The 576,716-nt window shown below is 40.3% G+C and overlaps 2 protein-coding genes and 3 pseudogenes across 3 annotated transcripts in view; 4 read left to right on the forward strand and 1 right to left on the reverse strand.

Moving 5' to 3' along the window:
• FUNDC1 (FUN14 domain containing 1) overlaps positions 1 to 11,705 on the forward strand; it is a 19,905-nt gene extending 8,200 nt beyond the window's left edge. The window contains exons 4-5 of the mRNA XM_010361168.2: positions 7,969 to 8,097; positions 11,071 to 11,705. Of these exons, the coding sequence (XP_010359470.1) occupies positions 7,969 to 8,097; positions 11,071 to 11,148 (207 nt within the window). The 3' untranslated portion in view covers positions 11,149 to 11,705. The remainder of the gene's footprint in view (positions 1 to 7,968; positions 8,098 to 11,070) is intronic.
• Positions 11,706 to 53,892: 42,187 nt separating this feature from the next.
• LOC104660718 lies at positions 53,893 to 55,365 on the forward strand (annotated as a pseudogene).
• A 6,914-nt stretch (positions 55,366 to 62,279) lies between these two features.
• Positions 62,280 to 398,946, forward strand: EFHC2 (EF-hand domain containing 2). Its single transcript, XM_030934607.1, has 21 exons — positions 62,280 to 62,314; positions 62,946 to 63,087; positions 63,212 to 63,477; positions 64,324 to 64,408; positions 131,484 to 131,565; positions 192,930 to 193,034; positions 193,845 to 193,978; positions 231,726 to 231,914; positions 273,448 to 273,598; positions 285,604 to 285,827; positions 296,183 to 296,434; positions 297,715 to 297,826; positions 298,217 to 298,357; positions 304,379 to 304,547; positions 311,232 to 311,374; positions 314,035 to 314,231; positions 317,241 to 317,371; positions 369,148 to 369,345; positions 371,306 to 371,398; positions 383,716 to 383,821; positions 398,845 to 398,946. Exons 1-21 carry the CDS (start codon positions 62,280 to 62,282, stop codon positions 398,944 to 398,946), a joined length of 3,057 nt encoding a protein of 1,018 aa, XP_030790467.1.
• LOC115898735 lies at positions 233,141 to 235,161 on the forward strand (annotated as a pseudogene).
• A 121,045-nt stretch (positions 398,947 to 519,991) lies between the features above and the next one.
• LOC104669218 lies at positions 519,992 to 521,700 on the reverse strand (annotated as a pseudogene). Its single transcript, XR_748958.2, has one exon. The product of XR_748958.2 is annotated as an RNA-binding protein 39 pseudogene (transcript).
• Positions 521,701 to 576,716: the final 55,016 nt, after the last annotated feature.

Genomic DNA, 576,716 nt, shown 5'->3' on the forward strand with positions numbered 1-576,716 from the left:
GCTCCGCCTCCCAGGTTCACGCCATTCTTCTGCCTCAGCCTTCTGAGTAGCTGGGACTACAGGCGCCTGCCACCATGCCCAGCTAACTTTTTTGTATTTTTTTAGTAGAGACAGGGTTTCAACATGTTAGCCAGGATGGTCTTGATCTCCTGACCTCGTGATCTGCCTGCCTTGGCCTCCCAAAGTGCTGGGATTACAGGTGTAAGCCACCACGCCCGGCCCAGGATTATATCTTTAGACAACTACTAGTTGTGAAAATCATCTTTCATTGTCATATGTATCAAATAGTTCATCAGTTTAACCTTCTGGGCCAACTTGGTCCCAGAGTCATCTGTCCTGTTTGCTTTCTAGGCCTGGTATACAGCTCTTACCCTGGGATCTCTCTTCAATACCTTCTGGATATTCCCTTTGTTTTTGTTTTGGGTTGTTTCCTATATGTTATGTCTTTTGTTTGTTTGTTTGTTTGTTTTTTGAGACAGTCTTGCTCTGTTGCCCAGGCTAGAGTGCAGTGGTGCAGTCTCACTCACTACAAACTCTGCCTCCTGGGCTCAAGGGAATCCTGCCTCAGCCTCCCAAGTAGCTAGGACTACAGGCGTGTGCCACCATGCCCAGCTAATTTTTGTATTTTTGTATTTTTGTATAATAGGGAGGTCTTGCTATGTTGCCCAGGCTGGTCTCTAACTCCTGGGCTCAAGCATTCCACCCGCCTTGGCCTCCCAAAGTGTTGGGATTACAGGCGTGAGCCACTGCACCTGGCCTATCCTATGTCTTGATGTAGTTTCTTATTTTGGTGGACACATCCTCCAATAGCTTTCGTAGAAAATGAGAATGGGAACTACAGTTTTTGAGACTTTGCATGTCTGAAAATTTCTTCATTTTATCCTCACATTTGTTTGATAATTTATTAATAGCTGGGTTTAGATATTGCTCCGTTGTCTTCTGACTTCCAGTGATGCTGTTAAAAGTCTAAAGTAATTCTAATTTCTGAACCTTTACATGTGTGGGGTTTTTTTTTCCTTTCAATAAATGCTTATGGGATTTTCTTTTGTCCTCAGTATTCTGATTTTTCCCGGTGATGTGCCGTACTTTGGGCCTATTTTCATCCACTGTGCTGGAAGCTCAAGGGGCCCTTTCAGTTTGGAGAAATTTTCTTTATATTTATTTAGTTACTAATATCTTGCTCTTTAATTTTCCCATCTTTTTTTCTGTGGTTCCCGTTATATGTATCTCCTGGACCAGTTGTCTAATTTTTCTTTCTTTCTTTGTTTTACAGTTTTAGACATTATTATTATTATTTTTTTTTAAATAGAGATGAGGTCTTGCTATGTTGCCTAGGCTGGTCTCAAGCAATCCTCCTGCCTTGGCCTCCCAAAATGTTGGGATTACAGGCATGAGCCACTGTGCTTGGCCTAATAATCTTTTTTTTTTTTTCTTTCTTAGATTTGGCAGAACACTAATAATCTTTTCAGTTTTCCACTTTCATTGGTCTATTTTCTGAGAGATTTCTTCAACCTCAACAAGATTTTTTGTTTTTTTGTTTTTTTGTATTTTTTTGAGATAGTATCACTCTGTTCGCTCGGGCTGGAGTGCAGTGGTGTGATCTTGGCTCACTACAGCCTTGACCTCCCAGGCTCAGGTGATTTCTCCACCCCAGCCTCCCAAGTAGCTGGGACTACAGGCATGCACCACCATGCCTGGCTAATTTTTTGTATTTTCAGTAGAGGTGGAGTTTTGCTGTGTTGCCCAGGCTGGTCTTAAACTCCTGAGCTCAAGCAGTCCACCCACCTTGGCCTCCCAAAGTGCTGGGATTACAGATGTGAGCTACCATGCCCGGCTATTGTTCTTTTAATGTGACTTTAGCATTCTGTTCCTTGCTTTTCCTTCATGGATGCAGTGAGCAGTATCTTTTTTTAAATTTTTTAGTGGCTAATATTCGGATTTTTGTTTGTTTGTTTGTTGTTGTTGTTGTTGTTGTTGTTGTTTTTGAGACGGAGTCTCGCTGTGTGTCGCCCAGGCTGGAGTGCAGTGGTGCGATCTCGGCTCACTGCAAGCTCCGCCTCCCGGGTTCACGCCATTCTCCCGCCTCAGCCTCCGAGTAGCTGGGACTACAGGCGCCCGCCACCTCACCCGGCCAGTTTTTTGTATTTTTAGTAGAGACGGGGTTTCACCGTGTTAACCAGGATGGTCTCGATCCCCTGACCTCGTGATCCACCCGCCTCGGCCTCCCAAAGTGCTGGGATTACAGGCTTGAGCCACCGCGCCCGGCCGGATTTTTTTTTTTAAGAGATTGGTGGGATGTATTTATTATGTGTGATTTGTCCTCCCCTAACCCATTGTTTCAACCAATGCAATGGTTAGAAGACAGTCCCTTCAATAAGACTTTTAGAAACACATCATATTACTGGAGCACTAACATTCTTGGAAACCATTTTAATTGCATATCTATAGACCAGGAAGGTTTGTGAGAGATGGTATAGTTGAATGTCTTCTCTAACTCGAAGATAGAAGGTTCTTAGAAAGAGGCGGAGAGTGAAAGTTTTCCTTAAATCACCAGATGCTAGTTGGAAGTGACTGCCTTAATAGACTGCAGGTTCAGAGTGTTGATCCAAATAGTCTGTCCTACAAGCAATTCTTAGCATCTACACAGAATGTTCATCTAGCAGTTTATTTTTTCAGCTTTACAAACAACTCTGCAGTGACTAGCCGTTTATATACATCTTTGCACACTTGTCTAAGACAAAGCAAAAATATATTTAGGCCAGACGTGGTGGCTCACGCCTGTAATCCCAGCACTTTGGGAGGCCGAGGCGGGCGGATCACCTGAGGTCAGGAGTTCGAGACCAGCCTGGCCAACAAGGTGAAACCCCATCTCTACTAAAAGTACAAAATTAGCCAGGCATGGTGGTGCATGCCTGTAATCCCAGCTACTCAGGAGGCTGAGGCAGGAGCATCACTTGAACCTGGGTGTCAGAGGTTGCAGTGAGCCGAGATCGTGCCATTGTATGCCAGCATGGGTGACAAGAGCGAAACTCTGTCTCAAAAAAAAAAAAAAAATATATATATATATATATATGTATACACATACATACACATATACATATTTAAGCCTCTTGATTGTCAAGCAGCCTTCCAGAAGATATTCCTGCTATCCCCATATGAGAGGATCCACCAGCTTTTCCCCCTTTTCATACTGTACTCTTTGTTTTTTGTTTTTTTTTCTGAGACAGAGTTTCACTCTGTTGCCCAGGCTGGGGTGCAAGTGGCATGATCTCGGCTTGCGGCAGCCTCTGTCTCCCAGGTTCAAGTGATTCTCGTGCCTTAGCCTCCCGAGTAACTGCAATTACAGGCACACACCAATTACAGGCACATACCACCGTCTGGCTAATTTTTGTGTTTTCAGTAGAGACGGGGTTTCACCATGTTGGCCAGGCTGGTCTCGAACTCTTGGCCTCAAGTGATCCGCCCTCCTCGGCCTCCCGAAGTGCTGGGATTACAGGCGTGAGCCACCGCGCTCGGCCTCATACTGTACTCTTTGGAAGGGAGTCACTGTGTATAGCCCACATTTCAGGAGTGTGATTATGCTCCACCTTTCTGAAGGCGGAGTAGCTACATAAATTATTTAGAAATAGTCTATTGGAAGGTTTGTCTCTTCTTTTATTTATTCAGTCATTTATTTATATCAATATGGACTCATGGATATTTATTTTATACTTTGGTTTATAATCTAATGCTCTTTTATTGCTCAAATTTTACCAGCTTTGGCCATTAAGAGCTCTTTCAGTTGTGCATTATCTTTTTTAATCTCTCTGAGGACATAAATGATCAAGCTTCTTTGTGTGTGTGTGTATGTGTGTGTGTGTGTGTGTGTGTGTTTTAAGCTTCTTCCTACCTAGTCCCTGTTTGTCTAAGGTGTTTTGTTTCCCTTCCCCCCACTTTTTCCTGCTTGTTTATTTTGGTTTCTAGTTTTCAAGTTAAAGGCCTTCCTTCATGTCTGATGATCCTTGGTTGTCTGCTCATATTTAAGAATTGAGCTCTAAAAGTTGATGGAAAGCTCTAAACGATATGGACGTGTGGGGCTTTCCCTTCTCTGGGAAATCTGACCAGTCCAAGAAAAATGATTTAAAGATAAGGAGTTGGGGGTGGGTGAATTTCTCGCAGTGAAATGGCCCAGTTAGATCAGCATATGGTGAAGTTCACAAGCAAAAAGCCCCATCTACCTGTTTAGAGCTTTCTGGCCGACATGAATCTTTATCTGAAAGACTGGTGTGTGTGTATGTGTGTGTGTGTGTGTGTGTGTGTGTGTGTGTGTGTGGTGTTTTTTTTTTTTTCTGGAAGCAGTCTCACTCTCTGGCCCAGGCTAGAATGCAGTGGCGTGACCATGGGTCACTCCAGCCTTGAACTCCTGAGGCTCAAACGATCCTCCCACTTCAGCCTCTCAAGTAGCTGGGACTACAGGTGCATGCCACCATGCCTGGCTAATTTTTGTATTTTTTGTAGAGACAGAATTTCGTCATATAGCCCAGACTGGTCTCAAACTCCTGGGCTCAAGCAGTCAGCCTGCTTCACCCTCCCAAAGTGTTGAAATTATGGGCATTAGCAACCGAGCCTGGCCTCTGGCATTATTATTTACTTATTTATTTATTTATTTTTGAGACGGTCTCCCTGTCACCCAGGCTGGAATGCAGTGGCGGGATCTTGGCTCACTGTAACCTCTGCCTCCTGGGTTCAAGAACCACTTTCTGATTCTTGTAACTCAGCCTCCTGAGTAGCTGTGATTACAGGTGTGAGCCACCACGCCCAGCTAGTTTTTTGTATTTTTAGTTTCACTGACATAGTTTCACCATGTTGGCACGGCTGATCTCGAACTCCTGGCCTCAAGTGATCTGCCCACCTTGGCCTCCCAAAGTGCTAGGAGTACAGGGGTGAGCCACCACGCCCAGCCCCTCTGTCATTATTATTATTATTATTATTATTATTATCATTTTGAGACAGTGTCTCACTCTGTTGCCCAGGCTGGAGTGCAGTGGCGTGATATTGGCTCACTGCAGTCTCTGCCTCCTGGGTTCCAGTGATTCTTTTGCCTCAGCCTTCCAAGTAGCTGGGATTACAGGCATACGCTACCATGCCCGGCTAACTTTTGTATTTTTAGTGGAGACGGCGTTTCACCATGTTGGCCAGGCTGGTCTTGAACTCCTGGCAGCAGGTCATCCGCTTGCCTCGGCCTCCCAAAGTGCTAAGATTACAGGCGTGAGCCACGGAACCTGGCCTGGCATTTTTTTATTTTATTTTATTTTTTTAACTTGGAAGCTTTTATTCTAATGAAAGTACTTCACCTAATCCCGTTAAATATTTTAGTGTTATAGGAAGTCAGATGTTCAAAAGGCAGTCATCACTGCCCCATTCCCTCCCCAGTCTTTTGGCTTGCATTTCCTTGTAGCTGCAGATGAATTTTGTGTGGACAAGACTGAATTGGGTCCTGTATGTATTGGTTGGTTAAGTTGGTTGTACCTGAACCCCACTTGGGGCAGATTGCTTGTCCTTGGTCATCTCTGTACTGGAGTAGGGTGCTCAGTTTAGACTGGTATTCTTCGGTTTGATCAGAAGTGTACTTCTCAGCTGGGTGCCGTGGCTCACTATAATCCCAGCACTTTGGGAGACCAAGGCAGGAGGATGGCTTGAGGCCAAGAGTCCAAGACCAGCCTGGGCAACATGGTGAGACTTCATCTCTCTCTCTCTCTCTCTTTTTTTTAAGGCATTAATATCTTTAGCATCTCAAGGTTTTTCATTTTCCCTGCAAGGGAACAGATTCTCAAGGGAATTTGTTCAGTGATGGTAGATCACTCCAGCATCAAAAATCATTCTCTTGTTAGTAGACATGGTAGGTTGGGCCCTTTGGGATAATCTAGCCCATCCACTTTGTTGCTGAGAGTCATGATTTGAGCCAAGTTGGTTAATACAGCTTTTGAGATTTAGTCTTTATTCATTGTCTTTGTTATCATTTATTTACTATGTCTCATTTATCTGGCATTAGTTGGGACTCTAAGGATATAGAGATTCACAGCCCATATGGTCAGTGCTGAGCTAGAAGGGTGTGTTTAGTGCTGAGAGAGCAGAGGGAAGACACTCTGTCTGCTTGGAGGTGTTAGGGAAGTCTTCTTCCAAAGAGGCGTTATTATCTTTAGCATCTCAGGGTTTTTCATTTTCCTTGCAACTGTTTGACATTTTCCCCCAAAATGTAGAGGATTCTTTAAACTATACAAAGTATTTATCTCAGATAACACTGGGTTTACTAATTGTCAGTGACAAATGGCTCTGTAAAAATACTTTCTGTATAGAGTGCTGTTTGTGAGAATTTGTTTCATCTGTCTCATATAAATGGTTTCCTTTATTCATTTGCTGGCGATTGGCGGGGCGGATAAGGGGTCTCACCCAGGGAATATAGTTAAGGTTGTTTTTGTTTGTTTGTTTGTTTGTTTTAATTCCACTACCAGTTTAACTCGTGGCATGAAGATTAGCTTTTTAAAAAAAAACTTTGTAAATTAAAATGTTAAGTCTTGAAAATGACAGTTGAATTGGGAGTTGATTATGAGTGGTGGCATAGATAATATTTTTGTTCTAACCAAAAAATAAAGCCATATGCATACATAAAATCTTTGTATTTCTCACAAGCTTTGGATTAAGAAGAAATGTTAAGATTCAGCAAAAAGTAAAATTCTGCAAAAGCTTCATAGTAATCAACTATTTTGATTACTTAGTGCAAGCCAGTAAGAAGTCTTTTCAATTTGTATGTAGAAAAGGCTCCTTTTCCTAAGGTTCATCATCACCTCCATGCCTGTGACTCAAATTGCTGTATCAAATACTACCAGAAAAAGCCTTCACTTGCTATTTGATTTGATCACCACTATTTTGCTGAGGCTGGAGTTTGAAGTGATAGTGGATAAATAAATACAAGAAGAAATGCAGATAAATAAATTCTTCCATCGAGTCATTCATAGACAAAATAGAACCTAAGATGTCTAGTCAACCTGTTCATGCGAAATCAGATCTTTTTATTATTTAAAGTATTTTCTGTATGGCCAAAAGTCAGTGTGTTCATTCAGGGTGCAAATGGCAAAAAAAAAAAAAAAAAAAAAAAAAAAAAGTGATGCACTAAAAAATTACAAAGAAAGCATAAGCTTGACAGAAGTGATTTATAATGGTATATATGGCTATTTTATTATTTGGAGGCACTGAGTTACTGGACTGGCTTTGCACACACACTGTTGTTCCTGTTCAGATATTGCAGTCTCTCAGTAGTACCATATGATAATTTTTCTTATGATAGGCATTTAGCTATAGTTTTGTTATTAGGATTTATAGCATGAAACTTGTGTAGAGCGCAGTTTGTTTTATATTCTACTTTCAAAAGCAATTACCAGAAAGTATTCTTAATTTAAGTAAAGAGAGCTATTTAAATACTTAGCAGGCTACTTAAATTTCTTTAGTGATCTAATAACTGATTGGCTTATGATCCCTTATAATTAAAGATCTATTTAATTAAAAGGTATTTTTTAACTAGCTATATAATCTAGATAATCTCTGTATCTTTTTAACTAATTCTCTATTCCAAAAAGTATGACAGAATGATAGTATAGTTAAAAGACAGCTTTTGGAATCATTTTCCCATCATGTACTAAACACTGTACATCACATCTAAATAATTAGTTACTTACTTATGTTTAATGTCTGTTTTCCCTAACATACCTGAAGCTTTCTGAGGGTAGGGGCTTATGTCTCCCTTATTCAGTACTTAGCATAGGGTAGGCACTTGTGTCTGTTAAATGAATAAACTAGTGGATAAAAAGCAACTTCTTAGCGATAAGTTTTATAGGTTACTAGAACTCTTAAGTGTTTATATATTCTTGGCTATTGGATTAGTCAACAACCTAGTTGGTTTAGTATTGATAATTTTTATTATATTTTTTGCAGATTGCTAGTCATAGTGGCTATGTGCAGATTGACTGGAAGAGAGTTGAAAAAGATGTAAATAAAGCAAAAAGACAGATTAAGAAACGAGCAAACAAAGCAGCACCTGAAATCAACAATTTAATTGAAGAAGTAAGATATATAATTTTGACTTTTTTTTTCTTCCTTTTTTTGGTTAATAGGTGTCCCTTAGCAGAAAATGTGACCAGGGGGAATTACTGTCTTTTTAAAAAATGGTGTTTTTAGTTATATATCTAGAGTGTTAAGTAAAATTTGAGATCACACCACTACTTAAATCAGTCATTATTATTATTTTTTTTGGTGGTTAATATAGATTCCCCTGCCCATCTCTAGCTCGCTTTGATCTTGTTGTAGAAACTAAGAACATTCTTTTCAACATACTTCTTCTGCCTTTATAAATGGACATGTACAGGTGTAGTAAAACTTAAAAGTACACATTTTTTTTGAGGTAGGATAGTTTGAAAATATATATGTTTTATTAATATGACTAATTTATTAATGTTTTCATGTGTAATTTGGCCCTTTTCTTTTGTACTCTGTTTAAAATGGAATTGAATACTTCCTTGCCTTTGTTTTTGTTTTATCATTTTACCTCCGTCAACTTTTTGGTTTGAAAAAACTCAAACCAGTTAAAAAGTTGAAAGACAAATATAGTGAATATCTAAATACCCTTCATCGATTTACCAAATTGTTCATGATTTGCCATATTTATCTGTGTGTGAGTGACACACACAAGATAATTTTGTTTTCCAAACTAAGATGTCATAACTTTTCATCCCTAAATACTTCAGTATGTATCTTCTAAGAGTACAGATATTCTCTTACACAACTATAAGTACTCCCCCCCCTTTTTTTTTTTTTTTTTTTTTTACTATGTGGGACCTGCCACTTCAGAAACTTTTTTTTTTTCCTTTTCTTTTTTGAGACGGGATCTTGCCCTGTAGCCCAGGCTGGAGTGCAGTGGTGCGATCTTGGCTAATTTTTTGTATCTTTAGTAGAGATGGAGTTTCACCATGTTGGCCAGGCTGGCCTCGAACTCCTGACCTCGTGATCTGCCTGCATCAGTCTCTCAACGTGTTGGGATTACAGGCGTGAGCCACCGCGCCTGGCCACCTTTTTTTTTTTTTTTTTTTTGAGACTGGTCTCATTCTGTCTCACTGTGTTGCTTAGGCTGGAGTGCAGTGGCATCATCATGGCTCACTACAGCCTTGATCCCCCGACTCAAATGATCCTCCCACCTCAGCCTCCCAAGTAGCTGGGACTACAGGTGTGCGTGACCATGCCCAGCTAATTTTTAAAGTTTTAGTAGAGACAAGGTCTTGCTATGTTGCACAGGTCTCGAACTCATGGGCTCAAGCAGTCCTCCTGCCTCGGCCTCGTAAAGTGCTAGGATCACAGGCATGAGCCCCCTTGCCTGACCAAATGCCATTATTAATCCAGAAAAAAAAATGTAACATGAGACAATAGTATTTCCTTTTTTTGTTTGTTTTTTTGAGACAGGGTCTTGCTCTGTCACCCAGGCTGGAGTGCAATGGTGTAATCACAGCTCACTGCAGCCTCCACCACCTGGGCTCAAGTAATCCTCCTACCTCAGCCTCTCAAGTAGCTGGGACTACAGGTGCATGCCCAGCTACTTTTTATATTTTTGTAGAGACAAGGTTTTGCCATGTTGCCAGGCTGGTCTCAAACTCCTGGGCTCAAGCAGCCTGCCTGCCTCAGCCTTCCAATGTGCTGGGCATTGCAGGTGTGAGCCACCGCACCCAGCCTGGTTCATATTAATATTTTTCTAGTATACAGTTCATATTAATATTTTTCTACAAAATATCTTTTATGGCTTTTTCCCCCCAATTGAGAATTATATGCCAGGTGTAGTAGTTCACTCCTGTAATCCCAGCACTTTGGGAGACTGAGGCAGGAGGCTCTCTTGAGCCTAGGAGTTTGAGATCGGCCTAGATAACAGAGAGAGACCTTGTCTCTATAGAAAATACAAAAATTAGAATGTGGTGGCATGCACCTGTCGTCCCAGCTACTTGGGAGGCTGAGGTGGGAGGATTGCTTGAGGCTATAAGTGAGACATGATTGTGCCACTGCACTCCAGCCTGACTGACAGAATGAGACCCTGTTCCCACCCGCCCCCCCAAAAAATTATATATTGTTTTCGATTATCATGTCTATGAAGTCTCATTTAGTCTTAAACATTCCTTTCATCTGTTAATTTTATTCCCCCATCTTTCATGGCACTGACGTTTTTGATGCCTCTAGGCAGAATATCCCACAGTCTGGCTTTGTCTGATGGCTTCCTCATGATTTTATTCTGGTTAAACATTTTACCAAAGTGATTTGTTTTGGTTTTGATCCTGTATATTTTTTTCTGTTGGCTAAATGGACTATTAATAAATACCATTGTGCCTGCCGTGACAATTTATTAAATAATCTGTGTGAATAACTTGATGATGGGCCATTTATATCTACCTTACTGGTAGATTTCTTTTTACTTGTGAGATTATTGCTGCCCATGTACTTATCTCAATAGCCAAGGAGCTTACTGGGCATGACTGTTCTCTAGGCTCCTTCAATTAGTCAGGGACATTTCTGGGATCTTGCATGCTTTTTGACACCTGCAGTAGTAGGTGCACAGGAATTTTGGCTGAATATTTGTTGAATTGAGGAAAATAGCTGAAACTGCTACCTGGCTGCTCTGGATTCAGTAAGAATTTTTTTTTTTAGTGTGCATCTTTTTATTGTGGTAAAATAGATATACAAAAAAAATTTACCAGTTTAACCATTTTTAAACGTACAGTTCAGTGGCATTAAGCATATTCACTTTTTTCTGCAATCATTATCACTATCTATTTCCAGAACTTTTTCATCATCCCAAACTCTGTGCCCATTAAACACTAATTTTCAGTTTGCCTCTCTCCCCAGCTCTTAATGATCTGTATTCTGCTTTCTGACTGCTTATATGAGCAGAATTATGTAATATTTGTCCTTTATTGTCTGCCTTATTTCACTTTGCATAATGTTTTCAAGGTTCATCCCTGTTGTAGCATAATTAAGAGTGTTTTTGTTTAAACTTTGTTTCAGGCAACAGAATTTATCAAGCAGAACATTGTGATATCCAGTGGATTTGTGGGAGGCTTTTTGCTCGGACTTGCATCTTAAGGACATGAATATTCTCCCATAGTGGATTCAACTATGAGAAGAGAAGTGGCAGCAATAAGGCAGTCTCTCAACAGTCATGCTGCCAGAGTCTCTAGGGCAAGGAGAAACAACTAGCTGGACAAGACTCAATTCACAACTTAGCATTTTGCCATCTGAAGCTTGGCAAACTAGTATCTGCTGTAAAATAACCTGTATGGTATGTGAACCATAGTATTCCTGAGCAAAACATGGCTTTCACCGCTTTGTAAAAATTTGCATCTGTTTAGAAACTAGCCTATAAAATATCACCATTGGATGTAGATATGGAGAGAAAAGAAATATGTTGGGTTTATTGCTTAGTGAAATATTTTCTTTTTGTTTAAATAAAATGTTCATTGTGTTTTATGGTATGTGTCCATAATTTAAAATTTGTATTATAGTTTCAGTATTAAGGCTGACTTTTTTTTTTTCTAGATATGTTTCCAATAAGTTAAAAAACTGTAATACTCTTTTGTGGAAAGCTTTAGAAATGATATAATTATTAAAGATATTAAACAGACTCTGCTGATGTAATATGATACCAATTTTTATGTTGTTTTTTCCTGGAGTTATTACTTTGTTATAAATGTAATAATTGTACATTTCTTTTTTTTTTTTTTTGAGGCAGAGTCTTGCTCTGTCACCCAGGCTAGGGTGCAGTGGCACGATCTTGGCTCACTGCAACCTCCGCCTCCCAGGTTCAGGCAATTCTTGTGCCTCAGCCTGCCGAGTAGCTGGGAGTACAGGCACTTACCACCACACTTGGCTAATTTTTGTATTTTTCGTAGAGATGAAGTTTCTCCATGTTGGCCAGGCTGGTCTTGAACCCCTGACCTCGGGTGATCCACCCACCTTGGCCGCCCAGAGTGCTGGGATTACAGGCGTGAACCACCGTTTCCAGCCATAACTGTACATTTCAGAAAAGGCTGTTCTAAGGAAATACTACAACATATCTAAAGCTCTTTTTTCTTTTTTTGGTATCTGTAGTTTTAAAAGTATCTTCTTATATGTAAGCTTCTAATTTTTTTGTTTATCCTGTCAGTCTGGGCACAATTAATTATTTTGGGGTTACATATAGTTAGATCACTGAATAATTTAATTAACCTCGAATGCATCTGCTTTTCATTTCTAAAAATCATTATTTTGGTCCCTTCATTACCAAGAGGCCAAAGTCACTTTAAAATACTTAGTAGTATAGTGTGAATTTACTGTCTGAAGAACAGTGATTTTATAAAAAATATAATTGTGAAATTGTAGCTTAAAGAGAATCGTCTCCTTGATGTAATCTAGTGTTAGATGTCAATACCAAGATTTCAGGCTTTTGGTAGCATTATGTTGGTTAAACACTAGGCCAGTTCACTTGTTTCTCAGGGCTGGTATCACACTCCCTCAGAGATTCCTTTGCCCAAAAAAGCTTTCTGTATTGTTAGTTTTGCCCATAGAGTTCTAGGTTGGAATTGGGAAAAGCAGCAGAACAACAGGTAGTAGAGTTTTCATATTGGAAAGTCTTTGCAGATATTAGACCATCTCCTTTTGATAAGAAGTCCCTATAGTATATTTTATGTATTGTAAACATACGACATTTCATACTTTCAAGTTTGGTTACAGGCTGCCTGCTTTCATTATCGTGAGACTCCTTAACATTTAATGTGGCCTCTATCTTTGGTTTCTTCCTTACTCTTGTTAGTGCCTCAGATACAATGCTGCTAAATAAAACTCGGACTTTCTTAATAGGAAGTGATTTTGCTTATAGATTCTTTTTTCTTTTTCTTTTCTTTTTTTTTTTTTTATTTTTTGATTTAGAGTCTCCCTCTGTCGCCCAGGCTGGAGTGCAGTGGCGCGATCTCGGCTCACTGCAAACTCCGCCTCCCGAGTTCATGCCATTCTCCTGCCCCAGACTCCCGAGTAGCTGGGACTACAGGTGCCCGCCACCACGCCCGGCTAATTTTTTTTTTTTTTTTTTTTTTTTTTTTTTTTAGTAGAGACGGGGTTTCACCGTGTTAGCCAGGATGGTCTCGATCTCCTGACTTCATGATCCGCCCACCTCAGCCTCCCAAAGTGCTGGGATTACAGGCGTGAGCCACCGTGCCTGGCCTAAATACTTGTTTTTTCTTTGTGCTCTTATTTGTTTCTGCTTTGCCAAGCTTTCCGTTGTTGTGGAATTAAAAGTGACAGATATTCATGAGTGTGATCAGGTCACATTAGGTGGAGCCTTGGCCGCACTTCTGTGTGCCCCACCTGCATGATGCTCTTACCTGATACAGTGAGGCAGGCTGCTGTGGAGAGCTCTAGTTGCTGGATCATTTTGTTCATTTCTGAAAATATAGTGTCCTGTGCATGATATACGAAGAATGTAGGGGGGGAGGGCACAAAAATGTCTGCCCTTGAGCTTTCAGTTGAATAGACATAAATATTCCTATATTAAAAGTTGTATAATAATATAGGAGAACTTGGCATATGACTTACTGGCAAAAGAGTAGTAGGGATAACTAATTGGAGAGCTTGAACATATGAATGAAAACTGAAAAAGGTAGCACTTCATTTTTACCTCTACATTTCTAAGTATCTGTCAGGATATTTGAAAATATTTGTGTGTAATTAACGGAATATTGCCAGTACTCTCCATACTGTCCCGTCTCTGTTAGTGCTTCTTGTTCTGTCTTGTATCTATGCTGTTTTCTCCCACAAGGTTGGAGTCTACTTGGAACAGTTTTCTGTGTTAATCAATTTCTCACTTGTAAAGCATGTGGCATAGTGCTTTGCTCACAGTAGGTCTTCAGTTAGTATTGTGATGTGTGATCAAGTATGTGAAAAGCATATTACTGTGTTAGATTTATTGTCAGCCTGTAGGAAACTATTCCTTCTCTGTAGCAGTCCAGTGAATCAGAGGCTCCATCAGAAGTGACTTTGTGAGGCTTGGTTGCAATGAGAAGCTTATATAGCCTGCCTTTGACAAAATGGAGATGTTTATATTTGAGGGCATAAAGGCTGGTTGCAAGATTTATTAAAACTTGAGTATATGGAGGCTGGGCATGGTGGCTCACGCCTGTGAACCCAGCACTTTGGGAGGCGGAGGTGGGCGGATCACCTGGGGTCAGGAATTCGAAACCAGTCTGGCCAACATGGCGAAAACCCATCTCTACTAAAGATACCAAAATTAGCTGGGAGTGGTGGTGGGTGCCTGTAATCCCAGCTACTTGAGAGACTGAGGCACAAGAATCGCCACTGCACTCCAGCCTGGGCGACAGAGCGAGACTCTTGTCTCAAAAAAAAAAAAAAACCAACCAAACAAAAAAAAACAAATTTGTGTATATGGAGTATATCTATTTTGAGGCCGAGGCTTTGAAAGATATGCATTTTGACTGATTTTTAATTTTATTGTAATTTTCCCCATACCCCCTTACAAAAGTATATGATTTTTAATTTGTTTTCTCATTTCAAATATAATATGAATAAAATATGTTCATTATAGAAAAATCAACATAAAGAATAGATAGGAGATTTATAATATGATGTACTTAGGGATACTTATTGTTCATATCTTGGTGTGTAGCCCTTGGGGTCTTCTCTTTCTGTGTATGATCATGTATATGTGTATATTATATAAAAATTGAGTCATAGTTTGTTTTATTTCATAAGTAGCTATTTTCAGTTATATATTATGAATATCTTTTTATAATAGTAGGTACATTTGTGATAACATAAAGGTATAACATTAATGCCCATCCTTGTTCCCTTTTGTGGAACAACCAATATTAAATTTTTTTTTTTTTTTTTTTTTTTTTTTTGAGGCGGAGTCTCGCTCTGTCGCCCGGACTGGAGTGCAGTGGCCAGATCTCAGCTCACTGCAAGCTCCGCCTCCCGGGTTTACGCCATTCTCCTGCCTCAGCCTCCCGAGTAGCTGGGACTACAGGCGCCCGCCACCTCGCCCGGCTAGTTTTTTGTATTTTTAGTAGAGACGGGGTTTCACCATGTTAGCCAGGATGGTCTCGATCTCCTGACCTCGTGATCCGCCCGTCTCGGCCTCCCAAAGTGCTGGGATTACAGGCTTGAGCCACCGCGCCCGGCCAAATTTTTTTTTTTTTTTGAGGCCGGGCATGGTGGCTCGCACCTGTAATCCTAGCACTTTGGGAGGTTGAGGCAGGAGGATTGTTTGAAGCCAGGAATTCAAAACCAGCCTGGGCAACAATGTGAGGCCCCCCCTACCCCCACCCCATCTCTATTAAAAATAATAATAATTTTAAAAATCTTTTAAAATATATATTTAATATACTTATTTTTATTATCTAAGTTTGGACAGTATATACTGAATGTCCACTCTGAAAGGAGAGGAATTTTGTGTACATTCATTGTTTTCCCTTTATTTCTTTTGATTGCTAATAGATTTTTAGTTTTTCTAGTGGTTGCCTTTATTTTAAATGTTATACTTTAATTTTTTAGTCTTTATTTACCAACTTTAGGTAACATCTGCTAATTCCCTATAATGAAAGATGAAGACAATAGAGCCTGTCTTCCTTCCTGGTTTTTGTTGAGTTATTATTACTGCATTATGTCGTATTCAAATGATAGAATTCTATGCAATTTTTTTTAAAGAGACAGGGTCTTGTTGCATTGCCTAGGCTGGAATACAGTGGCTATTCACAGGTGTGATCGTCGAACACTACAGTCTTGAATTCCTGGGCTCAAGCAAACCTCCCACCTCAGCCTTCTGAGTAGCTGGGACTACAGGTGTGTGCCACTGTGCCCAGCTCTATACAATTATTAAGAGCAATGTGGAGCTGTATAAATTGGTCTAGAAAGCTATCCACATGTTAGTGATAAATCAGGTCACAAACAGTGTGATTCCATTTTTTGGAAAAAATACCCAGGTGAGCATAAATATACACACAAATATTCATAGTGATTATCTTTGAGAGATTGATATACAGGATTTTCACTTTTTTCCCCAACATTTTTATGTTGTCCAAAGTCTTTACAGTGTGTACATACTAATTTATAGTTAGAAAAAGAACAGAAATTTAAAATTAATAAGTTACTGCTGTTTTAGAGGGCTTTTTCTTTTTAACTTTTCTGCTTCATTCACTGAATTTATTTTTTATGTTGCTTTTATTAAAGCAGAGAAATGCTTTAGAAGCCAAAAGAAAAGGAGCATTTCAGCCGGGTGCAGTGGCTCATGCCTGCAATCCCAGCACTTTGGGAGGCTGAGGTGGGTGGATCTCCTGAGGTCAGGAGTTCGAGACCAGCCTGGCCAACATGGTGAAACCCCATCTCTACTAAAAATACAAAAATTAGCCAGGCGTGGTGGCGTGCACCTGTAATCCCAGCTACTCAGGAGGCCAAGGCAGGAGAATTGCTTGAACCTGGGAGGTGGAGGTTGCAGTGAGCTGAGATAGTGCCATTGCACTCCAGCCTGGGCAACAAGAGCGAACCTGTCAATTAAAAAAAAAAAAAAAAAGGAGCATTTCTCCGCCTCAACTCTCTCCAGTTTAGTGGCTTTTTCCCCAGAGAAGTTTCAACTATAAGAGTTGTTTCTGTTGGCATTTACTACAACCACATTTTTTAGAGTTCCTATTACGATGAATGACTTGAACTTCCTATGTGGAGTTAGCTCTGTAACACCTTCTTTTTCACATTCTTGTCTACCAATTTATTAAATTCCTTTGAAGTTTTACACATTATTATGACAAATACTGTTTACTGTTGAATAAGGATGCAACTTTCTTTTTTTTTGAGATGAAGTCTCTCTGTCACCCAGGCTGGAGTGTGGAGTGCAGTGGCACGATCTCGGCTTACTGTAGCTTCTGCCTCCTGGGTTCACATGATTCTGCTGCCTCAGCCTCCCAAGTAGCTGGGACTACAGGCACGTACCACCACGTCCGGCTAATTTTTATTTATTTTTTAGTAGAGAGATGGGGTTTTGCCATGTTGGCCAGGCTGGTCTCGAAATCCTGACCTCAGGTAATCTGCCCACCTCAGCCTCCCAAAGTGCTGGGATTACAGGCATGAGCAACCACGCCCGGCGGATACAACTTACTTACAGATCCTTTCATGTGAGTTCAGCTGGACTGTAGCCTTAGCCTGAACCTGCAAATAGCTCTGAAGCATGAAAGGCACTGTGATCGGTGGAATGATGGCCCTGAAGGATGTCCACATCTCAATCCCCTGAATCTGTGCGTATGTTAGGTTACATGGCAGAGGAGAGTTAAGGTTGCTAATCAACTGATTTCAAATAAAGAGATTATTCTGGATTATCGGGGGGGGGGGGGCAGTGTAATCACAAAAGTTTTTGAAAAGGAAAAAAGGAAGAAGAGAGTCAGATGTGACTACAGAATAATGAATGGTCAGGCAGAGGCCATACTGCTGGCCTGGAACATAGAGGAAGGGAGCCATGAGCCAAGGAATGGTGGTAGCCTCTTAGAGCTGGAAAAGGCAAGAAAATGGATTCTCACCATTGCCTCAAGAAAGGAACACAGCTCTGCTGACACCTTGATTTTAGCCCAGTGAGGCCCATGCCAGACTTATTACCTCCATACCTGTAAGATGATAAATTTGTGTGTATGTGTTTTTTAAAAAAATAAATAAAAATAAAGACAAGGTCTCACTGTGTTGCCCAGGCTGGTCTGGAACTCCTGCACTCAAGTGATCCTCCTGCTTTGGCCTCCCAAAGTGCTGGGATTACAGGCATGAGCCACTGCACCAGGCCTTTTTCTTTTTGTGTGTGTGTGTTTTGTTTTCTTTTAAAGAGAGGGATCTTGCTGTGTTGCCCAGGCTGGTCTCCAACTCCTGGCCTCAAGTGATCCTCCCGCCTCAGCCTCCCGGGAGCTGGGATTACAAGCACATGCCACTCTGCCTAGCTATGTATTTGTGTTGTTTTAATCTGTTAAGTTCGTGTTATTAATAATTTGTTACAGCTGCAATAGAAAACTAATAGAGGCATCACTTAGTTATCTTTCCTGTGGCAAGGGAGCTGGCTTTTTCCTTTCTTTTTTTTTTTTTTTTTTTTTTTGAGACTGAGTCTCCCTGTTGCCCAGGCTGGAGTGCAGTGGCCCGATCTCGGCTCACTGCAACCTCCACCTCCCGGTTTCAAGCGATTCTCCTGCCTCAACCTCCCGAGTAGCTGGGATTACAGGCACGTGCCACCACGCCCAGCTAATTTTTTTGTATTTTTACTAGAGACGAGGTTTCACCATATTGGCCAGGCTGGTCTCAAACCCCTGACCTCAAGTGATCCGCCCGCCTCCACCTCACAAAGTGCTGGGATTACAGGTATGAGCCACTGTGCCTGGCCCTAAGTTTTGTATTTTTGGTAGAGAGGAGGTTTCACCACGTTGGCCAGGCTAGTCTCGAACTCCTGACCTCAGGTGATTAGCCCACCCCAGCCTCCCAGAGTGCTGGGATTACAGGCGTGAACCACAGTGCCCAGCTGAAAGCCTCTTTTTTTTTTTTTTTTTTTTTATCCTCCTGTCCTCACCTTCAATCTGGGTCTGATTTAGCACCACCTACTCTTTCTTTTTTTTTCTTTTTGAGATGGAGTCTTGCTCTGTCACCCAGGCTGGAGTGCAGTGGTATGATCTCGGCTCAAAGCAAACTCCACCTCCCGGGTTCAAGCGATTCCCCTGCTTCAGCCTCCCTAGTAGCTGGGATTACAGGTATGTGCCACCACACCCGGCTGATTTTTGTATTTTTAGTAGAGATGGGGTTTCACCACGTTGGCCAGGCTGGTCTCGAACTCCTGACCTCAGGTGATCCACCTGCCTCAGCATCCCAAAGTGCTGGGATTACAGGCATGAGCCACTGTGCCCAGTCCGTTTCTTATCTCATATTGTCTTCTTTCTTGGATTACTTATATTTTTGGTTAAACTATTTTCTTGAGTAATTCTTACAGGGTGTGGGAGGTAAACTTCCTGAGTTCTTCTGTGTCTTAAATTACCTTTTGTTCTCATACAGTTCAAGATTGACAATATTTTTCCCTTAGAATTTTGAAGACATTGTTCCATTATATTCTAATGTGTTAGTATCTGATGTTGTGTGATGTCAGTCTGATTTTGAACCTTTTTGAGTAACCTTTCTTTTTTCTTTGAAAGCTTTGTGGATTTTTTTTCCCTTGGAGTTTTAAAATTTTGTAAATGTATCTCAAAATGTGATTTCTTAAAAACAGAATTAGAGAAGCATCTTAGTGTCCTTTCACTGTGCATTCTTATCATTACACAAAAGATACACATAGTTAACATTTAAAAACATTGAAATATCAGCCATGCACGGTGGCTCACGTCTGTAATCCCGGCACTTTGGGAGGCTGAGGCGGGCAGATCACCTGAGGTTGGGAGTTCGAGACCGGCCTGACCAACATGGAGAAACCCCATTTAAAAATACAAGATTAGCAAGGCGTGGTGGCACATGCCTGTAATCCCAGTTACTCGGGAGGCTGAGGCAGAATTGCTTGAACCCGGGAGGTGGAGGTTGTGGTGAGCTGAGATCACGCCATTGCACTCCAGCCTGGGCAACAAGAGTGAAACTCCGTCTCAAAAACAAAAACAAAAACAGAAAACAAACAAAAATTGAAAAATCAAGGCCAGTGGAAATCATGCCATATTTGTTTTTGAAGAGGAGGGCTGGCCACAGGCTCTGTGGGAAGGGGCAGGTTTCGGCAGCAGGAGGGCTTACTTGATAGCTGGTGGGGAGGAGGAGGAGTTGGCAAGTGAGTTGGTTGGAGGACCTACTGGAGAGCTAGAGGGATGCAGCTGTTTTGTGTGTTCTATTTCCTGTCCCTGGAATAGTGCCAGTTCTACTTCTCCGATTTTGACACCCTCCTTAGGGCCAGTTTCTTTAGAGAACATTCTTAGACTTTTACTGCCAGCAGTTCTGTTCAGGTGCAGGAGAAAAGGGCATGGTGGAGAGAAAGGAATCTAATTGTCTCTAGTCACACCGATAAGTTTTGAAAATACAGAACATTAGGCAGCCATATGACCCTTTCCCCCTTTCTCCAAGGCTCCTTTGACAAGAACCCTTCTGATGACTGATCTGTGGGTTTCTATCCTCCTACTTCTCTTCCAATATTTTTTTTCAGATGTCCTGAATTTCACGTTTTTTTGTTTGTTTTAGAGGGAGGCTCACCCTGTTGCCCAGGCTGTTGTGCAGTGGCACGATCTCGGCCTTCTGGGTTCAAGCGATTCTGCTGCCTCAGCCTCCAGAGTAGCTGGGACTACAGGTGTGCACCATCACACCTGGCTAATTTTTGTATTTTTAGTAGAGACGAGGTTTCGCCGTGTTGGCCAGGCTGGTCTCAAACCCCTGACCTCAGGTGATCTGCCTGACTCGGCCTTCCAAAGTGCTGAGATTACAGGCATAAGCCACCGCACCCGGCCTTCACAAAATTTATAACCTGCGAATGGTACCTGTTTTCTAGCACTGCTATGGTTTTTAAACACTATTTATTTATTTATTTATTTATTTTAAATTTTTATTTTTTATTTTTTTCCCGAGACGGAGTCTCGGTCTGTCGCCAGGCTGAAGTGCAGTGGCGCGATCTCAGCTCACTGCATCCTCCGCCTCCCAGGTTCAAGCGATTCTCCTGCCTCCGCCTCCTGAGTAGCTGGGACTACAGGCGCGGGCCACCACGCCTGGCTAATTTTTGTATTTTTAGTAGTAGAGATGGGATTTCACCATGTTGGCCAGGATGGTTTCGATCACTTGACATCGTGATCTGCCCACCTCAGCCTCCCAAAGTGCTGGGATTACAGGCACGAGCCACCTTGCCCAGCCTAAGAGCTTTTATTATGCCAATTTAAAAATGTATATAAAAGTGGAGAGAATAATTTAATGAATCCCCATATACTCATCACTCAGCTTCAATAATTGTCAAGACATGGCCAATCATATTTCAGCTACACTCCCCACTACCTCTAACTACTCCCTCCCAATTATTTTGAAATATACCCCAGATATATCACTGGTAAATATTTTTGTACGCATCTCGAAAAGATAAGAACTCTTTAAAAAATCTATTACGGTCATCACACCAAAAAAATTAGCAATAAATCCATAAAATCAAATATCCTCTCAGCATTCAAATTTTTCCAATTATCTCAAATTTTTTCTTTCTGTAACAGTTTTTTTCAAATCAATATCTAAACAGGATCCACACATTATATTTGATTTCTGTGAAGCTTGTTAATTCTCTTTTAATTTATTGGACCCTTTTCCCTTCCTCCATCCCATACAATTTATTTGCTGATAAAACTAGGTCATTTTCTTATAGAACTTCCTATGTTTTGGATGTTGCTGATTGTATCCTTGTGGTGTTATTTCACATGTTCTTTTGTCCCCTGTATTACCTGTAAACTGTTGGGTAATTCTACATATATAATCAGATTCAGGTTTGATTTTTTTGTCAAGAACATTGCGTAGGTAGTGGTATGTACTTCGTACTGTATGTATCACAAGAAGCAGCACATACTGTGGTTATTTCTCTTTAGGAGATATTGAGATTGATCAGTGGACTCAGGTGGTGTCAGCCATTATAAAATTTCCCATCAGTTTATTACTTCATGTTTTGAGCACTTTAGTTATCACTGCCTAGATCTCTTATTTATTTTATTCTATTTTTAATTTTTTTGGAGATAGGATCTCACTCTGTCACCCGGGCTGGAGTGCAGTAACATGATCTTGGCTCACTATAGCTTAAACCTCCTGGGCTCAAGTGATGCTCCTCAACCTCATGGTCTCAAGCTATCCTCCCACCTCAGCTTCCTGAGTAGCTAGGACTACAGGCATGAACCACCAGGCCTGGCTAATTTTTGTATTTTTTGTGGAGATGAAGTCTCACTATCTTCCCCAGGATGGGCTTGAACTCCTGGACTCAAACAATCCTCCCACCTCTGCCTCCTAAAGTGTTGGAATTACTGGTGTGAGCCACCGTACCCAGCTAGATCTATTTCATTTGTGGTTACAAAATAACAGTGTTCTTAGGTTAGTTATTTGTTCGTGAATGAATAATTTATTTCTATATGTATATAGAGATATGTAGATATATTTTAGAGATGAGGTCTCACTATGTTGTGCAGGCTGGTTTTGAACTCCTGGGCTCAAGCGACCCTCCTGCCTCAGCCTCCCAAAGTGCTGGGATTACAGGCATGAACTGTCATGCCTGGCTAGAATGAATAATTTATAAACATGAATTTATTTTAGAAAAAAAGAACATTTCTTCATCACCTATTTGGTTACTTTTAGATACAATTAGAACAGGAAGGGCAGGGTATGAAAATTTGCATGAATTGGATAAATTTTTCAAAAAACAATTTACTAAAATATACTCAAGAAATGCAAAATCTGAATAAAATCTAAAGATTTTTTTTTTCTTTTTCCTTTTTTTTTTTTGAGGCGGAGTCTTGCTCTGTCGCCTAGGCTGGAGTGCAGTGGCGCAGTCTTGGCTCACTGCAACCTCTGCCTCCCAGGTTCAAGCGATTCTCCTGCCTCAGCCTCCTGAGTAGCTGGGATATCAGGCGCATGCCACCACGCCCGGCTAATTGTTATATTTTTAGTAGAGACGAGGTTTCACCATGTTGGTCAGGCTAGTCTCAAACTCCTGACCTCGTGATCCGCCCGCTTTGACCTCCAAAAGTGCTGGGATTACAGGCGTAAGCCACTGCACCTGGCCTAAAGATTCTTATATCTATTAAATAAATCAAATATACAATTTAAAGTCTCCCATAAAAAAACCTCCAGGCACAGACGGCTTTAATGTTGAATTCTTCCAAACATTTAAACAGAAATAATGGCATTCTTATTTATAGTTTCCAAAGAATAGGAACAGCAGAAACACTCCCAAACTCATTTGATGAGACCATTGTAACATTAATATCCAAGCCTAACAAGGTCATTACAAGAGGAATATTAAAGGCTAATATCTCTATGAACACAAGACTTCAAAATCCTAGAAAGGCCAGGCGAGGTGGCTCACACCTGTAATCCCAACACTTTGGGAGGTCGAGGTGGGTGGATCACCTGAGGTCAGGAGTTTGAGACCAGCCTGGCCAACATGGTGAACCCCGTCTCTACTAAAAATACAAAAATTAGCTGGGTTTGGTGGCGGACGTCTGTAATCCCAGCTACTTGGGAAGCTGAGGTAAGAGAATCGCTAGAACCTGGGAGGCAGAGACTGCAGTGAGCTGAGATCGTACCGCTACACCCCAGCCTGGGTGACAGAATGAGACTCTGTCTCAAAAAAAAAAAAAAAAAAAGAAAAAAAAGAAAAAATGTTACAAACGAAATGCAGCAACATGTAAAAAGACAATACATCATGGCCACATAGGATTCATTTCAGGAATGCAAGACTGGTTTAACACTTCAAAATAAATCAAGGCTGGGTGTGGTGGTTCATGCCTATAATTCCAACACTTTGGGAAGCTGAGATGGCAGGATCATTTGAGCTCAGGAGTTGGAGACCAGCCTGGGCAACATAGCAAGACCCCATCTCTATAAAACAAATTAAAAAATTACCTGGGCATGGTAGCACATGCCTGTGGTCCCTGTTACTTGGGAGGTCTAGGTGAGATGATCGCTTGAGCCTAAAAGGTTGAGGCTGCCGTAAACTGTGATTGTGCCACTACACTCCAGCCTGAACAACAGAGTGACACCCTGTCTTTTAAAAAAAGAAGGAAAGAAAAGAAAAACTCAGTCAATATTGTGGAGAAAAGGTACACTGTTGGTAGAAATGTAGATTGGGACAGCCATTATGGAAGACAGTATGGAGGTTTATAAATAAATTAAAAATAGAGCTATCATATAACCCAGCAATTCCTTTTCTGGATGTAAATCCAAAGGAAATGAAATTACCACCCTGTAAAGATGTCAGAACTCCTATATTCATTGCAGCATTATTCACAATGGCCATTATTCACTTCGGTTATGAAAAAACGTAAGTGTCAGTTGATAGACAAAGGAATAAAAAAATATAATACAATGAAATATTATTTAGCCCTTAAGAAAGAAAGAGATCTTGCCATTTGCCACAATGTGGATAAGCCTAGAGGACATTATGCAAAGTGAAATAAGTCAGACACAGAAAAATATTGTGTGATCTCACTAACGTGGGGAATCTAAAATAACCCCAACATGTAAATATACAGAGATAAAGAACACAACAGTGATTACAACGTAGGGATTGGGGATGGAAAAGGAAACTGGGAGATGCAGGTCAGAGGATACAAAGTAGCATATATGTAAGATCAACAATGTAAGGACTATAGGTAATATTAATAAAATTGTGCTATATTTGGGATTCATGGTAGATGAGTAGATTTTAGCTGCTCTTGAAACAATAGAAAAAAAAAGGTAACTGCAAAATGATGGATATGTTAATTTGCTTCACTATAGTAACCTTTTTACTATGTGTATTTATCCCATAATGTAATGTTGTGTGCCTTAAATACACAACATAAAAAACCCATCAATGTATTTTGCCTCATTAACAGAATAAAGGAAAAGGCCATATTATCATTTAGTAGATGCAGAAAAAGCATTTAATTAAGCAATTACCTATGATAAAAAATATGGACTTAAAGTTAGAAGGAAACTTCTGCAATCTGATAAAAGGTATCTACAAAAAGCCTACAGCTAGCATTGTATTAATGGTGAAACAGTGTGCACATTTGGAACGAAACCAGGAAGTCTATTTTAACTGCTTCTATTCAACATTGTATTGAATAGCCAGTGTGTTATTAAACTTGAATTTTGCCAATCTGATAGGTGAGAAATGGTATCTGAGTATAACTTTAATTTGCATCTCTTTTATTACCAGTGAGGGTGAATATCTTTTCATAAGCTTAAGGAACATCTGCATTTTTTTTCTTAAAATGTGTGTTCATTTCTCTTTCCCATTTTTTTCTATGAGGGTAGGTGGCCCTTTTGTTTTCTATTTTTAAAAAAATACTTAAAGGAAATTAAACCTTTTTCTGTGATACAGGTTCCAAATATATTTTCCCAATTTGTCATTTTTCTTTTTCCTTGACTTATGATGTATTTTGGCATGCAGTTTTCCCTTTCACTTTTATGTGGTCCAATTTAGTAATATTTTTCCCTTCTTGCTTATGGATTTTGAGTCCTAGTTAGGAAGATTTTTTGCACTCCCAAGCTATAAAACAATTTACCTATGTTTTCTTCTAGACTTGTATAGTTTAATTTTTTACTTATAAATCTCTGCTTTATCTGGAATTTATCAGATCCCTTTTTATCTTTTTCTATCTAGCTAACCAGTTACATAATTACCATTTACTAAAAAGTCAATCTTTCCTCCATTGTATTGAGATGTTACCTTTATCGTATGCCAAATTTCCATATGCAAGTGGGTTCATTTCCAGATGTTATGCTCATGTGCCAGTACTCCACTTTAAATTATTGAGGCTTTGTATTTTTCAAAAAAACAAACCTTATCTTATTTATCTTTTTCAGATTGAAATATAGGAGAATGGTTTATTATTTTAATAGGATGGATTTCTCAAAGGAGCAACATACCATTGCTAGAGTAGGTAGCTAGTCAGACATGAGCAGGCAGGGGAGGGCCTCACCCCCAGGAATGTCAGGTGTCCATCAGGTGATGGTCAAGTGGTTGATATCTGTCTCTCTAAAATGACAATTGGTCACAGCCAGTGCCAGGGAAAGGCAGTCTCCCAATACATAGAAAACACCTGGAGCTGGTGATCAGCAGCTTCCTGATAAGATCTCAGGAGTTGGGCAAGTGGACTCACGCATGTGCACTAAGAGGCAAAATGGTGGAGTTTAACCAGTATATGACTTTCCTCTGGGACTACTTGACTGGTAAGGGAAAAATGCCTCAAATGAGCATGTGCACAACTTCAGTAAACACACAGTGCATGCAACCCCTCCCAAGTGCTGGCAGGCCACTATGCATGTGGACAGCCCACCCTAAGGGAAGAATCAAGGGAGAAGAAACACAAACTCCAGGAAGCATGCCAATGTATAAATCCCCATATCAAGGGCCAAATAGGGCACTTGAATCTCTTGAGTTGCCCCCTTGGCCCTCTTTCAAGTGTACTTTGCTTCCTTTCACTCCTGCTCTAAAACTTTTTAATAAACTCTCACTCCTGCTCTAAAATTTGCCTTGTTTTCTCCCTCTGCTTTGAACTGACTTCTGCCCCTTGGCCAAATTCTTTCCTCCAATGAGGCTAGGATAGAGTTTGCTGCAAACCCATACAGATTTGCAGCTGGTAACACCATAAAGAAAAAAAATAATAATAATTTTGACTGTATCAATATTTAAAAGTTTAGTATCATAAAAGACACCATAAACAAGGTTTAAAATCAAGGATATAAGGAGATATTTGACACATATATAATATACAAATACTCCAAAATATATAACAACTTCTACAAATCAAAATGAAAATGAGCCACCATGCCCCCCGTCTGTATCCTTTTTGATTTTTTATTGTAGTAGAATACACATCATAGTTATCATTTTAACCATTTCTGAGTGTATAATTCAGAGGCATCAAATACATTCATATGTATTTGATATGAATCAATACCCATCACCACTATCTACACCCAAAACTTTTTCATCATCCCCACATAAACTCTATACCCATTTGTTGTGATATTGGAAAAAGCAAAATTTTTTTCTCTACTCTCACAGTCAACACTTCTGATACCAGATGTGTGGGGGTATTTCCCCACATACCACAAGTGATTCTGCGGACACAAGCTGAGTGTCTGCTTATTCAATTAGATAGCATCAGATCCCACAGGTTTGGGGCTCAGTCCCACAAGAATATCCCTCACTTCAGATGTCAGTCACAGGTCTGGGCCTCCAAAACTTCTGATAAACCACCTACAAATCAGGGCTCCCATGACTCTCCCCTCTGGTTTGATTATTTTGCTCGAGTGGCTCACAGCTCTCAAGGAAACACTTTACTTACATTTACCCATTTATTATAAAGGATGTTACAAAGGATACAGATGAACAGCCAGATAGAAGAGATGCGTAGGACAAGACATGTGGGAAGGGGCGTGGAACTTACATGCCCTCTCAGTATGCACTACCATCCGGGAATCTCCACTCGTGCAGCTATCTGAAAGCTCCCAGAACTCAGTCCTATTGGGACTTTATGGAGGCTTCATTGTGTATGCATGATTGATTAAACTATTGGCCATTGGTGATCAATTTAACCTCCAACCCCTTTCCCCTACCCAGAGGTTGGGGGATGAAGCTGAAAGTCCCAATCCCCTAATCATGTCTAGGTCTTTCCAGTGAAACCAGTTCCCATCCTAAAGCTATGTAGGCATCCTCAGCCAGCAGTCAACTAATTAGCATATAAAAGACACCTATCACTCCAGAGATTGCAAGGGATTTGGGAGCTGTAGGCCAGGAAATAGACTAGGAAGACAAGATGTATATTTCACAATATCAGTACTATTAAACAGTAACACCCTTTCCCTCTTTCCCTAGTGCTCCCCACCCCCAACTTCTATTCTGCTTTCTTGTCTCTATGAATTTATCTATTCTAGGTACCTCCTGTAAGTGGGCTCATACAATATTTGTCCTTCTGTTCTGTTTTATTCATTAAGCATAATGTTTTCAAGGTCCATCTATGTTGTAGCATCTATCAAAATATCATTCCTTTTTATGGCTGAATAGCATTTCCTAATCCATTTTTTATTATAAAATATATTATTTATTTATTTATTTATCTACACTCCTTGTTTCTTAGGTAATAGAATGTGTGTGTGTATGTGTATATATATATATATAATTTTTTAAATTTTTTTTTAAGGCAGATTCTCCCTCTGTTGCCTCTGGCGCAATCTTGGCTTACTGCAACCTCTACCTCCCAGGCTCAAGTGATTCTCGTACCTCAGCCTCCTGAGTAGCTGGGACTACAGGTGCACGTATTTATAAATACAGAGTCTCACTCTGTCATCCAGGCTGGAGTGCAGGAACACTATTGAGCTATACAAAAACTAAAAAATGCTTTATGTACTGAAATAAAAAACCACACGATCTCTGTTCAAGTGATACAGGAGGCAGAAAGAAATTATTTAGGCAGATAGCAAGGGCAAAAGAGTCCCTGGCAAGGCTTCCCTTCTAATAAAAAGAAGCCCAAGAAATTATTTTTTCCTAACAAAGAGCAGCCTGAAAAATAGAGCTGCAAACATAGATAGGCAAGCTGGAAACTTGCACGGAGGAATGCTGGCCCCTGTGCCAATAGGAAAGTGCTACCCAGGGGTGAGGCATGTCCAACAAGGAGGCTCCATCTTCCCTTTTTTTGTTACCACGTGTACCGTAATAAAGAAATGGGCAACATGACACAGCTCAGGCAGAGAACCGGCCTGCATAATAAAAGATTTCAGGTGGGGGAGACCAGAGATTCACACCCTATGCAAATGGCACACCTATTCTAACCAGTCTTTTGTGCCCTATGAAACTCAGACCCTGCCTCCTCTCCAGCTCATCTATAAAACCCCCTGCATTTCACCATGGTTCTGGCAACCATTTTTCTGGGACCCATCTCTGCAGCAGAGAGCTATTGTCTTTCTTTCGCCTATTAAACTTCTGCTCTCAACCTCACTCTTTGTGTGTCTGCATCCTTGTTCTCTGTGGCCACGAGACAATGAACCTCTGGTGTTACTCCAGACAATGAGGTTGTTTCACAACCTCTACCTCCTGGGTTCAAGCAATTCTTGTGCCTCAGCCTCCCGAGTAACTGAGATTACAAGTGTGTGCCATCATGCCCAACTAAATTTTTTTTTTTTTTGTATTTTTAGTAGAGACAGGATTTCACCATGTTGGTCGGGCTGGTCTCAAACTACTGACCTCAAATAATCCACCTGCCTCAGTTTCTCTAAGTGCTGGGATTACAGGCATTAGCCACCGAACCTAGTTAAAATGTCTTTATTTTTAACAAAGACTGAAGAGTTTATGGTTTATGGTAATCTGAGAAACAAACTTGTTAACTCTTCATTGACAGGAGTAGAAGTAGTTCAGTTTTCTGGAAAGCAAGAGTTGATTAGGAATTTAGATGAACCCCAGATAGACTTTCTCTGGTAATAATCTGCTTTAATAGTCTGCTATTAAAAAAGAGTTTCTCTTTTTAAGAGAAACTGACCAAATATGAACAAATAGGGATCAGCTGGCTAGTAAGTCAGTGTTTGGCTGCTTAGGGGTAGTAATTTAATTTGTAATCCTCTTCCCTCAGTCAGGGTTGCTTGAGAGCATACTTTATGTGACAATATTATGGTGATATTCAGTAAAACTAAAAGAAAATGACACATGAGTAGCATTCTCACCAAGAACCAAGGCATATAAAACTGTAGAAACAGCCCGGGCATGGTGGTTCACGTCCATAATCCCAGCACTATGGGAGGCTGAGGCAGGCAGATCACTTGAGGCCAGGAGTTCTACACCAGTCTGGCCAACGTGGTAAAATCCCATCTCTACTAAAAATTCAAAACTTAGCCAGGCATGGTGGCACACGCTTGTAATCCCAGCTACTCTGGAGGCTGAGACAGGAGAATCGCTTGAACCTGGGAGGTGGAGGTTGCAGTGAGCTGAGATCGCACCACTGCACTCTATCCTGGGTGACAGAGCGAGACTCCGTCTTCAAAAAAACCCCAAAAGACAAAAAACTGTAGAAACATAATTTTTATATCTAGAGACACAAAACAAAACAACAAAAACCAACCAAATAAACAAAAACCCAGCTGGCCCTGGTAATACGTGCCTGTAGTCCCAGCTACTCAGCTGAGGCAGGAGGATCACTGGAGCCCAGGAGTTTGAGACTGCAGTTTGTGCCACTGCATCCAACCTGAGTGACAGAGCAGGACCCTTTCTCTAAAATGTAAACAAGAGAAAAAGACACATAAGCAACAACCCAGTCTGTGTTGGTCATTTATTGACTGAGAAGTGGCAACAAATTGATTGAAGAAGTGCTCTTAATTTGAAAATAAAGTGATCAAGGCAGGGATCCTAAAGAATTGCTACAGAAACAAAGGTAAATGATAGGAAAGGAGGGAAGAGGAGGCCTGAGGGGGGCAGGGGCTAGAAATGGGAAGCAGCAGGTGTAGAAATAAAAAAAAAATAAAAAGGCCGGGCACGGTGGCTCACACCTGTAATGCTAGCACTTTGGGAGGCCGAGGTGGGCAGATCACGAGGTCAGGAGATTGAGACCATCGTGGCTAACAACGGTGAAACCCCATCTCTACTAAAAACACACAAAAAAATAGCTGGGCGTGGTGGCGAGCACCTGTAGTCCCAGCTACTCGGAGGCTGAGGCAGGAGAATGGTGTGAACCTGGGAGGCAGAGCTTGCAGTGAGCCGAGATCACGCCACTGCACTCCAACCTGGGTGACAGAGCGAGACTCCATCTCAAGTAAATAAATAAATAAATACATAAAATAAAATAAAAATAAAAAATAAAAAATATCCAGGCCGTGCGTGGAGTCTCAGCTCTACCCCAGCACTTTGGGAGGTCAAGGCAGGTGAATCACTAGAGGTAAGGAGTTCGAGACCAGCCTTTCCAACATAGTGAAACCCCGTCTCTACCAAAAATACAAAAAAATTAGCCAGGTGTAGCGGCGTGCAATTGCAGTCCCAGCTATTCGGGAGGCTGAGGCACCAGAGTCGTTGAACCCAGACGGAGGAGGTTTCAGTGAGCCGAGATCACACCATTGCACTCCAGCCTGGGCGACAGAACAAGACTTGGTCTCAAAAAAAAAAAAAAAAAAAATCCAGATTCATGTACAAATCTGCTGTCTACATGGGCGATGCTGTAAAGTGAAAACTGGTGTTTCAGATAAAGACCTGGAAGAACAGCAAGATCCGAAATTAATGAAAATTCTGTGTTGCAGCATTCTGGGTTTAATAAGAGAAGTCTCGCTCTGTCGCCCAGGCTGGAGTGCAGTGGCTGGATCTCAGCTCACTGCAAGCTCCGCCTCCCGGGTTTAAGCCATTCTCCTGCCTCAGCCTCCCAAGTAGCTGGGACTACAGGCGCCCGCCACCTCACCCGGCTAATTTTTTTGTATTTTTTAGTAGAGATGGGTTTTCACCATGTTAGCCAGGATGGTCTGGATCTCCTGACCTCGTGATCCGCCCGTCTCGACCTCCCAAAGTGCTGGGATTACAGGTTTGAGCCACCACGCCCGGCCTATTTTTTTTTTTTTTTTAACAGGAGTTGGGAAGTTGTGGTAGATGATCTCAAAATTCCCTTATAGTTCTGAAACATATTCTACAGTTGTAGTGCTTATAGAGTTACTTCTTAGACCACGTGCTCATAGTAAAATGGGCTGTCACTTTTGTTCCATCAGTGGGAAAATATATCATGAAGACTGAATAGCTATGTGAGATTGAACAATTTGTAAGTATTGGAAAAAAGTGGTAGTTCTCAAACTGTGGATCCTCTTAGCATAATGTTTTCGAGATGGGTCAGTGTTGTGTGTATTTGTAGCTTGTTGCTTTTTGTGGCTGAGTGGTACTTCATTGTGTTGACATACTCAGAGTTTACCTATTCGTCTGTTTATGGATAAGGAATATTTCTGGGTTTTGTCTCCTATGCTGAAGCTACTCTGAACATTTGCACACAGTTCTTTGTTTAGACATGTTTTCTTCTTTTACTTTCTTTTTTTTCAAGACAGAGTCTTGCTTTGTCGCCCAGGCTGGAGTGTAATGGTGTGATCTTGGCTCACTGCAACCTCCGCCTACTGGGTTCAAGCGATTCTCCCACCTCAGCCTACCGAGTAGCTGGGGTTACAGGTACCCGCCATCATGCCCAGCTAATTTTTGTATTTTTGTAGAGACGGGGGTTTCACCATGTTGGCCAGGCTGGTCTTGAACTCCTGACCTCAGGTGATTCCCCCGCCTCGGCCTCCCAAAGTGCTGGGACCACAGGCGTGAGCCACCGTGCCCAGTCAGTTTAGACATGTTTTCATTTATGTTGGGTAAATATCCAGTAATAGAATTTCTGGGTTGTATGGCAGGTGATTTTAACTGCTAAACTGTTTTCCAAAGTGGTTGTGCCATTTTCCATTCCTATCAGCAATGCATGAGAGTTCCATTGGTGTCGTAATCTTGCCAACAACTAGAATGATCAGATGTTTACATTTTAGACATTCTAGGGGGGATATAGTAGTATTTCACTGTGGTTTTAATTTGCATTTCTCGGATGACTAATGATTTTGAGTGTCTTTTGTTCTGTACCTACTTTTTAAAAATTTGCAAAATAACAGCCGGGCGTGGTGGCTCACGCCTGTAATCCCAGCATTTTGGGAGGCCGAGGCGGGTGGATCACGAGGTCAGGAGTTCAAGACCAGCCTGGCCAAGACGGTGAAACCCTGTCTCTACTAAAGATACAAAAATTAGCCGGGTGTGGTGGCGTGCGCCATAATCCCAGCTACTCGGAGGCTGAGGCAGAGAATTGCTTGAACCTGGGAAGCGGAGGTTGCAGTGAGCCGAGATTGAGCCACTGCATTCCAGCCTGAGCGACAGAGTGAGACTCCATCTCAAAAACAAACAAACAAACAAAAAATAAATAAAATAAAAATTTGAAAAATACTAAACTCAAAGATCCTCGCCTGTACCCATGGAGTCATTTGATTCTAAAAGTCTTAGGATGACAACAGCATAGCCATTTCACATGGTATAAATCTATACAATTTACAATGCCCTTAAGGGTGGATGCTGTACACACAGTTCCTGACATATTGTAGTTTCAATAAACACGAGCTGAATTATGGTCTAATGAAATGCTTAAAGGCAACAGTCACCATTATTAAGGGCAGGAAGGGTTTTACAGAATGTGATGTATCTGATTTAATTTGGATATTTCAATATCTCTGATTTTATTAGGCAGTGAAGCTCCTAAGGGGGAAATCATTTTTAAGATTATTTTTAATTAATAATATGTCAAAAATAATGGCAGAATCCTGGAAATTTAAGACTGGAAAAGATTCCTGTGTAAAGCAGTTCTTTAAAAATACAGAGCATGGCTGGGCATGGTGCCTCACGTCTATAATCCTAGCATTTTGGGAAGCTGAGGGGAGAGGATCGCTTGAGGCCAGGAGTTTGAGACCAGCCTGGGCCAGAGAGTGAGACCCGGTCTCTACAAAAAATAATAATAACAAATTAGCCAGGTGTAGTGGCACATGCCTATAGTCCTAGCTACTCAGGAGGCTAAGGTGGGAGGATCACTTGAGTCCAGGAGTTCAAGGTAACAGTAAACTGTGATTATGCCACTGCACTCCTGCCTGGGTGACAGAGCAAGACCCTGTCTCTAAAAAAATTTAAAAACAAGTAATAAATAAAAATACAGGGCGTGATCTCCACAGTACTTAGTTTCTCCATCTACAAAATAGGACAAGTAGTAAATCTGAGCCCTTTCTTGAGACGGAGTTTCTTTCTTGCTGTCCAGGCTGGAGTGCAGTAGCGCGATCTCGGCTCACTGCAACCTCCGCCTCCCGGATTCAAGCGATTCTCCTGCCTCAGCCTCCTGAGTAGCTGGGATTACAGGCACCCACCACCACACCTAGCTAATTTTTGTATTTTTAGTAGAGACAGGGCTTCACTGTGTTGGCCAGGCTGGTCTTGAACTCCTGACCTCAAGTGATCCACCCGCCTCGGCCTCCCAAAGTGCTGGGATTACAGGTGTCAGACACCACGCCCGGCCTGAGCCCTTTCTTTTTTTTTTGAGACGGAGTCTCGCTCTGTCGCCCAGGCTGGAGTGCAGTGGCCGGATCTCAGCTCACTGCAAGCTCCGCCTCCCGGGTTCACGCCATTCTCCTGCCTCAGCCTCCCGAGTAGCTGGGACTACAGGCGCCCGCCAGGTCGCCCGGCTAGTTTTTTGTATTTTTAGTAGAGACGGGGTTTCACCATGTTAGCCAGGATGGTCTTGATCTCCTGACCTCGTGATCCGCCCGTCTCGGCCTCCCAAAGTGCTGGGATTACAGGCTTGAGCCACCGCGCCCGGCCCTGAGCCCTTTCTTAACTCTAGTCAGCCTCAATAGTTTGAACTGCCTCGTGACGATTAGGTAGTTTTATCATGTTATTAGATTACTGAGATTTAATAGCAAGATTTTGGAGGAAAAAGAATATCCCTGGCGGTACTGACAAATATGTTTTTTTCCTTTATTTTTTTATTTTTTGAGACGGAGTTTCGCTCCTGTTGCCCAGGCTGGAGTGCAATGGCATGATCTCGGCTCACCGCAACCTCCACCTCTCGGGTTCAAGCGACTCTCCTGCCTCAAGCCTCCCGAGTAGCTGGGATTACAGGCATGCGCCACCACACCCGGCTAATGTTGTATTTTTAGTTGAGACGGGGTATCTCCATGTTGGTCAGGCTGCTCTTGAACTCCCAACCTCAGGTGATCCTCCCGCTTCGGCGTCCCAAAGTGCTGGGATTACAAGTGTGAGCCACCGCGCCCGGCTATTTCCTTTATTTTTAAAATTTTTTATTTATTCATTTATTTGTTTTTGAGTTGGGGTCTCACTCTGTCACCCAAGCTGGAGTGCAATAGTGTGATCTTGCCTCACTACAACCTCTGCCTCCTGGGTTGAAGCGACCCTCTCACCTCAGCCTCCCGAGTAGCTGGGGACATAGGTGCCACCACACCCAGCTAATTTTTTGTATTTTTAGTAGAGACAGGATTTCACCATGTTGCCCAGACTGGTCTCAAACTCCTGACCTCAAGTGATCTGCCTGCCTTGGCCTCTCAAAGTGCTGGGATTACAGGTGTGAGCCACCGTGTCTGGTGTTTGACAAAGATCTTTTTCTGCATTTTTTTTTTTCCTGTAAGATAATTAAGTGAATTGAACCTCTTGATTTCCTAGCTATGATAGTTAAATATGCATGAATTCTTTTTTCCTAATATTTTATTGTGAAGATTTTCAAACATACAGAGAAGCTGAAAGAATGCTACAATAAACACTCATCTACCTACCACCTAGATTTTACAATTAAAATTTTACTGGACTTGCTTTTTATCATGTATCTATCCATCTATTTATTGCTTTATCCATCTTCTTTGTTTTTGACATATTTCGAAGTGAATGACAGATATCAGTGCACTTCCCCCTAAATGATTATAAATTCTGTTTTAAGGATGGACTCTCTGGGTGTGTATACTCACTGCTGCATACACATGCCTACTTTCTGGAAATAAAATATGCTAGTGGCTGGGCGCGGTGGCTCACGCCTGTAATCCCAGCACTTTGGGAGGCCGAGGCGGGTGGATCACCTGAGGTCAGGAGTTCGAGACCAGCCTGGCCAACATGGTGAAACCCCATCTCAACTAAAAATACAAAAATTAGCCAGGGGTGGTGGCACATGCCTGTAATCCCAGCTACTCGGGAGGCTGATGCAGGAGAATTGCTTGATCCTAGGAGGCAGAGGTTGCAGTGAGCCAAGATTGTGCCACTGAACTCCCGCCTGGGTGACAGAGCAAGACTCTGTCTCAAAAAAAAAAAAAAAAAAAAAAAAAAAGGAAAAGAAAAAAATCCTAAAGTTCATATGGAACCCCAAAAGGGCCCGAATAGCCAAAGCAATCCTAAGCAAAAAGAACAAATTCAGAGGCATCACATTGCCTGACTTCAAATTATACTACAAGGCAATAGTAACTAAAATAGCATGGCACTGATACACAAAAATAGATACATAGATCAATGAAATAGAATAGAGAACCCAGAAATAAAGCTACATATCTACAACCAACTGATCTTCAACAAAGTCAACAAAAATAAACAATAGGCAAAGGACACCCTTTTCAATAAATGGTGCTGGGAAAACTGGCTAGCCACATGCACGACAATGAAACTGGACCCATACCTCTCTCCATACACAAAAATTAACTCCAGATGGATTAAAGGCCTAAACATAAGACCTGAAACTATAAAAATCCTAGAAGAAAACCTAGGAAAAACCCTTCTGGATATTGGCCTAGGTAAAGAATTTACAATGAAGACCCCAAAAGCAAATCCAACAAAAATAAAAATAGACAAATGGGACTTAATTAAACTAAAAAGTTTCTGCACACCAAAAGAAATAATCAACAGAGTAAGCAGATGACCTACAGAAAGGGGAAATTATTTGCCAATTATGCGTCTGACAAAGGACTAATATCCATTATCTACAAGGAACTCAAACAACTTAAACAAGAAAAAAACCAAACAACCCCATTAAAAACTGGGCAATTTTTGCCCAACTGTTCAAAGAATATGAACAGATATTTTTCAAAAGAAGACATATAAGCAGCCAACAGCACATGAAAAAATGCTCAGCATCACTAATCATTGGAGAAATGCAAATTAAAACCACAATGAGATATCATCTTACACCAGTCAGAATGGCTATTATTAAAAAGTCGAAAAACAACAGATGTTGGCGTGGATGCACAGAAAAGGGAACATTTATACACTATTAGTGGAAATGTAAATAAGTCCAACCTCTATGGTAAACAGTATGGAGATTTCCCAAAGAAATAAAAATAGAACTACCATTCAACCTAGCAATCCCACTATTGGGTATCTACCCAAAGGTAAATAAATCACTATATAGATAAGGCACCTGCACTTGTATGTTCATTGTGGTATTACTCCCAGTAGCAGTCACGGAAATAACATTAAGTGTCCATCAGTGGTTGACTGCATTAAAAAAAAAAAAAAAAAAAATGTGGGCTGGGCATGGTGGCTCATGCCTGTAATCCCAGCACTTTGGGAGGCCAAGACTGGTAGGACTACTTGAGCTCAGGAGTTTGAGCCAGCCTGGGCAACATAGTGAGATCTTGTCTCTACTAAAAATTAAAAAAAAAAATCAGTTGGGCATGATGGTGCATGCCTATAGTCCCAGCTACTTGGGAGGCTGAAGTTGGAGGATAGCTTGAGCCCAGGAGATCGAGGCTGCAGTCAGCTGTGATTGTGCTACTGCACTCCAGCCTGGGTGACAGAACAAGACCTTGTCTCAATAAAGAAAAAGTAATTAAAAAAAAACAGTGGTATATATACACCATGGAATATTACATAGCCACAAAAAAGAACGAAATCCTGTCCTTTGCAGCAACATAGATGGAGGTAGAGGCCATTATCTCAGTGAACCAACTCAGAAACAGAAAATCAAGTACTGATGTTCTCACTTATAAGTGGGAGCTAAACAACAGGTACACATGGACATAAAGATGGAAATAATAGACACAGGGGACTCCAAAAGGGGGAGGGTTGAAAAATTACCTATTGGGTAAAATGTTCAGTATTTAGGCAAAATCTAAAATAAAATGATGGTTGAGCATGGTGGTTCATGCCTATAATCCCAGCACTTTGGGAGGCCAAGGCAGGCAGACTGCTTGAGGTCAGGAGTTTGAGACCAGCCTGGCCAACATGGTGAAACCCTGTCTCTACTAAAAATACAAAAATTAGCCGGGCATAGCGGTGGGCACCTGTAATCCCAGCTACTCAGGAGGCTGAGGCAGGAGAATCGCTTGAGCCCAGGAGGAGGAGGTTGCAGTAAGCCAGGATTGTGCCACTGCACTCCAGCCTAGGTGACAGAGAGAGATTAAAAAAAAAAAAAAAGTACAATTCAAGGAAGAAAATTTTTTTGGGGGTTTTTGTTTAACAACCTTTGTTCGGCTTATAAAATTATTTTACTGAGGTATCTTGGGCTCATCATTTAATTTTTTCTGTTCCTCATTTTTCTCATTTACATCTAAAATAATCGTGTATTTTCTTACTAAGTGCTCTGAAATCTGCCGATAACAAGATAACTCAGTGGTTTCAAGATGACAACCGCCACACGAAAACACCACCTAGAGGATGAACATTATCATCTCTGAAGTTAGTTAGGAAGGGGAATAGGAGTCTGCAACAGGCGTGTGGATACCTCTACAGTATTTTCTCAGTTTTTGCATATGCTTCCTTAATTCCAATGGCATCTTAGTTTAGGTAATCTGAACAATTTTCTCTGAATTTCTCATCTCCACTTTCTCTTCCTTCCTTCCTTCCTTCCTTCCTTCCTTCCTTCCTTCCTTCCTTCCTTCCTTCCTTCCTTCCTTCCTTCCTTCCTTCCTTCCTTTCTTTCTCTCTCTCTCTTTCTTTCTTCTTTTTTTTTTTGAGACGGAGTCTCGCTCTGTCATACAAACTGGAGTGCAGTGCAGTGGTGTGATCTCGGCTCACTGCAACCTCCGTCTCCCAGGTTCAAGCAATTCTCCTACCTCAGCCTCCCAAGCAGCTGGGATTACAGGAATGTGCCACCACATCCGGCTAATTTTTTTGTATTTTTAGTAGACATGGGGTTTCGCCATGTTGGCCAGTCTGGTCTCAAACTCCTGACCTCAGGTGATCTGCCCACCTCGGCCTCCCAAAGTGCTGGGATTACAGGCATGAGCCATCATGCCTGGCCCTCATCTCCACTTTCGATGTCATACATATATCTGAGAAGAACAAAAATAGAAGGAAAGCAAAGGGTTGAAAGACAAAAGCAAAAATTAAAAATCATATCCAATCACAATTATTCATTCATGGTAATTATCAATGCATGTTTATTTCTTTTCCATGTTATCACCAACCTCATCCCTGTCTGCCATTATTAGCTGACTGTCATATCAACTACAGCAGAGAAGAAAGGGAGCGCAAATCCTCATCGTTTCTCCTGAAATTGGAAAGATGGAATAGTGTATTTGAAACTCTCCCCCTTGGCGGAGGTTGCAGTGAGCCGAGATCGCGCCATTGCACTCCAGCCTGGGTGACAAGAGTGAAACTCTGTCTCAAAAAAAAAAAAGAAAAGAAAAAAGGAAGTCTTCCCCTCATCATTGCACATCATTGCACTCCCTCAGAGTATCACTGACCGACTCACTGGATTGATTCTGATACATTCATGAGAACTTTGTGGTTTTGTTTCTTTTTCCTTGAGATGGTCTATTCACTAATTTTTAAAATAGGTAAACCCATTTGTATAGCAAAACTTCACCAGACACAGGAGAGTATATAGTACAAATGAATCTTTATCGTTCCTACCTCCTCCCTAAGTGCCCCTAAACAACCAATGTTGTCAGATTATTGTGCATCATTCCAGACACATTATATGCCTATCCAAGCATGTACTTACAGAGAATCTCCCTGCTCCTTTTTATGCAGATAGAAGCCTTCTGTGCACACTGTCCCATACCATGCCCTTTAAAAAATTGAGCCGGGCGTGGTGGCAGGCGCCTGTAGTCCCAGATACTCAGGAGGCTGAGGCAGGAGAATGGCGTGAACCTGGGAGGCGGAGCTTGCAGTGAGCTGAGATCGCACCACTGCACTCCACCCTAGGCGACAGAGCGAAACTCCGTCTCAACAGCAACAACAACAACAACAACAACAACAACAACAACAACAACAACAAAAATTGAAGTGTAGCCTACATACAGTAAAGGGCACAAGTCTTATGTGTACAACTCAATGAATTTTTATGTAAGTATACACCTGTGAAACCACCTGCTCAAACAAGATGAGAATATTATCCACAACCCAGAGGTTCCATGATGTCTAAAGAAGCCAAGAATCTTTAATCTTATGAAGCTTTGATGTGGCAGCAAATTGTTTTTTGTAAGCATGTTTTTTTTAAAAAAGTGACACATTTCTGGCCGGGTACGGTAACTCATGCCTGTAATCCCAGCACTTTGGGAGGCCGAGGCTAGTGGATCGCCTGAGGTCAGGAGTTTGAGACCAGCCTGGCCAACATGGTGAAACTCCATCTCTACTAAAAATACAAAAATTAGTCTGGCATGGTGGCTCACACCTGTAATCCCAGCACTTTGGGAGGCTGAGGCGGGTGGATCACTTGAGTCTAGGAGTTCGAGACCAGCCATGGCCAACATGGTGAAACCCCATCTCTACTAAAGATACAAAAAATTAGCCAGGAGTGGTGGCAGGCGCCTGTAATCCCAGCTACTTGTGAGGCTGAGGCAGAAGAATTGTTTGAACCTGGGAGGCGGAGGTTGCAGTGAGCCAAGATCGTGCCACTGCACTCCAGCCTGGGCAACAAGAGCGAAACTGTCTCAAAAACAAAACAACAACAAACAAACAAATAAAAGGTAGCTGTGCATGGTGGTGGGCGCCTGTAATCCCAGCTACTTGGGAGGCTGAGACAAGATAATTGCTTGTACCCAGGAGTTGGAGGTTGCAGTGAGCTGAGATCGCGCCACTGTACTCCAGCCTGGGAGACAGAGCTAGATTCTGTCTCAAAAAAAAAAAAAAAAAAAAAGAAAGAAAGAAAAAGAAAAAAAGCATAAGAGATTACAGATGTTACGCTAAGACATCACTGCCTCTATGAAAATACTTGTGGCTTTAAGGGGCTGTCCAAGGGGACATGCTACCTATAGCCAAGTGATTCTTGATGATCTCAGGCTGACTTTGTGAATGAATTATCATCCAGAGGTGGTTAATGCTGAAGGAAGTGAAAAGCTGGGTGTTTACTCTTTCTATGGAAGATAGGTCGAGAAGGTTGGGGTTAGGTGTAAGAAAAAATGATTTTATTTTGAGGATAACATAGATTATTAAGGCAATTTTGGATCAAACTTGTAGCTCTTAGTGGATCATCAAATTGTCATCTTTCTGAGACAATTTAGACACAGATTTATCTCACGTTAGGAGACTAAGCAAAATAAGAGTGCTTCCAGTCACAGTGACATTTGGTATGGATTTGCTTTGTTTGCAGCATATCCAATATTCTAAGTCCAATTTACAAAAAAGAAAGAAAAGTGTGCAGGGGTGGGGATGTGGAAAGTACATTATGAAAGAACTTTTTAATGTAATTTTAACAGCGCCTTTCAAATTTAGTTTACATAACAAGCTGTTTCCTAGTATGTTTGGATTAGGGGTCAGTAAACTATAGCCTGTAGACCAAATCTACCCTGCTGTCTGTTTTTGTAAATAAAGTTTTATTGGAACACAGCCACACTGCCCATTTGTTTACATATTGTCCATGGCTGCTTTTGTGCAACAACAGCAGAGCTGAAGAGTTGCCACGGGGACCATATGGGCTGCAAAGCCTAAAATATTTGCTATCTGGTCCTTTTTAAAAAAGCTTGCTGACTCTTGGTTTAGATTATGATTAGGTTTGCAAAAATTTGATTATGCACATAGTGTTTGATATGAGGTGCGGTTTGATTTTACTCAGTTGCAAGGTTCATGCAGAATTTAATGTGGAGGTAAGTTTTATAGGCTAAAGACTAAATTTTCATGGCAGTGAAAGCCTAAGTAAGTAGTTCTCTCATAACTTCTGTCCTTTTTTAGTTACGGCAGCTAAATATAGTGGTGACTAAGTAATCCACACAAATCATTTCATGTTGAATTAGATTATTTTATTTAAAAAATTTTTTTTGAGACGCAGTTTCACTCTTGTTGCCCAGGCTGGAGTGCAATGGCATGATCTTGGCTCACCACAACCTCCGCCTCCCGGGTTCAAGCGATTCTCCTGCCTCAGCCTCCCGAGTAGCTGGGATTACAGGCATGCGCCACCACGCCTGGCTAATTTTTGTATTTTTAGTAGAGACGGGGTTTCGCCACGTTGGCCAGGCGGACCACTATTTATTGACAAGACTTTTTTTCTCCATTGAATTTCTTTTGTACCTTGGTTGAAAAATCATGTCACCATACGTCCTACACCTTACAGCTGTGTAACACTTTATAGTTTTCCAAGCTCTTTAATGTTCATTTCACTCATATGAAAATTTTGTGAGGTGGGCAGGGCAGGTATTACTAACCACATTTCACAGATATGGAAGCATGTTCAGAGAGGTTAGTAGCTTGTTTAAACTCACACAGTTATAAGTGGCAGACAGGATATCATTGCTTTATATCCTGCTTCCTTTTTTTTTTTTTTTTTTTCTGAGACAGAGTCTGACCTGTCACCCAGGCTGGAGTGTGTTGGTGCAATCTCAGCTCACTGCAACCTCCGCCTCCAGGGTTCAAGTGATTCTCCTGCCTCAGCCTCCCAAGTAGCTGTGATTACAGGCAGGTGCTACCATGCTCGGCTAATTTTTGTATTTTTAGTACAGACAGGGTATCGCCATGTTGGCCAGGCTGGTCTTGAACTCCTGACCTTGTGATCCGCCCACCTCAGCCTCCCAAAGTGCTGGGATTACAGGTGTGAGCCACCGTGCTGGCCTCAACATGTCTAAATGTAACTAATCTCTAGCTGTTACTCCCTCCCTGCGTCAAACCTGCGTTTCTTCAATCACTGAGGCTGAAAACATTAGCTTAAGTCTTTACCTTCTGTTTTATTTTCCTCACCTTCTGCAACCAATCAGACATTGAATACCGTACTGCTGGCCAGTTTCCTCTGTACTGTGCCTTACAGCTGACTCTTCCACTGGGACTTGCCCCACTGCTGGCCCCATACTTTTGGATCTGAATCACAGCAGAACTCTCCTTTTCTCTAAACCAGTGGCTCTCTACTCTGGCTGCATATTGCAATCTGCTGGGGAGTTCACTCTCTCTCTTTCTATCTTTCCTTTCCTCTTTTTCTTTATTTATTTCTTTCTTTTTTTTTTTTTTTTTTTTGAGACGGAATCTTGCTCTTTTGTCCAGGCTAGAGTGCAGTGGCATGATCTCGGCTCACTGCAATCTCTGCCTCCCAGGTTCAAGCAATGCCCTTGCCTCAGCCTCCCCAGTAGCTGGGATCACAGGTGCCCACCACTATGCCCAGCTAATTTTTTGTAGTTTTAGTAGAGACAGGGTTTCACCATCTTGGCCAGGCTGGTCTTGAACTCCTGACCTCGTGATCCACCTGCCTTGGCCTCCCAAAGTGCTGGGATTACAGGCTAGAGCCACCACGCCCGGCCCCTTCCCTCTTTTTTCTGCCCCCCTCTCTTGCCCTCCCAGCTTCTCTCCTTCTCCCCTCTTTCTCTTTTTGTTCCTTCCCTCCCTCCCTCCCTTCCTTCCCTCCTTCCTTCCTTCCCCTTCCTTCCTTCTTTCCTCCCTTCCTTCCTTCCCTCCCTCCTTCCTTCCTTCTTTCCTCCCTTCCTTCCTTCCCCCCTCCTTCCTTCCTTCTTTCCTCCCTTCCTTTCTTCCCCCCTCCCTTCCTTCCCCCCTCCTTCCTTCCTTCCTTCCTTCCTTCCTTCCTTCCTTCCTTCCTTCCTTCCTTCCTTCCTTCCTTCCTTCCTTCCTTCCTTCTTTCCTCCCTTCTTTCCTTCCCCTCTCCCTTCCTTCCTTCCTCCTTCCTTCCTTCCTTCCTTCCTTCCTTCCTCCCCCTTCCCTTCTTCCCCTTTCCTTCTTTTCTTCTTCCTTCCTTTTATTGAGATATAATTCACACAGCATAAAATTCACCCTTTTAAAGTGTACAGCTCAGTGATATTTTTAGTATATTCACCAAGTTGCACAACCATCACCACTATCTAATTCCGGAATATTTTCATCACTCCCAAACAAACCTCATACCTCTTAGCAGTCATTCACCTGAAGAGCTTTGAAAAAGTATTAGTACCTGGGCACCACTCCCAGAGATTTTAACTTAATTGGCCTGGGTAGGGCTGGGGCATCAGGATTTTTAATAAAGCTCTCTGAGTAATTCTAATATGCAGTGAGGGTAGAGAACCACTGTGTCTAGGACCTTTCCATTGGAGTCCATTCCCTGTATGGTGGAAGATACAGCTTCCTAGTGCATTTTATACTTTTATTAAGTCATCCTCAGCTCAAAAACCTTCAAACCTTTGTCTGTTTGCTAGAATAAAATCCATCCTGGCATTTAAATCCTCTTGGGACTGGTTCCCCATTTCATACCTGTCTGTCTTGTCATCTTTCCCCTGCCTAACTGGCTCAGTTCTTGCTTATTAAGCCCCCCAAAATGTGACAAATTGTGTTCCATCCTGAGCTCCCACCAGGGATCCTGTGGCTGACTGAGGCAGGGGAGCCCCTAGAATCAGCTTACTCTTTGTGGAAAGAGATAGGGTGCTCTTCAGGATTTTTTTCTTTCTCTTCCTTTTTCTAAATGGAAAATTAAAAAATCATTGTACATATTTATGGGGTACATAGTGATGTTTCAATACATAGAATACTTACATAGTGATCAAATCAAGGTAATTGGCATATTCATCGTCTTAAATATCTATCATTTCTTTGTGTTGGGAACATTCAATATCCTCCTCCTGACTATCAGAAACTATATAATATATTGTCACTAACTATAGTCCTGGGATGTTTAATTACCTCAGAGCAATTTGGAATGATTAACCAAAAACCCAACTATATTTTAAGTAATATTAAGAAAAAAAATCGCACCCAGTAGCAAACATATCCCTAAGAAAGCACAACTCTTTTCTTTTTTTTTGGAGATGGAGTCTTGCTCTGTCGCTCAGGCTGCAGTGCAGTGGTGTGATCTTGGCCCACTGTAAACTCCGCCTCCTGGGCTCTAGTGATTCTCCCACCTCAGCCTCCCGAGTGTCAGGGACTACAGGTGTGCACCACCATTCCCGGCTAATTTTTGTATTTTTAGTAGAGATGGGGTGTCACCATGTTGGCCAGGCTAGTCTCAAACTCCTGACCTTAAGTGATCCACCCACCTCGGCCTCTCCAAGTGCTAGGATTACAGGTGTGAGCCACCACACCTGGCTGTTTTCTCTTAATATTTCATTTATACTTTTTAAAATTTCGTTGACTTCTAGCAGATAAGCAGTAGCAAGCAAGCACAGGGAAAACTATAAGAAATTTTATTTGCTAGCAACTTATTCTTGCGCGCGTGTGTGTGTGTGTGTGTGTGAGAGAGAGAGAGAGAGAGAGAAAGAGAGAAATCGGGGAAAAAAACTGCCCTGCTGGGTAGTCTTTGTTAGAAGTTACCCCAGGCCCCCACCCAGGCCCACCACACGCCTCAGGGATGTGGAGGGCATGTCCTGCCTTTCCAGTTTTAAATCCTCCAGAGGCAGGGAGATGCCCTTCTTTACAAAAAAAAAAAATATATATATATATATATATATATATATATACATCTCACACATTTTTTTTTTTTTTGAGACAGAGCCTCACTCTGTTACCCAGGCTGCAGTGCAGTAGTGTAATCTTGGCTCACTGCAACCTCTGCCTCCCGGGTTCAAGTGATTCTCCAGCCTCAGCCTCCCGAGTAGCTGGGATTACAGGTGCCCGCCACTACACCCGGCTAAGTTTTTGTATTTTTAGTAGAGACGGGGTTTCGGCACGTTGGCCAGGCTAGTCTCAAACTCCTGACCTCAGGTTATCTGCCGACCTGGGCATCCCAAAGTTCTGGGATTACAGGCATGAGCCACCTCACCCGGCCGTTTGCAGCCCCTCTGAATAGCCATCTTGAAATAGGCCAAAGAAGTATATTATGGGGTGCAATCAGTTTGGTTTCCTTCATAATGTTGTCGTTTGAACCAGAGTGATTCCATCTTGAACAGGGGTTGTGTAAAATAAGGCTGAGACCTATTGGGCTCTATTTCCAGAAGGTTGGGCATTCTAAGTCACAGGGTGAGACAGACAGTCGGCACAAGATACAAGTCATAAACACCTTGCTGATAAAACAGGTTGTGGTAAAGAAGCCGGAAAACCCACCAAAATCAAGATGGTGATGAAAGTGACCTCTGGTCGTCCTCACTGCTCATTATACACTAATCACAATTCATTAGCATGCTGAAAGACACTCCTACCAGAGCCAGGACAGTCTACAAATGCCATGGCAACGTCAGGAAGTAATCATATATTGTTAAAAAGGGAAGGAATCCTCAGTTATGGGAATTGCCCACTCCTTTCCCGGAAAACTCATGAATAGCTCACCCCTTGTTTAGCATATAATCAAGAAATAACCATAACATTGGCCAACCAGCAGCTCATGCGGCTGCTCTGCCTATGGAGTAGCCATTCTTTTACTCCTTTACTTTCTTAATAAACTTGCTTTCACTTCATGGACTTACCCCGAAGTCTTTCTTGTGTGGGATTCAATAACCCTCTCTTGGGATTTGGATCAGGACCCCTTTCCAGCAACAAGATTTTACCAGTAAGTAGGGTAAAATCTCAGCCCTTCAGTTTTTGAGAAATACATGTAAATCGCTGAATGCAGTTCTTGACATGTACACAGCAGGTTCTCAACACGTGGTAACTACATGTGCAATGATGAGTGATGATGAAATGGCAGAGTGTTGGTGTCAGCTGATAACCCTGCTACTCCTCCCCTCCAAATAAGGAAGCATGAGAAGCCTAGGAGCAGTTAGGGGAGGGAAAATAAGCAGGGATAGCCATGTCAAGGAGCCCTGGTGCACTGGGGAGAAGGATAATTTTATCAATGGCCAGAAACTCAGCTTCTGAGGCCCCAGGCAACAGCTTCTCCCTCCAACTCTGCTTTCCGAACTTCAGGACTTGGGGAAGAAATAAAGGGAGTGTGTGGGAGACAGGGGCCTCAGTACAAGAGGAATTTTGAGAAGTTGAACCTGTTAGGAAGGACACTTGGGAAGGATGGACCAGAGCCCCAGGCTCCAACATCAACTGTATCTGGGCTGAGGCTACAATGAACCTGCCAGCTTGGCTTATTCTCTAGAGGGAAATCACCCCATAGCTTCCATTAGGAGAGGTGCTCAGGGTTCATTCCCATCTAATGGAATAAGTCCTGCCCATGGTCCACAGGAGATCATAATCAAGGGGAGTTTCTTGTGAGCACACAATGAATCAGGCATGCCGAGGAGGGCAAGGCCCCTGCTCTCCCAGCAAGAGCTCTTGATTTTGTTTTTTGCTGATTCATCTTAGTAAGAAGTTTGTGTGTGATGACATAAAGAGCTGGCTCCTCACGACCCCATCTTTCCTCCTGAGGAGAGCTGCCTCCACTTCCCCTTTCAGACTCTTCTAATCTTTTGGACTTACAGTGTGGGCGCACTACAGTCCAGAGTTGCCACTTGTGTTCCAGATCCACTTCTGCCCTGTACCTGTGTGCGACTGAAACTGCCTTTGCAAAATCATGACTGAGACAGTGAAAGAGATCTAACATAGTTGACTCCATCTTGCTTCTAACCTCCAAGCTGTCTTTGTTCATTCTTGGGCATAGGCTGAACTAACTTTGGAAGAAGCTTAGTTATAGTTTATCGTTTAAAACCAAGATAATAACAGCCCTTTCCCAAAGCAGACTTTCTTCTTGCCTGGAAACTAGATTGACTTTTTAGGACTAACATTAGCCGTAAGATTGGAAATTATAGTTTAGGAGCCATGCAGCTGGAGGCTACAAGATTCTGACCCTCCCTAAACTGCTCCTGAGATCAGTGCTAGAGACATTTTGCAGACCCTGCATTTGATGGATCAGCTGGCGCCACCCAGATCGAAACACTGGCTCATCTGATCTTGTGGCGCCCACCCAGGAACTCAGTTCAAGAAGACAACTTTGACTCTCTATGATTTCATCTCTGACCTGACCAATCAGCACTCCTGGCTCATTAGCTCCCCTACTGCCACCCCACCAAATTGTCCTTAAAAACTCTGCTCCCTTGCCAGGCGGAGTGGCTCATACCTATAATCCCAGCACTTTTTTGGGAGGCTGAGGCGGGTGGATCACTTGAGATCAGGAGCTCGAGACCAGCCTGGCCAACATGGTGAAACCCGTCTCTACTAAAAATACAAAAATTAGCTGGACGTGGTGGCACATTCCTGTAATCCCAGCTACTTGGGAGGCTGAGGCAGGAGAATCGCGTGAACCCAGGAGGCGGAGGTTGCAGTGAGCCAAGATTGTGCCGCTGCACTCCAGCCTGGGTGACAGAGCGAGACTCCAAAAAAAAAAAAAAAAAGAAAAAGAAAACACAAAACAAAACTCTGCTCCCCGAATGCTCAGGGAGATTGATTTGAGTAATAATGAAACTCCCGTCTCCCGCACAGCTGGCTCTGCGTGAATTACTTTCTCTATTGCAATTCCCCTGTCTTGATAAATCGACTCTGTCTAGGCAGCGGGCAAGGTGAAACCCTTGGGCGGTTACACTAGTGGCATATCATGGAATCTCTGTGTTCAAGATTCCTCGTTACACAATAGACAGGGTTAATGCTGTCTACTCTGTCTAAGTCCCTGGGACACGGAATCGTCAACTATTGAACGTGTGTGATGGTCCTACGCATGTATGAGGTATTAATTCTTTGGTTTCTGGACTGAGTTTTCCCTTGTTCCTTGACTTCCTCAAAGCTGCCTGTGTCTGCTGCCTCTCCTAACCTCATAGTTCTTAGGCTTTTCCCTTCCTGTTCTGCAAAGAGACTTTAGGCAACCCACAGATGTTTTGGAAAACAAGTGTCCTCTAATTAGGCTCTTTTATTTTTTCTTCCAAAAAAGACAGACTCAAAGTGCAGCTATCCCAGAGAAAAGGGAAAGTGGTGCCTGAACTTCCCACCCAGACCCAGATGACTTGATGCCCTTGTCCCAAAACTTGGAATGGGGGGTGCTAGAGGGGGAAAATAGAAGGAGTGATGTGGGGGTGGGAGCCATTTCTCAGCTCAAACCCCTCCAACAGCCTGCCATCTCACTCAGATTAAAGGCCAGATTCCTTACAATGGCCTCCAAGGACCTGCACAATGATATCCATGTCACCTCTCTGTCCTTATTTCCTGTTTTTTCCCCGTTCATTCTGTTCCCGCTACACTGGCTGCTCCGACAACAGACCTGGCTTACTTTTCACGCAGGGCTTTTCCACTGGTGTTTCTGCTGCTGGGAGTGCTCTTCTCCCCATAGCCGCATGGTTTGATTCTTCATGTCTTTCAGGTCTTTGGCAAAACGTCACCTCCTCAGGAAAGACTTCTCTGTGACCATCCTATTTAAAATTGCAGGCCGGACGTGATGGCTCACGCCTGTAATCCCAGCACTTTGTGAGGCTGAGGTGGGTGGATCACCTGAGATGAGGAGTTTGAGACCAGCCTGATCAACACGGAGAAACCCTGTCTCTACTAAAAATACAAAATTACTCAAATGTCCATCAATGATAGACTGGATTAAGAAAATGTGGCACATATACACCATGGAATACTATCCAGCCATAAAAAAGGATGAGTTCATGTCCTTTGCAGGAACACGGATGAAGCTGGAAACCATCATTCTCAGCAAACTATCGCAAGGACAGAAAACCAAACACCACATGTTCTCACTCATAGGTGGGAATTGAACAATGAGAACACTTGGACACAGGGTGGGGAATATCACACACTGGGGCCTATTAGGGGGTCGGGTACTGGGGGAGGGATAGCATTAGGAGAAATACCTAATGTAAATGATGAGTTGATGGGTACAGCAAACCAACATAGCACATGTATACCTATGTATCAAACCTGCACATTGTGCACATGTACCCTAGAACTTAAAGTATAATAAAAATAAATAAATAAAAATAAAAATACAAAACTAACCAGGCGTGGTGGTGCATGCCTGTAATCCCAGCTACTTAGGAGGCCGAGGCAGAAGAATTGCTTGAACCCGGGAGGCGGAGGTTGCAGTGAGCTGAGATCACACCATTGCACTGCAGCCTGGGCAACAAGAGCAAAACTCCGTTTCAAATAATACAAATAAATAAAATTAAAAATAAAATAAAATTGCAACCTCCTTCCTCTTTCCCCTGACACTCCCTATCCTCCTTCCCTTGCTTATTTTTCTCCCTAGCATTTGCCAACATCTTTCATGTTAAATATGTGATGTATTTGTTCATCATGCCACTAGAATGGAAGTTCCACAAGGGCATGGGGTTTTTGTCTATTTTGATTACTGCTGTGTCTTCAGAGTTTAAAACAGCTCCTGGAACCAAATACATGCTCAGAAAATATCTGTTGAATGAATGAATTAGTAGAAGAGTGAATAGTGCCTTTCCTTCCATTTCCTCAACAATAAGATCTGTGTGAATGATCGCATGCCAGTGTGTGAATGTGATAGACAGCCCTAGGAGAAAGGTCATGTTTAATCCCAAATTAGTAGAGAAAGGGAAAGCAAAGCCTCCAGAAATCTGTGAATTACCCAAAGCAGTTCAGATGAATGGAAGGAATTATAGGACAGTGAGTTAGAGACCAGGATTAAAGTCAATCTTTGCCATTAAACGTTTGGGCAAGTTATTTAACCTCTTTGGGCTTCAGTTGTATCATCTGTAAAATGGGGGCAGTGGAAGAAATAATCATCAAGAAAAAGTATACAGTGCTTTATAACTAAAAAAAAAATGTCTTTCACATGTATTATTTTAACCAGTATAACCAGTTTGTTAGCTTACTCTAAAAGTAACCCCTTTCTCGATTTGTTTCTTGCTACAAAATTACCCATTTACCTGTTTGCTTTTGAATTCCAAAGGCTAATCTTGAAACAATCCAGGCATGAAGTGGAACTGGCAGTTGCAATTTTCCTCCTTCCAAGAAGAAATTGGTACACAGCTAATCCATAACCTGACCTCCAACGAGATGATGCCAACCAGGCCTCTGGATGGTCAATTACTCAAGCTAGCCATCAGAAAACGACAAGCAGACCTGGAGCCTATGCACATCTTTCCCTTAAAACCCCTTGAGCCAGCCTGAGAATTTGAGCTGACTTTTTGACACTTGAGTGTGGCCATCTCCCAAGCTGCTAGCGCTTGAATAAACCTGCTTTCCTTCCATCAAACCTTGCTTCTTGTGTGTCTGGCTTTTCAAGCAGCAAGCAGCTGAACCTGAGTCTGGTTACATTATCTCTGATTCCTGTGAGGTAGCTAGAGCAGGTAGGTAGATGTGAGACAACAAAAAACCTTTTCTTAGTTATTCCTGCTTGTAACTCCTCATAAGACCCTTAGGAGGATGGATCCCACACAAGGAGAATACTTTGTTTTCTAAGCAAGTAATGGGGGACAAATTTGGACTTGTAGGAGGGTTAAATGGCTTTATGTAAGAATCAGCAGAGACACTAAGGACTAGGCAAGATCTGGCAGCAGAAAGCAGGAGAAGCAAAAGATGGGAGGTGGCAGAGCCCTGCGAGGAGAGGTCAGGAAGAGGCATTCTTGTGGCAAAATGAGCAAGAGGGGCCTGAAAGAGAGAAATAGTAAGAGAAATGGAGCTTGTTCTGTGGGGCATGATGTAAGCACTTTCTACACCTATCTCAGAAAATCCAGGTGGTTTCTGATGCTTTGGCCCAAATGAATGATCTCAGGAGCACAGAAATAGGTGTCGACTCCTGTGTGGAGGCTGCCAGAGGGGAGGGGACAGCCAATGTCTTGGACACATAATGGAGAAAGGAGAGCGAATGCTTTGTTGGAGTAGGGCTCCGGCCCTGAAAGAGAGGCTACTGTGGGCGGCCCCACTTGTTCCTTGACTAACTTCTTAAGGATATGGTATTGCCTATTGCCCCCCAGGTATCACATAAAGGATCTTATTTGTTATTTTAATTTTTCATCAGTTTGTTATAATTAGACACTCTATTTCCTTGAGCTTAGTGATTACTTTAAGCAGGAAAGCCTTCCTTGGCTTGATAAAATGGTCATCATGTTAAAACTCGTTAGGGTTAGAATGGAAGAAATCTAGAGCCTTTGCTCAGTACTTTGACTTAGCAATTCAGTTTTTGAGTTTGTACACCTAGGTAAATGAAAAGCGCCTTTAATTCACTTTTGGATAATTAGCACAAAGAGAAAATGACTTTGCATGTCATAATGTGGCATGGTTCAAACTGAGCAAATGAGAACAAAAGTCAGCACTTCCATAGTTGTACGCACTTGCAAGAAATAATTTTCATTTAATTTAAAGTGATAAATCTGGGTAATTACATGATGATTATTCATAAAACGATTAATCAAACTCATATACATTTTGTAGCATCTCATGCATTACTGCAATTGGAGTATTTTAGAAAAATATATTGTTTGAATTTTAAAATAGCACTCCATTGTATCTCAGCAAAAATGGAAAAATGTATCTTGGCTAGTTCTATTTAGTCAATTATTATAATGGAAGGCATTAGATAGTATCCAAGAAAAACAATTATAAATAATATAATGTATACCTGCTTCCAGTATGTACTCCCTTATAAACATCCAATGTAATTAAAATATAAATTGGATCTAGAATGGGCATAAAAATCCCTTTAAAAGTACAAGTTTGTCAGGAAGAGATAAAGAACAACAGAAGAATCCTTTCTCCAGTTTCCTTATTTTGTTAAATTCATACATAAGCAGCTTCTTGAGGGTATCTCATGCTTTTACTAGCCATTATTCAGACAAATTTACTCAGACATTTTCCATCTGAGACAGTAAGGTATAAATAAAACCAAAATGAAGAGGGCAAAGTTTGGAGGTGATTTAAAAAGCTGGATGTGTTCTTTTTGTTTGCTTCTTTTCTTTTTTTTTTTTTTTTTTTAATTGAGATGGAGTTTAGTTTCACTGTTGCTGCCCAGGCTGGAGTGCAATGGCGCAATCTCGGCTCATTGCAACCTCTGCCTCCTGGGTTCAAGCGATTCTCCTCCCTCAGCCTCCCGAGTAGCTGGGATTACAGGCACCCACCACCATGCCCAGCTAATTTCTGTATTTATTTAGTAGAGACAGGGTTTCGCCATGTTGGCCGGGCTGGTCTTTAACTCCTGACCTCAGGTGTTGGGATTACAGGCGTGAGCCACCGCGCCCGGCCAAAGCTGAATGTGTTCTGAACAGTGGAACATGGTGCCTCAGTCTAGTATGTTTGGAGGAATCCACAGATTGGCTTTTAGACACTAAGCTTCACTATGCTCAGCTTCATTAAATAAAGTGAATTATCATGTGGACCAGGGGGCACCTTTGAAAAGATTCCTTTCTCAGTAGCTTAGAAGCATTCATTTGCATCCCTTGGATTACCTATATTCTCTTTCAGCACAGCAATTTCCAGCTCACTTTAACAAGTCATTTCATCCTTGGGTAAAAGTGGATTTCCAGATATATTGGGCACTTTTGATCCCTGTTGGCTCAGAGGCCTTCTTTGAAGATCACTGTCAGTGAAAACATTTTTCTGAGGATGACAACAATCCGGAGAATGGCAGGTAACTCTTAGAGCTGGTGTAATAAGCAGTTCATAGTTCCAGAGCATTTCCAGATGGGTCGGCAGTCAAGATTAAATGAGCATTTTGAGAATTGATAAAAATGAAAAGTTAATTAATGTCATTACCTTGTTGATGAACATTTAGGTTTCTTGCAGTTTTTTGAATTACAAATAATGTTGCAATGATACTTGTATATATGTTTCCCTGAGCCTACGTACAAGATTTTCTCTAGAATATATTCCCATAAGTAGAATTGCTGGGTCAAAGGGTATATACATCTTCAATTTTACTAGATATTATCACGTTGCTCCCTAAGTGCCTATACAATTTAACACTTCTATCAGCAGGACATGACAGTTTCTGTTACCCTACATCCTTGGCAAAACGTGGTATTATCTGAATTTTTAGCTTTTGTCCATCCAATGGGGGAAAATGATATTTTATTACTGTTTTAATTTGCATTTCTCTGATGAATAGTCATATCGGACATCTTTTTCTTGTTGGCTTTTCAAGCTTCCTTTTTATGAGTTACCAATTCACATTCTGCGGGCTTCTTTTCCCCCCGTTCATTTGTAGGAGCTTCTTAAAAATACTCTTTTTAAGTTTTATGTGTTGTAAATAGCATCTCCTACTCCACAGAGTTATTTTTCACTTTATTTTTTCATGCCTTTTATAGTCCAGAAGTATGTAACTTTAGTATAGTTGAATTTATTGACCTTTTCCTTTAGAGTTTGTGCCTTTTATATTTTAAGAAATCCTGACTGAGCAGGAACCCACATTCAGGAACAGAGCCCTTTACTCCTCCCTCAGAATGAATGGAGACCAGAAATCAGATGTTTATGCCCAAGGAAAGCAGGATTTCGTTCAGCACTTCTCCCAGATCGTTAGGGTGCTGACTGAGGATGAGATGGGGTACTCAGAGGCAGGAGATGCTATTGCCCGGCTCAAGGAGGTCCTGGAATACAATGCCATTGGAGGCAAGTATCACCAGGGTTTGACGGTGCTAGTAGCATCCCGGGAACTGGTGGAGCCGAGGAAACAGGATGCTGATAGTCTCCAGTGGGCCCTGACCATGGGCTAGTTTGTGGAACTGCTGCAAGCTTTCTTCCTGGTGGCAGATGACATCATGGATTCATCCCTCTCCCCCCAGGGACAGATCTGGTGGTATCAGAAGCCTGGCATGGGTTTGGATGCCATCAATGATGCTATGCTTCTGGAAGCATGTATCTACCACCTGCTGAAGCTCTATTGCCCGGAGCAGCCCTATTTTTTCTTTTCTTTCTTTTCCTTTCTTTATTTTATTTTATTTTATTTTTTTTTGAGACAGAGTTTCGCTCTTGTTGCCCAGGTTAGAGTGCAATGGTGCGATCTCGGCTCACCACAACCTCTGCCTCCCAGGTTCAAGTGATTCTCCTGTCTCAGCCTCCCAAGTAGCTCTGATTACAGGCATGTGCCGCCATGCATAGCTGATTTCGTATTTTTAGTAGAGGCGGAGTTTCTCCATGTTGGTCAAGCTGGTCTTGAACTCCCAACCTCAGATGATCCACCCGCCTCAGTTTTCCAAAGTGCTGGGATTACAGGCATGAGCCACTGCGCCTGGCCTGGAGCAGCCCTATTACCTGGACCTAATCAAGCTCTTCCTGCAGAGTTCCTATCAGACTGATATTGGGCAGACCCTGGACCTCATCACAGCACCTCAGGGCAATGTGGGTCTTGGCAGATTCACTGAAAAGAGGTACAAATCTATTGTCAAGTACAAGGCAGCTTTCTACTCCTACCTTCCTGTAGCTGCAGCCATATACATGGCAGGAATTGATGGCGAGAAGAACCATGCCAATGCCAAGAAGATTCTGCTGGACATGGGAGAGTTCCTTCCGATTCAGGATGATTACCTTGACCTCTTCGGGGACCCCAGTGTGACCAGCAAAGTTGGCGCTGACGTCCAGGACAACAAATGCAGCTGGCTGGTGGTTCAGCGTCTGCAACAGGCCACTCCACCAGATCCTGAAGAAGAATTACGGGCGGAAGGAGGCCAAGAAGGTGGCCCAGGTGAAGGCACTATATGAGGAGCTGGATCTGCCGGCCGTGTTCTTGCAATATGAGGAAGACAGTTACAGCCACATTATGGGTCTCACTGAACAGTACACAGCACCCCTGACCCCAGCCATCTTTCTGGGGCTGGTGCGCAAAATCTATAAGCAGAAAAAGTAACCTAGAGACTGCAAGGGCGGGGAGAGGAGGCTCTCAATAAATTATTGTGTAACCTAAAAAAAAAAAAAGAAAAAGAAAAGAAAAGAAATCCTTCCCTGCACCACAGTCATAAATATATTTTTCTAAATTTGGTTCAAAAATTTGTAAAAGTTTGTTTTTTATAATTGGAATTTATTTTTATTGATTGTATCAGTTCTCTATTGCTGCATAACAAATTAACACACACTTTACATCTTATGACAGCATACATTTTTCAGATCACTTTTTCCATAGGTCAGGAGTCTGGCACAACGACATAGCTGAGTTTTCTGTTGAGGAGCTTACAAGATTGAAATCAAGTTGTTGTCTGTCTGCATGCCCATCTGGGACTAGAAGTCCTCTTCCAAACTAACATGATTGTGGTAGGATTTGGTTCTTTTAGCTGTATGACTAAAGTCCCCGTTTCCTTGCCAGCTGTTAGCCAGAGGTTCCTCTTGGCTTCTAGAGGCCATCCACCTTCCCTTCCATGTGGCCTCCTCCATCTTCAAAGCCAGCAATGAAGAACCTGCCTTCTGTTGAATCCCTCTTATGCTTCAAATCTCTCTGTGAGTCTCTTCTCTAAGAAAAGTCCCAGCTTTCTAAAGGGCTCACCTAATTTGGTCAAGTTGACCCAGGATAATCACCCTGTCTTAAGGCCAGGTGATTCAGGATCTTAATCACATCGGCAAAACTCCTTCACAGCACCACCTAGATTAGTGTTTGACTGAATAATTGGCTGAAAATGTGTGTATTCCATGGGCCTAGAATCTTGGAAGCCATCTTAGAATTCTGCCTACCACACGGTGGAGGGTAGTGATCCATATTTTTAATGCGTGGATCATTATGTTATTTTCATTTTAGAAAATTTAAATCACATACGAAAGCAGAGACAATAGTTTCATAGTTTCATAAACTCTCATGTTCCCAGCATCCATCTTCTGCGATTCCACATGGCCAATCTATGTCCCAACTCCCTTCTCCCCACACCCTAGGTAATTTTGCAGCGGATCTAAGACATACTGATTCATCTGTAAATGCTTTCATATGTATATTCAAAGACAGGACCTCTTTTCTTTCTACCTGGAAGTAGCCAGACTCAAGTTTAAGGGCATAGTCCTCCACTGCTAAGTCTGCCCAAGATTTCTGATACCAACTGTAAGTTGGGGTGGGGCCGGGGGGGTGTCCCAAAACTAACATGGTTGTGGTAGGATTTGGTTCTTTTAGCTGTATGACTAAAGTCCCTGTTTCCTTGCCAGCTGTTAGCCAGAGGCTCCTCTTGGCTTCTCAGTTTTAATAATTTGCTAGAAAGACTCAGAATTCATCAAAACCCAATATACTCACAGCCATGTTTATTACAGGCAAAGAATGCAAATTATAAGAGACACATGGGGAAGAATCCTCCATTGGGAGTGTTCCAAATATGAAGCTGCTGTGTCATCAGGGATGTGTTAACCTTCTGGCATAGATATTTGGCAATACATGCATGGAATATTGCCAACCCAGGAAGCTTGCATAAGTTTTGGTGTCCAGAGTTTTTGCCAGGTTCATTATGTAGGGATGGTTGGTAGAATTATTACCCATGTGGTTGAACTCAAGCTCCAGTCACACTCTACTCCCACAGGGCAGGCTGATATCATGTGGCTCAAAGCCCCAACCTTCTAATTACGTGATTGGTCTTTCTGGTAAGGCCAGCCTCCACCCTGAGCCATCTATTAGCTTAAACTATCAGGTGGGGTCTGAGGGGTCCACCATGACTAACCAACACGCTCCTATCACTTGAGAAATTTCAAGGGTTTAGAGGTTACCTCCCAGGAACTGAGGATAAAGGCCAAATTCCTTTGTTTTTCTTCTCTCTTTATTCCTTCATTCCTTCAGAACCACAATATCATTATCACACTTAAAAAAATTAAACAATTCAAATTTTCATTAAATATCCAATGTTCTATTTTTTCCCATTGGCTCATTAATAAAACCAGTTTTTATCTTCAAATTAATATCCTAACAAGCTTCACACATTGTACTTCGTTAATATGAATCTTAAGTTTCTTTTAGTTTATAGGTTTCCTTTCCCTTTTTGTCCCCTTGCAATTTATTTGTGGAAGAAAGTGAGTCATTTGTTCTATAGAGTCTATCACATTCTGAATTTGCATAAATTACATAACTATACAATTCACCCACATACTGTTTACACTTAACATATTCGAATTAACTTAGCTAGAGCAGACAGTTCAAACACACCTTGTGGTACAGATATCCTAGGCACAATTCTAGAAACGCTTGTGAAGCATTTAGCGAACAACTTGGTGACTTGGGAAGCTCTGGAATATCTGTTCTAGTCCATCTCGATCCATCCTCCAAGCTTTGCTGCGTGTTACTTTGAATTAATGTATACTCCAGTGCACGGAGGGTCCAAGGACTTCAAGGCCTATTTCTTTTTTTATTTTTTTTGAGACGGAGTCTCGCTCTGTCATCCGGGCTGGAGTGCAGTGGCGCGATCTCAGCTCACTGTAACTTCCGCCTCCTGAGTTCAAGCGATTCTTCTGCCTCAGCCTCCCAAGTAGCTAGGACTATAGGCACATGTCACCACACCCGGCTAATTTTTTTTTGTATTTAGTAGAGACGGAGTTTCACCATATTGGCCAGGCTGGTCTCGAACTCCTGACCTTGTGATCTGCCCACCTCGGCCTCCCAAAGTACTGGGATTACAGGCGTGAGCCACTGCACCCGGCCATCAAGGCCTATTTCTACATGACAGACACTTCATAGAGGCCTGTTACTGCAGTGCTGCCAAGGGGATTTTTAAGAATGAAGCAAACTGGCATGTCTGTCTGTGACTTGGAACTGCTTGTAACCTCTGCCCATAAAGAAATGAAGATTTGACCAATGAGAGCTTTGGTCAAATCTTTGGGTCCACCTGTATGAACTCTGGAAAAACAAAACTGGAACTCTGGTTGGATTGGAAAGCTGGCTTTCTGGGCCCTGATGACCTTCGTCAGGATGTCACAGATTTACAGAATGCAACTGTAAAAAGCCCAACTAAATAAAACTGTCTCTGTCTCAAAAACAGGCATATCTTTTTAAAAAGGTCTTCGAGAAGTATTTCAAGTGCTGAAATGGATGTGAGCTATCTAATTCTCTTCCACCATAAAGGCATTGGAATTATGTCTTCCTATAATATGACATGCCATGAACAGTATCATTCTATCCAGTGCAGTTAATGGTAATGTTGAAAACTGAGCCCCAAATAAGTGCCTTTAAAAATCCTATCGCAATTGTCTTGCAGTTGACGAATCTATAAAAGCCCTTTCTCTAAGAGAGTTTCGTTGTCATGTTTAGAGGAGAAATTGGCCCCTCACGATGAGTATGCATTAGGTGTTCCTAATGGATTTTCAAAGAGACAAGGCTAGTTCTCTCAGTTGTGTCCTTAGTCCAGGTTTCTGTCCTGTTAAACACAGTGTGAGGATGGGACAGATGCCATGACCATTCCATGAATCATTTTGTAACCAGAAGGAGCCCTTGGACTATGGGACTCCATGAGGTGCTCTGACCAAATGCCAAGGTGGATTTCAAACATAGGTTTACAGACTGATTTACCACAGTGTTGGAACTCAGAAAAAAACATGGTCCTATCCCCCGAACCTAGAACTCTGTCCATCCTGAGATTTGTCCCTCCACCACATGTTCAGTGATTTAGCTATGAAGCCCAAAGGAACCAAGCAAGTTCCTTTTTAAATTTAATTTAATTTTTTATTTAATTCAATTAATTAATTAATTAATTTTTGAGACTGAGTCTCGCTCTGTTTCCCAGGCTGGAGTGCAGTGGCACGATCTTGGCTCACTGCAACCTCTGCCTCCTGGATTCAAGCGATTCTCCTGCCTCAGTCTCCTGAGTAGCTGGGATTACAGGTGTGCACCACAACACCCGGCCAATTTTTGTATTTTTAGTAGAGACGGGGTTTCACCATGTTGGCTAGGCTGGTCTTGAATTCCTGACCTCAGATAATCTACCCACCTTGACCTCCCAAAGTGCTGGAATTACAGGCATGAACCATCATGCCCAACCTTTTTTTTTTTTTTTTTTAAGACAGCAAGTTTTCGTTCTTTCTTTTTTTCTTTTCTTTTCTTTCTTTCTTTTTTTTTTTTTTTTGAGATGGGTTCTATTTCTGTCACCCAGTCTGGAGTGCAGTGGCATGATCATGGCTCACTGCAGCCTCGCATCCCAGGCTCAAGTGATTCTCCACGTCCTGAGTAGGTAGGACCACAGGCGTGCACCACTATACCTGGCTAATTTTTGCATTTTTAGTAGAGATGGTGTTTTGCCATGTTGCCTAGGCTGGTCTCGAACTCCTGGGCTCAAACGATCTGCCCACCCCGACCTCCCAAAGCGCTGGGACTACTTGTGTGAGCCACTGCGCCCGGCCAGACAGCAAGATTTCATCATAATAGGCAAATTCTTTTTGAGAAGCATTGGGCTGCTAACCATGGTGGGTTTCAAGGATGAGGTCAGTAACTTTGTTCCTCGCCGGCTGCCATTCCTGAACTCTTAATTTGAACCACCACGGTCAGTTTCTGGGAAGCAGTTGAGAGACTGTCCGGTGGAGGGAAGCTGTACCCCTGGAAGCAAGTTTCCAGGAGAAAGTGGTGCTCTGGAGGAGGAGCTGCTAGAAGAAATCCTGTGTTGGGAGCCGGCAAAGGAAAACTTGTAAGATGGCTCTGAAGAGTTTGGCTGAGTGTTGTTTGGCCATATGGCTCAGGGAAGTGGAGGATGAGGCTGGGTTCTTAAGAGAGCTGCTGCTGGGGACTGAAAATGCCTCCTGAAGAGGCTGCCCTGGAGAAATGGATATTGAGACTCAGAGGAGGAAGATTTGGGGTCTGAGAGGTTGTTGCCAAATGGAGCTGAGTGGAAAGTGGGAGTGAAGCTTTTGTGCTGTCTATACCGTTCATAAAAGACTGACTTGGGTCCAGGTTCTGGGTCCTCATTAGATGTCTGTGGCAAACTGTGGTGCTGCAATTTAGACTGTTGCTCCTCTGGAAAGCTTTTGCTGAGGGGAGCCCAGCAGGAGAGCTCTTTGTAGCCAGGAAGAACTCCTGGGGTTTTTCTTCTCAGAGGGCTGTTCCAGTGCCACTGTCCACTCAGCCAGGAAATTGAGGGGAGGGAGTGGTTACGGAGAGCTAGAGGGTGATACCCCAAAGGAATTGGGCTTTAGAAAGTTTCATTTTTACTTTCATACATGAAAGACCTGTGACTTTTTCTTCAAGTGCCATTGAATGGCTTGGATATTTGTTTCACACAAATCTCATGTTGAAATTTAATCCCCAATGTTGGAGGTGGGGCCGGGTGGGAGGTGTTTGGGTCATTAGGGAGTGTCCCTCATGACGCGATGTTGTCCTCACAATACGAGTTCTCATGAGATCTGGCTGTTTAAAAGTGTATGGCACCCCCTCCAACTCCCCTCCATCCCTGCAGGTCCTACCCTGGCCATGTGATACGCCTGCTCCCCCTTTGTCTTCTGCCATGATTGGAAGATTCTGGAGGCCTCTTCAGAAGCAGATGCTGGCAGTATGCTTCCTGTAAAAGCCTGCAGAACCAGGAACCAATGAAACCTCTTCTCTCAATGAATTACCCAACCTCAGGTATTTATAGAAATGCGAGAATGGCCGAACACAACCATCTTACTTCCATTTGGGCTGCTACAACAAAATCCCGTAAGTTGGGTGGCTTAGAAACAACAGGAATTTATTTCTCAAAGTTCTGGAGGCTGGAAGTTCAGGATCAGGGTGCTGGCATGGTCAGGTTCTGGGGAGGGTCCTCTTCAGGGTTCCAGATGGCCAACTTCTTGCTGTGTCCTCACATGAAGGAAGGGACAAGAGAGTTCTCTCTTGGGCTCCTTCCTTTCTCTCTCTTTCTTTTCCTTCCTTCCTTCCTTCCTTCCTTCCTTCCTTCCTTCCTTCCTTCCTTCCTTCCTTCCTTCCTTCCTTCCTTCCTTCCTTCTCTCTCTCTTTCTTTCTTTCTTCCCTTCTTTCTTTCTTTCTTCTTTTTTCTTTTCTCTTTTTTTAGAAGGAGTTTCCCTCTGTCACCCAGGCTGGAGTGCAGGGGCATCATCTCGGCTCACTGCAACCTCCGCCTCCTGGGTTCAAGCAATTCTCCTGCCTCAGCCTCCTGAGTAGCTGGGAGTACAGGTGTGCACTGCCATACCCAGCTAATTTTTTTTTTTTTTTTTTTTTTTTAGTGGAGACGGGATTTCACCATGTTGGCCAGGCTGATCTTGAACTCTTGACCTCAAGTGATCCACCTGCCTCGGCCTCCCAATGTGCTGGGATGACAGGCGTGAGCCACCACACCCGGCTCGCTCCTTCCTTCCTTCCATCCTTCCTCTCTCTTTCTCTCTTTCCCTCTTTCTCTCTTTCTTTCCTTTCTTCCTTTTCTTTTCTTTCTGTCCTTTCTTTCTTGCAGACAGGGTCTCACTATGTCGCCCAGGGTGGTCTGAAACTTCTGGGCTCAAGCCATCTTCCCACTTCAGCCTCCCAAGTAGCCCAGACTACAGGCATGCACTACTACACCTGGCTGGGCCTTATTTACAAGGGCATTAATCCCATTCGTGAGGGCTCCACCCTGCTGACCTGATCATCTCCCAAAGGCCCCACCTCCTAATACTATCATACTGGGGATTAGGATTTCAACATATGAATTCTGGGATGGGGACACAAACATTCAGTCCACAGCAGGTGCTTCCAAGGGTCTAGAGAAGGGGTGTCCAATCTTTTGCCTTCCCTGGGATACTTTGGAAGAAGAAAAATTGTCTTGGGCCACCCATAAAATACACTAACACTAATGATAACTGACGAGCTAAAAAAAAAAAAAAAATCGCAAAAAAATCTCATCACGTTTTCAAAAAGTTTATGAATTTGTGTTGGGCTGTATTCAAAGCCATCCTGGGGTGCATGCGGCCCATGGGCTGTGGATTGGACAAGCTTGGTCTAGGGGTGTGAGTACAGAGTTCCCGCTTACAGCCAGTTCCTTGGACACAGCTTTGAACAAGTAGGATGAAGTAATAATTAAAGTCTTTATTTGATGAGTCTTCCAGGTTGAGAAAAGCAGGATTGGCAAGGCTCCCGACCAATGCCTTGCATGAGAGCATCCTGTTTGAGGCCCAGTGTGTAGACCTCCCTGATGTTCTGAAGGCAAAACAATGAGACTGGCAATGTGGGCTGAAGGCGTAAGGATCTTTTTAGCAGTCTCAGTCTATGATTTCTTCACCTTGACTTTAGAAGAAGCCATTACTTTCTTCTTGTTCAGTATTGATGTCAAGGACTTGTGCTGTGGTCTGCTCTCCTTACACAGAAACCTGGGCTGCACCCAGCTTTGAGGTCAGAGAGTTTGCATTCTGTCACCCAGGCAAGTTTTCTTGCAGTTCTCTCCACATTGGGTCTTGTTTCCTTCTAGATCAAGCCCTCCAGGTTCGTCTTCACCACCAGCCAGAGCACCTCCTTGATTTCATCACTCCACTGGAATTTCTTCCAGGCCCTGCTCTTCATTTCTTCTTCCTTACCAGAAAAGAAAAAAACAAAAAACAAAAAGACCTGTTCTCTCTATTCCTTGTCCTTCTCCTCTTCCAGCATCTTTGCAATCTTTGCATGTGTCTATGCCTGGCATTCATCCTGCTGCGTGGCCATCTGCTCTGGCATTGCCCTGCCAGTGGCTTCTTCGAGTTCCTCTAGAGGCTCCTTCAGATGCACTCAACAGTTCACAGAGTTGAAGGTACTGAGCAAGTTTGACCAGGGTGTCCTCGCTGCAGGGCAGACATGGAGCAAGATGACTGGCCATGCACCTCAAAGCAAATCTGGCTGCTCAGCTTCCATATCTCCATCTCCATGTCCAATAGGATGCCACCTGTATCCTGAGTGAAGGACTTCCCTTTGCTCTCTCTCTCAGCAGCTCTGGCAGCCTGAACCAGCTCCTTAATGACCTTCTTCGGGGCACTGGCAGGCCTTCCGGGAGGGAAGACAACTCTGAATTCCTAGGCCAATCCCACCCTAAGGGAGTCTCTTTCATCCTCCATATCACAGAAGGCTCTTCCTTCTGGAGACTCACCGAGCAGCTGCTTCAAGTCCAAATCTGTCAGAGAGACCATGGCAGTGGCCACCTGAGGTAAGTTACTGTCAGAAGCAGAGTGGAAGGTTAAGAGCAAGGGGTGGGAGGTGCTCCCAATTCCCACAGGCTTCTGCTCCTTGTCCCCATTTTTCCTGGACCTGTTTCTGAAATTTCTCAAAACTCTTGATTCCTTAAAGCCCCAAGAATATTCTTTCTTCTTCTCTTTACCAGCACTGAGGGCTGTAAAGTCGGCTTTGGAAAACCTGGGCTTTGTTCATTTCATCTCCTTGTTGAAAGTGTCATCTTTCTTCTTTATATTCTCACCACCTTCCTTCACTTTCTACTTTTTTGGTGATTTTTCTATATTGAAGTCATCATCAGATTCTGGTGTTTGTCATAACTGCAGGGTTCTCAACTTATTGTAACATCCTCCGTACTTTTTGATCAGAGAAGCAGGAATAAGCTTATGATATGCCTCAAGTCCACATCAGTCAGTGAAGAAATCAGATTAATCATAGCCATCACTCATACTGATCAAGCCCTATATTCTGTCTTGTTTTTGTTTTGTGTTTTTGAGAAAAGGTCTCACTCTGTCACCCAGGCTAGGGTGAAGTGGTGCTGTCATAGCTCACTGCAGCTCACTGAACTCCTGAACTCAAGTGATCTTCCTACCTAAGCCTCCCAAGTGGCAGGGACTACAGGTGCACATCACTATGCCTGGCTAATTTTTAAACTTTTATTTTTGTAGAGATGGGGTCTTCCTGTGTTGTCCAGGGTGGTCTCAAACTCCTGGGCTCAAGTGATCCTTCTGCCTTGGCTTTCCAATGTGTTGGGATTACAGGCGTGAGCCACTGTGCCTGGCCTATTTCATCTTTTCTATGATCCTTTTGACCCTGTTTCCAGGTTGAAGACTTCCCGCTTTTTCCTGTGCATTCTTCAGCAGCTCTGGGTAGAAGTATGGCAGCACTTGCCATCGGGGTCAAAGAGGGTGAGTGTAAGCTGACCCATTGCTGCAGCTGATTTAGAGTCTCGGTGGTGTTCTGCTCACCCAACCTCCTCTTCTCCAGATATATATACATAAATGTGGGATTTGAAAGGCCTGGGAGAGAGGTGAATTGTATCCTGTGGGATTTTGACATGACTAAAAACAAGCCTTGGCAGTTGCCAACGTATTGCTTCTTTGTCGCAAGTACTATTGCATTGTGGCTGCAAATGTCCCTTCATTGGCAGGATGGGCCAAGATGCAGGGGCTGTAGCTCTAGTTAGCAAGTGGGCCCTGAAGCAAGCCCACCAATGGTGGCCTGTGCAATTGTATACTCCACATCCACAGATCAAAAAGCTCCTGTGAGAGCCAGGAAAGAGAGGGAAAATCCCAACCCACGGTCTGTGAAACATTTCAGGGAACACTGAGGTGGCTTGTAGTTAATGCCATGAAAGAACTTGGAGACCCAGTTTTTTGAAAATCCGTAGTTATAAAAGAGTATTCACTTAAAACTCAACAATAAGAAAACAATCCAACTTAAAAATAGGCAAAGAGGCTGGGCGCGGTGGCTCAAGCCTGTAATCCCAGCACTTTGGGAGGCCGAGACGGGCGGATCACGAGGTCAGGAGATCGAGACCATCCTGGCTAACAACGGTGAAACCCCGTCTCTACTAAAAAATACAAAAAACTAGCCGGGTGAAGTGGCGGGCGCCTGTAGTCCCAGCTACTCCGGAGGCTGAGGCAGGAGAATGGCGTGAACCCGGGAGGCGGAGCTTGCAGTGAGCTGAGATCCGGCCACTGCACTCCAGCCTGGGCCACAGAGCGAGACTCCGTCTCAAAAAAAAAAAAAAAAAAAAAAAAAAAAAAAAAAAAAAAAAAAAAAATAGGCAAAGGACAACTCACTAAAGGAGATGTACAGATGGCAAATAAGCATTGAAAGAGATGCTCCACATCATATGTTATTAAGAAATTGCAAATTAAAACAACAATGAGATGCCACCACACACCTATTAGAATGACCCAAAATCCAAAATACTGATAACACCAAATGCTGGTGAGGATTTGGAGCAACAGGAACTCTAATTCATTGCTGATGATGATGTAAAATGGTACAGTCACTTTAGAAGACAGTTTGGCAGGTTTTTACAAAACTAGTCCCACTCTTAATATACGATCTAGCAATTATGTTCCTATTTACCCAAACGAGTTGAATATTTACATATAACACACAAACCTGCACACAAACGTCTATAGCTGTTTGATTCATAATTGCCAAAACTTGGAAGCAACCAAGATCTCTTTCAGTGGACGCATGGATAAATTGTGGCACATGCAGACAATGGAATATTATTAATGCTAAAATGAAATGAGCTATCAAGCCAAGAAAAAACATGGAGGAACCCTAAATGCATATTGCTAAGTGAAAGAACCCAATGTCAAAAGGCTACTTCCTGTATGATTCCAACTATATGACCTTCTGGAAAAGGCAAAACTATAGAGATAGTAAAAAGATATGTGGTTGCCAGGGGTTAGTGGGGAGAAAGGGAGGAAACGCAAAAAGTGCAGAGGACTTTTAGTACAGCACAACTATTCTGTATGATTGTAATGTAGAAGTGACATACATTTGTCCAAGCCCATAGGATATACAACACCAAGAGTGAACCCTGATGTACATTATGGACTTTGGGTGATGATGATGTGTCGATGGAGGTTCATGAATAGTAACACAGGTACCACTCTGGTAGGGGGATGGTGGTAGTTGTGGGGAGGAGGCATTTGGGAACTTTCTATATTTTCTGATCAATGTTTTCTGTAAACCTAAAACTGCTCTATAAAAGAAAGACTATTAACTTTATTTATTTATTTATTTATTTATTTATTTATTTATTTAGAAACAGGGCCTCACTCTGTCGCCCAGGCTGGAGTGCAGTGATGCAATCACAGCTCACTGCAGCCTTGACCTCCTGGGCTCAAGTGATCCCTCTGCTTCAGCCTCCAGATTAGCTGGGACTACAGGCCTGTGCCACCACGCCTGGCTAATTTTTAAAAACACTTTCAGTAGAGACGACGTCTCGCTATGTTGCCCATGCTGGTCTTAGACTCCTGAGCTCAAGCAACCTTCCGCCTCAGCCTCCCAAAATGTTGCGATTACAGGCGTGAGCTACCGTGCCTGGCCGACTTCTTTTAAAAAGTTGTCAAAACAGCAGAGTAGACGTTCTGCAAAATGGCATCTGGCAGACGAAAGCAGGATCTGGAGCACAGTGGAGCGTACTCACTGAGACCAGCACCCAGAGGAGAGAAGAGGGGATCTGACCTCCTGGGGCCATGGCCAAGCAGAGTCCCCAAAGGCAAAGAAATAGCTCTGGGTTCAGTGTGTGGGACTAATGGCCTTAAGGGAGAGGAGGGTGGGGTCCATGGGTGTTGGGTGGCTCAGAAGGGCTAGGGGCTATGGTTAGAAGCGTAGGGGGGTGGGGAAGAAGCCCAGTGAGAGGGGAAGGAGCCCTGCCTTCTTCTTCTTCTTTTTTTTTTTTTAAGATGGAGTCTCACTCTGTCGCCCAGGCTGGAATGCAGTGGCGCGATCTCGGCTCACTGCAACCTCCGCCTCCCGGGTTCAAGCGATTCTCCTACCTCAGCCTTCTGAGTAGCTGTGATTACAGGTACATGCCACCACGCCTGGCTAATTTTTATTTTTTATTTTTTTGTATTTTTAGTAGAGATGGGGTTTCACCATGTTGGTCAGGCTGGTCTCAAACTCCTGACCTCATGATTCACCCACCTCTGCCTCCCAAAGTGCTGGGATTACAGGCATGAGCCACCTTACAGGCCCCCCCTTTTTTTTTTTTTTTTAAATAATTTCAACTTTCTTTTTAGATTCAGGGGGTACAAGTACAGGTTTGTTACCTGGGTATGGTGTGTGATGCTGAGGTTTGGAGTAAAGATTCCATCACCCAGGTAAGTGAGCATAGTACCCAATAGTTAGTTTTTCAACCCTTACTCCCTGGCTCGCTCCTCACTCTAGTAGTCCCCAGTGTCTATTGGTCCCATCCTTATGTCCATGAGTACCTGATGCTTAGCTCCCAATTATAGTGAGAGCACACAGTATTTGGTTTTCTGTTTCTGTGTTAATTTGCTTAGGTTTATGGCCTCCAGCTGCATCCATATTGCTGCAAAGGACACGATCTTGTTCTTTTTTATGGCTGCATAGCATTCCATGGTATCCATGTACCACATTTTCTTTCTTTCTTTCTTTCTTTCTTTCTTTCTTTCTTTCTTTCTTTCTTTCTTTCTTTCTTTCTTTCTTTCTTTCTTTCTTTCTTTCTTTCTTTCTCTTTCTTTCTTTCTTTCTCTCTTTCTCTCTTTCTTTCTTTCTTTCTTTCTTTCTTTCTTTCTTTCTTTCTTTCTTTCTTTCTTTCTTTCTTTCTTTCTTTCTTTCTTTCTTTCTTTCTTTCTTTCTTTCTTTCTTTCTTTCTTTCTTTCTTTCTTTCTTTCTTTCTTTCTTTCTTTCTTTCTTTCTTTCTTTCTTTTTTCGAGACAGAGTGTCACTCTGTTGCCCCGGCTGGAGTGCACTGGCCCGATCTCAGCTCACTACAACCTCTGCTGCCTGGTTGGGTTCGAGCGATTCTCTTGCCTTAGCCTCCGAGTAGCTGGGATTTATAGGTGCCCACCACCACATCTGGCTAATTTTTGTATTTTTAGTAGAGATGGGGTTTTGCCATGTTGGCCAAGCTGGTCTTGAACTCCTGAACTCCTGTGATCTGCCCTCCTCGGCCTCCCAAAGTGCTGGGATTACAGGCTTGAGCCACAGCGCTCAGCCCACGTTTTCTTTATCTAATCCACCAGTAATGGGCACCTAGGTTGATTCCATGTCTTTGCTATTGTGAGTAGTGCTGCAGTGAATGTACAAGTGCAGGTGTCTTTTTGGTAGAACGATCTATTTTCTTTCGGATATATACCCAGTAATGGGATTGCTGGGTTGAATGGTAGTTCTAAGTTGTTTGAGAAAGCTCCAAACTGCTTTCCACAGTCCTGCCCTCTTGTTAATAGATGCGTTGTCTTCACTGATATCCTGGAGCATCCCAAACATAATTATTTTAAAGTTTTTTTCTGTCTCATAACATTGACTTTACATGTATTGAGTTCATAATAAAATTTTAATTTTGCTGCATGTTCTTGCCTTAGCATGAGATTTCTTCATGTGTTCTAGAATTTTTGTTTGCACCTTCATTTGGAGTGTCTTTTCCTTTCTTTTTGATTTCCTCTTCATTTGTTTTATTTTCGCTTATATTCTTTCTCTGTTGAGCTGTTTGACAGTTGCCTCCACTCAGCATTCCTCTAGTAGCAGGAAATGGAATTCAAGTGGCACACGTGCCTTATATTTCCTGGGTTTGTTACTCCATGTAGATTTGAAGAACCATTGTCCATGAAAAGTGAAACTATCACTTCCACAGTGAACCCCTGGCATCTCTCGTAGTGTGATTCTGCACCAGCTCAGACTTCTCTTTTTAACCAGGGCCCCAGCCATGCCCTCTTTCCAGGCGGAGGCTCTGGCCTCTATGTGTACGCACTACATTCACATTTTTGTGAGCTTGACCCCAGTAGAGGTTTGGTGCAGGGAAATTGCCCTCTTTCTATCTCTACTTGCTTCTTCTGCACAAACTAATCCAGAATCTTTATTCCATTTGGCTTGGGATTTGGAGAAAACCTTTCAGCAGCAGTGAAAGAGAAGAACAAGGCAGAAATGCAGAGAGAAACAAAACCTAGAGATGGGGACAGAGGAATTCATGAGTTCCCCATTTTCCTCAAGCCCTGTTCTCTGCCCTTCCTGAAGTTTGATTGTCTAACACTTCCTTAGATTCCAGGAGACACCTAGGTGTCCTTATAATACCTCTCCTATATATTTTTTGCTCCAAAGAGTTTCTGATACTTGCGATCAAAAGAGGTATGGTGAGTCTGCGTCTCTTGGGCATCCCTCGGTACAGTGTGTTGTGATTCCTATGCCAGGCGCTACTGCACCCCACACTCTGGAAGTTTTCTTTTCCACAACCTCTGCTTTGGGATAGCAATCTTGGTTTTCACTGTTCAAGGGGAGAGTTTGGACACCTCCTGCTACAGACAAACTTTGACAGGAAGGCAGAGTTTGGTCAGGAAAACTGGGCCATTGTATGCATTGCGGGAAACAAAGGGCTTGAAGGATCACAGGAATATGAAGTAGTGGGGGAGTAAGGGTGGGAAGGTTGCAGCTGGAAGGCTGGAGAAACAGTCACTGATGTTTTCAACACGAACCACTGGACTGGGACAGGTGGTTCTCAGAAGTTCTCCAGGAAATTACCACAATTCTCAAATTCACAATGATCCAACCAATCTTCACTCTCCAGCAATGAAGTGAAAGCTTGAGAAGTTTGGGAAACTGTGGCATTTGGCCACTATGACTTCCCCGTGGGAAATCATGGACAATTCTAAGAATCTGGAGCTCCTAGAGAGCTCTGAGAAAGGGGAGTTTGCAGAAGAGACTTTAGAAGTGGGAATAGTCATACAAAGTTGACAACTAACAATTGAGCCCAAGGACCTTTGAAGAGAAGAAAGTAGTCATGTATTGAGAGCCAGAGGACTTCTCTCCAAACGAAAATGGCTGAACCTAATGGTCTCTAAGGTTCCTCCCAGTTTTAAGATATGCTGAATCTTTGACATGATCCAGAGTAATGCCCCCTGTAGCCTCTTCAATAGCAAAGAAAGAGTGAAAGATTGTGGAGCTAAGCCACTCTTAGTGAAGTGACAAGAATCCATTGGGAAAGGGATGTCCAGTGTTTTAACATAGTTTTTTTTTTTTTTTTTTTTTTTTTTTTTTTTTTTTTTTTTGAGTTGGAGTCTTGCTCTGTCACCCAGGCTGAAGTGCAGTGGTGCCATCTCGGCTCAAGGCAACCTCCGCCTCCCAGGTTCATGCAATTCTCCTGCCTCAGCCTCCCAAGTAGCTGGGATTACAGGTGCATGCCACCATGTCAGGCTAATTTTTTGTATTTTTAGTAAAGACGGGCTTTCACTATGTTGGCCAGGCTGGTCTCAAATTCCTGACCTCAGGTGATCCACTCGCCCCGGCCCCCCAGAGTGCTAGGATTACAGGCGTGAGCCACTGTGCCCAGCCTGAGCTACCGCACCCAGCCAGTTTGTTTTTCTGATAACTTCAGGTTTCCTGACCAAACTAGCCCTCCCTCCAACCCTCAACCCTCTCCCATTGGTTCTCTTCCCTGCTTTTTGTTCTGTGACCTGCTGCTGAGGATGTCCTCTCCTGCTCCAGTGCACCTACTCAGTGCGGGGCTATGAATAGTATCATTAGTCCCACCTTGGGTGGAGAGGATAAAAACACTTTGCTTTCCCTATCTCGGCAGCCAATTGCTATTTTATACAAGGACCTGGGGACGAGGACCCCTGCCTTCCTCTCACTTAAAAAATTATCCCACCTTTTCGAAATCTCTTCTTCAGCCAGCCTGTTTTGCTCTCCTCTCTTCACTGAATATGCAAAATCTTTTTGTACATTAAGAGCTTGGAAAGACCTACTTGTCTTAGCCACATGATTTTCAAAATGTGTTAATTATGCATTACTCACATACTCTGAGCTTTTGCTGCTAATGTCATTTTACTGGACTGGGGAGAAGGTACTTGACTTGGAGTGGCTATACAATCCTCAGACTTGCTGGCAGAAAATTTCTCCATCATAATATGCCTAAGTGTGTGTGGGGGCGGGGCAGGGGGCGGGGCGTCTTGTTTTTTATTCACTGTCCTGATGAAATAAAATCCTTTTAGTATTTTCTTCTTTCAGTCAGATGGTAAAGAAAGTCAGCATTTTAAAAAAATCTAGGCAGGGCACAGTGGCTCACGCCTGTAATCCTAGCACTTTGGGAGGCCAAGGCGGGTGGATCACTTGCGGTCAGGAGTTCCAAACCAGCCTGGCCAACATGGTAAAATCCTGTCTCTACTAAAAATACAAAAAAAAAAAAAAATAGTCAGGCGTGGTGGTGGACACCTATAATCCCAGCTACTTGGGATTCTCCTGCCTCAGGAGGCTGAGGCAGGAGAATTGCTTGAACCTGGGAGGCAGAGGTTGCAGTGAGCCAGGATCGTGCCACTGCAGTCCAGCTGGGTGACGGAGCAAGACTCCATCTCAAAAAACAAAACAAAACAAAAGAAACCAAAAAATCTGGATGTTCAACTTTACTTCTGTAAGCAAATATCATTGAAAGACCGAGGTAATATTGACGGTCTAAACAGAGGACTCAAAATTACTATACTAAAGATTAATGGGGCTGGGCGGTGGCTCATGCCTGTAATCCCAGCACTTTGGGAAGCTGAGGCGGGAGGATCACTTGAGCCCAGGGGCTTGAGACTAGCTTCTAAAAATCATAAAAATAAATTAGCCGGGCGTGGTGGCATGCACCTTTGGTCCCAACTACTTGGGAGACCGAGGCAGGAGGACTGCTGGAGCCCAGGATGTCGAGGCTGCAATGAGCCATGACTGCACCACTGCACTCTGGCCTGGGTGACAGAGTGAGATCCTCTCTCAAAGAAAATTAATGGGTTTTTTGTTATTTTTGTCAAATTAAACTGCAGGACATCATTTCATTCCCTCAAATTGTAGTTCCAAAAAGGATACACAATTCAATTGCATAAGCATGGTAAAATTAATTGATCAGAGATGCTATGGTTCCTTCATAGTTGTAAATGGTGTCACTATCAAATAGACTGACAGAACACTTGACAACTCTTTCCTTCTTTTACACTATAATTACTCTTCAAACCAGCTTTAATTGTCAATTTTCGAAAGTCAATGAAGCACGTGGTTAACACATGGCATGATTCTATGACAGATGGGCATGAGTCACGGTCCAGAGCAGGTTTATGCTGAAACCACCATTGCCTTTGATTACACGGCAATGCATGTTTATATAGCGTCTTCCAAGCCCTTAATGAAACACTATATTCGACGCTGAAATGCCTGTACTACCACTTTGTCTTCTGAGCAGCATAGATTCAATAGTTTTCGTGAAACATATTTTTGGGGTCCCATCTGTACAATTGCAGTGATAATGAATTATGGCAGTTTAAAAATGTCTGCAAATTCTTTGCCCCTATTCCCAGGTGGGTCCTATGGCTGCTCTCCCTGAACCTGGGCTGACCTCAGTGACTTATTTGTAACCAATAGAATCAGCAGAACTAGTCTGCGTAATTTTTGAGGCTAGTTCATAGAAGGCCACGTGGCCAGTCTCCACCTGGTTCTCTCAGGGACACATGTGGTGGGAAAGCAGGTGCTACATAAGAAGTCCAACTATCCTGAAACTTTTCAGGCCATGCTATTAGCACCACATGGAAGTGCTCCAGTAGTCAGCCCAGCTGAACTTCCAACCAATAACCGAACTGCCAGCCACATGAGTAAGCCATTTTGGATGTCCAGTTCAGTTGAGCCAGTCATTGAGAGACTCTAAGCAAGAACTTCCCAGCTGAGCCCTTCTCCAATTCTGCAACAGAATAATTTTGGGGAGAATTCTGTATCTTTAGGAGATTTGAAATGCACATGCTTACATTAAAGGCTCTGATAAATTCCGCAGCACAAGCATCTATTTAACCCAAACTTATTGGCTACAGAGTCATTTTGTCTTGAGACACCTTTTAGCATTGAATTGATAGAATTAGACCCTGGTGAATACATTTTAGTAAATACTGGCCTTCAGTTATAGCTTAGGACCATAGCTTGGCTCAATTCAGAATGAGAGTCTATTGCAGTTGCAATAGCTGGTTGATCTCATCTTGATAAAGAAATCAAACTTCCATGGGGGATATATGAGGAATAGGAATGCGTGGAAGATCTGAAATATCACATCAGAAAATAATAGGTTATTAGTTAAAGCAGAAATTATGTGAAAATGCAGGGTCTATATTAGCAAAACTTGAGAAGGAAGTTACTTCTGAATAGAAAAACAGATGGAATTTTAAATGTCCTTTGGTTCTACCTCTCTTGGTTGTCAAACGAGTGGCAGAAACTCTTGGCTGAGTTTCAGAGCAAATCGATTATCTATTCGTCTATCTACCTATCAATTGTCTATCTATCTATCTATCCATCCGTCCATCTTCACTTATTTCATTGGAATAGGTAATATATTAATATGGTGCTATGGTGTGAATGTATGTATCCCTCCAAAATTTATATATAGGAACTTAAACCCCAAGGTTGATGGTATTAAGACGTATTTGACAGTTGATTAGACCATGAGGGCTCTGCTGTCATGGATGGGATTAATGCGTTCATAAAAGGGCTTGATGGAGCAATTCATCCCTTTTTGCCTTTCCACCATGTGAGAATACAGCGTAAGTCCCTTCTGCCATTTAAGTACACAGCAAGAGGTGCTGTCTTTGAAGTAGGAAGCCCTCACCAGACACTGAATCTGCTGGTGACTTGATCTTGGACTTCCCAGCCTCTAGAATTATAAGAAATAGACTTATTTATAATTTACCCAGTCTAAAATGTTTTGTTATAGCAGTCAAATGGACTAAGATATACAGTATTCAATTCACAAGGTACTAAGTGATATACATTGAAAACTCTCCCTCCCACTCTGTCTGCCAACCAGTGTTTCCGGTTTCTTATCTATCCTTCCAGGGTTAACTTAAGCATATATAAGCAAATGCATATATATATATATATGCATTATATATATTGCAGAGGAACAGGGATATATATATATAAAATGCATATATATATATGTTTTTGAAAACACATATAGTAAAATACTACACATATTGTATTCTGTACCTTGCTTTTTTCATATAAAGTTATTCCATATTCATATGTGTAAAGATTCCTTTTTTTTTTTTTTTTTTTGAGACAGGATCTTGCTCTGTTGCCCAGGCTGCATTGTAGTGGCATGACCATGGCTCACTGTAGCCTTGACCTCTGGGCCTCAAGCGATCTTCCTGCCTCAGCCTCCTGAGTAGCTGGGACAGCAGGTATGTGTCACTATGCCCAGCTAATTAAACAATTTGTTTTGTACAGATGGTGTCTTACTTACTATGTTGCCCAGGCTGGTCTTAAACTCCTGGGCTCAAGCAATCCTCCCTCCTTGGCCCCCCAAAGTGCTGGGGTTATAGGCATGAGCCAGTTTCCTTATTTTTTCACATTCACCTAATATTCTATTGAATGGATATACCACAATGTAATTAACCAGTTGCTTGTTTTTGGACCTTTTCATATTATAAGCAGTGCTGTGATGAACAAACTTGCACATGTATCGCTTAGCACATTTGCAAGCATATCTCAGCATAAATGATTAGATGTGAAAATGCTGGGTCATATGATGGCAGGTATTGTTGATGGCTGGCCCAGATCTTTTACGGGGCTGGCATCCCCATCCTCTAGCTGCTACAGCTGTTGGTTGCTAAAAGCTCACACCTGTTTCCTTTTCTATGCAACTGCTATTGGCTGACAGTTGCTGCCTGACCTGGAGACGTCTTGAAAGTTACACACACTTCCGGGGAAAGCCCTTGGCCACTGACTAAACAGATGCATGGATATAACAGCCCAGTCTTCTTGTCTCTGGACAAGACAATTTCTGTGGTGCAGTTTTCACTCAAGAGCTCCTTGTGGGATCAGGCTGAGACTAGGTTTCTAAAACCACATTTTGCCTTAGGTCCTTGCCCTGCCATCCGGCTTCCCTTACTCCCCTGCAGGTTTCTCCTGAAAACATTTTCTCAATAAGTCATCTGTACAGAGTCCCTGTCTCAGCCTGTTTCTAGGGAGCTCAGTCTAAGACACATGATGTGCACACATGTGATTTTTATATATTTTGTAGGTATTGCTCAATTGCCCTCCATAGAGATTGTACCAATTTAGACTCATCCTAGCAATGTAAGAAAGTGTTAAGAAAAACCTTATCATCCAAATTGCTTTCAAATATTACTGAAACTGCTGGGCATGGTGGCATGTGTCAGCCACCTTGGGAGGCTGAGATGGAAGGATCACTGGAAGTCAGGAGTTCGAGATTGTAGTGAGCTGTGATAGTGCCTGTGAATAGTCACTGCACTCCAGCGAGGGCAACACTGTGACTCTGTCTCTTAAATAAATAAATAAAATTTAAAAAATATTAATGAAACAATGAATATATGCTGCATCTTATTTTGGCGATGGTACTTTTGGTGCAGTGTACCTATACCTTTTTATTCATTTGTTTGTTTCCAGAGGAACAGGGATGCATGTCTGCTTAAATAAGTTACGTTTTCATCTCAACAGGCGTGTGGCCACTGACCACATGGCCTTTCTACTTGCTGTGGGTGTCAGGGAGTGTAGAAAAGTAGATGGTGAGGAGTGCCACGGGGAAAGGGATAGGTTAGGAAGGCTTAGTATATTTTAGGATATAATAGGATATAAGGACTGGTGTCTCAGCTTTTTTTTTTTTTTTTTTTTTTTTTTTCCTGAAATCTTGACAAAGCATGGGATACCTAGATGAAAAGAAAGCATTTGAGACCCATAAGGGGGATTCTACTTCTGGGTCCAAACTTGATCGATCAAGGCCACATGGTTTGCAGAAGCCAGGGTCGGCCTGCTTTGGGCTTTGGGGTCCGGCAGACTTTGGATCCAATCCCAACTCTGCCACCTTCTAGCCCTCTGATCTTATCTTTCTGAGTCTCAGTTGCATTTTCAATAAAACAGTAATATTAATACCTATATTGGGAAGTTATAATGAGGATTCGATGTGTTGGTCCCTGCTAGGGGTTTTATAAAGGGTATTGAAAAGGTAGTAGTACAAAAGGAATGGTGGTTATTATTATTGGAAAGCACTCATGGATTATGATGAAAGGTTTCAGCACTAGGGAAGTAGGTTTAGTACAGCAGAAGGAAGCTTGGGAGAAGGGGTCCAGGTCTTTGTGTGCCAGCAGCCCCACTTTTCACCACATCTTCACATTGTCCTATTTCACTGCACTAACAAAGACTCCTACATCCTCCTCCCCGCTCCACCCCCGCCCCACCCAATGCCTCTATCTCTCAGTACACTCAGAGGCTTCTGTAAACAACCAATTTAAAAAAAAGCTGGAGGCTGGGCGCAGTGGCTCACGCCTGTAATTCCAGCGCTTTGGGATGCCTAGGTGGGTGGATCACCTGAGGTCAGGAGTTCAAGACCACCCTGGCCAACATGGTGAAACCCTGTCTCTACTAAAAATACAAAAATTAGCCAGGCATGGTGGCATGCACCTGTAATCCCAGCTACTTGGGAGGCTGAGGCACGAGAATCACTTGAACCTGGGAGGCAGAGGCTGTAGTGAGCTGAGATTGAGCCACTGCACTCCAGCCTGGGCGACAGAGTGAGAGTTGGTTAAAAACAAACAAACAAAAAAATCACAAACAAAAAAACAAAAACAATAACAAAAAATGTTGGAGCATTCGGGCAGCAGAATTTTCTCTTCGGGCAAATGCTGAGAAATCTAATGACCTCTACCCAAGAGGGAGGGTGAACTCCCTATATAGCAAAGGGTTTTAATGGTGAGAAGTTTCCCCATTTCCACTGAGGACAACATAAAAGAAAACAGAAAAAAGCCGGAGCAGAAGGAATTAGGATGGACTTAAGCAAACTTTTCCCAGACTCTCAGTGGTAGGAGATTCCATTCTGTGAACACATTGCCTCTGGGTTTATTTGAGTGTAGTTCAGCTTTAAAATATAGCACTGGCTTTGCATTGTCTAAGCTACCCAAAGGAATCCCTGCACATAATACAAAATGCACACATTAACAAAAAAGCCAAGGACTTTTTTTTTTCCAGAACCCTCATTATGCTTAAACTCATTTTGGGGGGATGTTTTAAATTATCTTCCTTCATTATCTTCCCCACTGTTGGCCTGCTCGTTAGTGTTGATGTTGTATAATGGGTAGCGCCATGAGCATGTTTATTTGCTTATTTGTTTTGGTGGAGGAAGGGGAATTTTTTGAGAAAAGAAAATTGAAACATTTGTTTAAGAAAAGTTTAGCTTGAAAGAGTTTTCTCCGTTATGAAAAAAATCAGAAAACCAGATCTGTTTTGAGCCTTTCATGTTAGATAATAGTTTGAGAGTATGTCTTTACATTTTATAAAATAATCAGTGCACAAATTATTTATCCTCTTTCCCAGAATAAAGAATCCCTCCGTACTTACACTTTAGAGAACTTAAAGATGCAGATTGGGAATAAAGTGTCCTCCTATTTTTTTTTCTTCTGCAATAGGAAAGGCAGATTGGGTAAGGGCACATGCAGCATATGGAGCATTCACCAGGATCCAAGCTGCCAAGGTGTACAACTCCGAGGGACGCCGTTACATTGTCTTCTATGTGAATGGCACCTCTTGGAATCCAACAATGTAAATAGTAAGACCTGGAGTTGCACATCACTGGGAAGGGTCCACATTTTGCTTCCATAGGCCACTTTTGGGGTTTTGCCTCATCTAATGTCCCTAGATAGGGAGGATTATCTACAGTCCAAGCTACCAGGGCAACAAATTGAGGTCAGTATTATCAGAACAGAAGCTGGCACTCAAACCCAGTTTAAGATATCCTCCTTTCTCTGAGCACTACTGGGGTGTGAGAGAGTGATTAAGTTGGGCCCTTGTATGCAGGTACTCACAGCACGGAGGTAACCCAACTAGGACAGTCGATTTTGGTCCTGTGGTCTGTAGGTTTGGTGATCCTATTTTTTTTTTTCAACAAAAACCAGGACAAATGGTCTGAGAAAGAAATTATTCATGGTCTGTGGGTATATTTAAAAGGAGTATTACATATAGCTTTTAGTTATTTATGTGTCAAATCATTGTGTAGAAAAGAATGAAGCTATGAAATTGATGTTGTCCCAGAATTTTAATATAGGCCCGCTACCTATAACATGAATAGCTACCATTTATTGAGGGATTATTATTGAAGCTTCAAATGAAGTGCTTCATAAAATTTTCTCATTTTCTCCTCAGGACAACTCTGGGAGGTGGGCACTATTGATACATTTTATAGAGAGGATAACTGAGGTTCCCAGGTGAGAAGTAGCTTACCAAGATTATGTAGCTAGTAAGTGGTAGAGCCGACAATCTCATTCAGGCTGGCGGAACGCATTTTCTTCAATGATATGACACTTCACTGGCTCTCCCATTTAATGGAGGCTTTTCACTCTTTGATTGGCAAGTTTTATTCTTTTATCTGAGTCTGATATACAGCAAAAGGCTGTTAGCTCCATTAGGCCTAGAGATTTGCAACTCTCTCCTGTTGGTAGGGAATAAGATATTTCCTATCCCATTTAGTTCAGGACAACAAACACTTATTGGGTGTCTGTGTGATACCAGGCACCGGGTTAGTGGTTATGGAATGTAAAGATTAATAAATATCAATGCTGCACTGTTCCTACCCTCAAGATGTGTGGAATGAAGGGAAAAGGGAAGCACACAAATAACTATAACATAAGGCCAACTGTAATAGGTGACATATTTGAGAAGCTGATTGCTAAGAGTGTTTCAAGAAGGTAGAAATTAATTCCTGATAGAGAGACTTCCTACAGGAAATGTCGTTTAATTAGGGCACCGGAAGTTTGTGGAGCTATCACGATTGCTCTGACTGTGTAACAATTTACCCCAAAACTTAGTGGTGTTGAACAATCGTTTTAGTTTGCTCACAATTTTATGTTCAGGAATTCAGGAAGGTCTCAGCTGAGCGATTGTTGCTGCTTAGGGTGTCTTAAGTGAGTACAATCAGGTATCATCTGAAGGCTCAAGTGGCTGAGAGTCCAAGATGGCACACTGACAGCAGCTGTCAGCTGTGAGCTCAACTGGGCTGCTATGCCAACTGGAGTGTCTACACATGTTCCCTTTGGCATAGTGGTCTCAGGCAAATGTTGCATGGACTTTTCTGATCTAGCCTTGGAAATCATGTGGCATCACTTCTGCCACATTCTACTGGAAATGAGATAATCACGAAGGCCAGTTCAGATTCAGAGGGACCATAGGCCCCACCTCTCAATGGGAGGAGGGTCAAGGTCACATTGTAGAAGAGAATGTGGGATGGGAGATATTGTTGCAGCCATCCTTGGAAAATACAGTCTGTCACAAAGACGTGATAGGTGGAAGTGTGGGCAAAAGGTCTTTGAGTCCAATAAAACTGCAGGAGTACGGCAGAGGGATGTTCAAAGTGTGTTTGAGGAATAGCAGATTATTTGGTATAGCTGGGATGAGGGGTATAAGGAAAGGGGGAGATAAACTGGGAAAACTATTTTGGGTCTCGTCCATAGAGGGCTTTGAAAGCCAAAATACTGGGTCTAGATTTTACTGAGAGGCAACTTAGTGATGAGTTTAAGAGCATGGCTTTGGAGTCAGCTAGAATTCTTTCCTGATCTTCCCATTATTAGCTGTGTGACCTTAGGTGAATTCCTCACCCTTCCTGCATCTCAGAGTTCTTCCCCTCCAAAAGGGGGGAAATTCTAACTTTGTTGCAGTTTTACTCCACAGGATAAGATAATGAATGTAAATCATTTACTATGTAATAAAGGGTGGCTATTACTATTATTACTGATAGTAATAAGGTAGCCAATGAGATTTTCTCTGGAAAAGTAATATGATCACATCTGCCACTCAGAAAGATACCAGCAGGTAGCTAATAAGCCTCAAGTTAGGAAGACCAGTTTGGAGGAAGTAGCATTTACCTCGTTAAGAAGTCAAGAGAGCCTGGTGACTGGGGAGAGCTTAGAATGATGAGACATTGAGGAGATTGAGACTTTATTTGGTAGCTCATTGGCCACAAGGGTAAGGGAGAGGGAGAACTCTCTTAGGGCAGAGATCAGAGTGGCATGCAAGTCCTCTTGATGGGGTGTTGGGAAGAGGTGGCATTTCTGCTATCTAGGATTGCTCTTGCAATCCACATAAAGACATGTCTTCACCAAGGTCCCCAAAGCAGAACCCTAGACAGCAATTTTTGGGCAAGTGATTATTGAGGGAGCATTTCTGAAGAGTGAGGGAAGAAGACTAGCACAGTGGGAAGCCCTTAAAAAAGGAGAAGGTCTCACCTGGAGACTAGCTTCAACCAAATCCTGTCCGGAACTCTGGAACTCGATTGCACCACACCATCAGTCACACCTTGAGGCAAGGGCCTGCCTTTCTACCCTGGGAATCAGTCAGTCATTGGCTTTGGATGGCCTTGGGGTAGTAGGGTAGCGTGTAATCTCTGTTGCCAGATGGCTCCATTTGGCTAAGAGCAATTCTCTGGAGAACAGCAGCTGTGAGCTCTCAGCAACCACCATTCTTGGCAGCTGGGGAACGGGTGTACTGGCCCAGAAAAGAGGATTTGGATGAGGTATCAACAGTATTCATGATAAGGATCTCAGCGTTGCTATCACTCTGCGAGACCCCTTCCTGATTCAGGTAGCCAGTGTGACTGGTCTGCTCAGCATGCTTATGGTCATTCTAGAAAATTCCTTTACGTTGCAACCTGTGATAATAACTAATGTCTTGTGTTTAGGAAGTCGTCTTTTCTTCTTAAAAAATCCTAGGGTATGGCATTGTGCAAGTGTATAGTGCTGAGGCCAGGCAAGTCTGCATAGCCTCTTGGGTTGCATGTAGGTGGGTGGGGGGAGAGGAGGGGGCGAGGAGAGAGAGAGAGACAGAGACAGAGAGAGAGTCAGAAGTGAGAGAGGCACAGAGAACAGGCAACACAAAGAGATGTGCATTGCATTATATTTACCGACGTACTTTCCCCCCTCATGATATATGTACCTCTCAATGGACCTGGCAGGCGCTATTATTTCATCTCTGGTTCTGTGATCTCCTGTTCCATGCACACTGGATGTGATTGAGATTAAACAAATCATTGTTTTCTTTTAAATGGGAGACTTCTGAAGCAATCTCTAAATGTATCGTATGATAAATTTAACTTTTCATATAGATGCTGTTTGCTTCTTTAAAGTCAATATAAATGATTAAATGGGAATATCTTATATAATTCAAAGTAAACACACATACACATACACACCAAATCTTTAGATAAATGGCTTGTCTGCCTACCACAAGAAATCTCCCACTTCCCTTTTATTATTAGAGACAAACACAAAACTGAATCAACACCATCAAGGGTTTGCCCACTCGGAAAAATATTGCATTCCAGAGCAGTCAAAAATTTACACTACTCAGGACAATTGTATGTTGTTTTCTATAAGGTTCTTGGGAGGATAATAGTCATTGTTTTCTACCCTCATTCCAAGTTTCCAGCATTCACAGTCATTCTAGAAGCACATCTTTTGTGCATTTTGCAAAGTGATCCTCTTCGGGTTATCCGTCAGGAAGTCCTCCTACCAGACTGAGCCCAGCTATTTACCTGAAGCCACCACGGTTCTACTGTTTTTGTTGGAAGCCCTGGTTCACAAATCTAGGTCCTCCTCAATTTCAGAAGGAGAGAAAATATTCATGAAAACCACTCACGCACTACCACTGCTCCAGTACCAGACACATAACTATGTAAGAAAGAGCTACTGGAAGTCAGAGTTATGTTTTGACCAGGTGACTACAAATACATGTTTTCCAAATATGTGTTAGATGCCATTGCATTGAGTAAGCTAATGAAGTCCTAAAGACAACATGCTAGTGGGTTATCTGAGTTCCTGCTGCTATAACAAAATGCCACAAACCGGTGGCTTATAAACAACATTTATTTTTCCTCTTTGCAAAATGCACAAAAAATGTGCTTCTAGAAGGACTGTGAGTGCTGGAAAGCTGGAATGAGGGTACAAAATAGAGAGTATTACCATCCCGTGAACCTTGTAGAAAACAACATACAATTGTCCTGAGCAGTGTAAAATTTTATTATTTATTTATTTTGAGACGGAGTCTCACTCTGTCACCCAGGCTAGAGTGCAGTGGTGTGATCTCGGCTCACTGCAAGTTCCGCCTCCTGGCTACGCCATTCTCCTGCTTCAGCCTCCTGAGTAGCTGGGACTACAGGCGCCCACCACCATGCCTGGCTAATTTTTTGTATTTTTAGTAGAGATGGGGTTTCACCGCATTAGCCAGGATGGTCTCGATCTCCTGACCTCGTGATCTGTCCGCCTCAGCCTCCCAAAGTGCTGGGATTACAGGAGTGAGTCACTGTGCCCGGCCAAGTAGTGTAAATTTTTGACTGCTCTGGAATGCGATATTTTCCCAAGGATTTTCTAAAGGCTGGGATGTCCAAGATGAAGGTGCTGGCAGATTTGGTGTCTGGTAAGGGCGAGTTTTCTGGTTCATAGATGGCTGTCTTCTTCCTATGTCCTCACATGGGTGAAAGGACTAGCTAGATTTCTGGGGGTCTCCTTATAAGGGCACTAATGCCATGAGGGCAGAGCCCCCATAACCTAATTACTTCCCCAGAACTCTGCCTCCTAACACCCCCGCCTTGAGGGTTAGGATTTCAACACAGGAGATTTGCGGAGGACACAAGCATTCTGGCTATTGCACAGGGTTTCTCACTTCTATCAAGGTTAATACTCAAGATGAGCATGTTCTGTATGAACTTTTAACAAAAAAAATCATTCTTTGTTATCTGATGTATAATGAAAAGATGTTGATTTAGAAAACCCAGATTTACAGTGACAGGAGATTTTGGATAAGTCTCTGAGCCTCAGATTCCATCTCTCTCAAGTGATAATGTTTGTTAGACCCATCACTTAGTGTCACTGGGAGCATCTAAGGAGATGTAGATGGAGTGATATTGAACATCACTTATAAACTCCTGAGTGATGTTCAAATATTGGAAACTAGGAAACATTAAATAATTGTACATTTACAATGTGTTCTATTATTCCATTATATAGAAAACACATACTCATAACAAAAAATACAGAAAAAAATTTCAAAAGTGAGAGGGAAAACAATCCTTTACAGGATTTAAGGTGTTATTAGATTAAAAGTGATACCTCTTTGAGTTGGATGAGGTAGTGGATAGAATTGTGGCCCCTGAAAACGTATATACAAGTCCCTATTTGGAAAAAGGGTCTTTGCAGATGTAATTAAGGATATCAAGATGAGATCATCCCAGATTTACTGGATAGACTCTCAATCCAATGACAGGTGCTTTCATAAGAAGAGGAAAGTGTAGGGGAATGTCATGTGAAGAGAGATCGAAGCGATGTGTCTGCAAGCCGAGGAATGCAAGCAGCCACCAGAAAGCTGGAAGAGGTAAGGAATGGTTCTTCCCTAGAGACTTCAGATGGGGGATGGCCCTGCTGCCACCTTGACTGCTGACTTCTGGCCTCCAGAACCATGAGCGAATACATTTCTCTTGTTTTAAGCTGCCAAGTTTGTGTTAATTTGTTACAGGAGCCCTAGGAAACTAACACAGAGATGCCCACCATAATGAAAACCTGACAAATTTCACTACTCCAGAGAATGAGCACAGCCTTGAAAGACAGAAACATGTGTGGTTGGCAATCTGTGACACATAACTTTCCTAATGAAAAGGTTTTTCTGTCCTTTTTAAAGGGGCACAATCTCTTTAAATGGACAGAAGCAAAACAGCACTAAAAACTGTAATAAAGGCAATTTAGGAGAAGGAAAGTAATCACAGCAAATAATACAGATTGAGTCAGTTGATCAGCTGTATCTTGTATTAAGAAATGACTCTTGGCATCAAGTTAAGTACATAAGCATTGCTTCTTTATCTTATTTTATTTTGTTTTATTTCATTAACACCAGTGTCACTTGCCAAGCAATTTCTCTTTGAAGTGGAGTATGGTTGGGAGGCTGAGGCAGGAGGATTGCTTGAGCCCAGGAGATTGCGATTGCAATTAGCTATGATTATGCCACCATACACCAGCTTGGGTGACAGAGCAAGACCCTGTGTCTAATAAATAAATAAATAAATAACAAAAATAAAGTAAGAAAATATAGCAGAGCATGAGACTAGAAAGAAGAAAGGGATTAGGAATGGTAACAGTTAAAGGACAGAGAAAAAAGCACCTAATTGATTCAGAATTTACACCACATTGGCTCAGACTTCATCTGTCCTTTCTTTTGACTTTACATTTAGTTATGTTTAAACAATTTAATAAAGAGATTGATTCTTATCAAGTAAAGTTGGAAAAAAACTCATTGTTTAATTTGGGTGAGTCTGGGCAAAGTTCTTGGCTATTTGAGCAATCTTAATGTGGTACTTGGCACCTACAGCTTAGTCAAAGCCCAAATTTATAATATGGATTTTCTGTGTCCTAGGACTGACCTTTTCTCCAGCAGGATTTTTATAAGAATTTCCTGCCCAAGCATACGTCAGCTGAATTGAAAGTCTGCCTGCTTCCTATCTTGCCTAGCCCCAGTCTCCCTTAAATTCTTATTTTCTATTCACTTGGCACGTCTATGGTTGTTTTATTGTTAGAATAATAAGCACCATCTATCTCTAGACACTCCTGTTTTCATACACACCATTTGATTCTTGCGATGATCTTGAGAGGTGTCTATTATCATTTTCATTTTACATATGAGGAAACTAAGGAACTGTGACCCTGGAGGTACAATGTGGTAAATAGAAATCAAACAGAGCTGAATTTGATTTCTGGCTCCAAATTCACAAATAGCTGTGTGACTTTGGATGGATAAATGGCATAAACTCTTTAGCTAAGCCTCAGTGGTCTTGTAGGTAAAATGGGGCAATATTCCATTTTTTGGTGTTCTGAGCAGCCTTTTATTTTCACTTCTTATTTTATTTTATTTATTTATTTTTTGAGATGGAGTATCACTCTGTCATCCAGGCTGGCATGTAGTGGTGTGATCTTGACTCACTGCAACCTCCGCCTCCCGGGTTCAAGCAATTCTCCTGCCTCAGCCTCCTGAGTAACTGGGACTACAGGCGCCTGCCACCATGCCCAGCTAATTTTTGTACTTTTAGTAGAGACGGCGTTTCACTATGTTGGCCAGGCTGGTCTTGAACTCCTGACCTTGTGATCCACCCGCCTCGGCCTCCTAAAGTGCTGGGATTACAGGCATGAGCCACTGTGCCTGGCCTTCCTTCTTATTTTAATGTTTGAAATTGAGTTGTGTTTTAAAATTGATTATGTCTTCTTCTTCTTCTTCTTTTTTTTCTTTTTCTTTTTTGAGACAGGATCTTGCTCTGCCATGCAGGCTGTGGTGCAGTGGCGTGATCTCGGTTCATTGCAGCCTCGACCTCCTAGACTTAAGCAATCCTTTCACCTCCACCTCCCCGGTGACTGGGACTACAGGCATGTGCCACCACATCAGGCTAATTTAATTTATTTACTTTTTTAAAAATAGAGACAGGGTCTCACTACGTTACCTAGGCTGGTCTGGAATTCCTGGCAATAAGTAATCCTCCTGTCTTGGCCTCCCAAAGTGTTGGGACTACAAGCGTGAGCTACCGCACCCGGCTGCCTATGTCCTGTAAAGCATTACCCTATAAAGCTATTATTAAACTGATTACATGTCTTGCCACTGATAGGGTTTGATAAAAGGGATTTAATGATACATCCCCACCAAGGTTCTCATAAGGCTTAAAGCACTTGGTACGGAATCAGCTTAAGAAATGGTATTATTACTTCTCATTGACTTCACCATGGGCTGCATTACTAGTAAGTGGCAAAACCTCAACTGGAATCAAGTTTGTAACTGCAGTTACAGAATTCCTTCTCTTCTTGCCCAAATTCTAGCCTCAAACAGTGAGGGGACAGGCTCCTTATATTAGCTTGGAGTTGGTCCCTTATGTCATGGACCAGACTCCTTCATTCTCACAACTCGGCCTGCTCTTCTAACTCTACTATATTCATCAGGCACAAATCATGTGAACCCATCAACATTTGAAATTTGACATTTTAATCCTTAAACCAATGCACAGAGGACTTTCATAATTATGATTTGTTTTATTAAGTTGTCATATTGTCTCTCAGGGATAACAGGAGCCAGGTAAAAAATGAAACAGGCTAAAAGGCAAACAGAAAGGTAAGTATTAAAAGTATTGAAATGAAGTCAAGCCATTAGCCTACTCCAACATCCTGTTTCAGTTTGTGCTTTTTTTTTTTTTCTCCCCAGAAGGAATCAACAGTTCATTATTATACTCTGATTGGTGCCCATGCTACCCTACCCGCTGAAAGGGACTCTGAACTGGTGAGGGGAGTGTGGCCAAGAATTACAACCACAAATTTGGTGTAGTGGACATCTATTATTATTGTCGTTGTTGTTCTTTTACTTGCCTGCCTACCATCCAATCTTCATTCTTTTCCATTGAAGGAGCTCTGCCCTTCCTCAGAACTTATGATTTGTTGGGGAGCAGGACTCATCCTAGAGGTGGTTGAGAACCCCAGGCTTGGACGATCGGCACATTTCATCCCTTTGGCCACTATATTTGGTTTAGGAATGAGCAAATAACTTACTTTTTATTTTATTATTATTATTATTTCTTCACTTAAGAGTCCACCTTTGCTAATGGGAATCAAGATCAGTTGGTGATTGGCAGGCCCCTAGCCACGGGCCAACATTGGAACTAAATCCTTAATGAGGCGTTGATAAGGATCGTTTTTCAGGATCTCCCAGCACCATCAAGGAAGAGGCTTGCTCTGAATGCACTGATCCCTTGAGCCAGGCGGATATTTTTGTGAGCAGTGAGCTTACTGTGGTACCACAAACTAATAACCTTGTTAAACCATACAATTCCCTCTTTTTGAATCTAGTGTTTATCAGCCAATTATTTGAACTTAATTCAACCTTACTTTAGTGGAAGGGAGGGCAGAAAGCAGGTGAACCTGGTGCTGTGGGAGGTATATGGTAGGGTACGTATAAATGAATAAACTCATGGTCTGATTTGTAAGTGAGCCTCCTATAAATTTGATTATCATGAGCCAAGCCAATTGATAAGCGAGCTCAACTGGTGCTAATTTAACAAATTTAAATTTCAGAACTTACTTGCACATTTGAAAAATCACACCCAAAACAGAAATGGTTAACAGTAAGAACCATCTTAAAGATTCCTTAAAATACCAAATTTTAAAATGACCTATTTGTTGTTGTTTTCTTTTCTTTTTCTTTTTCTTTTCTTTTTTTTTTTTTTTGAGATGGAGTCTTGCTGTGTTGCCCAGGCTGGAGTGCAGTGGCACCATCTCAGTTCACTGTAACCTCCGCCTCCTGGGTTCAAGCGATTCTCCTGCCTCAGCCCCCCTCGAGTAGCTGGGATTAGAGGCGGCCGCCACCATGCCCAGCTAATTCTTGTATTTTTAGTCCAGATGGGGTTTCATCATGTTGGCCAGGCTGGTCTCGAACCCCTGACCTCAGGTGATCCACTCGCCCCGGCCTCCCAAAGTGCTGGGATTACAGGCGTGAGCCACTGTGGCTGGCCTGTTATTGTTTTCTTGAGGGAGAATTAGAATTGGTGTTTGTTCTTTGGTCTGGATGTACTGTGTGGGTGATCATTGAGAGTTTTGGGGCTGATTGGTTTGACCACTTTTGCAAGTCCTCAGCCATCAAACTTTTTGATTCTTTGTGTGGTTGCTGAGATATTAGCTATGAAAAGTGACTATCAGCACAGCCTTAGAAAGATGTTCTAAGATGTTACTTGATAAAGTGATCCAGTCTTTCAGAAGGTTTACATCTGTGACTATCCAGGTAAGGCATTAGGTTCTAGAGAAGGGGATGGAAAGTTGAAGGAATGTCCAATTTATTTCATAGTATGGCATATTGCAGCATATTCAAGATAAACAATGCCCTTTAGAGGATATTACTTTTCATTAAGACTTGATATTCCTATGTGAGCTGGAAAAAAGTAAACTATTAATAGACTTGCTAGGGTTTTTACTTATTAAGTGTAAGGAACACTGAATATCTACTATTATATGGCATGGGTTAAGTAAATGCTACTTTTTACACAATGTAAGTGCAAGATACTGTCAAAGTAATTTCATAATCATTTCAAAAGCCAGATAAAGGCACTTGCCATAAAGGTTGTAATGTTTTTTAAATGTCAGAGCAGTAACTGAGCAATTATAAGAGTTAGGGCACATTTTGTTATTAATTTGTCACTCTTACTATGACATTAACTTCCTCCCTCCAAATTGCTCATTTGACATTTTTCCAATTCGAATTGTGTGAGGAGTTTCACAACGGACATTGCCTCATTGCCTGCCTTCCTTCCTTCCTTCCTTCCTTCCTTCCTTCCTTCCTTCCTTCCTTCCTTCCTTCCTTCCTTCCTTCCTTTCTTTTTCTTTTTCTTTCCTTCTTTCTATAATTAAAAGGAAAACCTTACAAGTTAAGCACAAATACTTTTTTGTAAAAAGAATTTTCAAATGATGAAAAAGCAAATGTTTTCTTTGATTCCTACCCAGTCTTACTTCTTTTTCCAGAAGTTACACTGCTGTGTAGCATATCCACTTTCAGCCCCTTCTCTATGCATTTATGAAAAAATATGTGCATATATCAGTGTATGGTTCTATTTTTGGTATGTGTGTTTATAAATTGGATCATAGTGTATATACTGCTTTGCAACTTGCTTTTTTCACTTAATGAGATGTGTTAGGGATCTTCCCATATCAGCACATGTAGATTTTATTCATACAGTCATTCAACAAATATTTATTGAGCACGATTGTGGATTTTATCGTGGCTCAGCAAATATTCACTCCCCTTTCCCCAGCTCCCCAGGGGAGGAGTGTATTTCCCTTCCCCACTGATGTGGAGCTTGTTCACATGAGTTGCTTTGGCCAAGGGAATGAGAGTGGTGGAAAGGACAGTGTGCCAGATCCTAGCAGAAGCTTACAGAAGCATGGCAAGTTCTGCTAGCCTTCTTGGGCTCCTGCCCTCCACCAAAAAAATTGTATGTCCCCCATGTTCTTCAGCTGAGCCCCTTGCTTAGAAAGACACATGGAGCAGACCTGGACCCAACCCACAGCCTGGACCAGAGTTGCTACCATTGAATATAGAGCCATGAACAAGAAATAAATGTTGGTGGCTGTAAACCATGGAGATTTTGGAATTTTTGTAACTCAGCATGATCCCAGCCAAAGCTGATTGGTACAAACACCTGCTATTTGCCAGGTATTGTTCTAAATGCTAGGAAAACAACACAAATCCCTGCTCATATGGAGCTTACACTGTGTGTTAGTCTGTTTTTGCATGCTATAAAGAAATAGCTGAGGCTGGGTAACTTATAAAGAAAAGAGGTCCAATTGGCTCACTATTCTACAGGCTGTACAGGAAGCACAGCACTGGCATCTGCTTCTGGGAAGGGCCTCAGGAAGCTTACAGTAGTGGCGGAAGGTGGAGGAGGAGCACGCACGTCTCATGACAAGAGTGGAAACAAGAGAAGGAGGAGGTTCTAGACTCTTTAAGACAGCCAGATCTCCTGTGAAGTAACTGAGCTATTAACTCACTCATTACCAATAGGATGGCGTTAAGCCATTCATGAGAGATCCACTCCCATGACCCAAACATCTCCTGCCAGGCCCTATCTCCAACACTGGGGGGATCACATTTTTTTCTTTCCTTTTTTTTTTTTTTTTTTTGAGGCAGAGTGTATTAGTCCATTTTCATACTGCTGATAAACACATACCCAAGACTGGGCAATTTACGAAAGAAAGAGATTTAATCGGACTTACAGTTCCACATGGCTGGAGAGGCCTCACAATCATGGTGAAAGGCAAAGAGGAGCAAGTCACATTTTATGTGGATGGCAGCAGGCAAAGAGAGAGCTTGTGCAGGGCAACTCTCGTTTTTAAAACCATCAGATCTCGTGAGACCCATTCACTATCACGAGAATAGCACAGGAAAGACCTGCCCCCATAATTCAATCATCTCCCACTGGGTCCTTCCCACAACATGTGGGAATTATGGGAGCTACAAGACGAGATTTGGGTGGGGACACAGAGCCAAACACAGGGTCTCACTCAGTCACCCAGGCTGGAGTGCAGTGGCATGATCTCAGCTCACTGCAGCCTTGGCCTCCTAGGCTCAAGTGATCCTCCCACCTTGACCTCCCAAGTAGCTGGCACTACAGGCATGCACCACTGTGCCTGGCTAATTTTTTGTATTTTTGTAGAGACGGGGTTTCACCATGTTGCCTAGGCTGGTCTCAAACTCCTGGGCTCAAGTGATCCACCTGCCTTGGCCTCCCAAAGTGCTGGTATTACAGGTGTGAGCCACTGCGCTCTGTAGGTTCACATTTCAACATGGTATTTGGAGGGGACAAACATCCAAGCCATATCACATTGAAAAGCAGGGTAGTATTCTATGGAATGGTTGAACCATGGTAAGGCATTGTCTCTTTTTCAGTCTCATAGGTCTTTTGTAGACAATGCTTAGCATGCAACGTCTGTGCGTCTTCAGTGCTTCTGCCATCCCCTCCTTCCCATTGCCACTGCTACCTGTTCACTCATCCTCTCTTCACTTTCCACCTTGACCATGGAGCCAGTAAAAATTAGTCCTTTCTCTAGGTTCTCCCCACCCTTAGATGGCCCCATACATCGTGATGGTACAACTTCTAGCCATAACCTTGCCTCACACGAAAGACCCTTTCGCCTTACTTACAAAACACAGCATCGGGCCTTCAATGTCCACCCCTCCCAACTTTCCAACCTAATTCTTTCCTAACTCTTGCACTCTCATGTTTGGCTAGATCAACCTGCTTACTGCCCAGGGCACACATCCTATAGTGGGCTACAGTGGTGAGCCAGCCAGAATACCCCTTTAGGACTGAGACACTCACTCCCTCCGCTGCTGGGAGTGTTGGTGGATGATGGCTTGCATTTGAGTTCCTCTCTGGGGATTGCTGTGAGCTGAGAAGAACCACCTCACACAAAATTGACATTCCTTTCTCTATATCCAATGACTGGTCAAGGGAGGGGCTATAAATACTTGCCCCACCTTGTCTCTGATAGTCAATCCATGGGATTGGCTAAGACCTTTTTTTGTGATGACATTGAAGTCCAATAACTTTCTCTGCAAAATTCTACTTCCTTCACTCCCCACAGGGATTGATCCAAAGTATACTCCCTAATACATTTTTCTTTTTCCTTCATGGCCTCCCCCAAACATCACCTGTTCCGTAGCATTTTCCCTGACTCCTCGGCCCAGAAGACCTTACTCTCCTTTTGAATCTCTATTAGGAACACTCGTTTTTTTTTTTTTTTTTTTTTTTTTTTTTTTTTTTTTTAGATGGAGTTTTGCTCTTGTTGCCCAGGCTGGAGTGCAGTGGCATAATCTTGGCTCACCGCAACCTCCACCTGCCGGGTTCAAGCGATTCTCCTGCCTCAGCCTCCCGAGTAGCTAGGATTACAGGCATGCACCAACACGCATGGCTAATTTTGTATTTTTAGCAGAGATGGGGTTTCTCCATGTTGGTTAGGCTGGTCTCGAACTCCTGATCTCAAGTGATCTGCCCACCTTGGCCTCCCAAAGTGCTGGGATTGGAGACGTGAGCCACCACTCCTGGCCTTAGCATGTAGGTTTTTTTTTTTTTTTTTTTTTTTGACAGAGTCTCACTCTGTCACCCAGGCTGGAGTGCAATGGCACGATCTTGGCTCACTGCAACCTCTGCCTCCCAGGTTGAAGTGATCCTCCTGCCTCAGCCTCCCGACTAGCTGGGACTACAAGTACGTGCCACCATGCCTGGCTAATATTTGTATTTTTAGTGGAGTCAGGGCTTCACCATATTGGCCAGGCTGCTCTTGAACTCTTGACCTCGTGATCTGCCCGCCTTGGCCTCCCAAAGTGCTGGAATTACAGGCGTGAGCCACTGCGCCCGGCCAAGCAGCACTCTTTTCATACTTCCGTTGCGGCACTATGGGAGCTGGCAGGTTGAAAGGGAAAGAGCCTGGACTTAGGAGCCAAGCAGGCTGGGACTCCTCCACTTGCTAGTTGTGTGGGCATGGCCTCTGCAGTTTTTCTTACCAATAAAACAGGATTACAAAATGGCTTCTTCATACGATTGTTGTGAGCATTAAATGAGATAATACAGACAAAAGTGCCTCCCACATAGGGGGTGCCCAAATTCAAGATCTTTCTACATTTTTCTTTTTCCCTTTATTATATCTTGTATCTTTACTGATTATATCAGTCATTTGTTGGCTTTTCTCATCTGCAGATAAGCTTTGTAAGGGCTGGAATGTGCCTTGCTTATCTTTTTAAAAAATTTTTGTTTTAGGTTGGAGGAGTACAGGTGCAGGTTTGTTATACAGATAAACTGTGTCATAGGGGTTTGTTGTACAGATTATTTAGTCACCTAGGTACTAAGCCTAGTGCCCGATGGTTATTTTTTCTAATCCTCTTGCTCCTCTCACCCTCCACCCTCCAATAAGCCCCAGTATGTGTTGTTCCCCTCTATGTGACCATGAGTTTTCATCATTTAGCTCCCTCTTATAAGTGAGAACATATGGTATTTGGTTTTCTATTCCTGCATTAGTTTACTAAAGATAATGGCCTCCAGTTCCATCTATGTTCCCACAAAAGATATGATCTCATTCCCTTTTTATGGCTGCATAGTATTCCATGGTGTATATGTACCACATTTTCTTTATCCAATCTGTCATTGGTGGCATTTAGGTTGATTCCGTGTCTTTGCTATTGTAAATAGTGTTGCAATAAACATTCACGTGCATGTGTCTTTACGGTGGAATGATTTACAGTCCTCTGGTTATATACTCAGTAATGGGATTCCTAGGTTGAGTGGTAGTTCTGCTTTTCGCTCCTTGAGAAAGCACCACATTGCTTTCCATAATGGTTGAACTAATTTATACTCCCACCGACAGTGTGTAAGTGTTCCCTTTTCTCCACAACTTCACCAGCATCTGTTATTTTTTTACTTCTTAGTAATAGCCATTCTGAGTGGTGTGAGATGGCATCTCACTGTGGTTTTCATTTGCATTTCTCAATATCAGTAATATTGAGCTTTTTTTCATATGCTTGCTGGCCATATATATATATTCTTTTGAAAAAATGTCTGTTCATGTCCTTTGGCCACTTTTTAATGGGGTTGTTTTTCTCTTGTAAATTTGCTTGAATTCCTTAAAATGCTGGATATTAGACCTTTGTCAAATGCATAATTTGCATTCTGTAGGTTGTCTGTTAACTCTATTGATAGTTCCTTTTACTTTGCAGAAGCTCTTTACTTGGATTAGATCCCATTTCTCAATTTTTGCTTTTGGCGTCTTCGTTATGAAATCTTTGCCCATTCCTATGTCCAGGATGCTGTTGCCTAGGTTGTCTTCCAGGGTTTTTATAGTTTTGTGTTTTATATTTAAGTCTTTAATTCATCTTGAGTTGATTTTTGTGTATGGTGTAAGGAAGGGGTCCAGTTTCAATCTTCTGCATTTGGCTAGCCAGTTATCCCAGCACCATTGATTGAATGGGGAATCCTTTCCCCATTGCTTGTTTTTGTCGCCTTGCTTATCTTCGGATTTACACGGTGCTTAACAAAAAGAGCTTAATAAATGTTGTTCAACTGCTCTAGTGTTCTATAGCACCCTAGGGTGACTGTTATAAATAACAACAATTTATTGTCTATTTTCAAATAGCAAAAAGAACAGATTTTTGTTTGTTTGCTTGTTTGCCTTTTGAGATGGTGTCTTGCTCTGTCACCCACAATGGAGTGCATTGGCACGATGTTGGCTCACTGCTACCTTGGCCTCCCAGGTTCAAGTGATTCTCCTGCCTTAGCCTCCTGAGTAGCTGGGACTACAGGCATGCGCCACCATGCCCAGCTAATTTTGTGTGTGTGTGTTTTTAGTAGAGACCAAGTTTTGCCACATTGGCCAGGCTGGTCTTGAACTCCTGACCTCAGGTAATCCACCCGCCTTGGCCTCCCAAAGTGTTGAGATTACAGGCGTGAGCCACCACACCCAGCCAAGAACAGATTTTGAATGTTCTCAAAAAAAAAAAAAGATAAATGTTTGAGGTGATGGATATGCCAGTTACCCTGACTTGATCATTACATATTATATACATATATCTAAATACCACGTGTACCCCAACATATGTATAATTATTACACATCAATTAAAAAATAATAAAAGCAAAAAAAAAAGTTGTTGAATTCAATACTACTTTGGGACAAACCCTTCTAGTTTGTCTTTGGAACCAAGAATTTCCATGTTGTATCTCATAATCCATGAATTTATCACACAAATAAAGGAGTCCAGAATGCCTATTTATGAATTCTCAATAGCAACTGTAATTGAAAAGAGTTCTGACAGCCGTTGGGATGGCCTTGTCTTTCTCTGCAATCACCATATGGGAACCCAAGCTGCAAACAAAGGTACACTTACGGTGTTTGAAATCTGATAACAGCTAAGGAATTCCAAAGCAAACCACACACATTGGTGTTCCTATGATTAAAGTTTATTTTAATCTAATTTTTTTCTATGACCATAGTTGGACATTCTAAAATAATTTTAAAAGTTAGTACAGGGGCTGGGCGCGGTGGCTCACACCTGTAATTCTAGCACTTTGGGAAGCCGAAGCAGGTGGATCACTGGAGGTCAGGAGTTCAAGAGCAGCCTGGCCAACATGGCGAAATCCCGCCTCTACTAAAAATACAAAAATTATCTGGGCATGGTGCCAGGCGTCTGTAATCCCAGCTACTCAGGAGGCTGAGGCAGGAGAATCACTTGAACCCGTGAGGCAGAGGTTGCAGTGAGCCGAGATCGTGCCACTGTACTCCAGCCTGGGCAACAAGAGCAAAACTCCAACTCAAAAAAAAAAAAAAAAAAAAAAAAACAAAAAACAAAAAGCAAAAAAAGAAAACCACTGGGACAAAAAGTGACCAAGTTAGCATAGTGACTTAGAGTATGTCCAAGACATGTTTCTTAAAGGAATAAATGAATAGGTGAATGGGTGTGGCTGAGTGATGGGTGAAGTTCTGTAGAAGGTATACTTTCCTCTTCTAACACAGTTCAGTCACCTTTAGGGAAAACGGAAGGGCAGAGTTGGACCTCTTTCCTATGTAGCCACCATGTAGGCATGGTTGCTGGGGTAAGTGAAACGGTGCCTGGTGTGTCTGACAGTATCATTTTGAAGGGAGCATCTATGGTGATAATAATGTGTTGTGGGAAGGGAACTTTGTTTAAAACCCCAGGGAAGCTTTAAGTCCAAGTTTCTTTTTAAAAATTTATTATTATTATTATTATTATTATTATTATTATTATTTTTGTAGAGATGGGATCTCACTATGTTGCCCAGGCTGGTCTTGAATTTCTGGGATCAAGTGATCCTCTTGCCTTGGCCTCCCAAATTGCTGGGATTATAGGTATGCGTCACTGTGCCTGGCCTCCAAGATTCTTAATAAGCATTAATGATCCATGTCATAAGTTGGGTTCCCTGTGATGTGAACAGTGAGACTGAGTTAGTGTGCAGGATGTTTATTAAGGAGAGCACTTGGAATCAATACTGTGGAAAGGAGAGGAAGGAAGCAGAAATGGCCAGAGAGAGACGCTGAGCTGTGATGCAGGCCCAAAGACAGCTTTGACTTACCCCTACAGAGACTTCTAAGGCTAGATTGCCCTTCAAAATTGTCCCAAGTTGGGCCAAGGTGACCAGTCCTTTATAGCCTTGCCTCAATCAGTCATTGCATGTTGGCCATCCACAGGATAGTGTGATTTGGGGTGAGATGTGTCTCTGTGGCTGAGGCAGACTCTGAAGGGGCTGGCATTTGAGGGCTGTGTGCTCACAGCACTCTCTTACCTGGGCCTTCCTCACAGGGGGATCTGGGCTGTGTATGTCCATAGTCAAGACAGCCTGCTTTGCCCTATCCCTGTCCCTCCTCCTGCCCTCTCCTTCTGCCTTCCTTGCCTCTCCCCCGCCTTCTTTTTTTTTTTTGAGATGGAGTTTCGCTCTTGTTGCCCAGGCTGGAGTGCAATGGCCCGATCTTGGTTCACTGCAACCTCTGCTTCGTGGGTTCAAGCGATTCTCCTGCCTCAGCCTCCCGAGTAGATGGGATTACAGGCATGCACCACCACGCCCGGCTAATTTTGTAATTTTAGTAGAGACATGGTTTCTCCATGTTGGCCAGGCTGGTCTTGAACTCCTGACCTCAGGTGATCTGCCTGCCTTGGCCTTCCAAAGTGCTGGGATTACGGCAGTGACCCACCGCGCCTGGCCTCTCTCTCTCTCTCTTTTTTTTGTTTTTTTGAGACAGGGTTTTGCTCTGTCTCCCAGGCTGGAGTGTAGTGGTGCTATCTCGGCTCACTGCAACCTCCACCTCCCAGATTGAAGCGATTCTCATGCCTCAGCCTCCAGAGTAGCTGGAATTATAGGTGTTCACTACAATGCCCAGCTAAGTTTTGTATTTTTAGTAGAGATTGGGTTTCACCATGCTGGCCAGGCTGGTCTTGAACTCCTGACCTCAAGTGATCCGCCCTCCTCAGTCTTCTAAAGTGCTAAGTTTACAGGCGGGAGGCACCGTGCCCGGCCTTTGCTTCCCCTTTCTAACCCAGCAGCACTAAAGGCTTGTGGTCTCCATGCCTTTGCTCATGCTGCCTCCCTTCTCAGAATATCCTTCTCCTCCTTTGCTGAGCTAACTTTCACTCATCCTTTAAGATTAATTTCTGGGCATCATCTCTTCCAAGACATTTTTCTGGATTCCTCAAAACAAAATACATGCTTCATCATTGTGCTTTCAAAATCCCCTGCACCTGGTGCCTTTTTGCAATTCTATTGTGTATCTCTTGTTCCAGATTGGGAGCTCTTCAGGGCCTGGCATTAGCAAAGTCTTACTCATACATGGGGGTTCAGTTCATGTTTGTCAAATGGGTGACTGGATGGAAGAATGACAGAGTTGACAGTTTGTTTACACCGCTAATACATGACTATGTAATTCTGTTGGCTAAGAAGTTACAAAATAGGTCTGTTATAACATCATGTGTGTTGATTCAGACATTTAAATTCATAATAAATAGGTCTCTCAAATTTTCTTAATCCTTTTTCATCTGGCTGGCTGGTTATTTTGTGAAATGAACAACACATAGGATACTTTCTTGAACTTCTATTTCCCAACCAGTGGGTTGGATCACTTTGTTGGATCATGAAGATGTTCTTGATGAACCACAGTATCCTTAGTTTCCTGATTCTGTTACCAATTTCTGTCTGGCAAGGTAGAATTTAGCGGTAACTGTAGTAGAGAGAGGAAGTGGGACAACATGGGCAAATACGTGAGTGTCTGGAGGTCAAGTGTTTGGGATGTGGCTGTTGAAGAATTGGATGGGAGAAAGCAGGAGGCAGGAGGCAGCACACCCTGCCTTGTCTATACATTCTGCTTTGCGCAAGGCTGATGAACATAGATATTTCAAATAACTGAAAATGATGTCTCAACAGAAGCCTCCTTATGTGGAATTGGCTGCTGTTACCAAGCCAGGATGAGCTGAGGATGGAAAATGAAACAGAGGATGAACTGAGGATGTAGACCACTCAGAGAGGCATGTCCTTGGTAAAAGAGAAAATCTGTCCTGTATATGTCTGTGCAAAGAACACTCTTGTATTAGATCTTGTGGTTGCAATTGATAGAGGCCCAACTGGAGCCACCTTAGAGAAAAAGGAGGATTTATTGGCTCTTGTAGGAAACCCTGTAAAGAGAGAGGTGTAGCTGGCTTCTTGGAGGACAGGGACAGAGGCTGGTCCCTTACTAGCATGGAGAGTGAAGCTTTCTTCGTGTCAATTATCCTCTTTCAGGGGCTTTTCCACAAGACTGGTCCACCGATGACAGAAGCTTCTAACTCTCATCTGCCCAGATTTCATTCATCCAATTCATAAAACACATATCAATGGAACACCTATAACACTACAGACACTTTTCTAGGTGCTGGAAATAGTAGGAGAAGAAATGCAAGAAAATAAACTTTGCTTGTATTCTAGAGGAGGAAATTCAGACAGTAAACAAAAGTAAAGAGAAATATTTTATAGCATGTTAGAAAGTAGTAAGTGCTATGGAAAAAAAATCAAGCATAAGGCCAGGCACGGTGGCCCATGCCTGTAATCCCAACACTCTGAGAGCCAGAGGCCAGTAGATCACTTGCGCCCTGGAGTTTGAGACCAGCCTGGGCAACATGATGAAACCCTGTCTCTACAAAAATTACAAAAATTAGCTGGGTGTGGTAGCTTATGCCTGTAGTCCCAGCTAGTCGGGAGGCTGAAGTGGGAGAATCTCTTGAGCCTGGGAGGTGGAGGCTACAGTGAGCCATGATTGCGTCACTGCACTCCAACCTGGGTGACAGAGTGAGACCCTGTCTCAAAACCAAAACAAAAACAAAAAGAAAAAAAGAAAAAAAAATTAAGCATAGAGGAGGGATAGGACGTGCTGGGGTGGGGAGTTGCAATTTAAATCGAGTAGTCATGGTGGACCTTACTAGGAAGATGACATTTGAGCAAAGACCTGAAAGAAGAGAGGGAGTGAGCCATGCAAATAACTGAGGACAAAGGACTGAAGTTAGGGAGAACAGCAAGTGCAAAGGACATGAGGCAGGCATGTATTTGGCATGTGTGAGGAACAGCAATGGGTCTAAGGCTAAATAGGAGTGAGCAAAGACATGAGGCCAGGGAGGTAAGAGAATGCGGGGCAGATTCTGTAGAGTTTTGTGAGTCATAGCAAAGACTTTGACTTTGACTTAGAGTATGAGATAGGCAACTACTAGAGGGTTTTGCATGGAGGAGTGACATTACCTGATTTGCATTCACCTCTGGCTTCTGTGTTGAGAGTGAACTGTAGAGAGGCAAGGGTGGAAGTAGGGAGACCAGTTAGGTACCTATTACAGTCATTCAAGGGAGATATGATGGTGGCTTAGACCAGGTTGAGTCACAGTTTTGCTGTCTGAGAGAGATTGATCCTGTCAAGTTCCATGTAAAAACAGAAAGAAGTCTGTGGGGTCCTATGGGTCACATGGGCACAAGTATGACTGGTTACCGCACTGTGAGCGGTTAGATAGAGTGGTGGAGGGGACGGTTTATATCAAATGTGGGGAGCTATTTCTAGAAGAAGGGAAGAGAAAGCAGCAGATCATGATAGCTATCTATTTCAGGTGTTGTTTACTCAAGCCTGCTTTGAAATTACACAAGCATTCTTCTGCCTTTCACTGCATGTTTGAATAGCTATGGGAAAAATTCTCTTCCTGTAACACACAATATATTCCACTACATCCATGGACTAGTTTGCTGAAAAATCAAGCTAAGGTTTTTGTGAAGAACTGAGTTGTGAGTGGATTTCATCTTAACACAACGTCTTTTAGAGTTCTTGACTTCCCTCCTAGAGAAATTTTCTTTGTTGAAATATAGCTTACTCAATTTCTTATTACTGTCACAACAAATGACTTAAATGGTTCCATATGCGTGTGCCTGGTTTTCTCAAAAACTACCTCTTTAGAATGCCACCCTGATTCTCTGAAAAGAGAATGTGTGACAAACATTACAATATTTATGTCATCTTATCTTCAGAGTGACTCTGGAAAATGCTGGACATAAATTTAGGAGTCTTAAGAGTAAAATAGGCTCTTCCGACATGGCTGTTACAATTGAAATGAAAGATTCTAAAAACAGAAATGGTAGTCTTTTTATATTTAACCATGATATAAATTCAATTACTGGTCCTTAAACAGTGGTCTCTTTCCTCCAATTTTTTTTTTTTTTTTGTCACGAAGGCATGACGTGATGACAACTTCAACCATTTCAGACTGTATCCACTATTAAAATCGATCTCTCTCACAATGACAATGCACTCCTCCACTTCAACTTTTATTTTATTTTATACTCTTGGTTTAGAATGAGTTTAATGTTATCACTTTGCCTCTTGGGAAAAGAAGCTGAATATTTCTTTCTTTTTTGTTTACAAGCTTACCTGTGGCCTTTCTAGAGTGAGATGTTTAGACTTTGTTTCTATTGTATACTCTCTGAGTACTATGAGGTACATCCAGATGGAAATAATTATTCCCAGGTGGGACTAATCCTTGTTAAGGCACCGTTCTGTTCATCACTGATTCCATGGTCTACACTTTCTGACAGCCAATAGTCACCTTCTGTACCCTTAATGACCAGCTAGCATGTATCTGCCACTTCTCTCTTTTTCTCTTTCTCTACTCTTCACCCATTTTTTCTCTCCCCTGGATTTAGCACAAAAATGTAAATGGCAACACAAAAATTTGTTCTGAAAGACTAAATAAATGTTACATCTTGGAAACAATGTATAATGTGTTAGATCATTAACTTACATGGAATTATTTTATTTTTATATTGATTTTTTTGAGACGGAGTTTCGCTCTTGTTGCCTAGGCTGGAGTGCAATGGCGTGATCTCGGCCCACCACAAACCTCCGTCTCCCGGGTTCAAGTGATTCTCCTGCCTCAGCTTCCCAAGTAGCTGGGCTTACAGGCATGCACCACCACACCCAGCTAATTTTTGTATTCTTAGTAGCGACGGGGTTTCTCCATGTTGGTCAGGCTAGTCTCGAACTCCCGACTTCAGGTGATCCGACCACCTTGGCCTCCCAAAGTGCTGGGATTACAGGCGTGAGCACCTGGCCGGCTTACACAGAATTAGAATGTAAGAAACAATAATGTATGCCCTAAGTGCTTCTGCTATAAAGGAGAGGATGGAATAAGACTTGTACTCCAGTGGGGAAGAGTATTTTATTATCACTGATATTGTTTAGAATTGTTGACACACTGATATAGTAAAAGGCAGACTAATTTTCATTCATGCTTTGTTTTCAAACTCCCTAAAGACAATGCCCTTGTTTATTGCCTGTCCTCAGGGCTCACTGTTATTACTGCTTCCTTTTTTTGGTATTTATTAAGAAAAAAAAAAAAAAAAGAATGAAAACCACATGAGGACAGCGATTTTTGCCAGTTTTGTTCATCAGTGTATCCCAAGGACCTGAAACAGTGCCTAGCATATATCAAATGCTCAATAAATGATTTTTTAAATGAATGCATCTATTATGAGATATTAGCACAAACAAAAGAAGGTATAGAATCAATTTGTAACATATAAAGAAAAATGTAGCAAATACTCACCAAGCTGACCTAATAAATATCATTTAACACTACTATATCCCTTGAATAAACTTCTCTTGTCATATCTCTTTCCATTATTCCAGAGGCTACAGCAATCTTGAATTAATCTTTCTTTTACTTTTTCTATTTTACTGTATTATTTGTTTTCATTCTTGAGTGTGGATTATTTTGTACATACTAAAGAATGTTAGGTAGATAACAAATGCCCACATATCTACCATCTAACTAAAGCAGTGAATTATTATCAAGGCCATTGATGTTTCTGTGTTCCTCCGATCTGAAAAGGCCACATCTTCCTCCCCTTTTCTAAATTTTGTGTTTCTCATTTCCTTGCTTATTGTTTTAGGCTTGCTACATTTTAATGTATGAATATGAAATATTCTTTCATTTGACATTTTAAACTTCATGTAAATGGTAAAATATTGTATATATTCATCTATAACTTGCTTTTTGTGATAAGCATGTGTGTGAGAGTCTACTGCTCTGGGGACCAATTATGCCGGCTGTGTACTGCACAACTCTAGGGGGCGCTGTTTGCCTTGAGGTCTGGGTGAATGATAACCCCTGGAGTTGTACAGTGTACAACCTGCTTGGCTCTACATAAGGCTGTGACAGATTGTGTTTCCAACTATGGCCACAAAATATCTCCCATCCCAGAAGCTTTTTTGCAATGTGACCTTGTCATGCCCCCATCAAGAAATGGAGTCTATCTTTCCTCCCTGTGGATCTGGGCTGGCCTTGCGACTTAACTAATAGAATGTAGTAACTTCCAAGACTAAGAAGTAAGAGATCTATAACTTCTTCTTTTATCATTTGTAATACCCCAAGCTACCATGTAAGAAATCTGATTACTCCAAGACCACCATGTTGTGAGGCAGTCTAAGCTGACTGTATAGTAAGAGAGAAGCCACTTGGAGGAGCACTGAGGTGCCAGACATGTGCATGAAGCCATATTGCACCTCCTAGTTCAGTCCAATCACGAACTGAATACAGCTGAGTGAAAGACCCCAGCTGATGCTATGTGGGGCAAAACTGCCCAGCTAAGCCCTGACTAAATTCCTCACCTGTAATATCATGAGCCAATAAAATGAAACTAGAATAGCCCTTCAAAACATTCCCACTTGTCCTGAGTTGGACTGATTAGTCACTGGATGTGGCCACGCCAGCAAGGAAAGTGATCTTGGACCAGGCAGCTCTCTGCAACTGAGGCAGTCCCTGAGGTCCCACCGCTGAAGGTGAACTGCCAACAGCACTAACAGAGAGTCTTTAGGTTATTCTCTATATAAGATCATGTCATCTGCAAACAGGGACAATTTGACTTCCTCCTTTCCAATTCGGATGCCCTTTACTTCTTTCTCTTGCATAATTGCTCTGGCTAGGACTTCCAGTACTATGTTGAATAAGAGTGGTAAGAATATGCATCTTTGTCTTGTTCTGGTTCTTAGAGGGAAAAGCTCACAAGTATTTTATTGTGTGAATATCTAACTATTATTTAACTCTTTTCCTATTGATGGATATTTGGATTCCTGAGATCATCAGATATTCTTTTGTATTTTCCAAGTATGTTAAAGTTTTGCTGTTCATGTTTGAATCCTGAATGACCCGAAAAGTGATATTTTTCATGGTATTAGGTAAAGATCCGATTTTTTCATACAAATGACTGTTAATTTGCAATAATGCCTCTGTCATATATCAAGTGTCTGTGTGTTTTGATGTCTTCCTGGGTTACTGATTGTGTTATTGTGTTCTGCTGGTTCGTTTGTCTATCTCTGAGCCAGTGTCTTGGTGCCTTAATTACTATAAATTTATAAGCTTGGAGCAGGGTTCCCTTAACCTTGTCATTCTTCTCCATGAGTGTCTGGGCTGTTCTTCACTCTGCTCTATCATATAAATTTTAAATCAATTTGTCAAATTTCACACACAAAAATTTCTTAGAAATTGTGTTTGTTCTGTTTTCTATGAAAATGTCTTTATTTTAGAAGTAATCTGTATCTTGCTGAAATCTGAGAAACACTCAGTTAAGGGATTTGCTAGCCATTTGTAGTGGGTTGAATGGTGGGACTTCCAGGCTGTGTCCACATCTGAATCTCTGGAACTTATAAATGTGACCTTATTTGGAAAAAGGGTCTTTGCAGATATAATTAAATTAAGGATCTTGAGAGGAGGAGATTTTCCTGGATTATCCAGGTGGGCCCTAAAGCCAATATGAATGTCCTTATAAGAGAGACACAAAAGGAGAGACAGAGAAGAGGAGGCAAGGTGTTCGTGGAGGTGAAGATTGGAGTAATGCAGCCAAAAGCCAACAAACACAGCCACGAAAAGCTGGAAGAGGCAGAAAACAAATTCTCTTCTACAACCTCCAGAGAGAATGCCGCCCTGCGACACCTTGATTTCAGAGATACCAGATCTCCAGAACTGTGTGAGAATATATTTCTGTTGTTTTAAGCCACCCAATTTATGGCAATTGGTTACAGCAGCCACAGGAAACTAATACACCACTCATTCTTTGCTTTCTCTAAGCTGTTCTCCTATATTGTTAGATCCCTAGAAAGCAACATACCGGGGCATATTATTATCAATATAAATGTTAATAAATATAAATATCTTCACTGGTTGAAGCCAGATATTATGTCCTTTAATTTTCTAAAGTGTATGAGAAATGGCCACATAAAAAAAAAAAATCTGCATCTGTGGCAAAACACCAGCTCTAGCTCCTAGGAAAAGGTCAAAGCAGAACATTCCTGTGGGTGAGATGAGTCCATCCCCTCAGTAAATCCAGGAAGCAGAGCATGTTGGGGAGAGCCACAAGTTTATTTTTAACATAAGTTTTGGTTAAGACAAGCCAAAAAGAAAAATCTCGGTCAGAGTTACTCAGGTAAGCTGCTCTCATGGTAAAAAGATGGTGCAAAGGCAATGGGCTTCTTGGTAATGGCATCTCTCAATATGCTTAGCACTTGAGTCTCCTGCTCTATTCTGGGCTGGCTGCACATGTCCGGTGCACTGCTGTCATCCCAAGATATCTCCTCATGAGCTACCTGGGAACTCCCTTAATCTGTTTACTACATTGAATCTCCTGTTCCCTGTGTCTTATATCTTCATATGTCTTGAATTACTCTTCATATTTTGGTGAGCTCCTCCTCCAGTAGCTTCTTGGGAAACTGTGCTTGGGGAACAAGTATTTTGAGAGCTTGCATGTCTACAAATATCTTTATTTACTTACTCTAAAATGATAGTTTAGTTGAATAAAAATTGTAGCATGAAAATAATTTTCCTTCAAAATTTTAGAGCCATTGCTTCATTGTTTTCTTGCTTCCTTTGCTGCTGTTAAGAAGAATAGAGCCATTCTCCTGTTTCTTTGTATAAAATCTATTTTTTCTCTTCTAGAAACTTCTGTTTATTCCCATTGTACTGACGTTATCTTGATGTAAGCCTATTTTCTCCCACTGTGCTGTGTTCTAGGTAGGCTCCTTTTATCTGATGATTCACGTCCCTGAGTTTGGAGAAATTTTTTTTTTTTTATTCTTTCAGTGATAATTTTCCCACCTCTGCTTTCAGCATTCTTTTCTATAACTCACATTTTTCAGGTGTTGTTACCACTTTGTCTAGTCATTTAATTTTTCATTTCTTTCCTCACTATTTTTCTTCTTTTTGTACTTGAATTTCACCCTTGAGTTTTTAATTTCTGTTATCATTTTACTTAACCAGACAGAATCTCTAGTTAGATGTTGAATAGAGGCAGTAATAATCCTTGTTTCATTCTTGATTTGATATTTAAGGTAATGTTCTCATGTTTCAGATTCAGGTTAGGTTGATTTTAGGTCTTTGGTAAATAACTTTTATTAGGTATCTGTTATTCTTAGATTGTTAGGCAATTTTATTCCAAATAGACATTGAATTACATTGAATGCTTGTACTGTATTTGTTAAGATAATTTGTTTTTTCTGTTTTTATCAGTGAATAAAAATAATGGATTTTCTAAAATTAAATTAACTTTACCTTCCTGGGATAAGCACAGTTTAGTTGTAATGTTTTCTGTTCTGTTCATTGCTGGATTCAGTTTGTGTATATTTTGTTTAGGTTTTTATATCTGCATTGCTGAGTGAAATTGTTCTGTAGTATTCTTTGCTTATACTTTTCTTTTCTGTTTTTGCTATGGAGGTTGTATATAACACAGCTCTCATAACAGTTGGAGAGCTAGAGAATTTTCTTTCTATTTCTATTCCCTGGGAGAATGTTTATAATATTGGAATGATTTCTTCCTTAAATGCTTAGTAGAACTTGACAACAAAATAATCCAGGCATGATGCTTTTACATATTGATTTTATTTCCTCATTGTTTATAGGACTAAAGATTGCTGCTTTTCTTTGAGTTAGTTTGAGTTGGTTATATTTCCTAGGAGTTTTGCCTTTTTCAAGTTCTAAATATATGGGCGTTAAAATTTTCATAGTATTATCTCTTCAGTGCACCAGTTTTTGACTTTGTTGGTCCTCTTTCTTGTTTGTTTTTGTTTTTTTTTTTTTGGCTTTTTTTCAGAGACAGGGTCTTGCTCTGTGCCTAGGCTAGGGTGCAGTGGTATGATCATAGCTCACTCTAACCTCAAACTCCTGAGCTCAAGAAATCTTCTCACCTCAGCCTCCTGAGGAGCTAAGACTACAAGCATGTGCCAGGTAATTTTTAAAACTTTTTGTAGAGAAAGGGTCTTGCTATATTGCCCAGGCTTGTCAAACTCCTGGCCTCAAGCAATCTTCCCACCTTAGCCTCCCAAAACACTGGTATTAGAGGTGTGAGCCACCATATCCAGCCTGTCTTCTCTTTTATTATTTAACTTTATTTTCTTTTCCTTGGGTTTATCCTGTTTCTCTTTTACTAACTTTTTAAGTTCAGTGCTTAGTTCATTACTTTTCATTTCAGCTTATTTCACAATTTTAAATTTTTATTTCTAAGTAATTGTAGATTCACAGAAAGTTGTGAAAATAATAAAGAGAATTGCTATGTACCCTTCACCCAGTTTCTCCCGGTGGTTACATCTTAGGTATCCATAGTACAATATCAAATCCAGGAAACTGACATTGGTATAATGTGTATGTATAATTTTATGCCATTTATCACGTGCATTGATTTGTGTAACCCCACCATCACAATCAAGACACAGAACAGTTCCATCAATACCAAGACCTCCCTCCTACCTACCGTTTATAGTCACACGCATTCCCTTCCCATCCACCATGCCTAACTCCTGGTAACTACAAATCTGCTCAACATCTCTACTACAGTTTTATCATTTTGAGAATGTTATATAAATGGAATCATACAGTATGTGACCTTTGAGATTGACCCTTTTCACTTGGCACAGTGCTCTTGTGAGCTGTATAAGTTGCATATATCAATAGTTTGTTCCCTTTTATGGCTGAGAAGTCTTTCATGGTATGGCTATACCACAGTTTACTTAACCATTCATCTAATGAAGGACATTTAGATCGCTTCCAGTTGTTGATTTTTACTCACTTATTAGAAAGAACTATCCAGGAGCTTTTATGTAGAATCCTTGAAATTTTCTATGTAGACCATCATATCATCAAAAAATAGGTATGTTTTTATTTATCCCTTCCTGATCTGTATGACTTTTATCATCTTAATGCACTTACTAGGATTCTAGTATTATGCTGAATAAGACAGATGAGAACAGACATCTTTGCTTTGCTTTTGAACTTAAGAGGAAAGCATTCAGTCTTTCACCATTGTGTATGATGTCAGCTACAGAGTTTTTGAAGATGTTTTTTTATTAAGTTGAAGAGGTGCTCCTCTATTCTTAGTTTTTTGAGCATTTATTTTATTTTATTTTATTTTACTTTTTTGAAATGGAGTCTCACTGTGTCACCCAGGCTGGAGTGCAGTGGCGGGATCTCGGCTCACTGCAGCCTCTGCCTCCCAGGTTCAGGTGATTCTCCCGCTCAGTCTCCCAAGTAGCTGGAATTACAGGCATGCACCACCATACCCGGATAATTGTTGTATTTTTAGTAGAAATGGGGTTTCACCATGTTGGCCAGGCTGGTCTCGAGCTCCTGACCTTGGGTGATCCACCCTCCTCGGCCTCCCAAAGTGCTGGGATTACAGGTGTGAGCCACCATGCCTAGCCAGTTTTCTGAGCATTTTAATCATGTATGGGTGTTGAATTGTTTTTGCATCATTTTTAGGAGACAAAATTTACATATAAAAATTCATTATTTTAACTATTTTAAAGTATACAATTCAGTGTTTAGTGTTTTTTAGTATAAACACAATGCTGTTCAACCAACATCACTGTCCAATTTCAGAATACTCTTAATACCTCAAAAAGAAACCCCACAACCATTAAGCAGTCACTTCCCATTTCCCCTGCCACTCAGCCCCTGAGAACCACTAATATGCTTTCTGCTATGAATTTATCCTGGATATTTCATGTACATGAAATCATATAATATGTATCTTTTTGGCTGGCTTCTTTCACTTAGCATAATGTTTTCTACTTCATCCATGTTGTAGCATATGTCAATACTTCATTTCTTCTAATGGCTAAATAATATTCCATTGTATGGCTATACCAAAATTTGTTTATCCATTCATCAGTTGAGCTATTTCTACTTTTCATCATTATCATCATTTGAGCTGTTCATCATTATTCATCATTTGAGTTATTTCTACTTTTTGACTTATGAATAATGCTGCTATGCATGTTCACATTTGAGTTTTTGTATAATACATGTTTTCAGTTCTCTTGGGCATATACCTAGGAGTGGAAGTGCTGGGTCATATAGCAATTCTGTGTTTAACTTTTTAACAAACTGTTCAAATTTAATGGTAGGCAAGATAAAGGCAAGCTTTTCAGCTGGACTTTCAGATGGATCAGAGGAAATGATTACAATTCTTGTGAATGCAATCTGTTCTACTCTTTCCCACACCAGCGCTAGAAGGCAGAGTATTATTTTCAAGGCTACCACTGAGGTGGGGAGTGAAGGATGGGAATAGGGTAAGTTAACATGCCACACAGTTTGCTGTTCTTACTGAGATTCAGCTTGTTTTTCTTGATTAAGCACTGGGCTGGTCATTGCAAGCTTCTGCTTGTTTCCAGAGTTCTACAAAAATTGATTTTTTTTGCCAGTTTTTCCATTGCTTTTATGGAAGAACAGACTTTTGAAATTCCTTATTCCACCATCTTCAATAACATCTTCAATAATTTGGGTGTTAAATTTTGTCAAGTACTTTTTCTGCGTCAATTGATATCATATAATTTTTCTTCTCTGGATTTAAATGAGGGTTTATGTGGATTGATTTTCAAATATGGAACCAGGCTTATATCTCTGGGGAAAATCTCCTTTGCTCATAATGTGTAATTATTTTATATGTTGCTCAATTCTATTTGCTAATATTTTCTTAAGTACTTTTGTGCCTATATTCATGATGGTTATTTGTCTGCAGTTTTATTTTTTTCTGGTTTTGGTATCAGCATAATATAGGCCTGATAAAATTAGTTGGGAAATGTTTCCGCCTTTTCTATTCTTTTGGAAAAGATTTTGTAGATTTGGTGCTAAATCTTTTCTAAATGTTTGATAGATGTCACTTGAAATTTATGTTTAGTAGAATTCATATGGGCCTGAGGATTACTTTCTTGGGAGTTTTAAAGTTACAAATTCAGGGCTGAGCATGGTGGCTCACTCCTGTAATCCCAGCATTATGGGAGGCTAAGGCAAGAGAATCACTTGAGGCCAGGAGTTTGAGACCAGCCTGACCAACATGGTGAGACCTCTGTTCTTTACAAAAAATTGAAAAATGGGGGTGGTGTGAGATGGTGGAATAGAAGGCCCCACTGATCATCTCCCCTGCAAGGACACTAATTTAACAACTATCCACACACACAAAAAGCACCTTTATAAGAACCAAAAACCAGGTGAGCACTCACGGTACCTAGTTTTAACTTCATATCACTGAAAGAGGCACTAAAGAGATAGGTAAAACAGTCTTGAATCGCCCATGCCACTCCTTCCCTCTCCCCCATCCCCTGGCAGCCAAGGTGTGGAGTGGATAGTGTTTTTGTGCCCTGAGGAGAGGGAGAGCCAGCAATTGTGAGTCATTGAACTCAGTGCTGCCCTTGTCATAGCACAAAGCAAAACCAGACCAAATGTAGCCCATGGAGGGTGCACGTAAACCAGCCCAAGCCAAAGGAGAATCACAGATCCCAGTGGTCAGAACTTGAGTTCTGGCAGGCCTTGCCACAACTGGCTAAAGTGCTCTGGGGCCCCAAATAAACTGGAAAGGCAGTCTATTCCACAAGGACTGCAACTCCTAGGTGAGTCCTAGTGCTGAACTGGGCTCAGAGCCAGTGGACTAGGGGGAACGCAACCTACTGAGATACCAGCTGGGGCAGCTAAGAGATTGCTGGCATCACCCCTCCCCTAGCCCCAGGCTGTGCAGCTCAAGGCTTCAAAAGAGACCCCTTCCTTCCACTTGAGGAGAGGAGATGAAAGAGTGGGGAAGACTTTGTCTTGCATCTTAGATGCCAGCTCAGTCACAGCAGGATAGGGCATGGGTCAGGGTCGTGAGGCCCCCTTCCTGGGCCCTAGCTCCTGGACATTCCTAGATGCACCCTAGGCCAGAAGAGAACCCGCTACCTTGAAGGGAAGGACCCAGTCCTGGCAGGATTCATCACCTGCTAACTGAAGAGTCCTTGGGCCTTGAATAACCAGCAGCGATACCCAGGTACTACATCAAGTGTCTTTCAGTGAGACACTGAGGCTTGCTGGCTTCATGTGAGACTCAGCACATTAGCTGTGGTGGCTATGGGGCAAGATTCCTCCTACCCGAGAAAAGTAGAGGGAAAAGTAAAGGGGACTTTGTCTTGCACCTTAGGTACCAGCTTGGCAATTGGGCGGGTAGAGCACCAAGCAGGCTCTTGGGGTCCCTGATTCCAGGACTTGGCTCTTGGATGGCATTTCTGGACCTGCTCTCGGCCAGAGGAGAGGCTACTCCCCTGAAGAGTGAGTCCCAGGCCAGGCAGCATTCACTACAAGGTAACTGAGGAGCGCTTGGGCCTTGAGGGGAGCATCGGTAGTAGCCCCCAGAGGCCTGTGGTAGCAATGGTCATGAGGTGAGGATCCTCTGCTTTTGGAAAGGAGAAGGATGAATGGGAAGGACTGTGTCTTGTGGTTTGAGTGCCAGCTCAGCTGCAGTACAATAGAACACCAGGTGGACTTCTAAGGTTTTTGACTCTAAAGTTTTGACAGCAACCCTGGATCTGCCCAGGTCCTTGGGGGAGTTCGCTGCCTTGAAGGGAAGAACATAGGCCTGGTTGGCTTTGCCACCTGCTGATTCTAGAGGCCAAGGACTTTGAGCAAACACAAGTGGAAGCCAGGGAGTGGTTACAGTGGGCCTTGGGCAAAATCCAGCACTGTGCTGGTATCGGGTGTGATTCAGCACAGTGACAGTGGTGGTAGCCACAGGGGTGCTTGTGTCACTCCAGTCCCACCTCTAGGTGGCTCAAAACAGAGAGAGACTCCATTCGTATAGAAGAAATTAAGGGATGAGAACAAGAGTCTCTGCCTGGTAATCCAGAGAATTCTGGATCTTGTCGAAGACCATCAAGGCAGTACCTCTATGAGTCTGCAACAACCATACCAGTACTGGGCTTGGGGTCTCCCCTAAAGCAGATACAGATTAGATCACAACACTCAAGTCCTTTCAAGTATCTGGAAAACCTTTCCAAGAAGAACATGTACAAACAAGCTCAGACTGCAAAGACTACAATAAATACCGAACTCTTCAATGCCCAGACACAAATGAACATCTATAAGTATCAAGGCAGTCCAGGAAAACGTGACCTCACCAAATGAAGTAAACAAGGCACCAGGGACCAATCCTGGAGAAACACATGTGTGACCTTTCAGACACAGAATACAAAATAGCTGTTTTGAGGAAACTCAAAGAAATTCAAGATAGCACAGAGAATTCAGAATTCTGTCAGATAAATGTAACAAGGAGACTGAAATAATTTAAAAGAATCAAACAGAAATTCTTGAGCTGAAAAATGCAATTGGCATACTGAAGAATGCATCAGAGTCTTAATAGCAGAACTGATTGAGCAGAAGAAAGAATTAGTGAGCTTGAAGACAAGTTATTTGAAAATACACTGTCACAGGAGACAAAAGAAAAAAAATGAAGCATGCCTACAGGATCTAGAGAATAACCTTAAAAGGGCAAATCTAAGAGTTATTGGCCTCAAAGAGGAGTTAGAAAAAGAGATAGGGATAGAAAGTTTATTCAAAGTGATAATAACACAGAACTTCCCAAACCTAGAGAAAGACATCAATATCCAAGTACAAGAAGGCTACGGAACACCAATCTGATTTAACACAAAGAAGCCTACCTCCAGGCATTTAATAATAATTAAACTCCCAAAGGTCAAGGATAAAGAAAGGATTCTAAAAGCAGCAAGAGAAAAAAAAAAAATAATAACATACAATAGAGCTCCAATATGTCTGGCAGCAGACTTCTCATTGGCAACCTAATAGGCCAGGAGGGAGTGGCATGACATATTGAAAATACTGAAGGAGGCTGGGCGTGGTGGCTCATGCCAGTAATCCCAGCACTTTGGGAGGCCGAGGCGGGAGGATCACCTGAGGCCAGGAGTTTGAAACCAGCCTTGACCAACATGGTGAAACCCTGTCTCTACTAAAAATACAAAAATTAGCTGGACATCGTGGCATCCACCTGTAATCCCAGCTACTAGGGAGACTGAGGCAAGAGAATCACTTGAACCCGGGAGGTGGTGGTTGCAGTGAGCCGAGATCGCACCATTGCACTCTAGCCTGGGCAACAAGAGCAAAACTCCGTCTCAAAAAAAAAAAAAAAAAAAAAAAAAAAGAAAATACTGAAGGAAAAAAACCTTTTACCCTAGATTAGTACATTCAGCAAAAATGTCCTTCAAACATGAAGGAGAAACAAAGACTTTCCCAGACAAACAAAAGCTGAGGGATTTCATCAATACCAAACCTGTCTTACAAGAAATGTGAAAGAGAATATTTCAATCAGAAGGAGAAGGGCATTAATGAGCAATAAGAAATCACCTGAAGGTGCAAAACTCACAGGTAATAGTAAGTACACAGAAAAACAGAGAATATGTTACCACTGTAATTGTGGTGTATAAACTACTCGTAAGTAGAAAGACTAAATGATGGACCAATAAAAAATAATAACTACAACTTTTCAAGACACAGTATAAGATATAAAGAGTAACAATAAAAAGTCAAAAAGCAGGGGGACAATGTGAAGGCATAGAGTATTAGTTTTCTTTTTGCTTGCTTATTTGTTTATGCAAACAGTGTTAAGTTCTTAGCAGCTTAAAATGATGGGTTATAAGATAGTATTTGCAAGCCTCATAGTAATCTCCAATAAAGAAATGTACAATGGATACACAAAAAACAAAAAGTGAGAAACTAAATCATATCACCAGAGAAAATCATCTGCCCTGAAAGGAAGACAGGAAGAAAAGAAAAAAGGGAGAGAAGACCACAAAACAACTGAAAACACATAACAAACTGGCAAGAGTAAGTCCTTACTTATCAATAATCATATTTAATATAAATGGACTAAACTCGCCAATCAAAACACATAGACTGGCTGAATGAATAAAAAGACCCATTGATCTGTTGCCTACAAAAAACACACTTCTCCTATAAAGATACACATAGACTGGAAATAAAGGGCTGGAAAAAGATATTCCATGCCAATGGAAACCAAAAAAGAGCAGGAGTAGCTATACTTATGTCAGACAAAATAGATATCAAGATAAAAACTATAAGAGACAAAGAAGGTCACTATACAATCATAAAGGGGTCAATTCAGCAAGAGGATATAACAATTTTAAATATATGTGCACTCAACACTGGAGCACTCAGATGTATAAAGTGAATATTTTTAGAGCTAAAAAGAGAGATCAACCCCAATACAATAATAGCTAGAGACTTCCAGACAGAAAATCAACAAAGAAACATCAGATTCAGTCTACACTATAGACCAAATGGATCTAATAGATATTTAGAGAACATTTTATTCAACAACTACAGAATATGCATTCTTTTCCTCAGCAAAGGAATCATTCTCAAGGATAGACTGTATGTTAGGTCACAAAACAAGTCTTAAAACATTCAAACAATTGAAATAATGTCAAGCATCTTCTCTGACCACAATGGAATAAAACTAGAAATCAATAACAAGATAAATTTTGGAAACTATACAAACACATGGAAATTAAACAATATACTCCCGAACGACCAGTGGGTCAATGAAAAAATTAAGAAGGAAATTGAAAAATTTCTTGAAACACGTAATGGAAGCAAAACATACCAAAACCTATGTGATACAATGACTAAGAGGGAATTTTATAGTTATAAGCACCTACATCCAAAAAGAAGAAAAGCTTCAAATAAACAACCAAACAATACATCTTATAGAACTAGAATAGCAAGAGCAAACGGACCCCAAAATGAGTAGAAGGAAAGAAATAATAAAGATCAGAGCAGAAATAAATGATATTGAAATGAAGAAAACAATACAAAAGATCAATGTAACAAAAGGTTGGTTTTTTGAAAAGTTAAAAAAAAAAAAAAAAAAAAAAAAAAAACCTTGATACCACAGAAATTCAAAAGATCATTAGTGGCTACTATGAGGAACTATATGTGAATATATTGGAAAATCTAGAAGAAACCAACAAAATTCAACCAGGCGTGGTGGCTTGCACCTGTAATCCCAGCAGTTTGAAAGGCCACTTGAGCCCAGGAGTTTGAGACCAGTCTGGGCAATATAGTGAGACCCCATCTCTACAAAAAATACAAACATTAGTCAAGTGTGGTGGCATCAGCCTGTAGTCCCAGCTACTCAGGAGGCTGAGGTGGGAGGATCACTTGAAGCCTGGGTAGATTGAGGCTGCAGTGAGCTGTGATTGCACCACTGCACTCCAGCTTGAACAACAGAGTAAGACCCTGTCTCAAAAAAAAGAAAGAAATGGACAAATTCCTAGACACATACAACCAAAAACAAGTAACAAAATTGTATCCCTGATGAATATTGATGCCAAAATTCTCAGTAAAATACTAATAAACCAAGTTCAACAATACATTAAAAAGGTAATTCATCATGACCAAGTGGGATTAATCACAATGCAAGACTCATTCAACATACACAAATCAATCAATGTGATACATCATATCAACAGAATGAAGGACAAAAACCATATGATCATTTCAATTGATGCTGAAAAAGCATTTGATAAAATTCAACATCCTTTCATGATAACAACCCTTAAAAAACTGGATATAGAAGGAACATACTTCAACATAATAAAAACCATATATGACAGACCCATAGCTAGTATCATACTGAATGGGGAAAAATTGAAAGTCTTCCTCCAAGATCTGAAACACGGCAAGGATGCCCACTGTCACCACTGTTATTCAACATAGTACTGGAAGTCCTAGCTAGAGCGATCAGACAAGAGAATGAAATAAAGGGCATCCAAATTGGAAAGGAAGAAGTCAAATTATCCTTGTTTGCAGATAATATGATATTATATTTGGAAAAATGTGAAGACTCCATCAAAAAACTATTAGAAGTGATAAACAATTCAGTAGGGTTTCAGGATACAAAATCAACATAAAAAATCAGTAGCATTTCTATATGCCAACAGTGAATAATCTGAAAAATAAAATCAAAAAGTAATCCCATTTACAATAGCTACAAATAAAATTAAATACCTAGGAATTAACCAAAGAAGTGGAAAATCTCTATAATGAAAACTATAAAATACTGATGAAAGAAATTGAACAAGACACCAAAAAAATGGAAAGATATTCCATGTTCATAAATTGGAAGAATCAATATTATTTAAATGTTCATACTACCCAAGGCAATCTACAGACTCAATGCAATCCTTATCAAAATACCAATGACATTCTTCACAGAAATAGAAAAAAAATCCTAAAATTTATGTGGAACCACAAAAGACCCAGAATAGCCAAAGCTATCCTAAGCAGAAAGAAGAAAACTGGAGGAAACACATTCTCTGACTTCAAATTATCCTACAGAGCTATCATAACCAAGACAGCATGATACTGGCATAACCACAGGCACACAGACTAATGGAACAGAATAGGGAACCTAGAAATGAATCCATATACCTACGGTGAACTCATTTTTCAACAAAGGTGCCAAGAACATACACTGGGGAAAAGACAGTCTCTGCAATAAATAGTGCTGGGAAAACTGGATATTCTATGCATAACAATGAAACCACCGTGCTTATCTAATTTAAAAAATATTTTTTAGAGATGGGGTCTCACTATGTTGCCCAGGCTGGTCTTCAACTCCTGAGCTCAAGTGATCCTCCAGTCTCAGCCTCCCAAATAGCGGGGATTACAGACAGGAGCTGTAAAAATATATTGCACCTGTAAAAATAATTCTATTCTCTTCCAGAGATATAAAATAAAATAAGATATCCTTTTTCAAATTACCAGATTGCAAAGACTAAAAAGACTAACAAAGTGGTATGGTTGCAGTAAATCAGTTATCACTGACAGCATAGAGAGAAGGTAAGAGGAAAACATAAACACAAAACAAAAGAGGAAAAAAGCAACGTTATTCACAAAATGACAATATTCAGCGTTGGTTAAGGTATAGGCCAGAGTTTCTCAACCTCAGCACTGTTGACATAATTCTTTGTTGTGGGGAACAGTCCTGTGTATTGCAGGATGTTTTGCAGCATTCCTGGCCTCTACCCACTAGATACCAGTAGCATCTCCAACTTCTGTCCCCAGATTCTATATTATTTTTGAATTTATCTCTTGGTACAGATTTTTAGTGGTTGCCCTAGGCATTACATTATACACCCATCAGTTATCACAGCCTTCTAGTGTCTACATTTTACCACTGTTTGTTTTTTCAAGAACTTTCTTTAGCCATTCTTTTAAGGTAGGTCTGCTAGTGACAAATTCTCTTAGTTTTCCTTTATCTGAAAGTGTCTTGATGTTCCCTTTATTCCTGAAGTGTATTTTCACTGGATATAGCATTCTGGGTTAACAGTTCTTTTGTTTTAGCACTTGAAATTTATTTTTGTCATTTTCTTCTTATCTAAATGGTTTCTGATAAGAAATCCACTGCCACTTGAGTTGTTTTCCTCATCAGTAAAGTCTCATTCATCTTCTTTTGACTTCTGTATGTCTGTTCTTGTGCCTGAGCTACATTGTCTTGATTACTTTAGCTTTGTAGTAAATATTGAAATTGGGAAGTTTGAGTTCCTCAACTTTGTTCTTTTTAAAGATCATTTTGACTATTCTCAGTCCTTTAAATTTCCATGTGAATTTTAGGATTAGTTTGTCAATGTCTGCAAAGTAGTCATTTTGAACATTGGTAGGGATTGTGTTGAGTCTATAGATCAATTTGGGGAGTATTGTGAGCTTAGCAATATTAAATCTTCTGGTCCATAGATACAGGTTGTCTTTCCACTTATTTAGGCCTTCTTTAATTTTTTTCAATGATGTTTTGTAACTCCAGTGTACAAGTCTTGCACTTTTTCTGTTAAATTTATTCCTATTTTATTCTTTTTCATGCTATTGTGTAAGATACTCTCTTGAACCATAAGGATGAGGGCCATAAACTAGGAATGGCAAAACAGAAACTGGTAGGAGCCAAGACACCCTACACAGTTCAATACCAAAAGAGCTCTGTGCCACCTACCAAGACATTTATATAACAGGAAAATAAACTTCTATCTTGTGCAAATGAGTGTTATTTTGAGTGATCCGTCACTCACATATGAGCTAATCTTAATGAATTTAACTTGTGATGCCATTCATTCATTCATTCATTCAAGTATCTATTGAACATATAAAATGTCGTAACACCATGCTAGACCCTCAATGAGATGAAAAAGGCATGTAAATTTCAAACCAAGCTATTTAAGAGACTCTTGAGTAGTTGGAGAGATGAGATATTCATACTGATAATATTTTTTGAACAACGGCAAAGTACCGTTTGTCTACTTTAATGAATAGCACAGACCATGCTTGCCTGAACAAGTGAGAGAAAACAGGGGAGAGAGTGGGAATAGAAGAGATCCCTGGACTGGATTCTCAGAGAAAGATTTGAGGGAGAAATCTTCAACTGGAAGAGAAAGATGCTGCAGCATTTCAGATAGAACATTGAGATGAGCAGAAACAATGTTAACAAAACCTAAAAATAGAAGTGAAGATGGCAGGAAAACTGAAGGGACAGTGGAGAAAGGGGCCAAGGACCCCATGAGAGAACTGAGTGCCCAGCTACAGTCTGTGGGTAAGGTGAGGATCCTCCCATGACGTGGGCTAGACTGGTTTGATTTGGTGGCATACCAAGGGAGGAGTAGTGGGACCATCAGGTCTTAAGTGCAATCAATAACTTGCTGATTATCTATAGGGAATCTAAAAGCAATATTAAAGCCAACTTAAAATCAGTCTGCTTTTTATTGCATTGGCAATTCTAAACATTGTCAGTGATAAAATACTCCTCCCTCAAGAAATCTTTTGTCAGTCTACAGCAGTGCTGTCCAATAGAAATATAATGCAAGTGATGTGTTATTTTAAATTTCCCATTAAGAGATAGGCAATATAAAAATAAGTAAATTGCAAAAGCTTAAGGTAAAAATGTGGGGCTGATGGAGTTAAAATGTAGAGATTTTGTAGAGGTTTTTTTTATTTTTTTATTTTTATTATTTTTTTTAGAGACGGTGTCTTGCTCTGTTGCCCAGGCTGGAGTGCAGTGGCATGATCCATAGTTCACTGCAGCCTCAAGCTCCTGGGCTCAAGCAATCCACCTGCCTCAGCCTTCTGAGTAGCTAGGACTACAAGTGTGCACCACCCCATCCAGCTATTTAAAAAAATATATTTTGTAGAGATGGGGGTCTCACTATGTTTACCAGGGTAGTCTCAAAACTCCTGACTACAAATGATCACCTCACCTCAGCCTCTCGGAGTGCTTGGATTATAGGCATGAGCCTCTATTCTTTTCTTTGTGATCTAAGATAAGCTTTCATCTCTTTAAAATATCTTGTTATATCTGTAAAATGTTTTTTGTAACCCTCATGGTAACCATAATACTAAAACCTATGATAGAGTTACTTTAAACAAACAAACAAACAAACAAACAAAAAAAAACCGACAGCTGGGCATGGTGGCTCACGCCTGTAATCCCAGCACTTTGGGAGGCTGAGGCAGGTGGATCATGAGGTCAGGGGTTTGAGACCAGCCTGGCCAACATGGTGAAACCCCGTCTCTACTAAAAATACAAAAATTAGCCAGGTGTGGTGGTGGTGTGTGCCTGTAATCCCAGCTACCTGGGAGGCTGAGGCAGGAGAATAGCTTGAACCTGGGAGGCAGAGGTTGCAGTGAGCCTAGACTGCGCCATTGCACTCCAGCCTGGGCAACAGAGCAAGACTCCGTCTCAAAAACAAAAACAAAACAACCAAACAAAAAAACCAGAGACAAATTAAAACATATTATCAGAGAAAGTCACTTAACCACAGAAAAAGACAGTAGGAAAGGAAGAATGCAAGAGAGGAGTCATGAAATAACCAGAAAAGCGCAACAAAATGGCAGTAGTAAGTCCGGTAGGGATTGATAAGTAATATCAATAGTAATACTGAATGTTAATCAATTCTCTAATGAAAACATATGGAGTGGCTGAATGGATAAGCAAGACCAACTATATGCTGCCTATAAAAAAGAAAAAAAAAAAACAAAAAAAAACTTCACTTACAAAGACACACAGACTGAAAGTGAAAGGATGGAAAAAAAAATATTCCATGTAAGTAGAAAACAAAAAAGAGCAGGAGTAGCTATACTTATATTACATAAAATAGAGTACAAGTCAAAGAACGTAAGAAGAGACAAAGAAGCTCACTATATAGTGATAAATAGGTCAATTCACCAAGAGGCTATAACAATTATAAATATCTATGCACCCAACGCTGGAGCGCCCATGTATGTCAAGCAAACATTAATAGTTCTAAAGGGAGAGATAGACTGCAATGCCATAATAGTAGGGGACTTCAACACCGTGCTCTCAATAATGGACAGGTCAGCCAGTCAGAAAATCAACAGAAAAGTGTTGGAGTTAAACTACACACTAGACCAAATAGGTCTAACTGACATTTAAAGAATATTTCACCCAAGGGCTACAGAATACCACATTCTTTTTATTAGCACATGGAGCATTCTACATATAGACCATACCTTAGGCCACAAAACAAGTCTCAACAAATTCAAAAAAATAGAAATCTTATCAAGTGTCTTTTCTGACTACAATGGAATAAAATTAGAAATCATTAACAAGAGGAATCCTGGAAAACACACAAACACATGGAAATTAAACAACATGTTCCTGAATGACCAATGAGTCAATGAAGAAATTAAGGAGATTTAAAAATTGTTTGAAACAAATGAAAATGAAAATATAGCATACCAAAATACAAAAGTAGTACTAAGCAGTACTGGGATATAGTAAAAGCAGTACTAAGAGGGAAGATATTAGCAATAAATGCCTATATCAAAAAAGTAAAAATACTTCAAACAAACCACCTAACAATGTGTCTCAAGGAACTAGAAATGCAAGAACAAATGAAACTCAAAATCAATAGAAGAAAACAAAGAGTAAAGATCAGAGCAGAAACAAATGACATAGGGACTAAAAAAAAGTAAGAGATTAACAAAATGAAAAGTTGGTTTTTGAAAAGATAAACAAAATAAACAAATCTTTAGCTAAACTACCTAGCAGAAAAAGAGAGAAGACCCAAATAAATAAAATCAGAAAAAGGAGACATAACAACCGAGATGACGAAAATAAAAAGAATCATTAAAGCCTATTATGAGCATCTATATGCCAACAAGTTAGGAAATCTAGAAGAAATTGATAAATTCCTGGACATGTACAACCTACCAGGATTGAACCATGAAGAAACAGAAAACTTAATAAACCAATAATGAGTAATGAGATTAAAGCTGTAATAGAAGGTCTCCTATCAAAGAAAATCCCAGAGACTGATGGCTACACTGTTGAATTCTATCAAAATTAAAAAGGACTAACACCAATTCTACTCAAATTGTTCAAAAACATGGAAAAGGAGGGAACACTTCTAAACTCATTCTATGAGGCCAGAATTACCCGATACCAAAACCAGGTAAGAACACAACAAAAAAAGAAAACTATAGGCCAATATCACTGATGAACATAGATTAAAAAATCCTCAACAAAATACTAGCAAACTGAATTCAACAACACATTAAAAAAGGTCACTTATCATGATCAAGTGTGATTCATACCAGGAACAGAAGGATGATGGTTCAACAAATGCAAATCAATAAACATGATACATCACATTGCCAGAACCAAGAACAAAAACCATATGATCTTTTCAAGAGATAATGAAAAAACATTAAATAAAATTCAACATCTCTTTATCATAAAAACCATCAACAAACTAGGTATAGAAGGAAAATACCTCAAAATAACAAAGGCCATGTATGGCAAATCTGCAGCTAATATAATGAGTGGAAAAAGTAAACACCTTTTCTCTAGGATCTGGAACGAGGCTAGGATACCAACTCTCACCACTCTTATTAAACATAGCACTGGAGGTCCTGGGCACAGCCATTAGGCATGAGAAAGAAATGAAATGCTTTCAAGTTGGAAAGGAAGAAGTGAAATTAGTTTTGTTCACAGACAACATGATCTTATACATAGTCAATCCTAAGATGCCACCAAAAAATTGTTTGAACCGATAAATCATTCAGTAAAGTTGCAGTAGAAAAAAAATCAACATACAAAAATCAGTATTTCTATATGCTAACAGCAAACAATCTGAAGAAGAAATCAGGAAAACAATCCGTTTATAATAGCTACAAATAATATTTTAAAAACCCAGGAATCAATTTAACCAAACAAGTGAAAGATCTATGCAAGGAAAACTACAATACACTGATGAAAGAAACTGAAGAACACACACACACAAAATCGAAAGATAGTCCATGTTCATGGGTTGGAAGAAGAATTAATATTGTTAAAATGACAATACTTCCCAAAGCAATTTACAAATTCAATGTAACCCCTATAAAATACCAATGACATTCTTCATAGAAATAAAAATAATAATCTTAACATTTCTTTCCTTCTTTCTTTCCCTTTCTTTCCTTTCTTTCTTTCTTTCTTTCTTTCTTTCTTTCTGTATTCTTTCTTTCGGCTTTGTTTTTCTTTCTTTCTTCTTATTCGTTCTTTCTTCTTTCGGACTTTCTGCTTTCTTCTTCTCTCCTCTTCTTTTTCATCCTTCCTTCCTTCCTTCCTTCCTTCCTTCCTTCTTCCTTCCTTCCTTCCTTCCTTCCTTCCTTCCTTCCTTCTCTTCTTTCTTTCTTTCTTTTTCTTTCTTTTTTTTGAGACAGAGTCTCACTCTGTCACCTAGGCTGGAGTGCAGTGGCGCAATCTTGGCTCACTGCAACCTCCGTCTTCCAGGCTCAAGTGATTCTCCTGCCTTAGCCTCCCGAGTAGCTGGGATTACAGATGCCTGCCACCACACCCAACTAAGTTTTGTATTTTTAGTAGAGGTGAGGTTTCACCATGTTGGGCAGGCTGGGCTTGAACTCCTGACCTCAGGTGATCCACCCGCCTTGGCCTCCCAAAGTGTTGGGATTAGAGGCGTGAGCCACAGTGCCTGGCCCAAAATCTTAACATTTCTGTGGAACCACAAATTATCCCAAATAGCCAAAGCAAGCCTGGGCAAAAAGACCAAAGCTGGAGGCATCACACTGCCTGGCTTCAAAATATACTACAAAGCTATAGTAATCAAATCAGCATGGTACTGGCATAAAAACAGACACATAGACCAATGGAACGAGTAAAGTACCCAGATATAAATCCACACATTTACAGCCAACTGATTTTTTTTGTTGGTGCCAAGACCACTTATTGGGGAAAGGACAGTCTCTTCAATAAATAGTGCTGAGAAAACTGGATGGTTATCTAGAAGAATGAAACTAGACCCCTATTTTTCACCATATGCAAAAATCAAATCAAAATGGATAAAAGACTTGCATCTAAGGCCTGAAACTATGAAACTACTAGAAGAAAACATTGAGGAAATGTATTCCAGAACATTGGTTTGGGTAAAAAAAAATAAAATTTTTGTGTAAGACCTAAAATGCACAGGCAACAAAAACAAAAAACAGACAAATGGTATTACATCAAACTAAAAAGCTCCTGTACAACAAAGGAAACAATCAACAAAATGAAGGGACAATCCATAGAATAGTATAAAATATTTGCAAATTATCCATCTGACAAGGGACTGATGACCAGAATATATAAGGAGCTCAAATAACTCAACAGCAAAAAAAAAAAAAAAAAAAAAAAAAATCAAAAAAACAAAACAAAACAAAACAAAACCCCCGATTTTAAAAATGAGCAAAAGATCTGGATAGACATTGCTCAAAAGAAGACGTACAAATGGCCAATGGGTATATAAAAAAAAAAATTCTCAGAAAACATCAGAGAAATGTAAGTGAAAAGTACAATGAAATATCATCTCGCTCCAATTAAAATGGCTTTTATATAAAAGACAAATAATGAATGGATGCTGGTGAGGATGTAGATAAAAGGGAACCCTTGTACACCGTTGGTGGAAGTGTAAATTAACACAGTCACTGTGGAAAACTGTATGGAGGTTACTTAAAAAACCTAAAAATGGAGGCCAGGCGTGGTGGCTCATACATACAATCCCAGCACTTTGTGAGGCCAAGGGAGGCAGATCACTTGAGGTCAGGAGTTTGAGACCAGCCTGGCCAACATGGTGAAATGCCGTCTCTACTAAAAATACAAAAATTAACCAGGCATGGTGGTGCCCGCCTGTAATTCCAGCTACTCAGGAGGCTGAGGCATGAGAATCACTTGAACCTGGGAGGCAGAGGTTGCAGTGAGCCGAGATCAGGCCACTGCACTCCAGCCTGGGTGACAGAGCAAGACCTTGTCTCGAAAACAAACAAACAAACAAAACTAAAAATGGAACTGCCATATGATCCAGCAGTCCAGCAGTTCCACTACCAGGTATGTATCTAAAACAAGGGAATCAATATGTCAAAGAGATATATGCACTTCCATGTTTATTGTAACACTATTCATAATAGTCAAAATAAGGAATCAACCTAAGTGTCCATCAATGAATAAATTGATGAAGAAAATGTGGTATATACACAATGGAATACTATTCAGTTAAAAAGAATGAGATCCTGTCATTTATTTCTTTATTTATTGGACAGGGTCTCATTCTGTTGCCCAGGCTGCAGGGCAGTGGTGCAATCTCGGCTCACTGCAACCTCTGCGTCCTTGGCTCAAGCAATCCTCCCACCTCAGCCTCCCAAGTAGCTGGGACCAGAGGCATGAGCCACCCCACACAACTAATTTTTGTATTTTTTTCGTGACAGGTTTTCACCATATTTCCCACACTGCTCTCAAACTCCTGGACTCAAGCCATCCACCTGCTTCGTCGTCCCAAAGTGCTGGGATTACAGGTGTGAACCACCACACACAGCCAAGATCCTGTCATTTAAAAAAACATGGATGGAACTGGAGGTCATTATGGTAAGTGAAATAAGCCAAGCGCAGAAAGAGAAAATTTGCATGTTCTCTCATATTTGTGAGCTTTAAAAATGGATTTCATCAAGATAGAGAGTAGATTGATGTTTCCCAGAAGCCAGAAAGGGTTGAGGAGAGAGGAGGCGAAGAGAGATTGATTAATGTGTACAAATATGTAGTTTGATAGAAGAAATAAGACCTAGTATTTGATAGATCAGTAGAGTGACTATAGTGTACAATAATCTACTGTATATTTCAAAATAGCTAAAAGAGGATAATTAGAAAGTTTTTAGCATGAAGAAAAGACAAATATTTAAGGTAATGGATATCTCAATTACATGAATTTGACCTTTACAAATTATGTGAATTATATGAATTATTAAATTATCACATGTACCCCCAAAATATGTACATCTACTATGTATTAATACAAAAATTTAATAACAAACATTTCCCAATAACCATATTAAAAAAGGAATAAGTGAAATTAATTTTAATAGTATACTTAATTTAACACAACATATCCAAGACATTGTCATTTTAATATGCAATCAATACAAATATTACTAATAAAATATTTTACATAATTTTTAATGCTTAGAGTTTGAAATCTGATGTGTATTTTCCACTCACAGCGATTTCAATTTGAACTAGCTACACTGTAAGTGCTCAGTAGCTACATGTAGCTAATGGCTATTGTATTGGACAGAGCAGGTTTAAGGTCTAAACAAAAGCTGTGATTTTGGTTGCCTAGTAATAATATATTAAGAGCTTCAATTTAGCACAATGTTATTACTTATCCTTTAATAAACATTGCAGTCTAAATGGTAGTCAGCTTCGAGAATTCCCAGGCATATAGTCAGTCCCTAAAACATGAGGATTGAGACACATGTATTTGTTTGGATATTAATTTTGTAATGGTTCACAGTTGTGAGAGCTGGTTTAGACACCACTTTTGTCTCTAATTATTGTGGTGCTGCATATTCCTAAGAATAAAGAGTAGATTAGAAATAAGCAATAATATCATATTGATTGTAAACCAGAAGAAACAGAACACGAGATGATTCAATTCTATCATTTTATATTAGCACTTGGAGTTTTTGTTTGTTTTTAAATTTAAAAGAGTGAAGCAAAGTACAAACTGTGGCATCTATTTTTTCTCAGTTTTTAGGCTAGCCAAGTAAAGCAGTGGGAGTGGAGAAGGAACAAAGAAATCTATAACTGCTTGTGATCAATTAGTTGTAAACACCGCTGCACTCACACCAGCCTGTGATATCTGATATTTTTGATGGTGAGTGAGAATACTAGTTCACATGAAATATATTTGTGTATTTAAATAACATTGTTGTCTTAGTTCATTTGGACTGTTACAACAAAATACCATAGGCTGGGTAGCCTATACACAAAATAAATTTATTTCTCACCGTGCTGGAGGCTGAGAGGTCCAGGATCAAGGCACCCACAGATTCAGTGTCTGATGAGCCCCATTTTCTGACTTATGGATGATGCCTTCTTGCTGTGTCCTCACATGATGGAAAGGCAAACAAGCTTCCTCAGGTCTCTTTCACAAGGGCACTAATTCCATTCATGAAGGCTCTGCTTTCATGATCTACTCACTTCCCCAAGGCCCACCTCCTCATACCCTCACAATGGGGGTTAGGATTTCAACATATGCATTTTGGGGGGACACAAACATTGAAACCATAGCAATTTTGAAATTTGAAGTGTATTATTTTTAATTGTTAATTGCTCATTTTTAAGCTAAAAAATCAAAACAATAATGATTACTACATTTTCTCATTTAGAGATGGATGTGTTAAAAAATAATCTACTCTTGAGTGTCACATTCAGCAGGTAGGTTACTGGTTTGACCAGAGAATGTTTCTTTCACATTTTTCCTTCCCATCCATACATATCCCTTTTTATTAAAAAAAAAAAATCATAAACAATACTGTGACCTCTGTTGACAGAATGTAAAGTAGTTCAAATCGTGGACTGTGGTCAAGTCTGCACAGAAAAGTTCTTGTTATTGCCTCCTAAAGAAAAATGCCCACAGCCTCTGAGAACATGACTCGTGGTGAACTCACCCTGTCCACTGCAATTGTGACAACATTCATTCCCACATAGAGAAGACTTAATCAGAGCCAAGGAATGTACCTCGGTGCCTGATAGAAAAAGTACCATCTCAATGCAAATGTGTTTAAGTAATTAATTATAGGCTAGAAAATGATAGTACTGAAACTAAGACACTTAAAAATAAATTAAACCATTTGCAGATTCTGTAACTTGGAGGGCACATGCCATTTTGTGAATGGGAAGTTTGACATTGGGCATTCTAATTAAATGAGCTTGGATACTTTATAGGATAAATCTAAGGGCCTAAAATCAAACAGCATATAATGAAAACTTGCTATAACATGGTTAATTTATGTGATAGGCGTCACTCTTACCCCGTCCCTATATTAATATGGAGAAAGTTCTGCCGTATGCCTGACTGAATAAGCATATTCCCTCTAGAGCATATAGAGTGAAGTCCATATGCTTCACCGAGGATGTTCCTTCTATTTCTGAACTGTTTCTTGGCCCTCAATAAATACAGGCTTTATTTTGTTGATGTATGTATTTGACCTTACTAGTTTCTTTTCAAAATTTTAGTTATCTTGCACTATCATTTATTGTAATATTACATGTCTATCTCGAGTGGCATTTATTACAATCTCTAACTTACAGATCTTTATATAGATCCTTCTCCTTCAAAATTGTTGAAACCATAAAAAGCATCGGAATGTAAGTACTCTTATCATACTGCAAATCTTTATTTTTTTATTCTTATGCTGTCAGAATTCCAAACTATTTTAGATGGCAGTTCAGTATCTGAAATGATTAATCTACCCATTCTTTACACATAGCTATTTGTATGAAACACATAGTCTTTAAACAGACAAGTTATCAATAGGTACAACCTTTAAGTGAATGAAAAACTCATTGCAAAATGACTCCCTACTTTGAATTTGTGATCTTATGGTCTTTTGGATGTCACTCTCCTCATCCAGAAAAAAATTGTTCACATGCAAAAGACCTTTGGGCATAACATGACATTTACAATGTATAGAGTGTGCATTTCATGTTTATTTCTCATGTATTTCCCTGGCTAAAGACTAATATGCAATCTACAACATCCAAATAAATGATTTAACGTATTTTATACAACACATGTTCAAGTAATTAATTTTCTCATGGAAATGTCATACCATTTAACTCATAGTTATGAGCCAAATATTTGTGCAGTAGTTGGTAATGAATATATGCGTAATCACAGATTGCCCTATTTTCTTTGTGCTCAAATGTAATTTAAAGGGACAGAATTAGGGTGCAGCAGACTTCACATTATTTACTGCTTGATACATAGTAGGTTCTCAATAACTGCTTGTTGGATGAATAAATACATGATTGAACTGTAAACAGATTTTTACCAAATCTTACAAATTTAGGTTTTTCGTTAGTCTTACTAGAGTCGTATTATGATATTATGAACACAATTAACTGTGTGTGATATGTTTTGAAAATACTTGGTTGTCAAAGAATGAGGGAAAAATAATTATGGATATATGTAAGCAAGAAATGATATAAAAACTTACATGCATCAAGTAGGGAACATCTGTATATGTCAGGTTATTTCCAGCAGCAGGTGACAGAAATAAAGCTCAAACTGGTTTAAAAATAAGAAAATCCATTACAGTTGAGTATCCCTAATCTAAACATTTGAAATCCAAAATGCTCCAAAATGCATTGATATAATGCCACGAGTGGACAATTCCACACATAAGTATTTAAAACAAGCTTTGTTTTATACACAAATTTATTTAAAATAGCATATAAAATTACCGTCAGTCTATGTGTATAAGGAGTATATGAAAAAGAAATGCATTTCATGTTTAGACTTGGATCCCATCCCTAAGATATATCATTATGTACATTCCAAAATCTGAAAAAAATTCCAAATCCACAATAGGTCTAGTCCCAAACATTTCAGATACAGGATACTCAACCTGTGCCATGTCCAAAGGTAATGCAAGCCTTAGCTCACATTGTGTAGGCAAATAACGGCGTCCACTCCAACACTACTCTTCTTTAGAAGAGGAACTGAACTAGTCAATCAAAAAGTACAGGAATACCTTGGAGATATTGTGGATTTCGTTTCAGACCACCACAATTAAGCGAATCCTACAGTGAAGCAAATCACACAAATTTTTTGGTTTCCCAGTGCACATAAAAGTCATGCTTACACTATACTGTAGTCTATTAAGTGTGCAATAGCATCATACCCAAAATGAAAAATGAAAAATGCTTTATTGTTAATAAATAAATGAAAGAATGAAAAAATGCTTTATTGCTAAAAAATGCTAATGATTATCTCAGCCTTCAGTGAGCTGTAATCTTTTTGCTGGTGGAGTCTTGCATCTATGCTGGTGGCGGCTGACTGATCAGGGTGGTGCTTGCAGAAGGTTGGGGTGGCTGCGGCAATTTCTTAAAATGAGAAAACAATAAAGTTTGCCACATTGATTGACTTTTCCTTTCACAGCAGATTTCTCTGTAGGATGCAAGGCTGTTTGATAGCATTTTATCCACAAAATGTCTTTCAAAATTGGAGTCAATCCACTCCAACCCTGTTGCTGCTTTATCGACTAAGTTTATATAACATTTGAAATCCTTTGTTGTCATTTCAACATTGTTCACAGCATTTTCACCAGGAGTAGATTCCATCTCAAAAAAACACTTTATTTGCTTATCCATAAAAAGCAACTCCTCATCTATTCAAATTTTATCATGAGCTAGCAGCAACTCAGTTACATCTTCAGGCTCCACTTCTGATTCTAAGTCTTTTGCTATTTTCAACACATCTGCAGTTACTTCCTCCAAGTCATTGATGAGGGTTGTAATCAACTTCTTCCAAACTCCTGTTCATGTTGATATTTTGACCTTCTCCATGAATCATGAATATTCTTAATGGCATCTAGAATGGTGAGCCCTTTGCAAAAGGATTTCAATTTACTTTCTCCAGATTGATCAGAGGAATCACTCTCTATGGCAGCTACAGCCTTACAAAATGTATTTCTTAAATAATAAGACTTAAAGTCAAAATTACTCCTTGATCCATGGGCTGCAGAATGGATGTTGTGTTACTAGGCATGAAAACAGCATTAATCTCCTTGTACATTGCTATCAGAGCTCTTGGGTGACCAGGTGTATTGTCAATGAGCAGTAATATTTGAAAAAATCTTTTTATTTTCCTGAGCAGTAGGTCACAACAGTGGGTTTAAAATATTTAGTAAACTATGCTATCAACAGATGTGCTGTCATCCAGGCTTTGTTATTTCATTTATAGAGCATAGGCAGAGTAGATTTTGCATAGTTCTTAAAGGCTCTAGGATCTTTTGAATGGTAAGTGAGCACTGGCTTCAACTTGAAATCATCAGCTGCATTAGTCCCTATCAGGAGACTCAACCTGCCTTTTGAAGCTTTAAGCCACTCATTGACTTCTCCTCTCTAGCTATGAAAGTCCTAGATAGCATCTTCTTCCAATAGAAGACTGTTTCATATAGATTGAAAATCTGTTGTTTAGTGTAGCCCCCTTCATCAATGATCTTAGCTAGATCTTCTGGATAACTTACTGCAGCTTCTCCATCAGCACTTGCTGCTTCGCCTTGTACTTTTATGTTATGGGAACAGCTTCTTTCCTTAAACCTCAGGAACCAACTGCTCTGCTAGCTTCCAACTTTTTTTCTGCAGCTTCTTATCTTTCTCAGCCTTCATAGAATTGAAGAGAGTTAGGGCCTTGCTCTGAATTAGGCTTTGGCTTAATCCTAATCCAGAGCAAGGCCGCAACTCTCTTCAATTCTATGAATGTTGTGGCTGGTTTAATCTTCTATCCAGACCACTAAAACTTTCTCTACATCAGCAATAAGGCTGTTTTGCTTTCTTCTCTTTCGTGTGTTTACTGGAAAAACACTTTTAATTTCCTTTAAGAACTCTTTTTTTGCATTTGCACCTTGGCTAACTGGTACAAGAGGCCTAGCTTTGAACATATCTCAGCTTTCCACATGCCTTCCTCACTAAGCTTAATCATTTCTAGCTTTGGATTTAAAGTGAGAGATGTGCGACTCTTCTTTTCACTTGAACACTTGAAGGCCATAGTAGGGTTATTAATTGGCCTAATTTCGATATTGTTGTGTCTTAGGAAATAGGGAGGACTGAGGAGAGAGAGAGAGAGACAGAGAGAGAGAGACAGAGAGACCAAGATGAGGGAATGAGCAGTCGGTGGAGCAGTCAGAACACAGAAACAACATTTATTAAGTTTGTCATGCTCTATGGGTGAAGTTCATGGTGCCTCAAAGCAATTACAATAGTAACATCCAAGATTGCTGATCACAGATTGCCATGACAGATAGAATAATGATGAAAAAGTTTGAAAGGTTGTGAGAATTACCAAAATGTGGCACAGAGACAGGAAGGGAGCACATGCTGTTGAAAAAACGGCACTGATAGACTTGCTTGACACAGGGTTGCCACAAACCTTCAATTTCTAAAAAACACAGTTGTCTGTGCAGCACAATAAAGTGAAATGCAATAAAACAACATATGGTCTATTCCTATATCGCCACAAAAATAAGGATGTATTCTCTCCTGAAGATACATTCATCAGTGAATTAAGGAAATGACGACAGGGTGGGAGAATGTAGCCAGTCTGTCCCAAGTCATTATTATTTTTAGAAAAATTCACTTTCCTAGCCAGGCATGGTGGCTCATGCCTGTAATCCCAGCACTTTGGGAGGCTGAGGTGGGCAGATCACAAGGTCAGGAGTTCGAGACCAGCCTGGCCAACATGGTGAAACCTCGTCTTTAATGAAAATACAAAAATTAGCCAGGCATGGTGGCAGGAGCCTGTAGTCCCAGCTACTTGGGAGGCTGAGGCAGGAGAATCACTTGAACCCAGGAAGCAGAGGTTGCAGTGAGCCGAGATCATGCCATTGAACTCCAGCCTGGGTGATAGAGCAAGACTGTCTCAAAAAAATAAATAAATAAAAATAAAAAATTTACTTTTCCCTTGGTTGATATTTATGATATTTATGCTTTAGGTTTTTTTTTTTTTTTTTTTTTTTTTTTTTTACCTGCTACCTAGTCTGTCTCTCTTTTTCCTTTCAAGAGTGATCTTCATATACTTTGTATCATTTCTTTAAAAAGAAAAGTCTAAGAATTACCAAGACTCTTAATCACTTCCTGCAGGTTTTGTACCTTCTTCAACTAAACTTGATCTGGAGGGAACAAAAAAGCCCTATCATCCCCATTTGTGCTTATTGAAAATGGGTTTGTCAGGTGCATTCTGTAAGGATTTATTCCCCCCTGAGTTATTTAACATTTCCTGAAATTACTTAGATGAATAACTTGGATGGGAAACCCTGTACCTACAGCCTTGATATCATAATTGACCACATCCGGTTTAAGAGGCAAAGAAGTGGTGGGTGGGCCCACTAAAGGGCAGACTTTCAGGGCTCTGGCCACTTGGACAAAGGGGTAAAAACCAAATTAAGTCTGCTGAACCAAACAAAGGAATTTTGGAAAGCAAACTATGCAGGCTCTCAGGATCCATTCACTTTCTGTTCAGCCCACTACACATTTCCGGGTGACTATAATAGTCAAATAGGTACAGCTTGTGGTTTTTGTTGAAAGAATTCTAGCCTTTTTTGTTAAGGTCTTGCTTTAAATAAACATCATGACCAAACATTAAGGAAAGCAAAGTCCCATATATGAAAAGAAGAGGAATAGTATTGTCTTCTTATTTTTTTAATGCCTCCATCTTTTTCCATGCATATACTGTATAAAATTTTTCTTATGAAAAATGGGGCCTTTGGCCAGATGCAGTGGTTCATGCCTGTAATCCCAGCACTTTGGGAGGCTGAGGCGAGTGGATCCCTTGAGGTCAGGAGTTCGAGACCAGCCTGGCCAACATGGTGAAACACCGTCTCTACTAAAAATACAAAAATTAGCCAGGCGCGGTGGCACGTGCTTGTAATCCCAGCTACTCAGGAGGCTGAGGAGGGGAATCGCTTGAACCTGGAAGGCGGAGGTTTCAGTGAGCCGAGATCGCGCGATTGCTCTCCAGCCTGGGCAACAGAGCGAGACTCCGTTTCAAAAGCAAACAAACAAACAAAAACAAAGAAAGAAAAATGGGGCCTTTTTTTGTTGTTTTGGGTCAGGATTTGAGTTTCTATTTTTGTTATTTTGTAGAAGCTTCCTGTGGAAAATGGGGCCATTCTTAGGTAAAATTTTGTGTCCTGTCTTTCCCACACTTATGCATTTCTCCATGTTACTAATAGTATTCAGAAAAATGATTTTAAATAGTCATGTCATAAGCCATTCTATCTAAATACCACTATTAACTTAATTATCTCCTTTTAAATGTATTATTTAGAAAAAATTTAGAGCCAGGGTTGCACTGTCACCTAGGCTCAAGTGCAGTGGCATGATCATAGCTCACTGCAGCCTGGAACTCCTGGGTTCAAGTGATCCTCCTATCTCAGCCTCCTGAGTAGCTGGGACTACAGGCACGTGCTACCATGCCTGGCTACATTTTAAACTTTTTGTAGAGATGGGGTCTCTTTTTGTTGCCCAGGCTAGTCTCCAACTCCTAGGCTTAAGTGATCATCCCACCTCAGCCTCCCAAAGCACTGAGATTACAGGTATGAGCCACCACACCTGGACTTTTAAAATCCTTTACTTTTATTTTTAAATGGAGATATAATTTACATCTTGAAATGCACAGATCTAAAACACACATTTAAATGAGTTTTGACAAATGCAAACACTCTAATCAAGATAAAGAATATTTCCATCACCCCCCAAAATGCCCTCGTGCCTCCTTTGATGGAATATTCCATCTCCTTGCAGCCACTGTTCTGATTTCTATCAGAACAGATTCGTTTTGCCTGTTCTTGAACTCCATATAAGTAGGATGATACAGATATACCCTTTTATGTCTGGCTTCTTTTTTGCTTAACACTTATTTCGCTTAGAGTCACCCATGATGGCCGGGAGCTGTAGCTCAAGCCTGTAATCCCAGCACTTTGGGAGGCCGAGACGGGCGGATCACGAGGTCAGGAGATCGAGACCATCCTGGCTAACACGGTGAAACCCCGTCTCTACTAAAATAAATACAAAAAAACTAGCTGGGCGTGGTGGCGGGCGCCTGTAGTCCCAGCTACTTGGGAGGCTGAGGCAGGAGAATGGCGTGGACCCGGGAGGCGGAGCTTGCAGTGAGCTGAGATCCGGCCACTGCACTCCAGCCTTGGTGACACAGCGAGACTCCATCTCAAAAAAAAAAAAAAAAAAGATTCACCCATGATGTTGCATTTATTAGCAGTTCATTCTTTTTCACTGCTAGTAATACGCCATTGTATGGACATATCACAATTTGTCTCTTTGCCACTTGATAGACATTTGAGTTGTTTCCAATTTGAGTCTATTATGTATAATACTACTCTAAACATTTTTCTTTCAAATCAATTTTAAAGGAGGGTGAGAAATGGAAAAAATGATTGCTGCATTAGTGATGATTTTCTTTTTTAAGAGGAGCTACAGGGAAGCAGGGAATGCAGTTGAAACACTGGGGGTGGGGGAGGTGGATGAAAAATGAAATCAAAGGGGCTTTTGAGAAAGCTAATCCAAGGGGAAAATTAATTTCCCCTTGGCAAGGATACGAAGAAGCAATAAACAAACAAGCAAACAAACCGTTGATGATCGAGAAATGAGAAAGGAAAAACCTACAAAAATGAGAATAAGTAAAAAAGAATTAGAATCATGACACTTCTGTTTTTAATCATGTTCTTCGAAAACTCTTGGAATGAAGACAAACAAAGTTTTGAGCCTCTTCCATGGGGACTTCAGCCCTTCACATGTTCCTGATGCTCTAATGTTTCACATTAGCTTTTTCTATGAGCAACGTTCTTTCCTGTCCCTGCCAGAGCAGAAGAGTGTTCAAAGCAGCTTTGATCAGGGCAGCACACTCAAGGCAGTCTGTAAGGGAAGCCAGGAGGCTTTTTAATTTAAAAATAAGTGCTGCTTTGTCTCCCATGTTTCCTTAATTGAGGCAGAAGCTGAATCTGGGACACAGCTTGGTGGGAGATTGGCTATGACATGGTCACATGGAGCCTGGATTCTGAGCAAGAAGAGACTGTGTGTGTGTGTGTGTGTGTGTGTGCGCGTGTATGTGTGCGTGTGTGTGAACAGTTACAGGGAAGTATTTTCAACTGTCAGGCCTGTCAGATTAAGATGTCTGAATGGGCTATGAGAGAGAAATAACTGAATCCGCATTAACTGTATTCTCTGTAGAAATTTTGCAGCAGGATTTAAATGCCTTCAGCCAGAGACAGAGGGAAGCAAGGAAAGGGAAAAGGGCCAAGGTGGCTACAATTGTTTTTATCTTAAAGAGACTCTGCAGGCCTGAGACTTGAAAAATTGGGTTTTTTTCCAGTGATGTTGCTGACATTTTAACCTAGAATATCCGTCTTCTCTTAAAATCAGAGAAAAGGCACAACAATAATTACAGGAAATAGGAGGAAAGAAGAAGGAGGAAATATACAAAGTATATGTGAAGACATTGCTGATGTAGTTTTCTGCGGCTTTCTGGCATTCTACCTGCCTCCTCCACATGGGTTGGAAGTAAATTTGATAGTTAAAAGCATGAAAGGAGGGAGGAGAATGGGCCACAGCAGCAGTCTACAGCTATTGAAAGGTGTTAACACAGAGGAGGATTTATTTAGTCTATAAATCCCAGAAGACACAACCATGAGAAATACAGTGCAGTTTACAAAAATTCTGATTAAAAAAGAGGAAAAATGTTTTGATGTTAGAACTATTGGAATACAAAAATAAAATAACATACACAGACACACTTGGAGGAGTAAAAGTGTTATGCAGATACAAATCATTATTCTTCTTCTTCCCTTAAGGGAGATGGTGCACCAGAGCGGTTATGTAGACAACCTATCCCATAGTGGCTGCCGATACCAAAATACAGCTCCCAGGTGTCTTGGGGACCAGGGGAGATCACAGTGTATGTTGAGGTCCCTCAGAGAAGAAAAAATATTCTGCCTGCTTCCCCAAATTCCCAGGACATTTGGGAAAATTTGATGGGCTTTGCTGCTCCCTGATGTAAATGGCTGCTTCCGTTGAAAAATCTGAAGTGATCTATGTGATTGAGGCCATTGCTTGGTTTGAGGTGATGAGTTAGGTTAGACATTAACCCTTCGAGAAACTTGCTGAATTATCAGCCATTAAACGTTAGAGCATATTCCTCGCAGGAATCAGGCTGGAGTGGGGGATTTTTCCACTTTAGGTGTTTGAGAGAAATTGGAATGGTTCGTGTGAGTGTGAAAGAGAGTTCTCTCTGGGAGGCCCACCCCCAACTTTTTTTTTTTTTTTTTTTTTTCTGAAGACAATGTCTCACTCCATCGCCCAGGCTGGAGTACAATAACATGATCTTGGCTCACTGCATCCTCAACCTCCCAGGTTCAAGCGATTCTCGTGCCTCAGCCTCCCGAGTAACTAGGATTACAGGTGTGCACCACCATGCCTGGCTAATTTTTGTTATTTTTACTAGAGATGGGGTTTTGCCATGTTGGCCAGGCTGGGAGGCCACTTTCATATAGAAAGTACAGTTTTCTGTTCCATTGCATAGCCTGGGGGTGAGAGTTGCAGGGATTTGCAGTAATAACAATCTCATCTCTTTTTAAGTTCATGCTATATTCTGTGCCCTTTACACATGTTATCTTGTTTAATATTCACAGCAACCCTATAAGGTAAGACTTTACAAGTGAGTAAACTAAGACTCAGAGATAGTATATAATTTGACCAGCGTTACAGAATTGGGATATAGACAATTAGAGATTAGAATCCAGCCCTATCTGACTTCACAAAGCCGGTGCTTGCCTCATTTCACCATTAGTCTGTCAGGGGATAGTGGTAGCTCTCCTCCCTGCACTGTGCTTCAATGTCTGGGTTTTCATTTGGGTCCTTCCAGAAGCAATTCTTTAAACAAAATAAAATAAAATAAATTTTGGCTGGACAGTGTCTCATGCTTGTAATCTCAGTTCTTTGAGAGGCCAAGGCAGGAGGTTTGCCTGAGCGCAGGAATTTGAGAGCAGCCTGGGCAACATAGCAAAACTCAGTCTCTACAAAAAATGTTTAAAAATTAGCCGGGTGTGGTGGTGCACACCTGTAGTCCCAGCTACTCAGGAGGCTGAGTCAGGGAGGTCAAGGCTGCAGTGAGTCATGATTATATCACTGCACACCAGCCTGGGTGACAGAGCAAGACCTTGTCTGAAAATAAATAAATAAGTAAATAAATAAATAAATAAATAGTATTGTGTATATTTAAGGCATGCAGCATGATGTTATAAGATATATATATACTAGAATGGTTACTATAGTGGAACAAATTTACACATCCACTACCTCAAATTGTTACCCATGCTTCACCTCTCTACCCCCTACACCCACCCCACCTCGTGGCAAGATCAGCTATAATCTACCCATTTAGCAAAAACCCTGAGTAAAATACACTATTATTAACTATAGTCTTCATGTTATACATTGGATCTTTCAACTTGTTCATCCTTCCTACATATCTGCTACTTTGTATCCTTTGACTTACATCTCCCCATTCCCAGGCCTGGTAAACACTGTTTTATTCTCTCTTTACATATGACCCTTTACAAACTATTCCACATATAAGTGAGAGCGTGCAATATTTTCCTTTTTTTTTTCCCTCCATTCTCTCATGTGAAATATTTTTCTTTGTGTGTCTGGCTTATCTCACTTAGCATAATGTCCTCCAGGTCCACTTGTGTTGTGGCGAATGGTGGGATCTCTTCTTTTTCTTGAGAGAGAGACAGGGTCTCACTGTGTTGCCTAGGCTGGAGTGCAGTGGCATGATCACGGCTCACTGCAGCTTTGACCTCCTGAGCTCAAGCGATGGTCCTGCCTCAGCCTCCTGAGTAGCTGGGACTACAGGCATGCTTCACCATGCCTGGCTAATTTTTAAAATTTTCTTGTGGAGATGAGGATTCACCATGTTGCACAGGCTGGTCTCAAACTCAGGAAGGCTCATGCTATCTTCCCTCCTCCTCATTTAAGGCTGAATAACATTATATTGTGTGTGTATATGTGTGTGTGTATATGTATACCTATGCATATATATATGTACATACACACACTCACACATATACACACAGTTTCTTCATCCATTTGTACATTGATGGACAAGTAGGTTCTTTCCATATCTTAACTATTGTGAATAGTGCTGCAATGGACATGGAGTTGCAGATATCTTTATGAAGTGATGATTTCATTTCCTTTGGGCATGTACACAGAAGAAGGATTATTGGGTCATATGATAGTTCAATTTTTTTTTTTTTTTGAGACAGAGTTTCGTTCTTGTTGCCCAGGCTGGAGTGCAGTGGCGCAATCTCAGCTCACCACAACCTCCGCCTCCTGGGTTCAAGCAATTCTCCTGCCTCAGCCTCCGAATAGCTGGGATTACAAGCATGCACCACCAAGCCTGGCTAATTTTGTATTTTTTTAGTAGAGATGGGGTTTCTCCATGTTGGTCAGGCTGATCTCGAACTACCGACCTCAGGTGATCCACCTGCCTCGGCCTCCCAAAGTGCTGGGATTACAGGCATGAACCACTGTGCCTGGTCATCTCTATTTTTAAATATTTCCCGTCTGCAGAACCCATAGATAAGGAGGGCCAACTGTATTCTTGGAGTGGAGCAGGGACTTGGGTCAGGCCGTCTGCATCCAGAACCCATGTTCTTAATCTCTGCACTGTTGTGCACATTTGTATATCTAAACAAGCTGGGACACACATCTTTGTGCACACATACTGTTACAAGAAAGAGATCCCAATCCAGACCCCAAGAGAGGGTTCTTAGATCTTGCGCAAGAAAGAATTTGGGGTGAGTCCATAGAGTAAAGTGAAAGTAAGTTTGTTAAGAAAGTAAAGAAATAGGGCCAGGCACGGTGGCTCACGCCTGTAATCCCAGCACTTTGGGAGGCCAAGGCGGGTGGATCACGAGGTCAGGGGATGGAGACCATCCTGGCTAAAATGGTGAAACCCCATCTCTACTAAAACTACAAAAAATTAGCCAGGTGTGGTGGCACACGCCTGTAATCCCAGCTACTCGGGAGGTTGAGACAGGAGAAGCGCTTGAACCCAGGAGGCAGAGGTTGTAGGGAGCTGAGTTCAAGCCACTGCACTCCAGCCTGGGCGACAGAGTGAGACTCCATCTCAAAAAAAAAAAGTAAAGAAATAAAGAATGGCTACTCCATAGGCAGAGCAGCAGCATGCACTGTTCACTGCTTATACTTATTGTTACTTCTTGATTATATGCTAAACAAGAGGCAGATTATTCATGAGTTTTCCCAGAAAGGGGTGGGCAATTCCTAGAACTGAGGGATTCCCCCCTCGCCCAACCGCTTAGACCATATATGGTAACTTCCTGAGGTTGCCATGGCATTTGTAAACTGTCATGGTGCCGGTAGGAGTGTCTTTTACCATGCTAATGCCTTATAATTAGCGTATAACGAGCAGTGAGGACAACTAGAAGTCACTTTCATCGCCATCTTGGTTTTAGGTGGGTTTTGGCTGGCTTCTTTACCTTATGCTTTTTTGATAAAAAAAAAAAAAGGTCTTTGTCACCTGTATCTTGTGCTGGCCTCCTATCTCATCCTGTGACTCAGAATGCCAGACTTCCTGGGAATGCAGCCCAGTAGGTCTCAGCCTCATTTTACCTAGCCCCTATTCAAGATGGAGTCACTCTGGTTCAAACGCCTTTGACAATACCAGTTCTCTTGCTGTTTTATTAAGAAATGCCTCTGACAATACCACTTCTCTTGCTGTTTTATTAAGGAAGAAAAGTTTCCAGGATTACCTGTCAGACTCTCTGCTTGTGTCCAAACCAAACAGTACAGATAAAGGATGGGGGAGATAAGTTTCAGCAGCAGCATGCATGAAAACGATTGAAGTAATTTAGTATAAAGAACATTCCTTGGGTCATCTGTGCAATGCTGAAAATGCTAACTTGACCTGAGGTGTATATAGAGAATTGTGATGTCTCCATGGAAATGCAGTGTTTAGCTCTGACAACACAAATGAAGACATTTTCTGACAATATGCTCAGTAAAAGAGGCCTTACGATAAAGAACGCTGTCTTATCACAGGTGTATTGAGAGGCAGACACCAAGGCAACATTAAATGGGTAAAAATTTTATCAAGGAAAATGACCAAGAGAGAAATAGAGAGGGAGCTGGGAAAAGCTGGGAGAGCTGAATCTTTCCAACTGCTTATAAAAGCTTTGACTAGGCCCTTGTGTAATCAAGAGAGCAGCCTGGGCTGGGCATGGTGGCATATGCCTGTAATCCCAGAACTTTGGGAGGCCGAGGCGGGCGGATCACCTGAGGTCGGGAGTTCGAGACCAGCCTGGCCAACATGGAGAAACCCCGTCTCTACTAAAAATACAAAATTAGCCAGCTATGGTGGCGCATGCCCATAATCCCAGCTACTCAGGAGGCTGAGGCAGGAGAATTGCTTGAACCCGGGAGGCAGAGGTTGCAGTGAGCCGAGATCACGCCATTGCACTCTGACCTGGACAACAGGAGCGAAGCTTCGTCACACACACACACACACACACACACACACACACACACACACACACAAAGGTGCAGCCCGGAAGATGGGCCACCAAGGATTTACCAACAGAGTAGGAGGGCACCTATGTCTTTGCCTTTCTTTTCCCCAGGAAGCAACATACGAATGCAGGAGGAAGTTTGGGTCTAAGCAAAATTACAAAGTGTTATTATCACTATTTTGCACAATAACAGGAGGCTTGCAAATCAGTGCAATCAAGAATTAAGAAGGAAAAGATTTTTTGTGGAAATATTTTAAAACATTTAAAAGTAATGTGGTGGTGGTAGTGGTGGCGGTATGTGAGACAAAGAGAGGGAGAGAAAGATCCATTCACCAGCTCCCTGTTAGATAAACGAGAATGAGAAGACACTGTGCCGTTCTCTCTGATACCAGCCTGGGAACGCCCACATCTGCCCTGAGCAACTGTGCAGGGCTTGGAGTCACTTTGGAGCAAATCATCTGGGACAGAGGGGCTTCAACCCTTTCTTATCTTTCTTATCTACCACGTGACTTACTGGGGTTAGACACAGCTTAGTACAGTTTTAATATAGATTCTCATTCTGAAAAGTAAGGATAATTTGTTATCTCCCTTTTAAATGCATGTAAATGCTTTAACTATAATGAAGGTTTACTTTAAGAAATTTGTAAATCTTCTTTCATGTGTAGTTTAAATCTATGTCTAAGGGACTCACCCATGGTGAAAACAGAAAGCAGCTATTGATCATCCTTCATACCATTGTGTTTCTTGTACTTGGCAGCTTTTATATTTTATTTTTTTAAATCCCTACTTTTCATTTTTCTCCCTTCTTGGATAATTAATCCCAGTTTCTCAAGTTTAGTCCTCTCTTTTAAATCTTGGGTCTTTGAATTCTAGTAGCCTCTTGAGGTTACATTTTCTTTCTCTGGGAAGTTACAGAAAGATTAAATTATTCACTTGAAAGTTGTTAAAAGGTTTAACAGTCTCTTTGCCTTTTACGTCCAATTCTAGGTTCCTATCTTGTTGAGAACAGCTATACTGTTTTGTCAATTACCTTTTTTGTTCGTTTTTCCAAAAACAAATTTACATTCTTATTGAGTTTCCAGGAAAGTTGTTTGGAGTATGGGGCCAGGATGAAGACAAGGCAAGGAGGCCTGCTAGGGTGGTTTAGATATGGTTTTGACTGGAGGCCTGGAGATGAAATACATAACCCTCTCGGTTCTCTCCTGCTTCGTGGATCGTTACTGACCTATGTTCATGCTAGTCTGTTGAATCAGGCATGTTCAATAAACAACATTGACTCTGAGGGAAAAAGAATTGCTTCTTAAGGAATACAGGACCTGTAAATATTAAAGGAACGTTTTCTCTCACAGGGATTGTGGTCAACCAAACTCTCTCCAGTGGGAAGTGAATTAACTCAGAGCATCAATCTAATTAGAAAAGCCATAGCAATGGTCCTCAAGACAGGAAGACCTGGAACAAAATCACCCAGGGAGCTACACACATTGCTTCTCCCCTTCTCCCCCAGGGTCTGATGGGGGTGAGCACGGCCCAGGGGGAATGGGCACCAGTGGTTTTGACATGTTTCCCAGGCAACACAGAGAGGCAGCTCTCCCTCACCCAACTGGGAATCACTGGGCAAGAGACATACCCAGTGCTACTTACGAAAGTTTAAGATACATACTCTTGATTTTACTTGTAGAAATTTATTATGCAGAAATACTTGTACATTCATTCAAAGATAAATGTGCAAGAATGGGAATTATAGCACTCTGTAATAGTAATGTTAGTAATAATAATAATAACCTTGATGTACATTAGTAGTGGACTGCTTAAATTTATGGTTTAGCCATACTGTGGAATTCTGTGCCTTGGTTAGAAAAAATGAGGTCGGCCAGGCGCGGTGGCTCACGCTTGTAATCCTAGCACTTTGGGGGGCCTAGGTGGGCAGATCACTTGAGGTCAGGAGTTCAAGACCAGCCTGGCCAACATGGTGAAACCCCCGTCTCTACTAAAAATCCAAAAATTAGCCGGGCGTGGTGGTGCACACCTGTGATCCCAGCTACTCAGGAGGCCGAGGCAGGAGAATTGCTTGAACCCGGGAGGTGGAGGCTGCAGTGAGCTGAGATCGCGCCACTGCACTCCAGCCTGGGCAACAGAGTGAGACTGTGTCTCAAAAAAAGAAAAGAAAAGAAAAAATGAGGTCGATCTTTATGGTTCCAATTTTAGTATTTGTGCTGCCGAAGCAAGCATGAGGTCGATCTTTATGGTTCCAATTTTAGTATATGTGCTGCCGAAGTAAGCATGAGGTCGATCTTTATGGCTCCAATTTTAGTATATGTGCTGCCAAAGCAAGCATGAGGCCAATCTTTTTGCACTAACATGGAGTGATCGCCAAGGTATACAGTTGGATGGATAAAGTAGGTGGCAAAACAATCTGTATAATGTGATATTTTTTGTGAAACAAACAAAAACAACTAGATTATTTGTGTACATGTTTAAGTGTATAAAAAATTATAGAAAGAGATACACAAATTCCTAGCACTGGTTGCTTAGAAGATGAAAGTAGAATAGGGTGGAACTTTCGATTTTTAAAGTGGACTTTGGAATTTGAACTTTTTTTACAACTAAAATTTATTCATGAATTATTTTTGTCCAGTGAAAAAGTCAATTAAAAAAAATTAGGCTGGGTGCAGTGGCTCATGCCTGTAATTCCAGTACTTTGAGAGGCCAAGGCAGAAGGATCATTTGAGCCCAGGAGTTCAAGACCAGCCTGGGCAACAGAGCAAGATCCCATCTTAAAAAAAAAAAAATAGCTGGGCATGGTGGTGCATGCCTGGAGTCCCAGCTACTCGGGAGACTGAGGTAGGAGGATTGCCTAAGCCCAGGAGGTTGAGGCAGCAGTGAGCTGTGATTGTATCCTACACTCCAGCCTGAGCAACACAGCAAGACTCTGTTTCTAAAGAAAAAAAAAAAAGTAAAGTAAAAGAAAAAGAAGGAAAAGAAAAGAAAAAATGCCCAAGAAGTTTCCTTTGCCTCACGTGGTCCTCAATCTCCTCTCTGTTACCCTTATGAGCCTCAAGGTGACCCTGAGAGGTAGCGTTTTCCAGATTTTATCCAAGCCAATCACGATCTCTCTGTTTTGTTGGTTTGTGGGTGGCAGGGGAATGGGGGAGGTTGAGAAAGATTCTCACTCTGCCACCCAGGCTGGAGTGTAGTGGTACAATCACAGCTCACTGCAGCCTCCATCTCCCAGATTCAAGTGATCCTCCCACCTCAGCCTCCTGAGTACTTGGGACTGTAGGTGTGTGTCACTGTACTTGGCTAATTTTTAATTTTTTTGTTATGTAGAGACAAGGTCTCGCTATGTTGTCCAGTCTGGTCTTGAACTGGGCTCAAGTGATCTTCCTGCCTCAGCCTTCCAAGGTGCTGTGATTATCAGCATGAGCCACGGTGCCTGGCCTCTCTGTTTTGAATACAGCTTAAAATGTGGACTTGGCCGGGCGTGGTGGCTCACGCCTGTAATCCCGGCACTTTGGGAGGCCGAGGCGGGCAGATCACGAGGTCAGGAGATCGAGACCATCCATCCCGATCTCTACTAAAAATACAAAAAATTTTTAGTACAGTGAAACCCCGTCTCTACTAAAAATACAAAAAAATTAGCCGGACGTGTTGGCGGGCACCTGTAGTCCCAGCTACTCAGGAGGCTGAGGCAGGAGAATGGCATGAACCCAGGAGGCGGAGCTTGCGGTGAGTGGAGATCTCACCACTGCACTCCAGCCTGGGCGACAGAGTGAGACACCGTCCCCCCAAAAAAAAAAATGTGGACTTAAATTACGAATAAGTAATTCTTATTCACAACAGGTCACGCCCTCATAATCCCCCATTGGGATTAGCCAGCATCATCCCAAATAGACTCAATGTCTTCCATTCCAGTCCCCTTCAGTGTGTTCCAAGAGATATTTCTTCCTAACATAAACCTCAACACATCTCTTTCTTACTTAAAATTCTTCCAGGATTAAACATTGCCTACAGGACAATATCAAAATTCGCAAGCATAGTTTCCAAGCCTGACAATGTTTTCAGTTTTACCTCCTGCCACTTGCCCTACCCTTTGGCAAGCTAAGCTAGTGACAATTCCTTGAACATGCCATTTGTTTTCATTCTTTGGGTCACTGTACATGTGGAATATTGGGGTTTCTCTGATGAATTCCTACTTAATCTTTCGAAACTGAGTTCATGTATCTGAAACTTTTCTGATCCACTTAAATTCTATCTCCTTTACTTACTCCATGTCCTGTATACCTGGTGTTTTAGACATTTGTGTTTTTTTAACCTGTTTTATTTTTTATTTTATTTTATTTTATTTATTTATTTATTTTGAGACGGAGTCTTGCTCTGTCGGCCAGGCTGGAGTGCAATGGCGTGATCTTGGTTCACTGCAACCTCTGCCTCCTGGGTTCAAGCCATTCTCCTGCCTCGGCCTCCTGAGTAGCTGGGATTACAGGCTCTCGCAGCCACACCCAGCTAATTTTTTTGTGTTTTTAGTAGAGATGGGGTTTCACCATATTGGCCAGGCTGGTCTCAAACTCTTGACCTCAGGTGATCCACCCACCTCGGCCTCCCAAAGTGCTGGGATTACAGGCGTGAGCCACCGCACCTGAACTTTTTAACCTGTTTAATTGTCCTATTAGACTTTTAACTCCTTGAGCATGGTGACTTTGTTTTCTTTAATATTTGTATATCCAATACCCAGAAGGCATATGATAGACATTAAAGAAATGTTTAGTCCACAAATAAATAAAAAACGAATACATAGTCAATTGAAATAAATTTGGGGAAGATAAGGATTTGAAGAAGAGCATGTGCAAGAGAGTCATTATTTGAAATAATCTCCCAGAAGTAAAAGTTGAAGGACATTGATATGCAAGATTTAGGCACCAGATGATATAGAATAATTCTCAGAAAGTAAGAGCCTTATTTGAATAAAATGTGATTATCATTGATTTCGAATATTTCTTTGCCTTGGAAGCTTTGACTTTGCTTTATATAGGATTGTATGTTACGGACACGTCAACTACACAGCAAAGAAAAAAAGAGGTAAAAATCAGACCCATACCCAAACTGAGAACTAAAAATGTAGTTGCAATTCCACACACAACAGATGAGGTGTGGACTTAAAAAAAAAAGTGACTGAAGTGAAGAAGAAATGTTGCCCAGAGGTGTATTTTTATTTTTGTTCTTTTACTAAGTACCTGCATATAAAAATTGATATTAAAAGCAGCTGAAGCAAATTCTAATGGGTGGGGAATGATTTTAAAACAGAAACAGGGGGGCGGAGCAACATGGCCGAATAGGAACAGCTCCAGTCTCCAACTCCCAGCACGAGCGACACAGAAGACCGGTGATTTCTGCATTTTCAACTGAGGTACTGGGGTCATCTCACTAGGGAGTGCCGGACAATCGGTGCTGGTAAGCTGCTGCAGCCTGACCAGCGAGAGCTGAAGCAGGGCGAGGCATCGCCTCACCTGGGAAGTGCAAGGGGGAAGGGAATCCCTTTTCCTAGCCAGGGGAACTGAGACACACAACACCTGGAAAATCGGGTAACTCCCACCCCAATACCGCGCTTTAAGCAACGGGCACACCAGAAGAATATATCCCTCACCTGGCCGGGAGGGTCCCACGCCCACGGAGCCTCCCTCATTGTTAACACAGCAGTCTGCGGTGATCTAACCGCGAGGCAGCAGCGAGGCTGGGGGAGGGGCGCCCGCCATTGCTGAGGCTTAAGTAGGTAAACAAAGCCGCTGGGAAGCTCGAACTGGGTGGAGCTCACAGCAGCTCAAGGAAACCTGCCTGTCTCTATAGACTCCACCTCTGGGGGCAGGGCTCAGCTAAAAAAACAACAGGGGAAACAGCAGAGGCCTGAGCAGACGCGAACGACTCTGTCTGACAGCTTTGAAGAGAGCAGTGGATCTCCCAACACGGAGGTTGAGATCTGAGAACGGACAGACTGCCTGCTCAAGTGGGTCACTGACCCCTGAGTAGCCTAACTGGGAGTCATCTCCCACTAGGGGCAGTCTGACACCCCACACTCACAGGGTGGAGTACACCCCTGAGAGGAAGCTTCCAAAGTAAGAATCAGACAGGTACACTCGCTGTTCAGCAATATTCTATCTTCTGCAACCTCTGCTGCTGATACCCAGGCAAACAGGGTCTGGAGTGGACCTCAAGCAATCTCCAACAGACCTATAGCTGAGGGTCCTGACTGTCAGAAGGAAAACTATCAAACAGGAAGGACACCTATACCAAAACCCCATCAGTACGTCACCATCATCAAAGACCAGAGACAGATAAAACCACAAAGATGGGGAAAAAGCAGGGCAGAAAAGCTGGAAATTCAAAAAATAAGAGCGCATCTCCCCCTGCAAAGGAGCGCAGCCCATCACCAGCAACGGATCGAAGCTGGTCAGAGAATGACTTTGACGAGATGAGAGAAGAAGGCTTCAGTCCATCAAACTTCTCAGAGCTAAAGGAAGAATTACGTACCCAGCGCAAAGAAACTAAAAATCTTGAAAAAAGAGTGGAAGAATTGACAGCTAGACTAATTAATGCAGAGAAGGTCATAAACGAAATGACAGAGATGAAAACCATGACACGAGAAATACGTGACAAATGCACAAGCTTCAGTAACTGACTCGATCAACTGGAAGAAAGAGTATCAGCGATTGAGGATCAAATGAATGAAATGAAGCGAGAAGAGAAACCAAAAGAAAAAAGAAGAAAAAGAAATGAACAAAGCCTACAAGAAGTATGGGATTATGTAAAAAGACCAAATCTACATCTGATTGGGGTGCCTGAAAGTGAGGGGGAAAATGGAACCAAGTTGGAAAACACTCTTCAGGATATCATCCAGGAGAACTTCCCCAACCTAGTAGGGCAGGCCAACATTCAAATTCAGGAAATACAGAGAACACCACAAAGATACTCCTCAAGAAGAGCAACTCCAAGACACATAACTGCCAGATTCACCAAAGTTGAAATGAAGGAAAAAATCTTAAGGGCAGCCAGAGAGAAAGGTCGGGTTACCCACAAAGGGAAGCCCATCAGACTAACAGCAGATCTCTTGGCAGAAACTCTACAAGCCAGAAGAGAGTGGGGGCCAATATTCAACGTTCTTAAAGAAAAGAATTTTCAACCCAGAATTTCATATCCAGCCAAACTAAGTTTCATAAGTGAGGGAGAAATAAAATTCTTTACAGATAAGCAAATGCTTAGAGATTTTTGTCACCACCAGGCCTGCCTTACAAGAGACCCTGAAGGAAGCCCTAAACATGGAAAGGAACAACTGGTACCAGCCATTGCAAAAACATGCCAAAATGTAAAGACCATCGAGGCCAGGAAGAAACTGCATCAACTAACGAGCAAAATAACCAGTTAATATCATAATGGCAGGATCAAGTTCACACATAACAATATTAACCTTAAATGTAAATGGACTAAATGCTCCAATTAAAAGACACAGACTGGCAAACTGGATAAAGAGTCAAGACCCATCAGTCTGCTGTATTCAGGAGACCCATCTCACATGCAGAGACATACATAGGCTCAAAATAAAGGGATGGAGGAAGATCTACCAAGCAAATGGAGAACAAAAAAAAGCAGGGGTTGCAATCCTAGTCTCTGATAAACCAGACTTTAAACCATCAAAGATCAAAAGAGACAAAAAAGGCCATTACATAATGGTAAAGGGATCAATTCACCAGGAAGAGCTAACTATCCTAAATATATATGCACCCAATACAGGAGCACCCAGATTCATAAAGCAAGTCCTTAGAGACTTACAAAGAGACTTAGACTCCCATACAATAATAATGGGAGACTTCAACACTCCACTGTCAACATTAGACAGATCAACGAGACAGAAAGTTAACAAGGATATCCAGGAATTGAACTCATCTCTGCACCAAGCGGACCTAATAGACATCTATAGAACTCTCCACCCCAAATCAACAGAATATACATTCTTCTCAGCACCACATAGCACTTATTCCAAAATTGACCACATAATTGGAAGTAAAGCACTCCTCAGCAAATGTAAAAGAACAGAAATTATAACAAACTGTCTCTCAGACCACAGTGCAATCAAACTAGAACTCAGGACTAAGAAACTCAATCAAAACCGCTCAACTACATGGAAACTGAACAACCTGCTCCTGAATGACTACTGGGTACATAATGAAATGAAGGCAGAAATAAAGATTTTCTTTGAAACCAATGAGAACAAACATACAACATACCAGAATCTCTGGGACACATTTAAAGCAGTGTGTAGAGGGAAATTTATAGCACTAAATGCCCACAAGAGAAAGCTGGAAAGATCTAAAATGGACACTCTAACATCACAATTAAAAGAACTAGAGAAGCAAGAGCAAACACATTCAAAAGCTAGCAGAAGGCAAGAAATAACTAAGATCAGAGCAGAACTGAAGGAGATAGAGACACAAAAAACCTTCCAAAAAATCAATGAATCCAGGAGTTGGTTTTTTGAGAAGGTCAACAAAATTGACAGACCACTAGCAAGACTAATAAAGAAGAAAAGAGAGAAGAATCAAATAGACGCAATAAAAAATGATAAAGGGGATATCACCACCGACCCCACAGAAATACAAACTACCATCAGAGAATACTATAAACACCTCTACGCAAATAAACTAGAAAATCTAGAAGAAATGGATAATTTCCTGGACACTTACACTCTCCCAAGACTAAACCAGGAAGAAGTTGAATCCCTGAATAGACCAATAGCAGGCTCTGAAATTGAGGCAACAATTAATAGCCTACCCACCAAAAAAAGTCCAGGACCAGATGGATTCACAGCTGAATTCTACCAGAGGTACAAGGAGGAGCTGGTACCATTCCTTCTGAAACTATTCCAATCAATTGAAAAAGAGGGAATCCTCCCTAACTCATTTTATGAGGCCAACATCATCCTGATACCAAAGCCTGGCAGAGACACAAGAAAAAAAGAGAATTTTAGACCAATATCCCTGATGAACATCGATGCAAAAATCCTCAATAAAATGCTGGCAAACCGGATTCAGCAGCACATCAAAAAGCTTATCCACCATGATCAAGTGGGCTTCATCCCTGGGATGCAAGGCTGGTTCAACATACGCAAATCAATAAACGTAATCCAGCATATAAACAGAACCAAAGACAAGAACCACATGATTATCTCAATAGATGCAGAAAAGGCTTTTGACAAAATTCAACAGCCCTTCATGCTCAAAACGCTCAATAAGTTCGGTATTGATGGAACGTACCTCAAAATAATAAGAGCTATTTATGACAAACCCACAGCTAATATCATACTGAATGGGCAAAAACTGGAAAAATTCCCTTTGAAAACTGGCACAAGACAGGGATGCCCTCTCTTACCACTCTTATTCAACATAGTGTCGGAAGTTCTGGCTAGGGCAATCAAGCAAGAGAAAGAAATCAAGGGTATTCAGTTAGGAAAAGAAGAAGTCAAATTGTCCCTGTTTGCAGATGACATGATTGTATATTTAGAAAACCCCATCGTCTCAGCCCAAAATCTCCTTAAGCTGATAAGCAACTTCAGCAAAGTCTCAGGATACAAAATTAATGTGCAAAAATCACAAGCATTCTTATACACCAGTAACAGACAAGCAGAGAGCCAAATCAGGAATGAACTTCCATTCACAATTGCTTCAAAGAGAATCAAATACCTAGGAATCCAACTTACAAGGGATGTCAAGGACCTCTTCAAGGAGAACTACAAACCACTGCTCAGTGAAATAAAAGAGGACACAAACAAATGGAAGAACATACCATGCTCATGGATAGGAAGAATCAATATCGTGAAAATGGCCATACTGCCCAAGGTTATTTATAGATTCAATGCCATCCCCATCAAGCTACCAATGAGTTTCTTCACAAAATTGGAAAAAACTGCTTTAAAGTTCATATGGAACCAAAAAAGAGCCCGCATTGCCAAGACAATCCTAAGTCAAAAGGACAAAGCTGGAGGCGTCACGCTACCTGACTTCAAACTATACTACTATACTACAAGGCTACAGTAACCAAAACAGCATGGTACTGGTACCAAAACAGAGCTATAGACCAATGGAACAGAACAGAGTCCTCAGAAATAATACCACACATCTACAGCCATCTGATCTTTGAGAAACCTGAGAGAAACAAGAAATGGGGAAAGGATTCCCTATTTAATAAATGGTGCTGGGAAAATTGGCTAGCCATAAGTAGAAAGCTGAAACTGGATCCTTTCCTTACTCCTTATACGAAGATTAATTCAAGATGGATTAGAGACTTAAATGTTAGACCTAATACCATAAAAACCCTAGAAGAAAATCTAGGTAGTACCATTCAGGACATAGGCATGGGCAAGGACTTCATGTCTAAAACACCAAAAGCAACAGCAGCAAAAGCCAAAATTGACAAATGGGATCTAATTAAACTAAAGAGCTTCTGCACAGCAAAAGAAACTACCATCAGAGTGAACAGGCAACCTACAGAATGGGAGAAAATTTTTGTAATCTCCTCATCTGACAAAGGGCTAATATCCAGAATCTACAAAGAACTCAAACAAATATACAAGAAAAAAACAAACAACCCCATCAAAAAGTGGGCAAAGGATATGAACAGACATTTCTCAAAAGAAGACATTCATACAGCCAACAGACACATGAAAAAATGCTCATCATCACTCGCCATCAGAGAAATGCAAATCATAACCACAATGAGATACCATCTCACACCAGTTAGAATGGCAATCATTAAGAAGTCAGGAAACAACAGGTGTTGGAGAGGATGTGGAGAAATAGGAACACTTTTACACTGTTGGTGGGATTGTAAACTAGTTCAACCATTATGGAAAACAGTATGGCAATTCCTCAAGGATCTAGAACTAGATGTACCATATGACCCAGCCATCCCACTACTGGGTATATACCCAAAGGATTATAAATTATTCTACTACAAAGACACATGCACACGTATGTTTATTGCGGCACTATTCACAATAGCAAAGACTTGGAATCAACCCAAATGTCCATCTGTGACAGACTGGATTAAGAAAATGTGGCACATATACACCATGGAATACTATGCAGCCATAAAAAAGGATGAGTTTGCGTCCTTTGTAGGGACATGGATGCAGCTGGAAACCATCCTTCTTAGCAAACTATCACAAGAACAGAAAACCAAACACCGCATGTTCTCACTCATAGGTGGGAACTGAACAATGAGATCACTTGGACTCGGGAAGGGGAACATCACGCACTGGGGCCTATTATGGGGAGGGGGGAGGAGGGAGGGATTGCATTGGGGAGTTATACATGATATAAATGATGAATTGATGGGTGCTGACGAGTTGATGGGTGCAGCACACCAACATGGCATAAGTTTACATATGTAACAAACCTGCACGTTATGCACATGTACCCTAGAACTTAAAGTATAATAAAAAAAAAAAAAAAGAGAAAAAAAAAAAAAAAAGAAAATGTGGCACATATACACCATGGAATACTATGCAGCCATAAAAAAGGATGAGTTTGTGTCCTTTGTAGGGACATGGATGCAGCTGGAAACCATCATTCTTAGCAAACTATCACAAGAAGAGAAAACCAAACACCGCATGTTCTCACTCATAGGTGGGAACTGAACAATGAGATCACTTGGACTCGGGAAGGGGAACATCACACACTGGGGCCTATCATGGGGAGGGGGGAGGGGGGAGGAATTGCATTGGGGAGTTATACGTGATATAAATGATGAATTGATGGGTGCTGACGAGTTGATGGGTGCAGCACACCAACATGGCACAAATATACATATGTAACAAACCTGCACATTATGCACGTGTACCCTAGAACTTAAAGTATAATAAAAATTAAAAAAAAATTAAAAAAATAAAATAGGCCGGGCGCGGTGGCTCAAGCCTGTAATCCCAGCACTTTGGGAGGCCGAGACGGGCGGATCACGAGGTCAGGAGATCGAGACCATCCTGGCTAACACGGTGAAACCCCGTCTCTACTAAAAATACAAAAACTAGCCGGGCGAGGTGGCGGGCGCCTGTAGTCCCAGCTACTCGGGAGGCTGAGGCAGGAGAATGGCGTAAACCCGGGAGGCGGAGTTTGCAGTGAGCTGAGATCTGGCCACTGCACTCCAGTCCGGGCGACAGAGCGAGACTCCACCTCAAAAAAAAAAAAATAAAATAAAATAAAATAAAATAAAACAGAAACAGTAGGCCACTGCACTTTCTTGTAATTACTCATCTGGGTAAGGGCTTCATAATGTATTAGCCATAAATTATGGAAAGACTTCAGACAGACATCTGCAACCCAAAATGCTTAGGCTGTTTCAGTTATGATGACTATTTTAAGCACTCACTCACTCACTCTCTGTCTTTCTTTCTTTTTTGAGATGGAGTCTTGCTCTGTCACCCAGGCTGGTGGCACGATCTCACCTCACTGCAACCTCCACCTCCCAAGATCAATTGCCTCTCCTGCCTCAGCCTCCCAAGTAACTGGGATTACAGGCACCTGTCATCACACCTGGCTAATTTTTTCCTTTATATTTTTAGTAGAGATGGGATTTCACGTTGTAGGCCAGGCTGGTCTCGAACTCCAGACTTTAAATGATCCACCCACCTCAGCCTCCCAAAGTGCTGGGATTACACTATTTCTGATCCTTCTCTCTCTCTCACACACACACATACACACACACATGCCCTCAAGGCCCAAATATGCGTTGATTCATTTTACTAATAGGCCTTTGCTTTAGATCTTAAGAGATGGGAATAATGACACAAGCCACGAGGAGAGAAAAAAAGTACTCATGAGACAAACTATTACCCCAGTGCAGTAAAGAGTTAACATAGAGTCCTAACTGCTTATCCTTAGAAAGGCTTGCTCACAAGGTTGGCTCTTAGCTGGTATCCCAGAACTTGAATTTCAGGAGGGTTCCTACCATTTCTAGAATTGGTAAGAGTGGCTCACTGTGCCTAAACTTCATGCAAGCAATGCGGTTTATGCTGAACATCTATCTGCTTTCCTTCTGGGAGTCTGGAATTTGGGTACCTGCCAGGCAAGGGGTACTTCCATGACCAGCCCCCCAGGAAAAGCCCTGGGTGCTGAATTTCTAATAAGCTTTCCCGGTAGACATTTCAGAACTCATTGCTGGGGAAATTAAGTACATCCCTTGTGACTCCACTGGGTGAAGATTCTTGGAAGCTTGCTCCTGGCTTCCTCCAGACTTCACCTCCATGTGCCTTTTGCTTTTGCTGATTTTGCTTTGGGTCTGTTGGCTGTTTTATATCCTAACCGTGAGTATAACAGTATGCTGAGTCCTGTAAGTCCTCCTAGCAAATTATGGAAACTGACGATAGTCTTTGGGGTCCCCCACTCCTCCAACACCAGTTTGGATGCTTTTACAACCTTACTTGAAAATTATTCTTATTTAATATTCTCAGACCCTCTCCTGGCATATTTTCCTCTTGGATGTGCTGCAAATATCCACTCACAGCAGAGCCGGCATTTAAAAACAAATCTCAGTTTTACATACATAGTCCTACAAAACAAAATATAGCTAGAAGTTAAAATTTCCCCCCAAATAAGCCAGCCATTTCTGTCTAAACTTAAAGTATTAGAATATTGTAACTGACTTGATGAAAAAATCTGTAGGCACTTGTCACCCTTTGGGAATGTTCTGTTTCCTTGTCAAGTCACCTGCCTGACTTTCTAAAAAAGAGGGATGTCTGAGATTTCTTTTTTTCTCTTTCCCACCTGGCAAATCTCTACTCAGCCATTGTGTTAGTCTTGAGTAGGTATAAAGGAATACCTGAGGCTGGGTAATTTACAAAGAAAAGAGATTTATTTGGCTCCCAGTTCTGCAGGCTGTAGAGGAAGCATGGTGCCGTCATCTGTTTCTGGTGAAGCCTCAGCAAGTTTATAGTCATGGTGGAAGGCGACGGGAAGCCAGCATGTCATATGGTAAGGGTGAGAACAAGAGAGAGGGGAAGGTGCCACACGCTTTTAAACAGCCCGATCTTGCGTGAATTAACTGAATTAGAAGTCACTCATTACTGCAAGGAGGCACCAAGCCATTCATGGGGGATCTGGCCACATGACCCAAACACCTCCCACTAGGCCCCACCTCCAACATTGGGGATCATATTTCAACATGAGACTTGGAGGGGACAAACATCCAAACCATATCAGCCTTCAAAATTTATTTCAGATGTCTCCTCCTCAGTGCAGTCTTCTTTTGTAAAAAAAATTTAACTTTTATTTTAGATACAGAGCGTACATAGGCAGATTTGTTACATGGGAATAGTGTGTGATGCTGAGGCTTGGAGCGCGGATGCTATCACCCGGGTAGTGAGCATAGTACCCAACAGATAGTTTTTCAACTCTTGCTGCCTCCTCCCTCCCTGCTCTGGTAGTTCCCAGTGTCTATTGTTCTCATCTTTATGTCCATGTGTACCCAGGGTTTAGCTCCCACTTATAAGTGAGAACATGTGGTATTTGGTTTTTCGTTCTCACATTAATTCGCTTAGGAGTATGGTCTCCAACTACATCCATGTTGCTGCAAAATACATGATTTCATTCTTTTTTATGGCTGTGTGGGATTTTATCATGTATATGTACTACATTTTCATTATCCAATCTACAATTTATGGGCACTTGGATTGATTCCATGTCTTTGCTATTGTGAACAGTGCAGCAAAGAACATATAAGTACATGTATCTTTTTGGTAGAGTAACTTATTTTCCCTTGAGTAGATACCCAGTAATGGGACTGCTGGGTCGAAAGGTAGCTCTGTTTTAAGTTCTTTGAGACGTCTCCAGACAGCTTTCCACAGTGGCTGGGCTAATTCGCATTCCCACCAACAGTGTATAAGCATTCCCTTTTCTCCACAGCCTCGCCAGCATCTGTTGTTTTTTGACTTTTTAATAATAAACATTCTGATTGGTGTGAGATGGTATCTCATTGTGGTTTCGATTTGCATTTCTCTGATGATTAGTGATGGTGAGCATTTTTTTCACATGTTTGTTGCCTGCTGATATGTCTTATTAAGTCTCTGCCTATGTCCTTCACCCATTTTTTTTTTTTTTTTTTGAGGCGGAGTCTCGCTCTGTGGCCCGAACTGGAGTGCAGTGGCCAGATCTCAGCTCACTGCAAGCTCCGCCTCCCGGGTTTACGCCATTCTCCTGCCTCAGCCTCCCGAGTAGCTGGGACTACAGGCGCCCGCCACCTCGCCCGGCTAGTTTTTTGTATTTTTTAGTAGAGACGGGGTTTCACCGTGTTAGCCAGGATGGTCTCGATCTCCTGACCTCGTGATCCGCCCGTCTCGGCCTCCCAAAGTGCTGGGATTACAGGCTTGAGCCACCGTGCCCGGCCTCTTCACCCATTTTTAATGGGGTTATTTGGGTGTTTTCTTTTTTTTGCATGTTGTTTGTTTAAGTTCCCTATAAATTCTGGAAAATGAAATACCTAGGAGTATAGCTAACCAAGGAGGTAAAAGATCTCTACGAGAAGAACTAAAAAACACTGCTGAAAGTAATCAGAGATGACACAAATAAATGAAACAACATTCCATGCTCATGGATTGGAAGAATCAATATCATAAATATGGCCATACTGCCCAAAGTAATTTATAGATTCAATGCTATTCCTATCAAGCTACCAACGTTATTCTTCACAGAATTAGAAAAAACTATGATAAAATTCATATGGAACCCAAAAAGAGCCTGAATAGGCAAAGCAATCTTAAGTAAAAAGAACAAAGCAGGAAGCATCACACTGTCCAACTTTAAGCCATAATATAAAGCCCAGTAACCCAAACAGTTTGGTACTGGTACAAAAACAGACACATAAACCAATGGAACAGAATAGAAAACTCAGAAATAAAGCCACACACCTACAACCATCTGATCTTTCACAAGGCTGACAAAAACAAGCAATGGGGAAAGGATCCTCTTTTCAATAAATGGTACTGGGATAACTGGATAGCCATATGTAGATTGAAGCTGGTCTCCTACCTTTCACCATATAAAAAAATTAACTCAAAATTGATAAATATTTAAATCAAATACCTCAGATTATAAATCCTTGGCAGGGCACAGCAGCTCACGCTTGTAATCCCAGTACTTTGGGACCTGAGGCAGGTGAATCACTTGAGCCCAGGAGTTTGACACCAGCCTGGGCAATATGGCAAAACCCCATCTCTACAAAAAATACAAAAATTAGTAGGGTGTGATGGCTTGTGCCTGTAGTCCCAGCTACTCAGGAGGCTGAAAGGATCACTTGAACCTGGGAGGTGGAGGTCGCAGCAAGCCAAGATCGTGCCGCTGCACTCCAGCCTGGGCAACTGAACGAGAGACGCTGTCTCGAAAAAAAAAGGAAAAGAAAAGAAAATCCTATAAGATAACCTAGCAAATTCTCTTCTCAACATTGGCCTTGGCAAAGAATTTTTGGCTAAGTCCCCAAAAGCAATTGCAACAAAAACAAAAATAGACAAGTGGGACCTAATTAAACTAAAGAGCTTCTGCACAGCAAAAGAGACTATCAGCAGAGTAAACAGACAACCTACAGAATGGGAGAAGATATTTGTAAACTCGCAGCAGCCTTCTAAACACCGCCAGGCTAAGTGGGTCCTTCCTTTATCGCTTTGCACTTTGTATTTTGTGCCCACCTCTTCTGTATACTGATCATGTGACATTAAGATAGTTTCTCTCTCTCTCTCTCCAGAACTTTGAGGTTCGAGACTATATCTAACCATCCACCAATTCCCAAAGCATACCTAAGTAGGTGAAACAAAGCAGGGACCCAGAGATGGTTGTTTACCATAGGGGAGGAAAAACTTCTTCCACCCTCTTAGTGTCTCTGGCTGGGTCTGAAAACTGAACTGACAAAGTGAAACTGAAACAGGAGAAAATCACACAAATGTATTTAATGTAAGTTTTATGTGACATGGAGCCTTCATAAGGAAATAAAAACCCAAAGAAACTGTTAAACCTGAGCAGTCCTTTCTGTACCTGCTGTTTCTCAAATTCCTTCAGCTTAAAACATTCAATATGCCAAGGTGCCATATTTTGGGATAGTGTGTTCTGAACTCCATCATCTCATAATATTAAATGAATCATTAGGCATCTATTTAATTCATAGATCAAATATATTTGTGTTTGAGGGACACAAATCTTTTATGAATTGTGGTACTCTGAGATACAATTGAATGATCTTGAATTTTTTTTGAAAACTGTAGAGCATTATATTACTTTTGATTTTTATTAATTATCATCATCATTGAGAGTTTATATTATTATTATTATATTACTTTTGATTTTTATTAATTATCATCATGATTGAGAGTTTGTATTATTATTACTACTGTATAAAAATACAAGTCCTGGAATTTTGAAAATCTGCAGTTGAGCATTACTGTTCTAGCTGTTGCTGTGGAGACAGACAATATCTCATTACACAATATTTCATCTTTTTAGAAACTGACCAGACGTGATCACAGAGGAAGCAGCAAAGGACTAACGGTTGTACTACTTCAGAGCAAACCAGATAACAAGAAAGTACTATTGGTCAGTGGCTCTGGTCCCTTAAAGATCAACAAGGACCTCCTACTTAGCAAATACGGTGGCCTTTTCACCTTCAACTCTCTGCGGTGTCTGAAGCTGTTGTGTTCCTGTTTCTTGAGAGACTCTCTTCCTTTGCTTTCTAGGACCCTGCACTCTATTATCCACCTTCCAGTTTTTCTGTCCCTTCTCTACTTTCTTCTCTGGCTTTTCTTCCACTTCCCACCCCTTAAATGTGTTTATTCCATGACATTCTATCCATAGCCCTCTTTTCTTTCTATTCCCTCCCTTGGGAAATAAGATAGTTAACAATTACTAAGCATTTGCTATTTAATTTAATCCTCAGACTATGGTATAGGTATTATCTCCATTTAAAGATGAGGAAACTGAGGCCCAAAGAGGTAAGCAGTCTAAGACCACATTATTCATGAGGTTAGAGGCTGGGATTGAAACTCAGACAATCTGGTTTTAGAGTCCAGGCTCTTAACCACTCCGTCACTCTTTCTAGAGACCATCTATGAAGCAGGACCCTTTGGTTCAGTCTGGAAACCATTAGCAGTAGAATGCTGAGTCTGGAAGAGCTGAAGATTGGCTGGTTTCTTGTGAATTCCTGAAAAGGATCTCGATCTCAAAATCAGTTTATTTAAAACAGAAGCCACCATTTACTCTGAAGTTGTGAGACAAGGCAATTGAAAAATTCTTGGCAACACTGATCTCACACTAGTTTCCCTTATGACTTTCCTGTCTCTGTTATTGATGCTACTGTTCATGCTTTCATCAGACATCACATCTGAATTATCTTTGGGTCTTTCTCCTTCATTTTCCAAATCCAATCTGTTGCCTAGTTTTGAATGTTTATGTATATATTTGTCTTCCATATTCACTTCAAATCTCCTTTGTTATTTCTCATCTGTTCTCATCTGTTTGTAATAATCTCCCAACCTGTCCACCTGCCTCATTTTAGCTTCCTTTACCATTCTATAGAGTAGATCTCTACTGGCTGATAAATAATAGCCTCACTCCTTAGCCTCACTTATAGGCCTCTTCTCAGTTTGGTGTCAACTCATCACATTCTCAGCCTTATCCTATCCCCAACTCCAACCCAACTGTTCTACCTGTCAATTCTTTTTTTGTTTTGTTTTGTTTTGTTTTTGTTTTTGAGACAGAGTCTCACTCTGTTGCCCAGGCTGGAGGGCAGTGGCACAACCTCAGCTCACTGCAACTTCCGCCTCCTGGGCTCAAGCGATTCTCTCACCTCAGTAGCTGGGACTACAGGCGCGCACCACCAAGCCCGGTTAATTTTTTGTATTTTTAGTAGAGATGGGGTTTCACCATGTTGGCCAGGCTGGTCTCAAACTCCCGACCTCAAGAGATCCGCCCTCCTCGGCCTCCCAAAGTGCTAGGATTACTGGCATGAGCCACCATGCCCGGCCTCCTGTCAATTCTTGAATGAGTCTTGGGCTTTTGCTTATGTTTTTCCTTTTATCTGGAATGTTCTTTTCGCCATGCCCACATATTGGAAGTCCACTCACTCTTTAAGGCCATTCTCCAATGCCAACCCCATTCATTAAGTCATCCATCCATCCATTCATCTATCCATCCTTCTTTCCTTTTTTCCCTCCTTCCTTCCTTCCTTCCTTCCTTCCTTCCTTCCTTCCTTCCTTCCTTCCTTCCTTCCTTCTTTCCTTCCTTCCTCTTTTCTCTTTTTTCTTTTCTTTTCTTTCTTTCTTTCATCAAATATTTAATGTCAGACACTGCTCTAGGTTATAAATGTCATCAAATATTTAATGTCCAAGGCTTAGCCTTGCCCTCCAGATATCCATAGTCCCATAGGGAAGAGAGATGGGTAATATAGAGCATGCTATAATCCACACATGTACATGGTGGCAAGGGAAGAGAGCGAGCAGATCATTTAACTCTTCTGAAGGGGAAAGGGCAGGGAGGCATAATGATGGAGGCTTAACAGATAAGTTGTTTGAGCTCTATGACTGTATCAATTCAAAGTAACCTCTTAACCCTCCACTTACTTTTGGTAAGACATAGACATCACAACCACCATGCATTGCATAATATCAGGCACACTGTCATCTTTTGTGAAAAATATTTAAGGGAGGAATGAACACATTTCTACCAGATTGTAAGTTCCTGAAAAGCGGGGGTGGTAGTTCTCTTAGATTGTATTCTGTAAAGTGCCCACTAAGTAATCCTTCAATTAGGTACATCTGTTAAATTCCATTGATTGGAATTAACTTTTCAGTTGGGCACATCTGAATGCAGTGGAAAGCTTATTTCAGGATTTAAGAAATATTTGCATCACTTTAAAGGAGCTTATTAAATTCTAAAAAAAAAAATCCAATTTAAAAGCCTTTTTATTGAACCAGGAGCGAAAGTAATGAAAACCAATTTTGTGAAGTTAAAAAAACAGTGAGACTCTTAATAATAATTGTTTTTGAACTCCCTATTGCTTGACTCAATACATTTTGTCTCTAGGTAAAACTTTTCTGTCCTCTTGGGAACTCCCTAGCCAATCCCAAAGTTATACAATAATTGAAGTTGTTAACTACTCTGCCAAGTGCAGATCATTTGCCTGGGAGTTTGAATCACTTTTAAAAGCTTGCTAATATTGCTTGTGGTGAAGGAACAGTTCATGGATGGTTCAGAAAATTCCTGCAGATTCACTTCAGGTTTTTTTCTCAAGTTAAATTAAACTACTATTAAATTTCATATGTTTTGTTAGACATAGCATGTCTAGTCCAACTGTATTCTTATGAAATTACTTCAGGGTGTCTGGATGTGTTATATTCTCTATATCCATCATTGGATCTGTTGACATTGGCTAATTCCATATGATGAGACTCTGGGGTATTTGTACTTTGATGTATTTCTTGATTTTTTTTAAAATAAAGAGCGTTTCTCATTTTTATAAAATCAATGTCATTACTTGATTCAAAAAATTTTACTCTCTGTGTTTCAGATTCAATTCAGACAACAAAAGCCTATTGAGTTTCTACTATATGCTAAGATGCAATGCTGAACAGGATGGGGTCTATTCCCTTAAGGACTTTTTAGGTCAGTTGGAGAGAAAAACATATTCCTGGACAAAACATGTATGCTTGCAGTATGCACAGGAGACAATGGGAACAGAGGAGGAGTTCTCTTAGAAGAGAGAGCCCTGGCATGACAAGGAGGACAAATAGTAATTGATCAGGAGGCTGGGGACAGGAAAGACAGAGGTTCCAGCATGAGCAAAGGGCTAGAAATAAGAAACAATGTGGTTTACGTGGCTCACTGCAAGCCTCACTAGGATTGCTGGTGAATAACGTGCTTCTTGAGACAAGGTCTCACTCTGCCACGCAAGAGATCTTCTCACCCCAGCCTCCTGAGTAGCTAGGATTACAGGTGCCCAGCTCATTTCTGTACATTTTGTGGATAAGTACAGTCAATATGGGTACAGTGCTGGGTACAGTCAGTATGGAAAGAGAGGTGTCCAAAGACCAGCTCAAGAAGGGCTTCCTCGCTACTCCAAGACAGCTATGCCATGCTAGGGAGCTTAGTAGGAAATGAGGCACCATGAAAGGGTTGTGAAAAAGAAAGTGATGTGGTCAGATCTGCAATTTAAGTAAAGCATTCAGGTGGTACCAGGTATGGATGCAAGGCAGGCAAGACTAGAAGTTGAGACCACTTGGGAGATTTTTTGCCATGATTCTTAGATTGAATTAAAGTAATGAAAGCAGGAGTAGAGAAATGAGTGGTGGCTTTGAAGCATATTTTAGTAGGTGGAATTACCAGGACTTGGTGTTTGATTGCTGTGGAGAGTGAGAGGAGAGCCATAGGTTCATCCTCAGGTTTCTGGTTGTGTGTCTTTTGCTGAGATGAAAGACAGGAGATAAATTTCAGGGGAAACAGTAATAAGCCCTGTTTTGGACTTTTTGGATTACAGGGGCTAATGGACCACCCAAGTGGGCCCATGCAGCAGGAATTTGGATGTAGTATTCTGTAGCTGAGGAAAAAATACTTTTTTTCTTTCTACCCTCCTAGGTTCTCTGTCTGGGGCTCTATAAATTAGGTTGACAAAAGACAGATTAACAAGAGAAAAGCATACATATTAACTAAACATAAGTTTTATATGACATGAGAGTCTTCATAAGGAAGTGAAGAGCAAAGAAATCATTAAACCTGAGCATCTTTATACTGGTGTGATAAAGAGTGAAGGGTCATGAAAAAGTGTGATAAGATAAAGTGGTATAAGCTAAGGGTAGTTAACCGGGGGAAATTTAGCAAGGCCTGTTCATTTGGATTCTTCTTGGTGTCCCATCCTCGGAGATAAGGATGCTTCTTTCTTCTGGGTCTAGGGAGGGCACCTCTCACATGTGGGTCTTCAGACCTGCTTCAGGGGAAGGTCAGAAAGTCCTTTCTGTACCTGCTGTTTCTCAAATTCTTTCAGCTTAAAATATTCAATATGCCAAGGTGCCATACTTTGGGGTAGCATGTTTTGAGCCCTGTTGATTCCAAAGCTCAGGGGACATTTCTGGGCTAGGGCATAGATTAGAAAGCACTTATGGTTAAGTGCATGAGGTCAGGTCATATCAATCAGAGAGCATGTTAAGAAGTTATAGACTGAGGACGAGAATCAGGGAGATTGAGAGAGGAGTGTGAAGGAGACACAGAAACAACATTCAGGGGTCATGAAAAGAGGCCCCAGAGAGTGCAATGCTATTGAAACTGGGGCACTAGGGACTTTCTAGGAGGAACTAGTGGACCCCAGTGTCAACTGCTTCAGGACAATCTAGAAAGTAAAGACAGTAAAATGTCGGGGCCAGGCACAGTGGCTCATGCCTGTAATCCCAGCATTTTGGGAGGCCCAGGCAGGTGGATGACTTGAGGTCAGGAGTTCAAGACCAGCCTGGCCTACAAAGTGAAACCCTGTCTCTATTAAAAATACAAAAATTAGCCAGGAGTGGTGGCACGCACCTGTAATCCCAGCTACTTGGGAGGCTGAGGCAGGAGGATCACTTGAACCTGGGAGGTGGAGGTTGCAGCAAGTCAGGCTGGCACTGCACTCCAGCCTGGGTGACAGAGCGAGATCTTGTCTTAAAAAAAAAAAAAAGACAGTAAAATGTCCATTGGGTTTGGCAATCAGGGGTTCATTTGTAACCTTTGTCAGAGAGGTTGCAGCAGGTGAAAATAAATATTTTAACCTTGACCTGCATGAGGGCAGGCCTATGGCTAATGGGAGATTTATTTCCCAACTTAAGCCAGTCCAAGTCAATTAAGTATCTTCATACAGTCATGTGTTGCTTGACAACAGGGATAGGTTGTGAGAAATGCATCATTAGGGTGATAGTGTGTGCAGACATCATACAGTGTCCTAACACAAACCTAGATGGTATCACCTACTACACACCTAGGCTATATTGTATAGCCTGTTGCTCCTAGACTACAAACTTGTGCAGCATGCGACTGTACTGAATACTGTAGACAATTGTCACACAATGGTATTTGTATATCTAAACATAGAAAATACACAGTAAAAATATGGTATAAAAGATAAAAAAAAGATACACTTGTAAAGGATACTTACCATGAACGGAGCTTGCAGGACTGGAAGTTGCTCCTGGTGAGTGAGCTAGTGGTGAGTGAATGTGAAGGCCGAGAACATTACTGTACACAATCGTACACTTTATATACACTGTCCACTTAGACCACACTAAGTTTATAAAAATATTTTTCTTGGCTGGGCACAGTGGCTCACGCCTGTAATCCCAGCATTCGGAGAGGCCAAGGTGGAAGGATTTCTTGAGCCCAGGAGTTTGAGACCAGCCTGAGTAACATGGCGAAACCCCTGTCTCCACAAAATGTATAGAAATGAGTTGGGCGCCTGTAGTCCCAGCTACTTAGGAGGCTGAGGTAGGAAGATGACTTGGGTGACAGAGCAAGACCTTGTCTCAAAAAAAAAAATTTTTTTTTCTTTTTCTTTCTTCAATAATAAATTAGCCTTAGCTTAGTATAACTGCTTTACTTTATAAACTTTTTTCCTTTTTTCTTTTTGAGATGGATTTTCACCTTTGTTGCCCATGCTGGAGTACAATGGCATGATCTCTGCTCACTGCAACCTCTGCCTCCTGGGTTCAAGCTATTCTCCTGCCTCAGCCTCCCGAGTAGCTGGGATTACAGGCATGCACCGCCATGCTCGGCTAATTTTCTATTTTGACTAGAGACAGGGTTTCTCCATGTTGGTCAGGCTGGTCCCAAACTCCCGACGTTGGGTAATCCACCTGCCTTGGCCTCCCAAAGTGCTGGGATTACAGGCATGAGCTACCGCACCCGGCCAATTTTTTCATTTTTTAAACTTTTTGACTCTTTTATAATAAAACTTAGAACACAAACACATTGTACAGCTATACAAAAATATTTTCTTTCTTTACATCCTTATTCTATGAAGTTTTCTCTATTTAAAATTTTTATAATTTTTTTTTCCTTTTTATACATTTTTGTTAAAAATGAAGACATAGGCACACACACTAATGTGTGCTAATACCTAGACCTACACAGGGTCGGGTTCATCTTTGTCACTGTCTTCCACCTCCACATCTTGTCCCACTGGAAGATCTTCAGGGTCAATAACACGCATGGAGCTGTCGACTCTTGTGACAACAATACCTTCTTCTGGATACCTCCTCAATGACCTGCCTGAGGCTCTTTTACAGGTAACTTTTTTTTTCAATAAGTAGAAAGAGTACACTCTAACATGGCAATAAAATCATTTTATAGTATAGTAAATCCATATACCAGTAACAAAGTCATTTATTATCAGTATCAAGTTTTAGGTATTGTACATAATTGTATGTGCTAGATTTTTATACAACTGGCAGTGCAGTAGGTGTGTTTACAGCAGCATCGCCACAAGCATGTGAGTAATGCATTGTGCTATGGCATCACGATGGCTACTGTGTCACTAGGACAATAATAATTTTTCAGCTCTATTATAATCTTATGAGACCGCTGTCAAATATGCAGTCTGGCATTGACTGAAATGTTGTTATGTAGTGCATGGCTGTATCGCCATTGCTGGTGGGGGGAGTGCATCTTAGGGTGCCATTCCACTCAGAGTGTAGCCCCTGTAGGATCCCACCCTTGTTTGGGTCCTGGGCGTCTCTCTTGCTCCTGCAGCCTATAGACTTTAGTAGTGTCCTAGTTACTGAGGTTGAGAAACTAACCTGGGATAGAGCAGCTGACACCATCATTGCCTGCTCACTACTCTGATTCTCAGCATCCTCTACATTTTTGGATCCTAAGAGTTTCCTTACTTTCATCAAACTCAGCTATCTATTTAAAAGGAATCTGTTGCTTTTTTTAATCCAGGCTTTATACATGCCTCCTAGTGTTTAAAAGGATTTCTATTGTATAATATTGCCAGAAATGAAAGCACAGTTCTTGTTCTGTACATTTATTAAACACATTGCATGTACATAGTTTTTCTTTAGCCCCACGTCTATCTTATTTTGTTGCTTTACCACCTTGCCTTGAGTTCTTCCTTTATTAAGTTCTTCTAAAGCCTAAAATACTCTTGTGGGGATTTTTTTTTTTTTTTTTTTTTTTTTTTTTAAGATAGACTCTCACTCTGTCACCCAGGCTGGAGTGCAGTGGCTTGATCTCAGCTCACTGCAGCCTCCACCTCCCAGGTTCAAGCGATTCTCCTGCCTCAGTCTCCTGAGTAGCTGGGACTACAGGTGCACACCACCAAGTCCAGCTAATTTTTGTATTTTTAGTAGAGACAGGGTTTCACCATGTTGGCCAGGCTGGTCTTGAACGCCTGACCTCAAGTGATCCGCCTACCTTGGCTTCCCTGAGTGCTGGGATTACAGGCATGAGCCGCTGCGCCCAGCCCAGGTTCAGTTTTCTAATATTTTATTTAGGATTTTAGCATCTATGTTATAAGTGAGATTGACTTGTAGTTTTTTTCTTATTCTTTTCTTCCTAACTTTTCTCTTTCCCTTTTTCGCTCCCTCCCTTCCTTACATTTTTTCTCTTTTTGTCTGGTATTCATGTCAGGATTTTGCTAGTTGTCATCACAGAGAATTGGAAAGAATAGATTTGTAAGTTCTTGAACAGTGTAACAAGAGAGAACCTGTTCTTTAAAGAGCTAGGAGGCATCTCTCACCAAACCTTCTGGACATGGTAACGTTTTTGCACATTTTTTGCTACCTTTTACATTTCTTCAATAGTTATTGGTTTATTCAGGTTGTCCACTTTTTATATTAAAATTATTACATAGTCAAAGGATACAAAATTTCGGTTAGACAGGAGGAGTAAGTTCAAGAGATCTATTCTGCAACATGGTGACTATAGTTAATAACAAAGCACTGTATACTTGGAAATTGCTGAAATTGCTAAGAGAGTACATTTGAAGTGTTCTACCTCAAAGTATATGAGGTAATGCATATGTTAATTAGCTTGATTTAGCCATTCCGCAATGTACACATATTGCAGAACATCTTGTACACCATAAATATGTACAATTTTGTTTATTAAACAGAAAAAATTAAAAACCCATTGAATTATACACTTTAAATGGCTGAATTCCCAGCACTTTTGGAGGCCGAGGCAGACGAATCACCTAAGGTCAGGAGTTTGCGACCAGCCTGTCCAACATGGTAAAACCCCGTCTCTACTAAAAATACAAAAAATTAGCCGGGCATGGTTGCAGGTACCTGTAATCCCAGCTACTTGGGAGGCTGAGACAGGAGAATCACTCGAACCCAGGAGGCGGGGGTTGCAGTGAGCTGAGATTGCACCATTGCATTCCAGCCTGGGCAACAAGAACGAAATTCCGTCTCAAAAAACAAAATAAATAGAAAATAGGTAAATCGTTTAGTATGTGAATTATATATGTCAATAATGCTGTGACCAAAAATTACCATATAATAAAATTGACTGTTTTTTCTTTTGATGTATAGTTCTATGAATTTTAATACGTGTAGATTTGTGTTATCCCACCACAATCAGCATACAGAGCAGTCGCAATGCCCCCAAACTTCCTTGTGCTCCCTTTATGGCCACGCACTGCCCTCACCTCCAACTTCTGGCAACCATAGATCTTTTCTCCATCACTATAGTTTTGTCTTTTCAAGAATGTTATGTAAATGGGATCATACAGTATGGAATCTTAAGTCGGGCTTCCTTTTCTTAGCAAATTGCCTTTTCGATTTATCCATGATGTTTCATGTATTGAGAGTTCATTTTTATAGATGATTAATAGTTAATTTTACGGAGGTACCATAGTTTGTTTATCCATTCAGTCACTGAAGGACATTTGTGTTTTTTCCAGTTTTTGGCAATTACAGAGAAAGCTGGTATGAATATATGCTTACAGGTTTGAGTTCACACAGGTGTTTGAGCATATGTTTTTATTTCTCTAGGGTAAATGAAAGTGGGATATCTGGATCACATGATAAGGGTATGTTTAACCTTATAAGAAACTACTAACTCATTTTCCAGAGCTGCTATACTGTTTTCCATTCCTGTCAACAATATATGAGAGTTCCAGCCTCACCTGTTTTTGTTCACTTGGCTTGTCTTTAAGTTTCTCTGTAATGTTGATGGTGGCTTGTTGCTGTATGTGTTTGATAAATACTCATTGTGAGCTTTTGTGACTGAAATCTATTTTTACTTATTTGGTTTGTGACCTGCTGTACTTTCTGTAAATGATGATTGATGTCATTCAACCCCTCTGGAAAATCTTTAGTCAATACAACTTTGAAGGTTGCTTTTTCAATGTTCTTTTTTTTTTTTTTTTCCTGAAACTCTATTAAGCATATGTTGTATCCTTTCATGCTTTTCTACCTGCATCTTTTTTTCTCATTCATAATTTCCAGTCCTTACCCTCTTTGTTTTGCATCCTGGGAAATTTCCCGTCTTCCAAGTCACCAATTCTCTCTTCAAATAAATCTAATTCTTTAAATTGTCCATTAATATTTTAGTTTTAATGGTTACATTGGTCGTTTCTAGAGGTTTTGTTTCAATTATTCCTCATCTTGTTTGATGATATATTGTCCTTTTCTCAAATTCTTATTTCTTTACTTTAAACATGTTTTAAACATATTTATGTTACAGTCTTTATTTCTGATATGATTCTAACACCTGCTTTAATTTTTCTGTTTTACTCCTATGGTTCTCTCTCTCAAAAAAAAAGAAAAGAAAGAAGTAAGAGCATCTCTTCTTTGAAGGAAAATAGATCAAATAATGAGGGTACACTAAGCGCCCAGACCTCAATATATGCATGTAAGAAATCTATACTTGTACCCCCTAAATCTGCAAGTAAAGAGTAAAATGATCCTTAATTTGGTAACTGGGAGGCAAGGAAGAGATCAGCTTACCAACCTGCTCCCTACAATTTTCTCTGATGGAGCTGCCAGTGAACATTGGTGAAACAGTTTTTCTAATTGCATATTTCAAACTCTGTTATTTTTGTTTTTTTCTTTGTTTGTTTTTCAGATTATGCCAAAATTTGTAGATCACGGAAAATAGAAAATTATTATGAAAATTATATTCCATATAATATACTTTGAATACTTCCTGCATGGAGAACTTTTATGAAAACCTCAGCAAAAAAGCCACATTTAAAAATAATTTTTAACATATATGTTTATATGCCTAGATATTACTCTCTCAGTCTCTGATCTTCCTGTTTCTAATACAAAATTTAGGCCGGGATTGGTGGCTCATGCCTGTAATCCTAGCACTTTGGGAGGCAGAGGAGGGTGGATCACCTGAGGTCAGGAGTTCGAGACCAGCCTGACCAACATGGAGAAATCCAGTCTCTACTAAAAATACAAAATTAGCCGGGTGTGGTGGTGCATGCCTGTAATCCCAGCTACTAGGGAGGCTGAAGCAGGAGAATCTCTTGAACTTGGGAGGCGGAAGTTGCCGTGAGCCAAGATCACGCCATTGCACTCCAGCCTGGGCAACAAGGGTGAAACTCTGTCTCAAAAAAAAAAAAAAAAAAAAAAAATTAAAAACAAAGTGGAATTTATTGAGTGCATATTATGTGCATGCTACAACTCTAAGTGCTTTATGTATATTTTTCATGTAATCCTCATGACCATCCATTTTATAGATGAAAAACTAAAGCACAGAGAGGAAAGTGATTTTCCCAAGATTCCTCAGCTAGTAAACAGCAGAGCTGGAATTTGAACACATGCCTTTCTTTCTTTAAGTCTTGTTCTTTCTAGGAAGTCATTTGACTTTGGTAAGAAATATTGACAATTAAGGGAGTTGTCTGCCAATGTTTATTCTCCAGTTGGCTGCTTTGCCTCTTTTATAATCTCCCATTAGAGAACTCGTTTTCAGTTTTAATAGTCATCTGTGTGTAGCTTACTCCCACATATTCTGTCTTCACTCCTAACATCTCCTTTAAACTCCCCTGAATTCTAATATCAAAGGTGTGAAACTGGATGTTACCTAATGAGTATCAAGAGGCACAGTTGTGTAGCAGTAAGGTCGAAGGCCTTGCATACGGACTGCCAATGTTTGAATCCTGCTTCTACTACTTGCCAGATGGGTAACTTGGGCAAGTTGCTCAAATTCTGTGTCGAAGTTTTCATTCATAGAAACAGAGTAAGATAAATTTGCTATTATGTCTCAAACATATAATTTCTAAAACTAATCTCTTCAATCTCCCCCTAAAAGCACATCATCCCTCTTTCTAATCTCTCCCAACCATTAGATTTGGGTTCTTTCTTGTCCAATTAGCCCCTAGAGGCCTTCTATAAAGTGTTTTGAATCTATCCTTTTCTTTCTAGTTCCTTGGCTACAATACTTTACTTCTGTATGTATTACTTTAAGAACTTTTTTTTTTTTTTTGGCTCTGTTTTCAGGCTTTTTCTAAGGGCTTTTCCCTTTTAATCCATTCCTTTTTTTTTTTTTTTTTTTTTTAGACGGAGTCTCGCTCTGTTGCCCAGGTTGGAGTGCAGTGGCGCGATCTCAGCTCACTGCAAACTCCGCCTCCCGGGTTTACGCCATTCTCCTGCCTCAGCCTGCCGAGTAGCGGGGACTACAGGCGCCCGCCACCTCGCCCGGCTAGTTTTTTGTATTTTTTAGTAGAGACGAGGTTTCACCGTGTTAGCCAGGATGGTCTCGATCTTCTGACCTCGTGATCCGCCCGTCTCGGCCTCCCAAAGTGCTGGGATTACAGGCTTGAGCCACCGCGCCCGGCCTTTAATCCATTCTTGTTCATGTAATACGCTTTGAATACTTCCTGCATGTCTCTGATTCTTTGTTATTGATTTTGTTATTCTTTTTTTCTTTCTGATAATGAATTGTGAAAAATCCAACTGTTACAAAACAGAGAAAATGAAAGACTGCCAAACTTGCCCTTGGATATGACCACTATCAACAATTTGGTGCACATTTTATTTAATATTAAACAAAACCATTATTAAAATTTGGTGCATATTTTGTTTAATATTATACATATTCACTGTTAACTTTCTGGTGTGTATTTCTGCTATTATCAATTTGTGCATATTCTATGTAATATTTTATGTAACCATTACTAACATTTTGGTACATACTTAATATTATATGTAGGGGTTTTCAATATTATCATTTAACCATATATGTTGTTGACATATTTCCATGGTAGTGATATAGACCTATCTCGTTATTGTTAAAAAATTGGTTTTATTCAACATGGCACATGTATACCTCTGTAACAAACCTGCACGTTCTGCACATGTACCCTAGAACTTAAAGTATAATAATTTTAAAAAATTGGTTTTATTTGGCTGGGTGCAGTGGCTCACCCCTGTAATACCAGCACTTTGGGAGGCCGAGGCAGATGGATCCCCTGAGGTCAGGAGTTCGAGATCAGCCAGGCCAACATGGTGAAACCCCATCTCTAACGAAAAGTAGCCGGATGTGGTGGCACATGCCTGTAGTCCCGGCTACTCGAGAGACTGAGGCAGGAGAGTCACTTGAACCCAGGAGGCAGAGGTTGAAGTTAGCCGAGATCGTACCACTGAACTCCAGACTCCAGGCTGGGTGACAAAGTGAGACTCCATTGCGAAAAAAAAAAAAAAAAAAAAAAGGTTTTATTTAATATTGATTGAACACAAAAGAATATTTATGAAACTTGTGTAAGTTATAAAGAATTTTTATACATTGATCACCCACATTCACACCACCCTGTTTAAAGAATAGAACATTATCACTACCTTTAAATTTCTATTCCCTTTCCTCTCAAATGTAACCTGTATCATTTATTTCCATTTAACATTTTCTTGCTTTTCTTTATAGTTTGCATATATGTGTGTAACTAAACAATATGTCGTTTGCTTTTGCATACTTTTGAGATTTATATAAGTGAATCATTCTGTATGTTGTCTTCTGCAACTTGACTTTTTCCCTCTCTACATCATGTTTCTTTTAGGATTGTGACTGGAATAACGTTGAGGAGAATTGATATCTTCATGATTTTGAGCCTTTCAACACATAAATGTTATTTATCCCTTTGTTTAGGTCTTCTTTAATACCTTTCAACATAGTTTATGATTTTCTCCCTAACTGTCTTGCTCATCTTTTGCTAGATTTATTCCTAGATACAAGTCACTTTTTTATATTAATCTTAATAGTCTTTTTAAAAATTAGTTTTCTAGCTGTTTGTTGTTGGTAGGTATAAATGCAATTGAGTGTTTTGATGGAATGAAGCCTTTATTTAACCTCTAGAAAAAGGAAAACAACACATTTATTGCTTCTCGGATACATGACAACTTCAGTGGAATTCTATAAATTTGGTTGGGAAAGATGGACACAAACTTCAGGAGAGTGTTATTTAGAGAGGCAGAGAGAAAGGAATCAAGGAGAGGCACAAAAAGGGCATTAATGGTATTTATAATATTTTATTTCTTTTTGAAGTAAATATGGCAAAATATTAAGATTTGTTAAGGCTTCATAGCTGGTACATGAGTGATTGTTTTATTATTCTTTGTACTTTTAGGAAACAGATCATAATTTTAAAAATGAAATATGCAATGTTAGACATATGCTCAAGATAAATCACTTTTATGATAGATGACCTCAGAATCCATTTAATTCCATCAATTATTCTAAATTGGACACTGCAAAATGGGAGCTGTGTGCTGAATTCAAGCTCCAGATGTAATTTTTTTTGTGCCCTATGATTAAACAAATGCATCAGTAAACACCAAAGATTTTACATTAGAATTTGGATTTCAGAATTATCTTGAAACATTAGAAAATCTGACCCTACTGTTTTTCCATGTGGTAATAGTCAATTAGATATGAGTAAGTATTGGCTGCCTCTATGTGTTTTGACTGTTTATTATTTAAAGATTTCAAATATTTTCAAAGATAGAAGAGCATAATAATTCCTCAGATACCCATCATTGAAATACAGCAATTTTTGATTCATGGTCAATTTTATTTATTTAAGAGGCAGGGTCTTGCTCTGTTGCCCAGGCTGGAGTACAGTGGCATTATCATAGCTCACTGTAACCTTGAACTCCTAGGCTCAAGGGATCCTCCTGACTCAGCCTCCTGAGTAGCTAGGACTATAGGTGTGCACCACCAGCCTGGCAAACTTTTAAATTTTTTGTAGAGACCAGGGGTCTTGCTGTGTTGCCCAGGCTGGTCTCAAACTCCTGACCTCAAGTATTCGTTCTGCCTCAGCCTCTGGGAGTGTTGGGGTTATAGGCATGAGCCACTGCACCCAGCCTGTTTTTTGTTGTTAAAATTTTATTTTTAATTGACAAAAAACTATATATATGTATATAATGTACAACATGATGTTTTGAAATATGTATACACTGTGGAATGACTAAATTGAATGCTAATTACCATGTCCATTACCTCACATATTTATCATTTTTTTGTGGTGAGAACACTTAACATCTACTCTCAGCAATTTTTAAGAATACAATGTTATTATTATCTACTCTCTCAGCACTTTTTAAGAATACAACATGTTATTATTAACTATAGTCACCATGTTGCTCAATAGATCTCTTGAACTTATTATTTTTATCTAATGGAAATTTTGTATCTTTTGGCCAACATGTCCCCAACCCTTCCTCCCTCTCCCCAGCCCCTGGTAACCACCATTCTACTCTCCGCTTTTGTCAGTTCAACATTTTTAGATTCTCTACATAAGTGAGATCATGTGGTATTTGTCTTTCTGTGCCTGGCTTATTTCACATAACATAATGTCCTTCAGGTTCATCCATGTTGATAAAAATGACAGGATTTTCTTCTTTGTAAAGGCAGAATAGTATTCCATTTTATATATATGTATATATACACACACACACACACACCACATTTTCTTTATCTGTTCATCTGCTGATAGACACTTAGGTTGATTTAATATTGTGAATAATGCTACAATGAACTTGGGAGTGCAGTTACTTCTTCAACATACAGATTTCATTTCATTTGAATATATACCCAGTACTGGGATCATATGATAGTTCTCTTTCTTTCTTTCATTTTTCTTTCTTCCCTCCCTCCCTCCCTCTCTTCCTTCTTTCCTTCCTTCCTTCCTTCCTTCCTTCCTTCCTTCCTTCCTTCCTTCCTTCCTTCCTTCCTTCCTTCCTTCTTTCCTTTCTTTCTTTTTTTTTTTTTTTGAGATGGAGTTTCACTCTTGTTGCCCAGGCTGGAGTGCAACAGCATGATCTCTGCTCACAGCAACCTCCCCTTCCTGGGTTCAAGTGATTCTTCTGCCTCAGCCTCCCGAGTAGCTGGGATTACAGGCACATGCCACCACACCTGGCAAATTTTTGTATTTTAAGTAGAGATGGGGTTTCACCATTTTGGTCAGCCTGGTCTCAAACTCCTGACCTTAGGTGATCCACACGCCTCATCCTCCCAAAGTGCTGAGATTACAGGCATGAGCCACCGTGCCTGGTCTGATATTTCTATTTCTGGGGAACCTCCATGCTGTTTTCCATAATGGTTATACTAATTTACATTCCCACTAATAGTACACAAGGGCTTCCTTTTCTCCACATCCTCGCTAACATTTATCACTCACTTTTTTGATAACAGCCATTCTAACAAGTGTGAAATGGTATTTGACTGTGGTTTTACTTTGCATTTTCCTGATGATTAGCGATGTTGAACATGTTTTCATATACCTGGCTACCTGTATGTCTTCTTTTGAGAAATATCTATTTAAATCTTTTACCCATTTTAAAATAGGGTTACTTGTTTTTTGGGGTTTTTTTTTGCTATTGAGTTGTCTGAGTTCCTTATATATTTTGAATACTAACCCCTTATCAGATGGTTGATTTGCAACTAACTCCCATTCTGTAGGTTCTCTCTTCCCCCAATTGTTTCTTTAGCTCTGCAGAAGACTCATGGCCAATTTTGTTATATCTGTTTACTCTGTTCTCCTGAATTCTAGATTATTTCAAATTCTAGATTATTTCAAAGCAAATACCAGATACTTCATTTCATCCATAGTATTTTGTTTTATTATTTTATTCTTTGAGACAGTCTCACTCTGTTATCCAGGTTGGAGTACAGTGGCACGATCTCAGCTCACTGCAACCTTTGCCTTCTGGGTTCAAGCGATTCTCCTGCCTCAGCCTCCTGAGTAGCTGGGATTACAGACATGCACCATGCCCAGCTAATTTTTGTATTTTTAGTAGAGATGGTGTTTTACCATGTTGGCCAGGCTTGTCTTGAACTCCTGATCTCAGGTGATCCACCCACCTTGGCCTCTGAAAGTGCTGGGTTTACAGGCATGAGCCACCACGCCCAGCTACATCCATAGTATTTTAGTATTTATCTCTAAAAGATCAGTACCTTTAGAAACAATAACCACAATATTATTGTCACACCTAAAATCATTAACAGTAATTCCTTAATATAATCAACTATCAGTCAGTATTCAAAATCTCCCAATTTTCTCAACTTTATCTTACTGTTTCTTCAAATAGAAATTCAAATAAGGCTCTTACATTGCACCTGCTTAATATGTTTTTGAAATCTCTGGCATCCAGTAGTGAGATCTAGACCAGCAACATCTAACACAATTTTCTGTAATAACCAAAATGTTTCTTATCTGTGCCGTCCAGTGCAGCGGTAGCTACTAGCCATATGTACTATTGGGCCTTGAAACATGACTAGAGCAACCAAAAGAATTGATTTTTAATTTTACTTAATTTTTATTAAATAAAAATGATGGCCTGGTGCCGCGGCTCATGCCTGTAATCCCAGCACTTTGGGAGGCCGAGGCGGGCGGATCACAAGCTCAGGAGATCGAGACCATCCTGGCCAACATGGTGAAACCCCGTCTCTACTAAAAATACAAAAATTAGCTGGGCATGGTGGAGCATACCTGTAATCCCAGCTACTCGGGAGACTGAGGCTGAAGAATCACTTGAACCAGGGAGGCGGAGGTTGCAGTGAGCTGAGATCATGCCACTGCTCTCCAGCCTGGCGACAGAGAGAGACTCTGTCTCAAAAACAAACAAACAAACAAACAACAACAAAAATGTTTACTGGCAGCTTGAGATAAAATTCACATGCCATAAAGGTTACCTTCTAAAGTATACAATTCAGTGGCTTTAATATGTTCACAGAGTTGTACATTGTTCACCATCTACTCCAAACATTTACATCATCCCTAAAAGAAGCTCTTTAGCAGTCACTTCTCATTCTCCCCAATCCCTGCCAATCACGAATCTACTTTCTATCTCTATGGATTTACCTATTCTGGATATTTCATACAAAGGAGTCCTATCATATGGGCCTTTTACATCTAGCTTCTTTCACTTAGCGTCATGTTTTTAAGATTCATCCACATTGTAGCATGTGTCCGTTAATTCATTTCATCTTATGGTTGGATAATGCTCTATTGTATGCATATTCCTCAGTTTGCTTATCCATTCATCAGTTGATTGACATTTGGGTTATTTTCACTTTTTGACTATTACGAATAATGCTGCTATGAACATTCTTGTACAAATTGTTACATGGACATATTCTTTCAATTCTCCTGAGTATGTAACTAGGGTTGGAATTGTTGGGTCATATGTTAACTCAGTGTTTCATTTTTTGAAGAACTACCGAACGGTTTTCCGAAGTGGATGCAACACTTTACATTCCCACCAGCAACATATGAAGGTTCCAATTTCCCTACATTTTTGCCAACACTTGTGATATTTATTTATTTATTTATTTAATTAATTAATTTATTTATTTATTTATGAGATGGAATCTCACTCTGTCACCCAGGCTGGAGTACAGTGGCACAATTTCAGCTCACTGCAACCTCCACCTCCCAGGCTCAAGTGATACTCCTGCCTCAGCCTCCCAAGTAACTGGGATTACAGGTGACCACCACCACGCCTGGTTAATTTTTTGTATTTTTAGTAGAGGCAAGGTTTCATCATGTTGGCCAGGCTGGTCTTGAACTCCTGACCTCAAGTGATCCACCAGCCTCGGCCTCCCAAAGTGCTGGGATTACAGGCGTAAGTCACCCGTCCCAGTATGATTTTCTGCTTTTTAGAAAAATGATGGTTATTCTAGTGGGTGTAAAGTGGTATCTCATTGTGGTACTAATGATGCTGAGTATTTTTGCATGTGCTTACTGGTCATTTTTTTATCTTTGTAAAAATGACTGCTCAAATCCTTTGTCCATTTTTAAATTGGGTTTTTTTTTTTTTGTAGTTGTTCTTGAACTATAAGAGTTTTTACATATAGATTCTAGATACAACTCAGTTGCTTATTAGATAGATGATTTGCAAATATTTTCTCCCATGCTCTGAGTCGCCCTTTTATTTTCTTGATGATTTCCTCTGAAGCACAAAAGTTTTAAATTTTGGTGAAGTCTAATTTATCTGTTTTTCTTTTGTTGTTAGTGCTTTTGCTGTCATATTTAAAAAACCATTGCCTAAACCAAGTTCAAAAAAAATTTACTCCTATGTTTTCTTTTAAGAGTTTTGTAGTTTTTGCTCTTATGTTTAGGTCTCTGGTCCACCTCAACCTAATTATTGTATATGGCGAGATCTCCATGTCTTGGTGTATGGCAGGTGTACAATTCCCTTCTTTTGCATGTGGATATCCAGTTGTCCTCATATCATTTGTTGAAAAGACTGTGCTTTCCCCTGTTGATTTGTCTTAGCACTCTTGTCAAAAATCAATTGACAGTAAATGTAAGAGTTTATTTCTGGACTCGCAATTCTATTCCTTTGATCTATATATGTGTCCTTATACCAGGATTACATTGTCATTATTACTGTAGTTTTGTAGTAAATTTTGAAATCAGGAAGTGTGAGTCCTCTAACCTTATTACTTTTTAAGATGGTTTTTGCTCCTTTTTTTATTTTTTACTTTTTTTGAGACAGAGTTTTGCTCTTGTTGCCCAGGCTGGAGTGCAATGGCATTATCTCCTGATGTCAGGTGATCCACTCTCCTCAGCCTCCCAAAGTGCTGGGATTACAGGCGTGAGCCACCATGCCCAGCCAGTTTCTGCTTCTTTTGGCCCCTTGTATTACTACATAAATTTTAGGATTACCTTGTCCATTTCTGCAAAAATGGGCAGCTGAGATTTTGGTAGGGATTGCAATTAATGCGTAGGTCAATTTGGGGGCTATTGCCATCTTAACAATATTTAGTCTTCTTGGCTGGATGCTGTGGCTCACACCTGTAATCCTGGCACTTTGGGAGTCTGAGGCAGGTGGATCACCTGAGGCCAGGAGTTTGAGACCAGACTGGGCAACAGAGCGAGACGTCATCCCTATTAAAAATACAAAAATTAGCTGGATGTAGTGGTGCATGCCTGTAGTCCCAGCTACTTGGGAGGCTGAGGCATGAGAATCGCTTGAACCTGGGAGGTGGAGGTTGCGATGAGCTGAGATTGTGCCACTGCGCTCCAGCCTGGGCTATAGAGCAAGAGTCTGTCTCAAACCCCCTCCCCCAAACCCCACAATATTTAGTCTTCCAGTCCATGGAAAAGATGTTTTTCCATTTATTTAGGTCTTCTTTAATTTCTTTCAATGATGTTTTACAGTTTTTAGTTCAAGTCTTGTACTTCTTTTGTTAAACATATTCATCAGTATTTTATTCTTTTTGATGCTATTGTAATTGAAACAGTTTTCTTGTTTCATTTTTGAATTGTTTGTTAGTGCATAGACATACAATTGAGTTTTGAATATTGGTGTATTCTACAACTTTACTAAATGTGTTATTTTCAATTGTTTGTGTATGTGTAAATTCCTTAAGATTTTCTATATACAAGATTATGTCTTCTGTGAATAGAGGTAATTTTACTTTTTCATTTCTGATCTGAATGCCTTTTATTTCGTTTTAGCTTCATTGCCTTGGCTAAAACCCCCAGGACGAGTTGAACTGAAGTGGTGAGAAGGAACATCTTACTCTTGTTCCTGATCTTAGGGTATAAGCATGCAGTATTTCACTATTAAGTGTGGTGTTAGTTGTGAGTTTCATAAACTGCTTTGATCAGATTGAGGAAATTCCTTCTATTCCTGGTTTGTTGAGTGTTTCTATTGAAAAATGATGTTGTATTTTGTCTAATACTTTTTGTGTCTATTGAAAAAATCATATGGTTTTTGTCCTTTATTCTGTTAATATGGTACATTACATTGATCGATTTTCAGATGCTAAACTGACTTTGCATTCTTGGAATAAATCCCACTTGGTCATGGCTTATAATCCTTTTTATAGGTTTCTGGATTTGGTTTGCTAGTATTTTTTTGAGGATTTCTGTGTCTCCGTTCATAAAAGATACTGACCTATAGTTTTCTTTTCTTGTAATGTCTTTGTCTGGTTTTGGTGTCAGGGTAATACTGGCCTCATAGAATGAGTTAGGAAGTGTTCCCTTCTCTTCTATTTTCTAAAGAATTTGTAAATGATTGGTGCTAATTCTTCTTTAAGTGCTCAGGATGAGGACTTGAAATGTGGATATAACCAAGGAATCACAGAATAACGAAGAAGAGTGCTAGCTTTCAGGAGCTGAGAGGAATGGGGCAGTGATATTTCTGAAGATATCAAGAGAAGGGAGAATTGACAGACAAGGCTTCGCTGGAGGAGAAAAGGAAGTTTGTGCAGAAATACCATCAAAGGCACTCCTTCCTGCTGCCAAGGACTCTTGCATCTTGTAGAAAGGCTCCAGATTACAAGATGACCTCATTCCTCAGAAGAAATTCTCCAACTGGGCAAATATTTCCTTGCTCTTAGGCCAGTTTGAGCTTGCTCAGAAGTGTTAGTTCTGTTGGCCTCCCCTGCGCTTTCTTCATCCACGGGTGTGTAACAGACTCTTTGAACATCAAGAATAGTGCTTCCCAGTGCTGGTCTTGACATGTCCCAAGGTGTCTTCGGTTATTTCAGGGGGTGTCTTGTAATTCCCAGAATTAGTTTACTTTAAATTTATTTTAAAAAGAGTTATATACCATTTCAGATATTCCTTTGTGGTAGACATGTCAGGAGAGGCAGTATGGGAAGATATGTATCACAGAAGGGAAACGAAGCAAGAAGTTACAACTTATAAAAGACTGAGAATCTCAGATCTCGGGTGTTTGAAAGTGTTCACTCTGTCCTAATCACTGATTTGTCCCAGTGTTTAGAAGAGGTTCTAGCACATCAGAGTAGAAGCTCCATAAATATTTGTTAAATGAGAAACTATGGAATCAATGATTATAAAACTCTGTGTGTGTGTATGGAAGAGCAGACATTATGTGGGGAGTATCTAAAGAGGTACAAGAAGATATCATTGTCCCCAAAGGAAGTGGCAAGTATGAACATGTAGGCAGTAGATGGATGTGTATGGTAGCCTTAGGTCCTAGACTTTTCCAACAGCCGTAATTTACAATATTTTCCTTTATCACTCTCTTAAGAAAATCATTCTTATCAGAACTGCTTTTTGCTTTGTAAAACATCCTCACTGTGAAAGGCAGAGGCCTTCTTGGTGTAGATTGTGGCTGTGATGGAGCAGTGGTCAGCGCGTGTGAGCTATGGCATATTAGAGAGAACACTCCACTTGGAAGCAGAAGGTGCCAGTCCCACCTTGACGAGTTGCCACATAGGTGGGATCACCACAAACATCGATAAACACATAAGGAAACAATCCACCATGAAGGAGAGTCAGCCAACACAAGAAGCAGGGTAAGTGGCACCCCATGAACATAAGAGATCAGAATTGTTGGTTAAGGACTCTGCTAAGTATGTTTAAAATGATTAAAGAGATAAAATTAGCAAGGGAAATTAAATAAGACTCTATTTAAAAGAAAGAACATACAGGTTTAAAAAGAACAAATGAGATTTAGAGAAAACGAAATTTATTGAAATTAACATGTTAATGCATCAGCTATGTTCACTTTAAAAGGAATTTAATATTACTTGGTAAAATTGAAGATGTCCATACCCTATCTCTTAAAAATGTTGTAAGTACAAAGGCAAACACTAGAACAAAAATACAAGCCTTCCTAAATATTCAAAGATATTTATAAATTATAATAGCAAAGAAAACAACAGCATGAAGAAAAAGAAACAGTAGATATACATAATATACATGGTGATTACAATATAAAATAATATGTTGAAGTTGAGACCACAAACATCAATCTTATCAACAAACGTAAAAGGGCCTAACTCACCTACTAAAACAAAAATATCTTCAATGTGGCTCATAAAGCAAGACCCAACTATATGTGGTATATGGGAGATACATCTAAATCAAAATAATTCAGATGGGTTAAGAATAAAGGCATGGGCAAAAAAGTACCAGGCAAATGGAAATAACAAGTAAGTGGGGGCTGAGATCCTGATATCAAAGTAGAATTTAGGCCAACGAATAATTAAATGTGACCAAAAAAAGTCAATTTCACAAGGTAGGTTTAACAGTTGTGACAATCTGTGCACTAAATGAGCATCTTTAAAAAGCAGAAACTACAGCTGAAAGGAGATGCAGATAGAAACACTCTGCTAGTAGGAAAGTATAATACACTACCCAGAGCAAAACAGATCAAGTGGTAGAAATATAAGTAAGGATATAAAGTTAACAGCATAGTCAATAAAACAGATTTATTGATCTATACTGAACTTTAGAATCTAATAATAGAGAATACACCTTCCCTCTCAACTGCATATGCTATAGTTACAAAAATTGATCAAATATTAGATCACAAATAAAGCATCAATAAATTCTATACAATAGAAATATTAAGGGCTGGGTGTGGTGGCTCATACCTGTAATCCCAGCACTTTGGGAGGCTGAGGTGAGGGGATCACCTGAGGTCAGTAGTTCAAGACCAACCTGGCCAACATGGTGAAATCCCGTCTCTACTAAAAATACAAAAAAATTTAGCTGGGCGTGGTGTCTCACATGTCCGTGTGAAGAGACCACCAAACAGGTTTTGTGTGAGCAACAAGGCTGTTTATTTCATCTGGGTGCAGGCGGGCTGAGTCCAAAAAGAGAGTCAGCAAAGGGTGGTGGATTATCATTAGTTCTTATAGGTTTGGGGATAGGTGGTGGAGTTAGGAGCAATGTTTTGCGGGCAGGGGGTGGATCTCACAAAGTACGTTCTCAAGGGTGGGGAGAATTACAAAGAACCTTCTTAAGGGTGGGGGAGATGACAAAGTACATTGATCAGTTAGGTTGGGGCAGAAATAAATCACAATGGTGGAATGTCATCAGTTAAGGCTCTTTTCACTTCTTTTGTGATTTTTCACTTGCTTCAGGCCATCTGGATGTCTACGTGCAGGTCACAGGGGATATGATGGCTTAGCTTGGGCTCAGAGGCCTGACATTCCTGTCTTCTTATATTAATAAGAAAAACAAAACAAAATGGTGGTGAAGTGTTGAGGTGGTGAAAATTTTGGTGGGAGGTATGGAGAGATAATGGGCGATGTTTCTCAGGGCTGCTTCAAATGAGATTAGGGGTGGCGTGGGAACCTAGAGTGGGAGAGATTAAACTGAAGAAAGATTTTGGGGTAAGGGGTGATATTGAGGGGGTTGTTAGAAGGAGCATTTGTCGTGTAGAATTATTGGTGATGGCCTGGATGCAGTTTTGTATTAATTGAGAAACTAAACAAAAGACACAAGGTCCAAATAAGAGAAGGAGAAAAACAGGTATTAAAGGACTAAGAATTGAGAGTATCCAGGACATCCAATTACAGAGTGTCCAAGGGGGTTCAGCGTAATTACTTGCTTGGTTGGCACAAGTTTAGGCTCTATCCTTGAGTTTTTTTATGTTGTCATATACCATGCCAGATTGATTTAGATAAAAACAGCACTCTTCATTTAAAAATATTCAGAGTCCCTCCCCCCCCCCCCCTTTTTTTTAGCAGTAAGTCAAGGCCTCGGAGATTTTGGAGGAAAGAGAAATGCAAAGCCAGCAACTGTTTAAGGATTAGAAATGGCTAGGAGAGAGTGAGATTGATAGTGTGGTGGAGATAGCTGGGGAGAGGTAGAGGGTGGCATAAGAACGGGAACCAGAATAAGAGTATGAAAGTAAAGAATGGGACTTCAGGGTGAAAGTATTGGAGGGTACCTTGTCACTGAAGATCTTCTATCCACTTCAAGAGAGACTTAAGGGTGGCAATTTGAGGTAAAACCAGGAGCCACTAAATACCAAGAGCCTGAGAAACTGCTTGGGTGATTTGACTAATAAAGGCTGGTCCGTTATCAGACTGTATAGAGGTGGGAAGGCCTCTATAAAGGCCTTCCTTATTTGACTAATAAAGGCTGGTCCGTTATCAGACTGTATAGAAGTGGGAAGGCCAAACCGAAGAATTATGTCTGACGAAAGGGAAGAAATGACTGCGGTGGCCTTCTCAGCCTCTGTGGGTAAGGCCTCTACTCATCCAGTGAAAGTGTCTACCCAGACCAAGAGGTATTTTAGTTTTCTGACTCGAGGCATGTGAGTAAAGTCAATTTGCCAGTCCTGGGCGGGGGCAAATCCCCGAGCTTGATGTGTAGGGAAGGGAGGGGCCTGAACAATCCCTGAGGGATAGTAGAATAGCAGATGGAACACCGAGAAGTGATTTCCTTGAGGATAGATTTCCACGATGGAAAGGAAATTAGAGGTTCTAAGACGTGGGCTAGTGGCTTGTAACCTACATGGAAGAGGTTATGAAATGACAATAGAATAGCATAGCCTGCCTTTGCTAGTGTGTGGCGATTAGGCCTGGTGGAACTGCTATCAATAAACTAAGTGTGATCAGGGAAAGAAGGAAATACAGGGAAATGGAGTGAATGTCAGGTGGATCAGAGAGATACAGTCATGGGAGCGGGACCAGCCTAAAACAGTAAGGTCAAGTTGTTTGGACAGAAAGGCTACAGGGTGCGGTCCTGGCTCTTGTGTAAGAATTTTGACCTCACAACCCTGTACTTTGGCTGTGTGTAATGAAAAGGGTTGGGATGAGTTAGGGAGAGCCAGCATGGGGGCAGCTTCTAGGGCTGTTTTTAAGGAACAGAAAGAGGAGTGGCAGAAGGATTTAGGAACTATGGGGTCAGCTAGGTTTGCTTTTGTTAGTTTACACAATGGTTTAGTCACAATGGTAAAACTAGGTACCCAAAGGCGGAAGTACCTAACCATGCCTAGGAAGGAAAGGACTTGTTTCACAGAAGGGGTTCGGGTTTTGGAGATTAGCCAGACACGATCAGCAGGGAGAGCATGTGTGGTTTTCATGAGAATTATGCTGAGATAGGTAATGGATGAGGAAGAAATTTGGGCTTGGCTGCAGTAATGGGTGCTGTCCATTAAGCCTTGCGGCAGTACATCACAGGTAATTTGCTGAGCCTGATGGGTGTCAGGGTCAGTCCAAGTGAAAGCAAAGAGAGGCTGGGATGAAGGGGCAAGGAATAGTAAAGAAAGCATGTTTGAAATCCAGAACAGAATACCGGGTTGTGGAGAGGTTGTGGAGGGAGGTTTTGAGGATAGGAGAGTATATGGCTTTGGCACCACGGGGTGGATAGGCAAGACAATTTGGTTGATAAGGCGCAGATCCTGAACTAACCTGTAAGGGCTTGTCCGGTTTTTGGACAGGTAAAACGGGGGAATTGTAAGGAGAGTTTACAGGCTTTAAAAGGCCATGCTGTAACAGGCGAGTGATAACAGGCTTTAATCCTTTTAAAGCATGCTGTGGGATGGGATATTGGCATTGAGCCAAGTAAGGGTGATTAGGTTTTAATGGGATAGTAAGGGGTGCATGATCGGTCGCCAAGGAGGGAGTAGAGGCGTCCTATATTTGTGGTTTAAGGTGGAAAGATACAAGGGGAGGATGTGAAGGAGGCTTTGAACTGGGGAAAAAGGTGGCAATGAGGTGTGGCTGTAACCCAGGAATAGTCAGGGAAGCAGATAATTTAGTTAAAATGTCTCAACCTAATAAGGGAGCTGGGCAGGTGGGGATAACTAAAAATGAGTGCATAAAAGAACGCTGTCCAAGTTGGCACCAGGGTTGGGGAGTTTTAAGAGGTTTAGCAGCCTGGCCGTCAATACCCACAACAGTTATGGAGGCAAGGGAAACAGGCCCTTGAAAAGAAGATAATGTGGAGTGGGTAGCCTCCATATTGATTAAGAAGGGGACAGACTTACCCTCCACTGTAAGAGTTACCCAAAGCGTCTGTGATGATCCTGTAGGCTTCTGAGGCGATCGGGCAGTGTCAGTCTTCAGCCGCTAAGCTGAGAAGATCTAGGAAGGAGTCAGTCAGAGCCTTGGGCCAGTTGGACAGTCCAGTTTCCAGTGGGGTCCCACACAGATGGGACACAGCTTAGGAAGAATCCCAGGCTGCGGGCATTCAAGTGGCCAGATTTCCGGCCCCTGAAGTAAGCTCCTGGGGGGAGGAAGTCCTGAAGGAACGCCTGACCGCTGTGGCTTAGGCGTTTTGAAGTTTTTGTGTGCTTGAGATATGGCTGGGGTTTCTTTAACAACACAGGCAACTCTTCTCTATTATTGTACACCTTGAAGGCGAGGTTAATTAAGTCCTGTTGTGGGATTTGAGGGCCGGAATTTAATTTTTGGACCTTTTTCTAATGTCGGGAGCGGATTGGGTAATAAAATGCATATTAAAAAGACGGCCTTCCTCTGGGGTCTGGCTCATGAAGCCGGTGGTTATCAGCATGAAATGGGGCTAGAGAAAAAACTTTGCCATTCATCTGGGGAGAGGGTAGAAGTTAGGATGACATTTAAGTCACTCCAGGTTAAATTGTAGGACAGAGGTAGATATCGGAATTCTTGTGTATATTTAGTGGAGTCTGATGAGAAAGAGCCTAAAAGCTAGCTGATTTGGGAAAGGTCTGATAGAGAAAAAGGCACATGTACCCAGACCATGCCTTCAGCTCCAGCCACCTCTCTAAGAGGAAATTGCTGGGCAGGTGGGGGAGGGCTAGTGGTGGAACGAAACTGTAAGCCAGACCGGGTGTGAGGAGGGGAGTTGATAGAAGGATTATAGGGTGGGGGAGCAAAGGCTGAGGAAGAATTGGGACCTGGATTGGCCTGGCGAGGAGCAGCCTGGGAGAAGGGGAGAGGTCAGATGAGTCCGTAGAAAAGAAGGATTCAAAGGACTCAGAGCTTGGGGTGGAGACTGAAGGAACAGACAGGAGAGAAAGAAGAAAGATTTGGAACGAGTCTCACTGGGAGCAGAGACTAGGGAGGGACCAATGTGTAAAAGAATGCCTGGACGTCAGGCACCTCAGACCATTTGCCCATTTTTCGACAAAAATTATCTAGGTCTCGAGGGATGGAGAAATCAAAAGTGCTGTTTCCTGGCCATTTAGAACCATGGTCCAGTTTGTATTGGGGCCAGGCGGTGTTGCAGAAGAAAATAAGACGCTTAGATTTTAGGTCAGGCAAGAGTTGAAGAGGTTTTAAGATCTTGAGAACACAGGCTAAGGGAGAAGGAGGAATAGAGGGTGGAAGGTTGCCCATAGTGAAGGAGGCAAGTTTAAACAGAAGGGTAGAGACAGGGAGAAGGTGGGTGGGGAGCAGCCCTGGGCTGCAACATGGGTGAGCAGCCAAAGCAGGCGTCCCCGCAATTGACTTGCCACCAAGGGAATGTGGGTGAATGACCAAGGCAGGCGTCTCCACAGAGATCAGACACCAATGGAGTGTGGGTGAATAATCAGAGAGGCGTCCCCGCAATGATTAAACACCAAGGGAAGGCTGCCTTCCCGAATTCGTGACCGGCACCGGAGTTTTGGGTCCACAGATAAAATGTGTCTCCTTTGTTTCTACCAGAAAATGAAAGGAATTGAAATTAAGAGAAGGGAGAGATTGAAGGGTGGTGCCAAGACTGAAAGGAGAAAGAGGTTGAGGGATAGTGAGAGAGGTTGGAGAAGAGAGTAAAAAGAGGCCGCTTACCCGATTTAAAATCGGTGAGATGTTCCTTGGGCTGGTTGGTCTGAGGACCCGAGGTCGTAGGTGGATCTGTTCACAGAGTGAGGGTGAGGACAGGGGACTGGTCTCCCAGAGGAGTTCCGCGGACCCGGGTCTTTGGCACCAAATGTCTCATGTGTCCATGTGAAGAGACCACCAAACAGGCTTTGTGTGAGCAACAAGGCTGTTTATTTCACCTGAGTGCAGGCGGGCTGAGTCCAAAAAGAGAGTCAGCAAAGGGTGGTGGATTATCATTCGTTCTTATAGGTTTGGGGATAGGCGGTGGAGTTAGGAGCAATGTTTTGTAGGCAGGCGGTGGATGTCACAAAGTACATTCTCGAGGGTGGGAGAATTACAAAGAAGCTTCTTAAGGGTGGGGGAGATGACAAAGTACATTGATCAGTTAGGTTGGGGCAGAAATAAATCACAATGGTGGAATGTCATCAGTTAAGGCTATTTTCACTTCTTTTGTGGATCTTCAGTTGCTTCAGGCCATCTGGATGTCTACGTGCAGGTCACAGGGGATATGATGGCTTAGCTTGGGCTCAGAGGCCTGACACATAGTGGTGTGCGCCTGTAGTCCCAGCTATTTGGGGGACTGAGGTGGACGAATTGCTTGAACCCAGGAGGTGGAGCTTGCAGTGAGCCGAGATCGCGCCACTGTACTCCAGCCTGGGTGACAAAGCGAGACTCCATCTCAAAAAGAAAAAAAAAAAAGAAAGAAAGAAAGAGAAAAGAAATATTAAAACAATTCTTATCAAAGTGCAATAAAACTAAGAACAAAATAAAAGCTTCCCCCCCAAATCTTTTCCAACTAGAAACTGTTAACATTTTCTATTAAACAACTCTTGGGTGAAAGGGAAAATACAAGCCAAAATCACAGAATATCTAAAAAGCAAACAAACAAACAACAACAACAAAAAGCAAGTAATGAAAACACTACGTATCAGGATATTGGATATGTTTAAAATAGAGATTATAGGAAAATTTATAGCTGTAAACACTTATATCAATAAAAAATGGATGAAAATGAGTGAATTATATTGTCAACTTTAAATAATGATATTCAGGCTGGGCACGGTGGCTTACACCTGTAATTCCAGCACTTTGGGAGGCTGAGGTGGGTGGATCACTTGAGTTCAGGAGTTTGAGACCAGCCTGGCCAATATGGTGAAACCCTGTCTCTACTAAAAACACAAAAATTAGCTAGGCATGGTGATGGGCGCCTGTAATCCCAACTACTCGGGAGGCTGAGGCAGAAGAATTGCTTGAACCCGGGAGGTGGAGGTTGCAGTAAGCAGAGATCGTGCCACTGCACTCTGGCCTGGGCAATAGAGCAAGATCCTGTCTCAAAAAAAAAAAAAAAAAAAAAAAAAGAAAGAAAGAAAGAAAGAAAGAAAGAGAGAGATTCAGAAAATATGATTAAGTGTAGAGGTTATCCAAGCACAAAGCTTGAGGATGGCCACTGGGAAAGCACGGACTCCAAACGAATGGAGTCAGTGGTTTTAAAATGGAGAAGTTAAAGTTTCAATTATATAGGCAGAGACAGAGACGATCCAGCAGGATTACATTTTCCATACAAGACCAGTGCACATGCGCCACAGTTACTTGATTGGTTACAGATTGCTACATTCCAATGAAGATTACTTTATTACTCTGTGAGGAGGCGTAGTGACTTGAGTCAGAGATTCTTATCTTTGGAGCTATTTGGTCTTAATTATTTACAGGAAAAAGAGAAAAAAAGGCAGAAGTTGCAATTGCATGCCTTATGACCCAGGTTGCATAGTTAAAATCCTCTCAAGGCTCAGGGTAATTTAAAGTTCCAACAGCTTTAAGTTTGAATTATTTAATTTTACAATATCAGCTTAAAAAGTGAGAAAAAGAACAACAAATGAGTCAAAAGAAAGCACAAGGAAGAAAACAATAAAAGTAAAAGCAGAAAAACAGTAAAGGTTAAGAATAGAAAACAGTGGGTCAAATTAATAAAGAAAAATTCTGGTTCTTTGAAAAAAGTAAGAAAATATGTAAACCACTAGCTAAATTAATCAAACTACAAAGAGAGAAACACATTTATACAAAATAAGACAAAGAAGAAATAGGCCGGGCACGGTGGCTCACTCCTGTAATCTCAACACATTGGGAGGCTCAGGGAGGCGGATCACGGAGTCAAGAGATTAAGACCATACTGACCAACATGGTGAAACCCCGTCTCTACTAAAAATACAAAAATTAGCTGGGCTTGGTGGCAGGCGCCTATGGTCCCAGCTACTTGGGAGGCTGAGGCAGGAGAATTGCTTGAACCCAGGGGATGGATGTCGCAGTGAGCCAAGATTGCGCCACTGCACTCCAGCCTGGCGACAGAGCAAGACTCTGTTTCAAAAAAAAAAAAAAAAAAATACAGACATAATGTGGAATATGAATAGGCGTGAACAGACCAAACTGTTTTGTAAATGAATAACATAAGCATTCTAAACAGAGAAGAGGGCAAAAGCCTAAGTAATTTTTGAGCCTAGTATTTTGACTGCGTACACTAAGACCAAAGAAAAACACTGCAAACAAATATTGAACTCTAATTAGTAGGTTTGTCTTTTGTTTTACAGAGATATGAGTTAGGTGTTCTGAGGCTGCTTTCAGGGTCTTGTAGTATAGAGCAAATAAGTAAATACAGTTGCCCCTCAGTGTACACGGGGGATGGGTTCCAGGACCCCCGAGTATACCAAAATCCTTGAACACTCAAGTGCCATGGTTGGCCTTGCAGAACCTATGTATACAAAAGTCAGCCCTCTGTATATGTGGGTTTTGCTTCCCACCAATAATTTATTTTTATTTTATTTTATTTTTACTTGGCAAGGTTGCAATCATCAGCACAGCAGAGAAAGGGCTGTCTGCTCCAAGAATAATTTTAAAAGTCTGCATATAAGTGGACCAATGCAGTTCAAGCCTGTGTTGTTCAAGGGCCAACTATATTTTGAGGATAATTGGAATGAGATTTCTTACAGCTTGAGCAGAGCGTCACCAGTGCAGGAAGGGGAATACCAGCAGGTACTCTATTATGTTGACTGGAATTGGAGGTATTAGTATAAACTCATGACTTTTAATATATCTATTTTCATGTATATCTATATCTTCATCTTTCTAGCTATAGACAGAAACCTGGCACACTTCACCTTAACCCAATGATCAAAGTGAACGTCATCATTGATGGTAAAAATGCACATTATGTGCCTGTTCCTTTGATGAACTAGGACACAACAGTCCTCCTGTGACGTTGTTGTCCAAAGGCCATAAACTGAATCTCCTCATGAGGAAACATCAGTCACACCTAAATTGAAGAACTTTCTACCAGATATCTGGCCTATCCTTTTCTTTTCTTTCTTTCTTTTTTTTTTTTTTCTTGAGAGAGTCCCAATCTGTTGCCCAGGCTGGAGTGCAATGGCGTGATCTTGGCTCACTGCAACCTGTGCCTCCCAGGTTTAAGCAATTCTGCTGCCTCGACCTCCTGAGTAGCCTGGGATTAAAGGCACCTGCCACCATGCCCAGCTAATTTTTGTATTTTAGTAGAAATGGTGTTTCGCCATGTTGGCCAGGCTAGTCTCGAAGTCCTGGCCTCAAGTGATCCGCCCGCCTCGGCCTCCCAAAGTGCTGGGATTGCAGGCGTGAGCCACTACGCCTAGCCATGGCCTATCCTTTTCAAAAATATCAAGGTCACAAGAGATGAAGAAAGATGGAAGAACTATTCCCAATTAAAGGACAATAAAGAAACATGACAACCAAATGCCATGTGTGATGTTGCATCAGATTCTGGGTCAAAACAAATTATTTTTCTTTTTGCTAAAAAAGGACATTATGGGCCAGATGTGGTAGCTCATGCCTGTAATCCTAGCACTTTGGGAGGCCAAGACAGGAAGATTGCTTGGAGCCAGGAGTTTGAGACCAGTCTGAGCAACATAGTGAGACCCTTGTCTCAACAAAGAAAAAAAAATTAGTCAGGCATGGTGGTGTGTTCCTGTATTCCCAACTACTAGGGAGGCTGAGGTGGGAGGATCGCTTGAGCCCAAGAGATGGAGACTGCAGTGAGTCGTGATTGCACCTGGGTGATAAAGCGTGACCCTGTCTCCAAAAAAAAAAAAAAAAAAAAAAACATTATTGGGACAATTGCAAAATTTGAATAAGTATTTTAGATTAGAAAATAGTATTGGGCCAGGCGTGGTGGCTCAAGCCTGTAATCCCAGCACTTTGGGAGGCCGAGACGGGCGGATCACGAGGTCAGGAGATCGAGACCATTCTGGCTAACACGGTGAAACCCCGTCTCTACTAAAAAATACAAAAAGCTAGCCGGGTGAGGTGGCGGGCTACTGTAGTCCCAGCTACTCGGGAGGCTGAGGCAGAAGAATGGCGTAAACCCGGGAGGCGGAGCTTGCAGTGAGCTGAGATCTGGCCACTGCACTCCAGCCCGGGTGACAGAGCAAGACTCCGACTCAAAAAAAAAAAAAAAAAAGAAAAAGAAAATAGTATTATAAGGCTGAGATGGGTGGATTGCTTGAGGTCAGGAGTTTGAGGCCAGGCTGGGCAACATAATGAGACCCCATGTCTACAAAAAATAAAAAAAAAAATTAAAATAGCTGGGCATGGTGGCACATGCCTGTAGTCCCAACTACTTGGGAGACTGAAGTGGGAGGATCACTTGAGCTCAGGAGGTGGAGGCTGCAGTGAGCCATGATCATGCCACTGCACTCTAGCCTGGGCAACATTGTGAGACCTTGTCTCAGAAAAAAGAAAATAGTATTGTATTAATATTAAATTTCTGATTTTAATTATTGTACTTCAGTTATATAAGAGACTGTCCTTATTCTTAGGAAATACACACTGAAGTATTTAGGAATCAAGGGGCATGATACCTGCAACTTACTCTAAAATGTAAAAAACTATATATGGGGAAAATGACAAAATGAATGTGGTAAAATATAAAACAATTGAGAAATCCGGGGAAAAGATAAATGAGAGTTATTTGGACTGTTCTTGCAACTTACTAGCTTGAAATTATTTCAATTTAAAAAGCAACAAGGAATTTTGAAAATGTTTGCAAGCACATGTAGGAGAATAACTGTTCTTTTGGAGCAGTATAAGATTTTTGAATTCACATATAAGACACCAAACAGGCCAGGTGCAGTGGCTCATGCCTGTAATCCCAGCACTTTGGGAGGCTGAGGTGGGCAGATCACTAGAGGCCAGGAGTTCGAGACTAGCCTGGCCAACAAGGTGAAACCCCGTCTCTACTAAAAATAGAAAAATTAGCCAGGTGTGGTGGTGCATGCCTATAATCCCAGCTACTCAGGAGGTTGAGGCAGGAGAATCACTTGAACCTAGGAGGCGGAGGTTGCAGTGAGCCTAGATCACACCATTGTACTCCAGTCTAGGTGACAGAGTGAGATTCCGTCTCAAAAAATAAAAAGTAAAATAAACCAAAAAACCCACCAATCATAACTGAAAGAATGATATATTTGAGTAAAATAAAATAACAAATTTATGTACAATAAAGAACTCTATATTGGAGTTAAAAGACAAACGACAATGAGAAAATATTTGCTATGCCTCGGATTAGTATCCAGATTATCTATCTGTCTATCTATCTATCTATCTATCTATCTATCTATCTATCTATCTATCTATCTATCTAAAAAAAAAAAAAACTACAAATGACCGAAGAGAAAAATGAGCAAAGGATATGAATAGATGAGTCACAGGAGAAAGTAACAAGCATGGGAAAACATGACCAACTGCACTAGGAATTAGGGAGAAACAAATTAAAATAACAATAGTATACCATTCACACTTATTCAGATGATTATACAAAATTATATAATTTGGTAATACCTATTGTTGAAAGGATGAACAGGGAAGGGGATTTTCTTAATTGGTTTATCTATCTGGAGATCGTCTAGCAAAATCTAGTAAAACTGAAGGCATGCACTCAGATATGTATGTAATTCCATCTTTCAGTATGTGCCCTAGATTATTGCCAAAGGAACAGGCAGAGTTGCTCACTGCAGCACTGTTGGTAACCAGTGAAAAATTGGAAACAATTTAATTGTCATCAACAGATGAGAGCAGATAGTTAAACAATTTGTGGTATAATCATACAATGCACTTAAAATTAATAAACTCTACATGTGTTAATGTGTAGAAATCTCAATAACAGAATTTTATTATTATTATTATTTTCAAGACAGAATCTTGCTCTGTTGCCCAGGCTGGAGTGCAGTGGAGCAATCTCAGCTCACTGCAACCTCAGCCTCCCTGGTTCAAGCAATTCTCCTGCCTCAGCCTCCCAAGTAGCTGGGATTTACAGGCACGTGCCACCACATCCAGCTAATTTTTGTATTTTTAGTAGAAATGGGGTTTCACTATGTTGGCCAGGCTGGTCTCGAACTCCTGACCTCTTGGTCCGCCTGCCTGGGCCTCCCAAAGTGCTGGGATTACAGGCATGAGCCACCGCACTCGGCCTCAATAACAGAATCTTAGGCAAAAAAAAAGCAAGTAGCAGAAATTTAGAGTGTAAAATTTATAAACACAGAAACAATAATGGATATTGTTGATGAATATAAAAGGAGATACAGTCCCTGCCCTGGAGGAATTTGGGGGCATTTAAAGAAATGTCAAGTAAACAGGTGATTACAATGTAGTAGGATGAAAGCCACGATCAGAATAGACACCAAATACAGATGGAGGTGGCAGGAAGAAGGTGAAAGAATATACTGAAGAAATGACAATACCTTCCATGCCCCACTCCCACGCTGAATCAAGTCCTGAAAGACAAGAAGGGATTACTTAGGTGAAAGATAGGAAAGAAGGATGTTTCTAGGCAATAGTGTTATTTGCAAAAGCCCCGAGAGGAGAAACCGCAGAGCCTGATTTGGAAACTGCCAGTGGTTTCTCAGAGCTGGAGTCGATGGAGGAGGGGGCAAAGAAAGGGATGGAGGGCATTGGTAGGTGCCCCCTGACAAAGGGTCTTCAGACCAGGCTATAAGGAGTTTCACCGCCTTCTGAAGGCGGCGGGAAGGCTAGATTATTGAAGCAGAAGAGTAACAGTTGCATCATGAATTATAAAAACGACGGCTCTGGAGGCAAGATCAGTTAGTTTTTTTGTGTGTTTGTTTTTCTTTTTAAAGAAGAAAACCAGACAAGAAAAAATGGGATCACAGCTGGAATAGACGAGGTGGTGACTGAGAGAGAGTATCGAGTCCAACCTTTAGGGCTTCAGGGAGGGATTGGAGGTAGGTGTCGGGAGAGGAGGTTCCTGGCTATCTTGGGGTGTACGATGGCGTGACAGGGCTTGCGTTTTGTGACACCTGACTCTGCCCCTGGCCACCCCTGATTGGACTTTACAAACGTTTAGTTCAAATACAAAAATGGGCCGGACACGGTGGCTCATACCTGTAATCCCAGCACTTTGGGAGGCAGAGGCAGGAGGGCTGCTTGAGCCCAGGAGTTCGAGATCGGCCTGGGCAACCTAGTGAGACCTTGTCTCAAAACAAAAACAAACAAACAAGCAACAAATATTAAAAAATCCAGAGGAAAGACTGAAGGCGGTGGTTACCATTACAACGTGTTTTCGTTAGGGGTATATGTGGCTTTAGAGTCATCTTGAACGTTTTAATTACAAAATAAAAGCTGAAGTCTATGCAACATAGGAAAACATCGACTTGTGTAACATCTCAGTGAGCACACGGGCGTCATATTATTTTCTGTACTTTGCTGTGTGTTTGAACCACATAGCAAAAAACTGTTGGCGACAAGAATTGGGAAAGCAAAGTACAAGAAAGGCTTTGAGTTCTATAAAGGGGTTAAACCAGAAAGCGGCGGGGGCAGGGAACAGTCAATCTTTGTGTGTGCACACTGCGTGTGCAGACAGGAGACTCCTCAGGAGACCAGGACCTGAGTGTGTGCGGGGATGAAGCGGGACGACGGGAACTGGGGCAGGGGAGGAGGGGCGCGCCGCGGAGGTGCCCCCCGCCCCCCCACAATCCTTCTCCCCACCCCACCCCCGCCCCTCCTCCCTCAGTGACGCCGCTTCCAGTCTCCAGGTAACGTGGGGGCCAAACAACCCGGCCAGGAGGCGGCCGCTGCCTGCCGGGCCCTCTCTTCTGGGACCCTCGATTTTCGGACGCTGAGCGCCATGGCCCTGCCTCTGCTGCCGGGCAACAGCTTCAACCGCAACGTGAGTAGGAAGGGCGTCCGATGTCACAGCTCCCGGCTGGAGTCTGGGGTCCAGGCAGGGTCGTGGCGTGGCCATCTCCGCGGACTCTCCTGGAGGCCGGATGCTGCTGCCCTGGGTTGGTGGCAACTTGGACTAAACTTAATAGGCTCCTTCTCCCATCTCTCCAACTGCATCTGAATGTTTTTCCTAATTTAGAAACATATATATAGACCCCTTATAGGTGACAGGACCCTCAAAGGTAACGAATAATAGTGACGATAACCATTGTGGGTTTAATGTGTGCCAGGCGCTGTGCTTTAATCACCTTATGCAGCATCCAGTGTCCCAACAGCCCTTTGAATTAGGTAGTTTTTATTCCCAGTAACTATTGAGGAAACTGAGGCACGGAGCTACACAGTCTCAGTGGTGAAGCTGGGTTTCTTTCAAGCAATCTTGTCTCCACAGCCCAGAAGCCTAATCATTATCCCCCGTATCCTGCGTGAAAAAAGATACCGTTTCAATTATCAAATCGAAGAAATCTGGCACTTATCAAGAGGGGTAGGTGGCAGATAAGAGTGGCAGCCTGTAAAGTTTACTCCCAAACTTTATAGAGACAGGCACCCAACTTGGAGGGATTTTTTTTCCCCCTCTATTTATAATTGGGAGGTTGGGAGGGGTTCATTTCTTCTTCTCTTTCTTCTTCTTCTTTTTTTTTTTTTTTTTTTTTTTTTTTTTTTTTTGAGACGGAGTCTTACTCTGTCACCCAGGCTGGAGTGCAGTGGTCCGATCTCGGCTCACTGCAACCTCCACCTCCCAGGTTCAAGCGATTCTCCTGCCTCAGCCTCCCGAGTAGCTGGGATTACAGGCGCCCAGCACCACACCCGGCTAATTTTTGTGTTTTTAGTAAAGATGGGGTTTTACCATGTTAGCCAGGCTGGCCTCAAACTCCTGACCTCAAGTGATCTGCCCGCCTCGGCCTCCCAAAGTGCTGGGATTACAGGCTGAGCCACCGTGCCTGTCCTGGAGGGGTTCATTTCAAAAGAACATGAACGTATAGAACAAAGCAACACAACACAAAAAACCCTGAGCATGAAAGAACTTTTGACAATAAATAGCACCTCATTTAAAGGACAGCAGGAAAATGATTCAGGCTTTTGTTTATACTGGTTACTACTCTTCACTTGGGTCAGCCATCTGTGTCTGCAGGAAAAGCTAATTCCCAATTAGATGGGAGGGAATTAGATGGAGCCCCTCAAAGCAATTGTGTAAACCTTTGATAACTTTAGAAAGCAGGCAGCAGATTGAAGTACTTGACTTTATAGTTTCCAAACAGTGTCTGTATCTAAGTTGTTGGCCCTAAAGTACCAGTTTTCTTTGTAGCTTCAGGTCATTGAATTCTGACCCCCACACGTCTGGTCAGTCCAACTTTGAACACTGATTTGTGCATTTCTTGGTTGATGGGTAGAGGCTGGCCTTCCAGCATAGCATTGTCCTTTGGTAAGTTTAAGCCAGACATGCAAATAAGAAAGGTCCCTGAGAGACGGGACGTGAAAACAGATTCCAGAAGTAAAGAAGCATGCTGTGTAAAAGTAATTTTAATAAAAAATGAAAGTAAAGTCTACAGCTTTTTGCCCAGCAACACTCTGATTACCAATGCCTGCCTCCTGCAGAAGTATCATATCTCTCACGTGCAGTGATTAAGGATGGGAAGGAAAAACAGTGGATGGATGAGATATTTATAAATCTGCAAGGTTCTGAGTGTATTTTTGCTTTTTAAAAAACTTTTAAGATCATGAAGTACAACACATATACAGAAAGATGCACAATGGATGATCACAAAATGAACATCAAGAAATTAAATATGGGGGCTGGGCACGGTGGCTCACGCCTGTAATCCCAGCACTTTGGGAGTCAGAGGTGGGAGGATCCCTTGAGCCCAGGAGTTGGGGACCAGCCTGGGCAATATAGTAAGAACTCGTCTCTACAAAAAATTGAAAACATTAGCTAAGCATGGTGGCACATGCCTGTAGTCCCAGCTACTCAGGAGGCTGAGGCAGGAGAATCACTTGAGCCTGGGAGGTCGAGGCTGCAGTGAGCTATGATTGCATCACTGCACTCCAACCTGGGCAACAGAGCCAGACCCTGTCTCAAAAATAAATAAATAAATAAATAAAATAAAATATTACCTGTTCTCCAAAAATACCACCCTTGACTGGGGCTGCTAGATTTAGCAAATAAAAATACACATCTTAAATATCGCATGGAACCTGTTTATGGGAAAGGATTATTGTTTACCAAATTTAACTGAGCATCTTGTATTTTATGTAACAACTCTACCTATGAACCTTTCTGTTCATTACCCCTTCCCTGCTCTCCAAATGTAACCACTGTTCTGGTTCCTATCACTATAATTAGGTTTTGCTTGCTTTTGAAACTTTTATCAATGGAAATGTTTGGTGTTTATTCTTTTGTGACTGGCTTTTTTAGCTCAACAGTATGTTCATTAGATTTGTCCATGTGGCTGTCTGTAGAGGTAGTTTGTACATTTTTATTACTCTGTAGTATTGCATTGTATGATTTTCACATCATTTATATATACATTTTACTCTTGATAAATATTTGGCTTGTTTGGGGTTAAGAATAGTTTTACCGTGACTATTTTTGTTCGTGTCTTTTGGTAGGATTGCTAGATCATGCAGTATTCATATGTTCAGCTTTAGTGGATGCTGTCAAAGTGATTATACTACTTAAATTCCCACCAGCATTTTATGTTCCTGTTGCTCCACATTCTAACACTTGGTATTGTTAGTCTTTTAAAATTTAGATATTTTGGTTGGTGGATATAGCAACTCTTTGTAGTTACAATCCGTACTTCCTGATTCCTAATGAAATTGAGCATGTTTTACACATTTATTGGTCATTTGCATGACCATTTATTGGTCACTACCTTTTTTCTTTTTAGACAGAGTGTTGCTCTGTTGCCCAGGCTGGAGTGCAATGGCGCAATCTTGGCTCACTGCAACCTCCGCCTCCCAGCTTCAAGCGATTCTCCTGCCTCGGCCTCCCGAGTAGCTGGGATTACAGGCATGCGCCATCACGCCTGGCTAATTTTTTTTTTTTTTAAATTTTTTAGTAGAGACGCAGTTTCACCATGTTGGCCAGGCTGGTCTTGAACTTCTGACCTCAGGCAATCTGCCTGCCTCGGCCTCCCAAAGTGCTGGGATTACAGGCGTGAGCCACGGTGACTGGCTTTATTTGTATGACCATTTGTTGGTCACTACTTTTTTATGTAGCACCTACTTATCTCTTGTCTAATTTTTACTGGGTTGTTTGCCTATTTCTTAGTGATTTGTAGAACTTATATATAAATTTTGGATATTTTCTTGTCTGTGGTTGGCCTTTTCCCTCTCTTAATGATGTTTTTGATGAATAATTTTTGGAAAAGATCACTCTTTCTCCACGTCTCTGCAGAGCCACTTTGTCAAAAATCAAACATCCATCTACGTGTGGGTGTAATTCTAGACTCATGAGTATTTAAAACATTTATTTACTTTGTGCCTGAGAACAGTGGGAGTGCGTGTGTGTGTGCGTGTGTGTATGTGCATGTGTAATAGAGAATGACAGTACCTTGGACTGTCTGTCATTCAACAAATCAGTATCTATTTATTTATTGAGTATCCTAGTATGTGCCAAAATTAGGTGACTGCATTTAAAAAATTGTTACACTAGCCTTGGTACTAAATGTACTATGTGTTTCCCACAAATTAATATTTTAAAAACTTGTACTTAGTTAAAAGATTGAATGTTCTCTGGCATAGAATGGTCAGAAAGTCAGTAAAGCCATATCTTGCCTTTTAATCCCCCCCCACCCCCGCTTGCTGAATTAAATTACCAAGTGAAAAACCTTGGCCTCCTGTAGATAGCATAATTACTTGGCTGTTTGGATTTAAAATTATAACACAGCTAACTTTTATTGCTTTTCCATATAAATTGAAAAGGAACTTATGTGCCCCTTACTTAGCTGCCAGTGGTCAGTCATAAGCAATAGATTGATTTCTGTCCATGGTTAGATGATATGCCACCTATATTTCTCTCTCTGAAATATAAGAAGTATTGTGCCTTCTAAAATATGAACATTTGTACCTTTGATGACATTAGAATTATTTTGATATAAGTTGAAAACCTTAGGGAAATATCACAACTAAATTCCAGATACACTATATCTTTTTTCCAACAATTTCCATGCTGAACTTGTATACAGCAAGAGAATCTTGGGCATATTATTAAAATTGAAAATATTAAAATTAAAAGGGACATTTCCAGTCAAAGCCAAAAATCCTTTCTACAGTATTTTGGACAGATGGTTGTGTGGCCCAGCCTGATCCTGAGTGTCTCTAATGAATGATGAGGAGTTCACTTGTTCACTCATTCTGCTTCTTTTTTTTTTTTTGAGACGGAGTCTCGCTCTGTTGCCCAGGCTGGAGTGCAGTGGCGCCATCTCGGCTCACCGCAACCTCTGCCTCCCAGGTTCAAGCAATTCTCCTGCCTCAGCCTCCTGAGTAGCTGGGATTACAGGCATGTGCCACCACGCCTAGCTAATTTTTGTATTTTTAGTAGAGTTGGGGTTTTACCATGTTGATCAGGCTGGTCTCGAACTCCTGACTTCAGGTGATCCACCCGCTTCAGCCTCCCAAAGTGCTGGGATTACAGGCATGAACCACTGTGCCCGGCCTCTCTTTCTGCTTTTAATGAAGCTACCTTGACACCATCTTAGGAGGGTTTGCTGTTAATAGCCCATCATCTAATTTGTAGTGAAGCAAAGTCCTCCTTAAGAAAGAAAACATATTTGAATTCACAGCAATAAAAAAAAAAAAAAAGAATGTAATGAATCATGACCAGTATTTGTTTTTTTTTTTTTTTTTTTTTTTTTTTTGAAAAGGAAAAAAGAAAAAGAAGAGAGTGGGATAGAATAAAGAATTAGAGTGTGTTATGCTTGACAAGAGTTAAGTGTTTCATGGACTTTTTTGTCTTTCCTGTGTGTGCTTGTGTATGTATGTGAACTGGCCTGCACTGAAATATGCCTGTTACTGTGGTTGTGCAATCAGTGTTTGAAAAACATTCTCATTTGAGCCACTTCCATCATTTTTTTTTTTTTTTTTTTTTTATTGCGATAGGGTCTTGCGCTTTCTCCCAGGCTGGGGTGCAGCGGCAAGAGCACAGCTCACAGTTCACTGCACGCAAGCTCAACCTCCCGGGTTCAAGACGTCTTCCCACCTTTGTTGCCACAGTAGCTGAGACTACAGGCATGCACCACCATGCCCAGCTAATTTTTAAAATTATTATTGGTAGAGATGCGGTCTTACTCTATTGTCCAGACTGGGCAATTCTGATTTAACTTTAGATCTTCAGCTTCTTTCAAGGTCAGATCTCATCTCTCACCCTTCAAAGAGCCTTGTCAGCCTTTCTCAATATATTTTTAAAAGTGTTTTGAGGTAAATTTCATGTAACATGAAATTAACCACTAACTATTTAAAATTATACAATTCAGTGGTACTTAGTACATTCACACTGTTGTGCAACAACTAACACCTCTAACTAGTTTCAAAACATTTTCATCACCTCGAATCTCAATCTTTTTAAGCTGGAGGAGTCTTTGAAATGATTTTCAGGTCTTAGAGAACTCCTGCATAAAACCTATTTCTATAGTCCGTGGTACATTAGCACAATCTGTGATAATAAATATATAATTATATAACTAGATGTTCAACATTATAGCTATTAGGGAAATAAAAATAAAAATCAAGATGAGATATCACTGTATACCTATTAAAATGGCTAAAATCCAAAACACAATACCAGTTGCTCACATGGATTTGGAATAACAGGAATTCTCACTCATTACTGGTGGGAATGCAAACTGGTAATTTCTCATAAAGTTAAACACCTTGCCATATGGCCAGTTCCAAATTTATGTGAGATAAATAAATTCCTGTAAATAATTCTGGGTTAAACTTGAAATAAGCACACATCAATTTCATTTTCAACTGGAATGAAAATATTGTAGCTATAACAATCCAATAATTGTCTTTTTTGAGTAAAAAATGGTAGTTTTCTGTGAATCTCTTGATTTCAGCCAACTTGTTTACCTTCTCTTTCCCTTTCTCACAAAGGGTATCAACCTTAAAGCAAGTGGGAATGTAATAGAGGAAACTTCAGGTTGTTTTATGGTAAAGTTTCCTACTTGATTTATTTTTCCTTTTTACCTTACCCAGGTAGGCCTAAAAGTTCTCTATAGTTTCTATTATAGAGGGTGCTATTGAGGAATGATATATGGTATATGGTATGGACAAGAGTGGTTTTCTTCCCTATTAAAAACTGAAAAGGACTTTTCACCAGCTATTTTGAGGAAAAAAATACCCCCAAAACAGGTAAACTTAGTTTACCTTTCTTTCCTTTTCATACATTCAAAAAACTTTTCAGTCAGCATAATGTAAACATGTTAAATAATTCAAGATTATTTCTGTTTATATCTAAGATGGAATTTATTTTTTCAAAAAGTAGGCTAAGATGATTTAATTTAAATAAAGGTTGTAAACTCATTGTAATTAATGCTGTTTTCAACATGAAAATGTATTGACAATGTTACATGATAAAGCTACTAAAACCATATGACAAAGCATTATGAGTAAAAATATAACCTAAGATACAATTTTATACAAGACTTAAAAATTAAGTTCTTTTACTGATTGACATGATTGGGCTTAAATATAGGCAGTTACAAAACTATAATCTTGATTTCTTTCATTTTTTTTCTTTTTTTTTTTTTGAGACGGAGTCTCGCTCTGTCGCCCGGGCTGGAGTGCAGTGGCCTGATCTCAGCTCATTGCAAGCTCCGCCTCCCGGGTTCACGCCATTCTCCTGCCTCAGCCTCCTGAGTAGCTGGGACTACAGGCGCCCGCCACCTCGCCCAGCTAGTTTTTTGTATTTTTTAGTAGAGACGGGGTTTCACCATGTTAGCCAGGATAGTCTCGATCTCCTGACCTCGTGATCCGCCCGTCTCGGCCTCCCAAAGTGCTGGGATTACAGGCTTGAGCCACTGCGCCCGGCCTTGATTTCTTTATAGACCTGTATGTACATAAGAGTCTTATTTTTTAAAAGCTAAAAATAAATAATAAAATTTACCTCTCCACTCTGAAATCTGTGTTTATATTTTACCACATGAATTATTCCGGGTCAAACCTGAAATAAGCGCACATCAATTTCATTTTCAGCGGGAATGAGAAGATTTCTGGCCTTCTTTTCGATACTTGTTAAACAAGGAAAGCTTTGCTTGCATGTATAAGAAGCTGAAAATTATAACAAAATGGTCATTGCTTTCCTGTGAATGGCAAGATGCTTCCTTTTATGTAAATTTTGAACTGGCCATATGGTAGGTGTGTGTTTATCTTTATAAGAAATTACCATTTTGCATTCCCAGCAGCAATGATTGAGAATTTCTGTTATTCCAAATCCTTGTAAGCAACTGGTATTGCCAATGTTTTGGATTTTAGCCATTTTCATAGGTGTATAGTGGTATCTTCTTTTTTTTGAGACTGAGTCTCACCTGTCACCCAGGCTAGAGTTTAGTGGTGCGATCTTGGCTCACTGCAACCCTCTGCCTCCCAGTTCAAGCTATTCTTCTGCCTCAGCCTCCTGAGTAGCTGGGATTACAGGCGTGTGCCACCACGCCTGGCTAATTTTTGTATTTTTGGTAGAGACAGGGTTTCACCATTTGGCCAGGCTGGTCTTGAACTCCTGACCTCAGGTGATCCATTTGCCTTGGCCTCCCAAAGTGCTGGGATTACAGGCCTGAGCCATCACACCTGGCCTGATATCTCCTCTTGATTTTAATTTTTATTTCCCTAATGGCTATGATGTTGAACATCTTTTTATGTGCCTATTTCCCATCCGTATATCCCCTTTTGTGAAATGTCTGTTCGTGTCTTCTACTCGTTTTTAATTGGGGTGTTTCCTTACTGATGAGTTTTGAAAGTCATTTTTAATATATTCTGGATACAAGTTAGATGCAAGTCTATTATTGAATATATAGACTGTAAATATTTTGTTCCAGTCTATGGCTTGAATTTTCATTCTCTTAAAGCAAGGTTAAAAAATATGTACATGGGCGGAGCAAGATGGCCGAATAGGAACAACTCCAGTCTCCAACTCCCAGCGCGAGCGACACAGAAGACCGGTGATTTCTGCATTTTCAACTGAGGTACTGGGGTCATCTCACTAGGGAGTGCCGGACAATCGTTGCTGGTCAGCTGCTGCAGCCTGACCAGCGAGAGCTGAAGCAGGGCGAGGCATCGCCTCACCTGGAAGCGCAAGGGGGAAGGGGATCCGTTTTCCTAGCCAGGGGAACTGAGACACACAACACCTGGAAAATCGGGTAACTCCCACCCCAATACTGCGCTGTAAGCATACAGGCATTCCAGGAGAATATATCCCACACCTGGCCGGGAGGGTCCCACGCCCACGAAGCCTCCCTCACTGCTAACACAGCAGTCTGCTGCGATCTATCCGCAAGGCAGCAGCGAGGCTGGGGGAGGGGCGCCCGCCATTGCTGAGGCTTAAGTAGGTAAACAAAGCCGCTGGGAAGCTCGAACTGGGTGGAGCTCACAGCAGCTCAAGGAAACCTGCCTGTCTCTGTAGTGTCCACCTCTGGGGACAGCGCACAGCTGAAGACCAACAGGGGAAGTAGCGGGAGCCGGTGCAGACGCGAACGACTCTGTCTGACAGCTTTGGGGAGAGCCGGGGATCTCCCAACGCGGAGGTTGAGATCTGAGAACGGACAGACTGCCTGCTCAGGTGTGTCCCTGACCCCTGAGTAGCCTAGCTGGGAGAAATCCCCCACTAGGGGCAGTCTGACACCCCACACCTCACAGGGTGGAGTACACCCCTGAGAGGACACTTCCAAAGGAAGAATCAGACAGGTACACTCGCTGTTCAGCAATATTCTATCTTCGGCAACGTCTGCTGCTGATACCCAGGCAAACAGGGTCTGGAGTGGACCTCAAGCAATCTCCAACAGACCAACAGACAGTCCTTCTGACTGTCAGAAGGAAAACTATCAAACAGGAAGGACACCTATACCAAAACCCCATCAGTTCGTCACCACCATCAAAGACCAGAGACAGATAAAACCACAAAGATGGGGAAGAAGCAGGGCAGAAAAGCTGGAAATTCAAAAAATAAGAGCGCATCTCCCCCTGCAAAGGAGCGCAGCCCATCACCAGCAACGGATCAAAGCTGGTCAGAGAATGACTTGGACGAGAGGAGAGAAGAAGGCTTCAGTCCATCAAACTTATCAGAGCTAAAGGAGGAATTACGTACCCAGCGCAAAGAAACTAAAAATCTTGAAAAAAGAGTGGAAGAATTGACAGCTAGACTCATTAATGCAGAGAAGATCATAAACGAAATGACAGAGATGAAAACCATGACACGAGAAATACGTGACAAATGCACAAGCTTCAGTAACCGACTCGATCAACTGGAAGAAAGAGTATCAGCGATTGAAGATCAAATGAATGAAATGAAGCGAGAAGAGAAACCAAAAGAAAAAAGAAGAAAAAGAAATGAGCAAAGCCTGCAAGAAGTATGGGATTACGTAAAAAGACCAAATCTACGTCTGATTGGGGTGCCTGAAAGTGAGGGGGAAAATGGAACCAAGTTGGAAAACACTCTTCAGGATATCATCCAGGAGAACTTCCCCAACCTAGTAGGGCAGGCCAACATTCAAATTCAGGAAATACAGAGAACGCCACAAAGATACTCCTCCAGAAGAGCAACTCCAAGACACATAATTGCCAGATTCACCAAAGTTGAAATGAAGGAAAAAATCTTAAGGGCAGCCAGAGAGAAAGGTCGGGTCACCCACAAAGGGAAGCCCATCAGACTAACAGCAGATCTCTCGGCAGAAACTCTACAAGCCAGAAGAGAGTGGGGGCCAATATTCAACGTTCTTAAAGAAAAGAATTTTCAACCCAGAATTTCATATCCAGCCAAACTAAGTTTCATAAGTGAAGGAGAAATAAAATCCTTTACAGATAAGCAAATGCTTAGAGATTTTGTCACCACCAGGCCTGCCTTACAAGAGACCCTGAAGGAAGCCCTAAACATGGAAAGGAACAACCGGTACCAGCCATCGCAAAAACTTGGCAAAATGTAAAGACCATCGAGGCTAGGAAGAAACTGCATCAACTAACGAGCAAAATAACCAGTTAATATCATAATGGCAGGATCAAGTTCACACATAACAATATTAACCTTAAATGTTAATGGACTAAATGCTCCAATTAAAAGACACAGACTGGCAAACTGGATAAAGAGTCAAGACCCATCAGTCTGCTGTATTCAGGAGACCCATCTCACATGCAGAGACATACATAGGCTCAAAATAAAGGGATGGAGGAAGATCTACCAAGCAAATGGAGAACAAAAAAAAGCAGGGGTTGCAATCCTAGTCTCTGATAAAACAGACTTTAAACCATCAAAGATCAAAAGAGACAAAGAAGGCCATTACATAATGGTAAAGGGATCAATTCAACAGGAAGAGCTAACTCTCCTAAATATATATGCACCCAATACAGGAGCACCCAGATTCATAAAGCAAGTCCTTAGAGACTTACAAAGAGACTTAGACTCCCATACAATAATAATGGGGGACTTCAACACTCCGCTGTCAACATTAGACAGATCAACGAGACAGAAAGTTAACAAGGATATCCAGGAATTGAACTCATCTCTGCACCAAGCGGACCTAATAGACATCTATAGAACTCTCCACCCCAAATCAACAGAATATACATTCTTCTCAGCACCACATCGCACTTATTCCAAAATTGACCACATAATTGGAAGTAAAGTACTCCTCAGCAAATGTGAAAGAACAGAAATTATAACAAACTGTCTCTCAGACCACAGTGCAATCAAACTAGAACTCAGGACTAAGAAACTCAATCAAAACCGCTCAACTACATGGAAACTGAACAACCTGCTCCTGAATGACTACTGGGTACATAACGAAATGAAAGCGGAAATAAAGATGTTCTTTGAAACCAATGAGAACAAAGATACAACATACCAGAATCTCTGGGACACATTTAAAGCAGTGTGTAGAGGGAAATTTATAGCACTAAATGCCCACAAGAGAAAGCAGGAAAGATCTAAAATTGACACTCTAACATCACAATTAAAAGAACTAGAGAGGCAAGAGCAATCACATTCAAAAGCTAGCAGAAGGCAAGAAATAACTAAGATCAGAGCAGAACTGAAGGAGATAGAGACACAAAAAACCCTCCAAAAAATCAATGAATCCAGGAGTTGGTTTTTTGAAAAGATCAACAAAATTGACAGACCGCTAGCAAGGCTAATAAAGAAAAAAAGAGAGAGGAATCAAATAGATGCAATAAAAAATGATAAAGGGGATATCACCACTGACCCCACAGAAATACAAACTACCATCAGAGAATACTATAAACGCCTCTACGCAAATCAACTAGAAAATCTAGAAGAAATGGATAATTTCCTGGACACTTACACTCTCCCAAGGCTAAACCAGGAAGAAGTTGAATCCCTGAATAGACCAATAGCAGGCTCTGAAATTGAGGCAACAATTAATAGCCTACCCACCAAAAAAAGTCCAGGACCAGATGGATTCACAGCTGAATTCTACCAGAGGTACAAGGAGGAGCTGGTACCATTCCTTCTGAAACTATTCCAATCAATAGAAAAAGAGGGAATCCTCCCTAACTCATTTTATGAGGCCAACATCATCCTGATACCAAAGCCTGGCAGAGACACAACAAAAAAAGAGAATTTTAGACCAATATCCCTGATGAACATTGATGCAAAAATCCTCAATAAAATACTGGCAAACCGGATTCAGCAGCACATCAAAAAGCTTATCCACCATGATCAAGTGGGCTTCATCCCTGGGATGCAAGGCTGGTTCAACATTCGCAAATCAATAAATGTAATCCAGCATATAAACAGAACCAAAGACAAGAACCACATGATTGTCTCAATAGATGCAGAAAAGGCTTTTGACAAAATTCAACAGCCCTTCATGCTAAAAACGCTCAATAAATTCGGTATTGATGGAACGTACCTCAAAATAATAAGAGCTATTTATGACAAACCCACAGCTAATATCATACTGAATGGGCAAAAACTGGAAAAATTCCCTTTGAAAACTGGCACAAGACAGGGATGCCCTCTCTCACCACTCCTATTCAACATAGTGTTGGAAGTTCTGGCTAGGGCAATCAGGCAAGAGAAAGAAATCAAGGGTATCCAGTTAGGAAAAGAAGAAGTCAAATTGTCCCTGTTTGCAGATGACATGATTGTATATTTAGAAAACCCCATCGTCTCAGCCCAAAATCTCCTTAAGCTGATAAGCAACTTCAGCAAAGTCTCAGGATACAAAATTAATGTGCAAAAATCACAAGCATTCTTATACACCAGCAACAGACAAGCAGAGAGCCAAATCAGGAATGAACTTCCATTCACAATTGCTTCAAAGAGAATAAAATACCTAGGAATCCAGCTTACAAGGGATGTAAAGGACCTCTTCAAGGAGAACTACAAACCACTGCTCAGTGAAATCAAAGAGGACACAAACAAATGGAAGAACATACCATGCTCATGGATAGGAAGAATCAATATCGTGAAAATGGCCATACTCCCCAAGGTTATTTATAGATTCAATGCCATCCCCATCAAGCTACCAATGACTTTCTTCACAGAATTGGAAAAAACTGCTTTAAAGTTCATATGGAACCAAAAAAGAGCCCGCATTGCCAAGACAATCCTAAGTCAAAAGGACAAAGCTGGAGGCGTCACGCTACCTGACTTCAAACTATACTACAAGGCTACAGTAACCAAAACAGCATGGTACTGGTACCAAAACAGAGATATAGACCAATGGAACAGAACAGAGTCCTCAGAAATAATACCACACATCTACAGCCATCTGATCTTTGACAAACCTGAGAGAAACAAGAAATGGGGAAAGGATTCCCTATTTAATAAATGGTGCTGGGAAAATTGGCTAGCCATAAGTAGAAAGCTGAAACTGGATCCTTTCCTTACCCCTTATACGAAGATTAATTCAAGATGGATTAGAGACTTAAATGTTAGACCTAATACCATAAAAACCCTAGAAGAAAATCTAGGTAGTACCATTCAGGACATAGGCATGGGCAAGGACTTCATGTCTAAAACACCAAAAGCAACGGCAGCAAAAGCCATAATTGACAAATGGGATCTAATTAAACTAAAGAGCTTTTGCACAGCAAAAGAAACTACCATCAGAGTGAACAGGCAACCTACAGAATGGGAGAAAATTTTTGCAACCTACTCATCTGACAAAGGGCTAATATCCAGAATCTACAAAGAACTCAAACAAATATACGAGAAAAAAACAAACAACCCCATCAAAAAGTGGGGAAAGGATATGAACAGACATTTCTCAAAAGAAGATATTCATACAGCCAACAGACACATGAAAAAATGCTCATCATCACTCGCCATCAGAGAAATGCAAATCAAAACCACAATGAGATACCATCTCACACCAGTTAGAATGGCAATCATTAAGAAGTCAGGAAAGAACAGGTGTTGGAGAGGATGTGGAGAAATAGGAACACTTTTACACTGTTGGTGGGACTGTAAACTAGTTCAACCATTATGGAAAACAGTATGGCAATTCCTCAAGGATCTAGAACTAGATGTACCATATGACCCAGCCATCCCACTACTGGGTATATACCCAAAGGATTATAAATTAGTCTACTACAAAGACACATGTACACGTATGTTTATTGCGGCACTATTCACAATAGCAAAGACTTGGAATCAACCCAAATGTCCATCTGTGACAGACTGGATTAAGAAAATGTGGCACATATACACCATGGAATACTATGCAGCCATAAAAAAGGATGAGTTTGCGTCCTTTGTAGGGACATGGATGCAGCTGGAAACCATCATTCTTAGCAAACTATCACAAGAAGAGAAAACCAAACACCGCATGTTCTCACTCATAGGTGGGAACTGAACAATGAGATCACTTGGACTCGGGAAGGGGAACATCACACACTGGGGTCTATCATGGGGAGGGGGGAGGGGGGAGGAGGGAGGGATTGCATTGGGGAGTTATACATGATATAAATGATGAATTGATGGGTGCTGATGAGTTGATGGGTGCAGCACACCAACATGGCATAAGTATACATATGTAACAAACCTGCACGTTAAGCACATGTACCCTAGAACTTAAAGTATAATAAAAAAAAAAAAAAAAAAAAAAGGTATGAAATTGAGGAAAAGACAAAAAAAAAAAAAAAAAAATATGTACATGTATTTAAGGATAAAACATAACATGAGTTCAAAAACTATTGTTTCCAATGCAGATTAAGGATTATAGGGTTTTTATTTAACTTCTTTGATTTTATATATTTACATGTAATATTGCTCCATAAGTACATTAGCTGAATTACTTATCCTAACATAAATAAAAATATACAATCACATAATAATTTTTAATTAATAATACCATTATTAACAATTTAAATTTTGAAAATAGTTTAAGATTTCTTTATAGCTATTTCTGTTGTGAGGGTATATCCCATCAGGAACGTATTGTCAAATTACTGGGTTTTAGTTTCATTTAAATCATTGCTGTTAGTATGGTTAAGTTACCAACTCAGTATCCAGTTAGGTTCATTTGTTTCATTGTGCTTTTGATTCTGAACTTTAAAAAAAGCATTTGTGTGGCCTCAAAGTCAAATTTGCAAAGTAAGTTACTTTCAGAGAGCTCTAGCTTTTATTTCTGTCTCTTCAATCTTATTCTCTCCCTCTCTCCATAATAACTTTTTTTTTTTTTTTTTTTTTTTTTTTTTTTTTTTTTTTGAGACGGAGTCTCGCTCTATCGCCCAGGCTGGAGTGCAGTGGCCGGATCTCAGCTCACTGCAAGCTCTGCCTCCCAGGTTTATGCCATTCTCCTGCCTCAGCCTCCCGAGTAGCTGGGACTATAGGCGCCCGCCACCTCGCCCGGCTAGTTTTTTGTATTTTTTAGTAGAGACGGGGTTTCACGGTGTTAGCCAGGATGGTCTCGATCTCCTGCCCTCGTGATCCACCCGTCTCGGCCTCCCAAAGTGCTGGGATTACAGGCTTGAGCCACCGCGCCCGGCCTCATAATAACTTTTAAAAAAAACAAAAACCTTTATTTAGTTTGGGGTTATCCTCTTTCTCCTCTTCTTTTTGTTTTTTAATTTTTAAAACAGCAAATTGTTAAATATATTCACATGTTCCCCTTTTATTCAATACATGGTAACATAATCTACACAGTCTCTTGAACCTTCTTTTTTTCATTTTAACAGTATATCTTGGCGATCACTTGGTAGTGGTATATAGGGCTCTTCCTCATTTCCTTTTACAGTTACATAGTACTTCATTGTGTAGACTTACAAGTTTATTCAACCCATCCCCTTTTGGTGTACAGTTACATTATTTCCAGTTGTTTGTTATTATCCAATAATGTTGCAATAAATCGCCAAACTGTGCTTCAACAGACACTATCAAAAAAGTGAAAAAGCAGCTGACAGTGTGGGAGGAAATATTTATAAAGCATATTATCTGATAAGGGACTAGATTCAGAATATGTAAAAAACTCTCAAAACTCAAGGTGTGGTGGCTCACCCCTGTAATTCCAGCACTTTGGGAGGCTGAGGTGGGTGGATTACCTGAGGTCAGGAGTTCGACACCAGCCTGACTAATATGGAGAAACCCCGTCTCTACTAAAAATACAAAATTGGCTGGGTGTGGTGGTGCATGCCTGTAATCCCAGCTACTCAGGAGGCTGGGGCAGGAGAATCACTTGAACCTGGGAGGCGGAGGTTGCAGTGAGCCGAGATCGTGCCACTGTACTCTAGCCTGGGCAACAAGAATACAACTTCATCTAAAAAAAGAACAATAATAATCCAGTTTTGGTGGTGTGGGATTGCTGGGCAGACAAAACAGTTGATGTCTACTATGCCAGATCACAGGATGGTTTTGATATAATGAATTATGTTACTTTGTTCCCAGTACCTATTAAAATATCCTTGAAATTACATTATTTCAGATTGGGCCGCTTATTGAAGCTGCCATCCATACTTTGGAAATAACATATTCCATTACTATTCCTAAATGTTCATTTGAAGTTCAGAAATTAGAGTCTCTTTGCCTATGTAGGATTCAAACACCTAATTTTGGTCACTGTGCGTTCTGTACTGAACTTCATAGCTCTGTCACCTAGGGTACATTTGACTATAAGTGACAGAATACCTGACTAACAGTGATTTAAGCCAAAATTAATTTTCTCATATCATAAGAAGTTTAGAGGTGTAGCATTTTCAGATTTAGGCAGTGACTGATGAATGTCATAAAGAACTCAGGCTCTTTTTATCTCTGCATTCTGCCATCTTCAGGATACTGGCTTTTCTTTCTTAGGCTTGTGACCTCATAGTTGCAAAATAGTTGCCTCAGTTCCAGTCATCATAACTACATGTAACCATGTTCAAGACAAGCAGGAAGGAGAGGGAGGGGAAACAGCTCTTATATGAGAAAATAAAATGTTTTCCAGGAGCCTCCCAATAGATTCCCTCCTTCCATCGTATTTGTTAAAATTGATGCACATGGCCATCCTTTGCTACAAGGAGTGCTGGGAAATTATCTTGATTTTTTTCACTATCTACTTTTGGAGGTGGGAAAGGGAAAAGAGAGTTCAATAGTGGCTGTTAATAATGGCCAACAAACTTTGTATGCCACACCAGCCACACACAATACCTGTGAGTCTGGTATTGTCAGACTTAGTAGTATCCCTTTCATTACAATTTCTTTGTGTTTTTAAATTATACAAGTAACACATGAGTATATCATCATTGCAAAGGATTCCAATAATACTGTTCTTTCTCAACTGTCTTCTTTTCCATAATGGAAAATAAGCCTAATACTCCGGTTAATCCAGCATGTTCACTCTCTGTCCTTTGGGTATACTTTGGACTTTTCCACTCAATTATTAGTTTGTTTGTCCCTTGCCTGATAGCAGCATCCTCATGCCTCTTCCTCTTCCCATCTAGATCCTGACCTTCCCTCAAAACTTGGCTCTAATCCCCCCTCCTCATTAAAGCCTTCCCCAATCTTCTCAGCAGGAACCATCTGTCTACATAATCTTGCATGCTCATATTGCCCATTTACCACCTTATTTCCTGTGTTGTGTTTTGTGTTCTTTATGTGTGATCGTGGCAGTCCTCAGCTGACTAAGAAACTGATTGGTGGCTCTTTGGGTCATGTTCTCAGTGCCTTCCTTATACAAACCGGGTCCTTAATAGGTGATTGTCCATTGCTGCCTCTGCCTGCAGAAATCATGGTTAAAACATAGACGGGAATAAACACAGCTTGGGGGAATCCTCTCTGGAATTAGTTTCCTGCTTATGTCTTCCGCTGCTGCTGTAGAACAAAATAGTTCTTATTTTAGCAATAGTGAATATAAAGGAGAAAGAAAGTCATTTGTTTTTGTGGCTTAAATAGGAGATAAGCCTCTCAGGATACATGGTTTATACACAGCAGCCAGGGCAATATGAAGATGTCCCTATCTAAATTGTGACTCCAAGCCTCTCTGTGGCCTCTTGTGCCATGCTGAGGGATATTTTTCTCTCTCTTATTGGCATCCAGTTTGGGTTTTCCTGGAAGCAGCAGGTTTGTCTGTGCATATTCATCAGTCAGGACTCCTAAGGAGACCATTCTCCCCACAGTAGGATTCCAGCTGTGCTAATGGTACAGATATAAAGGGATTTCTTAGGCCATTTCCTGGGGGAGTTTATTCTGTTTTTACAGTTGCAGAAAGGGCAGAGCCAACTTCTTCCAGAGGGGGGATTCCCTAAAGCAAAGGGTATTGAGGGGTGGGCATTTTTATTTCCCCATTACCCAGGCCCCTGGGTGCTCAAATTCTACCTGGCAACTCCAGTGTGGCAAAGTGATCAGCTTGACCAGCTGAAGGCTGAACAAATTATTTGCTTTCCTAATGGTATGTTTGACATCCCAAAGGAGGGAATGGTCAAAACCGCTAGATCTTTTTCGGGGTGTGGGGTCGAGGGGAGTTTAGGTCAATTGCATGATTTAACTGTAATTTAGACTACCTTTTCTTCTTCACATGAATTTGGTAATTGAAACATACTGTTCTGTCAGATTCAAGCAGAGATGTTTGTTCAATCAGTTACAGGACTATTTCCATATCATTTCGGTTAGAGTTTAGTCATTTGTTGCTCAACTATGTTCAGACCTAAACTTTATAAAAGACACGTGAGTAGAGCCTCTCCTAGTGACCAAGGAAAGTGGACCTTCTCTTTTCTTTTTTTTTAAATCGAAAATTTAAAAAAATTTTAAATCTTTTTTTATTGAGATAATTGTAAATTAACATGTAGATTCACTTAAGAAAGAATACAGAGAGGTCCTATTTACCCCTCACCCCATTTACCCCAATGGTAACATTTTTCTTTTCTTTTCTTTTTGTTTTTAAGATAGGGTCTTGCTCTATCACCCAGGCTGGAGTGCAGTGGCATGATCATAGTTCACTACACCCTCGACCTCCCTGGATTAATCGATCCTCCCACCTCAGCCCCTTGAGTAGCTGGGACCACAGGTGCACACTACCACACCTGGCTAATTTTTTAAAATTATTTTTTCTAGAGTTGGAGGGTCTTGCTATGTTGCCCAGGCTGGTCTCGAACTCTTGGACTGAAGCAATTTGTCTGCCTCGGCCCTCCGAAGTGTTGAGATTACAGGTGTGAGCCACTGTGTCCAGCTCATTTTTCAAAGCTATAGTATAATATCACAATCAGTATCTTGACATTGATATACTCCACTGATCTTATTCAGATTTCCTCAGCTTTTCTTGTATTCATTGGTATGTTTGTATGTGTGTATTTAGTCTATACATTTCATCACATGTGTAGGTTTTTGTGGCTACCACCACAATAAAGGTATAAAACAGTCTTATCACCACGGGGATTCCTCATGTTATCCTTTTATAACCACACCTCCCTCCCTTCCACCAACTTCCCCAACCCTGCCATTCCTAACCCCTGGCAACAACGAATCTGTTTTCCATTTCTAAAATTTTGCTATTTCAAAATGTTACATAAATGGAGTCATAAAGTATGTACCTTTTGGAATTGTTTTTTTCCACTTGGTATGAGTCCCTGGGGATTTATCCAGTTGTTGTGTGTATCAACTGTTCATTCATTTTTACTACTGAGTAGCAGTTCATGTATGTATCACAATTTCTTTACATTTGCCTTTAGAAGGACATTGGGGCTATTTCTAGTTTTTAGCTATTATGAATAAAGCTGCTGTGAAGATGTATGTGCAGGGTGTGAGCATACATTTTCATTTCTCTAGAATAAGAGCCCAAGAGTGCAATTGCGTGTTATTTGATGCTTACGTGTTTAATTTTACAAAAAGACTATCAAACTATTTTTGAGAGCAAATTACCATTTTACATTCCCAACAATATGAGTGATCTAGTTTCTTTGCACCCTGGTCAGCATTTAGTGTTGTCACTATTTTTATTTTAGCTGTCTGATAGGTGTGTAGTGATATCTCATGGTGGGTTTAGTTGGCATTTCTCTGATGGTTAATGAATTAAATATCTTTTCATGTGCTTATTTGTCATCTGTATATCCAGCTAAGTGAAATGTCTGTTTATGTCTTTTGCTCATTTCTAATTTGATTGTTTTTTACTAAGATTTATTTATTTATTTATTTGGAGGTAGAGTCTCACTGTGTTGCCCAGGCTAGAGTACAGTGGCGTGATCTTGGCTCACTGCAACCTCTGCCTCCCAGATTCAAGTGACTCTCGTGCCTCAGCCTCCCAAGTAGTTGGGATTACAGGTGTGAGCCACCGTGCCCAGCCTTGTTTTTTTTACTGTTAAGTTTTAAGAATTCTTTATGCATTCTGGATACTAGTCCTTTGAGATGTGGTTTGCACATATTTCCTCTCAGTTTGTGGCTTATCTTTTCATCCTGTTAACAGTATTTTTTGTAGAGCCAAAGTTTCTCATTTTGATAAGGTCTAATTTATCGTTTTTTTCTTTTATGAGTTGTGCTTTTGGTGTCAAGTCTAAGGACTCACTGCCTAGCCCTACATCCTGTGATGGTTTATTTTGAGACAGGATTTTACTTTGTTGCCCAGGCTGGAGTGCAGTGGCACAATCTCAGCTCACTGCAGCCTCAACCTCCCAGGTTCAAGCAATCCTCCTGCCTCAGCCCCCCAGTAGCTGGGACAGCAGGTGTGTACCACCATGCCAGGCTCTTTTTTTTTTTTTTCTGTAGTGACAGGGTTTTACCATATTGCCCAGGCTTGTCTCAAACTCTTGAGCTCAAGAGATCCACCTGTCTCGGCCTCCCACAGTGCTAAGATTACAGGTGTGAGCCACTGTGCCTGGCCTCCTGTGTTGTTGTTGTTTTTTTCTAAAGGGTTTATAGTTTTACATTTTATATTTAAGTCTGTGATCTGCCAGGCATGGTGGCTCATGCCTATAATCCCAGCACTTTTGGAGGCTGAGGTGGGAGGATTACTTGAGGCCAGGAGTTCAAGACCAGCCTGGGCAACATAAGGGGACTTTGACTCTACAAAAATGATAATACAAAAAAAGCCCCGTGTGGTGGCGTGCAGCTGTGGTCCCAACTACTCGGGAGGCTGAGGTGGGAGGATGGCTTGGGCCTGAGAGATGGAGGCTGCAGTAAGCTGTGGTCACACTACTGTACTCCATCATGGGGGACAGTGTTTGACCCTGTCTCAAAAAAAAAAAGTATTTGATCCATTTTAAGTTAATTTTTATTTAAGGTGTGAGATTTAGGTCATGATGAACTTTTTTGGCCTATGGGTGCCCAGTTGCTCAAGCACCATCTGTTGTAAAGAATATCTATCCTTCCATGGAATTACTTTTGAATCTTTTACAAAACCATTTGAGCATATTTGTGTGGGTTGTCTTTTGAGTTGTCTGTTCTGTTCCATTGGTCGCTGTATCTATCCATCTGCCATTGCCACACAGTTTTTATTACTGTATCTGTATAGTAAACCTTAATACCAGGTTCAGTTCTTCCTCCCACTGTATTTTTCTTTGTCAAGGTTATTTGTCTTTTTTTGTTTTTCCTAAAATATAAAGAAAATTACTCTTTAGATCACTTAATCTTATTCTGCTAAAAAAAATTAAAAGATAGCTTTTAGAGACTGCATACATTAGTTTGTAATGCTTTCTCCTGAAAGTAATGGAATACCTGACCAATAGAGGTTTAAACAAGCAGGGATTTATTTTTTTCACCAAGTAGGAAGTCTGGAGGTGTTTACCGGTGGAGGGTGTCCAGCTTCTTGGCATTGTGAACAAAGAATTGGACAAAATGTGCAAACAAAGCAAGGAAAGAATTAAGCAACAAAAGCAGAGATTTATTAAAAATGAAAGTAAACTGCACAGTCTGGGAGCAGGGGGAGCATAGGGGCTCAAGAGCCCCTTTATAGAATTTTCTGGGGTTTAAATACCCTCTAGAGGCTTCCCGTTGGTTACTTGACGTAGACCCTATATAAATGAAGTAGTGGCCCAGCAATCAGTTTGACTGGTTGGGGAAAGCAACCAATCAGAGACTGAAGTGAAGTTACAAAGGTTACACCCTATGCAAGCATCTGATTGGTTGTGGAAAGCAACCAATCAGAGACTAAAGTGAAGTTACATAGTTACACTCCTATGCAAACTTTCTGCAATCAATCAGAGATACTTTTTGCTTTCTGCAGCCAATCAGATACTTTCAGTTTTCCATCTGCCATGCAGAAAAAGGTGGGGATCGCAGGGGGGTTGCAAAGGGAGTAGCCTCCCTTGGGTCCTTTTGTTACTTAGGTGTGGAAAGTTGTGGTTTTCCTTTTGATTTAGTTCTAAGAAGTCAGCGTGAATTAGCCTTAGGTTCCCTGCCTCCAGAACATATTCTCTTGCCTCAGAGGTAGGTGGCTGCTGGCACATGTTTAGAGGCTCAATTTTGCCTCAGCCAGCATTTCTGCAATCTTGCCCATGATCCCAAGATGGCTGCTGCAGCTCTAGGGATCATGTATACATTTCAAGGCAAGAAGAGGGGAACGTGACCTGCATCTGTCCCTTGGCTCAAGGGAGCAAAAATCCTTCAGAGATTCCAAAACAGATTCCTAAAAAGAGGCTGAGGAAACAAGTGCAGTGTTTAGCTTTTTCTGGAGTTTTTAAATGGAGACTTGCAAGGGAGAAGGAATTTGGGAATGGCTGCGCGAATCAGCTACAATGAGCCAGTGGTTTCAACTTACTTTGGGGAAAATCTTTAGAATTCTCTTTATTGACTGGTGCCTTGAGTTCAGTTATTTAGAGAAAAAATATCAGAGCCTTGTGAGAAAGATTCTGCAGATCTCCAGATCTTATTGATTTAAATTTTGTTTTTCACTCTACAGATTTAAATATGTTATTAAATATATAAAATCAATCTTACTGTTATTTTGAGTTGATGGCTAAGAATCATGACCACAACACTTTTTCAAGTTAGTTTTAGAAAGAGAGGAAATTAGCTTAAAAAATGTTTGAGGTTTTCTTTGGCGTGCCTTTTTAATTTGCACATTTGGGGTTAGTTTTTGAGTGATTTAGCTTAATTAATAAGTAATGATGGCTTTCACGCTCTTATAGTCTTACACTGTCAGATCCCACTATACCTGAGGCGATTTTGTTATTTTCTCTGGGAGGTTTGCAGTATCTGCTGAATGACTTTTTCTTCTCCATAAAAGTAAAGAATAAAAGAAAAGAGAAAACGAATTTTTAAAATAAATATTAGATGAAGGAGGAAAAAACCCCACACTATTCACAGAATAGGAGCAAATTAGTCCAGAACCTGATCAGACAGAAATATCTAAGAATGATAGTTTTAGATAATTCTATATCAAATTTTCTATTAACCTAAAAAAAGAAAAATAAGTTTTGTTAATGTTTATTGAAATATTAAATATTAACTGTCTCTCTTCAGTTCCCAAATTTCCAGTAACTGCTGGTGACTGTAGAGGCATTTCTACAGCACTCTCTTTTAATACTTCCCCAGCTTTTAAAAGATTGAGTCTAGATCCAATTATTTGGTCCATTTCCTCCCTTCTGGGTCATGGTGGATGTTTTGGCTGTTATATTTGCCAAAAGCAAAAGTAACAATTCAACCCTGATGACTTAAACAAGGAGACATCTATTACTTTTCTCAAAAAAGCACAAAGAATATGAGGCCTAATGCTTAAGGGCTCTGGTGTTGGATTTGCATTCCTGGATTCACCACTTAATACTAGTTGAGTGACCTTGGGCAAATTACTAAAACTCTGTCTCTCAGAATCCCCATCTAGGCTGGGCACAGTAGCTCACGCCTGTAATCCTAGCACTTTGGGAGGCCGAGGTGGGCAGATCGCTTGAGCTCAGGAGTTTGAGACCAGCCTGGTCAACATGGTGAAACCCCGTCTCTACAAAAAATACAAAAATTAGCCAGGCATGATGGCATGCATCTGTAGTCCCAGCTACTCAGGAGGCTGAGGTGGGAGGATTGCTTGAGCCCAGGAGGTTGAGACTGCAGTGAGCTATGATTGTGCCACTGCACTCCAGCCTGGGCTACAGAGTGAGACCCTGTCTCAAAGAAAAAGTCAGACTCCTCATGTATAAAATGGGGATGACGATAGAATATACTCATAGATTTTCTCTCTGAGGATTAAGAGCATTAAAAAAATTTGCATATCTCATTTATTAATGAGATTAACCATATTTTAGTATGTTTATTGGCTATTTCCATTTCCTTTTTTTGTGAAGTGCCTTTTCAAATCCATTGCCCATTTTTCTGTTGGGTTTTCCCTTTTGTAGTGTACATATATGTGAGATAAAGAGTGGTATTTCCATATGTGTATACAATGTGTAATGAGCAAATCAGGCATATTTATCACCTCAAATATTTATCATTTCTTTGTGTTGAGAACGTTCAAAATCCTCTCTTCTAGTTTTTTGAAAATATATAATAAATTGTAATTAAACATATTCACCCTACAGTGCTACAGAACACCAGAATTCATTTCATCTATCTACTGTAATTTTTTATCTGTTAACCAACCTCTCCCCACCTCCTCTTCTTCCCCTTTCCAGCCTTTAATACTCCCAATGATTAAGAGAATTTAATGTGGCTGGACATGGTGGCTCACTCCTGTAATCCCAGCACCTTGGGAGGCCGAGGTGAGTAGATCACTTGAGCCCAGGAGTTCAAGACCAGTCTGGGCAACATGGTGAAATCTCATCTCTACAACAATTACAGAGATTAGCAGGGTGTGGTAGTGTGCACCTGTAGTCCCAAGTTACTCAGGAGGCTGAGGTGGGAGGATAGCTTGAGCCCAAGAAGTCAAGGCCGCAGTGAGCTGTGATCACGCCACTGCACTCCAGCCTGGGTGACAGAGAAAGACCCTGTCTCAAAAACAAATAAATAAATAAATAAAAATTAATGCTTCTAAAGTGCTTAGAATAGTGCTACAGTTGTTAGCTATTATGGCAACAGAAATGACATTTGTATTTGCTTATCTAGCTCATGGTGGTCCTAGTAAGCTGTCCCATTCTTACCAAGCACCTCACTCTACCTGCCTTTGTCCTGTGGTTGTCAAGCATCTGGGCTTTTGAGTGTAGCCTAGAAAGAAACAAGAGACTGCTGTGCTGGGGTTCTAAAACAGAGGTTGCAAACAGATCAACAGCTCCTAATGTAGATGACTATAGCCAGCTTCTCAGTTTGGATTAACTTTACGGTTTCCGTAGCAGCCTTGATAACTAACTGATTGATCAACTTATGCATGTGATAAAATTGCCCTTCCAATTTTTAGCAGCGAGGAAGGGGTGCTGATGTTAGCTTTTAATTTGATATGAAGCAGAGTCTGGATTTGGCTGCCACCTTTCCAACAGTGGTAGAATGGGAATCAGGGAGTTGAGATGCCAAGGAGCACTGATATAGGATCTAGGAATAGTTATGTTCCTAACTTTATCATTTGCTAAGACATTTGCTAATTTCCTTGAATTGAGACTGAGTACCAATTCACAGTCACTATGGCAAAGGGTAGGTTGCCATGCCATCTTAAGAGGCTATAATGGCAAATCTCAAGCTTGTGTATGTGTGTGGGGGTGTGGAGGTGTGGGGCAAACATTTTAAACAAATGCCCTATGGACTGTTACATCATATCAAACAAATTCTCAACATGTTAGTTTCTAAGGTATAGAATTCTGAATTGAAATCTCAAGCTAATACTCTAATAGTGCAAAAATGGAGTTTTGCATGCTATGTCAATTAGAATAACAATAGCAATTGGCATCACTGAACTTAAAAAAAGTGTGTGTGTGTTTTGTTGTTTTGAGTTTGAATGTGTGAATTCACAACTCACAAGCCAAGAGTTTTGGAGAGGTTTTAGCAATAGTTCCTTTCATGCTAAAAACATTGTTTTAAATAATTAGGTGTGGCTGATTTTATTTTATTTAGCACGAGAATTGGAAATATTTAACAAGTATCTGGATAATACTCTTTGGGTGGAGAATTTGCTCATAAATTTAGCAGCAACTTGGTTGAATGAACTGCATTCTGACTTTGATATATTTTGGTTTCTCCTCAATTTTTATAGCATTGTTGGATTTTATGGGCCCCACATGCTTCCATACAACTCTGTTGGCCTTGTTGGAGTTTAATGTTTAAAATTAAAAGGCCCTGTCATATGATATTCTTAGTTATTGTTACTATTATAACTGGACAAAGATATGCTGGTAAGAGTTTGTAGCAATTGTGTGTGTGTGTGTATGCGGGCGGTGCGGGGGGCAGGTGTGCAGTGGTTGCTGCCCCTCAAAGAAGCAAGCATGTAGCTACCCAATGGGTTCTTCTCACCCGCTGCCCAGATAGAGCCGATTTATCAAGACAGAGGAATTGCAATAAAGTTTCATATAATCAGAGCCAGCTAAATGGGAGACCAGAGTTTTATTACTCTCAAATCATTCTCCCTGAAAATTTTGAGACTGAGGTTTTTAAAAGACAGTTTGGCAGGCAGGGGCCTAAGGAATGGGGAATGCTGATTGCTGGTTCAGGGATGAAATCATAGGGAATTGAAGCTGCCGTCTTGCACTGAGTCAATTCCTGGATGGGGGCCACAGACCAGATGAGCCATTTTACCTGTCTGGGTGGTGCCAAAGGATCCATCAGAATGCAGGATCTGGAAATTATCTTGAACACTGGTCTTAGGTTTTATAATAGTAATGTTATCTATGGGAGCAATTGGGGAGGTTAGAAATCTTGTGGTCTCAGGCTGCGTGATTCCTAAGCCATAATTTCCAATCTTGTGGCTAATTTATTAGTTTTACAAAGGTGATCTGGTCCTCAAGCAAGGAGCAGGGGTTTGTTTCGGGGAGGCACTGTTATCATCTTTGTTTCAAATTTAAACTATAAACTCCTCCCAAAGTTAGTTCGGCCTATGTCCAGTAATGAACAAGAGCAGCTTGGAGGTTAGAAGCAGGATGGAGTCGGTTAGGACACATTTCTTTTACTGTCATAATTTTTGCAAAGGCAGTTTCAGGCATACCTCTTTTGCCCTTGTTTTTTCCAGCCCCTTCTCTTTCTCTTGCGGTGGTGGTGACCAGGAAAGGAAGGTTAGCCTTGTGGAGGGCTCTTGAATTTCAATCCACCTCTTCAGCCTCCTTTAGAAATACTAGCAGAAATGAGCCTTATACCCCATAAGATGTTGTTTAAGTGTCTGAGTTTGCTATTTAAGGCTCTCTATGGATTGATGTCTACATTAACTGTTCCAAGTTCATGTCCCACTACTGTAGGAAATGCCCCTGTGTCTAACTTCTAACTGGGTCTAGTCCTGGTCCTTCAACATGCTTCAGCATCTTTTCTCTTACTCTGCCCAAATTCAGTGCATGGTTCAAGGTTCACTTTAAGACTCAAATTCCACATGAAGTTTTCTCTGGCATCGACCACTCCGTAGTATACTTCTTTGAATTCCTATAGCCCTAATCTATATACATAGGGTTGGCTGTTTGCTACAGTGGGTTGCCCAAAAAATAAATCTTAAAAACAGATGGTATGTTTAAGTCGAAGAACTATTGACTCATACCTATCAGACCCTGTGTTAAATGTTGAGTATTTCTTATTCAGCATTTAACATGTGGCCCTGCTTCCATGGAACTAAGAAAAACAGTGTTAAAAGTGACATTTGACCCAGGAATGAAGTTCAGATAATTAATGTTCATGGAGCAAATATTATGGCCAATAATGTCATAAAAATGGAGATAAATCTATAAATCTACTTGAAAAAAATATATAAGCTCTTAGGTTGGTTAGTAAGGGAATCATGCTTGGTCCCTTTTTTTTTAGATGGAGTCTTACTCTGTCACCCAGGCTGGAGTACAGTGGCACGATCTTGGCTTACTGCGACCTCCACCTTCCAAGTTCAAGTGATCCTCCTGCCTCAGCCTTCCAAGTAGCTGGGACTACAGGTGCATAACACCACACCTGGCTAATTTTTATATTTTTGGCAGAGACAGGGTTTCACCATGTTGGCCAGGCTGGTCTCGAACTCCTGTACTTGGTCCCTTTTTATTGGAACTCTGACTCAGTTCTCTCTAAAAGCTAGTACCGAGTCCTTCTTGAGAAAACAAAATAATAAATACTAACAGGCAGGCACAGTCACAGATATTCTCTCACTTAGTCCTAACCACTGTCTTGTGAAGCAGGTATTATTATTCTCACTTCAGACATGGCAAGCCAGAGGCCTCTGGAGAAGTAAAGTGATTGCTCCAACATCACATGGCCCATAGAGGCAAAGCTGGAAGGTGAATGCCAGGCTTCTGATGCCAGATCTCCTGTCCTATCCTTTATGACCCTATTACTCCCTGGTTCTGCTCTCCATTCCAAATGTTTGATTATTAGATTTAAGGGTGCCTAAGCCAGGTAACATGAACAGGGAAAGATCAGCTGACAGTATCTGATTTTTTGAAAATAATCCACAGCTTATGTTCTATTCATTCAATAGATGCTCATTGAACACCTACTATGTGCCAGGCCCTATAGTCCTTACTGTCAGAAAGTACAAAGTCTAGTATAAAATGCAAGTATATAAATAGGAAACTATAGTATAATATGCTGATTACAGTGATGACTATACAGGAATTATGGGTAGAGAATGAATGAATCAAGAATAAACCTTGCGAGATTGTTTGTTTCTGTCTGTACCACTGCTGCCCTTTCAAGGAGCACATGTATTATTTTTTAAAAAACATTTTATTCCCTGTTCTAGGCACTTCGCCTGGCCCTGGTGATACAGCTGGGGGTGGGGGAGGGGAAAGGGTAAGTTCCTAAATAGTTAAAGACAGGGTAACCTTCCAGACTTTAATAGAAGATCTATGCAGGAACAGAATGTTCTGTCTCTGGCAGTCAGAGAAGACTTTAAGAGATGACATTTAGATGATCTTTTATTTATTTCTTGCATTTTTCTGAGCTTGGGTTATTTTAAGGAAATTATAAATACTAGAAACTCAAGAGTTTTGATTTGCAATACCTTACCTAGAGCTGTTCAAAGAGCCATATGGTTCACAAGCTATTTCTGTTCCCATGATTCCGCTGAAACCATTCTCGTCAAGGTCACCAGCCACCTCCATGTTGCCAAATCAGGGGGTCAAGTCTCAAGCCTCGTCTTCATTTGACTTATTAGTAGCCTTTAACACAGTTAGTCATGTGTTCCTTCAAATGCTTTCTTTATGTAGTTTCCATGATACTGAACTCTCCTGGTGTTCTTCCCATCTTACCAGCTGCCCCTTTTTAGTCTTGTTTGCTAATTCTACCCCATCTCCCTGATCACGTAACATTGGGATATTTTAAAGCTCAGTCTTGGACTTCTTTTCTGCACTGTCATCATTCATTCTAGCACTGTAGCCTTAAATACCATCCATCAACTGATGTATATCAAATTTTTATATCCAGCCTTGACTTTTTGCTTGAACTTCAGACTCCCATATCTACCTGCTAGTCCACATTTCTACTTGCTTATCTGAGTGGTATCTTGAATGTAACATGTCCAAAACAGAATTCTGGACTCCTGTGCCTGCCTCCTACCTCCAGAATTCTCATTTAAGTTCTCTCCCACTATTCTGCACCCCAGCACCTAAAACTCCATTCTTCTCATTGTTCAGACCAAAATACTTGGGGTTGTTAACAATTCATCCCTTTTTCCACACCCTACATCTACTCTATTGGTAAATCCTTTTTGTTCTACCTTCAAGATACATACAGAACTTGATCACTTCCACTGTCTCTACTTCTATTACCCTGGTCTAGGCCACTATGATTTCTTGCCTGGACTATTGCAATAGTCCCAGTTCTTTGTATGGTGACCAGAGCGATCCTTTCTATGCCCTGCTCAAAACAAAATCCAGTGTTCTTTAAACCCCTAAGGCACTGGCCCCTGTTTATACTCTTAATCTCATGTCTCAAGTTAGAGGACTCTAGACCTTTCAAACATTAGAATAATGTGGTGTGCTGCAAGGTAAGGCCTAACAGGGGAGGTTGTATGACAATCCAGAGTGCAGGAGTGAATGGAGGGGAGAAGGGACTCTCGGTGACTGCAGACTACTGTTTCGTGAAACATGAAGATAGAGGATGGGAGGGAGTGAAGACAGTAATGAAAGCAAGACTAAGGGCTGAAGGAGGCTTTTCTTCCTCTAAGAGGTGAAAGACTTGAGTGTCTTTATGAGTCCATTGAAAGGAGGTCATGGAAGGGAGAGGCTAATGCTGTTGATCACTGACTTACCAGGGACACAAGCAAGCCAGTACTGGAAGGAGAGACAGAGACCACGTGAATATGGAGATAATAAATTGACTGCAGTCACTTTTGTTTGCTTAGGTGCGTGGCTTTATCCCACCACTTCACTCTGTCTTCTGACCAGAGCCTTCTAAGTATCTTCAGTCTAACCCTTCCCAGCCCTTTTATTATGCCTGCCAGTCAATCCCAGCACCTTCTCCCTTGTTCTGCTCCAGGCTCCTGAACACTGTGGATGTGACACAGCTCCTGAGGGTCACATTGCTTCCTGGATCACTATTCTTCTCTGTCTCCTAATTCCTGCCCTCCTCCTAGGTGCTTTAAACTTATCTACTCCAGGCCAGGTGCAGTGGCTCATGCCTGTAATCCCAGCACATTGGCAGGCCAAGGTGGGTGGATCACCTGAGGCTGGGAGTTTGAGACCAACCTGGCCAACATGGTGAAACCCCATCTCTACTAAAAATACGCAAAAATTGCCAGTTGTGGTGGTATGCACCTGTAATCCCAGCTACTTGGGAGGCTGAGGCAGGAGAATCGCTTGAACCCAGGAGGCAGAGGTTGCAGTGAGCCGAGATTGCACCACTGCATTCCAGCCTGGGCAACAGAGTGAGACTCCGTCTCATAAAAATACATAAATAAATAAATTAAATAAATAAATAAATAGTAAAAAAAAAACTTATCTACTCCTGTGACATTTGTTTGATAGGGTCAGAGGCTATGAAACTTTAGAAGCATACATGCTACCTTTGGAATTTAAAAAATGTATCGGATGCATTGCCATGGATCCATGCCAACTGATCCATTATTTACTTAATATCTCTCTGTGAATTGAATCACTTTTGGAAAACTAAAACCTATTTAAAAGGGAAACTTTATATCCTTACCATAAATGAAAACCACACCATTTGATCTAAGTGGAAGGTCATGGTAAGAAAAAAAGAAAACAAAACAGTGTTTTTATATCTGATGCCTGTAAAATGTTATGAGCCTGAGGCCTGCTTTCTTTTTATAGGCAAGTATTTGGGAGTATAGTCAGTACTTGAGACTTACCCTTGCCTTAATCAAAAGGAAGAGGATAGAGCAAGATGAACATTCTTGCATACCCGCTGAAATCATCTCCATTACCAACTAGAGTGGCATTCCTGGAAAGAGTGAGGCCCGGGTGTTTGTGTGCAGAGACAGTTAGCTCAAGTGTTGGCATGCTGTGGCTTGCTTAATCAGTTTCAGTTTAAGATTGGTTGAAGATCTTCATGTTAAGATATGGCAGTGGCCTCTTTAAAAGTCTTTTGTGCCTGTCGCGGTGGCTTACGCCTATAATCCCAACACTTTGGGAGGCTGAGGCAGGCGGATTACTTGAGCCTGGCAGTTCGAGACCAGCCTGGCCAACATGGTGAAACCCTGTCTCTACTGAAAATACAGAAAGAGCCAGGTGTGGTGGTGGGCACGTGTAATCCCAGCTACTTGGGAGGCTGAGGCAGGAGGACGCTTGAACCTGGGAGGTGGAAGTTGCAGTGAGCTGAGATCGCGCCACTGCACTCCAGCCTGGGTGACAAGAGTGAGACTCCGTCTCAAAAAAAGAGTCTTTTGCCTTCAGACCTTCCCCCTTCCAACCCACCCTACCCACTCTTAGTGGATCTGTCTTCAGATTTGCTGCCTCATATTGTCCCTGTGTCCCTAGGGAAACTTTAATGGCTCCTTGTTGCCTATTTGATCCAGACACAAGGTTCAATTTGGCAACCAGTGAATCTACCACTCAAGTTTTACGGGCTTCTCATATCTGCAGCAATATGTTAGATGGTGAGGGGACATAGAAAAAGGAAGAAATACACACCATGGTCCTAGGGTTTAAAAAATGTGTCATCTGGTTGAGGAGACAAATCAGACATGAGTATGTGCACATATTATGGTGCATGTACACAACGAAGGGCTGGTGGTCAGGGAAGGCTTCATGAATCTGCCCATCCCTGGGCTTGGTCATCATATAGCTCATTTGTGGTGTGTGAATCTCATGCTGGCTGGGGTTTTCTTTTTTATTGTGGTAAAATATACAAAGTATAAAAGTTACCATTTTAACCATTTAAATTATACAATTCAGTGGCATTTAGTACATTCACAATGCTGTGCAACTGTCCCCACTATTTCAAGAAAATTTTCATCACTTCAAAGGAAACCTGTGCCCAGTAAGCAATCACTCCCCATTCTTTCTTCCTCCCAGTCCCTGGCAACCACTAATCTGCCTTCTGTCTCTGTGAATTTGCCTATTTTGTATATTTCATATAAATGGAATCATAATACATGGCCCTTTGTGTCTGGCTTTTTTCTCTTAGCATAACGTTTTCAAGGTTCATCCATGTGGTAGCACGTATCAGTGCTTTGTTCCCTTTGACGGCAGAATAATAGTCCATTGTATGGATATACCACATTTGTTTAACCATTCATCAGCTGATAGATATTTGGGTTGTTTCCACCTTTTGGCCATGGTAAATAATGCTGCTATGAACATTTATGTGTAAGTTTCTTTCTGTAGATGTATGTTTTCAGTTCTCCTGAGAATATACCAAGGAATGCAACTGCTGGATCATATGATGATTCTATGTTTAGCTTAACGAGGAACTGCCAAACTTTTCCACAGCAGCCATACTAGTGTACATCCCCACCAGCAAGGTGTGACTGTTCCAGTGTCTCCACATCCTCACCAACATTTATTTTCCATTTTAAAAAATTGTAGCCACCCTAGTGAATGTGAAGCATTATCCCATTATATGTATGTATATATGTATGTATGTATGTATTTTTGAGACAGGGTCTCTGTTGCTTAGGCTGGAGTGCAGTGGTGCGATCATAGCTTCATACCTCACTACAGCCTCAGCCTCATGAGCGCAAGTGATCCTTTCACCTCAGCCTCCTGAGTAGTTGGGACTGTAGGCATGCACCACCATGCCTGGCTAATTTTTGTATTTTATGTAGAGACAAGGTCTCACCATGTTGCTCAGCTGGTCTCAAACTCCTGGACTCAAGTGATCTGCCTGCCTAAGCCTCCCAAAGTATTGAGATTAAAGGTATGAGCCACTGTGCCTGGCTTCATTGTACTTTTGATTTACATTTCCCTAATGACTAATGGCATTGGACACATTTTCGTGTGCTTTTTGGCCATTTGTATATCTTCTTTGGAGAAATGTGTATTCAAGTCCTTTTGTTACATGCCGAAAGAATGAGGGTCATGGTCAACTCAGTATACTACTGGAGGCTATATGAGTAAACAGCAAACTGTTTCTCATAAATGCAGAATGTTGGCAAACTGACAAACTGTGTCTGCCACTCGGAAGGAGTGCTGAGGGCAGTCATGCCCCAAGCGCAGTGTTTCTTGTGATTAGGTACATCTGAAGCCTGTTAGTAATAATATGAACCTGTGATCAATTAAGGAGCTGACCAATCATTACCTACTCCCTCCTCATTCTACCCAATAAATACGAAGGGCTGTGGAAGCTCAATGGGGGGCGGTGGGGGGGCTGCCTTTGCTCACTAGAAGCAGAGAGCTCTCTTCTTCCCTGGACCCTTCCTTTAAAACAGTTTCTTTCGTCTTAAGTTTTCATTTCTATGTTTGTCCCCCTTCATTCAGTCTCGTAATGACGGTCTCAAGTAGTAACAGTAGTAACTCTTGTAATGACGGTCTCAAGTACTAACAGTAGTAACTGTCATAATGACGGTCTTAAGTAGTAACAGTAATAACTGTCATGGTGATGGTCTCAAGTAGTAACCATGGCAGTCTACCACATCCTTTGCCCATTTTTAAATTGAATTGTTTGTGTTTCTGCTGAGTTGTAAGAATCTTTATATATTCTATATAATAGACCCTTATATGATTTCCAAATATTTTCTGTCATTCTCTGGGTTTCTCTGTTTTTTAGAAATGACATCTCACTCTATTGCCCAGAGTGGTCTTGAACTCCTGGGCTCCAGTGATTCTCCCAGCTTAGCCTGTTAAAGTGTTGCTGGGATACAGGCTTGAGCCACCTCATCCAAACTTCATTCTATGGGTTTTTTCACTCTCTTGATAGTATCCTTTGACACACAGTTTTAATTTTGATGAAGTCCAATTTATTTTTCCTTTTGTTGCTTGTGCTTTTGGTGCCACATGTATGAAACCCATTGCCAAATCCAGAGCCACAGTGACTGGCTTCTTTTCTAGGGTTGGGAGCTATGGCTTGCCCAAGGCCATGTCCCCAAAGTCTCTCACAACTTAGCACCCAATGGATGCTCACCAGATGTTTGTAGAAGGGATGACTATGTAGTGGGATGTGAGCTGACCCTTGGTGGGGAGAGGGGTTTGTGTAGAGGTATAGCTTGACCAGGGACATGACTTTGAATAGACGTTAAGGTACCTTGTAAGCTGTAAGATGTGGTCTGACCGAAGGGGGGGTACACATGAACAAATTGTGGAATTCTGGGGGATAGGTAGCTGAGTGAGGCCTTCAGCGGTGGCAAGGGCTTCTTCCATGTGATTATGGAAACCTAGATCCATGGAGGAAACTTGTGAGTAGTGGAGAAAGCTCCTCAGGGAAGGAAGGCTGGCTGTGACTTCATCTTTATACCATACTCTCTAGAATAGGGCCTGGCCAGTATTAGGCCTTAGTAAATATTCCAGTGGCCTGATGAAGGAGACTTTTAAGATATTTACATGAGAGGCTTTTCATGATATAGTCCTCCTTATATATTCTACTCTAGCTCACCCTCCTTCCAAACTTGACCTTGACTTTCTTTTTTACTAGATTTGCCCCTCTCCCTAGGTGCTGTCAGCTCAGCTGCAGTACATCACTCATAACCCTGCTTGGAACATCCTTGCCTCTCCTCTCCTATCTAATTCATCTCATTCCTCCAGGCCCAAGACAGTATCCAGTTATCCACAGAACCTCAGCACTACTACTCCAGCACATCAGTGTGTGGCTCTGGTCAGCCATACACTTAGCCATACATTTACCAGAGCTTAGGGTCACATGATCTTAGGTTCAGATCTCAGGCTCCAGTAGTTACTATGTAACTTTGGGTGGGCCAGTCTCCCTCTCTCTGCCTTGGTTTCCTCATTGGAAAAATGGCAGTAATAACACTGATAAAACAGTTTTGTGACAGTGAACTGAGATCATAAATGAGATATAAAACCCTTAGTAAAGCATCCAGCTCATAGTAAGTGGTCAAAAATGGTAGCTGTACTGTTTTCTAGTTGTTTTCTGTATTTGGCTGTTCTCCTGTTGCTACAAAGAAATACGTGAGGCTGGGTAATTTATTAAAAATAAAAAGACTTAATTGGCTCATGGTTCTGCAGGCTATACAAGAAGTGTGGTGTTGGCATCTGCTTCTGATGAGGGCCTCAGAAAGCTTCTAATCATGGTGGAGGGCAAAGGGAGAGCCAGTATATCACATGGTGAGAGTGGGAGTAAGAGAGAGAAGGGGGAGGTCCCAGACTCTTTTAAACAACCAGATCTCATGTGAACTAACTGAGCGACAACTCATTTATAACTAAGGGGATGGTGTGAAACCATTCACGAGAGATCTGCCCCCACGATTCAATTACCTCCCACCAGGCCCCACCTCCAACACTGAGAATCACATTTCAACATGAGATTTGGAGAGGACAAACATCCAAACTGTATCATTTTATATATCTAAATCTTGCTTCCTCCACAAGATTGTGGGTTTTTTTCTTCAGAGCAGGGGCTGAGTCTTATGCTTATTTTAACTCGTATATTTGGCACAAAGCTAGGACTATAGTAAGTACTTAAGAAACATTTGTTGGTTTGAGGTGACTTTATGATTACTCAGAGTTACTTGCTTTAGGAGACAGTATATCATTATTAAATTCTATATTATTCCACTATTCATTTACTGAAATGCAACTTTTGCTTTGTTTTATGGGGATCTGGGACTGCCTTGTGGTAATCTGATTGTATGTGTGAGCAAGTGTGTGTGTGTGTGTGTATGTGTGAGAGAGAGAGACAGAGACAGAAAGACAGAGTGGAGGCAATGGTGGAGGTAGTGACAATTGATTCCCTAAGGGGCAGAGCCAGCTATAGCTCACCATCCTAATCACTGCATCTAGTTTTCCTCTCCCAGCCCTAGAGCTGGGCTGTTATCTGCCCAGGGCAGCTGTTATGGCCCTGACTTCCCTGAGGAGGGCTGCTCAGGCCTTCCTCATTCTTCCAGGCTGCCTTTTTCCACAAAAGGAAATGAGGTCTTTTTGACCCTATTAGACTTCTCTGCCAAGGCATCATGTTTTGCAAGAGGCTATTGCCTTGGCTATATACAGTCCTGGGCAATGTGCTAATATTAAAGAAGCAAATTCAGGATAATGGTTACCTCTGGAGAAGGGAGGCAGGGCTATGAGCTCTGAGATAAAGCTTCAGTTATCTCTGAGGTGTTTATTTTTTACGCAGGGCTATGGGACATATGAGTGTTCATTTATTATCATGAACATTATATAATCTTGAATTTGCTGCTTATTTCTATGCATGTATTATCCATAAATATTACCATATTTTTAGGGTATTTTCCAGCTTTATATATGTGTTGTGAAATTTTATGTGTACTTCAGCTACCTGTATTTTTTGCCTGACAGTTTTTGAGATTTGTCTGTTTTTCTGTTGGTTTGTTTTATGAGACAGAGTTTTGATCTTGTTGCCCAGGCTGGAGTGCAATGGCATGATTTTGGCTCACAGCAACCTCTGCCTCCCAGGTTCAAATGATTCCCCTGCCTCAGCCTCCCAAGTAGCTGGGATTACAGGTGCCCACCACCATGCTCGGGAAATTTTTTATATTTTTAGTAGAGACGGGGTTTCACCATGTTGGCCAGGCTGGTCTTGAACCCCTGACCTCAGGTGATCCTCCTGCCTCAGCCTCCCAAAGAGCTGGGATTACAGGCGTGAGCCACTGCGCCCGGCCTAGATTTGTCTATATTGATATATGTAATATGAGACTTTGTATTAATATTCCAGTTTATAAAGAGATATATGTATCTTTTCTGCTATGGGTAGACACTTTAGTGGTTTCCTATTTTTCACTTTTGCAAACAGTGCTATAACAAATAGTCTGGTATGCAGTTCCTTGTGCCTAAGAGAAGATACTTGTGTGGGAGTGGACTGGCTAGGCCATAGGACATATATGCCTCTCTCTTTGTTCGTATTGCCACATCGCTCCTCAGAGTGATTGTCCTACTTTACCTTCCCACCAGCAGTGCACAAATGTTGATGTTGGCTATGTCCTTGCCAACCCTTGGTAGTTGTATCTGTGCTTTCTCCTTTGTCTCCAGATCACCAGAAAAGGTGGGAGATAAGGTTTTGCAATTAAAGGAGAATGTCAGCTCTGAAGAATTTCCTGTTACATTTACTTGAATGAGGAAAAGATTTTGTTCTCTGTTTTGGTGAAAATAATGTTTAGATTTCTGTGGAAAACAGTTACATACACTTTTTATTCTGAAGCAGAGCAGTTTTTTCTTTTCTTTTTTTTCTGTTCGCATTCTTGGTAAACAAGTAGGAAAGACCAATTAGGAAGCTAATGTTCTAAATATTTACTTGCAGTAATAGTCATTTTTTAATGTTTTATATAGCATGGAGCATTAGGTTTATGTTTACCGCCTTTCAATGTTTTGAATTGGTTAAAATGAATTAAGAATGTGACACAACTTTATGGATAAAGATTGATCATAATTATTTGCCACTTTATTTGCATTTTTGTGAGGGAAAAATACATGGTGAGAAACTGTGTTGACATTTTACAAACAGGTTAGAAAAGTCATAAAGAGTAATTTTGGCTATTTTATGTTGTTTCTTATGTTCACAGGTGGGAAAGGAGAAGTTTCACAAATCCCAGCATTGGGGCTTTTGCAACAATGTTATGATGTTAGTGAGTGATGAAAAGCCTGGAATAGGTGGAGAACCACTTCTGGGACAAAAGATAAAGCCGAAATGTAGCATATATCCTAAAGGAGATGGAAGTGATGTACCATCATGGGTAGCCTTTGATAAACAGGTAAGTCACATGACATTGGGAGGAATGCAATCTTAGAATTTTACAGATGCTAAATAGCTTTGAGAAAGTAGGAGTCTTCAGTGTAAATGTTAAGGCTAGTTCTTTTTCTTTTAGCCTTTTCTACTTATTATTGCCTTTATTTTTAGTGTTTTATTTTTAGTGTTTCTCCCCTTGTCTTTATTTGTTTAAATTAACAAACATAATTGTATATATTTATGGTGTACAACATGATGTTTTGAAATATGTATACACTATGGAATGGCTAAATTGAGCTAATTAACATATGCATTACCTCATGTGCTTCTCTTTGTGATGAAAACACCATCTATTGTCTTACAATTTTCAAGTGTACAATACATTGTTATTAACTATAGTCATTGTGTTATACAATAGATCTCTTAAACGTATTCCTTCTAAGTGAAATTTTGCTTCTTTTGACTAAGGTTAGTTCTTCTGAAAAGATAAATTCAAAGTATCCTAAACAAAGAAAAATTATTTTTGCTCTGCTCTTTTTTGTCAGGCACATTGGTTGCAGGATGCCAAATGTTTATCTTTCTTGGCTAATGCTTATTAACCTTTCTCTCATCTTCACTGAACAGGATAATCTGTCCTATAGACACTAAGAGTCTGGTCAGATTGTCACTTTTGGTTTTGAGTTGCCATTGACTAAATAATTGTGTTTGAGTCTGAATGTGGCTTTAAATAGGAATAGAAAAATGCCTTCTCTTCTTTTCTCCATACTAACTAGTAATAAACCATAGTAATGATTCTCCATCCCTAAGGGCTAAAATGTGATATGGCAAGAAGAGTAGTGAAAGGAAGCGATGCCATTATTAGACAAGAGTTGGAATTTTTTAATGTATATGTCTATACACATACACACACACATACGTATGGACATATTGGCAGTTAGAAAAGGGAATGTATTTGAATATTTTTTAAAAAGGTGAAGATCAAAGGAAAGAAAAGGCAACCAGCTATATGGATATGCTGTGTTTATCAGACAGCCCTGTATCACAGCCCAATGTTCTGTTCTCCAGAAAGAACTAGTTATTAGATTATTTTAGATCCTGTAAGTGAAAGATAGTTCAGGACTAGATAAAGAATTGAAACCATAGCATGCTAAGTTTACCAGGTGGTTTTTAGCAGCTTTCAACACGGATTGATTGGCAGTACTTTGATTCTAATTAAAATGTCCTCAAATTTGGTAGAATTGACACATCCCCATGTCATCTGTGATAGGGTAGATCAATTAGAGTGCACATTTTTTTTTGAAGCCAACCGTGATCTAACAGACCACAGGGAGGCTTCTTTCCTGGGAAACCATCTCTCCTTTCAACATGGGCCAATATTCTTTTCTTTTCTTGGATTATTTTCAGTACCTGGCTCAGTGCTGGACCCAGAGCCCAAAAATAATTCTGGACTGACTGACTTGGGTGGATTATGCATAGTTTTCTGTTACTCTCAATCTTATAGGATGTTTACTTTGCATGGGCCAAAGAAAAGATTCTATTTTTACCTCATGTAAAAAAGAGGGTATTGACAATATTTTTAAACTAATCCACTACTGAATAAGTAACATAGGCCACAATGTATTAATATTAAACTATTCCCTTGCATTTCAAGTCAAAAAGTAATTTCATGTTTTTTTCAATATTTAATATATGCGTTTCAAGCCTATTTTGCAGGCCTTTAATTACTTATAAAGTTATGTAGAATATTTCGTGAATCTGGAATAATTTTAGCTTCAGACTACTTGAGAAAATGAAGAGCTTGCTCATTTCAGGTCTAACTAAATGCAACATAATTCCTTCAGTTATTTTGTTGGTCAACTTCTATTAAATATTCATTGAGCTTTAAATGAGACACTAAGACTGAAATATTTACGTGCTCTGATGAGACTGTGAACTACAGACTAGATCCTGGTTAATACCCCAAGCAAATTATAAAGCGCTTTCTACAATAGCGGTTCAACAAAAACAAGTCAACACCTGTTAATCATTTTTCTTAAAAATGAGACATTTTCGGTGCACCCCGTCCCAACCGCCCGGTCCAGGCCCCTCACTCTCCCCCGCTGCACCGCCACCGTGCTCTCCGTCCGCGTCCCGCTCGCGCACATCACGGACCGGCAGCAGCTGCAGCTCTCACGGCTGAAGGGGCTCAGCCTGGGCTACAAGGAGAACACGCCGCCGGCCCTGAGCGGGACCCGCGTCCTGGCCAGCAAGACCACGAGGAGGATCTTCCAGGAGCCCGCGGAGTGGAAAACTAAAGCAGCCGCCCCGGGCGTGGAGGATGAGCCGCTGCTGAGAGAAAACTCCTGGCGCTTTGTCATCTTCCCCACCGAGTACCATGATATCTGGCAGATGTATAAGAAGGCGGAAGCTTCATTCTGGACCGCCGAGGAGGTGGACCTGTCCAAGGACATTTGGCACTGGGAATCCCTGAAGCCCAAGGAGAGAGATTTTATATCCCATGTTCTGGTTTTCTTTGCAGCAAGTGATGGCATAGTAAATGAAAACTTGGTGGAGCGATTTAGCCAAGAAGTTCAGATGACAGAAGCCCGCTGTTTCTGTGGCTTCCAAATTGCCATAGAGAACATACATTCTGAAATGTATAGTTTCCTTATTGACACTTACATAAAAGATCCCAAAGAAAGGGAATTTCTCCTCAATGCCACTGAAACGATGCCTTGTGTCAAGAAGAAGGCAGATTGGGCCTTGCACTGGATTGGGGACAAAGAAGCTACCTATGGTGAACGTGTTGTAGTCTTTGCTGCAGCGGAAGGCATCTTTTCTGGTTATTTTGCATCGATATTCTGGCTCAAGAAACGAGGACTGATGCCTGGCCTCACATTTTCCAATGAACTTATTAGCAGAGATGAGGGTTTACACTGTGATTTTGCTTGCCTGATGTTCAAACACCTGGTACACAAACCACTGGAGTAGAGAGTAAGAGAAATAATTATCAATGCTGTTCGGATAGAACAGGAATTCCTCACTGAGGCCTTGCCTGTGAAGCCTATTGGGATGAATTGCACTCTAATGAAGCAATACATTGAGTTTGTGGCAGACAGACATGCTGGAACTGGGTTTGAGCAAGGTTTTCAGAGTAGAGAACCCATTTGACTTTATGGAGAATATTTCACTGAAAGACGAACTTCTTTGAGAAGAGAGTAAGGGAGTATCAGAGGATGGGAGTGGTGTCAAGTCCAACAGAGAATTCTTTTACCTTGGATGCTGACTTCTAAATGAACTGAAGATGTGCCCTTATTTTGCTGATTTTTTTCCCATCTCATAAAAAAATCAGCTGAAGTGTTATCAACTAGCCACACCATGAATTGTCCATCATGTTCATTAACAGCATCTTTAAAACTGTGTAGCTACCTCACAAACAGTCCTGTTTATTTATAATGCTGGTAGTATCACCTTTTGCCAGCAGGCCTGGCTGGCTGTGACTTACAATAGCAGTGACAATGGCAGTCTTGGCTTTAAAGTGAGGGGTGACCCTCTAGTGAACTTGGCACAGCAGGATTAAACAATCATTTAACCAGCACAGGCAGTTGAAAGATGCAGCCTCACTGCTTCAACACAGATTTTAATGTTTACTTAAATATAAAACTGGCACTTTACAAACAAATAAACATTGTTTGTACTCACAAGGTGATAATAGCTTGATTTATTTGGTTTGGACACCAAATACAAAGCATTCTCCTGACCACTAATGGGAGCCAATTCGCAATTCACTAAGTGACTAAAGTAAGTTAAACTTGTGTAGACTAAGCATGTAATTTCTAAGTTTCATTTTAGTGAATTAAAATGCTTGTTAACCAACTTTAAAGTCAGTCCTGTGTATAGATAGATATTAGTCTATTGGTGCCAGATAGAAGACAGGTTGTGTTTTTATCCTGTGGCTTGGGTAGTGTCCTGGGATTCTCTGCCCCATCTGAGTAAAGTGCTGTGGGATAAAGGAATCTCTCAGGGCAAGGAGCTTCTTAAGTTAAATCACTAGAAATTTAGGCATGATCTGGGCCTTCATATGTGTGAGAAGCCATTTCATTTTATTTCTTGCTGTATTTTCCCCAACTTCTAGTTGATAAGAAAAAAATCTTGAAGAGTTTTCATATGTGGCAGCTAAGGCAGTGTTGTCAAATTTCAAGTCATCCTTAAACAAAATGACCCACCTAAGATCTTGCTCCTGTTAAGTGGTGAAATCAACTAGAGGTGGTTCCTGCAAGTTCTTGTTTATTCTGGTTTTGTTTGTGTGTAAGTAGGTTGTGTGAGTTAATTCATTTATATTTACTATGTCTTTTAAATCAGAAATTTTTTATTATGTATGTCCGTTTAGATTTTGCCTGTAGTTCATACTTTAAAATAATCACCCAGTGTCTTATTCTAGCATTGTCTAAATCTGAGTATTATCTAGGGGAATCTTAAACTTCAGTAGGAAACCATGAGTTATTAATATAGTTTCCATTCAAATAGTAACTTCAGAAGGAAACAGAATTTTTTTAAAATTTTTTTTATTTTTTTATTATACTTTAAGTTCTAAGGTACATGTGCATAACGTGCAGGTTTGTTACATATGTATACTTGTGCCATGTTGGTGTGCTGCACCCATCAACTCGTCAGCACCCATCAATTCATCATTTATATCATGTATAACTCCCAATGCAATCCCTCCCCCCTCCCCCCTCCCCATGATAGGCCCCAGTGTGTGATGTTCCCCTTCCCGAGTCCAAGTGATCTCATTGTTCAGTTCCCACCTATGAGTGAGAACATGCGGTGTTTGGTTTTCTGTTCTTGTGATAGTTTGCTAAGAAGGATGGTTTCCAGCTGCATCCATGTCCCTACAAAGGATGCAAACTCATCCTTTTTTATGGCTGCATAATATTCCATGGTGTATATGTGCCACATTTTCTTTTTTTTTTTTTTTTTTTATTTTATTTTTTTATTTTATTTTACTTTTTTTATCAATTCATCATTTATATCATGTATAACTCCCCAATGCAATCCCTCCCTCCTCCCCCCTCCCCCCTCCCCATGATAGGCCCCAGTGCGTGACGTTCCCCTTCCCGAGTCCAAGTGATCTCATTGTTCAGTTCCCACCTATGAGTGAGAACATGCGGTGTTTGGTTTTCTGTTCTTGTGATAGTTTGCTAAGAATGATTGTTTCCAGCTGCATCCATGTCCCTACAAAGGACGCAAACTCATCCTTTTTTATGGCTGCATAGTATTCCATGGTGTATATGTGCCACATTTTCTTAATCCAGTCTGTCACAGATGGACATTTGGGTTGATTCCAAGTCTTTGCTATTGTGAATAGTGCCGCAATAAACATACGTGTGCATGTGTCTTTGTAGTAGAATAATTTATAATCCTTTGGGTATATACCCAGTAGTGGGATGGCTGGGTCATATGGTACATCTAGTTCTAGATCCTTGAGGAATTGCCATACTGTTTTCCATAATGGTTGAACTAGTTTACAATCCCACCAACAGTGTAAAAGTGTTCCTATTTCTCCACATCCTCTCCAACACCTGTTGTTTCCTGACTTCTTAATGATTGCCATTCTAACTGGTGTGAGATGGTATCTCATTGTGGTTTTGATTTGCATTTCTCTGATATGTGCCACATTTTCTTAATCCAGTCTGTCACAGATGGACATTTGGGTTGATTCCAAGTCTTTGCTATTGTGAATAGTGCCGCAATAAACATACGTGTGCATGTGTCTTTGTAGTAGAATAATTTATAATCCTTTGGGTATATACCCAGTAGTGGGATGGCTGGGTCATATGGTACATCTAGTTCTAGATCCTTGAGGAATTGCCATACTGTTTTCCATAATGGTTGAACTAGTTTACAATCCCACCAACAGTGTAAAAGTGTTCCTATTTCTCCACATCTTCTCCAGCACCTCTTGTTTCCTGACTTTTTAATGATTGCCGTTCTAACTGGTGTGAGATGGTATCTCATTGTGGTTTTGATTTGCATTTCTCTGATGGCCAGTGATGATGAGCATTTTTTCATGTGTCTATTGGCTGTAAGAATGTCTTCTTTTGAGAAATGTCTGTTCATATCCTTTGCCCACTTTTTGATGGGGTTGTTTGTTTTTTTCTTGTGTATTTGTTTGAGTTCTTTGTAGATTCTGGATATTAGCCCTTTGTCAGATGAGTAGATTGCAAAAATTTTCTCCCATTCTGTAGGTTGCCTGTTCACTCTGATGGTAGTTTCTTTTGCTGTGCAGAAGCTCTTTAGTTTAATTAGATCCCATTTGTCAATTTTGGCTTTTGCTGCCATTGCTTTTGGTGTTTTAGACACGAAGTCCTTGCCCATGCCTATGTCCTGAATGGTACTACCTAGATTTTCTTCTAGGGTTTTTATGGTATTAGGTCTAACATTTAAGTCTTTAATCCATCTTGAATTAATCTTCGTATAAGGAGTAAGGAAAGGATCCAGTTTCAGCTTCAGTGTCTTATTCTAGCATTGTCTAAATCTGAGTATTATCTAGGGGAATCTTAAACTTCAGTAGGAAACCATGAGTTATTAATATAGTTTCCATTCAAATAGTAAGTTCAGAAGGAAACAGAATTTTTTTTTTTTTTTTTTTTTTTTTAGACAGAGTCTTGCTCTGTCACCCAGGCTGGAGTGCAGTGGCACGATTTCGGCTCACTGCAACCTCCATCTCCTGGGTTCAAGCAATTCTCCTGTCTCAGCCTCCCGAGTAACTGGGACTGCAGGTATGTGCCACCACACCCGGGTAATTTTTGTATTTTTAGTAGAGACAGTTTCACCATATTGGTCAGGCTGGTCTTGAACTCCTGACCTCAGGTGACACCCCCCCACAATTCGGCCTCCCAAAGTGCTGGGATTACAGGCGTGATAAACAAATATTCTTTATAGGGCTACTTTGAATTAATCTGCCTTTATGTTTGGGAGAAGAAAGCTGAGACATTGCATGAAAGATGATGAGAAATGAATGTTGATCTTTTGGCTCTATTTGTTAATTGTATTCACTATTTGAACATTGTCCTGTTCTATTGTTAAGTTTTCTTCATCATTTATGGTATAGCCAATTTTTAAATCTCTGTAATATGATACATTTTCCCATCTTTTAAGTTATTGCTACCTAAAGTTAATCCAGATCATATGGTCCTTATACTTGTACAACATTAAAATGGAGAAAGGCAAAAAAAAAAAAAAAAAAAGAGAGATTTTCAATTTGTTGCCAGTTTTTCCAGTAGCTTTTAATCCTAGCAATATATCTAGCATTACGCTCTCAAATAATACAAAGTAAAAATAAAGGCGGTTCTTTGGAAAGTGTGTTAAAATTAATATTTGTAGTAGATGCTCTTTGTGCCCACCCAGATCCATGCTAGGGTGGTGCTACCCCACCCCCAGCTGTGACAAATGCTTTGACAAACAGCTCACACCTGTAACCCTCTCTGGAGACTTGCTCTTGGCTGATGGGAGTTGCATCTCTCAGAGACACCTGGGAGGTTACACTGGCCCCTTTCCACCAAGAGGGGGCAGCTAATAACTGATTTATCAAGGGTAAAAAAAGGTCAGCTTCCTTGCCTGAAGGAGGGATAATTCTTTGCTATGATTCAGGCTCCATAGCCCCTCGTGCATCAGGCCAAGGCTACACTTGACCTGAGAATGCATCCTTGCTTGCGCGGCTCATTTCTCTTTCCTTTGCTGCTTCCCTTGCACTCTTACAGGTTTCTCCCAAGAGTCTGCCCTTAATAAATCACATGCACTAAAATCCCTGTTTTCAGGCTCTGCCTCTATGGAACCCAACCTAAGACAACATTCCAGGTTTTAATCCGTAATTCTGAAAGCAACGACCAAAATGCCTTGCTCAAGTAGACTATCACATTACAAGCAGAGAAAGTGCCATTTGCAATCACCAAAAGGAGCCAGTATTTGTTATCCCGCATGGCCCCTGTGGCAGACACTTCTAGCTGTTTATCCTTTGTGCATTCTACCCTTCTTTCTTATGGGCAGAACAGTTTTATGCAGGCTGGAATTGTGCCCACTTAAACGTGTTACCTCCCCAGGCTCCTTGCAGCTAGGGCTGGCTGCATGACTCACTTTTGGCCAATGATATATGCATTAAGGTTTATTGGGTGGGGCTCCTGGGAAAGTTACTGTTTTTCTAATGAAAACAGGCTCAGCGGGTATGATTTCCTTGCCTTTTGCCCTCCTTTTGTTTTTCCTGTCTGGAACTAGTGTTACCGAACCAAACTGGGTCCATTTACCTGCATGCAAGGGAAAGCCAAACGTCAAAACACTAGGTTTTTTCAGCAAGAAAGGTTTATTGAGTTGATTGGCAAGGAGACAGGAGGAAACACTCAAACCTGTCTCCTGGAGCTGGGGGCTGGGTCAGGTTTTATAAGCATAGTGTAATGAGGTGTGATCTGATTGCATCTTGCAATGAGGTGATGCTGGGAGGCATAATCTAACTGGATCCTGCTATGGGGTGACACCAGAGCGTGATCTCTTTGGTTCCTGGATCCTGCCATATGGGGTCCATTTCTTCATTCCGTCCCTGTTCCTTGGTCCAAGCACTTAGATTTCACCTGTGCACACTTGGTTCAACTGGTCATGCTCAGGTTGTATGACCTTCGACCCTGGGGTCCACGGCAACTGAAAAACGACTCACGATTTTGTTATATAAAAGTTGAACTAGATTAGTCTGGTGCGGTTACACTAGGACATAATTCCTAGGGCACAGCAGCTATCTTATGAGCATGACAGACATAAAGGAAACCTAGCTCCTTGTTGGCATCATGGAGCCACTGTTTAAGGCCGAGGCTGCCTCTCTTCGGACTTGTAGTTATATGAGAAAAATCAAGCATATTTCAGAGATTCTCAACCTAGCAAGGTATTTGGAAATATGTGGAGGTGTTTTGGGTTGTCACAATGATCAGGAGCAGGGCCGAAGGAGGGTAAGGCAAGTGAAGCACTTGCCTTCGGTGCAATATTTAAGGGGTACCCCCAAACTCAGCAATTAAGCTAGATAATATTTTATTATTATCTAGTTATTATTAAGCTAGTATAATGTTTTAAAAAAATCAAATTAATGCCAGAAATTCATGATGAACAAAATGCCAACATTTTAAATAAAGACAAGATCATTAACTGTGCCATGGAAGTTATATTGGAGCCTGAGGCAAAAGGAAAAATCAGTAACACTGATCCAATCTTTATTAAAAATTTGGCATTTTGATATTTTGTTCCTCCTGGATATTTTGCATTAATTTTGTTTTATTTTATTTATTTATTTTTTTTTTAGGTGGAATCTCGCTCTGTTGCCCAGGCTGGAGTGCAGTGGCACAATCTTGGTTCACTGCAACCTCCGCCTCCCAGGTTCAAGTGATTCTCCTGTCTCAGCCTCCCAAGTAGCTGGGACTTCAGGCGCCCACCACCACACCCAGCTAATTTTTGTATTTTTGGTAGAGACGGAGTTTCGCTATGTTGGCCAGGCTGGTCTTGAACTCCTGACCTCAGGTAATCCACCCCCCCCCCCAGCCTCCCAAAGTGCTGGGATTACATTAATTTTCCTGGCTTGCATTAATTTTGATGTTTTAAATCGCCTCACCCTAGGGCCAGCCCTGACCAGGAGGTGCTGCTACCATTGAGTATCCAGGGACCAAGTGTATATTTTATATCCTGCAGTGTGGGGAAGGCAACCCTACATTGGGGAAGAATTGTTCTACCTCAAATGCCAATACTGTTTCCATTGAGAAACACAGTGTGTGTACTACTTGCTTAAAACCCCTAGCATTGGGAGAATTTCTAAAAGCAGGCAAGATAATTTTGCTTAATACTGCATCCACCCTTCAAAGACTTAGTTATTTCATTGAATTCATTTAAATAAAAGCAGACTGTGGTGGGACCAAGACAAAAACAAGACTACTCCATAATCATAACTGTCTGAACACAGAACACGAACACCGTCCAAGTCACAAAATGTATCACTCACACCAGTTATTTCCAGTCATCATCCCAGTACCTCCATGAGTAAGAAGCAAATGTAGATGGTTGTCCTCACCATATATATGAAGAATCATTCTCAAGGAGAAATGGAGCAGGAACCAGAGTCTGAGACTGGGTGTTGGTGGCACTGATTCTGGTTCTGGTCCCGCCATTAACTATATGTGTGATTGTGCCTTAGTCACTACCTCTCCGAGCCTCAGTTTCCTTAACTATAATGCAGGACTTGGCTAGCTGATCTGTAAGGCCCTTTTACCTCTGGCAATTTATGTCTAAGACTTGACTAAAGTCAAATTCAGCTTATATATCCTAGAACTGAGCCCAGACCCTGGATCTCATGGTCTAGGACTCTCTAATTACATCAGGCACCCACTACTTCATTATTAATTGAAATTTGGCATTTAGCAGTTTGTGCTACACTGTGGTGGCTGTATAAGATCTATAGTTAGCTGCTTTTATAAAACGTTGGAATATTTAGAACTATACAAATGACTGAATGTTTTTATATGACTTTCGTCTGGATGTTAAGCTCCATTTACATAGACTCTACAATTTTGCTCTCATTTTTCATTTGTCAACAGCTCCTAGTTAGCCTAATTTGTTTGCTATTTCACAAATGACTCAATTATAGTAAGTGGCAAGATAAAAGTTGATCTTATGGGATATGCATACATTTAAAAATATTATTTCTTTTTTTCCATCTATTGTAAACATAATGATTATAATCAAAACTACTGACCGCACAATTGGAATTTTAATCACTTACATTAATTGACATCAAGTTTGTAATGAGCTGATTATTTATGTAACCCTGTGTGACTCTATGATTTGAACAATATAAAAATAGATTTTTAAAATATAATTTGGTCCCTTGGGTCATCTTGATTTTTTTTTTTTGGATTAAATAAGTTAGTTTATTATTCATTTGCAGCAAGGGAAAAAACACACCCTAAGCAACTGTGGGATGTCTAATGAAGCAGGTGTTAGAAAAGGCTTATTATAGGATTTGGGCTTGTGTTAAGTAATTGTGGGGAGTGATTAAGGAAGCAGGGCTTTGCTCTGGATTGGGTGCTATCAGGAAGTAGGGGTACTTCTACGACTGGGTATCTTAATAAATCTCATTATAGAGAGAACAGACTAGAGTGAGTCTATATCTATAATTGGGAGAGAAGCAGCTGTCACTTCTGTGAGCCAGGAGAGGGGGGTGTTTGACATTTTGTGGCTGGACAAGGTTCATTTTCTGTCTGTGTTTAGATGTGACTATGGAGTGGTCTTGGTTTTGTCTTGATCCATCACGGTCACAGAGTGGCCTTGTCTGATGTTGGTGGTCTCTGAAATTATTCTTGTTCAGCAGGAGAACACCAAAGCCTAGCTGTGGGTGCCAGGCCAGCTTGTAGCAGCACCAAGACCAGCTGATAGTATAGGCCAGCTCCTGGATGTCAGGGGCTACTTTTCTCTTTCTTACCCAGTACTAGCTAGAATTTTTAATTTTCCTGCAGGGAGATTAAAGAATGATCAGGTACGTTACAATTTCACTTGGTTAACAAAGAATAATACGTAAATACAGATTCTTGAAGTTTTGCCTAAAGCCAGTTAGGAATGTTATAAAATATAATCAGTATATATAAAAAGAAAATATAATTAAGCTTTTTAAAAAACTGGAAAATGCATTTAAACCTTTAAACCATACCTGAACTTTCAAATGGAAATCTTTCCATAGGTTTATATAATTTTTAGATTATCTGACTCCTGCTATTACCATGTCATAAAAGATACCAACATGTATAATTATAAGACAATGTAATTGTAATACATTGCCATTTTAATCCCATGTTTTACATCACAATTACACAGATCTTCAGCTATTCAGTTTTAGGGAAGAAATAAAAAATCTTGCCTGAAATCAACCATGTCATGCCCCAAATTCTCAACTATGCATTCTGCATTTGTCACTAAGAATAAAACACTTAGTCTTTAAATTTATATTAAAATATATATATTATATTAAATTTATATTAAATGGATAAAGTTTCCAAATTCATTGTATTATGTGGTTTTCTTTAATCTTCTTTTGAAATTCAAAAGGCACTTAATAAAAATCCCCAAGTCTGGAATAAATGTTTTTGGAATAAAAAGAATGAGAATCATAAATGAGCCTTTTACTAAAGAAGACAGTTCTTCCTCCCCGCTTTTCTAAAACCTAGAATGTAGCTATTTGACAACATTTTAAGGCCCTTCCCTCAGGCCAGAACTTTTTATCAGTAACTAGGCCTGTGGCTTATTCTGATTAGTCCAAAGTTAAAATTGTCTTTTTGAACTTAAACTTTTATAGATACCACTACATCCCCATTAGAATGGCTATAACTTTAAGACTCTTACCACTCACTAAGTGTTGGTGAGCATGTGGAGAAACTAGAACCTTCATACATTCCTGCTAGGAATGTAAAATGGTGCTGCCATTTTGAAAGACAGTTTGACAGTTTCTTAAACATATACTTGCTGCAAGACCCAGTAATTCTACTCTTACGTATCCATCTAAAAGAAATTAAAACATATTCACACAAAATCTTGTGTGTGAATGTTTATAGCATCATTATTCATAGTAGCCCCAAAACAGGGAACAACCCAAATGTCCCTTAAGTAATAATGGATAAACAAAATATGGTATATCCACATAATGAAAACTATTCAGCAACAAAGAAACCTAATGATATATGTTACAACATGGGCGAACCTCAAAAACATTACACTAAGTAAAAGAAACCAGATACAGAAGACTTCCTATTATATGATTCCATATATATAAAATCCTAGAAAAGGCAAATACATAGGAGAAAGCAGATCAGCAGTTGACTGGGGCTGATGGTGGGAGAGGGGACTTTTGTGGGGGGGGGTGATAGAAATGTTCTAAATTGGATTGTGGTGATGATTACACAGCTCTGTAAATTTACAAAAAACCGTTGAACTATATGCTTAAAAGTAGTAAATTTTATAGTGTATAAATTACAGCTTAAAATATTAGTTTGTTTGGGTCGCCATTGTAACTGCCCAACTGGTTCACCATGCCTGCTGCCTAGACAGAGCCGATTTATCAAGATAGGGGAATTGCAATAGAGAAAGAGTTATTCACAAAGAGCTGACTGTTCGGGAGACCAGAATTTTAATATTACTCAAATCAGTCTCCCACAAAACTCAGGAATCGAGACTTTTAAGTATAATTTGGTCAGGGTGGAGCGGGGAGGGGGTGGGTTGGAAAGTGGGGAGTGCTGATTGGTCAGATTGGAAATCATAGGGAGTTGAAGCTGTCCTCTTGCACTGAGTTGTTCCTGGGTGGTGGCCACAAGACCAGATGAGCCAGTTTATCAGTCTGGGTGGTGCCAACTGATCCATCGAAAACAGAGTCTGCAAAGTGTCTCAAGCACTGATGTTAGGTTTTTTTTTTTTTTTTTTGACAGAGTCTCACTCTATCACCCATGCTGGAGGGCAGTGGCGCGATCTCGGCTCACTGCAATCTCCAACTCCCAGGTTCAAGCGATTCTCCTGCCTCAACCTCCCAAGTAGCTGGGACTACAGGCATGTGCCACCACACCCGGCTAATTTTGTGTATTTTCAGTATAGACGGGGTTTCACTGTGTTGGCCAGGATGGTCTCGATCTCCTGACCTTGTGATCCACTTGCCTCGGCCTCCCAAAGTGCTGGGATTATAGGTGTGAGCCACCGCACCTGGTGATGTTAAGTTTTATAATAATGATCTTATTTATCCCCAGGAGCAATTTGGGGAGGTTTAGAATCTTGCCGCCTCCAGCTATGTGACTCGTAAACCATAATTTATAATCTTGTGCCTAATTTGTTAGTTCTGCAAAGGCAGTCTAGTCCCTAGGCAGGAAAGGAGTTGTTTTGGGAAAGGGCTAGTATGTCTTTGTTTCAAAGCTAAACTATACACTAAGTTTCTCCTGAAGTTAGTTCAACCTGTACCTCAGATTGAACAAGGACAGCTTGGAGGTTAGAAGCAAGATGGAGTTGGTTAGGTCAGAGCTCTTTCACTGTAATAATTTTCTCAATTATGATTTTTGTAAAGGCGGTTTCACCATAACAAAATACTACAGACTGGATGGCTTAAACAGAAATTTGTTTTCTCACAGTTCTGGAGGCTGGAAGTCCAAGGTCAAGGTGCTGGTAGGGTTGGTTTCTCCTGAGACTTCTCTCCTTGTCTTACAGATGACTACCGTCTTGCTGCCTCATCCTCTGTGCACACTAATTATAGTTATTTTGAACATAAAATCCTTGTCATTTGTAAGATTTTAGTTCACAAATTAGGAAGAAACTGATAGTTACTATTTGACTTGTTGACTTAAATTTTAGGCTGATTTATATTTTGTTCTGAATTTTTAATCTATAGAAGTCATGGTTATTTATGTATTTTCTCCCTCTGAATTCAAACCAGCTGCAAGCTTATTTGAAATATTAAAAAAAAATTCTTTACCTTCCTTGATTTTGCATTTGCAGGACTCTGCCCTATGGTAAACTCACTTTTTGTAACACTGATGGTGGGTGATAGCACAAATGCCATAGAGCATATAATCTAGCTGTATTCTTAATACAATTTTTTTGGAGTAATTTTGGACTCACAAAAAATCACAAAAATAGTACAGAGAGTTCCTGAATACCCTTTTCACAGCTTTCCCCGATGATAACATCTTATATAACCATAATGCCTTATCAAAACCAGGATTTTACCTTCTGCAGCATAGTAAAACAAGAACTAAAATGCAGGAAATCAGCATTGGCATTGTGAACCCCAAAGTATCTGAGATGGGTCTCAATCAATTTAGAAAGTTTTTTTGCCAAGGTTAAGGATGTGCCTGTGACACAGCCTGAGGAGGTCCTGATGACATGTGCCCAAGGTGGTCGGGGTACAGCTTGCTTTCATACATTTTAGTGAGACATAATACATCAATCAATATATGTAAGATATACATTGGTTTGATCTGGAAAGGCAGGCCAACACAAAGCTGGGGAGAGGCTTCCAAGTCATAGGCAGATCGAAAGATTTTCTGATTTGCAATTGGTTGAAGGAGCTATTATCAATATAAAGGAATGTCTGAGTTATGATAAGGGCTTGTGGAGACCAAGGTTTTATCATGCAGATGAAGCCTCCAGGAAGCAGGCTTCAGACAGAATAGACTGTAAATGTTTCTTATCAGACTTAAGGTCTGTGTTGATGATAATGCTGGTCAATTTTTCCTGAATTCCAAAAGGGATGTGGGTATAATAAGGAATGTCTGGCTCCCCCTTCCCAACATGGCCTGAAACTAGTTTTTCAGGCTAACTTTGGAATGTCCTTGGCCTAGAGGAGGGATCCGTTCAGATGGCTGGGGGGCTTAGAATTTTATTCTTGGTTTACAGTATAATGCTATTAACTAAACTGCAAACCTTATTTGGATTTCACCAGTTTTTACATGCACTAACTTTTCCCCCCTTAGTTTAATAGTTCTATGGCATCTTATCCCATATATAGATTCATGTAACCACCATCATGTTCAGGATACAGAATAACTGTATTCTTTAGGATTTTGCTGTTTGAGTCCTCATTTATTGAGGTAAACTTCATTTTAATTCTTAAAATCAACTTTATTGAGGTATAATTTATATGTAATAAATGAGTCTTTTTTTTTTTTTTTTTTTTTTTTTTTTGAGACAGAGTCTCGCTCTGTTGCCCAGGCTGGAGTGCAATGGCATGGTCTCTGCTCACTGCAACCTCTGCCTCCTGGGTTCCTGTGATTCTCCTGCCTCAACCTCCCAAGTAGTTGAGATTACAGGTGCCCGCCAGCACTCCTGGCTAATTTTTGTATTTTTAGTAGAGACGGGGTTTCACCATGTTGGCCAGGCTGGTCTTGAACTGCTGACCTCGTGATCCGCCCACCTCAGCCTCCCAAAGCACTGGGATTACAGGCATGATCCACCATGTCTGGCCAAAATGAGCCTATTTTAAGTATACAATTCCATTAGTTGTGACAAATGTATGCATCTGTGTAACCACCACCCCAGACACCATCTGTTGCCTCAGGAGGTTCCCTTATTCCCCCATTTTGTTTAGCCCTTTCCCACTGTTCTGACTTCTATCACCATAGCTTAGTCTTTCATGTTCTTGGATTTCAGATAAACGGAATCTTATGGTGCGTCTGCCCTGGAGTCTAGCTTACTGTTTGAGATTTAAGATTTGAGGCATAGCTTTGACAATGTGTATATAAACAAAGTGTAGCAAATTCATGTAATAATCTACTATAACAGATTTCTGGGCATTGTACAGTCCTTCTCAGTCCTCTGGTTTTATATCCCTTTACTTTAAAACATTCTGGTTCCATTTTTTCAAATTACTCTCTAACCTCCTTCAGAGGTTTTAAAATACTTTAAGATGTTAATAACGCCACATTATTCAAAGGTATGAAGAAATGCTTATCTCCATTCTTTTTTCAATGTTGTCCCACTTCCTTTTCTTTTATTCTATCTCTCTCAATTTTCTTGTCCCTTCCCCTTCTGTTTTTTTTTTTTTTTTTAACTTTTCTTTATTTTCTTTTCTCTTTTATTGGACTTCTTCTATCTCTTCATCCTCATTCTCTTTACTTTCATCAATTTTTATTCATCTTCTATTGTGAGTGCCCTATTTAGCTTTCTTCCTTTCCTTACTTTGTCTTCTCCTGTTTCTGGCCTTGCAGTTGCTGACTTCTCTTCTTAGGAGAGTATCATCATTGTTGTCAACATCATCATCGTCATCGATTTTTTTTTTTTTTTTTTTTTTTTTTTTTTTTTTTTTTTTGAGATGGAGTCTCGCTCTGTCACCCAGGCTGGAGTGCAGTGGCGTGATCTCAGCTCACTGCAACCTCCACCTCTTGGTTTCAAGTGATTCTTCTGCCTCAGCCTCCTGAGTAGCTGGGATTACAGGTGTGCGCCACCACGCCCAGCTAATTTTTGTATTTTTTTTTTTTAGTAGAGATGGGGTTTCACCATGTTGGTCAGGCTGGTCTGGAACTCCTGACCTCGTGATCCACCTGCCTCAGCCTCCCAAAGTGCTGGGATTACAGGCAAGAGCCACCGTGCCCAGCCCATCATTGATATTATCACTAGGGCCTTTCCCCTTCCCCTTTCCACTAGGGCTGGACCCAGGGTATATATGTCTCTCCAAATGGAGTGTTGTTTGAAATTAACTCTGTGTGCAGTGTCTAGGATATTCTTTGGAAACATGGCCTGCCTGCAATACCTCTTTAATGAGAGGCTGTTGGGTATAGTAGAAAAAACAAGGCTTTTCAGTTAGACTGAGAGTTAGAACCTGGATTTACCATCTATTACCTATTTCATCCTGGCCATGTTTTTAACCTCTCTTAGCCTGAGTTTTCTCATCTGTCAAGTGGGAATAACAAAACCCACCTTAAAGTTTCTGTGAGCATCAAATGGGTAATGCATGTCAAATGCCCAGGTCATAGTAGTCACGAAGAATTATTTCCTTACATAGGGTGGGGAGAGCAGTTTTCCTAGGGGAAGTGAAGCATAAGCTGGGACTATCCCAGTGCTCATTTGTGCTATAGGATTCTTGCATTTTTCTTTGGGATAAATTCTGGGATTTTCTAGAAGAATAAGTTTGGAGATGCTACCACTGAGACCAGTGAGTTCTAAAAAGCAGCTATTAAGCTATCAATGTATTGCTCTTTCCAAATGTCCTGTGCACCATTTATGTTGAAATTAGGGTAGTTCATAAAATCATATATTGTTTAAACAAAAGATTTTGTCATGTCTCTTCTATTTTAGCAAATTTACTTGATGGTCTTTTAGGAGGAAAGGTGATAAATAACTATCTTTTAAATTATTTTTTCATTATTCTGAACTAATAGGAGTCAGTAATAGGCTGCTACAATTGTATTTACATGCCTATTATTCATAACTGTACTCATAGATTTTATACCATGATCCTCTAGGTTCTAGAAATCTCATGCAGGTCCTTTTATGTTTAATTGTAATTCTACTTCCTTTGCAGTCTACCATGTTCCCCCCCTTTTTTTGGCTTAAAATATGAAATATGTTTTGCATGCATTTTACTATTTCTCTTTGATTCTACTTGTTGATATTTTTCATTCAGAATTTCAAAGCATTTATTTTTGTATTTATATTTGCATATCAAAATATTATATTTTAATAGTTTTACATATTAAAACTATTTTTAATTCTGGTCTACTTGGGTTTTATAGTCAGCTTTATGAATTGAAGCTTTGGTTCTTATGGGTAAGTAAAGGAGATAATATTATTGTGTGTTCCCAGCTTTCTCCTTTTCCACATACCCTGCCTGCTGAACAAAAATTTGTCTTTGCTCACTCCACTTTTTTCCTCCTCCATGCTCTAAGGATTCTTCTAACTTTTTCAGTTGTTCCTATGCTTTGTGGGATATAGGAAAGGAAGAAGGGGATAGGAAGGAGAGAGAGTGTGAGTGGGAGAGCACTGATGGTGATGAAATGTGAGACTTGTGAGAATTGAAAAAGAGAGAAAAGGCTTTTTTGGGGGGAAGTGTAGATGTGGAGCATAAATTGGATCACCTTTAGATTTTCCTTGGAGGTCTAAGTGAAGATGAAACAGGATTTTCAATTGCTATTAGTTGTTGGGCCTTTTCTTTGAATATACTACCATGCTGAGACTAAGCCACACTGGCTTATTATTTGAGTTACTTCTAAATGTGAACTTACTAAATTATATATTTTTGTGTATGCTTACACAAATAAGAGAAATGCTATTACCCACCCCTCTCCCAACACCGATCAGTTGACCTAAGTCCTCTCGTTTCCCTCTGAAATCTCCCTTTCATCAGTCTCCTTCTTTCCATGGCCACTGCTGCCATCCTAGTTCATCTTTCACCTGGAGAGTAGCCTCCATTGAAGGCATCCCTGCCTTCAGTATAATTCCCTTTCTCAACTGCCCACTCTGCTACAGAGTTAACTTTCTAAAATGTTTAGACTCCTTTGACCTCCTTTTCATGGCTTAGGGACCACCTATATTTTGGCTCTTGTACCTTTGTAGTCTCATCTCCTTTGCTCCCCCATCACCACTCAACCCTTAGCCACACAAAATGACTTGCAGTATCCCACATACCGAACACTCCTATGCTCCCATAACTTGTGCACATGCTGTTCCCCTTTTCAGAGAATGCCCTTCCCCTCTTGTCCACTTCCACCATCTTTCAGCCCATTGAAGACCCATTTCAGATGTTACCTCCACCATGATGCCTTCTGCTTAATACTTTCAGGTGACTGGCAATTTCCTCTCCTTTTGGAGCATTTTCATAAATGTTTATTAGTCTTCTCTGTGTCCTCCACTGAGCAGGAGTGAGTGGAGATTTTGTGGCAGTTCAGGGCATAGTGGTTAAGTTTGTGGCCTCTGAGGCTAGGCAACTTGAGTTCCCAGCTGTCTCATTCTTTTACTTTCAGATGGTGCATAGATTACTTAACCTCCCAAATCTTGACTTCTATAAAATGAGAATCACAGTATTACCTACTTTATTGGTGTTTTGTGAGGAGTAAATGAGATAGAGTATAAAAGTACTTAATACAATGCCTGACCCATTATAAGTACTTAATCAGTGGTGGCTATTTTATTTAGCTTTGAATTCTTAGGCCTTAGCACAACACCTGACACATGGAACACAACTTGGCAATATATACAGAGCTGCAATATTATTAAGTCTTTCCTAATGGCTTTTAGCTTTTATCTCCAATGCATTATCATTATTTGGAGGTACCATACTCTGTTTTGCAGTTATTTACATATAGTCTTATTCCCCTTACTTGAGTGTGTACCCTTTGTAACTGGAGAGATTGTCTTATTGAGTGTTGTATCCACTGCACAGAGCTTTGAACTTAGCAGGTATTCTATGGCTGGTTGGTTTGTATTATTTTCCATTAGTAAGGGAGGCTTTCAGTATGAAATATCCATTTTGTGACTTTGGTTGTTGATGCACTTGTGGGAAATAAATAACATACTTTGGGATCATTAAAATCATCCAATGTACCAGGAGGTCCAATTCATTGGGTAATTACTAGAATTATAGAACAAATTCTTTGGATTGGAGGAGAACATAAAGGGCATCATATCCAAGCATCTTTCTTCTGATCTTTTGCATGGAATCCAGCCTTTTAAAAATACATAATATCGGCTGGGCACGGTGGCTCACGCCTGTAATCCCAGCACTTTGGGAGGCTGAGGGGGGGCGGATCGTGAGGTCAGGAGATCGAGACCATCCTGGCTAACACGGTGAAAGCCCGTCTCTACTAAAAATACAAAAAATTAGCCAGGTGTGGTGGCGGGCGCCTGTAGTCCCAGCTACTTGGGAGGCTGAGGCAGGAGAATGGCGTGAACCCGGGAGGCAGAGCTTGCAGTGAGCCGAGATTGCATCACTGCACTCCAGCCTGGGCGACAGAGCGAGACTCCGTCTCAAACCAACAAACAAACAAAACCATAATACCGCAAAATGATGGCATGAAGGAGTGTTTTTGCCTTGGCTCTCATATTGTTCCTGCTAATTTTACACACACACACACACACACACACACACATACACATTGAGTATAACAAATCTGAAAACTTTTTGAGTGCTGACATGATGCCACAAGTGGAAAATTCCACACCTGCCCTCATGTGATGGGTCACAGTCAAAACACAAGTGCACAACACAGTTTATTCAGCATCCTAAGGGAAGAAAAAGCCCTCCCAACCCCCTTCACCTACAATATAGATTCTTTGCACATGCCCAGATTCCCCCAAACAAGCATGCCTACAAAGTGTAATAAAATGGCACATGTGCAGGCTGGATATGCCAATGGCACGTTCCCCACAATGCCCTGTGTAGGACCAAGACCTTCGTGCATTACTCATTGTGTATTTTTGCTTATTCTCTGCTCTGTGGTGTAAAGATATTGTTGAAAATGTCAAATAGGTCTGAAGATAGCCTTATGGGTAAGAGGAAGGGTTTATGTGTATCTATAGCATAGAAAATCAAGCTGTGGGAGAAACTGGACAGCAGTGTAAGTGTGAAGCGTCTTATAGGAGAGTATGGTGTTGGAGTGACCACAATATATGACCTGAAGAAACAGAATGATAAACAGTTGAAGTGCTATGCAAAAGTGATGTATAGAGGTTAATGAAAAGTAGAAAAACACTGCATAAAGCTAAAAATGAAGGTCTTGAACATGTATTGAAAGAGTGAGTCCATCAGTGTCACAGTGAACATGTGCCATTTAATGGTATGCTGATTATGAAACAAGCAAAGAAATGGCAAAAATTTTGCCATTGCTTTCAATGGCAAAAACTGTAATTATTTTTGCACCAACCTGTAATAGCTGAAATGGTTCTAAATCAAGGTGATGATGAAGATGACATTGCTAACTGTAAAAAAAAAAAGTGCCTATAGATGATGTGGTGAAATTGTGATGGGATTATTGGATGACTAGAGCCATATGCATTAATAACAGAACAAGAAACCATGTCAGTTGATAAAATCAGGGGCACTTATAAGACAGAAGCCTCTATTAATGAGGCTGATAACTCTGGAGGAAATATTTAAGAAAGCCATCCAGCAGAATGCCTCCTCATCTCTAGAGGACCTACTTACTGGTCCCTCAACTGCTTCTGATGTTTCCTCTCACCTAAAAAAATAGAGTGTATGAATTAACTGGGCATGGTGGCACGTGCCTGTAATCCCAGCTACTCAGGAGGCTGAGGCAGGGGAATTGTTTGAACCTGGGAGATGGAGGTTGCAGTGAGCCGAGATCGCACCACTGCTGCACTCCAGCCTGGGGAACAGAGCGAGACTCTGTCTCAAAAAAAAAAAAAAAAAAAGAAAGAAAGAAAGAAAGAAAGAAAGAAAAAGAAATACCTGAGACTGGGTAAATTATAAAGAGGTTTAGTTGGCTTATGGTTCTGCAGGCTGTACAGGAAGCATGGCACATCTGCTTACAAGGAGGCCTCAGGAAGCCTCCAATCATGGTAGAAGGCAAAGGGGGAGCGAGGCACTTCACATGGCTGGAGCAGGAAGAAAAGAAACAGTGGGGAGGTGCCACATACCTTTAAACAACCAGATCTCATGAGAACTCAGTATGGTGAGGATAGTACCAAGGGGGAAATCCACCCCCTTGATCCAATCACCTCCCATCAGGACCCATCTCCAACACTGGGAATTACAATTTGACATGAGATTTGGATGGGTACACAGATCCAAACCATATCACATGTGAATAAGTGTAAGAAAATGATTGCTTATCCAAAGCATATAGATTCAGTCAGGAATGATGATTATGCCAAATAACCAGATTGTCTATATGAGTGGCTGAGATAGTGACACCTTTGCTTTCTGATGGGTCAATGCACACAACTTTGTTTCATGTGCAAAATCATTAAAAATAGTACATAAAATTATCTTTAGGCTATGTGTATAAGGTGTGTATGAAACATAAATGATTTCTTACTTTGACTTGTGTCCCATCCCCAGGATATCTCATTATGTATATTCAAATATTCCAAAATCTGAAAAACATCTGAAACACTCCGGTCTCAAGAATTTCGGATATGGGGTACTGAATCTACATATTTCCATACGTGTGTGTGTATATACATGATAAAGGAAAAGTATTACAAAAGATAAAGGAACAATCATATATATATACACACACAAACACACACACACACATATATATATATATAATCATTTATATGGTAGGTGTTTTCCGTTTCTATTTTTCGTATTGAATGTCAGTTTTCTTGATTCAGTTTCTAAAACTCCATGATTAGCAATATGATATCTGCGGGATAGGGTGACCCCCTTTCTTCTAGTCCTAGTATGATTTTTCCAGGAAGTCTGATTTTAAACAGTGGTTTGGAATCTCTTCTCTTAGTAATATCAAGTGTTTTTTAATTGCTTGCGCAATAGACTCCATAAGGATGTGAAGACTATTTTAGATATGGTTTTGACAGTATTTTCAAGCTTCCAGCTTTGCATCCTACACTGATTTATATATTATTCAGTATTTTTATACATTCATTTTCTCTCCAAAGCCCTGTTATATATACATAATTTTCTTAATTCTTTAAATAGTGCTGTGGTTATCACTGTGGTTAGCAAGTGATTTTCTAATTTTTGCTGAAAGATTAATCAGTGAACAAAGAGCTTAAGTGGTTTGTACCATTGTTGTAGTTAATTAGTGATGAAGCTACATGAACATTCTAGCATTCTAGCCACTTCCCTTTCCATTTTTATGCATCATAAAATCATGTCTTATGCAGACAAGTAAAACTAAATTTCATGAATGCTTCTATTGCCCATACAGGTGCATTTTATCTTAAACCATAGATTTAGTCATGAAAATTTGAGTATCAATCATAAATAGGTTTATGATATTTTTGTAATACAAAAATATTCTTTGGAAGTCATCCCTCTGTAATTTACCTTTTTTGTTATTCATTTATGCAACTTACCTTTGTTGACCATCTCTTATGTTCAACATGCTAAATGAGATTCAGGTTTGTATAACTTGAGTTTTCTGAAAATAAGATACGCCTATATAAACACAGTATCCATAGGAACATAAATTTATCAAAAAATGAAGTGAGAGGGAAAAAAATAAGAATTTGGAGTGAGATTATAACTTGAGCATTGGTATTTAGATGTACCCCCACCACCACAATCCCAATTGAAATCACTGCAAAATTTTAAAATGTGGAGAAACTAAATTAGTGTTGGAGGCCAGGGAGGGGTTCCATCTTCATGTTGCAAACTTTGAAAAGTTTCCACCTGATATAGTGCAGATGGGATCATAATGAAGGAATATACCCAAACCAACTTGCAATTTCACTTCCCGAGAAAGTCACAAGAATCGAGTTGGGGGTTAGGACAACCTGTAGAGGTTTCCACCTGGTTCACTATCACAACTATTGATGGCGTAAGAGTGTCACTAGGAGGCCCAGAAATATAGTCACACTGAAGTCAAAGCAGGCCCTGCATTCGGGCTTTTCTTTGATGGAACAGGCAATGGCATACGAAAGACTGGCCACTCTTCCTGGAGTGGAGGTTGGGTCAATTCATAAAATGTTTATATGGAAAATTAGAAGGTTTTCCTGCTGGGGACTACCCATGGTTCCAGCTCCCTTCCTACTTCTCTTGACCACTCTACATGAATTTATATTAACCAGAGAGGAGGGATCTAAGAACATTAGGATAGATGGTGAAGGGAGTGAAAGAAAACCCACCCACCCACCCTATTTTGTGGAAAACACCAGCCTAGACAGACTGCTCTTTGTTCAGGAATGAACAAAGAAACTTAAGGTTTCTGAAAAGATTCTACAACATAAATGGAGAACATAGTATTCAAAAGACAGAGGAAGAAAAATACTTATTTTAAAAGTATGTTTTCTACAGAAAAAATAAATATTTTTGATAACAATGTGCTTTGTGTAAGGAAGTATATAACACAAAGTGAGAAGTAAAAGCAAATTAAAATATTATTGAATGAGACTGCAGGCAAAAAGTCAAAGGGAGATTGCTGAAGAAGGATGAAATGTGAGGAATCTAAACATGCATTATATGTAGTAAAGAAAAATATTAAAACTGGGAGAATGGGATGAGTGATGGAAAAGGTAAACTTGAGAAATTATCCTGAAATGCAATGGAAAAAGATAACAGAGCAATGAGATAATGGCAGGTTGGACAGAGGATGGAGCTCTAACATGCAGACAATTGTTCCTAAGGAATTAAAGGTTAGATTAAAAGCAACCAAATTGATTAAGCATACCATAAGGAAACAATAAAAACAAAAGCAACTTTCTGGATTATAGAAAGACGTAGACCGGCAGATAGAATACTTATTCTGTACCAGAGAAAATAAAAAAAGAGATCAATAATTAGATCTACCCTGACAAATTTTCAAGGATAAAGCAAGGAAATTACCAAGCATCAGGAAAGAAAAAGTAATTTAACCCTCAAAGGAGAAGTTGACATCGGAATTCTCAGCAATACTAAATGCCAGAAGACAATGAAGCAATATCTGTAACTTTTAGGGGAAAATGTTTGTGACTTAGAAAATCTAGACTCAGCCAGGGTGTTATCATTAGTGAAAGCAGCAGTAAGATCTCAGTTATATAATTTATCACAAATATGCTATCCACATGCTTTTCCTGAAAAAGTTGCTTAATTGCTAGCCAATTAAGAGATAAAGCAAATTAAACAGTTCAACCATGGGGAGGTCATGAAATAAAAGGATTAGTGGTGAGTAGTGGAAAGAAACATATATAATAGGTCATGAAATAGAAATAAAATTCAAAACATGACATAAACATTTTGAGTATTTATTGAAAGATAAAAGAATAACAATCATAAAAGCCCCAAATGCAAGATAGGGATAGAAAAAAATATATAAATTATTTAGAAGAATATGCAATTTAACAGAGCTATATGGTCACAACTATGTCAAGGAAAGACATCAACAACAGTGGGGTTCTAGATAATAGAAATGCCATATACTTTTTCCTGCTACTATTTCCATATTTTTGTAATACGTTTGTATTTTTATAGTGTGTAAAGTAAACTTTATCAAAATAAAAAAATCTATGTATACAGCAGAGTTATAATTACAGACACATTTGTGGTATTGACTGCTTTGTTCTTGTTCTCCAAATTAAAAATAAACTAAGCATTTAGCTTAAGACATTAGAAAATACACAATAAAACAGACATCAGAGAACAGAAAGAAAAACAAATTTCAAAGCACAGTTTTATGTATCAGTAAACAATAGTTTTGAAAAAGCACATGCTGAGTTGATCATTTAAAACAGAATTAAACCTAAACAAAAAATACAGAAAACAATATATTTAAATCATAAACTCAGAGGAAGTAAAATGTATAGCTATGCTAACTATGAAGTGAATAGTATTAACTAGCAAAACTGATTTAAGTACAGTGCTGGAATTTGCCAGTAACTATGGAAATATTAGAGAAAACTGCCAAAGAGCTACTCCAAATGTTAGTGATTGTCTCTAAGTGGGTAGCATTATGGGCTATTTTACTCCCTCTTGGCATGTTTTTTTTTTTAAATTTTTACTTTTTACTCTTTTCCCCACTACAAGCTACTTTAATTCTTTGAACAATTTTTCCATGCGGGTAAACTGTTACCATATTTTCCTATTAAGAAATATTTTCAATAGATTTTTTTTCTACAATAAATTTTACTGAAAACATTTGGTTCATTAATTTTTGTCTACATGAATGCTGTCCATCATGGCTTTTGACAATCTGAGTTTTCTGAATGATCACATTTCTACCAAAATCAATTTTCCTGAGTCAAATTTTTTATATCTAGATTTTGCCAATATTTGACTCTTCTATTGATTTTTTAAAAATCAATTTTACCATGTGCATTTTCCCTTCTGTTGCTTTTGTTTGAGTTTTTAAAAAATCACATTTATATTTTTGCTTGTCTCAAAAATTTTTAATAAGCAGGTATGAATTTTGAAGTTAGATATAATAAAAACCAACTGAAAAAGCAAATCCCTCTGTCTCCCATGACAAAGTAGGCAGGTTTGTTTCTTTTGAGCTTTAAAGGTAGAAATAGCTGCCTTTCTAAAATTTAAGTGAAGCAAAATGTTGACATGCCCTGAAAGGACTGCCAAGGTTCAGGGAGTCTGTTAATGGGCCTTGAGAGGCTCTGTGACTCTGGACTAATGACCTAGGGACCACTAAGAGTAAACTGAATTTCTAGATTACCGGCTACCTTCACAGCTCTCTGATGCCTCCAGGATGGGAGAGTAGACACACCAAATGCCAGACAAATAAATGCTAAATAATAATTCTTTGAGGTTCAATGGAATATCTATCACTTAAGTAGCAAACTATTTACAAAGTGTCACAAATTTTGCACATTTGCATTGCAAGATTTTACTAGTAACGTGAGTAGGTGGACTGTTCTTTATCTCACTCATGGAATAAGTAAATGAAGACTGTGCTTTTTGATTTAGGCCACTCTTGATATACTACACTGAGAACTACATTGCTCACTCCTCTTCCTAAAGAAATAAAGGTGAATTACAGCAAGGTTCTCTCCTGCATGTTAGAAACACTGCAGAGTATAATACTTGCATTTGCCACACAGAAATGCAGGGAGAGAGGATCCGGTTGGAAAAGTATTTTTCCCATCTAAAATTTTAAAAAATTTTGATAGAAAATTTTTTTTGGAAAGGAAAACTCATTGTGTGTATATCTTGCTTACCGTGTTGAATGTATTCTTACATTTTTTATTTAAAACATTTTTTTTTTTTTTAGAGACGGGATTCTCTATGTTGCCTAGGCTGGTTTCAAACTCCTGGGCTCAAATGATCCACTCGCTTTGGCCTCCCAAAGTGCTGGGATTATAGGCGTGAGCCACTGCGCCCGGCCTATTTTTTATTAAAAAACATTTTTTTAGAGATGGGAGTTTCACTCTGTTGCCAGGCTGGAGTGCAGTGGTGTGATTATAGCTCACTGTAGCCTGACACTCCTGGATTCAAGTGATCCTCCCACCTCAGCCTCCCACATAGCTGGAATTACAGGCGTGTGCCACCACACCCAGCTGCTGTTTTTTGTTTTTGTTTTTTTTTTGTAGAGACGAGGTTTCACTATGTTGCCCAGGCTGGTATAGAATTCCTGGGCTCAAGTGATCCACCCGCCTCGGCCTCCCAAAGTGCTGGAATTACAGGCGTGAGCCACCACGCCCGACCAATTTTTAAATTTCTTAAATAGAATTCCTATAATATACAAATATAATACACAAATCACCTACCCCACTTTTAAAATTCTACATTTTTTAAAAGACAAGTAGGAGGGTGACTTTATTCACCAAGTGATCAAAAGCAGGCTGCAGAGCACAGGGATTTAGATTGGGAAACTCTTTGTATTCTATCAAGCTCTCTTCTTTACTGGCTACCTTAAGGCATTTTTGCTGGGAAGAAAAACCTTAATAACATCAAGGGCAGTTTACCTTAACCCTCCTTCCATCCCATTGTACCCCACCCTACCAGCCAGAAGCAGAAGTCTTATGAAAAAGTTTTGAGGAAAATATCCTGTCCTAGTTTACTCCATTCCAACGAATTCTTCAAATACATCCTTGACCCGGGACATAGGCAGAGTTCAAATCTAGTCTATATGTTTTGTCAGGCTACCAGTCTCCTTTCTTGGGAAGACTCCTGACTGTGCCTTTTCTGTTTAAAGTTGGTAGAGGCGATGGGTGTTCTCCCGCAAGATGGCCAAGGTGTGCGAGAGCGACAGATCTTTGATTCTGGCAATCTCTCGCACCGTATGCAGGGCCAGGCCTGGGTGGGCATACTGGCAATGGCTTTTGGAAACCCAGCGAGGGAGGAAGAAGGGAGCATCGGTTTCTACAATAATTCTCTCTAGCGGGATCTTTTTCACAGTTTCTCGGGCTTGGCCAGCAGAAGAGTAAGTCAGAATTGCCGTGAAGCCCACATACAGGTTGGGAAAGTGGTTCAACAGGGGCTCGATGACTGGGTAACTGCCAGTGAAGCAATGCCGGTGTATCTTGTGGTCAGAGGGCACATATTTTTTCAAGATGCCCAGTAGGTCTTCATCGGCTTCTCGGCAGTGGATCATCATGGGCTTCTTTAGAGAGACAGCCAGCCGCAGCTGTCTCTCAAACACCTTCTGCTGCTCTGGGACACGCGTGGTGCACTTACTGGAATAATCCAAGCCCATTTCTCCAAATGCCACAGCCTTGGGGTGTCGTAAGGCTTTTAAAATATTTCTTTCTTGATAGTTGTTATAATAATGGGCAAAATGAGGGCGACAGCCAAAGGCCCCCCAAACCAGATCATCTTTCAAGTGATCCTCCCACAGGTCATCACTTAGGTTTTGAGGATTGCAGAAGCAAGAAATGCAGCCCTGAAATTCCTTGGGGAAGGTGTTGCTATAAATTTTTCTGAATTTGGCAAAGGTGCCTTTGAAAGGCAGCCTGGAATACAGCAAGTCCAAATGACAGTGAGTATCAATGAAACCCTGTTGCTTTGGCTGCCAGAGGGTCCTTGGCGGAAAGCTAGATGCATGTCCTTCATAAGGAGGTTGTAATGTCTCCTGTTGATATGCTCTCTCCTCCTTCGCCTCTGTTTCCACATTTCTGGAGTAGTAAAATAAGGAAGAATTCTTGGATCTGCCTTCCTCTGTCATCTTCAGATCTCTGGACGTGTTTTGGGAGCTCACTGGAAAATTGGTGGAATCATCACTCAGGAAACTCTGGTGGCTGCTCTTCTCACCCTGGAATATGTTGTTCTTGCTTCTGCTGCTGCTGCTGCTGCTGCAGCTGCTCTTCCCAGCCTGTAATGTGTTACTGCTGCTGCCCAAGGAGGGATAGCAAGAAGACTTGGATTTGTTGAACCAAGAGCTGGTGTAGTCATGCCAAGGACTATAATGAGGTGGAAAAGTGGTATAGTCAGTGGCGTAGTATGGCGGCTCTGGCCCTACAGGGAGACACAGTGAGAATGGCTTCTCTTCAGAGAATATGACTGTGGTTCCACCTACATCAGACCAGTCACTCCCTGAAGAGGGGCGCTCAGTCACCATCTTTTCTTTGTGATTTTGGATTACTGAATGGGAGTTACAGTCATCCGGAAAATTTAAAGGTGGACAGCTTTTTTCACAAACGACTCTACTTTGGTTGCTAAGTCGCTTTTGGATTATTACATGCGGGTTATAGTCATCCAGAAAATTTAAAGGCGTAGAGCATTTTTCACAAATGACTTTACTTTGTTTATTAGGTCGCCCCTCACTGAATTTCTCAGGAGGATTAACAGTCACCCTCTTGTCACAGGAGCTGTTCATCTCTGGGGCTGACTCTTTCTCTTTTTGAGGAGCAAAGATAGTGGCATTCCTGGCTGCTCTTTCTCCATAGTAGGGACGCTGTCCTAGACTTGATTGTGAGCTAGTGACAGCCTCTTCTTCTCCTTTTGGCATGTCATCTTCCAGGATCTCCTGGATAACCCTCAGAGGCAATGGAACATCACTATCTTGAGGTCTGCCCTTCCTGTTCTGTAACTTGTTTGGTTCCTCAGTTTCATTTTGACCCTCACTTCCAGCTGCAAATTGAGGGTTCACGAAATTATAGGAGCTATGTTTGGAATTAATTTTAAGGCTGTAGATGCCCTCCTCCAGAGAAGCCATTTCTTTTAGAAAGGGGCTGGCAGACTGCATTGGGGATCACAAGGACGAAAGGAACCCCAAATGCTCCAAATTAGGCAGTCTTTGGAGCCGGCCCTAATCACGCCAGTGGCTGAGGAACGGGAGGAGAAGGAGGAGAAAGAATTTCTGTGGCAGGATGAACCTTAGGAAAAACACGTGTGCAGGCCACAAAGTACTCCTTTGGGGCTTTCAGGCCTTTGGGGCCTGTGTCCCCTTCCACACCACGTTACTGAGCTCCCCGGGGGACCTGTGTTTGCTGCAAAGCACGTTACTGAGCTCCGCGGGGCCCCTGTGTTTGCTGGGGGATCCTACCTAAGTGCCGCTCAGATGGTACTTTTCCGCGTGCTGACGGGCCCGAGCCGGAGGGCCCTGAGGCCACTCCGGCGCCTCAGGAACGTTTCCTCCTTTTTTCAACTGTCTATCACAGTTCTCCGTGTTCTAGAGATGCCAAAGTCCTTCCACAATTATTTCAAAGTGCTTTGGAGAAGTCCTAAGAATCCAGGCCCGGTATGGCGTCCGAACCCACACCGTACCCCTAAGACTGCCCCAAATGGTCTGAGTTTGCGCTGTGCAACTTCCCGGATGTTTAAAAAAAAAAAAAAAGTGCTTCCGGGGAGTCAAAGTGCTTCCGGGGAGTCAAAGTGCTTCTGAAGGGGTCAAAGTGTTTCCGATCGGCCGGGCGCCGTGGCTCACCCCTGTAATCCCAGCACTTTGGGACGCCAAGGCGGGTGGATCATGAGGTCAGGAGATGGAGACCATCCTGGCTAACATGGTGAAACCCCGTCTCTACTAAAAATACAAAAAATTAGCCTGGCATGGTGGCGGGTGCCTGTAGTCCCAGCTACTCGGGAGGCTGAGGCAGGAGAATGGCATGAACCCGGGAGGCGGAGCTTGCAGTGAGCTGAGGTAGCGCCACTGCACTCCAGCCTGGGCGACAGGGCCAGACTCCGTCTCAAAAACAAAGTGCTTCCGATCAAAACTCTTACTTTTGGTTTGGAATAAAAGGCCCGTTGGAGATGTCAGAGTTCATGAAATGACAACAAGACACTTCAGGGATCACACACAGGGTGCCCCTGGGTGGGCTACTGGCCTAGAGGCCCTGATCCCCAATGGCCAGCTGGAGGACAGGGCAGAACACAGTGTAGAAGCAGAGTTGGGAAGCCTGCCCAGCCCCCATCACCTCGCCCACCAGCCTGGGTCAGGCCACCAGCCCGCTCCATCTAAGGGCAACACTCACCCGCGCCCCCCACCCCGGCCCCCGTCCAGCCCCTCCTTTACCACGCCTCTTTTCACTGCCCAGCCACGTGTCTACCCGAGCTGCCGCCATTACATGCTTTTTGTTCCTCCCCTCCACCCTCAGTTTTTTCAAAAAACGTAGTTGTGGTTTATAGAGCATAGTTTAAAAGTGTAGTTTTAAAAAACATAGTTATGACTGTGGTATATAACAATTTTCAGTCTTGTGGTTCCGTCCCGCCCCCCCCCCCCCCCCCCCCCCCCCCGCGAGACGGAGTCTCAGTCTGTCGCCCAGGCTGGAGTGCAGTAGCGTCGGCTCACTGAAACCTCCACCTCCTGGGTTCAAGCGATTCTCCTGCCTCAGTCTCCCAAGTAGCTGGGACTGCAGGCTTGTGCCACCATGCCAGGCTAAATTTTGTATGTATGTATGTATGTATTTATTTATTTAGTAGAGACGGGGTTTCACCATGTTGGGCAGGCTGGTCTCAAACTGATCTACCCGCCTCGGCCTCCCGAAGTGCTGGGATTACAGGTGTGAGCCACTGCACCCGGCCCAGTCCTGTGTTTTATTCACTTAACATTACTGTATAGCCTCAATATTTTTCTTTTTGCCTCATGTTTTTCAAAAACGTCTTGCTGGTGCCTTTATAATACTCCATGGAGAACGTAGATGTGCCGTAATTCACCAAGCCCTTCCCTTTTTGTTAACTCTTCAGATCCTCTTATTCTACCTTTTTTTTTTTTTTTTAATGATAAAAAGCTGCAAAGAACATCTTTGCACATATAAGTTTTTTCTGTATTTTGGGTTGTTTCTTTGGACTACGTGCCGGGAAATGGAGTTCCTGAGAGGAGGTAGGAATTTTAAATTGGTTCCTCATAGCATTACATTGCCGCAGAAGAAGTGTACTAACTTAAAATCTCATCCGTGATGAATGGTCCATTTAATAGGAGAAACACACACATAAACCCGATGCCTCGTTGTTATTTTAATTTGCACTTAATCTGACAGTTTCTTAGAGTGAGCTTTTTATTTGTTGACCTTCTCATGAATTTTGTTTATGCTCTTTTCCCATTTCTCTTTTAGGGTCTTTAAAAAATTAATTTAAAAATGTTTATAAAATTAAAGTTTAGCTATATTTTCTAAAATTTTTTATTAGCATGTTTTTGTTTATATTTTAGTATATCGAAGTTATAACTTATTTATGTAAATTTTAATTTTTAAAAATGTTTTCTTTCTCTTTTTCTCCCAAGCCTGCAATGTCATTCCTCCTTCTGAGGCTTGACACATATTTATTTTTTTGGAAGGTGAAAGGTATTGATTTATTATATTTAAGCCAATACTTCATCTGATATTTGGGTTGGATTTTACAGGGGGCTATACACTGATGCTTTTCCAAGTTGGTACTTTTTTTGATTATTGATATATGACTCCTCTTTCATTATGTGTTAAATTCCTGTTAATAGAGTCTGTTTCCAGGCCATCTATTCTTTTACACCTACTATGTCTCTTGTTACTCTGGTATTGCACTACTTTAATAATTAAACTATTATATTAAGGTATAAAGTCTGGGAGAGCTATATCTCCTTCATTACACTCAAATTTTATAACTATCTTTAATAGGCTGAACTGTTTATTTTATCAGGTAGACTTAAAAAAGTAATTCTAGGCCAGACCCGGTGGCTCACACCTGTAATCCCAGCACTTTGGAAGGCCGAGGCGGGCAGATCACCTGAGGTCAGGAGTTTGAGACCAGCCTGGCCAACATGGTGAAACCATCTCTTCTAAAAATAAAAAAGTTAGCTGGGTGTGGAGGTGTGCACCTGTAGTCCCAGCTACTTGGAAGGCTGAGGCAGGAGAATCACTTGAACCCCGGGGGCAGAGGTTGCAGTGAATCCAGGTCGCACCACTGCACTCCAGCCTGGGTGATGGAGTGAGACTTCATCTCATAAATAATAATAATAATAATTCTAAGTCCCTCCAAAATGACATTGAAATACCCACTTGAAAAGTTGTTTCAGTCTCTGCTTATCCAGAATATACTTCACCTATCCTTTTAGTCAAACTCTTGTATTCATATATCTTCTAGTAAATCTATTTAGAGTTTTATCTGGGTCAGAGTTTTTATTAAAACTATTTTTAAGTATTTTGTAATTTTTTGTTATGAACATACTTTCCCCCCACTGTATGGTCTAGCTGGTTATTGCTGACACATAAGAATATTTTAAATTCAGGTATGGTTGTACTGAAATCTTTGTTAGTTTTTCAGCCTTTGTCTACATCGTTATTTTATCTACCCATAATGATAATTTTTGTCTCTTTCTTGCTAATATTTTTACTTCATATCTTTCTACATTGTCAGTGCTTTTAAAAACAATATTAAATAATGATGCTAGTAGGGGCATTATTGTTCTGTTCCTGATTTTGGTAGGCACATATTTTAATTAAGTGTTATGTTAGATATTTAGGCTGTTGTTTTAAAGCAGATCCTTTTGTAATCTTGTTAAGGAACTACCCCTTGCATTAAAAAATGTATGTGGTAGGAAATGGTGTGAGATCATTATATATTTGCTCGTATTTCCTAATTGGGCAACATGTTGGCATCTGTGAGTGAAATGCTGTTTTTTTTGTGTGTATAGGTGGCTTGTAATTGTTACAGACTATTGAATTCTGTTTGCTTGTATTTTACTTAGGATCTTTCTTTTATAAATCATAAGTATTGAAAGTGCTCTGTAGCAATAGTTCTCAACTCTCGCTTGCAGTTTGTAATCACTTGGGGAGCTTTAAAAATTACTGATGCCTAGGCCCACCCGGAGAGAATCTGATTTCTGTGTGTGTGTGTGTGTGTGTGTGTGTGTGTAGGGGATGGTGGATGTCTGTGGTCGGGGTGGGGGTGCTGGTGGTGGGGACAGTGTGGCCAATGCATCAGGATTTTTAAAAGCTCTATAGGCGATTCTAATGTGTAGCAGGGTGAGAACTATTGTTTTACAGTTACATTTTTTTCATGGTACATCTATTAGGCATAGGAATTCACCTTTGTAGCTTTCCATCTTTTTTTGGTAAACTGGGGAGTTACATAATTTGGTGATTTTCTTTTCCTTGAAAGTTTGAACAAATTCATTAGTAAATCATCCTGGTTGGAGGCTTTATTGGGGCAATTCTTTGGTTACTTTTTTTCACTTCTTACTTGGTTATTAGCTTATTCATTGTATTTTTGATAAGTCACGGTTCTTATAGAGCATCACTTATTTAATTGCAATTTTAAAATTCATTTTCATATGTTTGCATGATTATTATAAAATAATTTATCTTATAGTTTATATCTTATAATTGCATCTCTGTCGTGCACATTCTCATTTCTCATTTTATTTGTATTTTTCTTGCCGAGCTTTCTAAAATTTTATCTATTTTATTTATTTAAAAAGTCCTTGTGTTTATTTATTGTAGTTGTTTTTCTTCTTTCAAATTTATATATCCATACTATCTTTTTTGCTTCCTGTTTTTCTTATGACAAATTTTTGCTTTTTCAAAACCTTTTGTTTGTTGTTTTGAGGCAGTCTCATTCTTTCGCCCGGGCTGGAGTGCAGTGGCACGATCATGGCTCACTGCAACCTCTGCCTCCTGGGTTCAAGTAATTCTCCTGCCTCAGCCTCCTGAGTAGCTGGGATTACAGGCATGCACCACCAGGCCCAGCTAATTTTTTTGTATTTTTACTAGAGACGGGGTTTCACCATATGGGACAGGCTGGTCTTGAACTCCTGACCTCAGGTGATCCGCCTGCCTCGGCCTTTCAAAAAGTGCTGGGATTACAGGCGTGAACCACCGCGCCCAGCCTTAAAAGCTTTTGTTTGAATCATTGCTCACTGGTTCTAAACTCTGGCTATGTTTCAGAATTATCTAGGGAGAGTAGGAAAGAAAAAGTTATTTTGTACTTGTCTATTTCAAGGTTCATGGTTGAGACCTCTATAACAAAAGACAGATTAGCAATAGAAAAGCACACAAATTTATTTAATGAAAGGTTGAGGAGACATGGAGCCTTCAGAAATGATCCAAAGAAACAGGAGAAAACTGAATTTTTGTGGACAGTCATGTAGAACTATGATTGGAGGACAAAAGGATATGATCTAATGGTAATAAACTGGGGGGAACTTACAATAGCAAGACTTATTTGTTCAGATTTTTTTTCTCCATCCCTATGTGACATTCCTTTCCTCTGGGTATAGGGCAGGACACCTGTCACATGCGAGTCTGTAGGGAAGGGGGAAGGGAGAAGGTAAGATAATGACCTTTCTAGGTTTTATGACCTGTCTCCAGGGAGAATGATGGGAGAAGGTCAGAGAGACCTTCCTGCTTCTAACTTTTTCTCAAATGCTAAGGTGCCATGTGCCTCGGCATATTTGCTGAGGTAGCATGTCCTGAACCCCATCAGTAGCTTTTAAAAAATAGTAATAGTCCCCTCCCCAAGGTTCTGATTTAATTTATTTAGGCAAGGTCTCAGTGTTTTGTTTGTTTGTTTTTCTTTTTTTTTTTTTTTTTTTTTTTTTTGAGACGGAGTCTTGCTCTGTCGCCCGGGCTGGAGTGCAGTGGCCAGATCTCAGCTCACTGCAAGCTCCGCCTCCCGGGTTTTACGCCATTCTCCTGCCTCAGCCTCCAGAGTAGCTGGGACTACAGGCACCCGCCACCTCGCCCGGCTAGGTTTTTTTTTTTTGTATTTTTAGTAGAGACGGGGTTTCACCGTGTTAGCCAGGATGGTCACGATCTCCTGACCTCGTGATCCGCCCGTCTCGGCCTCCCAAAGTGCTGGGATTACAGGCTTGAGCCACCGCGCCCGGCGTTTGTTTTTCATGGAATGTCACTCTGTCGTCGCTCAGGCTAGAGTGCAGTGGCGCAATCTCGGCTCACTGCAACCTCTGCCTCCCAGGCTCAAGTGATTCTCCTGCCTCAGCCTCCTGAGTAGCTGGGATTACAGGTGTCCACCACCGTGCCCAGCTATTTTTTGTATTTTTAGTAGAGATTGGGTTTCGCCATGTTGGTCAGGCTGGTCTCAAACTCCTGACCTCAGATTATTCACTCACCTCGGCCTCCCAAAGTGTTGGGATTACAGACATGAGCCATTCTGCCCTGCCGGGTCTGGTCTTTTAAAACTTTTTTAAAGTTCCTAATGCATAGCCAAGGCTGAGAAACACTGTTAGCGATTTATCCTGTCTCTCAGACTCTAAATTCTTTTATGTAATAATTTTAATCCATTAATTTACCCCAGATTGCAAATTTGCCTAGATCCTATAGGTTTGTATGGTCTTATATTTTATTATATACTTTTATAGAAATTTTATTATATAAATTTTATTTTTATACTTTTTATATTTTTAAATTTATTTTTGGTACAATTATGAGGAGTGACAATTTTTGTTTATAGCTGCATTATACACTTCTAGTTGTATTACTTTGTGATCAGTGAGTATAACTTGTGTAATTTTACTGTTTTTAAAATTTATTAAAATTTTTGTGAATTAGCATGTTTCAGATATATTTCTGTAAATATATATATTGTCATGTATAAAGGAGCCATCCTCTATATGCAACACAAAATTTATTATCATTTATTTCCTTGATTATGGGACTTCATAACCATAAGAGAAACCATTGATTTAATAATAGCTTTTTCAGGAAGAATAAGCAACATTGTATTAAATGTACACAAATTTTTATTGTCTACTAACATATAGAACATGCATTTGTCCTTACCATTATATCCCTTTTATAGTATTTCACAATTTAAGTCTGAGCCTGTTTCATAAAATCGAGCTTAAACATATTAAACTTGGACATGTGATGTTGACCTCTTTATAAAATATTGAGGTTATTGAACATTGCCAATGTTTTGTCTTTCTTTCCTGATAGCTTCTCTAGAAATTCAGCTGTAAGTTTTTGACACTTAGATGTTTGGTTCCTGAAGCGATAGTCTTTCTGACTCATGTATTGGCCACATCAGCCTCCCCATTTTTAAAAATTATATCATTTATTCTAAGAGATTGCGCTTTTGCTTTTGCCTTACAGTTGCATGGTCTAGCCTGCAATGGACAACCTTCTCCAAGCAATTATTTTTTGTGTCATACTGCATCAGGCAACAATTATTTTCAAACATTTTAAGTGAAAATTAGGAATCTAGTGTTACAATCCAGCTGTTTGGGATATGCAATGCAAAGCAAATAACTCACCTGACATGAAGATAGGATAGATCCTTCTCTACAAAGCTAAATTTGCACCATACATCAAGTTGGAACTACTTGCCTATCAAAATGCTTTCTTGATTGCTTTGAGATTCTTTTTGCTTTAATTGTAAGAAGATCCTGAATTCAGAAATATTAACATTTAAAATTTTTCCTTTGTAATGAGGAAATCATATACCTGTTATTTAAAGCTAATTGATTTCAGATTTCAGGGTTTTTTTCTTTTTCTTTTTTTCTTTTCTGTCACCCAAACTGGAATGCAATGGCGTGATCATGGCCCACTGCAGCCTTGAATTCCTGGGCTCAAGCAATTCTCCTGCTTCAGCTTCCTGAGCAGCTTGGACTATGAGGCATGCACCACCATACCTGACTAGTTAAATAAAGAAAAATTGTTGAAGAGACGGGGACCCATGTGTCGCCCAGGCTGGTCTAGAACTCTTGGCCTAAAGTGATTCAATCCTCCTGATGTAGCCTCCTAAAGTGTTGGGATTACAGGCATGATCCACTGTGCCCAGCCTAAGGTTTTATATCCTCTAGGCTAAGATTAAAATTCCAAATGCCTTGAGGATCAGGCAGGTAACCTCATATAATATCATAGGGTCTGCAGAGGCCTGTGGAGGACTGAAGATCACATGCCCCCACCAAATGATATATATATGTTCTGTTTTCAAGAAAATTGCAGCCAATTACATCCTCTAGGACCTTATTTTTCTTTTTTATTTCTTTTCTTTTTTCTCTTTTTTCTTTTTTTGAGATGGCATCTCACTCTGTCACCCAGGCTGGAGTGCAGTGGCACAATCTTGGCTCACTGCATCCTCCACCTCCCCAGTTCAAGTGATTCTCCTGCCTCAGCCTCTTGAGTAGCTGGGATTACAAGCATGTGCCACCACACCCGGCTAATTTTTGTATTTTTAGTAGAGACGGGATTTCTCCATGTTGGTCAGGCTGATCTCCATACCCCTGACCTCAAGTGATCCACCTGACTCGGCCTCCCAAAGTGCTGGGATTACAGGCGTGAGCCACCGTCCCCAGCTTAAGACCTTATTTATCTAGTTTCTGCTTGACATCATAAGTGATGATAACACCTTACATCATAATTATGTTCCTATAAATTTTCATTTTTAACAGTTTTTATTTTAGGTTCTGTTTTCTGGATTCTCTGATACATCAAGTTCCATTGCAATTAGATCATTTATTTTTGCACGATCACTTTTTAATCTATTTGGTGTCTCTCCTCTTACATTCTACTTTGCCACATTTTACAATTTCCTCTTCCTCTTCCTTTTTTATCTTTCCATCTCTACCTCATTCTGACCTGCTCTGTATCTTTCATGCTGGAGTTTGACAGCCCTGTATTCTCATGGGACCAGAATATGAAATATCACTCTGTCCCTCATCTAGACATATTGAAGCCCAACCTAAGAAAATGTCTTTCCTTTTCTCTTTATTTCAATTTAGCATCCTTCTCTTTTAATGCATCATTTGATTGATAAATATTTAATGATTACATACATGACAGTTGACCTATACCAGTTGTCAATTGACCTGTGCCAGTGCAGTCATTCACAAATTTATACTGGTAGCATTCAGTATATAGAGGTGGGTGAGAGCCAAGAATATTCTCTCTACACTTTCCTACTTGATTACAAAGAAAAAAAAATCTCAGATTAAATATTACCTACACTGAAAGTTTGATGAAGCCCCAGCTCTTTCTCCTTTTAGGTGTTCTAACATCTTTTTTTCCTTAAAAATTTTTTTTTAAAAAAATTATTTTTGAGACACAGAGTCTCATTCTGTCACACAGGCTGGAGTGCAGTGGCGAGGTGGTAACTCACTGCAGCCTCAATCTCCTGGGCTCAAGCGATCCTCCCACCTCAGCCTCCCTAGTAGCTGAGACTACAAGTACATGTAACCATGCCTGGCTAATTTGTAAATTTTTTTGTAAAAACAGGGTCTCATTATGTTGCTCAGGCTGGTCTTGAACTCCTGGGCTCAAGTGATCCTCCTGCCACAGGCCTGGGCCACTGTACCCAGCTCCCTCCCTCTACTTTTTAAAAGTTGAAATATAATTCACATAACAAAAACTCACCATTTTAAAGTGTCCCACATGACTCAGTGTCTAATATCTTTTTTTTAACTGAGGTAAAATTCACGTAACATAAAATTAACCATTAGCCATTTTAAAGTGTGCAATTCAGTGACATTTAGCATATCCACAAGGCTGTGCAACCATCACATCTATCTAGTTCCAAGACTTTTTTTTCACCCCAGAAGGAAACTCTACACTTGTCCAACAGCATCTTATCTGAAATGTTCACTCAATACAAATGTGACAGCATTCTAGCAATGGGGTTTAGCTAACCTAATTGGAGTCAGGCCAGACAAATTCCTTAAGAAAGCAGCTGAACATAGGACTATTTGGGAATGAAGCCAAAGGTGCCATTTTGAAGGGAGTGGATCTCTGGGCTCACCAGACTCTTAGAACCTGTTCCTGTAAGGACAGTGCCTGGTTAGTATTTGTAACTGGTATGTGCATTTTGAATATAATCATTTCACTAAAATTTATTTCTAACATCACTTATGGCAATTGACAAAGCTTCTTGTGTTGATCAGAGAATAAGCTACTGAGGCATTTTGTTAGCTGCTTCTGAAGTGTGGGCTTATGATAAAAATTTGCTAAGCACTCCTGGAGTATATATTCTTAATTAGGTTAACTGACCACCACCCGTAGAGGGTAGATTGCATCTAACAGACTCACTCATATATATCATATTGTCCACATTAAATAACCCTGGAGTTACATCATATGCACAGTTAACTTTTGCAACTTCAATTATAAAAATTGATCAAAAGTGAGAGACGAAGAGAATATTTAAATGGAGCTCTCACAGAGCTTGAGCCACAGGTCAAGCTTGAAATGGTAGCCTGAATCTACTTTTCCCACAGTTGTCCTCAGTTACCTTGTCGTGCTCAGTGTGTGAGCAGGATGCCATATTAAGAATGTTTCCAATGGTTAAAGATATATATTATTCATACAACATGGCACCTAAGCATAAAGAAATGATTTTAACTGGTCTTCAACTGAAGAAGCAGGCAGTCATCTGCTTCAATATGGGAGAAAAATGGGCTGTGTTTTACTTTACTGAGAGGCACAGTTTTCTAAAGTAGTTAAGGAATTTTCAAAGATATTTTTGACTATCTCTGAATTTTACCATAACTGCTTTAGAATCCACCTGTCCTTCCCTTCCTTATTCCCTACCGCCCCCATACAAGATGAGTCTGAGTCTAGCATAGGGCTAGGTTCCTTGAGGTTCCCGAAGTGTAAGGTGGCGTCTCCAGGGCATTGGATGAATTTCAGATATCCCTGCTTGGATTGCCTGAAGGCAAGCAATCGTCTGGACTAACAGTCAGGATAATTTTATGCCATAACCAAGGCAGCTTTGTGTTACTGTTAATGGGAAAAAAAATGACAAAACTTACTCATCTTGTGAGAAAGAATATTTTGTCTCTATAACACATACATTTAGAATCCCACTGTGAAATCCCAAAGGCAGACTCTAGTTCAGTTTATGGTAGAGCTGAACGATGGATGTATTACTTGAATATCATTTCCTTGTTCTAACCAGATGGTGATAAAAGTATAAAATAATCTTTATGTATTGTATCTTAGATTGTATATCCATTCGCATAGCTGATGTGTAGAATGTCTTCTTGGAAAAATTCTCTCTACTTTTTTCTTTATATTAACGAAAAGTATACACGCAGCTGCTATGTTGATTTTAAGTTTGCTGAATTTTCTTTTCATTTCTTAGTTTCTAATTATGATTCCAACAGGTATTATCTTTTGATGCCTATTTGGAAGAGGAAGTACCTGATAAAAGCCAAACCAACTACAGAATAAGATACTACAAAATCTACTTCTACCCTGAAGATGACACAATACAAGTAAATGAACCAGAGGTGAAAAATAGTGGATTGCTTCAAGGTATCTATTTAAAGCAGAGCTATGGTTCCTTCACTTCTGACTCCTGCCTTTATAAACTGCCTGCCTTTAGCTTTTCAAAAGACTGCATGCTACTGTTTAGGCTGTCTAACCTGCTGGCAATGGTGAATATAAACATGCCATTAGCATGTAGTTATTGATGGTGACTTACCAGCTTTCTACCCTCTGCACCTCAACATTGGCTGGGTCTCTCACTCCTCTGTGGCATATTTGTATCCTTTCAGGTGCTGCTCTGGTATGAGTAAACTCTCCTGTGCCTTTAACTTTTTCCTCAGACCCTTTTTCCTCAAACCCTTTGGTCACTTTGCCGTGAGCAGATCACTTCCTTCACAACACCATTAGGGGAGAGGAGAAAGCTGCTCTCTACTGCAGCTTCCAGATTGGCATTCTCTTCTTTCTTGAATTTACTGTCATTTGTTTCAACCACACCCTCCTCATCCTCATACCTGTTAACTACAGACTTCGATGGTACCTCACCAGAGAGTCATTGTTCCTTCACCCTGTGTATGCCAGTCATCTTTGTCCATGCTCCTCTCAGCCACAGGTAAGAGTTAACTCTGTGATGTGGCCACCAGAGAAGCTAATCCTAGGTTGCATTAAGTATGGCAGAGATCAATGGAGGTGACTGATTTCTTCTGTTTGTGCTGTGGGTCCTTCTCTTGGGATGCTGCTGAGTTCTGGGTGACTTCAGGGAACAGCAACTACGACGGTGAAAGAACTGAACATTTGCCATGTGCAAGACAGAATAGTGAAAAGGGTATTTGTCTGTAATGAGGAGACTCAAATGTGCTTGATAAATGTCCTCAGGAATCTAAAGGTGTCATGTGGAGAAGGGGTGACCTTCTTTCTGTATCTTCATGTCTTCATGGATGGGACCTAGGGACCAGCGTTCAGGTCAATAAGAGAGAGAACTTTCTGGCAGAGAGCTGCTAGAAGTTGTAGGGAATGGACCTGGATAGGGTTGGGGTTAGGGGTCTGGTGTAGGGGCGGAGGAGAGGAGAGTCACAGATTTGTTTGTTCCCTCGTGTAGATAGATGGCCCTGGGGGCAGGTCAGGGGTTGTTTTTCACCGACAGCCTGCTAGAAGTATGAGAGGATTTGAGTGTTTGTTTGGTTGCTGGTGTAAATGACCTTTCAGGGTACTTAGTTCCTTGAGGAGCTGATTCTTGGGTGTGTTGTTGTTTCTTTGCCTTTTAGAGTATTGCCACCTCCAGTATCTCAGTCTCTGAAATTGCCTTCTCTAACTACAATCTCTACTCCTTTTACTTTCCCCACTTGCTCATAACTACCATCCCTGTTCTTCATTCTCCTAGAAAAATATATCCTGAATATGTCCATGTCTTTCTATCCCCTTCTGTACCATCCTCATTCAAGTTACCTCATCTGTTGACTAGAGGAATGGAATATCTGCCTAACGTGGTCTCTCTGTTTCCATTCTTGCTCCTCCTACAATCTGTTCTGTATGCGGCAGGGAGAGTGTTGTGTGGGATGTCACCTATATGCAGTGGTGGCCTTTGAGAATTATACATGCAGACTCTCCCAGAGGCCACAAAACACAAGGCTTATGGATCACATTAAAATCCATGAATCACGTGATACATTAAAGTAATTTAAAACACATGATGAGAAACAAGAGGGAAAGAGATAGGGTAGGTTCACACACTTGGGACAGGGTACAAGTAGGCAGAAGGACCATACTGCCTGAATCCTGGCGTCAGCAATGGTTCTGTCTCTGCTTCACTAACCTTCCCTGCTACTAGTATGGTTTGGAGACCAGAATTGAGGGTCAAGCAAGTAGAACCACAAACAGAAGGGGCCTTGGGCTGAGGGCACACCCTTGCTCTGTTGGAGAGATGCAGGGAGAAGTGTGCCTGGCCATGGCTGTAGCTTGTCAATAAGCCTGCTGAATAGTCTTGGGTTTTGTTTGTGTTTCTTGGGCAGAGGTCACATGGGGCCAAAATGGGTGTCACCAATGAATGAGTGGCCAAATTGAGGCCTCATAAATATTGGGTGCTCATGAATATTTAGTGTCCCTTCTATATTTAACATATCATAAATATTTAGAGCCCAGGTGCCTCATGTATATTTACGACCTACTGAAGATCAGTTATCTTTTGGTTTTTCCATCCCTTTCCTTCTATGTTTAACATGCCCATGCTCTGCTTAGCCTACCTTCCTTTTGTTATTTAACACATCTCATGATTTCTGCCTATGTTGAACAAATTTTGCTTTCTAATTACTAATCTAGGCCTGAGGGCTCTGTATTGATATACCACCATGAGTTCAAGGGGGAGAAGCAGGGATTTTGAGGGCCATGGGCTCTGAGAATAAGGTTGTCATGCAACCTCATTACATGTGCAGAAGACTTCCTTCAATGCTCATGAGATTGAGGTTTTTCTTAGAGCGTGGCTTCATTGTGTCTGGTGGTTGGAATAATGAATTTGGAGCCAGCCAGCATTGCCAAGAAGTGTTTGTTGGATGCCTACTCTGTGTCAGGCACTGTGCTGTGTTTTGGGAAAATGGACAAAAGGACTGAGTCCCATCATAGCCCTATCTCATGGAGCAATAATAGGCCACCAGATTGGAAAGGAAAGGGAGCAAGGCCACCAGTCCAAGAGTTTTGCAATTGTTCAGGCTAGAAATGCTGAGTGTCCAAACCAGGACAATGATTGTAGGAACAGAAAATTGGGGAAGGATTTGAGAGACATTTGGTTGGCAGAGTTGATAGGCATTGGCCTGTGATTAAATACAGAGAGTGAGGAGGGGGAATATCTAATGAAAAAGTGCCTACCTTATCATTATCTCATTTAATCTTCTGATGACCATCTAAAATAGTTATTGTCACTGTCAGCTTTTACAGAAAAGGAAACAGGCGTAGGGAGGTAATTTGCTCAGTCTGTTTTGCATTGCTCTAAAGGAATACCTGGGGCTGGGTAATTTATAAAGAAAAGAGGATTATGTGGCTCACAGTTCTGCAGACTGTACAAGAAGCATGGTACCAGCTTCTGCATCTGGTGAGGCCTCAGGAAGCGTTTACTTGTGGTGGAAGGTGAAGGGAGAGCAGGCGTGTCACATGGCAAGACGGGGAGCAAGAGAGAAAGGAGGGGATGCCAGGCTCTTGTTAACAATCAGATTTTACGGTTACCAACAGAAAGAACTCACTCATTACTGCGAGGACAACACAAAGACATTCATATGGGATCCACCCCCATGACCCAAACACCTCCCAGCAGGCCCCACCTCCAACATTGGGGATCACATTTCATCATGAGATTTGGAGAGGACAAATATCCAAACTGTATCGGCCTCAGAGGTCTCTGTGGTTGAGTCATGATACCTTTATAAAGCTCAGGAGCACAGAGCAAGAAACAGGATTGGGGTTTGAAGCTGGGGTATGTTTCAGGGCATGAGGCCTTTGAAGGGGTGTTAGGACATCTGTGTGGTGATGTCCCTCCAGGCAGGTGGAAACTTGGGATGTGTTTTCAGGAAAAAAGTCAAGACTAGAAATGGAGATTGGGAATCAGAGGTGCCCAGATCGTGACCAGGCTATTCTACCATGTTAGAGGAGAGCCACTGGTGAGGTGATGGAAAGAGAAAGAGAATTCACTTTAGTGTCTCTACTTGGTTTTACTAGTGGTGGGAAAAGAGGAAGATTAGTATGAGGAGATAATATGAGCTGTCCTCATTGTTCTTTGTGTTCCAACTGACACACTATCCACTCCCTGGCCATTTTATTTGGTGAATTTGGCTTAATGGTAAATCTTTCAGGAAATAGGGAAATACCTTAACATTTTAAAAACAGGTTTTCACAAATTTTAAGGTTAAAAGTATGACATTTTACAAAGGGACAAGAGGTTTTAGATTCTTTAGGGTCATTTAAAACATATAAGGCAGTTTTTAAAGAGTGGCGAGAATGCATTAGAAAATGGTTGAAGATTATTTAAGAACAAAGAATTCACAATTTATAATTTCTGTGGACATCTATTTTACTTAATGTGTATTTGATTATGTAATAGTATTGCTATAGCAAAAAAAAAAAATTCTTGTAGGTTTTTATCTAAACATTTTGTTCTGATATTCTCTAACTAAGCTCTGCTTATTTTCTGATTACTTTCCCACCATGACACCAAACTTGCAAAAATGATAGACTGGAGGTCACAGGACACCCCAGGCCTGGGTTAGTGACTTGCATTATTGTTTTCATTATTACCTTTCAAGTGAAAGCTCATAATCCTATAGCTCACTGGCTCCTGTCCAGTTCATCTTAGTTTTATTAAACTATCCAAGAAGAAATATGAAATGTGACTTCTTTTAGAATCTTGGAAAGGCTTTTATTAAGACTTCAATTCTTTTAGACTCTTGATTTCAAATCTCACATAGGCAGATTCCAGAGGCAAGCCGAAGGTAGTCATAATGATGTACTTGAAAATCATTCTTGTGTAAGGAGGGAGGAATGCTATCATAAAGGCTCGGAAAAAAAAGACCTGAGTAAAAGACAATTTTAAAGTCTCTGGAAATTTTCCGAATTTTTGATTGGTTCACTGTGGTCAGGACATTTCCCTGTGTGAAGACACAGCTCAAGAGTTGTGTATAGAATACACAGTAATCACGCTGCGTAATGACATTGAATTTGTTAGCAGAGTAGAAAAATTTGGAAGGCTGTAGCAAATCCTGTAGAAAGCAAACATGAATAACACTCTGTCACCAAGCTTTGTTTAGAGAGAAACCAGTCTCTCTTGAAATATTTAATATGAGAATTCTTGTTAAGGAAGGTCTATTTGGACTGCAGATAGTTTGAAAAATCATTTAAATGCCTTCTTCGAGCTTTTCTAAATTAAGTGATTGGAAAAAAGAAAACACACTTAATGAGCCAGTGCTTCAGATGTCAGTGGGACAGGGTAGGTAGTGTTTCTTTCAGTTGTGACGAGTGGCCTGGGCTTGCTTTCCGTGCATCTGGGCCCTGGGAAGAGGCAAATGGTCAAGATTAGGTGCTGTGCATTGATGGTCTTCCTGTCACTTCCATAGGATTTTGATATTTTCTAAATGAATTTGGAGGTCAGATGCATTTGTTTCTTGTGTGACCATTTGAAAATTAGTGCAACTGGAGGAATTATAACCCTCCCCTGCTCCCTTTTAGTTGCCTCTATTATCATGTAATTTTTTAGGGTGGGGGGAATTTGGAATCAGCCAGAAACAAAAGAGGCATCTATTAGCATGGTACCAAAATAGGCATTCATGCAGCTTCTAATCAGAACAACGTATTTTTAATATTCACAGGTTCTTGTTGGCAAGGAGATTTGTGTGTGTTATGAGTCAAGAAAGCCAGTGTTGCACTTCAAGGCTTGCTTTCATTTCTTGCCAGGACATCACTCTCTTTTCGGTTAGATGTGTTATATTTATAGAATGTGTTGCTTTTCTGCTGGAATGTAGTTAAAACAACATTATATCAAGCCAAGAATGTCAGAGGTTAACCCAGTAGTTTTACCTCTAATTGTCTAGCAGAATAATTGTCAGTTAAATACACCAAGTCCAGACTAATCTGTGCTAAAGAAAGGATAATGATTAGAAATGTGCCATGATTTTCTGGTATGGTCTATACCAGTTGTTCTCAGTTGAAAGTGATTCTCAGAATCTCCTAGCCCATCCCAGAATTTTTTCTTCTGTAGACATGGGGTCAAGAACTGGCTTCCCTGTGGTTCTTAGTTCATCTTAGTTGAAAACACTGATTTCCACTAATGACTTGTTTTGGCCCCTTAAAAAGGTAGTATTTCTTATATATATTTTTAATACTCTAAGATAATCTACTTGATCAAGCAAATGTAATCACACAAAATAGAAGTCATTCATTCATATGCCATTCACTCTTATTGGGCATATACTGTATTTAGGTATTATATCCCATAAAGTGGTGGAAGGGTGGTGGGAAGGTTGCCAGATGAAGTATAAGATACTCAGTTATATTTGAATTTCAGGTAAGCAGTGAAGTTTTTAGTATAACTATGTCCCAAATATTGCATAGGACATAGTTATATTAAAGAATTTGGTTGGGCATGGTGGCTTACACCTGTAATCCCAGCACTTTGGGAGGCAGAGGTGGGCTGATAACTTGAGGCCAGGAGTTTGTAGACCAGCCTGACCAGCATAGCAAAACCTCATCTCGACTAAAAATATAAAAATTAGCTGGGCGTGGTGGCACATGCCTATAATCCTAGCTACTCAGGAGGCTAAGGCAGGAGAATCACTTGAATCTGGGAGGCGGAGGTTGCCCTGAGCTGAGATCACACCACTGCACTCCAGCCTGGGTGAAAAAAAAAAAAAAAAAAGAATTCTTCATTGTTTATCTGGAATTCAGATTTCACTGAGCAGCCTATATTTTAATTTGCTAAATCTGGTGACCCTAGAGGGTGAACACTGGGGAGGGAACCAGGTACCTGAGGGCTCAGAGGAGGAAAAGCCAGTATCCACTAGAGAAGCTGGCATTTGAATGGTACCTCAAAAGTTTCTCTAGATAAAGATGGAAGAGAAAGGCAGAATAGTCAAAAGGAGCAACATGAGATAAAGTGGTGGGACAATAAATTGGGAAGTATTTGGGAGCAGATCACAGATTGAATAGGGAAAACTGGGCAAGAAGGTGGTCGTGCAAGAGGACATTAAAGCATCTGTTATTTTGGTGCTTATTCAGTGGCTAAGGGGGAGATGCATAGGGTTACTGTTTCTTTTTTTTTTTTTTTTTTTTTTTTGAGACGGAGTCTCGCTCTGTCGCCCAGGCTGGAGTGCAGTGGCCGGATCTCAGCTCACTGCAAGCTCCGCCTCTTGGGTTTACGCCATTCTCCTGCCTCAGCCTCCCAAGTAGCTGGGACTACAGGCGCCCGCCAACTCGCCCGGCTAGTTTTTTGTATTTTTTTTTTAGTAGAGACGGGGTTTCGCCGTGTTAGCTAGGTTGGTCTCGATCTCCTGACCTCGCGATCCACCCGTCTCGGCCTCCCAAAGTGCTGGGATTACAGGCTTGAGCCACCGCGCCCGGCCTATTTTTTTTTTTTTTTTTTTTTTTTTGTTGAGACGGAGTCTCGCTCTGTCACCCAGGCTGGAGTGCAGTGGCCAGATCTCAGCTCACTGCAAGCTCCGCCTCCCGGGTTCACGCCATTCTCCTGCCTCAGCCTCCCGAGTAGCTGGGACTACAGGCGCCCGCCACCTCGCCTGGCTAGTTTTTTGTATTTTTAGTAGAGACGGGGTTTCACCGTGTTAGCCAGGATGGTCTCGATCTCCTGACCTCGTGATCCGCCCGTCTCGGCCTCCCAAAGTGCTGGGATTACAGGCTTGAGCCACCACGCCTGGCTACTGTTTCTTATTGTGAGCAGAAATGTGGAATTTTAAACTTCTTACTCTTGTGCTGCGAGGTGGGTGCCAGGTTATGTATATAAAAATAGTTATTCTTGTGAAACCAAAACTCTGAAGGTGACATGTTAGAAAAATAAAAGTAAAAGTATACAAGTCATTTTAGTGGAGGAATATAGTAAACACAAGAGGAAGAAAAGACTCTGTTATGTGTGATTGTGGTTAAGGCTCTTAGTATTTTTAGGGCACAAACTTGTAGATGGGATGACAAGTGGCAATTGCAGTTATATCTTCATTTACCTAAGAAATGTCTGCCTCTAGACTTGGGTGTACTCTAAGTCTGCAGCATTACTAAAATGAAATAAACATACTTAAATTAAAATAGAGGTGACCTAGGTGCACTGGCTCACGCCTGTAATCCCAGCACTTTGGGAGGCCGAGGCAAAAGGATTGCTTGAGGCCAGGAGTTCAAGACCAGCCTGGGCAACAAAGCAAGACTCTGTCTCTACAAAAAATAAAAAGTTAGCCAGGCGTGGTGGTGCATGCCTGTAATCTCAGCTACTCGGGAGGCTGAGGTAGGGAGGGTCGCTTGAGCCTGGGAGGTTGAGGCTGCATTGATCCATGATCATGCCACTGCACTGTAGCCTAGGCAACCATGTGAGACCCTGTCTCAAAAAAAAAAAAAATAAATAAAAAATAAAATAGAGGTGAGAGTTGGGAGTCTTAATTCTGGAAGGTGAATTCCAGAAAAGTAAATTTAGTGGTATGAGCAAAGATCTAAGGCAAGTCCCAACTGAATAACATGAAAACACATTAAACATAAATGGATATATGGTCACTTTGATCTAAACCACAGGGAAATGTTAGAAAGTTAAAGCTTGGAAAGTATAGCCCGATAGCAGGGCTTTTACAAAGGAAGAGAGATGTAAAACATGAAGATGAAGAAAAGCTGGAAAGCAGGCACCTGATCCCTGGACATGTGTCCTAATAGTCTTTATGGGGCAGTTAAGATAAACACCCGAAAATTTAAAGGGCAAATACAGTGCTTTAGTTGTTTTTCTGTTTTGTTACAATATCTTTATTTATCTACCTTGATGATTTCACCTGCTCTTCAATGTGGGCCAAGGACATGATATCCTGCCCATTTCTTTGATATCCCAGAACAAATTCCTGCTGATGGAGTTTCTGCCATTTATCGTGGTAGACTAAAAACATACAAATTCTGATAATTAGAAATTTTAATTCTCAAAGGACACAGTTCAGGAACCCTATGAATATGTTATTGAAAGCTCTCGTGCAACTGTACATTTCGAATGGCCCACATTGGTTTTCTGATTAATATGGAATTGTGACATTAGATTTTTGGTTATCAAAACTTTACTGTTAGTGTTAGACCTGCCTTTTCTTTATAACTCATGAGTATTCAGGACTCAGGACTCTTTTTTTTAACACCAAGAACTTCCCTAGCCTTTTCTGAGAAGTATCTAGTGAGAGAAGTGTAGAGGCTAAGAGAAGGAAGAGTTGGGGGGGCTTGAAATCTGCAGGCTCCTGTGAGAGGCAAGTCACCTGGTGGGGCAGGCCCTGCAGGGTGCATTGCCATAGCAATGGGTGGGCATCTCTGGAAACTTCCTCTTAGAGCAGAGAGGCTGTTCTTTCAGAAGAGCAGCTTCATCATCTCTCTTTTCTTTTCATGGTGGCTGGTAGCTCTTTTATCCATTTCCATCCTGTTATGCCTATGGCTCTTCCTCCTCAAGTCATATGTAGCTGCAGTACAGTGAGATACAGCTCAGGGCAAACTATGGAAAGTAATGGTATTTAGTTAGAGTCTGAAAGCCCAACTTCAAGATCTTTTACTGCCATTTGTTAGGGCATGACCTTGGGCATGGCATTTAACCACTCTGAGCTTTGGTTTTCTCATCCTTAAACTGAGTATTCATATTTCATGTATTATCTGCCTTATAGAATTATTGAGGATTAAATGAGAAAATGTAAGTGGAAGTTTATCCTAGGGCTATGATGATGATTGTGATTAGTATTATTTAAAAGTCCAGTGGGTGGGCCAGTTTTTCCCACCTAGAAAAATATAGGACTCCTATTCAAAGTCTTATGGAACAAAAATCATCACTAACTTGCTTATTTGAATTTCTATAATGAAGTAAAAATTCAAGATAGATGGAATTTTTGAAGAAGCTCCTGACTGTTGAATAATTCTTATATATTTTAAAAACTGTCACAATATAAGTATTTTTAAAGTAGTATATAATGGTTCCTGAAAATACCTGAAATGCCCATCCTTTTATACATGTTTAAGTATGCAATTTGTTCTAAATGTCTAATCGTGAATGATTAAATAATTTGCATGCTGTTTTCAGTGCTATGAATTAAAGACTAATTGAAGTATAATTTTTTTGCAGTAAAATTATATCATCTTTTATGTAGTACATTTAAAAATATTCTAGGCCAGTTCTAATTTTATAGTTTTATTATTTTAATTTAATGCACCAAGTAATTAAAAATTGCTACAAAGAAAAGAAGCCGAAAATGATTTTAGTTAATTTCCCCTCAACAGAGTGAAAAGATGATAAGTAGAATAATGGAAGAGAGCCCAACACAGTTCCTGGCACGTAAAGATATTCATTAAATATTCCTTAATGAATAAGGAATGACTAATTTCTAAGTATCTCTAGACTTTGAGAAAAGGCACCATTTTCAGTGCTGTATAAAATACAAAGAAGATAGGTTGACATCTTCATATTAAAATACCTCCATGCAGAGTTCCCACAAGCCAATTTTTATTGAATCATTAGATCCGCAGTTTGCTCTGCTTTCCTTTTTCTCTTTGTTCTTGGAGTAGATTCTCAGGCCTAAGTCAGTTACAGATATTGAGAGACAATTCTCCATGGGCATCATGCATTTCTGTATCTCTTGCAAGCAGAGGCACTGACTTCTCTTTGTCCTGGACTATCTATCTCTTCAAGGATGTTTATATAGCAAGTAGCTGTGGAAGACGAAAATAATCTCTCCCTCTGGAGCAAAGTATAGGTTTGCTTATAGCCTTGGAAGATAGAGGCTTAGTGTCTCCTTCCAGAATAAAGTCTAATAAAGATAGTGGCTCCCTCTGAGATAAAGAGCAGGGATGCTTATTGCTATTTATAGAAGATTTGGGTTCCCTAAGCTAAGGGTTCCTCTCCTGTAACGTAACCCACTGCATGTACAAATGTTACCTGGCCCTTATTGTGTCATCCTGTGGGAATTGGGGCTTAGGAAACTGGAACAAGAAATGCTGATATTCAGGCTACTCTTACTGCTGTTGATTAATAAACTGCCTTTTGTCTCTGACCAAGGCACCTTCTGTCTTCTACCAGCATCCATGAAACTGTGGAAGGCTAACTTGACATCTTGCAAGTAGGATACAATCTCAAACCCTAAACAATTCTTTTTTTTTTTTTTTTTTTTTTTTGAGACAGGGTCTCGCTCTGTTGTCCAAGAGAGAGTACAGTCAACCTCCTGGGCTCAAGCAATCCTCCCACCTTTCAGCCTCCCGAGTAGCTAGGACCACATGTGGGCACCACCATACCCAGCTAATTTTTTTTTTTAATTAATTTTTTTTTCTTTTGTAGAGACAGGATTTTGCCATGTTGCCCAGGCTGGTCTCAAACTCTTGGGCTCAAGCAATCTGCCTGTCTCGGCCTCTGGAAGTGGTGGGGTTACAGGCATGAGCCACCGTGCCTGGCCCCTAAACAATCCTGGACAACAGATTGCAGCAATATTTGGGTAACTTGGCTGGTATGGTGTGGTGTAGTTGATACACTCATGTAGGCAAGGAACCCTTTTACCTACAGTGGCTCACCACTCTTTTGGATATATGTGGGGACCCTGGGAACATATTCTCCAGCCACCATGAGGAGAAATGAATGGGCATCAGGGTCGGAAGTAGAAGATGGGATGAGATCTAGAGCTTTTGGCGCAGAGCACTGGCTAGAACTATGAAGACTGATAAAACTTGAGGTAGTGCTTGGGTAGAGGTGGACAGAGGCTGTAGAGGAAGGAAGAAAAATAGGTTGATAGAGGAAAGAAGATTCCATGAAACTTCACAGCAGCCAAAAGTCATTCATCCTTATTGAAACTTCTAAGTCAGCGTTGGCACCTATCATTCCAAAGCTTATTAGCTTTTTTTTTTTTTTTTTTTTTTTTTTGAGCCATGAGTACACATTTTTGTGAGCACTCTGCATTGGTGCTTCAATGCCTTGTTGAGTATGCCCACATTGAGTGCTTGCTGGTGGCTGAATGTGAGCAGGCTTGTTCTGGGAAAAGACATAATGGCAGCATCTGGTATTTTTGGTCATTCTGCCTATGTCCCCTTTCCTTCATCCCCCATCCTCACCCTAGTCTTTATGGTTTATTAAAATACTTCCCAGCCACCACTTAGGCAACTCTAACCACGTGCAAGGCTGGCCACAGAGCTCTGAACCTCAGAAGTCTCAGCTCCTTCTGACTCCCTCGGAGTTGGAATGTACTAATGCTGCTTCCTAGAATGAGCCCTTTGCCCAGTTTTCTGTTGCGGGAAAGTATTTGGGGTTGTTAGTGAATGTGCTGCATCTTCTTACTTGATAGCCACATGATAAAACAGTTGTATTTTCTTTCATGCCATAGGGACTTCTATCCGGCGTCATCGGATTACTCTCCCGCCTCCTGATGAGGATCAGTTTTATACTGTGTATCATTTTAATGTCGGCACAGAGGTTGTCTTCTATGGTCGGACATTCAAGATTTATGATTGTGATGCATTCACAAGAAACTTTTTGAGGAAAATAGGGGTCAAAGTGAATCCCCCAGTACAATGTCCAGAAGATCCTTACATGAAGATTCGGAGAGAGGTAAGGAATTGACATTCGTTGAGTTCTTGTCTTCAAAATAAAAATTCCTTTGGAAAGTCAGTAAAGGGTATTTGTACTCCTGATGCAGATGTCAAAGACCTTTTAAGGCCATAGTTATTCCAGTTGTTTTGTTGTTCTTTGGGCCAGAGGAAAGGCTGAGTATTAGCCACAGAGCAGAAATGACTTCCTCACTGCCTCACCCCAATTCTCTCTGTAGAGAGTCTCTCTTTCAGGTAGTAGGAGTCTTCAGTGAACTGCACAGGTGAGACAGTTTCTAGACACCCACAACTGGCTTTGTGGTCACTGATGGTATGTGCATTGTATCCACACTTCCTTGGCTTGTGTTTTTGCATGTCAGTTGCCTAACTGGCTAGAAAGATCTTTGCTTCTATACTAGTGATTTAGTGAACCAAGCCTTGGGTACACCTTTTTACTTCCTCCTAGGAAATTCCAGGTCCTCTTAGGGTGGCATTGGAATGCCGAGATGCTCTGGAAGAATAAGGAGGACCATGAGTCTGGTGTACCCCCTTTAGGAAATGATGTTTGTGTACAAGGTCTGACCCCAGCTAGGGTAAGGGAGTAAAGACTCAATATTTTTAGTATTATTTTTGTCTTCCTATTTTTTAAACAGTCCCTGGGCCCAAATTCTGTTTTCTAGAAGAATTTGAACACTCACAGGGGTAGAAGGTGGCACACCCAGCTAATCTCCTTGCTAGGACTGGATCGCAAATCTCTTGACTCTTACTCTGATTTCCATCATCGTCACTTGTTTCCTTTTTCCTTTTCTATTGAAGTGTGATTACACACAGTAAAATACACAGAAATTAAGTGTACAGTTGGATGAGTCTTAACAAATACATGTACCCCTATAACCTACCCCCAGATTGAGATGTAGAGCCTTTCTCTTCCCCGAGAAAGTCCCCTCATGTGTTTTTCCTATCAATCCCACTCCCCACCACAGACAACTGCTGTCCTCATTTCGATCCCCATAGATGAGTGTTGTCTGATTTTTATTGTTTTAAAACTTACAATTCATTTCCTTGCAGAAAGGTAACAAAATTTAGAACAAAATTCTCTTTTGATTCTGTTTTGATCTCTTTTTAAAAGCCACTTGTAGGATCATTCATCTATTCCTGCCTCCCAGCCCCAGCAAAATTATTCTTTAATGTTGTTGTAGGCATACAACCCTCTGGAGAAATATATATATTGTTGATCCTGGAATATCTAAGGTGAAATGCTTTTATATTGATGTACAAAGGGATATTTTTGGTTTGGATTCATTTTTAGTTTTTCCAAATGCCCTGGATGAAAGAGTCTAGATAAATAGAAAGAATTTAGAACCAGCAGAGAGAACTTGAAGGAAATGGATCCAAATGAATTGCCACCCTTTGCATATGGCTACACTCATTCACTAACAGTTGTTACATGATAGTGATTGTGAATGATGATGGATTATATGAAAATGCACAGAGCATCATGGGATTTCATAGGTTTATGAAGAAAATATATATATATATATATATTTATTTATTTAAAATTATACTTTAAGTTCTGGGATACATGTGCAGAATGTGCAGGTTTGTTACATAGGTATACACGTGCCATAGTGGTTTTCTGTACCCATCAACCCATCATCTACATTAGGTATTTCTCCTAATGCTATCCCTCCCCATCCCCCCATCCCCTGACAGACCCTGGTATGTGATGTTCCCCTCCCTGTGTCCATGTGTTCTCATTGTTAAACTCCCATTTATGAGTGAGAACATGGAGTGTTTGGTTTTCTGTTCCTGTGTTAGTTTGCTGAGAATGATAGTTTCCAACTTCATCCATGTCCCTGCAAAGGACGTGAACTCATCCTTTTTAATAACTGCATAGTATTCCATGGTGTATATGTGCCACATTTTCTTTATCCAGTCTATCATTGATGAGCATTTGCATTGGTTCAAAGTCTTTGCTGTTGTGAATAGTGCTGCAGTAAACATACATGTGCATGTGTCTTTATAGTAGGATGATTTGTAATCCTTTGGGTATATACCCAGTAATGGGATTGATGGGTCAAATGGTATTTCTGGTTCTAGATCCTTAAGGAATTGCCACATTGTCTTCCATAATGGTTGAACTAATTTGCACTCCCGTGAACAGTGTAAAGCATTCCTATTTTTCCACATCCTCTCCAACATCTGTTGTTTCCTGACTTTTTAATGATTGCCATTCTTTTTTTTTTTTTTTTCTTCTGAAATGGAGTCTCACTCTGTTGTCCAGGCTGCAGTGCAGTGGCACAATCTTGACTCACTGCAAACTCTGCCTCCCAGGTTCAAGCAATTCTCTGCCTCAGCCTCCTGAGTAGCTGGGATTACAGGGGCCTGCCACCACATCCGGCTAATTTTTTTTTTTTTTTTTTTTTTTTTTTTGTATTTTTAGTAGAGACAGGGTTTCACCATCTTGGCCAGGTTGGTATTGAACTCCTGACCTCATGACCCACCTGCCTCGGCCTCCCAGTGATCACCATTCTAACTGGTGTGAGATGGTATCTCATTGTGGTTTTGATTTGCATTTCTCTAATGACCAGTGATGATGAGCTTTTTTTCATATGTTTGTCGGCCATATAAATGTCTTGTTTTGAGAAGTGTCTGTTCATATCCTTTGCCCACTTTTTGATGTTTTTTTTTTTGTTTTGTAAATTTGTTTAAGTTCCTTGTAAATTCTGGATGTTAGCCCTTTGTCAGACTGATAGATTGCAAAAATTTTCTTCCATTCTGTAGTTTGCCTCTTCACTCTGATGATAGTTTCTTTTGCTGTGCAGAAGCTCATTAGCATAATTAGATCCCATTTGTCAATTTTGGCTTTTGTTGCCATACTTTTGGTGTTTTAGTCATGAAGTCTTTTTCCCTGCCTATGTCCTGAATGGTATCGCCTAGGTTTTCTTTAGAGTTTTTATGGTTTTAGGTCTTATGTTTAAGTCTTTAATCCATCTTGAGTTAATTTTTGTATAAGGTGTAAGGAAGGGGTCCAGTTTCAGTTTTCTGCATATGGCTAGCCAGTTTTCCCAACACCATTTATTAAATAGGGAATCCTTTCTTCATTGCTTGTTTTTGTCAGGTTTGTCAAAGATCAGATGGTTGTAGATGTGTAGTGTTATTTCTGAGGCCTCTCTTCTGTTGCATTGGTCTATATATCTGTTTTGGTACCAGTACCATGCTGTTTTGGTTACTGTAACCTTGTAGTATAGTTTGAAGTCAGGTGGTGTGATGCCTCCAGCTTTGTTCTTTTTGCTTAGGATTGTCTTGGCTATATGAGCTCTTTTTTGGTTCCATATGAAATTTAAAGTAGTTTTTTCTAATTCTGTGAAGAAAGTCAATGGTAGCTTGACGGAGATGGCATTAAATCTATAGATTACTTTGAGCAGTCTGACCGTTTTTGCGATACTGATTCTTCTATCCATGAGCATGGAATGTTTTTCCATTTGTTTGTGTCCTCCCTTATTTCCTTGAGCAGTGGTTTGTAGTTCTCCTTGAAGAGATCCTTCACATCCCTTGTGAATTGTATTCCTAGGTATTTTATTCTCTTTGTAGCAGTTGTGAATGGGAGTTCACTCATGATTTGGCTCTCTGTTTGTCTATTATTGGTGTATAGGAATGCTTGTGTTTTTTGCACATTGATTTTGTATCCTGAGACTTGGCTGAAGTTGCTTATCAGCTTAAGGAGATTTTGGGCTGAGACGATGGAGTTTTCTAAATATACAATCATGTCATTTGTGAATAGAGACAATTTGACTTCCTCTCTTCCTATTTGAATACCCTTTATTTCTTTCACTTGCCTGATTGCCCTGGCCAGAACTTCCAATACTATGTTGAATAGGAGTGGTGAGAGAGGGCATCCTTGGCTTGTGCCAGCTTTCAAAGGGAATGCTTCCAGCTTTTGCACATTCAGTATGATATTGGCTGTGGGTTTGTCATAAACAGCTCTTATTATTTTGAGAAACGTTCCATCAATATCTAGTTTATGGAGAGTTTTTAGCATGAAGGGGTGTTGAATTTTATTGAAGGCCTTTTCTGTATCTATTGAGATAATCATGTGGTTTTTGTCATTGGTTCTATTTATGTGATGCATTACGTTTATTGATTTGCACATGTTGAACCAGCCTTGCATCCCAGGGATGAAGCTGACTTGATCTGGATGGATAAGCTTTTTCATGTGCTGCTGGATTGGGTTTGACAGTATTTTATTCATGATTTTTGCATCGATCTTCATCAGGGATACTGGCCTGAAATTTTCTTTTTTTGTTGTTGTGTCTCTGCCAGGTTTTGGTATCAGGATGATGCTGGCCTCATAAAATGAGTTAGGGAGGAGTGCCTCTTTTTCTGTTGTTTGAAATGGTTTCAGAAGAAATGGTACCAGCTCCTCTTTGTACCTCTGGTAGAATTTGGCTGTGAATTGATCTGGTCCTGGGCTTTTTTTGGTTGGTAGGCTATAGATTACTGCCTCAATTTCAGAACTTGTTATTGGTCTATTCAGGGATTTGACTTCTTCCTGGGTTAGTCTTGGGAGGGTGTATGTGTCCAGGAATTTATTTCTTCTAGATTTTCTAGTTTATCTGCGTAGAGGTGTTTATAGTATTCTCTGATGGTAGTTTGTATTTCTGTGGGATCAGTGGTGATATCCTGTTTATCGTTTTTTATTGTGTCTATTTGATTCTTCTCACTTTTTTTCTTTATTAGTCTGGCTATCTATTTTGACTGCTATCTATATAGACTGTTATCTATTAGCAGTCTATCTTTTTTGTTGATCTTTTCAGAAAACCACCTCCTAGATTCATTGATTTTTTGAAGGATTTTTCATGTCTCTATCTCCTTCAGTTCTGCTCTGATCTTAGTTATTTCTTGCCTTCTGCTAGCTTTTGCATTTGTTTGCTCTTGCTTCTCTAGTTCTTTTAATTGTGATGTTAGTGTGTTGATTTTAGATCTTTCCCACTTTCTCCTGTGGGCATTTAGTGCTATAAATTTCCCTCTAAACAGCGCTTTAGTTGTGTCCCAGAGATTCTGGTATGTTGTGTCTTTGTTCTCATTTGTTTCAAATAACTTACTTATTTCTGCCTTAATTTTGTTATTTATCTAGTAGTCATTCAGGAGCAGGTTGTTCAGTTTCCATGCAGTTGTGTGGTTTTGAGTGAATTTCTTAATCCTGAGTTCTGAGTTGATTGCTCTGTGGTCTGAGAGACTGTTTGTTGTGATTTCCGCTCTTTTGCATTTGCTGAGGAATGTTTTACTTCCCATTATGTGGTCAACTTTAGAATAATTGTGGTGCTGAGAAGAATGTGTATCTGTTGATTTGGGGTGAGAGTTCTGTAGATGTCTGTTAGGTCCGCTTGGTCTAGAGCTGAGTTCAAGTCCTGAATATCCTTGTTAATTTTCTGTCTCATTGATCTGTCTAATATTGACAGTGGGTTATTAAAGTCTCTCATTATTATTGTGTGGAAGTCTAAATCTCTTTGTAGGTCTCTAAGAACTTGCTTTATGAATCTGGGTGCCCCTGTATTGGGTGCATATATATTTAGGATAGTTAGCTCTTCTTGTTGCATTGTTCTCTTTACCATTATGAAATGCTCTTCTTTGTCTTTTTTGATCTTTGTTGGCTTAAAGTCTGTTTTATCAGAGACTAGGATAGCAACCCCTGCTTTTTTTTTTGCTTCCCACTTGCTTGGTAAATCTTCCTCCCTCCCTTTATTTTGAGCTATGTGTGTCTTTGCATGTGAGATGAGTCTTCTGAATACAGCACGCTGATGTGTCTTGACTCTTCATCCAATTTGCCAGTCTGTATCTTTTAATTGGGGCATTTAGCCTGTTTACATTTAAGGTTAAAATTGTTATGTGTGAGTTTGATCCTGTCATTATGATGCTAGCTGGTTATTTTGTCCATTAGTTGATGCAGTTTCTTCATAGCGTCGACGGTCTTTACAATTTGGTATGTTTTTGTGGTGGCTGGTACCGGTTTTTCCTTTCCACATTTAGTGCTTCCTTCAGGAGCTCCCGTAAGGCAGGCCTGGTGATGACAAAATCTTTCAGTATTTGCTTGTCTGTAAAGGATTTTATTTCCCCCTTGCTTATGAAGCTTAGTTTGGCTGGATATGAAATTCTGGGTTGAAAATTCTTTTCTTTAAGAATGTTGAATATTGGCCCCCACTTTCGTGTGGCTTGTAGGGTTTCTTCAGAGAGGCCTGCTGTTAGTCTGATGGGCTTCCCTTTGTGGGTAACCCGACCTTTCTCTCTGGCTGCCCTTAACACTTTTTCCTTCATTTCAACCTTGGTGAATCTGACAATTATATGTCCTGGGGTTTCTCTTCTTGAGGAGTATCTTTGTGGTGTCCTCTGTATTTCCTAAATTTGAATGTTGGCCTGTCTTGCTAGGTTGGGGAAGTTCTCTTGGATAATATCCTTAAGAGTGTTTTGCAACTTGGTTCCATTCTCCCTATCACTTTCAGGTACACCAGTCAAACGTACATTTGGTCTTTTTACATAGTCCCATATTTCTTGGAGGCTTTGTTTATTCCTTTTCATTCTTTTTTTCTCTTATCTTGTCTTCATGCTTTATTTCATTAAGTTGATCTTCCATCTCTGATATCCTTTCTTCTGCTTGATCGATTCGGCTGTTGATACTTGTGTATGCTTCACAAAGTTCTCGTGCTGTGTTTTTCAGCTCCATCAGGTCTTTTATGTTCTTCTCTAAGCTGATTATTCTAGTTAGCAATTCCTCTAAACTTTTTTCAAGGTTCTTAGCTTCCTTGCATTGGGTTACAATATACTCCTTTAGCTCGGAGGAGTTTGTTATTACCCACCTTCTGAAGCCTACTTCTGTCAATTCATCAAACTCATTCTCCGTCCAGTTTTGTTCTCTTGCTGGCAAGGAGTTGTGGTCCTTTGGAGGAGAAGAGGTGTTCTGGTTTTTGGAATTTTCAGCCTTTTTGTGCTGGTTTTGGCTGATCTTTGTGGATTTATCTACTTTTGGTCTTTGATGTTGGTGACCTTTGGATGGAGTTTTCATTTGGACATCCTTTTTGTTGATGTTGATGCTATTCCTTTCTGTTTGTTAGTTTTCCTTCTAATAGTCAGGCTTCTCTGCTGCAGGTCTGCTGGAGTTTGCTGGAGGTCCACTCCAGACCTTGTTTGCCTGGGTATCACCAGTGAAGGCTGCAGAACAGCAAAGATTGCTGCCTGTTCCTTCCTCTGGAAGCTTCATCCCAGAGGTGCACCTGCCAGATGCTAGCTGGAGGTCTCCTGTAAGAGGTGTCTGTCAACCCCTGCTGGGAGGTGTCTCCTAGCAGGAGGCACAGGGGTCAGGGACCCACTTGAGGAGACAATCTGTCCCTTAGCAGAGCTCGAGCGCTGTGCTGGGAGATCTGCTGCTCTCTTCAGAGCTGGCAGGAGGAACGTTTAAGTCTGCCAAAACTGTGTCCACAGCCACCCCTTCCCCCATGTGCTGTGTCCCAGGAAGATGGAAGTTTTATCTATAAGCCTGTGACTAGGGCTGCTGCCTTTCTTTCAGAAATGCCTTACCCAGAGAGAAGGAATCTAGAGAGGTAGTCTGGCTGCAAGATCTTTGCCAAGCTGTGGTGGACCCCGCCCAGTTAGAACTTCCTGGAGGTTTTGTTTACACTGTGAGGGGAAAACTGCCTACACAAGCCTTAGTAATGGCGGATGCCCCTCCCCCCACCAAGCTCCAGTGTCCCAGATCGACTATAGACTGCTGTGCTGGCAGCAAGAATTTCAAGCCATTGGTCTTAGCTTGCTGGGCTCTGTGGGGTTGGGATGCACTGAGCTACACCACTTGGCTCCCTGGCTTCCACCTCCTTTCCAGGGGAGTGAGCAGTTCTGTCTCACTGGTGTTCCAGGCGCCACTGGAGTATGAAAAAAAATCCTGCAGCTAGCTTGGTGTCTGCCCAAACAGCTGCCCAGTTTTGTGCTTGAAACCTAGGGCCCTGGTGGTGTAGGCACCCGAGGGAATCTCCTGGTCTGAGGGTCGCAAAGACCATGGGAAAAGCATAGTATCTGGGCTGGAGTGCACTGTTCCTCATGGCATGGTCCTTCATGGCTTCTGTTGGCTAGGGGAGGGAGTTCCCCGACCCCTTGCGCTTCCTGGGTGAGGCAACGCCCCACCCTGCTTTGACTCGCCCTCCCTGGGCTGCACCTACTGTCTAACCAGTCCCAATGAGATGAGCCAGATACCTCAGTTGGAAATGCAGAAATCACCCCCCTTCTGCATTGATCTCGCTGGGAGCTGCAGACCGGAGCTGTTCCTATTCGGCCATCTTGCCAGCCACCCCCAGAAAAAGATCTTTTGTGCCAGGAATTTGAGAATAAATACCAAGAACAGCTAAGAAATGTTTTAAATAATTTCCTTTCAGAGTGGGAACATCATTTTAGCATTTATTCCCTCAGGGAGAAAATTCTTCAATAAATATAGAAATCTTTGGGAAATTAGGAGTTTAATAAGAGGCTTCTATATTGACTTTCACACATTTACTTCTGCAGTGTTTGCTGTCTTGAACTGTAAAGTTGAAATTAAACAATTTAACTTAGACTGAAAAGAATCCCAATGGTATATTATCAATAATGCTTTTCTTAGAGGCCTCATAATGCCAAAGAAACGTTTTTCAATCAATTGAAATAGTGGTCCCATAATTTCATTTAAATATCAGGGATAAGACTGAAGAGTCTTTGGAAAGCCATCATGTCTCCCCACTGTCTTGGGTTAAGACTGCACCTAGACTGCCCTCAACAGATAGAAATTTCAAAAATTTACAAAAAGATTGTATAACCTGATTTGGGATAACATCTCCCTTGTCAGTGTGCACTTCTTTATGTAACAGTCCTATTTGATTACATCAGATGAAATGGGGGCAGTTTAACTCCACGACAGGGCTGCAGAAGTGCAAATAGAGGGAAGAGTTGCATCAAGAAGACTATGGAACTAGTGGTTCCTGGGCCAGAGGACAGCCGAGGCAGAGGCTCTGCAGACCTTAAGTTCTCCATTTGCTGTGCTCCTGTTTCTCCGGGGCATTCTTATCCTTGATACCTAAAGCTTTTTGAGCTAAAATAAAACAGTGAATATATTTCTTCCCTTTTACCTTCACAAAAATCTTTGAATGAGTAAGAATTATGTACACATATGAATTTCCCAGTGAAAAGACAAAAGATGTTTTTGGTTGAGATATCATTAACATAGAGTCAATTGTATAAATCTTAAGTGTATAGGTCAACACGTTTTGTAAAATGTGTGCAGTTGAGTAACCAACACAAAAATCGAGATGTAGAATATTTTTACCACTTCAGAAAATTCCTTTCTCCCCCTTTCTGGTCAAATTCCCTACCTGGAGGCAATTACTATTCTGATTTCTGTCACCATAGATTGGTTTTGTCTGTTCTTAAATAAGAATTTTAAATCTTTTAGAAAAGTCAGTTTTAAAAAATATTAAAGAATTATAGTTTTTTTCTTTTTTTAATTTTTTTTTTTTTTTGATACAGAGTATTGCTCTGTTGCCCAGGCTGGAGTGAGTGCAGTGGCACAATCTCGGCTCACTGCAACCTCTGCCTCCCAGGTTCAAGGAATTCTCCTGCCTCAGCCTCCTGAGTAGCTGGGATTACTGGCGCCTGCCACCACACCTGGCTAAACATTTTTGTATTTTTAGTAGGGACGACCAGGCTGGTCTCAAACTCCTGGCCTCAAATGATCCACCTACCTTACCTACCTTGGCCTCCCAAGGTGCTGAGATTACAGGTGTGAGTCACCCCGCCTGGCCAGAAGTATAATTTAGTGTATTAATGTTTAATATGAAAAACTTCCTCATACTTGTTTGTCTCTATTCTTAAGGTTAAAACTGGTTATAGATGCATATGTATCTATGTCATAGTTGAAATTAAAAAACAAAATCACAGAATAGTCTATAGAAAAATAGATCTTTTTTGTTTTCTTTTTTTTTGAGACAGGGTCATGTTCTGTTGCCCTGTCGCCTAGGCTGGAGCGCAGTGGTGTAAACATAGCTCACTGCAGCCTTGACCTCCTGAGGTCAAGCAATTCTCCCATCTCAGCTTTCCGAGTAGCTGGGATTACAGGCGTGTGACACCATACCTGGCTAATGTTTTTTTTTTAAGAGTTGTGTTTTTGCCGTGTTGCCCAGGCTGGTCTTGAACTCCTGAACTCAAGCAGTCTTCCCGCTTTGGCCTCCCAAAATGCTGGGATTACAGGCATGAGCCACCATACCTGGCCAAAAATATATCTATATATTTGTCACTTGATTGTGTGTATCTTAGAAGTGATTATGCAAACCCTGCAACTATTACTGACATTTTCTCCATTTGCAGATTCTAGAACACGCAGAGCCCTTACGTCCCTACGAATCCCTCGACACCCTGAAACAGTTCCTCCAGTATCATGGCAAGATTTTGTGTTTCTTCTGCCTATGGGATGACTCAGTCTCGATGTTTGGAGACCGTAGAGAACTCATCCTGCATTACTTCTTGTGTGATGATACTATTGAAATCAAAGAATTGCTTCCACACAACTCAGGCCGAGATGCTATAAAAATGTTCCTCCGGAGGAGTAAGCTGCCCAAGGTGAGCAGTGGACATAACCACTTTCTGAATTTGCTTGTGAGTCAAGAGACTAGAGTCACTGTTTGGAATGTTGTGTGTTATGACTATGTGATGATAATAACCATGCACTGGTGCAGGTATTTGGAAAACTTTCATTTTGTGCTCTCTATTAATATATATCTGTGAAAGTAATACAGAGAATACGATCAATTAGAGTTGGAACATTGAAGTTAAGGCAAGTAAAGGAAAAAAGTCAAATGTAAGAGAAAGCACCTATTCATCATTGAGTTCATATCCAGTTTTATGAAACTAAATGACTCCTTAGTAAAAGAATTGCTTGTGGCTTTGGACGGGGCACTGCAGACTACTGAGGAGAGCCCATGGTTTGGTCTGGGTTGTGAATACAAACACACACTATACACGTGCACCTACATGTGCATGTACACATGCACTCACAAACATACACATGCAAGTTTACAAACCAAAGTGCCTTTTCTGAGTGTAGCAGCTGGTCACCACCTAGCCACTAGCTAGTGGCAGTGATGACTTTTGCATTTTATTTGACATTAAAAAGAGTTGTCAGATTGATTTCTATAAATATTTATGGCCATTTGAGAGCTCATGTAATTTGGGTGCAGCAGAAACTTCCCAGACCTGGATTAGGGTTGTGAGTCTGCCCCGTAATAGTTGTGCTACCTTGGGCAAATCACATAACCTCTTTGAGCTTATTTCCCCATCTTTAAAATGTGGTAACATAGTAAAAAAACAAACAAAAAACAAAAAACACCATCGAAGGACCTGTAAACACCTATAAGGACACTTAAAAACATAAAGGCTTTTTCAAAAGCTCTGTTATATTTTCTTTCTTATTTGGATAAAGTATCTTCTTAGTGCACATGAAAAGGTTACCATAACCCTAATTTCCGAGGCAAATAACTGCTGGCCATTCAGTCCTCACGGGAGGTTTCTCCAGATTCTCTGAGCCCACTGCCAGAAGCCCTACTGCGTGTGCTTGGAGGCAGGGGAGGCACAGTTTGTCCCAGAGTGAGCCCTGGATACGCATAGCAGGCAACCAGGAGGTGCCAGAAAAACCTGTTTTTAGAATGACTTTGAAAAACAGGCTAAATATAAAATAATAATGACATACCTGACATTTACAGTGTGCCAACATCAGTTAATTCATTTTATTCATTCATTCAGCAAATATTCATTGAGTGCCACCTGTATGCCAACCCTGGAGTTATAGTAAGAAAGGGAATGGATTAAATCCTACCACACCTTGTTTTGATTTTGTCTTCCAGAATTGCCCACCTAGAGTCTATCAACCAGGCCAGATAACAGATCAAGCGGTTCTCAATTTGTATGGTGACTTCATAAAGAACCAAGCGGTTGGCTTCCTGATGGATAGATATAAGGGAAGAAACCTCACATTTTATTACCTGTTTCTAGTGTGACTTCTTTGGAACCTGAATAGTGGGACGAGTTACATACTCTTCTCTTGTGAGATTGTGAATGAAATCGATGATTACATAAATATGCATTGTACTGCTGTTTATTAGTAATAAGCATGCTGAAATGTCTATATAAATATATGCATTGCATTGCAGTTTGTAAGTATAATACTACAGTACTAAAATAATACTTTAGAATGTTAACATCAACTGGTTGCTTTTTTATTTGATTTTTAAAATTTAGTTATTAAAGATTGAAGTTTTATTTTTAATTTCCTTTTTTTCTCTGGGAAGGGGTTCCTGGTTCTTTGGAGGGTCCATGGTGCCAATGCTATGTTCCTTTGTCTTTATTAGCTAGGAGAAGTAGACCAAGAGTTTTACAAAGATAGTGACCTGTCCCTCGGAGTCACCATCAATGTGTGGGGAAGAAAAGTGCTCCTTTATGACTGTGATGAATTTACGAAGTCTTATTATAAGTCTAAATATGGAATTGGTAAGTGATACGTATGTCAATTAAAATATTTTTAAAATTAAACTCTTTGTTCCCCAGTTAAGATTTTACTTTGGAGTTTCAAATGTTAGGCTCATAATAGCTACCACTTATTGTGCATTTGCTATCTTCCAGCCGTTTGTTGTCTTATGTATATATTCCTAACAATTCTCTATGGGTAGGCTCATGATCCCCGTTTTAGAGGTGAAAAAAACCGAGGCTTAAAGGGGGCTCATTTGTCCAAGGTTATGCAGTGAGCAAAGAGTGAGCCAAGATTTGAACTTGTCTGGGACTTCCATTTTCCTTTATAGTCCTCTGCCCTACTCCAATATGGGGTAAATGTTTGGCTGAGCAATCGAAATGGAAATCTGAATGCTTTTCTTTTCACTTAATTCTTCTTACCACAATGGGTATACCTAATTGAGTTATCGAGGGAATTCTCTTCTGCTAGTTTTGCTCTACCTTTCCTGGTGAGGCTCAGCCAGGTTTTAAGCTTCTCTCTTCTCAGACATTAACTCCATTCCAATAAGGTTAGTTCAGTTCAGAATGAAAATGAGCTATTGATTGAGCACCTTCTATATGTAGGTCATTGTAGTAGACTTAGGAGATACAGAATTGCATAAGAGGTTTCTAGGCTGGAAGGGGAACTGAGACCTGCAGCGTGTGACATCATGTTACGAGTGTCTTGGAAGCTGGTGGAGGATGTGACATGTAACCTAAAATATAAACCCTCATTTGTTAAACTCCCCTCTACCTGAGTCTCCAGGTACCTGCTGCTGCTAGAAATTGATGGGACTTGTTGACCTCCCAGTTTGGGACTAGAGTTGGGATAGGGGGTACTTAGTCCTGTACTTCTCTCTGAACCTTGGAGTATTCATATGAACACACTTCCCCGAGGGGTGAGATGGAAGCCAAGTGCAACCGCAGCTTCTTAAAAGACAAAGTGCTTTGTCTCTAGAATGAGATGAAGCCATGCCATGTGTCTTGTTGTCTGCATTGTGTAGTATTCCTGGCCTTCTGGGAGTCTTTATAGTGTGAGAGAAGGCACATCAGGCACACAAAGGGGTTAGAGTGAAAAAGGCTTTCAGTTTTACTCTTAGGTTCATTAGGGGAATTTGTTGCACTGCATCTGCATGCCAGATTAGTCAAAATGTATGGGCCCTACTGGGGCCAAATTGGTGACCTCTTTTTATTTTATTTTCTAAAATTAGTCCCCTTCAGTGGACACAGTTGGGCATATTTGCCTTGGGGACTGTGGACAAGAAGCAGCCAGGAATGTGTAGGTGGCAGCTGCTATGGAGAAGCTGCTGGTGGCCCTTAGACTATGGGAAAAGAATTTGGCCTTTAATAAATGTAGATGCCTGTTTGGAATCCATAAGTCTTTAGTATAGAATGAAGATTTAAATGTATATATCAAGATGAGTCACCAAAAGCCATAACTTACACCTGATGATTACCTTAATACAAAGAATGTGGTAAATGTTCCAAAGCATTGTATGATTCCTTAAACATAAAGTCCAACTTTTGGTTGATGTTTGTCTGTCAGCTTGGTGAGAATATGAAAGTTGCATTTGGGAAAATGAGTGTCCTAGTGGTGAGACTTAGTATGTTGTTAGGGTCTTAACGGCTTCTCTAGAAAATTTTTGGAGGCAGTGTGAATTCCCTGTTGTGCTCCAAATCGAGCCATCCTGGGTAAATGTATCAGCTTCAAATGTCCTATGGTCCATTTCAGTCGAGTCCTTGTGCTTAATTTCTTTCTGTTCACTTCTTTTGTTCACTCTGTGGACTAATTGTATTATGTAAAAAAAAAAGTACTCTGTGCCTTTAAAGCTAATATAACATGAGCATTATGCATTTAAACAGAAAATTATGCAAATGCAAAATTATGATGCATTTCATAGTCACACTGACTTTTTATATTTCTCATAACATATGTTAAAATATCCCATTTAACAGACACTATTATTACACAACATTTCTTGAGTTACAACAGTGTACTTAATGTAAGTAAAGACTAGAAATTATATCTATGATGAGGTGGAGGGGAGAATGAATCAGTATTCTCTGATAATCTTTGCGTTTGTTTTTCCTGATTTTTTGGTAAGGTTAAATTAATATCCTTAATGTTACTTAGATACAGTTATTTCTGCCATTTTAATTTTATTTATAGTTCATCCGGTCCCAGCAATTTTTTAAACTGACCAAATTACATGTGTTATGTTTTGGTATCCTTAAAACCCAAACCAGGACAAAGTCCCATCAATCATTGTGGTTCTGTCAATAATCGTGGTCACATTTCCTCCCTTGTCAATAATTGCGTTCAGTAGAAAACCTGGGTGTCTCCACTGTGCAGGACGCAGGAAGGATCTGACAAGTACCAGCAACACAGCTAGGGGCCTCTCTAGCAGGAAGTCGGGGGAGACTTCTAATGCAGAATGCAGCCTTGGTGCTTTAGTACCTTCTCCTGTGTGATGACACCCCAGCATATTTTTGGGTGAGAAAAAATGGCAGACAAAGACAAGGAGTTGGCCACAGTCCCGAGAAGGGTACATGGATAACCTTTCTATTTATGTAGAAGTGGAGGGCTTGCTAGAATTCCAAGAGACATTTGAGCTCCTGTGTAAAACTCAATCTCTTAAGATGATTCCTTCATACTTTTAAGGATTCTAAGGAGAAGGCGATTCCATAGATTTCTTCTCTTTAATAGTGCAGTGTGACCCCCTCCATCAGGCAGTTTGGCCATCCTGCTGGCCCTGGCTTGCCTGCCGGGCTGTAGCATGTCACTCCCTCATTATTTTATGTGAATGAACACCGACCGGCAGATGGAGGTCTGTTGATCTTTCCTATAGCATGAAGGTTGAAAAAGGCTCTAGGGGTTCCAGCAGGTGTTTCTTTCACTAAAAGGACAGGGATCAAATGTAAACTGTTCATACGTAGGAATTTCTGCTTTAGGTTGTTATTTGTCTATCAGTGGACTTCCTTATTTTTTCTTAGTGGCTAGGACAATGAAACTAGTAACAAGACTGTTCATTCTCATTGCTTTTGAACACTTATTAGGCTATACTTAGATTGAACAAAAATCTTAAAGACCCTTAATTTTGTGGAGTCATTTCTGGCCATCTCTGAATTTTTAGGAACAGCAGAACATTTAAGATGAGTGTTTAATGATTGTTTGAGTGAACTGGACACTTAAAATTGCATCAATAGGATAGAATTGGCTTCTGGTCTCATTACATGGTCCTGATGGACCTAACAATTTTGTTTCTTTTGCTTCCCATATAAAATGAAGATGGTTGAGATGGGAGGATTCTTAAAGATTTTGTAGCTCTAACATGATGTGAATCACGAATTTAGCTTTCATTGAAATCATTTGACGTGGGTATTGAATACAAGTACAAGTGGATTTACCTTGAAGCTAATGAATAATAATCTTTAGAGGTCTTCCTTTCCAGGGGTCCCAATCCAAGGCCCTGGCCTAATTTTGTCTTAGTAATTTGACATTCTTCGTCTAGAAGAGCTTCGCCCAAATTATTTAAGCTTCCAGCCTCCCAAAACCTGTATTCATCTCTAGGCTACTAGAACATAAGCGATGAACTATGAGGTAATTGAAGGCTTTTCCCAGTAGTCTTTCCCACTGAGATGGTGAATAGAAGATCACCACGAAGAAGCATTAAGACTTCTTTGTAATATGTATCATCTCTCTGCCAATTTGTTGGAATCTCGTCAACCATGGATGGGCATTCGAGATATATATATATATGTTTTGACAAGTCACTTGGAATTAGAGAAATCAGATAATTAAAAGACATATCTGTCTCAGGATCTAGCAGAATGCCAACTTAAGACATTGGGGAAGATGCTTTGTACAAAAATGTATACTTTTTCATTTATTCAATGAATATTTTTGAACACCTAAAACATGCGGGATGCTGGGATGATGGAAAACCAAAGTGAGGAAACTTGTCATTCAGCTGTGAGTTCAGAGCTTTGTGAATGTATGCAAATTACCCAGAGAAATGGAATTTAAAGTTGGATCTTGAGCCAGAGTTTCCAAAAAGATGTATGTGGTGGTATAAAAGTCAGGCATGATGGAGTGGAAAAGTTCTCAGCTTTTATACACTAGATGGCACTGTGGGTGCAGAGGAAAGCTCTAAATTGGTTCTTTTGTTACTTAAATCTGTTGCAAAAATTATATGGTTGAGAAAACAACAGTGTGTTATAAGCCCTGTAATTCTGGGGGGAAGTGTAGAATGCAGTCCTAATTACTTTGAGATTCAATATGTGTCCTCTTTTGGTTAGACTGCTTAGATTGGTACGTAGAGTTGTATGTATATGTCTCCTGTTGTAAGAAACTGCTCAGGCCCAGATTTTTTAGTAATCACATAGAGCTCTCCTGCCATGGTTATGATGCTCTTCCTGAAATGAAAGACCAAACAGTGGTGCGTTAGATGTAATGGTTAGCAATGATAGAGTCTACTGCAATTCTGCCCAATTCCAAGATTTGAACTCTCCTCTTTATTTCCAAGACTTTTCTTTAATCACCACAAAAATAGTAATAGTTGAAGCTCACAGGTCACTTCTGTACAGGCAGACTGGCTCCCCCCTTTCACTGAGTCACCTTTATAAACATGTCTGCTGTAAGCAGTCTCTGTTAGGATGTAACAATACTCTTTTGGGGATTGTGTTTGGGGAAATTTCACACAAAGGCTGCTAGGAAGTCTAAGGAAATATGAAAGCTGAAAATGTTTTCAACAAGAGTTAGAAATGGCCTCAAGCTCTTAGCCTTTTGATCATCAGTTAAAAAACAAAACAAAAACAAAAAAACCACCGTAATATTAAGAGTTAGGTTGTCTTGGATGAAAAATTGATCTCCATTTTCTCTTCTAGAGGTGTGCACTAAAATTTGTACTCTTCCTCTATGAGAACTTTGACAGTGGAAAAGGAAATATTTGCTTATGTAGAACTCCTTTCATTCATGATTGAAAACACCTATGTCATACTGAAGCTTGGAGAAGAAGTAGAAAATAGATTCTGTGGGAGTTTGTTTTGTTTTGTTTTAGGAAAGATCTGGCATCTTTTTTGCCATTTATGTTGGGGACAAACACAGTGACTTGGATAGATCAGGTCAATATGTTCCTTGCTCTGGAGAGCACGGTTGCTTCTGAGATTGTACAACCTCGCAAATGAGTACCTGAAAGCTCCTAGGCTATTACAAATATGTTACCAGCTCTCTCTCCACCTCTCTTTCCTCACAGATGATAAGTATATAAATAAAATCAACAGTATTTACCGCATAGCACTCCCTTGGAGAGAGTAGGCAGTTGGCTATTTTAAAAGTTTTTTCTTTCTGTTTTGTTTGTTCACTTCATTGCATTTGAGTGCAATTGTAGTCTTTTCTTGGGCTTAACAAAAGCTACCTGGGGCTGTGGCTGGTGAGAGGAAAGTTTTATTTTGGTGTTTGTTTTTGAACTTCATAGGGAAATACTATATGACCTGGAGTTGATTTGGAGGCAATGGAGGGTACTCAAATAGAGGGTACAGTAGGAGGAGATGGTGGATGGGGAAGGATAAAGGTGAATAGTGAGGAATAAGTCCTGTTTGGAAGAGAATTTTATTAGTGAGTGTTGACTGAGATAGGAGAGGGCTAAATTGCAGGTTAAAATATGGGATGAGTGGCATAAAGTTTCAAGTATGAATTTTCATATTATTGGAAAATCAGAGGAGAACAAAAGATATTCAGAAATGGGAATGTGATGACAAAATATAAACGTTTACTTATTTGACATAGATTCTTTTTTTTTTTTCTTTTAACTTTTGAACCGATGGTGATTATTGAGTTCCATGGTTTTTGTAAACATGATTGAAATGTACTCTCACAGGATTTTGCTGTGTTTTGTTTGAAAGAGATTAAAATAGTCTACAAAGATCTCCATGTTGATCTTGAAAACATAACAAACCTTTCAAAACAGCCATAATCAGGGCAAAAAAAATATTGATGTTTTGTTTGCCTATGTTTTGTTCTAGAGAACTTTACCTCAGTTTCATGCAAGCCTCCTTCTCCTCCTCCAAAAATAGAAAGGAAATTTCCACCTTACAATGGTTTTGGTTCTGAAGAGGATTCTCTCCGTACCTGCATAGGCTTCAAGCCCACACCTCATCGGAGGAACTTCAAGAAGTTTATGGAAAAAGACAGGTGCTTGAGGGAACCATGATTTTAGTCTGATCTTTCCCAAATGTGTTTGGGGTTTATGACATAGTTCTCATGACAAAACAGATGTCACGCAGCTCATCTAATTGCAAGTCCGGGGAGACATTATTATAGGCTTTTAATGAGGTTGATTAACATGCACGTATTAACAGGTTCTTACTTGAGTGCTTATTTTAATAAGTATCATCTGGAGGCCCCTAAAGTAATATTATCTCCAATCTATGTTGCCTTTCCTTATCTATCTATATGTCTGTCTCCCGAAGATGGGAAAGATGTAGAGTAGGAGTTAGCAAGCTCTTTCTTAAAGGGTCAGATAGGAAATATTTTTGGCTTTGTGGGCCATACGGTGTCTGTCACAACCACTCAGATCTGCCTTTGTAGCGTGAAAGCAACCACAGACAGAATGTAAATGGTTGTGTGACTGTGTTCCAATAAGACTTTTTTTATGGACACTGACATTCAAGTTTGATATAATTTTTACATATCACAAAATATTACTCTTATTTTGATTTTGCCAACTATTTCAAAATGTAAAAACCATTCTTATCTCAAAAGTCATATAAAAACAGGTGGCCTGGTGGATTTGGCTCACTGACTGTGGTTTGCCAACCCCCGCTATAGAGATTTCAAGGATTTATACGTGTTTTTAAAAATGTTACTTGGTGATTAATGTTGTTGTTTTCACTTGAGAGGTTGGTTGAGTTCAGTAACCATAGATTTCTCACTTGGCTGAATATAATTTTAAATGATGGACTTTCAGAAGTATTCCTAATAGACATGGAGAAAAACCTGCCTGTAAATCATGCAGATAGAATGTAGACACTGCCCTCGGCTACTTTTTGCTTCTGCAGGGAGAGCAAGCCCTGGAGAAAGAAGTCAGGGGAAAAGTGGTGGGGAAACATTGTAGGTGCTTGAATAGGATGTGGGCTAAGGCTTGCAGTCCTGTGTGAGGGAAATAATGGATCAGGAGATCCTGGGGAGAAACATTGATAAAGGGAACATGGTAAGTCTAGGAGAAGGAGAAGAAAAAGACATCCTGAATTTCATAAAATTGATTGGGGTCAGGTGTTGTAGAACATTTGAAGGAGAGAGAACAGTAGTTGTGTTATATTTGTAAAAGTGGTAAAAATCAATTAAGAATTATATAGAATGTCTAAAAGTCTGCCTTTGCTATGACATGATGTCCTTCATCTTTCTAGAAATAATCTTTTATTTTGAAAGACTTTAGGGTTCTATTTTTAAGTTTTAGATTTGATGCTTCTCAGGAATGGTCCCTGTACTTTTTAGAAATGCTAATTATTGTGCCTCCCCCCCCACCCAGATCGACTGAGATAGAAGCTCTGGGGAAGGGGCCCAACATTCTGAGTTTTCTCAAGTCTTCCAGGGGATTCTGAGACACACCAGTGTTTGAGAATCACTGATTTTTATCACATAAGAGGGTTGCCAGCTTATACTCTGTCCTCCCTGATCGAGAACAGTGTTTAGGTGAGGTTCCAGGGTAGGACTTTTGATGACTAACTGCTGTTTTTAAGGACAGCCACCCGAAGGAGGTGGGCAGAAAGAATGTCCCTATTGTAAAAGGAGAGGGAATTTTTCTTATAAGTAAACAAGATGAAATATTATCCAGGGTGTTGCTTCTGGAACCCAGGGGAAAACCGTTCTTTGTGAGTAGTTGATTTAGTCCCTCTTTCTGTCTACACTGGGTAAAAACTTGCCCACAGAACACTGACTGTAGATGGTGTTCTATGTTCTTGTCATGTTGTCATGGCTGAAGGATGGTAGTGTAGGCACAAATGTCTCTCATTTTGTTCTTTCTGTCCACTGCTCAATCTGTGCCAGGAATACACTTTCCTCAAGCTCTTCTCACACAGGGACCGTGTTTCCATAGTAACTAGCACATTCAGCTGGAGACTTATACATGAGTTTGAATAACCCAAGGTTTTAAAACTGTAAGAACCTAAGGAAGATGATTTCACAAAGCACACAAAGAATAGTTTTTTAAAATACAAATAAACTGTGAATTGAGACATGAAATTGTACATGACACTTTGATTATATATATATATTGCTATTAAAAATGTACTTGGTGCTATTGTTCTGAGGTTAACGCTGATCTATGAGTCATTGGAGGGAATAGTTTCAGATTAAAGCATATGAGCTTTTGATGGATATAAAGATCTTATTATCTGGGTAGATATCACTGTGGTAGCCTGCTGGGCAGATTGTCTAGTCTGAGGAGGAAGAGCCAGGATAATATCTTTCTTGCTGCACCAGGCTGAATTAGTTACTCTGTTCTTTGTGTGCCCACAGTACTCTGTTGATTATATCTCTAATAATAATGTTATTACTATTGCTGATTACTCATAATAAGCCATTAGTGGTTACTATGTGCTGTGTTACAATACTTAATCTAATTTAATCATCAAATCCTTGGAAAGTAGATAATGTTATTGTACCCATTTTTTACATGAGAAAACTGAGGCTCAGAGAGGCCATGCAACTTCCTCAAGGTCACACAGCTAATTTTTACTTGAACTGGGAACTGAACCCAGGGAAATCTGACTTCTGGAATTTACCTGTCTTTCGACAGAATCTATACATATAACAGTGCATGTTAAGGACTTGTTTATGTAATTTGTGGGCTCCTTTTAGACCAAGAGCTCCTTGAGGGCAGGGGCCAGCTTTATTGCTTCCATGAGAGCTAGTGCTGGCTATATATTTGGGGATCAATAGTTTGTCTAAGAAGAGAAGGAATGGATGAAGAAGTGAGCAAATAAAATAAATGTTCACTCATCCAGTTCTTAATCATGGATAGAAGAGACAGGTGACTTCTCACTGGGAGGGTTATTATCCCAGACTTGTGCCAGTCGTAGCCATATAGCATCCAAAAATTCGTGGTTTAATCTTCATCTCTGTCTTGTTACAGATATTGTCCATCTGGTTTCACCACCAGTCATTTTTTTCCTTCTTTTAAAAATGTTTCCCCATTAATAAAAATAAGCCTTCATGTGTCTTCCAACCATAAGATTCTATAGCTGTAGCTATATTTGAGGTTTTTAGTCGGTGTATAGCCCTGGATGAGCCATTCATTATCTTAGTGAACAACTATTTCTTGAATCCCTGCTGTGTGCCAAGCAATGTTCTGAGTGTTTGGGATACATCAGCGAACAAAATAGACACCAAGGCCTGCCATCGTGGAACTTATATTCTAGTTCTGGGAGGTGGACCATCAATTAATACATAAGTAAATTATGAAATAGTTACAAGATGTTAAGTACCATAAAAAAAAATAAAGAAGGTATTAAGTTGCTGTGGAAAGAATAAAGGCAGATTGGGAGTATGGGGCTGAGGAACATTCCTGGTTGCAATTTTAAATAGTGTGGTCTTGAGGGACTTTACTGAAGAGAGGAAATGTGCTCCAGGCAAAAGGAACAGTCGGTGTAAAGACCCTGAGCAAGAAGTGTGCTTGGGATATTCAAGGAGCATCCGGGAGGCCGACATGGATGGAGTAGATGAGTAAAGGGCAGAGCACACGGAGAGGAGATGAGAGTGTATGGGGAACTGGGTACACAGGGCTTTACGGACTGTTTAAGGACGCTTTGACTTTGAGTGATAAGGGAGCCATTAGAAAATTTGAGCAGAGAAGTGACTTGAGCTGATTTTCTTTTTAAAAGAATCATTCCAGTGTAATGTTGAGAGCAGACTATAGATGGCAATGGTGGAAATTAAGACCGGGTAAGAAGCTACTGCAGTAATCCAAGAGAAAAGTTTTGGTGGCTCAGATCTGGGTGAGTGCAGTGGAAGTGATGAAATTAAATAGTGGATCCTGGAAATATTTTGAGGGTAGGGCCAGTGGGATTCCCTGACAAACTGGTTATGAAGTATGAAAGAAGTGAGGAGTTAAGATGACTCAAAATTTGGGCTTGAGCAACTGGAAGGGTGGAGTTGCCATCCACTGAGATGAGAAAGACTGGAGATGGGATAGGTTTAGGGACAAGAGTAGAAGTTCAGTTTTAGAACGGGTTAAGTTTGGGATGTCTATTAGATATCAAGTGGCAATACCAAGTAGGCAATTGAATACATGTGTGAGTATAGGGTTCAGAAGATAGGTGGACATGGATACCATCAGCATGTAGATGGTATTTAAAGCCATGATACCAAATTGTATTAAAGCCTTGAGATTGGATGAGATCACCAAGGGAGTGAATATACATAGAGTGGAGCATGACCAAGGAATAAACTCTGAAACATCCCCAATTAGGAGCTTGGAGAAAAAAAGGAGGAACCAACAAAGGAGACTAAAAAGGAGCAAACAAGGAGGTAGGAGCAAAACCAGGAGAATGCTGGATCCCGGAAGCCAGTGAAGCAAGAGTAACATTGAAGGAGTGATCATTTGTGCCGGTTGCTGCTGATCGGTTAAGTTAGATAGGCACAAAAAATTAAGCATTGGAATTGGCATTGTGGAGATCATTGTTGACCTCTACAAGAGCAGTTTAGGTAGAGCAAACCTAATAGAAATGGATTCGAGAGAAAATGGGAGAAGAATTTGACATAATGATTTTAGATAACTCCGAGCTGTATGTAGAAAAAGTTAAGACATGGCTTCTGGACCTAGGAATTTATAATTTGTTTGGGGACAACGGGAATAAACACATTTTTAAAACAACCATCCAAGAGTACAAGTCTATATAGAGCTAAGTTGGGTGTGACCTTACAGTTGATGCAGGAGGTATAAGTAGGTGGTCAGCTGGAGTATTATGATAAAAAAGAATATTCTGGGAAGTTTGAGAAGTAGTTATTAGGGAAATACCTGAAGACACTTGCAGTGCTTCTCAAAGTATACCCAGGGGACCACCTTATCAGAATCTTCTGGGGTGCTTATTAATAATGCAGGTTTCTGGAGATGTGAGCTAGCTACTGAATCCCCCTGTATCTCTGGGGATGGGACTCTGGATTCTGTATATTTAACAAGCTCCCCAGGTGATTTTTATATACAATAAACTTTGTGAACTGCTAGTCTGAAAATTTTATTGAGTAGATTATATTCTCAATTGATGAGATCTCCAGAACACTAGATTTAAGTAAAAAAAAAAAAAAGGCATATTGAACGTGTGAAAAACCCACACTTAACATATACACTTATAAATTATAAGAAGTTAAATTTACAGTAATATTCCTTTTCCTGAAGTTAGACCTTCCTCAGTTGTTTCAGTGATATTTCGGGTGTCTGAAATGTTATGGCTTTTTTGTGTGAGAGGGGCTATCAAATCTATTTGTTACTTACAAACCCAGTTATGTACCAGAGAAGATGGCTGACAAGGCATAGCTTCTTCCCGCGCCCCACACACTATATGAGGTCTGTCTGAAGCCTGGGAACTGGGTACTGAGAAAACAGCCGTGCAGACCTGGCTGCTTTGCTCAGGCTGTTCTACGGTGAGCTTTCCAAACTGCCACAGACCATCTCACATGGGGCCTCAAGCCTAGGAATCTTGGTGCCATCCTTTCTCAGCCGTGATTCTTGTACAGCCGGAGAAAGGGGCAGAGAAAAGCACTTTTTGCCTCTGCAAGTCAGAAATACTTGTTTTATTTTCCTAATCACTGTGGACACAAGGAAAGAATGATTTTTAGCCTAGGAGACCCTGCAAGGGAAGACTTCTCTGCTTAGAGTTGTGACAGAGGACATGGTTTATTATCCTGTGTACCTCCCTGGGGTAATGATTTTAGTTATCAAAGACCTCTCCAAGGGTTTACTGTTTGTTACAAAGTCCACCTTTCACTAGCTGATATCCGCAGACATGCTTCTGCTGACAGATCAGAAATCAGTTTCTTCAGTGACCAGGCAGTCAACTTTGGTAACTTTTAATTCTATAATTCGATCCTATCTTTAGTCTACTAGACTCTTCTATTTATGCATAGAATTCTGAGTGCAAATTCCAGTCAATACAGATCTCATAACAATTTTCCATAAACATTTATTGAATACTTATAATGTAAAAAGTATTATATTAGATAATGGTTAATAAGACAGTCTTTGTCCTTGGAAAACAGACTTGTAATGGCTTACAATATGAGTGATAAGCACTATTAAAAAAAAAAAAGGTGGGTCCATCCTATGTGTTATAGCATTTGAAAAGGAAAAGTTAATTTTTCCCTTGAATAAAGTTGGGGGGATGCTGGGGAGCTGGAGGAGTGAGTCAGAGAGGGGAGGATGTGGGCTGGAAAACAGAAAAGCAAAGGGCATGAGACAGTGAGTGGTGAATGGGGGAGGTAGCCTCAGATACTGGCAGAGCCCAGGATTGCCCACGCAGTAGGGCTAGGTGCTTGCTCTTCTTTCCAGCATGATTATTGTGATTGGTGACTAGCCTCATCATTAGAGAACAGCCAATTAGCACAGCTGGTTTGAGCAGTGTGTTTATGACGTTTGTTTTGGGTTCATTTTCCCAATGTGTTACCCAGGACATGTAAAGAATCAGAGATATCGTATATACTGAGAAAATTCCTCTGCATTTAGATTTAGAACCTTAATTAGAAGACGGTTGAACTCTTTCACTTTGGACAGTTTATGCCTACTATATTAAAGCCATATTATATCTTTTGCAGACTTTTGAAACCATAATATGTGGAAGATTACCTGTATAATGCTGTAACTCTCATTTCTGTTCCATTTAGCTATGGCTTCCAAAGCAATATACTCCGTTTTTTTGCAAAACTAGTCACAGACAAATGTGTTGACTTGGACAGGATGTTTGTTATTTCATATTATCTCAGTGATGACACCATTTCAGTGTTTGAACCTATAGAGAGGAATTCAGGTAAGAGATATCCTTCTCACAGTATTTTCTTAAGAATGTTTTAAGTGTCTCTTCATGTTGAAAATTAGGGAACATGATCTGGTTTTGTAGCCTAGATTATCTACAATAGAGGCTTTATTAAAAAAAAAAAAAAAACCCGAACAATAGAGTTCTTTTTACAAATCTCTTAAATGGGAACCTAAACATTTAAAATGATAGAAGTGGAACCGTTTTAGTTGGCTTAGGGCCGGGGGACCTGGAGTTACTTCTTTTTTGCCACTATCCCCACTTCCACTGTGACTTCTGAGGCACCTCTATGGAACCCAAGGGCTTCAAATTCATGGTCTGGGTACCACTAGTTTTACTTGTAGCCAGCAAGCCAAGAGGAAGTCTGTATTCTTGCTAGTCCTACTTAAAAAATTTTTGTTTGGCTGTAAGACAAGAATCCCAGATACACAAATTCAATCGTCAGGGTCCATCTTTATCTGGTCCTTCTGTCTGATGAGGTTGTTGCCAAGGTTCCTGCACTGAGGCCCATAGAATGCCTCTCTGCAATATGCTGGTACCACCGTCACTGCTGAGGAGAGCCATTGACTTACCCAATCATGGCACTGTAGGATCCTGTTCTTTGTCTCAACACGTTTAGAACTTTTATCTGTGCTGAAGACATGCATTTGGGAAGAATAATCAGTGATGTGCTGGTTAACTGGCTCTTTGAAAAGATTTTAAAAGCCCTGATTTGTACTGTTTGCCAGTTTCCATGGTGTGAATACCCCAACCATGGCCAATTTCAAGCAGCCAAGAGTTTAAAAACTGGCTTGCAAAATCTCTGAGAATTCAACTATCAGCTCCCATGAGCTGGTATGAGCTACTTAGCACACCGATGAGTAATGAATAACTTGTATAACTAAGGCTTCACAGTAATTTGAATAATGGATCAAATCTTAAATTACGAAATTGCATAGGGATGAATATAAGTCATGCTCGCATAGGGATGAATATAAGTCATGCTCTTACAGGTCAAAAATCAACTCTATACACTTAGAATGGGGGAGATGTGGCCAAACAAGTTGCAGCATGTGTGAAACAGAAAGGAGTGATGGTAGTCAGCAGCAAGCTTACTAGTAATCACAGCAGCCATGATTGAGAACTTACTATTATCCTTACAAGGACTTTATGAGGTTAGGTTTTGTGTTAGTCCAGCTCCTCCAAGAAGCAACTGCCAAGACAGGATTAAATGTGCAAAAGATTTAATAGGGGGAATGCTGGTGAGGGAAAATGTGGAAGGAGCCAGAAGAGGCTGGGAGAGCTGTCACACTGTAGTGCAGTTCTGACACCTGTGAAGCACAGAGGGAAGGAAGACAGAGGGAGTCTTAGACTGCAGTAAAATTCTAAGAAAATTTCAACAAGGTTGACAGGGAGTCCTTAAGGCAAAGTTGCTAGTTGGAGGAGTCCTTGTTTTGTAGGAGTGAGCCTATCTTACTATCCCTGCCTTGGTCGCTCATCTATTGGCAGCAGCCTGTGGGAAGAGTGACCTCAACACACACCTGAAGATTGATTTAAGAACACAACAGCTGGGGCCTTCCATTAGTTATGTTCTTCACTATAGGTGACCTGAGAAGTACATTTTCAGGGCCTCCACACATCTGATTCCCATTGTACCAATAAGAATTCAGAGAGATTAAATAACTCCTAAAGATCACCCAGCGAGCAAGTGACAGAACTCAGAAGCCTGTGCCTTTTTACCACCTATCATTTCTGAATGTGGCAGGAGGAGTGGGATGAAGTGACCCAAAAGCTTATCTGGTCTCAGGCTATATTTATAGGTCTGTAGATTTCAGTTCAGTATCAGAAGATGCTGGAGTTCCCTGTTCAACTCTACTGGCTACTTTCCAAGAAGTCAAAACAAATAATGTCTAGAAGAGAACAGATGAAATGGTGACAGCTCTGGAAACTAATATGAAGCATTACTAAAAGAAGCAAAGGGATTTTACCTGTAGGAAAAAATGACTTAAGGGGACTCCCATAGTTACCTTTGAACACTTAAGTAATCTCCTTTACAGAGGTAGGGCATTTGCTACTTAATCTGCATGTCAGATTAAGTATAAGACATCATCTGGGACAAATAGGTGGAAATAAGTACAAGGGGGGAATTTTCTAACTGGTACTGTTCAGACATGCTCTAAAGATGAGTATCTTCCTGATGTTCCACACTCCCAGTATGCTGCTGGGCATATATAGGAGGTCCTTGCCAAGTGCTTATTGGACTGGGAAGAGAGTAGAGAGAGAGAAGAAAAGGCTAGAATTACACGTCATTTTCTCTCTCTCTCTCTCTTTTTTTTTTCTTTTTTTTTTTGAGATGGAATTTTGCTATGCTGCTCAGGCTGGTCTTTTACTCCTGGCCTCAAGCGATCCTCGTGCCTCAGCCTCTTGCGTTGCTGGGACTGCAGGCACATGCCACCATGCCTGGCTTTGCTTTTTGTCTTGAACACTCTCGCCTAGGAATTCTTGCTCCTTCACTCACTGCCTCATTCTTCCCTTAAGTCCAAAACAACAGGCAATATTGGTTCACAGGTAACTTATATGGTGGTCTGTGCTTGAAGATAAAGTAACTCTGAAGGCAAGTCAGATGGTTCTTTTAAGAATAAAGGCTGCTCATGAACTTTTCTATTTTTCTATAGGAATTACTGGTGGGATGTTCTTGAAAAGAAGTCGTGTTAAGAAGCCTGGACAAGAAGTCTTTAAAAGTGAACTATCTGAATATATCAAGGCTGAGGAGCTGTACATTGGAGTCACAGTGAACGTGAATGGTTACCTATTTCATTTGCTCAGTGCTGATGAGTATACCTTAAACTACATGGAGCAGAATACAGATAAGGTGAATTTACTTTGTGTAATTCTTCACTTGCCTCTCAGTCCTCTGCAGTCTGTGTTTTTCTTTCTCTAGGGCCTTTTCTTCTTCATCTTGCCACCAGTTTTACATTGTGCATTCATACATGTGGGCATGAATAATGGATTCGTGTGACTTGGCCACATGTCCCATCACAGAGGCCAGGTTCTTGTCTACTCTGTTTACATGCTGGGTTCTCCTCTGCCCAGCATCACAGATTCCAGGCACAGGCAGGAGGCAGGGCCAGGGTTGAATCAAGTTTCCTGGGTTTTTTGCTGACACTAACAATGTTTTCAGAAAGAAATTCAACAACTATAGGAAAGGAAGAAAAATCTGGTGCCACACACTGTGCCGTCCCAGTTAATTGGCACAGGCCAACACAGAAGGCCAAGACCTGAACAAACAGAAACCTCAAGGGAACTGAATAGTTGCTGGAGTTGCAACTTCCCATAACAGTGGCCACCTGAGGCCTAAATAAGGATTTCAGGATAAACTGGCAACAGTGAGCTCAAAGAGTTTTTTTTTGAAATAAGATGGCAGATGGGTACTGTTACTGCAGGTGCCATTATGGCAATGCTGTTCAGTAAAAATAACATATTGATAAAATCTTGATTTTAAATGTGGGCTAGTTCAGTGTACAAACATGTTTATTTGGGAATCATTTCCTAATATGGAAAAATCTATCTTGAAAATTTTATTTTAAAAGTGTACCTATAAGTGATAATATTTATGTACCATTTATATACATACAGTGCCAATTTTATCTCATTTATATATAAAATGGCTGGGGTTAAGTTGCTAAGATCAGTGTCTCTGTGTACATCACATCATTCCTATCAGTTTGGGTCCTCTGAGAAGCAGACGCCAAGACAGAATGAGAAGTGTGAGAGATGTCATGGGGGAAATTTCTGAGAAGGATAAAGGGGGAGGGGACAGGAGCGGGCAGGGGGACCTTCAGACCAGGAGGCAGGTTGAACCCCTGTGGAAGGAGAGAGAAAGGAAGGAGGGGTGGGTAGGGAAAGCCTCAGCTGACAGCGCAGCTCTGAGAATGTCTCACTTTCTCAGTGAAGGGGAGCCCCAGAGCACAGACTGCCCATCAGAGAGGTCCCCTGTCAGGCAGGAATGGCCTGGCTCTAGTTCCCCTGCTGTGCTGTGCCATTGGGTGGGAACAGCCTGGGGAGAGGGTGGCCCCAGCAGCGACATTGCCTGTGAACTCTGTATGAATCTGGAAGGTATGGCAGCTGGAGTCTGTCAGGCAACGATGCTCTTCTCCACAGGGTCTCTCTTGACAGGAGGCCTGCGAAGCGCCCTCCATGGCTGCCACGCCATCTCTCCATTTATAGTCTTAGGGATTCAGGTTATCATAAAACCATGAACCAGGAGCTATTCGAAAACACTGAATCTAGACAAGAAGCTCAGTAATCGGGAGTGCAGATTTCTGGAAACCAGCAGGCCTGGCTTGGGAACCTGACTCCACATTAATAGCTGAGGGACCTTAGATACGTATTTTTCCTGAGCTTCAGTTTCTTCATCTTTGGAATGGAAGGAACAAGAGTGCTCATTTGATAGAATTGCTATGAAGATTAGATGTGATAATGTGTGTGAAGCTCTGAGCTAACCATGAGGCCCATGGTAAGCTCAATCAGTGTTACTATTGTAAATTAGAATTCTATTTCCAATCAGAGGGTGAACCTATACCTTAATATAAAATATATATAGTATAAATATAAGATATAAAGTTTTTTTTTTTTTTCCTTTGGGGACAATAAAAGCAGGGTAGGACATTATCTGGAATCAGCATCCCAAGTGAAAACTGCATTATTTTAAAACTGCCCTTAGCAAAGACATTCTAAGCAGAGAAAGTTTGTTATACTGTTTAATATCAGCCTGAGGAATCTTTTCTTTTTTTTTTTTTTTTTGAGACGGAGTCTCACTCTGTCGCCCAGGCTGGAGTGCAGTGGCGCGATCTTGGCTCACTACAAGTTCCGTCTCCAGGTTCACGCCATTCTCCTGCCTCAGCCTCCCGAGTAGCTGGGACTACAGGCGCCACCACCATGCCCAGCTAATTTTTTGTATTTTTAGTAGAGACGAGGTTTCACCGGGTTAGCCAGGATGGTCTCGATCTCCTGATCTCGTGATCCACCCGCCTCGGCCTCCCAAAGTGCTGGGATTACAGGCGTGAGCCACCGCGCCTGGCCAGAATCTTTTCAAAAGAGCGAATAGATCCTGTCATGGAAATAGATGAAAGGAAATGCCAAAAAGTGGGAGGAGTGGGGGTCTGTGATAGTTGCCAAACCACCTGGATCATTTTCTGGTGGGAGAGAGGGATCTTTAGACTAAATTGCCATCAATGTTTTTATTTTAAAATTTCATCTTCTCATTTTTGATCTCTTAGCTATAATTATTTACGACCTTATGTTTCACTGGATGCAAGAAGTATTCTTACCAAGTCAAAAAGCTAGTCACAGGATAAGAGACAGGAACAGTAGACAGCCGAGAGAATGACTGTGCGAGGGGTTAAGGTACCTGTATGGATCTTCCATACCCAGCCTTGCTCTCATCAGTGCGTTGCCTAATGGATAACAGTTCCAGGGGGACCCCATTCTAAAGATCTAGAGAAAATGGAGGGCTACTTATCCAGTTTTGAATCCCATTTTCTCCATTAGGATCTCCCAACATATTGGGCCGATATCCAAGGGTTATAGAGAGGAGGCTGAGATGGAAGCAGGGGTTGTTTTCTGATCTCTGTGGCCTCGTGTTCCTTAAGCTCGTTTCCCTCAGAGCTGGGGCCTCTGCTGATGTCAGCTATTGTCCAGAAGCTTTAACTGAGGAGATCCAAAGCTAGTCATGCCTTCTCGGTGTTGGTTTCTTTGCAAAGACAAACCTGCTAACTTCATGTGCACAGTGTGAAGTCCCTTTACTGGCCATGAGCAAGACTGGGCTCCTGAGCTGTTAGGAATATTTAAATATGTTTTTCCTTTCATTTCCCCCTTATAGTATCCTTGCAGTAACCTCAAACTTGCCCTACAAAAGCTGAAGCAAGAAGAAGCAAAATCCAGAGAGCTCAAGCAGATATTCAGAGCTGCTGACCGTAAGCACACAAAGAAGGTGGATTATAATACATTCAGGTAAGCCATATTCTGCTAACAGTCGTCTGTTTTCCCCTCAAGGTTGTCCAAAGAACAGAAAGAACTGTTTCTTTCCTAATCAGTTAACTATTTTTTATTAGGAATTGGCATTTCTTTGAGTTTGTATTATTTTGTAGTCAAGTTTTGGCCACTAATACTCTAGTAAATGTTATAAATTTACATATAAAAGGAGTTTTACATGGGAACAGAGGGACAAGAGCATAGAAAGTCAGTTGGTGACATTGTCTTATGAATCAGGGAGTTGAAGGATCAGCAGAATGCCAGGAATGGTGCATCTGAGTGAGAAAGACAGAAAAAAGCACTGCTAAGATCACCTCCCCACCACCGAAATCTGGGGGACAAAGGAGGGACATCTCCAGGAATGTGGTGAAGTTGGAAAATAGTAAAAACTTCACCGATTATCAGAGCAAAGGTGATATGTATGCATCTGTGTATACGTGTGCTTGTACACATATGTGTATTCTGAAAGACATGAAAATACAGGAATCGAGGGAAAAATATGTGACAGTAGTGGGAAATATTATAACAAATCTTGATCAAGGTTTTCTCTAAGGTGAAGCTGAATTCTGGGACTATCCAGTGGCTGACCGAGGCAAATTTTCACACAGCGGAAACACAGGGAAATTCAAATTCAGGGTCTAGTACAATTGTGATACTTCTTAGGCTGAAAACAAAGTGAATGGAGCGTTTAGGAGAATAAATTAAATCATGGATGGAGGACAAAGGGGACTTTCTCTTTAGGCTGAGAATTCTGGCTCCTGACAAGGATAGTGGCTGAAAGCTATATAGTAAACTCTGCTTGATGCAGTCAAGATGTGGGCTGAGAAATGAGGAAGTGAGCCCAGGAGAGGGTAGCAGGGAGGTCTTTCCAACTTTGTGTCTGCGGTCGCCTATTGCATCACTACCTGGTGGCCTGGAGCCCACCATTAGGCCCAGAGTGTCCCAAGAGCTCATTTGTTGTTTTAACAAAGCTCTTTTGTGTCTCCAAAATGTTCTTTGGAGAGAAGCAGTCAGAGGACATTTTTATTGTTTAGAATTCCCAACCTTCTGGGATCAATAAGAATTTATAGTTCTTTGTTATTGTTCATAGTCACATACACATGTTCATAGTGTTTTGGAAAATAAATGGAGACAGTAAAGAGCAGAGACAATTACTCAGGCCATGGGCTAATGGAAAGCAGTGGAGGAGAAAGCAAGAAATTTCCATCAGAAATGAGGGAGTGGTTTTGTTTTATTATTTGTGTCCTTTTACAAAAGCATCCATTTTTCCAACACTTGCAAAGTCTATTGGAAACACTTTAGTGAGTTTATAGGGCTTTTTGGGAAGCACTTAGGCCAGGCAGGCGATCCAAGGAGGAAAAGTTGCTTTGCAGATGGAGGCCTGACCCTAATTGTGGGTGGGATAAAGGACCACTATGCTGTGATTGGAGGGGTAGCCTCAAGGAGCTGCATGCTCAAAAAGAAGGACCTCCCCGTCCCAGAAATTCCTTAAAATGAAACTCAGATCAGGTTCAGGTTTCGCCTGGCTTGAAAAATCCTTCAGTGGCTTGCCATTGTCCTCACAATGAGATCCAAACATTTGACTGCAGCCAGCAAGGCCTTGAGTGATGTGAGTCTGTTTGTATTTCCAGTGTCATCACCTCTTTTTCTGCACCCCTGTCTTTTGGCCTCACTGACTGTCTTTCGGTTTCTCAAACACATCAAGCTCTTTCCTGACTCTTAGCCTATGCACACCCAGTTCCCTCTGCCTGGAATGTAGTCACCACCACCCTCTGCATAGGAAACTCTAGGACTCATCTCAAATGCCGGCTCCCAGAGGGGCTTTCATTCAGAGGGGCTTTCTAGATCCTATCTAGAGTAGATCACCTGCTGTTATTCTTAGCCACTTGTTTATATTTTTCCCAGCACTTAGCACAACTTACAGTTATTTTATTTAGAGATCTGTTTACTTGGGGGTAGCGCGTCTATGTGTGTGTGCTGTGTGTGTCTTCTCCTATTCGCATGTGAGCTTTCTGAGGGCAGGGAGCTCAATGGTGGTGTTCCCTGCAGCATCCCCTACTGCTGGGCGCGCTCTCTCTCTCTCTCTCTCTCTCTCTCTCTCTCTCTCTCTCTCTCTCTCTCTCTCTCTCTATATATATATATATATATATAATAGATATATATTTTAATATATGTATTTATTTATATATATAGCTACCAAATGAAATAATGAACCACTAGAGTTGTTCCTGGGGGTTCTAGTTTGGAGGTGATGGCATGGCCTCCAAATAAGAGCATAGACCAAGAGTCTAGATGTCTCGATCCATATGACATGCTTGGTGCTGGGTGCTGAGCCCTCTGTGCTTGGGGCTGCTCATTTGTGCTCGGCCCACAAATGTGGGTCCCTGCACCTTGTCTTCAGCCCTATCTTATGCTTCTCAAACTCTTTCCTGAGCAAACAAAAAGGAACTACGTAGCCCGTGTCTATCACATCATACCCTAATTCAATTCTTTACTCAGTGCTTTTACTAGCTAATATTTTCCTTTCATTATGTGTGTGTGTGTGTGTGTGTGTGTGTGTGTGTGTGTGTGTATTCTGACTCTCCTCACCAGAATATAACCTCTTTGAGGGCAGGGGCCTTCTCTTTCTTGTTTTCTGCTTTAGCCTTATGACTTGTTTCAGTGTCTGGCAAACAATGGGGTGTTAATAAATACTAGTTGAGTGGGTACATTTTTTGTTTAGTGTTTAATATGCCTCAGATGAAATCCACTGAGATAATTCTCTGCTTTTGTGTCTTTTGTGTTCCACCTTCCCTTTTCTTTTCTTTTTTTCTTTTCTTTTCTTTTCCCCTCCCTCCCTCCCTCCCTTCCTTTCTTTTTCTTTTTCTTTTTTTTTTTTTTATTATACTTTAAGTTCTGGGATACATGTGCAGAACCTGCAGGTTTGTTACATAGGCATACACGTGCCATGGTAGTTTACTGCACCCATCAACCCGTCATCTACATTAGGTATTTCTCCTGATGCTATCCCTCCCCTAGGCCCCGACCCCCTGACAGCCCCTGGTGTGTGATGTTCCCCTCCCTGTGTCTATGTGTTCTGAATGTGTACATTTTATCTAGCCCTCACTGCTTTGGCTCTGACCTGTAGGGTGATTCTGTCCATGCTAGTTCCTCAAGCTCAGACCTTTCTCCTGAACTATAAACCTGGAAATATGCATACCTCTGGGACATATGCCCCTCACATGTCTTTTAGGCATCCCCCAAAATAACTTTCCCTAACTTGACCTCGTTTTCTTCTTTCGTAAAGTAGCAGCTAGAGGACTGTATCCTGATAAAGGCCATCATGGGCATCCCCAAGAGTCCAGACCAGGGGTTGGCTTTGTGTCTCCCCTCTCTCGACCTCTCCCACTCACCCTTTGGAATTATACGTCTTGAACTACCTCTGGAAACTTCCCCTTCTTTCCATCTGCAGCTTCACCGTTGTAGTTCAGCATTTCATCACTGTTTACTTGAACCCTCTGAAGAGCAGTGTAACTGATCTCTTTTTCTTAACTCTCATCCTCCAAAGTTTTGCCACAGTGACCTTCCTAAACTCTGATAGGATCATTCCTCTGCTCTTAATCCTGCATCAGTGTGTCACGTGAGTTTGCCTACCTTTCTCTCCATATTTCCATCTCACTAGAATAATAATACTTTTATAGAAGCCACCATGTATTGAGCACTTACTGGGGGCCAATCATCGTGCTAAGTGCTTTCCACCTACTATTTACTGGTAGCCTTCTGTCAAGTTGTTGCTTATTTGCTTCCCTGCCTCCACATCAGCTCCTGCCAAGTGCAATAGATGTTTGCTGAATAATTTAATGAACGATCCTATTTCTCAAGGAACGTTCAGTCTAAAGCTTGCAGCAATCAAGTAAATAATTGATTTCCTTGCACCAGGGAAGGGCCATCTGGCTCTCACTTAGGGAAGTAAGGAGAAGCTAGGCCTGATCTTCACTAGCCAAATAACTTGGGCAATTCACTTCACCTACCTGTGTCTCACTCTTTTGTTCATATATTGGTCTCTGAGGTCCCTTCTAGGCTCTGACAACTGGAAACTCTGAAAATGTAAGTTTATGATATTCTTGTAAAATGTTCTCTTTTCAAATTTGTACATTGAGATAGTGGAGAAGAGCAGAGGCAAGCAACGGCAGGATTGCAGCATAGGTCTATGGGCTTGGCCTCTGTGGCCCTGACTCTCTCCTGCTTAGATACCTGGCACTCTCAGCATACACCTGGGGCTTCAGGGCCCAGACCTGCTGCTCTGGGCAGTGATCCAAGCCCCTAGCATTACCCTTCTTCTCAGAGATGTGCATCTCCTCTCAGGAAAACCTTGAGGGTAGGAACTGATAAACTACCTCTGCATAAGGTGCCTTGGTCAATAATGGATTAATGTGTGGGCCTCCCAGAGATATTTGCCTCAGAATAGACCTGATGGAATGCAGGGACAGGCAGCTATCAGGAAACGGAAGTAAGGAATGTTTGGTTTTTGTTTTTTTTGTGTTTTTTTCTGATTTTTTAATCTGAGTAGGGAACATTTCTCTTTTGCCTTGTGGGAATTCACAACTTCTGCTTCTATTTCATTGATCCTCTCTAGAATCTTTTTGGCATGGTCTGTCAGATTCGCCTGTGAGAGCTGCTGATCGTTATCCAAGAGAGTGCAGATAACCTTTCTCAGAGCCTTGGGATAGATACCTGGTGGCAGTGGTGGGCAGATTTCAGCAGGGAGCAGGGCAGGAACTAAGCTTGGCAGGGCTAGTATTTCATGCAGTTGGGAACATGGGCAGAGTGGAGCTTCCCAGTGAGGGCCCTGGACTCTGAACCACAGGCAGCAGCAGCAGCACTGAGAGCCCAATGCCAAGGAAGATGTGGTCAGTCCATCTCTCTGGCCACTTCCCTGAGCCTTGATCTACCCATCAGAGATGACACCTGGCCCCATGTAGCCTGTGTGTATTTTGGTTAGCTGAGTGCTTATCTCTTCTCCCCACCTGGGGAAGCTCTCAGAGGGCAGGGCCCGTGCCTGGTTCACTGTTGTGTCTTTCCCAGATACCTCCAGAACCCAGTGTATCAGACCTCAATGAACATAGTGAATTATTACAGATTTTTTCTTCAGGCCCCCATTATCAATTGTAGGGTCAGTAGCTCGCCTGTGAACATCCATGTAATAAATTCCTTCTAAGATTTAGAACCTCGAGGAAATTTTCTCTCTTGTAAAACTAAAATTCTTCCTAAAAGGGGTAATATAATAGAAATAGTTCTTTTGGTTTTTTGTTTGTTTGTTTGTTTTGTTTTTGTTTTTGTTTTTTTTTTGAGCCGGAGTCTTGCTCTGTGGCCCAGGCTGGAGTGCAGTGGCCGGATCTCAGCTCACTGCAAGCTCTGCCTCCCGGGTTTACGCCATTCTCCTGCCTCACCCGGCCTAGAAATAGTTCTTATCACTGGTTTTGGAGTTGGCAAACCCAGATCCAGCTTTTGGCTCTCTTGTTTACCAGCTTAGTGGCCTTGGAGAGGCTGCTGAATAATTTTTTCATCTGTAAAATGGGGATAGTAATACATAGGACACAGCTGTTGTGATGAATACATTTGATACTGATATTAAAATTCTTACTGTAGCTGACTAGTGCATGGTGGATACTTCGAAAATGAAAATGCTTTATCCCAATAGTTGTACACTGGTGTCACCAACAACAGTAATAGGAATGTACACCCTGTTTACAGTATTTCTATAAGCTTTATATTTACTCATGGTGGGGGTCATTCAAAACATTCTTTAATAACTGAGATTGAAAGAGAAACTCTAAAAACTTGTAGACCGTGAAGATGGAAAATAATAAACATCATTGTTGGTGGACCAAGGCTAGGCAACATTAATGTAATCCACCCTGTTGGTGTCCTTTACTTCACAGAAGAATGATCTCATCCTCATTTATCTAGGGCAATTATCTCTCCCTTTGTATGGTTTTGCTCTATTTTTATTTGGACTACTCTGTGTACATTGCTATTGGTGTTTTTTTATTGTAAGCAATCTAGCATCTTTTAAGGAAGCCACTAGTCTATGAATCTATATGAACAAAAGCAAAAGCAAAAACAATAAAATCCCAAAGCGCTCAAACATAGGTTCTTATCATGAACCAAATAGATTCTTTGACAGTATTCATAGCCTGTCTTCAAAATGGAAATTTCAATATACATTTTTGAAAACAGCATTTTGAACTTTCCTAAAAGCATTAAATATAAATAATATGTTGTTGTAGAAAGAATGCTAGCCTGGGAGTCAAAAAGATGGAGATCTTTGATTTGATTCTGTCACTGCCTGGTGGTGGTGTTTGTATTGGTGAGGGCTTAGTTTTAAAAAGGAATATCCTCTCTGGCTGGTTAAGCAAAAAAAGGAATATATTAAAAGGAACCTGAGTGGTTCACAGTGTCTTTGGAAGGGCTGGAGAAATAAGCTCAAGGCTGAACTATAGGAACAGTGCCCAAAACAGGGCCGTAGAACTTGTCTGATGAGAAAATGACCTCTGTTACCACCACCACCACCACCCATGACTCATTGCTGCACTTGGCATTGCTGCCAAGAACCTGATTTTACCACAGCCATAACTACCACTATTTCTGGCAATCGTCCTTTACCACCCGTGAAGGCTGGGCTCCTTTGACACCAAATGTGGCCCACCCTGAGCTGCTTTTCTTCTGTTAATCCCTTCTGAGGCACAGTCTTACTTCCCTGATTGGTAGGGAGCCTGGGTCACCTGCATATTTCTAACTGTAAGGAAGTCTGGGAAGTTGAGCTCTGACCTCTGTTTTGGGGTGGTAGGAAACTTATGTGGGATTCCCCAAATATAGAAAGGCTATTTAAGAGATAGCCTTTGTAGAAAGTTTCAGTTAGACAGGATGAATAAGTTCTGGAGATGTGGAGATTTATTGTACAACATGGTGACTATAGTGAATAATGATGTATTATCTACTTGGATTGCTAAGAGAGTGGCTCTTAAATGTTCTCACCACATAAAAATAAACGTGTGAGGTGATAGATATGTGAGTTAGCTTGAGTTAGTTATTTTTAAATGTATACATATATCAAAACATCACGTGTGCTGTAAATATATACAATTTTATTTGTCAATTATACTTTAATAAAGCTGGGGTGAAACAAAATAAATAACAGGTACCCTTTTCATTTGCCATGAATATTGCAGGGATAGTAAATCCAAACCAACATGAGCCAAACAGGGAACAACGAATGTATGTTGACAACAGAGACTAAAGTCTTTGTTTGTAACCAAACCAAGCAAAGCACCTACCTAGTTTTAGTACTTTGAAAATATTGTTTTGACTCACCAAGCAACTAAACAAGAAGCAAAGCCCTCCCCTACACTTGGCTACTTTTGCAATGTCTGATGAACCTTTCTGAGTTTCCATTGCCTTAAATGAAGGTATTGAATTAAATACAGGTTTATAGGTTGAAAGCTGGCAGTTATATTTTGTTTGGCTTTTGTTTAATGTTTTTAAAATTAGGAGTTTAAACCTAAGAATATATGTATCTGGTGCCTCTTGGAAAATAGAAATTGGACCCACATTTCTCCATGGCAACAATCTTTTGGGGGTGAATGGCACTTGCCCTCCTAAGATAGAGCTTGTTCTCTGCATTTCTTCTCAGTTTCCACAAGTCCTTATTGCCTCACACCAAGGCACTTTCTCCTATTTATCTTACATACCTACCCCAGTAGGTACTAGACTACGTAATTCTTGGATTAGATCATTATAAGGCACCTCCCAGACATAAAATTCCATTATTTTGTTACTCTAGGTATTGTGGAAATAGGCATTTAGGAATCACTGTATAAATAGTTCAAAATAGAACTGAAGACTAATTTTTTAAAATCAGAATCCAAATATGATTGTATACTTGGAAAATTCAAAGGAATCAATTTAAAAATTGTTGGAACTATTAAGAGCATTCAGGAAAGTAGCTAAATATAAGAAAACTATATACAGAACAATAGCTTTATTTTATATCAGCAATAACTAGTTAGGAAGTGTTCTGAAAAGGGGAATACTATTTGCTGTAGCAACAAAAATGAAATATCTGGGAATAAATTGGATGAGAAACATAAGACTAAAATAAATGCAATTTTTAAACTTGATATCTCTGAATGGGAAGACAATATTGTGAAAATTCTTATTTTCCAAATTTATAGATTTGAAGCAATTCCAATCAGAATTACACAGTAGGTTTTTGCTGTTGCTGTTGTTAGATTTGGTTTTGTTTAACAGGGTTGGGGAGATAAATTGACTGATTATGAAGGTTCATCAAGAATAAGGGGTTGAGAATATCCAATAAAATGTTGAAAAGAATATTAAAATGTAGATACTAGAAAGGTATATGATTTACATACATCTGAAAACATTTTCTAGCAGAGAAACAAAAATATCAGTGAAATACAGTGTAGAGTCCATAAAAGACCCATTTTTATGAACTTTCGTATAAGTATGGAGAACATTTCAAATCAGTAGAGAAAGAATGGATTATTAATAAAGATTTTGGTGACAATCAACTAGAAAATGCCTATATACACTTATTTTGTGGTGAAGCACAGTTTCCAAAAGCCATAAAGGAAAGATTATATTGACTACAGAAAAATTTTATATCTCTCTAAAGAAAAAGATATCACAAACCTAAAAGACAAGGGACAGACTAAGAAAAAATATTTATAACCAGTGTTAAGAGCCAGGGGATTAACCTTAAGTACTTAAGAACTCCTATAAAATCAACAGACAAAAATGGATCAAAGACAGGAATAGTTCACAGAAGAAATACAAATGGTCTTTAAACCTGTGAAAAGATGCCCGATAGTGACACAAACTGAAACAATGATGAAATATTATTTCCACTTACTCTATTGGCAACATTTAAAAAGAATGATATAACTGACTCCAGGTGAACATGTGGGGTAACAGGTACTCTCATTTTCCATTGATAGGAGTTTAAATTGGTTCAGCATTTTGGAGGGCAATTGGCAGAATGTGTCTAATGTTTAGACTCTTTTACCTGGTAATTGCACTTGTAGAAATTTTTTATTTGGAAAAATTTAGACAGGTGGATTGATAAATATATGTGTATGTGCATGCATAATATTTATTGCAACAAACTTTGTAATAGTAAACATTTGGAAAAATAAAATGCCCAACAATAGGGGAATAGTTGGATATATTCTATTGCATTAATTTCAGACAATATTTTTTAGCCATTAGAAAGAGGTAGACCACATATGCATACCAGAAAAAATGTATGATGTATCAGTTAGGATTGGCTAAGTACTGCTGCAGTAACAACAACCCCTGAATCTCAGGGAATTAAATCAACCAAGATTTATTGTTTGCTGACTTTATGTATCCATTGTGGTTGTCAGGGGAATTTTGTTCATAGTAGCCACTCAGAGACTGAGGCTGACAGAATAGCCACCAACTTGAATGTTCCCAGTCATATTGCCATAAAGGAAAGAGAATTTGGAGGGTCAAGTACAACAAATTCTTATTTGGAAAGAAATACATATCATTTACACTCTCAATTTATTGGCTAGCACTAGTCACAGGACCCCACTCATGTGCTTAGAAGAAGGAGGGAAACCAGATCTTGGTGAACAGCTATGGGTGGCTACCACATATGTGTTGTGCTGTTTTGTAGATAAAGCAAAATCCAGAAGTATGTTAATATCCTACTTATGCCAAAAATGTAAAAGTTGTAAAAAGTGCAGGTGTGTGTGTGTATATATATATATATATATTTCAAGGAATGTATATCCTTTGAAGAAATGCTAGCGGGCTACACACTAAGCTGTTAGTGGAGCATGCTTCATTCCTTGATTTTTAGTTTTTTTTTTTTTTTTTTTTTTACAATGAGCAATTATTTTTAAAAAATTCAATTTAAATAAAATAAAACCCAAACAAATAAAACCGAAAAGCCTGGGCAAAGAGCTTATGGAACATTTTTTCAGAAAGAACATTTTTTATTTCTTGCTTCAGTTTCCAGAAACAGCTAATGGCAGATGCTGGCAGGATGTTCTGAGCAAAAGTCAAGAGGCTTGGAATTGTACAGTAGGGCACAGGTTGTTGTAGTTGATACTCTACCTACTCTGATTATTGACTACAGTCAAATAATTGTAATGTGCTTACTTAAAGTTCTTATTTTAGGGGCCACAATATTTTATGTTTATGCAATTACAAAGTTTCAGAGGTTTAAAGTTAAGTTTTGAGATGAAATAGTTTTTATAATTTTCAAATTCCTATCAAATTAGCATGTTTTACCCATTCATTTTCTCCAACATTCTATGAGAATTTTAAAACATCCAGAAAATTTGGCAAGATTAAACAGTGGACACCTCATATATCCATATATCCACCATTGTACCATTAACCTCTTACTTTATTTGCTTTATGACACATCTCTCCATTTATACATCCTTATATCTATCTATTAACCCATCTTAATTTTGGTGCATTTCAAAGAAAATCACAGACATCAGTTACTTCCCTCTAAATATTTTAGCATGCTTACTATTTATTTATAGTTTTTCTTTTTATGTAAACTTTATGTTCAATAAAATGCACAAACTTTATACATTTGCTGAGTTTTGACAAATGTATGTTTGTGCAACCCAAATCCCTACTAACACATAGAACATTACCATCACTCCAGAAAGTTCCCTCATGCTCCATCCCAGTCAATTCATGTGCACATCCGCCATTCAAGAGGTAACTACTGTTCTGATGTTTTTTTTTTTTCCACTTTAGGTGCTTTTTTTTTTTTTTTTTTTTCAAACTATTGGTGATTTTTCTCTGTTCTAGAATTTCATATGAATGGAATTATACAGTGTGTACCCTTTTATGACTTCTTTCGTTCACTGTGATTTTGGGATTCATTCATATTATAGAGTGTATCAGTAATTCCTTTATATTACTGAGTAGGATTCCATTGTATGAATATACCACCATTTGCTGATTCGTTCCCCTGCCAATGGATACCTGGGTTGTTTTCGACTTGGAGCTAATATGAATAAACCTGGTCTGAATATTCCTGGCACAAATATTTTTGTAAACATATATTTTTATTTCTCTTGGTTATATACCTAGGAATGGAATTGCTGGGTCACACATAAAGTAAGTGTGTGTTTAGTTTTTTGAGAAACTGCCAGACCTTTTACCAAAGTGGTTGTATCAGTTTACATTTCCAAGTCCACATTGTCAGTTTTTTATGGTTGTTGCTTTCTGTGATCTGTTTAAGATGCCTTTGGCTGGCTCAAAGTCGCCTAGATAGTCTCCTATGTTTCCCTCGAATAGCTTTATGGTTTTAGCTTTCGCTTTTAAGTCTATGAGTTATCTCAAATTAAATTTTGTATATGGTGTGAAGTAGGGATCAAGGTTCATCTTAAATTCTTAAAATTATTTGAAATTCTAATATTATGGGCCAGCATATTTTATATTAAAGTAAAGAAAAAATAACTCTAGAGCTTTAGAATATAATTTTGAAATGAAAGAGTTTTCATAATTTTCAAATTCTTATTCAATTACTGACATCTTACCCATACTTTTTTTTTCTTATTCTGTGGTATAGTTTTGACTGTTAAAATATCAAAATCTCCTTTGCAAAGGAAGCTAAAATACTGGCCTTTTGTATTTTCTCAAATCTTACAGTTTTCAATATTTCCTTATGTAATACATTCATATTTCTTGAAAATTGAAGTATTCTCACTAAAATAATATCCCAACTAACTGAGGAATGCTGGATACCAATGATCTTATTAACTGAAAGAAACTGTATGCCACACATATAGTGGATTCTGTTTTCCAAAGATTGCTTCAACAGTATCTCCTATCCAACATGCTCCCCTACAATGTGAACTTGACCCTTCTTCTTCTGAGGGATAGGGCTATGTCATTTCCCCTTGAATCTTTTTTAATTTACAATTTCTTATTTTTGTGGGTACATAGTAGGTGTATATATTTATGGAGTACCTGAAATGTTTTGATACAGGCATGCAATGCATAATAATCACATCATGGAAAATGGAGCATCCCCTTAAGCATTTATCCTTTGTGTTACAAACAATCTAATGACACTCTAAGTTATTTTAAAGTATACAGTTACATTATTATTGACTATAGTCACCCTGCTCTGCTCTCAAATACTAAGTCTTATTCACTCATTCTATTTTTTTGTACCCATTAACCATCCCCACCTGCTGCCCTCCACACTCCCCCACTACCCTTTCTAGCCTCTAATAAGCATCCTTCTACTCTCTATCTCCATGGGTTTGATTGTTTTGACTTTTAGATCCCACAAATAAGTGAGAACATGTGATGTTTGTCTTTCTGTGCCTGGCTTATTTTACTTAACATAATGAGCAAATCTCATACTTTTCTGTGACTGAATAGTACTCCGTTGTGTATGAGTACCACATTTTCTTTCTTTACTTACCTGTTGGTGGACACTTAGGTTGCTTCCAAATCTTGGCTATTGTGAACAGAGCTGCAACAAACATGAAAGTGCAGATCTCTCTTAGATATACTGATTTCTTTTCTTTTGGATATATACCCAGCAGTGGGATTGCTGGATAATATGGTAGCTCGGGTTTTAGTTTTTTGAGAAACCTCCAAACTGTTCTCCACAGTGGTTGTACTAATTTACATTCCCACCAACAGTGTACAGGGGTTCCCTTTTCTCCATATCCTCTCCAGCATTTGTTATTGGCTGTCTCTTGGGATATAAACCATTTTAACCGGGGTGAGATGATACCTCATTGTAGTTTTGATTTGCATTTATCCGATGATCAGTGATGTTGAGTATCTTTTCATATGCCTGTTTGCCATTTGTATGTCTTCTTTTGAGCAATGTGCATTCAAATTTTTTGCCCATTTATAAATCATATCATTAGATTTTTTTCCTATAGAGTTGTTTGAGCTCCTTATGTATTCTGGTTATTAATCCTTTGTCAGATGGGTAGTTTGTAGATATTTTCTCCCATTCTGTGGGTTGTCTGTTCACTTTGTTGATTGTTTCCTTTGTTGTGCAGAAGCTTTTTAACTTGATGTGATCCCATTTGCCCATTTTTGCTTTAGTTGCCTGTGCTTGTGGGATATTACCCAAGAAATCTTTGCCCAGACTGATGTCCTGGAGAGCTTCTCAATGTTTTCTTGTAGTAGTTTCATGGTTTGAGGTCTTAGATTTAAGTCTTTAATCCTTTTGATTTGATTTTTGATTCGATATGGTGAGAGATAGGGGTCTCATTTCATTCTTTTGTATATGGATATCCAGTTTTCCCAGCACCATTTATTGATGAGACTGTCTCTTCCCCAGTGTGTATGATCCTGGCACCTCCCTTGAATCTCGAGTGGGCTTGTGACTCACATGTAACCAATAGAATATGACAGAAGTAATGCTGCGTGACTTCCGAGGCCAAGTTAGAGAAGATGCGGGTTGTGCATTGTCTGCTATGACACTTCCCTTTGGAGCCTGAGCTACTGCGTGTGTAAGAGGTCCTGCCACCTTGAGTCTACTATGCTATGAAGAAGCCCAGGCTACGCCGAGAAGCCAACCACTTGTGGGTGGTAATTCGATTAAGAGCCCCAGCTGATATCTCAGTTAATGGCCCTTGTCATGCATAATTCAAGTCTCCAGTTATAGAATCTTCCTAGTTAAAGCCCCAGACATTCTTCTGTGCTCTGTCTGAATTGCTGATTCTCAGAAACCATGAAAATAGCAAAATGGGTTTGATATCCTTTAGTGCCTCAAAGTCATGGCTTTCCAGTTTTTTAAATGCAGGGGTAGAGAAATCTCGTGCCACATCTTGGAAGAATCTCTTGTTAAAAGACCTTCCCTTGTCATATATATAATTAAAATGCAGAAATATGTATGTGTGTGGATATGTATAGATACACACACGTGTGTGTGTGTGTGCGTGTGTGCATGTCAAGATTCTTTGTACTTGTATCTTCAGTCTGCAAGAACAATAGGGAATATCTTCCTTTCACCTGAATTCAGCCAGGTGAGGTGGAGGCTTTTGTGACTTTAGATGTGTTTTCCATCCAAAGAAGATGTGGTCTCCTTTTCTGAGACCACATTTGATTTTTAAAATTTTAATTTAAATTAAATTCATATACAATAAGATTCACTTTTCTTGGTGTACAATTCCGATTGTGATGCATTCCTGGAGTTGTATAACTGCCATCACAATAAAGATACAAAACAATTCTACCACCCTGCCTTCCCCCTTCCAATCCTCCCCACCCCCATGGAAGTATGCTTTCTCTTGAGTAAACGCATAGGAGTTGAATGTCTTGATCATATGGTAGGTGTATGTTTAAACTTTGTAAGAAACTATCAGTTTTTTGTTTTGTTTTAGAGGTTTTCTACCTCTTTCATTAGATTTTTCCCTAGATATTTGATATTATTGATGCTATCGAATGGTATAATTTTTGGTGGTTGCCCTAGAGTTTGCAATATACATTTACAACTAATCCAGATTGTATCAGTCAGTTCTCACACTGCTATGAGTAACTACCCGAGACGGAGTCATTTATGAAGAAAAGAGGTTTAATCGACTTACAGTTTTGCAGGCTCTACAGGAAACATGACTGGGAGGCCTTAGGAAATTTACAGTCATGGCGGAAGGTGAAGGGGAAGCAAGAACTTTCTTCACAGGGTGGCAGGAAAGAGAGAGACAGCAAGGGGGGAAGTGCCACATGCTTTTAGACCATCAGATCTCTTGAGAACTCACTATCACGAGAACAGCATGAGGGAAATCTGCCCCCATGGTGTAATTAGCTCCCACCAGTTCCCTCTCCCAACACTGGGGATTATAATTCACAAGATTTGGGTGGGGACAGAGAACCAAACTAACTAAGTTCAGTTTCAGATAACACTATACTAGCTTCACCAGTAGGCCAGTACTCCTTCTCCCTTCTCTTGTACCATTGCTGTCATTCATTTCACTTACATATAAGCATACATAAGTTTGAAACCATACATAATCACATACATTGTTGCTATTATTTTGAACAAACTTTTATGTTAGATCACTTAAGAACAAGATAAATAAGCGTTTTTACTTACCGTCACTTACTCCTTCTCTAATGCACTATCTTTCCTTATGTAGATCTAAGATTTTTACCTAGATAATTCCTTTCTCTTCAAAGAGCTTCTTTTAACATTTCTTGCAAGGCAGGTCTACTGGCAACAAACTCCCTCCATGTTTGCTGAGAAAGTCTTTATTTCTTCTTCACTTTTGAAGGAAAAATTTCACAGGATACAGAATTTTAGATTGGTAATCTTTTTCTCTCAACACTTTAAATATTTCAGTGTACTCTCTTCTTGCTTGCATGGTGTCTGAGAAGTCAGATGTAATTCTTACCTTTGCTCCTCTTTGGGTAAGATTTTTTTCCCTGTAGCTTCTTTCAAGATATTTTCTTTAACTTTCATTTGCAACAGGTTGAATGTGAAATGCCTAGGTGCAGTATTTTTGTTTTGTTTTGGTTTTGGTTTGTTTTGTTTTGGTTTTGGTTTGTTTTGTTTTTGGCATTTGTATGTCTGTTCTCTGAGTTTCCTGGATCTGTGATTTGGTGTCTGACATTAATTTAGGGAGCTTCTCAATCATTACTTATCCAAATATTTCTGCTGTTCTTTTCTTTCTTCTTCTTCTAGTGTTCCCATTACCTGTTTGTTATGCTTTTTGTAGTTGTCCCACAGTTCTTGGATGTTCTGTTCCATTTTCTTTTTCAGTCTTTTCTCTCTTTGCATTTTGGTTTTGGAAGTTTCTGTTGACATATCCTCAAGGTCTGAGATTCTCATCCTTGTCAGTTTACTACCCCATTGAAAGTATTCTTCATTTCTGTTATGGTTGTAAACCAAAAATAAAATTCAAAGCCCCCCACCTCATCTGGATGGACCCCTCCTCTCAGCAAGGGTATCCCTGAGGAACTAACCTGAGGGACTAGTTCAGGTCATGATGAGGGGCGGGGGTCAGACATACCTCATTATACCCTCCTCCCTTTTGGAATTACTACCAGAACATACTCTTTAAGTCTGATGAGAAACGTGTACAATCTATTCTCTCTGAAGTCTGCTACTTGGAGGCTTCATCTGCATGATAAACCTTTGGTCTACAATATGCTATCATTGTAACCCAGACATCCCTTTCTATTGATTCAAGATCTTGAGATAATAACTTAACTCTTTCAACCAACTGCCAATCAGAAAATTTTAAAATCTACCTGTAACCTAGAAGCCCTCGCCCTTTGAGCTGTCCTGCCTTTTCAGACCGAACAAGTATATCTTACATGTATTTGATTGATGTCTTATGTCTCCTTAAAGTGCATAAAACTAGGTTGTGCCTCAACCATCTTGGGCATATGTTCTCAGGATCTCCTGAGGGCTGTGTCACGGGCCACTGGTCACTCATATTTGACTCAGATAAATCTCTTCAAATATTATAGAGTTTGACATTTTTTATCGACATAGTGTTTTTGATTGCTAGCATTTCTTTTTGAGTTTTTCTTAGAATGTCCATCTCTCTGCTTACATCATTCATCTATTCTTGCATATTGTCTATTTTTTCCATTATAACTCATAGCATATTAATTATGGTTATTTGTTTTAAATTCCTGGTCTGATAATTCCAACTTCTCTGCTATATCTGAGTCTGATTCTGATGCTTTGTATTTTCAAACTGTGTTTTTTGCCTTTTAGCATACCTTGTAGTATTTTGTTGAAAGCCAGACATGATGTACTAGGTAAAAGGAACTGTGGGCCAGGCACAGTGGCTCACGTCTGTAATCCCAGCACTTTGGGAAACCATGGTGGGCGGATCTCTTGAGGTTAGGAGTTTGAGACCAGCCTGGCCAACATGGTAAAACTCCATCTCTACTAAAAGTACAAAAAATTAGCCTGGCATGGTGGCTCGTGCCTGTAATCCCAGCTACTTGTAGGCTGAGGTGGGAGAATCACTGGAACCCAGGAGGCAGAGGTTGCCGTGAGCCTAGATTGTGCCACTGCATTCCAGCCTGGGTGACAGAGTGAGACCCTGTCTCAAAAAAATAAATTAAAAAAATAAATAATGTGGCCTTTAGTGATGTGATGGTAAGGTATGGGGGCAGGGAAATATTCTCTAGTCCTCTGATTAGGTCTCAGTCTTTTAGCGAGCCTATGTCCCTGGACTGTGAAGTACCCTCAGTTCCTCCCCTCCCCTCCCCCTACTCTAGATGGGACTGGATATCTGGAGGGGACTGGAGTCAGGTATTTCCCTTCCCCCATGTGGATGGCTAGAGCAGGCTGCTGTTGAGTATTACCCTTCCCCCAGGTTGTTAGGCTCTGATAAAACCCCAGTAGGTCAGGCTCATGGTTACTTTGCTACTCTCCCTGCCAGAAGTCTGAGGGCATATTTTTTGATAGTCACTGTGAGAACCTGGTGGAGATCATGGAGGTAAAGTTCATATTAAGTGTAGGCTCTCCTCCCCACCCCCCTCATCCACTTTGACTGGGACATCTAGAGTTTTAAAGGGCATTAAAAAAAGTTTTGCTTTTTTTTAGAAGTGGGATCTTGTTACATTGCCCAGGCCAGATTCAAACTCCTGGGCTTAAGCAGTCCTCCCACTTCAGCCTCTCAAGTGGCTGGCATTACTGTGTCCTGAGACCTCAAGAGTTTTTATCCCTCAGGCGTATCCACATTGAGCCTCCAGCATTCCAATTACAGTTCAGAGTTTTCTACCTTGGTACTGGTTCCCACAGAGGTTTCTGCTCTAGTAAATTGTGATTCTCTGTGTGTTCCTGCCTGTCTCTCAAATTTTGGGGACAATGATTTGCCCTGTGACTTCACTTCTCTGACAGATCTAAGAAGAGTTCTTGATTTTTCAGTTTGTTTGTTTTTTTATTTTTTACTTCCCAAACTGTTTTTTGTTTGTTTGTTTGAGATGGAGTCTCACTCTGTCGCCCAGGCTGGAGTGCAATGGTGCGATCTCAGCTCATTGCAACCTCTGCCTCCCAGATTTAAGTGATTCTCCTGTCTCAGCCTCCCAAGTAGATGGAACTACAGGTGCACGCCACCACGCCTGGCTAATTTTTGTATTTTTAGTATATCGGTCAGGCTGGTCTCGAACTCCTGACCTCAGGTTATCCACCCACCTCAGCCTCCCAAAGTGCTGAGATTACAGGCGTGAGCCACTGCCCCTGGCCTCCAAACTGTTTTTTAAAGTAGTTGTATATTTTTGTTTTTTACCAGGAGTCTTGGAGAGTTCTAGTACCTTTACATGCTTGTCACCCTTGATATGGTCTGTCTTTTAAATTTTAGCTATCCTAATAGCTGTGTAGTTGTATCTCATTGTAATTTTGATTTGCGTTTCCCTAATGATTAATAATGTTGAACGTGTTTTCTTCATTTATTTGCCATCCATATATCTAGTGAACTACCTATTCAAGCATTTTGTCCATTTTTAGTTTCTCTTATTCCTGAATTTTGAGAGTTTTAAAAATATATGCTGGACACCAGACCTTTATCAGATATATGATTGCCAAATATTTTCTGTTTCTCTGTGGATTTTATTTTTTTTTAAGTGTCTTTCAAAGAGCAAAAGTTTTAAATTCTGATTAAATCCTATTTATCAGTTTTTGCTTCTATGGATTATGCATTGATATTGTATCTAAGTAGTCTTGGCCTAATCCCAGGCCACACAGGTTTCTTTTCTACTGTATTTTCCTCTAGAAGCTTTAACATTTCAGATTTTATATTTAGGTCTATGATCCACTTTGAGTTAATTTTTGTATGGGTGTGAAGTATTTGTTAAAAAGTTTTGCTGGTTTGCATGTGGATATGCAATTTTTTTTAGCATCATTTGTTGAAAAGACTATCCTTTCTCCACTGAATTGCCTTGTTGAAAATCAGTCGTCCATGTAGGAATGGGCCTATTTCTGGACTCTATTCTGTCCAATTGACCTATTTGTCCATTTTGATACCAATACCACATTTTCTTGATTACTGTAGCTTTATAAGTCTTGAAATCTAGTAGTGTTAGTCCTCCAACTTTGTTCTTCTTTTTCGAAGTTATTTTGGCTCTATACTGGATCTTTGTAGTTTCTTATGAACTTTAGTATCAGCTTGTCAATTTCTATAACAAACCCTGTTGGGATTTTGATTGAGATTGCATTGACTCTACAGATAAATTTGGAGACAATATTGAGCCTTTTGACTAATGAACATGGTATGTCTCTCCATTTATTTTGGATTTCCTTTATCTCAGAAATGCTTTATAGCAGTGGTCCTCAACCTTTTTGGCACCAGGGACTGGTTTCATGAAAGACAATTTTTCTACAGACCCAGGTGTCAGGGCTGGGAGATGGTTTCAGGATGATTCAAGCATGTTACGTTCATTGTGCAATTTATTTCTATTATTATCACATTATAATATATAACGAAATATATACAACTCACCATAACGTAGAATCAGTAGGAGCCCTGAGCTTGTTTTCCTGCAACTAGAGGGTCCCATCTGGGAGTGATGGGAGTCAGTGACAAATCATCAGGCATTGGATGCTTGTAAGTAGCGTGCAACCTAGATCCCTCGCATGTACAGTTCACAAAAAGGTTTGCACTCCTATGATAATCTAATGCTGCTGCTCATCTGATAGGAGGCAGAGCTTCGGCAGTAATGCGAGCAATGGGGAGTGGCTGTAAATACAGATGAAGATTCACTTGCTCTCTTGCCCACCCACTGCTCATCTCCTGCTGTGCAGCCCAGTTCCTAACAGGCCATGGACTGGTACTGGTCCGTGGCCTGGGGGTTAGGGACCCCTACTTTATAGTTTTTAGGATATAGGTCTTGCACATCTCGTGTCAGACTTGTCACTAAATATTTTATTTTTGATATTTTCATAAATGTTTTAAAATTTAATTTCTTATTGTATATTGCTAATATATAGAAATAAGATTGATATTTGTATATTGATCTTATATCCCGCAACATTGCTAAACTCATTTATTAGTTCTGGTAGTTTTCCTTTTTATTCTATCAGTTTTTCTACACTGATGGTCTTGTCATCTGTGAATAAAGACATTTTTACTTCTTTGTTTTCAATCTGGATTCCTTTGATTTCTTTTTGCTTGCTTTATTGCACTGGCTAAAAGTGCCAGTATGGTGTGTTTTGTCACATGAAAGCTCCAAATTTTTAATTATACTTGAATTTGTCCATCTTTTCCTTTATGGGTTTGTGAATTTTGCATTCTGTTTAAGAAATTATGTATGCCCCACATATATGAAGATATTCTTCTCTGTTTTCTTCTAAAAGTTCCAACATTGGCCTTCCACATTTGGGTCTTAAATTAATCTAAGATTAATTTTTGTGTCTAGGTTAACACACACACACAGACACACACACACACAGATTGCCAATCAACCCAGTATCATGCATTGTCTGTCCTTTCCCCAGATTAATTTTTGTGTCTAGGTTAACATACACACACACACACACACACACACACACACACACACACACACACAGATTGCCAATCAACCCAGTATCATGCATTGTCTGTCCTTTCCGCAGTGGTTTGTACTGATATATCTGACATATGTCATGGACCCATATCCATATGAATTGGTTTCTAAGCCCTCCAATTTTATTAAATTTGTTTGCTTGTCTATTCTTTTTTTGTCTTTTTTTTTTTTTTTTTTTTTCCTTTTTGTGGAGAACGGGGTCTCGCTGTATTACCCAGGCAGGTCTCGAACTCCTGGGCTCAAGCTATCCTCCCGCCTCTGCCTCCCTGAGAGCTGGGATTACAGGCGTGAGCCACCGCGCCCGGCCTGCTTGTCTATTCTTAAATCAGTATTATCTGTTTTCATTTATTACTATAGCATCATGATATGTCATGATGAAATATAAGCAGCGTAAGTTCTAATTTTTCTTCTTCAGATTCATCCTATTTGCAGACTTTTAATTTTCCATACGAACTTTATGACCACTTTTTCTAGCTCTATAAAAAGGTTGATTGTATTTTGATTGGAATTGTGTTGAATTTATACATTAATTTGAGGACAGAAGTTTTTCAAAAAATTTTAGATTCAGGAGGTACGTGTGCAGGTTTGTTACTGTGTATTTTGCATAATGCTGGAGTCTGGGCTTCTATTGACCTTGTCACCCAAGTAGTGAACATCGTACTCAATAGGTACCTTTTCAACCCTCGCCTTCCTCCCTCTCTCCCCCTTTTTGGAGTCCTCAGTGTCTATAATTTCCATCTTTATGTCTGTGTGTCCCTTTTGTTTAGTTCCCACTTATAAGTGATAATATGTGGTATTTGATTTTTCTGTTTCTACATCAATTCACTTAAGATAATGACCTCTAGCTGCATCCATGTTGCTGCAAAGGACATGATTTCACTCTTTTATTTATGGCTGCAGAGTATTCCATGGTGTATATATACCACATTTTCTTGCACTGATATGTTTATAAAAGTAGTATTCACAATAACAACCTCATAGAGTCAACATAGGTTCCCATCAACAGTGGACTGGATAAAGAAAATGTAGATTTCTTTTCCTTTGGGTAGATACCCAATAACGGGATTGCTGGGTTAAATGGTAGTTCTATTTTTAGTTATTTGAGAAATCTCCAAACTGCTTTCCACAGGGGCTGAACTAATTTACATTCCCACTAATAGTGTATAAGCATTCCCTTTTCTCTGCATCCTCGCCAACATCTGTTATTTTTTGACTTTTTAATAGCCATTCTGACTGGCGTGAGATGGTATCTTATTTGATTTTAATTTGCATTCCTCTGATGATTAGTGATGCTGAGCATTTTTTTCATGTTTGTTGGCTGCTTTTATGTCTGTCTTCTTTTGAGAAGTCTCTGTTCATGTTCTTTGCCCACTTTTGAATGTTTGTTGTTGTTGTTGTTGATTTAAGTTTAGATTTGGTATATCAGTCCTTTAGTCAGGTTCATAGTTTGCAAATATTATCTCCCATTCTGTGGGTTGTCTTTACTCCATTGACAGTTTCTTTTGCTGTGCAGAAGCTCTTTAGTTTAAGTCCCATTTGTCAAATTTTGGATTTGTTACATTTGCTTTTGAGGTCTTCAGTATACATTTTTTGCCTAGGCAAATGTCCAGAAGAATTTTTCCTAGGTTTTCATAGTTGTAGGTCTTACATTTAAGTCTTTCTTTCTTTCTTTATTTTTTTAGAGATGGAGTCTCACTCTGTCACCCAGGCTGGAATACAGTGGCGTGATCTCAGCTCACCACAACCTCCACCTCTCGGGCTCAAGCAGTTCTCCTGCCTCAGCCTCCCGAGTAGCTGAGATTAAAGGCACATGCCACCATACCCAGCTAACTTTTCTATTTTTGTGGAGACAGAGTTTCACCATGTTGGCCTGGCTGGTTTTGAACTCCTGGCCTCAGGTGATCCACCCACCTCGGCCTCCCAGAGTGCTGGGATTATAGACATGAGCCACCGTGCCCAGCCACATTTAAGTCTTTAATCCATTTTTAGTTCATTTTTGTGTATAATGAGAGTTAGGGATCCAATTCATGTCTAGCCGGTTTTCCCAGCATCATTTATTGAAGAGGGTGTCCTTTCTCTGTTGTTTATTTTTGTCAACTTTGTCAAAGATCGGTTGGTTGTGGGTGTGTGGCTTTGTTTCTGAGTTCTCTATTCTGTTCCATTGATCTATTAATACATGCCTATTTTTGTACAAGTACCATGCTGTTTTGGTTTCTATAGCCTTGTAATATTGTTTGAAGTTGGGTAATGTGATGGCTCTGGCTTTGTTATTTTTGCTTAGGTTTACTTTGGCTATTCAGGCTCTTTTTTAGTTCCATATGAATTTTAGAAATGTGTTTTTTCTAATTCTATGAAAAAATGACATTGGTAATTTGATAGGAATTGCATTGAATCAATTGCATAAATTGCTTTGGGCAGTATGGATATTTTAATGATGTTGATTCTTATAATCCATGAACATGGGATGTTTTTCCATTTGCTTGTGTCATCTATGATTTCTTTCAGCAGTGTTTCATAGTTCTACTTGTAGGGGTCTTTCACCCTTCGATTAGATGTATTCCTAGGTATTTTATTTTTTGTGGCTATTGTAAATGGGATTTCATTCTTCATTGGTTCTCAGCTTGAATGTTATTGGTGTGTAGAAATGCTACTAATATTTGTGCATTGATTTTGTATCCTGAAACTTTACTGAAGTCATTTTTCATGTCTCGGAGTCTATTGGAGGAACCTTTGGGGATTTTTAGGTATAGAATCACATTATTGGGAAACAGATGATTTGACTTCCATTTTTTCCTATTTGGATGCCTTTTATTTCTTTCTCTTGCTTGATTGCTCTGGCTAGGACTTCCAGTACTATATTGAATAGGAGTGGAGAGAGGGGACATACTTGTCTTGTTGCAGTTATTAGGGGAAATGCTGCCAACTTTTGTCTTCCTGATGTAAGCCTTTAGCACTGTAAACTTTCCTCTTAACACTGCTTTTACTGTATCCTAGAGGTTTTGGTATGTTGTGTCTCTGTTTTCATTTGTTTCAAATAATTTTTTGCTTTAATTTCATTGTTTACCTAAAAGTCATTCAGGAGCAAGTTGTTTAGTTTCCATGTATTTGTGTGGTTTTGTGAGTTCCTCTTGGTTTCTAGTTTTATTCCACTGTTGTCCAAGAAGATGCTTAGTAGAATTTTGATATTTTTGAATTTATTGAGACTTACGACTGAGCACATGGTCAGTCTTAGAGAATATCCTGTGTGCAGATGAGAAGGATGTATATTCTGTGGTTTTTGGGTGGAGTATTCTGTAGATGTCTATTAGGTCCATTTGGTCAGAACTCCAACTTAAGTGCAGAGTTTCTTTGTTAGTTTTCTGCCTCTGTGATCTGTCTAGTCCCGTCAATGGGATGTTGAAGTCCTCCACTATTATTGTATGCCTGTCTATGTCTTTTCTTAGGTCTAGTAGTAATTGTTTTATAAATCTGAGTGCTCTGATGTTGAGTGCATATATATTTAGGATAGTTAAATCTTCTTGTTGAATTGAACGCCTTATCATTATGTAGTGCCCTTCTTTGTCCTTTTTTTAATGTTGTTGGTTTAAAGTCTGTTTTATCTGATACAAAAATAGCTACCTCTGCTCTGTTTTGTTTTCCATTTGCATGATAGATCTTTCTCCATCCCTTTACTTTGGGCCTATCAATGTCATTACATGTGAAATGACCCTCTTGAAAACAGGAGAAGGTTGAGTCTTGTTTTTTTTTTTTTTTTTTTTTTTTTTAATCTAATTTGCCATTTTATGTCTTCTATGTAGAGCATTAAGGCCATTTATATTCAAGGTTAATATTGATATGTAAGGTTTTGTTCCTATTTTAGTGTTGTTTAGCAAGTTGCTTTGTAGTATCAATTGTGTAGCTGCTTTATAAGGTCTCTGGGCTTCGTACTTACGTGTGCTTTTGTGGTAGCAAGTATTGTTCTTTCATGTCCATGTTTAGAACTCCTTTAAATATTTCTTTTGACTGGTCTGGTGGTGATTAATTCCCTTAGCATTTGCTTGTCTGGTAGAGACTCACCTTTGTTTATGAAGCTTAGTTTGGTGGGATATGAAATTCTTTGCTGGGATTTATTTTCTTTAAGAAGGCTAAAAATAGGTCTCTAATCTAAGAGGTCCACTGTTAGTCTGATGGGATTCCCTTTATAGGTAATTTGGCCCTTTTTTCTAGCTGCTTTGAAAATTTTTCATTATGTTTTGACCTCAGATAGTCTGATGACTGTTTGCCATGGGAGTGGTTGTCTTGTGTAGTATCCTGCAGGAGTTCTCTGAATTTCTTGTATCTACATGTTGACCTCTCTAGTGAGATTGGGGACATTTTTCTGAATTATAGCCTCATATGTTTTCCAAATTGCCTGCTTTTTCTCCTTCTCGCTCTCGAATGCCAGTAAGTCATAGGTTGAGTCACTTTATATAATCCCTTATTTCTCAAAAGTTTTATTCATTTTAAAATTATTTTTTCCTTATTTTTTGTGTGACTGGGTTAACTTGGAAGACCAGTCTTTGACCTCTGAAAGTCTTTCTTCTACTTGATCTAGTCTATTGTCAAGGCTTCAAACTGTATTTTGAAATCCCTGTAGTGAACTTTTCAGTTCCAAAAGTTCTGTTTGGTTCTTTCTTAATATATCTATTTCATCTGTCATTTCCTGGATCATTTTTCTGTTTTATTTGTGCTGGATTTCAACTTTCTCTTGGATATTGTTGAGTTTCCGTGCAATCCATATTTTGAATTCTTTATCTGTCATTTCAGACATTTCAATCTGGTTAGGATCCATTGCTAGGGAGCTAGTGTGATCCTTTGCAGTTGAGAAAACACTGGTTTTCTGTACTGCCAGAGTTCTTGTGCTGATTCCTTTTCATCTGAGGCTGTTGCTGCCTTTTTTTTTTTTTTTTTTTTTTTTTTTTTGGATTTGCTACCGTTTCAGAGAGCTTTCTAAAAATTTGTTATTCATTTTTCCCTTGAGGGTATGACTGTGGTGTATGTTGTGTGTGATTGATTGGCTTCTTTTCTGGATGCTTTCAGGGGGCCAAGGCTCTGTACAAGTTCCTTGGTTGCAAATAGGTTCTGTGCTATGACTTTCTCAGATGCTGCTTATTGTAGCAATGCATTTTTGTTTGGTGGCACAGTTCAGGCTGCAGTACAGTGGATGGTGCTGAAGAGTAGCAGCCAGTAGGTAGGTTGGTGTCCAGGTGGACGCACCTGCCCTGATGGTGGTGGCAGGAAGAGATGATGATGGGGTGTGCTAAAATCTTGAGGGACCAGGCTTGGTGGCTCACACCTGTAATCTCATATTTTAGGAGGCCAAGGCAGGAGAATTACTTGAGGCTAGGAGTTCAAAGCCAGCCTAGTTAACATAGTGAGACTGAATCTCTACAAAAGAAAAATTTAAAAAGTAGCTGAATGTGGTAGTGTGTACCTGTAGTTCCAGATACTGGGGAGGCTGAGGTGGGAGGATTGCTTCAGCCCAGGAGTTCAAGACTGCAGTAAACCATGACCATGTGACTGCATTCCAGTCTGGGCAACAGATCAAGACTCTGTCTCAAATAAATAAATAAAGTCTCAGAGGTGGATTTAGGGAGTGCACCAGCTTCTTGTCGTAGACCAGCAGGAATCCATCTGTTTTCTTATCATGTCACTCTCACAGGGCTCATGACCTGTTTAGAAAGGTTTCGTCCTTTGGTTCTATGCCATGGTGTGGCCATGAATCCACCTTTCTGATGGCTACCATTAGAGTGGGGGTCAGGGCAGAGCCTCTTCCCACAGTCCAGGGAGGGTAACTCCGAGGTCTGTCCTCCATTGCTAGGGCACTGCCATTCTGTTTAGGGAGGGGGAGTTGGGCCTTGCACTCTGTGCAAGCACAAGCAGACATGGGCTTGCTTTCAGTGGGGGGTGGAGCTGTGGGAAAAGTGTGACAAGCATTTTCAGTGTGAGCTCACTTTCAGCAGGGGTAGAGCTGCTAGAAAAGCATGAAAAGTGCTTTCTTTCAGTGCACTCAGACTTTCATTGGAGGTAGAACTTCCAGAAAAGTGTGAAAATTGCTTTCTTTCAGTGCATATTCACTTTGAGGGGGGATGGAGCCCCCAGAAAAGTGTGAACAGTGCTTTCTTTCAGTGCATGCTCATGGGGCCCTGGTGGGAAGATCTGCTGCTACATCTCCAACAGTTACTGGGAGGCGGGTGAGAGAGGACCCGTCTCTCCATATCTGTTCCCAGGCATCAGTAATATCCCCTTCAGCAGTTAGTACCACACCCATCATTCCTTTGTCCCAAAGAATGCTTTGGTGGGCTATGCTCCCCTCTCCCTTAGGGGCAGCCCACACTGAAATTAGATCTCCAGGGGACCTACTGATCCCCTGTGCTTGCCAAAATTATAGTGGGTTCTGGGGTATGTTTGTGGGCCGTCTGTTGGTGCAGTGGCTCAAGGGCAGAGGATCCCTGGGTGCGGCTGTGGCACCACACATGCACAGCTGGTATGGTACCCTCCATCTCAGTTTCAGTCTGAGAGTTGTGTGGCATGGCTGCATAAGCTGGCCACCAGATTCTGGGGACACAATTTCTGTCACTTTGAAATAGAAACTTCTCATCCATAAATATAATGTATCTTGTTTTATAATACTTTATAGTTTTGTTGTTATTGTAGATGGTATAATTTACTTAAAAATTACATTTTCTAGTTGGTGGTATGTATGAATGCTATTGTTTTTTGTTTGTTTGTTTGATGGAATCTTGCTCTGTTGCCCAAGCTGGAGTACAATGGCGCGATCGCTCACTACAACCTCCGCCATCCGGGTTCAAGCAATTCTCTGCCTCAGCCTCCCGAGTAGCTGGGATTACAGGTGCCCACTACCACGCCCGGCTAATTTTTGTATTTTTAGTAGATACGGGGTTTTACCATCTTGCCAGGCTGGTCTTAAACTCCTGACCTCGTGATCCACCTGATTATGTTTTATATATTGATCTCATTTTATTTTTTGAATTCTCAGAGTCTGTAGATTCTTTGGATTTTAATTTTGGACCATATTATATAAACTATAAATAATGACAGATTTGCTTCTTCCTTTCTAATCCTTATGATTTTTTTTTCTATTTTTATTATATTGGCTAGGGCCTACAATGCAACATGTGAGTAGTGATAGCAGATCTCCTTATCTTTTTCCTTACCTTACAAGAGATATTTTTACTAAGTACTTATTATGAGTTTTTGGTAGATGCAAATATTTTCTTTAGGATTTTTACATCTTTGTTCATAAAGGAGATAGGTCTATACTTTTTCTTTCTCATACCACTTTTGTCCATATCAAATGTGTGTTTTATAATTGCTTCATAAGATGAGTTTCAGAACATTCACTGTTTCTTAAAGCAGCTTGTAAAATGTAGGTATTGTCAATTTTTTTAAGGTTTTGTGTAAGTTGTCTGTAAAACCATATGGCCCTTCCTTTTTACAGTGGGTAGATTTTTAATGATTCACTTCCTCTAAGGGTAATACATTTTATTCTGGATTTCTATTTCTCTTGAGTTGGTTTTGAAAATTATGTAGCTTCTAGAAACTTTTTCATTTCACCTAATTTTAAATTTTTTATCACCTTTTTAGTCCTGTTACTGTTGATTTCTACCTCTGTAAAAATTCAATTTTGCTGGAGTTGTTTTTTAGATTTTTGTAAACAATCAAATTTTAACTTGTTAACCCTCTTTTTAAACTTTGTTTTTTATTTCATTAATTCATCAATTTGTATTCTTATTTTTATCATGTTGTTCTTTGTACTTTCTCTGTGTTTATTTTCTAACTTCTTGACTTGGATATCTGTTTCACTGATTTTCAGTGTTTCTTTTCTTTTTTAAAAATTTTTTATATACTTTAAGTTCTAGGGTACATGTGCACAACGTGCAGGTTTGTTACATCATTTTTTCTTTTCTAAGAAATGCACTTAAGGCTTTAATTTGCCTTCTGAGTATTACTTTAGCTGTGGTGTGTTTAGTGTTTATTATCCTCCATATATAAATATTTTCTAGTATTATTTCTTTTTTGGCCAATTAATTATTTAAAAGTTTGTTTTGACATTTCCATATGTGCGTGAAGTTACTGTCTTTTGGTTCTTAATTTCTCTTTTTATTACATTTAGTTAGAGAACATTGTCTGCATCTTCTTGATTCTTTGATATTTAATGAGACTTGCTTCATAACCCTGGGAATTAAGTCTTAATTTCTGAAATGCATGTATTTTTCTCTTACTTTTGAAGTTTAAACGGGTACATAATTCTAGATTTAACTATTTTCCTTTGATCTTTTGAAGATACTCTATTGTCTTCTGTCTCCATTGTTGGTACGTCTCTTGTTAATATAATTGTTCCTTTGTAGTCATAAGCCTTTATTCCCTCTGGCTGTCTTTCTTTGTTTTTGGTGTTCTGCAGTTTTATTACAATGCATCTTGGGACTATTTATAATTCTTCAGTTTGAGAATTATTCTGAGCCATTATCTCTTCAAATAACTTCTCTTGTTCATTTTGCCTGTTTTCCTTCTCAAACTCAACCTGTTCTTGTTATCTCTTAATATCCTGTCAAACTCCTCTTTTTTCTCCATGTCTTTTGATCTTTCATTCTTTTCATTCATTTTTCATTCTGTGCTGCTTCATTTCTGGAATTTTCCTTAAATTTCATCTAGTTCATTGATTCAGTGACTCTGCCTTCTTATTCTTTAAGTACTATTTAATTGTTGTGTTTCATGTTTCCATTCTTTTCTGTAGCATCTTATTCTTTTCTTATGGCTTCTCTATGTTTTATCTGTTTAATAATTTTAAATATAATAATTTCATGGTTCATTACTGATTTTTGTTCTATTGTCCCAAATTCATGGAATGCCAATTCTTCTGTTGTATCTGCTGACTTAGGGTGGGTTGTTTGCTTTTGTTTTCTGAGCTCATCTTAAATTGGACTTTCTTCCTCCACTTCATTATTCTTTTGTTGCTTGGGTTGACCATTTAGAGTCGTTTTTAAAAAATCTTTTATTTTGAACTAATTGTAGACTTACAGAAAAGTTACCAAACTAGTACAGAGAGTTCTCATATTTCCCTCACCCAGCTTTTTCTGTGTTAACATCTTACCATAGTGTAATTATTAAACCCAAACAATTAACATTGGGACAATTCTACAGACTAAAAACTTCATTTGAATTTTACCAGTTTTTCACTAATGTCATTTTTCTGTCCCATGATCCTATCCAGGATCCCACATTACATTTAGTAGTTGTTTCTTGTTAGTCTTCTGTGGTCTGTAACAATTCCTCAACCTTTCTTTGTCTTTTATGACCTTGATACTTTTTAAGAATAGTGGTCAGTTATTTTGTAGAATGTTGTTCAATTTGGAGTTGTCTGATGTTTTCTCATAGTTGCATTGAGATTATACACTTTTGTAAAGAATACCACAGAAATGATGTTGTCTCCTTCTTAGAACATCATATCAAGTGGTTCATGATGTCAGCATGTCTTACTATTGGTGATGTTGGCCTTGATCACTTGATTCAGGTAATGTCTGCCAGGTTTCTCCATTGGAAAGTTATTATCTTTCCTTTTGCATTTAATAAATACCTTGAAAGAGATACTTTGAGACTATGCAAACCCTACTTTTTCTCAAACTCACCTGCTAATTTTAGCATCCAGCAATAGAACTCTTTGAGTCGTTTGGATTTTACCTTTCCGGGCTAGCTTACAAACTGGTCTAATTTCATGTTATTTTTGATGTTGATTAATTGCCTTGGAACATGGGTTGGTCAATTTTTTTTGTTATAAAGGAATGCCTGAGGCTGGGTAATTTATAAAGAAAAAATGTTAATTTTGGCTTATGGATCTTCAGACTGTATAGGAAGTGTGGTGCTAGCATCTGCCTCTGGTGAGAGCTCAGGAAGCTTACCATCAGGGCAGAAAGCAAAGAGGGGAGATGGCATATTACATGGTAAGTGGGAGCAAGAGAGAGAGTAAGGAGGTGTCAAGTTCTTTTAAACAAACAGATCTCATGTGAACTCAGAACGAGAGCTCACTCATCACTGAGGGGACGGTGCTGAGCCACTCATGAGGGATCTGCCTCCATGATCCAAATACCTCCCACCAGGCCCCACCTCCAACACTGGGGATTACCTTTCAATGTCAGATTTGGAGGGGACAAACATGTAAACTATATCAGAGCTTTATATAGTAAGTGGGCAAAGTACATTTATACTCTAAATTCTTATTAGGTGGAATATTGGCTTTGATTTGTATCAGATAATTTTTTTTTTTTATACCTAGAGACTCAGCAGAGAAAGGCCTCATTGTCATCTCTCTTGTCCAATGGGTAGAGTTTATTAATTCTTTCACTTCACTTGCAGCCTTTTTACAGTTCTAGCTTTATGCATAGGTTTCATGTGTAGGAGTTCCCAGTTGCTACTGTCCTGGACTGGAGGTCTTGTCTTTTGTGCCCCAGTGAGTGTTAAAAATCTAAGCTCTTACCTGCTAAAGGGTTTGATCCCACTTCCTCCCCAACCCAACTACCTCTCATCCTGCTGCCACCTATTTGCTTTTTCACTTTTCTCTTTGGCTGTCAGCTACTTCTTCGCGTTGGTACCTGGAGACATTTCTCTCTGTTTTCGCAAGCTCAGCCAGGAGTGTGAGTTTTAATTGCTGCCTAGTCTACCATTTTGCCGTGCACAATCTCTCTCCCATGCCATAAGACTCTCTAAAATTACACTGGGGAAAATACTGACTAGACACGTTATTATTAGGGAATGTCACATTATTATTAATACCTGTGCTAAACTGGATTTGGCTGTGATCGTATAGGCCTAGTTAAAATCAGTTCCACTATTTAAAAATCTTAATCACGCTTAGGCTTTTCTCTTTCTATTTTTGAAGCACATCCATTCTTATAACCTTGAATTTTATGGGACGCTAGAAAAAATTATTGGCATTTTAGAATAAATAAACCATATAATGTTGTGCCAAAACAGATAGAGTGTTTCTTATGTTTCTAAAGAGTGGAAAAAGGGCCAACTCTTTTTCTGGAGTTTTATATATACATATATTTTAATATTGTGTTTATTTTATTTCTTTTTCCATGATTATATTCCTGTGGAAATGAGGAAATCATTAACAGTGAAACTACTGTTTCGTCCAAAATACAATGTTCTAATGGTCTGTTTTCTAAATGAAGCTTCTATGAATAAAAGCAAGGCCGCTATATAGCCATTTAGTTGCTAACAAATGACCCAGTTAGTGCCACCCATGATTTCTTCTTTAATTAGATTGCAAATTTTGTGTTTAAAAATGGGAGCAGTAAGTAAATGCTAATTTGTAGTTCCTCAGAGGGAGAATTATGATGTAAAAATTAGGATATAAAATGAGAGGATACTGCAGGGCAGGAGGGTAATGGCACTTGGGCCACCATAGGGCAGGCCCTGCCAGGCTGCTTTTCATTGAAGTAAATTTTGCAACTCAAAGTACTGGGTTTGGAAGGCGTGCCACATAGTACAGTGTTTAATCATGTAAGTTTATTCTTTCTTCATTCATTCAATAAAATATATATTGTGCATGTACTCTGTGTCAGGTCCCATGGTGGATGATAGAGGCTCAGAGATGAATAAGCTGCCCTTTGGGAGTGCCAGCCTCATCTGTGGCCTTGGAATGCTGGTTCTGTGCTGCCCAATCTGGGTCACTCTCTTCCCACACCATTTTGGAGGGGTCTCTCCTTTGCTGTCCAGTTTCTCCTGCCTGCTCCTGAAGACATGGACTAAATTATATTTCTTCTCTTAAGATGTTCCTTACCACCGCAGCTCACAGTAATCCTTGCCTCTTTGAACTCATTTTATTTATGGCTGGTGTTACCCAGCATATCTTTTTATTCCCACATGCATGTTAGTTGGAGAATAGATGAATGAATGAATGAATGAATGAATGAATGAACAAAGGTGGCACCTTTTGTTTGGATTCAATTTTCACTCACTTAATAGGATCATATTGACAGGGCATTCCTAGACTTATTTTGACCTTTCTTGAAGGATGATTCATTCTACCACTTACTAATAATTATCATAGTAGCTAACATTTATATGCTTGCTGCTTACCATGTGACAAATGTTGCACTAAATGCTTTCTGCATATTAACTCATTTACTCCTCACAGCAATCCTACAAAGTGGGCACTATTATTATTCCCATCTTGCAGATGAGGAAACTAAAAAGCAGAGAGGTTAAGGAATGTACCCAGAATTACATATTAAGTTGCAGAGCTGGGATTTGTACCAGGCAGTCTAGCAATTTCATCATGAGTTAAGATTTAGAATCAAACTAGCTAAGGTTGACAATTCATTCTGCCTCTCTAATGCTTCAGGTTCATCATCTGTGAAATGAGAATCATTCAGGAGCTTACTGGGGGCATTAGATGAATTAACATATGCTAAACACTAAGCCAGCAAATATCCATGGCATTAGTTCCATCCGCTTCTTACCACTGGACACATGGAACTTACACTCTGGATCTAGAAAGCACGTGCCCCTGGATGGCTCAGCAGCTGTCTCCACCAACTTTGAGATCTTGGCTCTGATTAAAATCTTTTTCCTTGACTCTGCCTTTTCTAGAAGACTGTCTTTTGGAATGGGGGCAGTTGGGGTAGGATTTAAAAAAACTTTCTGGGTAAATACCCCTTCAGTTCTTCTTCTCGCTACTGTATGTATTTCTATATTTATCTATTTTGCCTTGTTTCAGAAATGGATTTAAGGTAAGCTAGAAAGATGTAGACAGTTCTATAGCATAAAATGAATATGCAAATACTAAGAAGAAAAAATATAAGTAGGAAAGAACAAGGGAGCCAGGAGTGGGGTTGGCATACAGAGTATATTTACAGGCTCTGAAGTTAGGGGCATTTACTAGCAGTCAGCCACAGGCTTCCTAGAGGTCAGTGCAAAATAGGAGACCATGATCAGTTCATGGTGTTCATAAAGCAACTATAAGCTGGGTGTGGTGGCTCATGCCTGTAATCTCAGCACTGTGGCAGGCCAAGGCTGGTGGACCACTTGAGCCCAGGAGTTTCCAACCAACCTGGGCAACATGGTGAAACCCCATCTCTACTAGAAATACAAAAATTAGCTGGACATGGTGGTGCACACCTGTGGTCCCCAGCTACTAGGGAGGCTGAGGTGGGAGGATCACCTGAACCTGGGGAGGTCGAGGCTGCAGGGAGCTGTGATCACACCACTATACTCTTAACTTGGACAACAGAGTAAAACACTGTCTCAAAAAACAAACAAACAAAAAAACCAAACCCAAAACACAAAAAACATAAAGCAACAATAAGCCAGTTGCTTAGGAAAAGGGATCCTAATGCAGAGCGCAAGAAAGACATTCTCCACTGGCCACTCACAGAAAGGACTCCCTGGTAGGTGAGTGGTGGTCTCAGTAGCATGCCCCAGGATACCCAGGGATGAAGGACAGGTGGCTGTTTCTGACAGTATTCCTTAGAAGAAAATAATATCATTCCGTCAGAATACTGTTCAGTCAAATTAATTCTGCCAGAGGCATCATGTGCCATAGCCCAGGTGTCCACCTTCTTGAGGTCCAGCTTAACACTGGGGTTTGAAGCTGCCTCTTAGCACTAAGGTGTGAAGGAGAAGAAAGTGCAAGAAGGCAGGACTTAGGAGAGTACATCAATCATCATTGCCAGAATTTTGATGTGTAATAAATGACCTGAAAATCTCTGTCATACAAACACACACACACACATGCACACACACATTTATTTAGCTTACAGGTCTGTGGGTTGGCTGAGGGTTTGTTGATCTGAGCTGGGCCCAGCTGGGGTGGCTCTGTTCCACATGTCTGTCATTCTCCTTCAAGGAGCAGCGGGCTAACCCAAGTATGTTGTTCTCATGGCGATGGCAGAAGTGCAGTTGGAGTGGGAAATAAGAAGACCTCTTGAGGCCTAGGCTCAGAACTGGCACACTTTGACTTCCACATCATTCTCTTGGCCAAAACAAGTCCTGTAGCTGACCCCATTGTCAAAGATCAGGAAAATTGTGCCCCTTTGGAGAGTGCAACAGCAGAACGACACGGGAAAGGCGCAGATAGCGAGAGGGAAGTATTGAAGGCAATGGTGCAATATCCCACAGAGGGAATGGAAATGACTTTGAGAAAAGCTCACTGCCCCTTGAGGCACAGAGGCCCCTGCACTGGTTGTATCTGCTGCCACCATGCAGGTTTAATTCCCCGCTGCAGGAGGCTTGGGCATGAAGTGGCTCTGGTTGTGGCTAGTTACCATTGCAACAAATGAGCTCAGTACAAATCGGACCCCGTGAGTGACCATTCTGTAACCTGGGTAGAACTTTGTGCCAGCGCCTGCTAGAGTTGCACACTCCCTCCCTAAGCTGGAATATAGCTGGGTCCCTGAAGTGGCAGGGAAGTTACGGTTGTAACTGACAACCAGCTTCCCCATTTTGTTTGATCTTAATTAATTCATGCTCATTTTCCCTTATATTTTATAAGTAGAAATGTGAAACACTTACTAGGTGAGCATATTTACTTTATTTTTGATTTAGAGCCACCTAAGTTTTAGAGATGAAGCTATCAGCATATGGATTTCTTCCATTACTTTGAAAACTGCTATATTTAGGACTGATGTTCTGTGGTTACATGCTGGGCTCCATTACACAGAATTTAAGCACAGAGTGTTTAAAACAAGGAGCCAAGAACAAGTTCTCATTACATTATCTGGATTGAAAATGATTTCTTACTGACATTGCAAAGTTTCAAAGTTCCAGTCACTGTCAAAATGTAGCCGGATAACTTGCCTAGATCGTGTCTATGACTTCTAATTCAGATAAGTGATTTGATTTTCAGCCCAGTACTACCCTCTCCCAAGCTCAGAATTCTTCATAGAAGACCCAAAACAAATAAAAAAATAGGCCACAACAATAAAATGTAAGAAATTCTCCTATTTCATATTCTGGTAAGGAAGTAAATCATTTTATTCATTGATGGACTTATATTTCTGCCTTTTTGATTTATTTCCTGGCATGAGAGACCTAGTTGCCTTAGTGACAATTTGTTAATTGAGCACAAGCCCAAAAGTCTACCCTAGGGCTTCCATGTGAGTCAGTGGTCCCAGGGAAGAGCCACTGCTAAGGGTTGTGCTGGTTGTGAACTACACAACTCTGGAACACTGCATGGAGAGCCTCTCTTGGAATTCCTTTGTCAGTGGTTGGGGTATTGGGACAAGGCTCCCAGCTTTTACTCTGCCCTTCATCCTCTTCTTTTCCTGCCAAACACCTATCCCAAATTTGGCTTCTTGGTCTCTGAATCAAAAGCTGGTCTTTCTTCCTCCCTCTCACCCTCCCTCCCTAAATAAATGTGCCCTCTTTTCATAGTGATTTGGCACATTTATTTATGACGGATACAACTAGGTCCCTCCTTTCCTTGGCCACTCTCCCTCTGTCTACACACACGGACACATACACATGCATGCGCCATCTGTGACAGAGCCTGTGGAATTTGTGAACCATAGCCACACACCAATGCCCAGGACTGTTCTAGAGACCTCTTTGTAAAGTTGCATGAGCGGAAAAAAACTAAATCATGCACTACAGGAGAATCCATACAGATTCTGAAAGTGATTTGTTGTATGAAACGTTAGTTTTAGTTTGTTTGTTCTAAGAAACTAGTTATGTTATTGTAAACCAAAAGTATCTGAGAAAGGTCTCAATCAATTTAGAAAGTTTATTTTGCCAAGGTTAGGGACATGCCTGTGACAGAGCCTGAGGAGGTCCTGAGACGTATGCCCAAGGTAGGTCAGGGCACAGCTTGGTTTATGCATTTTATGGGGACTTCAGACTTCAATAAATACATGTAAGATGTACATTGGTTTCGTCCAGGAAGGTGGGACAATTTGAAGGGGTAGGGGTAGCAGGCTTTCGGGTCATAGGTAGATTTAAAGATTTCTGATTGGCAATGGGTTGAAAGAGTTATTATCAATAGAAAGGAATGTCTGCACTGCTATAAGGGGTTGTGAAGACCAAGGTTTTACCATGCAGATGAAGCCTCCAGGTAGCAGGCTTCAGAGAGAATAGATTGTACATGTTTCTAATCAGACTTAAAAAGTCTGTTCTATCAATAATTCCAAAAGGGAGGAGGGTATAATGAAGCATGTCTGGCTCCCACTTCCCATCATGGCCTGAACTAGTTTTTCAGGTTAACTTTGGAATGCCCTTGGTTGAGAGGAGGCGTCCATTCAGATGGTTGGGGGGGGGGGGCCTTAAAATTTTCATTATGGTCACAACAAAATATATCAGAGTCTCAGCAGGAGCAAGCCATTTTGAGAAGCAAGAAGAGAAGAATAAAGAAAGATGTGTTAAAACTTACAAAACACATTTTATGAATTAAAAATTAAATTAGAGGCACTAATAGAAAACTGGACACTGCAGAAACTTGGTAATAAACCAGAGAACTATCTTCGGAAACACCACCAAGAGAGGGATTGAAACAATGACAAAGAAGAGAGCAGAAAGGAAGGTAGAGGGAGAACTAAATAAATGCAGCTAAAGTGATAATCAAAGATCATTTAAAAAATCATTTTCTAAGCTAAATGAAGTATTTGTAAATTGAGAGAATTCACTCTGATCCATGTAAAATATATGAAAAGAGATCATTAAATATGCCTTGGTAAAAATGTGAAAGGTCACATAAAAGAAAAGACTCTTTTAAGCATCAAAGCAAACTTATCCAAAACAACGCTTAAAAATACCACCATCACCAGCAGAACCAATGCCCTAAAACCCAAAAAGATATTACCTCAGGCAATACACAGCGGCAGTGGTTAAATCTTCAGTGCTTTGAGGGTAAACAAGTTGTTTTTTATGCATGGAACAATAGAAATGTTTTTTTAAATCTTTAAGAAAACCAAAAATATCTAGTTTCTTTAGTAAATTGTTCAAAGTAATATATTACTTTAATAACTTAATCCAGAACATGATGACAAAAATCAAAATTAAGAACTCAAAGAGGACATCTTATCTTTAAAAACTGGAGCAGCATTGGACATTAAAACAGGTTTTATACACACATACACACACACACACACACACACACTTACATACGTGAATTCAAAGCAAAAGCATTATTTCAAAGAGGTGAATGACGTGATTAGAAAAATTAAAAAGGTAGATGATATGGGTTATGCCACAGATAAAATAACTGAAACTCAGAAAGAGAGAATAAGGAGACTAAGGGCAAAATTCCTCATATTGTATCTGAATGTGAAATCATATTTCATCCATTTCTTTGATAATTAGGTATATATAGGTTTAAGATATTTTAGGGCAATTTCAAGTTAATCAAGAATAGGATTCTAAATGGAATTGCAGAACCTAAGAGCAAACCAAATACGGTAAATCCTTAATGCTGTCAATAGGTTTTCGGAAACTGTGACTTTAGGTGAATGACATATAATGAAACCAATTTTCCCTTAGGCTAATTGAGATAAACAGAAGTTAAGTTCCTGCAGCATACTTCTGTTCACAAAAAAATCACCAAACTTCTAAATAAAGACCCAGACACTTACAATATCAAGCATTGAAATAAATGTGAGCTATACATACATTTAAGAAAGATGAATAGACCAGGCGCAGTGACTCATGCCTATAATCCCAGCACGTTGGGAGGCCGAAGCAGGTGGATCACCTAAGTTCAGGAGTTTGAGACCAGCCTGACCAACATGGTGAAACCCTGTCTCTACTAAAAATACAAAAAATTAGCCGGGTATGGTGGCAGGTGCCTGTAATCCCAGCTACTCGGGAGACTGAGGCAGGAGAATCGCTTAAACCATGGAGGCAGAGGTTACAGTGAGCCGAGATCACACTACTGCACTCCAGCCTAGGCAACAAGAGGGAAACTCTGTCTCAAAAAAAAAAATTAATAAAAACAAGACAATGATTTACCCAATGTTGGTGAATCAGTGAGTGGCAGTGGCCATGGTAGTGATGGGTTAAATCAGGGAATAAATGTTTGCAGAGCAAACATTGTAAGGAGCATCTTTTCCCACCTTGCAGTTCAAAACCAAAAAATCAGAAGTGGAGTAGGCTTGCTGAGCGCTTTTGTCCCATATCCTTTATCGTCATAGACTTGATGAGTTTTTATTTTATCCTAATTTGTATTCATTTGTTCATTCATTTTCCAACCCACTTATTCCAGTTCAAGGTCATGAGTGGCTGGAGCCTGTCCCAGCAGCTCAGGGTACAAGATGGGAACCAGCCCTGGACAGGACACCATCCCATCGCAGGGCGCACTCACACATCCACACTCAGTCAAACTGGGACCATATGGACATGCCAGCTCACCTCATGTGCACAGCTTCGGGATGTGAGAAGAAACCAGAGAAAACCCATGCAGACATGGGGGGAAAGTACAAACTTCATGCAGACAGTGGCTCTAGCCTGGAGCCATTTTTTTCCCAATCAGCATTATCATAAAATGATGTTGAGTGAGGTGATGTTATTCAAGAACCTGCTACGTTTAGGCTGTATTGCAAAAGACAAGTAGCAATCAATCTAAGGTAATAGCAACAATACATGAAAAACTGAAAACACAAAATAAGATGACAGGAGGAAAAGAAATCAAGAGAAATCTTCACCATAAATGTGAACTTGATTGCCCTTGAACCATCATGGCACATGCCACCTGCTCCAGATTGGCATATGGTCACCTCTCTTTTACTTTCTCATTTAATTCCCATTTGCCATATTATCTGGAATTCCTATTGGAGATTTGTCAGTCTATTCTTGAGACCTCTTCTCTTTTCCTTTGTCCTTTGTTGTCCAGGAACCTCAGGGATGCTTATTTTATCTGGGGATGGCCAGACCACTGCCAAATGCCGCTGCTGTGGCTTCTTCTTGTCACCAGGCTGCTGTGGAAGACAGGTTCTGCCAGGCTGGTGGACACTACCAGGATGACTTTACTGGGCAGAAGGTCATGGACTGGGTTTTGCTGTTTTAAATTGAGAGAGACATGAACATTCTATATGCTGAAAGGAAAGGACCAATAGAAATCAAAGGCACAGATGACAAGCTGAACAACTGATGGATCAGTGAGTAGCTGAGGATGAAGAAGCAGTTAAGGAGGGAATCAAGGCCTAGTTGTACCTGTTTCCACTCTCCACAATGGATATTTCAAACTTTCTCACTCTTAAGCTCCTAACTTCACCATTTTCCTCCAATTTATAACAGAAAACCTCATCTCCAGATTAATAGAGCATATAGAGATCCTGAGATGTAAACCACACCCATGCCCCCACATCCACAACTTGGCATTCCTTTTTCATCTCAGTAGAAAAGGTGTCCCTCCTGCTGTCCAAAGCTAGCTTCCATGATGGCCCTGTCTCCCAGACACTCAACAAGAGGCTTAGAGTCCATCCGAGGTCCAGCACATTCAATTCTAGTTTTGCCTCTGAGCTGCAACCTCAGCCCATTCTCTTCATCCCAGAAGCACTCCCGTGCCTACCTCTGCATTGCTTCCTGAGTATTCGGGCTTCTAACTCTCTGCTCATATTGCTGTCTTGCTCAACACACTTCAAGAGATTCCCTTCACCAACAGAAGAAAACCTAGGTATCCTAACATGGCACACACATGCACCTCTCATGATTGGGCCCCACCTGCCAGCTCTCTAATTTATCTCTTGCTTTGTTTTCACTATATTCTAACCATTCTATGAACCCTGAACATCGTGGTTCAATTCTTGGCTCCACCTCTTACTATTAATAGTACTGTGCCCTTGGGCAATCTGTTAAAGCTCTCTAGGCCTTAGTTCCTCATCAGTATAATGGGAAACAAGTTCCTACTGAAAGGATTGTCATGAGGGTTAAATGAGTCTATGCATGTGAAACAGATCAATGTTTGACATACACTGAGCTCTTGATAATGTCTGTGCCTGTTATTAACACTTTGTACAGTTTCTCAGGTGTATTATACCATCTTCTTGCCCTCTTTTTTTTTTTCGAGATAGAGTCTTGCTTCGTCATCGCCCGGCCTAGAGTGCAGTGGCACAATCTCGGCTTACTGCAACCTCCGCCTCCTGGGTTCAAGCAATTCTTCTACCTCAGCCTCCCAAGTATCTGGGGCTACAGGTGTGCACCATCATGCCCAGTAATTTTTTTTTTTTTGTATTTTTAGTAGAGATGGGGTTTCACCATGTTGGTCAGGCTGGTCTCAAACTCCTGACCTCAAGTGACCCACCCGCCTCAGCATCCCAAAGTGCTGGGATTACAGGTGTGATCCACCGCACCTGGCTCTTCTTGCCCTCTTTGAATCTTTGAGGATATGATTCTTTCTCCCATTCCTCTCAGCCTCCTTCCCTTACTCAGCTCCCACTTCTCTGGTTGGCAGATTGCCTTTCATCTTCAAGATCTGCTCTGCTACCACCTCTGCTGTGAAGCTTTCCTGAATTTCTTCCTACATGTATCTACATGTCAGACTGGATGAGGGGTACTTTCTCTGAGCTTTTGGACATATCTTTATTGTAGCACTTTTTCTACTTCACTGACTTGGCTTTTCCTCTAGTCTGTGGTTGATTCTAGGATGTAGATATTGAGGGTTGGGAGTCAAATCTGGTCCATTCCTCTATTATTCTCCATCATTCAACATAAAGTTAATGTTCAATCAGTGTTTATTGAATGAATGAATGAATGAATGAATGAATGAATGAATGAATTCATGGACAAGGGATGTGTGCAGACAGAACACAATAGAAGAATATTTCTTAAATAAGGGGAAGAGATGTTGAAGTTTATTAGTAATCAAATTATTATTGATTAAAATGAGGCATCATTTTTACTTGTTGAATTAGGAAATGCTTTTATGGCCAGGCATGGTGGTTCATGCCTATAATCCCAGCGTTGGGGAGGCTGAGCCAGGCAGATGGCTTGAGCCCAGGAGTTTGAAACCAACCTGGGCAAAACAAAAAGCCAACCCCGTCTCTACCAAAAAAAAAAAAAAAAAATTGCTGGGCGTGGTGGCACATACCTGCAGCCCCCATATGCTCAGGAGGCTGAGGTGGGAGGCTCACTTGATCCCAGGAGGGAGAGGTTGCAATGATCTGAGATCGTACCACTCCACTCCAGCCTGGGTGACAGAGCGAGACTCTGTTAAAGAAAGAAAGAAAAAAAGAAACACACACACTTTTTTTTTTCTTTTACTTCCGTCTCCATATTTGACAGGAAACACCTTTTGAAAGGATATTCCATTGCTGAGGACTCTTCCTCATTGCTGATGGGAGGGTAAAAGCAACTTAGTACTGTGTGTCAAGACCTTTTTAAGTGTTACTTTATTTTTATTTTTATTTTTTATTTTTTTGAGATGGAGTCTCGCTCTGTCGCCCAGGCTGGAGCGCAGTGGCTCAATCTCGGCTCACTGCAAGCTCCGCCTCCCGGGTTCGCACCATTCTCCTGCCACAGCCTCCTGAGTAGCTGGGACTACAGGCGCCCGCCACCACGCCTGGCTAATTTTTTGTATTTTTAATAGAGACGGGGTTTCACCGTGTTAGCCGGGATGGTCTCAATCTCCTGGCCTTGTGATCTGCCTGCCTTGGCCTCCCAAAGTGCTGGGATTACAGTCTTTTTAATTTTTATTTTACTTTTCTTTTTTGAGACACTTTCTCACTCTGTCACCCAGGCTGGAGTGCAGTGATACCATCATAGCTCACTGAAGCCTCAAACTCCTAGACTCAAGCTATCCTCCTGGCCTCTCAGTCTCCCAAGTAGCTGGGACCGTAGGCACACACCACAATGCCAAGCTAATTTTTTAAAATTTCTGTAGAGATGGGGTCTTGCTATGTTGCCTAGCTGGTCAAATGTTCCTTTGTTTTGCCTCACTAATTGTACTTCTGGAACACCATCCGAAGGGAATAATTGTAAATACAGACAAATGTTTATGCATATAGATGCTCATTATGGCATTATTTGTATAAAAATTTGGAAAAAAAACATGTAATATCCAGTAACAGAAGTATGGTTTAGCATTTTGGTTTCAGAATAGTCTGTAATAACATGGAAATGTATTAGTTAAGTGAAAAAGATGAAAATATGTTCACACCTATTAAGAAAAAGACAAATGCCCATGCATAGTAAAGAGACTGCAGAGGAGTGTACCAGGATGTTTACTTGGTTATATTTGGGTGGCAGGGGTGTGTATGGTTTTTCTTTTCTTTTTTTCCTTGCTTTTACATATTATCCAAATTCTCTATAATTGGAAATGTATTACTTTTATAATGGAGTAAATCCTGTATATATATGTACACATTTTGTTTTCCTTTGAGACATGGTCTTGCTCTGTCACCCAGGCTGGTGTACAGCAGAATGATCATGGCTCACTGCAACTTTGACCTCCTTGGCTCAAATGATCCTCCCACCTCAGCCTCCCAAGTAGCTGGGATTACAGGCACGTGCTACCATGCCTGGTTAATTTTTTAATTTTTTTGGTAGAAATGGAGTCTCATTAGGTTTCCCAGGCTGGCCTTGAACTCTTGGCTTCAAGTCACCCTCCCACCTTGGCCTCCCGAGTTGCTAGAATTACAGGTAAGAAGCTCCGTGCCTGGCCCAAATTTTATATTTTAAAGTGTGTGTTCAAAAAGATTTAAGAATCTGAGGCTGGGCGCGGTGGCTCAAGCCTGTAATCCCAGCACTTTGGGAGGCCGAGACGGGTGGATCACGAGGTCAGGAGATCGAGACTATCCTGGCTAACACGGTGAAACCCCGTCTCTACTAAAAAATACAAAAAACTAGCCGGGTGTGGTGGCGGGCACCTGTAGTCCCAGCTACTTGGGAGGCTGAGGCAGGAGAATGGCGTGAACCCGGGAGGCGGAGCTTGCAGTGAGCTGAAGTGAGCTGAGATCCGGCCACTGCACTCCAGCCTGGGCAGCAGAGCGAGACTCCATCTCAAAAAAAAAAAAAATAATAATCTGATTATATTACTGATAATTATTTGATGTGAGTAAATCTTGAATTACTAAATTGATTATAAGCACCAATAGGGCACAGACCGTGTTTTGTATTCACCTGTTGTATGATCAGTAAGTACCTGTGAGTTTAGCTGGGGGCACCCTTCATCACATAAGGCCCCCCGATTGTCACAGAGCTCACTATGATCTTGTAGGCCTCTAAACCGTCTGGTAACCAAGTGAGAGACAGTGAAAAACAAAATGCCAAACAAGTGGGGTTTGCTTGGAGACAAATAATCCCTGAACGTAAAGTGGGTGTTAATGCAAAGGCAGTGGTAGAAAACAAAGAACTCTGCTTGTAAATGAAATTAATATTCACTCCTTCTGCTTACCTTGCATGTTAAGCACCAGTATTGAGACTTCATTTGCTGTTACCAATTACCAAAAATGTTGACACAATTTAAAAAACAAAACTAAAAAGCCCACTGTTGCTTTAGCTTGTTTAAATGCATATTGTACCAAATCATGGAAGAATTATAGATGAACATTTTAAAGGATTTCTAAAATTATACTTCTGTGAAGAATAGACTGTTAATGGTATACAGCAATTACTCTTAACTGCATGAAAATATCTCATTTTGTTTGGCTACACTTAAATAGGCCTGAAGTTGAGTGTACCAAGACATACTGAATTTCAAACTAAATAAATTAAAATTACCATGTACATTCCACTACATGTCAAAACAGGGAAAACCATAGTATTATAGTTGATGTGAAATGAAGATTAGAACAGTAACACAGAGAAAACATGAAGCTGCTTATATTTATTTGGAATAAGACAATAGGGTCAATGATTTTCACTGCAGATGTACTTACTTCTCTTTGAGAAAATGTATCAAAAACTCAATTTACAAGGCAGATGAATTTGGCTGTTATTATTTATAGTATGTAAATGTTATTTAGTTTCAAAAGGATTTCTTTAAACTGGACACAGTGGCTCACCACCTGTAACCCCAGCACTTTGGGAGGCCAAAGTGAGAGGATCACTTGAGCCTAGGAGACCAACCTCGGCAACATAGCAAGACCCCATCTCTACAAGAAAGTTTAAAAATTAGCCAAGCATGGTAGTGCACCCCTGTGAAGCTAGCTACTCGGGAGGCTAAGATGGGAGGATTGTTTGAGTCCAGGAGTCCGTGGTTGCAGTGAGCCATGATCACACCACTGCACTCCAGGCTGGGTGCAGAGTGAGAACCTGCCTCTTAAAAAAAAAGGATTTATTATTTCTTTCAGGGTTCAGTGTGCTTGCTTGTCATTAAGAACTTGACAGAAATTAGAGGAATTTAAAGCTAAGATGTTAGATGCCATTGCCAATTTAAAATGACCAAGATAAAGATAGCATATCTTTATATGTAATAGAGAGTAAAAGAGGGCATCTAATTCAATTTCTAAAAATTAAGTATTTATGGAGCATTTCAGATCTATTCATTGTATAAAAGGAGGCACACCTGGAGTTTATTTTTTAGCACTTTAGACTTACTCCTGAATATGACTATTTAAAACAAGCATGCCATTTTCATTTTATATCCTGCAGATAGATTGTAAGGTTTCAGAGTCATCAAAAGCATTTCACATTTCTCCACGACAAACTTACTTAAGAGAAGTAGTGCTTTCAGTTTAATACAACTTGAAATTATCTCCATTGTGAGATGATGAGAATAATAAAAATTGCTATCATTTATTGAGCATTCATAGTTCAAGGTACTATGCTGAATGCTTTTTATATCTTGCTAACTTAATCCTCATTTTTCATTTCTTCATCAGACTATTTGTTATAGAGAGCTTACTATGTGCCAGGGGCTATTTAAGGTGTCACAATGAACAAAATAGACAAAAACCACTACTCTCTGTGGATCTTGCACTCCAGTGGGGGTGGGAGGGAGATAAAGACTATCTTCAAAATAAGTAATTATATACCGTTAGAGTGTGATGAATGACACTGAGGAAAAGAAAGCAGGAAAAGGATTAGGAAGTGCCAGAGTTGTGGAGGAAGGGGTCACACTTTTTATTTTTATTTTTTTATTATTGTTTTTTTGAGATGGAGTTTCGCTCTTATTGCCCAGGCTGGAGGGCAATGGCGCAATCTCAGCTCACTGCAACCTCTGCCTTCCAGGTTCAAGCAATTCTTCTGCCTCAGTCTCCCAAGTAGCTGGGACTACAGGTGTGCACTACCACACCTGGTTAATTTTTGTAGAGACGGGGTTTCGCCATGTTGGCCAGACTGATCTTGAACCCCTGACCTCAGGTGATCTGCCCACCTTGGCCTCCCAAAGTGCTGGGATTACAGGCGTGAGCCACCATGCCCCGCCAGGGGTCACATTTTTAAGAAGGTTGGCCAGAGAACGCCTCACAGAGAAACTGACATCTAACAAGATAAGATGCCCTACAGGAGGTGAAAGAATAGCCTATGTGACTGTCTTGGGGAAGAACATTCCATTCCAGGTAGAGAGAACAGCAAGTACAAAGGCTCTGAAGTTGAAATGTGCCTGGCTTGTTTTAGGCTGGTGTAGAGGGAAGGATGGGAAGAGTTGTAGAGGATGAGTTCCTAGCGACAGCAGAGGAGGGGCCAATCATGTCAGGCCTTGTAAGCCATCATGAGGCCTTTGAGTTCTACTTTGAGAGAGATGGCAAGCCCTCACAGGGTTTTGAATAGGTAAAGAACATGGTCTGACTTCTGTTTTAACATACCATCCTGGCTTCTATAGGAAAATAAAATTATGTTTCACAAGTGGTCTTGTCCCATTTCACAGGTAAGGAACTGAGGTTCAGAGAAGTTGAGTAGTTTACCACAGTTCCCATTTACTGGTGAATTAATGGGACTGGAATTTTAATACAGGTCAATGTAATTTGAAAGCTCACACTTTTTCCACTAAACCACACTGCCTCCTGGTTGAAAACAAGCTTGTGACCTCAGCTGGAGTAGATAGTTTTGTGATAGTCTGCAGTGACCCCTTTTTTCTCCTTTTCTGTGGAATTCCTTGGTCTGTCTTGTGAGGCCACCATGTTGCATAACTCCAGAAGAAACCACTTATACCACAAGTCTATAACTGCACTCTCTGGAGGTGAAGTGGCCATCTGTAATGGCCTTGTTCTCCAGTGAAGTTGAAGAGCTTTGTACATGGCATTAAGCTCTGGTTAGGCCTGTAGCAAAACCTGTTTGGTCAGACATTTGTATTGGACTCTCTGTGATGTATTTTCCCATCTCTCCTTCCTCTGACACATATTCTACCAGCTATCTCTACCACCCTCTACTGTCTGGCAATACTGTAGCCACAGATTCAACAATGAACAAAACCACAGTATGACATGCTGGAACATAAGTGACAATACAACAAGGGTTTCTGTTTTGTATGGACAGCTTAGGCCCACAAGTGTAAGAGAAAGCCTGAGGGAGGGTAGAATATGAGCAGGTGTGCACAGCTTCTGATTACAGGAAGCAAAACACATTTTATTTGATGAATATCAAATTGAAAGTAATGAGAAAGGGTGCTACCTAATTGTCGCCAAAACTGCTGCTTGGTTTAATTTAGGCTCAACTAGATTTTGCTGTATGCCTTAGGGTCTGAAGGCTTAAGCTCTTGAGCCCTTGTTTATGCTAAAACTAATTTTTTTTAGTTTATTTGAAAGACATTGCTCAGACTTTAATGATTCAACAAGTAAGAAAATACCCTGAGATTCAGAGCTTTAAAAGGAAGTTTTGATTCACCATTTTACTGGATGACTTTAATGGAATTATGTCTTATAAAGCTGTTTAGCGTTTCATGTTTCAGAATTCTGCATAGAATTCTCAATACCCTAGAGCATCTTGGCATTTTTTTGAGTCTTATGACTTTAGTTACAAAAGCCAAGAGAAAATCATGGCAGCATCCCTTATAAGATTAACTAAATAATATTGTGATATTATAGTATTATACTGTATAAAAATATTAGTTCCAGGAATGTAGTGCAGTGTTGGCTAAAGGCAAAGGTAACTTGCTATCTAAATCTTCAAGATTAGTAATAATAATCACAGGACACAAGATAAATACAATCACAACTGCCTTTTAAAATACATTTTTATTTCCCTGAAATGATTGGTCAAGAAGTACTGAGATCAGATTTTGCTATCAGATCTTATTTCAAGTTCAGTATGACGTTTTTAGGTGAGGAAGGGCTATGCTTGATGGAAGTTGGACCTATGTTTTTGTGGCTGCTGCTAAGCAAAAATAGAGTGTGCAGAAAGCAGTTTGGCAGTGCCACAATAGGTTAAACAGACTTCCTGTGACCCAGGAGTTTCACTCCTTGGTATATGTACCCCAAAGAATTGAAAACAGGTGTTTACACAAAAACTTGTACACAGATGTTCATAGCAGCACTATTCACAACAGCCAAAGGTGGCAACAACCCACATGTCCATGGACGTATGAGTGGATAAACAAAGTATGGCACATTCATACAATGAACAATAGTATGATAGTACAATGAATAAGAATTCAGCAGTGAAAAATGATGAAGTCCTGATACATGCTACAACCTGGATGAACTCTGAAAATGTGCCGAGAGAACCCAATCACAAAATAATACATATTACATAATTCCATTTATATAAAATATCCAGAATCTGGCAAATCTGTAGAGATAGCAGATTAGTGGTTTCTGGGTAGGGAGGAGGATTAGGAAGGAGGGAGGAAAGAGGTGTGGTTGCTCAATGGGTATGAGGTTTATTTGGGGTGATGGAAATGTTTCAGAACTAAATAGAGGTGGTAGTTGTACAACATTGTGAATATACTAAATGTCACAAATGGGAAATTTTATGCTATGTGTATTTTACTACAATAAAAAATGGAATGTGTGACTTTTGATTTTTAATTCTTTGTGAATCCTACTAAAGTTTAACAGGGCGGGGTGAATCCTGAAAAACACACATGTGGCAAATGCGGGGCAGAGTGGCAACAGCCATCTGAGGTCTGCAAGGTGAGGCTTGTACATCCTGATTGAGATCCCCGGTGCAGGAACCTGCCCCATGTGGGCGCAGCAGCCACACAGGCAGCCGCTCCAGGAGCCCCTGATGCTCTGCAGGGCTGTCAGCAGTTTCAAGTATAGCGCAGCTTGTTTGAAACTCTCATGTAATGCCATGTAAAACTGGAATACTGAGCTGTTTAAAACCCAAGCATACAGAAACCCAGCAGATATAAATTTTAACTGCAGTGAAGCCAGGATAATTTCAGTTTATCCAATGAAAAGGAAAATAAACTTTTATGTTCTGGTGATGCTATAATAAGTTTAGTGAAAGATGTATGGAAAGTTTCTAGTTATTGCTTCACACGTTCTTTTTCCTTGTCCTTGGGAGCATGCCACTTTCTCTTCTTCACGCCATATTCTACTCTCAAAAGGAAATGCTTTCGAATGTTTTTTTTTCATTTAGACAATGAAAATAATATTTGATTATTACAAAAATTCAGAAAAAAATGGAAATACGTTTTATTTTAAAAAGACATCTCAGCCATTCAGGATAATACTATTGATGTTTTGGCATGCATCCTTCTGGTCTTATTTCTATGACTATATGTGTACCTGTATCTTGATTTTTCACTGGGATCATACTACATTTATCAACATAGCATGGGCATCTATCATACCAATAAATATCAATCAATACCATACTTTTCTTTTTTTAGAGATGGGGTCTTGGTCTGTCACTCATGCTGGAGTGCAGCAGTATGATCATAGCTCACTGCAGCCTCAAACTCCTAACTTCAAGTGATCCTCCTGCCTCAGCTTCCCAAGTAGCTGGGATTATAGGTGCATGCCACCATGCCCAGCTTTTTTTTTTTTTTTTTTTTTTTTTGGTAGAGATGGGTTCTCACTATGTTGCCCAGGCTGGAGTACAGTGGCATGGTCATAGCTCACTGCAGCCTCAAACTGCTGGGCTGAAGCAATCCTCCTGCCTCAGCCTCCCAGACATCATAACTTTTTTTTTAACTTTTAGATATATTCTTCTATAATCTTCTTTTTTATTTTTATTTATTTATTTTTCTTTTTTGAGACAGTCTCACTCTGTCACCCAGGCTGGAGGGCAGTGGCATAATCTCAGCTACCACAACCTCTGCCTCTTGGGTTCAAGTGATTCTCGTGCCTCAGCCTCCCGAGTAGCTGGGATTACAGGTGTGCACCACCACGCCCAGCTAATTTTTGTATTTTTAGTAGAGATGGGGTTTCACCACATTGGCCAGGCTGGTCTCGAACTCCTGACCTCAGGCGATCTGCCCATCTTGGCCTCCCTAAGTGCCGGGATTATGAGCATGAGCCACCGCACCTGGCCCCAAACATCATACTTTTAATGATGGTGTAGTGTTCCATTTTACACACATGCCATGACTATTTCTTGACCAGTGTTGTAGAGGAGCCAGGGGCTTTACTTGGAGTGGCTCTTTTGTGGTTACTTAGCCCTCTGTCAGTGATGGTTGGTGACTCAGGTTTTCTGAAATTATTTTCTCTTAGTTTTTAAATAATGGTTAGTGATAGCCCTCAAAGCAGAGATGATGGAAATAAAGGCAATAGAGGTTCATAAAAAATCAGCTTAAACCCCACTGACTTTAGGCAGATTTCCTGACTGAGCCCCACTCCATCAGTTCTCTCCACCTTCTGTGTCCCAACAGAAGAGGGATAGAGTAGTATGCAAGAGCATGGGCTTTAGAGCCAGACTACATGGGTTCACATTCTGGCTTTTGTGACATTAGGCAGGTTACTTAACATTTCTCTGCCTCAGTTCACATCTGTACAGTGGGGATAATAGTAGCACCACCTCCTAGGCTAGATGTCAGAAGTCCCTGTCACACAGTTAGTACTCAACAAATGGCAGAAGTTATTGCTATTACTGTTTATTTAAGTGGCCCTACCAGTTTGTGGCTTTGAAAGTTCTTCTATATGCTTGGACAGTGCAAATAGATAACAGACTTGGAAAAGTTAAAATGCCAGAGAGCCTTTTACAGTGTTTTCCATATAGTGAGCCTCCTGCCAGTATTACTAATTGGTTGTCTGACCTGACTTGCTGAAATTCTGGGATCATCTTGGTTGGATTTTGCATTCATTTCCCATTAAAAATACAAAAGCAAAACCAAATTTAAACAAAACAAACAACCGAGGAAACTTGAGAAGTAGATGTAAATGAAATGAATTTCCTTTAGATAGGTCAACATCATTGCTGTGGGCTTTCCTAGACCCTATGGAAATTCTTGACTAGGAGAATCTAGAATTATTAAATGATAATGTCCAGAAATACCTGAAAGAACTGAAAGCATTTATTCTGAAAGACCTCTTTCTAGCAGAAGGCCAAATAAAATTTTCTATTCCTTTGTTTATTCAGGATTCTTGGAAACTGAATTATTTCCAGTAAATAAATTTTCTAGACAGTGGAAGCTTATTCCTGTAACCACATAACATTTTGCATTTTAATCGTTTTGATGTAATTCTTTCTGATGTATGCTGCATAGTTTATGGCTTTCACACAGAGTTACATTGAAAACAATTCAGCCAATTTGTTAGGCCTCGAGTCTTCTTCGTTGATATGTTGTTATTTAGTTTTTCAAGCTCTGCCTAATAATCTCAGTATCATTTGCCTTCTAAAGATGCAGATAGCTGTACGCTTACATAGGTCTTTTAACTTTTCATTTTTTTCTCTTATTTTTTTTTCTCACTGCTAGGGTGTGTCCATTTTTACTTTTTATTACAGAAATGTGTGTGATTGCTTTCCCCATCCCAAAACACCTTTCTAATTTATTAACTTAACAAATCTTATGTCCCAGGAAACCAGAAACGCAAGCCTGTTACTATTTTGTGTAAGGAAGATTAATAGGCATTGAATAAAGTCATGTACTTGGTGACAGGTTTTTTGACCATTCAAGGCCTTTAAAAATTTACTTCCTGGTTGCAGGCTGTTATTTGGTAGGTGTTTGACTCTGGGCAAAATGCCATTTTATTTATAAGCTACAGTGCCTATGATTTTCCATTCTGGCATTGGTGCCTTCCTGCTGCTCCCAAATTAAGTAGAGAAATTAAGTTTAAAAAAATCACCTGACCTCTGTACAGTTGGTAAAAGTTTTATAAAATGGAATTTGTATCTTTTAAATAGAAGGAGAGGTAAAATACTGTATTATTATGTATCAGCTTATAAATGTTTTTCCATTTTTATTACAGAGACATATTGATGTCTTTTACTGTTGGAAACCTCTCAGAGCAAGAATTTGTAACCATTGTACGTCACTACCGTGCTCCTGAGGACACCTGTTCAGATGTGGATTTCTTAATCGCACTGGCCCACAAAAAGTTCAAGAAAAATATGTTTGAGAATTTCGACAGTTTCATTTATTCCTGTGTATATGAAGATCGAGAAAAGTAAGCTTTTGTTTTATGGATTCTAATCATTTACATTTCTGTGAACCTGAATAATGAAGGAATTTCTATGTTATCAAAAAGTGCAAAAAGAAAATTGACATGTGTCATCATACTCATACTCTACTATTTAGCACAGACACCTTAAATCATTTTCGGAGAAGTATTTGGGTACAGATATTTCCCAGTGATGGTGAGCTTTGTGTGTGTGTGTGTGTATGTGTGACATGGCATCTGGTTCTGTCGCCCAGGCTAGAGTGCAGTGGCATGACCTCGGCTCACTACAACCTCCACCTCCCAGGTTTAAGAGATTCTCCTGCCTCAGCCTCCTGAGTAGTTGGGACTACAGGCTCATACTGCCATGCCCAGCTAATTTTTTTTTTTTTTGTATTTTTAGTAGAGACAGGGTTTCACCATGTTGGCCAGGCTGGTCTTGTTGATGGAATAGGAGAGGCCCTGTACCTTTGAAAGAATAGGCCTCTCCCTTGCATGTTCTTTTCATTTGTTTCTAGAAGCTTTCAACTGAAGCATAGTAAATCAAAATGTTAGAAGGGTTAATTCTGAGATGTGATCTTTTTACATTATTTTATTACTGATGGAGATTTATACATGTAACTTTTATAATAAACAGAAAATGGAATTTTCAAGCAAACGATCTATAGAATTTCTTTGAAATCATTTCTTCTTGAAAATAATGAAGTTCAGCATAAGCTATTTCTTATATGTTGATTGTCTGCGTGTTGAGCTTCATTAAGTCATTGTTATATACAACTGGATGCAAACATCTTATTTTTTTTTATTCATCTTACAGACCTGATACAGTGGGGGAGAAATATAAATTTACTGATTTCATCTAGAATTAGAAAAATCTTAGTTCTCACTCTAGCTTCTAATCCTTATGCTGCACACCACTGCCATCTCTCTTCCTTATGACCTCTTTCCTTATCCCCAGACTTGAAGTCTGCACCCAAGTGGCTAACTGCATACCCTGAATATCTGTGTAGGTCCCATAGTTTGTCTTAGAAATAAACATTTTTTTTATTAATCCATAATGCATCCTCTTTGAGTTTTTATAAAGGTGGTATTTTTCCTTGACTCTTTAAGCTTCCCCAAGCTTCCTAGAAGATGTGTGACCTGAGTTTTGCATGGCCCTGGCCCTGCCTTCCACCCTGGTGGTGCCCCTTCCCCAGAGTGAGAAGTATGGCCCTCCTTCATTCAAGGAACACTTCTTGGGAACAATGGGGCTGCTTGACCAGATAGCCTGAGGTTCTTCCAGATCCAACAAGCTTTCATTCTAGATATAAACATTCTCATTGCAAAGAAAAGAGCCAACTTTCTTTCCTGTTGGTTCTAATTTTGCCTGATGCCTGGAAAAGTGTTGGCTGAATGAGAACATTGGACAAGCATTTCTTTGCCCCCAGAAGACTGGAGAAAATGACTGTTGGGCTGCTCTAGAGAAAACTGCTAGCATCTGAAAAAATTGAAGTAAATATTGAGGCCCCAGCTGGGGCTTCCAGGTTATAAGGTTTGGGTCCAAGGAAAAGAACAGAAAAACACCCTCAAGTCATATCATACTTGTGTTGGAGGCTCTAGATGCCTGTCAAATTAAGAGATGTTTTCAAATATCAGAACCATTTTTGACTAGTGGTCAAGAATGCAGATCAATTACTTAGAGCAACACTTGTGGCTGCGGCCTTAATAGGCTGTACTGTCACCAACCAAGAATCTGCATCTTGAAGGAAAAGCCTTTGTAAGGATGGAGTCTGGTGGCCTCTGAAATAGAAAAAGTTGATGAAATGAAATATGACTGTTCTTCCTTATTGTGAATTCCAGTGCCAATTTTCATACTTCCATGTGTACATTCTCAGGAAACATCACAAATGTATTTTCTTTCCTATAATATGTAATTGTTACTAAAGGTATACAAGGTATACAAAAGCTCATTTACTCTGTTTTAATGCAGAAAAAATGTATTACCCACCAAAGACATTAAAAGGCTGTGCAAATCCTCCAGATTACCTCTGAGTGATGATCTTCTAGAATCCTTATTGTCAAGGTAAGTTAGAGTTCCACTCTTGATAGGGATTGGCCTGCATAGTTTTATCTGGGGGACCATTCCTGGTTTTACATCTCCCTTTAATTATCCTTGATTTACCCTTAACTGTTTTGATTATATTATTGGTGACCTACCTCCATTTAAGTGTTACTGAAGGAAAAGTTTGTCTTGATTTTGAATGTTAGAGAGCCTATTACAAATTATTATTTTATCTTTTTAACATGAATACACACTTACATATCCACAGATTCCTGGAGCAAAATGAAATACACAACTTTATTGGTTAGGAGGACATTAGATGTAAAATTCAGGGCAGGTTTTTCAAAGCAGCAGTTCCTGATAGCTACAGACATGCAGTAAGAGAACCTAGGGTTATTAGCATGGGGCTCTGTCCTGATAGAGCACCAGATGTAAAACATAGAGATTATGATGCTGTAAAAGGAGAGCATGGTGAACTGCTTTCTAAAACACATCAATTCTACTGTTGAACCTGACTTTTGATTTCCTGGCATGTCCCTCTCAGCCACCTAGACTCCAGCCACCTCTTATGCGTCCTATAGCATCACTCACTCTAGCTCCTCCTCTGACTTACATATCTTGATAATTCTGACATTTTTGGCTGTGTTCTAGGCATTGTGATCATTGTTTTGGATACATTATCTCATTTACTTTTTGAGTACAGCTTGGTGAGGTCAGAACTGTTATCCTTTGTATCTCATACATAAGGATGCTGAGGTTTAGAGAGACAAGGTATTTTGCCCAAAGTCACATAGTGTGGAAGAAGAAGAGCTGTGAATTGAATCCTGAACTTTTCAAAGGCACATCCTCTGCTTCTAATTATTTTGAGTTACTGTCTACAAATAGCCAGTAGATTAGAATGTCTTGATAGTTCTACCTCTTCCTTACTGCCTGCGTCTACTCTCTCCTCTCCATTTCCACTATCATCATTCTTGTTCTTACCCATATTGCTTCTTAAATACTGCAGTGCCACCACATTGGTCTTTCATCCACGAGTCTCTAAATGTTTAAATCCATCTTTACATATAGCAGCTAAGTACCTTCTAAGAGCAAAAATACATGACGTCATATTGCACTTTTACTCACAAACCTTCTGTGGTGTCTCTTCGCTCTCTAAGGAAGGACCATCTCTTTAACTTTGAATTAAGCTCCTTCTCCATAGTGGGGCTTAGGGTTGACAGTTGGAGCATTGTTCTCAAATAGGGTCTGAAGTGGGGAGTCCTTGTTTGAGACAAAAGGAGAAACCAAAGGAACAGGTAAAGCCAAATTCTATGTCAGAGAACTAGGGTCCAAGGTGTCAGGAGGAAAACCCAGAAGAGGGCAAATCTAGCTGGATGTGTGTGTGCATTGAATCGACCTGGAATAATTTTCTAGATTATCAACTCTATTTGTTTTGTTTTGGTTTTGTTTTTGTTTAACCCTATTTGCTTTTATTTGCTAGCAGCCATGTGAGGGATCCTGCTGTAAAGGAACTGAGATGAAGTAGGCAGGCCTTGGACTCAGAGTTCTTCACAGTTATCATCCCCCACCCCCAAAACTCCCCTTCCTGTTCCCAGTAGTGTAGCCACATGGGCCGTTTAGCATTTTATACATATACCTCCTGCCTTCCCTGGCTCCCCCCCTTTTTTTTTTTTTTTTTCCTCTGGCCTTTTCTCTTGCTATTTCTTCAGTAGGCAGTAGCTCCCAATGTTTTTCACTTGCTGAAAGCTTGCTCTTCCTTCAAGACCCATTTCAAGTGGCACCATGTCCATGAAGCTCTGTTGCATTTGTTTGGCTGATCCTCAGAGTGATTTTCTCCTCCTAAGAATTCTCACAGCACTATTTATGTGTCTCTTTATCCCTTACCTTGTAATGAAGAGTTGTGATTTGAACTTTGATTCATTCAGATGCAGACACTGCTTCTGTTTGATTTACCACCTATAAATAACCAATGGGTTGTCACATCCTGACAATTTTACCCCCCTCCTCCACTCCTATCTCTTAAATTCTTTGAGTCCACTTATTAGCTGTGTGATCTTGTGCATGGGTTTTGACCTGCCTGAACCTCAGATTCCTTATCTCTCAAATGAGATAACATTACCTATTTCCTAGTGGTTAGGAGGATTAATTGAGATAACATACATAAAGTACCCAGCACAGTACCTCATGCAAATAATTGATTGAGGACTAGGAGAGAAATTAAAGTCAGGGACCGTAGACCACACACTCGGACTTAGAAATGAACTGGAAGAAACCTGTGTCTTTCTATGTAGAGGAAGCCATGTTTTGCAACAATTGGATCTGAATGCCTTTCACACATTAAGCTGTCTTCTAGTCAGGAAGCTGTGGATGTTTATTAGATTATCTTTTGATGGCCTTGAGGATGAGTTGTCCTGGAAAGTCCAGTAATGTGGGAGCCTGGCCTCTGGAGGACCTACATGTTTCTTATCCAGTGCTGAGGCCACCAAGTCATCATCCTCTCATTCTCTCAGCAGACTGTTTTGTCTTTGCCTTTACAATTTGACATTAAATGCAAAAAGATTGTTTCAGAACTTGCTTCGAAGTCGTCTAAGTCTCTGAACACATCTGTCTCCAAGCCCAGCTTAGCTTTGAGGAGGTCATCCCGCTCAGCTGCTAAGCAGACCATGTTCAGTCTAACTTTGCCTCTAATTGTGCAGTGACCCTTCTCCACACTCAGGGGAAACTTCAGACTAATCAGATTAGAAAATGTCTCATTCCCATTCCCCTCTCCCTCCAATATGCCCTGCCATGATTTGGGTCACATGCTTGGTGTTTTGCATCATCTCTGCAGATTCCTTTCAAAGACTGCCCTAATTCCTAATGGGCCCATCAGCCTGCAGCTTACATTTATATTCTGCATTCTTATTGTTCCCCACAGACTCCACAGGGTTTTACAGAGCCCTGACCAGAGTCTCTTTCTGCACAGCCCTCCTTATGGCACGCTAAGCCAGAGCCCCCTCTGACGTCTGCAGTCTCCCATGGGAGGCAGGCATGGAGCTTGTTGACTTTGTTCAATGCACGCTCTTGCCCAGTAGTAGTTTTACCTGCCTTGGGATGAAGCTAGGCAACTGTTGAGCAGCCGTGTAACCCTGCTGTGTGAATTCACATCAGGAGATGAAAAACAATATGGCTAAAGGGTTGGATGTTTTCTTTCACCCAGTAATTGTTACCCATGTATTTCTCCTAACCCTATTATTTTGGTACCAGGATTTTCCTTCTACCCCATTCCCATTTTTCTTGTAATTCAGCTTGGCCTTTTCCTATTATGTTAGCATAACTCAAACTGGAATCAAGACTTCAAAATCTTTTTGTATCTGGTTATGTCAGCCCCTGTCAGTTTGTGCTGTGGGAGCTGGTATAAGGTCACCTTACATACCAAGCAAATTCATTTCATTAATGTACAGAGCATCAGACTCAAATGTTCTTATAGTGGTAGCGATTATCCATTAATAATAGGAGTGACACTTTGTATTGATGTAGTGCTAAGGGCCTTAGAATATTTTACAAATTTTTGAGCATATTAAAAGGTACATTTTAATTGACAATAGGCATTATTCCTCATTTCATAAGTGTAAACTCTGAGGTATAAGGAGAGTCTTTCACTGAAGACTGTGCTCCAGGCCAAGATGAGCCTCTAATGGAAGCAGAACTACAACTCCCTAAGATACTCTAAGCCTTTGCCTCTATCTGAGCTTCTGGGGGTAGGGACTAGATATCGTTTATTTTTGCAGCCTCAAAAACTTGTCCTGTGCTAATGCACTGGACACGGGGGAGAAAAACATGGACTTGGTATCCACCAGAGCTGCTCCTGCCTCTGCGGGTCAACTCTACTGCTTCCTTGCCATGCGATTCTTGGGCATTTACTCAACCCCTCTGAGCCTTCATTTGGATATTAATGTTCCTCTGTAATAATAAGCAAGAAATTGTGATTCTTAGACCGTAAGAGGTAGAGGGAATTCTGAAGTCATTCCATTCTGTATTCTTTGTGGGACTGGGAAGGAAAGAGGCAGCCTTCTCCCCTAATTGTGGCCTTCTGAATCTAGACTTGGAATAACTAGAGATTCAAGTGCAACTCTTTCCCCAGCAGCTCTGTCCTGAGCTAGACTTTTATAGTTGGCTTTGGGTTCCATGGAATGCCTTAGAACTGGCCTCCCAAGAGAGCTGGTGCCTCATCCAGAAATATCAGTTAAAATGGAAAAAGTTAACAGGGCTTTAAAATCATGTCATTATAGTCTACCCAGCCCTACCCCCTGCCCCGCTCCCAGAGGCAGGGTTAGGGCTCCTGTGATTTCACCCAACAATACCTGGCAGTGAGGGTGAAGGGCAAGGGCTGAGCCATGTGGTAGCTATTGTGGCAGAGTGTTTGGTGTACTGATGAAGTTTTCAGAGAGAAGCCCCTTCTCTATGTCTCTCCCTTTTTCCTACTTAGTATGCTCTCTCCTCTCACTCTCTCTGTCTCTTTGTCAGACACATCCACCCACCCAGATGCTTTCTACCTTTTCAAATGTAAGGGAATTTCTAGTTGAAAAGATTTTTCTTTTAAATCCCAAACCATGTGGACAAACAGAGTATCGACTATGTACAGTCCTTACCTGGCAGCTGTGACCCACCTCACAGAGATCTGTGCTGTAGTCAGAATTGGAATTTAGAGGCATGACTATTTAGAGATAACCAGAGTTACTTGTTGGCAACTTGACGCAGGGGCCCAGAGCTCCACCTCTTCTCAAATGTCTGGCCTTGATGACTTTTACCAGGTGTTTCAGGATGCACCCCTGGGTTTGTTGGGTAATGCACTGAAACCAAATACAACTGAGTCAAAAATGGATCTTCACCATCTTCTCTCCCTTCCAGACCATTCCCCTAAATGATGGGGTGACCTTTGCAATAGAGGAGAAGAAGGCTCCTCTTCAGCAAAATACAGCTGCCACTGAGCCTTTTACCTCTACCAGGGGTGGAAATAGAGCAGCTCAGGATTATTCCCCATAGCAAGGAGATGGATGGCTTCTGTGGTTTTCAAGCCATTTATCGTTTTGGGGAGGGAGAGTATGAACATCAGTCAAACGTCACATCAGACTCAGTTCTAAGAACTCCCACCTAGCAAGACATCAGGAAGCATGTTCGAGGGGTCGTATTATCTAGAAAGGAACCAGAGGAATTGCCTTCCCTCCCCCTTTTTCCACAAACATGTCTCCGAGTTTGTGTAGTGGAGAAAATGGTGGATTCGTGAGTATCAAAGGGAAAGAAGAATTTATGGAGGTTTTAGGAAAACACTTTCACACTGTGAGCTAGGACTTGAAAGTAAGAAGGCTGACTTTTTAACAAGCGTAGAAACACTTCAAAGCCAGAATTAGTGCTGCCCTTTAGGGCAGTCACCCTGGAAGGCTGCACACTGATTCCAACAATGTGGCCATAGAAAGTTCTTCTTTGGAATTGCCTTCAAAGCCTTTTGAAAAGAATTTCCTCCAGAGTGGCAAATCTTTGTCCTTTGACCATGGATCAGAGTTTTAACAAGAGCCAATGTCGTTTGGAGAGGAGTGAAGCAGAGGACTCAGGTGGAGAATTGGGACCACGTTTTTTATGGAAAGCACAGCATGGCGATGAAATAAGGAGATTTATCTTCTGTACGATTCATAAGCTTTTCCAGATTATTTTGAAAGGATGGCTAGGATTTGGTAAATGATGCTTCTAGCCATGAGACAGAGGGAGGCCTCCCTCCTCGATGGCAGACTTGGGGAGATAACCTTCAGGGGTAACTGTAGTCACTGACTGACTGATTTGTTCTCACTCCTGTAATATTCAGACCTTTCTCTGAACTGCTTCCCCTGCCTCCTCCTCCTCCTCTGACCTATACTATTGTTAGGACTGGAGATCTTCCTTATGTCCTGATTCTCTCCTTACAACCTCATCTAGCAAGCATGGTGTATATTAGAGTGCATGTTATATAGTAAATGATGGCATGAAAAATCACCTTACGTCAGTGGCCCAGGAGGCTACGGGCAGAATTTTGGAGCAGGGAGGAAAACTGAGAGACTCATTCCTCCTGAATATACTCCCGACTAGTAGCACTTCTTTCTTTCCACATCTGACTTTTATATGTTTACTCCCTGGAAAATCATGTCTCAGAGTCTCTCATCTGCTTTTACACTCCTTAAAATTTTATTTGTATCAAACTGACATATGTTGATAGTCAAAAATTATCAAATCATTCTAAAAAGCTTATTTCAACAACAGCAGTCTCTGGCCACATTCTTCTCCACCACCCAGACCCATTCACAAGAAGGAGCCACTTTTAGCACTTCTAGCTGCTTCTGCTATTTAAAACAGCATGTACATATTGAGTGCACTGCACATGATACCATAATTGATCATTTGCAGATACTGTCTGCTAACTTCCTGTTATAGTGACTGAAAATTTAGCTTAATATTGATTTCCATTGCTATTTATTCTTTTGGAATGCTCTTAGGATCTTCTTTTTATTCCTGGTATTCTGAAAGTTCATGATGAGAGAGAGAGAGGGAGAGAGAGTGTGTGTGTGTGTGTAACTATATATGGATTCATTGTGCTTAACACCCTATAGGCTCTTCCAGTTTGGAGTCACTGTCCTTTGGTTCTGAGAAATTTTCTATTAATTATTTAATAATTTCTTCTATATTATGAGAACTCCTATTGCTAAGATTTTAAGGCCAAGTGTGGTGGCTCACACCTGTAATCCCAGCACTTTGTGAGGCCGAGGCAGGAGGAGACTTGAGCTCAGGAGTTCTCGGCCAGCCTGGCAACATAGTGAGACCCTGTCTCTACAAAAATAAAAATAAAAAAAATTAGCCAGGCATGGTGGTGCATGCCTGTAGTTGCAGTTACCCGGTAGACTGAAGCTAGAGGATCACTTAAGCCTGGGAGATCGAGGCTGCAATAAGCTATAATCGTGCCACTGCACTCCAGCCTTGGCAACAGAGCAAGACTCTGTATGAAAAATAAATAAATAAATAAATAATAAATAGAAAGATTTTAGATCTCTCGAATTTGGATATTTTCTCTCCCAGATTTTCTTTTTCATTAGGATGCATTTACTAAGGGATTTGCTTAAGTTTGTATTCCAGCCCTTCTACTGTGTCTTTTACTATCATATTAATATTTTTCATTCCAAGAGCACGTTTTTCATCCAGATATTCCTTTCTTGTAGTCTTCTGTTCTTTTTTCAGGAATGTAATACATCCTCATATCTCACATCTTTCCCTTCGTTCCCTGAATTGCCATTGGTTCCTTTTTTTTTTTTTTTTTTTTTTTTTTTTTTTTCTGTTGCCGTTTTGGCTTCTGTCTTTAATGTTGGATGCTTTGGTCGGGGGAAGGGGTTTGTTGATTAATGGATTTCACTGCCCAGTCAACTCCTGAGGCTTCCTTTTATTAGAGAATCCCCAGAAGCTGGAATCTGGAGATTTCTCTTTAACCATTCAGAATATGGAGAGAAGAATCCTACCTTCTCCTGCAACGATAGCAGGGAGGGTGTGATGGGGGAAAGGGAGAGTTTAAGCATGGCCACTGGTATTCTAGGAATAGAAAAGGGGAAGGAAGGCGCCTGACCGCCCCTCGTCTTCTGCACTCCATTTTGCCTCCTCTCCCCAAACTGGAGCTTCTCTCCTTGAATTTCTCTGGCGAACAAGCCTCTGCTCTTTACAGGGAGGAGCATAGTATGGAAGAAGATACTTGGCGGTTCAGTTGCTCTTGCTTTCCTCAGGCTTTTTTTTTTTCTTTTGAGATGGAATCTCGCTCTGTCGCCCAGGCTGGAGTGCAGTGGCACGATCTCGGCTCACTGCAAGCTCCGCCTCCCGGGTTCACGCCATTCTCCTGCCTCAGCCTCCCAAGCAGCTGGGACTACAGGTGCCCGCCGCCACACCCGGCTAATTTTTTGTATTTTTAGTAGAGATGGGGTTTCCTCCGTGTTAGCCAGGATGGTCTTGGTCTCCTGACCTCGTGATCCGCCCGCCTTGGCCTCCCAAAGTGCTGGGATTACAGGCCTGAGCCACTGCACCCGGCCCCCGCTTTCTTCAGGCTTTCAAACAATCGGTGTTTTCAGTGCCACACCGTATCCCTCCCTTTATTGGCACCTGGAGTCAGCAGTTACTCATTCTCCCAGGAATTTTGTGGGCCAAATCAACTGGACTCTGAGTGCACTCTCCCCACTGACAGGGACATTTAGGGTTCAGCTTCTCTTCCTCAGCTCTGCCAAGTTATTTACCAATCCTCTGTTTACTTTTCATCTTGAAAAGAGTTTGACGTCTCTTCCCTACCATTGTCTTTTTTCCAATTCTCTTTGTCATTGTGGGTTATAACCTATTTTTATTATTTTTTGGTCATTTTGGTAGGATTTGGGGGAAAAGGGAGAGAAATATTTGTGATTGATTCATCGTGATTTACTGCAACTCTATCTACTTCCCAAGAGCAAAGAATTCTTCCAAGAAACATGAGCTAGTTTTATTCCTTTTGATTGAAATATCCTTTGTTCTCTTCTCCCTTGTGCCTCTTGGGGGGATTCCCACACACACTGAGATCCTCTAAGACAGAACTGAAAAGAAAAGCTTGGAGTATTTTACCACATTACCACAAGTCTTCCTTTAGGCCTGGCTCTGGGATTTTGGAAAGATGAACTCGTTCATGCATTTTTTCTCAAAAAAATTTAGACATTATTTCTGAGCTATGTATACTTTTATTCAGTGGACCTTCCTGAATATCATTTGATTCCTAAATATTATTCTCAAATGTCCCCCAAATGGATAAATGGTTCAATGTTTTGAGTCTGACATATGAACTGGGCAGGAAGGAAGACTGGGTGTTATGAGGTAACAGGTAAGTATCAGAGTTAGTGGTAACAAAGTCTAATAATAGGACTTCCTGTGGTGACTTCCAGAAATTTTCCAGTAAGTTCCAGTGCCATCATCTAGGGCAAATGCAAATTCAGGCATAGGGGCTCAGATAAGAGGAACTTCAGAAGGACTTTCTAAGGAAGCAACATTTGAAATGGGACTTTCCAGACAAAGGGACCAGAAGTGCAAATGCCTTGCATTTCTGCCAGCAATCTTGGCATGATCAGGGAACTAGAAGAAGGCTAGTTTACCTGAAACATTGTAAACAGAGAGAGTTTTCAAGTGAGGAGATGTAATCAGAGAGGCCATCAGCAGCCAGATTAAGTTGGGTCTTATAAACCCTGATAAGGAGTTTAGCTTGTGTTCTAAGTGGATTGGGAAGCCACTGGAGGATTGCAAGCAAGAAAGTGATTGATCTGTGTTTTAGAAAGAGCACTGTGGTGGAGGATGGTCTGCAGCAAGGTAAGAGTAGAAGTAGCAAGACCAAGACAGGAAGTTATTGCTGTAATCCAGATGAGAGACAATAGTGGCTTGGAATTAGGGAGTGGTAAAAGAGATGCAGAGAAATAGATAGACTTGTTATATGCTACAGTGGTAGAACCCACAGGACTGCTTAGTGAATTGTATATGAGGAGTGAAGTCTGATGTGATCCTAGATTTATTTGGTAGTCTTTGACTGGTTCCCAGATTACTAGGATACTATACTTCTGAAACCCCTAAGATTGAGTAAGTGCCTCTTATAATTGATGTAATGGGAATTTACTGACAAATTCTGTACTTTAAGAACAGACAGAAGAACTTATGTTATTGATGATCTCCTCAAGTCTCCCAATTTTATGACTTTAAATACCTTCTATATGGCTAACGACTCCCACATTTGTATCTTCAAATGGACTACTTCCTTGAGCTTCAGACTCATAGCCCCACTTTCTCACTTTCCATCCAAATGCGGCATAAACAAAACTGAGCTCATGATCTTTCCAACCTGCAGCCCGTGCAGTCTTTCTCATCTCAGTTAGGGCAGTTCCATTGCTCCAGTTATTCAAGCAGAAGCATTGGAGTATCCTGAATACTCTCTGTTTTTCCCTCTCTCTCTTAAAAAAAAAAAAAATATATATATATATATATATATATATATATATAGTCTTTTAGGAATCCCACATTCAAAGTATATTCAGAATTGCCCACTCCTCACTGCCTTCCATGTGCCACTGCCCTCATCTAAACTGCCATTTTCTCTCATCTGGATCCCTGCAAGGGACTTCTAACTGTCCTTGCCACTTCTGCCTTGCCCTCTGTGTTCAACTCTGAATATATCAGTCAGAGTGATCTTTTAAAAATATCATAAGTCCCTTCTTAGTCTGTTCGGATTGCTACAACAATACCATAAACTAGGTGGCTTATAAACAACAGAAATTCATTGCTCAGAGTTCTCATGGCTGGGATGCCCAAGACCAAGATGACAACAGATTTGGGGCTGGTGAGGGCCCACTTCCTGGTTCATAGACGATGCCTTCCCTCTGAATCCTTAAAGGATTACATGGCAGAAGGGGCAAGAGTGCTCTCTGGGGTCTCTTTAATTAATATAAGGGCACTAATCTCATCATGAGGGCAGAGCCCTCACTATCTAATCACCTTTCCTGAAGCCCCAACTCCTCATATCATCACATTGATGCGGTCTCATTATATGAATTTTGAGGGGACACAGACATTCAGAACATTGAAGGTCTCATAACCTTTCTGTATAATATGCTCCAGTGGTTCTTAGTTTTCCTCAGCATAAAAGCCAAAGGTCCTACATGATCTCATTCTTTGACCTTAGCTCCTACTCAGAATGTTAGGAAATGCTTTCTTTCAAGGCTCTGTGCTAAAAAAAAGAAGTTTATTATGAGACATCTTTAACTGAGTTTTCATTCTTCCCCCAAAACATACACAAATAAAAGAAATGATGGTCCTACATTTTGGCTATAAATATTTCCATAAACAGAGTATGTCCTTTAAAGGAGTTGAACTGACTAGTGAGCCACAATTTAAAGGGTAAACAGTGGGTAGGGGGCAGTATATTGGAATTGCAGCTTAGAATCCTTGGCCAAAGAAAATGTACACAAAAGAATTACAGAATTCCCCTTTCCCCTCTTCTGGTCACTTTGTTTATTCCATTTTGTTTAGATTGATGAGGCTATGTGACTTCAGCTTGTAACATTTAATTTATTGCTGCTAATTTTTATTACTTTATAAATATAAGCTATTAATTTTTTAGTACTTTGAGAAGAAAAGAGAAAAATCTTTGGACTGATTAGGAGTATATTTTAAGGGCAGGAGCCTGGAATAGGGTGCCTGGAACAATGTCTAGTGACCACTTTGTACTTTGTATTTTCCTTCAAAAACTGGTGTTACATGATAATCAGCCTTAAAAACTGGCAGAACATGATCAAATTTAGGATGGGTGGCATTAAGGCATTACACTAAGAAGTATTTTATGTTTTGGTCATTGTAGCAATTGTGTCGAAATTACTGTATCTTCATGGCCAAAACTCTATTATGGTTAAGGAAGAATTTTAGCCAATGTCCATAATTAGGAAATAGTAGTCAAAGAGATTCGTTATTTTTGACCTGTATTTTTATGGTACAGAATAATCATTTGTTAATTTTTTTCAAAATGAAAATGGGCTGAAGTTTTTCTCATTATAAACTTAAAACCATCAGATGATACACAAAAGTCTAAAGAAAAAGCAAAAATCAGAATCTCTCTTCCCAGAGATATCTCTTCTTAATACGAAAGTCTATTGCTACCATACTTTTTCTGTTTTTTAATAGAAGTATAAACCTAAAGTGGGATCATAACTCTACATACTGTTTTACAGCCTCCTTTCTGCTCAACAGTGTATCAAGAACAAATTTATATGATAGCAAATTTGGATCTAAATAACTCCTTTTAATGGCTACATAATAAATGACAAAGATGCCTTTTATTTTTTCAAAAAATATACTGGTAGACAAATGAATCTAGCGTGCCTTAAAGATTTAAAAGGTATGCAATTTAAGAAATATAAGGACATTCTATTTTGCTGACATATAATATCAACCATTAAACTAAAAGGACCTTTAAATATTTTTAACAAAATATCACTATAGTCTTAGTTACTGAATGAGCAAATTTACTTCTGTGGCAACTGCAACAAGTATTTATTGAACACCTACTAAGTGCCAGCACTGATCTTGTTGTTGGGGATATTTTGATGAATTAGATAGGCAAGATCCCTGCTCAAAGAATTTACATTCTGGAGGGTCAGAAGCAATAAGAAATTGTAAGAAATAAGAAAAATCTCAGATATTGAAGCATATATGGTATTATGTTTTCATGATAAAAATTGAAACTGACATTTTGGTCTTGAATTCAGCAGATTGAGTCAAATTATATATTATAATTATATTTTCAGGTTTGAAGACAGTGAAAAACAAATAGATTATAAGTCATTTTTCTCTGCCCTGAACTGGAGAAAGAATCCAGTGCCTGAACTGCAACCAGCATCATACCTTAAAGAGGTAAAATGAACACCTATTTTAAAAACCATCTATGGTTACTTCCCTTGCATGTTTAATATCCTTTATCTTTAAATTATTTTTCATCATAAAATATTAACACCAGTGCTTTTGGAAAGAGTGCATATGTGTTTCTGGGTATTTGTGTTAAAGGCTAATTTACTTTCCATGCTGAGCAAATATCTGCTCTGTAAAAGCATGACTTTTCTTATGCAGCTGAATTTCTTTTTAACCTCAGTCGCATCCAATTATATGGAAAATAGGATAATAGGTTACAGTTATAAATAGATATAAACACTGTTATCAAGGGATTCTGGTAACATCATCATAAGCCACAAGAGCAAATCTCAAATGGTGCCTATGGCAAGAATCCCTAGGGTATCCGTGGCTGTGCACCCAGGTTTGCCATGGGTGAAACAATAGAATATGGGGATGCACATTTCATGGTGGAGCCAAATTTAAAATCAAAATTCCATAGAAAAATGCTTGGTTAGGGAAAACAAAGTTCACGTGATCAGATGGTCCTCTCAACATTGTGGAATTGTCTGAATTCTCTAAGATCTCTTTGGACCAATTGTCTTTAAGAAGTGGGTGGGTGGGTGGTGGTTTGTTTGTATTTTAACATGCTCCAGAAATTGATTTTCTTGGGAAAGTCCCTTGATAAAGCAAACGTCATGTGGTTGATACTCCCAGCAAGGAGGCATTTATTTCTCCCGGTCTCTGCTGACCAGCTCTTTCTGGCTGGAGCTGGTCTAGTGCCCCTGGGAATTCCCTCAGGCATGCAGCTACTCCAAGGGCAGCCGTAGAACTTCCAGATGGTTGGGGGAAAGTAGTAGCCTTTGGAGTCAGACAGAGCTGGGTTTGAATTTGGGCCCTGCCACCTACTTAGCTGAATGACTTTGGGTCAGTTAAGTTACTTATCTTGTTCATTTATGAATGTAATCCCCAGACAAATCAGGATTAAGTATCGACTCTCATCAGGTTCTCTGCTCTAGGCTAGGGTCCAGAGACAAAAATTGTCATTGCTACCTTTGAGGGGCCCACTACTGACGCGGGAATTGGTACCCGCATGATTTGGAGTGTGGCGTGATACAGCCTGCATGAGATTCTATGGGATGAGGAGGTAGCTGCTTCTAAACAGACTGGGGGGAACAGGAAGTATTTTCAGGGGAGGTGACATTTGAAATTTCAGTGATGAGTAGTAAGAGTTAGCAAGGTAGGAAAGTGACATGGTCTGGAAAAAGCATTTCCAACAGAATTCTCTGGACATGGGACAGCATGGTACTTGTACAGAACCAGGAGGAATTGGTGTGGCCAGAGCAAAGGCACATGGGGAAGAGGTGAAAAGGATAAAGCTGAAGATACCTGCAAGGGTAACATTTGAATATTGTCCTGCGAGGTCTGGAGACCACTGACTAACTTCAAGGAAGACAGCAACATGATCAAGAGTGCCCTTTACACAGAACTTGCTTTGGCTGGATGGTGGGTGGACTAGAGATGGAGTCTCACTCTGTCACCCAGGCTGCAGTGCAGTGGTGCGATCTCAGCTCACCACAATCTTCACCTCCCGGGTTCAAGCGATTCTCCTGCCTCAGCCTCCCGAACAGCTGGGATTACAGGCACGTGCCACCACACCCGGCTAATTTTTGTATTTTTGGTAGAGACAAGGTTTCACCATGTTGGCCAGGCTGGTCTTGAACCCCCGACCTCAAGTGGTCCACCTGCCTTGGCCTCCCAAAGTGCTAGGATTACAGATGTGAGCCACCACGCCTGGCCAGGCTCTTGTCCTGTTGTCCCCATAAATAATGGCAAACACTTAAAGCATTTACTGTGTGCCAACTACTGTTCTAAGATCTCAAAATCACTTAGCTTATTTAATCCTCTTAGCAATCTTAGGTACTTTTATTATTCCCAGTTTAGAGATGAGGAAGTTAGATAGACAGCAATGTAAGGCAGAGTCAGAATTTTAACTCAGGTCTCTTGCTGCAAAGAATAAAAAAGAAAACTGTCCTTCAAATATAATTATTTTTGAAGATACTAGATTGGATTAACCCAAATCTGAAATACTATCACAAAAACAAATCAGTCATTTGCCCTGATAACCCTTTCATTCTTATCCATGTGAATATTTAACTTTCACATACAAATAGAAACATGGTAGATGGGATTTATATTCTTCTACCTTTTCATTGAATGTTCTAGTAGTCTGTATTGACTGCATCCCTATGTCTCTTTAGGACTGCTCTCCAGAGCCCTTTACCGTGCTCTGACCCTGCCCAGGCCAGTCCTTGGCAGCTGACCTTTGTAGGCCACATGAGTGGGTCCCCTAGCCCTCTGGCCTCCAGTTGGGTTGACCAGTGGGATGTACTAGCAGGAGAGTAGAGGGTGAAAGGAGAGAGCAATCTTCTTCCTCCCTGCCAGTCACAGCAGATTGACAGCCTCCTCCTTCAAAGTCCACAGCACTTTTCTAGAGGCTCTTTGCATATGGCTGGCCACTCTAGGCTCTGGTGACCACCTTCATGTGCCCCTTCAGCCTCAGGCGGTAGTAATGGCTCCCTGCTGTTATAAACCCAGGGAATTATCCCCTGTTGGTTTTCCTAAACACTTCCCACAACTTTGTAACTAGTCACTTTATTAAACTCTTCTCAATTTCCACAGTTTGCATATGTCCTCCATTTCCCGTGAGACCCTGAATAATATATAGGACATACCTATTTTTCCTATAATCCTTTGTCATTCTTTTCCTTACTTTCTACTTCTCTCTTTCCTCTTCCATTCCACTCAGTCCACCACCCAAATGTTTACCTCTGTGTTGGGGGTTTTATTTCATCATGTATTGTGTGAAAATATGATTATACCACATGCATTTATCTGGAGTATGCTTTTCTTTCTTAATCATGGAAAATTTCCCTAGTTGAATATGTATAGACCTAAACCATTCTTAATAGCTGTAGTGTGAATATATAATAATTTATTAATGTCTTTTTTTTTCTTTTTTCTTTTTTTTTTTTTTTGAGACGAAGCCTCACTCTGTTGCCCAAGCTGGTGTGATCTTGGCTCACTGCAACCTCCACCTCCCAGGTTCAAGCAATTCTCCTGCCTCAGCTTCCTGAGTCGCTGGGACTATAAGCACACGCCACCATGCCTGGCTAATTTTTTTGTATTTTTAGTAGAGACAAGTTTTTACCATGTTGGCCAGGCTGGTCTTGAACTCCTGACCTTGTGATCCGCCCGCCTCGGCCTCCCAAAGTGCTGGGATTACAGGCATGAGCCACCACGCCTGGCTCTGTTAATCTACTCTTTATTGACAGGCATTCAGGTTGTTTTTTATTTTGCCTCTGAAAACGTACCTTACTACTTACTACTTACTACTTTAAATTTTATTTTCCTGATGACTATTGAGTTTGAATGAGATCCAATCATCTTTTTGTACTACAACCTACAGTAAGAAAGATATTTTTTTCATAACAACACAGCATGCACATATATAACGGAATCTAAGTTTCATGGATTAATACTGTTCTGACTACATGTGGTACAGTATGATACATTCTTTTCTTTTTTCATTTCTCTCTTCCTTTCTTTTCTTTTCCTTTTTGTCATTACCCACCACCTCTTTTTCTCCTCTCTTTTGAATGTTGTTCATGACCCATTAAATTGATTTCATGACCCGCAAAAAGATCACCACACACACTAGAAGAGAAGTCACCACATGGGATGGCCAAAGATCCACTCTGCCTTTAATCACCTCTCCCCAGTTTCATCACTTTTCAACTCTGTCAACCGGGATAGGTATCGAGCCCTGGACCTCAGATGCTTTTGAGAGGCAATGTAGAACAGAAGGTCTCCAATCACAGGGACCCTGGTTCAAATCCTTAGCTCTACGATCAACTAACTGGGTAACTTTTTACAAATTACTCAACCTTTCAGGTTTTCCCATCTCAAAAATGGCGATAAGAATAGTTCTTCCATTAGGGTTGTGAGGATTAAGGAAATCAATATACACAAGTCACTTATCACAATACCTCTGCCATAGTAAGGGCTTAAGTGTTGGATGCTATTATTTTTTGTAAAATGGGGATGTCTTACTTTCCTCAAGTCAGGGGGCTGGGCAGTCCCTGCCAAGGTTAAGATGGGAGATTCTATTCTTAATGGCAAGAGAATGGTTCTAGGCCAGGAATGTCACATCAGAAACAGCTTGGGCTTCAGCACTAGGTTCTTCTAATTGCAATTCATTTATGGTGAGAAGTTTACTCATAGGGCCTCATCAGTTCTGCTGATAAAGCCTAGAAATATTTCAGTCTGCAGGAGGCATTCGGAAAGGACTATTCTTTTTCAGCCAATTAAAAAGAAAAGAAAATAGATATAAAATGGTACCTGATCAATTTCACCAACAATGAGAACTAAACTAGATTCCAAAGAGTTTGAAGCACTCTGGTACTGATAAGCTTGTTATTATTTCATAAAGAAGACATAAAATAGCTTGGGAATGTTACCAGTGAGTCTATAATCTCATGTGAAAATATTTAGCATGAAGGGGTTGAGCACAATGTTGAATAGTTTATACAGTAGAATACAGGAGCAAAAAGTATAATATCTACTGACCCATGTAAGTGTGCTCACATGTTATTAATAATGTTGAATAATGCCCTGAAACACTGCTGGGTCAGAGTTTGTCACAGGTGGGGTTCTCCAGGAAGCAGATGGAGTCTAATGTGTAGGATATTTATTTAGGAGTGTCCTTGGGATCATCTCCCATGGAAGGTGGGGGAAAAGAAGAAGAGTGGGCAGAGGGAGAAGTTGAACTGCGATACAAGCCCAAAGATAGCCTTGTCCAACCCATAGGGAGCTCTGGAGTTAGCATGTCTTTTCAGTATTGTCCTGAGTTGGGCCAGAATGGCCTGGCCTTTGTCCCGGTGGGTTGGTTCAAGAAGAGATGTGACTTTGTGCAGCGTGGCTCTTTGCAGCCAAGACATGTTTGTAGCTCAGGAAATCCATGAAGGGGACTCCCAGCAGCGGGGCCACCAAATCCCTTCTCAAGGGGATTCTGGATAGTATATCACAGCTTGGCAACCAACTACTCTTGAAGCCCCTGTTGACTGTTACTTGGTATCAACTGAGAGCCTGGCAGTGTGACAGCCTCCTCCCCAGCTGGTTCCCTGGTTATTTCCTAGCCTTCTATTCATAGTAGGGAACTGAGAGGAGAGTGGTTATGCCATAAGAGACCATGGTGGAGTCAGACTAGATGTCCTGGGGGTGCAGCTGGGCAGAGAAAACCTCCCAGTTATGACTTTGGGGATTGCCAACGTTTGAGGAGTCTTCCATAGCCAGTCACATGTAGGGCTTCAGGGTAAGATCCATCAGGTTGTGAAGGCATCCCAGCCCTGAGTGTGAAGTGATGAGAGCAAAGGTCTTTTGAGAACAAGGAATGGCAGGCTGAGCTCCTATGTGGAAGCAAGGCTTAAATGGAGGCCCCAGGGTTGGGGAGCTGCACCCTTCCTCCAGTATATGAGCCTGACAGGCTGGCTCAGGTTAAAGTTTCAGAGGTGTTATGGAGAGCTCTGTAGAAGTTACCAGGACAGGCCACCACCTGGAACCTGGATATTTTTACTCCTGGGCTGAATATTGTCATCAGCAGGATCTCATTTCTGGACTGGGAATCTTACTGAGAAATAAAAAGAAACTTATTGGCTGATGAAAGTTGAGTAGGCCTCAGTACTAGATTCAACTCTAATTCTGTCTGCATCAGCATGAATGGATAGGATGGATGTTATGGGTGGAAATTTGGGACACCTTCCCAGTCTAGTGTGACTAACCATCATGGGGTGAGAAGGGAGAGGCCAGAAACCAGGAACAAGACCACAGGATTCAGCCAACCACAGGCTGAGTAGAGGTGTGGTCTGGTCCACAAGACTTGAGATTGGAAGGGAGTTCTAGCAGGGCATCCCTCCAAAACAGTGAGCATAGTGATGGGGAATCTTGAAGTTAGCACCATTCGGCAATCAGAGGAAGCCACTCAGCAGGCTCAGACCAAGCTTTCACCCTGCCAAGGGGACAGAGCTGGCTAAGTCCCTAAACCCGTGAGGTTACAGCAGGAAGTACGCAGCATACTCAAAGGGATCCTGGAGATGGATTTGAAAAAGGGACTGTTGATGGGGTGGGTGGGGTTAAGGGATGCGGGGGAGGGTGGAGCCCTCAGGGACTGGCAAGAACGGGAGAAGCAGGGAGGGACTGGGGGACTGGTGTTATTGGAGCCCAGCAGAGGAGCTGGAACTATAGCAGCAGGTAGAGTAGTGTAGCCACTATAGCCACTCCCAAACCATGGCCTGGCATGGAGGCAACAGGGTGAAGGGAAGTAAAATCCATACTCTGACCTCTTGCTTCTCCTGTTTTCTGATCTCCTGATGCTGCTTCACATTGGCTGAACCCACCCAGAAGCCAGAGAGCAAGGAAGCTTGAGGAGTGATGCAATCCACAGAGTCGGTCTCCCAGGGCAGAAAGCAGAGTGAAAAGGGCAAAGAATGGATCTTGAGGGGCAAATGGAGACTGACCCAGCACAATCTGTTACCAGAATAAATCCTTGAGCTCAGAACAAGCCCCACAGCCAGGATAAAAGCCAGATCTACACTAACTGCTTCTGGGGCTTGGTCTGCTGGATTTGAGAACCAGTTTCCTGGACTCAGAGGTGGCTCCCCTACATGTGCTTGTCAGGTGGCCTCAGCTAGTAAGAATTGGGGTCAACAACAAACAAGGAGAATTTAAAGAGTACTGTAGTATAGCTCGTCTAGCTTTGATTAGTCCTACTGCCCTTTGGTGACAGGTTTTTCCTACATGGTTGGATGTAAGCTGTCATCCATCATGACTGTTGGCTATGGCCTGTAGCCAATGGCTTGTAGCCTGGATTCTCATTGGACTCTCTTGCTTATCCCTCTGCCTGGCCCCTCAGCAGCCCATGGTGAGCCATGGGGCTGTAATTTAACTCTCACTCCATTATGTGACTATCTATGGTCTCAGCATGTTGCCCTGGCGCTGTCATGGCCTGGAGACCCCATTTCCATTCTATTGTGTTTGCTCACAGATGGTAGCTGTAAAACTGGCAGAATAGGTCCCACTGTTTAGAGCCTGTCCGGTTAATCTCAGAAGTCACGTTTTAAAAAATAACACTAAATCGGTTCTCATATAAACTTTATAACTTACACTGTGTGACTGGCGTCTTATCTTTTGACATTTCTGAGAAAAATTGGATGTGGCTTCATTTTATGAACATCGTCACTGCGAAAACATTAGTAGTCAGCTCGAAAGTGCTCTCTTTCGCAATAGGATGATATAGGGCCTTGGCATCAGGAAGTAGGGGGCAGTTGGGTACACCTTGGGAAACGCCTTTGGACACTCACCTTGCTGAGATTCTCCTTTTGGTATTTAGAGCATGGAATAACCTGTGACATTTTGTTGTCCCAACAATCTTGCAAGAATAAGTATTATCCCCAATTTATAGATAGGAAGCTGAGGTTCAGAGATATTCCTAATGGTGAGGATTATATAGTAAGGGACTGGTGCCAATTTTTTAAATAAGTAAAGTTATTTCTAATATTGGTGGTTGAATATAACAGTCAAAATGAAAGGTTATTAACCATTCCTCTTAGACTTAAAAAATAACTGGCAAACACATACTGTTGACCTAACACAGAGCAATAACCTAGTAGGAAATGATACTCCTGGAATCCACTTTCATCTACAGCATCCAGTGATGTCCACTTGAATTGTACACATAAGCCTGTCATTGAAGCTCAAAAATCCACATCTCCCTGAAAACTTTACTTGCCCTGCATTGCACTTCCAAGGAAAGGTTTTCTGTTTAGAAACTACACCTGTCTTTTAGCTACAACTCACATACAGATGACAACTCTGTTGAAGCTTTGTCTACAGAAAGGGGAAACAATCATGAAATATTGGCATTGCTGTAAAGACAGAAATGTATAGAAATATAAGCTAATCTTCTGGCTTTATATATGAGCTTTTCCTTATGTTATCAGAACGCTCTTGATTATCTCAAGAAATATTTGCAACATCCTTTCCCCAAATTTATTTCAATTTGATTTGCTTAAAATGTAATTGCTTTTATGATTTTGTCAAACTAATTAGATTATTTCTAAAGCCATGTTAACTTTATTTGAAGGGAGAAAATCTAAGAAAATCACAGTTTTAATACTGTATACACCACTGGCCTTTTCCATACATTTATAGATCTTTCTCATAGAAACATCCTTTTCCTAGTGAGTAGAGGGGAGTAACATGGTGAAATCACTAACATGACTCTATCTGCCTTGCATTTGGGAGGAATAAAAATAACCTTGTTTCAGTGAAGCATGGAATTTAATTGGCTCCCGATCTTTCCCCTCATGCATCTGGTGGCCAGTATTACAGTAGAAAATTTTAAACAAGAAGGAGACATAATCCAATTAAATTTCCTTTTAAAAATGTCAAAGCAAATAAATCTAGGGCCCATTAGCTCACACACAGCTTTGCTATTCTCACTGGGCAGCTGCTGTTTACTGGGTTTTCATCCAGTGCCATCTTTGCTTCCCATTTCAAGGGTGTGCGATTTTACAGATCGGCAGCTACATTTTTTTCACCACTGATGAACGAGTAATTTATTGCCAACTGGTTTGACATCTTAAGTGCCTCGAGTGACAGCCAGCTTGGAAGATGTCATAGGGCCTTCTTGGAGACAATGATTCCCAGACATTTTAGAATCATGATTTTTGTATTATTGAATTTCACTCTGCATTTCATAGTTCTTCCTTCTTCCAGAAAACACTATGTGGCATGTATTGTTTATGCTCCAGATTACATCAAATTTTGTTCTGAGATTTGAGTGCTGTCTTTTGAGTTATCTGGAAGTCACTTGGAGACTCTGGATTCATCCAGTTTGCCAGGAAGTTGCTTTGTTTCAAGCTGTGCTGTGGCTTTCTTAGACATGTTCTTAATTTTGATAAATGCAAAATTGCATAGAATCTACATCTGACTTCCTCTAGAAGCAGACTTGCAGACAAAGATTTAAGTGTAAATCATTTTGCGGGGAGAAGTGAAAACACTAGTAAGGGAGTGGGAGAGTGAGAAAGGGAAGGGAAGGAGCTACTAAAGGCATATTAGCAAACCAGTTAAACCAGTTACAAATGTAGATGATGTAGACGATTGAAGGTTTTGTTTTGTTTTGGGACAGGGTCTCACTCTGTCACCCAGGGTGGAGTGTAGTGGTGCGATCATGGCTCACTGCAGCCTTAAACTCCTGGGCTCAAGTAATCCTCCTACCTCAGCCTCCCAAGCAGCTGGGACTACAGGCCCACACCACCACACCCTGCTGTTTTTTTTTTTTTTTTCTTTTGTAGAGACAGGGTCTCACTGTGTTGACCAGGCTTGTTCAGAAGTCCTGGCTTTAAGTGATCTCCCACCTCAGCCACCCAAATGGTGGAATTGCAGGTGTGAGCCCCCACACCTGACCTAATGATTAGAGCTTAATGCAACTGGGAAACACTGACACTTCAGAGTCATCCCACCCAAAGTGCAAGGGAGCCACAGTATTCATCCATCAACTCCCATCAGTCATTGTTTGAGGGCTGCTCTTGAAGTGGAGGAAAGGAAATAATTCCCTGGCACTGTGGCTTGCCACAGGGACAGCCAAAGCAAGGCTCAGAGGCCAAAGAGAAGCCCTAGGGTGAAGGAACGCAGGTGCTGGCCGTTGGAAGTCAGGTTGGTGTGCTCCAGAGTGGAAAGAATGAGGAGATAGGAAGGGGTGCTGGCAGAGCCTGCTACACGTAGACAGTTAAAATCCCAAATTCCAAACCTGCACTGCCAGGGGAATCTGCTTTACAGAGATGCAAGTAAGCTTGTTCTCACCTGGAATGGGCAGGATCAACTTCTGTGGATGACTCCTCCTGTTGTAAAAGTACCACACAGTTATTCCCACTTAAAACTGATATGCACTGCTGGGAAAGCCATATATGAGTTTTCTTTGCATTGCATAGTGTAGGGTTAATAAAAAATCAATGAAGACACTATTTTAACTCACTGCCCAGATTTTCATAAAGATTCTACAGTATTTGGAACATTTGCAGATTTATTAGAAAGTACAATTAGGCAGTGGTAATATGTGGATTTCTTATGTTGCCAAAAATGTCATCATTTTACCAAGGGGCTAGCCACAAGATTCCTTAAGTAGATCCAATTATAGACAAAATTATGAAGAAAGTGCCTTTCCCTCTACTTTATTGATGCCTCTCACCCCATCCCCTGAGCCTTGGAAACCTCCCCTGTTTCCTAACCTTCCTTTGGTCCCAAATTTGATTCCATTAGTCCATTTTAAGCCAATAGGTGTGAAAATCTCCCTGAAATTGGGGGTTGGCAATAGATGGACCCACAGCACTGCTAATGTGCTGTGGCATTTATGAAGTATTTGGACAGAAAGTCACTCCCACCTGGAACCTAAGGAAGAGTGACAAAAGGAAAAATAATCAAGGAAAGTGGCATTGATTCGAAAGAAAGAGCACAATGGGTCCAGAGTAGTCAGGAGAGATTTGTGCGAGTCATGGGGTTTAAAGTGGTCAGGATTTAAAGAAATGGACCACGGTTATCTTTTCATCTTAAATTATCCTTAATACCAAATCTCATGGATATTTACTTGAGTTTCATTGTGCCCAAGTTGCTAACAAATTTGATCTCATCTCCAAATTCTTGAGTTCTCATGATTGCATTGTAAGTTCTATTATTTTCTCTTTATTGTCAGCATTGAAATCACAATTCCTTGCTCAAAAAATACAAAAACAAAACCACTTTTGCTAACTCATAAGCTATGAGGCAGAATCTTCTAGTCCTGACCTGTTTCATAAGAGGATCCAGTCCCCGAATAATTTCATCATATTTTTATGAGTTACATAATGCATTATTTCTCTGTTGAAAACTTTTATTTAAAAGACCTATTACAGGATGGTGATTTTTGAAGGCATATATTTGTATTATTTCTCTATAATGAGATTAAATTTACAAACATCACTTAAGAGCAAATATTGCTGTAAGTTTTGTAATGAAATTTTTGAGGACATGTTAAATAGTGGAGTTGAATGACTATTGATCTTAGCCTTCATTGATTAAAATGTATTGTTTAGTGTGTGTGTGTGTGTGTGTGTGTGTGTGTAATGGTTTACTACTTTTTGGTGTAAGGAAGGACGTTTTACCAAGTTCCATGTGGTATGAGTTGCACAAAACACCCCTTAGGAGTGGGTTTAGCCATCAGCCATCTGAATGGTCATTTCGCTCTTCATACTGCCAGTTGGTGGTTTGGGCTCAACTTCTGAGAGGCAGCATCCTTGAGAGAGAAGAGTAGTATCACTTCAAGAACTGCCTTGTTTTGTACTTAACTTTTCTTGTTGGAAGTGTGAGGACCAAATGTAGCTATGTAGGATGAAAGCCAGCTGCTTCTAAATAGATCCTTCTCAGCTCTGGAGTGTTGCCCCACAGATGAGCATAGTTCTGCAGCCCCACTGCCCAGGTTATTATAATCCAGGCTTCTCCACTGACTGGAGGTTTGACTTGAGACAATCTATTTAATCCTTCTATGTCTCAGTTTCTTTTTCCGTAAATAGATTATCCTCATAATACTTACCTCTTAAGGGATTTCTGTGATGGTTAAATAACTTAATACATGTAAAACACTTAAAAGAGTATCAACCATGTAGTAAATATCCAATAAATGTATTGTTATTCCTATTACTACTAGGTAATTGCAAGATTCCTATCTATAACCCTGCACAAATCTGCAACTAGTTTATCATCATCATAAATCATCTCTTAAATTAAGGGTTTACAGCTGAATTAGAGATGCTGGTACTTAGTTATTGTCTGATTCTATGACAGTGTTGTCAATTGTCATAGTTTTACATGTCACTCATATTCCAGTGACTTCTATATCTTTGCACAGTTCTGGATTCTAGCTCTGTGCTATATAGAACCATATTTACAGATGTTTACCAGAATCTTCACCTTGATGTCCCATGGACACCTGAAAGAAAAAATGCCCACAACCGAACTTAGAATTTCCCTCTGAGCCTTGTTTTCCTACTAAAAAATGTTTTTAAACTCTTCCTGCTTTCCTTATGATATTACACTGGGTTGAATATTGTCCCCTCCAAAAATCATGTCTACCCCAAACCTTAGAATGTGACCTTATTTGGAAATAGTCTTTGCAGATAAAATTAATTAAAATGAAGTTATGCTGGATTAGAGTGGACCCTAAATGCAGTGATTGGTGACTTTATAAGAAAGCCGCATGAAGACATATTGGTACACACAGAGAACACCATGTGAAGTTGGAGGCAGACGCTCGAGTGATATGCCTACAAGCCAAGGCATGACTGCCAGCCACCACCAGAAGCCAGGAGGGAGGCATGGAATAAATTCTCCCTAAAAGCCTCCAGAAAGATCCAATGCTGCCAACACCTTGGTTTTGGACTTCTGGCCTTCTGAACTGTGAAAGAATAAGTTTCTGTTGCTTTAAGCCACTTCTTTTGTGGTACTTTGTAATGACAGCCCCAGGAAACTAATAACAGATACTGTCAACTATTACTAAATTTAGAGTTCTTAGAAACATCCTTACCTGTATTAGTTTCCTAGTGATGCCCTCACGAAGTACCACAGACTGAGTTGCTTAAAACAATAGAAATTTATTCTTCCACAGTTCTGGAGGCTAGCAGTCCAAAATCTAGATGTCAGCAGGACCACACTTTCTCTGAAACCTGTGTGGGAATCCTTCCCTGCCTCTTCCTAGACTCTGATGGTTTGCTGGCAATCTTTGGTGTTCCTTGGTTTGCAGCTGCAAAACTCTAATCTCTGCCTCTGTGGTCACCTGGTGTTCCTCCTGTGTGTCTCTGTCTTTACCTGGCTGTCTTCTTATAGGGAGGCCAGTCATATTGGATTAGGGGCCCACCCTACTCCAGTATGATCTCATTTTCCTCATCTTAATTTACCTAATCACATCTGCAAAAACCCTATTTCCAAACAAGGTCACATTCTGAGGTACTAGGGATTAGGACTTCACATACCTCTTTTGCCGGGGGGCGGGGACACAACTCAACCCATAGCACTACACCTTTCTTTTTTCACCATTTCAATTGATCCCCTTCTAGCTATTTCATGTTCTCCTGCAGCAGCATCTCTCAGAGGTAGCTCCTGTCCTCCATGCCCACTTCAGCTGCCCTGGTTATGGCACAGTCGTCTTTCAGCGGTATTATTGCACTCACCTCCAGATTGATTTTCTTACTTCATTTCATTCTCTGTACATCCAGCAAGTTAGCTAATCAGTTTCTAATCAGATTTCTGTCATTTCACTGGCGAAGACCTACAGTGACTTCCCGTAACCACAGCCTCAAGTAGAAACTAGCACAGAAGGCCAGAAGTTTGGCCCGAGCTTCTCCTTCTAACCATCTCTCTTGCCACTTTGCACCATGTGCCACATACCACACTGGGCTACTCACCCTTTCTTGAAAATAGATTTTAGGTCTCCAGGCCTTTGCTTACACTGGTCCCTATGCCTGGAACACCCTTCACGACCCTAAACCCTCTGCTGAACTGGTTTTCATCCCATAAGGTGCAACTGAAACACCACTTACTCAGCTTGCTTCCAAAATTCCATCACATCAAATTATTGAGCCTTTACCTATATTTCTATGACACCTTGCGATTCTGGATACTAATGTAACACTAGTAAAGATATAGAACCTCTTATATACAACAATTAACCTTGACAGTCAAATTTTAACCTTGACAGTAGAAATATAAGCAACCATATATATGGACTTTGCCTCTTGTTGATATTAATTAACCATTGCAGCATATTCAAAAAGTTTGTGTGTGTGTATATATACACACATATTTACATATTATATAAAATGTGCATCTGCGTGTGTATATGTATACACACACACACACACACACACAAAGTGGCTTATCTGCAAGATCACACTGTGAGTGATCCAGTGTTCTTTTCACTGTTTACGGAAGAAACAGTAACCAAGCAGCCAGTATAGCTACCAGTTTGTATTTTAAAAATTGGGTTCTTTAGGCAGCAGTTCACGCCTGTAATTCCAGCACTTTGGGAGGCTGAGGTGGACGGATAACTTGAAGCCAGGAGTTTGAGACCAGACCAGTCTGGCCTATATGGCGAAACCCGTCTCTCCTAAAAATACAAAAATTAGCCGGGCGTGGTGGCATGTGCCTGTAATCCCAGCTACTCGGGAGGCTGAGGCATGAGAATCACTTGAACTTGGGAGTCAGAGATTGCAGTGAGCAGAGATTGTGCCACTGTACTCCAGCCTGGGCAACAAAGTGAGACCCTGTCTTAAAACAAATAAAATAAAAATAAAAATTGGGTTCCTAAGAAAGTAAGGAGGATCTATCACTGTATTAATGCTGCATGACAACTCCTGAAATTTCAGTGGTTCACAACAAGACACATTTATTTTTCTTGTCTATGGGCATGTAGGTCAGTGAAGCATGGCTGGATTCAGCTAAGCTTGGCTCTTAGTCTGCAAGTCCAGCCTGGTCTGATCCCCCTTGGTCATTCTAAAAACAGCAGCATCCTGGGCCATGTTCTTTTCATGGTGATGGCAGAGGCACAGAAGGCCAAGCCAAATGATGCCAGCACGCTAGAGCCTCTGTTCATGATATGTCTGCTAACAGTACATAGGTCAAAGCCAGTCATGTGGCCAACCACATATCAAAGGAACAGGAAAATATACTCTTCTTACTCCATGGGAGGTTCTACAGAGTCATATGACAAAGAGTGTGGGCACGTAATTCTTATACAGGGAGGGAATGAAGAATCAAGAACAAGTATCCAGTGTACCACAAAGTCTTTATGAACCTAAAGTAGATGGTAGAAATTTTCCCTTTGAAAATAAACTTTGGTGTTGAATTTTCAAAACTGTACTTTGAAATGTGGTTCTAATCATATCCATTTTTGGTTTTTTTTCTAGAGATGTGAAGATATCTGGCTTGGTATGCCATCACCTATTCCTGCGAAATACATTGACTACTTGACCCTTTTGAAGGACGTGTTTGGCTTAGAGGAGGAATAACCATACCAGTTTTGGTCAATTCTCTTTGATTTACTTCTCTCATTTTGCCACATTTACTTTAGTAGATATAATTTCATTAAAAACAAAAAAGAAACAAGGTTTATATTAAACGGAAATCCACAAATCACAACTAATCCTATTTTGTCATATTAGTTTTTCAGAACATCATGTTATATTGCTGCCGTACTGTTACTATTTAAAATGCCATCTTAAAACATGTTGAGGCCGGGCGCGGTGGCTCAAGCCTGTAATCCTAGCACTTTGGGAGGCCGAGACGGGCGGATCACAAGGTCAGGAGATCGAGACCATCCTGGCTAACACGGTGAAACCCCGTCTCTACTAAAAAATACAAAAAACTAGCCGGGCGAGGTGGCGGGCGCCTGTAGTCCCAGCTACTTGGGAGGCTGAGGCAGGAGAATGGCGTAAACCCGGGAGGCGGAGCTTGCAGTGAGCTGAGATCCGGCCACTGCACTCCAGCCTGGGCGGCAGAGCGAGACTCCGTCTCAAAAAAAAAAAAAAAAAAAAAAAATGTTGAATATTTTTATTATATGTATGTTTTATTAATACCAAAAAATCTTCTGATAATTTTTCATCCAATGTAATTTGATTCATTAGTATATGAACAGAAAATAACTTTTGAAGGTTATACATGACAATACAAAATCAAATTATATCACAGCAATAAGTTGTGATTCTATTAAACATTTTTGAAACCTTTTTGACACGTTTATTACTTATATAGTTAAGTTTTGTAGCAACCCACCTCATCAAAATAATTCTTAAGCCTCTCTAGAGTAAATATGTTTATTTTTTGAACTTAGTAAAGCTATGGGAAGAAAAAGAACCTCCCCAAAACACACACACACACACACACACACACACACACACACATATACACACACACACACACACACACACACACACACAGGAAACATATGCAGTATTTATATTTGTAATGCCCTTTTTTCTATCTGAAGTCAGCTTGTTAGCTTAGGAATATATGCATGTGTATATAATTATAGTTTGACCAAAAATTTATTATGTCTAAAATATTTGCAAATGTGAAAGCTGAAGATTTTGAGATTTTTTTTTTTTTTTTTGGTTTGTTTTACACACACATCCCACCCGCCCCACCCTAGAGGTTTAAATATTCAGAAACTACATTTTTCCCCTGCATTTTTCTAGTTCTATTTTTATTTTTCTTCAGCAGAACTCCTGTCATGTAGTGTACATTTGATTAAAACCCATAGCCATGTACCTCTGGGAATTCAGTGTAAGAAGTCTATCCCGTCTATCCCATTGTTCAGTGTGGGGTGCTATGTATCATAAATCCATTTGCCTCCATTGTTCTGGGAGACAATGGAGGCCTCTCAAGAAGGAACTGCACCATTTACCTTTCAGGGACTACTCTGAGAAGAAGAGGAGCTGATGACATCTCAAGGGACCCTTCGGACTCATTATTCTTTCACTCCACATTTGCAGCAGTGTCTTGCTGGCTTCTTGACACTCAAATGTACCAATTTACTCTCGACAACAATGGCCCTTTCATTTTTAAAAAATTGAAGTTAATCAATAACCGATTTCTATATATAAACCTAGAATAATTCCACACGTGCTATTGTTAGAATAGATGCTCCCCCCAACCCTTTCAGGACTTAACACTAAACTAGTATACTCAATTTATATACCAAAACTATCTACCATAAATCCTAAATTTGACTACTTGATTTTTGTCCCAGGTTCTTTTTAAGGCAACTGACAGTGCCAAGCCATTTTGTCACTTTAAGATTTTTCATTCCCCAGAGAGCAAGCTTTTAGAAGGATGACACTTTCCTGGAACTTTTCAAGCTGACACATTCGTCACTTACCTATTCAACTCTTCAGTCAGTTGTCTTTCCTTCAAGAGTTTAAATATGTAGATAATTTAGCCCTTGTAGAGGTTTATAATGTAGTTCATTTGAGAAGCTGGGGGAGAAAAAGGAAGCAAACCAATGACAATGCTCCTGAGTTTGTGGGGTGACAACTGCTTATTCTATTGCATAGATGTGTGTTACTGCCCTGGTTGTTTCTAGTTCAAGCCCACAATTAGCAATGAAATGGCCATTATAGGATTCAGGCCGATAAACATGATACGTTGCAGCCATACAGACATTTTAAATAATTATTCTTTTTATAACTAAGCCATATACTGAACAAGATTTATAATTTAGAGATAATATCCCCATTAGTAAAGTTTATGACCCAATAAACAGCTCCCACTAGTTAATAAATGCCAAAGCCATAAAAACAAAGACTATTAATGTAATAGAATTTCTGTACCTCCCTCTTTTGCTGGTGGTCTCAAAACACTGAAAGGAAATGCTATCTTAGGAAAAACATTTATTCTCGTTATGTAAATATCAGTGAATTGTCTTACAATCCATCTGGAAGTCTCCCAGCCCCCCTTGGTCCCAGGTGGTCCCGAAATGCTGATGCATTCTGCTTAGGTTTCAAGCAGTAGATAACTTTGGTTTTCAGCACCAATAAATCCCGAGACTAAAATTTTGGAGGAAGGAGGACTGGAATTTCTGCCTCTTCTCTTCCCTCTGCAAAAGAGAAATCCCAACTATTGTCATTGTTCCAGGGTAATAATTTGAAAGAAGTTTCACAACCTTTCCATATACTTATATTTTCAGCTGCTAACATGCTCTCATTTTGAAGAAAAAGCAAGTGCTGCCTTTGGATGTCTGGGTGAGTTGAAGGTTAATATAGGCAAACCTTTTGTCCTAAGAACTAATTGTTATTTAGTATTCTTGGAACTGTGGGAATGATTGATAAAGCCATTTGAAAACCCAAATCAAATCATGTCTTTTCATACAAAACTGATTAAAAGCTGTTGAAGTTCACATTAAGTGGTTTGCTGAGGCACTGTTGTGAGGTATGATGTCGCCAGCGGAGGATTAATTTGCAGTACTTATTTGCCTTTTATTACCTTTTTTACCTAACCACTTGAAAAGTAATGTAGGTAAGTCTATTGGTTTACTTTAGCTTCAGCTTACTAAAATGGTTAAAATTTTACACAACAGAGGGGAGATACAGAGCTTTGTAACTTTCAAGCATTTATAATAGTTTAAACATTTTGCCTACTTTATTTCCTGTATTGCCTTTGATTCAATTACTGACAAATTACTATTCTTGTTATTATTTTTTTTTAAAGACTAGAGTATTTGAAGTTTGGTTATTTGGGGTCATAGAGCTTCCAGGCTTTATGGACCCCTCAGTCATGAGTTTAGAATATTTAAATTGCCCTCCCTTCTTTCAAACAGGGAATTATTGATGAGTAAAGTGAAATCTCAAATCAATACAAAACACAAAACTCTTGCCTTTCCAACTTGAATTTATCTTGAGTTGGGGTTGCTTCCTCGCCTTTTCCACTTATTTCTTCTTTCTCATTTCCCTTCCACCACACATGATTTAGCTATAAGTTTAGTAGTTGGAGTCATAACGAAATAGGGCCTTCCACAAAATATTTATGATATTGAATAATGCAGAAACCATTATAATCATTATAATGAAGTGTCATGCTTCCAATTACATGTACATTCATTTTAGTTATGAGTATAGATCCCTGAATTTTGAATACCCTTAAAAAATGGTCTATAAATAACCTTTCAGACAAACAGCTTCCCAGTGATGGTAGAAACATATACACGAGTGATGCGTCTCTGCTCTAATGTTTGTTTGTGCAAAGTCTGAATTGCTTCAAGTTGAAGGCAGGTTAAGACCTTTTCAAAAATGAGTGTTTTCAAGTTGACTGAGCATCTTCAGAGATACCGTGCTTTTCAATTCCCAAGAGAATGTAATGTGTAAAAATGGAAAGCCCACTGAGGCAAGATCAATGAGGCTATTTAGAAAATAATAAACCTGGAGCGATAATGGAGCAAACAGTCATTATTACAAAGGGTAGGACTGACTGTGCAATTAGTTTAAGAGAATTTTGTAACTCACCTCCTCCCCTTATTCTACCAGGTTACACATATTGGTTTAAATATACATTTTCATTCAAGGTCAATTAAGTTCCCTAAAACTAAGAGTTCTGAGACATCTTTGTCAATGGAGTGGCTAGAATATGCATCTTCTTTGTAATTTGTTCCTGGTCCCCAGTAAAATTCCTTGCAAGGGGACTTTCAAGTCCATTATGTGTCTGGTGTGTGGTACACACAGGAGCCCAGGGGTCAGCACTGCAGCTCAGAAGCAACTTGGTAAAAGCTAAAAAAAATGTGGCCGATGAAAAACTCCACAGCGGCTCTGCAAGCAGAGAATTAATGACTCGCTGGAATCAGTAGGAGCCTTTACTTCTAAATACTCATTAGTTAAAGCAGTGAGGCCTGATGTTATGCAAGTTAGAGAGGGAAAGGGGGGACTGCCCCTCCCCATTGTCTATTTTGAACAGAATATGCACATTTAACTCAAAGTGCTGAATGATTCAAATACATCAAACCAACTATTCATCAGTCTCCTAGCTTCCTGAGCACCACTTCGCATCTGTGTAAAGCCAACAATAGAGGAAATGCTTGTTATGACCCCACTATAATATTAAAATCCAGAGGGGCCGATAGCTTGGTGAAAACATAAAAATGCATTCTTCTTTAGAAATACTTCCACCAAAGTCATCTTTGTGTTTCTTTTTTCCTACTTTGCCTATACAACAAGAACCTCTGACTGAAATAGGAACTTGATAAAATTACTTTTGCCTGCTTTTTTCTCCTGTGCTACCACTGTTCATTATTGCTGTAAGGCCACCGGTTGAATAAAAAACAGGAGCTGAACGGCCATTTCAGACGCCTGTAAATACCCCCAGTTTTAACTACGACTGGAGCTAGGAGAGTGAGAAGGGAAGTGGCAAAAGATGACCATTTTAGAGGGGAGTTGGGACAAAAATAGGGACCACCTTGTGTGTGTGACTCATGTTGAAGAGTTTGCACTTCATCCCAAGGCAATGAGAAGTTTGAAATATTTTAATCTGGGGAATGGAAAGATCATGTCTGTATTTAAAAATCTCTGGCTGCTTTGTGTGTGTGAACTCTAAGAGTGAGTTTGGCGGCAAGAAGACCGATTAGGAGACTGTTGCCAGAGAAGTGATGGGTAGTTTGGATTAATGTAATGTTGGTGAGAAGTGGAGGGATTCACGATGCATTTGTGATGTTGGAGATGAGGGAGAAGAAATCAAAATTATGACTGGGTCATTTTCACAGCTGGATAGATGGTGTTGCCTTTCATTGTACTGGGGCACATGAGAGAAAAATCAAGTGAAGGGAGAATATCAAAAATTCTGCCTTGGGCATGCTGAATTAGGGTGCTTGCAGAACTGATAAGTGGCCATGTTAAGGCAGCTGGATTAACAGGTCTGAATCTCAGCAGAATGGCCTGGGCTGGCGATGCATACTTGGGAATCATCAGAGTATGGATGGTAATCATGAGTTTGGATAAGATTACCCAGGGGAGGCATGTTGTCTGAGAACCATAGTGCCTCGCATATTACTAACAGTAATAACTTTCTAAAAACCAGCTTTATTGACTTAACAGTGAACTGCACATATTTAAGTATACAATTTGATGAGTTGGTATATGTATGTACCCACGATACATCACCCCTATCAAGATCATAAATTGTTAAATTAAACTAAATTTGGCCTGAGGCTGCCTTCCTACTTTGAGTCCTAGCGTAATGAACTATAAATAACTGAAAGCCTGACTTAGGAGTGTCAGAGACATTTGAACCAGAGCGACTCCATCTTGAATAGGGGCTGGGCAAAATAAGGCCGAGACCTAGTGGGCTGAATTCCCAGGAGGTTAGGCATTCTTAGTCACAGGATGAGATAGGAGGTCAGCAGAAGAAACAGGTCACAGAGACCTTGCTGATAAAACAGAATGTGGGAAAGAAGCTGACCAAAAATCCACCAAAACCAAGATGGTGATGAAAGTGACCTCTGGTCGTCATCACTGCTCATTATATGCCAATTATAATGCATTAGCATGGTAGAAGACACTCCCACCAGTGCCAGAACAGTTTACAAATGCCATGGTGATATGGTTTGGTTCTGTGTCCCCACCCAAATCTCACCTTGAATTATAATCCCCATAATCCCCACAATCCCCATGTGTCAAGGATGGGACCAGGTGGAGATAATTGGATCATGGGGGATGGTTTCCCCCATGCTGTTCTCATGATGGTGAGTCAGTTCTCAAGAGATCTGGCATTTCCCCTGCTTGCACTCACTCCGTCCTGCCACCATGTGAAGAAGGTGCCTGCTTCTCCTTTGCCTTACACCATGACTGTAAGTTTCCTGAGGCCTCCCCAGCAATGGGGAACTGTGAGTCAATTAAACCTCTTCCCTTTATATATTACCCAGTCTCAGGTATCTCTTCATAGCAGTGTAAAAATGGACTAATAAACATGTCAACATCCGAAAGTTACCCTATATGGTCTAAAAAGGGGAGGGACCCCCAGTTCTGGGAAATCTCGGTTCCTTTCCCAGAAAACTCATGAATAATCCACCCCTTGTTTAGCATATAATCAAGAAATAACTATAAGTATACTCAGTCGAGCAGCCCATGCCACTGCTCTGCCAATGGAGTAACTATTCTTTTATTCTTTACTTTCTTAATAAACTTGCTTTCACTTTATGGACTCATCCCAAATTCTTCCTCGCATGAAGTCCAAGAACCCTCTCTTGGCATCTGGATTGGGACCCCTTTCCAGTAACAAAAACACAATACCCCAAAGTTTAGTACCTTGGTGTGCTGAGTACTTTAAACTAAAGGAGATTTGAAGTCCTCAGAGGCAAGGTCTCTCTGACCCTCTGCTGCTCTCCTCTCTCTATTCCTGGTTTTCTCCTAGAAAGGTGTCATAGAAACCAGAATTCCTCTTCCCCAATGTAGGTCTTAGAACCTAGAAAGGTCATTCTCTGACCTTCCCCTTTTCCCTTGGAGACCCTCATGTGACAGGTGTCCTATCCTATACCCAGAGGAAAGAAATGCTACACAGAGAGGCCAAAAAGCATATGAATGGACAGGCCTTACTGAGCTTCCCCCTTCAGGCTATTACCATTAGATTGTACCCTTTTGTCTAATCACATTTCCACACAGCTGTCCATTCTTCATCAAACCTAAGCATAAAAATAGACAGTTTGTCCTGGGTCTTTGGGTCTGAAGGCTCCCATGTCACATAGAATCTGGATTAAATAAATTAGTTATGCTTTTCTCTTGTTAACCAGTCTTTTGTTATAGGAGTGTTGGCCATGACTCTTACGGTGAGGAAAGGTAGCACACATTTCTACCCCTACACTTGTTATGGTTAATCCTTCAAATTTTAGCCATTCTAATAGCTGTGTAGTAGTACAGTCAATTGTTCATCTCCATGGGTTCCACATATGTTGATTCAACCAACTGCAGGCAGAAAACATTTTTTAAAAATTGCGTTTGTACTGACATGCACAGATGTTTTTGCCTTGTCATTTTCTAAACAATGAAGTATAACAACTATTTACATGGTGCTTACATTGTATTAGGTATTGTAAGTTATCTAGAGATGATGTAAGGTATATGGGAGGAAGTGTATAGGTTATATGTGAACACCTATGCCACTTTGTCTGTCAGGGACTTGAGCATCCACAAATTTGGGTATCTGCAGGAGGTCCTGGAGCCAATCCTCCACAGATATCAAGGAAAGACTGTAACTCATTGTGATTGTTTATATTCTTCTTATTGAGTTTTGAGAGTTCATTAAATGTTCTGGACACAGGCTTTTTATCTGATGTGTGATTTCCAAATATTTTGTCTCGGACTATAGTTGTCTTTACATTTTCTTAACAGGGTCTTTTGAAAGGCAAAAGGTTTTAATTCTGATGAAGTCTATTTTATTAATTTATTCTTTCATGGATTATGTTGTTGGTGTTATACTTAATAAATCTTTGTATAAACCAAGTTCACAAAGTTTTTTTCTGTTTCCTTCTAGAAGTTTTGTAGTTTTAGGTTTTTCATTTACGTCTATAATCCATTTCAAGTTTGTTTTTGTATACAGCACAAAGTATGGCTCCAAGTTTATTTATTTATTTTTTTGAATATGGATATCCAATTGTTACAGTATCCTTTGTTGAAAAGATTAACATGTCTCCAGGGAATTAACCATTGCAGAAAATCAGTTGTCAATTATGTGTGGATCTATTTCTGGATTTTCTATTCTGTTCTACTGATTTATGTGCTGATTTTTACATTAATACCACACTGGCTTGTTTACTATAGCTTTTTAATAGGTCTTGAAATCAGTAGCATTAATTCTCCAACTTTGTTCTTTGCATAGTAGTTTTGGCTATTCTAGATCTTTTTTTTTTTTTTTTTTGGAGACGGAGTCTTGCTCTGTCACCCAGGCTGGAGTACAGTGGCCGGATCTCAGCTCACTGCAAGCTCCGCCTCCCGGGTTTACGCCATTCTCCTGCCTCAGCCTCCCCAGTAGCTGGGACTACAGGCGCCCGCCACCTCGCCCGGCTAGTTTTTTTTTTTTTTTGTATTTTTTAGTAGAGACAGGGTTTCACCATGTTAGCCAGGATGGTCTCGATCTCCTGACCTTGTGATCCGCCCATCTTGCCCTCCCAAAGTGCTGGGATTACAGGCTTGAGCCACCACGCCCGGCCTATTCTAGATCTTTTACAATTTCCTATGTATCAGCTTGTCAATTCTAAAATCATGCTAGGATTTTTATTGGGATTGTACTGAATCTACAGACCCATTTGAAGAGACTTGTTATCTTAATAATATTGAGTCTTCTGGCCCATGAACACAGTATGTCACTCTGTTTATTTAAGGCTTCTTTATCTCAGCAATGTTTTGTAGTTTCCAGTGAGCAGGTATTGTACATATTTGACAGATTCCTCCCTAAGTATTTCCAATTTGTTAATGCCAATGTAAATGGTAATTTTTGAAAATTTTAATTTTTGATTGTTGCTAGAAGATAAAATACATTTTTTATTTATTTGATTTTTATATATTGATCTTGTATCCTTCAACCTTAATAAACTCATTTATTAGTCTTGCAGCTTTTTTTAGACATCATCAGATATTTCACATGTACAATACAAATAGACAATCATAGATGATCAGATTTTTCATATAGATGATGTTAGTCCATGAATAAAGTTTTACTTCTTCATTTCAAATATGGATGCCTTTTATTCCCTTTTCTTGTCGTATTGCACTGGCTAGAACTTCCAGTACAACACTGAATAGAGATGATGAGGGTGGACATCCCTTTCTTGTCACTGAACTTAGAAGGAAAGCATTCAGTGTTTCACCATTAAGTATGATGTTAGCTATAGGATGTTAGTAGACATCCTTTATCAGGCTTAGCAAGCTCCCTTCTATTTCTATTTTGCTGAGAGATTTTATCAGGAATGGATTTTGGATTTTGTTAAACATTGTGCTGCATCTATTAAGATAATCTTATTTTTCTTTTTAAATATAGTACTTGTTTAATATAGTAAATGACATTAATTTTTAAATTTTTTGATAAGATAAAATTCATATAAAATTAACCATTTTAAATTGTAAAATATAGTGGCATTTAGTACATTCACAGTGTTGTGCTGCCACCACCTCTAGTTCCAAAATATTTTTATCACCACAAAAGGAAACCCCATACCTATGAAGCAGTCACTCTCTATACCTCTTGCCTTCAGCCCCCTGGCAACCACTAATCTCCTTTCTGTCTTTATGAGATTACTTACTCTAAATATTTCATATAAATGGAATCATACAGTATGTGACCTTTGTATCTGGCTTCTTTCACTTAGCATAATGTTTTTGGTCATCCATGTTGTAGCATGTATTACTACTTCATTTCTTTTTGTGGCTGAACAATATTTTATTTTATGGATATACCACAATTTGTATATCCATTCATTCATCAGTGGACATTTGGGTTGTTTTCTCCTTTTGACTTTTGTGAATAGTGCTGCTATATAAACATGTATGCACATGTATTTTGTTTGAGTACTAGTTTTCAGTTCTCTTGAGTATATACCTAAGAGTAGAATTCTAGGGTCATATAGTCATTCTCCATTTAACTTTTTGAGGAACTGCCAAATTGTTTTCCATAGTGACTGAACCATTTCATATTTCCACCTTAAAGGTATGAGGGTTCCAGTGTCTTCATATCTTTACCAACACATGTTATTTTCCATTTTTTAAAATAGCTATCCTGCTGCGTGTGAACTGGTAGCTCGTTTGATTTGTATTTCCCTAAAGACTAATGATGCTGAGCATCTTTTCTGTGTTTTTTGGCCATTTGTAAATTTTCTTTGGAGAAATGACTACTTGAGTCCTTTGTCCACTTTTTAATTGAAAATGACATTGAATTTTGAATATTAAAATTTTGAAACCAACTGTGCATTACTGGAATGAACCCTATTAGGTCACGATGTGTTATCCTTCTTATAAGTTGCTGGATTCAATTTGCTAAAATTTTGTTGAAATTTTTTCTCCTATGAAAATCTATGAAGGACATTAATCCTAGTTTTCTTTTCTTGTCATATCTTTGTCTGGTTTTGGTTTGTGATATTGGCCTCATAGAATAAGTTGGGAAATATTCCTTCCTTTTCAATTTTATGGAAGAGCTTGTATAGAATTGGTATTATTTCTTCCTTAAACATTTAGTAGAATTTACCAGTGAAGCAATCTGGTAGACAGTTGCTCCTGGGGAAGGGATTTATGACGATTGAGTTCTTTTGGGAGGCACTGCTTTTAGGCAGAGAAAGTTTTTCAGGAACTCAAATGCCTTCAGCTCAAAATAATTTTTATGCCACAGTGGCTTATTCTGGACCCTTTCATTATAACTCTTCAGTTTGTTATTATATTCGTTGTTTTAGGGTTTGCAGTATATGCCTTTAACTTAGCACAATCTACCTTCCAATGATGTATGGTATAGTATAGTAATCTTAAAATAGTATACATCCATTTCTCCCCTATTAAATCTTGTGCTATTATTACCTTACTTTTCATATGTTTTAAGCCCCACACTGCATTGCTATTTTTATTTAATAGTCAATTATCTTTTAAAGAGATTTAAATAACAAGAAAAAACTAATGTAGTTATCTATGTAGTTACCATTTCTTGTGCTTTTTAATCCTTTGTGCAGATCCATATTTCCATCTGGTATCATTTCTCTTGTGCCTAAAATACTTCGTTTAACATTTCTTGTAGTATGGGTCAGTTGGTGATGAATTATTTTGCTTTCTTTTTAAATGTCTTAAAATGTCTTTATTTTGCTTTCATTTTAGAAAGATATTTTCACAGGGTATAAATGCCTAAGTTGAAAGTTTCTTCTTTCTATATTTTAAGTACATTGCTCCCCTTATTTCTGGCTTACATTGTTTCACATGAGAAATCTGTCAACTTTATTTTTGTCCCTCTGTATGTAATATATGTTTTTTCTTTGGCTGATTTCAGCATTTTCTATTTATCACTAGTTTTAAACAATTTGTTTATGATGAGCCTTGGGCTAGTTTTCTTGTGCTTGGGATTTGTTGAGCTTCTTGGTTCCTTAGATTTATAGTTTTCATAAAATTTGGAAAATGTTTGACCATGTTATCTTCAAGTGCCTTTTTTTTTTTTTTTTTTTTTTTTTTTTTTGGAGACGGAGTTTTGCTCCTGTTGCCCAGCTGGAGTGCAATGGCGTGGTCTCAGCTCACTGCAGCCTCCACCTCCTGGGTTCAAGCGATTCTCCTGCCTTAACCTCCCAAGTAGCTGGAATTACAGGTGCCCACTACCATGCCTGGCTAATTTTTATATTTTTAGTAGAGATGGGGTTTCACCATGTTAACCAGGCTGGTCTCGAACTCCTGACCTCAGGTGATCCGCCTGCCTCAGCCTCCCAAAGAGCTGGAATTACAGGCATGAGCCACTGCACCTGGCCCAAGTGCTTTTTTAGTTACCACTCCTCTCTTTTCCATTGGTGACTCCTATTACATATATATTAGGATGCTTAAAGCTGTCCCGTGGTCACTGATGTGTTGTTCACCCTTTTCTCATTTTTTTTTGGGGGGGGGGGTGTAGTTCATATTGGATACTGTCGTTTGCTCAGTCTTCAAGTTCATTAATAATTTTTTCTGCGATACCTAATCTGCCATTAATCCCACCCACTATATTTTTCATCCTGTACTGTACATGGTGTTAGATTTAGGTCTTTTTATATCTTTAATGCCCCTACTTAAGATGCTCAGTTTTTCCTCTAGCTTCATGTATGTATGGAATAAAGTTATAATAATGGTTCAAATATCCTTATCTACTAATTTTATCATCTAAGTAATTTCCATGTCTGTTTTGAGTGATTTTTTTCCCCATTATGGATAATATCTTCCTGCTTTTTGCATGCTTGCTAATTTTTTTTTTTAGATGCCAAAATTTAGACTTTTATTTTGTGGTGTGCTGAATATATTTGCATTCTCTTAAACAGTTGTGAGCTTTGTTCTGGGGTATGGTTAAGTTACTTGGAAACAATTTCCTTCTTTAAGGTCATGCTTTAAAGCTTTGTTAGGCAAGACAAGAGCAGCCTTTAGTTTAGGACTAAGTTTTTCCCAATACTGAGGCAAACACTTCTTAGCACTCTACCCAATTCTTCATCATTAGTAAAGTTTTTGACTCTGACTGATGGGAACAAGAATGTGGTGGGCAGAATTGTAAGATGCCTGCCAGTGACCAATACCTTTATATAATCCCTTCCCATTTGAATATGGTTGTGAATCATGAATATGATAGGATAGTCACTACCATAAGTAAGTTATGTTATGTGGCACAATTGATTTGAGAAAGACTGGGCGGGGCATAGTGGCTTATACCTGTAATCCCAGCCACTTGATGTTGGGAGGCCAAGTCAGGTGGATCACTTGAGGCCAGGAATTCCAGACCAGCCTGACCAACATGGTGAAACTTCGTCTCTACTAAAAATACAAAAATTAGTTGGGCGTGGTGGTGGGCGCCTATAGTCCCAGCTACTTGGGAGGCTGAGGCAGGAGAATCGCTTGAACACTGTAGGCGGAGGTTGCAGTGAGCTGAGATCGTGCCACTGCACTCCAGCCTGGGAGACAGAGTGAGACTCCATCTCAAAAACAAAAAACAAAACAAAACAAAAAAATCAAATTTAAAATATCAAAGTCAAGCATTTATTGAGTGCTTACTATATATAAGGCATCATGCTAAACACTGTGGAAACTAGCAAGAAGTAGAAGTATGATGCATATGAAGCCAAAGAGAAAAATGTTTAGAACACTACCAACTAAATTGCCACTAGAACTGGCACTAGAACTAGAACACTACCAACTAAAAATTATATAACTACTGTTGTATAAAAGTGTGGTGAACCTCACTTTTACCCTAGATTACTCCCTAGAGAGAGAGTGTCTCGCCAATGTTGAGGGAAGAGGTAAACCAAGTCAAATATAGCAGACCCCATGACTACAGGAGATGGGGTCAAGAGTCTAAGAGTACCCAGGGAGCTAGAGTTCGCAGGACAGATTATTTGAGAGGAGAGAACTGCACGGAGATAGAACTTCAAAGTTCTGCAGGGGGCTCCTCACATATTTAGCTGAGTACTGAGCAGTGCATGTGTGCAAGGAAACTATCCAAGACTGGAGAAAGAAGCACCTGAAAGGATTAGAAGAAGTAATACTTGGTATACAAACATAGTAATAATGCCTATTCTCAACAAACTGTCTGAAAAGTCTTATAATTCATGGACTATTGTACCCAGAACGTTCTTGCCTCAGTAATGAGAAATAATTAACCCTAGATGAAACATGGTTTTATCCCACCTGACAAATTTCAAAAGCACGACCTAAAAGGATCAAACTGTTTCCAAGTAATTTAGCCATGTCGTAGAAAAAAAGCTGAAGAAGGCCAGCACGGTGGCTCATGCCTGTAATCCCAGCACTTTGGGAGGCTGAGGCGGGTGAATCACGAGGTCAGGAGATCGAGACCATCCTGGCTAACACGGTGAAACCCCGTCTCTACTAAAAATACAAAAAATTAGCCGGGCGAGGTGGCGGGCGCCTGTAGTCCCAGCTACTCGGGAGGCTGAGGCAGGAGAATGGCATGAACCCAGGAGACGGAGCTTGCAGTGAGCCAAGATCGAGCCACTGCACTCCAGCCTGGGTGACAGAGCAAGACTCCATGTCAAAAAAAAAAAAAAAAAAAAAAAAAGGTGAAGAATATCTATAGGAATACATAAATATCCAGCACTTAAGAAGGTAAAATTCACAAAGTATGGCATCCAGCAAAAAAATTACCAGGCATGGATAGGAAAGGAAACTTCAACTCACAATGAGGAAAAAAATCAATAGGAACTGATCTAGACCTGACATAGATGTTATAATTAGCCAACAAGGACAATTAAACAGCTATTATAACTATCTTCCATATGATCAAAAAGTTAATGAGAGATATGGAAGACAAGAAAAGACTGGACTTCTGATAAAAACTACAGTGTGAGGTGAGATGAAAAATACCATAAATGTGATTTATGGGAGATTAGACTTTGCAGAAGAAAAGATTACCAATAGAAATCCCAAAATGAAGCTCTAGGAGTAAGAAGATTGTTAAAAAAAAAAAAAAAAAAAAAAAAAAAAGAACACATCAGTGAACTGTGGGACAACTTAAAGCATTCTAATGTGTGATTATAATAGCAGAGGAAGAAGAAAGACAGCGAAATAATGACCTCAAGTTTTTCAAATTTTATAGAAGCTAGTAACATATGAATCCAAGAATATTAAAAAACAAGCACAAGAAATAGAAAATCAGACCAAGGAACATCATAAACTTCTCAGAAGTAGATATAGATTGAAAATCTTAAAAGCAGCCACAGAAAAATTATATGTTATGGACAGAGGAACAAAAATAAAGATTTCAGCAGATTTTTCTTCAGAAACAATGAAAGCAAAAAGATAGTGGACAGATATCTTTAAAGTACTGGAAAAGTAAAACTGACAATGTGGAATTCTATGCCCAATAAAAATACCTTTCAAAAATGAAGGCAGAACAGGTACTCAAATATTTATGCACAAATGTTCTTAGCAGAAAACAACCCAAATGTACATTTATAGATGGATGAGCAAATTATGGCATATATATACTGTGGAATATTATTTAGTCAAAAAAGGATTGAGGTATGGATACATGCTACAACATGGAGGAACCCCAAAAACATGCCAACTAAAAGAAACCAGATACAAAAGGTCACATATTGTATGGCTTTATTGATATGAAATATCCAGAATGGGTTAAGTTCATCAAGACAGAAAGCAGAGTGAGCTGGAGGAAGGAAGGAATGGGGAATGACTGCTTCATCAAGACAGGGTTTTCTTTGGGGACAATAAAAATGTTTTGGAACTAGACACAGGTGGTGGTTGTACAACATGGTGAATGTACTAAATGCCACTTCATTTTACACTGTAAAATGGTTAATTTCTTGCAATGCGAATTTCACCTCAATAAAAATGTCAGTTGACTATGAACTGGAAGGCTCAATATAATAAAGATGTAAATTGTCCCAAATTGAAATACAAATATAATGCAATTCCCACTAAAATTTCAGCAACATTTTTTGTAGATATAGAGAAGATTATTTTAAAATTTATATGGAAAAAGAATGGAACTAGAAAAGCTAAAATGATTTTGAAGAAGGTCAAAGTGGAGGAGCCAGTCTATCTGATTTAAATATTTTTATGATATAGCTACAATCATCAAGACTGTTTGGCATTGGTAGGAGCATAGAAACATAGATCATTGGAAGTGGATAGAGAACCCAGAAATAGACTCACACAAATATGATCGACTGATTTTTGATAAAAATACTAAAGCAATTTCACCAAGTGGTGCTGAGGTAACTGAACATTTATAGGCAAAAAGAAAGAAAAGCCTTGACTTAAGCTTCATGCTTTGTACAAATATCACCTCAAAAAGGATCATGGACTTAACAGTAAAATGTAAACACGTAAAAGGTTTAGAAAAAAACCCAGGAGAAAATACTCAGGATAAAGGGTAGGTGAAGAGTTCTTAGACTTAACGTCAGAAGTGTGATCCATAAAAGAAAAAAATATAAATTGGACTTTTAAACATTTGCTCTGCAAAAGACCCTATTAAGAGGATGAAGAGACACGCTACAGACTCAGGGAAAATCTTTGCAAACCATATATGCAACAAAGGATGAGTATCTAGAGTAAATAAATCTCAAAACTCAATCCATTACAAAAGACACGAACCAACATTTCACCAAAGACGACGTACAGATGAAAAACACGTGAAAAGACTTTCAACATCATTTAACCATTGGGGTAACACAAACAAAGTTACCATGCGATATCACTACACATCTATCAGAATGTTTAAAAAAAAAAGAAAGAAAACAGCAACATAAAATACTGGCTGGTTGTGGAAAAGCTGGATCACTCATACGTTGATAGTGGGAATGTTAAGTGGTACAGCCACTCCGTAAAACAGCTTGGTAGTTTCTTTAAACACGTAATTACCATATGACCCAGCAATTTCACTCCTGGATAAAAAACCTATATATGAATGGTTATAGTAGCTTTATTTACGCTAACCCAAACAGCCTAACTGTCCTTCAAAGGGTAAATGGTTAACTGCAGCACCTCCATACTGTAGAATACTACTCAGCAATAAAAAGGAATGAATTATTGATACAATGTAACAACTTGGATGAGTCTACAGAGAATTACCCTGTGTGAAAAAAGCCAATCCCCAAAGATTACATACTATATTATTCCATTTATACAGATATATTGACAAAATTATAGAAATGAAGAACAGATTAGTGGTTGCCAGAGTTTAAAGGGGTAGTGTAGAGGTTGGGAGGAGAGGAAATAGGTGTAGATACAAAACAGCAAGGGATGAATCCTTGTGCTAATGAAAATGCTCCCTGTCTTCACTATCAATGTCAGTATTCTGGTGTGATACAGTACTATAGTTTTTCAAGACACTACCAATGGGGGATCTGGGTAAGGGCTACATGAGATTTCTCTCTATCATTTCTTACAACTGCATGTTAAAAATTTAATTAAAAATTTATTAATTTTTTAAATTAATAAAAGGTTAATTTAAAAAAATTTAAAGAAAAGCAAAAATAAAGACTTTTTCAGATATGGAAAAAATGAAAGCGTTTATCATGAGCAGTTCTCTCCAAATTGATCTGTAGATTCATTATAATCCCAATCACAATGAGAGTAAGTATTTTTGTAGAAATTGACATACTGATTCTAAAATTCATATGAAATGCAGAGGCAAAAGGAAAATGGCTTCACTGGGGAATTGCACCAAACATTTCATAAAGAAATAATACTGATTTCTACATAAACTCTTCCAAAAAATTGAAGAGAATGGAATACTTCCCAACTCATGCTATCAGTTGAATGTTATTCTGATACAAAAACCAGAAAATGATATTTAAAGGAAAAGAAACTACAGATCAATATTCCTCATGAACATAGATGCAAACCTTTTTTTTTTTTTTAGATGGAAATTTGCTCTGTCTCCCAGGTTAAAGTGCAGTGGTGCGATCTCGGCTTATTGTAACCTCCACCTCCTGGGTTCAAGCCATTCTCCTGCCTCAGCCTCCCGAGTAGCTGGGATTACAGGCATGTACCACCACGCCCCATGCCTTTGTAAATTTGTAAAATTTACAAAATTTTTGTATTTTTAGAAGAGATGGGGTTTCGCCATGTTGGCCAGGCTGGTCTTGAACTCCTGACCTTAGGTGATCTGCCCATCTCGGCCTCCCAAAGTGTTGGGATTACAGGTGTGAGCCACAGCACCTGGCCCAAACTTTCTCTTTTAAAAAATTATTTTTCTAATAACTTATTTTGAAGTCTTTTTAAATTTACAGAAACATTTCAAGAACAGTACAAAGAACTCCCCTATCCCCTTCACCCAGATTCTTGAACATTTTATCACATTTGTTTCATCACCCTCTCTTATTATATATACCTGTTCATCTTTTTCTATTTTTTTAAGATTTTAAACAACAGTTTTGTTTGATGCTTCATTTTCAGACATTTTAATATCAGTCATTACATTGACATTCCATGAGCAAAATTTTTCCAGAACAACAGTATGGAATCGTTCTGAATTATGGTGTTGCACAGGTAGAAAAAAATGTCCATATACCTTTTTAAAAATTTACTTCTTACTCCACCCTAAATGTCTTCTCAAAGGAGGAAGTCTCAAGCTGACTTAATTTCTTTTTAGGAAGTTTTTTATAGGCCACCTTTTAACCAAACTCCTTCAGATAGCTGAGGAAATACAATCGCTGGGAAGCCAAAGCGCTCACCTTCACATGATTCAAAATTTCTTAACATAATTTTAGAAAAATAAATCCAATAATCTATAAAAATGATAATACATCATGACCAGGCAGAGTTTAGCTTAGTGCAAAGTTGGTTTAACATTCAAAGCATAAATGTCAGTAGCAGATTTTTTAAATTACATGATTATTTCAATAGATTTCATAAAAGAATTGACAAAATCCAAAATTCCCGATTAAAAACTCCCAGCAAAGTAGAAGGGAGCTTCCTCAACATGATGAAAAGCACCTACAAAAAACCCTACAGCTAACATCACACTTAAAAGTGAGAGACTGAATGCTTTCCTTCGAAGATCAGGAAAATATGATGTACACTTTCACCACTTCTGCTCAGCATTGTACTGGAGGGTATGCAGATGGCAAATAAGCACACAAAAAGATACTCAATATGAATAGTTTAAGGAAATGCAAACCAAAACCATAATAAGATAACTATACATACCTAATAGAATGTCTCAAATTACATCATTGCAATTGTTGGTGAGGATGTGGAGCAACTGGCATGCTGCTGCTGGGAATGTAAACTAGTACAACCACCTTAGAAAACAATTTGGTAGTTTCTTAAAACGTTCAACATACACCCTCCTAGCTATTCTACTCCTAGGTATTTACCCAAGAGAAATGAAAGCACATTTCCATACAAAGGCTTACATACAAATGCCATAACAGCTTTATTTATAAGAGTTAAAAACTGGAAACAACCCAAATTTCCAGGTAAATGAATAAATAGCAATATATCCAAAAAATGCACTATTGATACATGTCATGAATATGGATGAATCTCAAAGTAAATGTGGTTAGTGAAAAACCGGAAATAAAAGCATACATACTATGTGATTTCATTTACATAAGTTTCCAAAGAATGCAAACTTGTCTATACTGACAGAAAGTGGATTAATATTGTTTACTGTTTATCAGTTATACTTCAATAAAGCTGTAAAAGAAACCTGTACAATTTGTGGAATATGAATAAAGTTGTATTTAAAGATAAACTCATAGCTTAGATTTCTAAAGTATTATATAAAGCTTGTGTATAAACAAATTAGATAAAAAGGTATCAAAAGCTGGAGGAAGAAAAACATGAATTTAAAATCAGAAATAGGCCAGGCGCAGTGGCTCACGCCTGTAATCCCAACACTTTGGGAGGCCTAGGCGGGTGGATCACCAGAGCTCAGGAGTTCGAGACCAGCCTGGCCAACATGGTGAAATCCTATCTCTACTAAAAATACAAAAAATTAGCCGCGCATGGCAGTGGGTGCCTGTAATGCCAGCTACTTAGGAGGCTGAGGCAGAAGAATCGCTTGAACCTGGGAGGTGGAGGTTGCACAGTGAGCCGAGATGGCGCCATTGCACTCCAGCCTAGGTGACAAGAGTAAAACTCTGTCTCAAGAAGAAAAAAAAAGAAATAAACAGCGATCAGTAGAATTTTGTAATAAAATTCAGGAATCAGCTTTAGAAAAATAATAGGTAAACATTATTACATATAATGAAATGGAGAATCATACATGTAATAGAGGATATAGACAGCATTATAAAATTATTGGGAATATTGTGTACACATATATGCTAAGAAATTAAAAATATATTTTGTTAAAAAGAAAACTAAGGAGATGAAGTAACTTGCCTAGCATCACTCAGCTAGTAAAGTGGTGAATCTTGGATTCAAGTTTATACAGTCTAGCTCTAGAGTCTATACTCTTAACTACCACACTAAAAATAGAAAGCTAGTTATTTTTGTAAAACTCACATAACATTCATTTCATAACACGTTAAAAAATAGTGTGAAAAGGAAAATGATATTCAATGTCACTTATACATGCAAATATCTTAAAGTATCATTAAATCGGATCCAAAAATATATTAAAAGGATAATTCACTGTAACCAAATATGCTACGTCACAGCAGTAAAAAAATTGTTAAATATTTAGAATCAGTTAATGTATTATGTCTTAAGGCATATGATCTTCACATTAAATGCCAACAATACATTAGATAAACTCCACTCATTTCTTAGGAAAGTGCTTCAAAAGTTAGCAATGTGTGAATACTTTCTTAGCAAGATAGGGAAGATTTATTTCAAATTAATAGCAAACATCATTCTTAACAGTGAAAAATGATATTCATGTTAAATCTTAAGCAAAGATGGCCAGTGTCACTATTATTATTTGATATTATTTAGGGAAATATATAAGCGAAGATTATAAGATACATAACAGAAATGAGAAGTAGTACTATCAGATAGGATAAGCTTATTGGATAGGATAATTCTTATTTTCAGGAGAAAAGATAGTCTACATAGAGAAACCAAGAGAGTAATTTTTAAAGATCATCTTATAATTAAACAATTCAGAAAAGTTATGCATATAAGGTGTATATATATAGATATATGTATATATAAATACATATAGAAATCAGCTTTCTGGTAAATCAGCAATAACTAGAAAACATAATGAAAGAAATCACTTTCATAATAATACAATCTCTTAGAAGTCCCAAGAATAACCTTAGATTAACAAAGTTATTTGAAGAACACTACAAAATTAAAACAGCTAATATATCCATATGTTCAATAAGGCAAAGGAAAACATGAATATGATAAGGAGCAAGGAAGATATTAAAAAGGCCAAAAAAACACACTGTATGGGATTAGCAGCAGATTAGACACTGCAGAAGAAAAGATTAAGGAACATGAAACAGAAAAATTTGATGAACTGAACTTGATAAAAATTTATAATTTTGTCCAAAAGAAATGATTAAGAAAATTAGGCAAGTCACAGACTGGGAGAAAGCATTTGTAAATCACGTATCTAACAAAGACTTATATCCAAAATATATGAAGAACTTTTAAAACTCAACATTAAGATAACAAACCAATTTAAAAACTAGGCCAAGGACTTGAAGAGATAACTTCACTAAAGAAGCTATTTGGATGGTAAATAAACACATGAAAAGGAGTTCAACATCATTTGACATTAAGTAAATGCAAATTAAAGCCACGTATGCCATCATTACACATCCCATTAGAATGGCTAAAATAAAGTTTAAAAAAATATCAAGAGCTGGCTAGGATGCAGAGCAACTGGTGGAAATGCAAAAATGGTATAGTCACTTTGGAGAACAGTTTGGGGGTTTCTTATAAAATTAAACAGACCATATGAAGCAGCGATCCCATGCCTAGGTGTATGCCCAAGAGAAATGAAAACATGTGTTCACACAAAGACTTGTATTGAAATATTCATAGCAACTTTATTAATGGTATCCCCAGATTGGCAAGAATCAAAGTATCAATCAACTGGTGAATGGATACACACACTGATACATCCATACAATTGATTACTACTCAGTAATAAAAGGAACAAATTATTGATATATGCAACCAAGTGGATGTATCTCAAATGCCCTATATTAAGTGAAGGAATACAGATAAGAGAAGTCGGTATGATCTACTCATATGACATTCTAGAAAAGCCAAGACTAAAGTGACAGAAAGCAGATCAGTGGATGCCAGGGGTGTGGGCAGGGGATTGATTGCAAAGGGGAACATGGGAGCCCTTAGGGATGTTGCAGATGTTCTTTTTTTTTTTTCAATTTTTTTTATTATTATTATACTTTAAGTTCTAGGGTACATGTGCACAACGTGCAGGTTTGTTACATATGTATACATGTGCCATGTTGGTGTGCTGCACCCATTAACTCGTCATTTCCATTAGGTGTATCTCCTAATGCTATCACTCCCCCCTCCCCCCTCCCCACAATAGGACCCGGTGTGTGATGTTTCCCTGCAGATGTTCTTAATCATAGTTGAAGTGGTAGTTTCATGACTATATGTTTGCCAATACTCATCTAATTTTACACTTAAAATTGGTGAATTTTATTATATCTAAGTTATACCTCAATTAAGCTGGTTTTTTTTTTTCTTTTTTCTCTTTTTTTTTTTTTTTTGAGACAGAGTTTCACTCTTGCTGCCCAGGCTGTAGTGCAATGGTGTGATCTCAGCTCACTGCAACCTCCACCTCCCGGTTTCAAGCAATTCTCATGCCTCAGCCTCCCGAGTAGCTGGGACTACAGGCGTGCACCACCACACCTGGCTAATTTTTATATTATTAGTAGAGACGGGGTTTCTCCATGTTGGTCAGGCTGGTCTTGAACTCCCGACCTCAAGTGATCTCCCCGCCTCAGCTTCCCAAAGTGTTGGGATTACAGGAGTGAGCCACCTCGCCCAGCCTTACACTGATTTTTTTAAAAAATCAATGAGTCTCCTGATATGATGCCCTGACAAGTACAAAACATCACCTGTGTAGTTTTTCCAATAAAAATATTTCACGAGGATCTGTTCTTGAATAAATTAGCAGACTAACCAAATTGTGAGACATTCTACAAGACAACTGGCCTAAAACATTACAAACTGTCAGTATCATGAAAGGCAAAAAAGAAGACTAAAGGGCTAAAATGACTAAATATAATGTGTGATCCCAGATTGGATTCTATGTAAGGAAAATTAAAGCAATAAAGGACATAGTTCAGGAAAATCGAGGAAATTTGAATATGGACTCTATTGGATAATAATGTTGTATAAAAGCTGTTTTCCAAGTATTTTATTCATATAAGAATCCCCTTGTTTTGCAGAGACACATGGTGAAGACTTTCAGGTGAAGTGTCCAAATGACTGCATCTATTAAGTGGTTCAGGAAAACAAAACAAGGATAGATGATAGATAAATAGATAGATGATAGACAAAAAAGAGTTAAAGGGAGTATGCCAAAATATTAACAATTGGCAAAGGATGTATAGGTATTAATTGTACTATTCTTTTAATTTTTCTGTAATTTTGAAATTTTAAAAAATGAAACATTGGGAAATAGGTATTAAAATAGTCTTGATTTAAGACTTTAAGATAGTTTATTGCTTGTGTTAAGTGAAGATTTTAAAAATGATGCATATTCAGTCATATTGCTCTCACAAGAAATATTAATGTTTAGAGAGTAAAAGCGTTTTGTACCATTAACAAATAAAATTACAATTTTTAATGTAAAAAAATTCAGTGAGGCAGGGTGTGGTGGCTCACGTCTGTAATCCTGACACTTTGGGAGGCCAAGGCAGGAGGACCCTTGAGCCCCGGAGTTCGAGGCTGCAGTGAGGTGTGATTGTGCCACTGCACTCCAGCCTGAGTGACAAAGAGATTGTACCTCTAACAACAACAATGAAAACAATTCAGTGGGAGAAAACACCCATTATTCAATACACTGAACACAAAAACAGCTATTCAGAAAATAAAACTATATAACCAATCTGAATGTTAATTATAAAAGTCCGCTGTCAAAATTCAAGCCATCAAAATTGAACATTTGGGCCGGTCTCAGTGGCTCATGCCTGTAATCCCAGCACTTTGAGAGGTGGAGGTGGGCAGATGGCTTGAGCCCAGGAGTTTGAGACCAGCCTGGCCAACATGGCGAAACCCCGTCTGTACAAAAAAATACAAAAATTAGCCAGGCATGGTGGTGCATGCCTGTGGTTCCAGCTACTCAGGAGGCTGAGGTGACAGGATCACCTGAGCCCAGGGATGTCGAAGCTGCTGTGAGCCGTGATCAGTCCATTGCACTCCAGCCTAGGCAACAGAGTGAGACCGTCTCAAAAAAAAGAAAAAGAAAAAAAAGAGCATTTGTTGACTAAGTATAATCTAATGGGGAACTTCCCAAGTGTGAAAGAAATTGAAAGCAGCAGAAAAGGATTAACAGATTTGATAATGAAATTAAAATTTTAGAACCTCAAAAACATAAAATTAGACAGCAAATATTTTAAATATGACAAATGATGGGTCACCACATTTATTTGTAATATGTAGAAAGTATGTTATACACATTTGACAATGAATATTCTATGACTAATGAAAAATAAGTAAAGAACACAGTCACAAAACAGAGAAAAATGATCAACAAACCTAAAATTGCATTTGATGTTGAATGTAAATCAAGTAAAGGAAATACTATAATAAGATTCTATTTCCATGAAATCAATGTCATAAACGTTAAGAAGTAGTAATTTATTGCCAAGGAAAATGAGGAATCTGTACCTTCTCTTATTTCTGATGGGAACGTAAATTGGTATAACCTTTATAAATAGCAATTCAGGAGCATCTATTTACAACCTTAACATATCCATCCTCTAGAAGACAACCTAAGGAAATAATCAGAGATGATGACCAAGATTTATGCACTAAGTTAACATTTGTGATATTATGTAAAATAGTGAAGATGCAGAAATAACAGAAATGTCCTACAATTAGGGGCTGGTAAAATCCATTTCAATACATATAACGAAGCAATATGACGTAGCCGTTAAGAAGATGCGTGTGAAACATTCTTTTTTAATGACAGGAGGACTCACTTAAGATACAAATACAAAGGGAAAAAGATCAGAGTTCAAAATTCTATATCAAGAAAATGTCAATTATTTTAAAACATGGGCTTAGAAAAGGGCTTATAGGAAATAGTCCAAAATGTTCACAGTAGTTATCTCTGGATAATAGGATTTTTGCTGATTTTCATTTTCCCTTTACACTTCTATAAATTTTCTTCAGAATACCTATATTAGGAACACTGACAACATTATTAATATAAACAAGGTGTGGTCTCAGTTGGGGAAGAAAAGCCCTGTACTTAAGTCTTGATGCTGGATTGGCCCTGGGACCATCTTGTTCACCTTGTCCCATTCAGGATTCCCTCCTGTGGTACCTCTGGGCATGGGTAAGTGCACAGGTATTTTGAGGTAACACATTTACAATAGATACAATTTTGATTATTTGGAAGGTCTTCCCTATTGAGCTGAAATTAAAGTCTTCTTAATGTAATGTAACTTCCTCTCACAGTTCTTGGACCAGCTAAGTGTGCATGTATTCCTCATCTTCAAATGTCTAAAGACCATCTAGGTCCCCACCTCAACTATTCTTCCTGTGTCACAGTTTTCAGATCCATCAAGATCATGGTTGCCTTAGCTATGCTACTCAAAGTGTGCTCTGTAGACCAGCAGCATCAACACCATCTGGAAGCTTGTAGGAATTTAGAATGTTAGACTCCATCTCAGATCTCCTATATGTAATCTGCATTTCATTAAGATCCTCAGATGGTTTGTCACACTTTAGAGTTTAAGAAGCAATGGCCGTGAGAAGGACACATTCTCCTTTGTCAGCATTTCATTTAATGAGTGCTCTCCAGACTGAAGAATATCCCAATGTTCCTTTTTTATTTTATTTTATTTTATTTTATTTTATTTTATTTTATTTTATTTTATTTGAGACAGGATGTCGCTCTGTCACCTAGGCTGGAGTGCAGGGGTGGGATCATTGCTCATTGCTCACTGCAGCCTTCACCTCTCGGGCTCAAGCGATCCTCCCACCTGAGCTTCTTGAGTAGCTAGTACCACAGGTGTGTGCCAACACACCTTGCTAATTTTTTTTTTTTTTTCTAGAGAGGGGGTCTCACTATGTTGCCCAGGCTCATCTCAAACTCCTGGACTCAAGCAATCCTCCCACCTCGGCCTTCCAATGTACTGGGATTACAGGTGTGAGCCACCACACTTGGCTCCTATATTCTTGTAGTATATAAAACAATTGTTATAGCTTCTGATCTCTCCATTCATCATGGAAACTAATATTTATGGAGTGTGTTGCTTTATACAAGCCACTGTTGTCAGGCACTGTTAAGTGGAAGACAAGTGTGAAAAATTAAATTGCTACAAAGGTCTAAGAGTTTCAGTCCCCAGTGGAAGAGTTGTCATAAGACATAAGTGATAAATTGGCAAAAGGGTTATATAGACAATGACCGCTATTGAGGCTCAGAGGAGAAAGAGATCATCTGAGAACAGGGTGGTTACAGAGGACTAGGCTTGTATCTGGGCTTATAAGGATTAAACGCTCATGCTAGAGGCAAAAGTGTAGCCAACTTGTCCCTGGATATGGTCATGGTGGATCTGAAAGGCAATGTGGTCTGGGACAGGAGTTCTCAAACTTTAATGAGCATCAGCATCACTGGGAGGGCTTGTTAAAACACAAATCCACAAATTGCTGAGTTACTGAGATTTGAGTTTCTCATCCAGTAGGTCTGGTGTGAGGCCTGAGAAAGGACATTTCTAACAAGTTCCCGGGTGATGCTGAGGCTGCTGGTCTAGGGATCACACTTAGAGAAGCACTGATTTCAAGGAAATAGCATGAGTCAGCCAGTTTTGATTCTACCACTTATTAGGTAGCAAGTATTTTCTTTTTCTTTTTGAAGTTTCTCTTTGAGAAATGGAGAATTATAATAGCCATCTTACAACTTTTTGAGACAAGTAAAAGAAAGAAAAGTCTATAAAAGCCTCCTACTATACACTGCCTGGTACATTGCTGTTGCTCCATAGTTTAACTTAGATTTCATTCCTTCCCCTAAAGTAATTCTGCTTGACAATGTTAGTTACAACATCTTTTGGAGTGCAGGGATAGTGTTTTTGGTATGAGGGTCACTTGGGAATAGGCACGGGGCCTTTTTGGAGAACCTAGGGTGAGCCTTCCATACTACTGGGTCGTAACAGATAGTGTCTTTTGTGTGACTGTGTCCGTATTTTACTCTGATGACGATTCATATTGTCTGGCAGTGGGTCAAAACAAAGATACCTTAAGGCTTAGAGAGGCCAATGCCATTTCAGGTACATGGCCTAAGGAAATGATTTGAGAAATGGAATTTAGAATTTACATTCTACCAGTGAAAGAGGAAAAAATATTCTTAATTTATTAGAACTGAGGATTCTAAGGTCACTCCCTTAGACTTTTTTTTTTTAATTTTAAAAATTTATTTTTTAGAAATGAGGGTCTCATTATGTTGCCCAGACTGAACTTGAACTTCTTGGCTCAAGTGATCCTCCTGCCTCAGCCTCCCAAGTAGCTGGGACTACAGGTGCATGCCACCATGCCTGGATGATTTTTTTTTTTTTTTTTTTAGAAATTCAAGTTATCTTGTGTATTTGTAAAAATATAAATGTAGACCTTTCCTCTTTCTCTGTCTAATAGGGATCCTCTCATTTAAACACCATTAAATAGGGAACAAAATGATTTGGCAATTGAGTGTATTTGCCCATCACAACTTCTTTGGGAACTACTAAAGTCCTTAAAACATTGAGAGATTCCCCAGGTATTTCTTCATTTCACTTTTAGTATTCTCAGTAACAGAATCCATTAACAAAATAGGACCTTCCTACATTGACACCCAGATTGAAGTGGGAAATTGATGGATTCTCCTTTTGCCACCATTAGCCCTTGACTCCTTCCTGGGAATTTGTTTATTAGATTATATAATAGCTGGCAGCTAATTAATCATACAGCAAACTTTTGAAGGGTAAGACACAGGTACATTTTGGTTGATGTGGAGAAAAGAAAGGATCATTCTAGAGCAGGAGTCATTGCTTAGTTGAGTTTGGGACATTTAGGGGTCATCTTCAGGATGGTGGGCATCTACAGGAAGGACATCAAGCAGGGGAATGAGATAGGAAAGAGGACAAAGTTTTCCCACTCTGCAGTTTCGTTTGAGATTTCAAAACTAGACTTAGGGCCTGTTCTTATTTCTTTACCCTCTCAATAGCTGAACTTTAACAGAGAAAACATGTCACCTCCCAGATTATGTGTCTTTACTGGCTCCACTGGTTGCCTTCTGGATCAAGTTTAAACTGCCTATTTCAAGAGCAACCAGTATCCCTTGCCTCCAGTGGTGTGTTGTATAAATAGCCATCATGGGCAATTAGTGTCTCTGATTTTCTTCTTTCTAAATAATGCGGTTGAGGGTTGTTTAATATATTTCAGTTTTTCTCTCCCCAAATCATGTCAAGTAAATTATGTTTTCTTGTGCCTTGCAAAGTTCATGCATATATCACTTCAACCATGATTAAAAAGGATAAGGCGATTTTAAAACAATAAAGGATATGAACCAGCCACTCACTAACATTTTATGAGCATAAGACAGTTTCAGTTAGAAATTTCCTTAGGAAAAAATTTCTGTATTTTTAAGAGAAAACATTTTATTTTTTGTATAGAGAATATTAAGTTACAATATAACATTAAATGAGAATTTTTTGTTGCTTATTATTCTTGTCCTTCTTGCCCACCCACACAATCAATGTCACACACATTTACTGCTCCGAATCACTTTAAGTGAACCATAAGTCTGCACTCACGTAACCCCAATAGCAGAATAAGTCTGTCTGAAATCAAGGGAGAGAACATTCTCAACGTGTTGATGGTCCTAGTGTTCCATGCTATTGGATTCTCAAGGAATCAACAATTTCTTAGGCTTGATGCCTGAGGCAAAGACTGACTGAGCAGGAAAGAGTTCTCTCAGCACCTGGGCAGGGTGGCACTTCAAATCAAAGTACCAGAATACAGTAACAGTGACCACATCGATGAAGTTTTAAAGACATCCAGGAACCAGCTTAGCAGTGATGTGTAGCCTGTGCTCCTTCAGACTTCTCATTTGGGCAATAGGATTCTATTATATTTCATAATCACTGCAGGGCAGGTAGCTGCCACTGTCCTAAAGAAGGTAAAAGAGCTCAAATTATGTCCCAAATTGGTGATCTCCAAAGAGTGTGCCTCCAGACACCTCAGCTGCTTTTTCAGCACCCCAAGCCACCACCCACCTTGCAGCATTTTTTCCTAGTGTCCACCCGCCTCTTGGGGCTGCTGTTTTTACTCACTGCCTGCCCTCGGGCTCCTTAACCTCATATGGTCTGTTGGGCCAAGGATAATCCAGGCTTTTGCCCACCCACACCCCAAAGAATTGGCTCAGCCCAGTCCAGAACTCTGTCTTCCAAAGAGCCAAAGTCGGAGAAGGCAGGCTCGGGCCTGTGTGGAAGAGCAGATGTGAGAAAGAGCTGGGCATGAAGAGAATGGGTTTGGCTGGTGGAGCCAAAGCGGTTGGTGCCCCATCAAAGAACCCTCAGCTGTCATCATTCCCATGGACCCTGGCCTGGTGGCTTCCTACTTCAAATTCCTGGGACACTACCTGCGGCCTTTCTCTGGCCGTCAGAGTAAGCTAGACTTGTACACAGGGCATGCTGGGAGTAATGGGTAATTAATTAGTCTAGAAGTAGCCCTCAACCAGTGACTGGCAGAAGTTGGTGATTAAAACCCCAGGCCCCTCACTCCCTCAGACAATAAAACTCTGAGCTATGCTCTGTGCAGTGCCCAGAGACACCCAGTGAGATGGAGCCCCAGTTGCCCACAACAGTAATCTTCTTCTTAATTCATACTGTATTGGTTTCCTTTCCTTCCCAGTCTCACTTATTGCCTCTCATACTATTGCTTCCTGGCATTGTTCTTCAAATCTTTGTCTCAGGATTTGCTTCTGAGGGAACCCAGTCTGAGTACTAGAACACGGGCTGTGTGAGATTGTGGCTGCACGCATCAGTGGGGACCACGTTGTGGAGACCCTAACTGCCATATTGAAGTGAGACTTTATTCCATGGTGACTGAGTGGTGAGTGTTTGATAAGTCCTCTGTGCTAGAGGATCACTCTGGAAACAGAGAGAAAGATGGATTAGAACAGTATTTTTCAAAGTGTGGTCCCCGGACCATGAAAGTAAGAATCATCTGGGAACTTTTTAGTGAAGTATGCTTGCCTCCCCTCCTAGACCTACTAAATTAGACAATCTGGGGGTAGGGCCTAGAAACCTGTGTTTTCACAAGCCCCCAGGTGATTCTGATGCCCCTAAAGTTTGAGAACCGCTGTATTAGAGAGTAGAGGAGAAGCTGGCAGTGTGGAAGAGACCAGTTAGCAAGCTATAGGAAGATCCTTAGCAAGAAACTGTAAGGGCCTGAGCTATCAGTTTTGACTCCCTTCCCCCATTCTTTTTGCTTTGGACTGTGTTCAGAATGCAGAGTGTACTTAATCGATATTTTGGCTTGATGTCTCCCATCCCATTATCAAACAAGTGGGCAAATTAAGGAGAGGGGCAAGGATGGGGATGAGTAGGGTGCAATGGAACCTGTATGCTGAAGTGACTTAGTTCTTATGAGGTTCAGCTGCCACTGACCACATGGCATTTAGAGCATTATGCCTTCCTCAGTTCCAGGGACAGTCTTCTCCTAAAGAAATCAGGGCATTGGCCAAACCTGATGTCTTCTTTTGAACAAACAGCAGCTACTCCCTTTTCAGAAATTAAGATTCCATAGCTTATGTGTATGGAGTCTGAGAGGTATTGTAAATCTGAGAATGAACTCACCATAAAGTGGTCAATAAAAGCTTTTAAGCAGAAATTACTTCCTGAGAAAGGGAACATTGTGTGTGTTGACAGGAGAGGGATGGAGTTTGAGAAGATGAATAGGAGGTCTCCTGTTAAGTGGCCTGAAATCTCAAATTAATTTGTGTTAGTTTGAGACCTAATCCATATTATTATTACCTGCTGTTGCTTGACGACATTTTCTTTTTTATTTTCAGAGTCAACTTGACCAAGGTCTTTATAAGTCACAAGTTTCAGAACCCTATCATTATGCACTGCAACGTTGGCCAATGGCATCCCAGACTCTCATTGGCTGCTTCTGGGTATGTGGGAACTCAAAGTCCCCCAACAGTCCCCAAGGCTGGGGCGGGTGAGGGCGACGTGATTGGCAATGGCCTATCCCATGGGGGTACTAGCTCTGGGAACAACAACGCCTTTGACTGAGGCCCTCACAGGAAACTGGACAACATTCTCTGAGCCAAAAGGAGCAATTGGAAAGGTAGTTTTGTGGGTTGGCTTCTGAGCCAGAGTTGAAACAAGGCTGTAGCAAGTCTGAAAGAAACCTGGCAGAGGAGGAGAAGGCTCTCCCTGTGCCAGGAACGGCACAAACCCACAACCAACCAAACAGAGCTGGTGTGGTGAGGAAATATTTCTGACTGGCAAAGATGGCTCCACAGTCTAGTGATTTACCGTCAGTGGTAACGGCTAGTGTCCTGCTTGGTGGGATGAGGCCTGTTGAAGGAGAGCCTGTTTGGAATGATTGCTGTATTACTTATCTTCTACTGGGAAAAGAGTATGCCTTTTCAAGAGGAAGTGAAGAGGGGAAACCTTTTGTGATCGCAAAACCTTAAAAGGGCATCGTATGCCCTTCTTAACCAGCCAGATTGAGCTATTGCTTGACCCATGTCATATAACATTAATATGAAAATAAAAATGTACATGCACAAGAATTTACTGTGCATATGGATTTTTAAAAAACAAAGAAATAATTAACTTGAAGAAGCAGGCTATGGTTGGCTACAGACGGACTTTTCAAGTCAACCAGAGTTGCTTTGTGGATTAAATACAAAGCTGTCATAAAATGAGTAAGCACAAAATCTTGTGTCAGAGAGAAAGACTAATTGGACCAGTGTCAGCCCTGGGCAGGAGAGAACAAATCCACAGGGTCGACTTGGCCCCTTTAAAGCTCTCACAGCAGAGGGGCATCTGGTTGTGTCCATTTCTCTCTAGTAAGTCTTTGGCGTTTGCAGCAGTGTTTCTGGCTCTCATAACAACCAGCTGCGGAATGATCGATCTGGATATTGAAGGGCCTACTCAGTTCAGTGTTTAAAAAGTAACATAGGTTTCAGTGATTTGGGGGAGTTTTGTGATTGACGTGAACAGATCTGACAGTGATTGGCTTGACTGCTTAGTTGTCAACCTGAGGATGATCAAAAAAACCAGGGGAAGGGTGTCAGAGATTGGAGATTGGTTCATCCAACTTCTTCCTCTAGATCTGAGGCCCAGATGGGGAAAGTAACACCCAAGTCACCTGGTAGTGTGTGGTAGAACTGGGATGAGACTCCCAGGCCAGAATTCTCCACTTTTCTCCATCTGATCAACCCACAGTACCTACTCTTTATTCACAGAAATAAAACAAAGCCATTTTTTAAAAATTCTGCTCCTTTCCAACAGAAGTTAATTCCCTGAAGACATATCTTAATTAAGCTAGCATAAGAAAAATAGCAGCAATAACTATAAAAATGATGCAAGATAAATACGGGCATTCTTTGCCCCTTAATTTATTATTACTTTAAAAGGGTTACTAAAGCTTGCCTTCCTTCTGTGAAACATGGTGCATTTTTGCAATTCCCCTCAGTTATAAATTAATATAGGCCATTAGGGATGAGGCTAATGGTGGATGAAGACTTTCTCGTGGGGAATACATAGCACCTGAGAAAATGAATGGCTATGGTGTATGGGCCCCCAACCAGTCCTACAAATGACACAACTTGTCACAAAACTAGCCCCCAAAGAGGCATATTAATTTCCAATAAATAAACCCAGCCAATTTTTTTGCTTTCCTCTATAAGCATGTTCTCCATGTCACTCTACCCAGAGGAGTTTTGGTGTCGGTATCAAGGAGCTGTGATGGGCCAATCTGAGGCCAACCTGCATAAACACTCTTTGCTGACACTTGGCTCTTCCTTTTTAGAAAGTCCAAGTTCACGGCTGAGATTATGTGCTAATGAGAAGAAAAACCAACAAATTTGAGGACTGGTTAGCCATTATCAGCATATCCAAAAGCTGCTTTTTCAGAAATATAAGAAAGCCTCAGAATCTTTCTATTTCCCAAGGTAACAAAATAAAATCTAGGGAGCTTTAGGAAAAGCAGCGAAAAGATGAAACAATATATCAGAAGGTTTTTTTCTCCCCCTCCTCGTAGCATTGTACAAGGCTGCTGAGAGATGTTTAAGGGAGCTTAATAACCTACTGGGGGAGGCTTGAGATAAAAACCAAATATTATGCCCCTACAGATTTCTGGTTAGAAATGTAGCAACTTTGAAACTGAAAAACCAAGCTTAAGTCTTAGATTTACAGTGGCCTTCTGAACTCAGAAAAGCGAGGCAGTCTGTCTGAGAACTTAAGATTTGCGCTGTTATCCCACGAACAACATCATCTCTAGACAAGCCATGCCCGGGTGAACTGCTGATTTCAGCGCTTCCCTTTCCACCCCTACCATCACCACCACCAGGGTGGATGTCCCTGTTCCTTTGGATTTTAGTTCAGGAGACTTCAATGTCCAATTCTGCCTTTTCTCACTCAGGAAAAATAAATGTAGCCCCTCCTTGTGTGAAGGATAATAACAAAACCCCACAATAAATTAATGCGGAAGGATGAGCATGCATCTGGCATTAGGAATTCTGATTTATTGCAGCAGCCCTGGGGTCACACACACCGCCCGCCCCCCCCCCCAGCTGCCTGCTTGTACACACACACAGCCGAAGAGAAGCGATAAATGATTGGACCCTTGGAGACAGCTAGCTAGGCAGCTGTGGGCATCACATCACACAAAGTGTTCATCTGGGCTGCCCAGCCAGAGTCTCTGTGCAAGCATGAAGCAAACCACCATTTGGAATATATTCCACTGAATGGAAGGTTAGTTTGATTTTTCTCACTTTATTTCAGTAAGGGAGTGATTGGCTGGGTAATCAGCTCCTGATAAATCACGGTAATGGCCCAGTGTACCCATGCTCGGTCCCATCCAGAGGTGAGGCTGATGTGCACCAGAAACAAAACACACAATTAGTTAAAATTAATAAATTAACTTTTCCCCAAAAAAGGTCATTGTCTCCCTGAAGGAATCTCCCTTTTATCAGAACAACTGTGACACAGCTTTTAGAAAATGGGATTGGGACATAAGTAAGCTAGTAAGTCATCATTTGTGACCCCGAGAAACACAGGCCTTGTGTCTTTCAGGGATAATTCAACATGGAGTGTGGTTATCTTTTAGTAGGAGAAAGAACAGGTTTTTTGTTTTTTTTTTTTTTTTAAAAGGAGACTGTTCCTTCAAATTCATTGCTGTTTTTGCATTTGGTCATGCAGGATGTTAGCTATTATAGGAACAATGGTTGAAATAGGGAACAAACTTGGCTGATTGTTGATTTCCTTATATTAACTGAGAAGATATAATATGTGGAATTTAATATACCCATGATCTATCACCAGAGCAATGACTACTGAATTTCATAGTTTTCTTCTCTGTATTCCCATTGTCTCTTCCAGTACCAAGCACATAGGAGACCTTGATGAGTGTGTCTTGAATGAATGGGTCCTTGAGATGAAAGGGAGCTCAGACCTAACCACCCAAGGTCCTATGTCCTTATTTCAGAGAAGAGGCCAAGGCATGTGTGTGCTGCCAGGGAGAGCTTTATTAACTCAGTCAAAACCACCCAAGTGGTGAGGGGGCAAAAACAAGACCAGAACTACCAGTTCCTCTGATTGTCTACCCAGTGGTCTTTCTACCACCTTGTAATGCCTTAGCCATCAAGTTCTTCCAAACTTGCTTGCTTTAGCTTTGCTGAAATTAATTTTCTATTACTTTACCTACTTTATGTCTTCCATTCTCTTGCTATCTAAAATTTCATAGTTTGTAATTGTCATCATCAAAACAAGATTTGAGCTTTCCTTGGACAACAGATACATACCCAGAAAGAAATATCTTGCTTCAAACACTCTCTGTGAATTGGTCCAGACATCCTAAGCATTCCTGATGACTTGCTACCTGTAAACCAGACACCACAGCTGCGTGCTTCTTTTTGACAGGCTATAATTTGTACTCTGGATTAGAAAACACTTCTGATGTCAATAAAGCACTTGTGGAACCCATCAACATGCTCAATGCAAGAGGGGACAGAAAGGAACACTAAGGCATGACTCCGATCCTCAAGATGCTTATTGGTAAGAGCAAACTAGCACACATGAACCAATGCTAAGGTGTGAAGCAGGAAGGAGAAAGGATCCGCTGAACTCAAAGGTTTTATAAATATTATCTCATTTACTCCTCACAAAAATGCAGATGAGATCATTGTGTTTGTCCTGATTTTTAAGATGAGGAAATACGGGCTCAGAAAGGTTACATAGTTTCCCTAAGTTCACTCAGCTAGTAAGAGGTAGAGTTGAAATTCAAGGACAGAAATCCAAGCAAGCTTCTGCACACCATGTTGCTTTCTGTAGCTTGGCAGCACAGACCACGTAGTAAGGAGACCCCAGAGGAGAGGAAGATCCCTAAGATTTAGAGTACCCAGAAAAGGTTTTAGAGAACAGGTGGGATTCAAGTTCATTCACAATATGGATAAGCAGAGGACAGAATACCAGGTGAAGAAACAAAATGGGCAAAGGCAGGGAAGAGGGTCACTCAGGAACTTTATAATGCTTTCTACCTCTTGGGCACACTGTTAGCTGTTCCATACATCATCTCACTTAACTGTCCCACAACCATCAGAATGATCCAAAGGTAAATTCTCAGTCTTCGTATTCTTCATTGGCAGCATTTGACCCAGGGAATCACTCCCTCCCCTTTGAAACAGTCTTCTTGGCGTCCGAGACATTTGGCTTTTTGAGTTTTCATTCTATTTCTGGTCATTCCTCCTCTGTTCCCTGCCCTCTAACTGTTGGATTCTCCTAGGCCTCAGTTCTTGAGCCTCTTTTCTTTTCTATCTAAACCCATTCCTTTGCTGGTGATCTCATTCAATATGAATAGTTTCAATAGCATAAATGTCCAATCTAAATGGTTGATATAAATATCACACACAGAGACACACACACTCACATACGTGTAAAACTCCCAGGGCCAGCCAAGATGGAGTAAGCCTATTTAGTCTATCTCTGCCACCAATTATATCTGAAAACTCCAGACAGAATATACAAAGTAATTACTGAAGGACTCTGAAAGGTAAACAATAGTGGATAGATTCAAGAATGAAGTCAAAACTGGAATAAGGCCCAATGCTAGCCATATTGCTATTTATTTTTTCCCTCACGTCTTTTGACTTGATGTGAGGGTGGTCTGGTGGCCTAAGTCACAGAACATGAAATGGGAGTGGGCACCAAAAACTCTAATAGAAATCCGAATATTTCTGGCCAGAGGCCTGGAGAAAGGAACCCCTGAGAGTCAGAGGGTTCAGGAGAACACCCATTCTTTTTCCTTTTGCTTTTGTTGTCTGCAGGCTTTGTCCTAGGTCTAGCCCCAGTCACTGCTATAGTGACAGTGGCAGTGGCAGTTCAGGCACCTAAAATTTGTTTCCTTGACTAATAGAACTGGGAAAAGGGGTCCCTGTGTTTGACGAGTGTAGAAGGAATCCCATCATATTTTTTCTCTGTCTTTTCTGTCGCTGCTTTACCCCAAGGATGGTTCCAGTGATGCAGAACTATATGGCAGTACAGTAGTGAGGAAAGTTAGAACTCTGAGGGAAACCTATTTTTCTGGCCAAACGAATTGGAGAAAGTGGACCTTGGGAACCAGAGAGTGTGGAGAAAATCTTAGAGAGGAGAGAGCTGGAAAAGGGAATCCCCATAATTCTGTGTATTAACTGACACAAGTCCTGGGCTCTTCACAAGTCAGCTATCATGAGCAACACAGACCCAAAGAAGCACAGTGAAGTCTTTGAGAACTGAGCTATAATAGGAGTGGTATACCCCAAGTCCCATACAAGTTCCTGAGTTCCAGTCACATAGATTAGGACAATAAAAACAATGACATTCAATCCTGAAATGACATTTGAACCACTACCCACAGACAGTGAGACAAAACTTCTGGTCTTAACCTAACTGTGCTGATTTCCTGTTAAAATAAAAACAATATCTATTGACATTCTCAAGAGAACTTTAACAGGACCCAGTCTCACAACATAATAGTCAATATGTTCAAAATGTAATCTAAAATTATTCAACGTATAAAGAACCAGGATCAATTCTCAAGGGAAAGGACAATAGACAGATGTCAATACCATGATAATCCAGATGTTGGAATTAGCAAAGACTTTAAAGCAGCTATCATAACCATGTTCCATGAAGTGACGGTGAACATTCTTGGAATGAATGGAAGGATAGATGTTCTCAAGAGAAAAATAGAAACTATAACAGAAGAATCAAATGGAAATTTTAGAACTGAAAAATGTATCTCTAACAAAAGAAACACTGGATGGGTTCAACAGCAGAATAGGGATGATACAGAAAAAAGTGAGTGCACTTGAAAATAGGTCAATAGAAATTATCCAGTCTGAATAATTAAAAGAGGATTTTTTTAAATGGAAGAAAGCATAGATTGAAAAAAGAACAGAACTTCAACAAATGGTGCTAGAGTAGTTGGATACCTGCTATGATCTAAATGTTTGTGTCTCCTCCCAACCCTGGCCCCTGCAATTCATATGTTGAACCCTAACCCTCAAGGTTATGGTATTAGTAAGTTAAGTGAGGCATTTTAGAAGGTGATTAGGTCATGAAGAGCCTTCATGAATGGGATTACTGACCTTATAAATTAGGCCCCAGGAAGCTAACTTGTGCCTTCCACCATGTGAGGATGCAGCAAGAAAGAGCCTATGAAAAACGAGCCCTCACCAGGCACTGAATTTGCTGGCACTTTGATCTTGAACTTCCCAGCCTCAGAACTGTGAGAAATAAATTTCTGTAGTTTATAAGCCATCCAGTTTATATTTTGTCACAGCAGTCCAGATGGACTAAGACAATACACATATGCAAAAAAAGTACCTTGACTATACCTGAAGCCTTATACAAAAATTCACTCAAAATGGTTCATAGACCTAAATGTAATACCTAAATTTATAAGACTTTTAAAAGAAAATAAAGGAGAAGATCTTTGTGACCTTAAATTAGGCAATGGTTTCTTGGCTTCAACAACAAAAGCATGATCTGTAAAAGAAAAAAAAATGTTAAACTGAGCTTCGCCAAAATTTAAAACTTTTTCTCTGCTAAAATTACTTTTAAAAGAGTAAAAAAGAGAAGGTACAGGCTTGGAGAATGTATTTCCAAATCACATATCAGACAAAAGACTTTTAAGCAGACTCTATAAGGGATTTTTCATACTCAACAATATAAAAGCAAATAACCCAATTTAAAATGGGCAAATATCTGAATGGATACTTTACTAAAGATACTCAGATGGCAAATAAGCACATGAAATGACACCCAACATTATTAATCATTAGGGAAAAGCAAATTAAAGCCACAATGAAATACTCCTACACACCCATTAGAATGGTCAATAAATAAGTAAATATCTGACGTTGCTGGTGGAAATGCAAAATGGTACAGTTACTTTGGAAAACAGTTTGACAGTTTCTTGTAGAGTTAAATGTAAATCTACCATACGATCCAACAATCCCATTCCTAGTTTTGTACCTGAGAAAACTGAAAACGTTTGTTCACACAAAAACCTGTACATGAATGTGCATACCAGCTTTATCATAATTACTAATAAGTGGAGACCACCCATATGTCCTTCAGTGGGTGAAAGGGTAGGCAAAATCTGGTACAGTCATACAGTGGAATACTACTCAGCAGAAAAAGTAATGGACTACTGATAAACACAGTGACATGATTGAATCTCAAATGCACTATGCTGAGTGAAAGAAGCCAGATTCAAAATGCTACATACTGTGTCATATGGTTTGGCTCTGTCCCCACCCAAATCTCATCTTGAATTGTAGCTCCCATAATCCCTACGTGTCATGGGAGGGAACCAGTGGAATCATGGGGATGAGTTTTTCCCATGCTGTTCTCATGATAGTGAATACGTCTCACGAGATCTGATGGTTTTATAAAAGGGCAGTTCCCCTGCACACACTCTCTTGCCTGCCACCATGTAAGACGTGCCTTTGTTTCTCCTTTGCCATCTGCCATGATTGTGAGGCCTCCTCAGCCATGTGGAACTGTGAGTCCATTAAACCTCTTTTTCTTTAGAAATTACCTAGTCTCAGGTATGTCTTTATTTGCAGTGTAAAAGCAGACAAATACACTATGATTTGTATTTATGTGACATTCTGAAAAAGGGAAAACTATAGTGACAGAAAATAGATTAGTGGTTATCAAGGGCTGTAGATGGGGGGAGGGTTTGATTACAAAGGGGCAGTATGAGGGAGTTTTTTAAAGATGATAGAACAATTCTGTATCTTGATTGTGGTAGTGGCTACATGATTATGCATTTTTTAAAAACCTCATAAAACTGTATAACAAAAAGACAGAATTTTGCTATAAGTTTAAAAATAAATTTTAAAATTTTTCCAAATTTACGTCTCTGGATCAAACATCTCCCCTTCAGTCAGATATCTGATTGACTGTCTGCTGTTTACGCTCAGATGTTTAATAAGTGTCTTAAACCTAACCTGCCTGAAATCAAACTCTTGATCTTTGCTTCCAAACCTGCCCCATTTACAGCGTTCTTGGTCTCAGTTGATGATAGTTCCATGTTTCTATTCGCTCTGGCCAAAATGCTTGAAGTCATCCTTGGCCTTCTTCTTTATTGTATATCCCACATCCAATCCACTATAAACCCAGTTGTCTCTATCCCTCAAAAACGTATTCTCACTACTTCTACTTCTACTCATATTGGCTTGGTCCAAGCCATCATCATTTTGCAATTGCTTTCTCACTTAGACTAACTGCTTATGTTAGATATGGATATGTGTCATTTCCCCCAACCCGCTTGTATTGGTCCATTCTCACACTGCTATAAATAACTACCTGAGACTGGGTAATTTATGATGAAAAAAGGTTTAATTTTCCTGATAAAAAAAGGTTTAATTTTCATGATGAAAAAAGGTTTAATTTTCTCAAAGTTCTGCAGGCTGTACAGAAAGCGTGGCTGGGAGGCCTCAGGAAACTTACAATCATGGCAGAAGGCAAAGGGGAAGCAAACACATTTTACCATGGCAGAGCAAGAGAGAGAGCAAGAGAGCAAAGGGGGAAGTGCCACACACTTTTAAACCACCAAGATAATACAAGAACTCATTCACTATGACAAGAACAGCAAGGGGGAAGTCTGTCCCCATGATCCAATCACCTCTCACCAGGTCTCTCCTCCAACACCAAAGAGCACAACTCCAGATGAGATTTGGGTGAGGACACAGAGCCAAACCATATTATCCCTCCTCTTCCAGGAAGAACATGCTGCCCAGCTGTGGAAGGTGCTGTTAGCAGAGAGCTTCCAGCTGTTAACCCCTATCACTCCCTCCATCCCAGACACACAGACCTCCTTGCTCTTTCCCAAGCAGGCAGGCAAAAGATCTGCCTCAGAGCCTTTGCACCTGCTATTCTCTCTGCTTAACTCTCTTGCCTTAGATGCTGTGTGTATTGGTTTCCCAGGGCTGCCATAACAAATCACCACAAGCTTGGTGACTTACAACAAGATAAATTTATTCTCTCACTATTCTGGAGGCCAGAAGTCTGAAATCTAGGTGTCACAGGGCCATGATCCCTCTGAAGGCTTTAGGAGAGAATCCTTTCTTGCCTCTTCCAGCTTCTGGTAGCTTCAGGCATTCCTTGGCTTGTGTCCGCATCACTCCAATCTCTGCTTCCATCTTCACATGGTCTTCTCCTCTGTGCCTGTCTTCTCCTTTTCTGTCTCTTATAAGGACACCTGCCACTGGATTTAGGGTCCACCCAGATAATCCAGACCAATCTCATCTAGAGATCTTTAACTTAATGACATCTACAAAGACCCTTTTTTTCAAATAAAGTCACATTCACAGGTTCCAGGGTCAGGATGTGGACATATCCTTTTGGAAGCGCTATTCAACCCACTACAACCTCTTAGCTCACTTCTTCAGTTCCTTCAAATCTTTCCTCAAAAGGCGCCGTCTCAGTTTGTGACCTGTCCCCCACACCCTACTTAAAATTAGAACTTCCCCACCCCCCTTCCCTGCTTAATTTATCCCCACAGCACTTATTACCATCAGACATGCAGTATATTTTCCTTATTTATTCTTTGTTATTACAGTAACTCTACCACCCCCATTATAATTGGCAGGGTTTTTTGTTGTTGCTGGTTTTTGTTTGTTTGTTTGTTTGTTTTTGTTTTGCCTACTGTGTTCATTGCTGTATTCCCTTTTCCCAGGACAATGTCTGGTATAGCCGTAGGGTTGAATGAGCAATTATCCCCATATTATGGATCCTTAAGCAGGCACAGAAAGGTTAAGTCATTTGCCCAAACATGACATTCAAAGCATGGTCTCTCACACCAGAACCCATGCTCCTAACGTGATCATATGCCATTCTTCCCAGAGAACCACCCTTTATTGGATCTGGAAAATTCCCTGGTGCGTTGCTGACCTCTAGGGACATCTATTGTCTCAGAGTCAAGGAAACATCGAATCAACTTCTTATCCTTACACTGTCTGGAATACATGAGACCCTTCCCTCATCTAAAAGTCTTCCCCTGCTCTCAATTCCACTGCTTTACCTTCCCTGTTAAAGAAGTTTCCCTTTCTAAAATCCCCTTGCATTTGGAGATTATTATCGAGTCGCCCTGTGGGCATTGCTGGTCCAGACAAAACATGCCAGACAAGTTCCTTTAGCTTTTTCCAGAAATCTCATTTTATTTTCTCCCTCCCTCTCCCTTCTCCCCTTCCCTGCAATGGGTTTCTGATAAAATACAGGATGAGATTTTTGGCTTGTAGCATGCACTGCCCTTAGGTGATGTTCTATAAATAATGAATGGAACAGAACAACATTTTTTAAAATGCATGTTTTGGCACAAATTCAATTACTGGTGTTGGCACTTGCTAACCTAGCAAATAAATGCATTTTCTCTGGCAACCAATGCCTGGCTCCAGCTCTTAATGCCTATTTTCTGGACATCCTATTCACAAACTGCACTTTCATAAACAGCAGAGAACCCTCAGAGTGAGAGTGGGGAGGCAGTTAATAGTCCCACCCAATTCACAGAAAAGGAAACTGAGGTGGGAAGGGATTGTGCCCCTCCAGGATGGACAGATAGCCTGGAGCTTCCCATACTGGATCACACTGATTCATAGAGCTCCAGAGGCCAAAGGCATTTGCTCATTCCATCATGCAAGCTGCTCTGGAAAGCAAGGCCAGATAAAATCTAAGCCGATGTTTGGATGGACATTATTCTGTGCTCTGTGGGCCAGATTCTCAGCCTATGAAGCTTTGTGGCAATGTGTGTGGAGCCTCATCTCATGCTAGTTGATGGGAATTTCTATAATAAGAGAAACTTAAGCCAAATTCTCAACCAATATAACTCTGTGAATTCCCATAGAATTACGTAAGTTGAGAATCTGGCTTATGTGTATGTGCATGTATATAACTCGCATTATTTTATGAGGTCAATCTAACTGTAGAGATGACCATAAAAGTCCCTCCATTACATTAGTATTTGGGAGGGGTCATGATCTTAGACTGGGATTCCATAATGGAATAAATGGGAAATTATATGTGTATGTGTATATATACACATATATATACACACATACACACACACACATACACACACATATATATACTATATTCTGTACAAGAATAAGGAAACTCCATGTTATTTGAATCCATTAAGTACCATTGTGATTTTGTTTTATTTTATTTTGTTTCTGTCTTTCCAGGAAGTTTTGTTTTCCTCCGTTTTGTTTGTTTGATTGAAATATGGTGATCCCACCTTTGGACAGTTCTACTCCAACCTGGACAGATGAGCTCTTCAAATTGTTGGGAGAGCGCTTGAGAATTCCATTCAGGAAGTTCTAGTCACTAGAGCAATTTAGAATTGGCTGTCGGTGCCTCCCCCAGCGCAGGTGGCTTTTATCTTTATTATGGATTGTTCCATGAAACATTTTGGTCATTTGAATTTATTTTCAATGTAACATTTAAACTTGTAAAGAATAAATCCCATATGTGCAAACGGGAATAACAGCAGAAAAGGAGACATGGAAACTTTCGCCTTCCCCCTCCAGCCATTGGTTCAGGGCCAGTCTGGGTCTGCATTGGCAGAACATGTCAGCCTTTCAACGAATGCCGTTTCTTGTACTGTGTAAAAAAAGTTGGTGGTCTTGGTCTGGTGGGGCTCTGTGGGCAACTGCCTACATCGCTAGACTGAGCCCAACAGTGAGCACTGATTCCATGGCACAAAAGCTGAAGAGTGGTTGGACTTAAAAGGGGACATTTCCCATGTCCCTGACTCAGAGCTGATGTGAGATATAGAAAGTCTTTGATGACTCTTCATCACCTCTTCTCACCTGGCTGCAGAGACTGGTTTTCTTCCCTGGAGTCTGTGGATGCTGTCCGTCCTCTTTGGTTTCAAGCTTCTCTCACATTTCAAAGGCATTCAATTCAGCCAATTACTGAGCAGATTCTACATTCTCCAGACCTCTGGCTGGGCTCTAATCTGAAAGAGGGAGTCCAAGTTTTAAGGAGTTCACAGCCTGGAGGAGAAAAGGGAGGCCAAGGTCATAGCCAGCTCATGGCATCATGAAGCTGAGCAGAAATGGAGGTGCAGAGAACTATAACTTGGAGGGCAGGGTGGGGATCCAGCAGAGAGGATGTAGCCATGAATGAAGCACTTGAAACATGAGTAAGACTTTGTCAGGAAGTAGGAAGGGGAATGGGGGAGAATGTTCCAGGCTGAGGAAACCCCACGTGCAAAAGCACAAAATAGTAAAGTATGTGTATGGTTTTGGGAACCCCCTCAGTGGCTCCCCTTAGCTGTCAGGCTAAAGGGCAAATGCCTCAGCATGTCTAAAAAGCTCTTCTCGTGGCTGCTGTTATTCTGCCTCAAGATTCTTCTTTCATTCTTTCACTTCTTCTTGACCTTCACCACAAACGTTCTTAATTACAAGGGCTATGCCTGCTCATATTCCTGCATATTTGCATTTGCCACCTGAATCATCCTTGTCCTCTTTTTCTGGCTTTCTCCCATCCTTCGGAACTCTACTTAAACTTTTCCGGGATTCTTCCCTGACTCCTTCTTTCCTCCCCTGAGGGACATTTGATGTCCCTCATGGTATTTTGATGGCCCCTTGTACACAGTTCCACAGTATTGTCATTACTGAGCCTGGTGAGATAGCATATGGGCATCTCAGCTCTGAATCTGAAGCACCTAACATGCTGGACAATGTCAGCGAGGAAAAATTTTTCCTCTACCCTCTTGAGTTCAGTGATTGAAGGCCTGCAAATTAAGCTGACAAAAAACAGATTAGCAAGAGAAAAACACAGATTTAATTACATATGTAGGTGGGAAGTTCACAAAGAAATGTAATTCAAGGAGGTATTAGAATTTGGGGCTTATATACCATCTTTTTTTTTTTTTTTTTTTTTTTTTGGCAAAGTCTTGCTCAGTGGTGCAATCTCAGCTCACTGCAACTTCTGCCTCCTGGGTTCAAGTGATTCTCCTGCCTCAGCCCCCCGAGTAGCTGGGACTACAGGCACATGCCACCACACCCAGCTAATTTTTGTATTTTTAGTAGAGACAGGGTTTCACGGTGTTGGCCAGGATGGTCTCCTTCTCTTGACCTTGTGATCCGCCTGCCTCAGCCTCCCAAACTGCTGGGATTACAGGCGTGAGCCACTGCGGCTGGCCTATATACCATCTTAAGAGAGGATGAGGAGGGGCAGAGGGACACTTCTGGGAGAATAAATGAGTTTTAGGAAAAACAAATGCACCCTTAGGAGAAGATGGGTGATGTAACAGTTTTACGTCAATATCTGTTCAGGTGATTTATCTTAACCGGGGCTGACTTCCTCTTTGTTGATAAGAGTCCATTTCCCCTGATTGTGAAACTCGGGGAGAGGGGATTTATGACAGTTAAATTCTTTTGGGAAGCTCTGCTTTTAGAAATGTAAGGGAGGTTCAGAAAAATCTTATTCCTGCAGCTGTTGATACACAGATGCCTTCAGCTCAAAATAATCCTTATGCCACTGTAGCACATCCTGGACCCCTTCACTAGCACATAGTAGATGCTCCAAAAAATATTTGATAAACAAATAAGTTTTTCAGACCTGCTTCTTTTCTAGTGTTCCCCCTCTTGATTAAAGGGACCATCATTGGCTAGTTGCTCAAGCTATAAACCTAGAAGTCAGCCTTGATTTCTCTGTAGTGCCATATCCAATCCATTAGCTGTTCTTGTCAGCTGTGCCTCCGAGACATATGAGTGTATCCACTCCTCTATCTCCACTACCATCCCCTCATCTCAGGCACTATCATCTCTTACCTGGACAACTGCAAGAGCCTCTTAATGTGTCTCTCCCAACTCCCACACTTGTCTCTGAGTAATCAAACACCTGTACAGAAGTCAGATTGACCTTTCTTATGGGTAAATTAGAACATTTCTGCCTGAACCGCAGATTCCCCTAAAAATACTCTGTGGTAAAGTTCAATATTATATTAGGTTGTGCAATCTGAGGAAGTTGCAGTGAGGAACAAAGGAGGTGAGGCAGGGAAGGACGGTGAGCCAATAAAGGGCGTGTTACTGAGCAAGCCACTCTTTAGTATCAAGTGAAACTGATTGCTGGAGCTGATGGGCTGGCTTCAGAGAAGCCATGTAAGTTCTGCCTTTCAAGATAATCTGTCCCAGGGGAAGAAGGGGGGAAGAAATATCAACTCTTCTCTCCTGTAGGTCAACAGTCCACTCCATGAGACAGTAACTCCCACTCCATGAGACAGTAACTCCCTGCACTTACGAGTTGTACACATATAGTTTCCTTGTGGGTTCCTCAGCGGTCATGTCACCTTGTCAATGGGGAAGATCCTAAGGGGAGGTGAGAGACACATGGATGAGGCATGAGTTGAAGTCACATTGGAGTGTGTCTATGTGAAGTTAATCATAGAGTGTGTACAGAGCTGGCCACCATTGCAGCTAGGACAGAAAAACTAGTCAAGGGCCATTCAACAGGTGAGGTTGAGAAGGTGTTAAGGGATAGTGTCTAAGAGGTGTCTGATGTTCCGCCACTCCTGTCTAAAACCCTCCTGTAGCTTCCTATTCATTTCATCTAAAATGGCTGGCCTACACAACTCCCACCTACTCCCCAACTCATCTCCTCTTACCCCCTCTTCAGAGCTCCACTTCAGCCACACTGACCTTGCTGTTTCTTAAATATACCAACATTGTTTGCACCCTGAAGGCTTCACATTTACTGATCTCCCTCCCTGCAAAACCCTCCTCTCAGTTTCACATGGCTGCTATCTACTTGTCATGGAGGTGTCAGTCCAAAAATTCCCTCCTCAGAGATCCCCTCTCTGATCACCTTACTAAATGTTGGCTTTACCCCCACCTAGCCACTCTCTACCACCTGAGTTTCTTTTCCTGACAGCATGGGTCTCCATCTGTGACTACCCCAGACACCCCTTTGCTTTCATATTGTCTTTCTCCCGTGACTAGAATGCAAATGCCATGTAGATTTAGAGCTGGCTGGTGGGAGATTCAGATGCTGGGCTCAGGAGGAAAGTGGACCTGTTCTAATCTCACCTCAGGACCAGGCCCCTTAAGGCTTCCCCGTGATAACTGGTAAATCAGATATGTCAATGGAGGTCAAAACGAAAGAGCTCGAAGAGATCTAACATCCCTCTCCACATCCCCACCATCCACAATGGCAGCCTTATTTCCACTAATAATAGTAAGTTCTCATTTTTGTTTCTCTCTCCTTCCCATTTAAAATTCTTTGGTGGTTTCTCATTGCCTCCAGGATAAAATCCCTAACCCTTTGGATTTTGTAGAAGATCCTCCTGGATCTCCACTGCATCTCCTTGCTTTCTTCCCTGCTTGTTCTTTTGTAGGACTGTGGAAGATGGATGAGCAGACTGTGCACAGCATCATTCTAGAGGGCATTATTGTCATCTCTGTGAGAGCGGTACCCCCGCAAACTCAGTAGGGCATAACCTGAACCAGGCTTCTAAACACCCTGCTGCTCTTGCTCTCTAGGGCCCTTGTGCTTCCTGTTTGCTCTGCCTGGAAAGCATAGTTCGTAATGCCTGCCTGTCTGGAATGGATCACCTCCTCCAGGAAGGCTTTCCCTCTCCTCTGTGCCCTCATAACATCCTGCCATATTCTGGTCATAATGCTTACCTTGCTGTGCTATAACTGGGTTGATTGGTCTCTGTTCTCCTCTAGTGTGATGGATTGTATCAAAAATGCCTGTGATATGTAGTCTATCCATCCAGTGGAATATTATTTAGCCTTAAAAAGAATAGAACTTCTGACTCATGCTACAACATGGATGAACCAATAATTAAGCTAAAATGAGGACATTAGGGTGGGCCTTAATATACTAAATGAAATAAGCCAGTCACAAAAGGACAAATGATTCCACTTACATGGATACCTAAAAGCGGTCAGACTCATAGAGACAGAAAATAGAATGGTGGTTGTCAGAGACTGCGAGAAGGGGAAATGGGGAATTAGTGTTTAATGGGTGCAGTTTCAGTGTTGCAAGATAAAGAGTTCTGGAGCTTGGTCGCACAACAATATGAATAACTTAACCCTAGTGAGCTGCATATTTAAAAATGATTAACATAGTAAATTTTATGTTATGTGTATTTTACCACAATCAAAACTTAAAAAAATGGCTGCAACAATAATTCTTGGCTCATGTGTTCTTGTTGATACCTGATCAAGTGATGGATCTTGAGGGATCCAGTGATTTCCACTTCCCTTGAACCTGGGCAGGCAGTTATGATTGCCTTGACATGCAGCATGTGGGACAGGCAATGCTATGTGGTGCTCAGTGGCTGGGTCATAAAAGGCAACACAGATTTTGCCTGGCTCTTGCTTTTTTGGGATGCCTGCCTTGGGATCCCAGAGGCATTCTATAAGAAGTCTGGCTACTCAGAGGCCATCATGTTAGAAAAACCACATGGAGGGACCACATAGAGATAGAGGGAGGTGCCCAAGAAACTCAAGCTGTCCATCGCCTAGCTGTTTGGGTCTTTCCAGCATCAAGTGTCAGACATGTGAGTAAGTGAGCCTTGGATGATTTCAGCCTCCAGCCTTTGAGCTGCCCCAGATGATCATGAGTGGAACAGGTATAAGTTGTCTGTTTTGAGTCCTGCCTATGTCACAGATTTGTGAGCAAATTGAATGCTGTTGTTAGAGTGACCAATTTGTCCTGGTTTGCCTGGGTCTTTCCATATTTTAGCACCAAAAGTCCCACATCCCAGGAATCCCCTCAGTCTCAGGCAAAACTGAATGGTTGGTGTTGCAGCCTGAATTGTTCCATCCCCTCCAAACCCTGCAAATTTATATGTTGAAGTTGTAACCCACAGTACCTTGAAATGTGACTGTAATTGGAGATATGGACTTTGAAGAAATAATTAAGCTAAAATGAGGACATTAGGGTGGGCCTTAATACAATATGAATGGCTGGTGTTATAAGAAGAGGAGATTAAAAGACAAACAACACACAGACCAAGGGGCAAACATGTGAGGACACAGCAAGGAGGAGATGATCTGCAAGCCAAGGAGAGAGATTCAGAAGATGCCAACCCTGCTAACACCTTGATCTTGTACTTGCAGCCTCTGCAACTATGAGAAAATATATTTCTGCTGTTTAAGACACCAAGTCTGTGGTATTTGTTATGGCAGCCCTGGCAAACTAATACGGTTGGTCACTCTTATGGACTGAATGTTTGTGTCCCCCCAAATTCATATGTTGAAGTGCTAACCTCCAATGTGATAATATTTGGAGGTGCAGCCTTTGGGAGGTGATTAGATTTAGGTGATATCAGGAGGATGGGCCACTCATGATGAGATTTGTGCCTTTATAGGAAGAGGACGAGAAAGAGAATTCTGTGTGTGTGTGTGCATTGAGGAAAGGCCATGTAAGGACATGGTGAGAAGATTGCCATCTATAAGCCAAGAAGAGAGCCCTCACCAAGAACCAAATCTGCTGTCACCATGAACTTCTCAGCCTCAGAACTGTGAGAAATAAATGTCTGTGGTATAAACTTCTCAGTCTCTGGTATTTAATAGCTTGAACTAATTAGGATTGTCACCCTGGTTGCTCTTGTAGTGAGACCTTAAATTTTGTGGTGGTTTATTATGCAGCAGTCAATAACAAGGCCAACTTGATAGTGGCTTCCTTGAAGTCGGGGATCATAGCTTTCATTATTCTATTCCCAGCACTCTGCACATAAATATTATTTAATTTTTTTTTAAATGTTGGAATGACTGGCTGAACAACTGAGTATATTGGGGAGGGGGGCAGTAACTGTCCCAGATGGGCAACACCTTAGGTGAATTATATAACTGGGTTTTAGAATGTCTGAGTACATAAAGCTATGTGACAAAATGGATTGCCTTTAGCAGTTTAACCCCATTCCTTTCCTCCTGGCAAGCTCAGGCAGTATGATTGCCTCTACCTCTCTGCAATTGCTCGGTGGCCCAAATGTGGTTACCAATCAGACCTTTTGCTTATTTAATCTCCCACTCAGCAGGGGCTATCAAAACGTATAAAAATCATCCTGGCTTACGTCTGCTTCCCCAATCATCACTGGATGAGATTTCAAACCATTATCTGTCTGTAATGATGTCTCTCTTCTCTCAATAATGTCCAGATTTATTGAATTTGAAAGTCTTGGATTCTTCTTGCTAGGGATGAACCTCCAGGGTTTACAACTCCTCACTCAGGTCTCAATTTATAGTCATCAACAGCTGTTCAGCATACGCTATTTAAGCTGCAGGTGTACTCTGCTAGTAAAATAAATACCCCGATTCTCATTTGTGTGCAATCCAGAATATTACCCAGATGTTGGGACGAATACAATGGGATCATCTGTGGGAAAAGCACATTAGCTGCTGTGATGAGCAGAGGCCCTTGACAGAGATGATGTACAGCCTGGAGTGAGACATGCCGGGGTGGTGGATGCCAAAAGGCCACACCAGTGGATGCCATCCTCAAGCCACAGCCTGACTCTGTCATTGTTGCAAGATTGTTGATTTAGGGATAAACAATCTAGATTAAAAGAAATAAAGAATTCTACAGCTTTCTGCCTGATTTGGAGCCGGACTGTGTTTGTAGTCTCAGGAGGTCAATAGTCAGTGGAATTGTCCTGGTCCCAGCAGACAGGCCGTGAGACAGTAAGTCCTCTCACTTCTGTGCTAACTGCTTCCAGCCTGTGCACCTGAGCAGAGGGCTACAGTGGTGGGGCAGGAACAATGACAAGGACAAGAGGGGCTTTCTGGGCTTGCCCACCTCCTGACTCAGCAGTGTCAAGTCAAGGCCCGCAATCTCCCAACTTGGGAGTGAGGATGCAGCAGGTAAGAAAGAGAAGGTAGTTTTTAAGTTGTGAGTTTTCGTTAAAGTATAATACACAAACAAAAAGGTATATAAATTATAAATGTGTAAGTCAATCAATTTTCTTAAACTGAACACACCCACATAACCAATATCCAGATTAAGAAATGAAGCGTGACATGCAACACTCCAGAAGCCCCCTCATGCTCCCTAGTCACAATTTCCATTGCTCAGGGTCACCTCTATCCTGACATCTAACAGTGTCAAGAAGTTTTGCCTGTTTGGGGACCTTATACAAATTCAATCATCAATATATATCCTTTTTGAGCTGGTTTCTATTGCCTGACATAATATCTGTGAAATTCACAAATATGTTGTGTGTAGTTATAGAACATTCATTCTTATGGCTGTATGGTCTTCCTTTGTGAGAATACCACTACTTATCCATTCCACTGTTGATACACATTTGGATAGTTTCCGGTTTGGGCTACTATGGAAAATGCTGCTAAAAACACTGTAGTATTTACTTTTAGGTAATATAAGTAAACATTCCTGTTGAATGTATAGCTAGAAATTGACCGGGTCATAGGGTACGGGCGGTAGATTGTGGTTGTTCTAGTTCATTCAGGGGAGGTTTGCTTTAAAAAAGTGAAAACATGGAGGATCATTATTCTGGCATGTTGCCTTCTCAGGGATAGACCAAGAAAATTTCAAGAGGAAAAGAGAAAAAGGTGTGGATGTTGTCCCTTGGCTTTACTTCTCATTTACTTCTCAGTGCTTCCTCCTGCACGCATACACCGAGGCACGAACCACATACATGGCCTTTACTCTCACAAAATGAGTTGTGAGGAGAAGCCTTCTTCTTGAGATGTTTTGAGGGACTGTCACAAAGACCCCTTGCCTCCAAATACGTCCCCCATTGGTATGATGTTGATGTCTGAATTTCCTTGGTAAAACATGATGAGTGAATAACAAATCGTTGTGGAAAAGGTAATATTTTCACTTGAAAGGCTACAGTAGGCTGATCTGAGGTCAGGTGCTAGATGCCAACATCAGCTGCATGCCAACACCGAACCAACTAAGCCAGGTGGCTACAGGCTGGGGTGATTACCAGGTCAACATGGCATCAGACATTAAATCTGAGTGAGGGTCTCTGTCAGAGTCAGAATCAGTGGACAAATCTGAGATCAACCCTTGGAAAGTGTATAAAAGCCTTGAAGCCCAGACGACAACCAGATCAATCCAATCAGACACTCTGGGGGCTAACCCCAGGCATCAGTACCCAGTGGTCACCCAGTTACCCCAGGTGATCACAATGTGTAGCCAAGATGTGATTCTGCTCCCCAGGGTAAATTTCAACCCCTAGGGGACATTTGGCAATATCTGAGGACATCTTCGGTTGTCACAGCTGGGTGTGGGTGCTATTGGCATCTAGTCAGCAGAGGGCCAGGATGCTGCTACACACCCTACAGTGCACCGGACAGGACAGCCCCCGCAACAGAGAATCAGCAAGCCCCAAATGACAATAGTGCTGAAGTTGAGAAACTCTACTCTAGGCAAGTTCTCACGGAGAGTGGGAACGGGCGTGCTTTCTTTAGAAGTCTGAGGCTTTGTTCCAGCGGACTTCCTTAAATTGGATGACAGATTATAATTTCGAGCAAGGCAATTTCTCCTCTCTCCTGCCTTCTGGAGGCTAAAGATGACATCTCGTTTTCCTCTTCACCTCTCAAAGAAAGTGATCTGCTTGAAAGGAATCAGGAGAAATGAAATGGAAAAATTCACTTCCCTACCTCTGGTAATATCCAGCCTGTGCCCAGAAACTAGGTGACATGCTGTTGTCCTTAACCCTGAGTTGGAGCCAGGTCTCATGTTGTGGATGATTAAGTACAATTGCCTTCAATCAAAAATCCGCTTTCAGCATTGTGATGCGCACCCGTAATCCCAGCTACTCGGGATGCTGAGGCAGGAGAATCGCTTGGACGTGGGAGGTGGAGGCTGCAGTGAGCTGAGATCGCACCACTTCATTCCAGCCTGGGCAACAGAGCAAGACTCCATCTCAAATAAATAAATAAATAAATAAATAAATAAATAAATAATCCCCTTTCATTTAAATTTGGAAAGTTAAAAAAAATTCTCACTGTATTGTAGGGTAGAGTTCATTCATGGCTTGTTATTGGACTCATGTGTGCTTATATCCTAGGTGGAGAGCATACTGAAGGCAGTTTTCACATCGCATAATGAAATGCCTTAAAAATGGTCTGTCCATGTCAAATGTCCTGGACAGCTTCACACCTCTGCCCCAGAATTTATAACACATACTTTTTGAATCACTCATGTGAGATACTGGCTTATAATAACATTTAAATGTGTCACATATTTATATTTTATGTCCCAAGGAGAATACTCCTTCAGAGCAGGGACTGGCTCGCCCTCCCCCTCCATCCTCCACCCCCAACCCCAACACATACATCCATGTCTAGCAGAGGGCTTTACATATTGTAGGTGCTCAGAAAATGACTGTGGGAGGAAAGACAAAAAAAAATAAAAATAAAAAGGAGGAAGGGAGGCAGAAAGGGAGGAAGGGAGGAGGAAGGTATAATGTAGGCCTGATATATCTGAATCATGTAACTACAGTGAGCCGTGATCTAACGACATTCTACAAGGTGTCTGAACATCCAGAAAACATAGGATAAACTTATTGTGAAGCAGTATGTTAGCTACATTTTCAAATAATATGTTCAATGTATTTCTCCTCAACCTATTATAATCTTTTCTTTATGTTTCTAGACTTTCTGAACACTCTGGAGTATTTTATTTGTATTTTTGTTTATACATTTATAAATACACTTATAAATATCTATTTATGAATACACTTTTTTCCCTGTGTTTCCAGACATTCTGTAATATTGTTATATATTTAGCATAGTACAATATAAACTTTTTTCAGAGTAACAATTGGACTGGTTGCTTTAAATTTAGAAGTACCTCACCTTAGAAGATTTATGGAAATAGAAGAAAAATGTAGTGAGCATATTATTTGAAATAGAAGCTAACATATTGTTTAAGAATATGTTTATCCTGTTGTTCTTGACTTTTTGGATACCCTGTGTTAATAATTTGGGAAAAAATCCATTTATTTGAGTAATCAGTGATGCCATCAAGGTTTGGATGGTGCTTGTTTTAAGGAGACCATCTGCTGAAACAAAGCTTCCAAGGACCCCTGCCTTGGTGGAACCTGGGGAGGCTTATTAAAAGAACACATTTCTGGGCCCTACTCCAGACCAGCTAAAGCAGAGCTTTAGAATCTACATTTTAAACAAGTTCCCCTGGTAATTCTTGTGCACCCAAGATACATTGTGTTAAAATCGACAGTTTTTATAACTCCCCAATGCAACTGCATGATACATGCAGATGCATGGTGAGTAGCAAATTCAATAAGTCCCCAAGTCACTAAGGCCAACAAATAAAACAGTCAAGTAGAGGCAACTGCTGGCTCAGAGCCAGGAGCATCCTTTTGGGGCTGCTTTTATGAGATGGGGGCACTTGCAATTTGGTTCCTGGAGGATACCAATAATTGCCTTCTAATAATAACAACATAATAACAGTAACAAAAATAAAATAGCTAGCAGCCACTGAGTGCTTACTAGGAGTTAAATGATGTCCTAAGCATATTACATGTATCTAATCCCCCCAACAACACTAAAAGATAGATACAGTTGTTTTCCCCATTTTACAGAAGAGGAAACTGAGGCACAGAAAGGCAATGAGCCCACCTAAGATCACACAATAAGAAAGGAGCAGAGCTGGGGCTTCAAGTTCAGGCAGGCCAACCTCTAGTCCCGTGGGTGTGACCACTGAACCTTGTGCTAGACATTATTTGTTCTTCGGAGAGAATGAAGAATGGAATCTGGACTTACAATGACACTCACTGAGAGGCTTTGCTTAGAGTGGTCCATTTACAAATAAATAATGTGAGATAAGTGAATTCCCACTATATGCCAAGCTTGTTTTAGGCCCTGGGTATGTGAAAATGAAGGAAGCAATGTGTTTTCTGACCTCAAGTAGCTCACAGTCCTTAAGGAGGAGGCACATCATCACATATGTCCATGTAGACTTGCAGCCCTGGTTAATGCTACTCTGAGCATGTGTGAAGCAGGCAGTCTGGTCTAGACGGGGAAGGCTGGTTGTTTGGACAGGACACTGTGGGGATGGCTTGTCTCTACTCCACGATGGCTGGGGCTTCACCTGGGATGCCTGGAAGGCTGGGCTCAGCAGAGTCTATTAACTGAAGCCCCAACATGTGGCCTGTCCATGTGGCTTGGGCTTTTCAGAGCAGGGAAGCTGAATTTCAAGAGGATGCATCCCAACAGGGTTTTCCAAGTGACATTTCAGGAGAACTAAGCAGAAGTCACGTAGCCTCTTATAATCCAGAGTTGCAAATTACCCAGTTCTATTTCCACCTAATCCATTGGTCTAAACAGACATCACCCTGCCCAGATTCAAAAGGAGGGAACATAGACCTCACTCTTCAGTGAGTTTCATTCCACGGTATTCATAGTTTAAAAGGAGAGTTTGTCCATATGAGAACAATAAACTCTGTGGATTACTAGAGGGTGGCTGGGGGTGGGGTGGGTTAAAAAACTACTTGTTGGGTACTCTGCTCACTACTAGGGTGACGGGCTCAGTACTTGAAACCTCAGCATCATGCAATCTTCCCATGTAACAAATATGCACATGTACCCCCCTGTATCTAAAATAAAAGTCAAAATTTAAAAAAGGAAATCACGATAAATATTTATGTTAAATATATCATGAAAAGCTACATTTATGGCTGGGCACAGTGGCTCATGCCTGTAATCCCAGTACTTTGGGAGGCCGAGGCTGGCGGATCACCTGAGTTCAGGAGTTCAAGAGCAGCCTGGCCAACATGGTGAAACCCCATCTCTACTAAAAAATACAAAAATTAGCCAGGCGTGATGGTGGGCATCTGTAATCCCAGCTACTAGGGAGGCTGAGGCTGGAGAATCGCCTGAACCTGGGAGGTGGAGGTGGCAGTGAGCAGAGATCGTGCCATTGCACTCCAGCCTGGGCTACAAGAGCAAAACTCGGTCTCAAAAAAAAAAAAAAAAAAAGAGAGAGAGAGAAAGAAAGAAAAAAGCTAAATTTATTTTTAAAAAAGAGAGGAGAGTTTGTTAACCAAGGGGAATAACTTTTTAACTTTGAACATTTATTTGCTATATTTGGCAGAAGAGTTTTTTTTGGCATGCCTCCTGTCATACCATCGGCCACTTTCTATTGTCCTGTGGATTTGATTGGTGGGAACTGGGAGAATATCTCAGGACTTGCATCACTTCCTCAGGTGAATCAGAACTCTGGGGGTGGAACTTACTAATCTGTAATTTAACAAGCCCTCCAGGTAATTTTTATGTGAGCTAAACCTTGAGCAACACATTATGCTCTACAGCATAGAACCCCCAAATGGCTGAGGAATTGAAGGTCCTACACTACATCCTGAGACTTCCTGCTTCCTCTCTCCATCCTTCTTAGTGAGCACTGCCCACCAGGTTTATACACCTCTATCCTTCTTCCTACCCTTTATTACCTTTGCTGTAAGGGTAGAATATCAGAGGACTCCTTTCTTGAGGAGCTGAGTGATTTTGAAGCGAAGTTCTTTAGATTGGCAGCACCCTAGCCCATAATGAAGCAGCTTGGTTTTTGCCAGGTTTCCCTACAACAAAGGCCACCATTTGACAAGTTCTACTATCCTCGCATACAGAACTTCCATTCAGCTTTGTGGTGCTTCTCTCTTCAATATGAGTAGACAGTCAAGAATCAGCAGATATTTGGAGAAATGTCTCTGCCACACAAAAGGCAGAGATCAAATAAGTAAACTCATAGAATGAAGGGATCCAGAGTAAATGTGAAAATTCAGGGAGCAGAAGAAAATTTCAACAATAACAATAATGGCAGCAATAAAAAACTCTAATAATCATTAATGCTCCTACTTATAAGAGAAGACACTGGATTCATGAAACAAGAACACGACATGATAAAATGGAACAAATGCAGAAGTGCAAGTTCTTGGAAATTAAAATAGGGTGCTCACAAATTTTAGTGGAGGGGTTGCAAGATAAAGCTGAAAATAATTTCTCAGAAAATATAACAAAAAGACTAAGAAATGAAACATGGGGGAGACCAGTCTGGGCAACGTGGTGAAACCCATCTCTATAAAAAAATACAAAAATTAGCAGGGCATGGTGATGTGTGCCTGTAGTCCCAGCTACTCAGAAGACTGAAGTGGGAGGATAGCTTGAGCCTGGGAGGTCAAAGCTGCAGTGAGCTGTGATTGTGCCACTTCATTCCAGCCTGGATAACAGAGCAAGACCCTGTCCCCCCCACCCCAAAAAAAAAAAAAAAAAGCACGAGGGAGAAATATTTTTTACAAATAAGATGTAACGCATATTTCACTAGCCTGACCACTTCCCAGCCAAGCAGTCAAGGAAATCCTGTTATTCAGCAAATATTAAGATGGGAGCCCCATTTGTCAGGTATCTGTACGTGCAATGCATGGAGCTTTGCAGCACGTATATCTCACTGATGTTGGGCTCTACTGCAGTGAGCTGAGCCAAAGATCCCTGAGGGTGAGGGAATTCATTGTGGAGTTGTGTTTCCATAGAAGATAACACTGAAGAGCCATTGGGATGTCAAGCCCCAGAGCCAAAGTGGGCTCCCCAAAGTGAGGTCAGAGCCATGAGAGGGCTAAACTGAAAAGAGCAGGGTGATGCAAGACAGTTTAGGTTTTGTTTTACTGCCTCCCTCCCACCCACCCAAGCAGAAGAGAAAGACAAAGACTGAGAGAAGGCTGAAAGACGACCAAGTCATATATTTGATAGCTGGAGTTATGGGTTATCAAAAATGGCTATAGAAGTTTATAAATGCAGGGGTGGCTATTATTCAATTGTTAAGTGTGTGAATTGCTGCAAGGCTAACTTCCATTTTCTCCCCAGGCTGTCAGTAGTAAAGTCAACTATACACACATGACTTTCTGTTAGTGGGTTGAATTTTGGATGTGTGTGAATACAGAAAAAAGAACAGGGATGCCCTGTGTTGTACAATGGGGAGGTTCAGAACAGGACTCATTCAGAAGGAAGAGCTTGTAGCCAGCCACGGCTAGAACAAACATTAACCACCTCCCATCCCTTTATCCCCAATCCTTCAAGTCCCTAGAGAGGCTGGGAGTGATTGAAAGTCCTCTGCACACATTGGAAGATGTTTGAACAAATGCCGTTTGAAACTCAAGGGCAGGGTTGCCTTAGCTGAGGTCGTCATTACATGGACACAATTTCATTTAAATTAATGACAAATCTGCAGGTTCATCATTACTGTCATGATTTTACAGAGGAGGAAACTTAACGAGTTCAAAATGGATGTTGGACAACTTACCCAAGGTGATCCAGTTTTAAGTGACTTAGCTGGGATTGAGAGCCAGGTCTTATTGGTTCCAAAGCTCATGCTTCTCCCATTGCACCAGGTCCCACAGCAAGGAATGATATGCCAAGTTCAAGTCATCCAACCCTTTGCTGAAGGCACTGCACCTCTGGGTTTTGATATGGCTGAATATACTCTAGTGTAGGGTAGCTTTTTGTCTAAGGATTGGTGTTTATCTCCATCTTTAATCTTTCCTGATTGCTTCAGACTTTTTCTTCTCTCCTCATCCTCCTCCTACTCCTCTTCCTCCTCTTCCTCCCCCAAACCCTCCTCCTTGTTCTTCCTGCCCCCAACCCTCCTCCTTCTTCATCCAAAACCTATTCTGTTTCCTTCCATAAGCAAGCAAGCATGAGACATAGACAGCCTCATTTATTTTAACTATAAAGGAAGAGCCCTGGGAAGTTAATCAGACTGCCAGGAATCTGGAATTTGCTGATGAATGGACATTTGGCTGAGCATAGTAAATTCTCAGCTAATTGAAAGCAGATAACAAGAGTAATGCATCCATACCTTGAAAAACATCACATTCCTAATAAATAATTGGAAATGGCAATCTTTTGACATATGAACTGAGGGGGAAAAGTCTTAAATAAATTCTGGACTAATTCCTGTCACATATATTATACTGTATTTAGCAGTTGTGCTATATGAGAAGATTAAAAGCTATAAATCTCTTTGCAACACCATCTACAGCAGTGTTTTAAATCCAGAATAAATAGAAGTGGGGTTCTTAGAGTGCCACATAGAATATTGACTTCCATGGTTTTAGTGTTGCCTGCGTATGGGGGGGGGGTGTGCGCACATGTGTTTTGGGGGTGGTGATGATGGTGATTTCCTTCTTTCTGTCTGAGGAGACAGGTATTTAAAGAGATCCAGCAGATCATCCTGGTGATCTGATTGCTGCCACAAGCTGGATCTTCTCGGAAGCTTTTGTTAACCCCAGCGTGATCCATGGACTGAAAAAACATAGGCATCACCTGCAGGCTTGTTAGAAAGGCAGAATTTCAGGCCTCATCTCAGACCTACTGAATCAAAATTTGCGTTTCTATTTTGCTTTTATTATAATTTCTTTTTTTTTTTTTTTTTTTTTTTTTTGAGACGGAGTCTCGCTCTGTCGCCCAGGCTGGAGTGCAGTGGCCGGATCTCAGCTCACTGCAAGCTCCGCCTCCCGGGTTTACGCCATTCTCCTGCCTCAGCCTCCCAAGTAGCTGGGACTACAGGCACCCGCCAACTCGCCCGGCTAGTTTTTTGTATTTTTTAGTAGAGACGGGGTTTCGCCGTGTTAGCCAGGATGGTCTGGATCTCCTGACCTCGCGATCCACCCGTCTCGGCCTCCCAAAGTGCTGGGATTACAGGCTTGAGCCACCGCGCCCGGCCTATTATAATTTCTTAAATCTGCATTTTAACAGGATCCTCAGGGGATTCACCGTAGGGGATTCATTTGTACATTCGCCTCTAAGAAGTATCATTCTAGTGTTCAATCCAGGACAATTTTACATAACTTGAGTGATAGCAGAGCCAACTCGATTCATCCAGAATTGATTTCATCCCAGGCTCTGGAAGAAATCTAACGTTCAGGCTATGTCCTCAGAAAGATCTTTATTTTCCTCCTGCTTTGTCATAAGAGCTGACCTCTACCTCCTTCCCACGCCCTCCCTTGACACTGAGTTCTGGAAGCCAGGTCTTTGTCCTGTCCCCTCACTCCTACTCCCTACTTTAGTCTCTCTCTGGGTCCCCAGTCTGGAGAGCATTTCCTCTGGACTGGGAATCACTAGCTGGGTCCTCTTTTAGCCTCTTGGGGACTACAGCCCTTCCCGGGGTTATCTCAGGTCTGTATGCCTATGGGTCTTTGCCTGCTACCAGCTTTCTTGGACAGTACCCACCTGTCTGCCCACTGAAGCCAGGGGATTGCAGTGATGGAGAGCCCACCAGCAGGCTACTGCAGGAGGGGGCCAATGATCTCTACAGCCTGTCCCTGCATTGGAATGATCTTGGATTTCTGCTGATGCAGACTTATTAAGATTTCTGAAGTCAGTTATTTTTAAGAAGGGTGTTTTAGCCATCATTTCTTGAACAACTACTGTGTGTTTGGGTACACCACTAGACGCTTTCCTTATGTTATCTTGTTCATTTCTCACAACAGCCCCACAATATATGCATTTTTGAAATTGTCACTAAGATATAGCATTCAGTAAGATGCACGGATTGTAACTGTACAGTCAGATAAATTTTGATACATGCATGCACCTGTGCAACCCACAGCACAGTGAAAATACAGACCACTTTTTTTCACCATAAAGAGTTCCTTTGTGCCCCTTTTTAGTGAACTCTCTCCACCCTAGAGGCTATTACTATTCCGATGTCTATTCCCATAGATTCATTTTCGCTGTTCTGGAAGTACATATAAATGGAATCATATGGTGTGATACTCTTTTGTGTCTGGCTTCTTTCACTCAACATAAGGTTCACGAGAGGCATTCATGTTGTGTGTATCAGTAGTTCCTGCTGGGATATTTTAATCCCCATGTCACCATGATCAAGTGGAGGATTGGAGAAATTGGCTAACTCGTCTTGGTCATAGGAAAAGAATCCAGGTCAGTCTGATTCAAGAACCATCTCAAACTCCCTGTCAGGTTGGATCTCACCAAATATTTTAGACTGTGTTTTTCTAAATGAATCCCACTCTATCGTCCCCTGTATTTGGAGATTCTCTTTAATTCTTACTGCTGGCTGCCCTGCCCTGGCTTTTGATCATGAGTTTCTGTTTTTATCTGGATGGGAGTGTGGGCTCCAGAGTTGAATGGGGCCTTCAAAGGTGATTTCATCCAAGCCTCCTTGGGAGAAAGTGTCCTGAGTAGAGTCCAGAACAGAGTGAAGGGGGATCCCCTCTCCTGTGGTCCCTCAGAGGTGAAAACCTCCCCCTTGGGGTGAGGTTAGGGAATGTGATGGGGCTAATTTTATGTGTCAACTTGAATGGATTGGGGTGCTCAAATATTTGGCTAAACATTATTTCTGGGTGTGTCTGTGAGGGTGTTTCTTGACAAGATTAGCATTTGAATTGGTAAACTGCATCAAGCAGACGACCCTCTTCATCGTGGCTGGGCATCATCCAATCTACTGAGCGTCCAAATGGAACAAAAAGGTGGAGGAAGAGAGAATTTGCTCTCTCTCTGCCTGAGTGATTCAGCTGAAACTGGATTTCTCCTGCTCTTGAGCTTTACACCATTGGCACTCCTGGTTTTCAGGCCTTTGAACTCAGACTAGAATTACACCATGGGCTTTCCTGGGTCTCCGGCTTGCAGCCAGTAGACCAAGGAACTTCTCAGCTTCCATAATTGCATGAGCCAATTCCCTATAATCTCTCTCTCTCTCTCTTCTCTATTTCTCTCTCTCTCTCTCTCTCTATATATATATATATATATACACACACACACACACATATACATATACATGCACACACATATACACACTACACACATACGGTATATATATATATATATATATATATATACACACACACACACACATAGACGCACGCACACACACACACAAACATACACTATTGGTTCTGATTCTGTGGAGAATCCTCACTCAAACGAGGACATTTGAATGCCCTGTTAGTTATGCCCCGACATTTCACTAATACTTCCAGCAAGAAGAAGGCTTTTATCTGCTACAGGAGAACCAAAATTCCTACCCCCATCCCTCACAGATCTCACAGGCTGATCAAATGCGAAAAGAATGTGAAATTATTTGTAAACTGTAAAGTGCTCTATAAAACTAAGCTGTTGTTGCAGTTCCTCACTCTTGGGTTCTGGGTTGCTTCAAAGTGAAACTTAAAAAGTGAAAGCCAAAAGGATAAACTTCCAATCCCCCATCTGGAAAGAAGAATTTGACTACGATGCTGTTGCTATGTAATTTCTTTATTCACTCTTGGGGCTTTCTTTTATGAATAGAAATACATTCTTTTTTATTGTCTTTACCTCCTAGAAGACTTTTCCCCCAAGATACCCTAGCCAACCAGTTTGTTTCAGTTTTTCTTTGAACACTTAAAATGGAAAAGATAGAAATGTAGAATAATTAAAATAATTATTACAGATTTAGTTATACAAAAGAATTGCTATCAACCCTAATTCCAGGGAGAGAAAAGAATAAGAATAATCTGGAACTTGGGTTGGATAGAAGAAAATTTTCCTGACAGAGCTAATTATTTAACTAGAATGGATTCATAATAGGAGCATGCTTGGCAAATTTTTAAAATTTGCAATGGTTGATCATCTCCAGTAAGATTAAATCTGTAATTTCCTTAGAGATAATTATTAAATTATTCCTATTTTCCTTTTTGCCTATTATAAAACTTCTAATTTCTTTCACTTCCCTTCACAGATTTTTTTTAGTTAGACTGTTCAATCATCCCTATAACCTTTTGCATGGACTTTCTGAAATTTTAAACAGTAGAATTCAGAAGGAGATACTTTACAGTGAAAGGATTATTTCAGACCCTGTGTGCAATACTCCTGCTTGTATGATCTCTCTTGGACCTTGATTAAATGACAGAGCTACTCAGCTAATACATTTAGAAGTTAAGTCTGCAGGTGTTTTAGTCATATAAGGTCATGGCTATATTGAGATTTATTGTACTGAGTTTATTTTACTGTATTGAATCCCAGCAATTCTCTCTGTTAATCTCCTTCCTCTTAATTTGTGGCTTTTTCCCCAGTTTTATTAGGGGATTTTGATAGTGTAGTCTCCGCTGCCGTGGTCGCTTCTTCCCTGGCTTCCTCCATGGCTAGGATGCCATTATGTGTAAACATGGTAAGCAGACTTACTGTTCATCTTCCCAGGTCACCAATGGAAAGGGTAACATAAAACAGACCCCAAACTGACCTTCAGAGCATTGTTCAAGTGTGAGGGTTCATACTGCCTTGCCAATGGTGGTAGAACACAGCTGTTAGGAGCACTCACTGTGTTTATTTGTTGAGCTTTGGGCAGGGTATGGGGTGGCTCTTGATGGGCAGTTTAGATAAAGATGCTCTATAAATGCCATGCCCTCGTGCCATTTCTAAAATGTCAGGAGCAGAGTATTATAAAGGCTTGCATGAACAGACCTAGGCTTTAAAGGCAGGTCCTGCCACTTACTAGCTGAAGGACCTTGGGCAAGTCCCTTAGCTTCTCTGAGCCTCAGTTTCCTCATCAACAAAAATGGAGATAATAAAGGCAACTTCACAGAGTTGTCAGGATTAATGGAGTTTGTAAAGTGCTTGGCATATTCAAGAGACCACTATCTGGTGACCACTCCATTTGTAACGGATCTCTGGGTATGAGCTTTAAGCTTGTGCCCTTTCCAAAAGTTGTGTGGTTTGGAGTACATGGATTTCTCCAGTTTACTAATGAATTTGTCCTTTGAAACCAAATCAAAAGTTCCTTAAAGTCAAGAGTGATTACACACATTGCCTATGCAGTGATTTAAGATTGGAAATCCTGCTGAGTTAATTTCTTACAAAGTTATGAAGTTTCCTTTCCTGTAGCATTTTCTTCTCAGAACTTAGCAGCTTATCTTGCTCCAATTTTATTCCTGTAGTTTTCAAAACACAGAAATCACATACAGTAGTTCCCCCCGATTTGCAGGAGATACATTTCAAGACCCTCAGTGGATGCCTGAAGCCGCAAAGAGTACGGGATTCCATATGTACTATTTTTTAAAAAAAAAAATCTAGTAACTGAGATGGCTACTAGGTCACTAACAAGTGGGTAGCATAGACAGCATGGGCCCACTGGACAAAGGGGGAATTCATGTCCCAGGCAGGATGGAGTGGGACGGCATGAGATTTCATCATGCTACTCATATGGTGCATAATTTAAAACTTATGAATTGTTTATTTCTGGAATTTTCCATTTAATATTTTTGGACTGCTATTGACTGTGGGTAACTGAAACTGCAGAAAGCAAAATCACAGATAAGGGGAACTATCGTATAAAGTTCTGTCATTTCTCAGGCAATCCCTTTTCAGTTTTGTTATGTAAGATTTACACAGGCGCTTTTATGATTGTCCTGCACAGACTTTTCAGTCCAGACCTCCTTCCGAGTGGTGGGCCAGTCATTTTCCTATACGTGCTGGAGTGAGGCAACAGGTCTGGCCAAGTCCCATGTAACCAGAGCTTCTACAATGAGCTTGCCCGCAATGCCACAACACGCTGCTGTCACCTCTACATTTCGGGCATGACCTGTCCTTGTTTTCAGTTCAGTGGTTACTCATTCACGGGCAGCTTAATCTACTTTAGGTCATTAATAAAGATGTTAAATAAGGACTTATCTGACAGTAAAACCCCCTGCCCTCACCCCCACCACAGATGGCTCTGTTAGAAAGCCCTGGAATGAAGAAAAAAGGACACTTTGTGTTATCACAACAAACTATCCCCTTTCAGTGAATTATAGAAACCATGGATCCAGTGAGTGTGGAACATGTCACACGTTTAGTCTTTAATGATCAGTTTGTTCCAAAGACTAAGAGAATGCTTGTATTCAACAAACTAAATTTGGTTTGAATCCGGACTTGGAGGTTGTCCCAATGGGTTCAAGCAGATTGAAAAGTCATAAACAAAGGGATGTTGGGATAATGAAGTGTCCTACTTAAGCTCATCCTTCCGTGGCTTCCTAATTTGTGAAAGAGGCATCTAACAGAGCCACTGGGGGACACCTTCAGATGAGTCTTTATTTACCATCTCTATTAATGACCTAGAATATCAGCTTGCAACAGGAAATTAATAGATTTAGGCATTGATCATCAATGGTTGGTAACATCACAGAGAGGCAACACGATATTACGTACTTCTGATAGAAGAACACATCCACCTCTTATGAACAAAGTGCACATCCAAATCTGATCAAACCTCTAGATCCTGCTACCAGCTTACAGGAAATAGAAAGACAGAGAACATGTTAAATGGTACCATGGAGGTACAATCAACGAAATCCAGACTGTAGAGAATCTATAGGACAAATAATCCTGCTTCTTTACAAATTGAAAGAAAAAATAGAGATAGAGGAGACACCTACAAAATTAAAGATATTCAAGAGGCAAATTATTCCATTAAAATGTGTTAACTTTATTTAGATACTAGTTCAAACAACAAATAGTTTAAAAAAGATTTATGAGATAAGTGGAAATTTGAGCACTGACTGGATATTTGATGATATTAAAAATTATTAAATTTTAAGATATGATAATAGTATTGAGCTTATTTTTTTAAGAGTTTATCATTTGAAGATGCATACTGAAATATTTACAGATGCGATGATCTGATGTCTGTGATTTGCTGCAAAATAACATGGGTGAGAGAAAAGAGAGTGAGGGTATAGACGAAAGAAGATTGGTAATTGTTAAAGTTGGCTAATAGGGGCTCATCACACTCTTCTTTTTACTTTTGTAAGTGTTTAAAGTTTTCCATAATAAAAAAAAGGTAAATCAAGGCACTGTAAAATCCTAAATCTCAAGGGAGAAAGCAAAATCAAGAAATATATGTATGATGGAAGTATGCAGTAGTCTGATAGGCACTGTAAATTATGTTCAATATTCTATACATGCTTAGACAAAGTGGTGGATTAATTAATTATAGAAAGAATCTCAACAAGACTTGAAGGATCTTGCTCAAGGTTCTGAAACTGATGGTAGAGTCTGACTTGGAACCCAACTCTTTCTGCTTTAAGATTTGCACTTTAACCCTCAAGCTAACCAGAAGATGTATATCTTCTGTGTCCAAGTGTAGGAGAGGCAAAGGATGAAAAAAAACCAAACCACCAAAAACATCGTATTTATTAGGTGGTGTTTTTGTGCCAGGCACTTCATATATATATAATCTTACTTGAATCCTAACTTTAAACCTATCTCAATGCCTTGAGGTCGGCATTATTTTTCCTAGTAAACGGATGGTGAAACTGAGGCTGAGAAAAGTAAAATAACTTGCTCAGAGTCACATAGCCAGAAATAAAGAATCCAGAAAGTGAACTACCTGGGATATTTGCCTAACTCAGTCTGATGTCAGAACATCCTGATATCCTAAGCAAACTAATGCACGAACAGAAAACCAAATACTACATGTTCTCGCTTATAAGTGGGAGCTAAAGAACACATGAACGCAAAGAGGAGAACAACAGACACTGGGGCCCACTCGGGGGTGGAGGGTGGGAGGAGAAAGAGGATCAGAAAAACTACCTATCAGGTACTATGCTTATTACCTGGGTGATGAGGTAATCTGTACACTAAACCCTGTAACACACAGTTTACCTATATAACAAACCTGTACATGTACCCCTGAACCTAAAATAAAAGTAAAAATAAAAGGCCGGGCGCGGTGGCTCACGCCTCTAATCCCAGCACTTTGGGAGGCTGAGGCGGGCGGATCATGATGTCAGGAGATGGAGACCATCCTGGCTAACATGGTGAAACCCCGTCTCTACTAAAAATACAAAAATTAGCCGGGCATGGTGGCGGGCGCCTGTAGTCCCAGCTACTCCGGGAGGCGGAGCTTGCAGTGAGCCGAGATCACGCCACTGCACTCCAGCCTGGGCGACAGAACGAGACTCCGTCTCAAAAAAAAAAAAAAAAAAAAAAAAAAAAAAAAAAAATCCTACTCTCAGGACAGTGGAAAAAGAAATATGCATAAATAGTACGTAATAATTAGTGTGATCATTTTATAATTGACGTTTGTGTGGATGTGCTGCCTTTAAAGGGTGGAGGAGGATGATAGGCTCATTTATTCAACAAACTAGGGATCTCCAAACTTTTGTTTTAACATAGTCCTCGCAGCAAATGCTTTTAGTGTTCCATATCACATCCCTTGCGGCAGATAGTTTCCACACGCATTGACAGAGTCTTACCCCAGTGTCAGCCGCTTCCTCCTACTTTCAGGAACTTAATCCACACAGGGCACATCAGAAGTGTGTGGGGTGGGGGGCAGAGTTAACACGTCTGGGGGCAACCCCCCACCAATGAGGGGTGGCAGTCAAGAGATAAAGGCCCCAGATTTCCATCTTTTGAAAGAACATTTCCGAGGCACATTTGGTAGTTCTTCAGCTGGTCCCTAGTAGGACTAAGCCTCAGTTGCACACAGAGGTAACCAGCTCAACGATGCATTGACTTTTCCTTCTCTCCTGTCTCATACTCCTTGTCTCTTCACTCTTCTTTCTAGGATTACCATCGAGATGAAATTCCTGCATCCAGGTTCTTGCCTCAGCTCTGCTTCTGGTAGAACTTGACCCCCTCTCAATTAAAAGAAAAAAAACCTGAGCTCATTCCTAACGTATGCGTATTTATTTGTTTATAAATTATACTCATGGCAGGGCCTTGTGGCTCACGCCTGTAATCCTAACACTTTGGGAGGCTGGATCACTTGAGGTCAGGAGTTTGAGACCAGCCTGGCCAACATGGTGAAACCTCGACTCTACTAAAAATACAAAAATTAACCAGGCCTGGTGGCAGGTACCTATAGTCCCAGTTACTTGGGAGGCTGAGGGAGGAGAATCGCTTGAACCCAGGAGGTGGAGGTTGCAGTGAGCTGAGATTGAGCCACTGCACTCCAGCTTGGGCAAGAGAGCAAGACTCCATCTAAAAAAAAATATATGTATATATATACTTATGATTACTTCATTATATATGCTATAAAACATACACTAAGAAATTCTGAAAGGGTGAAATAGACATAAAATAAGCAATGATTTTCTTAAGATTTCTATTTAGTTATAGTGTACAAAATAGGGTAGTATAATTATATTTAATACTTACAAAACATATGAAAGATACATATGAATTTACTGAGGATGCATACTCTAAATATTTTGCTGATGGGCTGAACATAAAAGAATTGAGCAATCACTTTCTTAGACTTTCTGCGGTCATTCTGTTTTCTTTAAATAGACTTTATTAGGTTCACAGCAAAATTGAGTGGGAAGTACAGATAGTTCCCACATATCACCTGCTACCACATACAGACAGCCTCTCCACTATTGATATCTTGCACCAGACTGGTACATTTGTTAACAATCAATGAACCTACGTTGACACATAATTGTCATCCAATGCCCATAGTTTACATTAGGGTTCATTCTTGGTGTTGTACATTCTATGAATCTTGACAAATGTATAATGACAGGTATCCACAATTACTGTTCCATACAGAATAGTTTTGGTGCCCTAACAATCCTCTGCGCTTCACCTGTTTATCCCTCCTTCCATCCTAACCCCTGGCAATCACTGATCATTTTACTGTCTCCATAGTTTGCCTTTTCCAAAATGTCTTATAGTTGGAATCATACAGAATGTAGCTTCTTCATGTTCACTTCTTTCACTTAGTAATGTACATTTGAGGTTTTTCTACGTCTTTTCATAGCTCGATAGCTTGTTTCTTTTTAGCAATAAATAATACTTCATTTGTCTAGAGGTACCACACTTTATTTATCCATTCACCCCACTGAAGGATATCTTGGTTGCTTTCACATTTTGGCAATTATGAGTGAAGCTGCTGTAAACATCTGTGTGCATACATAAGTGTGTATGCACATAAGTTTTCAACTCATTTGGGTAAATACCAAGGGGTCCAACTGTTGGATCATATGTTAAGAGTCTTTTTCATTTTGTAAGAAATTGTCAGACTATCTTCCAAAGTGGCTATATCATTTATATCATTTTACATTCCCACAACAATGAATGAGAGTGTCTGTTGCGCTATCCTCACCAGCATTTAGTGTTGTGGTTAGTATTTTGGATTTTTGCCATTCTAATGGGTGTGCAGTGGCATCTCACTGTCGTTTTAATCTGCAATTCCCTAGTGACATTATAATGTTGAGCATCTTTTTGTATGCTCATTTACTCTCTGTATATCTTTGGTGAGGTATCTGTCCAGTTCTTTTGCCCATTTTTAAGTTGGGTTGTTCATTTTATTATTGTTGAGTTTTAAGTGTTCTTTTAATATTTTGGATAACAGTTCTTCATCAGATATGTCTTTTGAAAACATTTTCTCATAGTTGGTGAATTGTCTTCTCATTCTCTTGACATGTCTTTTTAAAAATAAAACAAAATTAATGAATTTCATCTTATCAATTATTTCGTTCATGGATTATGACTTTGGTGTTGTACCTAAAAAGTCATCGCCAAATCCATGGTCAACTAAATTTTCTCCTGTGTTGTCTTCTGGGAGCCTTATAGTTTTGCACCTTACACTTTGGTCTATGATTGATTTTGAGTTAATATCCGCAAAGGGTATAATGCCTGCATCTAGCTTTATTTTTCTTGCATGTGAATGTTCAGTTCTTCCAGCACCATTTGTTGAGAAGACTGTCTTTCCTCCATTTTATTGCCTTTGTTCCTTTGTCAAAGATTGGTTGACTGTATTTGTGTGTTGTATTTCTGGGCTCTCTGTTCTGTTCTATTGATCTATTTGTCTATTCTTTTGAGAGTATTACACTGTCTTAATTACTGTAGTTGTATAGTAAGTCTTGAAGTCGGATAGTGTCAGTCCTCCAACATTTTTCTTCTTTTTCAACGTTGTATTGGCTATTACGAGTCATTTGCCTCTCCATATAAACGTTAGAATCATTTTGTCAATATCTACAAAATTATAGGCTGGGGTTTTGATTGGGTTTATATTAAATCTATAGATCAAGTTGAAAAGAACTGACATCTTGACAATATTGAATATTTCTATCTGTGAATGTGGAACCTCTCCCCATTTGTTTAGTTCTTCTTTGATTTCTTTCATCAATGTTTTATAGTTTTCCTCAAATAAATTTTATACATGTTTTGTTGGACTTATACCTAAGTATTTCATTTTTTGAGGTGTTAATGTAAATGGTATTGTGTTTTTAATTTCATCTTTTACTTCTTCACTGTTGATATATAGAAAAGAGATTGATTTGATATATTAACCTTATGTCCTGAAACCTTGCTAAAATAACTTAGTGTCAGAAGGTTTTTGGTGTCAATTCTTTCAGATTCTCTGCATAAACAAACATATCATCTGGAAATAAAGACAATTTTATTTCTTCCTTCCAAACCTGTACTTTTCTTTACTTTCTTTTCTTGTGTTATTGCATTAGCTAAGACTTCCTGTATGATGTTGAAAAGCAGTGATGAGGGGAGAGGTCCTTGCTTTGTTTCTGATCTTAGTAAGAAAACTTAGTTTCTCACCACTAAATAAGGTGTTAGCTGTAGGTTTTTTGTAGCTGTTCTTTATCAAGTTGAGGAAGTTCCCATCTATTCCTAGTTTGCTGAGAGCTTTTAATGATGAATGGGTGTTAGATTTTGTCAAATGCTTTTTCTGCATCTATTGTTATAGTTATGTGATTTTTCTTCTTTAACTTGTGGATATGAATAACATTAATTGATTTTTGAATGTTGCATGCCTAGAATAAATCTTATTTGGTAAAAATATTTTTTATTCTTATTAACTAAAGGGCCAAAACCCTTTTTCACCTTACTTTTCTATTTTTTAAATGAGAGCAATGTGATTAAATGTATTTTGTGCTTTTGGAAAATCATAGTTTAGTACTTTGTGGACGTGTACTTTGAATGTCTGATTTCAGTTTCAGTTTATTTTGATAAAACTTGGTTTTAATGGCTTGACATCCTTGGCCAAGACATAGATAAAGATATGTAGACTAGATTATTGGCTGCATTGAGTAATCATTATACTCTCTTTTTTGAGCCACGTATCAATTGCATTAGTTGGGATTCTCCAGAGAAAGAAGCAATAGGATATACACATATACAGATGTATATCTATGTCTCTTATTGGTTTCACACACATGTGTACATATACCTATTTATTATGAGAAATTAGCTCATGCAATGATGGAGGATGAGAAGTCCCACGATCTGCTATCTGCAAGCTGGAGACCCAGGAAAGCTGCTGGTGTAATTCCAGTCCCAGTCTGAAGACCTGAGAACCAGAGGAGTGAATGGTTCTTGGATCCCAATCCAAGAACAGGAGAGACCAATGTCCTAGCTCAACCAGGCAAGCAGAAAGGGGTCAAATCCTGTTTTCCTTTCCCAGTTTTTTCTTCTATTTAGGCCCTCAATGAATTGTTGGATGCCTATCCGCACTGGGGAAGGCAATCTACTGAGTCCACCAATTTAAATGCTAATCTCATCCGGGACTACACTCAGACACATCCAGAAATAACGTTTAATATAATCATTCTGTGGCTCGGTCAAGTTGACACATAAAAATAACCATAACATTGATTATGCAAAGATTCTTGTTGAAATTAAGCTAGTGAATTTCCATCTTTTAATGTCAAACTGTTTTAATAAAACAAATAGAAGATGCAGCATTTTGAACATAATTTCATTTGGAAGATATTTAAACAGGATTGAAGATTTCATGTCTATGTTTTCTTTATAAATGTGCAGATATGAAAGTTTTGTTTTATAGTTTCACAATTTTTATTACTTCAGTCAAGAAATGCAGTAATTACAATGTGAAATTTCACTTTCTAAAGGAGGCACATCAATTTATAATTGCCTGTATTGATTTCAGAACTCAATTTCTGCACTCTGCACATGCATTTCTTAATCTATAAGTATAATATATAGAACAACATATTCCGGACATAATACATTCTGCAGCCTCTAAAATCAGTTAATCAGTTTATAGTCAATGACCATTTAAATTAAAATCTCTTAACTATCAATCATTTATCTATACAATGCAATGATTTTCTATTTGAACTCTACTTAAGAGGTAAAGCAAAATTTAAAAAGTATAATATTTATGACACATTTCTAATTGGCATTAATACAAGATGGAATCTCTATCCTTAAAATTTATAGGAGAAAATCCTCATCAGCATTACCCAGTCTAAAATATACAAAAATATGAAATACACAAAAAAGTTCTTCTTTCCTGTAAATGGTCCCTAGAGCAGTTAATTGTGCTTTTACAGCTTTCTTAGTCAAATAAATGTATAATTTGGAAGAATTCAAAAATATGTTGTGACTAGCTGTAAGACAGAGAAACTAAAAAACATGTATGTCAATACTTATCCATATATTTGCAACAAATATTCATTTGCAAATGAGTAAGAATACATACAGAATCAATCTTTCATAACTTCTTACAAGAATAGGATTGAAGTTTCAGTTACTCATTTATTCTATGTCTTTCACTGTTTATGTAAGAATATATTGATTTCTCCTAGCAATGTGATAAAAACAATCAGATGCTTTATTAACAATCTTAATTTTTTATTAAAAGTAGTGATGAATATTGATCACTTCTAATATATTTATTTCCCCTTTTTCCTACTTTTTTCTTTTTTAAAAAATTTCAACTTTCATTTTAGATTCAGGGGTTGCATGTGTAGGTTTATTACATGGGTATATTGTGTGATGCTGAGGTTTGGGACACAAATGATCCTCACTGAAGTAGTGAGCATAGTACCCAACATGGAGTTTTCAGCCCTTGCCCTCCCCTCCCTTCTCCCTGCTCTAGTAGTCCCCATTGTCTATTGTTTCCATCTTTATGTCTATATGTACCCAATGTGTAGTTCCCACTTATAAGTGAGAAAATGTGATATTTGGTTTCCTGTTCCTGCATTAATTTGCTTAGTATGGTGGCCTCCAGCTGCATCCATGTTGCTGCAAAAGACATCATTTCATTCTTTGTCATGGCTGCAAAATATTCCATGGTGTATATGTACCACGTTTTCTTTTTTTTTTTTTTTTCATTTATTTATTTTTATCCTCTCACCACAGGAACACATTCAAATATAAGCTCCACAAGAACAGGGACAATGTCTGCTTTCATTGTTATGGCAATGACAGCTATTTCCTACAGGTGGATATATATGTTTGATATATGCATATGGCATTACATGGCAGAGAAACACTACTTTCTTTCTTTGTCTTTTTGTCTCTCTCTCTCTCTTTCCTTCTTTCTTTCTTTCTTTTTTTTTTCCTCTTTTTTTTTTTTATTATACTTTAAGTTCTAGGGTACATGTGCATAACATGCAGGTTTGTTACATATGTACATTTGTGCCATGTTGGTGTGCTGCACCCATCAACTCGTCAACACCCATGAACTCGTCATTTACATCAGGTATAACTCCCAATGCAATCCCTCCCCCCTATCCCCTCACCGTGATAGGCCCCGGTGTGTGATGTTCTCCTTCCCGAGTCCAAGTGATCTCATTGTTCAGTTCCCACCTATGAGTGAGAACATGCGGTGTTTGGTTTTCTGTTCTTGCGATAGTTTGCTGAGAATGATGGTTTCCAGCTGCATCCATGTCCCTACAAAGGACGCAAACTCATCCTTTTTTATGGCTGTATAGTATTCCATGGTGTATATGTGCCACATTTTCTTAATCCAGTCTGTCACTGATGGACATTTGGGTTGATTCCAAGTCTTTGCTATTGTGAATAGTGCCGCAATAAACATACATGTGCATGTGTCTTTAGAGCAGCATGATTTATAATCCTTTGGGTATATACCCAGTAATGGGATGGCTGGGTCATATGGTATTTCTAGTTCTAGATCCTTGAGGAATTGCCATACTGTTTTCCATAATGGTTGAACTAGTTTACGATCCCACCAACAGTGTAAAAGTGTTCCTATTTCTCCACATCCTCTCCAGCACCGGTTGTTTCCTGACTTTTTAATGACTGCCATTCTAACTGGTGTGAGATGGTATCTCATTGTGGTTTTGATTTGCATTTCTCTGATGGCGAGTGATGATGAGCATTTTTTCATGTGTCTGTTGGCTGTATGAATGTCTTCTTTTGAGAAATGTCTGTTCATATCCTTTGCCCACTTTTTGATGGGGTTGTTTGTTTTTTTCTTGTAAATTTGTTTGAGTTCTTTGTAGGTTCTGGATATTAGCCCTTTGTCAGATGAGTAGATTGCAAAAATTTTCTCCCATTCTGTAGGTTGCCTGTTCACTCTGACAGTAGTTTCTTTTGCTGTGCAGAAGCTCTTTAGTTTAATTAGATTCCATTTGTCAATTTTGGCTTTTGTTGCCGTTGCTTTTGGTGTTTTAGACATGAAGTCCTTGCCCATGCCTATGTCCTGAATGGTATTACCTAGATTTTCTTCTAGAGTTTTTATGGTATTAGGTCTAACATTTAAGTCTCTAATCCATCTTGAATTAATTTTCGTATAAGGAGTAAGGAAAGGATCCAGTTTCAGCTTTCTACTTATGGCTAGCCAATTTTCCCAGCACCATTTATTAAATAGGGAATCCTTTCCCAATTTCTTGTTTTTTTCAGGTTTACCAAAGATCAGATGGCTGTAGATGTGTGGTATTATTTCCGAGGACTCTGTTCTGTTCCATTGGTCTATATCTCTGTTTTGGTACCAGTACCATGCTGTTTTGGTTATTGTAGCCTTGTAGTATAGTTTGAAGTCAGGTAGCGTGATGCCTCCAGCTTTGTTCTTTTGACTTAGGATTGTCTTGGCAATGCAGGCTCTTTTTTGGTTCCATATGAACTTTAAAGCAGTTTTTTCCAATTCTGTGAAGAAACTCATTGGTAGCTTGACGGGGATGGCATTGAATCTATAAATTACCTTGGGCAGTATGGCCATTTTCACGATATTGATTCTTCCTATCCATGAGCATGGTATGTTCTTCCATTTGTTTGTGTCCTCTTTTATTTCACTGAGCAGTGGTTTGTAGTTCTCCTTGAAGAGGTCCTTTACATCCCTTGTAAGCTGGATTCCTAGGTATTTTATTCTCTTTGAAGCAATTGTGAATGGAAGCTCATTCCTGATTTGGCTCTCTGCTTGTCTGTTACTGGTGTATAAGAATGCTTGTGATTTTTGCACATTTAATTTTGTATCCTGAGACCTTGCTGAAGTTGCTTATCAGCTTAAGGAGTTTTGAGGCTGAAACGATGGGGTTTTCTAAATATACAATCATGTCATCTGCAAACAGGGACAATTTGACTTCTTCTTTTCCTAACTGAATACCCTTGATTTCTTTCTCTTGCCTGATTGCCCTAGCCAGAACTTCCAAGACTATGTTGAATAGGAGTGGTGAGAAAGGGCATCCCTGTCTTGTGCCAGTTTTCAAAGGGAATTTTTTCAGTTTTTGCCCATTCAGTATGATATTGGCTGTGGGTTTGTCATAAATAGCTCTTATTATTTTGAGATACATTCCATCAATACCAAATTTATTGAGCGTTTTTAGCATGAAGGGCTGTTGAATTCTGTCAAAGGCCTTTTCTGCATCTATTGAGATAATCATGTGGTTTTTGTCTTTGGTTCTGTTGTTTTTGTCTTTGGTTCTGTTTATATGCTGGATTATGTTTATTGATTTGCGTATGTTGAACCAGCCTTGCATCCCAGGGATGAAGCCCACTTGATCATGGTGGATAAGCTTTTTGATGTGCTGCTGGATCCGGTTTGCCAGTATTTTATTGAGGATTTTTGCATCGATGTTCATCAGGGATATTGGTGTAAAATTCTCTTTTTTTGTTGTGTCTCTGCCAGGCTTTGGTATCAAGATGATGTTGGCCTCATAAAATGAGTTAGGGAGGATTCCTTCTTTTTCTATTGATTGGAATAGTTTCAGAAGGAATGGTACCAGCTCCTCCTTGTACCTCTGGTAGAATTCAGCTGTGAATCCATCTGGTCCTGGACTTTTTTTGGTTGGTAGGCTATTAATTATTGCCTCAATTTCAGAGCCTGCTATTGGTCTATTCAGGGATTCAGCTTCTTCCTGGTTTAGTCTTGGGAGAGTGTAAGTGTCCAGGAAATTATCCATTTCTTCTAGATTTTCTAGTTTATTTGTGTAGAGGTGTTTATAGTATTCTCTGATGGTAGTTTGTATTTCTGTGGGGTCGGTGGTGATATCCCCTTTATCATTTTTTATTGCGACTATTTCATTCTTCTCTCTTTTCTTCTTTATTAGTCATGCTAGCGGTTGATCAATTTTGTTGATCTTTTCAAAAAACCAACTCCTGGATTCATTGATTTTTTGGAGGGTTTTTTGTGTCTCTATCTCCTTCAGTTCTGCTCTGATCTTAGTTATTTCTTGCCTTCTGCTAGCTTTTGAATGTGTTTGCTCTTGGCTCTCTAGTTCTTTTAATTGTGATGTTAGAGTGTCAATTTTAGATCTTTCCTGCTTTCTCTTGTGGGCATTTAGTGCTATAAATTTCCCTCTACACACTGCTTTAAATGTGTCCCAGAGATTCTGGTATGTTGTATGTTTGTTCTCATTGGTTTCAAAGAACATCTTTATTTCTGCCTTCATTTCGTTATGTACCCAGTAGTTATTCAGGAGCAGGTTATTCAGTTTCCATGTAGTTGAGTGGTTTTGATTGAGTTTCTTAGTCCTGAGTTCTAGTTTGATTGCACTGTGGTCTGAGAGACAGTTTGTTATAATTTCTGTTTTTGTACATTTGCTGAGGAGTGCTTTACTTCCAATTATGTGGTCAATTTTGGAATAAGTGTGGTGTGGTGCTGAGAAGAATGTATATTCTGTTGATTTGGGGTGGAGAGTTCTGAAGATGTCTACTAGGTCTGCTTGGTGCAGAGATGAGTTCAATTCCTGTATATGCTTGTTAACTTTCTGTCTCATTGATCTGTCTAATGTTGACAGTGGAGTGTTGAAGTCTCCCATTATTATTGTATGGGAGTCTAAGTCCCTTTGTAAGTCTCTAAGGACTTGCTTTATGAATCTGGGTGCTCCTGTATTGGGTGCATATATATTTAGGAGAGTTAGCTCTTCCTGTTGAATTGATCCCTTTACCATTATGTAATGGCCTTCTTTGTCTCTTTTGATCTTTGATGGTTTAAAGTCTGTTTTATCAGAGACTAGGATTGCAACCCCTGCTTTTTTTTTGTTCTCCATTTGCTTGGTAGATCTTCCTCCATCCCTTTATTTTGAGCCTATGTATGTCTCTGCATGTGAGATGGGTCTCCTGAATACAGCAGACTGATGGGTCTTGACTCTTTATCCAATTTGCCAGTCTGTGTCTTTTAATTGGAGCATTTAGTCCATTTACATTTAAGGTTAATATTGTTATGTGTGAACTTGATCCTGCCATTATGATATTAACTGGTTATTTTGCTCGTTAGTTGATGCAGTTTCTTCCTAGCCTCGATGATCTTTACATTTTGGCATGTTTTTGCAATGGCTGGTACCTGTTGTTCCTGTCCATGTTTAGTGCTTCCTTCAGGGTCTCTTGTAAGGCAGGCAGGCCTGGTGGCGACAAAATCTCTAAGCATTTGCTTATCTGTAAAGGATTTTATTTCTCCTTCACTTATGAAACTTAGTTTGGCTGGATATGAAATTCTGGGTTGAAAATTCTTTTCTTTAAGAATGTTGAATATTGGCCCCCACTCTCTTCTGACTTGTAGAGTTTCTGCTGAGAGATCTGCTATTAGTCTGATGGGCTTCCCTTTGTGGGTAACCCGACCTTTCTCTCTGGCTGCCCTTAAGATTTTTTTCTTCATTTCAACTTTGGTGAATCTGGCAATTATGTGTCTTGGAGTTGTTCTTCTCGAGGAGTATCTCTGTGGCGTTCTCTGTATTTCCTGAATTTGAACGTTGGCTGCCCTACTAGGTTGGGGAAGTTCTCCTGGATGATATCCTGAAGAGTGTTGTCCAACTTGGTTCCATTTTCTCCCTCACTTTCAGGCACCCCAATCAGACGTAGATTTGGTCTTTTTACATAATCCCATACTTCTTGCAGGCTTTGTTCATTTCTTTTTCTTCTTTTTTCTTTAGACTTCTCTTCTCACTTCATTTCATTCATTTGATTCTCAATCGCTGATACTCTTTCTTCCAGTTGATCGAGTCGGTTACTGAAGCTTGTGCATTTGTCACATATTTCTCGTGTCATGGTTTTCATCTCTGTCAGTTCATTTATGGCCTTCTCTGCATTAATTATTCTGGTTATCAATTCTTCCACTCTTTTTTCAAGATTTTTAGTTTCTTTGCACTGGGTACATAATTTCTCCTTTAGCTCTGAGAAGTTTGATGGTCTGAAGCCTTCTTCTCTCATCTCGTCAAAGTCATTCTCCATCCAGCTTTGATCCATTGCTGGCGATGAGCTGCGTTCCTTTGGAGGGGGAGATGCGCTCTTATTCTTTGAATTTCCAGCTTTTCTGCCCTGCTTTTTCCCCATCTTTGTGGTTTTATCTGCCTCTAGTCGTTGATGATGGTGACGTACTGATGGGGTTTTGGTGTGGGTGTCCTTCCTGTTTGTTAGTTTTCCTTCTAACAGTCAGGACCCTCAGCTGTAGGTCTGTTGGAGATTGCTTGAGGTCCGTTGGAGATTGCTTGAGGTCCACTCCAGACCCTGTTTGCCTGGGTGTCAGCAGCAGAGGCTGCAGAAGAATACTGCTGAACAGCAAGTGTACCTGTCTGATTCTTGCTTTGGAAGCTTCCTCCCAGGGGTGTATTCCACCATGTGAGGTGTGGAGTATCCGTCTGCCCCTAGTGGAGGATGTATCCCAGTTAGGCTACTCAGGGGTCAGGGAACCACTTGAGCAGGCAGTCTGTCCGTTCTCAGATCTCAACCTCCGTGTTGGGAGATCCACTGCTCTCTTCAAAGCTGTCAGAAAGAGTCGCTTGCCTCTGCAGAGGTTTCTGCTGCTTTGTTGTTGTTGTTGTTGTTGTTGTTGTTGTTGTTTAGCTGTGCCCTGTCCCCAGAGGTGGAGTCTACAGAGACTGGCAGGCCTCCTTGAGCTGCTGTGAGCTCCACCCAGTTCAAGCTTCCCAGGGCTTTGTTTACCTACTTAAGCCTCAGCAATGGTGGGCGCCCCTCCCCCAGCCTCACTACTGCCTTTCAGTTAGATCGCAGACTGCTGTGCTAGCAATGAGGAAGGCTCTGCGGGCGTGGGACCCTCCCGGCCAGGTGTGGGATATAATCTTCTGGTGTGCCCATTTGCTTAAAGCGCAGTATTGGGGTGGGAGTTACCCGATTTTCCAGGTGTTGTGTGTCTCAGTTCCCCTGGCTAGGAAAAGGGATTCCCTTCCCCCTTGCGCTTCCCAGGTGAGGCGATGATTCGCCCTGCTTCAGCTCTCGCTGGTCGGGCTGCAACAGCTGACCAGCACCGATTGTCCAGCACTCCCTAGTGAGATAAGCCCAGTACCTCAGTTGAAAATGCAGAAATCACCTGTCTTCTGTGTCAGTCATGCTGGGAGCTGGAGACTGGAGCTGTTCCTATTCGGCCATCTTGCTCTGCCCCACCACGTTTTCTTTATCCAATTCACCACTGATGGGCACTTAGGTTGATTATAGGAAAGTCTTTATACACATTCTTCTGCAACAAAAATAACATAATGAAGGAAACTTCCAAACATCTATGTGCTTTTCATGGCAAGATTTCTTTCAAAAAGTAGTTAATTTCTCACCCATTTAAAACACATTAACTTTTTATTTCAAAGGGATAGATTATGTGCTTTTACAAAAAGTTACTGCTAAATGCAGACGTTGGGATCGCTTGTCATCTCAGAAAAGGTCAGCACATTTGGAACCCTTATTTAATGTAAAAGAAAAATTTAGGCCAGACGCAGTGGCTCATGCCTGTAATCACAGCACTTTGGGAGGCCAAGGCGGGCAGATCATGAGGTCAGGAGATCAAGACCATCCTGGCTGAAATGGTGAAACCACGTCTCTACTAAAAATACAAAAAAATTATCCAGGCATGGTGGCATGTGCCTGTAGTCCCAGCTAAAGAAAAAAAGAAGAAAGAAGAAAGAAAGAGAAAGAGAAAGAAAGAAAGAAAGAAAGAAAGAAAGAAAGAAAGAAAGAAAGAAAGAAAGAAAGAAAGAAAGAAGAAAAAGAAAAATGCAAAAGTCATCTTTAGGTGTCAGCAGGTGGAAACCTCCTTGGGGCACTCTCACAGTCTTCCTCTGAGATTTGTTTGGTTCCCTCCCTAGAATGCAGGTCTCCTCTATTTCCTGAACTCAAAATGTAGCTCCTTCTGGGTTTCCCTGGCTCTCTATCCTCCAGAGTAACTGCCTTAAAACACTCTCCCTCTTTTCCTGTAGCCCCAGTGTCATGCCACATAATCAACTTGAGCTCTCCTACTGCCAGCTTTGTCTTAGGTGAGGAAGCCCAGAGTCTGGTTACCATCTGGAAATAGAAGAATAAAAGGAAAAATATGTGGGGAAAGGGAGAACATAAATTAATACCTCAAAAATTATCTGATCACATTAAGATAGAACTAAAACAGTTTGCCTGGCAGACCCATCCCTATTCTGGGATGTGGTAGTAAGTATGCTCTTTATTTTTCAGGTATGGTAATCAGTTCATTACTCTTAGATTCTTCATAACATCCATTATGGAGGAGCCAGCGTTCACTTGTGACAGAACTGCCAATGTTGGATGAGGGCAGCCTTGAGTGTGAGCTTGGGACGTGGGCTAGGAATGTACAATGTCCAGGCTTGGTTAGAAGGTTGCTCAGAAGGGGAAGTGAAGTCTCATGTATGTTGGCCCAAATTTGATTCTGAGAATCCATGTAGGGAGGCATACATTCCATCACTTACACAGGATGACAGAAAGAAGAAAGTTCTAGATTAACGTCCACCAAATCTCCTCCTCTTCCTTACTACAAAGCAGTCAGGGACCTCTTGTGGAGTCCAAGCCAGAAGACACATTCAATTTGCCCTGAGGAGGACTTAAATCACCCTGTGGTCTGGAGTGACCTCTTGCATGGGTGATTCTGGAATAATCTAGACACTTTCAGACTGTCCTTGGACCATCTCTACTGAAAGTTCATTGAGGTTAGGCCTGGGTCTTGGCCAGCCTTGCCTTCCTCATGCTTTGCACAGCACTTGGCATATAGGAGATGGGTAAACAATGTTAGCTAAATGAAGAAAATAATGAATGAGCATGTAAGTGTGAAACAGAGAGTAAAGGTGTGTTTAAAAACACAACAACCAAGATCATCTCACTACCCATGGGGATGCTGTTCATCACCAACAGCCCTCTCTCAACAGGAACAGAAGAAAATTTAGTCCAGAGTGCGTGATCATATTGGGCAGCATTACAGCTACCCTGACCTGTCATCTTTAGAGCAAGAAGAGTAGTCCCCAGCCTGGTGGAGTTCCAGCTCTAAATCTCCACCTCTTCCACATCCTGACAATCTTGGCTGATTTATTCCCCTTTGGTTTTATGATCTGAGGCTTCTCACATTGCTAATACATTACTCATTTTAGCTGTATAGACAGCAGGGTCAAACAAATGACCTGTTGGAGCTCAGAAGTGACTGACGGCCATGTAGACCTGACTTCACTCAGAGAGGTCACCTGCTATCTTGCTTTCTTGAGTAAATTTATAACTTTGAAAATTCCAATTTCCACCTCACTCAACCCCCCCATCCCCAACCCCCAGCACCCACCCTCTGCCTCACCACCATCTCCCCTTGCCCCCACCCTGGAGGCTGGCTAAATTATACTGCCTACTAATTGAGCATGCTGCTCCTACAACTCAGTAATGAGTCAGAGGGATTTGGCTGTGTCTGCGCTTCTGGCTTACCCCTCTCATAAACATTCAGAGTGACAAACTTTTTCTTTGGCTTGGGGTCATAAAGAGGAGAAAAAAAAACTTTAAATTTTTTTTCCAACTTAAGACTTCAGTGAAATATTTTCCACCATCCGCAGCAAGACATAATACTTCTTGTCATGAATAAGTTAATGAGAAAAATATGGATGCCCCCCAGTCTCTCAGGGACCTGCTAGGCATTTTGCCCCTCTGAGGACCAGAGGGGCTCTAAGTCTTTTGGGCTTTCTGAGAAGTCTCTGGTTTGGGTCTGGTCCCAAGGTACTGGAGATTAGTTTGTCTTTCTCTTCAGTGGTCTGCTGTTGCATTTACCATAAACTTGGACACCCCTCCCCACTGAACTACCCTTAGAACCCCCTGGGAGCTGTCAAATGGGTGAATGGCCCATAGTATGCATGGCCAAGTGTCAACTACCAATTACTTCAATATGGCCCTTTTCATATTTTATTTCATCTCTAGGTCAAAAATGTGCTTACTTAAAGAAGAGCATCCAGACTGTTACCTAGGTATTTAGCTGGTTCTCTACCATCTGGCCACAACCTGCCTTGGCAACCTTATTTTCCACAACCCCTTTCCAGCTCTAAGCAAACAGTACTACCGCTATTGCCTGAACTCTCTTCCTGCCTAAAATGCTCTTCCCTTCAACCAATCTAAATCCTTTCCCTTTAGAGTGAGTTGGGACAACAGGTTCCTCATTTGGTGCTTTTCACACTGATATTCTTTAAATATTTACTCAGCATTTTTTTAGTGTGTGATGGAGGGAGAAGTTAGTTTTTTATTAATAAAAATAATGTAAGGAAACAGATTCACTCTCTAATTCCTTTCCAAGGGCTCAACAGTTCTGAAAAGTCAACAAAACCTTTCTGTCTTTTAAGTCATTTTTGTTCTTTCTTTGGCTTTCTTTTATAACTTCCCAAGTCACATAACTTTTTTGGAGGCATATTATGAAGCTTAAAATACAGGTTATTAAAACGATCACTCTCTTCTGGTAGACGATCCCCAGCAAACATTATTTGGGTCAGGAAGTTCATTTGATTATTTGTTCTTTTGATTATAACTAGTTTTAGGTGGTTATTCTGTGGTGGTTTGGGGAGACTAAAGCAACTCCATCTTGGATGCTAATCCATCATGTTGACTTCTGATTAACCCCAGTTCTGTGCATGCCTCGAAGATTTCTATTTCATCTACTGCTCCTTGCATAAGAGGATGTACTTACTGTAAATCCTGCCTTTGGCTCAAAACCACCTAGATATTATTGTACTTGCCACAAATCCTGTCCTCAGGTTAACTCCCTATGGTATATAAGCCCTGGGTCTGCGGGGTAATAGTTCAGCAACCTACTATCTCCTCTTGTGGCTGTCCAAGATGTGGCTTCTGTTTGTAAGTCCTTATTAAATGTTTCTTTCTAAGAAATTGGATTTGTCAGCCTCTTTCTTCAGCCTCCCAGCTTCCTTTAGGGGTAGGTTTGCATATGTCTACTCACAGCAGAACATGGTTGTACTTCCATGTTTTTATCACAAAACATTCAATGGGAATAGATCAGCAAGTTATCTAATATCATACTAACTGTGTCATGTACATGTTAGGACCATATCTTCTTAGGTGGGAGCAGAATCAATTTACATTTTACCAATTTAGTAAGAATGTGAGTGGGCAAAACTGAGTTAAGGGCACCATGTTTATAATTCACTCCAAGATTCTTTCGGGCTCCTCATGGGGCCTTTATAAGTGAGAATCCTTTCTTGGCCTTTGGCTCTGCTAGATGCGCATTGCTCCTAATCTGCATACTTCTTGACAGTCTCACCTCCATTATCTCCCTCACCTTTATGTTCCTACACAAGACTCCAGTATCTTCCACAACTAGAACTTTGCTACTCAAAGTGTGGGCCACAGACTAGTGGCATTAGTATCACCTAGGAGCTTGTAAGAAATACAGACTCTTGGGCCCTGCCACAGAACTTCTGAATCAGAGGTGATTTGTATGCACATTAAAGTTAAAAATCTCTAGACTAGAACATGCTGTACAATCTGATATGCTTTCTTGTCATTTCTCTTGTGTAACTTGTAGATTTTAGAGAGAAGTCACCAAGTCTTCTGATTCTTTTGTCTTTCCCACAGCACTGAACTGGGCACACACACACACAAAAAGGTGTTAGGGACACTTTCATTCCAAGACAGATCAATTTTTTAGTCAAATCTAGCCCTGGAATAACAGAAACAAGAGGAAATATTCCTTTCTTAGCTCTTGCTGTGCTTCAAACTTTACAAGTTCAAGTTTGAATTTTTTTTCCAGGAAATAAAAGAGCTATTTTTCCTTCAAGGCCTATGATTTCTATGATTCTGTAATTGAGCCCCAAAGGCTGTTTTTAATTTGACCTCAAGTGCAATTCACGAAGACAACTTTGACAATACTCATTCCCCTTTGGGCGAAAATACTTCCATTGGAAATCCAGAAAGTGACCTATTGAGTAAAATGTTTCTTAATTCACTGTAAAAAGTGTATTTAGAAAAGCAAATAGTCTATGACAGAACATAGAATTGTCCACTATTATGAAATCTGATGAAGAAGAAAAAGTAAACTGACCCCTTCAGAATATTTTAAAATAATAAAACCAATAGCACTCAACTTCCTTGGTGGATCTGTCTGCAGCATGTATCAAATGTAACCATGCAAACAGCCTAATCTGCTATCTACCTTCAGAAATCTGGACTTTCAGGGTAAGATTTCAGTTCTAGTTGCATGAGAGCCTCATGGCCTCCTGGGATACTAGAGTTAAGGATCAAGACAAAGAGGAAAGAAAGCTGATAAGCCCCCTTTGGGATTATGTATAAGGAGTTAGCAGTTGTTACTCAGAACTCACTCCAGGGAGGGACAGAGCTGAAAAGTATATGGCTTTCAGATATTTGTCGGTCATTACAGAAATGCTCTCTGGACCTGAGAGTTTGATGGTGGAGTGATAAGGGCGACTTTTGAGGACCTAAAAAGAGTTGCGGTTAAATCATCCAGGCTGGATAAAAACTATGATAATTTGAGGGGAAAATATTTCCCTTCTTTGAGGGTAAAACAAAACAGAGACCTGCTCCTCGGAGTCGTCCTCAACATGGGTGGGAAGGTGAGCTGGAGCTTTGGAATAAGGATGAAGGCAGCCAATAAGGAGGTCTATGAGTCACTTATGAAAGGGACTGCCATCTGGGGCATGGGTCCCTAATGATACTGGGTGGACTCATCACAGATTCCAATGCCCCAGTAACCCCAAACTTTGCCCAGAGACTGATGAGAAATGATGGACTAAGGGTAATGAACACCCATTCATTCATGAGAGCATCCATTCATTCATGAGAGCATCCATTCATTCATGGAAAAAACATACATTCAGCAATGAAAACAAACATTCATTCATGAGATGCCTGCTACACACCAGGCATTGTGCTAGGTGCTAGGGATAGAGAAAAGAATAAGACACCGTCTTTGCCTTTGAAAAGCTCCCAGTCTGGTGGGGGAACCCAGAAATCAGATATCTAGAAGCTAGTGAGCAAGTACTAGTGTAGAAGCATATCCAAGGTATTATGGCACTCCAGGAGTGGGATTTTAATTTCTTAGGGAATCATCAGGAAATACTTTCTGATTATTGGTCCCAATTCGTCATCTCTCCATACAGCTATGCCTTCTGTCATGTGACCTTGCTGTTCTTCCTACAGAGTGTATATTTCCCCCAGTTTGGTTTAGACTTGCCCATGTGACATGTCTTACCCATGCAATGTTAGTGAATATAACTTAAAATGCAGTTGCATGTCTGGACTTGCACTATTGTGCTTCAGATACTGCCATGAGAATAATATGCCCCAACTAACCACAGGTCCCAGGAAGAAGATGAGACACACTTGGAGCTCACTTGAGCCACCTGCACCTATAGCTTGAAATGGAGCTTAGCTCTTCTGTTGACTGTTAGCCCTCCCTGCCCCAACCTAAAAGACACATGAGCAAGCCCAGAAGAAGAGGTAAAGAAAGGGAGGATGAGTTAGGCACATGCAATTATTAAACACTCACTCCACGCAAGGCACTATATCTCAGGGTCCTAAGCATGAGCATAGTAAGAATAGGACACTAGATCAGAGTATGGCTTATTAATAACAGTATTCACTATAGCTACCATTGTTGCCTGCTTCCTTTGGATCAGTCTCTGACACAGTTTGGATGTTTTTTTCCTCCAAATCTCATGCTGCAATGTGACCTCCAATGTTGGAGGCAGGCCTAGTGGGAGGCATTTGGGTCATGGGGGCAAATCCCTTATGAATGGCTTGGTGCTGGTCCCTTGGTAATCAGTGAGTTTTCACTCTATGAGTTCGTGTAAGATCTGATTATTTAAAAGAGCCCGACACCTTCTCCATATCTGTCTTGCGTGCTGTCACCACAAGACACATTGGCTCTCCTTTGCCTTCTGCCATGACTGTAAGCTTCTTGAGGTCTCACCACAAGCAGATGCCAGTATCATGCTGCTTGTACAGGCTGCAGAACCATGAACCAAATAAACCTCTTTTCTTTATAAATTACACAGCCTCAGGTATTCCTTTATAACAGTGAAAGCAGACTAACACAGTCCCTCTGCCCAAAATTTCGTATTTTCTCATTTAGCTCTCACAACAGCTCTTCAGTAAAGACCACTATCGTCCCTACTTTATAGATGAGAGATCTGATGCTTAGCACATTTTGTGACTTGCCTGGAGTCACACAAAAAGCATAATAGCAGGAATTTGAACCTGACTTTCTAACTCCAAAGCCCCAACTATTAACTACTTGGCTACAGACAAGTGAGGACGAAGGCCCAAGCTTGTACTTTGCTCAGGCCTCAATATGTCTGTTGGTCCCTGCCAGCCTTGTCCCCACTTGTGTGTGGCCTGGAATCAATGGAGGCTTGGCCTGAAGTGGGAACTCCATCACCAATAGTGAGGAGGACTGAATGTAGCCTCTTGTTCTATGAGTAGACATGCCAGGGGGAGATCATTATGTGCCAGGCAGTATTCTAAGCATTGTATGTATGTTAACAAATGCCATCTTACCTGTTAACAACTACTCTTTGAGACAGATACAACTATTATTATACCCATTAGTGTTCTCACTTTGTCAATTGGGGCGCCTCAATTATTTTGTTCATTCCAAGTATTGTTATTGATTCCCTAATGTGTGGCTGGCCCTGCCTTGAGCACAGGGCACTGTATAAATAAGACAGATGGAGCCTTTCATGGGGCTTACAGTCAAACGTACTTTCTGCCAGCCCCATAAGCCTGGTCCCATTTTCTAAGCTCGTTCATCATTAACACTACTGCTTGGGAGCCTCATCACCTCCCTGCTCTACTTTTGGACACACCTAAGTTTGCTATGCCCATTTAGATTTAGAGAGTTGCCCTGATATACTTTCCCTGGAGAGAGGCACATTTGCTGGCCCCAGAGAGTTTTGTTCCCAGTTCCCACTTCAGCCCTTCTTTGCTTGCTCTTTCCTCATGACCAGGAGTTCCCAAAATACTCTGGGGTGGGGCCCTCTGCAGAGATAGCAGAAGCACACTTTACCGTACTTCCTTTGAAAGTGGTGTTCCTCTTTTACACTGTTGGTGGGACTGTAAACTAGTTCAACCATTGTGGAAGACAGTGTAGCCATTCCTCAAGGATCTAGAACTAGAAATACCATTTGACCCAGCCATCCCATTACTAGGTATATACCTGAAGGATTATAAATCATGCTGCTATAAAGACACATGCACACATATGTTTATTGAGGCACTATTCACAATATCAAAGACTTGGAACCAACCCAAATGTCCATCAATGATAGACTGGATTAAGAAAATGTGGCACATATACACCATGGAATACTATGCAGCCATAAAAAAGGATGAGTTCATGTCCTTTGTAGGGACATGGATGAAGCTGGAAAGCATCATTCTGAGCAAACTATCACAAGGATAGAAAACCAAACACCGCATGTTCTCACTCATCGGTGGGAATTGAACAATGAGAACACTTGGACACAGGGTGGGGAGCATCACACTCCGGGGCCTGTTGTGGGGTGGCGGGAGGGGAGAGGGATAGCATTAAGAGATATACCTAATGTAAATGATGAGTTAATGTGTGCAGCACACCAACATGGCACATGTATACATATGTAACAAACCTGCACGTTGTGCACATGTACCCTAGAACTTAAAGTATTAAAAAAAAGCAAGTAACTAATACACATAATTTCTAAAATTATGTAAACTTACTAGTAATCAAATAAATGTAAATTAAACATTAAACATATTTTTTAAATATCGAAAAAAAAAGAAAGTGGTGTTCCTGAGTGGAACATTCTGCTCCATTTTATTAGTTGAATTCAGCTCTGGAATAAGAGAAAGAAGAGGAAATATTCCTTTCTTAGCTCTTGGTGTGGCTCAATCTTTACAAGTTCAAGTTTGACTTTTTTTTTTTTTTTTTTTTTTTTTTTACAGGAAGCAAAAGAGCTATTTTTCCTTCAAGGCCTATGATTTCTATGATTCTGTAATTGAGCCCCAAAGGCGGTTCTTAATTTGACCTCAAGCGCAATTCATAAAGGCAACTTTGACAATAGTAATTCCCTTTTGGGCAAAAATACTTCCATTGGAAATCCAGAAAGTGACCTACTGAGTAAAATGTTTCTTAATTTACTGTAAAAAGTAAAGTTGCACCCAGATTGTATCCGTGTGGGAGGACAAGTTTCCCCCACTTTGAGTTAACCCACGTTCACCATACAGATGGAAGCAAAAGAGATTTCTGTTCCACAGGAGAGAAAGTCACTGGCCCCCACCAAATGCCATTTGGAGTGCAAGAAATATGTACATAGACGTATTCTCAGAGGAATCACAATGTATTTAATGTGCCCTCTAGACTAAATTCCCTTAAAGCAGCTGAATTGTGAGGACTTTGTAATGGTGTTCCTTTTGGAAATGGCTGCCTGTCTCTGATTCACAAGACTCCTCAGAATATTTATACGAGTATGGGCTTTCTCAGAGTCCTTGGGAGCCAGGGCTCCAGGTCACATTAACAGAAAAATGTGGCCTGAGCCACAGACTGCTGAATCTAGCTGTTTTCATGAGAAATAATTTAATATTCAAATAAGCAGTAATTAAAGAGCAGCTCTTCCTCGGGCTCTTCACCCTGTCCTCCCTGACCCATCTCGCTGCTAGAGGCAAGCCATGAATCCTGCAATTGTGAGACTGAGTGACCGACTTCATTGCCAGCGCAGTTAAGCCAGGCAACAGAGAAGAAAGTACAATACAGCTCACTGGTTCATAATACCTCATAAATCAAATCGATTTTTCCCATAGTCAAATGGTTATGCCACGTTCCGGTTTCTAGTTGGATTTACGAGTATGTTCTCCTCATGAGAGACATACCATGATGGACTAATTGGCACAGAACACAAAGAAACAAAGAGCACTTAGGAACTAAACTATAAGGAGCATGTTGACCCCAGTCAGGCTTTCTTCCCTGACAAGTTAGTTCTTTTGATTCCCATTTGGGGATGGCTCAGGTCACTAATAGCTTCTCAGTGCCCTCATGAAATCAAGGGAGGGAGAAGGCGCCCAAGTTATTGGAGCTATCTTCCATGTGATTTTCTTCTTGGAAAGTGGTTTTGGCTGACTCAAGAAAAGTTATTCTGGCCTTCATTGAATAGCCTGGGCCAATCAAGAGAACACAGTCAGTGAGAAGAGAAAATAAGAACACAGAGCAGTGTGGCTTTTAAGCATGAGCTGAGGATTGCTTGCGTAGCGATCCTGTAGGCTAGTCAGTGTCTTCCTCACCTCCAGGAGAGCCCAGTTCTTGCTTCACACAAGTGCTGTGGGGAGCACTGGAACGACACCCCATAGCCTACCTGCCAGGATGAGTCAGTACTAATCCTCGTTCTACTTAGAGTTCCCCAGGGATTTTGTGAAGTCAGAGATGTAAAAATGCTTTGGGGGAAGGGGCAGTATAAAAGTAATTTGGAGAAAATAGATACTTTTCTCTTTGAGTTTCTTGAGTGTACATCAAATGCAATCACTACCAACTTGGAGAATTTCTTTAAAACAAGAAGAAAAAGGAAGAGATTTAGATGCATTTAGTGACATATCACCATTTGCTCAGGCTTTTATAATCCTGTGTGTCTTATCCTATGTGTTTCACCAAATGCCTTTTGCTTTGTGCTTTTGGCTCCAATTAAAAAAAAATAAATACAGAAAGCCTGATTTAACCCAATCCTGGGAAGCAATTAATAATGCATTAGGATTGTGACACATTTTGGATTTACAGCAAGGCCACCATCAATCATATGGCCGTACATTTTTGCTAAAGGCTTTTGCAGAGTGAGGCATTCTAATTTAACCAATTTACTACTTTAGGGTTAGTCAGGTAACTGCCTATGCAAAATTTTCACAAAGAGAAGGATTTGAAGACCTTTGGATAGTCTTCTAAGATGTATCATATATCATGCAGTACACAATAGAATATGACCTGAAACAGTACAGATGACTCAGGGGCAGGGGATTTAAACCCTGGGACAAAGTATAGACTCCTTCCTTCCATTCTTTCTCTACCTTCTAACCACAGCATTTTTATTAACTTAAAATGAGGCTAAAGTAAGCCTCAAACAGCCTTGAAGTAGATTGAAACCAGAAAAGATGGCTGCCTCTTGGAGGGATGTGCCCTGGGGAAGGGCCAGTATCACCAACCTGGCCTTGGGCATGAGTCATGAGGAGATGGCACAATTGCCTGTGCCTCCAACTATTTTTAGCTCCAGCTGATAGAGCTTCCTCCTTCTGCTCCCCTCTGACGTCCCCTGAGTCATTCTAGTGCAAGGGGTCCCAGGCCATTGTCCCCACTGCTCTAGGACTCTCTGTTCAGGCTTCTCTCATAATCAGAGAAATCTTTCCTAAAATCACTTTAAAAATAGGGAAGTTCTTCTATTGGAGTCTATCTTTTTATGGGTGATTTATGCACCTGAAATAGACTCATGTGACCCCAATACCCTTATAGAACTTAATCACTTAAAACATTATCTTGTTGTTTGTATGTGCAGGGGATATACAACAAGAAAAGTCTGGAAGAACTCATCTGTTTTCCTCCATCTCTAACTTCTGCGTGGCCACCGAAAGGACAAGGTCTAACTGGTTTGTAACTTTTACTGAGCCCACATGACCCCAACTGGATTGAACATTTTCCAGAGGCATACAATAGAAAGAATGATATGTTCATTTGGAAGATTAACAGCTCTGTTTATGCAGTGTTTCTGCGAGAAAAGAGTGTTTGCTCCACTGCATCTCTGTAAATTACCCTCACGTCACAGAAAATAAGCAAATGTTAATGTAGCTGGATGCGTATTTTTTCCTTGTTGTTACATAATCTAGAAAATGCAAAACACCGGAATATAGGGATGTTGCAGGCAAGTCAAAGGAATTTTACAGGATCCCTGAGGGAGTTGTGTATACCTCATAAACAACAGGATGACGAGTCTTTTATTAGAACCAGGGTCTGTGCTCACTGGGCCAGAGAGATGATTGGCTGCCTTGCTGATCTATATCGTCCATGTTTACTCCGACTAGGCTGGAATGCTTCTAGAAGCCAAGATGTGCCTGTAACTTTTCATTAGTTGGTGATATTCTCCAAACCCTCACACATGCATTTTAACTGTTTGTTTTCTTATTTGTTGATCATAATCTTAAGAGAGTTCCTTCTTCCTCTTTTCACTAGAAAATAACCTCCTTTGAGATTTTTTCGTTGTCCAAGCTCAGATTCTCCTCTTCTTGGTAAGATAAGCCTGGTGTCAAATGTTGCTAGTTCTCTTCGGCTGCATTTGGCTAACCTGTCAGTCTCTCAAAGGCAGCTCCTGAAACCCATGGCCCTTGCTAGATCTGCCATGCTCCTTGAACAAATGTAGGTTGGAGATTAAGACAGAAGACCAGAGACTCTTGGCATTCCTTCTTCGCTCAGCCACCACATCCCAGGATCTTCCTGGGTAAGTAATTTAAACATTTTGCTCCTCAATTCCTCCACTACCATAGAATCATAATCATAATAGTTACTTGAGAATGAAGTCTTTTGTGATCTTGAAATGAAATCAACCATTGTTAAGTGCAAAGCCATATAAAGTCTCCAACACTTTAGTGACTTTATATTCAGTAAATAGTCTTGGTCAAAATACTCCTAAGAAAAGAAAATATGGATTAAACTATCCCATTAAGGGAACTTTAACATGTTTTTCCCAATTCAAGAAACAAAACTATCATTGAGGCTAATCTGAATAGTCTCTTCTGCCAAGGTGTCTTGCTTTTGATGAAGGATGTGGGGAGAGGGACAGGCTGTCGCAAATGACCAAGATGGTCATTTCCACTGTGCAGTTAAAATTTGTACCTTTCATCAGCATCATAAGACAAGGCAAAAAAATATAAATAAATAAAATTTGTGCCTTTCCGTGTATGTACATCTGACCTTACACACACAGAAAGAACTAAAAAAAAGTGAGGGTGAGGAATGGGTTAAAGCATAGATTTCTTAAAAATGGCACTTGATTAGTAGTTGTTGATGTTGAGTCAGAGGTCGATTATACTACTTTGTTTATCTTGTATATATTTAAAATGTTCTATAATAAAACACTTGTATAAAAAGATTTTTAAAAGGATGGTCATTTTCATCTTCATGAGTGAAAACTCCTAAAGCGTACACAGAGGATGCACACGTAGGTCTAAATGAAAAGTGGTGTTGTGGCCAGGCGCAGTGGCTCACGCCTGTAATCCCAGCACTGTGGGAGGTCGAGGAGGGTGGATCACCTGAAGTCAGGAATTCGAGACCAGCCTGGCCAACATGGCGAAATCTCGTCTCTACTAAAAATACAAAAAAAAACTAGCCAGGCGTGGTAGTGGGCATCTGTAATCTCAGCTACTTGGGAGGCTGAGGTAGGAGAATTGCTTGAACTGGGAGGCAGAGGTTGCAGTGAGCTGAGACTGCGCCATTGCACTACAGTCTGGGTGACAGAGTGAGACTCTGTCTCAATAAATAAATAAATAAATAAATAAATAAATAAATAAATAAGTGATGTTGTACAGCCATTATGGAAAACAGCGTGTTAGCTCTGAAAAAAAAATTAAAAGTAGAATTACCTTATGGTCTAACAATTCCACTTCTGGGTATATAACCAAAAGGATTGAAAGGAGAGTCCTAAAGAAAAGTTTATATACTCATGTTCATAGCAACTTTATTCACAATAGCCAAAATGCGGAAGCAACCCAGGTGTTCATTAACGGATGAATGAATAAGCAAAATGTGATGTGACCATATATTATCATTCAGGGTTATAAAGGAGGGCAATTTTGACACATCCTACAATGTGGGTGAACATTGAGGACATTATGTTAAGTAAAATAAGTCAGACGCAAAAGGACAAATACTGTATGATTCCACCTTTCTGAGGTACCTACAATAGTCAGAGTCATAGAGACACAAAATAGAGTAGTGGTGGTCAGAGGCTGGGAAAGGGGGAAATGAGGAGTTGTTAAAGGAGTATAGAGTGTCCATTTTGCAAGATGAAAAGAGTTCTGGAGGTTGGTTGCAGAACAAAGTGAATGTTCTTAATGTTACTGAACTGTACACTTAAATAGTTAAGATGATAAATTTTATGTTGTGTTTATTTCACCACAACATTTATTTTTAATTGAAAAAATGAAAACCATTAGAAATAAATGGAAAGTCATGGTATCAGGGGAGCCTTAGGATTTTCCAGGCCACAGTGCGCATTAAGCACACGTCCCGCACAGTCCAAGGCATTGCTCTTTCTCTGGTCTCAGAGCAACATACTAAGGGTTAAAGGCAATTCTTACAAACTGCAGGGAATTTGAGAATTGACCACAGAAGGTGTTTTTTGACAGGACAGGCAATCCAGCTTCATCTCAGAAATTCTTGAACGTTCTTAGGTGCCATCCCATGTGATAACCCAGAGTTATCCTCTTCTAATGGAGAAGAAAAAAGGGAAGTCTTCACTCTAAGAACTGAAGGGATAGACAGTTGACTCTGCTAACGTGTGTGCTAACTATGTGAAGATTGCAGGCCCTGCTGGAAGCCTCAACAGTGCCAGAAAGGGCACTTTGTTTTTTTCACAACTTTATGAGGAGAAGGCACCCAAACAGATGGCTTCCTACTCCGATGGTTGCTAGAGTGAGCTTCTGATTTGTCTTTGGAGAGGCTGAAATGAAATGGAATTCCTTGAAGATCCTCATAAAAAGCAGAAAGTAATATTTTATTACCCTCTTTCTGGACAATTCCCTTTGTTTTCCCCCAAAGAGAATCAACTCTGGGGTTGGCTGACAGGCCCTCAGCATTCCCCCACCCACCCCCCCAAAAAGCACATAAAGAAATTCTACTAACTTCTCCTAATTAAAAGAAAAATCATACCAAAAGATTTCCAAGTAGGCTGAGCTCTATAAGATGCCCTGGGAGGGGAGTGGGGGTAAAGGTGGGCGGTTCTAATTTCTTTCATTACCACCTTTCTGGGTCCTGGAGGCAGATGACTCTGTAATAGTGTGACACAAACATCAAACAAAACCTTTCCCATGGTTCCTCTAAACACAGTCAAGACAAACTGGAACTCTTGCAAAAGCTTTATATAATTCTAAGGAAAAAAAAAGGAAATAAACACAGATAGTGGTACGAGGTTCACAAAATAGTTTTTTGACCCTAGTTTGGGCCGTGTGTTTCCAGAGCTTTTAGGCCATATTGCTTTTCATGTGCTGTGTTAGAATTTGTGTCCTCAAGCCAAAATTGTCAAGCTCCTGTTTGACTGTTGCTTTTTTTTCCCTTCAACTGTTAAGTTCTGGGGTACATGTGCAGGATGTGCAGATATGTTACATAGGTAAATGTATACCACAGTGATTTGCTACACAAATCAACCCATCACCCAGGAATTAAGCCCAGCATTCATTAGTTATTCTTCCTGGGGCTCTCCCTTCCCCAGCCCTGGCCACCTGACAGGCCCGTGTGTGTTGTTCTCATCGTTCAGTTCCCACTTATAAGTGACAACATGCGGTGTTTGGTTTTCTGTTCCTGTGTTAGCTTGCTGAGAATAATGGCTTCCAGCTCTACTCATGTCCCTGCAAAGGACATGATCTTCTTCCTTTTCATGGCTGCATAGTATTCCATGGTTTCTGTGTTTCTGTTGCATGTGGCTGGTGCCATCATGAAGCCCTGCCACCCAGGGCCTTGGCTAACCTATAAGACATCTGTGTGTGAACTTGACAAAGGTGCCCCCTCTGGACACATGCAACCCCGTAGGTTCTTGTCTTGGGGAGCAAGGGGCAGCATGGATTTCAGCTTCTACTTACTCCCTCAGCCAGGCACTCTTGTGCAGTGAACAACTTTTCCAATTATATTTGGTGGCCTTCCCCATCACCCAAGACTTTTCAAGATAACTTGATCTTTGTATAATGAAGATCATACATACCAAGTTTCCTCTACCTACCTAGGAACTCAGCATTCAGACCTGGCTTCTGATCTAAAGAAATTCTTCTTGTCTAAGTAACTGCCACTGGAAATGACATCCCAGGATTCCACATCTTATAAAGACCTCTTTGCCAGCCTACCAATATGTCTTAGTACAGTGACTATATCATTTATACAATAACCACATTTTTGGAGTCATAAAGGGATTGTTCCTACATTAAGGGGATTTTTTTAAAAAAACAAGTTTAAAGGTCATTGGATAAGAAATAGTTGAACTCAGTTTAGACTTCTAAAGGGCAGATGCCCTCCCAACAACCTGGCTCTTCAGCTAAACAGCATTCACAGTGAGTCGATGTGGAGTCCTCATGTTGATTGCCATCCAATCCTGCAAAAGCTCAGAAATATGTTTTTTTGAGCAAAGCAGATAAGCTTTGTGTCTAGGATCAACATACTGATTTTCAGCAAAACATACATCCTGCTGGGTCTTGCTGTACTCACTCTCCACACACTTTGCATAGACTATCTTACAAAAGCAAAGTGTTGTTTCTTTGTAGAAAAGCACACGCTATGCTCTCACTGTGTTTGTGTTGGTGTGTATGTGGTGTTTGGGGTCATCTCTCCTTGCCCAGGCTCTCCTGGAGCTAAAACGGACACTGAGGGACAAAAGAAGCCCGTAATTTAAACTACTTGATCAACGACATAGACAAGGAGTTCTACATTTGCAAACAGGCTGTGCTATAAAATATTCTCCTATAGAAGCAATGTTATCAGACTGTTCAGGTTTCTAGAGTAGTCTACATCTTCCTCCGGCCGCCAGGAAAACCCCAGCACCCATAATGTACATTTTAATTGGAATTATGTTGGAATATTTTTAGCAGAAAATTTTTAGTGGGAATATTATTAGCATAAATAATCTACAGTTAGTTGGAAACAAAGCTTTTGCAAAGTGTTAAGAAAAAAATTTAAATACATGTTTTTAATGACTTAGAATGCTGAGATTTGGAGTGAATGCAGGCTTGGAAGCATTTGAAAAAGTAAAGGGTGATTAGGAGTCTTCCACGTTTGTTTAAAGGGCTGTAGAAGTTAATTATAATGATTTTCTCTCTTTTTTTCTTCACCTTCTGTCTCCCTCATATTGATGCATGACTGGTGTGAAGTGGGTAGAGAGAGAGAAAGGAGGAGAGGGATGGGAAGAATAAAGAGATTATGTGAAGTAACAGAAAAAGACAAAGCAAAGAGAAACAAAGAAGAAGAGTAAGGTGGCTCAAGGTGGAATGAATTGAAATGTACACAGTCTCAAAAACAAGAAAGGAGGTGGTGGGAAAACACTGTTGGCCCTGGTGTAGTGTCTGTTACATCAGACCCTCCTTCACGCCAACTCACTGCACTTACTAACCAGAGCAGTCACAGGGGGCGAGCAAGCAAAGGGAAAAGAAAGGAATAACTAACTGGTTGTTTACACCTACATGGCTTTCTTGAGTTAGGAGTTTATGGCTGGGGAATCCATTTTTTCCCCTAAACAAGTCAATTGACTGAAAATACAGAGCACAGCAGTTTATCGGTACTAGTTGACATTTATTAAACTCTGATCATGAGCCAAACACTCAGCTAAGTGTGGAACACATTGTTTCCTTTTTTCTTGTGATCACTCTGTGAGCTTGGTGTTACCACGCTCCTCAGTTAGCAGAAAAGTAAATTAAGGCACAGAGAAAACACAGAGCTGGTTGCAAAGTTACAGAGCTTGTAAATGAAGGAATTGAGTTCAAAGCAGGGAGTCTCAGTCCAAAGTCATATTATACAGTCCACATGGAAATGCTAGATGGCTAATGATGGTTTGTAATCAAAGTGATAAAATAAATTAACACATTTAAAACCGCAACAGTGCTTTTGCAATTCCAACTGCTTAGCTATGTTTTTTGGCGGAGGCAGCTTGAGGATGGTAATTCAGGGTCCATCTCTCACTCTTTTTCTCCCTCCCTCCCTGCTTCAATCAATAAATACCTATTAACCCCCTTTCTCTGTGTTAAGCCCTGTGCTAAGCACCAGGGATATAATGGTGAAAGGGCTCCTGGACCTGCTCTCAAGGAACTCCCAAAGCAGTAAGCAGACTCTTAAAACAGAATGTTATCTGGACAGGAACCTCAGAGTTGAAGGAAAGGAACCTCACTTAGCTTTGGCGTTGGCGATGAAGGAAGACTTCTATACTTCTTTACTTCTGAAGGATGAGAAGGGCTGAGCTGAATGAAGATGGATAGGAAAATGTGTTTGAGGTAGACGAGCCAGTGTGAGTAAAAACCCAGAGGGCTGATCTATCACTTTTCTTCTGAAACAGAAACTGACCAGTTTCATTTCTTTCAGGTGTTTGTCCCATGCGAGTGGAGTGCTTGGGGTTGGAGGAGAAAAGGGTTACACTTGGCGCACTGGAACCAGCTTCACATTTCTTCCTAATTCTGTCTGCAGTGAGGTCAGGCTGGTAGTTTGAAATTGACTAGGGTGGGAGTATTTATACCATGAAAATTGGCAGCCGTTACAGATCAGGGTTTCGAATTTCCTGGAGAGCTGGCTGTTAAGCATTTACCAACATACTACCGGACACTGGTTCCAGAGACCATAGTACTGCAAATATATGCCTGTGATGTGGCTTTAATTCTGCTTCTCACCTAGAACTGAACATATTTTTCCTGATATTCAGTATCACTCACAGGCAGCTGCTCTTGAGCTGAAAGTGGGATGGAGATCAGCAACAGGATGCCACTGCAATAGTTTCTTCACCCAGGTCTTCTTTGACTGCGAATCTTGCCATGTTCACACATGCTAACATCCTGTGAGTTTTCCCACATTCACAGCTTTTAAAGTCAAACATATGTTAAAAAATAAACTGACACTGTTTCCCTCAGACATTAATACTCGTTAACACGCACCTAGATTCCCACAACTTCATTTTCACACCTGTAATTTGATTTACATGAATAACTAAATCTTTGCTTATATCTACATGAAGTTATCTAGAAGAAACTACCATTTCACTTTCAAAAGCAGATTCCTGTGGCATAGACATCAGCAGTCTACTCAAAATATTATCAGAGATGAATAATACATTCAAGATCTATCTTGCCACAGTGACCTAGTTTCCATGGCAAAGGTCATGGGCTATGATTGTATAGGAAATAAGGACTGGACCAGGGGTAAACCAGGTTTAGCATATGACACTTTGTCATTTCCAGTCATTTGACCTCCTCCCTACTCCCCCTTTATTGATCAAGTACGGATTTATATGCCCAGAGCAGACTGGGCAAATTCCCTTGTGCCCTGTGGATGGTGTCTCTCTGTGTTCCTGGAAAGAAAGACAGCAAAGATAGATCAAGTCCTATCCACATGGTGGGTGGAGCAGGTTAGAATAGAATTGTCCCCATCTGAGAGGTAGAGGAGAAAATTCAACCTAGTACATGGAATGCTGGGAGTTTGTTTCTTTTTCACATTCAATACAGATTTGGATTTTTAAATTTTATCCATATGCTTTTTCAGCAAGAAGAGGAACTTAAGCTTTTTCTTCCAGAATGTATACCAAATATGTTGGAGAATTGCATGAATATCTATACTATTTATTTTTCCTATAGATTTAGATGTTAATGCTTTGATGCCCAGGCACTAAAACCATTTCTCAAAACTAATTGGAATGAATTAGTTCCTTTGTAAGAGCCCATCAAGGAACGAAAAGATGAAACAGAGAAATGTGGTTGCATTACCCAACTAATCTAGTAGGACAAGACTCCCTCTTCCAAATCTACTGTTTTTAATCCAAATTAATTTTTTTTTTATCTGTAGTCAACAAGCCACTATTAAAACTAATATAGAGTTGGAGTTAATATCAGTAAATAAAATAGAAGGATTTTTTTTTTTTTTGAGACAGGGTTGCTGTTGCCCAGGCTGCTAGAGTGCAGTGGTATGATTTTGGCTCACTGTAGCCTCAATTCCCTGGGCTTAGTGCTCCTGCCACCTCAGCTATCCCCACGTCCCAGTAGTTGGGACTACAGGCACATGTCACCATGCCTGGCTAATCTTTGTATTTTTTTTGTAGAGACAGGGTTTTGCTATGTTGCCCAGGCTGGGATTTTTTTTTTTTTTTAAGAAGATGTTGAAACGTTTACATAAATTAACATTTTTTAATTATACTTTAAGTTCTGGGATACATGTGCAGAACGTGCAGGTTTGTTACATAGGTATACACGTGCCATGGTGGTTTGCTGCACCTATCAACCCATCATCTACATTAGTTATTTCTCCTAATGCTATGCCTCCTCTATCACCCGACCCCCCGACAGGCCCCAGTGTGTGATGTTCCCCTCCTTGTATCCATGTCATCTCTTCAAAAAAATCAATGAATCCAGGAGCTGTTTTTTTGTTTGTTTGTTTGTTTGGTTGGTTTTTGAAAAGATTAACAAAATGGATGGCTAGCCAGAAAAATAAGGAAGAAATGAGAGAAGAATCAAATAGACACAATAAAAAATGACAAAGGGGATATCACCACTGATCCCACAGAAATACAAACTACCATCAGAGGATACTACAAACACCTCTACAGAATTAACTAGAAAGTCTAGAAGAAATGGATAAATTCCTGGATACAGACACCCTCCCAAGACTAAACCAGGAAAACCAGGAAGAAGTCGAATCCCTGAATAGACCAATAACAAGTTCTGAAATTGAGGCAGTAATTAATAGCCTACCAACCAACAAAAGCTCAGGACCAGATGGATTCACAGCCGAATTCTACCAGAGGCACAAAGAGGAGCTGCTACCATTCCTTCTGAAACTATTCCAAACAATACAAAAAGAGGGACTCCTCCCTAACTCATTTTATGAGGCTAGCATCATCCTGATACCAAAACCTGGCAGAGACACACAAAAAAAGAACATTTCAGGCCAATATCCCTGATGAACATCGATGCGAAAATCCTCAATAAAATACTGGCAAACTGAATCCAGGAACACATCAAAAAGCTTATCCACCACGATCAAGGCGGCTTCATACCTGGGATGCAAGGCTGGTTCGACATATGCAAATCAATAAACATAATCCATCACATAAACAGAACCAACGACGAAAACCACATGATTATCTTAATAGATGTAGAAAATGCCTTCAATAAAATTCAACACCCCTTCATGCCAAAAACTCTCAATAAACTAGGTATTGATGACAAGTCCACAGCCAATGTCATACTGAATGTGCAAAAACTGGAAGCATTCCCTTTGAAAACTGGCACAAGACAAGGATGCCCTTTCCCACTACTCCTATTCAACACAGTGCTGGAAGTTCTGGCCAGGGCAATCAGACAAGAGAAAGAAATAAAGGGTATTCAGATAGGAAGAGAAGAAGTTAAATTGTCCCTATTTGCAGATGACATGATTGTATATTTAGAAAACCCCTTGTCTCAACCCAAAATCTTCGTAAGCTGATAAGCAACTTCAGCAAAGTCTCAGAATACAAAATCAATGTGCAAAAATCACAAGCATTCCTATACACCAATAATAGACAAACAGAAAGCCAAATCACGAGTGAATTCACATTCACAATGGCTACAAAGAGAATAAAATACCTAGGAATACAACTTACAAGGGATGTGAAGGACCTCTTCAAGGAGAACTACAAACCACTGCTCAAGGAAATAAGAGAGGACACAAACAAATGGAAAAACATTCCATGCTCATGGATAGGAAGAATCAATATCGTGAAAATGACCATACTGACCAAAGTAATTGATAGATTCAATGCTATCCCCATCATACTACTATTGACTTTCTTCACAGAATTAGAAAAAACTACTTTAAATTTCATATGGAACAAAAAAGGAGCCCATATAGCCAAGACAATCCTAAGCAAAAAGAACAAAGCTGGAGGCATCACACTACCTGGCTTCAAACTATACTACAAGGCTACAGTAATCAAAACAGCATGGTACTGGTACCAAAACAGATATATAGACCAATGGAACAGAACAGAGGACTCAGAATAACGCCACACATCTACAACCATCTGCTCTTTGACAAACCTGACAAAAACAAGCAATAGGGAAAGGATTCCCTATTTAATAAATGGTGTTGGGAAAACTGGCTAGCCATATGCAGAAAACTGAAATTGGACCCCTTCCATACACCTTATACAAAAATTGACACAAGATGGATTAAAGACTTATATGTAAAATCTAATACCATAAAAACCCTATAAGAAAACCTAGCCAATACCATTCAGGACATAGGCATGGGCAAAGACTTTTTTTTTTTTTTTGAGACGGAATCTCTCTCTGTCGCCCAGGCTGGAGTGCAGTGGCGCAATCTCGGCTCACTGCAAGCTCCGCCTCCTGGGTTCACACCATTCTCCTGCCTCAGCCTCCTGAGTAGCTGGGACTACAGGCGCCCACCAACACACCTGGCTAATTTTTTTGTATTTTTAGTAGAGACGGGGTTTCACCATATTAGCCAGGATGGTCTTGATCTCCTGACCTTGTGATCTGCCCGCCTCAGCCTCCCAAAGTGCTGGGATTACAGGTGTGAGCCACCACGCCCAGCAGGTAAAGACTTTATGAGTAAAACACCAAAAGCAATGGCAACAAAAGCCAAAATTAACAAATGGGATCTAATTAAACTAAAGAACTTCTGCACAGCAAAAGAAACTATCATCAGAGTGAACAGGCAACCTACAGAATGGGAGAAAATTTTTGCAATCTATTCATCTGGCAAAGGGCTGATATCCAGAATCTACAAGGAACTTAAATAAATTCACAAGAAAAAACAAGCAACCCCATCAAAAAGTGGTTGAAGGATATGAACAGACTCTTCTCAAAAGAAGACATTTATGTGGCCAAGAAACACATGAAAAACACCTCATCATCACTGGTCATTAGAGAAAAATGCAAATCAAAACCACAATGAAATACCATCTCATGCCAGTTAGAATGGTGATCATTAAAAAGTCAGGAAACAACAGATGCTGGAAAGGATGTGGAGAAATAGGAATGCTTTTGCACTGTTGGTGGGAGTGTAAATTAGTTCAACCATTGTGCAAGACAGTGTGGTGATTCCTCAAGGATCTAGAACCAGAAATACCATTTACCCAGCAATCCCATTACTGAGATTTTGGGTATTATCCCAATACCTAAAGAATTATAAGTCATTCTACTATAAAGACACATGTACATGTATGTTTACTGCAGCACTGTTCACAATAGCTAAGACGTGGAACCAACCCAAATGCCCATCAATGATAGACCAGATAAAGAAAATGTGGCACATATACACCATGGAACACTATGCAGTTATTAAAAAGAATGAGTTCATGTCCTTTGGAGGGACATGGATGAAGTTGGAAACCATCATTCTCAGCAAACTAACACAGGAACAGAAAACCGAATACCGCATGTTCTCACTAAATTAACTTTCTAAAAATGCCAATTGCTTGATTCCCACCCCCCAACACACACTTTTTTTTCCATTTAGAAGGCAGTGTAGAGTTGTTGAAAAAGCATAAACCTATGCTCAATTCCCAGCTTCACTACTTTCTGATCATGAGTCATTAAGCATTTCACTGAACCTCTCTATGCCTGTTTTTTTATTTGTAGAATCGGGGTAATGATATCTATTGTCTAGAATTAGTGCAAGGATTCAGGGAGATAATGTATGTACAGCATCTTATCTATAATCACATCTATTAATATATATTTAAAGTTTCTTTTTCAGTGTCCAGGTTGGAAGTTCTAATTTGTAGTAAGGACATTTTTTAAAAATCATGATTTAAGACCTTATGAATCCCAGCACTCAAGGAAGGCAGATCACGAGGTCAGGATATCAAGACCATCCTGGCTAACACGGTGAAACTCCGTCTCTAATAAAAATGCAGAACATTAGCCAGGTATGCTGGCATGCGCCTGTAGTCCCAGCTACTTGGGAGACTGAGGCAAGGAGAACTGCTTGAACCCCGAAGGCAGAGGTTGCAGCGAGCCGAGATCGCGCCACTGCACTCCAGCCTGGGCGACAGAGCGAAACTCTGTCTCAAAAAAAAAAAAAAAAAAGAGACCTTATGGGATGAAGGAGGTAGTGGGAGTAGAGTCCCCTTACCCAATATTCAAGCCCATTTTCTTTTGCTATGCTGTTCATTGGAAGAGTGTGGCCATGTTTTTAGAGACTTATTTTTTGAAATCTCTCTACTCAAAATATTTTGTATTTTTCCAACAGTTTCTTCTTTTCTTCTTTCCTCTTTTTCTTCCTTCCTTCCTTCCTTCCTTTCTTTCTTCCTTCCTTCCTCTCTTCCTTTTTAAGGTGACAAAGAATATATTAGAGGTATTAGCCTCTCATCTATCCTAACATTTAACTACTAGTATCCTTTCAAATTCTCTGTAATGTAACTCTGCACGTTACACTTGAAAGTCATAACGAAAAACAACCTCCAGAAATTGAAGCTATCTTTTCCCATTAACCACCCATAGCTAGACCTGATTATATCATTGATTTCAACTGAGCTTTAGAATTTATACCCTCCTAGGATGGCTTGTGCCTTGCAGAAGAGATTCTAGGTGATCAGCTATGTATTTGTAGAATCTTATTTTACGTGAAGCAGGTTTTTTTTTTTTTTTTTTTTTTTTGAGACAGAGTCTCGCTCTGTCGCCCAAGGCTGGGGTGCAGTGGCCGGATCTCAGCTCACTGCAAGCTCCGCCTCCCAGGTTTACGCCATTCTCCTGCCTCAGCCTCCCGAGTAGCTGGGACTACAGGCGCCCGCCACCTGGCCCGGCTAGTTTTTTGTATTTTTTAGTAGAGATAGGGTTTCACTGGGTTAGCCAGGATGGTCTCGAACTCCTGACCTCGTGATCCGCCTGTCTCGGCCTCCCAAAGTGCTGGGATTACAGGCTTGAGCCACCGCGCCCGGCCGTGAAGCAGATTTTTAAATAAAAGCACAAACATTTCCATAACTGGAAACATTGTCGATACAAAGTAGTTCTCCAAAATCCACTCAGCAACCATCAGGGATCCGGTCCCATCACATCTTCTTTCTCAAAATTAAATTTAAAATGAATGAAGAGGCAGTTTGGCAAGAGGCCCAGCACCCTTTACTTGTGTCAACTATCCCCCACTCCCCATCAGTTGCTTACAATCTGTCCTCTTGGACACCTGAAGGCCACTCCTGGTGTCATTCAGCTTGCTGCTGCATAGCTGCCATCCCTCCTGGACTCCTCAAAGCCTCCAAGGGGCCCTGGTCCCCTCTGTCTGCCAGCTGTTGTTGGCTGTGTTCCAGTGAAATCTTGCTGGCCCTAGGCTACTGTGACCTATTGGAAGAGCACACTCCCCCAGCCAGCCAGATGAGGTTCGGTCATCCACCTCCCTCACAGAACTATAAATCCCACTCCTCTTCCCAGTCCTGGGGACTCTATCTCAGAGATAGAGGCATGTCCTCCTCACTCTTTGAAACACAAAGAAGTGGTCATGTTGTAACTTCTACCTCATTGTGCTCCTCTGCTTCTACGGGTTGGAGGGAGGGAAGGTGACAGGGTCTTGTCTGTTGCCTAGGCTGGAATGTGGTGGCATGATCACAGCTTACTGCAGCCTCGACCTCCAGGACTCAAGTGATCCTCCCACCTCAGCCTCCTGAGTAGCCAGGACCACGGGCATGTGCCACTACACTTTAAAAAAATTTTTTTTTTAATTTATTTTAGAGACACGGTCTCACTATGTTGTCCAGGCTGGTCTCGAACTCCTGGGCTCAAGTGATCTGCCTACCTTGACCTCCCAATAGTACTAGGATTATAGGTGTGAGCCACGGCACCCAGCCCTCCTCTGCTGTTCACTGGAATGACACCAACTCAGCAACGGAGCTCTTGGCTTTGTGTAGGTAAGAAGATATTAACAGTTATGCACATCTCTAGTAAGAAATTGAAAATGTCTTTACAATAAGTATAGTTAGTTAGCATTTATATCAGTCAAGGTCCTTGAGGAAACAGATGTGACCACTGTTACAGATTGCACACTCAAGGGGTGATTGATGAGAAAAAAATCCTTTTATAGAATTGTGGACAGGGTTAATGGAACCACCAAGGTTGGTGATGCACGTCAGGGACTAACAAAAGTAGGAATCCATTACCACCCAAGGTTTAAAGGGGCAGGGAGAAGCCACCATTACTGGAACCCAGAGAGAGCTCTTGCTGTGGGAGAGGGATTACCTGTCCATAAACGAGACTGTGACTTGTAGGAAGGTAGGGTGGGGCTGGGATGCATTTCCTGACTACTCTCCTCTAGCCCTCGATTTCCTGTGAGTGCTGCCCCTTGGCACAACTCAATCAGAAACCAGAGTTCTGGTGAGCCCAGGTGCCGCATTACCACAGAGGTCAACCCAGGGCACAGAGAAGGAATGAGAAAGGAGAAACATGGAGCTGGAAGAGCAAACTGAGAAAATAGTCAGCAGAACATCTTTTAATGCAATAGAAAACATGAAATGGATGAATCAACTGAGTAAGTATTAAGGGAAATAAAGGCTGGATCCTGGTCAGTAGAAAAGGTAAAGGAGAAAGAAATGAATTAAGGAGTAAGGGATCCTCTCTTCCTGGCTGCTTCCCAGAGTGGAATCCTAGAAGTTGCAGAAAACTAAGCCCTCCTTTCATTATACCTATATAAGAAGACATGCTTCTCGAAATAACCTCATCTTCCAATCCACAATTTGAAATGCAGATGAAGCAACATACTTCAGGCCTTCAGATGATTAAAACCAAACAATCAATTTTCAAATGTAAAGATGATTGTTTTCCACTTTCTTGCTTTGCTGCTGGGGAAGAGAAGGAAGTGTTTGACTTCTCTTCTGCCGCATAACAAGTCACTCTAAAACTTGGTGTAAAGCAACAATTTATCATTTCTAATGATTATCTGGGTTCATGAGGCTCAGCTCAGGCCACCTTATGCTCCACATCATATAGCTGAGGTCACACATGTAGCTGAACTCATCTGGGAGCTTGCTTGGGTGAGAAACATCCAAGGTGGCCTCTCACCACTCAGTAGCTAACCTAAACTTCCTTATACCATGGCAAGAGACTTCCAATGAGTTCTCTAAGAGGACATGTCCCCCAGTGTGCAAGCATTTACTAGGTCTCTGCTTGCATCACGCTTGCTAATGTCCTGTTGGCCAAAGCAGGTCACATAGTGCCTGGTAAAACTCAGAATCATTTTGGGAGGGAACTACATGAAGGCATAAATATAGGGAAATTCAGGGACCACCAGTGTGCCAATCCACCACCAAATAGTAAAAGAATCTGGTCTCTGAAGAACAGGAGGGGTCATCACCAAAGTGAAATGGCACAGAAAGGAATCCAGATATTAAAACTTACTAAGATCATCCTGTTACCTTAGTTTTATGACGGCAAATCCATGTTATGCTCAGAAGTTTGTTGCTGCATGTGGGCATGGAGTAATAATGCAGTTCTCTATCCAGGAGAGTCATTACCAGAAAGGTATTGTTACCTGAAAGGGGTCCGGATCCAGACCCCAAGAGAGGGTTCTTGGATCTCACCCAAGAAAGAATTTAGGGCACGTCCATAGAGTAAAGTGTCTGATTTCAAGCTATACCATAAGGCCATAGTCACCAAAACAGCATGGTACTGGTATAAAAATAGGCATGTAGACCAATGGAACAGAATAGTGAACCCAGAAATAAAACTAAATACTTACAGCCAACTAATTTTTCATAAAATAAACAAAAACATAAAATGGGGAAAGGACACCCTAATCAACAAATGGTGCTGGGATAATTGGCTAGCCACATGTAGGAGAATGAAACTGGATCCTCATCTCTCACCTTATAAAAAATATCAACTCAAGAGGGATCAAGGACTTAAATCTAAGACCTGAAACTATAAAAATCCTAGAAGAAAACATTGGAAAAACCCTTCTAGATATCAGCTTAGGTAAGGATTTTAGGATCAAGAACCCAAAAGCAAATGAAATAAAACAAAGATAAATAGCTGGGACTTAATCAAACTGAAGTGATTTGCATGGCAAAAGGAACAGTCAGCAGAGTAAGCAGACAACCCACAGTGTGAGAAAATCTTCACAATCTGTATATCTGACCAAGGACTAATCTCCAGAATCTATAATGAACTCAAACAAATTAACAAGAAAAAAACAAATAATCCCATCGAAAAGTGGGCAAAGGACATGAACAGACAGTTCTCAAAAGAAGATACACAAATGGCCAACAAACATAGGAAAAAATGCTCAACATCACTAATGATCAGGGAAATGCAAATCAAAAACCACAATGCGATACCACATCACTCCTGCAGGAATGGCCATAATAAAAAAATCAAAAAAAATAATAGACGTTGACGTGGATGCAGTGAACAGGGAACACTTCTACACTGCTGGTGGGAATGTAAACTAGTACAGCCACTATGGAAAACAGTGTGGAGATACCTTAAAGAACTAAAAGTAGAACTACCATTTTGATCCAGCAATCCCACTACTGGGTATCTACCCAGAGGAAAAGAAGTCATTATACAAGAAAGATACTTGCACACACATGTTTACAGCAGCACAATTCGCAGTTGCAAAAATGTGGAACCAACCTGCATGCCCATCAGTTGACAACTGGATAAAGAAATTGTGGTATACATAAACTATGGAATACTACCCAGCCATAAAAACAACGAATTAATGGCATTTGCAGGGACTTGGATGAAACTGGAGACTACTATTCTAAGTGAAGTAACTCAGAAATGGAAAACCAAATATTGTATGTTCTCACTCATAAGTGGGAGCTAAGATATAAGGATACAAAGGCATAGAATGACACAGTGAACTTTGGGGACTCAGGGGGAAAGGGTGGGAGGGGGGTGAGGGATAAAAGAGTACAAATTGGATGGAGTGTATAGCTCGGGTGATGGGTGCACCACAATCTCACAAATCACCACTAAAGAATCTACTCATGTAACCAAACACCACCTGTTCCGCAATAACCTATGGAAATAAAACATTTAAAACAAAAAAGAAAATAAAGGAATAAAAGAACGGCTACTCCATAGACAGAGCAACCCTAAGGGCTGCTGGTTGCCCATTTTTATGGTTATTTCTTGATGATGTGCTAAATAAAGGGTGAATTATTCATGCCTCTCCTTTCTAGACAACATAGGGTAACCTCTTGACGTTGCTGTGGCATTTGTATATTGTCATGGCACTGGTGGGAATGTAGCAGTGAGGATGACTAGAGGTCACTCTCATGACTGTCTTGGTTTTGGTGGGTTTTAGCTGGCTTCTTTACTGCAATCTGCTTTATCAGCAAGGTCTTTATGACCTGTATCTTGTGCTGACCTCCTATCTCATCCTGCGACTTAGAATGCCTGACTGTCTGGGAATGCAGGCGAGTAGGTTTCAGCCTTATTTTACCCAGCCCCCTACTCAACATGGAGTTGCTGTGGTTCAAATGCCTCTGACAGTATCAGGGTTGTAGGCTTGCTCTTTAGGTTTGAGGAAAGGGAAAGGGGTGGGAGTGGGGAGGGGTGGCCTGAGGAAATGGAAAAATAGAGCTTGAGGTCATTTTGCACAGACTCAGGGTTCAATACAGAACTAGTGCCTAGCCTTTCACCTCTTGCCTTGGGCCCAGGAAAATGGAGATTAATGGAAATCAGTTATGCTAAATTTGACAAAATTGAAGGCATTTATTTAACAAGTAGGAATCTCCTGAACAGTTTATAATCCTGAGGATTGCGAGCGGATGGATCCCCAGAAAACAATCCCCCTATTTGTGATGCAATGTCTCTTCCCCTCCCAACCAGGTTAAGGTTAGTGGCTGTGGGTTTTCCTCAGATTTCTCTAAGCTCTGAGGAGGTTCCTGGGTGTGGATGTGGCATGTCAGTCTCATACTGACTCCAACTGCAAACCTTAGTGGGGTCTTAGATGTACAGTAGATAATCCAAGTGCATGCTGCTATAAAGGTATTCTGTCTGCTTGTGAGAGAAAGTGTACTCCAGAGCCCACTTCGGGGACCCTGGTTCTTTCCTCAGTGTCCCCTTCTGTCTCAACATGTCCCAACATGATCTATACTTTCTATTTGCCCTGGAATATCAGATGTGGAGGAAAAAGTGTAAACACAAAAACCATAGCTATGAAGGAAGCAGATTGAAAATCTTCAGATAAGTATCAGGTTTTAAGCATCCAAATGAAGGTTAAATCAAAATAATCCTTTTTTAGGCATTGCCTTTGAGGCCAATTTATGAGCTGCATAAGGAAATCAGTCTTTTTATTTCATGCTTACAAAAACCAAGACTAAAAACAGCATTACCGATCTTGATCACTAACCTTATTTTTTTGAATGACTTTTAACTCTTTTCATTATTCAAATGGAAAGAATGTGACATAGGCACTTAAGGCAACTCTGAAAACTAATTTAAAAAATTAATTTGAAAAGTAGTTTGAGTAGAGGTGGCATTATTAGAATAGTTAGAGCCTTATAAATTGCCTAGCTCAATAGGAACACCATATATTTATGTTGTAAGTTCTAGTATGTTTGTATAAATAATTTTTTTCTTTATCTCAAAGTATATTTTATTAAATGACTAAAAGAGCTATGTCAGCCAACCTCTAAACTGACGCAAAATGATCTCTATCTTCTTATATTTACATCCTTGAGTGGGGCTGGACTTAGTGACTTCCTTCTCAGAATACAACAAAGGTAATGGAATATCACTTCTGAGATCAGGTTACAAAAAATCTGACTTCCTTTTTACTTGTGATCTCTTATACACTTCCTTTCTGTCAGAGATCTTGCTCTTGGAGAAGCCAGCTGCCAGGTTGTAAGTTGCCTTCTGGAGAGGCCCATTTGGCAAGAAACTGAGAGAAGCCTCTCATTAATGGCCAGTGATTACTGGAGCCCCTCAATCCAATAATCTGTGAGAACCTGAATTCTGTCAACAACCATGTGAGTGAGCTTGGAAGCAGACTTTCTTTAGTAGAGCCTTCAGATGAAACGGCAGCCCTGGCCCACACCATGAATGCAGCCTTGTGAGACATCCTGAGTCAGAAGATCCAGCTAAACCACACCCAGATTTCTGACCCACAGAAAGTATGAGATAATAAATGTTGCTTTAAGCCACTAACTTTTGGGGGTTTTGTTACACAATAGTAGATAATTAACACAAGGTCACTAGTATGACATAAGAGTAGATAATTAACACAAGATCACAGGTATGGTATGATCAAGGAAAGAGGCATTTATTTCTACTGTCATCTGCCTGTGAAGAACATTATTCCAATACATCCATATAAAATTTAAAATAATAAGATTTTACATAGTTAAGGATTCTAAAATGTGAATGATTAAATCTTGAAAAGGAACTGACTAATCAATGGGAAAGTTTCTTCCAAGACAGTTCTAGTAGAAGTGAGTATGATGGTCACCCACAATACCCATTGTTAGTATCATAGTATGTTAAAATTAATCTTTGGAGTGAATATTGACTTTGATTGCATATTTCCCTTTTTAAATCTCCATTTCCTCTTGAAAGGGAAAGTTGTTTTTTACTGATTTTATCTCATAACATTAAAAGTATTAATTTTCATAAGCAAAATATACTGGAATGGCTTACAGAAAGGGTAGTAATTAAAGCAATTACATAAACAGAATCACATCTCTGCTCAAGTCTTATTTCATGCATGAGCTCATTTCATATCCTTTGAAGACAGCTGCTTTTCCAGGAGTAGCTCTAAACCTGCGTCACTATTGAGAGACGACCAGGTTGGCCAATGGCCAGTAGCTTGTTGATAGGAGACTTTCTCCCCTTTTCTGGCCAGCAAGATCATCTGACTGAAACTGTCTTGTCTGAAAGTGAGGCAGCTGTGTGAAGTCATAGCTATAATTCAGCCTGGAAACAGCTCATGATGTTTTCTTGCAGATTTGGTCAATGACTGTCCACAGAAGGGAGGTCTCACCATTTGAAGGAGGTGTATTTCTTGGGTTAAGATGTGGAAGAAAGATACAAGTTCAGCTTCTTCTCTCCCATCCTTTCTTTCACTAATGGCTCCTTAAATAAACTGACTTGTTAATGACATAGTGATTTCCCTGAGGGTCTTAGATTTTGTCAAAAACACCCAATTTATAAACCTAAACCAAGTAAGTTTACATTATGGGGGTGTATATGTTGGCAGATTATACGTAAAAAAATTAAAATTACAGCCATGAGTTCTCCTTGTACAGTCCACAGCTAAAGTTCAGATTATGCCAATATTTCCATTACAACCCATAATTCGAAGAGTCAAAATGAGAACAAGGAAGAGAATACCCCACAGGGGTCTGAGTATCTCTGAGAAGGGTAGCTTGGTGATTTTCCTGACTCAGACTTGGATGCAAATCTACAAGCAAGTCAGAATAAAGATCAGATTTCAAGAGGACTCAATAGATCTTGAATGAGAGATGAAATTCCTGTTTCTGTTGACGCAAGTCTGGTAATTTGCATTTCTGGCAGTCCACCACCCTGCCAGGCCTTCTGGGGCTGTCACTGAGGAAACTTCCACAGTTTTCTATTGAATCTCTTGTATGAGAACTTTTGAGAAGAACTAAGAAATCTATTTTACTGGGGAACTTCAAGACTGCTATGGAATTATTTGGGGCTTCATCAGGGTGAATAGAGTGTCTCAAGACAGCTCTCTGCTGTCCTGAATGTTGATGAATGAGGGTCCTCAACAAATGCCCATCTGATTCAGACCACTGATGTGAACTCTGTGCTGTCTTGAAGTGACTGGCCAACAGCAGGGTGCTTCCTCTCAGACAACCAGCAGCCCCTTCTCAAAGAGCTGTAGCTCTGCTTTGCTGGTAAAGTTCAATGATGATGTATGGATTTACTGCCCTATATGAAGATAGGAGGGGAACATACCAATCAGAACTGGAGAGTTTAGAGATTATAGGCTATGCTCAATGGCCAATGGGATAGCAGATTGGACTTATGTTCCTAATTCTTAATTCCTTTCTTGCAATAGAATTATACTACCACATCCTTTGCCGTGTGACTTTGCAGGACTTCTCAAGAGAGTAAGCAGATTATATACCCTGATCCATTGACTTTGGCCTTGGTCATGTGACTTGGTTCAGCAAAGGAAATGTGGATAGAAGTGAAAGGGTGTCAGTTCCCAGCTGAAGCCTTAAGAGACGTTGTGTATTTCCTCTCACTCCTTTCTTTTGTATTTCTGCCATCAGCCATGAGAACAACATGCTTGGGTAGTTTCTGGTCCCAGATTGAAAAGAAATATGGAGCAAATCTGAACCCAGGTTGAAGTTTGAAGATGAGGTCAGCTGAGCCCAACTGAGTTACAGCTGATCTTCAGATCCTTGAGGTAGAAATAAATGTTCATTGTTATAAACCACCAAGTTTTGAAGTTATTATGGAGAATTATTTCAGCAGAATCCTGACTTATACACCTAGGACCTTCCATCTTTCCATGTTCAGATAATAGGGTTTTCATTCTAGCTGAAAAAGACATTATTTATCATTTACCTATATCCCTTCATGAGTGTACCAAAGCCCTGGCAGTGAAGTGACAAGCCCCTGAGGTACACGTGTTAGATGGCAGAGTCAGGGCCTGGCCCCAAATTTCTATATCTCCATGTCATGATACAGCCAAAATCCTTACTTTGCTTAGAAAATGCTTTTCCAATCAAGTAATAATGTTCTATATCTGTCTAAACATTAGATATACAGTGTAATAAAATCTAGCCAAGATGATCTATGGATAGATCAAGCTGAGGAACCAAAATGATTATATACTAGTTTTAGAAATTCTTCCCAGGACATTTTCTCATCAGCCTAGACACTATATATATACATTAAACATAAGGCAGGTGTCTAGTTCCTGAATTCCAATGCTGGATGGGCGAGACAGGAAGAAAAACATTCTATTAGAGATTGGATGTTGATCTGGTCTATCCCATAGTCACCCCTTTTATAGCTTCAGTTGCAAAAATAACTGTTAACTCTTTATATCTGTTTTAATGCAGACTTCAAGGGTAAGTTGAAGGCTGTTTTATCACCATTTCCCTAAAGAACTTCTAGAGTAGGCAGGGTTCAATGGAATAAACATGGTTTTCCTTGTAGGTGGCAGGTTGACACAGATGATCTTTTGCAATTCTTAATGCAATGTCATTAAGAAAACATGTATTACTATTAGGTAATTTGATGTTTCTTCATTTAAGTAAGTACATGGGCAAAATTCCTAACTGTTTTTAAACACCATCTCTTTACCATAAACGTATCATCGTATAACTTTTGATTGCTTGACATTTTCCTACAGAGTTTAAAAGATTTTGGGAAAACAATCCAAAGGACACTCACTTCTTACTCATAAAGATGGCTTAAGGTACCCTTCACAAGGAACTGTGACAATGAGGGGCCTTACAAACTCAGGCTGTAGTTCTCTGAAAAGGACTTGAAGTGGGAAACTGAGTTCCATTTTCTTGGCTCCACGTCCAGCAGCTTCTCTCCACCTGCCTGTGGAATAGGCAATAAGTGCACCATGGTGGTGGCACATTACAAATTGCAAAAATTTGACTATCTCTCCCTGCCGCACCCCACCAGCATCCCCCAGTCTGGAACTCAGTCCCAAAACTCCATGCTGATGTTGTGAGTGGTTGCCACCTACCTTTTACTGCATGCAATTCCTCCTAGATGTTCTACAGAGGCCCTGAAAAGTGCAGACGTTCTATCCTATGGATGCATCGGTCAGGGTTCTAGCAAAAAACAGTTGACACGCTCAATAAAAGGATAATTAAAGGAGGATTTATTGGCAAAAGTTAGCATAGGAGAAACACAAAGGAGAGTGCAGGTATCTGGAACTTGTAGCAACCAACTTGTTACCATTCAGGCTTGATGGCTTGAGAGGAGGGAATGGTTGCTGGAATAGGGAAGGAGCTGGTGAGTCTTTGAGTTGTCTTAGAGCCTGCCACCTGGAAAAGGTGGTGGAGGGATGCCTCTAGCCTGAGGCAAAACAGCAAGAAGGGAGCCAGAGGCATAAATACCCAGATCCCAATTTCCTCTGCCTAACTGATCTTCTGCAGATGCTTTTTATGGGTCTTTGTATGCATTGTATAAAGAATAGGAATGAATAGAGGACCCTGGGAGCCACTCCCTTGCCATTCTTCTTCATTGTTTCCTTACAGTTCTTTCAAATAGGCAGCCCCAGTGCCACACTCTCCATGCAAAAGGAAATTGAGTATAACAAGAAGATTAAAGGCTTGTTTGTTTTTTTAAAAAAGATTCCGGATGGCCATATTCTTTCCTTCATGCAAGCCAAGGGAACATTTCTCAACACTTACCCCTATGCCAACCACAAAGCCCTAAATCTAATTTTCCCCTGAATCCAATTTTTAAAGAAGAGCATATCCAAATGTTACTTAGAAAGTACCACCAAGGTGTCAGCCTGTGGGGTGGCTAGATCACAGACCTTCAGCTTCTCATATCCTTTAATACCTTGTGAGTAGGCCTTAAAGCAAGTAGGAAAAGAGTTTTTTTTTAATTTGAAAAATAGGCACAAATGCCAATGCTATTGTAGAATTTGAAAGTTAACAATAGATGACTAATGTACATATGTATTGCTTTAAAAGATAAAATATTTTAAATGAAAATTAACACTTAAATAAAAAATATTCCTGCTTTTTGTATATGATATTGATGGTCTGGCTCTTTAACCTAAGTTAGCCAGCCCAAGAGTTGGGATTCTTCAGCAAATAAGCAATCTGGGGTGGTATAACTAGAACTATGTGCACAGTCTTTTACTGCACACGGGGTGCTTTCTGTTTAATGATTACTCTCCACTGATAGCAGAACTCTCAAGATCACAGGGTATCTTTACTGGCAATGAAGGAAGAAAAGTATTCAGTTTCCCAGAGGATTGTTATACATAGAATTTAAGGAGAAATAAAATCGTGGGTATGTTTTGTATATTATTTGTAATATACAAATAATTAATATAGTTCACTTTCAGTTGCGAATGGGCATTTTTAGATGATGTCTTAGTCTGTTTGGGCTGTTGTAACAATGTACCATAGACTGGGTGGCTTAGACAGTAGACATGTATTCCTCCCAGTTCTTTAGGCTGGGAAGTCCAAGATGAAGTGCCGGCTGATTTTGCTCCTGGTGCAAGCCCTCTTCTGGTTGCAGACAACCATCTTCTCATTATATCCTCACCTGGTGGAAAGATGATGCGTGCTCTTGGGGGGAGTCTCTTTTATAAGGGCATTAATTCCACTTATGAGGGCTTTACCTTCATGACTTAATCACCTCCAAAAGGCCCCGCCTCCTAATACCATCATCTGGGAAATTAGAGCTTCAACGTATGAACTGGGGGTCAGGGGACCTCAAACATTCAGTCTGTAGCCTATGGAAAATGAAAGGGAAAAAGTACAAATCAAGTTACTCTGCTTAATAACACCTTGTGTATTAAAAAAAAAATTCTCCCTGGAAATTTGATGGCTTTTACTCATTAGGCTTTCTTAAATTATTGGGACAGAGTTTCTAAAGTTAAGACAACAAATGAGTGCCTTCAGCTGACCCAAAATTGGCCTGTGGACAAGGTTAGAAGTAGGTATGCATTTATAAACATATAATCAGATAAGAACAAGATAACATGTTTCCTTCATTCAAGAAGCACATTCCTAGGAAGAACTAGGGCACCACATCCCATACGTACTCAGAGAAACAGCTGTGACAATTAAGACTGAGCCAGGCAGAAATGCTTTTGGTGAGGAGTCAGCACCTGGCAATTTACCAGTCTCGGGCCCAGGTTAGAGACTGTAATCATTCAAACACATGCCTTGGTTGGTTTCTTGTCCACAAGAATCATGGGCAATAAGATGGCTGGGTGTTATACAAGTGAGATTTCAAATACAGACATTCCTCTAAACTTCAGCTTCAGAGAAGTCGATCCTGCCCTCTGTTCATTCCAGAAAAATGAGTCCCCAATAATTATTTGATAGGACTCAGCAAAGCAGCCAGAAGTTTTGACAGGGAGAGAGATGAGTGCATTAATATGAAAAATCATGTAGTGACAATATTTAGATAGTTTATAGACTATTTCAGTGTTTCCATTTCTACCTTATTGTTTTGAAATGAATATTTAGCCCAGGAATTTCACAGCATGGTTATGTACCCCCCTACCTTCCCCCCTGCCCCCCACCCCCAAGGTTTTTCTCTCACAGACCTGAAGCTCTTGGCAGAAGATCTTCTGAAAATTTGCTTCTGGGAATAATCAAGAGGTGCACTTCAGGTACTACCCATATGAAGATTCCCAAAACTGTCTCAGGTTACAATACCAGCCCTCAGACTTCCGTATTTTACAACTCCGTGTTATTATTAAGGGCTTTCAGAAAAGTAAAGGAAGCTTGGGCTGCAATTTATCAGAAGGTGGCCTTCCTGTCAACAGGGGACCTGCTTGCCACATCTGAAGTTGGGTCATAGGCTGTACAGGACCAGTCTCTGCCCACTCATTCCCCTGGGAATTTTGGAATTATTTGTAACTAAGTAATATGCTTTTCTTGGATAAGGAATCAACTAATTGCTTATTTTCCTTTGTGTTTTGCAAATCTGACTAACATTGACTCAGGTAGAATATTATAAAGTTATTTATGCTGTGGGTGATAATTACTTGCAAACATACTTATAGTTAGAGTAAAGCTTCAACAAGTTTATACAATTCAATTATCTAGCCCCAGGTAATGGCTTCTCCTCCTTCTTTTAAAAAATGTTATTAATTGTTCTTAGTTTACTGTTAATGAAGATGGTTTCCTGAGTCTTACCTCTTCAGCTCATTACACAGATCATCAATGTGGAAAATAGAGACAAGGGTAATTTATATTTCTTTGTGAAATGCAAATCTGTGATGGCTTGAATCTTGTCTTTGGAATGATTTATGTGTAGAATATATTGAATAGCACAACATTTGGTAGGAAGGTAATTAAAGAAAATAGTCATTATCTCACCAAGCTCAATAGCTACTTGCTGCTTGCTTTAGATGCTTTCAGTGAAACTTCAAAATCTGGCAGTTCTTTATTTAAAAAGCTAAAATTTCTAGAAAAAGAAAATCATCTACAATTTGTGAATGGATTTATTAGTGATTTTTTTTTTTTTTGCCAGTATATGACAGCTACTATTGAACATGCTACAAATTACCTTTGGAAAAGGTACAAACTTTAATCTTGTCTTTTCAAATGTTAATACTAATTAATTAACTTTTCTTTGGGTAATAGAAAACTAGATTTCCCCACCCAAGTTTTGTCCTGTTTCTCAAAATATTTTAAAATTGAGCTTTACCACCAGTAAATGACTGGTGGTAAACAGGTTTATTTGGGAGGTATGTATTACTTGAAACAGTATTTCCAGGGAAAATTACTTGGGAATATATGTGAACAGGTTTCACTGTTGAACAGTCAAACCTTTTTTAGGGGGAAAAAGTTTCCACAGGAAACTACCTCTGTGGTAATATAACCTACAGCACACATTTTTTTGTACAATGCTACCCATCGATATTGATTTTCATCTACCTTTTTCCCCACCAACAGGACTTGAAATAGTCTTTCCTAGGAAAAGTACTTGGGAATCCATGTGAACAGTCAAACCTATGACATGTTTAAGTTTTATGAAATCTAAATTCACATTCCTTAGACAGAAACCTTAGGGCTTCTTAACATTAATGTTATGCCAGATTCCTTCAGTGTAAAACAAAAACAAAAATATAACTGGAATAAAAAGTGCAGGGTGTGTATGTGTGTTGGTGGGGAGAGAAGGGGGTTAAGGAAACCATTTTGGCGGGAAGGAAAAAGACGTTAGAGCTGTTAGCTCTCTTCCTGGCCATGGCAAATCATGTATTCCCCAAAGATGTCTGAAACAGTATCTCCCATCTCACACACTCTTCTACAACGTGGTTTTGACACTCCTTCTATCATGGAGGGGTGGCCATGTCCCCTCTCTGTGAAACTGGGTGTGCTTTGTGGCACTATTCAACTGATAAACTATGACAGAAGTCACATGATGAGACTTCTGCGGTTAGTTCATAAAAGGCCACTCAACTTTCCACCTTGCTTACTGTAACACTAATGCTTGCCATCCTGGGTCTCCCTGTAAACAGTCTAGTCTCCATGCTTTTAGGAAGTCCCACATGGAGGGACTATGTGGAGAGGCCCTGTGACTTCATGAAGAGTGAGAAAAATGGCCATCTAGGCTCCAGTCCCCCACCTATTCCAGCTCTAGTTACTACCTGACTGCAACTGCAGCAGGAAATGTTATGCCAGAACCACCCCAATAGAGCCCTTCCTAAATTCCTGACTTGCAAAAGCTTGGAAAAATAATACAGTGATTGCTGCTTTTATAAAACCAGAATTTTGGGGTGATTTGCTATGCAGCAATAATAATTTGCACACTGACACACTGGCTTGGGATGAGGCACTGAATGGAGTGGGGATGGAGGTGGGGGTGAGGGAGGTTCATCTCTCTGTCTTCCTTATTTTCACCATATTTCCTCAGGGCTCTTCTGCCTCCACACCTAGTTACTGGCCATCGGTTCCCATAAAGGAAAAGAATTCCTAAATTCTGGCATTTTAAAATTAAAAAGGCCCTGCCCTACACTGGCTAGGAGCCTTCTTCTCCTAGGTGTAAGGCCGAAGTGATAATATCTCTGTAATGCTCCATGAGGCCTCAAGTTGCAAACAGCCTAAGAGAAGCAGTTGAAGTATGCACATTGTATTGAGCAGCAGGGGCAACTCAACACAATTTCCTTGAGAAAAAAAAGCAGCCCCTGCCTTCAAAAGGCTCATGGTCTTATTAAGAGAAATAGATGTGTATATCATTAGTTGCCTTGAGGGGGAGTACTAGATGGGAGTATGTACAAAGTACCATGGGAACATAGAGGAGTTGGGTACAAGACAGCTTGACTGTGTCCTGTCCTGGCCTAGGCAGGTTGCCACAGTTCTCTCTCTTTCCTCCTCCTCCTCCTCCTCCAGCCACTAATCAAATTGCTTGTTCTCTAATACGGAGATCCTCTTCAGAATCTCCAAAAAAATTTCAGAGATCTAATATAGAGGCTATGTCTTATTCTCAAGTAATCGGGGCAAATGATGATCAAACATATATTTAGTGCACCAAATAGTCATTTCTCAGCTAAGATCAACTCATTTCTGAATTTTTTTTTTCTTTTTTAATCTCCTTTCTCACCACAGGCCAGTCCTATTTCCTGGTGCAGGCAACAATAAATGGTTGTTGAACTGAATTAATCTTAGAGGTAACTAGTGTATTTCCAGAGTTTCATGATCCCTTAGCCATAAAAGACAAGAATATGATTATGAAAATAAGGTTAGAGCTCTCACATCTTAGTTTATATGAGAAGGAAAGGCAGCAGATGTGATTGATGATGGTAGGGAGAATGGGAGAGAATGTGTTTTGAAAATTAAAATATATTCCAAACTTTTGGGCTAAGAAAGTTAAATACAAATCAGGCCTTTTAGGGCTAAACTTTGTTTGCACTGGGTAAAGTGCAACTCCCTGTTTTGAAGACTAAGTTTTAGTAGGTTCATCAGGTCTCTTGGGGACTCACTCATCTCCTATCAACATAACATTTGAACCATTTTAAATGTAAATTAGGGAAAATATGGATTGGATTTCATTTGCAACACAACCTAAATAAGAGAAAGAAAAAAATAGATTTGGAAGTTATTGCAACCATTCGAGATCTCCACATCCTGGTCAATTTCCATTCTCCTCAACCAGCAGGAGGCCCGCCAGGCCCAGCAGCTGAGCCTTCATTCCTCTGTCAGGACAATGGGCATCAGTTTGACCTCTTGGAATCACTAAAAACAAACACTGAGTTGTGGTTCATCTCCCTGAATTCATTGGGGAGATGCTTCCATGAAACAGTGAAAGAGTTCAAGAACAGAATCCTCAGAAAGAATGACAATTCTTTCTTTGGAGTGTAATTAAGAACGCTGAGGCATCTAACAAACAACCATTTTCTTGTGCAGTGTTCTCACACTTAAGCATGCACCAGAATCCCCTGGAGGGCTTATTAAAACAGGGACGGCTGAGCCCCACGACCAGAGTATTTGAGTCCATAGGTCTGAGCTGCGGCCTGAGAATTAGCATTTCTAACAAGCTCCTGGTTGATGCAGATGCTGCTGGTCTGAGGACCACACTGAGAACCACCATTTTGGTGGACAGACACACAATTATAGTCCTTCTTCAAGGGGGGTAGGAAAGCTGCATGTTTTGTATTCATTTATTCACTGACTGATTCAACAGACTGGGCACACAGCCACTCCATACCCACATAATGGGTCGGATATGATTGGTTTACAATGAATGTGCCAAGGTTTCTTAAAACAATTATTTTGGCTTACTCAAGATGACATACCTTCACCCATTCTTGTTTACGCTATAGTAATTTTCTTTTTTCTTTCTTTCTTTTTTTTTTTTTTTTTTTTTTTTTGCCTTTTTAAGAGACTTTTATTTGAGTGGCTCTTACAAAGATTGTTGCAATATGAAAGTCATTTGTTTGATAGAAATATCAAGTTGTCTTGTCAAACACACTGAAGTAACCCAAAAATATATTTCAGAGCTTACAGAGCTTAAAAAGAGCAAAGATTATATGCAACCAGACAAAACCTATTTCTGCATTTCCTATTTCTTTCTCAGACTGCTTTGCTTACCAGACTCTCACTAAACATCTTCAGGAAATGCACGGATCATTTTGTTTGGAATTTTAAGACACACCAGAACACATAGTATTTACGAAGAAACTTTTACAGATAAATTAATTGAAAAGATACTACCAAGAAATACTATAATTTTGAAATCCCCCTTTCTTGCCAATTGATCAGAATGCAAGATGAGATCCTAACCAAACAGCCCTTTAGCTGTCTTGTATTCCCATACAGTAAATGTGTATTTCAGAAACCTGCTCAACCATTAGCCAAATATCAACATTAGTGAAATGTGAAATGTAACTGCTGTGTAAAAAGTTAGGCTTCTGAAACAGTAAAAACATTACATCCTTGGTCTGCCTTTTTACAGAAAGCACATTTGTTCTCCTAGAGCTATTCCTATAGTTCATTAATTTTCTACACGAACATTTTAAAAGGCAGAACAAGAGAACAGTTTTTTATACAGTGGGATTTGCTCTTTAGGGAGAATGAGCATGCTGCATTCCAGTTAACATTTTTGTTTTTTCAAGGTAACAGGAATTGTATACAAATGACAGTAGATTCTTGCCTCTTTATTTTTATCTAAATAAAAGATAAGATGAATTCTCAAGAAAGAAGAAAAGTTATATACATAAGGGACTATATCTTCCTTCATCGTCTGCTTGGAACCAGTAGTTGTGTTGCTGTCATAGAATCAGGAAACAGGTTGTAGTAAGTTGGAAGAGGTACATATGCTGCTGTTATCATTTTACCAGCAAACCACCTACCATGCAATGCATTGACAGCAGCAATAGTTGTAGCAATTGACGGGCACTTCACATACACATTGCCCTGAGCTGAATTTTTGTCCACATAAATATGATTAACTCCTCCATGTTTATTACATTCTTCAATCACATCGTCTTTAATCTCTGTATCCCACCCAACTTCTTCTGTTTGAGGGTTAAACATGTTAGAGAGTTGGAAACACTGTGTTGCAAGTGGCTGAACAGAGGCAGCTGCAGCTAAAGTTGAAGCTTCAGTCTGCTGGGAAAGTCTTGTTTGCAAATCTATAACAAAAGAGAATTCTGCCACAGCACCAAATGCCAAAGAGCCACTCATTTGTAGAGCTTGCTGTGCTGCTGGTGGAATCTGCAAACCTGTATCCTCTGCAAGTCTTGCCATTAACTGAAGACGACCAGTTGTTCCCAAATCATTTCTAGTCCCTTCCAGTTTGTCACTGTCCAAAAATGAACTAGTACTCGAAGCATCAGCATGTTCAGTAACATGACCAACTTTCATTGGCCTTCCTGCTAGTTCGAATCCATTAAATTGTTATAAAGTGTTTTTGGCACATTCTGAATCAGAAAATGTAATAAATCCATATCCCTTGGATTGACCAGTTTCACTGTTAATCATCAGCTGGATACTTTCAATCCTTCCGAAAGGCTCAAGGATTCCACGAAGCGTATCTTCAGTTATGTTAAAGTGTAATGAGTCCACATAAAGCCTCTTAGGCCCAGCACTTCCCTTTTGTACATTGTTTGCCATGGCTGCAGCTCTGTTTTTTTTCTGCCTGTGATGCCTGTACTATTGACTGGCACTCCTAAAACTCGTTGGCCAGTTAATCCTATTGCTAGAGGCACTGAGCTAACATCCACGAACTCCACGTAAGTAATTCCTTTGGAACGTCTTGAATTTCTATCAGAAATCATCCTCACATCTCGAGCCTTTCCTACTGTAGAGAAAAACTCTTCCAAATCCTTTGGTCGAATTCCTGCCGCCAGCTGCATACAGAAGACTATCCTTGCATCTCTTTCCTCAGGAGTTAGATTATCAACAGGTTCCCTCACAGGGCTCTTGTCTTTTCTGAACGGACTTTTGCTTCGGAAACGTCGTCTGCTTAATTTGATACTATGAGGCAACCTAATCTTTCCTCAGATGGCACTGTTAAACTTTGGTCCAGAATAAGGACTTCTGTAGCGGCCTCTAAATCGTCGATCTCGACTTCTGGAACGGCTCCGTCGCCTCTCTGCTTCGATTTCGCCTCCTTTCATGGCTTTTGCTCTTTTTCCTTTCTCTATCTCTACTTCACTTCCGTTCTTTACTTTTGCTTCTCTTTCGTTCACGACTACGACTTCTGCTCTTGCTTTTTTTCCCTCTTTTTGCTACGTTCTTCATGGCCGTTGGCCCTGCTCAACTGGTTCTCAGCCTTCTTGTAAGGAACCTCAAGCATTGCTTCAACATCAGTATCGTCTGTTATTTTCTCTAAACGCCTGTGCCGGCTTTCGGGCGCCTGTGGTGCTCGTGTTCAGGAAGAGACTGCGGCTGCTGCTGCCACCGCCCCCGTCGCCGCTGCTGTTGTTACTGTTAAGTCCCTACGCCCAGGCCGCGGGACCGCCCAACCCGAATATCAGGCTGCGAGGATGGCTACGCCCGAGTGAATCTCAAAAACAACAATGGAATTAGAGAAGCCCACGCGGGACCAGGCGCGGTGGCTGGTGGCTCACGCCTGTAATCCCAGCACTTTGAGAGGCCGAGGCGGACGGATCACGAGGTCAGGAGTTCGAGACCAGCCTAGCCAATATGATGAAACCCCGTCTCTACCAAAAAATGAAAAAATTAGCCGGGCGTGGTGGCGGGCGCCTGTAGTCCCAGCTACTCGGGAGGTTGAGGCAGGAGAATTGCTGGAATCCGGGAGGCAGAGCTTGCAGTGAGCCGAGATTGTGCCACTGCACTCCAGCCTGGGCGACAAAGCAAGACTCCGTCTCATAAAAAAGAAAGAAAAGAAAAGAGAAGCCCACGCAGGAAGAGCAGGACTGCAGCTTTGGCAGCTCAGGATCCACCCCTGTGACAGCGTCGGCAAGCTCCCTGGAATGGCGGCCCCTGCTTCACGCTATAGTAATTTTCTTCGCACATTCTTTCTTCAGAGAAAGTTCAGAGGTAAACGTCAGCTAGATTAAATTAAATTTAACATCAGCTAAATTAAATCATCATGCATTAATGGACTCCCAATCAAACCTTACTGCATTTAATGCAACAGTTTTGTGTGTTTGAATTTAATTATCTGATGTGAGAGCGCTTTGCTAGTGCTGAATTCTACTGGTTAAATCATTTTCTCATGAATTCTTATTTACACTCTTAAATGGTCAGCATTAAAATGCAACCAAGGGTCAGTTATTCAAGAGATTACCTTCAAACCAAGAAAAGGCAATGTAGGACTCTACTGTAATGAAAGTATGCTTCTGTCAACACAGAGAGATCACACCAATTCTCATTAAACAGTTACTGCACAGGATAACATAAAATTATAAGGATGAAAAGATTCTTCCTTCTCAGATCTGTACCTTTCCAATCATTTTGACACTCCGGACAGGAGATCTCATATCCACCTACTTTTTTCACGTGTTCAGTCCATAAACACAAGCTTATAGGACAATTGGCTGCCACTCTCTGTGAAAAAAATCTCATATTTGATACTGATGCTTTGAGAAGGCTTCAGCAATTGAGGTTCATGTAAAATGTGAAATGTGAGGAGGCAGCCGGAAGTAGTAAAAGGAGCATGGGATATGGAGTCAAAAAGGTTTGAACTGTACCTTTGCAGCTAACTTTCTTTACTGACCTTCTCCGACTTTTCACTTCATCTTCTTTAAGAGTAGAAAAAAGAAGAATAGCAATCGTAAGGGCACTTGTTGTGAAGTTTGGAAAAAAATTTAAGCAAAAACTACAGCAAATTATGAAAATTCTATTACAAATTATAATTATTTATAGGGTTAAATTTTGTTACATGTGTTAGACCTTGTCAATGAACATGTTGCTTCTATTATTTTTGATTGATGGTTTTGGACTGTACCTAGCCATATACTGTATTCAGATAGGTCTTCTTGGTTTTATTTTCAATGATTACTGCTTGACCATGAAACAAGGTAAATCTCATATGACCTATACCCAGAAAGAACTCCTTGGCCCTAACCTCATTAGAACCATGATTTATGGGATATGTCATCCCAGGTTATATCCAAATGGACCTCAGAGAAGACAACAGGTTACATCTGTTGGCACAACTTACACTAAACAGAAAATTGATGTTATCTATTGATTGGGACCTCCATTCATATGTTTTGGTCTGCTAGGGCTGCCATAAAGCATAACAGACTAGGTGGCTTAAACAACAGAAATCTATTTTTCCACAGTTCTGGAGGCTGAAAGTCTGAGATCAAATTATTGACAGGGCTGTTTTCTCCTAAGGTCTCTCTCTTTGGCTTGAAGATGGCTACTTTCTCCCTGTGTTCTCATAGGGTCGTTCCTCTGTACATATCTATGTCTAAATCTTCTCTTCTTATAACAGTCCTATTGGATTAAGCACAACCCTAATGACTTTATTTTAGCTTAATTACCGTTTTCAAGAACGTATCTCCCAATATAGTCACTTTTTGAGGGACTGGGGGTTAGGATGTCAACATATGAATTTTGGGGGGGACATAATTCAGCCCATGATCCTATATGTACACCTATTACTTCTTATTTATGTTATGGGACGGAGATAAAAATATTCTTATGTGAGTCCTTTTTATACTTAAATGAAGATAGTGTTTTCCAGGCTGAGGTGGGCGGAGGTCAGGAGATCGAGACCATCCTGGCTAACACAGTGAAATCCCATCTCTACTAAAAATACAAAAAATTAGCCCGGTGTGGTGGTGGGCGCCTGCAGTCCCGGCTACTCGGGAGGCTGAGGCAGGAGAATGGCGTGAACCCAGGAGGCAGAGCTTGGAGTGAGCCCAGTGAGCCGAGATCGCGCCACTGCACTCCAGCCTGGGCTACAGAGCAAGACTCCGTCTCAAAAAAAAAAAAAAAAAAAAAAAAAAAAGATTGTGTTTTCCATGTATTCTGCAAGTGGCTTTGACCACCAGAGGGCTCCTGTATTTATGCAATGAAATACAATTATAATACAATGACACTTTCAAGATTAAATATAAAGTTGATTATGAAAGTTAAATTCTTGGTATCTGTGTATCTTCAGTGAATCAATCTTTAAGCATCCCAGTGCCTAACCTGATGATGATAATGATGATGATGATGACTGCATTTATTGAGTAGCAACTGTGAGCCACCCCTGTACCAGGTGCTTTGCATATATGATCTAATTTAATATTCTGAACTTTTCTATTACAGTCAATGTTTTGTATTATTTCAGTATTATAAATAAAGTATCTATGACTTGGAGAGGTTAAACAACACACAGCTAGCAAGAGGCTAAGTGGAAATTTGAATCACTAGCATCATCGTTAGCACTAGTTTCATCATATAGCCTTTAGAAGACAGTTCTTAATCAGCTTCAAGGGATTCGTGACCCTCCTGAAATACTACACAAAATATGCAAGTATGTGTACAGTGCAGAGACGAAACATCCAAATTTGTTGTTTTGTTGAGAAGCTCAGCTCCACTCTGAAGTCTAAGAAATGTAGATAGCATGGCAGTCAAGGTTGCTCTAACCTACCCTCCATATTTTTCTTTTCATTGCTTGATTCATAGTCCCTACAATCCCTCCTCTAAAAGGTTCTCTAATGGATAGATGACTTCTATTACCCCTTTAGTTTTATCAGTTGTTTTGTCCTGAACGTATCTGGCTGAGTTTTCCCTCCATATTATCTAAGACTCCTAGTTGCAAATAACAGAAACAAAACCTGTGCCTGGGAAAGGCAGGAGGGGAGCTGGCCCCAGGAACACCCTAGAACCAAGGACTTCAACTCTAGCAGGACCATGACTCATCTTCCACTATAGACGAGCTTTTTCTATCTGATGGTAGCTTGGTGTAAATGTTTTAGGCTTATGTCCTCACAGTCTTGGTGCCAGAGAAGGAAAGAGAGCTCTTCCCTGTCAGCTCTATTTAGAAAAGTCCAGGGAAATGACTGATTAGCCTGGCTAGGAGCATGCACCCATCCCTTGAGTAATCACTGTTCACAGGAAAGTGGCACTATGGATGTCCAGGTCTCAGTTACATGCTCTCATCTCTGATTAGGTGGGTGGGATAGCATTAAGGGCAGCTCCCTGAAATCACATGGATGAAGTTAGGGAGGAGCAGCCTCCCAAGGAAGAAACATGCTATTACCAGAAAAAGAGGGAAGAGGTGATGGGCCCACGAACTCATCAAAGATCCACCATAGCAATGACTTTAACCACCACAGGCAATCCTTTCTCCTTCCTGCCTCAGAAAAGAGCACAGCAGAGCTGGTGGTTTGCAAGAACCTGAACCTAGAATTAAGTTCCAAGTTGACCTTGGCGCCTACATTCTCAGAATTTTTTGTTTTGTTTTTTATATAGAATTTTTTATATTGTTATACCTGGCAAAATTGAGCACTATTATGCATTTTAGCATTTTGTTTATTTTGGTACTCCAAAGTGCAGTTGCTAATGATATAGAACACTTTTTGTCCTATGATCTCTCTAAACATACAAACATCTATTATATATTGATGCAAGTGACTGGTATGGATGGACTTATTTTGTTATTGGTGCATTCTTGAGTCCCTGAAGGTCGCATGTATGCATGCCCATTGAGACCCACTTCTCCAGCTGGTGATTGTGGGTACTTTGCAACAAATCCCTGGACATAAACATTCTTTAGGAAAGAAGTTAGAGGAAAGAGGGGAGACCCCAATGTGGGGTTCTCCTTCTCTTTGTCTTCCAGATCTAAAGTTCTCTCTATTCCTTCTCCTCTTTCCACATCTAGTTTATAATCTCAGATCTTAGCATCTCCTCTGGGAAGCCTTCTTGGGCCCTCTGGGCCTGTATTAGGTCCTCTCCACTATACTTCTGTGGGTAGTGGAGACACTAGAGAAAGGGGTTGGAGAGGAGCTGCTAGAGCTTTCGGTTTTAGTTTTGATTGATGCCTCTTGCTTTCCCATATGCTTTTGGTCAAGGCAGCCTTCACTTCAGTTTCTATAAAGACAGAATTAGGTAAACAATAAGGCAACTCTTCTTCAATGTTTACTGTAAGTATACATGAGACAATATTTTTGATTTCATAGGGTGCTGGGCTGTGTGCATGAGGCTCTCAACAAATGCTAACAGGAAATACATGCAGTGGTAGAATAACACAGAGGAATAACCACTTATGAAAAGTTATCATATGTCAGCATTGTACTAAGTGCTTTATATGCATTATCTCAGTTGAACCTCATAGCAACCCTAAATGATATACATTATTGTTTTCATTTTACAGACAAAGTAACTGAATGCTCCACATCATTCAGCTAGTAAGTTGCACAGCCAGGACCTGAACTCAGACCTCACTGATTCTAAAACCTTAGCACATAGCAAACTGTTAAGACTTCTAAATAAATTCAAGAACAGTACAGCCTCATTATAAAGCTCTTCACTGTCCTCTGTATTTAGTTACATTTGGAATCTACTCGACTTGGCCTTCTCCTCTGTGTATTTTGTGATCATTGGAAAATATTTCCCACTTTAACCCAGGATGCTTATTATTTGGGCCTTTTCTTTTCGCTCTCAGTAGAATTAAAACTCAAGTCTATTGTATCATTATTTAATATCTCATCTTTTCTGCTACAAGTCTTCCAAACACATTCTTGGATGTGTGAGGAAAATAATTAGGTCCAGGCAGACTACAAACTAGCTTGGTTTAAAAAAATTTTAAGAACATTACCTTGGATTGGGCACATACATGTGACATGCCATATTCAGTCTGATGATGATCTTCTATGGGAAATGACTGAGTCCACCCTGCCCTGTTACACTTTGTCCTATACCATCCTAGCTGGTCCATGCTCTAGTTTTCAGGGCTGAGAATTAAGTCTCTCCTTTTCCCCAGGGTTCTGAGCTGGTGATCACCCAGCCTTGTCTGCCCCATGCCTGCATCTCCAAAGAAAAAGGGTCAGAAACACTTTACTTTTTAATTTCTTTTTAAAGTGACGGATGCTACATTTCTAATGGCAGCTTTCATCCTTTATGAAAGTACTGAACCACTGAAGTAACGTGATTTCAATAGCAGCTATGTATTTCATTCACAAGATGATCTTTGCCTAAGTCAAAAAGCTTGAATAATTCCCCCCATCCTATTTTCATGATGTTTAAGTTTTGGCTTCCAAGAACTTCAGACAAAATACACAGACAGGGTGGCGTATCGTATGGCAAAATGAGCCCCAGGTCATGTATGCCAGAAGTCTGAGAAGAAAAAAGTCAAATGAAAACAAGTGTGTTGGGCCAAATAATAAGAAATAAACAGAAGTGAAGTCAAATCACAAACCAAGCCAGAAAAGAAACAGAAACCCCATTAAGAAAACACACTTAAGGAAATCAACAAAATGCGTAGCCAAAGGAACATCAAGAAGGTTGTTCCCAGATGGCCATCTCTCCTGGACAGTCTCCCCTTGGGGATGGAAAGTCTTCGGCAGGCAGCCAGACTAGGTGGCTTGAACCCAGAGGAGGGCACTACCCATGGAAAGATCTAGGTCTTGTTGACCTTTGGCAGCTTTTAGTAAGCAGAAGTCAAGGGATTGTTTCCTCAAAGCCCAAGTCTTCTTAGGCCAGGCTCAGTCCTGAGGCTCCAAAGTGAAGGGCTGGGGAAATGGGGTATGGGGCAGAGAAATAAGGAGCCTCCTCATTTCCCAGAGAAACCAAGATACCGAGGAGGAAAAACAGTTTGTGTAAAGACCATTTACTTTGTAGTTCCACAAGGCTGGGTCTGAGTCCTACTCCTCACTCATTCTGCGACCTGGGCTGATTCATTTTCCTTCTCTGAATCTCACTTTTCTCATCTGTGAAAGGGGAATGATAAGAGCACTTAACTAGCAAGGTTACAGTGGAAAGAAACGAGATAATATATGTAAAATGCTTAGAATTGTGCTCAGAATGGTATGTTAATGATTTTTAGGAGAGCAAGAAAGGGATATGGGGTTAACCAGGGAGTATCAGAAGTTCTATAAGCAATGAGGGACTGGTGGCTTGCCCAGGAATCTCTGCCCTTGTGAACATTTTAGTCACGGTTTTCTTATTCAGACGTTCTTATGAGTGCTACATCTCTCTGACTAGTAAGTCCTTTGGGACCTCCCGGAGAACAAATTTGCCATTCCCAGATACCCTCAGAATTGTCTGGGACAAATTCCCCGTGCAAAGATCAGGTGTGGTGTGAGTTCTCTGTGACTGACCCCAAAGATCCTGGCATCTCTGGAATTTCCTGGGTATCAGGAATTGGGTCCAGGGAACCAGCCACCCAGCATGGCTGGCTGCAAAACAAATACATGCACCAAAGAGAGAATGGAAAACAGCCACCACTCCTGTGGGGTTTCCCTGAGCTTATCTGAACCTTCACGGTCTCTAATGGCTGAATCAACATGCGGCACATGAATATAGGAAAAATAAAGATAAGGTAAAGAAAATAAATATTCACTCTGCCTTAATCTCAGTCAATTTCCAAAGGGTCTATTTGCATTATCTATCTGTCTCAATTGTCTAGTGACAGAGGGGACACAGTTCCCTCAAACTGGGTGACTCCATCATTGGTGGAATATAAGAGGTTTTTTCCATAACATTTTTTCTTCCCTTCCTTTTATAGCAACATGGTTGTTATCTTAGCCAAGTTTAGTCTATTCTCTGTCAAGTAGGAATATTACTGCAGGGTGTATGAACAGTTTGGAATCCAAGTTTTTAAAGTTCCACACTGCAGATCCACCTTTTTTGTCTTAGAAGTTGTTGGATAATCAAAAATTATTTTATATTGCACACAATATGGGTCACATGGACATTTAGCTTCCAACTATAGCATTCCTAGTAGCTCTTCATGGTAAAATTGTTAGGTAAGTGAATTTTTTTGACCCGTTTATACCTTCTTTTTGGTGTTTATTCCCTATCTAAAGCTTACCTCTTCCTCAGAGCCCCCAAACAGACCCCCCACACTTGCACCCCCTAGCTCAACTAGCTTTTCTCTACCCAACTTCTTTGTACAGTCAACAAAAATATGTGGGACCTGAGTTCCAGTCCCTCAATTCCAGGAGGTGTCTTGTTTAGCAAGGTGATAACTAACTAATTTGATCAATGAATCACTGCTAGCATGTGAATATCCATAATGGATACGTGCATAATCTCTCTTGGGGAATAGATTTCCATTTTAACAAGAGTTTTCTGAGGTCTTAATGTCTTAAGTTAACCCAAAGGAGTGGAGAGATGTTTGTATATACATTTGGGGTGCTGACTATTGCCTTCACGATGCTGATTGTTTGCAACCATCAAACATCATAATGTGTCTTGAAAAAACATCAGTTAAATCCTTGAATTGGGAGAGTGCATGTGGACAGCATCAATGGTAGCCTGGCTATGCTACAGAAATACTCCAGAAGTTTTTGTCTTTTCAAAGATTTGTTGCTGCTATACTGTTGCTGCTATAAGGGTGACCTTGAGGATATTAGCAGAGTCACCATTAGAATTGACAAATTCAACGCTGCCTTTGTCATCAGCTAGCTTTGTGGTCCTGGGAGAGTCTCTTAACCTTTCTGGGCCTTGGTTTCCTCCTTTTATACTTGGAAGAGTTGGACTAAGCAATCTCTAACATCCTAATAAACTTGAAAGTTCTATAATTTTAAAATCCATCGGTGAAGCCTGCTAGGGTGTTGACTAAGTGTTGAACACTGACGTATTCTCAGTAGGGTTACTTTAGGGCATTTTTATAATATCTCACTGGGGACATTGTTTTCTGTCTGCAGATTGCTATCTTGCCACAGAGGGTTCTTTTGCATTGCTCCAAGTGCTAAGTTACAAACCCATAAACAGTGTCTTAGCAGTTTTATCTCTAAAAGAACAATTGGATGGCCAGTGAGTATTTCTTCTACATGTCTTCAGTGTCCTTATTTTAGCGGTACTTGATTCCAATCTGAAGTTTTGGGTTAGAGTATTTGTCTCTATACTTATTTTGGTCAGCAATTTTGTCTCTCCAGTTCAGAAGGTCACATCGTTGAACAACTGCATGGGAGGCACTTGAACTGTTTCAAACTTAGTGCCTCCACTTTACTTCTTTTACCCCTCAAACTCCCAAGATAGTCTCCTGACAATTCCAAACATCATTTTATCTCCCAACATGGATCAATGTGATTTAAAATCATTGTTTACTCTAGATATGCCACTTCTGGATATATATCCAACACAACTGAAAGCAGAGTCTCTAAGAGATATTTGCACACCCATGTTTGTAGCAGCATTATTCACAATAGCCAAAAGGTGGAAGCGACCCAAGTGCTTTCCAACAAAATGTGGTATATACATGCAATGGAATATTATTCAGCCTTAAAAAGGGAGGAAATTTTGACATACACAACAACATGGATGCACCTTGAGGATATTATGCTAAGTGCAACAAGCCAGTCACAAAGAGACAAATGCCGCATGATTCCACTAACATGAGGTATCGAAAGTAGTTAAACTCTTAGAAATAGAAAGTAGAATGGTGGTTGCCAGTGGCTGGAGGGAGGGGAAAATCAGAGTTGTTTAATGAGTTCAGAGTTTCAGTTTTGCAAGAAGAGAAAGTTCTGGAGATTCGTTGCATAACAATGTGAATATACTTAACACTACTGAACTGTATGCTTAAAATGGTTAGGATGATAAATTGTATGTGTTTTTATCACAATTAAAAGTAAAATACAATTTAAAAATGTAATTAGTTTCTGCTACTACTTCAGGTTCAACAAATCTACCGCCGGGACTCACTAGGTTGCTGTTTAGGCAAGCTGCTAAGAGCTGTGTCTGGTCACCTTGTTCTGTCTGTAGCATGTATGTCTATAATAACTCTCCTGGGTAATATATTCTGAATGCCAAGTTGAGCTCATAAGTTAGTGTTAAGTCTCAGCTTCAGAAATCTTGTATTTTTCACCTGTTTACCTCAAGGGAATGCAATTTTGGGTATAAGGCATACCCCAAGAGTGCTATCGATATTCTCTTGCAACTTTAGGCATCACCTCAGGGGCTAAGCAGGTAGCACTTCTATTGGAAACATCGACATAGCAATCACCCAAACAGCCCCCAAGAGACTTAAAGGATGGCACGAGTCTCATACTCTGTTTCATTCACTTTTTCACACATATGTGATGCTTAACAAATGTTGAAGTGTAAAGAGAAATATCTCCCATGGCCGGCTTCAAGGGTTTGAGATCTGTGTAGTCATACAGGGGTCCACCCTCAGAAGGGCCCTGCACTTTGGTTTTATGTCCTGCTGTCATCTTCTTGAAATTCTTAATAATTTTACTTTTGAACTTACATTTTGTTAGTGAGGGCTGGTTGGACAATGGAGCATGAACATGGGTAGTGGAGACGCGAATGATATATGTGTGTGCTGTTCCTGGCTGCCCCGTTGGCATACAGAGTTTGCAATGCCTCTGAGCACAGAATTTCAGTGGAACCATTGTGTGTGTGAATTCACAGAGACTCACTCAAAGGGTGTTACGGCTACACTTGAGTAGGCAGGGGGACCATCAGCCCTGAGAAGCCACACTTTCCATTTGAACTGGAACTTGCTTTCCATTTGAACTTGCTTCTATTTTAGAACTAAGGCAATGCCATTCTAAGAAACATGGAGGACCAAGGAACCCCATCATATTCTTTCTTAGTTGTGTTACTTCCACATGTTAGCCAACCACTGAAAATGGTGCAATAGAAGGAAAGAGAATGACAAAGCAACACATTCCTTTTCCTTTTACTTCTTCCTTACTTCTCAGGAAGCCAAAGACTGAGTGTTGATAGAATGTGTACATATGAAGAAGTGAAATAAACACAGTTGAATTAGTTTTGTGCAGCATTTCCACTCTTTTGGTAAGAACAAAATACACATAAATGTATGAATGATGAAATACAAATTGTGTAATTTTTGGTGTTTCCACATATAGGTCAAATGCTCTTATATTTGCATTTATAACTGGCATCATGTAATATAAGATGAATGGTAAATTTATGCTAATAATTTAAAATTTTAATTTTTCTTTACTTAGAACGACATTAAAAAGCAAATGAGAAATACCATGACAATTCAAGAGAGAAACTGCAGAAGAAAGGAAAAAGCTTTATATATTTATGCCTTTAATGGCAAATTTTTTTCCTGTTTTTTTGAACAAGAGGACCTGCATTTTCATTTTGCACTGGGCCCTCAGATTATGTAGCTGGCTCTGATGTCCCTGTAGCATTTGGCTAGTTAGATTTCCAGGGAAGTGGTGAGAATTGTAAAAGGGCCTCTGTATTCCAGGGGCCTTTAAATTAAATTCGTGTCCCTGGTTCCAAGGACTAAAAAAACCTCAAAGACACAGTCCTTGCAAGTTTGTTTTTTGTTTTTGCTCCTCACCCATACTGAACGTACTGGACGTACGGTCATGCCAGAGGGATTTGAATGAGCCACTCACTTCCAAAAGGTTACATGATAATCATTTTGCTTCTATAATATTAACTAATGGCACCTGTGCTAATAGTTACATGCAAAATTAAGTCTGGAACAGATGGAGTTCTAAGGCCAACTGTTGCCAGTCATGGAAAACCTGCCCTCCTTAAATAGCCTCTGGTGTAATTGTCTGCCTACACTCTGCCCACTTTTCAGGTTTAAATACAAGGCGACATTTGGTATGCATTTCCTGTAATAAAGAACCATGTGATGATTATTCCCAAGATGTTATTTTTAAGACTATTGTTAACTGCGGTCTGTCTTTGGTTTCTCAGTTAAGGAAAAAGCAACTTGACTCAAAGCATCACTTGATTCAAGTTGGGCAACCACAGGGGAGCAAGCTATTGTGACCAAAGTCCCTGAAGGAAAATCAGTGAGGACAAAATAAACCCACACTTTGCAGAGACTGAGGTATGACATGACTTGGTGACTCCTGGGAGAGATCAAACCTTACAATGCTGTGCAAAACACTGGATATGCAACTAACACATTAGGTTATCTGCTTTTATAACAGTCATAGGTAACTATTTATTATATAGTGATTTGAATATACCACCTCGTGGATGGGCAGTCAAGCCTTGATTTTTCTTGCTTTTCTGGTTTCTACTTTTATGATTAAAAATAGCTTGAAAAATCAATCATGTTGAAAGGTAATAGTTTATTTTTCTTTCAACATGAAAAAAGGAAATACAATGTAGATTGAAGCCATTAACTGAAAGAATAAGACACATGTACATTTAAATTGAAGAGTTTGTGATCGAAAAGGAGTCTGTCCTCATAAAGTCAGAACATGGCCGAGTTGGATTCATGCTCAAATATTCTGTCTTGGGCCCAAGAGGTTGGCACCAAAATAAGCAACAGAGATGGGTCAATGGACGCTAATACTTCTGGGGGAATGCTAAGAAATGCCTCAAAGTCTCATGCCCAAATCAAGGGTAAAGCATTAGTAGTAACATGGTTCCTAAAGGGTGAAGAAAGACCCAGACCCAGTCATATTTCCTGGAAGGCTTTGTTTGAATCTACTAAAATGATTAAGATCCATTTACTTAGTCTTGGAGCGAACATTCCGAGATAACGTGTTTAATATTAAGTGCAGTTTATTTAAGAAGGTATCTGGCTGAGGTTAAGAGTAAGGCAGGACCTCTTTAAATCTATATTGTATCTATAAAAACTTTAAAATTCAGCCAATGTTCATAATTAGTGTTAGGTTGAGCCATATGAAAATGCGGATGGAGATTTCATATGGTCTAACTTAATACTTAAATATTTATGCTTTTTTTTAATAAAAAGATACATCTTATATGCAAAAACAGAAAATGTGTTTTGACTGTGCTTTCATCCTGTTCTCCCTGGGTTAGTTGTGTGGATTAAGAGAGTCAGTTGTCATCTGTAGTCCTACCCAAGTTTCATTTGGTTCTGTATCACCCTTTCAGGCCATTCCAGTGTGTAGTGATCAGTTGTAGGACACATTGTAATTAATTTATTATTAATGGTAGCTAAAGCTGTGATGTTTGTGGATTTTTTAACTTATTAAAAATAAACCAGTGCAGAATCAAGGTTATGCCTATAATAATGATATCCTCAACCAATCGCACAACAATAGGCTTTCTTGAGTAGGGGACAAAAGGTTACCCTGGGAGTGATATCCATGGGGCAGGGCCACAGATGTGACCCTTCTATGACAAAGGTCATGGCAGAAAATTATTGGAAACAAATACTCAAAAAGAGCAGTATTCACTTAATAGCAGCTTTCTATATTGGTTATAATGCTGACTTAGAAAGTTGGTTCTCAGGTTTTTGGATCTCAAAAGAAAATTTGAGAACTGATATCAAGTTGTCACTTTTTAATTTTTTCAAATATGGTCATTAGAAATAGAACTTCTATGTATCATAACTACCATTTAAAAAGAGAAGAGACATGTTGACTTTAAAAACAGAGTGATTTTAGTTGTGGGAAAAACATATTGCATTGGCTTCAGTTTTCTCATTTTGCTACAAATTTAGAGAAAAATATCAGACTGGCTGAGGTTCATGGGCCAGTAGCCCAAGAGAGGCTAATTATCCTTTATAAGGCTAATAATCATCAACAACTGTTAAGCAACTTCTTATTCTAAACATTATGGTGAGAGCTTTATATACACCTTATTTCTGATCTCCAAGTTAGATACTATTATCTTCATTGTATAAATGAGGAAGTTGACACTCAAAGAGAAGTGACTCTTTCAAACCTGAACTTACAAAGTAATGGCAAAGTCTTGTCTTACAGCCTATAGAATTTCTAACGTATGTAATTAATAAAGTGGGTAAAGGATTTAAATGTAATATCCAAAGTCTGGATTTTAAAGTGTTTTTAAACTGGAGTTTGTTTAGTCACCCATTTTTATGAGACTTTGCAGGCTCCCAGATAAAATTTTAGAGTTGTGCTTGTGAGTCAGAGAAGCCCTCGTCCTGAAGGGAGCCCTGTGAGAAGAGTTTTGTCTTAGATTGGGCTCCTCAATACCTGACATAAGGATTTGTGTGCAAGTGAATTTTTCAGGAAATGCATCCAGAAGTCAGTAAGAAAGTGGAGAAAGTAGGACAGCAGAAGAAAAGAAGCCAATTGAAGTGAGTTCTGAGGCAAAATCCCATAGAGGGTAGCTTTGGAGGGTAAGTTATGCCTCAGAGTTGTCTCAACACAGGGCTTGGGAGCCAGGTTTTCAGATTCCCATACCCATCTGTCATTAGCTAAGAGCTGGTCAGGTAGAATGAGAAGTAGGGGTGGGAGGGACGTGAAGTCCTAGACACTTCTGGCTGTCTACATGTTTGGGCAAAGTCCTTCAGTAGCTGGAGGGTAGTCTTGTGACAAAGAGCTCCAAATGCATTCCATTCTTGGCCAAAAGCACACCACAGCCAGGAGATGGGCATATGACAATGATAAAATGGGGTTGAGAGGATCAGAGTGGACACTGTCTACAACACATCTGAATTCAGAAATACCATGAAGAAAAGAGGCAAGAGCACAGCTTGGAGGAGCATTCTACAATTTCCAGGATGCCACAGAACTGATGACTGTCAATTACATTCTTATAGAAAAACAATAGTCTGTTTTGCTTCATTCCCATCATTATCTCCTTAATTCCAAGTCACTATCATCTCCTACCTGTGCCACTGTAGCAAACCTCATATCAAGCATCTACTTTTGCTCCTCTGTGTTCATTCTCTACACAGTAGTCATGGTGATTTTTATAAATACAGTGGTGATGCTTGAGAATGAGAGGTAGTGGAGTTGGAGACACTTTAATCACCACATAATCACCATTAACACCCTCAGTCCACCCTACTATTCTTTGGTAGGTACAGTGGACATTTTCTCAATTTGCTGTGAAGTGTTATGTAGTTTTACTCCACCTGTAGTAGTTCATTTTCACACTGCTATAAAAATACTAACTGAGACTGCGTAATTTATAAAGGAAAGAGACTTAATTGACTCTCAGTTCTGCATGGCTGGGGAGGCCTCAGGAAACTTGCAATCATGTCAGAAGGCAAAGGAAAAGCACGACACCTTCTTCACAAGGTGGCAGGAGAGAGACAGAGCACAGGGGAAACTGCCACTTTTAAACCACCAGATCTCATGAGAACTTCCCCACTATCATGAGAACAGCATGAGGGAAACCATCCCATAATCCAATCACCTCCCAGCTTCCTGGACGCGATGGGGACTGCAATTTGAGATAAGATGAGATTTGGGTGGGGACACAGAGCCAAATCATATCACCTCCTCCCATCTTTCTCTGAAGATGGTTGTAGGTGTGTGGTCTTATTTCTGAGTTTTCTATTCTGATCCATTGGTCTATATGTCTGTTCTTGTACCAGTACCATGCTGCTTTGGTTACTGTAGCCTTTTAGTATAGTTTGAAGTCAAAAAAGCCCAACTCTTATCTAAAGAACATATTGATACTGAATATGGAATCATCTGTAGAGTTGAATGTATCCATTCATTTTCTTTTTCTGGATCACTGAAAGTACACTATTAACATCCTTGAAAAATTTGGGTCCTGAAACCCATATTTTCCATCCTATTTGGGATCCCAACATAGGAGAATTGTTCTAAATTAATTCAATGGGAATTGATGGTTGTTTGGCTCATAGAAAAAGTTGGTTCAATCTGGGAATCATAAAAATGATTCATACATTTCTTAAACGTTTAAATTTAACTCAAAACATGTAAATTTGCATTAGTCTCCCAATCCTCTGATGAAGGGCCAAGGCTTTTTCTTGAGTATATTTTTCTTGAATGTATTTTATAGATGAAACGGAGAACACTGGTTAATCTGGCCAACCTGTTCAGGAGTGATTGATCAAGAGAACTTTTACTACATGATGCTTGATATTGAATGATTGTAATTATTAAGAATATTAGCTGCCTCCATCAGTGGATGGCAATAATTGATGTTAACTCTCTAGCAATGGAACATTCTTCTATATTAGTTGGTCTTATCTTGGTTCATGGATTCTGTTGAAAATCTGATATGTTATAGACCTTCTTATCAGAAAGATGTATACTCACATGTATACATACAAAATTGTAGAGTTTTTTATCCCTGAATCTCATTTGTAGATTATTTATTCATAAACTCTATGTTACAGTATTAAAACACACAGAGTAAAATGTAACTAGGCAGTACACTGGCTTCTCATTTTCTAATAAAGAAAATAAAGCATGTAGTATATTTGTCTAATAAAATTGATTGATCATAAATGCCACTGTCTGGTTCTTGGGAAAAGAAACACTCACAAAGACACACCCACATTTGCTCAGTTGCCTTCAGAGAATGGCAAAAATCATGTCAGTCTGATTCATCTTTCAGGAAGGAAGAGGGAAGTACAGTGTAAAACCACAACCCAGGCCACAGTGAGGACTTGGTCCCAGAGTGCAGCAGAGGTTGGGGCCATTCAAGGGCAGAGTAGTGGCCGTTAGTTGAGTAAGGACTGTGTCACCAACCCCCAGATGGGCACAGCTTACTGGTGCCTTGGCAACCATCCACGCCAACTCATTCCATTACTCAGTCCCATCAGATGTAAATTTTTACGGAATTACAAGCAAGAGACCATTCTCTCATATCTACTTTCAACTCTAGGAGGAACAAGAATTGCTTTCCTGGCCTTGATTAGCACTCAGGTGGTTGGCGCCAAGAGCCTTCCTCCCTCATCCTGAAGAAGATAAAACTTGAACTCATCATGGTTAGTGCCTACAAGTTGGTGATAAAAGCTGGGTGGGAATCCAGCCCTTCTACTGTTCTTCCCATGATCTTGCTACTAAATCCCACTGCTTCGGGCCATGATGATGCATTTGCAGTTTGGCTAATTATAGTAGAGTGACTTGAATATAAAAACATTTCAAGGACTTTTTCATTCTCCTCTTACTGATTCTCCTCACTTGTTCCTCTGTTCAGAAACAGCTTTGAAGCCCCAGACTTAACTTCCAAAATTAATGATATTAATGCTTCTGTTTCCCAGGTTTGACAAATCATTCTGAGTGAGGTTGAGTTTCATTTCTTAAGAGCTGCTACTAACATTGCACAGAGTGCTGTAAACCCAAAGTCAAGTGGTTAGAACTTGAAATCAAGTACAAGGCAGCTTAAAAATGTTGCTAAAGATCACCTCTTCATTTTGCTATCTTTTAATTAAGCACATTGAACAGTGACTCATTCATTTATAGAATAACTTAAAATTGAATAGGTGATTATGTACAAATTAAGGTGACAATTGGTAGGAAGCTTGGTTCTCAAGTACCAATCCTTGAGCTGAATATGACCTGACTTGGGAGTAGGAGTGGAGGAAGGTCAGGAGGAGAAGAAAAGATTTTTATCTGTGCTTTTGGCCACAATGGAAGTAGAATAAAAATGGGGATTGTGGTAGGCAAGATAATGCCCCCTCCAAGATGTCCATGTCCTATTCCTTGGAAACTGTGAATACGTTATGTTACATGGCAAAGGGGAATGAAGGTTGCAGATGGAATGAAAGTTGTTAATCAGTTGATCTTAAGATTTGGAGATTGTCTTGGATTATGTGGTCAGCCCTATGTGATTACAACGGTCCTTAAAAGTGGAAGAAGGAGGCAGAAGGGGGAAGTCAGAGGCAGATGTGACTCTGGAAGAGGTCAGAGTGAAGTGATGTGAGAAATACTGAACCTCCTGTTGCTGGCTTTGAAGATGGAGAAAGGTTTCATGACCAAGGAATGCAGATGCCTCTATAAGGTGGAAAAGGCAAAGGAAATACTCTCTTATACAATATCCAGAAGAAATGCAGGCCTGTACATACCTTGATTTTAGCCCAGTGAGACCCGTGTCAGACTTCTAACTTACAAAACTGTAAGATAATGCATTGGTGTTCTTTTAAGCGCTAGGTTTGTGATCATCTGTAACAGCAGTAAATATAAAAGGAATGCCTAGAGTGATGAAAGTAAGGACTAAGGAGATGGTCCTATTTTAGGTCTGTTTCAGGCGGGCCATTGCCAGCAAGTTAACTGAGGAAGATAGATACATCAAGAGTTGAAGACACACTGGAGAAGGTGATTGTGAAGCAAGGAAGCTGGAAGCCGAGACTCGGGAGAAGCTTTGGAGAGGGGACAAAACCTAAAGATTCAAGGACCCTAATCACAAGTGACCTCAGATTACCAGAAGACAGCTAAACTGAGCTTTGGAAACTAGCAGGTGTGATGACTTTCTGTGTTGCTAATTTCTTTCTCTCTCTTTCACAAAGAACCAACACATAAAATAGAAATAGCCCTGAACTTAATATTTTCTTTCCAAAGAATCACACATGACAAAAACAAGATACTTTTACAAGAAAAAAAAACAAAAAACAAAAAACATGACTCACCATAAATGAGGAATATCAGTTACACAATGTGGAAGATGTGGCTAGTTGTGCCTCCATGTTTGCTTTTCTCTTCTTCCTTCCTAAAGGAATTTTTCGGCTGGTAAGGGCTACCCAGCCTCATTTGCTTAGAGGTATGACCGTATTACTAAGTCCAAGTCAATGGCATGTGAATTGGACTAATATGTAGAAACTTTTAAAGGGAAGATGTCTACCTGTCCCATTTCCTCCTTTCCACTGGCTGGAATGAGGATGGAGTGTGTGCTATCTTTGCCCCTGCAATGAAGACACTACTCTGGGAATATACAAAATTAACTCAAGATGAATTAAAGACAAAAATTAACTCAAAATGGATTAAATATTTAAATGTAAAACCTGAAACTATAAAAACCCTGGAAAACAACCTAGGCAATACCATTCTGGACATAGGAATGGGCAAAGATTTCATGACAAAGTTGCCAAAAGCAAAAATTGACAAATGGGGTCTAATTAAACTAAAGAGCTCCTGCACAGCAAAAGAAACTATGAACAGAGTAAATAGGCAAGCTACAGAATGGGAGAAAATTTTTGCAAACCATCCATGTGACAAAGGTCTAATATCCAGTATTTATAAGGAACTTAAACAAATTTACAAGAAAAAAACAACCCCATTAAAGAGTGGGCAAAGTACATGAACAGACACTTTTCAAAAGAAGACATACATGTAGCCAACAATTATATGAAAAAAAGCTCAACATCACTGATCGTTAGAGAAGTGTAAATCAAAACCACTATGAGATGCCATCTCACACCAGTCAGAATGGCTATTACTAAAAAGTCAAAAAATAACATGCTGGTGAGGTTGCGGAGAAAAAGGAATGCTTTTATATGGTTGGTGGGAGTGTAAATTAATTCAACCATTGTGGAAGACAGTGCAGCGATTCCTCAAAGACCTAAGAGTAGAAATACCATTGACCCAGCTATCCCATTACTGCATGTATACTCAAAGGAATATAAATAATTCTATTATAAAGATACGTGCACATGTATATTCACTGCAGCACTGTTTACAATAGCAAAAACATGGAATCAACTTAAATGTCCATCAATGATAAACTGGATAAAGAAAATGTGGTACATATACACCATGGAATACTGTGTAGCCATAAAAAAAAGAACAAGATCAAGTCCTTTGCAGGAACATGGATGGAGCTTGAGGCTATTATCTTTGGCAAACTAACGCAGGAAAAAAAAAAAAATCAAACACCACATGTTCTCAAAGTGGGAGCTAAATGATGAGAATGCATGTACACATAGAGAGGAACAATACACACTGGGGCCTATCGAAGCGTGGAGGTAGGGAGGAGAAAGAGGATAAAGAAAACTAACTAATGAGCACTAGGTTTAATACCTGAGTGATGAAATAATCTGTACAACAAACCCCCATGACACAAGTTTACCTGTATAAAAAACCTGCACATGTACCCTTGAACTTAAAAGTTAAATAAAAAAAGAAAAACTCTTCTTTCTAATTTTATTATAATTTTTAATTGATAAATCATAATTATATACGTTTACATGGGGTACAGTGTGATGTTTTGATATATGTATACAATGTGCAATGATTAAATAAAGCTAATTAACATGTTCATCTCTTTACTTACTTGACTTTTTAATGCTTTTATTATTTTATTTGTAATACACTTTTGTAACATATATGAACTTAAGTTCATTTAATATATTGTTGCATTCAGTCATTGATCTAAATTTAACTTTAGAAAACAGATTGACATAATGATAATTTGAATGTCTTTATTTTTTCATTTGTTTTTATTTATTATTATTATTATTTTTTGAGATGGAGCCTTGCTCTTGTCGCCCAGGTTGGAGTGCAGTGGCACGATCTCAGCTCACTGCAACCTCCGCCTCTCAGGTTCAAGCGATTCTCCTGTCTCAGCCTCTCAAGTAGCTGGGATTACAGGCACCTGCCACCATGCCTGTCTAATTTTGTGTGTGTGTTTTTAGTAGAGACGGGATTTTGCCATGTTGGCCAGGCTGGTCTCGAACTCTTGACCTCGTGATCCACCCACCTCGGCCTCCCAAAGTGCTGGGATTACAGGCGTGAGCCACTGCACCCTGCCTATTTTATTTATTATTATTATTTCAGTAGTTTTTGGGGAAACAGGTGGTGTTTGGTTACATGAATAAGTTCTTTAAGTGGAATTTCTGATATTTATTGTGGTGATGTGAAATGTGCTCCCTTAGTTATTTTGAAATATACAATACATTATTATTGACTATAGTTATCCTGCTGTGAGATAGATCTCAAAACTTAATCCTCCTTTCTAAATGAAACTTTGTACCCTTTTTCCAACAACTACTCATTTCCCTCCCTCTCCCTTCTCCTCCTTCCCCTTGGCTTCTGATAACCACCACTCTACTCATTACTTCACTGAGTTAGACTTTTTTAGATTTCATATATGAGTAAGATCATGTGGTATTTGTCTTTCTGTGCCTGGCTTATTTCACTTAGCATAATGTCCTCCAGTTTCATCTACATTATTGTAAATGAAATAATTTTCTTTCTTTATGGCTGAATAATATTCCATTGTGCATATATGCCACATTTTTTTAATCGCTTCATCCACTGATGGACAATTATGTTGTTTCCATACCTTGGCTATTGTGAATAATGCTGCAATAAACATGGGGGTGCAGATTTCCCTTCGACATATCCATTTCGGTTCCTTTATATGTAGCCAGAAGTGGGATTTCTGGATCATATGATAGTTCTATTTTTTGTTTTATCAGGAACTTTGATACCATTTTCCATAATGGTTGTATTAATTTACATTCTTACCACCAATGTGTAAGAGTTCCATTTTCTCTGTATCCTCGCTAACACTTATCTTTCATATTTTTTATAATAGCCATTTTAACAGGTATGAGATGATATTGTGGTTTTAATTTGCATTCCCTAATGATTAGTGATGTTGAGCATTTTATCATAAACTTGTTAGTCACAAGTAGGCCTTCTCTTGAAAAATATCTGTTCTTGTCTGGTCTGTCTTAGTCCATTTTGTGCTGCTATAGCAGAATATCTGAGACTAGGTAATTTATAAAGAACATACATTTATTGACTCAAGGTTCTGGAGGCTGGGAAGTTCAAGATCAAGGGACTGCATCTGGTGAAGGCCTTCTTGCTGCATCATAACTTGGCAGAAGGCATCACATGGTGAGACAGAGAGCAAGAGAGAACTAAATTTGCTTTTATAACCAACCTATCTCAAGATAACAACATTAATCCCTTTATTGGGGCTGAGTCATCATGACCTAATCACCTCTTAAATGTCCTACCTCTCAACGCTGTTGCATTGGGGACTCAGTTCCAACATACGAACTTTGGGGGCCAAATCAAACCATAGCAAGTCCTTTGCCCATTTAAAAAAAAATCAGGTTATTTGTCTCTTGCCATTGAGTTGTATGAATGCTTTAGATATTTTGTATATTAAACCTTCATCAGATGTACGGTTTGCAAATATTTTCTCCCACTCAAGGGTTGTCTCATCACTTTGTCAATTGTGGCCTTTGCTGTGCAGAAGCTGTTTAGTTTGATGCAGTTTCATTTGCCTATTTTCACTTTTGTTCCCTGTGCTTTTGGGGACCTATACAAAAAAATCACTGCCCAGATCAATGTATTGAAGCTTTTCACCTATGTTTTCTGCTAGTAGCTTTACAGTTTCAGGTCTTACATTTAAGTCTTTAATTCATTTTGAGCTGATTTTTGCATATGATGTGAGATGAGCATCCACTTTCATTCTTCTGCATGTGAATATCCAGTTTACCCTATACCATTTTTTGAAGACTGTTCTTTCGTTATTGTGTGTTTTGGCACCTTTGTCAAAAATAATTTGACTATAAAGTTGTGGGTTTGTTTCTGGGCTTTCTATCATCTTCCATTGGTTGATGTGTCTGTTTTTATGCCTGTACCATGTTCTGATTACAATAACTGTTTTGATTACAATAACTTTATAGTATATTTTGAAACCAGGGAGTGTGATGCCTCCAGCTTTGTTCCTTTTGCCCAAGACTGTTTTGGCTATTCAGTCTTTTGTGGTTTCTATGAATCTAAGGATTGTTTTTCTTTTTCTGTGAAAAATGACATTGGAATTTTGATAGGGATTGCATTGAATCTAGATATTTTGAACACTATGGACATTTTAACAACATTAATTCTTCCAGTCCATGAACACAGGGTGTCTTTTCATTTATTTGTGTTTTCTTCAGTTTTTAAAATCAATGTTTTATAGTTTTCCGTCTTTCACCTTCTTGTTTAAATGTATACCTAAGATTTTATTTTATTTTTGTTGCAATTATAAATGGCGTTGTTTTGTTAATTACTTTTTTGAATAGTTCATTATAAGTGTATAGAAATGTTAATGATTTTTGCATATTTATTTTGAATCCTTCCACTTCACTGAATTCATTTATTAGTTCTAACAGTTTTTGATAGTCTTTAGGGTTTTCTATATATAAGATCATGCTATCAGTAAATGGAGACAATTTGAATCAGTAAATATTTTATAACATTTACAATGCTCCCCTCTTTTGTAATTTTGGACATTTGAGGATGATGTGCAAAGCTTATTGAAAAGAAGATTCTAATTGTGATTGCGGTAACTGTCCCAATAGTGACCTTGAATAATCAATGCTTCCTCCTGGTATTCTTGCTCTATGAAGTCCCTTTCCATAGTGACCCTGGGCTTCATCATGTGACTTGTATTGGCCAATGGAACATTCTCAAGCTCAACACAGCAGAGGCTTGATAAACCTTTGCACACTGAGGCTTTCCTGCTTGGAAAGTTCGCTCTAAGAAGCCAATCAAACACCATGTAAAAGACCTGACTGTTCTGAGATCACTATGCCATCAGGAAGCTGGTAGGAGAATAAGAGCGAGCCATGTGGAGAAGAACCAAGGTATTCTGGCTGCATTAAAAAGAATAATGGCCCACTGAAGATGTTCACATCCTAATTCCTGGAACCTGTGAATATTTTATATTACATGTTAATTTTGTGCAGCATTTCTGCTGTTCTGGTAAGCAGAAAATACATATACATTTAACAAGCTGTGAAATGTGAATTAATATGGTGATTTCACATATGAGTTAGATGCTGCTATATGTGCATTTAAAACTGCTATTGCACAATATAAAAAGTAAAATTTATATAATAATTTAGAATTTCTGAAAATTTAGAATGACATCGAATTGCAAATAAAAAATGCTATGGCAACTCAAGAGAGACATCACATAAGAAAGTAACTTTAGTGACATCCTCAAAAAAGTGAGATCCCCCACCTTTTTGAACAAAGGGCCTCACATTTTCCTTTTGCACTGGGCCTTGCAAATTATGTAGCCAGTCCTGATGTAACAGAATTAAGATTGCAGGTGGGTTTGGGGTTGCTAATCAGCTGACTTTGAGATGGAGAGGTGATCCTGGATTATTTTCGTGGACCCAATGTAGGATAAGGACTGTTATAAGGGAAAGAGAGAGGCAGGAGACTCTGTCAGAACCAGCCAGATGGCTTAATGAGAAAGACTTGACCAGCCACTACTGGCTTTGAAAATGGAAGGAGGTCATGAGCCAAGGAATTTGAGCAGCCTCTCTCTCCTGCGGAAGGGAAGGCCACCTTGCTGACACCTTGATTTTAGACCAGAATCATCTGTGTCAGATTTCTGACCTCCAGAACTGTTAGGTGATAGATTTGTGTTTTTTAAGCCACAAAATTTGTGATAACTTGTTACAGCAGGATTAGAGAATTAATATAAGAGTCAACACTCCAGCTCACCCATGAGCTAAATGTAGTTGACATCCTATTGATCAGAAAAACACCCAGTCGATCCACAGAATCTTGAGAATTTCAAAATTGCTGTTGTCATGGGGGAACGTCTCTGATTTAAAAAAATGTATATATATCTACATGACAGGCCTTTTGCCTGCAAGCAACAGAAAAGCCCATGAGCTATTTTAGATGAAAACCAAGAATGCTTGGGGAGAATTTATTATAACAATACAGAAGTGTCTCAGAAACCAGGAAATGAAGGCAGGATACAAGAGTGTCATGAACTAGGACCTGAAAAGCCATCAGAAGCACAGCAGGTCTTCCCTGCCCCTCTAGGGCCACATGCTCTCTTGAACCTACTATAATCTATGTATTTACTTCATTCGTCTCCCTCCCCTTATCCCCCCTCTCTCTCCAGAGTGACTTCCTCTGCTTCTTTAGGCATTCATGGTCAAATAAGATATTTCCAGCCCAACCTTTCCTTAGTTTGCAATCTAAGCTCCCAGCACACTGACCTCTGAGCTTCAATTCGAAATTCCTTGGAGAAAGAAAGTAGTCCTGGTGGGCCAATTATGCAGGCCTGGTCCGATCATTAGTGGCCAAGAGGCTAGTGTCAACTAGTACAAACATGGCCAACGAGGTCTGTGTATGTTTGTGTGTGCGTGTGTGTGTGTATGTGTGCGCATGCACTCATGTTGACATTTTGAGGCAGGAAGACACACTACCAATGTTTTTATAACCCGGTTCTTTGAGGCAACAATAATTTCTTTGGCCTGGGCGATATGACTTTGAGGAAAGTCAGAAGAGCAGGACAGGTGGTTCCTGGTGCCAAAGCAGGAATTCTGGGAGTACAGAGCCAGATACTCCTCCAGGGAAAGCCTGAGTCAGAGCATGGGCTCCTGGGATGCTGCTTCCTGGAACTCTCACACCCCACCCACTCACACTCAGATCGGGGAAGTCCAGACTGTTGGGACATTTGGGACATGGGCATTCAGGAAACTGTACGTGTTGTGTGGGTGGTGAAGAAATAGACATGCTGTCTGGGTTTAATCTGTCTGTAGACAACATGCCCCTTTATGCTTCTCCACCTTTCCTGATGCATGCCTCCATTGGAGAAATCTAAAATCCCACACCCTCTTAATTGTGATTACATCATCAAAGTAGATTAATGAGGAGTGTGACTAAAATAAAATCTGTAATTAAAATATTGACAATTCATTTTTAAATAAACATGCCTCCAGAAGCTTCTGATACATGTCTCTGGGAGAAGGAAATGCGTTTTCCTCTGTTCCACACCTGTTTTATCCCACCTCTGGTTTAGAATAACTGATTTCAATCCTAAATCAGTCAATTCCATTCCATAGATATTCTTACCAGTGTTAATTATTATTAAATCAACAATTTTAGAATCTAAGAAAGATTCATGAGGATGTATTTACTTGAAATGAAGAAATAGCCTTGGGCCATTTCATTTTATTAAATTGCTATTGTGTTAAACATCTTTATATCTGCTGTAAAAAAGTCAGCTATTTTACATGTGCTCACATACTGTGTCATACTTTCTGAAGTATATAGCAAATGTAATTTGTGCAAATGAATAAAATCTCAAACTCTGTGGCTAGCTGATCTATACATAGCCGGGATAAGTTTTCCTAGTGTGGCACTCCTGACTACAAACTGAGTAGTATTGAAGAGTCGTATTATGTCTTCATTACTCTAACATCTCATCATTCATTTACAATTGGCTATACTAAGGCCACCTATTGTTGTCTTGAGACTTATCAAAAGACCTCATCAGAAATCGCGTTTTTACTTGAAGGGTAAGTTTTCAACAAATATCAAAAGAAAGTTTACGTGCGAAAACCTTTTTTTTCTTTGAGGAGGAGTTAAAATAAAAATGGATTGGAGTTTTATTTGCATGGAAATATCTAGAGTAGTATTTTCCAAAATGTGCCCTGTGTGATGTTATAAGGTGTGATACAGAGAATGGGTAGTGAGGATCCTTGTATGAACAAAAGCTTTACTGCAAGACCACTGCCTTAGTCAGGGTTCTCCAGAGAAAAAGAACCAATAGGACACACACACACACACACACACACACACACACACAAGGAGATTTATAATAAGGAATTGACTCCTGCAATGATGAAGGCTGAGATGTCCCATAAGCTGGAGACCCAGGAAAGCCGTTGGTGTAATTCCAGTAAGTCCAAAGGTCTGAGAACTAGGGGAGCCAGTGATGTAAATCCCTGTCTGAGAGCAAGAGAAGATGAGATGAGATGTCCCAGCTCTTGCAATGTGACAGGAAAGGGGTGGGTTCCTCCTTCAGCTGTGTGTTCTTTTCAGGCCCTCAGGGGATTGGGTAATGCCCATGCACACAGGAGACGGCCATCTACTTTAATGAGTTCACCAATTCAAATACTAATCTCATCCTGAAACCTCTTCATAGACACACCCAGAAACAGTGTTTAATCTGGGCACTACCATGGCCCCAGTCAAGCTGACCATAAAATTAACCATCACAGCCCCTCAGAGCTTTTAATATGCTAGTGCAGAGAAGGCATCACCAAGAAGATACATGGCCACTGCTTCAAAACAAATTGGATCACAAAAGTCCTTTTCTCAGGACCACGTTGGGAGACTATAATTCTTTACAATGTATTTTTGAAGAAGTTCATCTATTGTAGGGTTGCTTTTTAAAAATTGAGGTGAAATTCACATCACATGAAATTAACAATTTTAACGTGAACAATCCAGTGGCATGTAGCGTAATGTTGTGCAGCCACCACCTCGATCTAGTTCCAAAGCATTTTCAAGACCCCAAAATAAAACCCTGTACCCATTAAGCAACCACTCTTCTTTTCTATCTCTCCTAAGCCCCTGGCAACCACCAATCTGCTTTCTGTCTCTATGGGTTTAGTTTAGTATGGTAGTTGTTTTTTTTTTTTTTTTTTTTTTTTAATACACTTTATTTTTTAGAGCAGTATTAGGTTCACAGAAAAACTGAGTGGAAAGTACAGAGAGTTCCCATATACTTCTCACTCCCACACATGTACAACCTCCCCCACTATCAACATCCAGTACCAGAGTGGTACATTTGTTACAATCCTGTGTTGGATTTTTAATGGGACATTTTAAAAGGTTCTTCAAAGCCTTGTTTTTATAACTGAGATAGTTTATGTAGGCAGAGTATCCATGGCAAATTTCTAAAGAATTGTTCTATAGTTCTACTTTTAGCATTATTACTTTCTGTCCCCCAAATGATATCTACATGAGCTTTTTTCCCCTACCGCTCTACATCATCACATTCCACTTTATGACTGTGATGATGGACTGAATGAATGTTTCTTTACGGATGCTAAGGTAACCCTTTGGAGTTGGGTCCCTCTCTTCTCTCCAAGGTTGACATTATGACTTTCATGAAAGTAAAAGACATTATTAAGCATACATTACATCTTTTCACCTCCCTGAAACACAAAACCTATTTCTTGGGCTGAATAATAAATATGTTGTAGGAAGAAGAGTAATTGATTAGTTTTTAAATGTAGCCTTCAATCTTTGAGTGAAATGCTAAACTTCAGGCCATTGTTTTTTAAACCTTAAATTAGCTACTAATTTTAAAATTTGAAATTAATTGAATGACCATTCAGTGATTAACAAATATTTGATGGTTAACAAATATTCAGTGATTATTTGTTAACCATCTCCAGGTCTTCTAGCTTTAGAAGAAAACCTTAAATGTAAGGAAAAAAAGATAGTTAGCTGTCTTCGTCGGGGAGATGATGCATAATACTGAATAAATTTCCTTAGGCTTAAAACATGCAACTTCATTTGATTTTCTACTACAGTTTTCCAAAACTCTTTTCCATAACTGGTTATCTCTAGTTACCATCTTGCCTTGTAAAAGAAACTTAACTATAGTTAAGTCCACATAAATTTAGTCAATCCAACGATTTGTCGCTTACTTCAAAGCGTTCCCTTTCTGCCTTTGTCTCTCAGGGTGGTAGCCAAGTTCCAGTGGGCTTGGCATAGAGCAAGTTTTAGGGAAGGAGCTTCAGCAGAGAAGCCAGTACGGACCTGCTCCCACTGGTCTCTGCATGTCATTGGCATTTGTGCTTGCTGGTACCTGCCCAGACATTTCCATCTGTTTTTTGACCAATGGTCTCTGCTGGTCTCTTGTCTCATCCTTATGTGAACTTAGAATACTCAAGTTCCATCATTGTTCTCTTGGCTTTCTTGGCTGTACCTATGCTTAGGGAGACCTGAGTTGCTTATTCTGCCATGCTGGAGCACATGGAGGCTCTTGGAGTCTTAGGTTTTTCTGCCTGGACATCCCCAACCTTTATGAGCCATTGTCATCTGTGTGTCGTCACTACACAGCAGAAGGTATGGGGAGCTTGCTTGCTATAGTTTTCTCCACCTGGAAAGGGAGCACATGTTCCAGTCCTCATCTCTCATCCACTACAGAAGCCCCTTTCCTTGCTTGCCCAGCCCAGGTCATCGTTTCTCCTCTGCAAGCCAATCATACACTCCATGCCTTTTGTTTAACATAAAGTTTGTGTTCTTAGTCTCCTTGGCATTTAAAACTGAAAAAAGACTAGAATCTTGGAATTTAAACCCTTTTGCTCTCAACCTATTGTCTCTGTCACTAATTTAAAAGCCTATGTTGAAGTCCATAAACCAAAACTGAGTACATTTGCTTTCTTTATTCTGCTGTAACAATTCTTTCTTCCCTTAATTGATGATAACTATGACTGGAAGGGGAGAAGAGCAGTGTGTACAAGGAAGAGCAAGGAAAAGATCCTCAGGTCACATTTTAAACTGTTTACCTCTCTCTCTCACTCTGTCTTTCAGAAAGTGTAAGAAGGGTGTAAGAATTAACTAAGGCTATATTACAAGAAATGTCACAGAGCAATATTTGATTATTGACTAAAATGGTATAAAAACTCTTCAGTCAGTGGCAGATAAGATCAATATGGGATGGTCTGAGGAGTTGTCAAAGAGGAGGGGGCATTGATTGATCTGTAATATGTAAATCAGTGGAAAGAAACATGTAATGGATTCCACATTGAACTACAGAAATGGGAATATACAAGGCGTGTCCATGGAGGAGAAGTTTATAATTTTATAAGGATGGCGGTAGCAATGTGGTGTTAAGGGTTTCAAGGGGGAAATGGTCAACCATTAAAAGCTATAGAGAAGTGAAAGTAAATACCAACTGAGAAAAGACTATTGCATTAGTTTGAAAGCTCCCACGTGTTGTCCTTGGGAGGGCATTCCTAACTGCTTATTTCAGAGTTTATGGACTTCTCAATAGAGCTGACATGCAGTACAATGGAAATTATAGGAGTGGGCAGAGAAAGGTAAAAATGCTGGAGTCATATTGGAAAATGGTCACTGATCCAAAAAACTTCCAGAAAACACTTCCACCTCCCATGGGTACTGGTCACTACAGCTCTGTATCTCTAGCCATATACCTGGAAATGGGGGCTGTAAGATTCTGAATAAGCATGCAAATGAGAAGCAGTAAAAATATTAGCATCCTATTACAAACTGGCAAGGTAGCATGTTCAAAATCAACCATACTTTAAACCATGCTTATAACTGGCAGTTCTATTAGCTGTGCTCAACCATTATTTATTGGTATTCTAGACTGGCTCTCAAGGCCACATATCTACAGTAGAAGTGCACAAAAGGATTAGGAGAGAATCTAGCTGCAATATTACATTTTAAATTGTGTAGCATATTCATAATATTCTTAGATTAGTTTTTTTTTCTTTATAAAGAATTCCTTTCTGTTCAACTTATTTGAACAGTGACTTACAGGGGGCGGAGCAAGATGGCCAAATAGGAACAGCTCCAGTCTCCAACTCCCAGTGCGAGCGACACAGAAGACCGGTGATTTCTGCATTTTCAACTGAGGTACTGGGGTCATCTCACTAGGGAGTGCCGGACAATCGGTGCTGGTCAGCTGCTGCAGCCCGACCAGCGAGAGCTGAAGCAGGGCGAGGCATTGCCTCACCTGTCAAACGCAAGGGGGAAGGGAATCCCTTTACCTAGCCAGGCGAACTGAGACACACAACACCTGGAAAATCGGGTAATTCCCACCCCAATACTGCACTTTAAGCAAACGGGCACACCAGGAGATTATACCCACACCTGGCTGGGAGGGTCCCACGGCCATGGAGCCTCCCTCATTACTAGCACAGCAGTCTGCAATCTAACCGCAAGGCAGCAGCGAGGCTGGGGGAGGGGCGCCCACCATTGCTGAGGCTTAAGTAGGTAAACAAAGCTGCTGGGAAGCTCGAACTGGGTGGAGCTCACAGCAGCTCAAGGAAACCTGCCTGTCTCTGTAGACTCCACCTCTGGGGACAGGGCACAGCTAAAAAACGACAGGGGAAGCAGCAGAGGCCTGTGCAGACCCGAACGACTCTGTCTGACAGCTTTGAAGAGAGCAGTGGATCACCCAACACGGAGGTTGAGACCTGAGAACGGACAGACTGCCTGCTCAAGTGGGTCCCTGACCCCTGAGTAGCCTAACTGGGAGACATTCCCCACTAGGGGCAGTCTGACACCCCACACCTCACAGGGTGGACTACACCCCGAGAGGAAGCTTCCAAAGGAAGAATCAGACAGGTAAACTCGCTGTTCAGCAATATTCTATCTTCTGCAACCTCTGCTGCTGATACCCAGACAAACAGCGTCAGGAGTGGACCTCAAGCAATCTCCAACAGACCTATAGCTGAGGGTCCTGACTGTCAGAAGGAAAACTATCAAACAGGAAGGAGACCTATACCAAAACCCCATCAGTACGTCACCATCATCAAAGACCAGAGACAGATAATACCACAAAGATGGGGAAAAAGCACGGCAGAAAAGCTGGAAATTCAAAAAATAAGAGTGCATCTCCCCCTGCAAAGGAGTGCAGCCCATCGCCAGCAACGGATCAAAGCTGGTCAGAGAATGACTTTGACGAGATGAGAGAAGAAAGCTTCAGTCCATCAAACTTCTCAGAGCTAAAGGAGGAATTACGTACCCAGCGCAAAGAAACTAAAAATCTTGAAAAAAGAGTGGAAGAATTGACAGCTAGACTAATTAATGCAGAGAAGATCATAAACGAAATGACAGAGATGAAAACCATGACACGAGAAATACGTGACAAATGCACAAGCTTCAGTAACCGACTCGATCAACTGGAAGAAAGAGTATCAGCAATTGAGGATCAAATGAATGAAATGAAGCGAGAAGAGAAACCAAAAGAAAAAAGAAGAAAAAGAAATGAACAAAGCCTGCAAGAAGTATGGGATTATGTAAAAAGACCAAATCTACGTCTGTTTGGGGTGCCTGAAAGTGAGGGGGAAAATGGAACCAAGTTGGAAAACACTCTTCAGGATATCATCCAGGAGAACTTCCCCAACCTAGTAGGGCAGGCCAACATTCAAATTCAGGAAATACAGAGAACGCCACAAAGATACTCCTCCAGAAGAGCAACTCCAAGACACATAATTGCCAGATTCACCAAAGTTGAAATGAAGGAAAAAATCTTAAGGGCAGCCAGAGAGAAAGGTCGGGTTACCCACAAAGGGAAGCCCATCAGACTAACAGCAGATCTCTCGGCAGAAACTCTACAAGCCAGAAGAGAGTGGGGGCCAATATTCAACGTTCTTAAAGAAAAGAATTTTAAACCCAGAATTTCATATCCAGCCAAACTAAGTTTCATAAGTGAAGGAGAAATAAAGTCCTTTACAGATAAGCAAATGCTTAGAGATTTTGTCACCACCAGGCCTGCCTTACAAGAGACCCTGAAGGAAGCCCTAAACATGGAAAGGAACAACCGGTACCAGCCATTGCAAAAACATGCCAAAATGTAAAGACCATCGAGGCTAGGAAGAAACTGCATCAACTAACGAGCAAAATAACCAGTTAATATCATAATGACAGGATCAAGTTCACACATAACAATATTAACCTTAAATGTAAATGGACTAAATGCTCCAACTAAAAGACACAGACTGGCAAACTGTATAAAGAGTCAAGACCCATCAGTCTGCTGTATTCAGGAGACCCATCTCACATGCAGAGACATACATAGGCTCAAAATAAAGGGATGGAGGAAGATCTACCAAGCAAATGGAGAACAAAAAAAAGCAGGGGTGGCAATCCTAGTCTCTGATAAAATAGACTTTAAACCATCAAAGATCAAAAGAGACAAAGAAGGCCATTACATAATGGTAAAGGGATCAATTCAACAGGAAGAGCTAACTATCCTAAATATATATGCACCCAATACAGGAGCACCCAAATTCATAAAGCAAGTCCTTAGAGACTTACAAAGAGACTTAGACTCCCATACAATAATAATGGGAGACTTCAACACTCCACTGTCAACATTAGACAGATCAACGAGACAGAAAGTTAACAAGGATATCCAGGAATTGAACTCATCTCTGCACCAAGCGGACCTAACAGACATCTATAGAACTCTCCACCACAAATCAACAGAATATACATTTTTCTCAGCACCACATCGCACTTATTCCAAAATTGACCACATAATTGGAAGTAAAGCACTCCTCAGCAAATGTAAAAGAACAGAAATTATAACAAACTGTTTCTCAGACCACAGTGCAATCAAACTAGAACTCAGGACTAAGAAACTCAATCAAAACCGCTCAACTACATGGAAACTGAACAACCTGCTCCTGAATGACTACTGGGTACATAATGAAATGAAAGCAGAAATAAAGATGTTCTTTGAAACCAATGAGAACAAAGATACAACATACCAGAATCTCTGGGACACATTTAAAGCAGTGTGTAGAGGGAAATTTATAGCACTAAATGCCCACAAGAGAAAGCAGGAAAGATCTAAAATTGACACTCTAACATCACAATTAAAAGAACTAGAGAGGCAAGAGCAAACACATTCAAAAGCTAGCAGAAGGCAAGAAATAACTAAGATCAGAGCCGAACTGAAGGAGATAGAGACACAAAAAACCCTCCAAAAAATCAATGAATCCAGGAGTTGGTTTTTTGAAAAGATCAACAAAATTGACAGACCGCTAGCAAGGCTAATAAAGAAGAAAAGAGAGAGGAATCAAATAGATGCAATAAAAAATGATAAAGGGGATATCACCACCGACCCCACAGAAATACAAACTACCATCAGAGAATACTATAAACGCCTCTATGCAAATCAACTAGAAAATCTAGAAGAAATGGATAATTTCCTGGACACTTACACTCTCCCAAGGCTAAACCAGGAAGAAGTTGAATCCCTGAATAGACCAATAGCAGGCTCTGAAATTGAGGCAACAATTAATAGCCTACCCACCAAAAAAAGTCCAGGACCAGATGGATTCACAGCTGAATTCTACCAGAGGTACAAGGAGGAGCTGGTACCATTCCTTCTGAAACTATTCCAATCAATAGAAAAAGAGGGAATCCTCCCTAACTCATTTTATGAGGCCAACATCATCCTGATACCAAAGCCTGGCAGAGACACAACAAAAAAAGAGAATTTTAGACCAATATCCCTGATGAACATTGATGCAAAAATTCTCAATAAAATACTGGCAAACCGGATTCAGCAGCACATCAAAAAGCTTATCCACCATGATCAAGTGGGCTTCATCCCTGGGATGCAAGGCTGGTTCAACATTCGCAAATCAATAAACGTAATCCAGCATATAAACAGAACCAAAGACAAGAACCACATGATTGTCTCAATAGATGCAGAAAAGGCTTTTGACAAAATTCAACAGCCCTTCATGCTAAAAACGCTCAATAAATTCGGTATTGATGGAACGTATCTCAAAATAATAAGAGCCATTTATGACAAACCCACAGCTAATATCATACTGAATGGGCAAAAACTGGAAAAATTCCCTTTGAAAACTGGCACAAGACAGGGATGCCCTCTCTCACCACTCCTATTCAACACAGTGTTGGAAGTTCTGGCTAGGGCAATCAGGCAAGAGAAAGAAATCAAGGGTATCCAGTTAGGAAAAGAAGAAGTCAAATTGTCCCTGTTTGCAGATGACATGATTGTATATTTAGAAAACCCCATTGTCTCAGCCCAAAATCTCCTTAAGCTGATAAGCAACTTCAGCAAAGTCTCAGGATACAAAATTAATGTGCAAAAATCACAAGCATTCTTATACACCAGTAACAGAGAAGCAGAGAGCCAAATCAGGAATGAACTTCCATTCACAATTGCTTCAAAGAGAATAAAATACCTAGGAATCCAGCTTACAAGGGATGTAAAGGACCTCTTCAAGGAGAACTACAAACCACTGCTCAGTGAAATCAAAGAGGACACAAACAAATGGAAGAACATACCATGCTCATGGATAGGAAGAATCAATATCGTGAAAATGGCCATACTGCCCAAGGTTATTTATAGATTCAATGCCATCCCCATCAAGCTACCAATGAGTTTCTTCACAGAATTGGAAAAAACTGCTTTAAAGTTCATATGGAACCAAAAAAGAGCCCGCATTGCCAAGACAATCCTAAGTCAAAAGGACAAAGCTGGAGGCGTCACGCTACCTGACTTCAAACTATACTACAAGGCTACAGTAACCAAAACAGCATGGTACTGGTACCAAAACAGAGCTATAGACCAATGGAACAGAACAGAGTCCTCAGAAATAATACCGCACATCTACAGCCATCTGATCTTTGACAAACCTGAGAGAAACAAGAAATGGGGAAAGGATTCCCTATTTAATAAATGGTGCTGGGAAAATTGGCTAGCCATAAGTAGAAAGCTGAAACTGGATCCTTTCCTTACCCCTTATACGAAGATTAATTCAAGATGGATTAGAGACTTAAATGTTAGACCTAATACCATAAAAACCCTAGAAGAAAATCTAGGTAGTACCATTCAGGACATAGGCATGGGCAAGGACTTCATGTCTAAAATACCAAAAGCAATGGCAGCAAAAGCAAAAATTGACAAATGGGATCTAATTGAACTAAAGAGCTTTTGCACAGCAAAAGAAACTACCATCAGAGTGAACAGGCAACCTACAGAATGGGAGAAAATTTTTGCAACCTACTCATCTGACAAAGGGCTAATATCCAGAATCTACAAAGAACTCAAACAAATATACGAGAAAAAAACAAACAACCCCATCAAAAAGTGGGGAAAGGATATGAACAGACATTTCTCAAAAGAAGATATTCATACAGCCAACAGACACATGAAAAAATGCTCATCGTCACTCGCCATCAGAGAAATGCAAATCAAAACCACAATGAGATACCATTTCACACCAGTTAGAATGGCAATCATTAAGAAGTCAGGAAACAACAGGTGTTGGAGAGGATGTGGAGAAATAGGAACACTTTTACACTGTTGGTGGGATTGTAAACTAGTTCAACCATTATGGAAAACAGTATGGCAATTCCTCAAGGATCTAGAACTAGATGTACCATATGACCCAGCCATCCCACTACTGGGTATATACCCAAAGGATTATAAATTATTCTACTACAAAGACACATGCACACGTATGTTTATTGCGGCACTATTCACAATAGCAAAGACTTGGAATCAACCCAAATGTCCATCTGTGACAGACTGGATTAAGAAAATGTGGCACATATACACCATGGAATACTATGCAGCCATAAAAAAGGATGAGTTTGCGTCCTTTGTAGGGACATGGATGCAGCTGGAAACCATCATTCTTAGCAAACTATCACAAGAACAGAAAACCAAACACCGCATGTTCTCACTCATAGGTGGGAACTGAACAATGAGATCACTTGGACTCGGGAAGGGGAACATCACGCACTGGGGCCTATCATGGGGAGGGGGGAGAGGGGAGGAGGGAGGGATTGCATTGGGGAGTTATACATGATATAAATGATGAATTGATGGGTGCTGACGAGTTGATGGGTGCAGCACACAAACATGGCATAAGTATACATATGTAACAAACCTGCACGTTATGCACATGTACCCTAGAACTTAAAGTATAATAAAAAAAAAAAATAAAAAATGATAAAGGGGATATCACCACCGACCCCACAGAAATACAAACTACCATCAGAGAATACTATAAACGCCTCTACGCAAATCAACTAGAAAATCTAGAAGAAATGGATAATTTCCTGGACACTTACACTCTCCCAAGACTAAACCAGGAAGAAGTTGAATCCCTGAATAGACCAATAGCAGGCTCTGAAATTGAGGCAACAATTAATAGCCTACCCACCAAAAAAAGTCCAGGACCAGATGGATTCACAGCTGAATTCTACCAGAGGTACAAGGAGGAGCTGGTACCATTCCTTCTGAAACTATTCCAATCAATAGAAAAAGAGGGAATCCTCCCTAACTCATTTTATGAGGCCAACATCATCCTGATACCAAAGCCTGGCAGAGACACAACAAAAAAACAGAATTTTAGACCAATATCCCTGATGAACATCGATGCAAAAATTCTCAATAAAATACTGGCAAACCAGATTCAGCAGCACATCAAAAAGCTTATCCACCATGATCAAGTGGGCTTCATCCCTGGGATGCAAGGCTGGTTCAACATTCGCAAATCAATAAACGTAATCCAGCATATAAACAGAACCAAAGACAAGAACCACATGTTTATCTCAATAGATGCAAAAAAGGCTTCTGACAAAATTCAACAGCCCTTCATGCTCCAAACGCTCAATAAATTCGGTATTGATGGAACGTACCTCAAAATAATAAGAGCTATTTATGACAAACCCACAGCTAATATCATACTGAATGGGCAAAAACCGGAAAAATTCCCTTTGAAAACTGGCACAAGACAGGGATGCCCTCTCTCACCACTCCTATTCAACATAGTGTTGGAAGCTCTGGCTAGGGCAATCAGGCAAGAGAAAGAAATCAAGGGTATCCAGTTAGGAAAAGAAGAAGTCATATTGCCCCTCTTTGCAGATGACATGATTGTATATTTAGAAAACCCCATTGTCTCAGCCCAAAATCTCCTTAAGCTGATAAGCAACTTCAGCAAAGTCTCAGGATACAAAATTAATGTGCAAAAATCACAAGCATTCTTATACACCAGTAACAGAGAAGCAGAGAGCCAAATCAGGAATGAACTTCCATTCACAATTGCTTCAAAGAGAATAAAATACCTAGGAATCCAGCTTACAAGGGATGTAAAGGACCTCTTCAAGGAGAACTACAAACCACTGCTCAGTGAAATCAAAGAGGACACAAACAAATGGAAGAACATACCATGCTCATGGATAGGAAGAATCAATATCGTGAAAATGGCCATACTGCCCAAGGTTATTTATAGATTCAATGCCATCCCCATCAAGCTACCAATGAGTTTCTTCACAGAATTGGAAAAAACTGCTTTAAAGTTCATATGGAACCAAAAAAGAGCCCGCATTGCCAAGACAATCCTAAGTCAAAAGGACAAAGCTGGAGGCGTCACGCTACCTGACTTCAAACTATACTACAAGGCTACAGTAACCAAAACAGCATGGTACTGGTACCAAAACAGAGCTATAGACCAATGGAACAGAACAGAGTCCTCAGAAATAATACCGCACATCTACAGCCATCTGATCTTTGACAAACCTGAGAGAAACAAGAAATGGGGAAAGGATTCCCTATTTAATAAATGGTGCTGGGAAAATTGGCTAGCCATAAGTAGAAAGCTGAAACTGGATCCTTTCCTTACCCCTTATACGAAGATTAATTCAAGATGGATTAGAGACTTAAATGTTAGACCTAATACCATAAAAACCCTAGAAGAAAATCTAGGTAGTACCATTCAGGACATAGGCATGGGCAAGGACTTCATGTCTAAAACACCAAAAGCAACGGCAGCAAAAGCCAAAATTGACAAATGGGATCTAATTAAACTAAAGAGCTTCTGCACAGCAAAAGAAACTACCATCAGAGTGAACAGGCAACCTACAGAATGGGAGAAAATTTTTGCAACCTACTCATCTGACAAAGGGCTAATATCCAGAATCTACAAAGAACTCAAACAAATTTACAAGAAAAAAACAAACAACCCCATCAAAAAGTGGGGAAAGGATATGAACAGACATTTCTCAAAAGAAGACATTCATACAGCCAACAGACACATGAAAAAATGCTCATCATCACTCGCCATCAGAGAAATGCAAATCAAAACCACAATGAGATACCATCTCACAGCAGTTAGAACAGCAATCATTAAGAAGTCAGGAAACAACAGGTGTTGGAGAGGATGTGGAGAAATAGGAACACTTTTACACTGTTGGTGGGATTGTAAACTAGTTCAACCATTATGGAAAACAGTATGGCAATTCCTTAAGGATCTAGAACTAAATGTACCATATGACCCAGCCATCCCACTACTGGGTATATACCCAAAGGATTATAAATTATTCTACTACAAAGACACATGCACACGTATGTTTATTGCGGCACTATTCACAATAGCAAAGACTTGGAATCAACCCAAATGTCCATCTGTGACAGACTGGATTAAGAAAATGTGGCACATATACACCATGGAATACTATGCAGCCATAAAAAAGGATGAGTTTGCGTCCTTTGTAGGGACATGGATGCAGCTGGAAACCATCATTCTTAGCAAACTATCACAAGAAGAGAAAACCAAACACCGCATGTTCTCACTCATAGGTGGGAACTGAGCAATGAGGAAACCTGGACTCGGGAAGGGGAACATCACACACGGGGGCCTATCATGGGGAGGGGGGAGGAGGGAGGGATTGCATTGGGGAGTTATACGTGATATAAATGATGAATTGATGGGTGCTGACGAGTTGATGGGTGCAGCACACCAACATGGCATAAGTATACATATGTAACAAACCTGCACGTTATGCACATGTACCCTAGAACTTAAAGTATAATAAAAAAATTGAAAAAAAATAAAAATAAAAATAAAAATAAAAATTAAAAATAAATAAATAAAAAAATAATAAAAGAAAAGTGACTGGCACTGGATTATTTTTGAAAATGAGCTTTAGTTCAACTAGAATGAATGTCTTGAAGCCATTTTAGTCTCATCTTTGTACTGTATATAAAGTGAATACAGAAATCTGCTCAAAATCATGAGTTATAAAAATCTATAGCTTTAAAGTGCCCAGTCTATTTTAATTTTCTTACTGAATGATCAGTTTGGTATGTGATAGAATCTTAAATAACATTGATTTTGAAGTAACTTCATGGTGGATGTTTGCTGCTAACTAAATAAGCATTTTTGGAACTTGGTGATAGGAATAAAACCTTGCTTTGAGTCAGAGGACATCATTAAAGCTGAGTCAAGTGCCTGCCTGCCCAAGAGTTGGATAACCACTCCATGGGGTTATTGGGAGATACACCTCAGAGCAAGACAAGAAGTGAGTCCTCAGTGACAGAAAGGGGTTGCTATGTGTAATTGAATGTGTGAATCTTACTGATTAAAGGATGACTTTGGGGACACACAGAGAATAAATATATGGATGAAGGTGCAAACCTTCATCCGTATACTGCCATGGAGTCAGTTTTTCTGCCTGCTTTCTTTATGTTAAGAGCTGAGTTGGTGACTGCCACACTGTCATGTATATCATCAAGATTAGGCAGGGTCATAGAAGTTTTAGAGGCACCAAGGAAAACAAGAGCTTCTAGGAAGGGGAAAGAGCTGTAAAAATTGTACAGAGAATGAGTATCATGAAGCATACTCTTATCAAAATTAACAATAAATTCTGAAAGGAGGTTTTTCTATTCTCACGACCTGACTTTCTGGCTTCACGCATCTGTGATTGAAAATACTTTCTATAATGGAAGACTTTATTAAGAAATCCAGTTAATAATGAAGGACAGTGATGGTTTGGCTCTGTGTTCCCACCCAAATCTCATCTCAAATTGTAATCCTCATAATCCCCACGTGTCAAGGGAGGGACCTGTTGGGAGGTGATTGGATCATGGGGGTGGTTTCCCCCATTCTGTTCTCGTGACATTTAGTGAGTTCTCATGAGATCTCATGGTTTTACAAGTGTTTGACAGTTCCTTCTTCGAATGTTCTGTTTCTCTCTCCTGCCGCCTTGTGAAGAAGGTGCCTGCTTCCCCCTTGCCTTCCACCATGATTATAAGTTTCCTGAAGCCTCCCCAGCCATGTAGAACTGTGAGTCAATTAAGGCTGTTTCCTTAATAAATTGCCCAGTATCAGGTATTCTTTATAGCAGTGTGAAAATGAACTAATACAAACAGCACACATTCGGTACTGAGGACTCATTACTCTTCTCCACACCTGCTCAAAGAATTGACAGAAGAGTCAGAGTGGGTTCTGATGTCTGTCACTAATGCCTCCTCATAGAACTGACTCAACCTCATTTAACTCTTGGTTTCTGGAACCAGCTCAGTTCTTCCCTGCCTTAGGCCTGCATGCCTACTGCCTTTCTACTTGGGATGCTTCCCACTCTTCACAGGTCTGTTCCTTCTACAGCTTAATCTGTGCTTCCCCAGGGCAGCCTTTCCTGAGTATTTGATCTGGGCAGTTCACAATTTGTAATTATGTATTTGTTTGTTTGCTTATCTGCCCCCTTATTCCCTTGATGGCAGGTATATTAATTTGCTTGGGATGCTGCAACAAAGTACCACATACTGGGTGACTTGAACAACAATGATTTATTGTCTCACAGTTCTGAAGGCTGGACGTCTGAGATCAAGGTGTCAGCAGGGTTGGTTCCTTGCGGGGCCTCTCTCCTTGGCTTGTAGGTCTTCTCCCTGTGGCCTCACATCATCTTCCCTCTTCGTGTGTTAGTGTCCAAGTTTCCCCATGTTATAAGCACACCAGTCATACTGGATTAGGGCCCACCCTCGTGACCTCATTTTAACTTAATTGCCTCTGTAAAGACTCTATCTCCAAATACAGTCACATTCTGAGGTTCTGGGGATTGGAACTTCAACACACAGATGGAGGGGGCACAATTCATTCCATAATGGAGTTGGATAATTTTCTCACCATTCACTGTATGGTTGCTCAGCACCTAGAACAGTGTAATTCACAAAATTGCAGAGTCAATTATTTTGTTTTTAAGAAATTTTAACTTCCTTAGTAATAAAATGCACACTAAAATAAAGATGGAGTGTACATCACTTTTTGTGTATCAAACTGACAAGAATTAAATAAAACTACGATATACCAAGTGTTGGTAAGTGTGGAAGCAACTGTTATCCTCAAACACAGTTGTCCAGAGTATACATTTCATGGCGTTCTGTATGGAAAAGTTATCATTCATATCAAAAACTTTCAAATTTGACCTTTGATCTTCTGAGAATTTGTCCTAAGGAAATAATTATAAATTTTCCCAAAGATGCATCTATAAATAGGTCCATTACATCATTTCTTATAGTAGCCAATTTTGGAAACAAATTAAATATCCAACAACAAAGAATTGGCTCAATAAATAAATGCCTTTATTTAATGAGATACATAGAAGCTATTAAAATATTAGTAAAAGAATATTTAATTAACATGAGGAATTAACACTGCCAGAACATTCGAAGAAGGAACTGTCAAACACTTGTAAAACCATGAGATCTCATGAGAACTCACTAAATGTCATGAGAACAGCATGGGGGAAACCACCCCCATGATCCAATCACCTCCCAACAGGTCCCTCCCTTGACACGTGGGGATTATGAGGATTACAATTTGAGATGAGATTTGGGTGGGAACACAGAGTCAAACCATCACTGTCCTTCATTATTACACATAATGGACCTTCAACAAATGTTAGTTGAGTTAATGAATTACCTACTCTTCCTAGTTGTTTCAGGAGTGAATACTCCTGTAGGAGTAGCACAGACCCTTCACTGCAGTTTTTGCATGCTGGGAAATTCTCTTATTGCTTCAGGACTCTTAGTGGATGTATGTATTACTTGATACAGATCTTGCATCTTTCCTGAAAAGACTTAAGCTGACTATTAGAGTACAAGATGACAAGGTTCTAAAATGGAACAATCACATGTCACATAGATTCATATCCTTCTTTACAGAAATGAACTTATGTTGTCTCCAACCTTTCTAGTTTACATGCTTCATAGGGTCCATCAGATAAAAACAGGTCAGCTTCTCAGGACTATCATGACTGTCATCCATTGTTGTTGTCAAGAATGGAGAAGAATCTCTCCTGGGTGTTCTTCTGAAGGAGACACTGCGTATCATGACAAACACATGTTGATAACATATTTTCAGTAAGACATATCAAGAGGTCTACAAGACTGCTTGTTTCTCTTTTTTGACTTTTTAAAAGTTAATTATGACTTATTTATAATTTCTTGTTATAAAACAGCACATATTCATTCAAGAAAATCTGAAATATACAGGTAAGCAGAAAATACATTAAAAATAGTCTAAAATTCCAGAACCTAGAGAAAACCACTGTGGACATTCTACTGTGTATATTTCTTGCCTTTTATTATGTATGAGTATAATTTTTAGCAAAGGATTCAAACTACATATTATTTTCCAATGTTTATAAATTAAACTACATATTATGCATATTTCCTCATGTTAATTAAATATTCTTTTACTAATATTTTAATAGCTTCTATGTATCTCATTAAATAAAGGCATTTATTTATTGAGCCAATTCTTTGTTGTTGGATATTTAATTTGTTTCCAAAATTGGCTACTATAAGAAATGATGTAATGGACCTATTTATAGATGCATCTTTGGGAAAATTTATAATTATTTCCTTAGGACAAATTCTCAGAAGATCAAAGGTCAAATTTGAAAGTTTTTGATATGAATGATAACTTTTCCATACAGAACGCCATGAAATGTATACTCTGGACAACTGTGTTTGAGGATAACAGTTGCTTCCACACTTACCAACACTTGGTATATCATAGTTTTATTTAATTCTTGTCAGTTTGATACACAAAAAGTGATGTACACTCCATCTTTATTTTAGTGTGCATTTTATTACTAAGGAAGTTAAAATTTCTTAAAAACAAAATAATTGGCTCTGCAATTTTGTGAATTACTCCTTATAGCCTTTGCCAATTTTAATTTTATTATTTTTTATTTGTGAAAGCTCTTTATTAAATGTATATTTTTTGCTTCATATGTAGTAATGATATTTTCCCTTAAAGTTCATGTGTTGGAAACTTAATCCCCACTATGTTGGGAGACAGGACCTTTAAGAGGTGGTTAGGTCATGAGGGCTCCACCCTCATGAATACATTAATATTGTTATTGCTGAAATTGGTCAGTTGTTGTGAAAGTGAGCTTGTTCTAAAAGCAAGGTTTGGCCCCCCTCTCGCTCTCTTGCACTCTCTTGTGCTTGCTTGCTCTTCTGCCATCTGCCATGAGATGAAGCAGCAAGAAGACTCTCACCAGATACAGGCCCATCAACCTTGAACTTCCCAGTCTCCAGAACTGTAAGAAAAAAATTCCTTTAAAAAAAATAAATTACATAGTTGATGGTATTTTGTTATAGCAACACAAAACAAACTAAGACAATGATGTTGCTCTGGATGTCATGATTAGAAAAGCCAATCCAACTCTTAGGTTACATAAATGTGTATCTATATCTCTTCTGAAATGTTCTTGATTTTTTCTTAAAATTTAATTTTTAGCCCAGCTGAAATTTATTTTGGAATATGAGGTTAATTTTCACACAAATATTTAGTCACATTCTATAATAAATATTATTTTAAAGGCTACAACTATCTTACACTAAATCCTAAAACACTAAAGTTTCTTTCATCCAGTTTACCACATAAACTTTATTTATAATTATTGGATATTTTATTTTATCATTGATTAATTAATTAATTCTATTGAAATTCTGGCTTTTCTTCCTTGATATGATAAATTATGTTAGTAGATTTAAAAATATTAAATAACCTTTGCACTCCTGATATAAGCTCTTTTTTGTGGTATGTTATTCTTTTATTTTCATTCTGGACTCAGTTTGCCAATGCTATGTTTAGAATTTTTATTTCTATATATTCACCATTTAATAAGGTTTCTCTCTGAGTGTTTAATTTTTATCAGGTTTTGATATTGTGGTTTTACTAACTTCATGAAATGAATTGGAAACTTTCCATCATTTTCTCTACTTTGGAATTATTTAAATCGTATTGGAATATTATAAAAATGAAAATAATCCAGTAATGCTTCTTCCACAAGTCTTGTAATTTATTCCATGGTTTCTGGTCTATTCTAATATTTTACTTTTTCTTGAACCAGTTTGTAAGGCTGTTTCTCAGAAAAGTGCTTCTGGAACGTTGATGTGCACACATATCTCCTAGGGATCTTACTAATATATAGATTCTGATTCAGTAGGACTATACCATGGAATCCAAGTATCCCACTCTCTAGTGTTTTACCTTAAAGAAAACATTAGAATAGCTACAGAGATGGAGCATCCAAGGTCTTCTCCAGAAGGAGACTAGATTTGAGGATTCATGTTTATGTGATTTTATTTAAAAAGTGCTCCCATAAAAATCTGGCAAGATAGCCTGTACAACATGGTGAGACCCTGTCTCTACAAAAATAAAAAAATATATATATAGCCAAACATAGTGGCCGTATTGGAGTGCAGCAGGTGGAAGGAGTGCTTGAGCCCAGGAGGTTGAGGCTGCAGTGGGCCATGTTTGAATCACTGTAGTCCAGCCTGGGCAACAGAGTGAGACCTCTAAAAATAAAAAATAAAAAAATCTGGCAAGGGAGTGAGGCAAGCAGGATAGAGAAGGGGAAAAGTCAAGCATGGGTGGAAGCACAGATGACATCTTAGCCTCAGCCTGATCTTGCAGGGAGCCCTGAGGGTTAAATTATAACTCAGAGTTTATACTGATGGGGACAAAAGACCTGGGCTTCATTCTCCTGTACCCATCAGTCATTGGCTAAAGACTGTGGGTCCAGTAGTGGGTAGACGTGAGATAAACTCCCAGGTACTTCCTGTTCTAGTGCCTGTGAAAAAAGTGGCTCCAGTAGCCTGTGATTAATCCTCCCCCAAATAGTTGCAGAAGTTCGGGGAGGGTACATGCTGTTAAAAGGGATTCAAGATGTATTAGTCAGGTTCTCCAGAAATATAGAACCAATAGAATATATATATGTGTATATATATATGTGTGTGTATATACATATATATATATAGAGAGAGAGAGAGAGCTATGAGGGGATTTATTACAAAAATTGGCCCATGTGATTATGAAGGCTGAGAAGTCTCATGACAGGCTGTCTGCAAGTTGGAGACCCTGGGAACTGGTAGAGTGGCTCAATCCAAGTCCGAAGGTTTCAGAACCAGGAAAGCTAATGATGTAACCTTTGGTTCAAGGCTGAAGGCCTGAGAACCTGGGGATCCACTGGTGTAAGTCCTGGAGTCCAAAGGCCATGAAGCCCAGAGTTCTGATGTCCGAGAACAGGAGGGAAAGAGTGTATCCTAGCTCCTGCAGATAAATTGGACACATTTGTCTTTTCTCTGTTTTGTTCTCTTTGGGCTCCTAGCTGATTGGATGGTACTGGCCCACACTGAGAGTGGATCTTCCCCACTTAGTCCACTCAGACTCATACATTAATATCTGGAAACACCCTCACAGGCACACCCAAAAATAATGCTTTAGGTATTTCTTAATCCAGTCAAGTTGACACCTAACATTAACCATCACTGATAACTTCCGACAGTCAGTCCCTCTATGTTGGAATACTTTTATAGAAGATTGATGGCCTGGGAGTAGGGTTGGCATCTGAATTCATTTTGCAAAAAGCATAACAAGAGTATATGCCTGAATAGGAAGTCATATCACCTCTGCTTTAAGGTGAGACATGGAAAAACTATGGACCAGGCTAAGATTCTCCTAGAAAATTGCTTTGCATTTACTACAGTGCATATACACACGGGACATAAAAGCTTGAAGCTCTATTCCAGATGATGTAACAAAAATATCTTTAGCTTGGACTTTTTCAAGGCTTTATACCATTAAAAATATCTCAGTAATTGACTCAAAGTAAGTTATTTCCAACAGTGCAAGGTGACTAAATAAAATAATGTATATGGAAATTTTATCTATATATTAGTTTGTAACTCTGTCTCTCTCATTACATTCACCCTTGAAAACCCAGCTCTCACTTTGTAAAGAAGTTCATGCTATGGAGGGAGGACATATGTGGGTGTTTCAGCTGACAGTCCCAGCTAGGCCCCAAGCCAGCGGTCAGTATCAGCCTCAGATATGTGAGTGAATGAGTCTTCAGAGGATTCCAGCCTCCAACCTCTGATCTGCCCCAGCTAAAGCTCCAGGCATTGTGGTATGGAGACAAACTGTTTCTTCTATGCCTTGAATTTCTGATCCACTAAATCCATGAGATAATAAATGATTGTTGACATTTTCAACCACTAAGTATAGGGTTGATTTGCTAACTGAGACATGCACAGTAATATTTCCCCACTGATTAAGACACCATTGTTATATACTAAACTTCAAAATATACATAGCTTGATTTATAAACCCTCATATTTCATTGATCTGTTTAGTAGTATCTATTGAGGAAGGTTTTCTTTTGTATTAGTACATACATAGATAATGCTATGGTAAAATACAAAACTCCAAAACTCTGTAGCTTAATACAACAAAGACTTATTTCACAGTCACACACATTCCACCATGGGTCAGTCAACTCTCCGGGCCAGTTCTGTTTCATGTAGAGATTCAGTGACATAGGCTGTTTTCATGTTGCGATGCCACAATAATCATATATGGCCTTCATGTCACTGAAGCATGAGAAGAGAGAGCTGGAGAGTTTAAGCCCACGATCTTAAACACTGATTAAGAAGTGATACCTTTCCTGCCCATTGGCCAGAACTGGTTCCATGGTCCCATCCACAACAAGGGGGTTGAGCAATGTGGAGGAAAACATGGAAACTGAGTGAGCAGTAACTGTTCTTCCCATGTCTTCATTATTCATTGTTTATTTTTCTAGAAATTTCTTAGATATTCTCATCCATATATTGGCCCTGAAAAACTTTATAATCCAATGTACTAAGTTTTAATTATTTTTATTTTTTAGAAAAACAGATCTTTTCTCTATTATTATACTTTAAGTTCTAGGGTACATGTGCACAATGTGCAGGTTTGTTACATATATATACATGTGCCATGTTGGTGTGCTGCACCCATTAACTCGTCGTTTACATTAGGTATTTCTCCCCATGCTATCTCTCCCCCTTCCCTCCACCCCACAACAGGCCCCGGTGTGTGTGATGTTCCCCACCCTGTGTCCAAGTGTTATCGTTGTTCAGTTCCCATCTATGAGAGCATGCGGTGTTTGGTTTTCTGTCCTTGCGATAGTTTGCTCAGAATGATGGTTTCCAGTTTCATCCATATCCCTACAAAGGACATGAACTCATCCTTTTTTATGGCTGCATAGTATTCCATGGTGTATATGTGCCACATTTTCTTAATCCAGTCTATCATTGATGGACATTTGAGTTGGTTCCAAGTCTTTGCTATTGTGAACAGTGCTGCAATAAACATACGTGTGCATGTGTCTTTATAGTAGCATGATTTATAATCCTTTGAGTATATATCCAGTAATGGGATGGCTGGGTCAAATAGCATTTCTAGTTCTAGATCCTTGAGGAATCACCACACTGTCTTCCACAACAGTTGAACTAGTTTACAGTCCCACTAACAGTGAAAAAGTGTTCCTATTTCTCCACATCCTCTCTAGCACCAAAACAGATCCTTTTGTTTGGGGAAGAGGGGCAGAAAATAAGGTAAAACAAAGAGGAACCCAAATGATTCCCTGTTTCACATTGTTGGACATTTTTATTTGTTCCACCATCCTTATCAGCCAAGACCCTTTTGATTCCTGATTAAGTATTATAAATCATGATTTAATGCCTCATTCATTTACCTTAGGCCATAACCGATTACTGGCTCTAGACCCAAAAGCTGAGGAAAGGACAATTACATTTTCAGATTTCCTTGATAATTTCTCCTTAGAGCAATAAAGAATATAAAAGTGATCTGTATGGGAATAACTATATCTGAAGCATCATTGTTGCCTACTTGAAACATTGGTCTGAGAAACCTAAACTTGAAGCAGAAAATAGACATATCATGTGAGGGGAATGTCCAATAATTTAAGAGTTCTGTAGTTTGGAAGGAGGAAAGAGTAAAATATAGCCATATCAAAGATAGAAGAAAACGTTGTGTTCAAAAGAAAACAAGCCTTGCTCAAAAAGCTTTGAAATAATTATATAATTTTAATTGAAATCTCTGGAAGAGTAGGCAAAATATGTGTTTTTGTCAATTTCTTGTTTAGTTGGCAGGGAATTCTCCTTAGAGGAGTGAGGAGAAAGCTGTGCTTTTAATATTGTGCCTTCATCATCTTTTGTGTCTGTGTCTGTAGAAATAGTCCCCCATTGCCTTGGAACATGATGCTTCAGGTCCATCTCAAGCCTGCCTTATGCAGTAAATCGCAGGTATCATTTTGAGATTACATTGTGCTTGAATGTTTCTTTTTTTCTTCGTGTGAGCAACCAAGAGTCTGCCTGGAATAGAAGTGAGCACTAGGCCTGCTCCAGACTTCTAAATATTGACACAATCTGGGCAGAAGACAGTGTGCAGCCCTTTTCCCTTTCATATTCGCTCCTAAGATGATCCAGTTTCATGACTTTCGAAGGTATCTACATGCTGGTGACTCCAAAATTTGTATCTGCAGTCCAGATCTCTCCCCTGAACTCCAGATGCTGTCCATTTCTCTATTTTTGTGTCTATTAGGCATTTCCAAAGCAGAACTCTTGGTTCCACCTGCACCCCGACTGTACACTTCTTCAATCTTCCTTATTTCTGTCAATGACAACATGATCAAATCAGTTGTTCAGGATAACAGCCTATACATCCTCCTTGATTCCCCCTTTCCCCCTCAAATTCTGAAGCCAACCCATCACCAAGTTCCTTAGGAAATCTATATTGAGAGTATTTCCAGAATCCAATCACATTTCACCACTCCACCACTACCAACTGAATCCAAGTTTTTACTAAGAGGAACTGTTAATTTGTCCATGAATTATTTCCTGCAGAGAGAAAATTGGCCTCTTGCAAATCTCCATAGAAACTGGCCAAGGCCAGTACTTAAGGCAATCAATCTTGGTCAACCATGAGGCTTGGACCTCAGCCCTCCAAGCATGCCCGAATAGGGGCCGATGCTTCTCCAGCCACGAACACAGATGTGGCAAATCTTGCTGTTAGCTTTCTGTGTCATACAGCCACAGCACGGAGCTTGGATTCTCCCCCAACTTTCATAACACTAGAAGAGAAGCTGGCAGGATAGGGGTGGGACAAGGTTCTGTTATATCAAATTGTTATTATATCCTGGTCCCCAGTCACACCAGAGGCAAGACTGGCAAGATAGAGATGGAGCATGGTTCTACTATGTAATACTGTTATTACATCCTGGCCCTTCATCATATCAGAATAGAGCCTGGTTCTTCCTTAAATTATTCAGCATAAAAGCTCCATGTCCCAACAATTATGTCTCTTTTCCACATCTGACCTTTGGGGAGCTACCCCAGTGGGTGAGGCACAATGGGAAACTCACAGATCTGAAATAAATGCTGTTCCAGCAGGTCTGCTCTGTTTGTCATCAGAACATTTGCCCTTCTTGCCCAATAGATGTTCTAGTATGTCTAAATCAGAGCTCTTGGCTCTGCCTCCCACATGTACTGTACGTACTCCCTGATCTTCCCTATTTTAGTTAAATGGGAACTCCAATTAATCACTAGTTGTTCACACCAAAAACCCAAGTGCTATCACCAATTCCTTTTCCTCACCCAGGCCATAAATTCAATTCATCATCAAGTTCTGCAAAAGCTCTACTTTCAAAATATAGTCAGAATTCCATCATGTTTCACTGCATTGGCCTCCTAACCAGACTGCCTGTTTCTACAAAAGACCCAGGGTGATCTTTTATGAACATGAACCAGGTCAGGTCATCCTCTAGTTCAAAACTCCCCAGTGGCTTCCTATCACATTAGAATGCACTGAAAATGCCTTACAATACCCAGAGACTTGACATGATCTGACCCTTGACTCATTTTCTTCTACTTTTGCTCTTCTTATTCACTCTACTGCAGCCATAGTGGCCTCCTATTTATGCTCCCCTCCCAAGGCTGTCTCCTTTGCCTGGAGTTGTCTTCTTCCAGCCCTTGCATGACCTCTCTTACTTCACCCATATTCCTGCTCAAATACCACCTCCTCCTAGGGGCATTTCCTGATCACCCAACATAAAATAGCACTCCCCTTCACTCCTTATCTCCTTATCATTTTGGATTTTCTTCCTTGCGCTTATAATGACCTGAGAGTTTATTGTATATTTGCTTATGAGCTTGCTGTCTGTCTCTTTAATGGAATGTCAGTTTCATGAGAGCTGGAACCTTGTCTATCTTCTTTGCTATTCTAACCTTAAGGCCTAAAACAGGGCTTGACACTGCTCAAAAATTATTTGTTGAATAAATGAATAAATGGGACTGAGAAAAGGTTGGAAAATCATTTCTCAGATACCTGGGAAAATCAAGGGGCATTTCTGAAAATCTTATTATTCATCAACTAAGTAAGGAAAGATAGGGTTTTCCGTATTTAATTGGTGCTTAATAAATGCAGATTGAATAAAAGAATGAATAAAATGAAGCTGCTTCTATTTATTGCACAGAAAAACTGTGGACTACCTTTAAGTATTTTTTTCATTTTTTAATAAAGACTATTTATATACTTTGTAAATAAAGGATAAATACAGGTATGTTGAAGGAACAGAATAGTTAAAAAGTTATAGCAGTTACCAGATTTCAGAACTGTCTTTCTCAGTAGTTTTGATAATACTTTCTAATATATTTCAAAAATGTGTAATAATATACTTTTTAATATTTCCTTCAAGTAAATGCTTATACACGCAACTGGAGTCAGCAGGAAACATTCTGTAGTATGTTGTCACGCTACAGTAAAAAATATTCAGTTATTTTCCTAAACGATAAATAAATAATTCTTAAAATAGTTATTTCTGACCACCGTTTTACTGATGTGGACACGATGGGAACACTGTTCTTTGAAATGAAAGACAAACTCTTTGACTTACACTCTAAATTTACTAGTTCTTTTTTTGTTTGTTTGTTTAATTAAAATAGTGCAGAGAGGAAACCAGGGGCAAATGGAAGCACATCTCAGAGGAAACTCTGAGAGTATGAGGTGTAGGAAATTCCTGGCTGTCACCCAGCTGCTGGGCCACGAGTCCAGCAATATGGCTTTCTCAAGGGCACATGAACTGGGTGCATCTTCATATTTACGTTCTGGACTTTCTCTTTCCTTTATAATATTTCTTGGGTTTTTGCTTATTTTCTTTTCTTACAAGTCTTTATAAGTTATTGTCATGAGAGAAGGAATTGATGCCTGCCAGAGAAAGGACTCTAATGAGTATTTTGTTTGTTGGTTGGTTTTTAGAGACAGGGTCTCTATCACCCAGGCTGGAGTGTGGTGGCATGATCTTAGCTCACTGTAACCTTGAACTCCTGGGCTCAATTAATCCTCCCACCTTAGCCTCCTGAGTAGCTACAGGCATGTGCCACCATGCCCAGCTATTTTTTTTTTTTTTTTTTTTTTGTAGAAATGGAGTCTCACTATGTTGCCCAAGCTGGTCTCAAACTCCTGGCCTCAATCAGTCCACCCACCTCAGCCTCCCATCTGAAGGGTTTGTTTTGTCTTGTTTTGCTTGAAATTTTGACGTTTACTTTAGATATAGGAGATACATGTGCAGATTTGTTACATTGGTATATTGCACACAGGTAGTGAGCACAGTACCCAATAGGTAGTTTTTCAACCCACAGCCTCTTCCTCCCTCCCCCATCTAGCAGTGTGCAGTGTCTATTGTTCCCATGTTTATGTCCCTGTGTACTCAGTGTTTAGCTCCCACTTATAAGTGAGAACATGTGGTATTTGGTTTTCTGTTCCTGCATTAGTTTGCTTCGGATCATGGCCTCCCGCTCTATCTATGTTGCTGCAAAGGACATGATTTCATTCTTTTTTATAGCTGTGTAGTATTCCATGCTATATATGTACCACATTTTCTTTATCCAATCAACCATTGATAGGTGCCTAGGTTGATGCCATGTCTTTGCTATTGTGAATAGCACAACGATGACCATAAGAGTGCATGTGTCTTTTTGGTAGAATGATCTAGTTTCCTTTGGGTATATACCCAGTGATGAGATTTGCTGGGCCAAATGGTAGTTCTGTTTTCAGTTCTTTGAGAAATATCCAGACTACTTTTCCCAGTGGCTGAACTAATTTACATTCCCACCTACAATGTGTAAGTATTCCCTTTTCTCCACAGCCTTGCCAGCATGTGTTGTTTTTTGACTTTTTAGTAATAGCCATTATTATTATTATTATTATTATTATTATTGAGATGGAGTTTTGCTCTTGCTGCCCAGGCTGGAGTGCAATGGTGTGATCTCGGCTCACTGCAACCTCTGCCTCCCAGGTTCAAGCGATTCTCCTGCCTCAGCCTCCCTAGTAGCTGGGATTACAGATATGCGCCACCACGCCCGGATATGTATATATATATATTTTGTATTTTTAGTAGAGACGGGGTTTCTCCATGTTGGTCAGGCTGGTCTCAAACTCCCGACCTCAGGTGATCCGCCTGCCTTGGCCTCCCAAAGTGCTGGGATTACAGGCATGAGCCACTGTATTATTATTGGCCAGTAATAGCCATTTTGACTGGTATAAGATGATACCTCGTTGTGGTTTTGATTCGCATTTCTCTAATGAGTAGTGATGTTCAGCGTTTTTTCATATGCTTGCTAGCTGTGCGTATATCTTCTTTTGAAAAGTCTCCGTTCATGTCCTTTGCCCATTTTTAATGGATTATTTGTTTTATGCTTGTTGATTTGTTTAAGTTCCTTATAGATTCTGGATATTAGACCTTTGTTGAGTACATAGTTTGCAAAAAATTTCTCTCATTCTGCAGGTTGTCTGTTTACTCTATTGATACTTTCTTTTGTTGTGCAGAAGTTGTTTAGTTTAATTAAGTCCCACTTGTCAATTATTGTCTTTGTTGCAATTGAAGACTTTTATTTTTTCTAGCCTCAAACCGCCAAATATGTTTTTTTAAGATTAAGTTTTAATTGAAAAAGTCATCCATAAATTTGGGGCAAAGAAACTGTTCAATATGTGAAAAAATTATTTTGAGAATAATAAATAAGTGTCAAGTATGATGACTGGTATGATTTTCTTTTCTGCTGGGGGAAGATCAAGAAATATAATTTTTCTTTGAGTATCCAGTCAATGACTACATTTTTAATTTTGTTTCAAAAGTGTACCTTAATTATAAGCTATCTGTACAAACTCTAACAATAATTGCTTTTATGTGACGTTGACCTTAAGTAAGATTAAAATGAACCTTACAGGAATTTGTTGAGCTACTAATGAAAATAGTGATCCTGAAACATGCAAAGTTAATTAACAATGTATTTCTAAGTGAATTTCATATTTTATACAAAAGTAGGAGAATATTTCTTAATCCTGTAAAGTTTTAAGAATTTGAGCAAATAAGATTTGACAGTAGAGTCTATTATTTTATAGCAAGAACATAAGAAATTGAAGTTCAAATATGACCGAAACAGTTCTGTCTCATTCTATGGAGCAAGTTGTTACTTCCTAGTCGGCCAGTAGTTTTGTAGGCATTATAATATGGGAGTCAAAGACCTTGGGTCTGTTTACAGATGGAACTAAGTTCACTATTTCCATAGGTGCTCTACAGCAAGGCCGTGGTCTAACAACAACACAGAGCAATAATGTCTGAAATCAGAAGAAGTGGCAGTTCGATGCCTCAAATAGCTTTCACACTGAGCCTCTTAAATTGGTTTTCTTTACCCATAAAACAGATGAAGTAACTGAGGCTGTAAGAAGTTAATAACTTTCCCAAAATTGCAGAGCTAAATAAGTTTCCAGGCTGGGGCAACTGTGATATAATTCAGTTAAGGATACAAAAAATTGTAGCAGCATTATAGTAGCAGATGATCAGCCTGACTGTTACCAGTGAAAGATGCCAATAGGATACTTAACTGGAGATTTTTTCAGGAGAAAGTGAAATCCTCATTCTGTGGAGTTCAGGAAGCGGGTCAAGAGAAATTGACATCCAACAAACATTTGAATGGTGAATCGAATAAACCATCAAGTGTGTGTGAGTGGAGAAGAGAATTGAGGCCTTGGAGGAAAGGAATGCCAGGGTAGGAATGGATCCTATAACATAATGAAGACTAAGGGAAGAAAGAACTTTAAGGAAGAGTTGCTTAATTGTGTCAGATACTATTGAGAGGTCCTTTGGGGTAAAAATAAGACCTTTGAAATAAAATGGACATCCGGGATCTTTTCCTAGCATGGAGGCCCCCAGAAGTTTGGCAGCATACTAAGTGATGATTTTAATAACCATGTTTCTCACCTAAATGAGGAAGGGCTAATTTTAGAACCATAGTGAAACAAGATGACACACTTTATTACAGGATTTTTTTCCACTTAAAGACAAGTCTTTTTTTCTCAAATGTTCTTTGGACCTACTTGAATCCTTACATTTTTAATTTTGTGTATAAAATATTTTTTCATTATCTTTATGGAGTAACTCACAGATAATTTATTTAAAAAGCAATGAGTTAGATAATAATCTTAATTTTTCTATTACATAACAATGTTGCTCATAAAATGATTTTTACAAAGTTCAAAAGGTGCTTAAATTTAGAGCCAAGTCTTTTTTCTTTTGTCATCTTTTTATAAACCAAAGAGTGCGCCTTATTTATGCCTTTGATGAGATGTACAGTATGTTGTAAAAAAAGATGTTCTCTCAGTGCTCTGAGGAAGCTCATAAAATGGTGGAAAAGATGCCAAAAGAAATCATTCATTACAATTACTGCATATCTAGTGGCTCATTGGCTTGAATTTACACTATGAACTTGTTTATTAACTGATTGACTATGTACGTGTATAATAGCTAAACACTGGGTACACTTATGATGGGTAAAAACTGCTCTTTGGTGTCATCTGACGTTCTTGGCTTTTGTTTATTTCCCTAAGGTTGTCTCTTCAATCAGGTAACATTTAGGGGGAGGGGAGAGAACATGCCATGCTG

The sequence above is a fragment of the Rhinopithecus roxellana genome, chromosome 7, assembly GCF_007565055.1.
Source record: "Rhinopithecus roxellana isolate Shanxi Qingling chromosome 7, ASM756505v1, whole genome shotgun sequence".
Lineage (NCBI taxonomy): Eukaryota > Metazoa > Chordata > Mammalia > Primates > Cercopithecidae > Rhinopithecus > Rhinopithecus roxellana.

Bases quoted from the DNA above. Each gene is read 5' to 3' on its own strand.
- EFHC2 (XM_030934607.1), top strand. From the start codon at position 62,280: ATGGGCTGTGGATTGGACAAGCTTGGTCTAGGGGT. The intron at 63,088-63,211 runs GTACTGAGCAAG...CATGTCCAATAG, and splicing joins AACAGTTCACAGAGTTGAAG to GATGCCACCTGTATCCTGAG. The intron at 317,372-369,147 runs GTAAGCCATATT...TTTTTATTACAG, and splicing joins GTGGATTATAATACATTCAG to AGACATATTGATGTCTTTTA.